Source organism: Somniosus microcephalus, chromosome 2 (assembly GCF_052327205.1).
Source record: "Somniosus microcephalus isolate GS21.2 chromosome 2, FLI_Smic_1.0, whole genome shotgun sequence".
In the NCBI taxonomy this organism is placed as follows: domain Eukaryota; kingdom Metazoa; phylum Chordata; class Chondrichthyes; order Squaliformes; family Somniosidae; genus Somniosus; species Somniosus microcephalus.
This window is the reverse complement of record NC_140988.1, coordinates 302,224,264-302,750,518: the sequence shown is the minus strand read 5'-3', so window position 1 is coordinate 302,750,518 and position 526,255 is coordinate 302,224,264. Positions and strand designations below refer to the sequence as shown.

Sequence of the window (526,255 nt, the reverse complement as noted above, 5' to 3'; positions counted from 1 at the left end):
GGGAGGGGGGGAGGAGAGGGAAGGGGGAGGGGGGGAGGAGAGGGAGGAGGAGGGGGAGGGGGGAGGAGAGGGGGGGAGGAGAGGGAGGGGGAGGGGGGAGGAGAGGGAGGGGGAGGAGAGGGAGGGGGAGGGGGGAGGAGAGGGAGGGGGAGGGGGGAGGAGAGGGAGGGGGAGGGGGGAGGAGAGGGAGGAGGAGGGGGGAGGACAGGGAGGGGGGAGGAGGAGGGAGGAGAGGGAGGGGGAGGAGGGAGGGGGAGGAGGGAGGAGGGAGAAGAGGGAGGGGGAGGAGGGAGGAGAGGGAGGGGGAGGAGGGAGGAGAGGGGGAGGGGGGAGGAGGAGGGGGAGGAGAGGGAGGGGGAGGGGGGAGGAGAGGGAGGGGGAGGGGGGAGGAGAGGGAGGGGGGAGGAGGGAGGAGAGGGAGGGGGGAGGAGGGAGGGGGAGGAGGGAGGAGAGGGGGAGGAGAGGGAGAGGGGGAGGAGAGGGAGAGGGAGGGGGAGGGGGAGGAGGGAGGGGGGGAGGAGAGGGAGGGGGAGGGGGAGGGAGGGGGAGGGGGAGGGAGAGGGAGGAGAGGGAGGGGGAGGAGAGGGAGGGAGAAGGAAGGGAGGGAGGGAGAAGGAAGGGAGGGAGAAGGAAGGGAGGGAGGGAGAAGGAAGGGAGGGAGGGAGAAGGGAGGGAAGAAGGGAGGGAGGGAGGGAGAAGGGAGGGAGGGAGAAGGGAGGGAGGGAGAAGGGAGGGAGGGAGAAGGGAGGGAGGGAGAAGGGAGGGAGGGAGAAGGGAGGGAGGGAGAAGGGAGGGAGGGAGAAGGGAGGGAGGGAGAAAGGAGGGAGGGAGAAAGGAGGGAGGGAGAAAGGAGGGAGGGAGAAAGGAGGGAGGGAGAAAGGAGGGAGGGAGGGAGAAAGGAGGGAGGGAGGGAGAAAGGGAGGGAGGGAGGGAGAGAGGGAGGGAGGGAGGAAGGAGGGAGGGAGAAGGGAGGGAGGGAGAAGGGAGGGAGAAGGAAGGGAGGGAGGGAGAAGAGCGGGAGGGAGAGGGAGGAGGGAGGGAGGGGAGAGGGGACGGAGAAGGGAGGGAGAAGAGCGGGAGGGAGGGGGGGAGGGAAGGGGGAGGGAAGGGGGAGGGAGGGGAGAGGGGAGGGAGAAGGGATGGAGAAGAGCGGGAGGGAGGGAGGGAGGAGAGGGGGAGGGAGAGGGGAGGGAGGGGAGGGGGGAGGGAGGGGAGAGGGGAGGGAGGGAGGGAGGGGAGAGGGGAGGGAGGGAGGGAGGGGAGAGGGGAGGGAGGGAGGGAGGTGAGAGGGGAGGGAGGGAGGGAGGGAGGGAGGGAGGGGAGGGAGGGAGGGAGGGGAGAGGGGAGGGAGGGAGGGGAGAGGGGAGGGAGGGAGGGAGGGAGGGGGAGAGGGGAGGGACGGAGGGAGGGAGGGGAGAGGGGAGGGAGGGAGGGAGGGGAGGGGGGAGGGGGGAGGGGGGAGGGGGGAGAAGAGGGAAGGGAGGGAGGGAGGAGAGGGAGGGAGGGAGGAGAGGGAAGGGTCGCCATATTATGAAAAGGATATATAAGCACTGGAGAGGTTGCAGAGAAGATTTACAAGGACAATACTAGAAATGCGAGGGTATATCAGGAAAGGATGAACAGGCTGGGTCTCTTTTCTCTTGGAAAAAAAGGCTGAGGGGTGACCTAATAGAGGTCTTTAAAATTATGAAACATTTTGATAAAGTGGATAGAGAGAGAATGTTTCCACTTGTAGGAAAGAGCATAACTAGAGGCCATCAATATACAATAGTCACCAAGAAATCCAATCGGGAATTCAGAAGAAACTTCTTCACCCAAAGAGTGGTGACAATGTGGAACTCGCTACCACAGGGAGTGGTTGAAGCAAATAGTATAGATACATTTAATGGGAGGCTAGACAAGCATATGAAGGAAAAGGGAATAGAGGGTTACGCTAATAGATTTAGATGAGGAAAGACGAGAGGAGGCTCGAGTGGAGCATAAATGCCAGCATGGACTGGTTGGGCCAAATGGCCTGTTTCTGTGCCATATATCCTATGTAATTGATTCGAGTGGGAGGAGGGAAAGGGAATGTAGTTGTGGTAGGGGACAGTATAGTCAGGGGGATAGATACTGATCTCTGCAGCCGCAACCGAGAGTTCCGAAGGTTGTGTTGCCTGCCCGGTGTCAGGATTAAAGGCATCTCCTCACGGCTGGAGGAGAACTTGGAGTGGGAGGGAGAGGATCCAGTTGTCGTGGTCCACGTCGGAACCAACAACATAGGTAAAACTGGGAATGAGGTTCTGCTGAGGGAGTTTGAAGAGCTAGGATCCAAATTAAAAAGCAGAACCTCAAAGGTAATAATCTCTGGATTGTTACCTGAGTCACGCGCTAATTGGCATAGGGACAAACAGATTAGAGGTTTAAATGCATGGCTCAAAGAGTGGTGTGGGAGGAAGGGGTTTCGGTTCATGGGGCACTGGCACCAGTACTGAGGAAAGAGAGAGCATTTCCGTTGGGATGGCCTCAACGTAAACCGGGCTCGGATCAGTGACCTGGCAAACTGAATAACTAGGGCAGTAGATAGGGCTTTAAAATAATGAAGGGGTGGTGAGAGGATTCAGGAATAAGTACATTTAAAAGCAGTAAGAGAAATTTCAAGGCTCTAGAGCAGAGTAGATTTTTGGGTAAAAATAAGCAGAGTAGGTCAGGAAGGGACAGAGAGAGTAACAAAGGTAATAAGGCATCAGTGATGTTGTGTCTCCTTGTGTTCTTATACTATTAATATTACAGACACTTAGTTCATTTTAGTTAGTGCTTTTACTTAGCTGCATTTCTTGCTTTGTTACAGTGCTGCCGCATGGTGCGGAGTGATACAAGATGTCCGACGCTGCACTGTGCACAGTGTGCCACACAGCGATATAACTACACCATACCAAAGTAGTTCCATACCAAAGTACTTCCATTTAACGATGTGGTACTATAACAATGTAACAAGTGACTAAGGTGGCATTAGGGAAAAGTAGAAATAAGTCAAAGCTAAAGGCATTATATCTGAATGCACGAAGCATTCGCAACAAAATAGATGAATTAATAGCGCAGATAGAAATTAATAGGTTTGATCTAATAGCCATTACGGAGACGTGTTTGCAATGTAGCCAAGGTTGGGAACTAATTATTCCAGGATTCTTAACTTTTAGAAGAGATAGGCAGAATGGAAAAGAAGGGGTGGGGGGGGAGCAGCCCTGATAATAAAGGATGGGATAAAGACAAGTCGAGAGAAAGGATCTTAGCTCTCAAAATCAAGAAGTAGAAACAGTTTGGGTGGAGCTAAGAAACAGCAAGGGGCAGAAAACATTGGTGCGAGTTGTTTATAGGCCCCCAAACAATAGTTGTAATGTAGGGCAGAGAGTATAAATCAGGAAATTAGAGGCGCATGTAAAACGGGTAATACAATAATCATGGGGGACTTTACTCTACATATAGACTAAGCAAACCAAATTTGTAGTGATAGTGTGGAGGACGAATTCATGGAATGTATGCAAGATAGTTTTCCAGATCAGTATGTTGAGGAACCAACTAGGGAAAAGGCTATTTTAGATCTAGTATTGTGCAATGAGAAAGGGTTAATTAATAACCTTGTAGCAAAGGGGCCTTTAGGGAAGAGTGACCATAATATGATAGAATTGTATATTGAGTTTGAAAGTGATTTAGTTAAATCCGAAACTAGGGTCTTAAATCTAAACAAAGCAAACTACGTAGGTATGATTGGTTAAGGTAGATTGGAAAAATAAAAGTCGATAAATCCCTAGGGCTTTGAAAGAAGTGGCCATTGGGATAGTGGACGCATTGGTTGTCATCTTCCAAAATTCTATAGATTCTGGAACGGTTCCTGCAGATTGGAGGATAGCAAATGTAACCCCGCTATTTAAGAAAGGACGTAGAGAGAAAATGGGGAACTACAGACCTGTTATTGGATATTGTTGAGGGAGATGGCTTATCGGGGGAAGGCAGCAGCAGCCAACTTCCTGGCACCGTGGGTGGTTCTGCTGCACAGGACGGGAGGAAAAAGAGTGGGAGAGCTATAGTAATAGGGGATTCTATTGTAAGGGGAATAGATAGGTGATTCTGCGGCTGCAAACGAGACTGCAGGATGGTATGTTGCCTCCCTGGTTCAAGGGTCAAGGATGTCTCAGAGCAGCTGCAGAGCATTCTGGAGGGGGGAGGGTGAACAGCCAGTTGTCATGGTGCATATAGGTACCAACGATATAGGTAAAAACCCGGGATGAGGTCCTAAAAACTGAATATAGGGAGTTAGGAGGTAAATTAAAAAATAGAACCTCAAAGGTAGTAATCTCAGGATTGCTACCAGTGCCACATGCTAGTCAGAGTAGAAATAGAAGGGCATTTCAGATGAATACGTGGCTAGAGGAATGGTGCAAGGGGGAGGGATTCAAATTCCTGGGATATTGGAACCGGTTCTGGGGGAGGTGGGACCAGAACAAACTGGACGGTTTGCACCTGGGCAGGACCGGGACCAATGTCCTTGGGGGAGTGTTTGCTGGTGCTGTTGGGGAGGGTTTAAACTAAAATGGCAGGGGGTTGGGAATCTGTGCAGGGAGACAGATGAAAGGGAAACAAGGATAGAAGCAAAAGACAGGAAGGAGAAAAGCAAAAAAGTGGCAGTCAGAGAAATCAAGGGTTTAAATCAAACATGGCCACAGGAAATAATAATTAAAAGGTCTAAGAGTGTTTAAAAAACAAGCCTGAAGGCTTTGTGTCTTAATGCGAGGAGCATTCATAATAAGGTGGATGAATTAGCTCTGCAAATAGATGTAAACGGATATGATATGATTGGCATTTCGGAAACATGGCTCCAGGGCGACCAAGGCTGGGAACTCAACATCCAGGGGTATTCAATATTCAGGAAAGACAGGCAAAAAGGAAAAGGAGGTGGGGTAGCATTGCTGGTTAAGGAGGAGATTAATACAATAGTAAGGAAGGATATTAGCTCTGATGATGTGGAATCTGTATGGGTAGAGCTGAGAAATACCAAGGAGCAGAAAACGTTAGTGGGAGCTGTATACAGACCCCCAAACTGTAATGCCGAGGTTAGGGATGGCATTAACGGGAAATTAGAGACGCGTGCAATAAGGGCACAGCAGTTATCATGGGTGACTTTAATCTACATATAGATTGGGCTAACCAAATTAGTAACAATACTGTGGAGGAAGAATTCCTGGAGTGTATACGGGATGGTTTCCTGGACCAATATGTCGAGGAACCAACTGGAGATCAGGCCATCTTACACTGAGTATTATGTAATGAGAAAGGATTAATTAGCAATCTTGTTGTGCGAGGCCCCTTGGGGCAGAGTGATCATAATATGATAAAATTCTTCATTAAGATGGAGAGTGAAGTATTTGACTCAGAGACTAGGGTCCTGAATTTAAATAAAGGAAACTACGATGGTGTGAGGCGCGAGTTGGGTAGGATGGATTGGGGAACATTACTTAAAGGGTTGACGGTGGATAGGCAATGGCAAACATTTAAAGATCACATGGATGAACTACAGAATTTGTTCATCCCTGTTTGGCATAAAAATAAAACAAAAAAGGTGACTCAACTGTGGCTAACAAGGGAAATTAGGGATAGCATAAGATCCAAGGAGAGGACATATAAATTGTCCCGTAAAAGCAGTAAACCTGGGGATTGGGAGCAGTTTAGGATTCAGCAAAGGAGGACAAAGGGATTAACTAAGAGGGGGAAAATAGAGTATGAGAGTAAGCTTGCAGGGAACATAAAATCTGATTGTAAAAGCTTCTATAGATATGTGAAGAGAAAAAGATTGGTGAAGTCAAGCATAGGTCCCTTGCAGTCAGAATCAGGGGAATTTATAATGGGGAACAAAGAAATGGCAGACCAATTAAATACATACTTTGGTTCTGTCTTCACAAAGGAGGACGCAAATAATCTCCCAGAGATGTCGGGGAACATAGGGTCTAATGAGAGGGAGGAACTGAATGAAATCAGTATTTGTAGGGAAATTGATGGGTTTGAAGGCCGATAAATCCCCAGGGCCTGATAATCGACATCCTAGGGTACTTAAGGAAGTGGCCCTAGAAATAGTAGATGCATTGCTGGTCATCTTCCAAAATTCTATAGACTCTGGAACAATTCCCATGAATTGGAGGGTAGCTAATGTTACCCCACTATTCAAAAAAGGTGGTAGAGAGAAAACGGGGAATTATCGGTAGTGGGGAAAATGCTAGAGTCCATTATAAAAGATGTAACAGCAGAGCACTTGGAAAACAGTGACAGGATCGGACAAAGTCAACATGGATTTACAAAAGGTAAATGGTGCTCGACTAATCTACTGGAATTTTTTGAGGATGTAACTGGTAGAATAGATAAGGGAGAACCAGTGGATGTGGTGCATTTGGACTTTCAGAAGGCTTTCGATAAGGTCATGCGTAAGAGATTAGCATGTAAAGTTAAAGCACAAGGGATTGGGGGCAAGGTACTGACTTGGATAGAGAACTGATTGGCAGACAGGAAGCAAAGAGTTGGAATAAACAGGTCTTTTTCCGAGTGGCAGGCAGTGACTTGTGGGGTAACGCAGGGATCGGTGCTAGGTCCCCAGCTATTCACAATATATATTAATGATCTAGACGAGGGAACTAGATGTAATATCTCCAAGTTTGCAGACGACACAAAGCTGGGTGGGCGTGTGTGCTGTGAGGAGGATGCCGAGAAACTCCAGTATGATTGACAGGTTGGGTGATTGGGCAGATGCATGGTAGATGCAGTATAATGTGGATAAATGCAAGGGTATCCACTTTGGTGGCAAATACAGGAAGGCAGATTATTATCTGAACGGCAATAGATTGGGAAAAGGGGAAGTGCAACGAGATCTGGGCATCCTTGTGCACCAGTCGCTGAAGGTAAGCATGCAGGTGCAGCAGGCGGTTAAGAAGGCAAATGGTATGTTGGCCTTCGTAGCGAGATGATTCGAGTACAGGAACAAGGATGTCTTGCTGCAGTTGTACAGGGCCTTGGTAAGACCACACCTTGAGTATTGTGTGCAGTTTTGGTCGCCTTATCTGAGGAAGGATGTTCTTGCCATGGAGGGAGTGCAGCGAAGATTCACCAGACTGGTACCTGGGATGGCAGGAATGACGTATGAGGAGAGATTGGGTCGATTGGGCTTATACTCGCTGGAGTTTAGAAGAATGAGAGGGGATCTCATTGAAACTTATAAAATTCTGACAGGACTAGACAGACTAGATGCAGGAAGGATGTTCCCAATGGCCAGGGAGTCCAGAACCAGGGTCACAGTCTAAGGATAAGGGGTAAGCCATTTAGGACAGAGATGAGGAGGAATTTCTTCACCCAGAGAGTGGTGAACCTGTGGAATTCTCTACCACAGAAGGCAGTTAGGCCAATTCATTAAATATATTCAAGAAGGAGTTAGATATATTTCTTAAGGCTAATGGGATCAAGGGATATGGGGAGAAGGCAGGGACAGGGTACTGAATTTGGATGATCAGCCATGATCTCATTGAATGGCAGAGAAGGCTCAAGGGGCCGAATGGCCTACTCCTGCTCCTATGTTCTATGTTTCTATGAAGGTCATTCATATTTTTCCACCTAGTATAGACAAGAAAGGACATTCATCAGTTCTGTAAAATATGAGACTGATGACATAAAACAAGGGAGTTGAAGTGGTTACAGACTTTTCATCCCTGGGACATGGGTTCAAATCCAGCTCAGACTGATGGAATAAAAGTTTCCTGTCTACTAATTGGCATGGAATAAACTGGGACACTCAAAATTTCAGTGCTTTGAGTAAATATGCAATGGCAGGCCTTCAAGGCTGAGATAGTTCAGGTACAAACCAAGTATATTCCCATAAGGAGGAAAGATGGGGCATCCAAAGCTGGAGCTCCCTGCATGACAAAAGAAATAGAGGTTAAAATAAAACAAAAAAGAGGCTTATGACAAATGTCAAGTACAGAGTACAGTCCAAAACCAGGCAGAAGAGAGGAGCATGGGGGAACTGAAAAAGAATATAAGAAGGGCAAAGAGAGAGTATGAGAAAAGATTAACAGGTAAAATAAGAGGAAACCCAAAAATCTTGTATAAATATTTAAAAAGTAAAAGGATAGTTAAAGGAATGGTGTGGCCGATTAGGGACAAAAAAGGAAATCTTCTTGTGGAGGCAGAGGGCATGACTGAATGAGTACATTGCACCTGTCTTTACAACATAAGAGGATGAAATTAATATTGCAGTAGAGGGGGGATAGGATAAAAATAGATAGAAAGGAGATACTAAGTAGGTTGGCATCGTTCAAAGTTAACAAGTCACCTGGTCCAGATTGGATGCATCCTAGGTTGCTGAGGGAAACAAGAGTGGAGATAGAAAAAGCTCTGATCACAAACTTTCAATCCTCCTATATGGGAGCGGTGCCAGAGGGATAACTCTGGTAACTACTGGCTGATTAGTCTAATGTCAATGGTGGGAAAACTACCAGAGACCATTGTCAAGGACAAAATTAATTCTCACTTGGAGCATGGGTTAATAAGGGACAGCCAGCATGGATTTGTTAAAGGCAAACCACGTCTGACTAACCTGATCGAGTTCTTTGATGGCCTACTCCTGCTCCTATCTTCTATGTTTCCATGTTTTATCAGTCAATCTCTCCTGCCTTCCATCCTATCACAGACCTTCCTGTAAAGTCTGTGGGTTGTTTAGTTCATTAATACACAGACTCCAAGAGTAACTTAAAACAGGACTTTACTATTCGAAGGTCAGGGCGAATCTGCCCAATAAATCCTGACACAGCACTTATATACCAGTGTGGTCACCGTCGGTATTACAGTATACAGAAGCCAACAAAGTAGTGCAACACCTAAAGTAGTTCTCTTAAAGGTGGACGGTTACATACACTACAATCCTCCCTTTTTAGCTTACAACATACTGATTCCCCATTAGACATACATTATAACATATATACAACTTTATGCAAGACAGTTCACAGATTCAGTCTCTCTGGAGGTTTCCGGACTCTGTCCGGATAACGCCTCGGTGGCGTCGTAACTCCCGGCGGGGTAGTAGGTGCTTCTGGCAAGGTCGATTCGGCTTGAAGGACAGTGTCAGGTTCATCTGATTCCAGTATTACCAGATCGGAGGTAGGTGTTCTGGGTATCTCTGTCTCAACATTAACCGTGTAAGGTGGTGGAGTAGGTTGGCCATTTGTGGCTGACCCTATGATCTGGTCAACATGGCGCCTTATTATACTGTCCCCAATGTCCACCGTATACATCAACAGCCCTAGCCTTTTTCCAATAGTTCCAGGCTGCCATTTCTCGGTACGGTAGTCCCGGGCCAAAACTTGTTGACCTATCTGAAAAGATCTAGTTGGCCTTTCATTCATGCCCTGGAATTGCCGGTTCTCTACGTCCCTTCTGACGTTTGGCTTAAGCAAATCCAGCCGGCATCTTAGTCGTCTATTAAAAAACATCATGGCGGGAGTTTGATTTGTGACCGCATGTGTTGCATTCCTGTACGCCAACAAGAAGCTATCCACCTTATGTTGTAAGTTAATGGCTTCATTACCCATGGCCTTTATGGCCTTCTTGAAGGTCTGGACAAACCTTTCAGCCAATCCATTGGAGGCGGGATGGTATGGGGCTGACGTGTAGTGCTTAACCCCATTGCTCTTTAAGAATTTCTTGAATTCTTCGGACACAAATTGCGGTCCATTATCAGAACAGATCTGTTCCGGCAGCCCATTCCTAGCAAACATGGTCCTTAACACTGTGATGGTTTTTTCCGTGGTGGTGGTGGACATCTTTATTACCTCCGGCCACTTGGAGTGTGCATCCACCGCTATTAGAAACATTGAGTCCATAAATGGACCAGCAAAGTCGATGTGTACCCTTTGCCAAGGAGATGAGGGCCACTCCCATGGATGCAGAGGAGCCTGTGGTGGCGCGTTTTGGACCTTCTGGCATCCTAGACAGCTCTTAGTGATTTCTTCGATGTCCCCATCAATGCCTGGCCACCACACAAACGCTCTTGCTAGGTTCTTCATTTTCACTCCACCCAGATGTCCCTCGTGCAGCTCCTTTAACACCTTCTGTTGAAGTTTGGGTGGAATCACCGCTCTAGATCCACACATCAGGGTTCCTCGACACACTGACAGCTGTTCTTTTCTCTGCGAAAATGCTGGCAGCGTTGGTTCGCCCTGTGCTGGCCATCCCTCCACCGTTAAATCATAGACTCGTGAGAGAGTCGGGTCATTTCTTGTTTCGTTTTCGATCATCGAATTTGTTACTGGTAGACATTCCACTATGGATGAGTGGAACATCTCTACCGGGTCCACTGTAGTCGCTTCTTCTACTATCGGCAATGGCAAGCGCGATAACCCATCAGCATTTCCATGCTGTTTGGACCTTTTGTATTCGATGTCATATTGGTGTGCCCCAAGTAACACGGACCACCTCTGTAACCTTTGCGCTGTCATGGTGGAAACGGCCTTGTTAGGGTTGAATATGGACACCAACGGCTGGTGGTCTATCAGTAATGTGAACTTCTTGCCCTGCAGGTAATGATTGAATTTCTTTACGCCCCACACAAGGCTGAGGGCCTCCCTATCTATTTGAGCATAATTTCGCTCCGCGGAGGTCAATGATCGGGACGCGAATGCCACTGGCCTTTCCGAGCCATTTGGTAACTTGTGTGAAAGTACTGCTCTAATTCCATAGGGGGAAGCATCACAAGCTAGACGAAGAGGTAACGTTGGGTTGAAATGAGCCAACACTTCTTCAGAGGTAATCAGCGCCTTGCTTCTGCGAAAGGCCTTTTTACATTCCTCACTCCACTTCCATGGTACTTCTTTCCGCAACAGAGCATTCAGCGGATGCAGCACCGTGGATAGATTCGGCAGAAACTTGTGATAATAATTAATCAACCCCAAGAATGATCTTAACTGCGATACGTTTTCCGGAGCGGGGGCCTTCACGACAGCTTCTATCTTGTCAGGTGACTTGTGCAGCCCCTCTCGGTCAATGACATGACCGCAGTACGAGATCCGTTTTTGGAAGAACTCATATTTCTTGCGATTAACTCGAAGGCCATATTCCTTCAACCTAGTGAGCACCAGTTTCAAATTTGTGAGGTGTTCTTTCTCGTCTTGTCCCGTAATCAGGATATCGTCTAAGTAACACTGCGTGCTTGGAATTCCTTGTAATACCTGCTCCATGGCCCTCTGCCAAATTGCTGGAGCCGAAGCTACCCCAAAAACCAGTCTATTATAACGATACAAGCCTCTGTGTGTGTTGATGGTGAGGTACTGACACGACTCTTCCTCGACTTCCATTTGTAAGTATGCCTGTGCCAGGTCTATCTTGGTGAAGTGTTTCCTTCCAGCCAACGAAGCAAAGATGTCTTCAATCCGCGGAAGCGGGTATTGTACCGTGTGAAGCACCGGATTCACTGTGATCTTGAAGTCTCCGCAGATGCGGACCTTCCCTGGTCCCCCTGGCTTGTTATTTGGTGAAGACTTCATGACGGGAACAATGGGCGTGGCCCACTCACTCCAGTCCACTTTTGACAGTACCCCTGATCGTTCAAGTTCTTCCAGTTCTGCCTCCACAGCAGGTCGTATCGCGTAAGGTACCGATCTGGCTTTGAAAAATTTTGGGCTTGCATGTTCTGCAATCTTAACCTTTGCTTTAATTCCTCGCAGTGTTCCCAGTCCTTGCTGGAATACCTCTTTAGCTTCATCCAATATTCTGGACAACCGTTCAGGTTTGACATCTTCCTTTCCGGAATCTACCATCATGGTGTTTAGTGAATGCCAGTCTATCTTTATTTTCCTGATCCACTCCCGTCCCAGAAGTGGTGGACCTCCCTCAGGCAACACATACAGGTCCATCCTTTGGTGATCTTTGTCCTTGTATCTCACCTTGACTTCTTTCCGATGGGGTATACTTTGTGCCCCGTATATGTCTGCAATACTAGTTCCGTATCCCGTAGGGGAATATGCTTGAATAACTTTTTATAATCATGCTTATTCATGACCGTCAACGCCGATCCGGTGTCCACTTCCATTTTCACTTGGACTTTTGCAATCTGTAGTGTGATCCAGATAGCTTGTCGGTCAGCTTCTTTACTCACATTATGACTCCTCAGACTACCCAGTGCCTTGCTGTTGGAGTCTGAGTCCGAATTCTGTTCATCTGGACTCTTCCTAGTCACCTCATGTACCTTCCTGTACCTCTTTTGTGGTGACTCATTATTGTTGGTCTTCTTTCCTGACCGGCATACCTTAGCTATGTGACCCAGTTTGCCACATTTCCTACATTCCTGGTTCTTAAACCAGCATTGGTTCTGGTCGTGTGTTGTCTTCCCACAACGATAGCATTTTGTTGTACTCGAGGTAATTTGATCCACACTGAGTGCCGCTGCCTTTAGCTGCATTTCCGCAGTTCCCTTCGCTGCGGCTTCGTGCGATGCTGCAATAAGGACAGCCCTGTCAAGTGTAAGGTCGTTCTCTTCGAGTAGTTGCTTTTGCGTTCCTTCCTTTGACAACCCGCACACTAACTTGTCTCGCAATGCCTCTGTCAATTCCCTCCAAACTGGCAGTGTTTCGCTAGTCTACGCAGTTCGACCAAGTATTCTGCGTTGCTTTCGTCTTTCCTTTGCGTTCTCGCATAGAATTTGAATCGTTCCGCCAACATCAACGGTGTGGGGTTCAAGTGATCCTTCAGAACAGTCACAATATCATCGAAAGTCTGATCCGCCGGTTTAGCTGGTGCTAGTAGATGCTTCAAGAGCCCGTATGTCTTCGCGCCCATCGAGTTTAGCAAGGTTATAGCTTTGTCATCTTCTTCTATTTTATTGGCCTCACCATAGATCTCAATGCGTTCCACATACGTGGCCCAGTCTTCTACCTTGGAATTAAAATCGTTGATGTTACCACGCTTAGGCATCTTCCTCTCTTCCTGATAACACCACGGATTATTTCTTTAAATTTTCTTTTTTTTTCTTCAAGATGGCGGTTCCCGCGAAAATGGCGGTTTCCCGCGCTTATCTTCTCTCCCCGCCCACTTCAATGGCGGTTCCCCGCTTCTGTCTTCTTCTCCGCCTAATGGTGGCTTCCCGCGTTTCTTCCCCTGGCGGGGGGGGTACACTTTCCCCACGGGCGACGGCCGCTGGCTTTCAGGTTCACAGCCTGCACGTCGGCTTCAGTGCTTTCCCTTTTCTCGGCAGGGCAACCGGCGCTGGGTACACCCCGTTGACGGCGAACAGTTTCAGCCGCTGGGCTGGCTCTCGCTCAGTTCCCCTTGCTCGGGCTCTGTCTCTCTCCCGCTCGCTCGGCTCTACCGGCGCTGGATACACCCCGTTGACGGAGAACAGTTTCAGCCGCTGGGCTGGCTCTCGCTCAGTCTCCCTTGGTCGGCTCTGCCTCTCCCGCTCGCTCGGCTCCCAATCGCGCCTCCCAGCCCTCTCGCAGTCCGGTGCTTCCCTCCCCGGCTGCGGCTGAGTTTATCTCTTCCCGCGCCTATGTTCCCGGTCGCAGCGCTTCGTGGCTTTTTCGCCGGTCGCGGTCTAGCTGTCTCACGACGCCGTTGCGTCCCCAGCCTGTCTGTACCGCGGCTTCCTTGCTCCACGCTGCCCCAGTCTCAGCGCCTCTGGGCCCGACTTCTGTCCGGCTCCTTTCCCCCTCGACCGTGGTCGAGTGCACCGCCCTTATCCTCCGGTTATTCTTTTTACTTTTCCCTTACTCACAGTCACCGTGGCCGGCTTGCTTCTCGTGCTGATCGGCTCACTCCTCACCGTGGCAGAAGGGACAGTCAGTGCCTGTTGCTGATGGAAGTCTTTGTCTCTGAATTCTTCCTCCTTTCCAGCTCTGCAGACTCGAGTTTTCTCCCAGCAGAATGACGAGGGCGGTTGCCTCTTCTCGACGCTCGTTAACTGCTTCGGAAGTATTGTTGCCGCAGGGTACGATCGGACTCATCGCCACTGTAAAGTCTGTGGGTTGTTTAGTTCATTAATACACAGACTCCAAGAGTAACTTAAAACAGGACTTTACTATTCGAAGGTCAGGGCGAATCTGCCCAATAAATCCTGACACAGCACTTATATACCGGTGTGGTCACCGTCGGTATTACAGTATACAGAAGCCAACAAAGTAGTGCAACACCTAAAGTAGTTCTCTTAAAGGTGGACGGTTACATACAATAGTTCTCTTAAAGGTAGACGGGTACATACACTACACTTCCCTTTGTTCGTTCCTCCCCTCCCTGCCCGTTTAAAAATCTCTCTTCCCTAACCTTTTCCAGTTCTGACGAAAGGTTCGACCCGAAACGTTGACTCTGTTTCTCTCTCCTCAATGCTGCCTGACCTGTTGAGTGTTTCCAGCACTTTCTGTTGTTATTTCAGATTTCCAGCATCCGCAGTATTTTGCTATTGTGTTAATACGGTTAAATCTTTTTCAACTTCACCCTCAGATATTTCAACACCATTCATGGAATATGTTTGATGCTCGTGTATTTCTTTCCATGTACGATACTTTAAACTTGTCTGTACTGAATTTTATTTGCCACTGTTCTGCCAACTTACAAATTTTATCTAACTCATTTTGTAAGTTCCTGGCCACCACCTCAGATTCATCTGTCCCCCATTTTGGTATATCTGCAAATTTTATTAGTTCGTATCATAGAAAGTTACAGCACAGAAGGAGGCCATTCGGCCCGTCGTGCCTGTGCTGGCTGTTTGAAAGAGCAGTCATGCTTAGTCCAACACCCCAGCATTGTTGCATTGAGTTTCTGAATCTAAATTGTTAATGTAAATTAAAAACATTCGTGGTCCCAGTACAATTTCGCAAACAAACACCTGCTGCTTCCAACCTACAGACAATTTTTATATCCATTACCAGGTTTTATTTTGAACTCCAAAGCTTTAAGCTTATGCAGTCTTTCATGCTAAACTCGTCAGAACTTTTTCAATCTAGCCAATAATAGACTACAAAAAAGTGTGTTTTACACAACATGTAGTTTCAAATACATTTATACCACATGTGGTTCTGTCAATATTCTATACCTTTTAATGCTTGCAAAAAACATATTAATAACATGTATGATCTTCACAGTTCGGGGCCCAGTGTGACCTCAGTCACTGGGGAGACGGTTGAATGTGCTTCAATGGTAAAATTCAGGTGTTTGAATGTGCTTCAATGGTACGATGTCACATCCGCAGTAATTATATGCACATTTGTTTGGCATTTGTAGTATCTATGTGCAACTGTTAAGATAAAAGCTGCTAAAAAAAATTGCCTCGCTACGCTGCGCAACCTACATTTTCCGTCCTGGTTACTTTGCTGTGCTCCCACCCTGTGTGTTCCCGGATTCAGTTTAGAAAATATGGTCACCCTATCCTATACCTTTCTGATTCTGTTTTTTGGTGACTGCTTTCTTAATTTATTTTGAAGAACTAAATGGATGTAATTTCATCATAAGATACTAAGAATGAAACAAACAAACAAACACCATTTACATAACGACCTCATGACGTCCCAAAGTGCTTTTCAGCCAATGAAGTACTTTGAAGTGTAGGCACTGTTGTAATTTAGGGAAACATGGCAGCAAGGCCCCACAAACAGCAATGTGATAATGACCAGACAATCTGTTTTAGTTGGTTGAGGGATAAATATTAGCTGTAACTATTTGTAACACCAAAGTTCTGGCTGGACCCCTTGGAGGACGAGACACACCCAGCAGTTTGTCTGGAATGTGTAATTAGATCCTGCCTGCCCAAGTAATCAAGAACTTTGCAATGTGTAATCTGATCCATTCATTGACAGCCAGCTCCAGAGCTCACACGACTGCTTTCAGACAACAGAAAGGGCTCACCCTCCCGGTTTATGAGCACACACACTGCCGAGTTTAGATAGGAAGGGGTGAGGCCATGTAGGGATTTTAACAGGAGGATGAGAATTTAAAAATCAAGGTGTTGGTGGACAATGTTCCCCCTAATTTGTTTTGGATGCGCGGTCCCTTTAACGGGCTGCGCGGAACCTCCAGAAAGCTGTGCGACTGCGCAGCTAAGCGAGCACAAGGGTGATGTGTGAATGGGACTTGGTGCGAGTTAGGACACGGGCAGCTGAGTTTTGGATGACCTCAAGTTTATGTAGGGTACAACGTGGGAGACCAGCCAGGAGTGCATTGGAATAGTCAAGTCTATAAGTAACAAAGGCATGGATGAGGATTTCAGCAGCGGATGAGCTAAGGCAAGGGTGGAGAAGGGCGATGTTATGGAGGTGGAAATAGGCGGTCCTAGTTATGCAATATGTTATGTATTGGGTGTTCTCCTCCCACCAGTGGTGGCGCTGTCACAGCAGAGAAATGGTTGGGGTGTTCTCTTGATTAAGTTTTAGCTCTCTTTGTTCGGTACGCTCCGGAACTTTCTTTTTGAATAAAGCACTTCATGTTTGAATCTGAGTTCTGAGTTCTAATTGTGTCTAGGTAGAAAAGGTACAGACAAAACAAAGTGGCGATGAGGATCGGATGAATCTGCGTTGTGGGAACTTTCTCGTTTTCGACTACAAAACACTCGGAACAGAGATTGCAGCATCACATTAACATTACGGGTACAGTGAGTAAACAGAAATAAAAATTTGAAACGTGAGATGGCTACTATATTAGGAAACATCGGTGATTTTGATGAAAATGTGGAGCAATGGAGCGCTTATACGGAACGTTTTGACTATTTTGTTTTGGCGAATGCGGTGGCAAACGAAAAGGTCGTGCCTACCTTTTTGAGTATTGTTGTGTATGTAATATGTGTGCTACTTTGAACCTATGGACAGGACTGCACTACTTGTTGGGCGTAGTGATACGCAGTACCACTCCTGGCCATAGGGGTATAAATAGTACTGTGGGTACTGATCTCCCCTCAGTTCCCGCCTGTGGGCATGAAGTAAAGACCTATGTATAGTCCCTACCTCCAACCAGTAAAGACCTGTTTGAGTTATACGTTTAAGTCTTTGTGTTAATTGTTCAATACAATACACATACTTAACACTGGCGACGAGTCAGGTTCTTACCCTGCGGCAGTTGAAGAGAGGTTTCAAACATCAACACCCCACTAGAAGCGACAGGCTTTAGGACTCTGAAGCCTCCATCAGCGACTGAGCACTGGAGTGCAGCAAACATCCTGACAGCTTCCAGCGACTGACAGAAGTCTTTCTGCAGTTTCCTTGTTCAACCTAGGTGGTGGGGTAAGCCGTGCAGTGTTGGCTGCAAAGACAGGGCTGGGGAAGTTGGAGAAGATAAGGGCGATCGCAATCCCTGATAAGAGCCGCGGTGAAACGCGCGAGCGGGTAAGCCAGAGCCCGGGAGGGAGCGAGCAAGAGCCGCGCGAGCGGGTGAGCCAGAGGCCGGGAGCCGCTTCAAGTGCGAGGCGCAGCGCGGGCCAGCGATCGGAACCAAAGATAAGGGCCGCACTCGGGGGCTGAAGGGAGACGGCGTCGGGGGACGGGTGAAGACCGCCAAGCGCGGGAAAACCGCCATTTTGTGGGCGGAGGACGACGGCAAGAGCGGGAAGCCGCCATCTTTGATAACAAGTAAACAAAATAAAATCTGAGAAATTGCAAATCTACAATGCCTAAACACGGGAATATTAGCACCTTTGATAGTGACCTCGAAGATTGGGCCATATATGTTGAAAGAGTAAAAAATTATTGTAAGGCCAATAAAATTCATGACCAAGATAAAGCTCTAACATTATTAAATTTAATGGGTGCGAAGACATACGGGCAATTGAAACACCTGTTATCACCAGATGAACCGGCGGATAAGACGTTCGATGAGATTGTTACTGTCCTGAAAGATCATCTAAACCCCACGCCGCTGATGCTAGCGGAACGATTTAAATTTTACGACAGAAGGCAGCTACAGCATGAAAGCAATGCTGATTATTTGCTGGAATTGCGTAAATTAGCGAAATATTGCCAGTTTGGAACGGGACTGACAGAGGCACTTCGAGACAAATTTGTGTGTGGTTTATTTAAACAGGATACACAAAAGCGACTGCTCGAGGAGAATGAGCTGACGCTTGAGAAGGCGGTCACTATGGCAGCAGCACACGAAGCCGCAGCGAGAGGCACGGCAGTAATGCAGCTACGGTCACCGGAGCTCAGTGCACACAAATTGGGTGTGAGTTCTGGCAAATGTTATCGTTGTGGAAAGACAACGCATGATCAGAACCAGTGTTGGTTTAAAAACCAAGAATGTAGAACTTGTGGTAGGCTTGGACATATAGCTAGAGTATGCAGGTCAGGGAAGAAGACCAGCAACAAGAAGTCACCGCAAGGAAAATACGCAAAGGTACACAAGGTGACCGAACAGGAGTCCGATTCAGACGCTAGCAGTAATGAACTGGCTAGCTTAAGCTGTAATGAACTGGCTAGCTTAAGAGTACTCAACGCTGGTAAGGGTGCAGACCTCCAGACAATTTGGGTCACTCTTCAGATAGAAGGAGTCCAAGTAAAACTGGAATTGGACACTGGATCGGCATTGACGGTCATAAATAAGAAAGATTACGGAAAGTTATTCCAACATATTCCCCTACAGGATACGGGGATTATATTGAAAACATACACGGGGCAAAGAGTGTACCCCATCGGGAAAATAGAGGTTGCAGTGGTCCACAAGGGCGAAGACAGTCAAATAATGGACTTATATGTGATATCTGAAGGAGGTTCTCCACTACTAGGACGGGAGTGGATTAGGAAAATGAATATGGACTGGCATTTCCTACAAACAATAACGAGTGAGAACTCGGTGAAGATAGTCGGCCCAGACTCTGGAACGGATGATGGTAAGCCCAACTCAGGTGCAAAAGACAAAGTTTCAGCACAGAATTCCACTGAGCAACAACAACATAGTTTAACTGTGGATTCTGAGTCTGGCAAGTCTACTGATGTGCCCATTTCTGAGGGACACCGGGCTCGAACTCAACTCCATTTCAAACTACAACAGCAATTAGAACAAATGCTTCGCCGTTGTGAGCAAGAGTTGAATGCAACGAAAGAGTTCTTTGATATAGAGTTGGAGAATCTGGAAAGACAACAGAAGCAGCTGATGGAGAAAATGGAGCAGGAGCACACAAAACGTCTGATGTCAGAGGAGTTAACGGTCAGCCAACTCCTGCATATGCTGAAGGACAGGACTCTGAAATGGGAAAAACTTGAACACGAACTTCAATATTCAAACGAAAGGGGTTCGGAGCTCTCAAAGGTTATTGGAAGAGCTGAGGTGGCAACACAGACTGAGATGACTGCAACAGAGCAGCCCTTGGATGCCAAAAGTACGCTGACTCACGTCAACGTAGAACAACAGACCGCTGAAACAGCTGCTCCGGTAGAGGGATTGAATAGTCCGATCAATCAATCTCCAAAAGAAGTTGAAGTAGTAAAATCTCAAATGAGGTCATTAGTAAACGACTTGCTGAAAGCCCAGAAAAAGCTGGATGAAGAGGTACGCATGAAGAAGTCTCTTCAGGAAAGATGTCTGGACTTGGAACAAAAGCTGGCTAACGCCCAGCTGGGTATGGAGGAAATAGAAGACCCTCTCGCTGGCCTAGATCAGGACGACACCGAATATTACTATGTCCTGTCCTGCCCAACTTGTAACTTCGACTCCCACCATACAGAAATCATGGAGGAGCACCGAAAGTCTACGGAACATCGGGAGAAGGTGGCTCTACTACGGAAAAAGGAGGGAGAGAAGGAGGAACTGCGCATGCAGCTGGCAGCTGACAGTGGAGCCCAGAGAGTCTCCAAGAAGCAGAAAAGGAAAAGTCGAAACAGAAGATGACCCATCTGAACCATTATTACCTCTACCAGATCACACACGTGGTCCCTCCGAACGGAGCCAATTCAGTTCGGAAGTTCAAACTGTTAAATCCATGGAAGGACTATTGAATGAGTCACTCCAGCAACGTGAACCGACTCCACCACAGAGATTGAATCTGTGAACTGTTTTCCGCAGAGACTGAATCTGTGATCTGTTTTGACATGAAGTTATCTATGTATCTATGTTATTCTGTTATGTAAACCTGAAGTTATATATGTATATATGTTATTACGTTATGTTAAATGGGGAGATGACTGTAAAGCTAGGAAGGGAGGAATGTTGTGTATGTAATATGTGTGCTACTTTGAACCTATGGACAGGACTGCACTACTTGTTGGGCGTAGTGATACGCAGTACCACTCCTGGCCATAGGGGTATAAATAGTACTGTGGGTACTGATCTCCCCTCAGTTCCCGCCTGTGGGCATGAAGTAAAGACCTATGTATAGTCCCTACCTCCAACCAGTAAAGACCTGTTTGAGTTATACGTTTAAGTCTTTGTGTTAATTGTTCAATAAAATACACATACTTAACAAGTATAATGGGGGCAAAGACATTCAACTTACTTCACAGCCTTGTACAACCAGATAAGCCAGGAACTAAAACATATAAACAACTAGTGGAAATTCTTGGAGCACATTTTTCACCAAAACCTCTGGTTATTGCTGAGAGATTTAGATGTCACAAACGGAATCAAGAGGAGGGGGAATCAGTGACGATGTTTATTGCTGCGTCAAAAAGGTTGTCAACACTGCGAGTTCAAGGAGGTGCTGAATGACACCATTAGAGACAGACTTGTATGTGGTCTGCTAAGTGCAGCCACACAGAAGCGCCTTCTTACTGAGGACAACCTTACTCTTGAAAAGGCCATTGAAGTTAGCGTCTCCATGGAGATGGTGGAAAAGGAGGCTCACCAGTTGACTTCAACAGGGAGAGTTCACAAGGTGTCATCTGAGCCTGAAAGGGCGCGGAACGGCACATGTTACCGTTGTGGGAAAACGGGCCATCACGCTAATGACTGCTGGTGTACGGAGCTGGAATGCCGAAATTGTGGCAAAAAAGGTCACATTGAATGTGCCTGTAGAGGTAAAAAAAGAACAGACAGAGCTGGGAAGCATGAAAGCAAAATGTCTGTATTTGGACAAGAGAAGAAAAAGAGTGTTTATTCAGTGCAGTATGATGGAACAAGCAAAACAGAGGGGAGCGACACCTCTGAGGAGGAAGAGGTGCACATACTGACGGTTGCAGGTGGTCCAAATGGCTACTGGGTGTCGCCACTGGTGGAGGGACAATCAGTGTGGATGGAGGTGGACACAGGCGCGGCTGTGTCCCTTGTTTCAGACACTGTCTGCAACAAAATGCTAAAGCATCTTACCCTTCAGCCAACAAACATTGTGCTAAAGGCGTATACCGGCGAACCTGTGGCCATGAGAGGCGCCATTGAGGTGACAGTTAAATTGAACGGACAGACTGCGAAACTGCCACTATATGTGGTAAAGGGAAATTACCCATCTCTACTGGGACGTGCGTGGCTAGAGAAAATCACGCTGGACTGGCCTGCAGTCCGCATGATGTCAAAAGGGCAGTCAGGTCTGACTGCAGTTTTAAACAAACATGCAGAACTCTTCAATGGTGAACTGGGGAGCATGAAAAAGATCAGCGTGAGACTGGACATTAAACCTGACAGCAAGCCGAAGTTTCACAAAGCCCGACCTGTACCCTATGCAATTAGGCCAAAAGTTGAGGCTAACTTGGAGGCCTTAGTCGAGAATGGAGTCCTGGAGCCTGTGAGCGTGAGCAAATGGGCCACACCCATTGTTCCTGTCCTGAAAAAGGATGGATCTGTTTGAATCTGTGGGGATTTTAAAGTGACTATTAACCCGGTGCTGTCTGCGGAACAGTACCCTCTTCCCCTCATTGGTGATCTTTTTACAGGCCTGGCCGGAGGGCAAAAGTTCAGCAAAATAGACTTATGCCAGGCTTATCTACAAATGCATGTTGATGACAAATCAAAGGAGCTGCTGACAATTGTGACACACAAGGGGCTATAAAGGTACTGCCGCCTTCCGTTTGGAATTACGTCGGCCCCTGCTCTATTCCAAAGGGCAATGGATCAGATCTTGAGTGGACTGCCAGGAGTCCAGTGCTACCTGGACGACATCCTTGTCACTGGGACAAATGAGGAAGTGTTGTGTATGTACCTTTAAGAGAGAACTGATTTTGTACTGCAGTACTGGCAGTGACCACACCTGTATATAAAGCCATAGCAGGCTTCTGTACTTTCAGTTTAAGCTTACCCTCTGTTCAGTAAATACCTGTTATTATTGTTCTCCTGCAGTCCGTGTATTATTGATACGCGGATACTACACTGGCGACGAGCAGGTTCGAACTCACCTGCAGTACTGCACCACCTCACGGGGATCTTTCCCTGAAAAGAAGCTTCTTGGAGGTCGAAGTCAGAGCAACGGGCGTCGACCGCGCGCAACCGCCCAGGGATCTATCAGAGTTCGGAGAATTGCAGGGGAGGCTGTGGAGAGCTGGGCTTGGCTCCCCAGTCAAGGTGTTCCAGCAAATCGTGCTGGTAGCAGGTAGTGCTCTGACCCTTCCGGACTGCGGCGGGCTCGAGCTCGATCGAGCAGCTCTGCAAAGGGGCCGTGCAGCGTCGTCGGGAGGAAAAGAGAGAGAGAGAGAGGGTGGAGCGCACAGGGCGCGGTCGGTGCTCAAGAACCGGGCAGCGTAGAGAAAATAAAACGAGGGGAAGGAAAAGTGAGACGAGACGCGCCGAAGCCGCGGGTCGCCGCCATTACCCTGTAGAACGCTAGGAGCAGCGTGGCAGCAAGGGGAAGAAAGAAAAGCGCGGAAGGCGCCATTTTATTCCACCCAAGATGCCGAAGAGTGGCAGTATCACTGCTTTCGACAACGAGGTAGAAGACTGGACCACATATGTGGAAAGAATTGAAGTGTACTGCAAGGCAAATGAGGTGGCCGATGGAAAGAAGGCGTCGGTATTATTAAATTTGATGGGCGCGAGAACGTACGGCCTATTGCGGAATTTAATTACCCCAGCTAAACCAATGGAGAAAAGTTTTGGAGAGATTGTTAATATCTTACAGGAACACCTAAACCCTACACCGCTGCTGATAGCAGAAAGATTCAAGTTCCATAAAAGAAACCAGCACAAAGATGAGAGCAATGCTGACTATCTTACGGAACTACGCAAGTTATCGAAGCACTGCCAGTTTGGAGCAGGACTGGCAGACACCTTACGGTATAAGTTTGTCTGCGGGCTCCAGAGTGAAGGAACCCAGAAACGACTACTTTCGGAAAAGGACCTGACGCTAGAACAGGCTTTCAGCGTGGCAGTATCCTACGAAGCAGCAGCACGGGGAGCTGCGGAAATACAACAGAAACCACAAGAATACAGCACTAACGAAATGGCATATGAAGCAGAAAAGTGCTATCGCTGCGGCAGAACAACCCATGATCAGAAGGACTGCTGGTTTAAGGGCAAAGTATGCAGGCAATGTGGGGAAAATGGGACACATAGCAAGAGTCTGCAGGTCGGGAAAGAAAACCAACACTAAAAGAACTACTAAGGAAAAGTACAAGAAAGTAAAAAAAATGACAGTGAACACCTTGCCAACCTGGAGCAGGTGCTCACTAGATTACAAGAATATGGGCTACGAGCCAACCACCCCAAATGCGAGTTCTTCAGGAGACAAATCTCGTATTGTGGCCACATGATTGATGAGGAAGGGTTGCATAAGTCCCCAGACAAGATTGAGGCAGTAGTCAAGGCTCCAGCACCGGAAAATGTGTCGCAACTGAGGTCATTTCTCAGGTTGGTGAACTACTACCATAAGTTCTTGCCGAATTTATCCACAATTCTGCACCCACTGAATGCCCTGCTGCAAACTGGAGTAACATGGAAATGGAGTGATGAGTGTAAGCGTGCCTTTCAGAAATGTAAATGCCTAATCACTTCAAAAGAAGTATTGGCCCACTACAATCCAACACTACCGATTCGGTTGGCATGTGATGCGTCTCCCTACGGCATTGGAGCGGTGCTGTCACACAAATTCCTTGACGGTTCAGAGAGGCCAATAGCCTTTGCGTCGCGCTCGTTAACCTCAGCCGAGCGTAACTACGCCCAGATTGACAGGGAGGCCCTCAGCCTGGTGTGGGGGGTGAAGAAGTTCAATCACTATCTGCACAGGCAGAAATTCACCCTACTGACTTATCATCAGCCCCTGGTCTCCATTTTTAACCCAATGAAGGGCGTTCCGGTGATGACGGCGCAACGGCTGCAAAGATGGTCACTTTTTTTAGGGGCACATCAGTACGGCATAGAGTACAAGGGTACGAAACAGCATGGAAACGCTGATGGGCTGTCGCACCTACCGTTGCCTACGGTGGAGGAAGCACCTGCAGTGGACCCTGTTGAGATATTCCATTTGACCATAGTCGAATGTCTACCTGTTACAAACTCAAGTATAGAGAAGGAAACCCGAAATGACCCGACACTCTCTCGGGTCTATGATTTGACGGTGAAGGGATGGCCAGCACATGGCGACTCACTGTTGCCAGCATTCTCGCCAAGGAGAGAACAGCTGTCAGTGTGCCGGGGACCTTGATGTGTGGATCCCGAGTGGTAATTCCACCCAAGTTAAGGGATAGAGTGCTCAATGAGCTTCATGAGGGTCATCTGGGAGGGGTAAAAATGAAGAGCCTAGCCAGGGCGTTTGTGTGGTGGCCGGGAATCGATAAAGAAATCGAGGATATGACCAAGAGATGCACAGGATGCCAGAAGGTCCAAAACGCTCCACCACAGGCCCTGCTACACCCATGGGAGTGACCCTCATCTCCATGGCAATGGGTACACATTGATTTTGCTGGTCCATTTATGGACTCAATGTTTTTAATCGCCGTGGATGCCCATTCGAAATGGCCAGAGGTCATCAAAATGTCCTCCACCACCACGGAGAAAACTATTGCAGTCCTACGGACCATCTTCGCCAGGAATGGCTTGCCAGAACAGATTTGCTCCGACAATGGACCACGGTTTGTGTCCGAGGATTTCCGGAGGTTTCTGAGGAATAATGGGGTGAAACATTACACATCTGCCCCATATCATCCAGCCACAAATGGATTGGCTGAGAGGTTTGTTCAGACCTTTAAAAAGGCAATAAAGGCGATGTATAACGACGACATACCACTACAACACAAGGTGGATAATTTCTTGTTTGCTTAATGCGACACATGCAGTCACCAACCAAGCTCCAGCCATAATGTTCTTCAACCGAAGGCTAAGATGTCGCCTGGATTTGCTCAAACCAAACATAAGACGAGATGTTGAGGATAAGCAATTCCAGCACATAAATGAGAAGCCAACCAGGAGCTTCAAGATAGGGCAACCAGTCTTGGCCCGCGACTACCGAACAGAAAAATGGCAGCCAGGAATGATATGCACACAGCAGGGACCACTAATGTACACAGTGGACGTTGGAGAGAGCATCGTGAGACGCCATGCTGACCAGATTCTAGAGTCACAGGAACAAGCCAAAACCATACCACGAGCATGTGCAGCTGGTAATGAACCCGAAGTACAGGTTGCGTCTACCTCAGGATCAGTGGTATTGGAAGCTGACGAACCAACCAATGACAATGAGCCAGAATCGACTCCGCCGCAAGAACAGGATACTCGAGAAAGGCGCTATCCAGTCAGGATCAGGAAGCCTCCTCAAAGACTGAACTTATAAATGATTATTTCAGTTGATGTATATAGTACAGAGAAAATTGTAATTGTAATTAGTTATTATTTAGTTGTTAAATGAATGTTATGTACTGTTTATCTAAAAGGGGAGGAATTGTTGTGTATGTACCTTGAAGAGAGAACTGATTTTATACTGCAGTACCGGCAGTGACCACACCTGTATATAAAGCCATAGCAGGCTTCTGGACTTTCAGTTTAAGCTTACCCTCTGTTCAGTAAATACCTGTTATTATTGTTCTCCTGCAGTCCGTGTATTATTGATACGCGGATACTACAGGAAGATCATCTTCTGAACTTGGATGCGACACTACAGTGACTGAAAGAGTGCGGACTCAGAGTTCGTAAGGACAAATGTGAATTATTTCAGTCTTCAGTTGAGTACCTGGGGCATGTGATTGACGCTACTGGCCTGCATAAGGCGCCGTGAAAGGTCAAGGCGATCGTGGAGGCCCCAGCACCCTAGAATGTGAGTCAGTTGCGTTCATTTCTGGGGCTACTTTACTACTATGGGAAGTTTATTCCAGACTTAGCAACATTGCTGAAGCCATTACATCAGTTGCTATGTCAAGGCAAAACATGGAAATGGACTGAACTGTGCAACTAAGCTTTCACCCAAGCAAAGAAAGCATTGCTGAAGTCGGAGGTCCTGACACACTTCGACCCAAAGCTACCCATGCAGCTAGCATGTGATGCATTACCATATGGTGTGGGAGCAGTCATATCCCACATCATGCCTTCTGGGGAAGAGAAACCTATCGCCTTCGCATCACACACCTTGAACAAGGCCGAGAGTAACTATGCGCAGATTGAGCGCGAGGCCTTGGGAATCGTTTTTGGAATTTGAAAATTTCATCAGTACCTGTTTGGGAGAAGGTTCACACTCCTGACGGACCACCGTCGATTGACTTCAATCTTCGGGCCCCACACCGGAATTCTGTCTCTCGCTGCAAGCAGGATGCAAAGGTGGGCTTTACTGTTGTAAGGACACACATATGACATCAAATATCGCAAATCAGACTTGCACAGCAACGCAGACGGTCTCTCGAGGCTGCCCTTGCCTGTTACTCCCCCAGAGCCCCGTCAGATAGACATCTTCTACTTTAGACAAGTGGAGGGAGCACCTGTCACTGCAGTTCAGGTGCGAAGGTACACCCGCAACGATCCAGTCCTGTCTGAGGTAATGGACAATGTCATTCGAGGGAGAGCTATAGGAGGTTCTCCTCGTTTGAAACCTTACGTTTCAAAAAGAAATGAGCTCTCCGTCCAGGCAGGTTGTCTTCTTTGGGGATGCCGTGTCATCATTCCGCCACCTCTGAGGGAACCTATACTGCAACAATTTCATACAGGCCACAGTGGGATGGTTCGGATGAAGGAAATGGCAAGAAGCTACTTCTGGTGGCCAGGTCTCGATGGGAATATTGAGGAGAAAGCCAAAACATGTTCCCCATGTCAAAGGGTCCGGAATGTTCCACAGCTGGCAACCCTACACCCCTGGATTGGCCTGAAGAAGTGTGGCAGCGAGTACATGTGGACTTAGCCGGTCCTTTCGAAGAGATGTTTATGGTGGTTGTGGACGCTCGTAGCAAGTGGCCGGAGGTCGCTGTGATGAGGTCTACCACGGCAGAGAAAACAATTGAGAAACTGGGTGAGATGTTCAGCCGTTTTGGCTCACCGGAACAACTCGTAAGTAACAACGATCCACAATTTGTATCACAGGAGTTTGCAACCTTCCTGCATGTGAATGGTGTCCAACACATCAGGTCTGCGCCCTATCATCCCTCTACTAACGGTCTGGCAGAAAGGTTCGTGCAAACTTTGAAGCACGCCTTGAAGGCATCGCAAGATCAGGGCTCAATCCACCAACGTCTGAACAGCTTCCTGTTGTCCTACAGGAACGAGCCGCATGCCACAACCAAAACTTCCCCCGCTTCGCTCATGATGAAGAGGCAGTTGTGGACAAGTTTTGACTTACTCAAACCTCCAAGGGCAGAGCAGGTTGTCCATCGTCAACAACAAGCTCAAGTTGAAAAGAGAGAGAAAAGAGCCAAGGAGAGACGGTTTCATCCTGGAGAGCACGTCCTAGCTCGAAACTACAACACTGGACCGAAATGGGTTCCTGCTACGGTGATCGCGCAGACGGGCCCTGTGTCTTACACGGTTGAGACTGCTGAGGACGTCGTCTGGAGAAGACACACAGATCAACTGTTGCTAGGTGCAGAGACAGCCACAGAGGCTCCAACGGCTGGTTGGCCTGAACTGTTTCTGGATGATGCCGCAAAGCAGCATCCTTTGCCACAGTGCTCTTCTCCAACACAGGAAGTCAAAGAGACTGTTCCACCTGTGCAAACTCCTGACTTTCGACTGACACAGGCACCTCCTCTATCTAGGCCTGTGTCAATGCCTACTGCTGTGGAAGCCAGCGATGACCGCCGGTATCCTGTCAGAGAGCGGCGGCCTCCAAGACGCTTGGATCTGTAGGCTTAGTGACTTACCCACAAGACTGGGGCAGAATAAAACCCCAGGGTAAAGTCAGGGTTTGAGGCAATCTACCTCTACCCTTGGTTAGTTGAGTGCATTGAAAGTAACTTACCTGTTGAGGAATAATGTGGACCTTTCATTTAAGAGGGGAGGAATATGTTATGTATTGGGTGTTCTCCTCCCACCAGTGGTGGCGCTGTCACAGCAGAGAAATGGTTGGGGTGTTCTCTTGGTTAAGTTTTAGCTCTCTTTGTTCGGTACTCTCCGGAACTTTCTTTTTGTATAAAGCACTTCATGTTTGAATCCGAGTTCTGAGTTCTAATTGTGTCTAGGTAGAAAGGTACAGACACAACACCATGGATATGTGGTCAGAAGCTCATTTCAGGGTCAAATGTGACACCAAGGTTGTGAACAGTGTGGTTTAGCCTCAGACAGATGTTAGGGAGAGGGATAAAGTCAGTGGCTAGGGAACAGAGTTTGTGGCGGGGATCAAAAACAATGTCTTCGGTTTTCCCAATATTTAATTGGAGAAAATTTCTGCTCATCCAGAACTGGATGTCGGACAAGCAGTTTGACAATTTAGAGACCGTGGAGGGATCGAGAGAAATGGTCGTGAGGTCAGCATACATGTGGAAACTGATGCTGTGTTTTCGGATGATGTCGCCAAGGGGGAGCATGTAGATGAGAAATAGGAGGGAGCCAAGGATAGATCCTTGGGGGATACCAGAGGTAACGATGCGGAAGCAGGAAGAGAAGCCATTGCAGGTGATTCTCTGGCTACGATTAGATAGATAAGAACGGAACCTGGCGAGTGCAATCCCACCCAACTGGACGACGGTGGAGAGGCGTTGGAGAAGGATGGAGTGATCAACTGTGTCAAAGGCTGCAGATAAGTCGAGAAGGAATAGTTTACCTTTGTCACTGTCACGTAGGATTTCATTTGTGACTTTGATGAGAGCTGTTTCGGTCCTGTGGCAGGGGCGGAAACCTGATGGGAGAGATTCAAACATGGAGTTGCGAGAAAGATGGACACGGATTTGGGAGGCGACAACATGTTTAAGGACTTGAGAGGAAAGGGAGGTTGGAGATGGGGCGGTCGTTTGCAAGGACAGGGGTCAAGGGTTGGTTTATTGTGGAAAGGGATGATGACGGCAGATTTGAGGGAGAGGGGGACAGTACCTGAGGAGAGAGAACCGTTAACAATGTCGGCTAACATGGGAGCCAGAAGAGGAAGTTGGATGGTCAGCAGTTTGGTGGGAATAGGGTCGAGGGAACAGGAAGTGGGTCTCATGGACAAGATGAGTGCGGAGAGGTCATGGGGGGAGATCAGAGAGAAACTGGAGAAAGATGTCAGTTCAGGGCTAGGGCAGGGGGGAACCTTAGAGGAAGTTTGGTCTGGTGGGCTAGGGGAAGGAAGGGAAGTGGCAGAGGCAGTTGAATGGATGGTCTCAATCTTGGAGACAAAGAAGTCCATGAGCTCCTCACACTTGTTATCGGAGGTGAGGGTGGAGGAGACAGGGGAGATGGATTTAAGCAGACGGTTAGTAGTGGAGAATAGAAGCCGGGGTTTATCTTTGCATTCCAGAATGATTCTGGAATAGTGAGCAATTTTGGCAAACAGGAGCAGGACCCGATGATGCTTTATGTGGTCCAGCCAGATCTGGCGGTGAATGGCTAAACCAGTTGTCCGTCATGTTCATTCGAGTCTGCGTCCCTTGGACTTAAGGGAGGGCAACGGCCAGGGTGAGAGAGAGTAATTGTTTTAATAGGGACTAGGGCATCAAAGGTTGTGGTGAGGCCGTGGTTAAGCAGATCGGTAACTGCAGAAATGTCGTGGTGAATGGAGGGCCAAAGACTGGACAGTTGGGATTTCATAAGTGTAGTTGTAAGAGAGTTGGGAGAGAGGGAGAGAGCTTTTTCCAGGGGCGGAGACAGAGGAAGTAGGGTTGCGGGGGGTGGGGTGGGGAGGGGCGAAGGGGGATGCAGGTGGAGAGCGATACGAGGATGTGGTCAGAGATGGCCTTACCTGCGATTGACGTGATGGGAGCAGCGAGTCCACGAGAGATGGCAAGGTCGAGGGTGTGGCTGTGAATATGGGTTGGGGAGTTTACATGGAGGGAGAGATTAAGGGAGGATAGGAGCCTACTGAACTCAAGAGGAGAGAAAGCATGATGAATTGAGATGGAGGTTGAAATACACGAGGATGAGAAGTCGTTTGGTGCATAGGCTGAGGGAGGAAAACAGCGAAGATATCTCGGTAATGAAATTTTTATGGTATTAGGGTGGGCGGTAGAAAATTAGAATTTTAAATGAGATGAGAGGGGTGGAATAAGGTGAGATGCTCAAAGGAGGAGTAGGGGGGGCAGACCAAGGTGTGATTTGGTGATGTGAGCCATGGCAGTCTGAGTGGTGGAAGGTATAGCCAGGTAGGAAGGCTTCATTTAAGGGTAAGAACATAAGAAATAGGAGCAGGAGTAGGCCCTTCGAAGCTGATCTTCCACCTCATCTCCACTTTCCTGCATTATCGCCATATCCCTTAATTCCCTCAATATTCAAAAATCTATCGATCTCTGTCTTGAATATACTCAATGACTGAGCCGCCACAGCCCTCTGGGATAGAGAATTCCAAAGATTCACCACCCTCTGAGTGAAGAAATTTCTCCTCATTTCAGTCCTAAATGGTCGACCCCTTATTCTGAGACTGTGACCCCTGGTTTTAGACTCCCCAGCCAGGGGAGACATCCTCCCTGCATCTACCTTGTCAAGCCCTGTAAGAATTTTGTATGTTTCAATGGGATCACCTCGCATTTTTCTAAACTCTAGAGAATATAGGCCGAGTCAACTTAATCTCTCCTCATAGGACAATCCCCCCATCCCAGGAATCAGTTTGGTGAACCTTCGCTGCACTCCCTCTATGGCAAGTGTATCCTTCCTTAGGTAAGGAGACCAAAACTGTACACAATACTCCAGGTGTGGTCTCACCAGGGCCCTATATAATTGCAGTAAGATGTCTTTACTCTTATACTCAAATCCTCTTGTAATAAAGGCCAACATACCATTTGCTTTCCTAATTGCTTGCTGTACCTGCATGTTAACTTTCAGTGATTCGTGTACAAGGACACCCAGGTCCCTCTGAACACCAACATTTCCCAATCTCTCACCATTTAAAAAATACTCTGCTCTTCTATTTTTCCTACCAAATTGAATTTCACATTTCTCCACATTATATTCCATTTGCCATGTTCTTGCCCACTCACTTAGCCTGTCTATATCCCCCTGAAGCCCCCTTGCATCCTCCTCACAACTTAGATTCCCACCCAGCTTTGTATCGTCAGTAAACTTGGATATATTACATTTGGTCCCCTCATCCAAATCATTGATGTAGATTGTGAATAGCTGAGGCCCACACACTGATCCTTGCGGTACTCCACTAGTTACAGCCTGCCAACCTGAAAATGACCCGTTTATTCCTACTCTGTTTTCTGTCCGTTAACCAATCCTCAATCCATGCTAGTATATTACCCCCAATCCCGTGAGCCCTAATTTTGTTTAATAACCTCTTGTGTGGCACTTTATCAAATGCCTTCTGAAAATCCAAATACACCACATCCCCCCCGGTTCCCCCTTATCTATTCTGCTAGTTACAACCTCAAAAAATTCTAACAGACTTGTCAAAAACTATTTCCCTTTCAGAAATCCAAGTTGACTCTTCCCAATCCTATTATTATTTTCTAAGTGCCCTGTCACCACGTCCTTAATAATAGATTCTAGCATTTTCCTAATATTGATGTCAGACTAACTGGTCTGTAGTTCCCCGTTTTCTCTCACCCTCCTTTTTCAAATAGTGGGGTTACATTTGCTGTCTTCCAATCTGTGGGAACCGTTCTAGAATCCATGGAATTTTGGAAAATGACAACCAATGTATCCACTATCTCTATAGCCACCTCTTTCAAAACCCTAGGATGTAGGCCATCACGTCCAGGGGATTTATTAGCTTTTAGTCCCATTAATTTCTCCAGAACTATTTTTTTGCTAATACTAATTTCCTTCAGTTCCTCATTCTCGCTAGACCCTTGGTTCTCCAGTATTTCCAGGAAGCTTTTTGCGCCTTCTTCCGTGAAGACAGACACAAAGTATTTGTTTAATTTCACTGCCATTTCCTATTTCTTCACTATAATTTCTCCTGTCTCAGCCTGCAAGGGACCCACATTTACTTTTGCTGATCTTTTCCTTTTTACATACCTATAGAAGCTGTTACAGTCTGTCTTTATGTCTCTTGCTAGTTTACTCTCATATTCTATTTTCCCTTTATCAATTTGTTGGTCCTCCTTTGCTGAGTTCTAAAATCCTCCCAATCCTCAGACTTACTGCTCTTTTTGGCAACATAAGCCTCTTTCTTTGATCTAATACTATCTTTAACTTTTCTTGTTAGACACGGTTGGACCACTTTGCCTATGGGGTTTTTGTGCTTTAAAGTAATGTATATTTGTTGTAAATTATGTTTAATTCTTTAAATGCTAGCCATTGCTTATCTACTGTTAGAACATAAGAAATAGGAGCAGGAGTAGGCCCTTCGGCCCTTCGAGTCTAATCTGCCATTCAATGAGATCACGGCTGATCTTCTGCCTCAACTCCATTCACCGGCCCTATCGCCATATCCCCTGATGCCTTTACTAATCAGAAATCTATCGACTTCGTTCAGAAAATACTCAATGACTGAGCCTCCACAGCCCTCTGGGGTAAAGAATTCCAAAGATTCACCACCCTCTGTGAAGAAATTTCTTCTCATCTCAGTCCTGAATGGCCTACCCTTTATCCTGAGGCTGTGGCCCCTGGCTCTAGACTCCCCAGCCAAGGGAAATATTCTCCCAGCATCCACCCTATCAAGCCCTGTAATAATTTTGTATGCTTCAATGAGATCCCCTCTCATTCTTCTGAATTCAAGAGAATACAGACCTAGTTTACTCAATCTCTTCTCATACGACAGTCCCGCCAACCCAGGAATCAATCTCGTGAACCTTCGTTGCACTCCCTCTATGGCAAGTATATCCTTCCTTAGGTAAGGAGACCAAAATTGTACACAGTACTCCAGGTGTGGTCTCACCAAGGCCCTATATAATTGGAGTGAGACTTCTTTACTCCTGTACACAAATCCTCTTGTAATGAAGGCCAGCATATCATTTGCCTTCCTAATGGCTTGCTGCACCTGCACATTCACTTTCAGTGACTCATGTACAAGGACACCCAGGTCCCTTTGAGCATCTGCATTCCCCAAATCTTTCACCATTTAGGAAATACTCTGCCTTTGTTTTTTCTACCAAAGTGGATAACTTCACATTTATCCACATTATATTCTATCTGCCATGTTCTCGCCCACTCACTGAGCCTGTCGAGATCCCCTTGAAGCCTCTTCACATCCTCTTTGCGACTGACACTGCCACCTAGCTTTGTATCAGCAGCAAATTTGGAAATGTTACATTTAGTCCCCTCATCCAAATCATTGATATAGATTGTGAATAGCTGGGGCCCAAGCACCGATCCTTGCAGTACCCCACTAGTCACAGCCTGCCATCCTGAAAAAGACCCATTTATCCCTATTCTTTGTTTTCTGTCTGTTAACCAATTCTCAATCCATGCTAGTATATTACCCCCAATTCCATGTGCACTAACTTTGTTTGTGTGTGACCTTATCGAAGGACTTCTGAAAATCCAAATACACCACATCTCCCGGTTCCCCTTTGTCTACTCCACTAGTTACATCCTCAAAGAACTCCAATCGGTTTGTTAAACAGGATTTCCCTTTCATAAATCCATGTTGACTCTGCCCAATCTTACTATTAGTTTCTAAGGGTTATGGGGAGCGGGCAGGAATTTGGACATTAGTCTAGGTTCAGATCGGTCATGGCCCTGTGGGTAGCGGAGCGGGCCCAGGGGCCGTGTAGCCTGATCCTGCTCCTATTTCGTGTGTCTAATTCTGTTAGATTCAGGAGATGGTTCTGTGATAGTAGATTGGCGGTTAGGATCAGATCAGCCATGATCTTATTGAATGGCGGAGCAGGCTCGAGGGGCCGATTGGCCTACTCCTGCTCCTATTTCTTATGTTCTTATGTTATTGCATCCTTTATAATAGCTTCCAGCATTTTCCCAACTACTGATGTGAGGCTAACAGAAACATAGAAGATAGGAGCAGGAGTCGGCCATAATATATTGATATACAGAACAGATGCTGTCAACTCCCCTTTCTACATAATACAGCACCAATCCACCCCATTGACATTTTCCCCAAAGGGAACATGGCCCCTTTAAATTTTCATCCAAACAACGTGTCATCAGACACAAGAAACTGACAGCCTCCAAGCAATTGCCTGGAGGGACCCGCACGTCAGCCGTAACGAGGCCAATCAAGGCAAAATAGTAAGTTGTGGGAGGCGGCAGCTGGGAGCAGGTCGGAAAGCCTGCAAGCAGCGGACCCACACTGAACCCGCCTCCATTAGTAAAATCGTGCCCTTTATGTCCTCCTCACAACTTGCTTTCCCACCTATCTTTGTATCGTCCACAAATTTGGCTACAATACACTCGCTTCCTTCATCCAAGACATTAATATAGATTGAAAATAGTTGAGGCCCCAGCACTGATCCCTGCGGCACCTCACTAGATACAGATTGCCAACCTGAAAATGATCAATTTATTCTGACTCTCTGTTTTCTGTTAGTTAACCAATCCTCTATGCAATCTAATATATTACCCCCAACACCATGAGCTCTTATCTTATGCAGTAACCTTTTATGTGGCACCTTGTCGAATGCCTTTTGGAAATCCAAATACACTACATCTACTGGTTCCCCTTTATCCATCCTGCTCGTTACCTCCTCAAAGAACTCTAATAGATTTGTCAAACACGATTTCCCTTTCATAAAACCATGTTGACTCTGTTTGTATTATGATTTTCTGAATGCCCTGCTACTACTTCCTTAATAATGGATTCAAGCATTTTGCCAATGACAGATGTTAAGCTAACTGGCCTATAGTTTCTTGCTTTCTGTCTCCCTCCTTTTTTGAATAAGGGCGTTACATTTGCGGTTTTCCAATCCGCAGGGACTTTTCCAGAGTCAAAGGAATTTTGGAAGATTACAACCAATACATCCGCTATCTCTGTAACCACTTCTTTTAAGACCTTAGGATGCAGGCCATCAGGCCCAGGGGACCGGTCAGCCTTTAGACCCATAAGTTTGCCTAGCACTTTTTCTCTAGTGATCGTGATTGTTTTAAGTACCTCCCTCCCTTTTGCCCCTTGATTTTCTACTATTACTGAGATCTTTTTAGTGTCCTCTACTGCGAAGACAGATACAAAATATTTGTTCAATGCCTCTGCCATTTTCTTGTTTCCCATTATTATTTCCCCAGTCTTGTCCTCTAAGGGACCAATGTTTACTTTAGCTACTCTCTTCCTTTTTATATACCTGTAGAAGCTCTTACTGTCAGTTTTTATATTTCTTGCTAGTTTCTCCCTCTATTTTTTTTTTAGTCATCCTTTGCTGGTTTCTAAAATTTTCCCAATCTTCTGGCCTACCACTTTGCAACATTGTATGCCTTTTCTTTCAATTTGATACCATCCTTAACTTCCTTGGTTAGCCATGGTTGGTTCATCCTTCTCTTCGAGTCTTTCTTTCTCACTGAAATATATCTTTGTTGTGAGTCATGAAATAGCTCTTTAAATGTCTGCCACTGCTTTGCTACCATCTTACCTTCTAATCTATTTTCCCAGTCCACTTTAACCAACTCTCTCCTCATACCTTTGTAATTGCCTTTATTTAAGTTTAATATTCTAATTTCAGGCCCAAGTTTCTTCACTCTGAATGTGGAATTCTACATGTTATGATCACTCTTCCCTAGAGGATCCTTTACTATGAGATCATTAATTAATCCTGTTTCATTACACATTACCAGATCTAAAATAGCCTGTTCCCTGGTTGGTTCCACAACGTATTGTTCCAAGAAACTGTCCCGAATACACTATGAACTCGTCCTCAAGGCTGCTTTTGCCAATTTGATTTGTCCAATCTATATGAAGATTAAAATCACCCACGATTATTGCAGTACCTTTCTTACAAGCCTCCATTATTTCTTGATTTATACTCTGTCCTATAGTGTAGCTACTGTTAGGGGGACTATAGACTACTCCCCCGCAGTGCTGCCTTTCCCTTACTATTTCTTACCTCCACCCAAATTGATTCTACATCTGGAACTTCTGAGCCAAGATTATTTCTCACTATTGTACTGATCTCATCCTTTATTAACAGAGCTACCCCACCTCCTTTTCCTTTCTGTCTATCCTTCGGAAATGTCAAATACCCCTGAATATTTATGTTCTCAGCCTTGGTCTCATTGCAACCACATCTCTGTGATGGCTACGAGATGATACCCATTTATTTCTATTTGTGCCATCAATTCATCTATCTTGTTACGAATGCTGCGTGCATTCAGATAAAGAGCCTTTAATTTTGTCTTTTTATAATTTTTCCCTACTCTGACCTTATTTGTTGGTGCACTCTTATATTTGTACGCTCTGTCCCTTCCTGTCACACTCTGGTTTTCATTGCCCATATCGCTATCCTGCACTATTGCCCTGTCCTTTCACTTTAACTTTCTAAATTTCCCCTCGCTTGGACCTTCCCTCCCAGTATTTAGTTTAAAGTCCTCTGTACAACCCTGGTTATTCGATTCGCCAGGACACTGGTCCCAGAATGGTTCAAGTGAAGGCCACCCCAACGGAACAGCTCCCTCTTTCCCCAGTACTGGTGCCAGTGCCCCATGAATTGAAATCCATTTCTCCCACATCAATCCTTGAGCCACGCATTCAACTCTCTGATCTTATTGACCCTATGCCAATTTGCTCGTGGCTCAGGTAGTAATCCACAGACTATTACCTTTGTGGTTCTGCTTTTTAATTTAGACCCCAGCTGCTCATACTCCCTCAGCAGAACCTCTTTCTTAGTCTTACCTATGTCGTTGGTTCCTATGTGGACCACGACAACTGGATCCTTCTCCTCCCACTCCAAGTTCCTCTCCAACCCGGAGATGTCATCCTTAACCCTGGCACTGGGGCAGGCAACACAGCCTTCGGGACTCATGCTCTTGGCTGCAGAGAACAGTATCTATCCCCCTAACTATACTGTCTCCTACCACTACGACATTCCTTTTTACACCCCCCACTTGAATGGCCTCCTGTACCACGATGCTGTGGTCAGTTTGCTCATCCTCCCTGCAGTCCCTGCTCTCGTCCACACAGGTTGCAAGAATCTCGTAACTGTTGGACAAGTGCAAGGGCTGAGGCTCCTCTAATGCTACCTCCTGGATCCCCATACCTGCCTCACTCGCAGTCACACACTCCTGTCCCTGACCACGGGCCAAATCTGAAGTATTTAACCTAAGGGGTGTGACTGCCTCCTGGAACAAAGTGTCCACATAACTTTGCAAAATACTGCGGATGCTGGAAATCTGAAATAACAACAGAAAATGCTGGAAATACTCAGCAGGCCAGGCAGCATCTGTGGAGAGAGAAACAGAGTTAACGTTTCAGGTCTGGGACCCTTCATCAGAACTGGAAAAAGCTGGAGATGTAACAGATATTAAGCAGGTGTAGAGACCGGGGGGGGGGGGGGGGGGGGGCGTGGTTAGCAGGGGAGGAAAGAATTGAAAGAACATCCTGTACTTTTGTAAGAGGCAGGAAAGATAAAATGTTGCAAATGGGAATGGCAAAAATCATACTGCATGAAAAATGGGGGCAGGGATAATTATCTGAAATTGTTGAACTCAATGTTGAGTCTGAAATTGAGTTCAACAATTTCAGATAATTATCCCTGCCCCCATTTTTCATGCAGTATGATTTTTGCCATTCCCATTTGCAACATTTTATCTTTCCTGCCTCTTACAAAAGTACAGGATGTTCTTTCAATTCTTTCCTCCCCTCCTAACCGCACCCCCCCCCCCCCCCCCCCCGTCTCTGCACCTGCTTAACATCTGTTACATCTCCAGCTTTTTCCAGTTCTGATGAAGGGTCCCAGACCTGAAACGTTAACTCTGTTTCTCTCTCCACGGATGCTGCCTGGCCTGCTGAGTATTTCCAGCATTTTCTGTTGTCCACATAACTTTCTCCCTCCCTGATATATTGCAATGTCTGCAGCTCGGACTCCAGCTCATCAACTCTGAGCCGAAGTTCCTCTAGCTGCAGACACTTACTGCAGATGTGGTCACTCTGGATCACACTGGTGTCCACCAGCTCCCACATGCTACAGCTGCAACACATCACCTGCCCTGCCATCTCTATTGTATTTTATTTAATTAATTACATAAATTTCAATCAATTGTCTATTTATAGTTTTTAATCTAGGTAAAATAGGTAATAACCTTTTATTAAAATAAGTTTAGTTATAAATTTAGTTATATGCTATAGGTCTTTACTGTAACTTAGCCCTCAGTCCCAAGAGAAAAGAAATACTCACCACCAGTCACCTACCTGCTTACCTGTGACGTCACACTGATTTTTTTTTGTTATTGAATCAGAGCCTCGCTGCTCCTCCCCCGCTGGCTCTGCTCTCAGGCCTCCTCTCGCCGCGCTCTTTATTCTGCTCCCGCTGCCATTCCGGTTCTGTCCAGGTCTGCTGGCTCTTCATTGGCTGTAAAATGCTTTGGGATGCCCTGAGGTCAGGAAAGGCCCTAAATGCATGCAAGTTATTTTTTCTTTTTAACCTATGTCCTCCTGCATTCTGCTTCAGTTTTCCCTGCCCACTAATTGGTAGCAGCAGCTAACTTCAATATCATTCCTCTTGTGCCTATGTCCAAATTATTTATATAAAATGGAAAACAAGGTACTTGCATACATCCCAGCACACTACTCACATCTTGTTAATCTAAAAAAAAATGCATTAATCGCTTCCTTCTATTTTCTGTCCCTTAGCAATTTTTCTATCCATGCAATGGGTTTTTTAATACCGTGCACTTTAATTTTGCGAGAAGTCTATTATGCTGCACGTCATCAATGCCTCTGATCTATACCCAGGACCATCTTATTCCCTCTATCTATATACAGATTTTCTCAAAAAATTTATCCAGCAGGACCTGCCTTGTTATAATCACTGACATAGATTTCTCATCTTAGCAACTAAATCAAAAGTACCTTCTGCTGAATTGTCCCATAATCCAATAAATAAGATACATATACTGGTGGATAGGAGCAGAAAGTTTGTGTAGAATTTCTCTTGTGACATTAGGAGATTCTCCTCACTGACATCATAAATGGGGACAGTGGATTATGAGATTTTCCATTCATGATGTCATGAGATGAAACTTTATATCTAGAATCCCTCATTCATCAATTTTCACCCCTCCTGTCATGGAACCAGATACTGGGGTAGGTTCCATTTGTGCTGGCAACTCTCTCATACCACACCCAAAGTGGTGAAAATCGCAGATAAGCCCAATTCTGTCTCTTTCAATCCCCCCCACCGGACCACCCGGCTACACACACATTTTCTAGCAGGAGTGACTAGATAATGATCAGGAGTAGGAAGTTTTGCTGAAATGAGCTATGAGTATTAATGAAAGTTTGAATCGTAGAATGGTTACAGAACGGAAGACGACCATTCAGCCCGTCAAGCCCGTGCCGACTCTTAGCTAATCCCACTGCCCTGCCCTTTATCCGTAGCCCTGCAATTTTTTTTCCTTCAGATACTTATCCAACAGCCTTTTGAAAGATAAGATTGAGTGTGCCTCCACCAGAGATTCAGGCAGTGCATTCCAGATCCTAACTACTTGCTCCGTAAAAACGTTTTTTCTTTCATCGCCTTTGGTTCTTTTGCCAATCACCTTAAATCTGTGTCCTCTGGTTCTCGACCCTTCTGCCAATGGGAATAGTTTCTCTCTATCTACTCTGTCCAGACCCCTCATGATTTTGAACACTTCCATCAAATCTTCTCTCAATCTTCTCTACTCCAAGGAGAACAACCCCAGCTTCTCCAGTCTATCAACGTAACTGAAGTCCCTCATCCCTGGAATCATTCTCGTAAATCTTTTCTGCATCTTCTCTAAGGCCTTCACATCCTTCCTAAAGTGTGGTGCCCAGAATTGGACACAATGGGCAGGATTTTCATTGGGCCGTAGAGGCGGGATTGTTTTGTGGAGGGTTAAAATCTCGAAATCGGGGGGGGCACGAACCCATCCTGCCCCCAACCCACCTCCATGCCAGTTTCAAAGGAGGCGAATACCCGACCTGTGCTGGGACCTGCCTCCCCGAGGTGGGAAGGGAATTAATGCCAATTAACTGCCTGTTAACAGGCAGTTTTTTAGCCTAATCCCTATTTTTATTGCTAATGTGTGGGATTCCCGACGGCTCCAAACCACGCCAAGTTAGCGAGGCGGGTCGTCGGGCTTGGAGGGTTCGAGATGTCCGGTGTTCAGGTGAGTGATGGGTGCATGAGTTCAGAGGTAAGTGTGTTTGGTGTGTGTATAAAGTGTTTAAAGAAGTTTTACTTATAATTACTTACCTTTACAGCCTTCCTTCCTTCAGGTCTCGGGAGTCCCTCATCTCACCAGCACAGAAAGCAGAATTCAGCATTCAGCTTTCTGTTCTGGAGATCTCTCTAAATCAGCCCGAGAGGAAGGAATTAACTTGGAGTACAGATTGTCAGTGTTTGACAGCTTCAAACAGCTGTCAAACGCTGATATTTCATCTGTCAAAAGCTTTTGACAGATGAAATGTCAATCTGTGACGTCATCTGTTGCCGGGTGGCCCTTAATTGGCCTGCTGAGCCCACTGGGCGGGCTCAACAAGGTCAATCAAGTGAAAATCGCGTGGGTTGGCCACAACTTGATGGAGGCGGGACTACAAACCCGAAAGTTGTAGTCCCGCCTCCTACACGCCTCCTCAATCAAAATCCAGCCCAATACTCCAGTTGGGGCCGAACCAATGTTTTATAAAGGTTCATTATAATTTCCACACTTTTGTACTCTATACCTCTATTTATGAAACCCAGGACCCCGTAAGCCTCTTTAAATGCTTTCTCAACCTGCCCTGCCACCTTTAATAATTTGTGCACATATACCCCCAAGTCTCTCTTCGTGCACCCCCTTTAGGATTGTACCATTTAGTTTATATGTCCTCTCCTCATTCTTTCTACCAAAATGTATCACTTTGCACTTTTCTGCATTAAATTTCATCTGCCACGTTTCCATCCATTTCACCAGCCTGTCTATGTCTTCTTGAAGTCCATCACTCTCCTCCTCACTGTTCACTATACTTCCAAGTTTTGTGTCATCTGCAAATTTTGAAATGGTGCCCTGTACACTCATGTCCAAGTCATTAATATATATCAAGAAAAGCAGTGGTCCTAGAACCGACCCCTGGGGAACACCACTGTATATGTTCCTCCAGTCCGAAAAACAACTGTTCACCACATCTCTCTGTTTCCTGTCACTTAGCCAATTCCGTATCCATGCTGCCACTGTCCCTTTTATTCTATGGGCTTCAACTTTGCTGGTGAGCCTATTATGTGGCACTTCGTCGAACGCCTTTTGGAAATCTATATACACTATGTCAACTGCATTACCCTCATCAACCCTCTCTGTTACCTCATCAAAAACTCGATCAAGTTGGTTAAACACGATTTGCCTTTAACAAATCCGTGCTGGCTTTCCTTAATTAATCCACACCTATCCAAGTGACTGTTAATTTTGTCCCCGATTACTGTTTCTAAAAGCTTCCCCACTACTGAGGTTAAACTGACTGGCCTGTAGTTGCTGGGTTTATCTTTACACCCTTTTTTGAACAATGGTGCAAGATTTGCAATTCTCCAGTCCTCTGGCACCACTCTCGTATTTATGGAGGATTGGAATATTTCCGCCCTCAATTCCCTCAGCATCCTAGGATGCATCCTATCCGCTCCTTAAATACAGCCACCCTTTCCATTAACTCTATCAATTTTTATACTATCAAGTGTCTCCACTACCTCCTCCTTCACTGTCTATGGCAGCATCCTATTCCTTGGTGAAGACAAATGCAAAGTACTTTTAGTACTTCAGTCATACCCTCTGCCTCCATGCATAGGTCTCCTTTTTGGTCCCTAATCGGCCCCACCCTTCCTCTTGCTACCCTTTTACTATTATATGCCTATAGAAGACTTTTGGATTACCTTTTATGTTGGCTGCCATTCTATTCTCATACCCTCTCTTTGCCCCTCATTTTCTTTTTCACTTCTCCTCTGGCCTTTCTGTATATAGCCTGATTCTCAGATGTATTTGCAACCTGACATCTGTCATATGCGCTCTTTTTCTGCTTCATCATATTAGCTATCTGTTTTGTCATCCAGTGAGCCCTGACTTTAGTTGCCCTACCTTTCCCCCTTGTGGGAATGTGTTAGGGAATATAATCTCGACTGCACCTGAACTATTTCCGCTTTAAAGGCAGCCCATTGTTCCACTACAGTTTTGCCTGCCAATCTTTGATTCCAGTTTACCTGGGCCAGATCCGTTCTCATCCCACTGAAATTGGCCTTCCCCCAGTTCAACATTCTTACTCTAGGTTGCTCCCTGTCCTTTTCCATAACTAATCTAAACCTTATGATACTAAGATCACTGTTCCCTAAATGTTCACCTATTGACACTTGCACCACTTGACCTAGCTCATTCCCCAGAAGCAGATCCAGCAATGTCTCCTCCCTCGTCGGGCCGGAAACATACTGATCAAGAACGTTCTCCTGAACACACTTCAGAAATTCTTCCCCTTCTCTGCCCTTTACACTATTACAATCCCAGTCTATATTAGGATAGTTCAAGTTCCCCATTGTTACTACTCTATAATTTCTCAGCAAATTTGCTCCTCCATATCTTTCTCACTATTTGGTAGTCTGTAGAATACATCTAGTAGTGTAATGGCACCTCTATTATTTCTTAACTCTAGCCATATAGATTCTGTCCTTGACCCCTCCCGGACATCCTCCCTCTCCAGCACTGTAATATTCTCCTTTACCAATACTGCCACACCACCTTCTATCTTTCCTAAACACCTTATAACCAGGAATATTTAATACCCAATCCTGCCCTTTTTTGAGCCAGGTCTTAGTTATTTGTGCCTGCAGCTCACTTACCTTGTTTACCGCGCTTCATGCATTCACATACATACACTGTAAACCTATCTTAGACCATCCTGTATTCTTTCTTAGTTGGACCCCACCTAATACCTTACTATTTCTTACTTTAGTACTTTCTGCCTCTCCCAATCCTTTGAGCACTTTATTTCCCCTTTCTAATGTTAAACCCTGCCAAATTAGTTTAAACCCTCCCCAACAGCATGAGCAAACCTCCCCATGAGGCTATTGGTTCCGGCCCTGTTGAGGTGCAACCCGTCCGGTCTGTACAGGTCCCACCTCCCCCAGAACCGGTCCCAATGCCCCAGGAATCTGAAGTCCTCCCTCCCGCACCATTTCTCCAGCCACGAACCAGGTCCATCCTAATTGATATAGCATAATAGCACACAGAAAGTTGCTCTGCACAAACTATGGCCCATATTTTCCGATCCCTAAGGGTGTGGACGAGCTGTGTACACACCCGTAGGGACCTCTCAAGTGCCGGTTTCAGGCATGTGAAGCACATACGCTGAAAACCGGCACTTCCAATCTGTCAAGAATCCTCCTGGAGAAGGGCCTCTGCGGGTGGAGAGTTCCGCTTTCTGCGGAACCTCCGTCCACTGAAATCCCTTAAAAATCTTATGCCTGGTATAAGCAGGTGTAAGGCCTGCTTTTACCAGCATAAGAGTTTAAAAAAGTTAAAAAAAAAATTCCCCCACTCATTTATAATGTAAAAAAATACTTTAAAAAAAGGTAAGTTTATTTTTAGCCCCGTATAAAGCTTTATTTTTTCAAAAAATTAAATTGTTTAAAATATTCAATTTAATGTAATTTTAACTCATTTTAAAAACAGGATTTAAAAAAAGTGTATTTAATGTTTGGGTATGTTTTTGGAGTGATCTCCATTCATACTTTTGACAGGTCTAAGCTGTCAAAAGTATGAAGGGAGATTCTCTTCTTTCATTGGTTCCCCATGGCCCACGTGATCCCAGGAATGCTTGCAAACCACCTGTGCCCTTGGGATACCTTTGCTCTGTGCATTTCGTAGAGCAGAGGCCCAGGAGTTGAAATGGCCAGACCTCTGGAGCCCTCAGATAAGGGCGTAGATTTTTTCGCACACAGGAAACCTCCGATTGGAAAATACAAACCAACATGTCACTAACCAGCAGTTTTACGAAGTCACATTGTCTACCTGGACTTTTAGAAAGCTTTTGATAAGGTACCGCATAAGAGGTGTCTCAACAAGATTGAATCTTCTGGAAATAGTGGTAATCTACTGTGCTGGATTGAGAACTGTCTGAAAGTCCATAGGCAGAAAGTGATTATAAATGGATTTGGATCTGTTTAGAGACTGGTGGTGTTCCACAGGGATTGGTGTTAGGATCACTGCTATTTACTATTTTCATTAATGATCTAGATGTAGGTGTTGGGGGAATAATCTGTAAGTTTGCAGATGATACCAAGATATGCGCGAGTGTCAGGACTGTAGAGGATGCTCAACTACTACAAGCAGATCTAAATGTGTTAGGGGAATGGGCTTGTGACTGGCAAATGACATTTAGCTTAGAAAAATGCAGTGTTATGCATGTAGGCAGGTCAAGTGCTGAACATATATACACCCTTCAGGGAAAAGACCAAAAACCAGTGGTGAAATGAGAGAGATCTGGGCATTCTAGTGCATAGATCTCTGAAGGTTCGTGACCAATGCCATGAAACTATAGCTAGAGCAAATTGGGTGCTAGGATGCATTTACAGGACAATTAACTATACAACAAAGCATACCATTTGTCCTTGTACAAGACCTTGGTTAGGGCTCAGAATACTATGTCCAGTTTCAGTCTCCTCACGCGATGGGTGATATTGAGGCTTTGGAAAGAGTGCAGAGGAAGGCCAAGAGATTAATTCCCAGATTTAAAGCATTTTAGCTATCCAGATAGGCTCGAAGAGTTGGGTCTCTATTCTTTAGAGAAGTGTGCACTTAGATGTAATTTGATTGAAGTTGATAAGATGATGAAGAGATTAGATTGTGTTTGTGTGGACAACTTATTTCAACTAAATAGTTTATGGAGGACAAGGGTCCACTTACAAGTTATGTAAGGGCAGACAAGGTTAGATGTTAGGAGATTCTTCTTTTCCCAAAGAATCATGGACCTGTGGAACAGGATGCTGGTTCATCTGGTGAATACTGATTTGCTGAATTCCTTCTGTTGCGTCCGTGTATAATAAGACACAGACTGCGGAGAACGGTACAACAGGTGTTTACTCAACGTGGCTCACACTGCAACTGATCTGTACAGATTACTACTCAGTGCTATATACAGGTGTGGTCACTGCCGGTACTGCAGTATACATGAGCTGTAAAACATAGTTCCCCCCTTATACATTACACCTTCAAGTGAGAGCTGGACCGGTTTCTGGCTGGGGCAGAGCTCTACAACAGGTAGGTACTTTGTAACATTAATCAGGGCCAAAGTGGACTTCTAGACTAGTTTCAATCACATAAAAGGGTCGGAGAGATTTTTTTCCCCCCTAATTTTCCTGGGTTTTTAATCTGTTTTTTCGCGTCACCCAGGAGATTACATGGCTTCTGGGTGGAGCGGGGAGTGTGTGCTTTGTAATCCACAAGGCCTCAACTATATAGGACCAGCTGAATGGACCAGTAGGTCTCCTCCTGTCTGTCATTTTTCATATTGTAGTGTATGTGCCTTTAAGGGGAGAACTACTTTTTACAGCTCCTGTATACTGTAGTACCGGCAGTGACCACACCTGTATATAAACCCTGAGTAGGGATCTGTACAGTTAATTTTAGAGTAACCCTCATCCAGTAAACACCTGTTGATTGTTCCCTGCAGTCTCTTGTCTAATTATTGAAGGACACACAACATCAAGATACATGGATCTAACATTGGCAACGAGAAGATTCAAACCTACCTGCAACTCTGCATCACCTCCCAGGGATTCGCTCCTGGAGAACAGTGAAAGAAGAAGGCCGAATCCAGAAGCACGGGCGTCGACCATCCAGCGGAGACTTGAGCATCGCAGGGGAGGCTGTTGAGAGCTGGGCTTGGTTCTCCAGTCACGGTGGTCCAGCGAAACGGGCTGGCAACAGGTACGGCGCAGACCCTTCCCGGACAGCGGCGGCTAGAGCCGACCGATGGCACAGAAAAAGGCCGAGCAGCATCGACGGGAGAAGAGAGAGGGTTGAGCGCACAGGGCGCAGCCGGTGTTCAGGACCGAGCGGCGTCGACTGGAGGAGAGAGAGGGTAGAGTGCACAGGGCGCAGCCGGTGTTCAGGACCAAGCGGCGTCAACGAGAGAGAGCAGAGCGTAGCCGGTGTTCAAGGGCTGAGCAGCATCAATGAGAGAGAGGGGCGCGCAGGAAAACGCGCAGAGCGCAGCCGGTGTTCAAGGGCCGAGCAGCGTTAGCGGAGAAGAAAGGAAAGCGCGGGAAATGCCATTTTGAGCCGCAGCGGAGAAGGGAGAGCGCGGGAGACGCCATTTTGAGCCAGTCGAACCACACCCAGGGATGCCGAAAAGTGGCAGTGTCACAGCGTTCGACAATAAAGTCGAAGATTGGACGACATATGTCGAATGCATAGAAGTGTACTGCAAGGCGAATGAAGTGCCAGATGACAGGAAAGCGCTGGTATTGTTGAATTCAATGGGTGCAAAAACGTATGGCTTACTGCGAAACCTAGTAACCCCAGAGAAGCCAGTGGAAAAGGATTATGAAAACATAGTGTCAATCCTACAGGACCACTTAGACCCCACACCGCTGCTGATAGCGGAAAGATTTAAGTTTCACAAAAGGAACCAGCATAAAGATGAAAGTAATGCTGAGTTTTTTAATGGAACTGCGCAAGCTATCGAAACACTGCCAGTTTGGAACGGGACTAGCAGATACTTTAAGGGACAAGTTTGTGCGTGGGCTTCGAAGTGAAGGAACCCAGAAACGGCTTCTATCAGAAAAGGATCTTACGCTGGACAAGGCTTTCAGGATGGCAGTATCACACGAAGCAGCAGCACGGGGCGCGGCAGAGATACAATGGAGACCGCAAGAATATGGCACAAATGAAATGTCATATGGAACAGTGAAGTGCTATCGCTGCGGCAGAACAACACACTACCATAAGGATTGCTGGTTCAAGGACCAAGTGTGCAGACAGCGTGGAAAAGTAGGACACCTAGCAAGAGTCTGCAGGTCGGAAAAGAAAACCAGCAGCAAGAAATCCCCACAGGAGAAGTACAAGAAGGTACATAAGGTGACGGAGAGTAATGCAGACAAACAGAAAAGTGATACAGACTCTGGAAGCAAGGAGCTGGGTTGTCTGAAACTACATAATGTGATCAAAACAGAGGATCACCAAACTATCTGGGTCACAGCGACGATCAAAATAGAGGAAAATGCAAGCCCAAAGTTTTTTTTAAGGCCAGACCGGTACCTTATGCGATCCGCCCAGCCGTCAAAGCAGAGCTGGAAGGTTTGGAACGTTCAGGAGTACTGTCCAAAGTGGACTGGAGCGAGTGGGCTACACCCATCGTTCCTGTAATGAAGAGGTCGTTGAGTAATACGCCTGGGGAACCAAAGAAGGTTCGCATCTGTGGGGATTTTAAGGTGACAGTGAACCCAGTCCTTCACACGGTACAATATCCGCTTCCGCGGATTGAAGATATTTTCGCCTCGCTATCTGGAGGGAAACGCTTCACTAAGATTGATCTGGCCCAGGCGTACCTGCAAATGGAGGTAGAAGAAGCCTCGAAACAGTACCTCACGATCAACACTCATAAAGGTCTCTACCAATACAACCGGCTGGTGTTCGGGGTAGCATCAGCTCTGGCTATTTGGCAAAGGGCAATGGATCAAGTCCTGCAAGGGATTCCAGGGACCCAGTGTTATTTGGACGACATCCTGGTCACGGGCGAAACTGACAGTGATCACCTCGCCAACCTGGAGCAGGTGCTCACTAGATTGCAGGAATATGGGCTCCGAGCTAATCGCCACAAATGCGAGTTTTTCCAGAAGCAGATCTCGTATTGTGGCCACGTTATTGATGAAGAGGGGTTACATAAGTCCCCTGAAAAGATTGAGGCAGTAGTCAAGGCTCCAGCACCGGAAAATGTGTCACAACTGAGGTCGTTCCTCGGGCTGGTAAACTACTACCATAAGTTCTTGCCGAATTTGTCTACAGTACTACACCCACTGAACACCCTACTGCAAACGGGGGTACCATGGAAGTGGAATGACGAATGTAAACGAGCTTTCCAGAAGTGCAAAGAATTGATCACATCAAAAGAGGTGTTGGCTCATTTCAACCCAGCACTACCAATTCGGTTGGCGTGTGATGCATCACCCTATGGCATTGGAGCGGTGCTGTCGCACAAATTCCCGGACAGCTCGGAGAGGCCAGTAGCCTTTGCGTCTCGGTCACTAACCTCAGCCGAGCGTAACTACGCCCAGATTGACAGGAAGGCCCTCAGCCTAGTGTGGGGAGTGAAAAAGTCAACCACTATCTGCACGGGCAGAAGTTCACCTTGCTGACTGACCACCAACCACTTGTCTCCATCTTTAATCCAAAGAAGGGCGTTCCGATGATGACTGCGCAACGGCTACAAAGATGGTCCCTTTTTCTAGGGGCGAACCAATATGAAATCGAGTACAAGGGCACGAAACAGCATGGAAATGCTGATGGGCTATCACACCTGCCACTGCCTACTGCGGAGGAAGCACCAGCAGTGGACCCTGTCGAAATATTTTATTCGACTATAATTGAACGCTTGCCAGTAACTAACGCTGATATAGAAAAGGAGACCCGAAATGACCCGACACTGTCTCAGGTATATGACTTGACGGTGAAGGGATGGCCAACACATGGCGACTCACTGTTGCCAGCATTCTCATCCAGAAGAGAACAGCTGTCAGTATGCCAGGGGACCTTGATGTGTGGATCCCGAGTGGTAATTCCACCCAAGCTAAGGGAGAGAGTGCTCAATGAGCTTCACGAAGGCCATCTGGGAGGGGTGAAAATGAAAAGCCTTGCTAGGGCTTGTGTGGTGGCCGGGGATTGATCAGCAAATCGAGGACCTGACCAAGAGCTGCTCAGGATGCCAGAAGGTCCAAAATGCACCACCACATGCCCCTCTACACCCATGGGAGTGGCACTCATCTCCATGGCAACGGGTGCATAGTGATTTTGCTGGTCCATTCATGGACTCAATGTTTCTAATAGCCGTGGATGCGCACTCGAAATGGCCTGAGGTGATCAAAATGTCCTCCACCACCACGGAGAAAACTATTGCAGTCCTACGGACCATATTTGCCAGGAACGGCTTGCCAGAGCAGATTTGCTCTGATAACGGACCACAGTTTGTGTCCGAAGAGTTTTGAAGATTTATGAAAAGAATGGGGTAAGGCATTACACATCCGCCCCGTATCATCCCGCCACAAATGGATTGGCTGAGAGGTTCGTACAAACCTTTAAAAAAGCAGTAAGGGCCATGTGCGATGACGACATTCCACTGCAGCATAAGGTGGACAATTTCCTGTTAGCCTACAGAAATGCGACACATGCAGTCACCAACCAGACCCCAGCCATGATGTTCTTTAACCGAAGGTTGAGATCTCGTCTGGATTTGCTCAGACCAAATGTACGAAGAGATGTTGAGAATAAGCAATTCCAGCACATCCATGAGAAGCCGACAAGGAGCTTCAATGTAGGGCAACCAGTCTTGGCCCGCGACTACCGAACAGAGAAATGGCAACCAGGAACGATATGCACACGGCAGGGGCCACTAATGTACACAGTGGACGTTGGGGAGAACATCGTGAGACGCCATGTTGACCAGATCCTAGAGTCACAGGAACGAGTCAACCCCATGTCTCACGTACCTGGTGATGAACCCAAAATACAGGTAGCATCTACCCCAGAAGCAGTAGCATCGGAAGCTGATGAACCAACCGACGACAGGGGGCCAGAATCACCTCCGCACCAAGAGCGAGACACTCAGGAAAGGCGCTATCCAGAAAGGATCAGGAAGCCTCCCCAAAGACTGAATTTATAAATAGACTATTTTCAGTTAATGTTGCATGTTAAAAGTGTTAATTGTAATTAGTTGATATTTAATTGTTAAATGAATGTTATGGTACTGTTAATCTAAAAGGGGAGGAATTGTAGTGTATGTACCTTTAAGGGGAGAACTACTTTTTACAGCTCCTGTATACTGTAGTACAGACAGTGACCACACTTGTATATAAACCCTGAGTAGGGATCTGTACAGTTAGTTCTAGAGTAACCCTCATCCAGTAAACACCTGTTGATTGTTCCCTGCAGTCTCTTGTCTAATTATTGAAGGACACACATCAAGATACACAGATCTAACACATATGATCGTATGTTAACTGCTAAGAAAATGTAAAACTGTTAACCTACTAATTGTGGGTTTTTTTCGTTCCTGGGATGTGGGCGTCACTGGCAAGGCCAGCATTTATTGCCCCTCCCAAATTGCCCTCAAGAAGGTGGTGGTGAGCCGCCTTCTTGAACCGCTGCAGTCCATGTGGTAAAGGTACTCCCATAGTGCTGTTAGGGAGGGAGTTCCAGGATTTTGACCCAGCGACGATGAAGGAACGGCGATATATTTCCAAGTCAGGATGGTGTGTAACTTGGAGGGGAACTTGCAGGTGGTGGTGTTCCCACGTGCCTGCTGCCCTTGTCCTTCTAGGTGGTCGAGGTCGTGGGTTTGGGAAGTGCTGTCGAAGAAGCTTTGGCGAGTACTGCAGTGTATCTTGTAGATGGTACACACTGTAGCCACAGTGCACCGGTGGTGGAGGGAGTGAATATTTAAAGTGGTGGATGGGGTGCCAATGAAACGGGCTGCTTTGTCTTGGATAGTGTCGAGCTTCTTGAGTGTTGTTGGGGCTGCACTCATCCAGGCAAGTGGAGAGTATTCCATCACACTCCTGACTTGTGCCTTATAGATGGTGGAAAGGCTTTGGGGAGTCAGGAGATGAGACACTCGCCGCAGAATACCCAGCCTCTGACCTGATCTTGTGGCAACGTTATTTATGTGGCTGGTCCAGTTAAGTTTCTGGTCAATGGTGATCCCCAGGATGTTGATGGTGGGGGATTCGGTGATGGTAATGCCGGTGAAAGTCAAGGGGTGGTGGTTAGAGTGTCGCTTGTTGGAGATAGTCATTGCCTGGCTCTTGTGTGGCGCGAATGTTATTTGCCACTTCTCAGCCTATGCCTGAATGTTGTCCCGGTTTTGCTGCATGTGGGCATGGACTGCTTCATTATCTGAGGAGTTGCGAATGGAACTGAACACTGTGCAATCATAAGTGAACAGCCCCACTTTTGACCTTATGGAGGGAAGGCCATTGATGAAGCAGCTGAAGATGGTTGGGCGTAGGACACTGTGCTGAGGAACTCCTGCAGCGATGTCCTGGGGCTGAGATGATTGACCCCCAACAACCACAACCATCTTCCTTTGTGCTAGGTATGACACCAGCCAGTGGAGACATTTCCTCCTGATTCCTATTGACTTCAATTTTACTGGGGCTTCTTGATGCCACACTTGGTCAAATGCTGCCTTGATGTCAAGGGCAGTCACTCTCACCTCATCTCTGGAATTCAGTTCTTCTGTCCATGTTTGGACCAAAGCTGTAATGAGGTCTGGAGCTGTGTGGTCCTGCTGGAACCCAAACTGAGTATCAGTGTGCAGTACACCTGCCTCCTACCCTAGCACAGAATGTTCCTTCAGTTTCTTCCTCCCCTCCCCCTTTCCCTGTCTCTGCACCTGCTTAATATCTGTTACATCTCTAGCGTTTTCCAGTTCTGATGAAGGGTCCCAGACCTGAAACGTTAACTCTGTTTATCTCTCCACGGATGCTGCCTGGCCTGCTGAGTGCTTCCAGCATTTTCTGTTGTTATTTCAGATTTCCAGCATCCGCAGTATTTTGCTATTGTATCAGTGAGCAGGTTGTTGGTGAGTAAGTGTCACTTGAAAGCACTGTTGATGATACCTTCCATCACTTTGCTGATGATTGAGAGTAGGCTGATGGGGCGGTAATTGGTTGGATTGGACTTGTCCTGATTTTTGTGGACAGGGCATACCTGGGCAGTTTTCCACATTGTCGGTACCAGTGTTGTAGCTGTACTGGAACAGCTTGGCTACAGGCGCGGCTCGTTCTGGAGCACAAGTCTTCAGCACGACAGCTGGGATATTGTCGGGGCCCACAGCCTTTGCTGTATCCAGTGCACTCAGCCGCTTCTTGATATCATGTGGAGTGAATTGAATCGGCTGAAGACTGACTTCTGTGATGGAGGGGACCTCAGGAGGAGGCTGCTATGGATCATCCACTTGGCACTTCTGGCTGAAGATCGTTGCAAACGCTTCAGCCTTGTCTTTTTACTTGTGTGCTGGGCTCCGCCATCATTGAGGATGGGGATATTCATGGAGTCTCCTTCTCCCATTAGTTGTTTAATTGTCCACCACCATTCACCACTGGATGTGGCAGGACTGCAGAGCTTTGATCTGATCTGTTGATTGTGAGATCGCTTGCCTCTGTCTATAGCATGCTGCTTCCTCTGTTTAGCATGCATATAGTCCTGTGTTGTAGCTTCCCCAGGTTGGCACCTCATTTTTAGGTATGCCTAGTGCTGCTCCTAGCATGCTCACCCTCAAGAACACCCTCAAAGCCTCCTTGAAAAAGTGTAACATCCCCACCGACACCTGGGAATCCCTGGCCCAAGACCGTACAAAGTGGAGGAGAAACATCCGGGAAGGTGCCAAATACCTCGAGTCTTTGCGATGGGAGCAAGCTGAAGCCCAATGCAAACAGCGGAAGGAGCGCACGTCAACTCAAGCACCCCACCCACCCGCCCCTTCAACCACCATCTGCCACAACTGTGACAGAGACTGTAGGTCCCGCATTGGACTCATCAGTCACCTGAGAACTCATTTTTAATGTGGAAGCAAGTCATCTTCGGTTCCGAGGGACTGCCTAAGAAGATGATGATGATGCTCTTCTGCACTCCTCATTGAACCAAGGTTGGTCCCCTGGCTTGATGGTAATGGTAGAGTGAAGGATATGCCAGGCCATGAGGTTGCAGGTCGTGGTGGAATACAATTCTGCTGCTGCTGATGGCCCACAGCACGTCACGGATGCCCAGTTTTGAGCTGCTAGATCTGTTCTGAATCTATCACATTGAGCACGGCGGTAATGCCACACAACACGATGGAGGGTGACCTCAGTGTGAAGACGGGATTTCATCTCCACAAGGATTTTGCGGTGGTCACTGCTATATGCATGGACAGATGCATGTGCGACAGGTAGATTGATGAGGATGAGATCAAGTAGGTTTTTCCCCTCTTGTTGCAGGCCCAGTCTGGCAGTTATGTCCTTCAGGACTTGGCCAGCCCGGTCAGTAATGGTGCTACTGAGCCACTCTTGGTGATGGACATTGAAGTCCCCCAACGTTGCTATCCTCAGTGCTTCTTCCAAGTGGTGTTCACCGTGGAGGAGTACTGATTCATCAGCTGAGCGGGGCGGGGTGGTGATCAGCAGGTTTCCTTGCCCATGCTTGATCTGAAGCCATAAGACTTCATGGGGTCCGGAGTCAATGTTGAGGACTCGCAGGGCCACTCCCTCCCGACTGTCTACCACTGCACCACCTTCTGCTGGGTCTGTCCTGCTGGTGGTGGAAGAGTCTGGGACATTATCTATGTCAGGCTCGAGTAGTCTGTGGGACAGCTCTCCCAATTTTGGCACAAGTCCCCAGATGTTAGTGAGGAGGACTTTGCAGTGTTGACTTGGCCGAGTGTACCATTGTCATGTCTGAAGCTGGTACCAAGGTCGATGCGAGGTGGTCCGTCCGGTTTTATTCTTGTTATTGCTTTTTGTAGCGGTTTGTTACAACTGAGTGGCTTGCTCAGCCATTTTAGAGATGCAGTTAAGAGTCAACCACATTGCTGTGGGTCTGGAGTCACATAGGCCAGACCACGTAAGGAAGGCAGATTTCCTTCCATAAAGGACATTAGTGAACCAAATGGGTTTTTACACCAATCCGGTAGTTTCACGGTCACCATTAGTGATACTAGCTTTTTATTCCAGATTTATTTAATTAAGTGAATTTAAATTCCCCAGCTGCCGTGGTGGGATTTGAATTCACACCTCTGGAGCATTAGTCAAACATGGGCAATTCATGAATCATCAAAGGTTTGAACAAGGTGAAATTGTAGTGAATGTACGTACACTGCGACATTACTTTCCAATGGAGGGACAATAATTGCACTGTGCATGGCGATTTAATCATTAAGTATGGATCTGCAACAAGGACAGAGAAATGCAAGATCACCACATAACTTTTCCATACTGCGTTCCTCAACTAATTCAGCTTCCTTGATCAGAGGAGTATTGAAAGTACTTTGATGATACCAGAACTGATTTTCTTTATGAATACTGCAATCACTGTTAATAACTAGCTGTTATATTTCTTAAGAATGCACAGAACTTGGGAAATATACATTTTCGTGTAGTAGCCATTGAATCCTGCATGTCCAAAGCTTTAAAAATATGGCTATATCTATAGGTTACTCACATCATCTTATTACACCAAGAATGACCAAATAGTCTAAGTCCATGTCATATTTAACCTTATAAAATAGCTGTTAATAACATCACACTCAAAAGGAGCACTATTGTTAACAATGGCATACTATCGATATAGGAATTTAATAAGGGTAAATGTACATACACACACACACAATTGTTGTATTGTACGTATGTAGATCTGATAGCTAAAGGGTAGCATGTCAGGCTCATTTTAAAGGAACACTGACCTGATAACTGTATTTGGCTTTAGAAGCACAGGTTACAGGAACGAAAAAGGAGTGGGGGACTTGCGGGTAATAACTTCGCTTGTCTTCAATTACAAAGGCTGTTGGTTGGTTACCAAGTTTGTTGGACAGGTATCTAGACTAGTTACTGGTAGAAAACAGAAATTTCAACCCTGGCAGAAAGGCCATCACAGATTTTGTGTTTGGCTAATGTTACATTGCCACTGACCATAGAAGTTTTATATAGGACATCCAGATCTTTAAGGGATCAAATTAATCAATAATAGCTTCTTTAGATAGAGTGCTGCAACTGTTGACTCGAACACCTGTTGCAACTAGTACATGTAATTCAAAATATCAAACAATCAAAACTTTGAATAGGGGAGTGAATGGGGAGGAGAGAGAGAGAGAAAGATAAATGAATACTTATCAGTAGTTATTCATAGGTAGAGTTCTTCACATTAATAATGTTCTATGAATGAATCCTGCTGCTTAAAATCTATAATAAGTTCCTTTACCAGTGGATCTATTGTATCTTTTTTGACATGAATTAAAAAGGTTTTGCTTAATTTTTTAAATTTTGTGACCCATCAAAGGATGATGGCATATTAAGTTTATAGAAAGTAAACATAACAGATAATAACCACTTAAAGACAGTGTTGCAATGATTCATGAAACAAAATGCAACAATCAGACGTGTTTATATATTATTCTAAGGTCATTTTCACTGCTGCCTATATTTACCACCATTATTCAGGAAATTTTTTTTTTTTAACACCACTTTCATAGCTGTGGGAAAAAGTCAATAACTTACCGTCACAGGTTTAAAATTTAATGTTTATACTTAAACACTGAAATTAATGATGTTCAACATGTGTTCTTTGGAACATTATGCAATATATCTATCACAAATATGGTGGATAGAACAATGTATATCTGATGAAATGTTAAACTAGTTTTTTCTTCAGATGTACCGACCTGTGTTGTACATGTCCAGCAATTTCTGTCTTCACTTGGGATTTTCAGCATTTATACTCTTTTTTTTTTTTAAATTTCCCCCATATCTATGAAGGTCATTCATATTTTCCACCCAGTATAGACAACAAAGGACATTCATCAGTTCTGTAAAATATGAGACTGATGACATAAAACAAGGGATTTGAAGTGGTTACAGACTGTTCATCCCTGGGACATGGGTTCAAATCCAGCTCAGACTGATGGAATAAAAGTTTCCTGTCTACTAATTGGCATGGAGGGTGCATATTCTCAAATCTTTGAAGGTGGCAGAGCAAGTTGATAAGGCGTTTAAGAAAGCGTATGGGCTACTTGGCTTTGTAAATAGGGCACTGAATACAAAAACAGGGAAGTTATGCTAAACATTTATAAACCACTGGTTAGGCCTCAGCTGGACTATTGTGTACAATTCTGGGCACTTTAGGAAGGATGTCGAGGCCTAGGAAAGGATACAGAGGAAGTATACCAGGGCTGATGGACTTCAGTTATATGGAGAAATTGGAGAAGCTGGGATTGTTCTCCTTACAACAGAGAAGGTTAAGGGGAGACCCAATAGAGGTAATCAAAATTATGAGGGGTTTTGAGCAAGTATGGAGAAACTGTTTCCTCTGGCAAGTGGGTCAGTAACCAAAGGCCATAGATTTAAAATAATTGGCAAAAAATCTAGAGAGGAAATGAGGAGAAAGTTTTTCCACAGAGGGTTGTTAATATCTGGAACCCACTACCTGAAATGGTGTTGGAATCAGATTCCATAGGTACTTTCAAAAGGCAATTGGCCATGTACTTGGAGAACTAATCTGCAGCGCTTTGGGAAAAAAGCTGGGATGTGAGACTAAATTGGACAGATCTTTCAAAGAGCCGACTGGCCTCTTTCTGTACTGTAAGACTCTATGGGTGCCCAAATTCGGTTACGCCCCGTTTAGGACCGGTAACCAAGTTAAGGCAGGAGTACTGCCCCGGCCACTAAATTCGGCTTACTGCCCCACACAGGAAGTGGAGCTCAATCTCGGGCACTCCACTTCCTGGTGGGGCGGTAACCGAGGCAATGTCGGGGCGCGATCAGCAGCGCTTGGCAGAGGCCACGCGGAGCGCAGCCGCGTTTCGACACCCCTCCCCTTCAGTTAAAGGGGAGGGACGTTGCACACTCTACAGGGCCTCCGATGGCCCACATTAGGCCACTAGGGCGGCATGGTGCCGCGGCCGCAGCCCAGCACCGAGACACGGTACCAGAGTGCATGATGGTAGCCAGGACCACGCCGTAACATGGAGGGCTGACCTGGAGGTCGGCCAAAAAAAAATGGCAGCGTGGGTCACGGCCGCAACTCCTCTTTAATTACCGCCCCGCGAGCGGAGGTCGGCCCGATTCGCGACCCACGAGGCTGGCACTGACATCACCCGCGACAGCCTCGCGGGGCGCAGCCAAATTTCTGCCGTGGGGCGGTAAGGGGCTGTGGCACACGGCGATGACGTCATCTCCAGCAGCGCATTGGCCCGGGGCGCAACCAGCGGTGGCACAGTGCTATCGGGTAGCGCCTCAGCAACACCCCGCCAAATTTCTCAGGAGGCGCTCCCCCCCCGATAAGCCTTTGGAGGCGCCAACGGCATGTGCAAAGGAGCTGAATTTCTAGCCCATATGTACATTAGCATGAATTGCTTCTAATATAGTGTGGTAAATGGAAAAGTATTACGGTGGTGCACTAGGCATGTTTGGTTTGGTACACATTGTTGGGGTAGAGTACAGCGAGTTTTGCTCTACCTGCAACCTAACATTAACATTGCTTGATGCGGACATGGGGTGCCTGAAATGGAAAGCATTCTGTTTCCCAGCACTAACATCCCTCACTTTGATGAGCTTAAAAATTCACACCAAATTTTTTTTTTAAAGTTTCGGTAATTTTTATAAATGTATTAGAAAGAATCCTAACAAGTACTAAAACCATCTGGTTTATTCAAGCAATATTGATAATATGCACAAATACAACATTATCTTTGTCAGTGTACACCATTTTTCAGCATTGAACATCACAATCTGCAATCCATCACAGAATGCAGACAGGATACATATAGGCACAGTACCTTAAAAATATATATTGTGATGGAGCTGGTTGCTCGTTTAAGAGGTATGTTGAACAAAATGTCTTTAGTACAAAAAGATATATAGGAGCGAATGCTTAACCATCACAAAAAAATGTTGTTGGTTATTGCTTTTTATATATGTTACAGGTACCTGACTGGATGTGACCTAAGAGAAAAAATGTATTTCCAATTCAGCTTTAATTATATTTTTTTTAAAAAGCACAGCTGCGTACAATTCAGGGGCTTACTAAAATAACAAACCTGCTTATTTGAAAAAAGTCTGCAGCTGAAAATATTATCTGAACTTATTTCAACAAAAGGAGTTTTGTGTAAGTGTGGACTTCAATATGGGCCCCGAATTTGCGGGCAGCAGCGAAGCGAATACGCTGTTGGCCCCGAAGTACGCTCCACACAAGGATCTCGCAATCCCTGTGTCAAGAACTTTGGGTTTTCTGACCTTCAATTCAATTCAACGGAACTTAATGGAGATCCCCTTGTTCGAACTGCTGTGACATCAACCGACTGTCTAAGCAGCCAATCAAAAAGCAGAATTCTCAGACAGCAAACATGTGAGTAAGCCCATAAAATTCTAACGTTTTAAAATAGGTGGAGCAAAAGAAAGATTGGGGCACTTACAGGGGGAAAAGGCAAACCTGAAATGAAGATGGACAAAGTTTAAAAAACATTTTTTTGAAAATTTTCTTAAAAGTTTTTATTAAAATGGACAAATTTCACACTGCATAAAAGATTAGTTTTCCAGGCCCTTAACATTTGTTTAGCAGTCAATACGCTGTTAAAACCCCAGGTTACACCTAATCCCTTTGCATCTAACTTTTAGTGGGGAATTTAGCAGCGTAATTACTGCGGAAGAGCCGAAGCTTTTATCAGTTTCAATGATTTGGCTGATTGCACAGATTGCTGGCTTTGTGGGGTGGACACAGCGCAGCCGGTTTTGGAGCTGTCAATGACTGACCGCAACTTTGGGATTTCTGCATGCGCATGCGCCAAGTCCCAAAGTTGCAGTCAGTTTCAAAGGCGGAATGACCGACCGCAAATTTTGGGCCAATATATTTAGCAATTCCCAGACTTTCCAAGGCATTAAGTAACAGCCCCGCCCACAAAACTGGCCACGCCCCCAGATCAAAATAATGAGTATGCTGAGTTTCTGCCGATTGCGGATGTTTGAGGAGGCGCTTCAAATGACTCACTCTATTAGGCGCAAAGGCACTAGTAAGCACATTTTAAAAGTTTATTAAAAAATATTTAATTTACTAAGAAACTTACTGGTGTACACCAATGAAACTAGTAAATGGTTCAGTATAACTTTTTTAACTAATTTTCAGTGATTTAAAATCAGGCTACTCACAGATGGTGTACTTGACACTCATGAAAAATTCTTATTTTTTGTGATGAACCCATTAATAAAACTGCAACAGGTTGCCACCCTTAAATACATCAATGTATATTTTTTAATGCAAGGAAAAAAGCAAACGATTACGTTCTATTTCGCTGCCTGATTGCGCTGGTTCATGGAAGATTTTGCATGTGATTATGCAAATGAGCTTGGGCAGAAACTTAAAGCATAACTTCACTTCTGAAAACCAGCGCAATTTCAAGAGCAATTTGCACCCAGATTCCGATTGCGCCCAAAGTGGAAACTCCACCCCAATGTGTTTGTGCTGAATAAATTGCTGTTTTAGTGTGTCGCATAATTTTGTGCTGAAAAAAAATGATAATTATGTTTTATTTACATTAATTTGAATTACAGATTATTTAGATTTGTTTTGAACAAATAATTTTAAATTATAAGCAGTCTATATTTTAAATGGAATGATATATAGAATATAATGTTCAGCTGGGATTGATTACGAGCCAATAATCTTATTTGGAAGTACAAACTGCATCATAAAATGATTAGAGAAAATTAGAGCACTGAAATCAATTGCAAGTATGTTTCTCATAGCATCAGCACACGAGGTGGTGGTGTGGGTGAGTAAAGTGTGGTTTGCAATAGCCATACTAGTGCACTCCGTGTCACTGCTGTGCAATTACACTACATTATTTTAATCTCTCAGCACTACCCGTTTATCTGGTGTTAATTACCCAGAAGTAATGCAATGAACATCAGTGTTTTGGAGTTCAAATAGATCTTTACAAAAGTAAATATAAAAGCTTTTTGTTTATATTTTAAGTCTTCGAGCAAAGTTTATTCTCATGCGCTACTGTGTTGTCTCAGTTTGTAGGGTTAGAAATTAGGAAATGGTTCATTGCTGTCCAGTTACCGAGGTTAGCCAAATATGTAATCTTTTGCAAGACATTCAGCTGCAAGCTGCAGCCCTGTCCTGTCCTGCAAAATGAGTAGACATAACAAAAATCTACTAATACTTTTAAAAGTTTAACTTTCTTTTGCCATCCTATACTTAGTGGGAATTCAAAACTGTCTGCATGGCATACAGAAAATCAAGCAGTTTTGATTCACTGCTGCAGCCGGGCAGACAGGAGCAGTATGGACTGCAGTGAGGAGCAGGATCCTAGATACAATATTAATCTATTCATAAATGTCCCATACCCCACCTTCATCTGTACCATTTAGCTCAATAAGTCCTTTGGCACTCTGCTGCCAGCACAGTACCTGTAATGGAAGAATTGTGAAGTAGCTTACAAGGAAACAGGAATGTTCTTATTGCAGAAAAAAGGTGAAAAATGGGGCTTGACCTGTGGTACCTATTGATCATTTGAGGAAGTAGTGTGAAAATAGTCTGTGATTGCCGAACCATATTTAGCTTGAACAGTTTGTAAATCACAAACCTGCTTGTGGGTTTAGGATTGTGAAGTGCATGTCTGATATCTGCACCACTACACTGACGTGTTTCAGAGGAACCTTGCTCAAGTTTTTGGGCACTGGAAGCAGTCATGCAGAACAAGGTGTGGAGTCCAGTTTACATGGCATCAATTAAAGGAGCACAAATGATAGAGATGTGAATAAGGTATAATGATAACTGTCCTCAAAAACCCTTTGAGTAGAAGGCACTGGCATCTAAAACTAGTAGAAGGAATTGTTCAGAATTTGGCCACAGAGACTCCAGATTTCAGAATCTAGTGTTTATGAAGATAATGAAAATTAACATTTGGCTAATGAAGGCCAGGAAGATGACAACTTCTTTTGATACATCATCAGAATACAGTGAAAATGAATGTCAATATTTCTGGAATGATTTAGCAAATGGAGATAAGCCAGTAGAAGAGATGACACACAAGATTTTGAAGTGGTGAATGAAGTAACACCTGACCATATAAATCGGCACGATTTCAGTCAGTTCCATTATTGAAAAAGTAGTTAATTCCTCTTGAAATTGGATCATGTCCCAGACCTCCCATTTGTACTGTGAAACTTTGCATGAATTAGCATGATGGTATAAATGCAAACATTACTTCACAGATGCCAGTTTCTGGTCTGATGCCAATGGCTAGCACACGGGTCAAAGCTGTTTCACAGAAAAAGGATCAAGCTTCAATGAGATAGCAAAACCTCATTTGGAAGCACAGCAACCTTAGTTTTGGGTCATGGTTCAAAAGACCCATACCCAGATGATTTGATAGATTAAAAACATGTTGCCATTTGATATTCAGTTTAAAGTTCTTTGTTTTTGCCAATTTGCACATTTTGTTCTCACTAAGCCAAACATTTGATAAGTTTTTAGGGACAGTTTTCTTCTTCCCTGGCCCAGAAATGCACCTGAAGTCTGGGCAGAATGCAGAAAACACATAACCGGAGATTCTTTACACCGTTCTCTTCACCGGAATTGTATTGCGCACAAACTTCCCCCCAAATTTTTCTGAATTTGTGCTACACCTGAAGTGTGCGCTGGCATTAAATTGTGTTCTGACTACGTCACTCGTGCCAGCAATGTGCTCATCTTTATTTCTGCTGCTCACAGGGCAGGATGCATGCCTCCAAAAACAAATTGCTATTTAATGTTGTACCTGTAGTGTATGTACCTTTAAGAGAGAACTACTTTTACAGCTCCTGTATACTGTAGTACCGGCAGTGACCACACCTGTATATAAGCCTGGAGCATGCCTCTGTACTCCCAGTCTACACCTGTTGATTGTTAAGTTACAGCATCCGTGTAGTTATTGGAAAACATCATACTCTCAGAATCACGGATCTAACAGTGGCGACGAGTGTCGATTCGAATCTACCTGCAACTCTGCATTTCCCTTCAAGGATTCGCTCCGGGAGGGCGGTGGAAGAAAGTCGAGGCCAGAAGCACGGGCGTCGACCATGAGCAACCGCCCAGTCGTCCGGCAGAGAGTGAACATTGCAGGGGAGGCTGTTGAGAGCCGGGCTTGGTTCCCCAGCCACGACGATCCAGCAACAGACTGGCAACAGGTACAGCGCAGACCCTTCCCAGACAGCGGCGGCTGGAGCCGACCGACGGCAGAGAAAAAGCCGAGCAGCGTCGACGGGGTAAGAGAGAGGGTGAAGCGCACATGGCGCAGCCGGGGGTTGAAAACCGAGTGGCGGAAACGGGAAAGGCGCACAGGAAAACGCGCAGAGCACAGCCAGGGCTCAAGGGCTGAACAGTGTCCGCGGGGAGAAGAAGGGAGCGCGCGGGAGACGCCATTGAGCCGCGAAGGAAGAAAGAGCGCGGGAGACGCCATTTTTAGAAGCCGCAGCGGAGAAGAAGGGCGAGCGTGGGAAGAAAGGAAAGTGCGGGAGATGCCATTTTGTGCCAGCGGAGAAGAATGGAGAGCGCGGGAGACGCCATTTTTGACAGTTAAATCACACCCAGGGATGCCGAAGAGTGGCAGTATCTCTACATTCGACAATGACGTCGAAGATTGGGCGACATATGTGGAACGCATTGAGGTGTACTGCAGGGCGAATGAAGTGCCAGATGCTAGGAAAGCACTGCTTTTGTTAAATTCCATGGGTGCAAAAACTTATGGCTTACTGCGAAACCTAATAACCCCAGAGAAGCCCGTGAATAAGAATTTTGAAAGCATAGTAGAAATCCTACAGGACCACTTAAACCCCACACCGCTGCTGATAGCAGAAAGATTTAAGTTCCACAAAAGGAACCAGCATAAAGACGAAAGTAATGCTGAGTACTTAACGGAACTGCGCAAGCTATCGAAACACTGCCAGTTTGGAGTGGGACTAGCAGATACGTTAAGGGACAAGTTTGTGTGTGGGCTTCAAAGTGAAGGAACCCGGAAACGGCTTCTATCAGAAAAGGATCTTACGCTGGACAAGGCTTTCAGCATGGCAGTATCACACGAAGCAGCCGCAAGGGGCGCTGCAGAGATACAACGGAGACCACAAGAATATGGCACAAATGAAACGTCATACGGAACAGGGAAGTGTTATCACTGCGGCAGAACAACACACGACCAGAAGGATTGTTGGTTCAAGGACCAAGTGTGCAGACAGTGTGGAAAAGCAGGACACATAGCAAGAGTCTGCAGGTCAGGGAAGAAAACCAACAGCAAGAAATCTCCACAGGAGAAGTACAAAAAGGTACATAAGGTGATGGACAGTAGTTCAGACGAACAGAAAAGTGATACAGACTCCAGAAGCAAGGAGCTGGGTTGTCTGAAACTACATAAGGTAACCAAAACAGAGGATCACCAGACTATCTGGGTCACACTCAAGATAGACGGAGTCTAAGTGAAAATGGAATTGGACACAAGATCAGCCCTAACAGTCATAAACCAAAGGGACTACAAGCGGCTATTTTCACATATACCCTTGAAAGCTACAGAGATTGTCTTGAAGACGTACACGGGGCAAAAAGTCTACCCCAAAGGAAAAATAAGGGTGAAAGCGATATACAAAGACCAGGAAATACCTAAAATGGACCTATATGTATTGCCAGATGGAGGACCACCACTACTAGGACGTGAATGGATCCGGAAGATACAATTAGATTGGCATTCCATACAGGCACTGAAGGTTGAGGCCAAAAAGAATGACGACGTCACACCTGGATGACTGTCAAAAATGCTAACTGACCCAAAAGAAGTGTTCCAGGAGGGACTCGGAACACTAAAAGGTATAACAGCAATGATTAAAATAGAGGAAAATGCAAGCCCAAAGTTTCTTAAGGCCAGACCAGTGCCTTATGCGATCCGACCAGCCGTCGAAGCAGAGCTGGAAGGGTTGGAACGTTCTGGAGTACTGTCCAAAGTGGACTGGAGTGAGTGGGCTACACCCATCGTTCCTGTAATAAAGAGGTCGTTGAGTAATATGCCTGGGGAACCAAAGAAGGTCCGCATCTGTGGGGATTTTAAGGGGACAGTGAACCCAGTCCTTCACACGGTACAATATCCGCTTCCACGAATTGAGGATATTTTCGCCTCGCTATCTGGAGGTAAACGCTTCACCAAAATTGATCTAGCCCAGGCGTACTTACAAATGGAGGTAGAAGGAGCCTCGAAACAATACCTCACGATCAACACTCAAAGGTCTCTACCAATACAACCGGCTGGTATTCGGGGTAGCATCGGCTCCGGCTATTTGGCAAAGGGCGATGGATCAAGTCCTGCAAGGGATTCCAGGGACCCAGTGTTATTTGGACGACATCCTGGTCATGGGCGAAAATGACAGTGATCACCTCGCCAACCTGGAGAAGGTGCTCACTAGATTAAAGGAATATGGGCTACGAGCTAATCGCCACAAGTGCGAGTTTTTCCAGAAGCAGATCTCGTATTGTGGCCACGTTATTGATGAAGAGGGGTTACATAAGTCCCCTGAAAAGATTGAGGCAGTAGTCAAGGCTCCAGCACCGGAAAATGTGTCACAACTGAGGTCGTTCCTCGGGCTGGTGAACTACTACCATAAGTTCTTACCAAATTTGTCTACGGTATTACACCCACTGAACACCCTACTGTAAATGGGGGTACCATGGAAGTGGAATGACAAACGTAAACGAGCTTTCCAGAAGTGCAAAGAATTGATCACATCAAAAGAGGTGTTGGCCCATTTCAACCCAGCACTACCAATTCGTTTGGCATGTGATACATCACCCTATGGTATTGGAGCGGTGCTGTCGCACAAATTCCCAGATGGGTTGGAGAGGCCAGTAGCCTTTGCGTCTCGGTCACTAACCTCAGCCGAGCGAAACTATGCCCAGATTGACAGGGAGGCCCTCAGCCTAGTATGGGGAGTAAAAAAATTCAACCACTATCTGCATGGGCAGAAGTTCACCTTGCTGACTGACCACCAACCACTTGTCTGCATCTTTAATCCAAAGAAGGGCGTTCCGGTGATGACTGTGCAATGGCTACAAAGATGGTCCCTTTTTCTAGGGGCGAACCAATATGAAATAGAATATAAAGGCACGAAACAGCATGGAAACGCTGATGGGCTATCACGCCTGCCACTGCCTACTGTGGAGGAAGCACCAGCAGTGGACCCTATTGAGATATTTTATTCGTCAATAATTGAACGATTGCCAGTAACTAACGCGGATATAGAGGAGACCCGCAATGATCCGACACTGTCTCGGGTATATGATTTGACAGTGAGGGGATGGCCAATACATGGCGACTCACTGTTGCCAGCATTCTCATCCAGAAGAGAACAGCTGTCAGTATGCCAGGGAACAGTGATGTGTGGATCCCGAGTGGTGATTCCACCCAAGTTAAGGGAGAGAGTGCTAAATGAGCTTCATGAAGGTCATCTGGGAGGGGTGAAAATGAAAAGCCTTGCTAGGGCTTATGTGTGGTGGCTGGGGATCGATCAACAAATCGAGGACCTAACCAAGAGCTGCTCAGGATGCCAGAAGGTCCAAAATGCACCACCACATGCCCCTCTACACCCATGGGAGTGGCCCTCCTCTCCATGGCAACGGGTGCATATTGATTTTGCTGGTCCATTCATGGACTCAATGTTCTTAATAACAGTGGATGCTCACTCGAAATGGCCCGAGGTGATAAAAATGTCCTCAACCACTACAGAGAAAACGATTGCAGTCCTATGGACCATATTTGCCAGGAACGGCTTGCCAGAGCAGATTTGCTCTGATAACGGACCACAGTTTGTGTCCGAAGAGTTTTGGAAATTTATGAGAAGGAATGGGGTAAGGCATTACACATCCGCCCCGTATCATCCAGCCACAAATGGATTGGCTGAGAGGTTCCTACAAACCTTTAAAAAGGCGGTAAAGGCCATGTGCGATGATGAAATTCCACTACAGCATAAGGTGGACAGTTTCCTGTTAGCCTACAGAAATGCGACACATGCAGTTACCAACCAGACCCCGGCCATGATGTTCTTTAACCAAAGGTTGAGATCTCATCTGGATTTGCTCAGACCAAATGTGCGAAGAAATGTTGAGGATAAACAATTCCAGCACATCAATGAGAAGCCGACAAGGAGCTTCAATGAAGGACAACCAGTCTTGGCCCGTGACTACCGAACAGAGAAATGGCAACCCGGAACGATATGCACAAGGCAGGGGCCATTAATGTACACAGTGGATGTCAGGGAGAACATTGTGAGACGCCACGTCGATCAGATCTTAGCGTCACAGGAACGAGTCAACCCCATGTCTCGCGTACCTGGGGATGAACCCGAGATACCGGTAGCATCTACCTCAGAAACAGTAGCAGTGGAAACTGATGAACCAATCGACGAAAAGGGGCCTGAATCGCCTCCGCACCAAGAACAAGAACCTCAGGAAAGGCGCTATCCAGAAAGGATCAGGAAGCCGTCCCAAAGACTGAATCTATAAATAGACTATTTCTGTTTAATGTGCATGTTAAAGTGTTAATTGTTATTTGAATATTATGGGTACTGCTAATCTAAAAGGGAGGAATTGTAGTGTATGTACCTTTAAGAGAGAACTACTTTTACAGCTCCTGTATACTGTAGTACCGGCAGTGACCACACCTGTATATAAGCCTTGAGCATGCCTCTGTACTCCCAGTCTTGAGACTACCCTACTCCAGTAAACACCTGTTGATTGTTAAGTTACAGCATCCGTGTAGTTATTGGAAAACATCATACTCTCAGAATCACGGATCTAACAGTACAGATATTCAAATTTAAACTAACTTAAAAGGACAGGCTACAAGTTGCAAGTGAGCTTGTTTCTTTGAGCTTTTGTCATTGCTCAGCTTATTGAAACTTCCATAATTGCTGCTCAAGGATGCAAATGAAGGTAAAACATTTTGAGGAGGATCTGAGAAATACATTCTTCCCCTCCACCCCTTTCAGGAAAATGAGTGCAACTTCTGAGATTCCACTCTACTTGCCTTATTTGGAGGAAGTTGAAGCTGTGGTTATTGAGGGACTTTTGGGAGCTTAAACTTCACAGAACTTTTCAACCTGATGCAGGTACGGATGGTGCTGCCACCGACAGTAGCTTTAAATTTGTTTGGTCCAGTGTCCGACTTGGCCCAGTGGTGGTATTCTTGCCTCTGAGTTAGAAGGTTCTAGCCCCACTCCAGAGATTTGAACACAATCCAGGCTGCGACCTCAGTGCAATACTGAGGAACTGCTGGCGGTGCCATTTTTCAGATGAGACGTTAAACTGAGGCTCCGTCTGTTCCCTTAGGTGGACATAAAAAATCCCATGGCACTATTCGAAGAGGAGCAGTGGAGTTCTCCCCAATGGCCAATATTTACACTACAACCAACATCACTAAAATAAACAAGATTATCTAGTCATTATAGTGTCAGCTGTGGCTCAGTTGGTAGCACCCTCGCCTCTGAGTCAGAGGTCGTCAGTTCAAGTCCCACTCCAGAGACTTGAGCACAAAAATCTAGGCTGGCAGTGCAGTGCGGAGGGAGTGCTGCGCTGTTGGAGGTGCCTTCTTTCGAATGAGACGTTAAACCGATGCATGTGTTGCATGCCTACCTTTTTGTTAGATAGAAAGACACTGCATTTATATAACGATTTCATGACCTCAGAACATTCCAAAGCACTTCACAGCCAATGAAGTACTTTTGAAGTCTAGACACGGTTATGATGCAGGGAAACACGACAGCCAATGTGACCACAGCAAGGTCCCACAAACAGCAATGAGATTAATGATCAAATAATCTGTTTTAGTGATGCTGATTGATGGATTAAATAATAGCGAGAAGAACCTTTCTCCAAATAGTGCCTTGGGATATTTCATGTCCATGGGAGAGGGCAGAAGGGACCTTGGTTTAACATCTGATCCAAACTGCAGCTCCTCCACGAGTGTAGCACCCACTTCAGTACTGCACTGAAAGTGTCAGCTTAGATTATGTCCACAACTTTCCGGAGTGGGTCTTGTATCCTTAACTTTCGGACTCAGGGATAAGAGTGCTACCATTGAGCCAAGGCTGACACCTTAACGCATGGGTTTCCTCTGAGTGGAGACTTGCCGAGGGGGCTCAGCTGTGTTTCAAAGAGGTTCCTGGGAATTAGGTGATACTGCATCTCTGAAAGCAGACCCCCCCCACCCCTGACAGTCCAGCTACAGGCTTTAAACTCTGTGTTGCTGCGGAGGCTTCCTGACCCATCTTGCTTTCTGGCTTCTGAGCAGTCACAGGGGATGGAGGCATGGAATGTTGTAGTAGTGATGCCAGCTGGAAAGACAGCATCAGTCATTGACACTTTGGGCGAGCCCCGCTACAATTCTCCATGTCACTGTGCCCACTGATCTGCACGTGAGCAGATCCTATGGCAACAATGACATTGCAAAAGCACATCCCAATATCAAGCCTCATTTTGGCAACTCATCCATTATTCTGCCCAAGGCGATGGTGATACTGCTGCCCAAGACCTGTATGACAACTGTAATCTATCAAACAGGGTTCTGTGGTGAGGAGCAACACTGCAGGTGGTCCTAGAACTGCCAGTTTTCAATGCTGACTGCATGATCTGGATTCTATCCCTCAGGACCCAACTTATGCAGCTTGTGGATGCCACAGCTGGAATTATTTGGCAGAGGGTTCTGGTCAAATTCCCCAAATGACCTCCAAAAACCTCTCGTACTCAAAAAGCACTTTTCTCTTAAAAGCTCAGCCAGAGAGAGCTGGCTCCATCCTCACCAGCTCGTAAGAGAGGTGACCTCATTCTCCAATAAGGGGCTTCCTGCCCCTTTTCCTCCACTTGCTCCTGTCCAGCTGTGCTGTGTATCTCATCCTCTGTGCTGCCCTACAACTGACTATTTAAATCCCCCGGGGTGAATATCTTTGTACTGCTAAGTAGATAGGTGAAATGCAGTGATAGGGTGTTGGGTGTACTGCTGCTTATTGAGGGGTCTGAGGAGGGACCATTTGCTGGATCTTAAGAAGCTTCTGCAAAGATAGAAAAAACTGTTAATAAGAAATTAAATAGTTGTAGTCCTGCATTGGCAAAGGCAACTATGTAGCATGGTGCAGCAGCTCTTCTTAATCTTGGGTAACAGTACTCAAGATGTTAGAATGCATTGTGAAGGAAGGACCCTTGGAATACAAACTTTGGACTGGGGCTCACCTGCCTGCTTTCCCATTTTGACCACCTCCTGAGCATTGTGGCCTAAATTTACTTTCCACTGAAAAAAGGTTGAGGTTTTATAGAGGTTTTTAAAATTATGAAGCGTTTTGATAGAGTGATTAGGTAGAAACTATTTCCTGTGGGTTTAGGAGTCAGTGATGAGGGGTCAGCAATCTAAAATTATCAGAGAGGGGTTAGGAGACTTCTATGCCTTGCTCCTTAAAGGGGGCCACATCACTGATGAAAGGTCATTGACCTGAAACGTTAACTCTGTTTCTCTCTCCACAGATGCTGTCTGACCTGCTGAGCATTTCCAGCATTTTCTGTTTTTATTACTAAGAATGCTTTCCCACCTCCAGCAACAGTAAGCTCCCTTCTATTATGGGCTGCTTTCTCCTGCAAAAACAAAGCAGGGATAAAGTAGATTAAACAGTGTGCAGTGCCAAATACATGTGTGAAGGGGGAACTGTGAAGAGAGATGTGAAGCATGCGGATGAGCAATCTTACCTAGCAGTCATAGAGTCATAACGGCACAGAAGGAGGCCATTCGACCCATCGAGTCCATGCCGGCTCTCTGTAGAGCAATCCAGTCAGTCCCATTCCCCCGCTCTATCCCCATAGCCCTGCAAGTTTATTTCCCTCAAGTGCCTATCCAGTCTCCCCTTGAAAACATTGAGTGTCTCTGCTTCCAGCACTTCCGTCAGCAACGAGTTCCAGGTCCTCACCACTCGCTGCATAAAAAAGTTTTTCCTCACATCCCCCCTGTATCTCTTGCCCAAAACTTTAAATCTATGTCCCCTAATCCTTGTACCATCAACTAGTGGGAACAGCCTTTCCCCGCCTAGCCTATCCAAACCAGTCATAATCTTGTACACCTCTATCAAATCACCCCGCAACCTCCTTTGCTCTAATGAAAACAAATCCAGCGTCTCCAGCCTGTCCTTGTAGCTAAGATCCCCCATCCCCGGAACCATTCTGGTAAATCTCCTCTGCACCCTCTCAAGTGCCTTCACATCCTTCCTAAAGTGTGGTGACCAGAACTGGACGCAATACTCCAGTTGTGGCCTAACCAGCGCTTTATAAAAGGTTCAGCATAACTTCTCTACTTTTGTACTCAATACCTCTATTTATGAAGCCCAAGATCCCATATGCTTTGCTAACCACTCTTTCAATATGTCCCGCCACCTTCAGGGACCTATGCACATTAACTCCCTGCACACTCTTTAAAACTGTGCCATGAAGTGTATATTGCCTCTCCCTTCTGCCAAAATGCATCACCTCACACTTGTCTGTATTAAATTCCATCTGCCACTTGTCTGCCCATTCTGCTAGCCTTTCGATGTCCTGTTGCAGTCGATTGGTATCATCCTCACTGTTTGCCACACCATGTTTGGTGTCATCAGCAAATTTAGAAATTCTTCTCTGTATTCCAATATCCACTGACCCTTGGGGAACACCACTGTCTACCATCCTCCAGTCTGAAAAACAGCCATTTACCACAACTTGCTGTTTTCTGTCCTTAAGCCAATTCCTTTTCCAAGCTGCCACTGACCCACCTATTAAATGAGCCTCAATTTTGTTAACCAGCCTTCTGTGTGGTACTGTCAAACACCTTCCTAAAATCCATGTAGACAGCATCCACTGCATTCCCTTCATCAATCCTCCATTACTTCATCAAAAAATTCAATTAGATTACTCAAACACGATCTGCCTTTTACAAATCTGTGTTGCTTCTCCTTAATTAGCTTAAACCTCTCCAAGTGCCTGTTAATTTTTTTCCTTGATTATTGTTTCTAAAACTCTAACCACCATTGATGTTAAACTGACCGGCCTGTAGTTACTAGGATTGTCCTTGCACCCTTTCTTGAACAATGGTGTCACATTTGCCAGTTTCCAATCCACAGGCACCTCCCCCGCATCTAGGGAAGATTGGAAAATTATGGCAAGCCCTTCCGCTATCTCCTCCCCCTATTCCCTTAATAACCTGGGATGCAAGCCACCTGGACCAGGCGACTTATCCACTCTAAGCATACCCAGCCTTTCTAGTACATCCTGTCAATCAATTTTCACCCCTTCCATTGCTTCTACCTTTTTCACTTCTACCGATCTTTTGTCAGCATCCACCTCCTTAGTAAACACCGATATAATGTACTCATTGAGTATTCTAGCCTTGCCCTGCACCTTTAAGCATATATCACCTTCTTTGTCCCCAACAGGCCCCACCCCGCCTCTTACTACCCGTTTACATGCTGGGATAGATTTATGGGTTCCCTTTTATGTTAACCACCATTCTACTCTCATATTCTTTCTTTGCCAATCTTATTTTCATCTTCACTTCCCCTCTCAACTTATTGTCTGGTTCTCCCTTGAATAATTCACCTGACATGCATCATACATCCTCTTTTTTTGTTTCATCGTCTTCTCTCTCTCCTTTGTCATGCAAGGAGCCCTTTGTTTTGGTTCCCTTACCCTTCCCTCTTGTTGGAATGCACCGAGCCTGAGCTTGGAACATCTCCTCCTTAAAGATCACCCATTGTTCTATTAGTTTTTCCCATCAGTCTTTAGTTCCATTTTACCCTGGCTAGATTCTTTCGCATCCCATTGAAGTTAGCCCTATTCCAGTTTAGAAGTTCCACGCGAGATTGTTCCTTACTCCTCTCCATTGCTAATCTAAATCTTATGATACGATGATCACTCGTACCCAAGTGTTCTCCCACTTGGTCGACCGGGCCCACCTCATTCCCCAGCACCAGATCCAGCAATGCCTCCTTCCTAGTTGAGCCAAGAGCAAACTGGTCAAGGAAATTGTAATGTATATACCTTTAAGTGGGGAACTATTTTTTACAGCTCATGTATACTGCAGTACCGGCAGTGACCACACCTGTATATAGCCCTGAGTAGTAATCTGTACAGATCAGTTCAACTGTGAGCCACATTGAGTAAACACCTGTTGCACCGTTTCTGCTGCAGTCTGTATCTTATTATACACGGACGTAACATTGGCGACGAGGCAGGTTCGAACCTACCTGCAACTCTGCATCATCTCCCGGGGATTCGTTCCTGGAGATCAGTGGATTGGAGGTCAAGGCCAGAGACTCGGGCGTCGACCACGGGCAACCACCCAGTCATCCAGCAGAGACTCGAGAATTGCTGGGGAGGCTGTCGAGAGCCAGGCTTGGCTTTCCAGTCGAGGTGGTCCAGCGAAACGGGCTGGCAACAGGTAGTGCGCAGACCCTTCCCGGACAGCGGCAGGCTAGAGCCCGACCGAGCGGCACAGCAAAGGACCGAGCAGCGTCGACGGGGGGGGGGGGGGGGGGGGGGGAGAGAGAGAGGGCAGAGCGCACAGGGCGCAGCCGGTGTTCAGTGGCCGAGCAGCGTCGGAGAGAGGGAGAGAGACACACGCAGAAACCCGCGAGGCGCCGCCATTGCCACGAGGACCGCTGAGAGCGGTGTTGGCAGCAGCGCAGGAGAAGCGCGCGAAACCTACAGGGCGCCACCATTGCCATGAGAACCGCCGGGAGCGGGGGAGGAAGGAAAGCGCGGGAGATGCCATTTTAAGCCATTGGGAGACGCCATTTTAAACCACACCCAAAATGCCGAAGAGTGGCAGTATCACCGCATTTGACAATGAAGTCGAAGATTGGACTACATATGTCGAACGAATAGAGGTGTACTGCAAGGCAAATGAGGTGTCAGATAACAAGAAAACGTCGGTATTGTTAAATTTAATGGGTGCAAAGACGTATGGTTTATTACAAAATCTAGTAACCCCAATGAAGCCAATGGAAAAGAGTTTTGAAGACATAGTAACGATACTAAAGGAACATTTAAACCCCACACCGCTGCTGATAGCAGAAAGATTCAAGTTTCACAAACAGAACCAGCATAAGGATGAAAGCAATGCTGATTATTTAACACAACTGCGCAAACTATCGAAACACTGCCAGTTTGGAGCGGGACTGGCAGATACCTTAAGGGACAAGTTTGTGTGTGGGCTTCAAAGTGAAGGAACCCAGACACGGCTTTTATCTGACAAGGACCTTACGCTGGAAAAGGCTTTCAGCATTGTGGTATCATATGAAGCAGCAGCACGGGGCGCTGCAGAGATACAACAGAGACCGCAAGAATATGGCACAAACGAAATGTCATATGGAACAGAGAAGTGCTATCGCTGCAGCAGAACAACACACGACCAGAATGATTGCTGGTTCAAAGACAAAGTGTGCAGACAGTGTGGAAAAGTAGGACACATAGCACGAGTCTGCAGGTCGGGAAAGAAAACCAGCAATAAGAAACCTACCAAAGGAAAGTACAAGAAGGTACATAAGATGACGGAGAATAGTTCAGACGAACAAAAGAGTGATAACGACTCCGAAAGCAGGGAACTGAGTTGTCTGAAATTACATAATGTGATCACAACGGAGGATCACTGAACCATTTGGGTCACTCTCAAGATAGGAGTCCAGGTAAAGATGGAATTGGACACAGGATCAGCCCTAACAGTCATAAACCGACGGGACTACGAGCGGCTATTCTCACACATACCCTTGAGAGACACAAAAATTATTTTGAAGACGTACACGGGGCAAAAAGTCTACCCCAAAGGAAAAATAAGGGTGACCGTTATATATACGGTAAGGAAACACCAAAACTAGACCTGTATGTATTCCAAGATGGAGGACCACCACTACTGGAACGTGAATGGATCCGGAAAATACAACTGGATTGGCATTCCATACAGGCACTGACTGTGGCTGACAAAAAGGATGACGACGTCACACCTGGGCGACTGTCAAAGATCCTAACTGACGCGAAAGAAGTGTTCCAGCAAGGACTCGGAACACTAAAAGGCATGACAGCGACGATTAAAATTGAAGAAAACGCAAGTCCAAAATTTTTTAAGGCCAGACCTTATGCGATCCGCCCAGCCATCGAAGCAGAGCTGGAGAGTCTCGAACGTTCAGGTGTACTGTCCAAGGTAGACTGGAGCGAGTGGGCTACACCCATTGTCCCTGTGATGAAAAGGTCATTGAGCAGCACGCCTGGGGAACCAAGGAAGGTTCGCATCTGTGGGGACTTTAAGGTAACAGTGAACCCGGTCCTTCACACCGTACAATATCCACTTCCGCGGATTGAAGATATTTTTGCCTCGCTATCTGGAGGGAAACGCTTCACTAAGATTGATCTGGCCCAGGCGTATCTGCAAATGGAGGTAGAAGAAGCATCAAAAAAATACCTCACAATCAACACCCATAAAGGTCTCTACCAATACAACCGGCTGGTATTCGGGGTAGCATCAGCTCCAGCTATTTGGCAGAGGGCAATGGAACAAGTCCTGCAAGGGATCCCAGGGACCCAGTGTTATTTGGACGACATCCTGGTCACGGGCAAAAATGACAGTGATCACCTTGCCAACCTGGAGCAGGTGCTCACTAGATTGAAGGAATATGGGCTCCGAGCTAACTGCCCCAAATGCGAGTTTTTTAGAAAACAGATCTCGTATTTGTAGTGTCCAAGTATAAATAATACACGGACTGCAGGAGAACAATAATAACAAGTATTTACTGAACTGAGGTTAACTTAAGACTGAAGTACAGAAGCCTGCTATGGCTTTATATACAGGGGTGGTCACTGCCGGTACTGTAGTATAGAATCAGTTCTTCTCTTAAAGGTACATACACAACAGTATTGTGGCCACGTTATCGATAAAGAGAGGTGACATAAGTCCCCAGAGAAGATTGAGGCAATAGTCAAGGCTCCAGCACCGGAAAATGTGTCACAACTGAGGTCGTTCCTCGGGCTGGTAAACTACTACCATAAGTTCTTGCCAAATTTGTCTACAATACTACGCCCACTGAACACCCTACTGCAAACTGGGGTGCCATCGAAGTGGAGTGACGAATGTAGACGAGCTTTCCAGAAGAGCAAAACACTAATCACATCGAAAGAGGTATTGGCCCATTACAACCCAGCATTACCAATTCGGTTGGCATGTGATGCGTCACCCTACGGCATTGGAGCGGTGCTGTCGCACAAATTCTCGGACGGCTCAGAGAGGCCAATAGCCTTTGCGTCACGATCACTAACTTCAGCCGAGCGTAACTATGCCCAGATTGACAGGGAGGCCCTCAGCCTAGTGTGGGGAGTGAAAAAGTTCAATCACTCTCTGCACGGGCAGAAATTCACCTTGCCGACTGATCACCAGCCTCTTGTCTCCATTTTTAATCCGAAGAAGGGCGTTCCGGTGATGACTGCGCAACGACTAGAAAGATGGTCACTTTTTCTAGGGGCGCACCACTATGAGATTGAATATAAGGGCACGAAACAGCATGGAAATGCTGATGGGCTATCATGCCTGCCACTGCCCACTGCGGAGGAAGCACCAGCAGTGGATCCTGTCGAAATATTCCATTCGACTACAGTTGAATACCTACCGGTAACTAACGCTTGTATCGAAAAGGAAACCCGCAATGACCCGACACTGTCTCGGGTATATGATTTGACGGTGAAGGGATGGCCAGCACATGGCGACTCACTGTTGCCAGCATTCTCGACAAGGAGAGAACAGCTGTCAGTGTGCCGGGGGACCTTGATGTGTGGATCCCGAGTGGTAATTCCACCCAAGTTAAGGGATAGAGTGCTCAATGAGCTTCACGAGGGTCATCTGGGAGGGGTAAAAATGAAAAGCCTAGCCAGGGCTTATGTGTTGTGGCCTGGAATCGATAAACAAATCGAGGACTTGACCAAGAGCTGCTCAGGATGCCAGAAAGTCCAAAATGCACCACCACAGGCCCCTCTACACCCATGGGAGTGGCCCTCATCTCCATGGCAACAGGTGCATATTGATTTTGCTGGTCCATTCATGGACTCAATGTTTTTAATAGCCGTGGATGCGCACTCAAAATGGCCTGAGGTCATCAAAATGTCCTCCACCACCACGGAGAAAACTATTGCAGTCCTACGGACCATTTTTGCCAGGAATGGCTTGCCAGAACAGATTTGCTCCAACAACGGACCACAGTTTGTGTCCGAAGAGTTCCGGAGGTTCTTGAAAAAGAATGGGGTAAGGCATTACACATCCGCCCCGTATCATCCAGCCACAAATGGATTGGCTGAGAGGTTCGTACAAACCTTTAAGAAGGCAATAAAGGCTATGTACAATTACAACATTCCGCTGCAGCACAAGGTGGACAATTTCCTGTTCGCCTACCGGAATGCGACACATGCAGTCACCAACCAGGCCCCAGCCATGATGTTCTTTAACCGAAGGTTAAGATCTCGCCTGGATTTGCTCAGACCAAACGTACGAAGAGATGTTGAGAGTAAGCAATTCCAGCACATCCATGAGAAGCCAACAAGGAGCTTCAATGTAGGGCAACCAGTCTTGGCCCGCGACTACCGAACAGAGAAATGGCAGCCAGGAACCATATGCACACGGCAGGGCCCGCTAATGTACACAGTGGACGTTGGGGAGAGCATCGTGAGACGCTATGCTGACCAAATCCTAGAGTCACAGGAACAAGTTAACCCCATGCCTCGCCCATATGTACCTGGTGATGAACCCGACGTACAGGTCGCATCTACCTCAGAAACAGTAGCATCGGAAGCTGATGAACCAACCGACGACAGGGGGCCAGAATCGCCTCCGCACCAAGAGCAAGGCGCTATCCAGAAAGGATCAGGAAGCCTCCCCAAAGACTGAATATATAAAGAGACTATTTTTAGCTAATGTTGCATGTTAAAAGTGTTAATTGTAATTGGTTTGATATTTAATTGTTAAATGAGTGTTATGGTACTGTTAATCTAAAAGGGGAGGAATTGTAATGTATATACCTTTTAAGGGGGGAACTATGTTTTACAGCTCATGTATACTGCAGTACCGGCAGTGACCACACCTGTATATAGCACTGAGTAGTAATCTGTACAGATCAGTTCAACTGTGAGCCATGTTGAGTAAACACCTGTTGTACCGTTTCTGCTGCAGTCTGTATCTTATACACGGACGTAACAGAAATTCTCCTGAACACATTTCAGAAATTCTTCCCCCTCCTTTCCCTTTACCCTAGCATTATCCCTTCGATATTTGGGTTATTAAAGTTACCCAATATCACCACTCTATAGCACTTGCATATCTCTGCGATTTCCCTGCAGATTTGCTCCTCTTCCTCCCTCTCACGATTTGGAGGCCTGTAGAATACCCCCAAAAGCGTGATCATATCCTTTTTGCTCCTCAACTCTAACCAAATGAATTCTGTCCTTGTCCCCTCAAGAACATCCTGCCTTTCCAACACTACAATGTCTTCCTTAATCAGCACTGCCACCCCATCTCCCTTTTTTCCTTCCTATCTTTTCTGAACACCTTGTACCCTTGAATATTAAGTGCCCAGTCCTCGCCGTTTTTAAGCCATGTTTCCGTTATTGCCATACAGCTAATTGTGCTTGTAGCTCACCAATCTTATTCACTACACCGTGTGTGTCTACATACATGCATTCTAAACCCATTTTTGAATTTTTCGTAGTCTTTCTTAGTCTGCTCCTACTTCGGCCTATAGTACTACTTCATTCTCTAGTACTATCCAACACACTCACTCTTTTATGCACCTTATTCCTCTTTTCTACTCCTATATGCTGGTGCCCATCCCCCTGCCAAGCTAGTTTAAACCCTCCCCAACAGCACTAGCAAACCTCCCCACGAGAATATTGGTCCTGGCTCTGTTGAGGTGTAACCTGTCCGGCTTGTACAGGTCCCACCTTCCCCAGAAATGGTCCCAATGCCTCAGGAATCTAAAGCTCTCCTTCCTGCACCATGTCTCCAGCCATGCATTCATCTGTTCTATCCTCTTATTCCTCTACTCACTAGCACGTGGCACTGGGAGTAATCCGGAGATTACTACCTTTGAGGTCCTGCTTTTTAATCTCTCTTCTAGCTCCCTATAGTCTGCCTGCAGGACCTCATCCCTCTTTCTACCTATGTCGTTGGTACCAGTATGGACAACGACCTCTGGCTGTTCACCCTCCCCCCCTCAGAGTGTCCTGCAACCACTCAGTGACATCCTTGACCCTGGCATCAGGGAGGTAACATACCATCCTGGAGTCACATCTCTGTCCACAGAAACACCTATCTGTTCCCCTAACCAATGAATCCCCTATCACTATTGCTCTTCCACCTCGTCCCCCTGTGCAGCTGAGCCACCCGTGGTGCTGTGGCCTTGGCTCTGGCTGTTCTCCTCTGAGGAGCCATCACCCCCACCAGTTTCCATAATTGTGAACCGGTTAGCAAATGAGATTCACTCTGGGGATTCCTGCCCTACCTGCCTGCTCCTCCTTCTCTGTCTGTCAGTCACCCATTCCCTCTCTGCCCGCACATTGAGGCTGCGGGGTGACCACTTCTAGAAATGTGCTTTCCAAGTATTTCTCAGCCTCGCTGATGCACTGTGTAGTGTCCGTGTGTAGATAAAGACACTGAAGACAGGAGTTGGTTCATAGGTATTTACTAAGCAAGTCTGGGGGGGGTTCTAAAGGATATACACAATACACAGGCTTATATAGCCCAAGTGGCAATTACCGGCATTACGCACACCTGGGGCTCTTAAAGGCACATACACCACAATTGCTCTTAAAGGCACATACACCACAATTCCTCCCCTTCTAGCTAACTAGTGCATCATATTTTAAGTAATTATTAATTACATGTTATATGCAAAATAATATACATTGCTGTATTAATTAATTATAAGTTAGTCTCTCAGGAGGCTTCCTGACTCGGTCCGGATAATGCCTCGGGGGTGTAGTAGTTTCTGGTAGTGTAGTAGGTTCTTCTGGCAAGGCTGATTCGGCTTGAAGGCCAGTGTCGGGTTCCAGTATCACCAGATCGGAGGTAGATATGGGTATCTCTACTTCATCGTTAGATGTATAGCGTGGTGGTGTAGGTTGTCCCTTTTCGGATGACTTGATGATTTGGTCAGCATGGCGCCTTATTATGCTTTCTCCGATGTCCACGGTATACATCAGTGGTCCTAGTCGTGTGCAGATAGTTCCAGGCTGCCATTTCTCGGTACGGTAGTCCCGGGCCAAAACCGGTTGGCCTATCTGGAAGGCCCTAGTTGGCCTTTCATTCATGCCCTGAAACTGCCGGTTCTCCACTTTCCTTCGGATGTTGGGCTTGACCAAATCCAGCCGGCATCTTAGGTTTCTATTGTAGAACATCATGGCGGGAGTTTGGTTTGTAACCATTTGCGTTGCATTCCTATATGCAAATAAGAAGTTATCCACCTTGTGCTGAAGTTTTATGTCTTCATTACCCATGGCCTTTATGGCCTTCTTAAAGGTCTGGACAAACCTTTCAGCCAATCCATTGGTGGCGGGATGGTATGGGGCGGACGTGTAGTGCTTTACCCCATTGTTCTTTAAGAACTTTCTGAATTCTTCGGACACAAATTGCGGTCCATTATCAGAACATCTCTGTTCCGGCAGCCCATTCCTGGCAAATATGGTCCTTAATACTGTGATGGTTTTTTCCGTGGTGGTGGAGGACATCTTTATTACCTCCGGCCACTTGGAGTGTGCATCAACTGCGATTAAGAACATTGAGTCCATAAATGGACCAGCAAAGTCGATGTGCACCCTTTGCCAGGGAGATGAGGGCCACTCCCATGGATGTAGAGGGGCCTGTGGTGGAGCATTTTGGACCTTCTGGCATCCTAGGCAGCTCTTGGTCATGTCTTCGATGTCTCCATCGATACCTGGCCACCATACAAACGCCCTAGCTAGGTTCTTCATTTTCACTCCACCCAGATGCCCCTCGTGAAGCTCCTTTAGCACTTTATCCTGGAGTTTGGGTGGAATCACCACTCTGGATCCACACATCAAGGTTCCTCGGCACACTGACAGCTGTTCTCTTCTTTGCGAGAATGCTGGCAACAGTGGTTCGCCATGTGCTGGCCATCCCTTCATTGTTAAATCGTAGACCCGAGAGAGAGTAGGGTCATTTCTGGTCTCCCTTTCAATGGCAGAATTTGTCACCGGTAGACATTCCACTATGGTAGAGTGGAATATCTCTACTGGGTCTACTGTAGGTGCCTCTTCTATCGTTGGCAACGGCAGGCGCGATAAACCGTCAGCATTCCCATGCTGTTTTGACCCTTTGTATTCAATGTTGTATTGGTGTGCCCCTAGAAAAAAAGGGACCACCTCTGTAGTCTTTGTGCCGTCATAATGGGGACACCTTTCTTAGGGTTGAATATGGAGATGAGGGGTTGATGGTCAGTCAGCAAGGTAAATTTTTGTCCATGTAGGTAATGGTTGAATTTCTTCACTCCCCATACCAGGCTGAGTGCTTCCCTGTCTATCTGGAAATAGTTACGCTCAGCTGAGTTCAATGAGCGTGACGCAAAAGCTATCGGCCGTTCCGAGCCATCAGGGAATCTATGGGACAATACCGCTCCTATGCCGTAAGGGGATGCATCGCACGCCAGTCTGATTGGTAGTGATGGGTTGTAATGAGCCAAAACTTTCTCGGATGTGATTAAGTCTTTACATTTATGGAAGGCACGTTTACAGTCTTCGTTCCATTTCCAAATCACTCCTGTGTGTAGAAGATCATTAAGAGGGTGTAGAATAGTTGATAAGTTCGGTAAAAATTTATGATAATTTATTAATCCCAGGAATGACCTCAATTGTGAAACATTTTCAGGTGCTGGGGCTTTTATAACTGCTTCAATTTTTTCAGGTGACTTATGCAACCCTTCCTTATTAATTATGTGGCCACAATATGATATCCGATTTTGGAAAAATTCGCACTTGGGGCGATTTGCTCGTAGGCCCCGTTCTTTCAGCCGAGTGAGCACCTGCTCCAAATTGGCAAGGTGCTCGTTGTCGTTTTCTCCTGTTATAAGGATGTCATCTAGGTAACACTGAGTCCCCGGAATCCCTTGCAGGACTTGCTCCATAGCTCTTTGCCAGATAGCTGGAGCTGATGCTACTCCAAAAACCAGTCGATTGTACTGGTACAGGCCTTTGTGTGTGTTTATTGTGAGATACTTTTTAGAGGTCTCCTCAACCTCCATCTGTAGATATGCCTGTGCCAAGTCAATTTTTGTGAAACATTTTCCTCCGGATAGTGAGGCGAAAATATCTTCTATCCTCGGAAGAGGATACTGTACCGTGTGAAGGACCGGGTTTACAGTCACCTAGAAGTCCCCACAGATGCGAATTTTTCTCTGTTCCTCAGAGTTATTTTTCAATGCTTTTTTCATGACTGGAACGATGGGTGTTGCCCATTCGCTCCAATCTATTTTGGATAATACGCCCGCCTTTTCCAAATTCTCCAGCTCTGCCTCGACTGCCGGACGTATTGCGTATGGCACCGGTCTTGCCTTAAAATTTTTTGGAATTGCTGCATCTTCCACTTTTATTGAGGCGGTGATGCCTTTCAAGGTTCCTAGTTTCTCTTGAAACACTTCTTTGGCGTTGGCCAAGATGTCTTTTAATCGTTCAGGTATGATGTCATCATTGTTTTTTTCCTTACTGGTCACCGTCAGTGCTTGAATGGAGTGCCAGTCTAAACGTATCTTCCTTATCCATTCACGTCCCAACAACGGTGGACCACCATCTTGTAGAATGTATAAATACAACTTTTGTATTTCTTTGCCGTTGTATACCACAGGCACCTTTATTTTTCCTTTGGGGTATACTTTCTGCCCCGTATATGTTTTTAAGATAATGGATGTGTCTTTTAGAGGTATATGCGAAAATAGCCTCTCGTAATCTCGTCGATTTATTACGGTTAGAGCTGATCCTGTATCTAGCTCCATTTTAACTGGGGACCCTGCTATTGAGGGTAACCCAAATGGTCTGGTAATCTTCATTGGCAATTACATTATGTAATTTGAGAGAGCTTAGTCTCTTGTTCCCGGAGTCGCTATCGCTCTTCTGGTCTTTGGAGCTACTGTCCGTCATCATTTGTACCTTTCTGTGCTTTTCCTTATTGATTCTTTTCCCGTTAGTGGATTTTTTATTTTCAGATCGGCATACGCGTGGAATGTGTCCCATCTTTCCGCATCGCCTGCATGCACTTTCTTTGAACCAGCAATCCCTCTGGTCATGGTTGGATCTGCCGCAGCGATAACATCTCTCGAAACCCCGTGTCATTTCATGGGTGCCGAAGTCCTGTGGCCTTTGCTGTATCTTTGCCGCTCCTATTGCACTGAAAGCCTTGTCCAGTGTTAAATCTTTTCCAGAAGATACCTTTTTTTGTGTTTCTGCACTTAGGGGATCGCAGATGAACTTGTCTCGCAGAGAATCTGCCAGTCCTGCCTCGAATTGGCAGTGTAGGGTATCAACAATCTCCTCAAAATTCTTGTCCATCGGTTCGGCTGGAGTGATTAAGTTGCGTAACAGCTTGTATGTTTCTGCGCCCATTAGATCCAGAAGCACTGAAGCTTTTTTTTCATCTTCTATTCCATTTGCGGTGCAAAACACCTCCACTCTTTCTACATATGTGGTCCAATCCTCTATCTTGTTATCAAAAACATCAATATTGCCAAAGTTAGGCTCTGTTTCGTTATCAAAAGCATCAATATTGCCAGACTTAGGCATTTCAAAAAAGATATGGCGCTTCCCGCGCTTTCCCGCCGCTGCTACCGATAACAACGCTGTTTTACTGTGGTTTCCGTTATTCACTGTTGGAGACTCGTTCCCGACGGAGGTCTAAACGCTGACCTGCTTGCCGCGCCGGCCGTCTCCCGAGTGCACCCTCCCAGTCCGTTATTGCTTGCCTCAGATTCAGCTGCCTGTCTCAGCTGTAGAGCCCGCCGCTGGAGCCCCAGCCTGACGCCCAGGAAGGATTAGCGCAGTACCTGCCACCAGCTTGGCCAGCTGGTGAAACCACAGTTTCTATTACTTCCTTGAGTCTTCTGGACGCTGGAGGAATCGATGTCCTTGAGGTGCTGCCGAATTGCAGGTAAGTCTGTTTCCACCTCGTCGCCACTGTAGTGTCCGTGTGTAGATAAAGACACTGAAGACAGGAGTTGGTTCATAGGTATTTACTAAGCAAGTCTGGGGGGGGTTCTAAAGGATATAAACAATACACAGGCTTATATAGCCCAAGTGGCAATTACCGGCATTACGCACACCTGGGGCTCTTAAAGGCACATACACCACAATTGCTCTTAAAGGCACATACACCACACACTGTAGTGACTCAAGCTGCCGCTTAAGCTCAGACACCCTGAACTTGAGTCGCTGCAGTTGGCGACACTTCCTGCACATGTGGTTGTCCAGGCCGCAAGGAGCGTCCAGGATATCCCACATGGCACAGGATGAGCAAATCACGGGACAGAGCTGCCCTGCTATGCCTCTATTTACCACACTATGGAGGTAATTTAGCAGAAATAAACTTAAAAAACTTACCAAGAAACACTCAACAGCTACCCACCAATCAGCACTTCCCTCTATTTAGACTATGATCTACTTAACAGAAATATACTCAAACAGCACACTCACCCTATTCTCACCTCAGCTCCCTTTTGCCAGCGACACCTTTGAATTATGACGTCATGCCTTCATTGTCACTTCCGACTGTCTCTCTCGCAGGTAGTCCGTTCACTCAGATTCCCAGACCTCTGCTCTGTGCTGCCTTTATTCCCAATCTTTGACTCCATTCCTCTCACAGGTGCACTCGCTCAGAATGTACTGCTGCCCTGTGACGTCATACCTTATTTTTTGGGATATCGTGGAAGGTCCCACAGCCGCCGGTGTCTCCAATTAGGTCCTCATTGTTTAAAGCACTCTGCCGCTCTGGCTCTCAGCTCCCACTGTTTAAGGTGCCACATAAAAGATTACTGCATAAGATAAGAGCTCACGGAGTTGGGGGTAATAAATTAGCATGGATAGAGAATTGGCTAACAGAGTTGGTATAAATGGGTTATTTTCCAGTTGGCAAACGGTAACTAGTGTGGTGCCACAGGGATTGGTGCCACAGGGATTGGTGCTGGGGCCTCAACTATTTACAATCTACATTAATGACTTGGATGAAGGGACCGAGTGTAATGTAGCCAAGTTTGTGGATGATACAAAGATGGGTAGGAAAGCAAGTTGTGCAGAGGTCTCAAAGAATCTGCAAAGGGATATAGACAGGCTAAGTGAGTGGGCAAACATTTGGCAGATGGAGTATAATGTGGGAAAGTGCGAGGTTATCCACTTTGGCAAGAAAACTAAAAAAGCAAATTATTATTTAAATGGAGAGAGATTACAAAATGCTACAGTTCAGAGAGACCTGGGTGTCCTTGTGCATGAAACACAAAAAGTTAGCATGCAGGTACAGCAAGTAATCAAAAAAGCAAATGGAATGTTGGCCTTTATTGTAAGGGGGTTGGAGTATAAAAGCAGGGAAGTCCTAGTACAACTGTACAGGGTATTGGTGAGATCACACCTTGAGCATTGCGTACAGTTTTGGTCTCCTTATTTAAGGAAGAATATACTTGCATTGGAGGCAGTTCAGAGACGATTCACATGGTTGATTCCTGAGATGAAGGGGTTGACTTATGAAGAAAGGTTGAGCAGGTTGGGCCTATACTCATTGGAATGTAGAAGAATGAGGTGTGAACTTATTGAAGCATATAAAATACTGAGGGGGCTCGACAAGGTAGATGTTTCCCCGTGGGGAAATCTAGAACTCGGGGACATAGTTTCAGAATAAAGGGTCGCCCTTTTAGAATTGAGATGGAGGAGGAATTTCTTCTCAGAAGGTTGTAAATCTGTGGAATTCTTTGCCCCAGAGAGCCATGGAGGCTGGGTCATTAAATACATTGAAGGTGGAGATAGACAAATTTTTACAAGATAAGGGAGTGAAGGGTTATGGGGAGCAGGCAAGGAAGTGGCTTTTAGCTCAAGATCAGCCATGATCTTATTGAATGGCAGAGCAGGCTGGAGGGGCCAAGTGGCCTAATCCTGCTCCTATTTCTTAGTTAAAGTACTCTGCTGCTCAGCTCCCGCTCTTCTTAAAGTACTCTGCCGCTCTGACTCTCAGCTCCTGCTGTTTGAAGTACTCCAGTGTGCAACAGTAAGTATGCTTGTGCTAAGATGAGGTATTGAGGTGTGCAAGATAGATAGGAAAGAGTGAGTCTTGGAGGGTATGGAGACCCATACCAAGGTCAGCAGATTGGCAGGGAGGGCATGCATAGCTCTTAATAAATCCTTCATCTTCTCATTGGTAATAAGCATGAAGAGTATCCAAGCTAGTAGTTCATCCTCCTGGTGAGGTCATTGAACCTCTTCCTGTACTGCAGGCAGCTATGTTGTACAGTGTTGCTGGCATTTACATAGCCCACTACCTCCTAGCTCGCTTTATGGCTGATTGCTTTGGACACCTTTCTCCCATTCTTCATTTCCTGCACTGCCATAACAGGAGCGTAATGCTGCAATTGTTAAAGCAGGGTGCCCTGCTTCTTCCAAGAGGTGCACCTGGAATACTAGACTTGTTGAGTAGCAGGAGCAGAGTCACAGGTGAAAGCACATATTTAGGAAACAAAGAACAGCAAAGACAGGCACAACAAAGAGTCAAACATAATGTAGCTAGCACTGGAATAAAAGCATATTAAACAATTAGCATCAGCTCAAAAATCTTGGCTCAAAATAAAAGAGAAGTATCCAGAAAAGCAACAACAAACGAGTGCTCCAGTGAGGCATACAACGATTGGTTCCTTCAAGCTGGAATCTGGCTTTAAGGCCCCACAAGTGCCTGAACTACCCCTCCAATGCTGTGCAGACAATAGCATGTCAGCGCATACCCACCAAATGTAAATGAGGCCCTAGAAGAAACTGTATCTCACATGGCTCAGTCTAAAATTGTGTTTGCTAACGTTTCTATGAAGCACCTCAAGATGTTTTACTGCAACAACTTGCATTCGTATAGCACCTTTAACATAGTAAAGCATCCCAAGGTGCTTCACAGGAGTGTTATAAAAAAGAGACACCAAGCCACATAAGGCAATATTAGGACAGCTTGGTCAAAGAGGTAGGTTTTAAAGAGCATCTTAAAAGGAGGATAGAGGCAGCAAGATTTGGGGAGGGAATTCCAGAGCTTAGGATCCAGGCAGCTGAAGGCACGGCCGCTAATGGTGGAGCGATTAAAATCGGCCATGCACAAGATTCCAGAATTGGATGCGTGCAGAGATCTTGGGAGGGTTGCAGGGCTGGAGGAGGTTACAGCGATAGGGAGGGGCGAAGCCATGGAGGGATTTGAAAACAGGGATGAGAATTTTTAAATTGAGGCATTGCCGGACCGGGAGCCAATGCAGGTCAGCGAGCACAGGGGTGATGGATAGAAACATAGAAGATAGGAGCAGGAGTAGGCCATTCGGTCCCTTGAGCCTGTTCCACCATTTAATGAATCATGGCTGATCATCCAAATTCAGTACCCTGTCCATGCATTCTCCTCATATCCCTTTAGCCTTAAGAAATATATCTAACTCCTTCTTGAATCTTGAATATATTTAATAAGTTGGCCTCAACTGCCTTCTGTGGTAGAGAATTCCACAGGTTCACCACTCTCTGGGTGAAGAAATTCCTCATCTCAGTCCTAAATGGCTTACCCCTTATCCTTACGACTGTGACCCTGGTTCTGGACTCCCCTGCCCTTGGGAACATCCTTCCTGCATCTAGTCGTTAGAATTTTATAAGTTTCAATGAGATCCCCTCTCATTCTTCTAAATTCTAGCGAATATAAGCCTAAGCGACTCAATCTCTCTTTATACGTCATTCCTGCCATCCCAGGTATCAGTCTGGTGAATCTTCGCTGCACTCCCTCCATGGCAAGAACATCCTTCCTCAGATAAGGCGACCAAAACTGCATACAATACTCAAGGTGTGGTCTCACCAAGGCCCTGTACAACTAACTGCAGCAAGACATCCTTGCTCCTGTACTCGAACCCTCTCACTATGAAGGCCAACATACCATTTGTCTTCTTAACCACCTGCTGCACCTGCATGCTTACCTTCAGCGACTGGTGCACAAGGACACCCAGGTCTCGTTGCACTTCCCCTTTTCCCAATCTATGGCCGTTCAGATAATAATCTGTCTTCCTGTTTTTGCCACCAAAGTGGATAACCTCGCATTTATCTACATTATACTGCATCTGCCCAATCACCCAACCTGTCCAAATCATACTGGAGTTTCTCTGCATCCTCCTCACAGCACACACGCCCACCCAGCTTTGTGTCATCTGCAAACTTGGAGGTATTACATCTAGCTCCCTTGTCTAGATCATTAATATATTGTGAATAACTGGGGTCCTAGCACCGATCCCTGCGGTACCCCACTCGTCACTGCCTGCCACTCGGAAAAAGACCCGTTTATTCCAACTCTTCGTTTCCTGTCTGCCAACCAGTTCTCTATCCAAGTCAGTACCTTGCCCCCAATCCCGTGTGCTTTAACTTTGCACGCCAATCCTCTTATGCGGGACCTTATCGAAAGCCTTCTGAAAGTCCAAATACACCACATCCACTGGTTCTCCCTCATCTGTTCTACCAGTTACATCCTCAAAAAATTCCAGATTAGTCAAGCACGATTTACCTTTTGTAAATCCATGTTGACTTTGTCCGATCTGGTCACTGTTTTCCAAGTGCTCTGCTATTACATCTTTCAGAATGGGTTCTAGCATTTTCCCCACTACCGATGTCAGGCTTACTGGTCTATAATTCCCTGTTTTCTCTACCACCTTTTTTAAATAGTGGGGTTACATTCGCTACCCTCCAATCCATGGGAACTATTCCAGAGTCTATAGAATTTTGTAAGATGACCAGCAATGCATCTACTATTTCTAGGGCCACTTCCTTAAGTACCCTAGGATGTAGATTATCAGGCCCTGGGGATTTATCTGCCTTCAATCCCGTCAATTTCCGTAACACCATTTCCCTACAAATATTGATTTCATTCAATTCCTCCCTCTCACTAGACACTATGTTCCCCGAAATCTCTGGAAGGTTATTTGTGTCCTCCTTTGTGAAGACAGAACCAAAGTATGTATTTAATTGGTCTGCCATTTCTTTGTTCCCCATTATAAATTCCCCTGATTCTGACTGCAAGGGACCTACACTTGACTTCACTATATATATATATATATATATATATATATAGAAGCTTTTACAGTCAGTTTTTGTGTTCCCTGCAAGCTTACTATCATATTCTATTTTCCCCCTCTTAAATTAATCCCTTTGTCCTCCTTTGCTGAATCCTAAACTGCTCCCAATCCTCAGTTTTGCTGCTTTGTCTGGCCAATTTATATGACCTCTCCTTGGATCTTATGCTATCCCTAATTTCCCTCGTTAGCCACGGATGAACGGGACTCAGTGCAAGTTAGCATACGGGCAGAGTTTTGGATGAGCTTAAGTTTATGAAGGGTGGAAGATGGCAGGCTGGCCAGGAGGGCGTTGGAAGAGTAAAGACTAGAGGTAACAAAGGCATGGACGAAGGTTTGAGCAGCAGATGAGCTGAGATGGGGCGGAATCGGTGATGTTATGGAGGTGGAAGCAGGCGGTCTTGATGATGGAACAGATGTATGGTCGGAAGCTCATCACAGGGTCAAATATGACACCAAGGTTGCAAACAGTCTGGTTCAGCCTCAGACAGTTGCCAGGGAGAGGGATGGAGTCGGTGACTAGGGAACGGAATTTGTGGCGAGGACGGAGGACAATGGCTTTGGTCTTCCCAATATTTAGTTGGAGGAAATTTCTGCTCATCCAGTACTGGAAGTCGGACAAGCAGTGTGACAAATTAGAAACAGTGGAAGGGTCGAGAGAGGTGGTGGTGAGGTAGAGCTGGGTGTCGTCAGCGTACACGTGGAACCTGACGTGTTTTCGGATGATGTCGCCGAGCGGCAGCATGATGAGAAATTGGAGGGGGGCCAAGGATAGATCCTTGGGGGACTCTAGAGATAATGGTATGGGAGCAGGAAGAGAAGCCATTGCAGGTGATTCTCTGGCTACAACAGGATAGATAAGAATGGAACCAGGCGAACGCAGTCCCACCTGGCTGGGCGACGGAGGAGAGGCATTGGAGGAGGATGGTGTGGTCAATCATGTCAAAGGCTGTAGACAGGTCAAGAAGAACAAGAGGGATAGTTTACTACGGTCACAGTCACATAGGGTGTCATTTGTGACTACAGTAAAGGCGCTTACATAAATGCAAGTTGTTGTTGACTACAATAAATGTGGCTAGGCCAGCAATGCTCACATCCCAAGAACAAACATATAAATAAAACACTGGTGTTAAGTCAGACACAAATTTTGTGAGTTAGACATTTATAGTTGTGTTCATGAAGGGTAATGTCAAAATAAAATTGTTGCGATGTTATCCCAGTGTCAGCCTTGGCTCGGTGATAGCACACTTGCCTCTGAATCAAAAGGTTGCGGATTCAAGCCCCTTCTGTTATAGGCTGGCCACTTGAGACTTGAGAACATAATCTAGGCTGACACTGCAGTGCTGAAGGAGTACATTTTCAGAGGAGCTGTCTTTTGGATTAAACGTTAAACAGAGGCCTTTTCTGCCTCTCAGCTGGATGTAAAAGACCCTATGGCACCATTCACAATAATGTCCTGGCCAATAGTTATCCCTGAACAAACATCACTGAACAGATTATCTGGTCACGTATCTTATTGTTGCTATGGGGATCTTGCTGTGCTGTATTTCCCTACATTGAAAGCAGTGACTACACATCAGAAGTACTTAATTGGCAGTGAAGCGCTTTAGGACATCCCAAGGTTGTGAAAGGCACGATTTAAATGCAATTTCTTTCTTTTATCATTTAGTTTTAAATGTTCAGAAATTGTAACAGATGACTCAACAACACTCCATGTTGAGACATTTGTTCTCAACAAATTTTACCACTGATTTGGTTGAATTTCATTATCTTCATAGATACGTTGAACAGATAGTATAAACAAATTCCTGAAATAAAATTCCACCCTGCACAATTTGTAATATAAATTAATGGAGCATAAACGCCGGCATGGACTGGTTGGGCCGAATGGCCTGTTTCTGTGCTGTACATCCTATGTAATCACTGCAGGACATATTCCCACTTTTAGATGAGTCACACACCCCCCAGTGAAAGATAAGAATACCATCACGTGCCCAGTCATGAATGCTTAAATTCTTGGTCCCGCCCTCTTCAGCTATAGGTCCAACGGTAGGCCTCTTGGGGACCTAAGCAAAAAGTCGTAAAAACATAAAAGGGGAAAAATATTTCAAAACATATCAGGAACTTGAGTATAAGGGGACAAGAGCTTTAAGGAATAAAATGGAAAAAAATGTGTGAATTAACAAGCAGAAATGTGCAACATGAAATATAAAAAAGCTTAATATTAATGAGATTGGCATCTCACTAGGTGATGATGGGTAAGACTGCCAATCTACTTCAAGCAGGATAATAATAGGCCCCTCAAGTTTTACCAGAATTAACCAACCAATATTTAGAGTAGGTTCTGTAAAGCATTTATATTTGGCACTCCACCTAAATGTATTAAAATCATAGAAAACACAATAAAGCTTAGACTTACAATGGTGCACTGAATTTAGTGCATCAATCTGCCATGTTGTAGGCTCAGGCTCACATGCAAGATTAACTACACATTAAATTCCCCATTTCGAGCTCCACCATTCTTCTCACAGGAAATTTAAAAAATGTTCTCAATCCTCCAAGTGAGCCAGCTATAGAGCAGCAAGAATCTGAAAAGGCCTACTTGCCCTCTTAGCCAAATTAATATAGCGAGTGTTGCTGGACCAAAACAATTGGATGATAATATGAATATGTCAATATATTTGTAATGAATGCATATTGAACATTTCACTTGAGCTCAGTGACTGTTTTATTATACTACATTACTTTGGTGTTTATTCACGTGCAAAATATCATAATACAGATCTGTACACTTCTATGTAAGAGTTCAAATATTCCCCAAACTGCAGTAGTTTGGAATTTAGCATCTTTTTGTGGCAAAAAAATGTTCTAAGCATGAACACCTCCACACTTCAACCAACCACTGTTGGTGTGGTTCTACAGGGTGATTGTCCACAGGTTTGGCATGTCAAATTTGCTAATTAAAAACATGGATCACTTAAATGTTTAAACTACGTAGTGTCCAGGAATGCAAGTCTAATCAGAGAGTTCCAAGTATTCTTTCACCTGTACAAAGATCACAATTTGTGCAAAGCCTGTGTATCCTTCATTAATGTGAAAGAATTACCTTTACTGGTGGGATAGCCTAAGATATGGGGGGTGGGCAATAAAAGCAGAGATATGTAATCCTACAATTTCGTACTAATTATGTGACAAAGTTATGAAGCTTGGCTATTTGCTTTGTTGTGGTCATCAGGAACCCAGTTCCAACCACTTTGTTTTTACTGAGTAGACTTCACCAATGATTTTATTACTAATGCATGCTACCTGATGCTAAAGGCACAAGAATTCCAAAGTGTACTTGATCCACTGGAAGTCTAGATCAATTGATGGGATAACATACCCTGAGCTTTCAATTTAGAACGAGTGAACAAGTACTTCTATCTGATTAGGGTACAAGGATAACTTCAAGAACAAGTCTTATGAGCAGCTTTTTAACAAAAACATTCATCCAGTTATTTTAGTCCTTTCATAGTATTTAAAAATATAAAGTTAATTTTGTTGCATTCAAAAATACAAAATATATGCAAATGCAAACATAAGCATAATAAAGGTAATATCTCTAGAACATTAAAAAAAATCAATTAAAAATTTAATTCCTGAAACAAAAATCATAAAATTAACTTACACTTAGACTGGCTCTATGGTGCTATGTTCAGTTCATTTCTGAACACAAGCTGAATTCTGTAAACTATTAGTTGATAGTGACACACCAGCAGCATGCATGTACACTCAGCACCGTAATCTAGTGGGCCATAACCTCGACAAGCAGCACAAGCATTCGAAAGTGGTTAATTCTAAATCAACTCCTGATACGTACACGTTCGTCCCCCATACTCATCTGTTGGCACCAGAGAGGAATGGTCACACAGAGCACACGTTGCTAGCACCACTCCACTCTTCTGGATTCTGCCTATACAAGTTGTTTAAGGAAAAACTCAACTCTTGCCACATTAAGAACAAGATTGTTTTGTGCTAACTTTTTTGTTTTATACCTCAAAACTGAAAAACAAGCATGAACTACGATAATGTAGTACCTTCATTACATTCTAGATGGTGCTGCTGTGCAACACATTTTTGAACAGAATATAGTGTTGGGCTTGGTTGCATTTGGCATGCAATATTCATTATACTGTCCCTACTTTCGCCCTTGAAGCCAAACATTAAATCCCAGTATATAACAACAGAAAATGCTGGAAGCACTCAGCAGGCCAGGCAGCATCTGCGGAGAGAGAAAGAGTTAACGTTTCAGGTCGATGGCCCTTCGTCAGAACTGGAAAAAGTTGGAGATGTAACAGATTTTTAAGCAAGTGTAGGGGCAGGGAGAGGGGAGGAAAGAACAAAAGGGAAGGTCTGTGATAGGATGGAAGGCAGGAGAGATTAAGGCAAAAGTGATGATGGTGCAAGGCAAAAGGAGATGGTAATGGGACAAGAAACAAAACCTGCCCTTTTACCTCCTCCCTTCCCACTGTCCAGGGCCCCCAAACACGCCTTCCAGGTGAAACAGCGATTTACTTGTACTTCTTGCAATTTAGTATACTGTATTCGCTGCTCACGATGCGGTCTCCTCTACATTGGGGAGAACAAACGCAGATTGGGTGACCGCTTTGCAGAACACCTCCGTTCAGTCCGGAAGGGTGACCCTGAGCTTCCGGTCCATTGCCATTTTAATTCTCCGTCCCACTCCCACTCTGTCCTTGGCCTCCTACACTGTTCCTCGAGCTTCATTGGAACAGCACCTCATCTTTCGATTAGGCACTTTACAGCCTTGCGGACTCAACACGAGTTCAATAATTTCAGATCACTGCTCCCATTTTTCGGACAGCAGGTGCTGGTAATGATTCTGTTGTTGCCATTTACAGCTTCCCTCGACCAAGCTTTGTTTATTTTTACTTGTCCCATTACCACCTCCTATTGCCTTCCACACTCATCCCTTTTGTCATTTAATCACTCCTGCCTTCCACCCTATTACAAACTGCCCCTTTTGTTCTTTTCCCTTCCCCTCCCCCCCCACCATTCCCTGCCTCTGTACTTGCTTAAAACCGGTTACATCTCTAATTTTACCAGTTCTGATGAAAGGTCATAAACCTAAAGCGTTAACTCTGTTTCTCTCTCCACAGATGCTGCCTGTCCGGTTGAGTAGTTCCAGCATTTTCTGTTTTTATTAGAGATTATATACTGCAGTACCAAACAATTTTATTTTTAGTTTGATGCACAAACATTACCAAGTCTCAGATATTACCCAATTAAATGCACCAAAAACTCAGTCAAGATATGAATTTCACACCCTAATCATAAAATTCCTTTCTCACCAAGATTTTTTCAATTTTGCTATTTCAGTAACAAATGTGCAAAACAAACCTTTAATTTCCAATAGGGACTGTACCAGTATATGGTAGATACTTTTTAATAAAAATGGTCCCAAATATTTCTATGCACCGAACACTGTAAATTGTACAACAGCTAATTTGATACAAAATAGAGTGTTCTTTAAATTAACACGTTAAAAGTGTAGTTATTAACTGGTACATAAACTGGAATGGCTGTATCCAACTATAATTATTTTTGATATGACTGTACTATTTTAACTTGGTCTCCTTGCCATTCAATACCCCTTTGTTCCCAAAACACCAAGCAATTGTAACCATTTGCCATTCGTTCAAAGCGCAGAAGTAAACCCCATTATAAACTTGCGCTTAACACCTTGAAGTTATAATTTAAAAATGTACAATTTCCATTCATACAGCTTTATTAATAATTTATGAATTTCTTTGGGCATCATTAGGCCTATACTTCAAAACATTCAACATTTTGTTACAAGTAGAATTACAAGTCCATTAGAAACATGGACTAAAAACATTAACATATTTCGATATATGTGAAGGTAATGCATCACTCCTGCACAGAATCAATTAAGTTTTTTTGTATTTAATTGACACAAAGTACCTTTACACACATTACACCCCTCCAAACTTTCACAGAAAATCTGGTAGTGGTCACGCAATAATTAAAGGACCCTATCTCACTATCAGTAGTGAACCAGTTTGAATCTACATACATTTTCAGTAAGAAACTTGTGTCAAGGAGGAAATGGAAACATACGGAGAAGCACTGACGCAAAGGAAAAGAAATAAAAGACAGTCATATCGTTGAAACAAAAAATATTGTGTATTTCACACAATATTTAAAACATTGGAAGGATTACTGCAATGTGAAAACCCAAGAGATAAAATGCAACAGATCAGCAAATACAGTATATGGCAAGGGGTTATTAGCTCCATAGGCCTGCATAATTTCCATGAAGACCTGAAGGCAGCGGACCCCCTGCAACAAAGAGCTTTGTTCCAGAGGAGTCGTAACAATGTGTATAGACTGCATTTGGGAAGTGGTCGATGTCTGAAAAGTAATTCCTCCATGTTTCGTCGTGATTCTGTAAGAATATAAAATAAATCCATCAGAAGAGTCAAATTAAAAGTGCAATGAAAAAGCTAGTCATCAATTGTAGAAAAAGACAATTAGTGAAAGCTAATTAAGAGCAACATTACATTAAAAACAAAGAGCAGATTGAAAGAAATAAAGAGAAATGCAATTATGTCCCTTCAGTGGCCCAGAGGTGAAGGAACCATCTCTGAACTATTTAGGCCAGGAAGATCCCAAGTTCAGTATCTGGTCTGTGCTGAATTAGGTGTGCTCAGTCAGGGAAGAGATAGGGGCACAAGTGGCCAAAGCACCCCTCATCTATGGATGGGGGGAAAAAAATATTCATCCAAGGTTCTTTATCCTGATCACTGTATGGACCTCTGTTCAAATTGTGTGTGGACACTGGGTGAGGACAGCATCTGACTCAGCTGTGATGCCCTTCACAATCAATGTTAAGGTTCACAAATGTGACACGCCAAGTGGGTGAGGCACTGGATGGCAACTGCTGCCCATGAAACCATACACCAATAAGGGAGCCGCCCCTCAAGATGGGAAGAACAGTAGGGTTTAACAAAACATTTTTGAGATTATCTTTAAAAAAATGCTTCTATTATAATGTGCCCAGAAGAAAGAAGTCCTATTAACAGCACAGCACATAATGTGCGTGTTACATCCCTGAGTTTTTTGTTAAATGGCTGAAGATACTTTGAAAAAACCGACAGAAGCAATGGACTAGTTGTATTCCTAATGCCAGAATCACAGCAGAAATGTGAAAATGCTGAACTGTACAGAAATCAACTTGAAGTTTCTTGCTTGGTCCTATAACCAGTAAGTGGAACACAGGTTGAGTATAAGAACATAAGAAATAGGAGCAGGAGTAGGCCACTTGGCCCCTCGAGCCTGCTCCGCCATTCAAGAAGATCATGGCTGATCTTCTACCTCAACTCCACTATCCTGCACTATCCCCAAACCCCTCGATTCTCTTAATATCCAAAAATCTATCAATCTCTGTCTTGAATATACTCGACGACTGAACCTCCACAGCCCTCTGGGGTAGAGAATTCCAAAGATTCACCACCCTCAGTGAAGAAATTTCTCCTCATCGCAGTCCTAAATGGCCGACCCCTTATTCTGAGACTGTGACCCTTGGTTCTAGACTCCCCAGCCAGGGGAAACATCCTCCCTGCATCTACCCTGTCAAGCCCTGTAAGAATTTTGTATGTTTCAATGAGATCACCTCTCATTCGTCTAAACTCTAGAGAATATAGGTCTAGTCTACTCAATCTCTCCTCACAGAACAATCCCCCCCATTCCAGGAATCAGTCTGGTGATCATTTGTTGCACTCCCTCTATGGTAAGTATATCCTTCCTTAGGTAACTGTACACAATACTCCAGGTGTGGTCTCACCAGGACCCTATATAATTGCAGTAAGAGTATGTGTGTTAAAAAAGTTAAAATATGTTACAGTATAAACACTTTCAAATGCACTTCAGATTAGATGCCCCCAGCAAAATTTATATAATTTTGTGCAGTATGCTTCACCCCCACCTGATTAGTTAATCCTAAACATTTAATTTTATCTTCAAAATAAGGATCACTGTCATTATTCAGATATAAAATAAGAGGCAAGCTTTAGCAATTGTTCAAAAGCAATGAATTTTTTAAGCAGACTTTTACCAGATTTAAAAAAGATAAATGGACAACCATCTGTTATTGATAAAACATTTTCCCAATCCCTTAATGACTACTGTATCTACCAGCAAGTTATTTTTTTAATGTAACTGCAGTTAAACAGTTACCTATGATTTCACTAAATACTGAAAGAGTCTAAAACCCAAAACAGTTCCCAAAAAGTCAAGCAACATAACTAATAAAACAGCACATAAGAGCAGCAGTATCCTCAGCAGTATAGTTAAAGGGGCTCTTGCTGTTACCCAAACAAAACCAAGCTGTTGCTGGAACCAAGTACAGTAGTTCCAACATGCCAATGATTATAACATTACTTGGGAGTAACATTTAAACTTTTAAGGAACCACTGTACAGCAAATGTTCTTATTTATTTTTGAATACAAACACAAGAGTGCAATTGGACTGTTCGAGGAACTGAATGATGACATGGGAGTTAACCTGGTCGCATACAAGCAACAATACTAGCTTTAGAGACAGTTGCTGCAAGTAGACATAAATCAACTTTGTCCTGTTATGGCTGAAACAGGATTACTTAGGTGGGCCACCTTCTGCTAACCAATAAATAGGGGCATGGAGCACAAGAGTAAAAAAAAAAGTCAATTTGTGCAAAACATTGGTTAGGCCGCAGTTCATTACAAAAAGGACATTAAAGCCAACTTGAATGTTTAGCGTATATTCACCAGGATAATGCTAGGGATGGGAAATTATAGTTGAGGAGAGCCTCAATATAGTGGGACTATTTCTACTGGAAAAGGCCAAGAGGAGAATTAATAGAGGTTTTAAAAATTAATGAAGGATTTTGAGTGAATAGAGAAAGACGACTTTCTCTGGTTGGGGAGCCGATGATGAGGGATTATCAATTTAAAATTGTCACCTAGAGTGAAGAGGGATGGGAGCGGTTTGCAGAAGTTTCTTTGCGCAGAAGGTTTTTGGAGCATGGAATGTTTTTCCACAGGGAGTGGATGAAACAGGGACCATTGTACCTTTTAAGAGAAAACTGGATAAATATTTAAAGCAGAGGAAGATACAAGACTATGGGGAGAAAGCGGAGCAATGGGAGTAGTTATGGATTGCTCCAGTAAAGAACCGACACAGACATGATGAGCTGAATGGCCTCTTTGCGATGTAAACTTCTTCGGTGCTAACCAATTTCTTCACGAGCCTGTTTATCTGTATTAGAATTATAATTTATTTACACGTGTCCTTATTTTATACTTGCTAAATTTAAAAAAAAATGTAGATTGGAAACATATGCCAGTGCTTTTTTTGTCCTTCCCTCCATCAACAATTTTCTCCCATTCCCTCCTCTCCTGAGGGCAGTTTCAAGTATACCGATCGCTTTCCAGCACCTCACCCAAGTGACCAATGTGCATGCGACCCTAGGACTCCAAGTGCCAGCTAGCTACTCTTCAGTGGTTTTGGGGGGGGGGGGGGGGGGGGGGGGGGGGCGGCGCATCATAATGAAACCTGATCTCGTCCTCACATGCACACTACTAACAGGCATCGTTGGATAGTAATTAGGAGCAGAATTTTCCCTCACTACCCCAAGGATGCTCAGAACAATTCTAACATCCTTATAGCAGCCCTGGGCTGATTTACTTAGCACAGACCTGGGACCAAACTTGAGACATTCCTATCTCAGTATGACTACACGAGTTACTGGTTTAGCCACTGGCCTTAAATCAGAAATAGTGAAAGGCTTCATTTATGGCTTAGTGGGTAAACATAGGACCAGGAGAAGGCCCTTCAGCCTGTGATATAAAGGCACAGTATGGTGCAGGAGGCGGCCATATAGACCCAAAGGCCCTAGGTCAATGTTCTGTTCTGTGCTGACTTGACTAGATGGGTCCTACAATTCCCCTTGGTACCCTTTACTAAGAAGAGGGAAAAAATTCCTAACCCTGATTATTACCCAGTGATCTGTGCTGGAATGTGTGCTTGTGTGGATGTTGGGCGAGCATAGGATTGACGTCAGCTGTAATGCCCTCCACAATTAAATAACTGTCTGAGTTCACACAGTACTAATGTTTAGTTGGACAAGCACCAGAGGGCTGCCTATGCCCATGGAAATATGGAAAAAGCCAACACCTCTAGGAGAGGAGACGTTTAAAGGGGAGAAAATAGGGCAAAAAAGTAAGACTTTGCAAGTTTTACACGTCTAGTTTTTGCACCATTTTTAATTCTTGCAACTTATTTTTAAACCATTCTTTATTCTAGTTAAGAAAGTTTAGTCTAGTCTCTAATCAGTAAAGTAAGCTTCAGCTACTAATCCTTATAATGTGACTGGATGCCACAATGGAGAAGGATCTGGTTAATTTGATTGCAATTAGTGGGAATTCTTTGGGAAGATAGCATGAACTGGAGGGATATGTGCCATCATGTCAACGATGTGTGAGGTATTAAATTATTAACTGACATTCCAGTTTATTAGCTTACTCAGCAAATCTCATATGTTTCGGATCACCTGGATATTACATCAAGCACCCTAAAACAAAATGTGATATATGCTGGTTATCTTACCTTGTGTGTGCGGAATACAGAACCAACAACCCAACAGGAACTTTCCCGTGAGCCAGCAATAAAAATAAATAAAAAGGTTTCTGCTGCTATTTGTAATAGTGGTAACTCTTTAGCAACAAAACCAAAAAGATCTTCCCCAGGTGGAGCAGTTACTGACAAATAAATTACACATTTAGCCACATATTACATAAAATTTGCTATTGTACACCCTAACCCTAAATAATGCGAATCCTCTTGACATTTCAGTTATCACCTGAATCCCCTTAAAGTCATAGTCATACTGTTAACCAAATTACTCATCAGCTCAGAAGTTCTATTCTAACTCATGATTGTCAGTTTGGTTTGCGATACAGCCATTCCACTGGTGATTTGCAGCCAATATTGGTTACTGCTGAAGCTCTGTTCTTGAGCATGTTGGTCAATCTTCCTTTATTGCCTTGAACATCTTCAAGCCTTTGACACTGTCTGGCATAGTGCACTTCTGAACAAGTTACCAATTATCATCACATGGCCTTCCACAGAGGTTAGAAGGTACAACACAAACTGGCCGTTCAGCTCAACCAGTCAATGTTGGAGTTTACCCTTCATGTAAGCAACATAGAGCTAATCAGATTTGCCCACCCTGTTCCCACATCCCTTTATCCTTCATCTACCTAGCCAATCTTATCTTGAATGTTGACATAATTTCTGCCTCAACCGCTGATCCTGGTAATGAATTTCACAACCTCAACTCTGTGTAGAGATTTTCTTGCTCGGTTCTAAATCTCTTGCATTTAATCTTGTATCTATGGCCCCTTGCTGTAGGCCCCTCAACTACAAGTTTGCATTTATACAATGCCTGTTAACATATAAAAACATTGAGATGCTTTACATAGCTATCATGGCTTCTATCTACCCTGTCCCATTCTTTCATAAGTTTAAGCATTTCCATCACATCACCCTGTGTTATTCAAACAAAAAGAGCCCCAATTTTTCAACACGATCTTAGCATTTTTATTTCCTCATAGCAGGCAGCATCCTAGTGAATCTGTGTTATACCCACTCTAAAGCCTCAATACCCTTCCAATAGTGTGAAACCTAATACTGCACAGTACTCTTAAGGTCTTATATAGGCATATAATATCATTACCTCTTGGCTTTTATATCCTGTACCTCGTGATAAAACCTAGAATCCCATTAGCTTCTAAACAGCTTCAACAGCCAGAGTGCTGCCTTTAATGTCCTGTAAATTCTAAATCCCTCTGTTTTTGAACTGCATTCAGCCTACTTCTATTCAGAGTATAAATACTGTTGTTAATTTTTTTTAACCAAAATGTATCTCATCACACGTACGGACATCGAATTCAATCTGCCATTTTTAAGCCCATTCCCTAATCTTATCAATTCCTTTGCTCTTTTAAAGCATTAACTAAACCTTCTATAATAAAAAAACAAAGAAAATACTGCAGATGCTAGATACCTTCTATTTAGGTATCAGCTGCAAATTTCAGCACCACTTCCTCTGGGCCTATATCCAAATCATTAATATACATCATGAACAGAAGTGGCCCGAGACTGAACCCCATGGGACACCACACCCACTCTCAGGTAGAGAGAGAAGTTATTTCTTCTGATGGGGAATCCAGAGCAAGGGAGCATAAACCTAATATTGTTCGGCCACTTAACAGTGAAATCACATTTTCACAGAAGGGGTAGTGGAAATCTGGAACTCCCTCAGCACCAAGTCCCGCTCACTCATCACCCCTGTGCTCATTGACCTATATTAGCTTGCGGTCCACAACATCTCAATTTTAAAATTCTCATCTTAGTGTTCAAATCATTCCATGGCCTCGCCCCTCCCTACCTCTGTAACCTCCTCCAGCCCTACAGCCCTCCGAGAACGCCATCTTCCTCCAACTTTGGACTCTTGTGCATCCCCCCCACTCCCTTTGCCCCACAAATGGCAGCCGTGCCTTTAGCTGTCTAGAACCTATAATTCCCTCCCTAGAGCTCTCCGTCTCTCTTTTAAGCATCTCCTTTAAGATGCTCCTTAAAACAAACCTCTTTGACCAAGTTTTTAGGCACCTATCTTGATCTCTCTTTCTTTGGCTCTGTGCCAATTTTGGTTTTTATTATGCTCCTGTGAAGTGCCTTGCAAAGTTTTGTCATGTTGAAGGCACTATATAAATGCAATTTATTGTTGTAGTCAGTTATCTAGACCATTGGAGTAAAAAGAGCTCAATGATTCCCCAAGAAATCTCTTGGCAATATGAAGAGCGTGGAGACCCAGCATAATGGGAACCGAGTGTTCCTCGAGTGCCAAGGAGAGGAAAAAAACACCTTGTTTGCTTCAGTTCCACAAAACACTGTTTCTTCAGTTTATTTTCAAGTCTAAGTAACAGAGCTTCAATTTTGAAATCAACAAGCTTTATTACTAAAGTCAAGTCCTGATAACAAACAGGCTTACTCCACACTGTTTCACAACTAAACAGCAACTGTCCCAAACCATTCTAGCATGCGACTACACACTGCATAAAAGATATCCACCACAGTGGACCAAAGCTTTAATCATGTCAAATTTCTTTTCAAGTTTTGAATTTTACTGCACAGTTATGCACATGCATTGCATAAACAAAATACCACTCAGGAAGTTGCTTAATACAATGTTTATTTCGTCTGTAAAGAGAATATGTGCAACTCATAACTTTGTTATTCATGAGTTATGTAGGCTCCTTTATGTACATGTAAAAGTGAAAAGACAAAAATATCAGGATCTCAATTTCAGAACTCAAAGCTACAGAAACATGTCAATTGTTTGGCCCTATGACATGATGACTACAACTGTTGTAGCAGCAGAAGACTCGGTCAACATTTTACATTCAGCCTGGATAAAGAATTTTAAAAAGCTCGAGTCAAGCAAGATACAGTCTACTCCTGATAATTCAAAATTGCTTTTTGCATTAAACAATTTGCATCATCAGATAATTTGAATCAAGCAACTACAAATTAAGAGTAGACTGTAAATTGACTGTAATAGACTGGATTCTATATTTAAATCTAACTATCTTTTCAATTGGACACTAAATGTTATTGTTTCTTATAGAATAGAATATAAATTTACAGCACAGGAGGAGGCCATTTCAGCTCATCGTGTCTGCACCAGCCGATGAAGAGCTATCCAGCCTAATCCCACTTCCCAGCTCTTAGTCCGTAGCCCTGTAGGCCACAGCACTTCAAGTGCATATCCAAGCACTTTTTAAATGCGATGATGGTTTCTGTCTCTACCACCCTTTCAAGCAATGAGTTCCAGACCCCCCGCCAACTTCTGGGTGAAGAAATTTCCCCTCAAATCCCCTCTAAATCTACCAATTACTTTCAAATCTCTGCCCCTTGGTTGTTGGCCCCTCCGCTAACGGAAATAGGTCCTTCCTATCCACTCTATCTAGGCTCCTCATAATTTTATACGCCTCAATAAAGGTCTCCCCTCAGCCCCCTCTGTTCCAAAGAAAATAACCCCAGCCTATCCAATCTTTCCTCGTAGTTAAAATTCTCCAGTCCAGGCAACATCCTTGTAAATCTCCTCTGTACCCTCTCCAGTGCAATCACATCTTTCCTGTAATGTGGTGACCAGAACTGCACGCAGTACTCTAGCTGTGGCCTAACTAGTGTTTTATACAGTTCAAGCATAACCTCCCTGCTCTTATATTCTATGCCTCGGCTAATAAAGGCAAGTATTCCGTAGGCCTTCTTAACCACCTTATCTACTTGGCCTGCTACCTTCAGGGATCGCCAAGCTTTTCAAGCAACAAGCCAGCAACTATTTCTCCTTCTCACTACAAACTGTTCCTGTGTTAAGAAGTGTTGAGGAAAACCTGAATTACTGAAAATACATTCTGAATCTCAAACTTTTCAAACTCCACTGAAAGCACAAGCAAGTCAAAGATCATTCGGCCTTTCAAAACTCATTCTTCTCGTTCTATATCTTAACCATCTAATTGTACTTTGAATAATCACAATCACCTTTTGCCTCAATTACCTTGGTTGGTAGATCTAGAAAGAGTATGGAAATCTTTCCTGTATGCGACAAGCGCTTTTCACTCATTTCTTTTTATGACCTCAAGCCCAACTTTTTTGACATACTTTGAAGTAATAATCTGATACTGATGTCTATCATTTAATATATTATGGCTCGGTACATCGTCGTAAGCTTTCTGAAAGGCCCCGCAAGTTCTGGGTTTCCGCATGCGCTGCACATGTGCGAAAACCCAGAACTTGCGATATGTCAAGGTTCGTCTTGACAGATCTACCAAACCGACTGAGAAATTACTTTTGCTGGCGCAGAGTTTGGCTCTTTGCCCAAGTACTGCCCAGCAAATGCCCACAAAACTCTTATGGCTGGTAAAAGTAGGTGTAGAGCCTGCTTTCATCAGCGTAAGGGTAATATAAATCTTAAATTAAAAATTAAAAAATGATGCACAAACACTTAAAATTAGTTTATGCAAATTTTGGACCACATTAAAATATTTAAAATTATTTTTCTAAAAATTACATTTTTATTGGGCCTGAATTTCTGATTGGAGGCTTCCTGCGGGCGGATGCCTACGGTTCGCAAGCATCCCTGGGAAAACATGGGCCATGGGGAACCAATCAAAGGAGGGAATCCCCCTTCACACTTTTGACAGGTGCCTACGCACAGATCTGTCAAAAGTATGAATGGGGATCACTTAACATTAAATCATTTTTTAAAAATCACATTTAAAATTAGTTAAAATTACATTAAATTAAATATTTTAAATAAAAATTTAATTTAAAAAAATTATGTTTTTTACAGGGTTAAAAATAAACTTACCTTTCTGAAAGTATTTTAAAATTATAAATGACTGAAAATTTTTAATTTTTTAAAACTCTTATGTTGGTAAAGCAACTCTTATGCAGGTAAAAGCAGACGATTTTTAAAGGCTTTCAGCGGGCGGAAGTTGTGCAGAAAGCGCAACTCTGCCCACGGAGGCCCTTCTCCCGGGCATGCATGCGATCTGTCAAGAGGATTCTTCACAGATCGCAAGTGTCGGGTTTTAGCGCACACACTTCGCATGCCTAAACCCGGCACTTACGTGGCCCCTATGGGTGCGTACACACCTTGTATGCACCCGTGGGGGTCGGAAAATCCAGCCCATTGTATTTGCTGTATTGTAGGGACTTTAATAAAAATAAATGTTCTAATTTTCAAATTAAGAGTTGTCTAAATTATTTAAGGATTCCACTGCATGTCATTAGGGGATTCCGTTCGGAAATGACTACAACGGAATCCTCCTTTCTCTTTGGAGGACTTGGCCCACGTGATCCCAGGGATGCTTCCGAACCGCCCGTGTCCCTGGGATCTGTGGGCATTTACACAGGCGTACGCCTGGAGGCCAGAACTCTCCGTAGCTGTGGAGCCAGGAGGTAAGTTTGGAAATATTTCGTGAATCAGAGGCATACTCCAGAGGTACGCCTCTGACTGCAAATTCAGGGCCATTATAAATATGTTCTTAAATGAGCTCTACACCATCCCAATTGGCCACCCTCTTCTAGACTATAAGAACATAAGAATTAGGAGCAGGAGTAGGCCATACGACCCCTCGAGCCTGCTCCACCATTGAATAAGATCATGGCTGATCTTCGACTATGCAGCATAAGCTTCTCTTTTTTTATTACTTCACACTTAGGATCAGTCTTGTTGGTCATTTCAGTACTCTTTCTAATGCAAGTATATCTTCTCTGTAGCCTGTTGACCAAAATTGAACAGTGTTTTAAGTGTGATCTGGAAAGTGCATTGTGAAGTTATACCATAACTTCTGTGGATTTGTAATATACTGCTCTGGCTATAAATCTTTGTATGCTATTAGCTTTTTTAATTACTCGGTTACATGGTCTAGACATTAAAAGTGATATCTATTACTCCCAAATCCGTTTCTAAGTCTCGTTATGCCATATTCAATTCCATTCATCATATACTTATGACCCACATTTTTCCCTATCTATATATCTGCACTTATACTTCACATTATTCATGAATGTTAAATTTCATTTCCCACTTATCTATCAAGCTGTAGAACTGATCTAAAGCCTTTTGCAAATCTGCTGCATTCTATGTTTCTACTTCTCTCCCTATTTTGTGTCATCAGCTCATTTCATCATCTTACAGCAGGTCTTGGTAATCCAGACGCTATGTGTAGATTGGAAGACAAAAAAAGGTCTAGTTACTGACATTTGTCAGATTCCACTCAGTACTACACCTTCATCCTCCCTTCCCCAGTGAGACATTTTTTAATTCATTATCGAGATGTGGGCTACAGCCGGCTTTTATTGCCCATTTCTAACAGCCCTAGAGAAGATGGTGGTGGGCCCTCTTGAACCGCTGCAGTCCGTATGCTGAAGGTGCTCCCATAATGTTAGGTAGGGAGTTCCAAGATTTTGACCCAGCATCAATGATTATAGCTAACAAGAATGACATGCAAATTCGTGAAGCATTTCAAATATTTTGTGTCAGCCTTGACCCAGTGGTAGCACTCTCACCCGAGTCAGAAAGTTTTGGCTTCAAACCCCACTTCAGAGACTTAAGTGCAATCTAGGTTGACACGTCAGTGCAGTGCTGCAATGATGGAGGTGCCATGTTTCAGATGAGATATTAAACTGAGGCTCCGTCTATCCTGTCAAGTGGATGTAAAAGATCCGATGGCTCTGTTCAATGAAGAGCAGTGGAGTTCTCCCGGTGTCTTGACCAATAGTTATATATACATATGTCAATGATTTAGACTTCAATGATTAAGTTGCAGGTGATACAAAAATTGGCAGTGTGGTTGAGAGTGAGGAAGAAAGCTGTAAATGCAGGAAGATATCAATCAATGGACTGGTCAGGTGGGCAGAAAAGTGGCAAATGGAATTCAATCCGGAGAAGTGAGGGGCAATGCATTTGGGGAGGGCTAACAAGGCAAGGGAATACACAACAAATGGTAGGATATTGAGAAGTGTAGAGGACCTTGGAGTGCATGTCCGTAGATCCCTTAAGATAGCAGGACAGGTAGATAAGGTGGTTAAGGCAGCATATGGGATACTTTCCTTTATTAGCCGAGGGATAGAACATAAGAGCAGGGAGGTTATGCTAGAACTGTATAAAACACGAGTTAGGCCTCAGCTAGAGTACTGTGTACAGTTCTGTCACATTATAGGAAAGATGTGATTGCACTAGAGAGGAGATTTACAAGGCTGTTGCCAAGACTGGAGAACTTTAGCTACGAGAAAAGATTGGATAGGCTGGAGTTGTATACTTTGGAACAGAGGAGGCTGAGGGGAGATTTAATTGAGATGTATAAAATTATGAGGGGCCTAGATAGAGTGGATAGGAAGGACCTATTTCTCTTAGCAGAGAGGTCAATAACCAGGGGGCATAGATTTAAAGTAATTGGTAGAAGGATTAGAGGGGAGTTGAAAAGAAAGTTTTTCACCCAGAGGGTGGTGGGGGTCTGGAACTCTGCCTGAAAGGGTGGTAGAGGCAGAAACCCTTATTACATTTAAAAATTACTTGGATATGCACTTGAAGTGCCATAACCTACAAGGCTACAGGCCAAGAACTGGAAAGTGGGATTAAGCTGGATAATTCTTTTTCGGCCGGCACAGACAAGATGGGTCGAATGTCCTCCTTCTGTGCCGTAAACTTCTATGATTCTTCTATGAATATTTATCCCTCTACCAACATCATTAAAACAGATTATCTGGTGATGGATCACACTGCTGTTTGTGGGATCTTTCTGCACAGAAATTGGCTGCTGCGTTTCCTTACATTACAACAGTGACTACAGTTCAAAAGTACTTCACTGGCTATAAAGCACTTTGGGACATTCTGTGGTCGTGAAAGGCGCTATATAAATGCAAGTCCTTTCCGTCTAATTTTTACAAGTACTCTCAGATCACTTTATTAAAAATCCAGTTTCCTATTCAGGCCCATGTTCCATCCTGCATTTGTATTGTAAAGTTGAATTAGAAGTGTTTTATATGAAAATTGACAAAAAGCTTTCTGAAAGTCTAAATAAGCTATATTATAAGGAATGACAATCTACTTTATTTGGCAAAATAGTAAATGTTGGTATGGCAGGATCTTACCTTCCTAAGCTACTGTTACACAATGACTCCTTCAGCCTATTCGTAGATTTAATTTTCCCTATTATTCATATTAGACTAATAGGCCGGTCATTGTTTGGGTCATTTTTATCACCCTATTTAAATATTAGTACATAGTCCTTCAGACCCTCATCACTACTTAGGAGTTTTTCCACATGTTCCACAAATTCCCTCTCTGGTCTACTTTAGCACCCTAGGAGTTACAGAATCTGACTTGGGCGATTTGCTGGTTTTTAAGTCTTACCAACTTGTCAAGTACTGGTACCATGCTGACGTTAAAATGCTTTGGGACAGTAGTTGTACGATTGTGCACATCTTGCATTTAACTGAAGACATAAAATCTCTCCCCAACTTACCAACCAACCCTTCCCTGTTGTTAATTTTAAAATTTCTTCGCCAGACTTGAGTTTCAGCTTCTCACTGTAGTAGTTCGCTTGACACAGCCTTTCCATAAACTTCTGAGCTCTGATGTCATAGAAAAGTAGAGAGCCTTGTCCAGTTCCTACTGTTATGATGTGTTCATAAAAGCTTACAGATCGAATACCTGTTAAACACAAACAAACAATCTGTTTTACCACTAATGATCTCCCTTCAATGTTTAGTCTCAAGATGATTTCACTCATCTTCTATGGGAAATATTGAGCAATATTTTTTCCTTTATCTGTCTTGGTACAGAATTTACACCCTCCCATACCCCATCCAGATATGAATGTCACTCTTTCTGGTGCAGTAACAAGATTGCTGTTGCTCAGGTTTTTTCAAGGTTTTACTGAATTTATCTCCAATGGGGATGGTTGGAATTTTAAAATAAGACTACACTATTTACAAAATAACAACAGAAAATGCTGGAAAAACTCAGCAGGTCAGGCAACATCCGTGGAGAGAAATTTGAGTTGACGTTTCGGGTCGAACCCTTCTTTACACTATTTACAAGATTGGGTCAATTGTTGATATTTTACAGATACAAGTTACATGTTCATTACATTGAACACTGAATACTAGTTCAAAAGATTTCATGGATTTTTTCTTTAAAAGTTATGGAAATGAAATCAGTAGCAGAAAACACCGAAATTAGAAACTAGAAATTAGGACCATTAATCTACAATGCTCAATTACAGAGATTTTGATTTTTTTCTTGCACCAAGAGTTTTTCATAATTTATCAGTAATCAGAGAATATCCCTCTCATAGCTTGGCCAAGTGCTACTTGCGTGAGCACTAACCAGGATATTAGCAGATTATCAATTTGTGAAAGTATTACATCCAAGCTAATCACCTAACATTTAACAATTTTCAGCTAGGGTCAACTGGTCGAAATCAGAGGCAGGAACACCCTGGCTCATTTTATTTCCCCATTCTTGTCTGTGACACTGTCGGATTGACATCACCTCACTGAACATACATCATTGTTCAAAGCTGGGACCATCCTGACCTGTGTGGCTCAGTACTATGCACAATTTATCCATTGAGCTGAGCTATCAGAAAGCCCAATAAAAATATTTTATATTTAAACATGCATTTGAGACAATTTCTTTAACCTTTAGAATTAGTATATTTGATTTATTAATTAATTATGAAAAATTCAACAATTCTATTACTCTTATTCCACTTTTAAGAAAAAATCTCTGTTATACAACAGAAGATGTCCAATCTTCATAAGCTGAAAAGTTAATATAATTAGTAGATAATTCTTTTGTCTATTTTGAATTGTCAAACATACCGAATTAAGCACTGCGCAACTTGAGACTTGAAATAATGCATTTTTACCAGCCTGCATATAATTCTGATGGCTTTTCTCGAGATTGACTAGAAACTTGATGTTACTGATTATTGACCTGCAAAGGACATCTGGCGATTGAGCCTTGAGCAGGTCAATTGCTCATACAGTAGAAGGAAGCAGAACCAGATATTTGTGAAAATTCTCAGAGTTTGGCCAAAACAAAAGGAAGCACTAATGGAGATGTGAAAGCATACATCCTGCAATTCTATGGAAGCTGTCTTTGATCAGCAGGTCTTTGACCACCTTAAACTTTCCTCAAACAAAACATCCATTTGCTGTCAGAAGCAAAATACTGCAGATGTTGGAAATCTGAAATAAAAACAGAAAATGGTGGAAATACTCAGGTCAGGCAACATCTGTGGAGAGAGAAACAGCATTTCAGGATGTTGGCTTTTCATCAGAACTGGCAAATGTTTGAGAAGCAACAGCTTTTAAGCAAGTACAGGGGCAGGGAAGGGCGGGGGGGGGGCAGGGGCGGGGTGGCAGTAGGGAGAAAAGAATAAAAGGGAAGGTCTGTGATAGGGTGGCAGGAGTGATTAAATGACAAAAGGGATAGAAACATATAAGATAGGAGCAGGAGTAGGCCATTTGGCTGTAAAGTACTTCAGGTTATCCAGAGGACGTGAAAGGTGCTATATAGAAACATAGAAGATAGGAGCAGGAGTAGGCCATTCGGCCCCTCGAACCTGCTCCGCCATTCAATGAGATCATGGCTGATCATCCAAATTCAGTACCCTATCCCTGCCTTCTCCCCATATCCCTTGATCACTTTAGCCTTAAGAAATATATCCAACTCCTTCTTGAATATATTTAACAAACTGGCCTCCACCGCCCTCTGTGGGATGATGGGTAAGGCAAAAGGGGGTGGTAATGGGACAAGTAAAGAAACAAAAGATGGGTCTAGAGAAGCTGTAAATGGCAACAGCAGAATCATTACCAGCTGTCCGAAAAAATGTGAGCAGTGTTTATGATCTGAAATTGAGTCCGAAAGGTTGTAAAGTGCCGAATCGAAAGATGAGGTGCTGTTTCAATTAAGCTCAACAGAAGCTCAAGGAACAGTGAAGGAGGCCGAGGTCAGAGTGGGAGTGGGACGGAAAAATAAAATGGCAAGTGATCGGAAGCTCAGGGTCACATTTGTGAACTGAACAGAGATGTTCAGCAAAGCAATCACCCAATCTACGTTTGGTCGCCCTAATGTAGAGGAGGCCGCATTGTGAGCAGTGAATACAGTATACTAAATTGAAAGAAGTACAAGTAAATCGGTGTTTCACCTGAAGGAGTGTTTGGAGCCCTGGACGGTGGAAAGGGAGGAGGTAAATGGGCAGGTGTTGCATCCCCTGCACTTGCATGGGAAGGGGAGCGGGTGTTGGGGCTGATTGAAGAGTGGACCAGGGTGTCATGGAGGAAACGGTCCTTTCAGAATGCTGAAAGGGGAGGGGAAGATGTGCTTGGTGATGGCATCGCGCTGGAGGTGGCAGAGAACAATCCGTTGAATGCAGAAGCTGGAAGAGGAGGACAAAGGGAACCCTAACGTGATTCTGGGAGGGAAGGAAAGGGGTGAGGGTAGAAGTACGGGAAATGGGACTGACATGGTCGAGCGCCCTGTCAACCACGGTGGAGGAGAAATCTTAGTTGAGGAAAAGGAAAACATATCAGAAGCACTGGTGTGGAACGTGGCATTGTCAGAACCGATGCGACGGAGACAGAAATTGGGAAAATGGAGTAAAGTCCTTACAGGAAGCGGGGTAGGAGGATCTGTAACCAAGGAAGCTGTGGGAGTGAGTTGGCTTATAGTAGATATTGTTTGACAGCCTTTCTCCATAAATGGAGATAAAGAAGGTGATGCGCTATCAATTACTCATAAAAGACTGAGAGTTAGAAGAGTAACTAAAGGCTTTTATTAACAACAGAATGGAGGTCTGCCTCGAGTGGTCGACCGGTCCAGGATACAAAGGGCTGGGGAGCAGTCACCTTTATACTAGGACCTGTGGGAGGAGTCAGCCGAGGCATGTCCAGGCATGTACACAGTGGAATACAAACAGGACAAACAGGAATACAAACAGTGGTTTACCACAGAAGGCGAGGAAGGTAAGAGTCAGAGAGGAGCCACGTGAAGGCGAGGGAGGGGTGGAAGCAAAGTTGAAATTTTCCAGTTCGGGGCAAGAGCAGGAAATGGCACCGATTGACATCAATGTACCAGAAAAAGAGCTGAGGGAGGGGACCGGTGTAGAACTGGAACAAAGAATGTTCCACATATCCCATGAAAAGGCAAGCATTGCTAGGTCCAATGTACCCCCTAAATATGCAGCCCACTCACAGTTGAAATTTAATATTAGAAAAAGCTGGTCCCAGGCTGTGTGGGACAGCAGACAGCTGCGCAGCTCAGAGGGAATGTTGGCTAGGACCCATATGGGTTCCCATAGCAACACCTTTTATTTGGAGGAAGTGAGTGGAGTCAAAGGAGAAGTTGTTCAATGCAAGGACAAGTTCAGACAGGTGGTGGTGGTGGAGAATGGTTGGGCCGCCGCTCAAGGAAGAAGCAGAGGGCCCCCGCAAGCCGTCCTGGTGGGGAATGGAGTTGTAGAGGGACTGGATGTCCATGGTGCAAAGGAGACTGTCAGAGCCAGGAAACAAGAAACTGTTAAATTGGTGGAGAGCGTTGGAAGAGTCGTGGATGTAGGTTCCTTGCCTCTGTGCTTGCTTAAAACCGGTTACATTTCTCACCTTTGCCAGTTCTGACGAAAGGTCAACGACCTGAAACGTTAACTCTGTTTCTCTTTCCACAGATGCTGTTTGGCCTGCTGAGTATTTCCAGCATTTTCTGTTTTGATATTTGTGTGAGAAAAAGATGTGCGTCTGGAAATAAGATGGAATGACTAACTGTATTTAAGTAGTTACCTTGCGTAATATGTCTCCTAATAGGATATTGAGAGAAAAGGTTCAAAATATTCTTCATATAAAAGGGCTTTTGGCTGAATGGGGCAGTTTTTTTCCCCCAATTCATTCACGAGATGTGGGCATCACTGGTAATGCTAGTATTTATTGCCCATCCCCACTATCTCATCCTGTGAGCTGCTACTACAAGTTGCTGGCTGGGCTGTCACCAACATGTGGTGCTGAAAATGCCCTGTACCATGAGCCTTGGGGAAGAACCAAGGTTTGATCATAGGTCTGTGCTGAGTTTGTGACCTCAGACAAGATGGTAGTTGTAGCATCCCATCGCTATTTGCTGACGCACGGAGTGATCTTAGACGGAGTGCTTCTAAACAGAGTTGGGAATTTGGTGCAGAGGGAGGAGGAAGTGATGCTTTTTGCCTCCAATACTTGTAGTGCTGTGTGTTACATGTAAATATTTCATTTCAACTACATAGAACTTAAACTAGATGTAATAATTAGTTACAAGCTAAACTATAAGCTAATTAATTAAATACATAAATTTTAATGAACTAAATTAATAAAACAAGGTTATAAAGGGATGGCAGTGCAAGTGGAGTGCCGCAACTGCAGCATGTGGGAGTTTGTGGAGAGCATCGCGATCCTGGATGACCACGTCTGCATCTCAAGGAACTTTAGCTCAGAGTTGTTGAGCTAGAGTCTGAGGTGCAGACATTGCGGGGCATCAGGGAGGGGGAAGAGTTATCTGGATATGTTGATCCCGGAGGCAGTCACACCCCTTAGGTTAGGTAGTGGTACAGGTCTGCTTAGTGGTTAGGGACAGGAGGGTGTGACTGCAACTCAGGTAGGTAAAGGGACCCCAGGTATAGTGCTGGAGGAGTGCTTCTGACAAAGGGTCATCGACCTGAAACGTTAACTCTGTTGCTCTCTCCACAGATGCTGCCTGACCTGCTGAGGATTTCCAGTATTTTCTGTTTTTATTTCAGATTTCCAGCATTCACAGTATTTTGCTTTTGTATAAGTGCTGGAGGAGCCTCGGCATTTGCCCTTCTGCAACAGGTATGAGGCTCTTGCTGCCTTTGTGGATGAGGGCAAAGTCTGCAGGGTGGATGAGCAAACTGACCACGGCACTGTGGTACAGGAGGCCATTCAAGTGGGGGGAGTGAAAAGCAATGTTGTAGTGGTAGGGGGCAGTATAGTCAGGAGGATAGATACTGTTCTCTGCTGCTTTTTTTTTTGCATTCATTCTTGGGATGTGGGCATTGCTGGCAAGGCCAGCAAATATTGCCAATCTCTAACTACCCTTGAGAAGGTGGTGGTGAGCTGCCTTCTTGAACTGCTGCAGTCCCCGTGCTGAGGGTAGTGTCATAGCGCTGCAAGGAAGGGAGTTCCTGGATTTTGACCCAGCCACAATGAAGGAACGGCGATATATTTCCAAGTCAGGATGGCGTGTAACTTGGAGGGGAACTTGCAGCCTTTGTCCTTCTAGGTGGTAGAGGTTGTGGGTTTGGGAGGCGCTGTCGAAGAAACATAGAAGATAGGAGCAGGAGTAGGCGATTCGGCCCCTTGAGCCTGTTCCGCCATTCAATGCGATCATGGCTGATCATCCAAATTCAGTACCCGGTCCCTGCTTTCTCCCCATACCCCTTGATCCCTTTAGCCTTAAGAAATATATCCAACTCCTTCTTGAATATATTTAATGAATTGGCCTCTACTTCCTTCTGTGGTAGAGAATTCCACAGGTTCACCACTCTCTGGGTGAAGAAATTCCTCCTCATTTCTGTCCTAAATGGCCTACCCCTTATCCTTAGACTGTGACCCCTAGTTCTGGACACCCCGACCATTGGGAACATCCTTCCTGCATCTAGTCTGTCCAGTCCTGTCAGAATTTTATAAGTTTCAATGAGATCCCCTCTCATTCTTCTAAACTCCAGCGAGTACAAGCCCAATCGACCCAATCTCGCCTCATATGTCATTCCTGCCATCCCAGGTATCAGCCTGGTGAATCTTCGCTGAACTCCTTCCATGGCAAGAACATCCTTCCTCAGATAAGGCGACCAAAACTGCACACAATACTCAAGGTGTGGTCTCACCAAGGCCCTGTATAACTGTAGCAAGACATCCTTGTTCCTGTACTCAAACCCTCTCGCTATGAAGGCCAACATACCATTTGCCACCTTAACCACCTGCTGCACCTGCATGCTTACTTTCAGAAACTGGTGCACAAGGACACCCAGGTCTCGTTGCACTTCCACGTCTCCCAATCTATTGCCATTCAGATAATAATCTGCCTTCCTGTTTTTGCCAAAGTGGATAACCTCACATTTATCCACATTATACTGCATCTGCCATGCTTCTGCCCAATCACCCAACCTGTCCAAATCATACTGGAGTTTCTCAGCATCCTCCTCACAGCACACACACCCACCCAGCTTTGTGTCGTCTGCAAATTTGGAGATATTACATCTAATTCCCTTGTCTAGATCATTAATATATATTGTGAATAGCTGGGGTCCAAGGACCGATCCCTGCGGTACCCCACTAGTCACTGCCTGCCACTCAGAAAAAGACCCGTTTATTCCAACTCTTTGCTTTCTGTCTGCCAAGCAGTTCTCTATCCAAGTCAGTACCTTGCCCTAAATCCCACGTGCCTTAACTTTAGACGGTAATCTCTTATGCGGGACCTTATCGAAAGCCTTCTGAAAGTCCAAATACACCACATCCACTGGTTCTCCCTTATCTATTTTACCAGTTACGTCCTCAAAAAATTCCAGTAGATTAGTCAAGCACGATTTACCTGTTGTTAATCCATGTTGACTTTGTCCGATCTGGTCACTGTTTTACAAGTGCTCTGCTATTACATCTTTTATAATGGACTCTAGCATTTTCCCCACTACCGATGTCAGGCTGTAATTCCCCGTTTTCTCTCTACCACCTTTTTTGAATAGTGGGGTAACATTAGCTACCCTCCAATCCATGGGTACTGTGCCAGATTCCATCGAATGTTGGAAGATGATCAGCAATGCATCTACTATTTCTAGAGCCACTTCCTTAAGTACCCTAGGATGTCGATTATCAGGCCCTGGGGATTTATCGGCCTTCAATTTCCCTAACACCATTTCCCTGCAAATACTGATTTCTTTCAGTTCCTCCCTTTCATCAGACCCTATGTTCCCCGACATCTGGGAGGTTATTTGTGTCCTCCTTTGTGAAGACAGAACCAAAATATGTATTTAATTGGTCTGCCATTTCTTTGTTCCCCATTATAAATTCCCCTGATTCTGACTGTAAGGGACCTACGCTTGACTTCACCAATCTTTTTCTCTTCACATATTTATAAAAGCTTTTACAGTCACTTTTTATGTTCCCTGAAAGCTTACTCTCATACTCTATTTTCCCCCTCTTAATTAATCCCTTTGTCCTCCTTTGTTGAATCCTAAACTGCTCCCAATCCTCACGTTTACTGCTTTTTCTGGCCAATTTATATGTCCTCTCCTTGGATCTTATGCTATCCCTAATTTCCCTTGTCAGCCACGGTTGAGTCACCTTTTTTGTTTTATTTTTATGCCAAACTGGGATGAATACATTCTGTAGTTCATCCATGCGGTCTTTGAATGTTTGCCATTGCCTATCCACCGTCAACCCTTTGAGTGACATTCCCCAATCAATCCTACCCAACTCGCGCCTCAGACCATCGTAGTTCCCTTTATTTAAATTCAGGACCCTAGTCTCGGAGTCAACTACTTCATTCTCCATCTTAATGAAGAATTCTATCATATTATGATCGCTCCGACCCAAGGGGCCTCGTACAACAAGATTGCTAATTAATCCTTTCTCGTTACATAGTACACAGTGCAGCCACAGTGCGCCGGTGGTGGAGGGAGTGAATGTTGGTGAAAGGTGGTGGATGGGGTGCCAATCAAGCGGGCTGCTTTGTCCTGGATGGTGTTGAGCTTCTTCAGTGTTATTGGAGCTGCACTCATCCAGGCAAGTGGAGAGTATTCCATCACACTCCTGACTTGTGACTTACAGATGGTGGAAAGGCTTTGGGGAGTCAGGAGGTGAGACACTCCTCGCAGAATACCCAGCCTCTCACCTGCTCTTGTAGCCACAGTATTTATGTGGCTGGTCCAGTTAAGTTTCTGGTCAATGATGACCCCCAAGATGTTAATGTTGGGGGATTCAGCGATGGTAATGCCGTTGAATGTCAAGGGGCGGTGGTTAGACGCTCTCTTGTTGGACATAGTCATTGCCTGGTACTTTTGAGTCCCAATCTACTCAACCTCTCCTCATATGTCCATCCCCTCATCCCCGGGATTAACCGAGTGAACCTTCTTTGTACTGACTCGAGAGCAAGTATGTCTTTTCTTAAGTATGGACACCAAAACTGTATGCAGTATTCCAGGTGCGGTCTCACCAATACCTTGTACAACTGAAGCAATACCTCCCTATTTTTATATTCTATCCCCCTAGCAATGAAAGCCAACATTCCATTGGCCTTCTTAATCACTTGCTGCACCTGCATACTAACCTTTTGAGTTTCGTGCACCAGGACCCCCAGATCCCTTTGTACTTCAGTACTTTCCAGTTTCTTGCCATTAAGATAATAACTTGCTCTATGTTTTCCTGCCAAAGTGCATAACCTCACACTTTCCAGTATTGTATTCCATCTGCCAAATCTCTGCCCACTTACTTAGCCTGTCGATGTCCCCTTGCAGGTTTTTTATGTCCTCCTCACTCACTACTTTCCCTCCCATCTTAGTATCATCTGCAAACTTTGATATGTTACACACGGTCCCCTCCTCCAAATCGTTAATATAGATTGTAAAGAGTTGGGGACCCAGCACTGACCTCTGCGGAACACCATTAGTTACTGATTGCCAGTCTGAGAATGAACCATTTATCCCAACTCTCTGCCTTCTGTTAGATAGCCAATCCTCTATCCATGCCAGAATATTACCCCCAATCCCGTGATTTTTTATCTTAAGCAATAATCTTGTGTGGCACCTTGTCAAATGCCTTTTGGAAGTCTAAATACACTACGTCCACTGGTTCCCCTTTATCCACCCTATATGTTACTTCCTCAAAGAACTCCAGCAAATTTGGCAAACATGACTTCCCCTTCATAAAACCATGCTGACTTTGTCCTATTAAATTATGATTATCCAAATGTCCTGTTACTGTCTCCTTAATAATGGACTCCAAAATTTTACCTACCACAGATGTTAGGCTAACCGGTCTATAGTTTCCAGCCTTCTGTCTACTGCCCTTTTTAAATAAGGGTGTTACATTAGCAGTTTTCCAGTCTGCTGGGACCTTTGCTGAGTCCAGGGAGTTTTGGAAAATTACTAATGCATCCACAATCCCTACCGCCACTTCCCTCAAGACCCTAGGATGTAAGCCATCAGGTCCAGGTGATTTATCCGCCTTGAGTCCCATTATTTTACCGAGTACCACTTCCTTAGTGATTTTGATCGTGTTTAGCTCCTCCCCCCCTTTAGCCCCCTGTTTGTCCAGTGTTGGGATATTCTTAGTGTCTTCTACTGTAAAGACTGATACAAAATATTCACTCAGTGTTTTTGCCATCTCCATATTTCCCACCATTAATTTCCCGGTCTCATCCTCTAAGGTACCAACATTTACTTTAGCCACCCTTTTTCTTTTTATATAACTATAAAAGCTCTTACTATCTGTTTTTATATTTTTTGCTAATTTACTTTCATAATCTATCTTCCCTTTCTTAATCAATCTTTTTGTTATTTTTTGCTGTCTTTTAAAGTTTTCCCAATCCTTTATCCTCCCTAGATTTGGCTACCTTATATGCCCTTGTTTTTAGTCGAATACTATCCTTAATTTCTTTACTTAGCCACGGATGGCTGTCTTTTCTTTTACACCCTTTTCTTCTCAGTGGAATATATTTTTTTTGGAAGTTGTAAAATAACTCCTTAAATGTACACCACTGATCATGTATCGTCTTACCCTTTAATCTATTTTCCCAATCCACTCTACTCAATTCCGCTCTCATACCTTCATAGTCTCCTTTATTCAAGCTTAGCACGCTTGTTTGAGATCCAACCTTCTCACCCTCTAATTGAATATGGAATTCAACCATGTTATGGTCACTCATTCCAAGGGGATCCTTTACTAGGACATTTTTAATTCATCCTGTCTCGTTACACAGGACCAGATCTAAGGTTGCTTGCCCTCTGGTCGGTTCAGTTACATACAGAAGAATGAGAGGCGATCTTATTGAAACATATAAGATTGTGAAGGGGTTGGATCGGGTGGATGCGGGGAGGATGTTCCCGATGATGGGTGAAACTAGAACTAGGGGGCATAGTCTTAGAATAAGGGGCTGCTCTTTGAAAACTGAGATGAGGAGGAACTACTTCACTCAGAGGGTGGTAGGTCCATGGAATATGCTGCCCCAAAAAGCTGTAGAAGCTACATCATTACATAAATTTAAAACAGAAATAGACAGTTTCCTAGAAGTAAAGGGAATTAAGGGTTACGGGGAGCGGGCAGGAATTTGGACATGAGTCTAGGTTCGGATCGGTCATGGCCCTGTGGGTAGCGGAGCGGGCCCAGGGGCCGTGTAGCCTGATCCTGCTCCTATTTCGTGTGTCTAATTCTGTTAGATTCAGGAGATGGTTCTGTGATAGTAGATTGGCGGTTAGGATCAGATCAGCCATGATCTTATTGAATGGCGGAGCAGGCTCGAGGGGCCGATTGGCCTACTCCTGCTCCTATTTCTTATGTTCTTATGAATATTACTTGCCACTTATCAGCCCAAGCCTGAATGTTGTCCACATCTTGCTGCATGCGGGCATAGACTGCTTCATTATGAGGAGTTGCGAATGGAACTGAACACTGCAGTCATCAACGAACATCCCCACTTCTGACCTTATGATGAAAGGAAGGTCATTGAGGAAGCAGCTGAAGATGGTTGGGTGTAGGACATTGTCCTGAGGAACTCCTGCAGCGATGTCCTGGGGTTGAGATGATTTGCCTCCAACAACCGCAACCATCTTTTCTTTGTGCTAGGTGTGACTCCAGCCAGTGGCGAGACTTTCCCGATTCCCATGGATTTCAATTTTACTAGGGCTCATTGATGCCACACTTGATGTCAAGGGCAGTCACTCTCACCTCACCTCTGGAATTCGGCTCTTTTGTCCATGTTTGGACCAAGGCTGTAAATGAGGTCTGGAGCAGAGTGGTCCTGGCGGAACCCAAACTGAGCATCGGTGAGCAGGTTATTGGTCAGTAAATGCTGCTCGATAGCACTGTCGACAACACCTTCCATCACTTTGCTGATGATTGAGAGTGGATTGATGGGCGGTAATTAGCCAGATTGGATTTGTCCTGTTTTTTGTGGACAGGACATACCTAGGCAGTTTTCCACACTGCCAGGTAGATGCCAGTGTTGTAGCTGTACTGGAACAACTTGGTTAGAGGCGCAGCTAGTTCTGGAGCACAAGTCTTCAGCACGACAGCCGGGATGTTGTTGGGGCCCATAGTCTTTGCTGTATCCAATGCTCTCAACAGTTTCTTGATAACACATGTAGAGAATTAAATTGGCTGAAGACTGGCTTCTGTGATGGCGGGCGGGGACCTCAGGAGGAGCCCGAAATGGATTATCCGCTCGGCATTTCTGGATGAAGATGGTTGCAAACACTTCAGTCTTGTCTTATGCATTCGCGTGCTGGGTTCCACCATCATTGAGAATGGGGATGTTCATGGAGCCTCCTCCCATCAGTTATTTAATGGTCCACCACCATTCACAACTGTAGAGCTTTGATCTGATCCGTTGATTGTGGGATCACTTAGCCCTGTCTATAGCATGCATGTAGTCCTGTGTTGCAGCTTCCCCAGGTTGGCACCTCATTTTTAGGTACGGCTGGTGCTGCTCCTGGCATGCTCTTCTACACTCCTCATTGAACCAGGGCTGGTTGCCTGGCTTGATATTAATGGTAGAGTGAGGGATTGCCAGGCCATGAGGTTACAGATTGTGGTGGAATACAATTCGGCTGCTGTTGATGGCCCACAGTGCCTCATGGATGCCCAGTTTTGAGCTGCTAGATCTGTTCTGAATCTATCCCATTTAGCACAGTGGTAGTGCCACACAACGCTCTATTGTACATGTACTCAGATGTCCTCAGTGTGAAGACGGGACTTTGTCTCCACAAGGAATGTGCGGTGGTCACTGCTGCTAATAGTCATGGAGAGATGCATTTGCGACAGGTAGATTGGTGAGGACAAGGTCAAGTCGGTTTTTCCCTCTTGTTGGTTCTCTCACCACCTGTCGCAGGCCCAATCTCACAGTTATGTCCTTCAGGACTCGGCCAGCTCGGTCAGTAGTGGTGCTACCGAGCCACTCTTGGTGATGGACATTGAAGTCCCCCACCCAGAGTACAATCTGTGCCCGTGCCACCTTCAGTGCTTCTTCGAAGAGGTGTTCAACATGGAGGACTACTGATTCATCAGCTGAGAACATTAGAACGTAAGAACATAAGAAATTGGAGCTGGAGTAGGCCATTTGGCCCTTCGAGCCTGCTGCGCCATTCAATAAGATCATGGCTGATCTTCTACCTCATCTCCACTTTCATGCACGATCCCCATATCCTGATTCACTTAATAGTCAAAAATCTATTGATCTCTGTCTTGAATATACTCAACGACTGAGCCTCCACAGCCCTCTGGGGTAGAGAATTCCAAAGATTCACCACCCTCTGAAGAAATTTCTCCTCATCTCAGTCCTAAATGGCCGACCCTTTATTCTGAGACTGTGGCCCCTGGTTCTAGACTCCCCAGCCAGGGGAAACATCCTCCCTGCATCTACCCTGTCAAGCCCTGTAAGAATTTTGTATGTTTCAATGAGATCACCTCTCATTCTTCTAAACTCTAGAGAATATAGGCCTAGTCTACTCAATCTCTCCTCATAGGACAATCCCCCTGTCCCAGGAATCAGTCTGGTGAACCTTTGTTGCACTCCCTCTATGGCAAGTGTATCCTTCCTTAGGTAAGGAGACCAAAACTGTACACAATACTCCAGGTGTGGTCTCACCAGGGCCCTATATAATTGCAGTAAGACGTCTTTACTCTTATACTCAAATCCTCTTGTAATAAAGGCCAACATACCATCTGCTTTTCTAATTGCTTGCTGTACCTGCATGTTAACTTTCAGTGATTCGTGTACAAAGACACCCAGGTCCCTCTGAACACCAACATTTCCCAATCTCCCACCATTTAAAAAATACTCTGCTTTTCTATTTTTCCTATGAAAGTGGATAACTTCACATTTCTCCACATGATATTCCATTTGCCATGTTCTTGCTCACTCACTTAGCCTGTCTATATCCCCTTGAAGCCTCCTTGCATCCTCCTCACACCTTACATTCCCACCCAGCTTTGTATCATCAGCAAACTTGGATATATTACATTTGGTCCCCTCATCTAAATCATTGATGTAGATTGTGAAAAGCTGAGGCCCAAGCACTAATCCTGGCGGTACTCCACTAGTTACAGCCTGCCAACCCGAAAAAGACCTGTTTATTCCTACTCTGTTTTCTGTCTGTTAACCAATCCTTAATCCATGCTAGTATATTACCCCCAATCTCATGAGCCCTAATTTTGTTTAATAACCTCTTGTGTGGCACCTTATTGAATGCCTTCTGAAAATCCAAATACACCTGAGGGATGGTGGTAGGTGGTAATCAGCAGGAGGTTTCCTTGCCCATGTTTGACCTGATGCCATGATACTTCATGGGGGTCCAGAGTCAATGTTAAGGACTCCCAGGGCCACTCCCTCCCAACTGTCCACCTCTGTGCTGCCACCTCTGGTGGGTCTGCCCTGCCGGTGGAACAGGATATACCCAGGGATGGTGATGGAGGAGTCTGGGACATTAGCAGAAAGGTATGTTTCTGTTAGTATGACTATGTCAGGCTGTTGCTTGACTAGTCTGTGGGACAACTCTCCCAATTTTGGCACAGGTCCCCAGATGTTCGTGAGGAGGGTCGACTATGCTGGGTGTGCTGTTGTCGTGTCCGAGGTCGATGCTGGGTGGTCCATCCAGTTTTAATCTAATTATTGTTTCTTGTAGCAGTCTGTTGCAACGGAGTGGCTTGCTAGGCCATTTCAGAGGGCAGTTAAGAGTCAACCGCATTGCTGTGGCTCAGGCCAACATCCCCAGCATCGAAGCTTTGACCACGCTCGGTCAGCTCCGATGGACGGGTCACATTGTCCGCATGTCCGATACGAGACTCCCAAAACAAGCGCTCTACTCGGAGCTCCAATACGGCAAGAGAGCCCCAGGTGGGCAGAGGAAACGCTTCAAGGACGCCTTCAAAGCCTCCTTGAAAAAGTATAACATCCCCACCGACACCTGGGAATCATTGGCCCAAGACCGCACAAAGCGGAGGAGAAGCATCCAGGAAGGCGCCAAACTCCGAGTCTCTTCGCCGGGAGCAAGCGGAAGCCAAGCGCAGGCAGTGCAAGGAGCGCACGTCAACCCAAGCACCCCACCCACCCGCCCCTTCAACCACCGTCTGCCCCACCTGTGACAGAGACTGTAGGTCCCGCATTGGACTCAGTCACCTGCGAACTCATTTTTAGTGTGGAAGCAAGTCATCCTCGGTTCCCGAGGGACTGCCTAAGAGGAGAAGAAGGGGTCTGGAGTCACATATAAGCTAGACCAGGTAAGGATGGCAGATTTCCTTCCCTAAAGGACATTAGTGAACCAGGTGGGTTTTTACAACAATCCGGTAGTTTCACGGTCACCATTACTGATGCTAGCTTCTTATTCCAGATTTATTTAATTAACTGAATTTAAATTCCACAGCTGCCGTGGTTATTAGTCCAGGCCTCTGGATTACTGGTCCAGTAACATAACCACTATGCTACCGTTCCCTACGACCAGGAGTTCTGAAGGTTGTGTTGCCAGGGTTAAGGATATCTCCTCGCAGCTGGAGAAGAATTTGGAGTGGGAGGGGGAAGATCCAATTGTTGTGGTCCACGTAGGAACCAATGACACAGGTAGAAATAGGAATGAGGTTCTGTTGAGTGTTTGAGCAGCTAGGGTCCAAATTAAATAGCAGAACCTCAAAGGTAATAATCTCTCGATTGTTACCTGAGGCACGCGCAAACTGGCATAGGGCAAACAGATCAGAGAATTAAATGCGTGGTTCAGAGTGGTGTGGGAGGAAGGGGTTTCAATTCATGGGGCACTTGCACCAGTACTGGGGAAAGAGTCAGCTGTTTTGTTGAGACAGTCTCCACTTAAAACAAGCTGGGACCAGTGTCCTGCCAAATTGAATAACTAGGACTGCAGATAGGGCTTTAAACTAAAAAGGTTTTGGGGGGGGGGGGGGGGCGGGGAAAGAGGTCAGGTGAGGGAAAATTTAGAAATCTGAAGAGTAAAGTCAAGGCAATGGAGCAGTGTAGTGATCTGGGTAAAGATAAGCAGAGTCTGACAGGAAGGGACAGAGAGTTTAGTGGTAAAAGTGCATCAGCGAATAAGATGAAAGCAGGGAATAATGGTAAAAAAAAAATTAAAGGCTCTTTATCTAAATGCATGAAGCATTCGTAACAAGACAGACGAATTAGTGGCACAAATGGAGAAAATGGCTTTGATCTAATAGCCATTTCAGAGACGCGGTTGCAAGGTGACCAAGGTTGGGAACTAAATATTCCAGGGTATGCGACGTTTCGAAAAGACAGGCAGAATGGAAATAGTGGGGGGGTGTAGCACTGATAGTAAAGAATGACATAAGGACAGTAGTGAGAAAGGATCTTGGCTCGGATGATCAGGAAGTAGAATCAGTATGGGTGGGGATAAGAAATAACAAAGGGCAGAAAACGCTGGTGGCAGTAGTTTATAGGACCCAAACAGTATCTGTACTGTTGGAGTATTAATCAATAAATAATAGGCACTTGTAGCAATGATAATACATTAATAATGGGGGACTTTAATCTTCATTTAAACTGGGAAAATTAAATTGGCAAAGGTAGTCTGGAGGACGGGTTCATGGTATGCCAGAAAACAGGCTATTTTAGATCTTGTATTGTTTAACGAGACAGGGTTAAATTAGTAATCTCATGGTAAAGGATCCTCTGGGGTAGAGTGTGATCATAATATGATAAAATTTCACATTGAATTTGAGAGTGAAATACTTCAGTTGCAAACGAGCGTCTTAAACTTAAATAAAGCCACTTACATAGTTATGAGGGGCAAGTTGACTAAGGTAGATTGGGAAATTAGATTAAAAGATATGATGGTAGATAACCAGTGGCAAACATTTAAATTCTCAATGTGTATACATTCCATTGAGAAATAAAAACTTCACGGGTAAAGTAATCCATCCATGGCTAACTAAAGAAGTTAAGGATAGTATTAGATTAAAATAAGTGGCTTATTATGTTGCGAAGAATAGTAGTAAGCCTGAGGGAGAACCAGTGGATGTGGTGTATTTGGACTTTCAAAAGGCTTTCGATAAGGTCTCGCATAAGAGATTAGCGTGTAAAGTTAAGGCACATGGGATTGGGGGCAATGTATTGACTTGGATAGAGAACTGGTTGGCAGACAGAAAGCAAAGAGTTGGAATAAACGGGTCTTTTTCTGAGTGGCAGGCAGTGACTAGTGGGGTACCGCAGGGATCGGTCCTTGGACCCCAGCTAGTCACAATATATATTAATGATCTAGACAAGGGAACTAGATGTAATATCTCCAAATTTGCAGACGACACAAAGCTGGTTGGGCGTGTGTGCTGTGAGGAGGATGCCGAGAAACTACAGGATGATTTGGACAGGTTGGGTGATTGGGCAGAAGCATGGCAGATGCAATATAATGTGGATAAATGTGAGGTTATCCACCTTGGTGGCAAAAACAGGAAGGCAGATTATTATCTGAATGGCAATAGATTGGGAGAAGGGGAAGTGCAACGAGACCTGGGTGTCCTTGTGCACCAGTCGCTGAAGGTAAGCATGCAGGTGCAGCAGGCGGTTAAAGAAGGCAAATGGCCTTTGTAGCGAGAGGGTTTGAGTACAGGAACAAGGATGTCTTGCTGCAGTTGTACAGGGCCTTGGTGAGGCCACATCTTGAGTATTGTGTGCAGTTTTGGTCACCTTATCTGAGGAAGGATGTTCTTGCCATGGAAGGAGTTCAGCAAAGATTCACCAGGCTGATACCTGGGATGGCAGGAATGACGTATGAGGAGAGATTGGGACGATTGGGCTTGTACTCGCTGGAGTTTAGAAGAATGAGAGGGGATCTCATTGAAACTTATAACATTCTGACAGGACTGGACAGACTAGATGCAGGAAGGATGTTCCTGATGGTCAGGGAGTCCAGAACCAGGGGGTCACAGTCTAAGGATAAGGGGTAGGCCATTTAGGACAGAAATGAGGAGGAATTTTTTCACCCAGAGAGTGGTGAACCTGTGGAATTCTCTACCACAGAAGGCAGTAGAGGCCAATTCATTAAATATATTCAAGAAGGAGTTGGATATATTTCATAAGGCTAAAGGGATCAAGGGGTATGGGGAGAAAGCAGGGACCGGGTACTGAATTTGGATGATCAGCCATGATCGCATTGAATGGCGGAGCAGGCTCGAGGGGCCGAATGGCCTACTCCTGCTCCTATGTTTCTATGTAGGATTGGGAGAGCTTCAGAAACTAAAGGATGACCAAAAATTGACAAAAAAGGGAGAAAATAGAATGAGAGTAAAATAGCAAGAAATATAAAAACAGATTGCAAGAGCTTCTACAAGTATGTAAAAAGGAAGGGGAGTAGCAAAAATAAATGTTGGTCCCTTAGAGGCGGAGACAGGTGAAATTATAATGGGGAATAAGGAAATGGCAAAGACTTTAAACAAATATTTTGTATCTGTCTTCGAAGACACAAAAAGCATATCAAAAATAGTGGGGAACCAGGGGGCTAATAAGAGTGAGGAACTTAAAGTAATTAATATCAGTAGAGAAAAAGTAATTGAGAAATTAGTGGGACTAAAAGCCAACAAATCCCCTGGACCTGATGGCCTACATCCTAGAGTTCCAAACGAGGTGGCTGCAGAGAGAGTGGATGCATTTGTTGCGATCTTCCAAAATTCCCTAGATTCTAGAACAGTCCTAGCGGATTGGAAGGTAGGAAATGTAACCCCGCTATTCAAGAAAGGAGGGAGAGAGAAAACAGGGAACTACAGGCCAGTTAGCCCAACATCAGTCATCGGGAAAATGCTGGAATCCATGATTAAGATAACTGGTAACAGGGCACTTAGAAAATCATAACATGATTAGGCAGAGTCAGCGTGGTTTTATTAAAGGGAAATTGTGTTTGTTGAATTTATTAGAGTTTTTTGAGGATGTAACTAGCAGGGTAGATAAAGGGGAACCAGGTGGATGTAGTATATTTGGATTTCCAAAAAGGCATTCGGTAAGGTGCCACATAAAAGGTTGCTACGCAAGATAAGGGCTCATGGGGTTGGGGGTAACATATTAGCATGAGGATTGGTTAGCGGACAGAAAACAAGAGAGGAAGGGATACACGGGTAGTTTTCAGGTTGGCAAGCTGTAACTAGTGGGGTGCTGTAAGGATCAGTGCTTGGGCCTCAGCTATTTACAATTATTTATAAAGACTTAGATGAAGGGACCGAGTGCATTGTATACAAGTTTGCTGACAATACAAAGTTAGGTGGGAAAGTAAGCTGTGAGGAGGACACAAAGAGCCTGCAAAGGGATATAGACAGGTTAAGTGAGTGGGCAATAAGGTGGAGAATAATGTGGGGAAATGTGAGGTTATTCACTTTCGTGCAATGAAGGTTCACTAGATTGATTCCTGTGATGAGAGGATTGTCCTATGAGGAGAGATTGAGTACATTGGGCCTATACTCTCTGGAGTTTGGAAGAATGAGAGGTGATCTCATTGAAACATACAGGAAACTTTTTGTGATATCCGGCACCGACGGGACCGAGCTGTTGCCGATCTATCAAAACTGCCGGACATACAAAGTTAATGTTGAAGCATACGGAGGTTTTCATCTCCGTATCTGAACAACAAACCCTGTTGCTTAGCATCAGCTTCTTGTAGTGTATGTGCCTTTAAGAGCCCCATGTGTACTGTAATGCCGGTAATGGCCACTCGGGCGATATAAGCCTGTATATTGTGTTGTATCAGTTAGTTCCCCTCCAGACTTTGTTTAGTAAACACCTATGAAACCAACTCCTGTCTTCAGTGTCTCTATCAACACACAGACACAACACTTCTAAACAGTCGGCTGCAGCTGCAAGCATCTCTAGCTGAAGCTGTTGCTCTAGCTACAGACCTTGCAGTGCCTGACTGGGGAAAAAAAAAGCAACGAGAACTAAAAAAAACTTACAGAAAACGGCTCCTGATTTTTGCCATTAGATCGAGTATTCCGGACATATAACCTCCGGATAAACCAAAGTTTCCTGTACAAGATTCTGAGGGGGATTGACAGGGTAGACGCTGAGAGTTTGTTTCCCCTGGCTGGTGAGTCTAGAACGCGGGGGCATAGTCTCAGGATAAGGGGTCGGCCATCTAAAACTGAGATGAGGAGGAGTTTCTTCACACAGAGGGTTGTGAATCTTTGGAATTATCTGCCCCAAAGAGCTGTGGATGCTCAGTCATTGAGTATATTCAAGGCGGAGATGGATAGATTTTTGTACTCTAGGGGAATCAAGAGATATGGGGATTGGGCAGGAAAGTGGAGTTGAGGTTGAAGATCAGCCTTGATCTTACTGAATGGCAGGGCAGGCTCGAAGAGCCGTAAGGCCTACTCCTGCTCCAAATTCTTATGTTCTCATCTCAGGTCTAGGGAACAGAGAAAATGACAACCCAAATGGACTACACTACAATACCTAGACTTCTAAAAGGCAAACAACAAAGTTGAGGTGAAAAGCTATTAGTTAAGCTCGAAGCTGTGGGGATGCAGGATAAATCGGAGGAATGGATAAAAAAAAGTGTCTGATGGGTAGAGACCAGCAGGTAATCATGAGGATGACTACCGTGTCCAATTTACAACAATGATTTGGATTCAGAAACTGAATGCAAACTGGTCAAATCTTTAGATGGTATCAAACTAGGAGGGGCAGTGGAATCAAAGAAAGGAACTCAGAATTTACAGAACGAGCTAAAAAAAACATCGGTAGTGGAGAAAATGCTAGAGTCCATTATAAAAGATGTAATAACAGAGCACTTGGAAAACAGTGACAGGATCGGACAAAGTCAACATGGATTTACAAAAGGTAAATAATGCTCGACTAATCTACTGGAATTTTTTGAGGCTGCAACTGGTAGGATAAGGGAGAACCAGTGGATGTGGTGTATTTGGACTTTCAGAAGGCTTTCGATAAGGTTCCGCATAAGAGATTAGCGTGCAAAGTTAAAGCACATGGGATTGGGGGTAAGGTATTGACTTGGATAGAGAACTGGTTGGCAGACAGAAAGCAAAGAGTTGGAATAAACGGGTCTTTTTCCGAGTGGCAGGCAATGACTAGTGGGGTATCGCAGGGATCGGTGCTAGGACCCCAGCTATTCACAATATATATAAATGATCTAGACGAGGAAACTAGATGTAATATCTCCAAGTCTGCAGGCGACACAAAGCTGGGTGGGTGTGTGTGCTGTGAGGAAGATGCAGAGAAACTCCAGTATGATTTGGACAGGTTGGGTGATTATACTGCATTTGCCATGCATCTGCCCAATGTGGATAAATGCGAGGTTATCCACTTTGGTGGCAAAAACAGGAAGACAGATTATCTGAACGGCAATAGATTGGGAAAAAAGGAAGTGCAACGAGACCTGGGTGTCCTTGTGCACCAGTCGTTGAAGGTAAGCATGCAGGTGCAGCAGGCAGTTAAGAAAGCAAATGGTATGTTGGCCTTCATAGTGAGAGGATTCGAGTACAGGAGCAAGGATGTCTTGCTGCAGTTGTACATGGCCTTGGTAAGACCACACCTTGAGTATTGTGTGCAGTTTTGGTTGCCTTATCTGAGGAAGGATGTTCTTGCCATGGAGAGGGTGCAGCGACGATTCACCAGACTGATACCTGGGATGGCAGGAATGACGTATGGAGAGAGATTGGGTCGATTAGGCTTGTATTCGCTAGAGTTTAGAAGAATGAGAGGGGATCTCATTGAAACTTATAACATTCTAACAGGACTAGACAGACTAGATGCAGGAAGGATGTTCCCGATGGCAGGGGAGTCCAGAACCAGGGGTCACAGTATAAGGATAAGGGGTAAGCTATTTAGGACTGAGATGAGGAGGAATTTCTTCACCCAGAGAGTGGTGAACCTGTGGAATTCTCTACCACACAAGGCAGTTGAGGCCAATTCATTAAATATATTCAAGAAGGAGTTAGATATATTTCTTAAGGCTAAAGGGATCAAGGGCTATGGGGAGAAAGCAGGGACCGGGTACTGAATTTGGATGATCAGCCATGATTTCATTAAATGGCGGAACAGGCTCGAGGGGCCGAATGGCCTACTCCTGCTCCTGCCCCTACCTTCTATGTTTCTATGTAACATGCAAGTGAGCAGATGAAATTTAATGTGGAGAAATATAAAGTACTGCACGTGGAAAGGAAAAATGGGCAACACATCAATTCCATGAATGGTTTTGAAATAGCAATGGATGAAGTTCAACATGTCTAACCAATGCAGAGCAGCAAACAATCAACAAAGCTAATACAATGTTGAACCAGGGTCAAAACAGTAGATCTCGGTTAGCAGGAAAGACTCGAGAAACTTGGGCTTTTCAGCCTGGAAAGGAGACGTCCGAGAGGTTTAACCCAGAATATTACTTTAAGTTAAAAAGAGAGTAGGACAAGGAACAATAGATTCAAACTAGCAACATGTAATTTTAGAACGGATATCAGGAAATGCTTCTTCACATAAAACAATCAAGGAAGCTTGGACTTGCAGTTATATATGCCCACATCTTCAGAACGTCCCAAAGCACTTCACAAACAATTTGCACAAGCAAGTTCCGACAGTACCATGGGATCTTTTGCGTACAACCTAAACAGATGGACAGGCCTTGAAATAGAGTATCTAAGACAATGCAGTACTGCACTGAAGTAGCAACATCTATGTGCTCAACTCCTTAAATGGGACTTGAACCCACAACCTTCTAATTCAGAGCCATGAGCACTACAAAAGTAGTGAGTGAATGTTGCATTTTTACAGGAAACCCAACTCACTGAAGCAGAAAATGCTAAACTCAAAAGTGGTTAGGTGGGCCAAATCCTGCCCTCCCCATATTTACCACAGAGCAGAGGGGTAGAAATCTTAATTAACAAACACATTGCCTTCACACACAATGGTCTGTTTATCCTGATAGAGGAGAATAGCAAGGAAGAAGATTACAATGCCCCAAATCGAGACACTGCATTCCCACAACAACTTTCCTACATGGAAGGCACAATGATAATGTATGGGGACCTGAATTACATGCTTCCTCCACAATACAGGCTTTTGGGAGCCACATGGCCAAGTAGTCAGAATAGCCATGGCACGATGCAAAGACTTGGCCTTGTAGATGTTTGGTGAACCATGCATTCCACAGTGGAGCCACCTTTTGTTCAAATTCACACAATACACTCAAACAGACTACTTCTTTGTGAAGCAAACCCACAGTTGTAAAACAGAGCCTAAGCCATCTCAGACCATGCCCCAGTCACTGAAGCTCAATCTAGCCAGCCTCCTGCCCCAACATCTCAACCCTGTCCTTCCTCGCAACACAGAATTCGTATAATTGCATTAATGCTATTAATTTGGTAGATGTGTATTTCTGAAGATTGCATTGGATCTGTAAGCCAACTCCCCAATTTGGCACAACAATGAACTCCATAAATGGATTCAGAGCCTGGTACATGAAAGGCATCAACAGACTTAGCCAATATCTTCACAAGGAGAAAAGCTTTCAATTCAGAATGTGCTGAGATACTTCAAACAACCATTTCTTCCAGCAGCCACTTCACATACCTCAGCAAGAACTAATCCCCAAGATATGCATTAACATATCTCTGCCCTGAAAATAAAGGAGATCAGTACAACAGTGAGAAATGACCTTGGCTCGGAAGTTCCAGATGTAGAATCAATTTGGGTGGAGATAAGAAATAGTAAGGGAAAGGCGGCACTGGTGGGATTAGTCTATAGGCCTCCCAACAGTAGCTACACTGTAGGACAGAGTATAAATCAAGAAATAATGGGGGCTTGTAAGAAAGGTACTGCAATAATCGTGAGAAATTTTAATCTTCATATGATTGGACAAATCAAATTGGCAAAAGCAGCCTTGAAGACTTTTAAGAGTATTAAACTTAAATAAAGGCAATTACAAAGTTATGAGGAGAGAGTTGGCTAAAGTGGACTGGGAAAATAGATTAGAAGGTAAGATGGTAAAAAAGCAGTGGCAGACATTTAAAGAGATATTTCATGACTCACAACAAAGATATATTTCAGTGAGAAAGAAAGACTCGAAGAGAAGGATGAACCAACCATGGCTAACCAAGGAAGTTAAGGATGGTATCAAATTGAAAGAAAAGGCATACAATGTTGCAAAGATTCGTGGTAGGCCAGAAGATTGGGACAATTTTAGAAACCAGCAAAGGATGACTAAAAAAATAAGAGGGAGAAAATAGCTTGAGAGAGTAAACTTGCAAGAAATATAAAAACTGTGGCATAGTGGTTAGCACTGTTGCCTCACAGCGCCAGAGACCCGGGTTCGAATCCGGCCTTGAGCGACTGTCTGTGTGGAGTTTGCACATTCTCCCAGTGTTTGCGTGGGTTTTCTCCAGGTGCTCCGGTTTCCTCCCACAGTCCAAAGATGTGTGGGTTAGGTTGATTGGCTATGATAAACTGACCCTTAGTGTTAGGGGGATTAAATACATGGGGTTACAGGGATAGGGTGGGATATGTGTTGGTGTAGGGGTTACGGGGATCGGGTGGGATATGTGTCGGTGCAGGCTCGATGGGCCGAAATGGCCTCTATCTGCACTGTGGGGTTTGTGATTCTGTGACAGCAAGAGCTTCTACAGGTATATAAAAAGGAAGAGAGTAGCTAAAGTAAACATTGGTCCCTTAGAGGACAAGACTGGGGAAATAATAATGGCAGGGGTATTGAACAAATATTTTGTATGTCTTCACAGTAGAGGACACAAAAAACATCACAGTAATAGTAGAAAGTCAAGGGGCAAAAGGGAGGGAAGAACTTAAAACAATCACTATCACTAGTGAAAAAGTGCTAGGCAAATTTATGGGTCTAAAGGCTGACAAGTCCCCTGGACCTGATGGCCTGCATCCTGGGGTTTTTAAAAGAAGTGGCTACACAGAGATAGTGGATGCATTGGTTCTAATCTTCCAAAATTCCCTTGACTCTGGAAAAATCCCAGCGGATTGGAAAACCGCAAATCTAACGCCCTTATTTAAAAAAAGAGGGAGACAGAAAGCAGGAAACTATAGGCCAGTTAGCTTAACATCTGTCCTTTGCAAAATGCTCGAATCCATTATTAAGGAAGTAGTAGCAGGGCAGTTAGAAAATCATAATACAATCAAACAGAGTCAACATGGTTTTATGAAAGGGAAATCGTGTTTGACAAATCTATTAGAGTTCTTTGAGGAGGTAACGAGCAGAATGGATAAAGGGGAACCAGTAGATGTAGTGTATTTTGATTTCCAAAAGGCATTCAACAAGGTGTCACATAAAAGGTTACCGCATAAGATAAGAGCTCATGGTGTTGGGGGTGATATATTGGATCTGGTAGAGGATTGGCTAACTAACAGAAAACAGAGAGTCGGAATAAATGGGTCATTTTCAGGATGGCAATCTGAAACTAGTGGGGTGCCACAGGGATCAGTGCTGGGGCCTCAACTATTTTCAATCTATATTAATGACTTGGATGAAGGAAGTGAGTCTATTGTAGCCAAATTTGAGGACGATACAAAGGTAGGTGGGAAAATAAGTTGTGAGGAGGACATAGAGTCTGCAAAGTGATACAGATAGGTTAAGTGAGTGGGCAAGAATCTGGCAGATAGAGTATAATGTGGGAAAATGTGGAGTTATCCACTTTGGTAGGAAGAATAGAAAAGAAAAATATTATTTAAATGAAGACTACAGAATGTGGCGGTACAGTGGGATTTGGGTGTCCTCATACATGAAACACAAAGTTAACATGCAGGTGCAGCAAGTAGTTAGGAAGGCAAATGGAATGTTGGCCTTTGTTTCAAGGGGGATAGAGTATAAAAGTGGGGAAGTCTTGTTGCAACTGTAACTGGTGAGACCACACCTGGAGTACTGCATACAGTTTTGGTCCCCTTATTTAAGGAGGGATATACTTGCATTGGACGTAGTTCAGAGAAGGTTCACTAGGTTGATTCCTAGGATGGAAGGGTTATCTTATGAGGAAAGGTTGAGCAGGTTGGGCATATACTCATTGGAGTTTAGAAGAATGAGAGGTGATCTTATTGAAACATAAAAGATTCTGAGGGGGTTGGACAGGGTAGATGCTGAGAGGATGTTTCCCTTCATCAGGGAATCTAGAACAAGGGGGCATAGTCTTAGAATAAAGGGTCGCCCATTTAAAACGGAGGTGAGGAGGAATTTTCTCTCTCGGAGAGTTGTGATTCTTTGAAATTCTTTACCCCAGAGAGCTGTGGAAGCTGAGTCACTGAATATTTCCAAGGGGAAGATGCAGAAGGAAGTGAGGTTGGAAGGAGAAAGGGGAATGTGAGTGGTGTGGGATGCAAGGAAGTGATCAGAGATGGCCTTTTCAGTGACTGAGACAATGGGAATACAGGCCACACGAGGTGGCAAGGTCGAGGGGGTGACCATGAACATGGGTAGGAGAGTCATAGGGGACTAGTTAATTAGGGGGATAGATAGCATCATCTGCAGTCACGACAGAATATCCAGGAGATGCGTTGCCTACCTGATGCCAGGGTAAAGGATGTCTCAAAGCAACTGGAGAGGAACTTGGAAAGGGAGGGGGAAGATCCAGTCGTCTTGGTCCATATCAGGACCAATGACATAGCAAAGAACAGGGAGGAGGTCCTGCTAAGGGAGTATCAGGAGCTCAGAACTAAACTTAAAAAACAGGACCCAAAGAGTGGCAATATTGGGATTACTACCCAAGCCACATGCTAACTGGCATAGGGATAGACAGATCAGGATGGTGAATGCATGGCTGAAAGAGTGCTGTGGGAAGGAGTGGTTCCATTGCATGGGACACTGGCACCAGTACTGAAACAGGAAGTACCACTGGGAAAGGCTGCACCTGAACCGGAATGGGACCAAGGTCCTAGCAGAAAGGATAAATAGGGCTGTAGGTAAAACTTTATACTAGTAAGATGGGGACAGGGATGGGGATGGGAGAGATCTGGTAAAAATAACAGTAGCCTAAAGATAAAAGAAATAGGAGATGAGAGTAAAGGTCAGACCAAAGAAAGGAATGAGGGTAGCATAAACAGTCAGGGAACAGATAAAGTTAAAGTATAAAATAACTGTTAGAAATAAAGCGAGAAGCACAATTAAAAACAAATTAAATTGCCTGCACAGAAATGTACACAGCATCCTAAACAAAACAGAGGAACTGGAGGTAATAATTTGTAGCGAGGAACCAGATGTAGTAGGGTTAACTGAAACATGGCTGCATAGAGAACGTAATCGGCAGTTAAATATTGCAGGATTTAGAAAAGATGAGGAAGGAAGATGGGGGGCGGGGGGAGGTAGCTACACTAATTAGAGATAACAATGGCAGAAAAAAAAGGACACAATTATAATTAAGTTAGAAACAGAATCCATATGGATTGAGGTAAAGGATAAGAAGGGATCGATCACGCAAAGATAGGTATACTATAGACCACCTAATAGTGAAAGGGAAGTGGAGGGAAAAATATGTAGGCAAATTTATGAAATTAGTAAAAGACATGGGATAATAATCATGGGGGATTTCAACTATCCCTGAATAAACTGGCTGAAATTGTTTGTGTGTACGGGACTCCTTTCTTACCCAGTACACAAGAAACCCAAGAGAGGAATCACTGCTGGATCTAGTAATGGGAAATGAACCAGAGCACATGAGAGAAGGAAGCATAGGGGAGTATCTAGGCAATAAGCTATCACAACATAATAAATTTAAGATAATGACAGAGTCATAAGTAAGACAAAGACCAAAGAAATAGATTGGAAATAAAGCTAATTATGAGGGGCTGAGGATGGAACTAAGGAAGGTAAACTGAAAACAGAGGTCAGAGTGAGAGTGGTCCTGAGAATTGTCATTTTAATCCTCCAGACCACTGCCACCACTCTTACACTGTTCCAATGCAGCTCAACGTAAACTCAAGGAACAGTACCTCATCTTTCTATTAGGCACTTTACAGCCTTCCGGACTCATTGAGTTCAACAATTTCAGATTATCATCTCTGCCCCCATTTTTTCGGACGGCAGCTGTTGCTGATGATTCTGATATTCCCATTTACACCTCTTCTAGACCTATCTTTTGTTTCTTTACTTGTTCCATTACCATCTACTTTCACCTTGCATCATCATCCCTTTTGTCATTTAATCTCTCCAGCCGTTCACCCCATCACAGACCCTTTTGTTCCTTCTTCCCCCTTCCCCTGTTTTTTCCAGTTCTGATGAAAGGTCATCAACCTGAAACGTTAACTCTGTTTCTCTCTTCACAGATGCTGCCTGACCTGCTGAGTAGTTCCAGCATTTTCTGTTTTTAGTTCAGATTTCCAGCATCCGCAGTATTGTTAAATGTCTGTTTTCCGGTTTCAACTTGTAACCCGCTTGCTTTTAATATGTTGTTTCTTGAAATAAAATGCGCATGTGGGGAAATACATAAATGTCAGTGGTGCTGAAAAAAAGGACAGTGCATTTACCCAACGAAGTCACGAGGAGACAACACAGCTTCAATATCTTGTAATGCAAGCATCCAACTTACCACTGCCCCGCTCCCTGGAACTGACTGATTTTACATAGCTTTGCGGTTGCCTTGGATCAAGGAAAGAAACATGTGCTTGGGATCCCACAGCATATACAGACCATTCTTGTCCATACGCCAAGCAAACATTTTCTCGACAATGCGGCAACTTGGTAGACAGCAACTTGAACAGAAAACAAACATTTAATTTTTATTAAAGGATGAATTCTACAGATTGCTAAATTTTGTGGGAAATAGCAAACTTCTAAACCATAACATCCTACATAGCATTTTTTTTACTCTGTATTCAAATATGCTTTCACAGGTTAAAAGATATACTAACAGAACATGTCCCTTAAGTAGACAGTTGATCGCCTTATTATTATTTTGTTACTAATGAAAAAAAAGAAACAGTCTCTTCAACTGTCTCTGCTCGTCTCACTCTCAAGTCTCCCTCTATCCATGTCTTTTTTGCTCTTTCTTTGTATGGCAGTCACATATATTTTTATCATTTCTGTACTGATTTATTTGTAACCATTTTCACTCCTCCTCTCTATCGCCTCCTCTCTGTATGTCTCTCATACACATTATATTTCTGCCTTTTTCCTGAGAAAAAACTGCACGTGTGTAATCAGTATCATCTGTCTTTTTCTCTTGCACACAGACATGCGCACACACTCGAATGCAGAACCTCGCTATTTTTCAACAACATACATACATTTAACCTGAATAGAGTTTTTGAAATTTGTCCAAGGTTTTATTCAAAACATTTTGAAAAACAAACAGATTTTGTTGGAGACTCAAAGAACCTTTCTGTTATTTGGCTAACTAAATGCCACTGATGAATCTTGGGAATTTGTGAACACTGCATATATTCAGACCGCAGAATCTATCTTCAGCAAAAATACCATATCCAAGCCCTGGCTTTTGGTAGCAGCCGAGGCCTTGTAATAAAAATTTTAGTGCAGGTATTCAAAGTCACAAAACATAAAATATAATTCAAAGGATAAACTTAATCACCTTTTTAAAATGTATTTTGTTTAAAACCTTATTTTGAACAGAAATTTCATTTATTGAGAAAAACATTTTTTTCTACAAGCATAGAAACATAGAAGATAGGAGCAGGAGTAGGCCATTCGGCCCCTCGAGCCTGCTCCGCCATTCAATGAGATCATGGCTGATCATCCAAACTCAGTACCCTGTCTTCTCCCCATATCCCTTGATCCCTTTAGCCTTAAGAAAGCACTGGGTGATTTAATTGGTTTATGAACAAAGCATCACCATGAAACGTTTACATACCATTTTCTCCACTAAAAATGCAAGAATATAAAACAATAGTATCTTCCGACTTACTGTGTAAAACGCCAGGCAAAATCTTTTAAATCTTATTTAACAAACCTGTGACATCAATCATGATGGTGAGTAACTGCCATCTCTTTTGAAAGTTTAAAATTTTGCAATTCAATTTCAATATATGGCAAATTCCATCTCTACAATATTTCATGTATCATCAATAAAACTTAGCATTTTTAAATGTAGTAATGTGGAAAAAGTAAGATCAGTTTGATATTTTCTTTATATATGAAAATATTGTAGAGGTAACCCAGCTGACTAGACATGACAAAAAAAAATTGTACTGGCCTCTCCTTTGAGTTAACCAAACTAATCATCTTTTTGATCCTATCAGCTTTCTTGATGCAATGTCTTACTGAATATATAAACATTGCAAAACCAACCCAGCTATAACTCATTCCAGTACGTTTCATGAAATCTTTTTCAGATCCTTTCAGCGGCTCTGGTGTTTTTTTTTAAACCCATTCCAATCTCTACCCTGTAAGCAAAATTTCTAACGTGACACCCACGAAATTCAACTTTCTCAAAAGCAAACCATAAAACTAACCAATTAATGTACTTACCCCATCTTTCAACATGTAAATCAAGAGAATCCTATTTTTTTTTCCTAGTTAATAATTTAACCAAAGAAACGGGATAATTTAAGTAATAATTAGCTGCACATCATAATTCAGAATATTTGTTTCAAGTTGTACAGCAGTTGGTAACAGAGAAGGTTCATTTGTGAGTTATGTAAATTTTTAAAAATAAAAATGTTTCAATTGTTATTTTACAGCTATTTTCAACTTTAACAAAGAAAGGAAATATTACCTTTGTCAAATTGTCCTCCGCTTTCCATAAATGAAAGTAACCATCAAGAGACACTGCTCCAAGCTCCTGAAAAAGTTAATAGAAAAGTTGAGTATAAATTCAAGTATACTTGAATTGTTCCACTTGTCAGATGCTCAAATTAGAGTGCAATTCAATCCCAATAAATCCAACTAATTCACATAATCAGTCGGGCAAAACAATTCTAATTTTTTGTTTAATCCTGCTACAGTCAAAGGATTATTGATAAAATACAGGTTTAATCTTGCACCATTTTTGCAAAACTACTTAAAAAATTTCATGACTTAATAATTATATCTTCATATAGAATTGAACCTCATAATTCTTTTGTGCAATCAATAAAGAGAGGAGTATCATAAGTAAGGGAGAGGAGGAGTTTACATAAGAACATAAGAAATAGGAGCAGGAGTAGGCCAATCGGCCCCTCGAGCCTGCTCCGCCATTCAATAAGATCATGGCTGATCTGATCCTAACCGCCAATCTACTATCACAGAACTATCTCCTGAATCTAACAGAATTAGACACACGAACTAGGAGCAGGATCAGGCTACACGGCCCCTGGGCCCGCTCCGCTACCCACAGGGCCATGACCGATCCGAACCTAGACTCATGTCCAAATTCCTGCCCGCTCCCCGTAACCCTTAATTCCCTTTACTTCTAGGAAACTGTCTATTTCTGTTTTAAATTTATGTAATGATGTAGCTTCTACAGCTTTTTGGGGCAGCATATTCCATGGACCTACCACCCTCTGAGTGAAGTAGTTCCTCCTCATCTCAGTTTTGAAAGAGCAGCCCCTTATTCTAAGACTATGCCCCCTAGTTCTAGTTTCACCCATCATCGGGAACATCCTCCCCGCATCCACCCGATCCAACCCCTTCACAATCTTATATGTTTCAATAAGATCGCCTCTCATTCTTCTGAACTCCAATGAGTAGAGTCCCAATCTACTCAACCTCTCCTCATATATCCATTCCCCTCATCCCCGGGATTAACCGAGTGAACCTTCTTTGTACTGACTCGAGAGCAAGTATGTCTTTTCTTAAGTATGGACACCAAAACTGTACGCAGTATTTCAGGTGCGGTCTCACCAATACCTTGTACAACTGCAGCAATACCTCCCTATTTTTATATTCTATCCCCCTAGCAATGAAAGCCAACATTCCATTGGCCTTCTTAATCACTTGCTGCACCTGCATACTAACCTTTTGAGTTTTGTGCACCAGGACCCCCAGATCCCTTTGTACTTCAGTACTTTCCAGTTTCTTGCCATTAAGATAATAACTTGCTCTACGATTTTTCCTGCCAAAGTGCATAACCTCACACTTTCCAGTATTGTATTCCACCTGCCAAATCTCTGCCCACTTACTTAGCCTGTCTATGCCCCCTTGCAGGTTTTTTATGTCCTCCTCACTCACTACTTTCCCTCCCATCTTAGTATCATCTGCAAACTTTGATATGTTACACTCGGTCCCCTCCTCCAAATCGTTAATATAGATTGTAAAGAGTTGGGGACCCAGCACTGACCCCTGCGGAACACCACTAGTTACTGATTGCCAGTCTGAGAATGAACCATTTATCCCAACTCTCTGCCTTCTGTTAGATAGCCAATCCTCTATCCATGCCAGAATATTGCCCCCAATCCCGTGATTTTTTATCTTAAGCAATAATCTTGTGTGGCACCTTGTCAAATGCCTTTTGGAAGTCTAATACACTACGTCCATTGGTTCCCCTTTATCCACCCTATATGTTACTTCCTCAAAGAACTCCAGCAAATTTGTCAAACATGACTTCCCCTTCATAAAACCATGCTGACTGTGTCCTATTAAATTATTATCCAAATGTCCTGTTACTGTCTCCTTAATAATGGACTCCAAAATTTTACCTACCACAGATGTTAGGCTAACCGGTCTATAGTTTCCAGCCTTCTGTCTACTGCCCTTTTAAAATAAGGGTGTTACATTAGCAGTTTTCCAGTCTGCCGGGACCTTTGCTGTGTCCAGGGAGTTTTGGAAAATTACCAATGCATCCACAATCCCTACCGCCACTTCCCTCAAGACCCTAGGATGTAAGCCATCAGGTCCAGGTGATTTATCCGCCTTGAGTCCCATTATTTTACCGAGTACCACTTCCTTAGTGATTTTGATCGTGTTTAGCTCCTCCCCCCCATAGCCCCCTGTTTGTCCAGTGTTGGGATATTCTTAGTGTCCTCTACTGTAAAGACTGATACAAAATATTCATTCAGTGTTTTTGCCATCTCCATATTTCCCACCATTAATTTCCCGGTCTCATCCTCTAAGGGACCAACATTTACTTTAGCCACCCTTTTTCTTTTTATATAACTATAAAAGCTCTTACTATCTGTTTTTATATTTTTGCTAATTTACTTTCATAATCTATCTTCCCTTTCTTAATCAATCTTTTTGTTATTTTTTGCTGTCTTTTAAAGTTTTCCCAATCCTCTATCCTCCCACTAGATTTGGCTACCTTATATGCCCTTGTTTTTAGTCGAATACTATCCTTAATTTCTTTACTTAGCCACGGATGGCTGTCTTTTCTTTTACACCCTTTTCTTCTCAGTGGAATATATATTTTTTGGAAGTTGTAAAATAACTCCTTAAATGTACACCACTGATCATGTATCGTCTTACCCTTTAATCTATTTTCCCAATCCACTCTACTCAATTCCGCTCTCATACCTTCATAGTCTCCTTTATTCAAGCTTAGCACGCTTGTTTGAGATCCAACCTTCTCACCCTCTAATTGAATATGGAATTCAACCATGTTATGGTCACTCATTCCAAGGGGATCCTTTACTAGGACATTTTCAATTAATCCTGTCTCGTTACACAGGACCAGATCTAAGGTTGCTTGTCCCCTGGTCGGTTCAGTTACATACTGCTCAAGAAACCCATCCCTAATACACTCAATGAACTCATCCTCAAGGCAGCCCTGCCCAGTTTGATTTGTCCAATTAATATGATAGTTAAAATCCCCCCATAATTATAGATGTTCCCTTATTACAAGCCTGGAGATGCTTTTGGCACTTATAAATGGCTTGCTGCAAGAACAGTATGATCATATGTTTGGAAATGGTATATGGCACAAAAGACACAAAGGAAAAAAAAACTTGCTAACTACTCCTCAATACACAAGATTACACAGACATTCTTGAAAATTACCTTGCTGTTATTGTTAAAAGCCAAAGCTCTCACTTTGCAGTTGTAGGGGTTTGTATATTCCTTGGGAATATCCTTCAAAACCTTGTGTGTTATGTGGGTGTAACTGGGGACTCGGGTGGGATCCATGCTTGTGTCAGTCTGGCTTAGCACTTCTTCAGTCACTTCCCATAGCCCCATAGAACCATCCCTAGAACCTGTAGAATAAAAATATTGGCTTGTGATTATTACATTTTGGGGGTTTTGGCCAATTTTCCACAAAAAGAAATTGGAAAAGAGAGTGTTACATTTAAGAGTTGTGTTTTAAAACAGAATGTATTCACACACATTTTTTTTTGAAAGGCAGAGATAAAAGATAGTAAGGGAGGAGTAGTAGTTTAGAAAGACCTGGAGATGCTTTTGGCACGTAAATGGCTTGCTGCAAGAATAGTATGATCATATGCTTGGAAACGGATTATTGCTTTTTGTGGTATATATCAATGATTTGGACTTGAATGTAGGAAGTGTGATTAAGAAGTTTGCAGATGATACAAAAATTGGCCATGTGGTTCATAATGAAGAAGAAAGCTGCAGGAAGATATCAATGGACTGGTCAGGTGGGCAGAACAGTGGCAAATGGAATTCAATCTAGAGAAATGTGAGGGAATGCATTTGGGGAGGGCTAACAAGGCAAGGGAATACACAATAAATGGTAGGACACTGAGAAGTGCAGAAGATCAGAGGGACCTTGGAGTGCATGTCCACAGATCCCTGAAGGTAGCAGGACAGGTAGATAAGATGGTTAAGGCGGCATACGGGATACTTACCTTTATTAGCCAAGGCATAGAATATAAGAGCAGGGAGGTTATGCTTGAACTGTATAAAACACTAGTTAGGCCGCAGCTAGAACACTGCGTGCAGTTCTGGTCACATTACAGGAAGGATGTGATTGCACTAGAGGGGGGGCAGAGGAGATTTACGAGGATGTTGCCTGCACTGGGGAATTTTAGCTATGAGGAACTATTGGATAGGCTAGGGTTGTTTTTTTTGGAACAGAGGAGGCTGAGGGGAGACCTAATTAAGGTGTATAAAATTATATGGGGCCTAGATAGAGTGGATAGGAAGGTGGATAGGAAGGACCCATTTCCCTTCGCAGAAGGGACAATAACCATGGGGCATAGATTTAAAGTAATTGGTCGGAGGTTTAGAGGTCATTTGAGGAGAAATCTTTTCACCCAGAGGGTGATGAGGGTCTGGAACTCACTGCCTGAAAGGGTGGTAGAGGCAGAGACCCTCATCACGTTTAAAAAGTACTCGGATATGCACTTGAGGTGCCATTACCTACAAGGCTACAGACCAAGTGCTGGAAAGTGGGATTAGGGTGGATAGCTCTTTGTCAGTTGACACGGACAAGATGAGCCGAAAGGCCTCCTTCTGTGTTGTAAATTTCTATGATGATAGCTAAATTGTTCATTCTCCCACCCAGGACTGTCAGCGGTAAACAATTCATTAGCTTGTTTTGGTAATTAATGGACACTTCACACCCATTGTGTCAGGAAGCCTCTGCTCTCCGGCGCTTGGCAGGGGTTGTCTGGCATAGAACCTCCCTTCTGGCTGTAAACACATAAAAATAGAGACAGGGACACAGGCAGGCAATCAGGTTTTTAAAAACAGAAAGCTGCAAAGGCAAATTTTGGCTAGGCTCACGAGAATGAAGCAGAATAGTTAGGAGTTATTTGTTTAAGTCAAGCAGAATGAACCACTGCTGTAGGAAAGAGTAGAAGGTTCACTTTTTTGCATCATTAAACAAAGATAAATTGTACTGATTGAATTCAGTGAGTCTGATCATAATTGTTGCTCTGCATGTTAAGCTGCTTTATTTTACAGCAAGTGAACAATTAATATTGAGCCTCATTTTACCTAGTGTCTTCTCAGGCCACCTTCGAAAAGATTGGCGAGGCATGTAGTAGCACGTGCCATGGACACAAATATACGATTCATATCACAAGGGGGTATCATTGTTACACCCTGGGTTATACCACATTAAGTAGATACTGGGCTGAGACTGTACTGTGGCATGTAAGGGGCATGGGATCCACTTGCAGGAATGACATGTCACTGAACCTGATATTGTATCTACAGCAGGCCCTGAACTTTTAACATGTTCCCCGTGTCTAGATGAAAGGAATATATGGATTTTCAGAAAGCATTTATATCAGATTTACTTCAAAGATGAAGGCACGTGGCAGTGAAGGACATGCAGCCAATAAGATGGAGGGATGGAGGGCAGGAAACAAAAAATTTCCATATATTAATGATTTTTGGATTGGCAGTACTTGGGAAATGTGGCCGAGGGACCTGTATGGGACCTCTTGCGTTCTATTTACATAAAGGATTTGAATTTTGGAACTATGAAGAATAAGAGTGAAGTTTGCTGATACCAAATTAGGAGGCATAGCAAACTGTAAAGAAAACAGAGTTATGGAGTGGGCAGATGGATGTCAAATATAGTTTAATACAGATAAATGTGCAGTCATACATTTTGGGGAAAAAGAACAGTGAAGGAATTATACCCTAAACGATACGTCCTTTTTTTTATTTTATTTTTTATTAAAAGAGTGAAGAAACAGTGAGATTTGAGGGTTGCAGATACATAGATTTTAAAAGGTGGAAATGCAAGTTAAAAAAAAATTCTAGATTTTCAACATAGGTGCACCAAATATAAAAGCAAGGAAGGGATACTGAATTTGTACACGGCATTAGTTAGGTCCAAGTTATAGTTCTGCATGTAGTTCTGGGCATTCCATTGTAGGAAGTGCATTAGATCCATAGAAAGAGTACAGCAAAGGTTTACTACAAGTATAATAGGAATAAGAGGTTATCGTTATGAAGAAAGCTCTAAAAATTGGTATTTTTCTTCCAGTGGTGCAGAGAAGTCAAGGTGAAAATTTAATAGAAGTTTTCAAAACCAGGAAAGGTTTTGAGATGGTTTCAACTGGCTGATAATCAGCAACAAGAACTAACTCAGAAAAGTTACTGAAAAAAATAAATTCTGAGAGTTAATGCACAAGTGGAACGAACCAGACCAGGACTTTGTCGCCATCAAGTCAGTTTCTTCCCCACCTCCCCAATATTAAAATACCAATCTTGAACTAACAAGTTGGTCAGTTACCATAACCAAGCTAAACAGAAATTCCAGAAGACCTTAGCACTCCCCCCTTTACAGTTTTCTGGCCACTGTCACACGTCCATTCAGATCTTTGTATAATACCATAACCAGGGGTCACTGTCTAAGGATAAGGGGTAGGCCATTTAGGAAAGAAATGAGGAGGAATTTCTTCACCCAGAGTGGTGAACCTGTGGAATTCTCTACCACACAAGGCAGTAGAGGCCAATTCATTAAATATATTCAAGAAGGAGTTAGATATATTTCTTAAGGCTAAAGGGATCAAAGGATATGGGGAGAAAGCAGGGACAGGGTACTGAATTTGGATGATCAGCCATGATCTCATTGAATGGCGGAGCAGGCTCGAGGGGCTGAATGGCCTACTCCTGCTCCTATCTTCTATGTTTCTGTATACTCCTATCATCTCAGTTTTCATCTTCCATAGCCTCAGTGATAGTGGAGCCCAGCACGTGAGTGCAAAAGACAAAGCTGAAGCGATTGCAGCCATCTTCAGCCAGAAGAGCAGAGTAGGTGATGCATATCGGCCTCCTCCGGAGGTCCCCACCATCACAGAAGTCAGTCTTCAGCCAATTCGATTCACTCCACGTGATATCAAGAAATGGCTGAGCGCATTTGATACAGCAAAGGCTGTGGGCTCCAACAACATCCTGGCTATCGTGCTGAAGACTAGTGCTCCAGAACTAGCTGCGCCTCTAGCCAAGCTGTTCCAGGACAGCTATAATACTGGCATCTATCCGACAATGTGGAAAACTGCCCAGGTATGTCCTGTCCACAAAAAGCAGGACAAATCCAATCCAGCCAATTACTGCTCCATCAGTCTACTTTCAATCATCAGCAAAGTGATGGAAGGTGTCTTTGACTGTGCTATCAAGCAGCACTTACTCACCAATAACCTGCTCACTGATGCCCAGTTTGGGTTCCACCAGGACCACTCGGCTCCAGACCTCATTACAGCCTTGGTCCAAACATGGACAAAAGAGCTGAATTCCAGAGGTGAGGTGAGAGTGACTGCTGTTGACATCAAGGCAGCATTTGACCAAGTGTGGCATCAAGGAGCCCTAGTAAAACTGAAGTCAATGGGAATCGGGGGGGGGGGGAACTCTCCACTGGCTGGAGTCATACCTATCACAAAGGAAGATGGTTGTGGTGATTGGAGGTCAATCATCACAGCCCCAGGACATCGCTGCAGGAGTTCCTCAGGGCAGTGTCCTAGGCCCAACCATCTTCAGCTGCTTCATCAAATGACCTTCCCTCCATCATAAAGGTCAGAAGTGGGGATGGTTGCTGATGACTGCACAGTGTTCAGTGCCATTCACAACTCCTCAGATAATGAAGCAGTCCATGCCCGCACGCAGCAAGACCTGGACGACATTCAGGCTTGGGCTGATAAGTGGCAGGTAACATTCGCGCCACAAAAGTGCCAGGCATGGACTATCCCCAAGAAGAGAGCGTCTAACCACCGCCCCATGACATTCAACAGCATTACCATTGCCGAATTCCTTCCCCACCCATCAATATCCTGGGGGGGGGTCACCATTGACCAGAAACTTAACTGAACCAGTCACATAAATACTGTGGTAACAAGAGCAGGTCAGAGGCTGGATATTCTGCAGCGAGTGTCTCACCTCCTGACTCAACAAGCCTTTCCACCATCTACAAGGCACAAGTCAGGAGTGTGATGGAATACTCTCCACTTGCCTGGATGAGTGCAGCTCAACAATACTCAAGAAGCTCAACACCATCCAAGACAAAGCAGCCCGCTTGATTGGCACCCCATCCATCACCTTAAACGTTCACTCCCTCCACCACCGGCGTACTGTGGCTGCAGTTTGTACCATCTACAAGACGCACGACAGCAACTCACCAAGGCTTCTTCGGCAGCACCTCCCAAACCCGCGACCTCTACCACCTGGAAGGATAAGGGCAGTAGGCACATGGGAGCACCACCAGCTCCAAGTTCCCTTCCAAGTCACACACCATCCTTCATTGTCGCTGGGTCAAAATCCTGGAACTCCCTACCCAACAGCACTGTGGGAGTACCTTCACCACACAGACTGCAGCAGTTCAAGAACGCGGCTCATCACCTTCTCAAGGGTAACTCGGGATGGGCAATAAATGTTGGCCTTGCGAACGACGCCCACATCCCATGAACGAATATTTTTTAAAAATATGGGCTTTAACCAGGCTATCAGCTTCCCAGAGCACTGATCTTCAGCCATATAGAACACATGCACAATCCATCACAACTGTCTTATTTTAATATGCTCTATTACCACAGCAGCCATTCTTTATTACTTTAGGACCAGTCACTGCCCTTTCAAATTAATATCCACATCCTCTTTGCAACAGTGCATCATTACAAAGGAGTCCTACTTTCAGCACTTATGCAAGTATCAACAAGACATCAAGCTCACATATTTCAAGTCAAATTCAATTGGTTTTGGTTATGACACATTGCTCAAAACCTTTAAGGAATTCTCAAACTCGAGCAGGATACAGAATTCCAAATCACTTGATATCAAAATCACTTAAAGAAACATTTTGATCCACTGGTCTTGCAATACATTACAGTACTTGCGGCTGAGAGGGCAACTAGTTCGCTGTTCTCCAAAAAATATTGCTATGAAATGGCTGCAAGAAAAGCACCAGAGATGCATGGATGACTAATTTTTCCTGAATCATAGTCTGCACGGAAGCATTTCGCTTGTGCACCAAGTTTAGTGAGATCAAGAATTCAACAGACTGCATGAGTGAATTCATCTCCTGCCACTAACGTTGTATAATTTTCTATGGCAGAACTCCAACAGGTTTCTGTCAGCTCATAAAACATAAAAGGTACCAGTGCCCCAATCTCCACAGGCCAATAGTTAGCTCACCCTCTCATGCAGCAGTAGTAGTTCTCAGCTAGTTCAGTGAGCCTATGAACAAAATCTAACAATAAAGAGCAAAATAAATTGATTGCTAATTGCTAAAGGATAACACCAGGAATTTAGGCAGCGACAATCATTTAAGAGCAGAATATTCAACTGTCAAGCCTGCATGCCGGCTTTGTTGTGAATTGTTCCGGATTCATTCACAGTTTTATAGGTGGTCAGTTTATAAAACAAACTTTTAAATTATAATTTACATACAAATATTGCACTCTGTTTAGAATAAAAAAATAATTTCTATGGTATTGCTCAGAGAAGTAAAAAGTAATCGAATTGTGACGTCACCAGAAAGCAGGTAAGTGATTGGTTGGTGAGTATTTCTCTCTTTCTCCTTTTTTCCAAACTTAAATTTTGTGGTGTATATAATTTATAGTTTATAGGGAGTCTGTGGTGTAGTGGGGACTGCTGGTAAACCAGGGATCTTAAGTATATCATTTAAGTGTAGTGAAATTGGTGGGATTGATTTGATTTAATTTAATTTGAATTAATTATAGGGTAAGTCATGACAGGAGCGCTCGGCCCCGTGGTATGCTCCTCCTGTGCTATGTGGGAAATCGGGGACACTTCCTGTGTCCCTGACGACCATGTGTGCGGGAAGTGTATCCAGCTGCAGCTACTGACAGACCGCATTGCAGCGCTGGAGCTGCGAGTGGATACATACTGGAGTATTCGCGATGCTGAGGAGGTCGTGGATAACACGTTTAGGGAGTTAGTCACACCGCAGGTAGTCTGCACAGGCAGGAAGAGAATGGGTGATCACCAGGCAGGTTAGTAGCCGCAGGCAGGTACTGCAGGGGTCCCCTGTGGCTATCCCCCTCTCAAACAGATATACCGCTTTGGATATTGGTGAGGGAGATGGCTTATCAGAGGAAGGCAGCAGCAGCCAACTTCCTGGCACCGTGGGTGGTTCTGCTGCACAGGACGGGAGGAAAAAGAGTGGGAGAGCTATAGTAATACCGGATTCTATTGTAAGGGGAATAGATAGGCGTTTCTGCGGCCGCAAACGAGACTCCAGGATGGTATGTTGCCTCCCTGGTGCAAGGGTCAAGGATGTCTCAGAATGGCTGCAGAACATTTTGGAAGGGGAGGGTGAACAGCCAGTTGTCGTGGTGCATATAGGTACCAACGATATAGGTAAAAAACGGGATGAGGTCCTAAAGGCTGAATATAGGGAGTTAGGAGGTAAATTAAAAAATAGGACCTCAAAAGGTAGTAATCTCAGGATTGCTGCCAGTGCCACGTGCTAGTCAGAGTAGAAATAGAAGGATATTTCGGATGAATACGTGGCTAGAGGAATGGTGCAAGGGGGAGGGATTCAAATTCCTGGGACATTGGAACCGGTTCTGGGGGAGGTGGGACCAGTACAAAACGGACGGTTTGCACCTGGGCAGGACCGGGACCGATGTCCTAGGGGGAGTGTTTGCTAGTGCTCTGGGGGAGGGTTTAAACTAAAATGGCAGGGAGTTGGGAACCTGAGCAGGGAGACAGAGGAAAGGGAAACAAGGATAGAACCAAAAGAAAGGAAGAAAAACAAAGGTGGCAGTCAGAGAAATCAAGGGTTTAAATCAAACATGGCCACAGTAAATAATAATTCTGAAAGGTGTAAGAGTGTTAAAAAAACAAGCCTGAAGGCCTTGTGTCTTAATGCGAGGAGCATTCGTAATAAGGTGGATGAATTAGCTGCGCAAATAGAGGTAAACGGATATGATATGATTGGGATTACAGAAACATGGCTTCAGGGTGACCAAGGCTGGGAACTCAACATCCAGGGGTATCAAATCAAATCAACTTTTATTGTCATTGTTAGTGCACAAGTGCAGTACAACGAAATGTAGGCTTGCGGCTCCCGAGAGTGTACATTTAGATTAAGACATTTAAACATTCAACATACATTTGGCTTGTAATACATTAACATAAACATAACCATAATAAAGTGCATTGGCAGATGTGCAGGCTTTAGAGTTTATTTGTGGAGTTCAGTAGGATGACAGCCCTGGGAAAGAAGCTGTTCCTAAATCTGGTCGTACGGGTGCGAATGCATCTGTAGCGTCTCCCAGATGGCAGGAGGGCGAACAGACTGTGGCTGGGGTGGGTAGGGTCTTTGATGATGGACCGTGACCTCCATAAACAGCGTTTCTGGTATATGTGCTCTATGGTCGGTAGCCGGGTGCCGGTAATGCGTTGGGCAGTTTTGACTACCCGCTGCAGGGCTTTCCGGTCATAGTAGCTACAGCTGCCATACCATACTGTGATACAGTTCGTCAGGATGCTCTCTATTGTGCAGCGGTAAAAGTTAGAGAGGATCAGGGGTGACAGGTTACATCCCTTCAGCCTCCTTAGGAAATATAGGTGCTGCTGGGCCTTCTTCACCAGAGAGGAGGTATTGAGGGACCAGGAGAAGTCTTCTGTGATGTGGACTCCGAGGAACTTAAAGCTGTCCACCCTTTCCACCACAGCCCCATTGATGTGGATGGGGGTGTGACTTCCGCCTTTAGACTTCCTGAAGTCCACAATGATTTCTTTGGTTTTCTTGATGTTAAGGGCCAGGTTGTTATCGGCGCACCACTTCACGAGATGCTGGACCTCCTCCCTGTAGGCTGACTCATCGTTGTTGGTGATCTGGCCTACTACCGTGGTATCATCCGCAAACTTGATGATGGTGTTGGAACCATGAACAGACACAAATATTCAGGAAAGATAGGCAAAAGAGAAGAGGTGGGGTAGCATTGCTGGTTAAAGAGGGGATTAACACAATTGAAAGGATATTAGCTCTGATGATGTGGAATCTGTATGGGTAGAACTGAGAAATACCATGGGGCAGAAAACGTTAGTGGGAGTGGTATACAGACCTCCAAACAGTAATGCGGAGGTTGGGGATGGCATTAAATGGGAAATTAGAGGTGCGTGCAATAAGGGCACAGCAGTTATCATGGGTAGCTTTAATCTACATATAGATTGGGCTAACCAAATTAGTAACAATACTGTGGAGGAGGAATTCCTGGAGTGTATACGAGATGGTTTCCTGGACCAATATGTCAAGGAACCAACCAGAGATCAGGCCATCTTAGACTGGGTATTATGTAACGAGAAAGGATTAATTAGCAATCTTGTTGTGCGAGGCCCCTTGGGTTGGAGCGATCATGATATGATCGAATTCTTCATTAAAATGGAGAATGAAGTAGTCGACTCAGAGACTAGGGTCCTAAATTTACATAAAGGAAACTACGATGGTCTGAGGCGCGAGTTGGGTAGGATTGATTGGGGAATGTCACTCAAAGGGTTGACGGTGGGTCGGCAATGGCAAACATTCAAAGACCGCATGGATGAACTACAGAATTTGTTCATCCCAGTTTAGCATAAAAATATAACAAAAAAGGTGACTCAAGTCCAAAGATGTGCAGGTTAGGTTGATTGGCTATGATAAAAAATTGACCCTTAGTGTTAGGGGGATTAAATACGTGGGGCTACGGGGATAGGGTGGGATATGTGTTGGTGTAGGGGTTACGGGGATCGGGTGGGATATGTGTCGGTGCAGGCTCGATGGGCCGAAATGGCCTCTATCTGCACTGTGGGGTTTCTGTGATTCTGTGAACCGTGGCTAACAAGGGAAATTAGGGATAACATAAGATCCAAGGAGAGGACATATAAATTGGCCAGAATAAGCAGTAAACCTGAGGATTGGGAGCAGTTTAGGATTCAACAAAGGAGGACAAAGGGATTAATTAAGAAAGGGAAAATAGACTATGAGAGTAAGCTTGCAGGGAACATAAAAACTGACTGTAAAAGCTTTTATAGATATGTGAAGAGAAAAAGATTGGTGAAGTCAAGCGTAGGTCCCTTGCAGTCAGAATCAGGGGAATTTATAATGGGGAACAAAGAAATGGCAGACCAATCAAATACATATTTTGGTTCTGTCTTCACAAAGGAGGACACAAATAAATTCCTAGAGATGTCGGGGAACATAGGGTCTGATGAAAGGGAGGAACTGAAAGAAATCAGTATTTGTAGGGAAATGGTGTTAGGGAAATTGATGGGATTGAAGGCCGATAAATCCCCAGGGCCTGATAATCTACATCCTAGGGTACTTAAGGAAGTGGCCCTGGAGATAGTAGATGCATTGCTGATCATCTTCCAGCAGTCGATGGAATGTGGAACAGTACCCATGGATTGGAGGGTAGCTATTGTTACCCCACTATTCAAAAAAGGTGGTAGAGAGAAAACGGGGAATTACATCGGTAGTGGGGAAAATGCTAGAGTCCATTATAAAAGATGTAATAGCAGAGTACTTGGAAAATAGTGACAGGATCAGACAAAGTCAACATGGATTTACAAAAGGCAAATCGTGCTTGACTAATCTACTGGAATTTTTTGAGGATGTAACTGGTAAAATAGATAAGGGAGAACCAGTGGATGTGGTGTATTTGGACTTTCAGAAGGCTTTTGATAAGGTCCCGCATAAGAGATTAGCGTGTGAAGTTAAGGCACATGGGATTGGGGGCAAGGTATTGACTTGGATAAAGAACTGGTTGGCAGACAGAAAGCAAAGAGTTGGAATAAACGGGTCTTTTTCTGAGTGGCAAGCAGTGACTAGTGGGGTACCGCAGGGATCGGTCCTTGGGCCCCAGCTATTCACAATATACAGGAAACTTTCGATTAACCGGCCCCTAAATAACCGGAACGCTCTATCCACCGGCAAAATTCAGGAGTCGGTTCAGGTAACTTTTTTTTACTTTTAGTTACTTTTTTTTTTTTTTTTTTATAATTGATTTGTTGCTGTGCAAGGGTGTAGCTGAAGCTGTTGCTAAGCTACAGAGACGCTTGCAACTTGTGCCAATTGTTTTGAAGCTGTTGAGCAACAGAGTTTGTTGCTTTATACGGCGCTCTGAGCTCCGTATCTTTTACTATAGCGCTCGGTTATCCGGAATTGTTGATGAACCGGCAACACGTCGGTCCCGTCCGTGCCGGATACCAGAATGTTTCCTGTATATTAATGATGATCTAGACAAGGGAACTACAGGAAACTTTGTGCTATCCGGCACCCACAGGACCGAGCTGCTGCCGTTGCCTCAAAACTGCCGTACTCTCCAGAGTTAATGTTGAGAGATACGGAGATTCTTAGCTCCGTATTTGACAACAAACACGGTTGCTTAGCAACAGCTTCTAAACACTCGGGTGTGGCCCTAAAGCTGTTGCTATAGCTACAGACCTTGCACAGCTTGACTGTTCAAACAAAGCAAAAAAAACAAACAAAAAGAATAAAAAACGGCAGCTGATTTTTGCCGGTGGCTCCAGATTGCCGGATAGCACAAAGTTTCCTGTAGATGTAATATCTCCAAATTTGCAGACGACACAAAGCTGGGTGGGCGTGTGTGCTGTGAGGAGGATGCCGAGAAACTCCAGTATGATTTGGACAGGTTGGGTGATTGGGCAAAAGCATGGCAGATGCAATATAACGTGGATAAATGCAAGGTTATCCACTTTGGTAGCAAAAACAGGAAGGCAGATTATTTTCGGAACGGCAATAGATTGGGAGAATGGAAAGTGCAACGAGACCTGGGTGTCCTTGTAGTCCAGTCGCTGAAGGTAAGCATGCAGGTGCAGCAGGCGGTTAAGAAGGCAAATGGTATGTTGGCCTTCGTAGCAAGAGGGTTCGAGTACAGGAACAAGGATGTCTTGCTGCAGTTGTACAGGGCCTTGGTGAGAGCACACATTGAGTATTGTGTGCAGTTTTGGTCGCCTTATCTGAGGAAGGTTGTTCTTGCCATGGAGGGAGTGCAGCGAAGATTCATCAAACTGATACCTGGGATGGCAGGAATGATGTATGAGGAGAGATTGGGTCGATTGGGTTATACTCGCTGGAGTTTAGAAGAATGAGAGGGGATCTCATTGAAACTTATAAAATTCTGACAGGACTGGACAGACTAGATGCAAGAAGGATGTTCCCGATGGTCGGGGAGTCCAGAACCAGGGGTCACAGTCTAAGGATAAGGGGTAGGCCATTTAGGAAAGAAATGGAGGAGGAATTTCTTCACCCAGAGTGGTGAACCTGTGGAATTCTCTACCACAGAAGGCAGTAGAGGCCAATACATTAAATATATTCAAGAAGGAGTTGGATATATTTCTTGAGGCTAAAGGGATCAAGGGGTATGGGGAGAAAGCAGGGACCGGGTACTGAAATTGGATGATCAGCCATGATCGCATTGAATGGCGGAGCAGGCTCGAGGGGCCGAATGGCCTACTCCTGCTCCTATCTTCTATGTTTCTATCTGAGCAGTTGCGAATGGCACTGAACACTGTGCAATCATCAGCGAACATCCCCATTTCTGACCTTATGATGGAGGGAAGGTCATTGATGAAGCAGCTGAAGATGGTTGGGCCTAGGACACTGCCCTGAGGAACTCCTGCAGCGATGTCCTGGGGCTGTGATGATTGACCTTCAACCACCACAACCATCTTCCTTTGTGCTAGGTATGATGCCAGCCAGTGGAGAGTCTTCCACCCCAGATACCCACTGACTTGAGTTTCACTAGGGCTGCCTGATGCCACACTTGGTCAAATGCTGCCTTGATGTCAAGGGTAGTCACTCTCATCTCATCTCTGGAATTCAGCTCTTTTGTCCATGTTTGGACCAAGGCTATAATGAAGTCTGAAGCCGAGTGGTCCTGGCGGAACGCAAACCGGGCATCATTGAGCAGGTTATCAGTGAGTAAGTGCTGCTTGATAGCATTGTCGGTGACACCTTTCATCACTTTGCTGATGATTGAGAGTAGACTCATGGGGCGGTAATTGGCCGGATTGGATTTATACTGCTTTTTGTGGACAGGACATACCTGGGCAGTATTCCACATTGTCGGATCGATGCCAGTGTTAGAGCTGTATCTTGGCTAGATGCGCGGCTAGTTCTGGAGCACTAGTCTTCAGCACAACAGCCGGGATGTTGTCGGGGCCCACAGCCTTTGCTGTATCCAGTGCGCTCAGCCGTTTCTTGAGATCACATGGAGTGAATCAAATTGGCTGAAGACTGGCTTCTGTGGTGGTGGGGACCTCATGAGGAGGCAGATATGGATCATCCACTCGGCACTTCTGGCTAAAGATGGTTGCAAATACTTCAGCTTTGTCTTTTGCACTCACGTGCTGGGCTCCACCATCATTGAGGATGGGGATATTCATGGAGCCTCCTCCTCCAGTTAGTTGTTTAATGGTCCACCACCATGCACCTCTAGTTGCCTGATTTATACTGTGCCCAACATTACAACTACTGTTAGGGGGCCTACAAACTACTCTCAACAGTGTTTCCTGACCCTTGTTTCTTGGCTCCACCCAAACTGATTCTACATGTTGATTTTCCAAGGAAAGATCCTTTCTCTCTATTGTCTTTTTCCCATCCTTTATCAGGGCTACCCCCTCCTTTTCCATTTTGCTTATGTCTTTCAAAAGTGAAGTATCCTGGAATATTTAGTTTCGAAACTTGGTCACTCTGCAACCACATCTCCGTAATGTCTATTAGATCAAATCCATTTATTTCTTCCTGTGCTATTAATTAATCTATTTTGTTGCGAATGCTTCGCACAGATTTTGGTGCCTTTAACTTTAACCTTTTTCTATTTTTCCCCGATGTCACCTTAGTCACCGATGCCCAATTAACTTTAACAACAACAGAAAATGCTGGAAATACTCAGCAGGCCAGGCAGCATCCGTGGAGAGAGAAACAGAGTTAACGTTTCAGGTCTGGGACCCTTCATCAGAACTGGGCAAAAGCTGGAAATGTAACAGATTTTAAGCAGGTGCAGAGATGGTTGGGGGGGGGGGGGGGGGGGGAAAGAGGGGTTTAGGACGGGAGGAAGGAATTGAAAGAACATGCTGTGAAAATGTTGCAAATGGGAATGGCAAAATCATACTGCATGAAAACTGGGGGCAGGGATTATTATCTGAAATTGTTGAACTCTATGTTGAGTCCGGCAGGTTGTAAAGTGCCTAATCGAAATATGAGGTGCTGTTCCTCGAGCTTACGTTGAGCTTCATTAGAACAATGTAATAGGCCGAGGACAGAGAGATCAGAGTGGGAGCGAAGTGGAGAATTAAAGTGACAGGTGACCGGAAGCTCAGGGTCACCCTTACGGACTGAACGGAGGTGTTCCGCAAAGCAGTCGCCCAATCTGCGTTTGGTCTCCCCAATGTAGAGGAGACCGCATCGTGAGCAGCGAATACAGTATATAAAATTGCAAGAAGTACAAGTAAATCGCAGTTTCACCTGGAAGGGGTGTTTGGGGCCCTGGACAGTGGGAAGGGAGGAGGTAAAAGGGCAGGTGTTGCATCTCCTGCACTTGCACGGGAAAGTGCCAGGTGAAGGAGAAGGGCTGTTGGGGGTGATTGAGTGGACCAGGGTGTCGCAGAGGGAGCGGTCCCTTCGGAATGCTGAAAGGGGAGGTGAGGGGAAGATGTGTTTGGTGGTGGGATCACACTGGAGGTGGCGAAAATGGCGGAGGATGATCCGTTGAATGTGGAGGCTGGTGGGGTGAAAGGTGAGGACAAGGGGAACCCTATCGTGGTTCTGGGAGGGAGGGGAAAGGGTGAGAGCAGAAGTGCAGGAAATAGAACGGACACGGTCAAGGGCCGTGTCAACCACAGTGGAGAGGAATCCTCTGTTGAGAAAAAAGGAAGACATGTCGGAAGCAACGGTAAGGAAGGTGGCATCGTCAGAACAGACGCGGCGGAGACGGAGAAACTGGGATTACCTTTAAGCTCTGTCCCTTCCTGACCCACACTGCTTATTTTTACACAAATCGCTACTCTGCTCTACAGCCATGACATTTTTCTTACTGCTTTTGAATTTACCCTTTCCTGAATCCTCCTACGCCCCTTCATTCGTTTAGAGCCCTGTCTACTTCCCTAGTTATTCGATTTGCCAGAACACTGGTCCCAGCCTGACTTAAGTGGAGCCCATCCCAATGCAACAACTCGCTCTTTCCTCAGTACTCGTGCCAGTGACTCATGAAGCGAAACTCCTACATCCCACACCAGTCTTTCAGCCATGCAGTTATCCTTCTAATCTGTTTGTCCGTATGCCAATTTGCGTATGGCTGAGATAACAATCCAGAGGTTCTGCATTTAAATTTTGACCCTAGCTCCTCAAACTCTCAGAAACACCTATTCTTGTTCAACCTCTGTCAGTGGTTCCTACGTGGACCACGACAACTGGATCCTCCCCCTCCAAGTTCTTCTCCAGCTACGAGAAGGTATCCTTAACCCAAACAGGCAACTCAGCCTTTAGAACTCCCGGTCGCAGCTGCGGAAAACAGTATCCATCCTTCCCCCACCGCACCCCCGACTATACTGTCCCCTACCACTACAACATTCCGTTTCACTATTCCCCCCCCACCCCACCTTGAATGGCCTCCTGTACCACGGTGCCATGGTCAGTTTGCTCATCCACGCTGCAGACTTTGCCCTCATCCACACAGGAAGCAAGTATAGATAAGGGCCAAGGCTCGTCTAGCACTGCTCCGGTGTGAGTCACAGTCACACCACACCCTCCTGTCCCTGATCACTAACCAGACCTAACCTAAGGGGTGTGACTGCATCCTGGATCAAAGTGTCCGAATAACTCTCTCCCTCCCTAATGCCCCATAATGTCTGCACCTCGGACTCCAGCTCAACAACTCTGACCTGAAGTTCCTCGAGATGCAGACACTTGCTACAAACATGGTTGTCCAGGATCACAATGTTCTCCACAAACTCCCACATGCTGCAGTTGCGGCACACCTCCTGCACTGCCATCTCTATCTAACCTTGTTTTATTTAATGAATTAAAGTTTATGTATTTAATCAACTTAGTTTATTTTTTTTAAACTTATTACTTGATCAATTTAAGTACTCGGTAGATTAAATTAAATATTTACATGCAACATGAACCACTGCAAGTATTAGAGGCAAAAAGCAGCACCTCCTTCCACTCTGCACTGAATTCCCACGCTCAGCAAATTCCCAACTTTTACACTGATTATGATGCACTGAGTTTCTGACCAACTCTGCGTCAGCAGATACTGTTTACTTGTATACACCTCTTAGCCACACCCAAGTTACAAGTCTTCACTCAGCTTCCTGCTCACAGTAATTAGCCCCTATTCCGGCAAACGCTTACAGCTGATTGGCTGTTAACTGTTAATTACCACTGACAGGCAGTTTCTGTTAACTGTTGGCCAAGTTGCAGTTTCTTTCACAATTTTTACAGTTCCAAGTTAAATTCAAAATGTTAAACTAAAATTCAGTTTGAACCCTACTCAGCAACTACTTACCAGAGACTTCCACTCTCACCAAATTCCCAATTTTTACACTCTTTCTGATGCACTCCATTTCTGACCAACTCTGCGCTACCACTCTCAGGAAGGGTATAAAAGCAGTGGAAAAGGTGAAGTGCAGGTTCATTAAGTCCTTAATAACAATAGAAAATGCTGGAAAAACTCAGGTGGTCAGGCAACATCCGTGGAGAGAAATTTGAGTTGATGTTTCGAGTCGAAACCCTCCTTCAAAACTGGAAAGAAAATAAAATAGATCGAAGGCAGGGCTGCGATCGAACAAAAGAAGTAAAAGAGACAATAAAAGGTATTCGAAACCAGACGAGATGGTAATAGGCCAGTGGAGACAAAAGACAGCTGAGATTAGGTGTGAAGTGTACTGGCAGGTAAGAGACAGCTGCCAGGTGGGAGAGAGAAACAAAAGGAATGGAAGACCCAAAACAAAGGGGTGGAAAAAATTATAAGTAAAAAAGTAATAGGGGCCGAGGTTATGATCTGAAATTGTTGAACTCGATATTGAGTTCGGAAGACTGCAAAGTGCCTAATCGGAAGACGAGGTGCTGTTCCTCGAGTTTACGTTGAGCTTCCATGGAACAATACAAGAGGCCAAGGACGGTGAGGTCCGAGTGGGAATGGAGCGGTGAATTAAAATGACAGGCGACCGGAAGCTCGGGGTCACCCTTACGGACTGAACGGAGGTGTTCCGCAAAGCGGTCACCCAATCTGCGTTTGGTCTCCCCAGTGTAGAGGAGACCGCATCGTGAGCAGCGAATACAGTATACTAGATTGCAAGAAGTGCAAGTAAATCGCTGTTTCACCTGGAAGGGGTGTTTGGGGCCCTGGACAGTGGGAAGGGGGGAGGTATAGGGGCAGGTGTTACATCTCCTGCACTTGCACGGGAAGGTGCCAGGCGAAGGGGAAGGGCTGTTTGGGGTGATAGAGGAGTGGACTAGGGTGTCTCGGAGGGAGCGGTCCCTACGGAATGCTGAAAGGGGAGGGGAGGGGAAGATGCGTTTGGTGGTGGGATCACTTTGGAGGTAGCGGAAATGGCGGAGGATGATCCATTGAATGTGGAGGCTGGTGGGGTGAAAGGTGAGGACAAGGGGAACCCTATCGTGGTTCTGGGAGGGAGGGGCAGGGGTGAAGGCAGAAGTGCGGGAAATAGAACAGACACGGTCGAAGGCCGTGTCAACCACGGTAGAGGGGAAGCCTCGGTTGTGGAAAAAGGAAGACATGTCGGAAGCACTGGTGTGGAAGGTGGCATCGTCGGAGCAGATACGGCTTTTATTGAGTTACAGTTATGAAAAGAGACTAGAGAAGCTACTTTTTCCCCCCACTATAGCTGTGAAGATTTAAGGGTGACCTGATAGAGGTCATCAAGATTATGATGAGGTAAATAGTGACAGAAAAATTTCTTCACACAGATGCTGGTTATAATGTGAAATTCTCTGCCATAAAATCATTATTGAAGCTGGATCCATAAATTGTTTTGAAATAAAATTAGACAGTTGTTTGAAAAAGAGGAATAAGGGTATGGAGAGCAAGCAGAAGAGCAGGATTAGACTAAGTAGCTCACATGGAGCAAAGTATAGGTAGGACCTGATGTTTCTGTGCTATAATGTATTATGATTCTATACCAGCCGACAAAAAGTGAAGCACTGAGTAACCGGCAACAAAGAATTAAACATTTTTGAATAAGGGTCAATCAACCAGTTTAGCTTGACCTTGTACAGCAGGGAAACAAAAAAAATGATATTAAAGCACATAATCAAAAAGATGGGAAACAAAGCCAAGGGCAAAACATTGCATCAGCATGCCCTGAGACTGATGCTCAAAATAAAGTTGAGCATGCTCAAGGCAATTTTAATTGCGCGGAATTTTGGTCTAATATCACAAGACACTGTGTGGCCTTTAAAAATAGGACAACATTTTGAGTCTATGATGAATATTCCTTTCCTTGGCATGACTGAAATTAACAGAATTATTTACACTTTAAGGACAACATACAGTTCTGCACCCTGGCCGTCATCCTTTTTTTTTTTTAAATAAAAAAGTAAACTAGGTACAGAATATTGCAATCATGGTGCACATCTTTAATGCTTAACATTTGATTGCAAATAACCATTTTAATTAAATTAAGTTGATAAGCAGTGCAGCAAACTTGTTTGAAACTCACCAGAAACAGCCATTGTATCACTAACCCATGCAATCGAAAAAATCCAGTCTTTGTGTCCATCCTAGAAAAGACCATTTACAAATTAGTTCCGCAGTTAAGGAAACAATCTAGTTCAAGCTTTTAGACAATGGTCAAATTTAAAAAAAAATTTGAATTCAAATGTTCAAGTTGCTTGCTTATGTTTTTGAGGTTTGAAGTCTTCAATTTAATCTTCACCTTCACTTTAACAAATGAACTCCTGCAATTTAGATGATAAAGAACTTACATCTCCCACACAAACAGGATCCAGAGTTGGCAGTCGATAAACTGCAATGCTGTTTGGGTTGTCTCCTCCAGTAGCCAACAAGGTACGAGAAGGGTTCAGTTCAATGGCATGGATACCACAACCTTGTTGGTCCATTACGACATTGGACTGTTCTCGATCCTTCAGCATGGGAATTTTTGTTATCTGGCCAGTCATAACATCCACCACCAAGAGCTAGAATAATAATAGTACAAATTAGAGCATCACCCTGCATTTTAAACTCACGCAAGTTTTAAAAAGAAAATCAGCTTTTGAAACAAAGTTGTGTGTAAACTGGGCAGGTCTTCTTATCCACACTCCTCTGTATATGTGAAAATAATCTCAATTTCATACACATTAAAGAACTTGGGTAAAAATGGGCAGAACAGCAATTGTAACTAACTACATTTTATACACAACAGTTACGTTCAAAGATTGGGCATTCACACTGAGAAATTTTCTTTGTGCTGTAAAACAAAACAGCAACTTAAAAAAGTATTAAGAAAACATGGCACATTGGGTACTTAGCTTTGCATTAGAAGGTCTCAGTGTTGACTCTGGGACTGTGCCAAGTTATTTGATGTCAGCCAGGCAGTAATTAGGATGCCACTATTACAAAGTATTACTAAGTATTTACAGCACAGAAACAGGCCATTTGGCCCAACAAATCCATGCTGTTGTTTATGCTCCACACAAGCCTCCTCCCTTCCCTCTTCATCTAACCCCATCTTGATAACCTTCTATTCCTTTCTCCCTCATTTATTTATCTAGCTTCCCCTTGAATGCATCTATGCTAGTTACCTCAACAACTCCTTGTGGTAGTGAGTTCCACATTCTCTGGGTAAAGAAGTATCTCTTGAATTCCCTTTTAGATTTATTAGTGACTATCTTATATTTATGCCTCCTAATTCTGGTCTCGCCCACAAGTGGAACACCATCTCTACATCTACCCCATGAAACCCTTTCATAATCTTAAAGATCTCCATCAGGTCACCCTTCAGTCTTCTCTTTTCTAGAGAAGAGCCCCAGCCTGACATCGGTAGTGAGGAAAATGCTAGAGTCCATAATAAAGGATGTAATAGCAGAGCACTTGGAAAAAAGTGACCAGATCGGACAAAGTCAACATGGATTTACAAAAGGTAAATCGTTCTTGACTAACCTACTGGAATTTTTTGAGGATGTAACTGGTGAGATAAGGGAGAACCAGTGGATGTGGTGTATTTGGATTTTCAAAAGGCTTTTGATAAGGTCCCACATAAGAGATTAGCGTGTAAAATTAAGGCACATGGGATTGGGAGCAAGGTATTGACTTGGATAGAGAACTGAAAGCAAAGAGTTGGAATAAACGGGTCTTTTTCCGAGTGGCAGGCAGTGACTAGTGGGGTACCGCAGGGATCAGTCCTTGGACCCCAGCTATTCACAATATATATTAATGATCTGGACGAGGGAACTAGATGTAATATCTCCAAGTTTGCAGACGACACAAAGCTGGGTGGGCGTGTGTGCTGTGAGGAAGATGCCGAGAAACTCCAGGATGATTTGGACAGGTTGGGTGATTGGGCAGAAGCATGGCAGATGCAATATAACGTGGATAAATGCGAGGTTATCCACTTTGGTGTCAAAAACAGGAAGACAGATTATTTTCTGAATGGCAATAGATTGGGAGAAGGGGAAGTGCAACGAGACCTGGGCGTCCTTGTGCACCAGTCGCTGAAGGTAAGCATGCAGGTGCAGCAGGCGGTTAAGAAGGCAAATTGGCCTTCGTAGCAAGAGGGTTTGAGTTCAGGAACAAGGATGTCTTGCTGCAGTTGTACAGGGCCTTGGTGAGACCACATCTTGAGTATTGTGTGCAGTTCTGGTCGCCTTATCTGAGGAAGGATGTTCTTGCCATGGAAGGAGTGCAGCGAAGATTCACCAGGCTGATACCTGGGATGGCAGGAATGAAGTATGAGGAGAGATTGGGTCAATTGGGCTTGTGCTTGCTGGAGTTTAGAAGAATGAGAGGGGATCTCATAGAAACTTATAAAATTCTAACAGGACTAGACAGGCTAGATGCTGGAAGGATGTTCCCGATGGTCGGGGAGTCCAGAACCAGGGGTCACAGTCTAAGGATAAGGGGTAAGCCATTTAGGACAGAGATGAGGAGGAATTTCTTCACCCAGAGAGTGGTGAACCTGTGGAATTCTCTGCCAAAGAAGGCAGTAGAGGCCAATTCATTAAATATATTCAAGAAGGAGTTGGATATATTTCTTAAGGCTAAAGGGATGAAGGAATATGGAGAGAAGGCAGGAACAGGGTACTGAATTTGGATGATCATCCATGATCTTATTGAATGGCGGAGCAGGCTCGAGGGGCCGAATGGCCTACGCCTGCTCCTATCTTCTATGTTTCTATGTTCAGTTTTTCCCGATAGGTATAACCTCTCAGTTCGGGTATTATTCTTGTAGATCTTTTTTGCACCTTCTCCAGTGCCTCTTCATCCTTTTTATAATACGGAGACCACAACTGTTCACAGTATTCCAAGTGTGGTTTAAATAAGGATTTATTCAAGTTTAACATAGCTTCTTTGCTTTTCAATTCTATTCCTCTAGAAATGAAGCCCAGTGCTTTGTTTGCTTTTATAAAAATGGTCTTATTAACCTGCATCACTACTTTTAGTGATCTGTGTATCTGTCTCCACAGATCTCCCTGTTCCTCTACCCCATTTAGACACTTATTTTCCAAGGAGTGTGTGGCCTCCATATTCTTCCTACCAAAATCTACTACACTTTCCTATACTGAAGTTTATCTGCCAAATACACACCCATTCTGCAAGTTTATTAATGTCTTCCTGTATTTTGTTGCAGCCCTCCTCTGTTTTCACTACTCCTGCCAATTTGGTGTCATCTACAAATTTTTAAATTGCATTTCTGATTCCAAAGTCCAAATCGTTTTTTTTAAATGGTAAACAAGTCGTCACAGCACCGACCCTTGTGGAACAGCACTTTCCATCATTTGCCAATCTGGGAAACTTGCCAGCCTTCAACCCCTACTCGGTTTTCTATTTTGCAGCCATTCTGCTACTTGTCCCCTGACTCCACATATTCTGACCTTAGTCATCAGTCTACAGGAAACTTTGATTTATCCGGAGGTTGTATGTCCGGAATACTCGATCTAACGGCAAAAATCAGGAGCCGTTTTCTATAAGTTTTTTTTAGTTCTCGTTCTTTTTTTCCCCCCAGTCAGGCACTGCAAGGTCTGTAGCTATAGCAACAGCTTCAGCTAGAGACGCTTGCAGCTGCAGCCGACTCTTTAGAAGCTGTTGCTAAGCAACAGGTGTTTGTTGTCAGATACGGAGATGAAAACCTCCGTATGCTTCAACATTAACTTTGTATGTCCGGCAGTTTTGATAGATCTGCAACACGCCGGTCCCGTCGGTGCCGGATATCACAAAGTTTCCTGTACTATGTGGTGCCTCGTCGAAGGTTTTTTTGAAAATCCAAATATATTGTGTCTACTACATTACCCTTGTCTATCCTTTCTGTTACTTCTTTAAAAGAATTCAATAAGTTTGATCAAGCATGACCTTCCCTTTTGAAGTCTATGCCGACATATTTTTCTGTTGCATCTTTGAATAAGGATGCCATTATCTTTCCTACCACCGACATTAAGCTAACTGGTCAATAGTTCTCTGGACTTGTTCTAGCTCCCTTTTTATATATAGGAATCACATTAGCTGTCCGCCAGTCCATTTCACGGTCATTACCCGTGTCTTTATCATGTGTATCCATTAGTGACCCTATCCCTATCCTGATTTTTCTTGTTATTTATGTATCTGTAGAATAATTTACTATTTTGTTTTATATTCCTTGATAATTTAATTTTGTCGTTTCTCTTTGCCTTCCTAACTAACCTTTTCATATTGATCTCAGTATCACTGGGTGAAGGATTTGGGGAAGGGGCGGTGGGGAGAAGGGGGTATCATCCAGATTTCCTGCTTGCTGTCAAGCAACTTGTAAGACCCCTTTAACTGCGGAAGGATTTTTTTTTTTATTAAGCTATCAAAATGTCTATCTGATAACATGTGTAAAAAATAATGTTTAAGTAACTTCTTTTTCTGGTCAACAATGTCGCCTTCAATTTTTATTTTTTTTTATTTTTAAAAAAGGTGCACGGCCCCTGTAGTGTATGTGCCTTTAAGAGCCCCAGGTGTGCTGTGGTGCCGGTGATTGCCACTCGGGCTATATAAGCCTGTGTATTGTGTATATCCGTTAGAACCCCCCCCAGACTTTGCTTAGTAAATACCTATGAACCAACTCCTGTCTTCAGTGTCTTTATCAACACACGGACACTACAGTGGCGACGAAGTGGAAACGGACTTCCCTGCAATTCGGCAGCACCTCAAGGGCATCGATTCCTCGGGCGTCCTGAAGACTCAAGGAAGTGAGAGAAGCTGTGGTTTCACCAGCTGGCCAAGCTGGTGGCAGGTACTGCGCTAATCTTTGCTGGGCGTCAGGCTGGGGCTCCAGCGGCTGGCTCTACAGCTGAGACAGGCAGCGAAATCGGAGGCAAGCAATAACGGACTGGGAGGGAGCACGCGGGAGACGGCCGGCGCGGCAAGCAGGTCAGCATTCAGACCTGGAGAGAAACTCCGACGGAAACGAGTCTCCAACAATAAATAAAAAAATAAAACAAACGTAAACCGCAGTAAACAGCGTTGTCATCGGCAGCAGCGGCGGAAAGCGCGGGAAGTGCCATATCTTTTCTACAGAAAAGAAAGAAAAGCTCGGGAAGCGCCATATCTTTTCTAAGATGCCTAATTTTGGCAATATTGATGTTTTTGATAGAGATAGAGGATTGGACCACATGTGGAAAGAGTGGAGGTATATTGCACCGCAAATGGAATAGAAGATGAAAAAAAAGCTTCAGTACTTCTGGATCTAATGGGCGCAAAGACATACAAGCTGTTATGAAACTTAATCACTCCAGCCGAACCGATGGACAAGAATTTTAAGGAGATTGTTGATACCCTACACTGCCAATTCGAGGCAGGACTGGCAGATTCTCTGCGAGACAAATTCATCTGCGATCCCCTAAGTGTAGAAACACAAAAAAACCTATCTTCTGAGAAAAATTTAACACTAGACAAGGCTTTCAGTGCAATAGGAGCTAGCTGCAGAGATACAGCAAAGGCCACAGGATTTCGGCACCCATGAAATGACGCGGGGTTTCGAGAGATGTTATCGCTGCGGCAAATCCACCCATGACCAGAGGGACTGCTGGTTCAAGGAAAAAGCATGCAGGCGATGCTGAAAGATGGGACACATTCCACGTGTGTGCCGATCTGAAAACAAAAAATCCACTAACAGGAAAAGAATCAATAAGGAAAAGCACAGAAAGGTACAAATGATGACGGACAGTAGCTCCGAAGACCAGAAGAGCGATAGCGACTCCGGGAACAAGAGACTAAGCTCTCTCAAATTACATAATGTAATTGCCAAAGAAGATTACCAGACCATTTGGGTTACCCTCACAATAGCAGGGTCCCCAGTTAAAATGGAGCTAGATACAGGATCAGCTCTGACCGTCGTAAATCGACGGGATTACGAGCGGCTATTTCCGCATATACCTTTAAAAGACACATCCATTATCTTGAAAACATATACGGGGCAGAAAGTATACCCCAAAGGAAAAATAAAGGTGCCTGTTGTATACAACGGCAAGGAAATACAGAAGTTGTATTTATACGTTCTACAAGATGGCGGTCCACCGCTGTTGGGACGTGAATGGATCAGAAAAATACGTTTAGACTGGCACTCCATTCAGGCACTGACGGTGACCAGTAAGGAAAAAAATGATGATGACGTCATACCTGAACGATTAAAAAACATCTTGGCCAACGCCAAGGAAGTGTTTCAAGAGAAACTAGGAACCTTGAAAGGCATCACCACCTCAATAAAAGTGGAAGATGCAGCAATTCCCAAGTTTTTTAAGGCAAGACCGGTGCCATACGCAATTCGTCCAGCAGTCGAGGCAGAGCTGGAGAACTTGGAAAAGGCAGGCGTATTATCTAAAATAGATTGGAGCGAGTGGGCAACACCCATCGTCCCAGTCATGAAGAAAGCATTGAAGAATGATAAATCTGAAGAACAGAGAAAAATTCGCATCTGTGGAGACTTCAAGGTGACTGTAAACCCGGTCCTTCACACGGTACAGTATCCTCTTCCGACGATAGAAGATATTTTCGCCTCACTATCCGGAGGGAAACGTTTCACCAAAATTGACTTGGCACAGGCATATCTACAGATGGAGGTTGAAGAGGCCTCTAAAAAAAATCTCACGATAAATACACACAAAGGTCTGTACCAGTACAATCGACTGGTTTTCGGAGTAGCATCCGCTCCAGCTATCTGGCAAAGAGCTATGGAGCAAGTCCTCCAAGGGATTCCGGGGACTCAATGCTACCTAGACGTCATCCTTGTAACAGGAGAAAACGACAACGAGCACCTTGCCAATTTAGAGCAGGTGCTCAATAGGATGAGAGAACGGGGCCTACGAGCAAATCGCCCCAAGTGCGAATTTTTCCGAAATCAAATATCATATTGTGGCCACATAATAAATAAGGATGGGTTGCATAAGTCACCTGAAAAAATTGAGGCGGTCATAAAAGCCCCAGCACCTGAAAATGTTTCACAATTAGTCGTTCCTGGGATTAATAAATTACTATCATAAATTTTTACCGAACTTATCAACTCTTCTACACCCTCTTAATGAACTGCTACAAACAGGAGTAATTTGGAAATGGAACGAAGACTGCAAAAGTGCCTTCCATAAATGCAAAGACTTAATCACATCCAAAGAAGTTTTGGCTCATTACAACCCATCACTGCCAATCAGACTGGCGTGCGATGCATCCCCTTACGGCATAGGAGCAGTATTATCGCATAAATTCCCTGATGGCTCGGAACGGCCGATAGCTTTTGCGTCACGCTCATTGAACTCAGCTGAGCGTAACTATGCCCAAATCGACAGGGAAGCACTCAGCCTGGTATGGGGAGTAAAGAAATTCAACCATTAACTACACGGACAAAAATTTACCTTGTTGACTGACCATCAACCCCTCATCTCCATATTCAACCCTAAAAAGGGTGTTCCCATTATGACAGCACAAAGGCTACAGAGGTGGTCCCTTTTTCTAGGGGCACACCAATACAACATAGAATACAAAGGGTCAAAACAGCATGGGAATGCTGACGGTTTATCGCGCCTACCGTTGCCAACAGTAGAAGAGGCACCTACAGTAGACCCAATGGAGATGTTCCACTCTACCATAGTGGAATGTCTACCAGTAACAAATTCTGCCATTGAAAGGGAAACGAGAAATGACCCGACTCTTTCACGGGTCTACGATTTAACAGTGAAGGGATGGCCAGCACATGGCGAACCACTGTTGCCAGCATTCTCGCAAAGAAGAGAACAGCTGTCAGTGTGCCGAGGAACCTTGATGTGTGGATCCAGAGTGGTGATTCCACCCAAACTCCAGGATAAAGTGCTAAAGGAGCTTCACGAGGGGCATCTGGGTGGAGTGAAAATGAAGAACCTAGCCAGGGCGTTTGTATGGTGGCCAGGTATCGATGGAGACATCGAAGAAATGACCAAGAGCTGCCTAGGATGCCAGAAGGTCCAAAACGCTCCACCACAAGCCCCTCTACATCCATGGGAGTGGCCCTCATATCCCTGGCAAAGGGTACACATCGACTTTGCTGGTCCATTTATGGACTCAATGTTCTTAATCGCGGTTGATGCACACTCCAAGTGGCCGGAGGTAATAAAGATGTCCTCCACCACCACGGAAAAACCCATCACAGTATTAAGGACCATATTTGCCAGGAATGGGCTGCCGGAAGAGATCTGTTCTGATAATGGACCGCAATTTGTGTCCGAAGAATTCAGAAAGTTCTTAAAAAACAATGGGGTTAAGCACTACACATCCGCCCCATACCATCCCGCCACCAATGGATTGGCGGAAAGGTTTGTCCAGACCTTCAAGAAGGCCATGGGTAATGAAGACATAAAACTTCAGCAGAAGGTGGATAACTTCTTATTCGCATACAGGAATGCAACACATATGGTTACCAACCAAACTCCCGCCATGATGTTCTTCAATAGAAACCTAAGATGCCGGCTGGATTTGGTCAAGCCCAACATCAGAAGGGACGTGGAGAACCGGCAGTTTCAAGGCATGCATGAAAGGCCAACTAGAACCTTCCAGATAGGTCAACAAGTTTTGGCTCGGGACTACCGTACCGAGAAATGGCAGCCTGGAACTATCTACACACGACTAGGACCACTGATGTTTACCGTGGACATCGGAGAAAGCATAATAAGGCGTCATGCTGACCAAATCATAAAGTCATCCGAAAAGGGACAACCTACACCACAACTCTATACATCTAACGATGAAGTAGAGATACCCGTATCTACCTCCGATCCGGTGATACTGGAACCCGATGAACCCGACACTGGCATTCAAGCCGAATCAGCCCTGCCAGAAGAACCTACTACACCACCAGAAACTACTACACCCCCGAGGCGTTATCCGGACCGAGTCAGGAAGCCTCCCGAGAGACTGACTTATAATTAATTAACTACAGCAATGTATATTATTTTGCTTATAACATGTAAATTAATAATTACTTAAAATATGATGTACTGGTTAGCTAAAAGGGGAGGAATTGTAGTGTATGTGCCTTTAAGAGCCCCAGGTGTGCTGTGGTGCCGGTGATTGCCACTCGGGCTATATAAGCCTGTGTATTGTGTATATCCGTTAGAACCCCCCCCCAGACTTTGCTTAGTAAATACCTATGAACCAACTCCTGTCTTCAGTGTCTTTATCAACACACGGACACTACAGCCCCTTTATGGGGCTGCGCGGCCCAGTCATAATAGCGTACATGCATGGTTTTTTCCTATTTAAAAGCCGGTGAGCCGGCTGCATTGAAGCTGCAGAGCACTGCGCGTTCAAGATGATATGAAGTAGCACAATTTCCATTTCAGGTTCTCTCGTGTCAGCATCAATGCTCTTTTGGTCCACCAGATTTCTATTATCATTTGGCTGAAAATTGCCTCTGACTTCTACTTAGTCTTGACCATTTTAACTACTGGAAAATGTGCGCATTTGGAGCATACAGTCAGATCAGGTTTTGCTGTGGTGATTGTAGTTACAATTTGGGCTACTTCCCAACACATTTTGCCGATGCTCAATGCAAAATGTCACTTCCCATAGAGCCTGTACTTCTAACCTGACCTTATGCTTGAAGTATTTAAGATAGCATACCACAGGGTGAACAACGATTCTTACTGCCTTTGGATATGCACTGAAAATAGTACAAGATAGTCATCATTTCCTCCAGTTCTCTCCAAATTAGTGGAAAACACCATGCTCAGACACAATATTTAGCTCATCCTAAAAACTTTGGGTCGAAAATCTGTAACTCCTGTGATGCACTCCGTCATAACTCTACGTCATGCACTTGGGGTTCGGAAACTCCAGGCATGTACTAAATTATGCAGAGGTATACATTTGTGGTAATGGATCAAGAAAGGAGTCTGGGAAATATTTGCTAATCACCCATTACAAATGCAATGTGAGGTGTTTATAGGGAAAATAAATCAGATTTTAGATTACATTGCTAGGACAATCAAGTATAAAACACAGTACTATATGTAGGCATCTGGTCTCCGCACATAGTGAAGGATATTGAGGCTCTACACAAGGTGCAAAGAAGGATGATCAAGATGATACCGAATCATAGAACTCTTAGTTGCGAGGTCAGGCTCCAAGTGTTAGAGTTACTTACTGTACTATGGAGAAACTTAGGCATGGATCTGGATGATTTAAGATTTTAAAATTATGAAAGGATTGGATATAGACTGACTAGACAGGTTATTTAAAATGGATGTCATGTTATAAAATCTGTAGGCAAAGAGGTTAGAAGCCACATATTTCACTCCACAGAGAACTTCAACCTTTTGGAAAAACTGCCAGGACAGGTAGAGTATGGTGGCACTACAGTTCTTTAAAATGGAGCTTGGCAGGTTCTTGAGAGAAGAGGTTGATTATTAGAGTTGCTAGTTAGTTGTGAATGGAATGACTTACAGGCAATATAAGTCTCCTGGAGCTAGCTCGATTACCTTAAGGAATTAGAGAAGAAATTCCTGGAGTTTTTCCTGAATTGCACACAGGCTTTTTCTGGGGTATTTTTTAAAACCAGTGGACAATTTCCAAATAGCTCACATGTAACAGATAATTCCCTACTGATCCAAATACATATGGGTAATAGAAGACCTGAAAAAGCCATATGAACCTGAAAGCCAAGCTTAAATCAATGTCAAACAAATGCTGAAGATACCTCAGAATGTTTTTATCATAATACTAACCAACTTGGTAGAAAAATAGTGAACACAGAAACATAGAAGATAGGAGCAGGAGTAGGCCATTCGGCCCCTCGAACCTGCTCCGCCATTCAATGAGATCATGGCTGATCATCCAAACTCAGTAACCTGTCCCTGCCTTCTCCCCATATCCCTTTAGCCTTAAGAAATATATCTAACAAATTGGCCTCAACTGCCTTCTGTGGTAGAGAATTCCACAGGTTCACCACTCTCCGGGTGAAGAAATTCCTCTTCATTTCTGTCGTAAATGGCTTACCCCTTATCCTTAGACTGTGACCCCTGGTTCTGGACTCCCTGGCCATCAGGAACATCCTTCCTGCATCTAGTCTATCTAGTCCTGTCAGAATTTTATAAGTTTCAATGAGATCCCCTCTCATTCTTCTAAACTCCAGCGAGTATAACCCAATCGACCCAATCTCTCCTCATACATCATTCCTGCCATCCCAGGTATCAGTTTGATGAATCTTCGCTGCACTCCCTCCATGGCAAGAACATCCTTCCTCAAATAAGGCGACCAAAACTGCACACAATACTCAATGTGTGCTCTCACCAAGGCCCTGTACAACTGCAGCAAGACATCCTTGTTCCTGTACTCGAACCCTCTTGCTACGAAGGCCAACATACCATTTGCCTTCTTAACCGCCTGCTGCACCTGCATGCTTACCTTCAGCGACTGGACTACAAGGACACCCAGGTCTCGTTGCACTTTCCATTCTCCCAATCTATTGCCGTTCCGAAAATAATCTGCCTTCCTGTTTTTGCTACCAAAGTGGATAACCTCGCATTTATCCACATTATACTGCATCTGCCCAATCACCCAACCTGTCCAAATCATACTGGAGTTTCTCGGCATTCTCCTCACAGCACACACGCCCACCCAGCTTTGTGTCATCTGCAAACTTGGAGATGTTACATCAAGTTCCCTCGTCTAGATCATTTATATATATTGTGAATAGCTGGGGTCCTAGGACCGATCTCTGCGGTACCCCACTAGTCACTGCCCGCCACTCGGAAAAAGACCCATTTATTCCAACTCTTAGCTTCCTGTCTGCCAACCAGTTCTCTATCCAAGTCAGTACCTTGCCCCCAATCCCATGTGCATTAACTTTACACGCTAATCTCTTATGCGGGACCTTATCGAAAGCCTTCTGAAAGTCCAAATACACCACATCCACTGGCTCTCCCTTATCTATTTTACCAGTTACATCCTCAAAAAGTTCCAGTAGATTAGTCAAGCACAGTTTACCTTTTGTACATTCATGTTGACTTTGTCCGATTCTGCCACTTTTCCAAGTGCTCTACTATTACATCTTTTAAAATAGACTCAAGCATTTTCCCCACTACCGATGTCAGGCTTATTCCCTGTTTTCTCTTTACCACCTTTTTTTAAATAGTGGGGTAACATTACCTACCCTCCAATCCATGGGAACTGTTCCAGAGTCTATAGAATGTTGGAAGATGACCAGCAATGCATCTACTATTTCTAGGGCCACTTCCTTGAGTACCCGAGGATGTAGATTATCAGGCCCTGGGGATTTAACGGCCTTCAATCCTGTCAATTTCCCTAACACCATTCCCCTACAAATACTGATTTCTTTCAGTTCCTCCCTCTCATTAGACCCTATGTTCCCCGACATCTCTGGGAGGTTATTTGTGTCCTCCTTTGCGAAGACAGAACCAAAGTATGTATTTAATTGGTCTTCCATTTCTTTGTTCCCCATTATAAATTCCCCTGATTCTGACTGCAAGGGACCTACGCTTGACTTCACCAATCTTTTTCTCTTCACATATCTATAGAAGCTTTTACAGTCAGTTTTTATGTTCCCTGCAAGCTTACTCTCATACTCTATTTCCCCCCTCTTAATTAATCCCTTTGTCCTCCTTTGTTGAATCATAAACTGCTCCCAATCCTTAGGTTTACTGCTTTTTCTGGCCAATTTATATGTCCTCTCCTTGGATCTTATGCTATCCCTAATTTCCCTTGTTAGCCACGGTTGAGTCACCTTTTTTGTTTTATTTTTATGCCAAACAGGGATGAACAAATTCTGTAGTTCATCCATGCGATCATTAAATGTTTGCCATTGCCTATCCACCATCAACCCTTTGAGTAACATTCCCCAATTAATCCTACCCAACTCATGCCTCATACCATCGTAGTTTCCTTTATTTAAATTCAGGGCCCTAGTCTCCGAGTCAAATACTTCACTCTCCATCGTAATGAAGAATTCTATCATATTATGATTGCTACGCCCCAAGGGGCCTCGCAGAACAAGATTGTCAATTATTCGTTTCTCATTACATAATACCCAGTCTAAGATGGCCTGATCTCTAGTTGGTTCCTCGACATATTGGTCCGGGAAGCCATCCCGTATACACTCTAGGAATTCCTCCTCCACAGTATTGTTACTAATTTGGTTAGCCCAATCTATATGTAGATTAAAGTCACCCATGATAACTGCTGTGCCCTTACTGCACATGTCTCTAATTTCCAGTTTAATGCTATCCCCAACCTCCGCATTACTGTTTGGGGGTCTGTATACAACTCCCACTAACGTTTTCTGTCCCTTGGTATTTCTCAGCTCTACCCATACAGATTCTACATCATCAGAGCTAATATCCTTCCTTACAATTGTGTTAATCTCCTCTTTAACCAGCAATGCTACCCCACCTCCTTTTCACCTGTCCTTCCTGAATATTGAATACCCCTGGATGTTGAGTTCCCAGCCCTGGTCACCCTGGAGTCATGTTTCCGTAATCCCAATCATATCATATCCATTTACATCTATTTGTGCAGCTAATTCATCCACCTTATTACAAATGCTCCTCACATTAAGACACAAAGCCTTCAGGCTTGTTTTTTTTAACACTCTTGGACCTTTTAGAATTATTATTTACTGTGGCCATGTTTGATTTAAACCCTTGATTACTCTGACTGCCACTTTTGCTTTTTTCCTTCCTGTCTTTTGCTTCTATCCTTGTTTCCCTTTCCTCTGTCTCCCTGCACAGGTTCCCAACCCCCTGCCATTTCAGTTTAAACCCTCCCCCACAGCACTGGCAAACACTCCCCCTAGGACATCGGTCCCGGCCCTGCCCAGGTGCAAACCGTCCGGTTTGTACTGGTCCCACCTCCCCCAGAACTGGTTCCAATGACCCAGGAATTTGAATCCCTCCCCCTTGCACCATTCCTCTAGCCACGTATTCATCTGAAATATCCTTCTATTTCTACTCTGACTAGCACGTGGCACTGGTAGCAATCCTGAGATTACTACCTTTGAGGTCCTATTTTTTAATTTACCTCCTAACTCCCTATATTCAGCTTTTAGGACCTCATCTCGGTTTTTACCTATATCGTTGGTATCTATATGCACCACGACAACTGGCTGTTCACCCTCCCCTTCCAAAATGCTCTGTAGCTGCTCCGAGACATCCTTGACCCTTGCACCAGGGAGGCAATATACCATCCTGGAGTCTCGTTTGAGGCCGCAGAAACGCCTATCTATTCCCCTTACAATAGAATCCCCTATCACTTTCGCTCTCCCACTCTTTTTCCTCCCGTCCTGTGCAGCAGAACCACCCACGGTGCCAGGAAGTTGGCTGCTGCTGCCTTCCTCTGATAAGCCATCTCCCTCACCAATATCCAAAGCGGTATATCTGTTTGAGGGGGGGGGATGGTCACAGGGGACCCCTGCACTACCTGCCTGCGCCTACTACTCTGCGTGGTCACCCATTCTCTTCCTGCCTGTGCAGCCTTTAGCTGCGGTGTGACCAACTCCCTAAACATGCTATCCACGACGTCCTCAGCATTGCGAATGCTCCAGACATTTATTGCTAGAAGCCATATTCGTGGATGCCACATGGGAACTAACCAAAGTTCTAACAGATATCATCTTTCATTTATCAAATGAAATGTCACCAGGTTTCAATGAAACATTTGACCATCCCCCAAATTGTGAGAACTCTCCTGCAAGGCAGCAGGATCCTAATCACCTAAATATCCAAGAAAAACGGATTTGGGATCAATATAGGTCACAAATATTCCGTCTGTTTGAATCTTTTGAATTACTCATGGGACATGGGGAAATATAACAAATGCACACAGAAATCTGCATATCAAAGAAAAGGCGGCAATATCTAGCTGGCCTTCAGGTTGATGTGATCCAGTGTCCTTAAGCATAAATATGCAGATGGAAATCAGGAAAGCAAACAGATCAATCTCTGGGCACCCGCAAACGCTGAAAATTTCTTCTGAACCACCTCTAAATGGAATTTTTCACTCATGAGGATAAACCATGAGACGATGAACATCTGTTGCTAGTTTGTCTACCCGACCTAACTTAAGCTGAGTGTGTAATTTCATGCATGCTAGTAGGAATCCTCGAAGTAAAGGGGATGGGAGGGAGCAAGCCTCCCTGTTTGTTGATGCAGCTAACGACCATAGCGTTGTCCAGCCATACGTGTATCGATCAGCCGTAAACCATGATTTGTCCTTGGAATTCCCAGAGGAATGATGCAGATTAAGTTGTGCCAATCCTTGAGCCACAACAACAAAAGCCATAGATCTTGCTCCTCAATCCAAGGCATGGGTTCCTACTACAGTGAAGCACTCTGTATTTAGTCCTCAGTGAGGAACAACTGATTGGGATAAGTGCAATGTGGTGTCTTCGCAAATAGGTGGCTCTTTACTGGACAAACCCCACATAGGAGGCCTGGTGGCAAGCCACAAGCTCCATTAGAGCTTTGCTGGTAAATTTGTCGACTGAGTACATCCATACAATTAAAAGTCACGTTTGGGAGGATCTCGGCAAGTGTACTGCCAATGCCAAGAGAAAATCTAAAATAAAATTGCCAAATTTGTAATTGGGGTACTGTACAAAGGATTTGCCAAATCTCAGTGGGTAACATACTCAGGGATTTGGTACTGGTAGTTCATGTTCATTGCCTATACTTTTGAAACGTAGTTGTGGCAAAAATGCAGCATTTTTGTCTAATATTTATCCTGATAATTTATTTTCTGTCAAGCAACACAAGGCACTAAAAATTCGCTTTACTCATAGAAAAACATGCCTCAGTGTACTATGATACAATAGTTGCAACAATTATTTGTTTTATCTTAGCTATATGTTCAAGGGAGGGAGCTAAACCATTCAACATAAATATAAACATCTTGTGGCTTTGATTCGAATACATCTTTGACTGGGCCTAAACAGACTTGAATACTGCCTATCTCAGCCTGTCTTGTTCAAATTGATTGTATTTTTCTGAAGGTTTCAGGCAGACGGCTTGCTTGGATAGTGAGAAAAAAGAAATGCGACTTCAAAATTTTACGTACAGTATAGATTTGTGCAACAGTTGGGATTGTTAGTTTTTTCTACTCAATTTCTACTTTCAAAGTTGTCTCAATTTGGGAATTGTGCCATTAGACTGGAAAATTGCAAATGTCAGCCAGGTAACTACAGGCCTGTCAGTTTAATCACAGAATCACAGAAACCCCACAGTGCAGATAGAGGCCATTTCGGCCCATCGAGCCTGCACCGACACATATCCCACCCGATCCCCGTAACCCTACATATTTTAATCTCCCTAACACTAATGGTCAATTTATCATGGCCAATCAACCTAACCCGCACATCTTTGGACTGTGGGAGGAAACCGGAGCACCTGGAGAAAACCCACGCAAACACGGGGAGAATGTGCAAACTCCACACAGACAGTCACCCGAGGCCGGATTCGAACTCGGGTCCCTGGCGCTGTGAGGCAACAGTGCTACCAGGATATGTTATTCGGGATAGAGTGACTGAGCACTTCAACAAATGTGAGCCATCCAGAGAGAGTCACATGGCTTTCTTAAAGGTAATTCCTGTCTGACTAAGCTAGTTGCATTTTTTGAGGAGGTCACTAATAAGATAGACAAGGGAGTGTCTATGAATGTTATCTGTGTGGACTTCCAGAAGAGTTCAACGTGGGCAAGTGTGAGGTCATCTACTTTGGATCCAAGAAAGATAAATCGGCGTATTTTTTAAATGGTGAGAAACTAGGTACTGTAGAGGAGCAATGAGATTTGGTAGTCCACGTACACAAATCATTTAAACCCAGCAGAGAGGTACAAAAATCAAATAGGCTAATGGAATATTGGCATTTCTCTCAAGGGGGCTGGAATACAAAGGGGAGGAAGTAATGCCGCAGTTGTATCGAGCCTTGGTCATATCCCATCTGGAGTACTGTGTTCAGTGTTGGGCACTACACCTCAGGAAGGATACAAAAGGATTAAATTATGAAGACAGGTTGCATAAACTTGGCTTGTATTTCCTTGCGTATAGAAGGTTGAGGGGTGATCTGATTAAGGTGTTTAAAATGTTAATAAGATTTGATAGAGTAGATACAGTGAAATTATTTCACCGGGAGAATCAAGAACATGGGGACATCTTAAAATTAGAGCTAGGCCATTCAGGAGTGAAATCAGGAAGCACTTTTTCCACACAAAGTGTAGTAGAGGTGGTAGGGATAAACCTGGTAGCTACAGACAAATCAGTCGAACACAGTGGTGGGAAAACTACTGGAGACCATTGTCAAGGACAAAATTAATTCTCACTTGGAGAAGCATGAGTGAATAAGGGACAGCCAGCACGGATCTGTTAAAAGGCAAATAGTGTCTGACTAACCTGATTGAGTTCTTTAATGAGGTAACAGAGAGAGCTGATGAAGGTAATGCAGTAGATGTTGTGTATATGGACTTTCAAAAGGCATTTGATAAAGTACCCCATAACAGACTCAGTTGGAAAATAGAAGCATATGGTATTAAAAGGGACAGTGGTAACTTGGGTACATAATTGGCTAAAGGATAGGAGGCAGAGTGCAGTGGTAAACGGATGTTTTTTCTGACTGGAGTTGTTAGAAATCTGTGGTGTATATAATCTATATGGTTATGCGGATAAAATTGTGACATAAGAACATAAGAAATAGGAGCAGGAATAGGCCACTTGGCCCCTCGAGCCTGCTCCGCCATTCAAGAAGATCATGGCTGATCTTGGGCTCAAAGCCATTTCCCTGCCCATTCCCCATAACCTTTCACTCCCTTATCTTGCAAAAATCTGTCTATCTCCACCTTAAATGTATTTAATGACCCAGCCTCCACAGCTCTCTGCGGCAGAGAATTCCACAGATTTACAACCCTCAGAAGAAATTCCTCCTCATCTCAGTTCTAAAAGGGCAACCCTTTATTCTGAAACTATGCCCCCGAGTTCTAGATTTCCCCACGAGGGGAAACATCCTCTCTGCATCTAACCTGTCGAGCCCCCTCAGTATTTTATATGTTTCAATAAGATCACCTCTCATTCTTCTAAATTCCAATGAGTATAGGCCCAGCCTGCTCAACCTTTCTTCATAAGTCAACCCCCTCATCTCTGGAATTAACCTAGTGAATCGTCTCTGAACCGCCTCCAATGCAAGTATATCTTTCCTTAAATAAGGAGATCAAAACTGTATGCAGTACTCAAGGTGTGGTCTCACCAATACCCTGTACAGTTGTAGCAGGACTTCCCTGCTTTTATACTCCAACCCCTTTGAAATAAAGGCCAACATTCCATGTACAGCAGGCATCTCAAAGCACTGGAGAGGTACCACCAACGCTGCCTCCGCAAGATCCTGTAGATCCATTGGCAGGATAGGCGCACCAACGTCAGTGTTCTCACTCAGCCAACATCCCCAGCATCGAAGCTTTGACCACGCTTGATCAGCTCCAATGGACGGGTCACATCGTCCGCATGCCCGATATGAGACTCCCAAAACAAGCACTCTACTCAGCTCCGACACGGCAAGAGAGCCCCAGGTGGGCAGAGGAAACACTTCAAGGACACCCTCAAAGCCTCCTTGAAAAAGTGCAACATCCCCACCGACACCTGGGAATCCCTGGCCCAAGACCGCACAAAGTGGAGGAGAAGCATCCGGGAAGGTGCTGAACACCACGAGTCTCTTCACCGGGAGCAAGCGTAAGCTAAGTGCAAACAGCGGAAGGAGCGCACGTCAACCCAAGCACCCAACCCACCCGCCCCTTCAACCACAGTCTGCCCCGCCTGCTGTAGGTCCCACATTGGACTCATCAGTCACCTGAGAACTCATTTTTAGTGTGGAATCAAGTCACCCTCGGTTTCGAGGGACTGCCCAAGAAAACTCCAACCCCCTCGAAATAAAGGCCAACATTCCATTTGCCTTTTTGATTACGTGCTGTACCTGCATGCTAACTTTTTGCGTTTCATGCACAAGGACCCCCAAGTACCTCTGAACTGTAGCATTTTGTAATCTCTGTCCATTTAAATAATAATTTGCTTTATTTTTCCTGCCAAAGTGGATAACCTCGCACTTTCCCACATTATACTCCATCTGCCAAATGTTTGCCCACTCACCTAGCCTGTCTATATCCCTTTGCAGGTTCTTTGAGACCTCTGTACAACTTGCTTTCCCATCCATTATTGTATCATCCGCAAACTTGGCTACATTACACTCGGTCTCTTCATCCAAGTCATTAATGTAGATTGTAAATAGTTGGGGCCCCAGCACCGATCCCTGTGGCACCCCACTAATTACCGTTTGCCAACTGGAAAATGACCCAGTTATCCCGACTCTCTGCTTTCTGTTAGTTAGCCAATTCTCTATCCATCCTAATATATTACCCCCAACTCCGTGAGCTCTTATCTTATGCAGTAACCTTTTATATGGCACCTTATCGAATGCCTTCTGGAAATCCAAATACACCACATCCATCCTGCTCATTACATCCTCAAAGAACTCCAGCAAATTTGCTAAACATGATTTCCCTTTCATAAATCCATGCTGACTCTGCTTGACTGCATTATGATTTTCCAAATGCCCTGCTACTGCTTCCTTAATGAAGGACTCCAGCATTTTCCAAACGACAGATGTTAGGCTAACTGGTCTATAATTTCCTGCTTTCTGTCTCCCTCCTTTCTTAAATAAGGGTGTTATATTTGCGGTTTTCCAATCCGCTGGGACCTCTCCAGAGTCCAGGGAATTTTGGTATATTGCAACCAATGCATCCACTATCTCTGCAGCCACTTCTTTTAAGGCCCTGGGATGCAGGCCATCTGGTCCAGGAGACTTGTCGTCTTTTAGTCCCATTATTTTACCAAGTACTGTTTCCTTAGTGATAGTGATTGTCTTTAGTTCCCACTTTGAGGGAGGGCTTTCACCTAAGAATTGAGACAAAGAACTTGACGTGCCATTGGGCACCGAGATTTTAGGGGAACCTTGATAGGTTAAATGGTCTTGTCAATAAATTTAGCCCCAGGCCCACCCCTAAAAAAATAAGACCTGAAAAGCCCTTAGCACAGACGGCGAAGGGGAGAACCATGTAAGAGTGAGCTGGTCGAACACTCTTTCGAGAGTGGACCCACGCTCATCGAAGTCAAACACTCTTGGGGGTGCTAGACGAGGGGAAGAAAGGCCGTAAGCCTGAGAACTGCGCACGCCAGCCGTCTGTCCGATCGGGACCGGTACCAACTGCTCATCACAGTCGTATGCTTTTGCTGTATAACTAAATGTGTTATATTCCATCTTAAACTCTGATTAAACACAATATTCCCACCATATTGGTTTGTAGTCGATCCTGATAATTTGAAAGAGATTGATAATCTCGACAAGCTAACAGAGTGAAGTATGTAATGGAGTCCCCCGGGGTTGGGTATTAGGACCATTTATATAAATAACCTGGACTTGGGTATAGGGAATACAATTTCAAAGTTTATGGATGGTACAAAACTTGGCAACATAAATAAGTGAGCAGGATAGTAGCAGACTTCAGAAAGACAGACAGACTGGTGAAATGGGCAGACACATGGCAGATGCAATTTAATGCGGATAACTGTGAAATGATACACTTCAGGAGAAACATAGAGAGGTAGTATAATCTAAATGGTACTCCTGTTCCTAATTGAGATAGTTAGAATCATAGAAATTTACAGCACAGAAGGAGGCCATTCGGCCCATCTTGTCCGTGACGGCCAACAAAGGGCTATCCACCCTAATCCCACTTTCCAGCACTTGGTCCGTAGCCTTGTAGGTTAAGGTACTTCAAGTGCATATCCAAGTACTTTTTAAATGTGCTGAGGTTTTTCTGCCTCTACCACCCTTTCAGGCAGTGAGTTCCAGACCCCCACCACCCTCTGGGTGAAAAGATTTCTCCTTAAATCCCCTCTAAACCTTCTACTAATTACTTTAAAACTATGTCCCCTGGTTATTGACCCTTCTGCTAAGGGAAATTAGGTCTCCCCTCAGCCTCCTCTGTTCCAAAGAAAACAACCCCAGCCTATCCAATCTTTCCTCATAGCCAAAATTCTCCAGCCCAGGCAACATCCTCGTAAATCGCCTCTGCACCCTCTCTAGTGACCAGAACTGCACGCAGTATTCTAGCTGCGGTCTACAATGACCAGAAGGAGCGGGAGCGGAGCATGATAAAAGTGGCGCCAGCAAGGAGGCCCGAGACCAGAAGGAGCGGGAGTGGTTATGGCTAACAATTGTAAAATCTGCGTATGTTCTACTGTTCTATTAATCTTATACTGTTTAATTAACAGCTAAACAAATTTAAGTCTAAATTATGGTCTAGTATGTTGTTATTCTGTAGCGTTCCCAAGTTGAAGATCATGAGAACATTTAATGAAGCCAGTGAACTGAAAAAGTGATGTGGGTTCAATCCTTAGAAATGCTACAAATTTATGTAGCTATCTAAGTAAATGAAAGCATTCCGGAACAAAGGCTCACTTACAGAAGTAGTCAGTGACGCTGAAGGAAGTTCCAAGTCAGATTGAAAAGTGAAACCATCAATTACATTACCTAGGTGAACCCAACTTTTTCTATTTAGGAGAGGTTTTTTTTAAAATAATGGGCATTGAGGGTGAATGGAATTTTAATACTGAGTCATAAATCCTGCTTCTCACCTCTCAATCTTAAAGCCATAATCCATAAAATTATGAAAAATATTTCCAAGTTTATTGACATCTGAGGTACTGTAAAGATTTTTTTTAAATCTTCCACTCACCGTGTTGCATTTTGTGCCACATACCACTTGCCGATGGTTCAGCCACTGGGACGCAAACACCTTGTTCAGGGTTCCTAAATGGAACTCTTCCTCCTTCAAAAGGGCAGGTAGTCTGTGAGCCGCATAGCCACGCAGTGCATGTTGGTAGCTCTGCTCATTCCGAAGCTTAATCTGTTGACCTGCGAGGTAACAGACAAAGGATTTCTTCACAAGCGGTAGCTTCTTCTTTTTGCGTAGTGTGTGATCCTGGCTGCACTGTTGAAGGAAAATTTGAATAAATTAGCTGTTTCATTTAACTAGTCAACAGAGTCTATGAAATGGCAACCTTTGCCCAGATAACCAGTCGCTTTAAAGGTATTTATTCCACAGAAACCAAAGATTGTGAATAACCGACAAAAGTTTTAAATGGTAAATAAGCGAACACTGTTCTTTTGTATGTCAATGTGGTTAGTCTACATCACAGGACTGCAAGGTCACAACAAAGAAATCATATGAGCTTCAGTGCAGTGTGTTGCATGCTTACATTCTAAACCCACTTTTCCCCCCCTATATTCTTAGAAATAATTTGTTCCACCTATCTTTACACAAAACGAGCATAGATGAGCACTTGAAACGCCATAGCATACAAGGCTACGGACCAAGCGCTGGAAAATGGGATTAGAATAGACAGGGCTTGATGGCCGGCATGAACACGATTGGCCGAAGGGCCTCTTTCTGTGCTGTATAACTCTATGGCCCAGAAAGTCGGGTCCCAATGCGTGAGTACGCACGGGGTACTCACGCGTAGGCCAAACGAAAGTGCCGGTTTCGTGCATGCACTGCGCATGAAACCGGTACTTCCGTTCCCCTGAAAGAAGGGGTTCAGAAGTCAAATGCGTGCGCTGGAGAGGCAGCGCGTGTGCATCGAACTTACTTTTTTTTTTTTTGCAGGGTTTTCCGGGAGGGCATGCCTCCAGCAGTTACACATTTAAAAAGCAGGCGCAAGGCTTGCTTTTAACAAGGTAAATGGTGAATTAATTAAAATTAAAACATTTTTCCCCACAGGTTTATTATTTTTAAATACTTTAAAAGAAAGGCAAGTTTATTTTTAGCCCCGTTAGAAAATGTAATTAATTTTTTCAAAAATTTAAATTATTGTTTAAAATAGTTATTTCATGTAATTTATAGTTATTTTTAAAATGTGATTAAAAAAAAATTATTTGAAGTTTTAGTGATGTTTTGGGGCTTATAATATTTATAGGTTTGACAGCTCTTCCTGTCAAACTTATGAATGAAGCATTCCCTGCTACCATTGACTCTCCATGGCCCACGTGATCCCAGGGGACGCTTCAAACTAACTGCGCCCCTGGGATGCGCAAGCACTGCGCGCCGGCAGTTGGAGGAGGCCCAGGATCGGAATACTACGCGGGCCCACAGCACAACGGCTGGCGCGCTAGGCAAGTGCAGGTCGGGGGCTTGCACCCGCGACTCTAAGAAGAAAAAGCCATTCAGCCTTCCTTCAAAAAGGCAGTGTAGAATTTACACAGTCACAGACTCTAACTGTATCTGCCAAGAGAGGGAAAATTTCCAAGAAGATAAAGCACTGAAATGTCTTTCTCTCTCCCTCCTCCCACCCAAAGATAATTCGTCGAGGATATTGATCTAACACTACAAACTACATTGCTCAGCTCAAGTCATCGGCAGGATTGGAAACACCATGGTCTGCACAGAACTCAATCTCAAGTCTGTACTGATTCGCATCACCATAAATGCCATTCTTAACCAAATATTCATACTGCTTTTTGAAGGGAATTAATAAACATAGCATTAAAAACTTTTAAAACCACTGTGGTTAAGAATTGTGTTTGCTTGAAAGTCGTCACTTTTGCATGGGTGATTTTGGGACTAAAAGTGTAGGCTAAACAGATAACTGAAACATCATCTCTTTAGGCATTTTATAGAAATGCAAAATTCTGCTTGCCTTTCTTCATTTGTTAGAAGCCCCAGAATCATCTTTTTCTCTAAACTTACTCCAAGGAATTCATGGCCTTTTCAATGTAGGGTGCCCAAAATTACAAAATCATCAAAATGTTAGCAATTATACAAGTTTTAAAGCAACTCACTTCAGTTTATAATCAAATTATAAAAGTGCGAGAGACCACTGGAGTGTGAAAGGCCAGAAGAATGTGGAGTTTAGCCTTAGGCCTGAGGTGCAGTTGGAGAGTTTTTTTCCTATAAATTAATACTTGTATGAAATGAGTAAGCCGAGTTTAATTCTTGTGAGTGTTTGGTGCGAGTGAGGGTTCAGACTAACACTATCTACATTTTTAAGTTAGACAGAGGGAATGGCAGTACAGAAGATTATGATGTGTCTGGAGTGTGATACTTAAGCCTTCATGGATCCTCACTGTTTCCAGATGCAGCACATTTACAGTGAAGTCTTGGAAAATTCAGTCTCTGCTTGAGCAACTGTTGGAAACACTCCACAGCATGAAAGGGAATAAGAAGTACTGTATCTGGATTGTATTCTCTCGAACATGGTGATACAAGCAGTGCTACACAATGCAGGACACAGGAATAATATAAAAAGAGAGAAGTGGATGACCATCCACAAGAGCAGCAGAGAAAGACAGGACTCATACAGTGCAGGGAACTCGAGTTACTGGAACAGGCCAATAGATAGATAGTTTGGACAAGTATAAGATGGACAATGACAGTGACTTGGCAGAGGGTGGTCCTGAGTTACATTGTGACACCACTGGAGCAAGGAACTACCCAAGGGGGTAGGAGGCAGGTAGATTACAAGAATAAGAAAGCGGCACCAGTGAGAGATTCTGTAGTCAGAGGTATAGACCGCCTTTTTTGCAGTTGTGACCAGTAATCCCAAAAGGTATGTTGCCTCCCCAACACCAGGGTGAAGGATATCACAGAATGGGTGAAATAATTTCTGAGAAGGGAAAGCAACCAAAAGTCATGGTTCATACTGGAAGTATTAGTACAGACAGAATATTTGCAGATGGAGTTTAAGGACTTGGGTACTAGATAGAAAAACACCACCCAAATGATGGTAATCTCTGGATTGCTTCCTGTGTCAGGTGCTTGACAAGTTAAGGAGAAAATGCTTAAGAAGGTCTATGTGTTCCGATTCGATGGGGATTGGAGCAAGTTCTGGAACAAGGAAAACTATACGAAATGAATGGCCTTCACCTGAACTGAAATGGCACCAATGTCCTTTTGGAGAGGTCAAGTACAGCAGTGGGGAAGGATTTAAACTCATATATGTCAGGGAGTGGAGAAAGTCTAAGTTTGAGACTAAAGAGGGGGAGCAGGAATAATAAAACTGTTTAAATGGATGGCTGAAATAAACAGAAATTATCAGAGGAAAAAGGGAAAGAGGAGGTAGTGAGAGATTTTTTAAAAATGCTGCAGAAGGAGCAAGGAGTAACAAAAAAAACCAAAGGACAAAATCAGGAAAAAGAATAAGGGTCCAAATTCCCAAAAAATTGGAGTTCGGGTTGAGTGGTATACATGTGAATGCACAGAGCATTCAAAACAACATTGGACAGTTAAAAGCTTTAATAACTATGGAGGTATATGGTAGATTAGGTTAAGTTTGGACTGGACTGCAAACTTAATAGAAGGCTCACCACCACCTTCTCAAGGGCAACTAGGGATGGGTAGTAAATGCTGAAATAACAACAGAAAATGCTGGAAAAACTCAGCAGGTCAGGCAACATCCGTGGAGAGAAATTTGAGTTGACGTTTCGGGTTTGACCCTTCTTCAAAACTATTTCGGATTTCCAACATCTGCAGTATTTTGCTATCGGTAGTAAATGCTGGCCTTGCTAGCACACCCATATCCTGAGAAAGAATTTTTTTTAAATCTTGGTTATAACTTCTTCAGGAGAGATGAAGGAAGTAGAGGGCGGGAGGTGGAAAAGACAAGTGATGTAGTAGTGCTAGTGAAGATTTAATCAGCATTACAATATAGTGATGTCCTAAGGAGTTGTTTTAAGACAGATTTGATATGGATACAGTTAAGGAATAGGAAGAGAAATGGTACAATTCTCAGTGCGTACAAACCACCCAACAAATTTCAGAGATATTCAAGAACAACAGAGCAATAATACTGGGCGATTTTAGCTATCTCAGTGATGGTCAGAAATGACATAACACCATGTCATTGCCCAACATAGTTGATCCATCTTCGCAATACCATTCGCTTCCATACTTGTCCACCTTCTTCAAACAGTCACGTTTCTAGAACACCAGCAATAGAAATATTTGCACTAAATGTTTTTCTGTGTGTCATAATAGGAAAGCTATCGAAGAAAACTAACTGGGACGCATGTTGCAAGTTTGATACTGGCGATTACTGGGACCATAGATAGATAGAAATTATGCTAAGGTACTACAGTAACATAATTATTATAGCCTAACACGTGATGGAGCAACTTTGAAATCGTTGGTAATAGTTAACAATATTTGAACTGCTCATACAAAGGGACAGAGATCCAGGCGATAACACTATTGCAGAGCTCCACAGAAAGCTTCACTGATGTTAGCCTGTGACCATTTCTTGGATTGATAAAATCTTAAAATGCAACTACAGCATCTCTTCTCTTCCCATCATAAATTCAGATAGCAAAACACAGAAATTAGCAACATACTGTAGTCTTGCTTCAGGTATTATTACACAGCCACATTACTCCACTGTTATAGATTGCAGGTTCTGGAATGCAGTTAGCCATCCTCATCAAGTCTACTGAACTATACAGAGCCCAGAAGCTTTCACTGCACCCTGCCAAATAGGGCTGCAATATTCTATAACTGGATGAATTTAGGTTTTGTGGAACATTAATACTGTCAACAATGATGGGGAACTTACAAATTCTCTTCAGGTGGAAACGTTTAGTCATTATACAGTAACAATACTCCTTATTTTGGGTGAAATCATTTAAGCTTCAAAACTATCTTACTTAAATTTCAAACTTCTATTTTGCATGCGTTATATTTCAGAGCATTTTCCTATCCTCGATTAGGCAGCCAGAGCTCCCACCGGAAGCAGGTAGGGACCTCATTAATATATGCAAATCATGGTCAAATGACAGAGTTAAGACCCTGGCGCCATTTTTGTGACTACCCACGTTGCTACCACAGGCTACTCAAACCATCTACAAACCATGGCAACACAAGTCGCGAAGTATGATATTGTCGCTATCACGGAGACATGGTTGAGGGAGGGGCAAGACTGGCAGCTCAATATTCCAGGGTATAGAATCTTCAGGCGAGACGGTGGGGGGGGGGGGCGGGGGTAAAAGGAGGGGGTGTCGCAATATTAATTAAGGAGTCAATTACTGCTTTAAGGAGGGATGATATATTAACAGGTTCCTCTAATGAGGCCATATGGGTAGAACTTAAAAACAAGGGGGCAAGCACTTTGCTGGGAGTGTACTATAGGCCCCCAAACAGTCAGGAGGAGATAGAGATGTAGGCAAATCTCAGAGACATGTGCAAATAATAGGGTAATAATAGTGGAAATTTCAACTTCCCCAATATTAACTGGGATAGTCAGAGTGTGAAAGGCTTAGAGGGTGCAGAATTCTTAAAGTGCATCCAGGAGAGCTTTTTGAGCCAGCATGTAGAAAGTCCTACAAGAGAGGGGGAGGTAATGGACCTAATTCTAGGGAATGTGACCGGGCAAGTGGTGGAAGTGTTCGTAGGTGAGCACTTTGGTGACAGTGACCATAATTCAGTGAGATTTAAGGTAGTCATGGAAAAGGACAAAGATGGACCGGAAATAAAGGTTCTAAATTGGGGGAAGGCCAATTTTAATATGATAAGGCAGGATCTGGCCAAAGTGGACTGGGATCAGCTACTTGTAGGAAAATCCACATCAGAGCAATGGGAGTCTTTCAGAAAGGAAATTGAGAGAGTACAATGGCAACATGTTCCCGTAAAGGTCAAGGGTGGGACCAACAAGCCCAGGGAACCTTGGATGTCAAGGGATAGACAAGAATGGATTAGGAAAAAAAAAGGGGGGCTTTTGGCAGATACAAAGGACTAAAGACAGAGGAAGCCCTAGAGGAGTATAAAAAGTGCAGAGGGATACTTAAAAAAGAAATTAGGAGAGCGAGGAGGGGCCATGAAATAACACTGGCGAGCAAAATAAAGGAAAATCCTAAGGTGTTTTATATTAAGGGCAAGAGGATAACTAGGGAAAGAGTAGGGCCCATTAGGGACCAAAGTGGCAATCTGTGGGTGGAGCCAGAAGATGTAGGTGGGGTTTTAAATGAATTTTTGCATCTGTGTTCACTATGGAGAAGGACGATGTAGACATAGAAATCGGGCAGGGGGACTGTGATATACTTGAACATATTAGCATCGAGAGGGAGGAGGTACTAGCGGTTTTAGCAGGCTTAAAAGTGGATAAATCCCCAGGCCCGGACGAGATGTATCCCAGGCTGCTGTGTGAGGCAAAGGAGGAGATTGCAGGGGCTCGGACACAAATTTTAAGAACCTCTCTGGCCACAGGGGATGTGCCAGAGGACTGGAGAACAGCTAACGTAGTACCATTATTCAAGAAGGGTAGTAGGGATAAACCAGGGAATTACAGGCCAGTGAGCCTAACATCAGTGGTAGGGAAATTATTGGAAAAAATTCTGAGGGACAGAATTAGTCTCCACTTGGAGAGGCAAGGATTAATCAGGGATAGTCAGCATAGCTTTGTCAAGGGAAGATCATGTCTGACCAATTTGATTGAATTTTGAGAGGGGGTGACTTGGTGTGTGGATGAGGGTAGTGCAGTGGATGTGGTATACAAGGATTTCAGTAAGGCTTTCGATAAAGTCCCGCATAGGAGACTGGTCAAGGTGGTAAGAGCCCATGGGATCCAGGGTGCCTTGGCACATTGGATCCAAAACTGGCTTAGTAGCAGAGGGCGATGGTCGAAGGTTGTTTTTGTGACTGGAAGCCTGTGTCCAGTGGGGTACCGCAGGGATCGGTGCTGGGTCCCTTGCTGTTTGTGGTCTACATAAATGATTTGGATGCGAATTTAAAAGGTATGATCAGTAAGTTCACAGATGACACGAAAATTGGTGGGGTGGTAAATAGCGAGGAGGGTAGCTTCAGTCTGCAGGACGATATAGATGGGTTGGTCAGATGGGCGGAACAGTGGCAAATGGAATTTAACCCGGAAAAGTGTGAGGTGATGCATTTTGGAGGGACTAACAAGGCAAGGGAGTACACAATGAATGGTAAGACCCTAGGAAAGAGAGGATCAGAGGGACCTTGGTGTGCATGTACATAGATCCCTGAAGGCAGCAGGACAGGTAGATAAGGTGGTTAAAAAGGCATATGGGATAGAGTTATAGAGTGTTATAGAGATAGGAACAGGAGTAGGCCATTCGGCCCTTCGAGCCTGCTCCGCCATTCAATGAGATCATGGCTGATCTTCGTCTGAGATCATAGCTGATCTTACCAGTTCAGTACCCCGTCCCCGCCTTTTCTCCGTAACCCTTAATCCCCTTAGCCTTCAGAAATATATCCAATTCTCTCTTGAAAATATTTATTGAATTAGCCTTCGCAGCCCTCTGTGGCAGGGAATTCCACAGGCTCACCACTCTTTGAGTGAAGAAATTCTTCCTCATCTCTGTTTTAAATGATTTGCCCGCTATTTTTAGACTGTGGCCCCTGGTTCTGTGCTCCCCGGCCATTGGAAACATTCTCTCTGAATTCAGCCTGTCCAGGCCTGCCATAATTTTATATGTTTCGATGAGATCCCCTCTCAATCTTCTAAACTCCAGTGAGTACAAGCCCAAACTATTTAATCTCTCTTCGTAGGTCATTCCCGCCATTCCAGGTATCAGCCTGGTGAATCGCCGTTGCACTCTTTCCATGGCAAGAACATCCTTCCGCAGATGGGGCGACCAAAACTGTACACAATACTCCAGATGCGGTCTCACCAGCACCTTGTACAGCTGTAGTAAGGTATCCCTATTCCTATACTCGAACCCCCTTGATATGAAGGCCAACATACCATTTGCCTTCTTAATCGCCTGTTGCACCTGCATGCTCTCCTTCAGTGACTGGTGCACAAGAACACCCAGGTCCCTCTGCACTTCCCCATCTCCCAATCTATTGCCATTTAGAGAATAATCTACCCTCCTGTTTTTACCCCCAAAGTGGATAACCTCGCATTTATCCACATTATAGTGCATCTGCCACGTATCCGCCCATTCCCCCAACCTGTCCAAATCGCACTGTAGCCTCCTGACATCCTCATCAGAGCCCACCCCTCCTCCTAGTTTAGTGTCGTCAGCGAATTTGGAAATATTGCATCCAATTCCCTGATCCAGATCATTTATATATATTGTGAACAGCTGGGGTCCCAGGACAGATCCTTGCGGCACCCCGCTGGTCACTGCCTGCCACTCCGAAAACGAGCCGTTTATTCCAACTCTCTGTTTTCTATCCGCCAGCCAGTTCTCTATCCACGTTAATACTTTGCCCCCAATCCCATGAGCCTTAATTTTGCATGATAATCTTTTGTGTGGAACCTTATCGAAGGCTTTCTGGAAGTCAAGGTACACCACATCCACTGGCTCTCCCCCATCTATTTTACCAGTTACTTCCTCAAAAAATTCCAGCAGATTAGTCAAACACGATTTACCCTTTGTAAATCCATGTTGACTCTGTCCGATCCTTTCCCCATTTGTCAAGTGCTCCGCTATTTTATCCTTAATAATGGACTCTAGCATTTTGCCCACAACCGATGTAAGGCTTACTGGTCTATAATTCCCTGCTTTCTCTCTACCCCCCTTTTTAAATATTGGGGTAACATTAGCTACCCTCCAATCCACGGGTACTGTTCCCGAGTCAATGGAGTTCCGGAAGATGATCCTTAGAGCATCTGCTATCTCCAGGGCCACCTCCTTAAGTACCCTAGGATGTAGTTTATCAGGCCCCGGGGATTTGTCGGCCTTCAGTCCCCTCAACTTACCCAACACCATATCCCTAGAGATACTAATTTCTGTCAGTTCCTCCCTCTCATTAGTCCCTATGTTTGCCAATATTCCTGGGAGGTTATTTGTGTCCTCCTTTGTGAATACAGAACCAAAGTATGAGTTTAATTGGTCTGCCATTTCCTTATTCTCCATTATATATTCTCCCGAATCGGACTGCAAGGGACCGACTTGGGATTTTACCAGTCTTTTCCTCCTGATATACCGATAAAAGCTTTTGCAGTCTGTCTTTATGTTTGCTGCAAGTTTACTTTCGTATTCTATTTTCCCCTTCCTGATTAATCCCTTTGTCCTCTTTTGCTGTATCCTGCACTGCCCCCAATCTTCCGGTCTGGTGCTTTTTTTTGCCAGTTGATATGCCCTTTTTTTTGATTTTATGCTGTCCCTAATTTCCCTCGTTATCCACGGTTGAGTCACCTTTTTAGGTTTATTTTTATGCCAAACCGGTATAAACATGTTCTGGAATTCTTCCATTCTATCTTTGAATGCTTGCCATTGTCTATCCACTGTCAATCCCCCCAGAAACACCACCCAATCAAATCTTACCCAATTCCCGTCTCATACCCTCGTAATTCCCTTTATTTAAGTTCTGGACCTTAGTCTCTGATTCAATTTCCTCACTCTCCATCTCGACTGAGAGCTCGATCATATTATGATCGCTCTGACCCAAGGGGCCTCGTACAAGAAGATTGCTGATAAGTCCCTTCTCATTGCACAATACCCAGTCTAAAATGGCCTGATCTCGAGTCGCCTCCTCGACAAATTGGTCCAGATAACCGTCCCGAAAACATTCCAGGAATTCCTCCTCCTCAGAATTTTTACTAATTTGGGTAGTCCAATCAATATGTAAATTAAAGTCACCCATGATGACAGCTGTGCTCTTATCGCACGCTTCTCTAATTTCCCTTTTTATGCCTTCCCTCACCTCCATATTACTATTTGGAGGCCTATATATCACACCCACTAACGTTTTCCTCCCCTTGCTATTTCTCATTTCTACCCATACAGATTCCGTTTCATCCGAGTTAATATCCTTCCTTTCCATTGCATTAATCCCCTCCTTTACCAGCAATGCTACCCCACCTCCCCTACCTTTTTGCCGATCCTTCCTAAATATTGTATATCCCTGGATGTTAAGTTCCCAGCCTTGCCCACCCTGCAGCCACGTTTCTGTAATCCCAATCAAATCATACTTGTTTACCTCTATTTCCACAACTAATTCATCCACCTTGTTCCTAATGCTTCTAGCATTAAGATACAAAGCCTTCAGGCTTGCTTTTTTCACACTCTCATTATGAATTAGTTTGGCCCTTTGTGTTTCTCTCCTTTGCTTATTGCTTCTCACCTTTCTACCATCTATTTCTGACTTCATATGACTTCCCTCTTTTCCACTACCTAGGTTCCCATCCCCCTGCCAAATTAGTTTAAATCCTCCCGAACCGCCCTAGAAAATATTACCCCGAGGACATCGGCTCCCTCACAGTTCAGGTGTAGACCGTCCCCTTGGTACAGGTCACTCCTCCCCAAGAACTGGTTCCAATGCCTCAAGAATTTAAATCCCTCTCCCTTGCACCACTGCTCAAGCCACGTATTTAGCTTATCTATCTTACTCTCTCTAAACTTATTAGCTCGTGGCACTGGTAGCAATCCAGAGATTACTACCTTTGAGGTCCTACTTTTCAATTTAGCTCCTAACTCCCTAAATTCAGCTTGTAGGACCTCCTCCCTCTTTTTACCTACATCGTTGGTACCTACATGTACCACGACAACTGGCTGATCCCCCTCCCCCTTCAGAATGCTCTGCACCCGCTCCGAGACATCCTTGACCCTTGCACCAGGGAGGCAACATACCATCTTGGAGTCTCGGTCTCGGCCACAGAAACTCCTATCTATCCCCCTTACAATTGAATCCCCTATCACTATAGCCCTATCCCTCTTTTTCCCGCCCTTCTGTGCAGCAGAGCCAGTCATGGTGCCCTGAACCTGGCTGCTGGTGCCTTCCCCTGATAAGTCATCTCCCCCAACAGTACCCAAAACGGTAAACCTGTTTTGGAGGGAGATGACCACAGGTGACTCCTGCACTACCTTCCTGCCTTTACCCTGCCTTTTGGTCACCCATTTACTGTCTGAGCTAGCCTTTACCTGCGGTGTGACCAACTCACTGAATGTGCTATCCACAACATCCTCAGCATCGCGTATGCTCCAGAGTGAGTCCATTCGCAGCTCCAGCGCCGCCATGCGGTCCGCTAGGAGCTGCAGCTGGACACACTTCCTGCACACATAGTTGTCAGGGACAGTGTCCCTGATTTCCCACATGGCACAGGAGGAGCATGACACGGGTCCGAGCTGCCCTTCCATGACTTAACCCTTACAATACCCTTTTATTTACTACGATTTAGCTTGCCTTCATTAGCCGAGGCATAGAATATAAGAGCAGGGAGGTTATGATGGAGCTGTACAAAACGCTGGTTAGGCCACAGCTGGAATACCGTGTGCAGTTCTGGTCGCCACACTATAGGAAGGATGTGATTGCTTTGGAGAGGGTGCAGAGGAGATTCACCAGGATGTTACCTGGGCTGCAGCGCTTCAGCTATGAAGAAAGACTGGACAGGCTAGGGTTGTTTTCCTTGGAGCAGAGAAGGCTGAGGGGGGACCTGATTGAGGTGTACAAAATTATGAGGGGCATAGATAGGGTGGATAGAAAGGAACTTTTTCCCTTAGTAGAGGGGTCAATAACAAGGGGGCATAGATTCAAAGTAAGGGGCAGGAGGTTTAGAGGGGATTTGAGGAAGAACTTTTTCACCCAGAGGGTGGTTGGAATCTGGAACTCACTGCCTGAAAGGGTGGTAGAGGCAGGAACCCTCACAACATTCAAGAAGCATTTGGATGAGCACTTGAAATGCCATAGCATACAAGGCTACGGACCAAATGCTGGAAAATGGGATTAGATTAGACAGGGCTTGATGGCCGGTGTGGACGCGATGGGCCGAAGGGCCTCTTTCTGTGCTGTATACTCTATGGTAATTTCCAATGGCATTTAAAAGGATCCTCACCTGCTTGCAATTAAACGCTGCAAAGCTTTGAGAGACATTTTGCTTGTATTAGATTGTGTTTTTTATTACTTAAGAGTATTTTAACATTCTGAACTCTTAAGGGGTTTTTGATGATGCACGTTTTCATGGAAGTCCTTCTGACAATTCCACTCTAGCTAGAGGACGAGCAGTAACAGAAGGAAGGAGCAAATAGAGCTGCAGGGAGACCAAATAGAAGGAAGCGTGTTCATAGGAATCCTTACCGTCCAAACAGAGTGTAGAAATTCTCTGAGGAGCAGTGCATAAGGAGACTGTACTTTAAGGAGACAGTCACAGAAATGTGTCACCTCCTGCAACATTACCCATTGTAGTCAAGAGCACTGCAGCCTTCAACTCCCTCCAGCTGCCACCAAAATATCAGTATCAGTTAGTCTGCAGTTCATGCTTGCATGAAGCAGGTGATTTCTCACGGTTGCTGGAGCAAACACATTCATCATTTCCCCCATGGACATCCAGAAGCAGGCTGCCTCCAAATCCAGGGTCTCACTGACTGCACCCACATCACCTTGCAGCCTCCTTCACATGCCCTCATTGCATTCTTGAATCGCAAGGGCCTCCATTGGTGTCAGGATGTAAGAACATAAGAAATAGGAGTAGGAGTAGGCCAAACGGCCCCTCGAACCTGCTCCGCCATTCAATAAGATAATGGCTGATCATCCACCTCAACTCCACTTTCCCGCCCGATCTCCATATCCATTGATTCCCCTAGAGTCCAAAAATCTATCTATCTCAGCCTTGAATATACTCAAAGACTCAGCATTCACAGCCCTCTGGGGCAGAGAATTTCAAAGATTTACAACACTGAGTGAAGAAATTCCTCCTCATCTCAGTCTTAAATGGCCTACCCCTTATCCTGAGACTATGCCCCCTAGTTCTAGACACTCCAGCCAGGGGAAACAACCTCTCAGCATCAACTCTGTCAATTCACTTCAGAATCTTGTTTGTTTCAATGAGATCACCTCTCATTCTTCTAAACTCCAGAGATTATAGGCCCATTCTACACAATCTCTCATCATAGGACCGCCCTCTCATCCCAGGAATCAATCTAGTGAACCTTCGTTGCACCACCTCCAAGGCAAGTATATCCTTCCTCAGATAAGGAGACCAAAACTGTGCACAGTACCCCAGCTGTGGTCTCACCAAGGCCCTGTACAATTGTAGTAAGACTTCCTTACTCTTATACTCCAACTCCCTTGCAATAACGGCCAACATGCCATTTGCCTTCCTTATTGCTTGCTGTACCTGCATGCAAGTTTTCTGTGTTTCTTGCACGAGGACACCCAAATCTCTCTGAACACCAACATTTAAAAGTTTCTCACCATTTAAAAAAATATTGTTTTTCTATTCTCCGTACCAAAGTGAATAACCTCACACTTTCCTACATTATACCTCATCTGCCACCTTACTGCTCACTCAGTCTATCTATATCCCTTTGCAGACCCCGTGTTCTCCACACAGCTTACTGTCCCACCTAGCTTTGTATCGTCAGCAAACGTGGATACATTACACTCAGTGATATACCTATCAATTCAGTCCATGAAAAGCGACGAGTTAAGATAGTAACTATAGGTTTTTATTGGCTAAATAACAGAGCCCACCCTCGTGGGCGATCGGTTCCAACAAGGGAGAATACTAGCCAAGCGGTCACCTTTATACCTGGGCAAGCAGGCGGAGCCATGGGCGGAGTCAGCTGAGGTAAGCCCAGGTATAGCAGTGTGCATGGCAAGAGGTAACCTTGTGTATCGATAACAACAGTGTAAACAGTGATAACAACAGTGTAACAATAGTGAACGGTTGTGAACGGTAACAGTGGTTTACCACATTCACCCCTTGTTTAAAATCGAGTCCGGCGGGGTGAAGTGTACTACCAGTTCGTGTATGTCAGTCTCTCAGGAGGCCTCGTAAGCCTTTCTGATCGGCGCAGCAGCGGCGGCGGTGGTGCAGTATCCGATGGTAATGCTGGTGTCTGCGTGGTCGACGAAGGCTCCTGGGGTTCCGGCATGCCGTCTACAGGAGCTGGATTTGGGGGAGTGGTGGGGGGTAACGGTGGTATCTCGGGGGTGCCTGAGGGTGCGAGGTCTCGCAAGGAGACAGTGTCCTCCCGCCCGTCTGGGTATGCCACATAGGCGTACTGGAGGTTGGCGTGCAGGAGGTCCACCCTCTCGACCAGGGGGTCCGTTTTATGGGCCCTCACGTGCTTCCGCAGCATTAACATCATGGTCCTGCTGGTCGCGGCCGCAGATGGTGACGTTATCTAGATAAGGGAACGTGGCCTGGAGCACGTTCTGGTCGACCATCCGGTCCATCTCCCTTTGGAAGACCGAGACTCCGTTGGTGACGCCGAAGGGAACCCTAAGGAAGTGGTAGAGGCGGCCGTTTGCCTCGAAGGCGGTATACTGGCGGTCCTCAGGGCGGATAGGGAGTTGGTGATAGGCTGACTTGAGGTCGATGGTGGAGAATACCCGGTACTGTGCAATCTGGTTGACCATATCAGATATGCGGGGAAGGGGGTATGCGTCCAGCTGGGTGTACCGGTTTATGGTTTGGCTGTAGTCGATGACCAGGCGGTGTTTATCGCCGGTCTTAACAACTACGACCTAGGCACGCCAGGGGCTGGTGCTCCCCTCGATGATGCCCTCCTTCAGGAGTCGCTGCACCTCAGAGCTAATAAAAGCTCTGTCCCCGGTGCTGTACCGCCTGCTCTTGGTAGCGACAGGTTTACAGTCACGGGTGAGGTTAGCAAACAAGGAGGGGGGCGGGGCTTTGAGGGTGGAGAGGCCGCAGGTGGTACGCGGTGGGCGGTTTAAAATTTGCTGGTTGTAGACTGAGTGGGGGGAGGGGTCCACCGTAAGCCAAAGTGACACTTTGAAGGTGGCATTGAAAATCCAGCCCTAGTAGGACGGCAGCGCAGAGCTGGGGCAGGACGAGAAGTTTAAAATTTTTATATTCCGTGCCCCTAACCAACAGGGTCACTACACAGTAGCTGCTAATGTCTGTTGAATGGGACTTCGCCGCCATCGAAATCCGATGCGCGCTGGCCGGACAGTGAGGGAGTAGCAGCTCACCATGTCTGGATGAATAAAACTCTCCGTGCTTCCGCTGTCGAACAGGCAGGACGTGGCGTGGCCGTTTACTTCGATGTCCATCATGGACTTGGACAGATGATGCGGGAGAGCTTGGTCAAGCGTGACGGAGGCCAGTGTATGGCTGAGCGAGCTGCTGTAGTCTGCAGGCGAGGCGGTGGTCGGGTCTGGAGACAGAACGGCGGCCGAGTGCGGCGAACAAAATGGTGGCGCCCATGACGCGGGTCCCCACGAAGTTGGACAAAATGGCAGAGAAGATGGCCGCCCCCACAACTCACGAGGCACTGCTGGCGTCTGTGGCCTTGATCAAAGATGGCCGCCCCCACAACTCACATGAGGCAATGCTGGCGTCTATGGCTTTCCCCCTGCAGGCGTTTACAAAGTGGCCTTTCTTTTTACAGCCGGAGCAGGTCGCGTTCCTTGCAGGGCAGCGCGCCCTTTGATGTCTCGCCTGGCCACAGAAGCAGCAGCTGGCGGCCCGATCGCGGAGGTCCGCTGCCACAGCGGGTCCCGGGGGGTGGCGGTCCCGATCGATTCCGGGACACCAACGCCGTGGTGGGTCCCAGGGGTGGCGGTGCGAGGGGAATTGCGGCCGGAGTCGGGCCCGAGTCCCAGGGTCGCGCAGCACAGTACCTGGAGTACGCCTCGAGGTCCCGATGGGCCACTTCCAGAGAGCGAGCGAGGGCTGCAGTTGTATTCAAGTCGAGGTCCTTTGATTCGAGCAGTCTTTGCCGTGAGTAGTCGGACCGAAGGCCTTTCACGAAGGCATCGCGGATGTTCCCTTCAGTATTTTCTGCAGCCGTTACAGCTTTAAAGTCACAGTCCCTGCCGAGTGTTTGTAGCGCCCGTAAAAATTCATCTACAGACTCTCCTGGCTGTTGCGAGCGGGATCTTAGGAGATGTCTGGCATACATAGAATTTATACAGGGCTCCGGTACTGCTCTTTCAGCAGGTTGAGGGCGTCCTCGTATGTAGCACGGTCCCGGATGAATGCAAATACTTTAGGGCTCACCTGGGCGGTCAGAACTCTTAGTTTGGATCCCAGAGGCACGCCGGATTCTCCCAGGTAGGATTCGAAACAGCTCAGCCAGTGTTCGAAGTCGAGGGCTGAGTTCGCTGCCTGTGGGTTTAGATCCAGGTACGGCGGTCGGAGGGCTCGCAGCCAGGCCGGCTGCTGTGGCTGTTGTAGCTGGCCGTTTGGCTGGTCGTTTGGCTGCTCCGATCCACTCATTTCAAAATTTAGCCAATAAAATTGATATACCTATCAATTCAGTCCATGAAAAGCGACGAGTTAAGATAGTAACTATAGGTTTTTATTGGCTAAATAACAGAGCCCACCCTCGTGGGCGATCGGTTCCAACAAGGGAGAATACTAGCCAAGCGGTCACCTTTATACCTGGGCAAGCAGGCGGAGCCATGGGCGGAGTCAGCTGAGGTAAGCTCAGGTATAGCAGCGTGCATGGCAAGAGGTAACCTTGTGTATCGATAACAACAGTGTAAACAGTGATAACAACAGTGTAACAATAGTGAACGGTTGTGAACGGTAACAGTGGTTTACCACACTCAGTCCCTTCATCTAGGTCATTAATATAGATTGTAAATAGCTGAGGCCCAAGCACTGATCCTTGTGGCACCCCACTAGTTACAGCCTGCCAACCTGAAAAAGATCCGTTTAGCCCTACTCTGTTTTCTGTCCATGCTGCTGTATTACCCCCCAACACCATGAGCCTTTATCTTGTGTAATAACCTTTTATGTGGCACCTTATCGAATGCCTTTTGGAAATCCAAATATACTACATCCACTGGTTCCCCTTTACCTACCCTGCTAGTTACATCCTCAAAAAACTCCAATAAATTTGTCAAACACGATTTCCCTTTCATAAAACCATGTTGACTCTGCCTAATCATGCTATGATTTTCTAAGTGCCAAGATACCACTTCCTTAACAATGGATTCCGGCATTTTCCCTACTACTGATGTCAGGCTAACTGGCCTGTAGTTCCCTCTTTTCTCCCTCCCTCCTTTCTTGAATAGTGGTGTTACATTTGCTACCTTCCAATCCGCTGGGACTGTTCTAAAATCTAGGGAATTTTGGAAGATCAAAATCAATGCAACCACTATTTCTGCAGCCACCTCTTTTAGAACCCTAGGATGTAGGCTGTCAGGTCCAGGGGATTTGTCGGATTTTAGTCCCATTAGTTTCTCTAGTATATGTGTATAGAGGCAAGACCTCCTTATGTTTTTGTACTCTACCACCTGTTCTTAACCAGACTTTCCTGCAAGAGTGGAAGTGGGTTAATATGTGCCCTGCTGAAGGGTTTTGAAGATGTGCGAGGCAGCTGAGCATAGTGTGCATCATCAGAGGAATAAGGAGCAAGTGTGGCCAAGAGGGGAAGTAGCTGCAAGGGCAGTGGCTGGTCCAGAGGTTGAGCGCATAAGCAGAAGGTGGTGCAGTGACGTATCCTATTGCAATTAGAGAAGCAGCATGGGAACTAAGGGAAGGATTGATAGTGCTGGGACTAAGGTAAGGTGGTGCAGGGCTGTACAGTGAGAGACGTGAAGGTGAGTCTTACCTTGGCAGTCCTGGGGAGGTCATTAAATTTCTTCCTGCACTCCCATCAAGTCCTGGGAAGAATGCGGATGGCATTGATTTGCTCTGCCACCTCTCTGTTGTTATTGATGCATTTGACTGGGCACCCATCGGAGGGGGAAGAGGTCCTCCTTTTTGTTGCTCAGTGTGGCTGCATCAAAGAATGGGGGAAGAGGGGGCCCTCTACGTAGTCACGCTGCCCACTCCTTTAGAAACTTGCTTTTGACTAACCACCATTGAAAAGTGCACATCCCTTTAAAAGAGGCTGCAGGCTGCCTTTAAGTAGCAGTCGTCCAGCTGGATTTCCTGTCCTTTCAATCAGCGAACAGTGGTAGCAGCAGCTCACCAATTTTAAATTAATCAAGCCTCCTGCCAACATCAGGCTGCCAAATCGGTTGGCCCGTCCACTAGCCACCCTATATATGGCCGAAAATTACTTCCATGAATTGTGTCTCTGATTTTCCTTTCTACTTGTGGGAAAGAAGCTAGGTTTATTCAATGTCCATCACTTATGAATCCAGTGAGAATGGAAACTCAGTGAAGAGTTGTAGCACTAATTCATGCCCCATCACTCCATAATAGTACCACTTCACCTCCCAGAATAACTGACTCGATCGAGCATTGAATTCCCATGTACCAGAACAATTCCATGCCCAGAAATTTCTTTACAGATTTAAGTTTATATTTTTTGGTTCCATCAAAGGAAATTTCTTCAGACTTGTCTGCCTCTAAAAAGAGTTTTCCCATTTGCACTCTGTGCCTGACCTCCATTAACCAGCATAGCCTTACCATATCTCGTGCAGCAAGACTGATGACAGAGAATGTAGGCCTAAGGTCATTGGGTTTTAAGTTCCACTCTCGGTCCATGTGGATCTGGGGTTACCAAGGAACCTGTGTCATATCACAGCAGGGACAGTTCTATGTGTCAAATCATAAACATTATTCGAATACACAAACAAGGAAGTATTACTATTATTATATAGAGCACTGGTCAGGCCTCTTTGGAAGAGTGCCTTGCGTGCCCCAGCTTAGGAAGACCAGTGAACATTCATCAAGAAGGAAATAAGTAATATTGCCAGACTGGGAAAACATGGTTATATTCCCAAGATGCGAGGGGAAAAGAAAGAAAATGAGAACTTGCATTTCTACAGCCCCTTTCATGTCCTCAGGACATCCCAGAGCCAATGGATTATTTCTGAAGTGTAGTCATCATTGTTATGTAGGCAAACATGACAGCCCATTTGCGCAAAGCAAGGTCACACAAACAGCAGAGATGTTGGCCCAGAAATTCGAGTCGGGGGCTTGCCGCGCGTGTAAGCCCCCGATCTGCACTTACCCGACGCGCCGGCCGTTGAGCTTCAGGGACGCCTGGAATTGCTGTTTTAAAATGTTGACTCCCGGGCAGCGTCTGACGTCACGCCGCCCAGGAGTGCAGCCAGCGCGAAGCCTGTAGCGCGCTGTGCAACTGAGACACGCCCCTTGAGGTCTCAGTTTAACAGGACACGCCCCCAATGTTTCTGCCACGCTGCTAAGCATTTTTACATGCAAAGCAGCAGTTTAAATAGGTTTTTGGAAGTTTTTTTGAAGCTTTTGGTAACTTTTATAAACTTTTAAAAACGTTTACATTATTTTGAAGAATCTGAAGTCGTTTTAAACAGAATTAAAGCAATTTAAAGACTTTTAAAAGCCCTAAAAGAATTTTTTTAATTCCATTTATTTATTTAGCAATGTCGTCGTCATACGTGTCTTCACACTGTTCCCTTTGGGGAACTGTGTGAAGTGGTGGAAGGATTTATGGCCATGATTAACGCTCATTCCGTGACCGTAACCATCTTTGAACCAGCCATTAGGGTGGTTAGTCCTATGGCGGAAGGGTTTTACGGGCTCCCACAAGCTATACAAGGAGGGGGGGCCACCCACACCCACGGACGCAAATATCCCACTGGATGTCAACCCAGAATTTAGAGCCGGAGCTCCGACTCCACTTGCCGACTGTCTGGAGCGGGGTTCGAAACCCTACCCTGATCTAGGCCCAGCGGCGGGGATCCTACCGCTATGCCAAAGGCCCAATCCGATTAGCAACGTGAAATGGCTGGAATGAGCACAATTCACGGCATTAAAAGAACTCACAATTGAACTGATGATGACCTCAGCAATCTCCTCAAGGAGGTGGAGGCGCAGCGCCTGCTCATCATTGGTAATGAGAAGTCAAAGGCGCCGCAAAAAGGGCAGATGATAGCTTGGTCTTTCAAGTGGCAGCATAGGGCTCCAGTCACGGGGAGGGAAAAGGCGCAGGAAACGTATGGGTGTCACCTTTTGTGCGGAGTGGGCCTTTTGCGTAGCAGTAAGCATCCCCGCCGCTGGGCCAGAAGGAGTAGGGTTTCGAACCCCACTCCAGACAGTCCCGGCAAGTGGAGTCGGAGCTCCAACTATAAATTCTGGGTGGACATCCAGCGGGATACTTGCGTCCGTGGGTGTGGGTGGCCCCCCCCCCCCTCAGATGGGTTGTGGGAGCCCGTAAAACCCTCACGCCATAGGACTAACCACCCTAATGGCTGGTTCAAAGATGATTACGGTCACGGAATGAGCGTTAATCACGGCCATAAATCCTTCCACCACTTCATACAGTTCCCGAAAGGGAACAGTGTGAGGATACGTACGGCGATGACCTCTTGCGCAATGCACCTCCTTGGACCCTCAGTCGCAGATACGAGGGGGCAAATCGTGCAATTGTTAAATTTTTCATTTTATTGACATGTAAAATGTTGGCCCAGTAATTCCCTTCCAAATGCGCGAGTACGGTCGGGGTACTTACGCGTCTGGCCGGAGGAAATGCCGGTTTTCAGCATGCACAGCGCATGCAGGGAAAACCGGCATTTCCTGTCCTCTGAACGAAGGGGTTCAGAGGCAGAACGCGTGCGCAGTAAAATTCGCCGCTTTCACTCATGCTTTCAGTGAGGTCAAGTCCTTACAACTTACACATGAAAAAAGCATGGGTACAGTTGCTCCAGAGGCTGCGGAGGAAGATATTTCTTATCGTGGAGCTTCTGAAAGTATGTATGTCTGTATATATTCCTTTGCGTGTTATGTATATATTCCTTTACTTATGTGTATGAATGTATTATTTAATTATGACTTTCAGAGAAAGTAACTTATTGGAAAATCATAATTAAAAACATACATTCATACACATAAGTAAAGGAATATAAAACATACATACATATACGTAAAGGAATATATGCGGACATACATACATAATTACTTATTACTGATGAAAAGTTTCTTTCTTAAAAGTGCTGGAAATGTTACATTACTCATTTTAGAACACTCATTTTCACATTCAATTCACACAGCCACAATTGCTCCTTCTACCTACCGTTCTGAAAACCCGTTTAAAAAAAAAAATTTAAACTTTAAAACTTACTTAAAATTTCTTAAAATAACTTCCCTCCCTTTCCCAAACAAAAATATTGCCTTTCAGAAGCTCCACGATAAAATAGATCTTCCTCCGCAGCCTTGGAACAACTTTACACATGCTTTTTTCAAGTGTAACTTGTAAGGACTTACCCTCACTGAATCCATGAATGAAATCGACAAAGTTCACTGCGCAAGCGCTGCCTGTGCAGTCGCACGCGCTGTGCCTATGAACCCCTTCGTTCCGAGGACTGGAAATGCTGGCGTTCCCCGCATGCGCTGTGCATGCTGAACGCCGGCATTTCCAACGGCCAGATGCGTGAGTACCCAGACCGTACTCACGCATTTGGTCACGAATTTCTGGCCCGTTATGATTGAATTCCTTAAAATAATGAAGGGGATCGACAAGATCAATAGGAAGGACTTCACTCCAGTAGGGGAATCCAAAACAACTGTTCCTAATCTTAAAATTCAAGTTATGCCAAAGTGAATCTAGGAAACCTTATTCCCAGGAATGGTTGAGAGAATATGGAACACAGTGGTTCAAAAGGCCACAGATACAAAGTCAAAGGAGGTGTCTTAAAAAGGCAGATACATGCATAAAGGTATTTAGGTATATGGAGAAAACGCAGGGAATTTAGATTAATAAATTTAAGCCACCACAGACAACAATAATAGCAGACCTAACTCCATGGGTTTATGTTGGAATATATGCAGGCTTATATTACTTTGGAGATTTTCAAGTACCATCATAGCTCCAAGTCAATTGCATTTCCTTATACCAATCACTAGGTGACTCAATGTGGTAGACTATCCTTTATCCGAAAACCTCGGGACCAGCCGAGTTTCGGATAAAGGAGAATTTCGGATTTCGGAAGGTGGGTCGGCGGGGGGGGGGGGGGGTTGCGCGCACGACTTACGCTGACGCTCAGCATAAGTCAGTCGGGGTCGGCGGGGGTCGGGGCCGGCGGGGTCCGCGGTTGTCGGGGCTGGCGGGGTCGGCGGTTGTCGGGGTCCGCGGGGGGGTCGGCGGTTGTCGGGGCCGGCGGGGTCCGCGGGGGGGTCGGCGGTTGTCGGGGCCGGCGGGGTCCGCGGGGGGGGTCGGCGGTTGTCGGGGCTGGCGGGGTCGGCGGTTGTCGGGGCCGGCGGGGGGTCGTGCGCACGACTTACCCTTTATCCGAACTTCCGAAACCGGAACCCTTTCGTTCGTACGCACGACTTACGCTGAACGAAAAAACCTTCGGTTTTCGGAAGTCCGGATAAAGGGTAGTCTACCTGTACTAACACTCCAAAGCCACTTCTGTTCCTGTAACAGGAAAGTGTAGCCTACTTCCCATTTCTGTAAAAAAAAACTCAGGCTATTTACCAGAGTGATGCAAACCCCATTTCAGATAATTATGTAATGACTCCAATTGTCAGGCAGCACTGTATTGAACCGGTTCATTTCAGAGATCTGTAGGCATACTTAAAGTCACTATCCTAGGTGTACTTAATTCCCTGGAGGTTTTTTTTTGTAGTATACCACTGAAAGAAAGACTTGCATTTCTATAGCACCTTTCACTACCTCAGGACATCCCAAACTGCTTTACAGCCAATTAGTGGAGTCACTGTTGTGATGTTAGGAAACAGGGCAGCTAATCTGCACACAGCAAGCTCCCACAAACAGCAATGTGATAATGACCAAATAATCTGTTTTAGTGATGTTGATTGAGGGATAAATATTGGTCAGGACACTGGGAATAACTCCCGTGTTCTTCTTCGAAATAGTGCCATGGCATCTCTTACATCCACATTAGAGAGCAGATGGGGCCTCAGCTTAACGTCTCATCCAAAAGACGGCACCTCCAACAGTGCAGCACTCCCTCAGTGTCAGGTTAGATTTTTGTGCTCCAGTCTCTGGACTGGGACTCATAACACAAGAACCCACAACCTTCTGACTCAGGGGAGACTGCTACCAACTGAGCCACAGCTGACATTGCTCAGCTTACTGCCTTGTTCACATAATTGGTTTTGAAGTTGATACTGTATTGGCATTTCTTGTCACACTGCAACTAAATATTACTGTAGCAGCAGGGTGACAAACTGAGAAATAATTTTCTGTATCCCATATCACATCAAACCCAGACTGCAACAAATGCATCCCTTTAGGAAATTAAATGGTGAACAATCAAATAATTTACAAAACTTTACTGGAACTAGACAAATACTAAGCAATTTAGAATCCATTCAAAACAGCTTACTCTTCTCAGTAATCCTCCCCCATGATGCTTTTCGGCCTGCCCTGAAACTTCTGCGATCATCCAAGGTGCTGGTCTCAGCCCCAGTCTGTCATTCTGTCCACTCCTAGCACACTGTAAAAAGCAGTCCAACTTTGTAAGCAGCCTAGACAAACAAAGCCCCATTCCTCCTCATCCAAGGCCATTAAGGGTTTAAAGTAAACCCATGAAATACCCTAAAATCACAGTTCTTATTAAACATAATTGCCGACAAGCATCCTTCTATATTGTGAATTGCACATGTCCATGTATAGGTATCCCATGGATACCTGCTCGTTTACTATTGTTGCCTCCTTGGTATGTGCTGTCTGAACTATATGTATTATATGATTTTGCATGTTTTCAAAGGGCCTTTCGCATAAATTGTATTTTGTTCTAGATGCATAGAATTACAGATAATCTAAATTAAATAAGTGCTGTAGCTTACCAGCAACAGTTTAAATTCAACTGGAAAATAAACTCATTACTACATGGAGAAATGGAGGTGGAATTGGCACATCACATCACAAAGATGAATGACATCACAAAGCTGACCCAGACAATTCTCAGCTAATTAAAATATTTCCCCCCCATTCATACACAAGTACCAATGTTAAAAATGGCATCATCATGGCTGCCCATATACTACGTAAACTGGATGCTAGACCAGCTACTGTGGTGCCAACATTATTGCAGAAAAATGCCATTTTTGAGTCATTGGCTTGTCACACAGAACAATTAAAACAATGAACCACAATTGGCCCAGACTACTTTCCTCCAATCTATCTCTCCCTTTACTATTTCCATTACTCTTCCTCTCCTTTTTCTTACTAACCCTCGACCTCGTGTCACTGCGACTCAAACTCCATTCCCTCATTCTTTTCAACTACAAAGCTAAATCAACTTGAAAACCTTGTTCTTCTGAAGAGTAATAGTGCACCACATTGTCCAACAATCTATTTCATAGCACATTACCCGTTAGCTAGCAACCAAACTATATCAGGTGAATACCACTCACTTCCACTGAACATTTACTGATGCATGATCCTTCAGTTTTAAATCTTTGTCGCAGCAATCCTATACCTTTGCTCCACATTTACATTTGTGCAGGATTAACAATTTACATTTCTTAATGAAAGCTGCAGCACAAAAATTGTTGAAAATTTGTGCTGTCCTCTATCACAGTAAACAATTCAAGAAACATTCCAATGCTGACAATTTTGGAACTCTTCTCAAACCAAGTAAGGAATTCAAGTTACTGGAATATTCCTACATATAACTATTACTAAAACTATGTGAATGGGCTGTTCCTTTTATGCTTCAACTAAATAAGTTGTGCCAGTTTATCTTGCTAGTAAAATTTAAGCATAAATATTCAATTATGATGTTTATTGAGTGCGTTCAAGTTAGGTAACAAAATTGGTGATTGCATTAGTACAATTTTTCATGAACATGAGCATTCTGAGGGTCTTCCATACTCCAAGAGCACCACTTAAAAGGAAAATCAAATTTTGATTAAAACTTAGTCTTTCCCCACAAGCTTCAATTGTATATAGCATTTACTAGTCTTGTCAATTTGGATGATCCCTTTCAAACTGTCAATCAATGGATACAATTGTTGTCCATAGTGCAAGAAAAATTTACAAACATCTCAATGCTAGTTAATATCTGAAAATAAGAGTGAGTCCAGTGTGCTCAATATTGTGTTTGAGATATAGTAAAAAGGAGGTCAATACACCATCAATTTTCTACTATTACAATGCCCTGCGTGCTTTGTACTACTGTGCAAGTGCATATTTAATGGAAGATTTTTTATATTCACAAACACTTGTCTGTACAAAGGTTTTTATTCAATGAGTTTATATAAATATAAAGAGAGAAGATACTTCTGGCATCACCCACACCCTCTCCTTCCCAAACTAACGAGCCCTGTAAATGACTGGCACCGAGGCTTCTACATGATAAAATATCCAGGTAATGTGGCTTTCAGTTTTCTCCCCTCCTTCTGTGGCCAAGCCATTAGCTTCTCTGTGATATCACCTCTCCTTCCTTCCAATTACTCAGCCAAATCAGTAACTCACAATGGGAAGAACTGTAGAGACTAAATGACAAAATCTTGTTAGCCAACACTGAGGAAGATGTCTCGCAACTGCAATGTCATATTCACAGAATCATATTACAGCACAGAAATAGGCCATTAAGCCCATCAAGTCTGTGCCAGTTTTCCTTTTTCAAAGTGCCATACTCGGAAAATAGTAAAGCATAGTGCCCAGGTGTGTATTTTGTGCAGTTTGAGGGCATCTACAGCAACTTACACTTATATTGTACGTAGCGCACTTTACAGGAAGGTAAACATCAAGCAGGATAGAAAAAGTGTGAAGGGAAAATAGGGTGGGGAGGAAAATCAAAGGCTCAGAAAGAAGGGTTTAAACGAGCACTAGAAGGAAGAGCCACCAATGATAGAGGGGAGGAAGCAGAGAAGAAGTTGACTCACGTTTGACAGTGAATGCAGGGACATACAGCTGATAGAGGTTCCAGAAAGATGAAGCAAGAACATGGATCTTATAGTTGAGCTGTCAGGGCACAGAAAACAAGTGTAACTTGATGAGGATTGGTGCAATGGGGAGGAAAATCTGTGTGTGGGAGAGGACACTGGCTACAGTGCTCTTAACAAGTTGTAGTTGAAGGATGGAGTGAAAGGACCCAGCAACAAAGAGAAGAACTTGCATTTATATAGCACCTTTCACTGCCTCAGAATATCCCAAAGCACTTTGCAGCCAATGAAGTAAGTTTGAAGTGTAGTCACTGTTGTAATGTACAGAAACACAGCAATTCAAAGACCTAGACTAATAGTCCAGAGAACGAGTTAAAATCCCATTGTGGCAGTTTCAGAACTTGAATTCAGTTTAAATTTTTGAAAAGGTTTTTAAAACCCATCTGAAAATTATTTAAAACTGGTGCCAGTAAAAGTGACCATGAATATATTGGATTGTCGTAAAAACCCAACTGGTTCACGAACATCCTTTAGGGAAGGAAATCTGCTATCCTTACCCAATCTGGCTTACATGCAACTCCAGTCCCAGACCAATGTGGTTGTTTCTTAACTGCCTTCTGAAGTGGCCTAACAAGCCACTAAGTTCAAGGTAACATATGGACGGGAAACAAATGCAATTCTTGCCCACATCCCAAAAATGAATTAAAAAAAACACAGCAGCCAAACTGTATACAGCAAAGTCTCACATAAAGCAATGAGATAAATGACCAATCTGTTTTAGTGATGATGGCTGAGGGATAAATGTTGGCCAAGACAAAGGGGAGCATTGGAGAAAGCGAGCCTTGAGGTGATGATGGTATGCACCAACTTCCTTGGGACGTTGTGGGAAAAGTAGGACAGAGGATGGTATTACTTCAGAGGTGAAAGAAAGCAGTCTTGGCAACAGATCAAATGCAAGGAAAAAAAGAAATACTTGTATTTATATAGCGCCTTTCATGACCCGAGGACGTCCCAAAGCACTTTACAGCCAATGAGCTACTTTTTGAAGTAACAACAGAAAATGCTGGAAAAACTCAGCAGGCCAGGCAACATCCGTGGAGAGAAATTAGAGTGACGTTTTGGGTCCTGAAACGTCACTCTAATTTCTCTCCATGGATGTTGCCTGGCCTGCTGAGTTTTTCCAGCATTTTCTGTTGTTTTTTCAGATTTCCAGCATCTGCAGTATTTTGCTATCGTACTTAGTCACTGTTGTAATGTAGGAGACGGGGCAGCCAATTTCCGCAAGCTCCCACAAACAGCAATGTGATAATGATCACATAATCTGTTTTAGTGATGTTGATTGAGGGATAAATATTGGCCAGGACACCAGGGATAACTCCCCTGGCTCTTCTTCGAAATAGTGCCATGGGATCATTTACATCCACCCGAGAGCAGACAGGGCCTCGGTTTAACGTCTCATTCGCAAGACGGCACCTCTGATATACCTATCAATTCAGTTCATGAAAAGCGACGAGTTAAGTTAGTAACTATAGGTTTTTATTGGCTAAATAACACAGAGCCCACCCTCGTGGGTGATCGGATCCAACAAGGAGGAATACCAGCCAGTCGACCACCTTTATACCTGGGCAAGCAGGCGGAGCCATGGGCGGAGTCAGCTGTGGTCAGCCCAGGTATAACAGCGTGGCAAGAGGTGACCTTGTGTAGTGATACAACAGTGTAAACAGTGATAACCATAGTGTAACGATATAAACAGTGATAACCATAGTGAACGATAAAAGTGGTTTACCACATTCACCCCTTGTTTAAATTTGAGTCCAGCGGGGTGAAGTGTACTACCAGTTTGGGTATGTCAGTCTGTCCGGAGGCCTCGTAAGCCTTTCTGATCGGCGCAGCAGCGGCGGCGGTGGTGCAGTATCCAATGTTAATGCTGGTGTCTGTGTGGTCGGCGAAGGCTCGTGGGGTTCCAGCATGCCGTCTACCTGGGCTGGATTTGGGGGGGTGGTGGGGGGTAACGGTGGTGTCTCAGGGGTGCCCGAGGGTGCGAGGTCTCGTAAGGAGACTGTGTCCTCCCGCCGTCTGGGTATGCCACATAGGCGTACTGGGGGTTGGCGTGCAGGAGGTCCACCCTCTCGACCAGGGGGTCCGTTTTATGGGCCCTCACGTGCTTTCGCAGCAAGACGGGCCCCGGAGAAGTCAGCCACGTTGGTAGCGAGGTTCCCGTAGTCGACTTCCTGGGGAAAACAAACATTCGTTCATGGGGGGTGGCGTTAATGGCAGTGCAAAGCAGTGACCGGATGGAATGCAGCGCTGCCGGGAGGACTTCCTGCCAGCGAGAGGTTGGGAGGCCCTTAGACTTTAAGGCTAAGAGAACGGCCTTCCAGACAGTCGCGTTCTCTCTTTCCACCTGGCCGTTCCCTCGGGGGTTGTAGCTGGTGGTCCTGCTTGCAGCAATACCTCTCGCTAGTAGGAACTGGCGAAGTTCCTCGCTCATGAAGGAGGAGCCCCGGTCGCTATGTATATAGTTCGGGAACCCGAACAAGGCGAAGAGGTCGTTCAGGCATTTGATGACCGTGGTACTGGTCATGTCTGGGCAGGGGAAGGCAAAGGGGAAACGGGAGTACTCATCAATAATGTTGAGGAAGTACGCATTACGGTCAGAGGACGGGAGGGGCCCCTTAAAATCGATGCTCAAGCGCTCGAAGGGGCGGGTGGCCTTGATCAGGCTTGCTCTGTCCGGCCTAAAGAAATGTGGTTTGCATTCGGCACAGGTTTGGCAGTTCCTGGTCATGGTCCTGACCTCCTCGATGGAGTAGGGCAGGTTGCGGGCCTTAATGAAGTGGTAAAGTCTGGTGACCCCGGGGTGGCAGAGGTTGTTGTGGAGGGTCTGCAGTCTATCAATTTGCGCGTTGGCGCATGTACTTCGTGATAGAGCATCTGGGGGTTCGTTCAGTTTACCAGGCCGGTACAAGATATCATAATCATAGGTGGAGAGCTCGATTCTCCACCTCAAGATCTTGTCGTTCTTGATTTTGCTCCTCAGCTTGTTATTAAACATAAAAGCGACCGAGCGCTGGTCGGTGAGGAGGGTAAATCGTTTGCCTGCCAGGTAATGCCTCCAGCGTCGTACTGCCTCCACGATCGCCTGGGCCTCCTTCTCGACCGAAGAGTGTCGGATCTCAGGGCCCTGGAGGGTCCTTGAGAAGAAGGCCACAGGTCTCCCCGCCTGGTTAAGGGTTGCAGCTAGGGCGAAGTCAGATGCATCGCTCTCCACTTGGAAAGGGATAGACTCATCCACCGCGTGCATTGTGGCCTTAGCAATGTCTCCCTTTATGAGGGAGAAGGCTGCGCATGCTTCTGCCGTCAGGGGGAAGGAGGTGGACTTCATGAGGGGTCTGGCTTTGTCCGCATAATTGGGCACCCATTGGGCATAGTAGGCGAAGAGCCCCAGGGTTCTCTTCAGCGCCTTTGGACAGTGGGGGAGGGGAAGCTCCATGAGGGGGCGCATTCTTTCGGGGTCGGGGCCGATGACTCCATTCTCTACTACGCAGCCGAGGATGGCAAGGCGCGAGGTGTTAAACACACATTTCTCCTTATTGTAGGTGAGGTTCAGCCGTTGGGCCGTACGGGGGAATCTCTCCAGATTAACATCATGGTCCTGCCGGTCGCGGCCGCAGATGGTGACGTTATCTAGATAAGGGAACGTGGCATGCAGCCCGTTCTGGTCAACCATCCGGTCCATCTCCCTTTGGAAGACCGAAACCCCGTTGGTGATGCCGAAGGGAACCCTAAGGAAGTGGTAGAGGCGGCCATTCGCCTCGAAGGCGGTATACTGGCGGTCCTCAGGGCGGATAGGGAGTTGGTGATAGGCCGACTTAAGGTCGATGGTAGAGAATACCCGGTACTGTGCAATCTGATTGACCATATCAGATATGCGGGGAAGGGGGGTATGCGTCCAGCTGGGTGTACCGGTTTATGGTTTGGCTGTAGTCGATGACCAGGCGGTGTTTATTGCTGGTCTTAACGACTACGACCTGGGCACGCCAGGGGCTGTTGCTTCTCTCGATGATGCCCTCCTTCAGGAGTCGCTGCACCTCGGAACTAATAAAAGCTCTGTCCCCGGCGCTGTACCGCCTGCTCTTGGTAGCGACGGGTTTACAGTCGCGGGTGAGGTTAGCGAACAGGGAGGGGGGCGGGACCTTGAGGGTGGATAGGCCGCAGGTGGTACGTGGTGGGCGGTTTAAAAGCTGCTGGTTGTAGACTGTGAGTGGGAGGAAGGGTCCACCGTATGCCAAAGTGACACTTTGAAGGTGGGATTGGAAATCCAGCCCTAGTAGGACGGCAGCGCAAAGCTGGGGCAGGACGAGAAGTTTAAAATTTTTATACTCCGTGCCCCTAACCGACAGGGTCACAACACAGTAGCCGCTGATGTCTGTAGAATGGGACCTCGACGCCATCGAGATCCGGTTCCGCGTTGGCCGGACAGTGAGGGAGTAGTGGCTCACCGTGTCTGGATGGATGAAGCTCTCCGTGCTTCCGCTGTCGAACAGGCAGGTCGTGGCGTGGCCGTTTACTTTGATGTCCATCATGGACTTGGACAGGTGATGCGGGCGAGCTTGGTCAAGTGTGACGGAGGCTAGTGTATGGCTGAGCGAGCTGCTGTAGTCTGCGGGTGAGGCGGTGGTCAGGTCTGGAGACAAGGTGGCGGTCGAGTGTGGTGAACAAAATGGCGGCGCCCACGACGTTGAATAAAATGGCGGAGAAGATGGCCGCCCCCACAACTCACGAGGCACTGCCGGCGTCGGTGGCCTTGTTCAAAGATGGCCGCCCCCACGACTCTCGAGGGGATACTGGCATCTGTGGCCTTGATGAAAGATGGCCGCCCCCACAACTCGCATGAGGCACTGCTGGCGTCTGTGGCTTTCCCCCTGCAGGCCTTCGCGAAGTGGCCTTTCTTGTGGCAGTCGGAGCAGGTCGCGTTTCTTGCAGGGCAGCGCGCCCTCGGGTGTTTCGCCTGGCCACAGAAGAAGCAGCCGGCGGCCCGATCGCGGGGCTCCGATGTCGCAGCCGGTACCGGGGGTGGCGGTCCCGATCGGTTCCGGGACACCGACGCTGTGGTAGGTCCCAGAGGCGGCGGTGCGAGGGGTATTGCGGCCAGGGTCGGGCCCGAGTCCCAGGGTCGCGCAGAACAGTACCTGGAGTACGCCTCGAGGTCCCGATGGGCCACTTCCAAGGAGCGAGCGAGGATAGCAGCTGTTTTCAGGTCGAGGTCCTTTGATTCCAGCAGTCTTTGCCGTGAGTAGTCTGACCGAAGGCCTTTCACGAAGGCATCTCGGATGTTTCCATCTGTATGTTCTGCAGCTGTTACGGCTTTAAAGTCACAGTCCCTGCCGAGTATTTGCAGCGCCCGTAAGAAATCATCAACCAACTCTCCTGGCTGTTGCGAGCGGGATCTTAGGAGATGCCTGGCGTACATTGAGTTTACAGGGCTCCGATACTGTTCTTTTAGCAGGTTGAGGGCGTCCTCGTATGTGGCAATGTCCCAGATGAGTGCAAATACTTTAGGGCTCACCTGAGCGGTCAGAACTCTTAGTTTGGATGCCGGAGGCACGCCGGATTCTCCCAGGTAGGCTTCGAAGCAGCTCAGCCAGTGTTCGAAGTCGAGGGCTGAATTCGCAGCCTGTGGGTTTAGATCCAGGTACGGCAGCCGGAGGGCTCGTAGCCAGGCCGGCTGCTGGGGCTGTTGTAGATGGCCGTTTGGCTGAGGACAACCTCCAACAGTGCAGCACTCCCTCAGCACTGCACTGGAGTGTTAGCCTAGATTTTTGTGCTCAAGTCTCTGCAGTGGGACTTGAACCCACAACCTCTGACTCAGAGGCGAGGGTGCTACCAACTGAGCCACAGCTGACGCTATAATGACTAGATAATCTTGTTTATTTTAGTGATGTTGGTTGTAGCGTAAATATTGGCCATTGGGGAGAACTCCACTGCTCTTCTTCGAATAGTGCCATGGGATTTTTTATGTCCACCTAAGGGAACAGACGGAGCCTCAGTTTAACGTCTCATCTGAAAAATGGCACCGCCAGCAGTTCCTCAGTATTGCACTGAGGTCGCAGCCTGGATTATGTGTTCAAATCTCTGGAGTGGGGCTAGAACCTTCTAACTCAGAGGCAAGAATACCACCACTGGGCCAAGTCGGACACTGGACCAAACAAATTTAAAGCTACTGTCGGTGGCAGCACCATCCGTACCTGCATCAGATTGAAAAGTTCTGTGAAGTTTAAGCTCCCAAAAGTCCCTCAATAACCACAGCTTCAACTTCCTCCAAATAAGGCAAGTAGAGTGGAATGAGCCACAGCTGACATGGAAGGAAACTCAGCTCAAGGTCAATAGAACACCCAAGCTAGGCTGAAAGTCGTACACAGCAAGGAGTCCATGACAGTGCCACGGAGGTGCTGCCAGAAGCCAACAAGAATTAATTTTACAGGTATCAAGCTGGAGGCAGGTACAATTCAAGAGCTGAATTAGAGGTGATATGAGAGTGACTGCTTTTGACTGATTATCCCTCCCTAAACCCAAAACACACTCCCTACCACTATCCGAGTTTAGAATCAACAAATTCAACCCATACTGGTGATTGAATGCAAGACCTTCATGTTCGACATGGTTTAGAGACTTCACCTCAGAACCATCTGGGTAGTTGGAAATAAAATGCGATTTCAATTTGTATACTGCTCTCATGTGACGTGTGAAAGATTAGATGCCCTAGAAGAGCATTATTAGATCACAATAAAATTTAATTTCAGTTTATCACTAGATAAGTTAGGGAGCATGGGCTCGCTGACCAACACAACCACATCATACCTTAACAACTAAATGATTGTGGATTAAAAAGTAAAGTATCAAACAAAATTAATCATAATGTTATTTTATATCCAAGGAACTATAATAAATCTCATGAATAAAGGAGGGAGGATAAAAACAGAAGCCAGCGTGCAATGTCTGAAAACAGAGCAATCACACAGATATCAATGTTAGTTGAATTTTTTTTTAAAGAGGTCAGTACCATGGTGGCAAGGGCAGAGAGTTTGTAGTGGGAGCCAAAGATGATGGCTTTGGTCTTCCAAATCTTTAACTGCAGGATACTGTGACTCATCCAGTGCTGGATGTCGGACAATACAAAGGCAGCGGATAGGCCAAGAGGCAGTGAAGTAGTAGTGCTGGGTGTTGTCAGCATACATGCGGAACCTGACAGCATGCCTTTGGATGTTGTCCCCAAGGGATAGCAAGTGGAGGAGTCACGGGGCAGGGGGAGGGGGGTGGGGGGAGCATCCCACTCAGATTAAAATTCTGGAACAATGAGGATACAAAAAGAACTATGATTTCAAGTACCTGTACTGTTACACAGCAGTGTTGGCATTAAGAGCTGGTTAGTTCTCTGCCCGGTTTCCTACCCATCACCAGCTATTACAACAGCATTTTGTCTGAAGAAGTAGACCAGTGTCTTGCTTACAATTGGAAGAATAAAACTCCTATGCAACACTATGTCTAAAAGAAAAAGCAAGATTTCAAGAATCTCTGACTTCAAGGTTTGTCAGAAAGCTGTTCACATATGTATATTCATTCAAAAGTCTGGATGAAGTAGTGACCTTCCAGATGTGTAAATTTGCAATGCATGGAGAAACTGCAGAGCTGTATCACTGATGTTTAATGGACAGCATTAAAAGACTTTTTAAAAACAGTTTTATCAGTTCAGAGTCACAATTACAGAAATTGTTGATGAAATTCTGCCAATCATTTAATCAGTTTTGTAGTTCCCTCACACTTTTAAACTGAACACCTGCAACAGTAAGAAAACTATCATACTGTATACTGAAGCACGTACATTCCAAGGTTACATGTGGAATTCCTCCCTGAAATACCCACACCTTTTCCCCATTTAAATGGCTTGATGATAGTTTCCATAAACAAAAAAAGTCTCTGATGAAATGAAAGCCACATTGTTATTTTCTACTGTCTATGAGTTAGCATAGCCAGATTCAGGTCTAATAATTAATCCCGATTGCAGTAAATTGTTTCTTAAAGAATAATACAGGTTGCCCACCACATTCTCCTGACAACTTGGTCGACGGAAAATACCACACCTTTACGCCAAACAAGTATGCAGGCAAACACTTGTTCCTATTTATTTACGGATACAATACTACACAGAATATGGCATTGGAAAAATACTAGACCGTACAATAATCAGATTTACAATACATACAAACTGGATGGTGTTGTTTAAAACAAAAACACCAATTGTTCTTTCAGCTTCTCTTAGCAAACTCAGAAATACATGGTCTCTAGTGATATCTGTGTGAATTTAGAAAACTCTATTCTAGCAACTTAGCGAATATAAAACTGTAGAATGCTTCTACATCATGTCCAAACTCTTTGAACACTGCCTTTAACAATCACAACAAACAATGGCCCAGAATTTGCAGTTGTAATGACAGCGAAACTGTCAGCGTCGCTGTCATTACTTTGTGAAACTGACAGCAACTTCTGGAGTCCGCACATGCGCAGTTAAACGTGGAAATCCAAAAGTTGCTGTCAGTGATTCCCAGCACCTCCACAGATCACGTTGTTGAAGTCCTCACAGATAGAAATCTTAGAAATCAATTAAATTAACATGAACTTCCACTTTTTACACTCTAATCTCGCTGCAAAACCACAAAAAAAGTTAAGCCGTGTTGAATGAGATGTAACTGGGGTTTTAACAGCATACCAAGTCATAATTACTGCTGAACAACCTCTCTGGCCCTGAATAACTAATTTTACATTTGTGGAATGTCAAATTTCCCCAATATGAGACAAATTCCATAGATTTTTTAAATTAAAAAAAATTTAAGTTATTTATGATATTTCAGCTTCTACCTGTGATGGATAATCGGTGCTTTTTACTTCCTGGTTTGCTGTCTGTGAGAATTCTTCAATGTGATTGGCTGCTCAGCCTGCTTGATGACATCACTGTTGCTGGACATCAAAGATCCCCAAAAGGTGGCACCAGAATGAAATCAACATCGTGAAAGGTGAAATCCACGCCAGAGATCGCTGGATCTTTGCGGGCAGCTTTCTTTGAGATCAGCGGCAAGTACCATCACTTCGCCTCTAACCGCAAAATCCGGCCAATGGGTTGATATCAAAGGAATTGTGTTCCCTCTGAGTTTCCTCACACCTTTTCATCAAGACTAGTTTTAGTATCGTGACAACAGTTGGAAATTGCATTTTTAGACTGAAATCATCAAAAGACAAATCCACATAAAACAGCCCAGTGGAAGACCATATAGAAACATGGGCTGTTTTAGAGTTAGACATGGATATTCAATAACAAAAACACATTGGGGGACAGGAGGGGCAGGAAAGAAACGACTTGTGGTGCAATCGGCTTTCATCTTTGGGGCCTGGATTAGGGTTGCCAACCTCCAGGAATTCAAGGTTAATCTCCTGGACACGTCTGGTGGAACATAGGAGGATTAAAAAAACTAATGGCCCAGAAATTCGGGTCGGGGGCTTCCCGCGGATGCAAGCCCCCGACCTGCACATACCTACCGCGCCGGCCATTGAGCTGTGGGCCTGCGTGGGATTCCGATCCTGGGCCTCCTCCAACTGCCGGCACGCAGTGCTTGCGTATCCCAGGAGCGCAGTTAGTTCGATGCGTCCCCTGGAATCACGTGAGCCATGGAGAGCCAATGGGAGCAGGGAATGCTTCATTCATAAGTTTGACAGGCCTGTCAAACCTATAAACACTAAGCCCCAAAACATCACTAAATCTTCAAATAATTTTTTTTTAAATCTTATTTTTAAAATAACTATAAATTACATGAAATAACTATTTTAACCAATAATTTAAATTTTTGAAAAAGTTAATTACATTTTCTAACAGGGCTAAAAATAAACTTACCTTTCTTTAAAGTATTTAAAAATAATAAACCTGTGGAAAAAATGTTTTAATTTTAATTAATTGACCACTTACCTTTTAAAATGCAGGCCTTACGCCTGGTTTTTACATTTCTAAAATCTAAAGACTTACCCTCACGGAAAAACCTGCAAAAAAAACATAAGTTCAAAGCGCATGCGCAGACTCCTACGCACACGCGTTCGACCTCTGAACCCCTTCGTTCAGAGGAACGGAAGTGCCGGTTTCCCGCGCATGCAAGAAACTGGCACTTCCATCGGGTCCACGCGTGAGTACCCCGTGCGTACTCACGCGTTGGGACCCGAATTTCTGGGCCATTATTTTTTCCATTTACTTCGAACAATTTAGTTATAAAAATATTGACATGGGAAAAAAAATACTGTGTGACTGGGCAAGGCAGTTGGAGTGGAGAGATCATGTCATGAAACCCCCAAGGAATATCTGCAACCAGAGTTGGCAAACCTAACCTGGATTCAAATCCAGCCCAGGCTGACAGGATGAAAGTTTCCTCTCTGCTGGCTTTAAAGGCCTTTGTGAAATTAGTGTGGGCATTATTAATCTACTCCTTGGTGGGCATGGGCCTGCAACACATAGGAACAGGAGTGGGCCGGGAATATAGGAACAGACGTAGGCCATCCAGCCCCTCAAGCATGTTCAGACATTAAATTACATCATGACTGGTCTGTACCTCAACTCCATTTACCCGCCTTTGCTCCACATCCCTTAATACCCTTACCTAACAAAAATCTATCCCAGTGTTGAATTTTTCAATTGACCTAGCCTCATCAGCTTTTTGAGGGAGTGTTCCAGATCTCCACTACCCTGTGTGTAAATTGCTTTCTGACAATCACCCTTGAATGGCCTAGCTCCAATTTTAAGGTTCTGCCCCTTGTTCTGGACTCTCCCACCAAAGGAAGTCGTTTCTGTCTACCCCATCAAATCCTTTGATCATCGTAAACACCTGAAGTAGATCACCCCTTAATCTTCTATATGCAGGGGAATACAAGCCTAGTCTATGCAACCTGCCCTCATCATTGAAACTTTTTAGCCCCAGTATCATTTTGGTGAATTTGCACTGCACCCTACCAAAATTCCATTATACTTTTTAATTATTTTTTGTACCTATCCCACTTGTGTTTTTTTTTAGTGATTTCAGTACATGGACCCTTAAATCTCCCTGCTCCTGCACAGTTCCTAACTTACCATTTAGAAAATGATCTATCTTTCTTCGGTCCAAAGTGTATGACCTCATACTTTACCACACTGAACTCTATCTGCCAGTTTTACCTACTCACTTAATCTATCACTTAATCTATCAATGTCCTTTTGCAACTTTCTGCTCCCATCTTACCCTACTTACCGTGCCACCTAACTTAGTATCTTCAGTAAACTTGGATATACAGCTCTCTATTCCTTCATCTAAGTTATTGATAAATATAGTGAAAAGCTGAGGTCCTAGTACAGATTTCTGGGGAACACCACTGGTCACATCCTGCCAATTGGAGTACATACCCATTGTCCCTACTATTTGTCTCCAACCTCTAAACCAATTCCCTATCAAAGTTTGCAGATGATACTAAGATGGGGGGGAAAGTAGTGAGTGAGGAGGACATAAAAAACCTGCAAGGGGACATAGACAGGCTAAGTAAGTGGGCAGAGATTTGGCAGATGGAATACAATACTGGAAAGTGTGAGGTTATGCACTTTGGCAGGAAAAATCATAGAGCAAGTTATTATCTTAATGGCAAGAAACTGGAAAGTACTGAAGTACAAAGGGATCTGGGGGTCCTGGTGCACGAAACTCAAAAGGTTAGTATGCAGGTGCAGCAAGTGATTAAGAAGGCCAATGGAATGTTGGCTTTCATTGTTAGGGGGATAGAATATAAAAATAGGGAGGTATTGCTTCAGTTGTACAAGGTATTGGTGAGACCGCACCTGGAATACTGCATACAGTTTTGGTGTCCATACTTAAGAAAGGACATACTTGCTCTCGAGTCAGTACAAAGAAGGTTCACTCGGTTAATCCCGGGGATGAGGGGATGGACATATGAGGAGAGGTTGAGTAGATTGGGACTCTACTCATTGGAGTTCAGAAGAATGAGAGGCGATCTTATTGAAACATATAAGATTGTGAAGGGGTTGGATCGGGTGGATGCGGGGAGGATGTTCCCGATGATGGGTGAAACTAGAACTAGGGGGCATAGTCTTAGAATAAGGGGCTGCTCTTTCAAAACTGAGATGAGGAGGAACTACTTCACTCAGAGGGTGGTAGGTCCATGGAATATGCTGCCCCAAAAAGCTGTAGAAGCTACATCATTACATAAATTTACAATAGAAATAGACAGTTTCCTAGAAGTAAAGGGAATTAAGGGTTACGGGGAGCGGGCAGGAATTTGGACGAGTTTAGGTTCAGATCGGTCATGGCCCTGTGGGTAGCGGAGCGGGCCCAGGGGCCGTGTAGCCTGATCCTGCTCCTATTTCGTGTGTCTAATTCTGTTAGAACCATCTCCTGAATCTGTGATAGTAGATTGGCGGTTAGGATCAGATCAGCCATGATCTTATTGAATGGCGGAGCAGGCTCGAGGGGCCGATTGGCCTACTCCTGCTCCTATTTCTTATGTTCTTATGTTCTACCCGTGTCAATAGGCTGCCTCCAATTCCATGCACTTTCATTTTTGCTAACCGTCGCTTGTGTGGAACCTTATCAAATGTCTTCTGGAAGTCTAGTAAACATCCATAGATACTCCTTTAGCTACCAATTTAGTGACCTCCGCTAGGTTAGTTAGACATGACTTATCCTTTACAAATCCATGCTGGCTCTAAGAGGCAAGCTCACTCAGGCCACATTATGGCTGCTGTGGGAAATGGAAAAATGTCACATCGGTGCAATAGGGGCTATCCATCTAAGGTTGGGGCTGAAGCACATTTTGGGGGGAAGTGTAGAGGCAACTTATTCTGCAGTACCTCATGCCAAGAAAGAATTGCAATTCTAGGCACTAACATGCCCACCTTGATAAGCACAAAAGAAGTTTGGTTAGCCATCCAATTGAATAAATTACTTAGGGTTACAGCTAGCCACATGTATTGACAATCCTCATCTTATCCTTCATCACAGATCGAAGGAAATTTCATAAAAACATCACACAGACTAATGACTAATGCCATTTTAAATACCTGTGAAACAAAAAACCGTGAAACTTTCATTTCATCACCTCAGCCAGACTTTTAAAAAAATGAATTCTCGGAAAGGGGGTGCCACTGGCAAGACCGCATTTATTGCCCATCCATCTCTACTTGCCCTGAGACAGTGATGGTGAGCCACTTTGATACAACCGAGTGGCTTACTGAGCCAGTTCAGAGGGAAGTTAAAGGTTAACCACATTGGTTACACACTTGAGTCACGTGCAGACCATATCAAGTAAGGACAGCAGGTTTCCTTACCTAAAGGATATCAGTTGGGTTTTTACAACAATCGACAGCTTCATGGTCACTTTAGTTGATCCCAGTTTTTTATTTCCAGATTTTTTTTAAAAATGGAATTAAAATTCTCAAACTGCCATGGGTGGGATGTGAGCTCGCATTCTCTGATTAGTCCATTAACATAACCACTACCGTACCCAAATTTGCTAAATCTCACCAGAAAAATTAGAAATTCAGCATTTAGAAGGTGTTTATAAGTACCATAAATATGCATCTGTGTATGAATAAAGTCATTTTATCTAATATACACAGATGGTCACCAAGATATGATTACATTATTAGCTCCTCGGGATCATTCCGAATAAATTATGTGACAAATTAGCCTTCCAGAGTGAATTATTTTGCCTGGCAATATTTGATGCCTAAAATTTAATTTCAGCAGCCCATGTGAAACATTTTAAGACAAAATATGAAACACAGGGTTACTGAAAGTCAAGAAGCAGATGCAATGGTGACAAGAAAACACTGGATTCCAATTTTTTGAAGTAGCAATACATTAATTTAAGAGATGCAGTACTTCCTTCCCTCTTTAAAACGCTTATGTCATTCTACCTTCAACACCATAAATAAATTGGTAAAAACCCAGACAAATAGTCTAGAATGTAGTGCACCCGCAAATAAGTATATAATATAACAAGATATTATAGTAATGAAAATAGAAAACACTGAAAATGCGCAGCAGGGTGGGTGTGGATCCTTCGTTAGACTGGAAAACAGAATATCATAGAATCATAGCATTATAAACAACCTCTTTAAAAGCAGAAAAAAACTGAAGATTGGAGGGGATAGCAAAAGGTAAAAGTCAAGAGTCAGGTATGCTAATTCCTATCACAAAGGAGCAGGTATGGTTTAATTAACCATAAATAGGGTTTTGAAAACTGTTCGAGGTGAAAAGTGCTGTACGATATACAAAAATCAGCTTAGGTAGCAAAAAGCCATTAAAAAGACAAAAATAGAAGAGGGACGAAGAGAAAAAAAGGGATGGAAGAAACCAACAGGAAAATGTGAGGCATGAAGCAGCTACGGTTTGAGCAGGTAGGTGGCAATGCAATCTAATGCAGAGATGTGAGGTGATGCATTTTGAGAACAGTGAATAGGACTAAACACCTAACAGAAAGATACTGAAGGGTGTGAATGAACAGAAACCTAGGAGTTCAAATACTACACATCATTCCCTGAAAGTGCAAGTGGGATAAAGTCATAGAAAAAACAAACAGCATTTGGAGTTTTATAAATCAGGGCATAGAGTATGAGAGAAAATAGGCAATGGGCCAGAATTTGCAGTCGGTTTGATGGCGTACTCATGAGCTTGCGCATGCGCTAAATCTCGAACTTGCGATCTGTCAAGCTCCGACTTGACAGATCATCCAGTCTGACTGAAATCCTTACTGCTGGCGCAGAGTTGGACTAATTGCCCACCAACTGTCCAGCAATTACGCAGTAAAATTTTACTGCTGGTGCAAACAGACGCAGGAGCCTGTTTGCACAGCGCAAGGAGGGGGAGGGGGGGGGGCGGAGATGATAAAATTGCAATTTCAGGGCCATAAAATAAAATCCAACATGTAAAAGAACCTACCAGGCAGCTGTAGAGGCTTGGTTTGAGGGATGAGATTTTTTTTAATTTGCAGAGTCTTCCATTAAATAACTGTACTCACTCCAAAGTATTCACTGTGCTTTTTAAAGCCAAGTACATACTGCACTTGTCAAATAAATATTCACACCGTTTAATTTAAAATTTGATTGATGTCAGGCATCTGAGATTTCGGTTTCCTGATTGGCTGAGTGAAAGGAGCACTGCCCCACGTGTGCGCCCTGGAATCCGTGGGCCACTACACTGCGTACAACTCTGCTGCATTTCAAAACAAGTTTTTGTTTGGGGCCTCGCACTAGGTAAATGCAGATTTCGTTCGGAGGTCGGCGGTGTACTCCTTAGTTGCAATTTCAGGGCCAGTAACGTAGTACAAGGAGACAGTACTCTGAAAACAAAATAAATCCTGAAGCCTTTTACATTTTATCCTTTTTCTTTTAAACCAATTTTCAATTTCTGATACGATAGCAAAATACTGCAGATGCTGGAAATCCGAAATAACAACAGAAAATGCTGGAAAAACTCAGCAGGCCAGGCAACATCCGTGGAGAGAAATTAGAGTCGACATTTCGGGTCGAAACCCTTCTTCAAAACTGGAAAGGAAATGAAATAGGTCGAAAGGAGGGCTGGGGAGGAAACAAAAGAAGTGAATAGACATTAAGAGGTATTCAAAACGAGACGAGATGGTGATAGGACTAGTAAAGAGACAAAAGACGGCTCAGATTAGGTGTGAAATGTTGTTATTTCAATTTCTGATGTTTGCTACTTAACCCCATTCTGTACTGATTCAAAGTCTTAAGCTCAGTCTGTGTCTTCTCACAAGCCTGGTGTGGTGAAGGTCCAGGCAATAGCCTTGAGGACTTATAATTTCTTCCTCTTTTTCCTAATTCTTTTGTTACTTGTCTTGTTTAACTAGAGACATTTTTCATAACTTCTTTACCGCCTCTGTCTGCTGTGAAAGGGCTGATACTAACTCCTCGTCCTCCTGCACAATTTCTTTCCTTATTCTCCAATGGTATATGGAAGGGGAGTACTGACAAGAGTACGGGAGAAGGGGGTACCGGGGATCCAGTCGAGAGCCCCAGTCCATTTCTCAGTTCACCCTCTTGAACCACACAACTGCCTCTCTCGCTGCTGGTTTCAAAATTGCAACTCCAATTCCGCATCCAGACCACTTTTCTCTGCCTATCCTCGAGTTTCTTTTTCTGTTTCAGCTCCCTTAGCCGAATCTTGCACCTACGTGCTGCATTAGACCCCACATTTGTTTGGCAGACTCCATTTCTATAAGCTCCCCGATCTAATCTCCTGCTTTTAGCTCCCTGATTTACTGTTCCTCCATTTTCAAAATGGCTAAAAGCTCCCCGAGCACAAAAATCTAGGCTGACGCTCCAGTGCAGTACCGAGGGGGTGCTGCGATGTTGGAGGTGCCGCCATTTGGAGAAGACGTTATATCCGAGGCCCCGTCTGCTCTCTCAGGTGGACGTAAAAGATCCTTTGGCACTATTTCGAAGAAGAGCAGGGGAGCTATCCCCAGTGTCCTGGCCAATATTTATCCCTCAATCAACGTCACTAAAGCAAATTATTGGTCATTATCATATTGCTGTTTGTGGGAGCTTGCTGTGCACAAATTAGCTGCTGCATTTCCTACAATACAACAGTGACTACACTTCAAAAAAAGTACTTCATTGGCTGTAGTGCTTTGGGACGACCCAAGGTCCTCAAAAGCGCTATATAAATGTAAGCCTTTCTTTTTTTCCTTTACTTAACATCCTACTTTAGTTGCACTTACCAATTAAGCTCTAATGTCACTCAATCCAACTAAACTCTCAGTTGATAACACTCTCGCCCAGTGTTCGGGCGCCATATATCTGTAGGTCCTTTAAAAAAAACTCTCTCTTTACTGCTTTAAGGTACAGAGAGGTAAGGATCAACCGAGGCTGAAAACTTACCTAAATAATTTGTTTTATTGACATTATGTAATGAAATCTGTTTGTCTTGCCTGTATTCGTTTTGCACTCATGTATATTACCCTCCCCCACACGGTGTATCGTTTCACTTCCTCTTTCCTGACTAACCTGGAAGGTTCCAGGTCTTGGCTCTTGGCTCCGCCCCTGACTTCTCTTACTTAAAGATCCCAAGATCTGTATGACTCATTCCTGTGAGCCAGTCGGTGTGTTGAGATGTTAGCTCTGATCTTAGTGATTAAAAGCCAACTTGTTAAAGTCTATAACTTCTAGTTTTGTGGTTATTGAAGGCACATCACATTAAAACAACAGTTTTACAGAAAGATGTTAAAACCTTAGTCAGAAGTACAATTCGAAACTCAGAATGGTAACATTTTTCTGCTTCAGGAGACGGAGAGGTTAATTCTTGATTGATACCCTTTTGGACGGTCCTCCTTTCACTTTAAAATTTGTGTTTTTATATCACTCGTTCTTGCTGATGCAAAAACAGTTTGCTGGTGTGTTTTTTACTCTCTCATGCTTCATGATAAATACAGCTGTCTTTGTCATGGCTTCCTCATCTCTCCTTGTCCTTTAAAAGTACAGCAAATCTTTCTTGGCCTTGTAACTTTAATAAGGCTACAGACACATACTTTAACCAAACATCATAGACAGCAAGTAAAAACCATCATGCACTCTCAAACACATCAGTTAGTGACAGTTGTGTTTCAAGTCAATTCTTTTAGTTTTAAAAGTCCATATTGAAAAGCCCAAAATCCTTCAAAGGCAATAGTTATGAGTTAGAGTACCGAGTGCAGTTTTGGGTAGTCCAATGTAGAAAGCCATATACAGCGTACAGCATTGATTAACAAATTTGTTGGCAGGGATGGGAACTATAGTTATGAGGAGAGACTTGAGATACTATTTCCACTGGAGAAGGCCAAGAGAAGATTTAATTAAAGTTTTTAAAATTATGAAGGGTTTTGATAAAGTGAATAGAAAAAGACTTTCCTTTGTTTAGGAAGTCAGTCATAAAGGTACCATCAATTTAAAATGATCACTATGACAATGAGGAGAGGGGCTAGGAAAAAATTCTTTACACAGGATTATTGGATCATTGCTGCTTTACCAAATCATTTTTTAAAAATAGGATAAATATTTGAAACAGGTTAGTATAGATGATGATGATGGGCAGGAAGCAGAGTAGTGAGATTCATTTTATACTGCTCTACCAAATCGCATGATGGCTGCCTTTTGTGCTGTAAACCTCCATGGTTATAATAGAATGAGAATGTAAGGAAGCTTGCATTGACCTTGGTTGAAACAGTGCAGAAGGCCAAAGAAGGATTATTCATATTAAGAATGGGAAGGGAAGTTGAAGTGGCAAGCCACAGTGAGATCAGGGTGATGTCTGTGGGCAGAACAGACACACTGGCGCAGACTCGATGGGCCGAAATGGCCTCTTTCCGTGCTGTAAATTTCTATAATTTGACAAAGCAATCACCCCATCTACTATTTTAAGGATACAATATATTACTCATCACATACTCACTGGCTATTACTGGACCACAATTTGCTTTCATAATTAATACAAAGCAATTACTACGGTGATGGCAGCTTGGTTCACTTGTTAGCACTCACATCTAGGTCAGAAGGTTGAGGGTATAATGCCACTCCAAGTATATCATCTAAGTTGATACTTTAGTGCAATAGTTAACATTGCTGCACTGTCAGAGCAGATATTAAACCAAGGCCTTGTCTGCTTCTTCTGGTGGTTCAGAACATTAACAATCATATGACACTTTTTAAAAACTAGGGAGTTCTCACTCAACCAATATTACCAAACACAAATTAACTGGTTATTACTCTCAGATGTTTGTGGGGCCTTGCTGTGTGCAATATTTACTTGCATAACAGTGATTGCACTTCAAAGTAATTCATTTTACAAAAAGGACTTTGGGACATGAGAGGCACAAGTCAGGTGCTACATAAATGAGAGTTCTTCCTTATTTCCTATTCCTATGCACTAGAATACACAAGGCAAAATAATCTTCATGACTCGCATCAATTAACAGTTTCTTCTCTAATTAAGACATTTTTTGAAGTTTCCATTAAAGCTCCAAAAGGAACTTTTGTAATATAACTGATAAGTTTACCAAAAAGTTGTAAGTTTTCCAGTCAGCCTACCATACAGAGATATTTATCATGTCACTAGTCAATTTTTCATGGCACTGCACATGGCAAATCTAGGACCCAAGTGTCGGCTTCAGGTGAAGCATGGTGAGAGGCTAGGGATAATTAAACCAGGATGCAGAGATATAATTCAGTCCCCATTTTAAAGTCATACATTCTCTCCTGATTTTTATATTGCCATTATAAATTCCTACATCGGCATTTATAATTGAAACTTGTCATGTTGTAATTACACCCTCCTCCTACCTGTGATGATGCTGCAGCACCTCCACTGGGGAGAAGGGTGTAACCGCAGCATGGCAAGTTTACAAAGGCAGTTCCATGATAAATGTCCACGTAGGAATTTATAATGGACAAAGTTGTCAGGAAGTGTGTACAGATGTAAGATTTTAAATATATTACAGATAGTTAAATAGCAAAACATGGGTTAATCTGGGAAGCAGAGAAGTAATGTTGTTTGGGGCAGGAGTGTCTCAGCTGAGGAGCAAGGAGATGTAAAACTAAGGCACTAAAATGCCACTGTATTACAAGTTTACATAGGTAGTGTCCTTTATAAATGTGGACATATGAATTTATAATGAAAGAAGCACACACAAAAGTGCGACAAAAACATGAAAACAGGAAGTAATGTTTTGTAGATAGGAAGTAAATGCAGATCTATTTTAATCTATTACAGCTAATATACAATGGAAATAAATATCATATTCCAGGAGTATGACATCACAATGGCAAAATGACTTCACAAAAGTCTCAACTGATTTTTGAACTCCAAAAATGCATAATATTTTGTTCAAAATCAAAAAAATGTTTCAAATAGTGTAAATTATATAACCAGTATAATGCCATACCCTTCAGGCGTATAGTGAGGGACTGCTCCATTCAAGATCAAACATTTCCATAACCAAGATTACAAATGGTAAAATATACAATCTACACTAACAGAAACAAGAATGTTCCATCAATATACAACAGTAATTATTCAACACCAAACACAGTTCCAACAATGGTCACCAGCAGTTTTCTTGTCACACAATAGTGCCAAACATACTAGTTATAGCTGATCTTAAATTAAGTTGCGTACATTTAAAATTATAGTTTACATACTTTACACATCTATTAAGAGGCTAATCATCCTCCCCATCATAGGACATCCATCCCTTTACATAGATGTAAATGAAATTGAGAAACTTCGTTTAGAGAACTTCAGTTCAGTATTAAAATCCAATCTGCATTTTTATTTCTGAAATTAGATAATAGATCTGTAAGAGTGTACTAGATTATTATTTTAAAATAAAAGCCTAATCACACACATTGTCGGGACGATTATAAACTCAGCAAAATACAGACCAACCCTTCTTCCCTGTCTTGGGTCTGGGGACATACATAAAAATACAAAAAGTGTTCTGTTTTCTAATGCATTCCGACTGCAGTCAGAAACTCGGGAACGTACAGAAAAATTACAGAGCGGGCCTGGGCGGGAGGGGCTAAATTGCGGACTGTGGGTTTGCAACAACACCCAGCCCGGCCCAGCCCGCACCGACTGGTCATTTTAAGACGTTAAAAAAAATGAGCGGCCTCGCCGTGTCCTACCTGCTCCGGCTCTAGTTCCGCAGCCTTTCTCTTTCTGCTAACTATTTTTCTCGCCATGGTGTGGGAGGGAAAGTCTTTGAATCCACATGGAGGTAGAGTTAATAATAAGCGGTTAAAGTGAGTAGGCCTCGGCGGAGGGGGCCAGATTATTGAACTTGTTTAATAATAGATATAAAGAAGCCCACCTCCCGCAAGCATTTACTGTTGTGATTATTTTAAACATAGAGTTATCAGGCACCCGTGTGCAGTCGGCGTTATTTTACAAAAAAAACAGCCAGCCCGAGGCCGCGCGCGCGCACTCTCACACCGAGCGAGACTGGTGTCAAACAGTCACTTCCAGCACGCACCGATTGACGCTTCCGTCACGGCCCTGTCAGTGCACACTGCATAGTCTTCCGGCCGGCCCGCCCTTCGCCTTCAGCCAGCTCTAGTTTGGTGGTGGTTTCCTCTCCTGGATGCGCCGTATTTTGGCATCTATGCTACCTATTTTGCTGGACCAAGAAGTCTGACACTTTTACAAAAGCAAAAATACTGCGAAAGGTCAAAAGTAACAACAGAAAATGCTGGGAATACTCAGCAGGCCAGGCAGCATCCGTGGAGAGAGAAACAGAGTTAACGTTTCAGGTCTGGGACCCTTCCTCAGAACTGGAAAAAGCTGGAGATGTAACAGATATTAATGGCCCAGAAATTCGGGTCAGAGGCTTCCCACGGGTGTAAGCCCCCGACCTGCACTTACCTTGCGCGCCGGCTGTTGAGCTGTGGGCCCCCGTGGAATTGCGATCCTGGGCCTGCTCCAACTGCCGGCACGCAGTGCTTGCGTATCCCAGGGGCGCAGTTAGTTCGAAGCGTCCCCTGGGATCGCGTGGGCCATGGGGAGCCAATTGGAGCAGGGAATGCCCATTCATAAGTCAAAACTTATAAATACTACGGGCCCCAAAACATCACTAAATCTTCAAATACATTTTTTTAATCACATTTTTTAAATAAACTATAAATTACATGAAATAACTATTTTAAACAATAATTTAAATTTTTGGAAAAAATAATTTTATTTTCTAACGGGGCTAAAAATAAACTTACCTTGCATTAAAGTATTTAAAAATAATAAACCTGTAGAAAAAATGTTTTAATTTTAATTAATTCACCATTTACCTTGTAAAAAGCAGGCCTTACGCCTGCTTTTTATGTGTAAATTCTGCAGACTTACCCTCCCGGGAAAACCTGCAAAAAAAACCTAAGTTCGATGCGCACGCGCAGCCTCTCCTGCGCACGCGTTCGAACTCTGAACTCCTTCTTTCAGGGGAACGGAAGTGCCGGTTTCCCGCGCATGTGCAGTGCATGCAGGAAACCGGCACTTCCATTGGGCCTATGGGTGAGTACCCCGTGCGTACTCACCGCTGGGGACCCGAAGTTCTGGGCCATTAAGCAGGTGCAGAGACAGCGGGGGGTTTAGGAGGGGAGGAAGGAATTGAAAGAACATCCTGTACTTTTGTAAGAGGCAGGAAAGATAAAATGTTGCAAATGGGAGTGGCAAAAATCATACAGCATGAAAGGTCGTCGGCTTGAAACATTAACTCTTGTTTTTTTCTCTCGCTCCACAGATGCTGCCTGACCTGCTGAGTATTTCCAGCATTTTCTGTTTTTATTTAAGCCTGACACTTCGTAGTTGTTGCTGCCGCCCCCCAACAAGAATCAGCACAAGGCATCACTAATATAGGACATATATATATATGGTCCAATCAAACTAAAAGACAAGAAAGAAAGACTTGCATTTATATAGCACCTTTCACGACCACCGGACGTCCCAACGCGTTTTACAGCCAATTAAGTACTTTTTTGAAGTGTAGTCACTGGTATAATGTAGAAAAAGCAGCAAGCTCCCACAAACAGCAATGTGGTAAAGCCCAGATAATTTGTTTTTTTAGTAATGTTGATTGAAGATTGAGGGATAAATATCGGCTAGGACACCGAGGATAACTCCCCTGCTCTTCTTCGACGTAGTGCCAAAGGATCTTTTACGTCCACGTGAGAGAGCAGACAGGGCCTTGGTTTAACGTCTCATCCGAAAGACTGCACCTCCGACAGTGCAGCACTCCCTCAGCACTGCACTGGAGTGTCAGCCTAGATTTTTGTGCTCAAGTCTCTGGAGTGGGACTTGAACTCACAACCTTCTGACTCAGAGGCGAGGGTGCTACCCACTGAGCCGAACAAAAGACGCTCAACATAAGTAACAATGTCCCAACAAAAGCAAAGGGAACCCATCCAATTAAATTAGAATGTTGTTTATCAGCGTCTATAAGACTACCCTGCGGCAGCTACCACTTGAGGAATGTAGAATTGTACAGAAGGATGCAGTTGGGTTCATTTTGCCTATTTTAGCTCTTCAGTTAGAACTGGCAACTCTAATCCCATTTATCTGCTCTTCCCCGGATCTTTTACATTCTTCCTTTTCAAAAACGTAACAATTCCCTTTTAAATTATGTTATGGTTTGATCAAGACAGTACCACCTTTCTAAAAGGTAGTGCTTGATAAGAGTTCTTTGAGGAGGTGATATATAGAAATTACAACATGATAACAAGCTTTTTGGCCCAACCAGTCCATATTGGTATTTAAAGGAACAAAGTTGAATTTATATAGCACCTTCCACAATCTCAGACCGTCCCAAAGCACCTTGCAGCCAATAAAGTACTTTTGTAGTGTAGTCGCTGTTGTAATGTCAGGCATCACAACAGCCATTTTGCACACAGCAAGGTCCCACAAACAGCAAATGATAATGGCCAGATAATCTGTTTTCAGTCATATTGGTTGAGGGATGAATATTGGCCAGGACACCTGGAAGAACTCCTTTGTTCTTCTTCGAAATAGTGCCAAGTGATCTGTTATGTCCATCTGAGAGACTGGGAATGCCCTCAGTTTAACGTCTCATCCGAAAGATGGCACCTTCGATAGTGAAGTCCTCCCTCAGTACTGGTACTGAAGTGTCAGCCTGAATTATGTGCACAAGTTTCTGGAGTGGGGCTTTCATCCACAACCTTCTGAGTCTGAGACAAAAGTGTTATCAGTGAGCCAAGGCTGACACCTTACCCTCCATATGAGCATATAGGCCTAATCATATTTACCTACCCTGTTACCATTTCCCTTCATCCACCTATCCAATCCAATCTTTAATGTTGACATAGCTTCTTTCAACCACTGGCCCTGAAAGTGAATTCCACTGCCTTACAACTCTCTGTGTAAAACGGTTTTGCCTGCCACTCTATTCTAAATCTCTTGCATTTAATTCTGTATCTATGGGCCCTCATTCTACACTGCTGAACTATTTATATCTACCCTGTCTCTTTCATAATGTGAAATACTTGCATTAAATCAGAACGTAATATGCATTGTTCTAATGAATAAAGATCCAATTTTTCAATATATTGTATTCGCAGCTCACGATGCGGTCCCCTCTACATTGGGGAGACCAAACGCAGAACACCTCTGTTAGTCCGCAAGCATGACCTTGAGTTGCTGATCGCCTGTCATTTTAATTCACCGCCCCACTCCCACTCTGACCTCTCTGTCCTTGGCCTCCTACACTGTTCTAATGAAGCTCAACGGAAGCTCGAGGAGCACCTCATCTTTCGATTAGGCACTTTACAGCCTTCCAGACTCAACATGGAGCTCAACAATTTCAGATCATAACCACCACTTCTGCTACTGCCATTTACACCTTCTCTATACCCATTTTTGTTTCTTGTCCCATTCCCATTCCCAACCCTTTGCCATGCATCATCATCCCTTTTGTCATTTAATCTCTCCTGCCTTCCACCCTATCACAGGCCTTTCCTTTTGTCTTTCCTCCCCTCCCCCTTTCCCTGCCTCTGTACTTGCTCAAAACCTGTTACAGCTCTAACTTTTTACAGTTCTGATGAAAGGTCATTGACCTAAAACATTAACTTTGTTTCTCTCTCCACAGATGCTGCCTGACCTGCTGAGTATTTCCAGCATTTTCTGTTTTTATTTCAGATTTCCAGCATCTGCAGTATTTTGCATTTGTACCCAATTTTTCAAGTCTTTCTTAGTATTTATATTTCTTCAAACCACGCAGCGTCCTAGTGTATCTGCGTTGTATCCTCTCTGAAGCCTCAATAACTTTCCTATAATGTGGAGCATAATCTTCTTCTGAGGCAGTCCCTCGGAACCGAGGATGACTTGCTTCCACTCTAAAAATGAGTTCTCAGGTGACTGATGAGTCCAATGTGGGACCTACAGTCTCTGTCACAGGTGGGGCAGACTGTGGTGGATGGGGTGTTCATGGAGCCCCCTCCTCCCATCAGTTGGTTAATGGTCCACCACCATTCATAACTGGATGTGGTAGGACTGCAGGACTTTAATCTGATCCGTTGGTTGTGGGATCGCTTAGCTCTGTCTATAGCATGCTGCTTCTGCTGTTTAGCATGCATGTAGTCGTGTGTTGCAGCTTCCCCAGCTTGGCACCTCATTTTTAGGTATGCCTGCTGCTGCTCCTGGCATGCTCTTCTACACTCCTCATTGAACCAGGGTTGGTCGCCTGGCTTCATGTTAATGGTCGAGTGAGGGATATGCTGGGCCATGAGCTTATAGATTGTGGTGGAATACAATTCTGCTGCTGCTGATGGCCCACAGCGCCTCATGGATGCACAGTTTTGAGCTGCTAGATCTGTTCTGAATCTATCCCATTTAGCACGATGATAGTGCCACACAACACGATGGAGGGTGTCCTCAGTATGAAGACGAGACTTTGTTTCCACAAGGACTGTGCGGTGGTCACTGCTACCAATGCTGTCATGGACAGATGCATCTGCAACAGGTAGATTGGTGAGGACGAGGTCAAGTAGGTTTTTCCCTCATGTTGGTTCTCTCACCACCTGCTGCAGGCTCAGTCTGGCAGCTGTGTCCTTTAGGACTCGGCCAGCTTGGTCAGTAATGGTGCTACCGAGCCACTCTGAGTGGTGGACATTGAAGTCCCCCACCCAGAGTACATTCTGTGCCATTGCTACCCTCAGTGCTTCTTCCAAGTGATGTTCAACATGAAGGAGTACTGATTCATCAGCTGAGGGAGGGCGGTAGGTGGTAATCAGCAGGAGGTTTCCTTGCCTATGTTTGACCTGATGCCATGAGACCTCATGGGTCCGGAGTCAATGTTGAGAACTCCCAGGGCCACGCCCTCCTGACTGTATACCTCTGTGCCGCCACCTCTGGTGGGTCTGTCCTGCCGGTGGGACATACCCAGGGATGGTGATGGACGGGTATGGGACATTGGCTGAAAGGTATGATTCTGTGAATATGACTATGTCAGACTGTTGCTTGACTAAGCTGTGGGACAGCTCTCCCAATTTTGGAACAAGTCCCCAGATGTTAGTGAGGAGGACTTTGCAAGATCGACTGGGCAGGGTGTGCCTTTGTTGTGTCCGAAGCCGAGGTCGATGCCGGGTGGTCCATCTGGTTTTATTCTTGTTATTGTTTCTTGTAGCGGTTTTGTTACAACTGAGTGACTTGCTAGGCCATTTCAGAGGGCAGTTAAGAACCAACCACAATGTTGTGGGTCTGGAGTCACATAAAGGCCGGACCAGGTAAGGACTACAGATTTCCCTCCCTAAAGGACATTAGTGAACCAAGTGGGTTTTTATGACAATTACTGATATTTCTATTAAGAGTATAATTACTGGGTTTTATTTAACAAAATGCAGTACCTCACACTTACTGATGTTGAATTTCATCCACCACCTTTTAACCCATTCAATTCCTTTGCAGCTCCTTTGGTCTTTTAAAGAATTTACTGTACCTCCTATTTTGGTATCATCTGCTAGTTGTAACACCACTTTCTGTAAGCCTACATCCAAATTACTGATATATACAGTGAATAGAAGTGGCCCCTGAACTGAACCCTGTGGGAAGCACTATCCATTTCCAGACACTCTGAAAAACTGCCCTTAACCCCTACTTTTTATTTTCTCACTTCTAACCTATTTTTAATCCATTTTGCTATCCTCTCTCTAATTCTATACACCTTTAATTTCTCTAATAATCTCCCATGTGGTACTTTGTCAAAGGTTTTCCAAAAGTCCATATACACTATATTCACTGCATTGCTCCAATCTACCATGTCTGTTACCTCCTGCAAGAATTCTATGAGGTTTCAACCCTTTCGAAATCCATGCTGGCTACTTCTAACTATTTTCTCTTTATCTGGATATGTGATAATTTCATCCTTAATTAAAGACTCTAAAATTTTCCTACCACAGGTGTTATACTAACTAACTGGCCTGTAATTACCTGGATTTTTAAAAATGGGTACTACATTGGCCACTCTCCAGTCTCCCAGCATACATCCGTTATCAATAAAGCCCTGAAATATAATTTCTAGGGACTCAGCAATTTCCTCCCTCATCTCCCTCAGGATCTAAGTATGTCTCCCAGCAGCCCTGGAGCTTTGTCTTCCTTTAGCCAAACTAATGTATCTAAATTTCCTTTTGTCTATCCTAATATTGGTCATCTCACTCTTAACTACTTCAGGATTCACCTCCAGTCTGATTGTGTGGATGGGGAAAATAAAGTGGATACCATGGTGTACATGGACTTTCAGAAAGCCTTTAACAAGGTACCACACAAGAGACTACTGGAGAAGATTAAGAGGTATGTAATTAGGGGAAGCGTAGCAAATTGGATTAAAAACTAGTTAGAAGGGAGGAAAGAGAGTAGGAGTTAAGGTAATTGAAAGTGGGTAACTGTCCCACAATAACAACAGAAAATGCTGGAAAAACTCAGCAGGCCAGGCAACATCCGTGGAGAGAGAAATAGAGTCAACATTTCAGGTCGAAACCCTTCGTCAGGACTGAAAAAGCACAGGAAATGAAACAGATTTAAAGGCCAGTTTGGGGGCTGGGAAATGGGGATGAGAGAAACCGAGTCTTGGCAGATACCTGATCAAACACGAGAAGGGAAACTGAAAGTAATGAAGATGAACAAGGTTGAAGAGCCAAACGGAGATCCTGTCGAAGAGAAGAGCAGAACTTCTTCAAGGTAGGCATTCCTAGAAGAGGTGTGGCAGTGAACCAAACACTAGTACGATAGCAAAATACTGCGGATGCTGGAAATTCGAAATAACAACAGAAAATGCTGGAAAAACTCAGCAGGCCAGGCAACATCCATGGAGAGAGAAATAGAGTCAACGTTTCAAGTCGAAACCCTTCGTCGACTGAAAAAGCACAGGAAATGAAACAGATTAAAAAGCCAGTTTGGGGGCTGGGAAATGGGGATGAGAGAAACCGAGTCTTGGCAGATACCTGATCAGTCCTGACGAAGGGTTTCGACCTGAAACGTTGACTCTATTTCTCCCTCCACGGATGTTGCCTGGCCTGCTGAGTTTTTCCAGCATTTTCTGTTGTTATTTCGGATTTCCAGCATCCGCAGTATTTTGCTAACTGTCCCACAATGTTCTTTTCTGGGACTGCTTCTGTTCACTGTGTACACCAATGATCTGGATATAGGGCTAGAGGGAGCAGTGTCCAAATTTGCAAATGATACTTAATAGGAGGTATAGTAAATAATTCTGAGCACCAAAGCAAGCTGCAAGAGGGTATTGGTAAGCTAGTGGAATGGGTAAAAAAGTGGCAGATGGAATTCAATACCAACAAATGTGGGGCAGTGCATTTTGGTTAAAAAAAGTAAAAGTAATAATTATATTTTGAATAGGGGAAGGCTGGGTGATCTGGAATAGCAGAAGGATTTGGGGATTCAAGTTCACAAGACATTAAGATCAGCACCTCAAGTGGATAATGTCATTAAAAAGAAGCTAATGGAATATTGGGTTTTATGGCAAGAAGTATAGAAATTAAATATCAAGGTGTAATGGTAAATCTATGCAAAACCTTAATCAGACCAGATATGAAGTACTGTGTGTAATTTTAGGCTCCACGTTACAAGAAGCAGGTTCAGGGAATAGATAGGTTAGAATGCTGCCTGGTATGAGAAAATTAGGTCAGGTGCTTCAATCAGGTCAGGTGTTAAAACAAAGGTACTACTTGTAACTGGTCAATGCTGATTGCTGGGTGGTGGTTAGGTAACCTGGCCACCTCCAGAAAGTACCAACAGCTTTGGAAGGATGAGCACCTGGAGGAGGGTAGTGGCACCCTTAATGGAGGGAATGGTATCATAAGGCAGATGAGCTAATCCTTGAATTACTGTACATAGAATAGATTCTTTACATTACATAACAGAATATTACAGCACAGTAACAGGCCATTCGGTCCAACTGGTCTATGCCGGTGTTTATGCTCCACACGAGCCTCCTCCCACCCTACTTCATCCAACCCTATCAGCATAACCTTCTAATCTCATGTCACACTATCAAAGAAATACAAGTGCCCAGGCAGGAAAACACCAGAGAGGGAAATGTTAGAAAGAAAAACTTGCATTTATATAGCACCTTTCACGACCACCAGACGTCCTAAAGTGCTTTACAGCCAATGAAGCGCTTTTTAAAGTGTAATCACTGTTGTAATGTTGGTGGTTACAGTGATGTGGTTTCCCCCAAAACCTACCGCAAAAGCAGACACACAGAAACTACTGTGGCATCGATGCCCACAAGAGGAAAGCGATGCTGTTTCACTATCCAAGCTCAAGCTAAAATTGGTCTCCGGGGCAAGGGTGCAGAGAGCAGGCGATGCCCATTGGAACTGTTAACCAGCACAGGTTGCAAGGGGAACTAAACTAACCTGGGGCAGTATTTGTGCTGTGGGTTCATGGCAACTAGGAACTGGATTGAGACTGCTGCCAAACGCAAAGGAGTTGAAACCAGAGTGGGGATCTGGATTGGTCCTACCGCTGCTTATCACCGTGAATATTTTACGGCTTAATGTCAACATGTTGGAAGATATCAGACGGCAAAGTCTCCAAGTTGTGATACAGCTGCAGTTGATAACAAGCCAATCAAAGAACAACCATGGACAGTCCAAAACACAACACCAGGGTTCAAGGCTCTGCCTTATAAACAGGTGTGGAGGACAGTCACAGATGTTCCGATGATGAGGAGCAAGAAATACAAATGCAAAGAAAGACTTGGAAAAACTGGAGCTGTTTTTGAGAGAACAAAGGAGATTATTAGATGATTTGACAGAGGTGTTTAAAATTACGAAGGGATGGGACAGAATAGATAGAAACAGACTGCTTTCTGTGAATGAGGGGATATAGATACAAGCTTAAATATAAAGATTTAGGACAGAGAGGAGGAGAAATGTTTTTACACAGATGGTTGTGAGGTCATGTGATGTAAGCAAAAGCGGACCAAGTGATATGCAAGGTCGACGCTTAGTTGGGTACAGATGACAGACTTTAAGTGATGGTTCAAAACGATCCTTTAATTTTCACAGGCCTGGGGAGGGCCTGGGAGAACCTTCTGAGACCCTTCTCAGATTTGATTCCACCGATACCCTAGCGACGTTCACAATTATACACAAAAATCATACCCTGCCCTAGGGGCGGGTGCAAAGCTATCAACGTCTGAATGGCAAATATAAAGCATGACATTTCATCCTTAATCACACTTCTGTTATCAGTTGGTCCCGGGACCTTCTGTGACTGCGGCCTTGCTGCCCTTTGTCTCTGGCCAGATGGTTTGTTCAGTAACATGTTTTCTTAAGATAACAGTTCCTGTTTTCGTAACAAGCTCAAGTTAACAAGCTCAAGTTACTTTGCCTTAACAAGCTCAAGTTACTTCTGCAAAGCAAGCAGATTGTGATTAGTGACTGAGAGACTTTCCCAATGGTTTTTAGCTGTCAGCCATTTTACGATTCACACATTACATACTTACTGAATACATATTTTTCCTCTACCTAGGTCCTATGTCTAACACTTAATGATATTAATTATAAATTTGAATTACTTCATCATGGGACGCACTACTGGAGGTAAACACTGAAGCAGAGACAATGTCAACTTTTACGAATAGGTTGGATTGGTGGTTGAAGGAATGGGGAATAAAGGGATATGGGAACAGGGTGGGCATATGGGATTAGGACTACTGTTTATGTGGAGGATAAACATAAACATGTACTGGTTGGGCTAAATGGCCTGTTTCTGTGTTGTCATTTCTATATAATTCATTTGTGGTAAAGCATTCCATGTTCTAATAACCACCTGTGTGAAAAAAGATCTAACTTCCTCCTTCAATCATCTTGTGATAATCAGCAACTCACCCATCAGTGGAAACAATCTTTCACTGTTTACCCTAAAAAAAACTTCAATATTGAAAACCTCTTTTAGATCTCTCTTTAACATTCTCTAGTTCCAGTGAAAGCACCACAATTTTGTAGCTTTCATATGTATAACACCTCATTTCTGATATCAATCTAGTGAATCTTTCCATTACTCTATTATTTAGGTGCCCAACCAATGTCTTGTACGAATTCAACATCACTTCTTTGCATTTGTTTCAGTAGCCTTATATAAAATCCAGAATATCCTTTGCCTTTTATGCCTTTTCAACCTTCATTCCCACCTTTAAAGAGTTCTCTGTTCTTCCACTCTTAAGATTTTTACCATTTTGGGTATGCACTGTTCTTTTCCAAAATGTACAGTGGTGAATGGACGTCGCCCCAGCCGGCATCGACAACAACCACAGCAATAGTGGCAACGACGATCACAGCAACTCTTACCCACCCACTACCCTTTCATCACCCCCGGAAGAACACCGACCAACGGCACCCCCACCAACTACCCCTTCAACAACCCTGGCGGCACCCCCGGCAGAGACCCAGGAGGCTACCGGGGACACCCAGCCGACACCCGCGACACCGCAACAGCCACGTCGGTCGCAGAGGACTATCAAACCCCCGAACAGACTAAATCTATAGAAGGGGTGAATGTGATGAAATATTCCATTCACCACTGCCTGTGACTGAGATCGGTTGAAGGGGTAGTTGGTGGGGGTGCCGTTGGTCGGTGTTCTTCCGGGGGTGATGAAAGGGTAGTGGGTGGGTAAGAGTTGCTGTGATCGTCGTTGCCGCTATTGCCGTGGTTGTTGTCGATGCCGGCTGGGGCGACGTCTTTTATGGACACGGTGTCCTCCCTTCCGTCGGCGTGCCGGACATATGCGTATTGGGGGTTGGCATGGAGTAGGTGTACTGGCTCCACGAGAGGGTCCGTCTTGTGGCCCCTCACATGCCTTCGCACGAGTACCGGACCTGGGGTGGAGAGCCATGACGGCATGGATACGCCTGAGGTGGATTTCCGGGGAAAGACAAACATTCGTTCATGGGGCGTGGTATTAGTGGCCGTACACAATAGCGACCGTATCGAATGGAGCACATCCGAGAGGACTTCCTGCCAGCGGGAGATAGGGAGGCCCTTGGTCCTTAGAGCTAGAGTGACTGCTTTCCATACTGTCCCGTTCTCTCGCTCCACTTGGCCGTTACCCCGGGGGTTGTAGCTGGTGGTACGGCTCGTGGCGATACCCTTGGACAGCATGTACTGGCGTAGCTCTTCACTCATGAAGGACGCCCCCCTATCCGTATGGATGTAGCTCGGCATACCGAACAGGCAGAACAGGCTGTTGAGGCATTTAATGACCGTGGCGCTGGTCATGTCTGGGCAGGGGAAGGCGAATGGGAACCGGGAGTATTCGTCCACAATGTTCAGGAAGTAAACATTGCAGTCGACGGACGGGAGGGGGCCCTTGAAATCTAAGCTGAGCCGCTCAAAGGGCCGTGTAGCTTTGATTAAGTGGGCTCTATCTGGGCGGTAGAACCGAGGTTTGCACTCAGCGCAAGTGCGGCAGTTCCTGGTCAGGGACCGAACTTCTTCAATCGAGTAGGGTAAGTTACGGGACTTTATGAAGTGGAACAGCCGCGTGACCCCTGGGTGGCAGAGGTCGTTGTGGAGGGTCTGTAGCCGATCCCCGGTGGCGCTGGCACACATCCCTCGTGAGAGGGCGTCAGGGGATTCGTTAAGGGCCCCTGGCCGGTAAATGATGTCGTACTCGAAGGTGGAGAGCTCGATCCGCCACCTAAGAATCTTATCATTTTTAATCTTCCCCCTCTTTATTATTGAACATAAACGCTACCGACCGCTGGTCGGTAAGTAGGGTGAAGCGTTTGCCGGCTAGGTAGTGGCGCCAGTGGCGCACTGCCTCCACGATGGCTTGGGCCTCCTTTTCCACGGAGGAGTGTCTGATCTCGGGCCCTTGGAGGGTCCTCGAGAAGAAAGCTACGGGCCGCCCCGCCTGGTTGAGGGTGGCCGCCAAGGCGAAGTCAGACGCATCACTTTCCACTTGAAATGGAGTGTTCTCGTCCACTGCCTGTAGCGTGGCCCGCTCAATATCCTGCTTAATGCTTTTGAAGGCGGCGTGGGCCTCAGCAGAGAGCGGGAAAGAGGATGCTTTCAAGAGGGGGCGGGCTTTGTCGGAGTAGTTGGGGACCCATTGGGAATAATAAGAAAATAACCCCAGGCACCTTTTCAGGGCTTTGGGAGTGTTGGGCAGGGGCAGCTCCCGTAGGGGGCGCAATCGGTCTGGGTCTGGTCCGATTTCCCCATTCTCCACCACGCTGCCTAGTATGCAGAGGCGCGTGGTGTTATAAACGCACTTGTCCTCGTTGTAGGTGAGGTTGAGTTTTTGTGCGGTTTTCAGGAACCTCTCGAGGTTCGAGTCGTGATCCTGCTGGTTGTGACCACAGATGGTGACGTTGTCGAGGTAGGGGAAGGTTGCCTGCAAGTGGTGGTCATCGACCATGCGGTCCATCTCCCTCTGGAAGACCGAGACCCCATTCGTCACCCCAAAGGGGACTCTGAGGAATTGGTAGAGGCGTCCGTTCGCCTCGAAGGCGGTGTACGGGCGGTCCTCTGGTCTGATAGGGAGCTGGTGGTACGCTGACTTGAGGTCGATGGTGGAGAACACCCGGTATTGGGCGATTTGGTTCACCATTTCTGATATGCGGGGTAGCGGGTAGGCATCTAGTAGGGTGTACCTGTTGATCGTTTGACTATAGTCGATCACCATCCGTTTCTTCTCGCTACCCCTTACCACTACCACTTGGGCGCGCCACGGGCTGTTGCTGCGTTCAATAATGCGCTCTTTCAGGAGCCTGTCTACCTCGGTCGCGATAAACCGCCTGTCCTCCCAGCTGTACCTCCTGCTTTTGGTCGCTATTGGCCGGCAGTTAGGGGTAAGGTTCGCGAATAGCGAAGGCGGCTTTACCTTCAGGGTAGCCAGACCGCACACTGTGAGGGGCGGCTGGGACCCACCATACTTGAGCGTGATGCTTTGGTGGTTGCACTGGAAATCCAGGCCCAAGATCATGCTCGCACATAGGTTCTTCATGATTAATACTTTAAAATTATCATATACAGTTCCGTTAACGCACAATTGTACCGTGCAGTAACCCAGAATGGTCGATGTCTGGGTTTTGTCAGCCATAGAGATGGTACCCTGAGTAGGGACCACCTTTAGGGAGAGTTGTTGTGCCAGTTCTGGGTGGATAAAGCTCTCCGTGCTTCCACTGTCGATTAAGCATTTAACCCGGCACCCGTTTACCTCGATGTCCACCATTGATCTGGATAGCGGGTGCGGCCTGGTCTGGTCCACTGTGACCGATGCCACTGTAGGGCCCTGATCGATACAAGATGGCGTCCACGCTGTCTGCTCACAAGATGGCGGACCCCACGAGGTCGGGCAAGATGGCGTCCAAGATGGCCGCTCCCACGGCGCACACGCGGCGGTGGCGGGTTTTCCGGCGGTTGGTTTTCCGGCGGGGTTCCCTCTGCACACCTTCCCGAAGTGCCCCTTCTTACCGCACTTAAAGCAGGTGGTGCCTTTCGCCGGGCACAGGTTTCTGGTGTGCTTTGGCTGCCCGCAGAAGTAGCAGTTGGGTCCCTGACGCGTCGCGGCTGTCGTAGGGCTTCTGGGGGGAGAGCGGGGCCCAGCCGGTGTCGGGCTGTCAGGCGAGGAAGATGCCTTCCAAGATGGCGGCGCCCTCGGTGCACACGTGGCGGCGTGGACGGCGCGGGCTGAAGAGTAGGCGTCCGAGTTTCTCTGGGCCACATCCAGGGATTGCGCGGTGTCCGCAGCCTGTTTCAGGTCCAACCCCGTTTTTTCCAGCAGTCTTTGCCGGATGTAAGTGGAGCTGAGGCCTGTGATGAAGGCATCGCGAACAAGCTCGTCAGTGTACACTGCGGCTTTTACATCTCGGCACTTGCAGTCTTTGCCAAGCATTTTCAGGGTGCTTAGGAACTCCTCCACCGATTCCCCAGGTCGCTGTGCGCGGGTAGCGAGCAGGTGCCTAGCATACACCTCATTCGTAGGCTGCTGGTAATGCGCCTTTAAGATGTCGCAGGCGGCCAGGTACGTCTCGGCATCTTGGATGAGGGGGTAAACCCGGTGGCTTACCCAATTCCGCAGAATTCCGAGTCTCATCCTCGCAGCGTCCGTAGCGTCTTTGACGGCTGCGGAATTGTCCAGGAAGAATTCCATACACTCAAACCAGTGTCCGAAGCGTGCTGATGCGTCCGGAGCATGTTGATCCAAATCCAAACGTTCGGGTTTCAGGAGTTGATCCATAGTGTTGAAAAATAAGTTAATAAAATTGATGTGCCTCAATAATTCCGAGACTCGAAGTTAGCAGAACAAAAACAAGGCTATTATTAACTTAGAACGTAACACGTAAGAGAGAGAGATGTCTTCCTTCTGGAGACTGAGGCCAGACTGAACTAGCTTACAAGCGGGGCCAGGTATGGGTGGAGCCCTACACACAGCACATTCCAGTATACAATACAGCACATTCCAGTACACAATACAATGAGGTCTGGAGGAAGGGAAATGACACTGAAACCGATCTCAGTCACAGGCAGTGGTGAATGGAATATTTCATCACATGTACTACTTTACAATTATATAAATTGAGCTGCATTTGCCACCTACTTTCCCACTCGGCTAACTTATGTCCTCCGGCAATCTTCTTCGCATTCTGCCATGTCCTTTTAAAGGACTGTGGCCAAGCCAAACCCATCACATGTTCAGGTAGTCTGTTCCAGAGGGCAATGACTGCTGTGAAAAGAAGTAATTTCTGGCATTTAACCTCTTTGCCTATATATCATATATATATATATGCCCTCTGGTACCACCATCCCTATCCATCTCAAATAACCCCTATTCAATCTGACAAAGTCCAATCCTTTCATTGTTTTAAAAAACCTCAACCATATCCTCGGCAAGCTTTTTTCCTCTAAACTAAATACCTTCTCATTAATTTCCAGAGGACCTCTCCTGATTGTACGTCGTAACTTCAGTGGCAAGTCGATGGAAACCCCGTAGAAATGGCATAAATGGTTTTTACGCCATTTCTCCAGGGTTTCCATGGATCTTATGCCAAAGTTACGGCAGGCAATTGGGAAAATCTCTGTAGAAATTCTACCTCCTAACTCTTTGAGCCTATTCTCATACCTAAAGTCTTTAAGCTTGGTGTCATTGCAGTCATTCTCTTTTACACCTTCTCCAGAACTTCAATATTCTTCATCATATGCAGGTGCCAGAACTGGATTCACTGCTCCAAGTGCATATGTTACGACATTCTTATATAGCCTAAATATAGCACTCTTTGTTTTATACCCAATGATCCTAGCTATACAACCTAAAACAGTATTTGCTTTCTCTATAGCCAGCTGAAAATGCTTGTGCACTTTTAATGAGTGTTCAACGATTGTTCTCGGTCACTTTCTTGATCCGTTACTCTTAATATGTACCCCTCCATAGTGCAAAAATGTCTTCACTTTCTCAACCACAAATGCATTTGAGCCTATTAAAGGACACACATGGGCCCATTGCTTTAACTTGTCTAGATTGGTCTGCAATCTACTGATGTGGTCTAAATCACTCACTGCTGTGCACATTTTTATGTCAGCTGCAAATTTAAGAACTGTACCATTTAGGTTCTCATCTAAATCAATAATGAAAATGATGAACAGCAAACACAAAACTCCACACATGATCAGGCATATTCAGATCCAGTCCCGTTAATTACAACCCTCTGCCTATGAGATCTCAACTAGTTACCTATCCAGCATAATATCTGTCTAATGATTTCATATGATCTAATATCCAATAGCCTTCTGTGTGATTCTTTGTTGCATGTTTTCTGAAAATCAAGGTATATAACATACTGGTCACTTTATCAAAGAACTCAATCACATTAGTAAAGCAGGACCTATGTTTTCTGACGCTGTTCTAGGAACCCCTCATAATCACTGAACTCTATAAGTGATGCGAAATCACAACCAGCATCAATGGCTTTCCTACAACCGATGTCAAACTCTTGGGCTTATGATTCCTAACATCTGATTTATTCCACTTAAAAAATATGAAGTCAAGACCTTCCCTCCAATTCATGGGAATCCGCCGAGACCTATTGAGCTACTGACTGTGAATTAATAGTTTACATATGGCATCTCTCACTCATTCCTCATCGCTCGATGAATGCATCTATTGGCGGCGATTCCTTCACGGACATAAATTTCGTAGACTTTCCCTGTTGACAGAGATAATTGCCATTCTTTTCTCGACCCTTGAAATTTTCAGAGATGAAGCTGGCCCCTTGGGCTTGCAAGAAAGACAACTGGAAGAAAACAAAAACCCAGTCACTTAGCGGCATTCTCTCACATCCATCTGATCCAGAGATTCTAAGTGAGACTGGAGTGCATGGAACAGTTTGCATATCTGGGATCACTGATCCACGAGTCATGTTGAAGCACCCAAAAAATACAACGCAGAATTGTGCTGCTGCATAAGGCAATGATGGACCTGGACAAGGACATATGACCATCGCAGCTCTTACTCCAAACTAAATTTCACCCGTATAATACTTGCATCACTCCAATTCTCCTGTGTGACTTGGAGACTTGGACTGTCTCGCAGGCAGACCGGACAAAAATCTTTGCCACATCTGCCGCATTCGGTCCTTGTTCCCAACAGTTAGGTCAGAAAGATGACCGAGCAACCTCCTCCAAGTGCGATAATTGCCAAAAGGCGTTTATCGCTGTTTGACACGTGGTTAGACTCGACCGGTTACACAACACCTTCAAGACACTCAGAGCCTGTCCTCCACGTCCCCCTGGAAGGCCAAGAAGCTCTTGGCTCTCTTCTGTCACAGCTGACCTCAGGTCCCAGAATACAGCGATCCACCAAGCAATGCTCTTCAAGGAGATTGCTGCAATGATCTCTCACTTCCTTTAGCATTTTCCAAAAATCTTCCTTACGTGAAAATCTAGCTCCCCTGAAATCAGATATTAATAGTAAGTTATCAACAGTACTAATTTGCCTTGCCAATGGAAATCTAACAATACAATCACAATGGTCCAGATGTTTCCACACATGGAGATCAAATATCGCCTCAGGATAACTACTGAGTAAAAAAAACCTTGCATTTCTATAGCGCCTTTCATGACCACCAGATGTCCCAAAGCGCTTTACAGCCAATGAAGTACTTTTTGAAGTGTAATTCAGGAAACACAGCAATTTTGTGCACAGCAAGCTCCCACAAACAGCAATGTGATAATGACCAGATAATCTGCTTTAGTGATGTTGGTTGAGGGATAAATATTGGCCCGGATAACTCCCCCGCTCTTCTTAGAAATAGTGCTGTGGGATCTTTTACATCCACATGTAAGGGCAGACGGGGCCTCGGTTTAACGTCTCATCTGAAAGATGGCACCTCCGACAGTGCAGCACTCCGTCAGTACTGCACTGGACTGTCAGCCTAGATTTTTGTGCTCAAGTTCTGGAGTGGGACTTGAACCCACAACCTTCTGACTCAGAGGTGAGGGTGCTACCAACTTAGCCACTGGCTGACTGGAGTACTGTAAGATCCCAGAGGGATCCTCGTTCCAAATGATTTGAGGTTGACCTGCATTGGGGGCAGTGATTTAACTTTATTCAACATAGCAAGTCTTAATACATTACAGTATTTGAGCAGCAGTTTACAGAGAATAATTGAGACTTATATTACTCCGTTATCCTTTGGGTAGAAGTCGCAACAGTGAGTAAGGTGCACCCTGTGTCTCTTGTCTCTCTTTCTCTCCCAGATGTCTCCTTGATTCTTCCTGAAGTCTTCTACTCTTTCTGAAATCTTCTACCCTTTGTGGCTGTTGAGACCCCCCTTATACTCTTACTCTCATTCAAAACCTATGGAGTCTTACTGAACCAATCACTGGCTGACACCCAAAGCCCCAAATCCAATCATAAAGATGCCACGTCCGTAACACCTTGGCTTATGCAGGTTCTAGTGTTATGACACCCTTACATCATCTGTCTTTGACCATCAAGGCTCATATGGCAACACAAAAGGAACATGTCTCCATTGTGTAGAGATATGGCATCCTTGCTGTTTCTGTGAAAGGCCTATGTTTTTAATTCACTGCAGACATCATAACATTCCAACACGGTGGCAGCTACACCTGACCTTGCTTCCCAGGCTAGCTGCACTCTATGCCTCATCCTTACTGTTGGCTATTATCCAACTTTCACTCACAGCCTCCCTATTCGACCATAGCAATCCTTTTTCTCACCCCAGGCTGTCTGGTTACAGCTTACTCACAGACTTTTAATTATAAACAAAAGAGTTACATGTCATATAATTCAGGTTATCATTGCATACAATTGATGATTACAGATTTCTACATTTAATTCTTACACATGCAGGTATTCTATAAAATCAACTAATCCATGATAATCTTACATTACAAATTCTAATATGTCATTTACTCTACTACTCTCACTAACATGCTGCAACAATCATCAAGAACATCAACAAATAATTCATTCTTTCCTCCCTCTGAATTTGGCTGACCAGTGTCAGACGACTTAATGGACAGATAGTTAAAACCTTCCATGACGATAATGCCTCCAACACCAGCAAGAACTTGTATTTATATATATTTTTTTATTCATTTATGGGATGTGGACGTCACTGGCAAGGCCAGCATTTATTGCCCATCCCTAATTGCCCTCGAGAAGGTGGTGGTGAGCCGCCTTCTTGAACTGCTGCAGTCCATGTGGTGAAAGTACTCCCACAGTGCTGTTAGGTAGGGAGTTCCAGGATTTTGACCCAGCGACGATGAAGGAACGGCAATATACTCCTAAGTCAGGATGGCGTGTGACTTGGAGCGGAACTCCAGGTGGTGGTGTTCCTATGCGCCTGCTGCCCTTGTCCTTCAAGGTGGAAGAGATCGCAGGTTTGGGAGGTGCTGCTGAAGAAGCCTTGGCGAGTTGCTGCAGTGCATCTTGTAGATGGTTCACACTGCAGCCATGGTATGCCGGTGGTGGAGGGAGTGAATGTTTAAGGTGATGGATGGGGTGCGGATCAAGCGGGCTGCTTTGTCCTGGATGGTGTTGAGCTTCTTGAGTGTTGTTGGAGCTGCACTCATCCAGGCAAGTGGAGAGTATTCCATCACACTCCTGACTTACTTTAACGTAGTAAAACGTCCCAAGGCACTTCACAGGAGTGTTACAGGACAGAAAATTGACACCGAGCTGCATAAGGAAATTGGGGCAAATGACCAAAAGCTTGTTCAAAGAGGTAGGTTTTAAGGAGCGTCTTAAAGGAGGTAAGTGAGGTAGAGAGGCAGAGCGGTTTAGGGAGGGAGTACCAGAGCTTAGGGCTTAGGCAGCTGAAGGCACGGCTACCGATGGTTGAGCGATTATAATCAGGGATGCTCAAGAGGGCATAATTTGAGTAATGCCGATATCTCGGGGGGTTGTGGGGCTGAAGGAGATAACAGAGATAGGGAGGAGTGAGGCCATGGAGGGATTTGAAAACAAGGATGAGAATTTTGAAATCCATACAAATTTTATTGAATACATATATTATGGAAAAATATTAATTTACATAATTTATATCATATGCACAGACAAATATACAGTACATCTGTATATTATTTAAACATCATCCATAGGATGCACACCTGACTGGACTTTTGTTTTTTTTCCAGTTGTCTTGCAAACCTTAGTCCTGTTGTCAGAATTTTTGTAATATTTTATGTCAACATTTATCATTGTAAATTGCTACATCAACATTTCCCATTCAAATTTGCTGTATCAACCATCATGATGTAGCTTCATCCATGCCTTTGTTGCCTCTAGGCCTGACTAATCCAATGCACTCCTGACCGGCCTTCCACGTTCTACCCTCCGTAAACGGTAGCATAGTGGTTATGTTACTTGACTAGTAATCCAGAGGCCTGGACTAATGATCCGGAGATGTGAGTTCATAATCCCACCACGGCAGCTGGGGAATTTAGATTCAGTTAATTAAATAATTCTGGAATAAAAAAGCTAGTATCAGTAATGGTGACCATGAAACTATCGGATTGTCATAAAAACTGGTTCACTAATGTCCTTTAAGAAAGGAAATCTTCCATCCTTACCTGGTCTGGCCTATATGTGACTCCAGAACCACAGCAATGTGGTTGACTCTTAACTGCCCTCTGAAATGGCCTAGCAAGCCACTCAGTTGACAAACCACTATGAAAAACAACAAGAATAATAAGAATAAAACTGGACGGACCACCTGGCATCGACTTCGGTACTGGCTACGGACACAACAATGACACACCCAGCCCAGACTTCAATGTCCATCACCAAGCGTGGCTCGGTAGCACCACTACTGACCAAGCTGGCCGAGTCCTGACCACCCATGTGCATCCAGTTCTTAAAGTCACGTCGGTAACGGATTCATCCGTGGTGAGCGCTCACCAAGGCTGTATCGACTGCCTCATCGCAGGAGAACCAAGAGGAAAACAAGCTGCGCCAGAACTTTCCAAACCCACGTGACGACGGAAAGCTGTGTCAAAAGGCTGCAACCCCTTTTCGCAATTCTTAAAGTGGTGAGCATGATCCCGAGTTCCTCAAGTCGAAACTTAGTTTAGGTCTAGAGGAGGGGGTTAAGGGTAGTTGTAATGTGTTACCCCTTTTACGATGTGCCGTGTGTTCCCCATTTCCATAGAGTTAAGTTTATAGATGTGTGCATGCTTGTAGTTTCTTTAATTTATGCATATGACATGTATTTTATAATGTTGCAAACTGTTCAATAAAGGCATCCATTTCGTGCTATTCGACCTGGTCTATTGAGTTTTTCTGCACTACAGCTTCCTGCACCTAAGTCCAAGGTCGAGAACCATAGGGGCGAGTGGGTCGAACCACTCACGGGTAATTATTGCAAGAAGCCTGGCAGGAGACCAGAGCAAGCAAGAGAAACCCCCTACAGGACCCAGTGTTATTTGGACGACATCCTGGTCACGGGCGAAAATGACAGTGATCACCTCGCCAACCTGGAGCAGGTGCTCACTAGATTGAAGGAATATGGGCTCCGAGCTAACCGCCACAAATGCGAGTTTTTTAAAAAACAGATCTCATATTGTGGCCACTTTATCGATAAAGAGTGGTTACATAAGTCCCCAGAAAAGATTGAGGCAGTAGTCAAGGCTCCAGCACCGGAAAATGTGTCACAACTGAGGTCTTTCCTCGGGCTGGTAAACTACTACCATAAGTTCTTGCCAAATTTGTCTACAATACTACACCCACTGAACACCCTACTGCAAACTGGGGTGCCATGGAAATGGAGTGATGAATGTAAACGAGCTTTCCAGAAGAGCAAAACACTAATCACATCGAAGGAGGTATTGGCCCATTTCAACCCAGCATTAGCAATTCGGTTGGCGTGTGATGCGTCACCCTACGGCATTGGAGCAGTGCTGTCGCACAAATTCTCGGACGGCTCAGAGAGGCCAATAGCCTTTGTGTCACGATCACTAACCTCAGCTGAGCGTAACTACGCCCAGATTGACAGGGAGGCCCTCAGCCTAGTGTGGGGAGTGAAAAAGTTCAATCACTATCTGCACGGGCAGAAGTTCACCTTGCTGACTGACCACCAGCCCCTTGTCTCCATTTTTAATCCGAAGAAGGGCGTTCCGGTGATGACTGCGCAACGACTACAAAGATGGTCACTCTTTCTAGGGGCGCACCACTATGAGATTGAATATAAGGGCACGAAACAGCATGGAAATGCTGATGGGCTATCACGCCTGCCACTGCCTACTGCGGAGGAAGCACCAGCAGTGGATCCTGTCGAAATATTTCATTCGACTATAGTTGAATACCTACCGGTAACTAACGCTCGTATAGAAAAGGAGACCCGAAATGACCCGACACTGTCTTGGGTATATGATTTGACAGTGAAGGGATGGCCAGCACATGGCGACTCACTGTTGCCAGCATTCTCGTCAAGAAGAGAACAGCTGTCAGTGTGCCGGGGGACCTTGATGTGTGGATCCCGAGTGGTAATTCCACCCAAGTTAAGGGATAGAGTGCTCAATGAGCTTCATGAGGGTCATCTGGGAGGGGTAAAAATGAAAAGCCTTGCCAGGGCTTATGTGTGGTGGCCGGGAATCGATAAACAAATCGAGGACCTGACCAAGAGCTGCTCAGGATGCCAGAAAGTCCAAAATGCACCACCACATGCCCCTCTACACCCATGGGAGTGGCCCTCATCTCCATGGCAACGGGTGCATATTGATTTTGCTGGTCCATTCATGGACTCAATGTTTTTAATAGCCGTGGATGCGCACTCGAAATGGCCTGAGGTCATCAAAATGTCCTCCACCACCACGGAGAAAACCATTGCAGTCCTACGGACCATTTTTGCTAGGAACGGCTTGCCAGAACAGATTTGCTCCGATAACGCACCACAGTTTGTGTCCGAAGAATTCCAGAGGTTTATGAAGAAGAATGGGGTAAGGCATTACACATCCGCCCCGTATCATCCAGCCACAAATGGATTGGCTGAGAGGTTCGTACAAACCTTTAAGAAGGCAATAAAGGCTATGTACAATGACAACATTCCGCTGCAGCATAAGGTGGACAATTTCCTGTTCGCCTACCGGAATGCGACACATGCAGTCACCAACCAGGCCCCAGCCATGATGTTCTTTAACTGAAGGTTAAGATCTCGTCTGGATTTGCTCAGACCAAACGTACGAAGAGATGTTGAGAGTAAGCAATTCCAGCACATCCATGAGAAGCCAACAAGGAGCTTCAATGTAGGGCAACCAGTCTTGGCCCGCGACTACCGAACAGAAAAATGGCAGCCAGGAACGATATGCACATGGCAAGGCCCACTAATGTACACAGTGGACGTTGGGGAGAACATCGTGAGACGCCATGCTGACCAGATCCTAGAGTCACAGGGACAAGTCAACCCCATGTCTCGCCCATACGTACCTGGTGAGGAACCCGACGTACAGGTCGCATCTACCTCAGAAACAGTAGCATCGGAAGCTGATGACCCAACCGATGACAGGGTGCCAGAATCGCCTCCGCACCAAGAGCGAGATACTTGGGAAAGGCGTTATCCAGAAAGGATCAGGAAGCCTCCCCAAAGACTGAATATATAAATGGACTATTTTCAGATAACGTTGTATGTTAAAAGTGTTAATTGTAATTAGTTTGATATTTAATTGTTAAATGAGTGTTATGGTACTGTTAATCTAAAAGGGGAGGAATTGTAATGTATATATAGAATGTACATACCTTTAAGGGGGGAACTACTTTTTACAGCTCATGTATACTGCAGTACCGGCAGTGACCACACCTGTATATAGCACTGAGTAGTAATCTGTACAGTTCAGTTCCAGAGTGAGCCACGTTGAGTAAACACCTGTTGTACCGTTCTCCTGCAGTCTTGTGTCTTATTACTGACGGACACAACAGTGACCACCGCACAGTCATTGTGGAGACGAAGTCAGGTCTTCACACTGAGGACACCCTCCATTGTGTTGTGTAGCACTACCACCATGCAAAATGGGATAAATTCAGAACAGATCTAGCAGATCAAAACTGGGCATCTATGAGGCACTGTGGGCCATGAGCAGCAGCAGAATTGTATTCCACCACAATCTGTAACCTCATGGCCCAGCATATCCCTCACTCTACCAGTACCATCGAGCCAGGGGACCAACCCTGGTTCAATAAGGAATGCAGAAGAGCAAGCCAGGAGCAGCACCAGGCGTACCGAGAAATGCAGTGCCAACCTGGGGAAGCTGCAACACAGGACTACATGCATGCTAAACAGTGGATGCAGCAGAGCTAAGCGATCCCACAATCAACAGATCACTTCAAAGCTCTGCAGTCCTGCCACATCCAGTTGTGAATGGTGGTGGACCATTAAACAACTAACGGGAGGAGGAGGCTCCATGAATATCCCCATCCTCAATGATGGCGGAGCCCAGCACATGAATGTAAAAGACAAGGCTGAAGCGATTGCAACCATCTTCAGCAGAAGTGCCGAGTGGATGATCCATATTGGCCTCCTCCTGAGGTCCCCACCACCACAGAAGCCAGTCTTCAACCAATTTGATTCACCCCACGTGATATCAAGAAACAGCTGAGTGCACTGGATACAGCAAAGGCTGTGGGCCCCAACAACATCCAGACTGTTGTGCTGAAGACTTGTGCTCCAGAACTAGCCGTGCCTCCAGCCAAGCTGTTCCAGTACAGCTACAACACTGGCATCTACCCGACAATGTGGAAAACTGCCCAGGTATGTCCTGTCCACAAAAAGCAGGACAAATCCAATCCAGCCAATTACTGCCCCATCAATCTACTCTCAATAATCAGCAAAGTGATGGAAGGTGTCATCGACAGTGCTATCAAGCAGCACTTACTCACCAATAACCTGCTCACTGATGCCCAGTTTGGGTTCTGCCAGAACCACTCGGCTCCAGACCTCATTACAGCCTTGGTCCAAACATGGACAAATGAGCTGAATTCCAGAAGTGAGGTGAGAGTGACTGCCCTTGACATCAAGGCAGCATTTGACCGAGTGTGGCATCAAGGAGCCCTAGTAAAACTGAAGGCAGTGGGAATCGGAGGGAAAACACTCCACTGGCTGGAGTCATACTTAGCACAAAGGAAGATGGTTGTGGTGATTGGAGATCAATTATCACAACCCCAGTACATCGCTGCAGGAGTTCCTCAGGGCAGTGTCCTAGGCCCAACCATCTTCAGCTGCTTCATCAATGACCTTCCCTCCATCATAAGGTCAGAAGTGGGGATATTCACTGATGACTGCACAGTGTTCAGTGCCATTCGCAACTCCTCAGATAATGAAGCAGTCCATGCCCGCATGCAGCAAGATCTGGACAACATTCAGGCTTGGGCTGATAAGTGGCAGGTAACATTCGCACCACACAAGTGCCAGGCAATGACGATCTCCAACAAGCGAGCGTCTAACCACTGCCTCTTGACATTCAACGGCATTACCATCGCCGAATCCCCCACCATCAATATCCTGGGGGTGATCATTGACCAGAAACTTAACTGGACCAGCCACATAAACACTGTGGCAACAAGAGCAGGGTATTTTGTGGCGAGTGTCTCGCCTCCTGACTCCCCAAAGCCTTTTCACCATCTACAAGGCACAAGTCAGGAGTGTGATAGAATACTCTCCAATTGCCTGGATGAGTGGTATCCTCGTGTAGTTTTAGTAATACAGCTGAAAATGGGTTTATCACAAATAAGTAAGCATTTTTAGTAATAGTGTCCAGTCCCCCACCTGTGAGTAACCTGATTTTAAATCACTGAAAATGACTTAAAAACTATACCGAACCATTTACTAGTTTCACGGGTGTACACTAGACAGTTTTTTAGTAAATATTTTTTAACATGTAAAAACTTTAAAAATGTGCCGACTGGTTCTGTTGCGCCTGAAAAAAATGAGCTCAATTTGAAGAGCCTCCACGAATGGCTGCAAACCGGCACAATCGGCGGAAACTCGCCATCCTCATTGTTTCGATCTGAGGGCGTGGTCAGTTTTGTTGCCGGAGCCAGCTTCGGACAAAATGATTTTTAAACCAGTGTTAAAGATTGCAGAAACTCGATTTATGCTTGATGTAGCTTTAAAATTCCCGGATTTTTCGCGCTGGTTCGCCGGATTTCACCTATTTTGCGCTGATAATACTAGTCCAAACTAGCGGAAACTCTACCCCCCCTATATTCATCAAGCCACTATGGGCAATACCAGAAGCAATTTACTAGCATATATCAATACATTTTAATATACTATTCCTACATTTCACATTATCTTATTTTAACTCCCATTCACGAACCTCTACAATTATATAAACTTTCAGTATAAAATTCCATCTAAGTTTTCAATTAAATAAATCATTTCAAAATTCTATATAATTTCTCTGTATTAATCACATTAACTTGGGTTCCCTGCTTTAAGAAGGGAGTCCGGACCATGCAGAGGTGCAGAACAGATTTACTAAGAGGATGAACAAAAAGCAAAAACAACTATAGATGCAGGAAATAACAACAGAAAATGCTGGAAAAACTCAGCAGGCCAGGCAACATCCGTGGAGAGAAATTAGAGTCGACGTTTCGGGTTGAAACCCTTCTTCAAAACTGGAAAGGAAATGAAATAGATCGAAAGGAGGGCTGGGGAGGGAACAAAAGAAGTGAATAGACATTAAGAGGTATTCAAAACGAGACGAGATGGTGATAGGACTAGTAAAGAGACAAAAGATGGCTCAGATTAGGTGTGAAATGTACTGGCAGAATGAGAGACAGCTGCCATGTAAAAAAAAGAGGAAAGGGGTGGGGGGAGGGAAAACCCAAAACAAAGGGGTGGGGAAAAAAAATATAAGTAAAAATGTAACTCTCCGACACCTCCTCCTACCTCCACCTGGACCATGACCCCACTACCGAACATCAAACCACCGTTTCCAAGACTGTCACTGACCTCATTTCCTCTGGAGATCTTCCCCCCGTGGCCACCAACCTCATAGTTCCCCAACCCCGCACAGCCCGCTTCTACCTCCTCCCCAAGATCCACAAACAGGACTGCCCTGGTAGACCCATCGTTTCAGCCTGTTCTTGCCCCACGGAACTTATCTCTTCCTATCTCGACACTATCTTTTCTCCCCTTGTCCAGTCTCTTCCCACCTACATCCGCGACTCTTCGGACGCCCTCCGCCACTTTAACAGTTTCCAGTTTCCTGGCCCCAACCGCTTCCTTTTCACCATGGACGTACAATCCCTCTACACCTCCATCCCCCACCAGGATGGCCTGAGGGCACTCCGCTTCTTCCTTGAACAGAGGCCCGACCAGTCCCCATCCACCACTACCCTCCTCCGCCTGGCTGAACTTGTTCTTACATTGAACAACTTCTCCTTTAACTCCACTCATTTCCCCCAAATCAAAGGTTTTGCTATGGGTACCCGCATGCGTCCTAGCTATGCCTGCCTTTTCGTGGGATATGTGGAACACTCTTTGTTCCAGTCCTACTCAGGTCCCCTCCCTCACCTCTTTTTCCGATACATTGATGACTGTATCGGTGCCGTTTCCTGCTCTCGCCCCGAACTAGACAATTTCATTCACTTTGCCTCCAATTTCCACCCTTCCCTCACCTTCACATGGTCCATATCTGACTCTTCCCTTCCCTTCCTCGCCTTCTCCATCTCTGGGGATAGGTTATTGACCAATATTCACTACAAGCCCACTGACTCCCACAGCTACCTGGACTACACTTCCTCCCACCCCACCTCCTGTAAGGGCTCTATTCCATTCTCCCAGTTTCTCCGTCTCCACCGCATCTGCTCCGATGATGCCACCTTCCACACCAGTGCTTCCGACATGTCTTCCTTTTCCCTCAACCGAGGATTCCCCTCTACCGTGGTTGACACGGCCCTCGACCGTGTCCGTTCTATCTCCTGCACTTCTGCCCTCACCCCTGCCCCTCCCTCCCGGAACCACGATAGGGTTCCCTTTGTCCTCACCTTTCACTCCACCAGCCTCCACATTCAACGGATCATCCTCCGCCATTTCCGCTACCTCCAAAGTGATCCCACAACCAAACGCATCTTCCCCTCCCCTCCCCGTTCAGCATTCCGTAGGGACCGCTCCCTCTGAGACACCCTAGTCCACTCCTCTATCACCCCCAGCACCCCTTCCCCTTCGCCTGGTACCTTCCCGTGCAAGCGCAGGAGATGTAACACCTGCCCCTATACCTCCCCCCTTCCCACTGTCCAGGGCCCCAAACACCCCTTCCAGGTGAAACAGCGATTTACTTGTACTTCTTGCAACCTAGTATACTGTATTCGCTGCTCACGATGCCGTCTCCTCTACATTGGGGAGACCAAACGCAGATTGGGTGACCGCTTTGCGGAACACCTCCGTTCAGTCCGTAAGGGTGACCCCAAGCTTCCGGTCACCTGTCATTTTAATTCACCGCTCCATTCCCACTCGGACCTCACCGTCCTTGGCCTCCTGCATTGTTCCACGGAAGCTCAACGTAAACTCGAGGAACAGCACCTCATCTTCCAATTAGGCACTTTGCAGCCTTCCGGACTCAATATCCTCAGCGGGGAAGCATTCCGACTGGGAGGAGGGGAGCCGAGCATGGCAGCCAGAGGCCGGACCGGAAGCGGGAGAAGCAGGCCCGGGCCGTCGGACCGTGGAGCCGGCGACGGTGAGGTGGAGGCCGTGGCGACTGGAGGATGTGTTCGGCGAGTCGGGCGGAGGCAGCGCATCGAGCAGCAGCAGCAGCCATGACGACTCGCAGTCCGACTGGGAGGAGGGGAGCCAGGAATGGTGGCCAGAAGGTGAGCGGGAGAAGCAGGCCACCACACGTGGAGCCGAGCCGGCAACAGTGAGGCCGTGGTGACGAGGAGGACAGAGCGGCTGAGGGACATCGTGCTCCCACTGCCACTGGATGCCAAAGAATTGACTTTCTGAACACGGCGCTGTAAAAATAGCTGACGTGTCCCTACGGGGAGTAAACATTCCATTGTACTTGTACATATGGCAAATAAAATTGAATTGATTGAATTGAATATCGAGTTCAACAATTTCAGATCATAACCTCAGCCCCTATTACATTTTTACTTATATATTTTTTTTTCCCCCACCCCTTTGTTTTGGGTTTTCCCTCCCCCCCTTCCTCTATTTTTACATGGCAGCTGTCTCTCATTCTGCCAGTACATTTCACACCTAATCTGAGCTGTCTTTTGTCTCTTTACTAGTCCTATCACCATCTCGTCTCGTTTTGAATACCTCTTAATATCGATTCACTTCTTTTGTTCCCTCCCCAGCCCTCCTTTCGATCCATTTCATTTCCTTTCCAGTTTTGAAGAAGGGTTTCGACCCGAAACGTCGACTCTAATTTCTCTCCACGGATGTTGCCTGGCCTGCTGAGTTTTTCCAGCATTTTCTGTTGTTATTTTGGATTTCCAGCATCTGCAGTATTTTGCTATCGTATAGATGCAGGAAATCTGAAACAAAAACAGAAAATGCTGGAAACACTCACTATGTTGTTACAGTTGGCAAAGACATCACGAAGAACACTGGCTTCAGGCCAGAAGGGATCGGACAGTCCAGTAATGGGTTGGGGGCATGCGCCAAACAGGTAAGACTGCTGATTCTCACATAACTTCCCCGCAGTGCTGCCAATAGCCAGAAGCCACCCCACCCCGTTCCCGCCATACACATGCTTGTCAGACCCTGAGATTCTGCTAGTGCTGTCAGAAAGAAGCCTGTCCGCTGCCAAATCGCAGGATCCCCACAACATGGTCGGAATATATTGAATCCACAGCGCTGCTGGACTTTTGCCCTTCATCACACTGCTGCCATACGCTAGAACCCAGCATCAATGCTACTACTGCATGTTAAATTAAATATTCTGAGGTATGGTACTCTTAATAAAAAAACACAGCTTCTATTTATTTGAATTTTCAAAGTAGGCCTGTCTTATGCAGAATCGAAAATTCCCCAATGTTGACGGCTCTTGTTACTTGAAATTGATAATAAGTACACTTTTCGCTGTTACTTTTGCCTATATTAAAGATGGATGAACTCAAATCGGTACGATTTGACATGACGCATGCGCAGCAGTCCAGTGTGCCTTTCGCCAGCTCAGTCTCCCGGCGCTGTTCAACACAGCGACAGTCGAGCGGCGCAGAGCATTACGTAATTCAGTGGGGCGGCGATTGGGGGTGGTCATAGTTCACGTGATGTGCGCCATGACGTCAATCGCTAGCGATTAAAATGGCGTCCTGCAATGAAGCAGGAAATAGTGTCAAATTTATCTAGTTAAAAACAAAGTTAATTTTGTTCAGGACATTGTAGTGAACATTCCGGGAGATAGAAAACCCGTAGGTAAGCATCAGGGCCATTTAAAGTGCGTGTTGGTTAGTGGGTTTTAGGGGAGCGCAGCCTTCAACCCTGTCGGTTAAAGGTACACAGTCACTGGGCGAAAGCGAAGGAGTAAACTTAAACCTGCAGACTGTAAATATTCAGATCGAGTCTTGATAACGCGCGTCGCTCGGTTATTTCCCGTTCAGACTCCCGTTTCCCACGGTAGTTTTCCAGTACTGCGGCTTCTGTTGGTGTTGAATAGGATAGGAGGCCCTTCGAAACGCCCCTGTTGACACTTCGCACATCATTTTGTCAGCTAAAACTTGAGAGGAGGATAATGGGTTTTCATTTAAAAATCGTCCACTGTAGGTGATTTGTAATATCCTAAATATATCGTACGTGTTTTATTTGTACATTTTTGAGTATTTAGATTGCCTGGATTATGTAGGTTTTCTAATACATATTTTATCTATTTCATATGCTTTCTGAAATCAAGTATACTATGGTAGCCATTGGGATGAATATGGGATGTAATAAAGTGATGGACCACGTTAGAATTAACTTGTTTTTTTAACTAAGTAATTTAGAAATTTTTAACAACTAAATAAATCATTTCAAGTGTTTTCCGATTGTTTTTGTTCAAAGCTTTGTTTAGTAGACTACTGCAGTTGGAAAAGGTTTTAAATTTTGACTTTTCAGTTTTTTGATTCTAAATGACTGGAAATTTAGATTTCCTTTCATGAGGTACAGTTTAGGAGCCTTCCAAACTTCAACTTTGTTCTTTGTAACAGTTCAAGATTAATCCATACGACTTTGAGAGGGTATGAAATTCCTCAGTATAGGTCTTCCAAGCCACAAACCTACTTGCGACCATTTCTTTTTGGGCATCTGCCAGGAAGTACTCCACTTTAACAGACAATGGCAAACTCTTTTACTTTTTGCACCATCCCTATGGCGAGGCATTGGTTGGAAATTCAGCAGAACAGAGGATTGGACCTGCCCATCTCTTTTGCTATGCTTTAGTGCTTACATTTTGCTTGAAGCTGTATTTCTAAGTTGTGTATTGGCAGGTTTGATGCCCTGCCCACATTTCAAACTGCCTGCCTACTCTTGCTGTCTAGATTTGAATCTCACACCAAAACTGTGCACAATACTCCAGGTGTGGTTTCAGTAGTAAGTGGATAGGGACTGTTTAAATGCTAAGATTGAGACTATTTTGACATTATTGGATACTGAAATTTTCAGCGCAGTCAGGAAACATTTTGGAACTGAGGCAGTTCATACTGGAATTTCACTTTCACTTTCAAGAGTGTGTACTAAGGCAATATAAATAAAGTTATAAAAATATTTGAAAATTTAAGTTGCAAAGTGAAGTACAGGGATACAATTCAAGAAAATCAGCAAAATAAAACTCAAATAATGACAAGAGCATTGCAGGTCTATGACTTAAAGCCATGACTGATACATGCCTGAAAGGGTTTCCCACTTTTTTTTTAAAAAGTGTTCATAAATTTACAAACTAGCAAGTAGCACATCCAGGATTTTATATAACTATTAATCAAAAACGAATTTGCTACCAAATAACTCAGCGTTTTATTTCTTTTGTATGGTAAATGGAAGTGGTTATCATAGGGTAAGATGTGAATGATATGGTTTCTGAGAATCTGGAGCATTAAGTCAGAATGAGTGAGGACATAACAGATGCAGTACTCGCACTGCATAATCAAAGGTGCAATATAATTCACCACTGGTTATACAAGTGAGTTCTGTATGTTAGGAAAGTTTCAGTCATGCCACATTCTGTCCTGAAGAATCTTAGCTTTTTTACGTCAACTTATTTTCTCAAAAACAAGGGTCAGAAGTCACATGAACCCAGAAGCTACATGTTTATCAGTGACAGAACTTGCTACTGTATTATCAGTGCTGAGCTGTATTTGGAGTAGAGCCTTTCTTGGCATTGCATTCCCATGGGTAGATTAATGGAGAGTAGTTGTTTCTTAGCTATTCGCCTGGTTTTCTTCAAATGTAATTAACCTAGTTAGGCTGCCTCTGATGAATGGTTTTTGAAAAAGGGTGTTGCTTCAGTTGAGAGTCTGACAATACCAAAATATGACCATTTTGTAAAGTTGGCAGCTAAGTTGATGACTTATTTTTACCATTTGGATGTCAAGGCCTTGGAGAGGGTGCAGAGGAGATATACTAGAATGATACCAGGGATGAGGGACTTCCGTATGTGGAGAGACTAGAAAAGCTGGAATTGTTCTCTTTAGAGCAGAGAAGGTTAAAGGGAGATTTAATAGCAGTGCTCAAAATTGTGAGGTGTTTTGATAGAGTAGATATGGTGAAACTGTTTCCACTGGCAGGAGGGTCAGTAACCAGAGGACACAGATTTAAGACAAAAGAGCCAGAGGTGCGATAAGGAGAATTTGTTTTCTGCAGCGAGTTATTATACTCTGGAATGCACTGTCTGAAAGGGTGGTGGAAGCAGATTCAGTAGTAACTTACACAATGGAATTGAATAAGTATTTGAAGTGGAGAAAATTGCAGGGCTATGGAGAAAAAGCAGGGGAGTGGGACTAATTGGATAGCTCTTTAAAAGAGCCGGCACAAGCATAATGGGCCGAATTGCCGCCTCCTGTGCTGTAGTTTCTATATAAATAGAGTCTACAATAAATTCCTCAAACTTAAGGTGGATAAATCATGAAGACCTATGGTTTTCACTTGAGGGACACTGCTGTTAGGAATGCTAGTAGGGAGCTTTTATTAAAGAATCCATTTTATGTTCAGGACTCCATTTTGTAGTTATGACAGTTTTTGCAGAATCTGTTGAAACAGACAATATCTCTAGAATGTCAACAAATCAGCTCCAATCTACAAGGCTGTACTGATTGTCATCATAAAAGTTAGTCTTGTGTAGTTCCAGATGCATTTATCTGTTTGACAACTATATGTTTACCTTTTCTATACATGTAAGGACTGCTTTTGTTATGGGACTCACTTTCTGGAATGCTGAGTTGATGTAAGTTAGTGTAAACCAAGAGTGAAGGTCATGGAGGAGGTATGATGTTAGCGGAGGATAAAAAAAACTTAAATTTATATAGCGCATTTAACGTAGCAAAATGTTCCAAGGTGCTAAACAAGAGTGATATCAATAAAAGCATTTTTGACACCGAGCTACAGAAGCAGATATCAGGACAGATGACCAAAAGTTGGGTGAAAATTTAAGTTTTAAGGAGCATCTTAAAGGAGGAAAGAGAGGTAGAGAGGAGCCTAGGTTTAGGGAGGGAATTCCAGAGCTTAGGGCCAAGGCAGCTGACAGCACGACCACCACTATAGAGCAATTAAAATTGAGTTGAGCAAGAGGCCAGAATTAGAGGAGTGCAAAAATCTCTACGGCTTGTAGGGCTGGAGGAGGTGAGGGGTGAGGCCATGGAGTGATTTGAAAACCAGGGTGAGTATTTTAAAACTGAGGCATTGGCGGACTAGGAGCCAGTGTAGGTCAGTAAGTACAAGGGTGATGGGTGATCGAGACTTGGAGCGAGTTAAGATATGGGCAGCAGAGTTTTGGATGTGCACAGGTTTATGTAGGGTGGAAGATGGGAGGCCGGCCAGGAGAACATTGGAATAGTCAAGTCTAGGCATGCATGAGGGTTTCAGCAGTAGATGAGCTGAGGCAGGATCGGAGTTGGGCGACGTTAGAGGTAGAAGTAGGCAGTCTTGGTAATAGAGTGGATATGTGGTCGGAAGCTCCTCTTGCGGTCAAACACAACACCAAGATTGCAAATGGTCAGGCTCAGCTTCAGTTGCCAGGGATGGAAACTGTGGCCAGGGAATGGAGTTTGTGGCGGGGACCAAATGTCTTCAGTCTTCCCAATGTTTCTTCCCAACAAGGCTATTGTAAGGAAAATGGGAAATACTTGGGAGGCTAATCGCCCTGCGATCAAACTCAGGAACTGTAATGTGAATTCTCCTGCAGCCTTCTCATTGACTTGTTTGTTGTCCAAGTATCATTTCCTCTAATAAAATCTGTAAACAAAGACTCTGTTTAGAACTTTTCATTCCTGGCACAGAGAGACAACTACTCTTTTGTGAAGTAATACATTTTGGAAGTAAGAATATGGTGTTGAACGTATTGTTGCCTCGCAAGCTTGTGCCCATCTTTACCGCAACGCCATTTTTGAATCTCTTGAATGAGATTTCTGCCCCGCCACAATAATGAAACAGGCCTAACCAAAGTCACAAATGACATCCTTTGTGACTGAACGTGGTGTATTGTTCTTTGTCCTCCTTGACCTCCCTGCAGTCTTCGATAGGTCTAGCACGCCATCCTCCTCCAACACCATTCCTCTGTTGTCCAGCTTGAGGGAATGCCCCTTGTTTGGTTCCACGCTTACCCATCTGATTGTAGCCAAATCTTCTCCAGAGCTTTGCCTCTAGCCTTCACACTATTACCTCCGGAGCCCCCCCAAGGATCTATCCTTGGATCCCTCCTCTTAATCTACATGCTGACCCTTGACGACATCATCTGCGTACATGGGATCAGCTTCCACATGTATGCTGACAACTCCAAGCTTTTGCCCCTACCTCAGCCCATCTTCTGTTAGAAACACTCATCCTGCCCTTTGTCACCTTCAGATTTGACTATTCCAATGCTTTTCTGATCAACCTCCCATCAATAAACTTCAGCACATTCAAAACTCTGCTGCCTATCTTGTCCCGCAAAGTCCCGCTAACCCATCATTGTTGACCTTCATTAGCTTCCGGTGCCCCAATGCCTCAAATTTAAAATTCTTATCCTTGTGTTTATCCCTTTTTGATCCTTGCCCCACCATATTTCTGTAACTTCCTCGAGCGATACAACCCCTCCCAACCTGCCAACACTCTGTTTCTCTTACTCTGGCCTTTTTGTGCATTTCCCCCCCACCCTGGCCCATTGCCCCACCATTGGTGGATGTGCCTTCAGTAGCTTAGGCCCCATGGTCTGGAATTCCCTTCCTTAACTCCTTGGCCTCTCCACCTCCCTCTCCTCCTTTAAGACCCTTCTTAAAAAAACAACTATTTGACCAAGCTTTTAGTTATTCCTCCAAATAACTCCTTTGCCTAGCCTTCTGTTTCTTTGATTATGCGCCTGTGCAGTGCCCTTCACAGAATAGATAAAGGGATATGCCTGAAATGTTAATATTTTTCTTTCTTCAGAATAGGCGTAGTCTACAGACCACCTAATAGTGGAAGGAAGTTGGAGGAAGAAATATGCAGACAAATTCGGGAAATGAGTAAAAAACATAGAATAATAATCACGGGGGATTTCAACTACCCCGATATTAATTCTTATGATAATGACCGAATAATCCATTTTAGTGATGTTAATTGAGAGATAAATATTGGCCAGGACACCGGGGATAACTTCCCTGCTCTTCTTCGAAATAGTGCCATAGGATCTTTTACATTCACCTGAGAGAGCAGACGGGGCCTCGGTTTAACAGCACCTCTGACAGTGTAGCACTCCCTCAGTGCTGCACTGGGGTGTCAGCCTAGCTTTTATGTGCTCAAGTACCTGGAGTGAGACTTGAACCCACAACCTTCTGACTCAGAGGCGAATGTGCTACCAACTGAGCCACAGCTGACACTGGTAAGGAAAGAGGCATACATTAAGTGCATAGACAGCAGGGGAGTGCATGATAAGAGAGAATAGGAAAAGATTAGGAGAGAAGTCAAAAAAACAATTAGGGAGATAAAGAGGAAATTAAATTATCAAGGAACATAAATAAAATAGTAAAATATTTTATAGACACATCAGTAAAAAAAAAAAGGAAGGTTGGGATGGGAATAAGGCCATTGGGGGATCGTCTGGATAATACCACGGGTAACGATAGAGATGGCAGAAATATTAAATAATTATTTTGCTTCAGTATTTACCATGGAGATAGAACAGATGGACATGACATTGGATGATGAGATTATAATGAGAAGTGCATTTAAAATAAAAAAGGGGATATATTAAATAAACTAATCAAACTCGAAGATAAGACCCCTGGTCCAGATGGATTGCATCCAGCATTTTAAAATAATTTAGGGAAAAGGTAGCAGAGGCATTACTACGCATATTTAATTCGTTAGAAAAAGGTATAGTGCCAGAGGACTGGCGGATAGCTAACGTAATACCAATATTTAAGAAGGGGGAATAGAACATGTCCAGGGAATTGTAGACCAGTCAGCTTAACATTGGTGGTAGGAAAAATAATGGAATTCCTACTAAAGGCGAAAATGGAAGAACATCTAGAAACCAAAAATATAATAATGAACAGTCAACATGGATTTCAAAAGGGAAAGTCTTGCTTGACCAACCTTATTGCATTTTTTGAAGAGGTAACAGAGAGAGTAGACAATGGTAATGCAGTAGATGTAATTTATCTGGATTTTCAAAAGGCCTCCAATAAGGTACCCCATAATAGACTGATGAACAAGGTCAGAGAATGCAGAGTCCGGGGACAAGTAGCAGAATGGATTGCTGGCTGGCTTCAGGACAGAAAGCAGAGAGCCGGAGTAAAGGGTAGCTATTCACAGTGGCAGAAGGTGGGTAGTGGTGTTCCACAAGGATCAGTGCTGGGACCACTGCTGTTCACAATTTACATTAACGATTTAGACTTCGGAATCAAAAACACAATTTCTAAATTTGCGGGTGACACCAAATTGGGGGGTTTAGTCAATACTGAGGAGGACTGCAACAAATTACAGGAGGACATTAATAAACTTGCAGAACAGGCAAATGAAGTTCAACACGGATAAATGTGAGGTATTACATTTTGGGAGGAAGAATAGGGAGATCATTTATCACTTGGAGGGTGCGAGTCTGGGTGGGGTAGAGGAACAAGGGGATCTAGGAGTATAAATACACAAATCACTAAAAGTTGCGACACAGGTTAGCAAGGCCATTAAAAAAAGCAAACCAAGCACTAGGGTTTATTTCTAATGGGTTAGAATTGAAAAGTAGGGAAGTTATGCTAAACCTGTTTTGATCCTTGGTTAGACCACACTTGGAGTACTGTGTACAGTTCTGGTCGCCATATTATAAAAAGGATATAGAGGCAATGGAGAGGGTGCAGAGAAGATTTATAAGGATGATACCAGAAATGTGAGGGTATACATATCAGGAAAGGATGAACAGGCTGGGTCTCTTTTCTCTCTTGAAAAAAGAAGACTGAGGGGTGACTTAATAGAGGTCTTTAAAATTATGAACAATTTTGATAGAGTGGATAGAGAGAGAATGTTTCCACTTGTGGGGAAGAGCATAACTAGAGGCCATCAATATAAGATAGTCACCAAGAAATCCAATAGGGAATTCAGAAGAAACTTCTTTACCCAGAGAGTGGTGAGAATGTGAAACTCGCTCCCACAGTGAGTGGTTGACGCGAATAGTATAGTTGCATTTAAGGGGAGGCTAGACGAGCAAATGAGGGAACAGAGGGTTATGCTGATAGATTTAGATGAGGAAAGATGGGAGGAGGCTCGAGTGGAGTATAAACGCCGGCATGGACTGGTTGGGCCAAATGGCCTGTTTGTGCTGTATATTCTATGTAATGTAATACAGAAAGAACTTGCATTCATGTATCACCTTTCACAACCTCCGAAGTACTTTTGAAATGTAGTCACTGTTGGCCTTGTAGAAGTTTATTTTTCTTACTCTTAAAACTACAAATTTAAAACATATTAAAGTATCTGCAGTTTTTGTTTTTTAAATCTCGAGGTCAGGAATGTGCCAGGGTGCTGCAAATCCTATGTATTTGTCACTTTGTGTTCACTTAGTGTCAATATCAAGTTTTCTCACATCATGTATAGTACAAGCTAAATGTAGGGTAAAACATCAACAATGTATCTATCCCCAAACTTTGAAGAATGTCTTAAACATCCTACACTAACCATCATAATGGCCTCTGAGTTAGTGCCAAATTGTGAATTCTTTTGTACTGTAGATTCCATTCCCAGTAGTAACTGGATTGCGATTGTTCAAACACATTTCATGTAATAACTGAAGTCAGAGAGAAATTTTAATCCCATTAGCTCAGGCTGGTCACAAATCTTGCCCCGAGGCAAAAGGACAGGGCGCTAACCCACTGCATCACTGATCCCTTAAAAAAACCAATTTTTTTTAACCAGTATCATAATGTGCATGAATAAATAGTTTTAAAATAATTTAGAATGATTTAAAATCAGTTTGAATGTAAAAATGCTGTTTATAAGTGATATAGCACTCTGTTATGGTTCAGTCTTTTTCTAACACCTCTTGTGCAAATGGTCTGATTGTTTCTGTAAGCAGACCATGTCCTTTATGCTCTGAAACCTTTTCGTTTTAACCATATTGAGTTTGCATAACTTGGATTTAGCAAACCCCACCATGGTAATTTGCTTACTAGAATTCACAGGATGCCATTATAAATGTTGTTAATCCAGAAGCTGGAAAATAACAAACACTGGACTCAATTCATATAGGGTAAAAATGTATTTAATTTCTCAGAAGGCAAGATACAGCACAAGTAATATTTTGGCATACATACAACTTAACTAGGTTGCCTGTTCAAAAGACTTCATTGTTTTCCCCAGATCCTCTTGGCAAACTCTTAAAATTATGGTCTTTGTAGGAATATGTAAGTGGCTGCTTACTCCAGACATGTATCAGAAAATAGAAACCAGCAGCCAGCCCTGGGATCTTTATCCATTCTGTTGTCCTTTGATGCAGATGTAATTTCTTTGAACATTGTCTGGTTGTTTGGTGCGTTGCCACATGGTCAAAATGAGCGTAGAAAATCAAACTGCTTTTGGGAGACAGCATTACAACACAGCAGCTCTAAGCAACATTCCTGTCTGACATGACGTTTTAACAAACTTCCCATAAGTAAAACTTCACTTTACTGAGGGCAATTTGTTACCTTTCAAAGAGAATTAAACAATGATGCTAATTGCAGATGGAGTGTTTGAACATCTTTTGAACTAATCTGAATCCTGATGGTAATTTAGTTTCTGATAACGAGTGGACATGCAGGTACAGCAAGCAATTAGGAAAGCAAATGGTATGTTGGCCTTTATTACAAGTGGATTTGAGTATAAGAGTAAAGACATCTTACTGCAATTATATAGGGCCCTGGTGAGACCACACTGAGTATTGTGTACAGCTTTGGTCTCCTTACCTAAGGAAGGATATACTTGCCATAGAGGGAGTGCAACGAAGGTTCACCAGACTGATTCCTGGGATGGGGGATTGTCCTATGAGGAGAGACTAGGCCTATATTCCTAGAGTTTAGAAGAATGTGCAGGAAAGTGGACTTGAGGTAGAAGATCAGCCATGATCTTATTGAATAGCGGAGCAGGCTCGAAAGCCAGAATGGCCTACTCCTGCTCCTAGTTCTTATGTTCCTTGACTCTCCTTTCTGATTTCAGCTCTCCCCACCCCCTCCCCCCACTGCCCTTTTTGCCTGCATCCTTCTTTACATACTTCTGCAAAAATTCTTGGTCTCCTATACTTGCATATCCCCTCACCCATTCCCCTCCCCTCCTCATTCATCACCCTTCTTCCATCTGTCTTCAACAATATTTACCACATTGCTTGTTTCCACCCCTTTATTGCATCTTGTCTCCGGCCCTTCTCATCTTCTCAGCCTTCCTTTATCATCTGTCATATTTCTCCCATTATTCATTGTTTCTCTTTCTCATCCTTTTCCTATTTTCTTATTTCTTCCCCACCCCCCACCCATGTGTGACCCTAAATTAATGCTCCATCCCCCTCCCTGCAGACTTGCTAAAAGGTATTCGTAGGAAGACCGGCTGGTGCCTTTGCATCTTTTGCCTCACCTTCACCACAGGCCTCCTGTATATCAGCTGTGATGTGTTTCCCCTCACAGTCACAATGCTTCCTCCCACACCCACTTCTTTTTCTGATACTTTATCTTTGCCAGTTCCATGAAGATGGCATTTCAGTTTTAAAATAGCTGATTCCACTTATGCCACAGAAGCAGTGAAGGTTAGGCACCATAAGGAGAAGCAAGCGAGAGGGACAGCCTGATGGCGACAAGAGTTGGCACTGATACATGGAAGGCATGTGGTGTAGATGAGTGAACAGAAACAGGGATGTTGGGGTGGGACGGTGAGGGGGCTGTGGGTGAACCCTCATTGCAGTGTGGCTAGGTAGGCTGGGCTGCTACATAGGTCAGTGGCAAAGATAAGGCACCATTATCAAGTGGAAGATTAAATTGGTAGTATGAGCTGGGCCGTGATTCTCACAAAGTCTTCAAGTCTGATCAGAAGCCGGCTCGGGGTTAACGAAATGGCAGGTGAACTTGTGACTTGTGCCACAGCACCATTCTAGTTTGGGAGGACTGAAACGCAAGTATAATGATAAGTATGGATAAGCAGGTGGTATTACCCATCAAAAGTAATTAGTGTGTCACAGATGTGACAAAATGGTAACTACAGGAAGTAAATGTGACAAAGTAAAATTAATGATTTTGATATAAACAAAATGAAAATCCTAGACAGGCTAAAAGGGCTCAAAACCAATTAATCACCAGGGAGAAATGGTATTTATTCCAGAGTCGTTTATTTATTCCAGAGTCTTGAGAGAGATTGGAAATTTATCAGGCAATTATTATAAGGGAATCACCAAACAATACAGAGGTATCATTAGATTGGAAACAGGCTTACTAACTGCTGCTCAGTGTGGGTTCTGCAAGGGCCACTTTGCTCCAGATCTAATTACAATCTTGGTCCAGTCATGAACACGAGCTGAATTCCGGAGGGGAGGGAAGAGTGACTGCCCTTTACATCAAGGGAGCATCCTACTGAGTGTGGGACCAAGGGACCTGAGTAAAACTCGGGATCAGGGGAAAACTCTCCAGTGGCTGGAGTCATATTTGACACAAAGAAAGATGGTTGTGGTTGTTGGAGGCCAATCATCTCAGCAGGAATTCTTCAGGGCAGCGTCCTAGGACCAACTATCTTCAGTTACTTCATCAATGACCGTACCTTCATCACAAGGTCAGAAGTGGGGGTATTTGCTGAATGTGAAGCTCTGTTCGCAGTTCCTCAGATAATGAAGCAGTCCATATCCACATACAGTAAGGCCTGGTCAGTATCTAGGCTTGGGCTGATGTGTAGCGCAAATGTTACGTGCCACTTAAGAGAGAGCCTAACCACCTCCCCTTGGCATTACCATCATCACCACCCTGGAGGTTGCCATTGACCAGAAACTGAACTGGACTAACCACACTAATGTTGTGGTTACAAGAGCCGGTCAGAGGCTGGGTATTCTGTGATGAGTGGTTCACCTCCTGACTCCCCAAAGCTTCTCTACTGCCTACAAGTCACAAGCCAGGAATGTGATAGAATACTTTCCATTTGCATGGATGGGTGCTGCTCCAACAACACTCGAAGCGCAACATTATTCAGGACAAAGCACTCCGCTTGAGCAACACACCATCTGTAGTGTATGTACCTTTTCAGAGCCCCTGTGTACTGTAATACCGGTAGTGACCACTCGGGTATATAAGCCTGTATAGCGTCTTGTATCTTTTAGTTCAGCCCTGACCTTCGACTAGTAAAGACCTGTTAAAGTTATTCTTGTGGTCTGTGTGCAGTGATTCATATTAACCATAACTGGAACACACAGACGTAACAGTGGCGACGAGTACGATCTTACCCTGCGGCAGAGACATATCCAAGGCAGTTTAACGGGCGTCGAGAAGAGGCATCCGCCCTCATCATCCTGCTGAGAAAAGACTCGGGTCTGAAGAGCAAGAAAGAATCCTGACACGAAGCCTTCCATCAGCAACAGGCAGTGATCATCCCTTCTATCACGGTGGTGGGTAAGCCGATCAGTGACGAGCAGCAAGTCGGCCACGTTGGCTGTGAAGTAGGGGAGGGAAAAACGGAGGATATAAGGGCGGAGAACTCGACCACGGCCGGGGAAAAGAGCCGGACAGCTGAGACTGGGGCAGCGTAAGGCACGGGAGCCGCGGTGAATGCAAACGCAGCCGGGCTGCAAGCGGGCTGGGAGACGCAACAGCGTCGAGAGAGAGCTCGACCGCGACCGGTGAAAAAGGCTGGGCAGCTACCGAGGCCACGAGGCGCAGCGACCGGGACAGCGTAAGGCGCAGGAGAAAATAAAAAAAAAATAAAAAAAATGCGGAGAACTCAGCCGCAGCCAGGGGAAAGGACCGGACTGCAAGAGGGGCTGGGAGGCACGATTTGAGAACCGCTGGGGAGGATGAACGCAGCAATACGGCAATCGCCATTACAGCCAGCGGGGGAGAAAGGCAAACGCGGGAAGCCGCCATTTTCGTAGGCGGGGGAAGAAGACAAGCGCGGGAAACCGCCATTTAAAAAAAAAAATTAAAGAAAAATTTCTTTTTGTTTCTCAAGAAGATTGCGAGGATGCCTAAGCGTGGTAACATCAACGATTTCGATCCCGATGTTGAAGACTGGGCCACGTATGTAGAACGCATAGAGATTTATTGTAAGGCAAATAAAATATCTGATGAAGATAAAGCACTAACCTTACTAAACTCAATGGGTGCGAAGACATACGGGCTATTGAAGCATCTTCTATCACCAGCTAAACCGGCGGATCAGGCTTTCGCTAATATTGTTGCTGTCCTGAGAAATCATTTGAACCCCACACCGCTGATGTTAGCGGAACGATTTAAATTTTATGCGAGAACGCAACTGAAAGAGGAAAGCAACGCGGAGTATTTAATTGAACTGCGTAAGCTAGCGAAATACTGTCAGTTTGGGGAAAGACTGACAGAGGCACTGAGAGACAAATTCGTGTGTGGATTGTCGAAAGAAGGAACACAAAAGCGGCTGCTTGAAGAGAATGATCATACACTTGATAAGGCTGTCACTATTGCAGCATCGCACGAAGCCGCAGCGAGAGGCACTGCGGAAATGCAGCTGAAGGCAGCGGTACTCAGCGTAGATCAAATGGCTTTGGGTACAACGAAATGTTATCGTTGTGGAAAGACAACACACGATCAGAACCAATGCTGGTTTAAAAACCAGGAATGTAGAAAATGTGGCAAGCTTGGTCACATAGCTAAAGTATGCCGGTCAGGAAAGAAGACCAGCAACAAAAAGTCACCGCAGGAAAAGTGCAGAAAGGTACATAAGGTGGCTGAGAAGAGTTCGGATGAACAGAATTCGGATTCAGACTCCAACAGCAAGGAACTGGGTAGTCTGAGAATTCACAATGTGAGTAAGGAAGCTGACCGACAAACTATCTGGGTCACACTGCAGATAGCAGGAGTCCAAGTGAAGATGGAATTGGACACCGGATCGGCGTTGACGGTCATGAATAAGCAAGATTACAAAAAGTTATTCACACATATTCCCCTACGGGATACGGAGATAGTATTGCAGACATACACGGGGCAAAGAGCATACCCCATCGGAAAGATAAAAGTCAAGGTGAGACACAAGGGCAAAGAACACCAAGGAATGAACTTATATGTACTACCTGAGGGAGGTCCACCACTTCTGGGACGGGAGTGGATCAGGAAAATAAATATGGACTGGCACTCCCTAAACGCAGTAACGGTAGATTCCGGGAAAAAAGATGTCAAACCTGAACGATTGTCCAGAATATTGGATGAGGCTAAAGAGGTGTTCCAACAGGGACTGGGAACACTGAGGAATTAAGGCAAAAATCAAGATTGCAGAACATGCAAACCCAAAATTTTTCAAAGCCAGACCGGTACCTTATGCGATACGACCTGCTGTGGAAGCTGAGCTGGAAGGGCTAGAACATTCAGGAGTACTGTCTAAGGTGGACTGGAGTGAGTGGGCCACGCCCATTGTTCCCGTCATGAAGCGTTCATCGAGTAACAAGCCAGGGGAACCGGGGAAGGTCCGCATCTGTGGAGACTTCAAGATCACAGTTAATCCGGTGCTTCACACGGTGCAATATCTGCTTCCGCGGATTGAGGATATCTTTGCTTCATTGTCTGGCGGGAAACACTTCACCAAGATAGACCTGGCGCAAGCGTACTTACAGATGGAAGTTGAGGAAGAGTCGCGCCAGTATCTCACAATCAACACGCACAGAGGCTTGTATCGATATAATAGACTGGTTTTTGGAGTGGCTTCAGCTCCAGCAATTTGGCAGAGGGCCATGGAGCAGGTATTACAGGGAATTCCAAGCACTCAATGTTACTTGGACGATATCCTGATTACAGGAGATGACGATGAGGAACACCTTGCAAATTTGAAACTGGTGCTCACCAGATTGAAGGAATATGGACTTCGAGTTAATCGCCAGAAATGTGAGTTCTTTCAGAAACGGATCTCGTACTGTGGTCATGTCATTGACCAGGAGGGGCTGCACAAGTCACCTGACAAGATCGAAGCTGTTGTGAAGGCTCCCGCTCCGGAAAATGTATCCCAGTTGAGGTCGTTCCTAGGGTTGATTAACTATTACCATAAGTTTCTGCCAAATCTATCCACGGTGCTGCACCCGCTGAAAGCTCTTTTGCAGAAAGAAGTACCATGGAAGTGGAGCGAGGACTGTAAGAAGGCCTTTCGCAAAAGCAAGGCATTGATCACCTCAGGAAGTGTTGGCTCACTTCAACCCAACGCTACCTATTCGTTTAGCTTGTGATGCTTCTCCTTATGGTATTGGAGCAGTACTCTCACACAAGTGGCCAAATGGCTCGGAAAGGCCAATCGCATTTGCATCCAGATCATTGACCTCCGCTGAGCGCAACTATGCTCAGATAGATAGGGAGGCTCTCAGCCTGGTGTGGGGAGTAAAGAAGTTTAATCATTACCTGCAGGGCCAGAAGTTTACACTGCTGACAGACCACCAGCCGTTGGTATCCATATTCAACCCTAAAAAGGGCGTTCCCATTATGACCGCACAAAGGCTACAGAGGTGGTCCCTTTTCCTAGGGGCACACCAATATGACATAGAATACAAAGGATCAAAACAGCATGGGAATTCTGAGGGTTTATCGCGCCTACCGTTGCCAACGGTAGAAGAGGCGCCTACAGTGGACCCAGTGGAGATGTTCCACTCAACCATAGTGGAATGTCTACCAGTAACAAATTCTACCACTGAAAAGGAAACAAGAAATGACCCGACTCTCTCACGAGTCTACGATTTAACGGTGAAGGGATGGCCAGCACATGGCGAACCACTGTTGCCAGCATTCTCGCAAAGAAGAGAACAGCTGTCAGTGTGCCGAGGAACCTTGATGTGTGGATCCAGAGTGGTGATTCCACCCAAACTCCAGTATAAAGTGCTAAAGGAGCTTCACGAGGGGCATCTGGGTGGAGTGAAAATGAAGAACCTAGCCAGAGCGTTTGTGTGGTGGCCAGGTATCGATGGAGACATCGAAGAAATGACCAAGAGCTGTCTAGGATGCCAGAAGGTCCAAAACGCCCCACCACAAGCCCCTCTACATCCATGGGAGTGGCCATCATCTCCATGGCAAAGGGTACATATCGACTTTGCTGGTCCATTTATGGACTCAATGTTCTTAATCGCGGTTGATGCACACTCCAAGTGGCCGGAGGTAATAAAGATGTCCTCCACCACCACGGAAAAAACCATCACAGTATTAAGGACCATATTTGCCAGGAATAGGCTGCCGGAACAGATCTGTTCTGATAATGGACCGCAATTTGTGTCCGAAGAATTCAGGAAGTTCTTAAAAAACAATGGGGTTAAGCACTACACGTCCGCCCCATACCATCCCGCCACCAATGGATTAGCTGAAAGGTTTGTCCAGACCTTCAAGAAGGCCATGGGTAATGAAGACATAAATCTACAACATAAGGTAGATAACTTCTTGTTTGCGTACAGGAATGCAACACGTGGTTACAAACCAAACTGCCGCCATGATGTTTTTCAATAGAAGACTAAGATGCCGGCTGGATTTGATCAAGCCAAACATCAGAAGGGACGTAGAGAACCGGCAATGTCAAGGCATGAATGAAAGGCCAACTAGAACCTTCCAGCTAGGTCAACAAGTTTTGGCCCGGGACTACCGTACCGAGAAATGGCAGCCTGGAACTATTTGCACACGACTAGGACCGCTGATGTATACCGTGGACATTGGAGAAAGCATAATAAGGCGCCATGCTGACCAGATCATAGTCATCCGAAAAGGGACAACCTACACCACAACTCTATACGCCTAATGATGAAGCAGAGATACCCAGAGTATCTACCTCCCATCCGGTGATACTGGAACCAGATGAACCCGACACTGGCATTCAAGCCGAATCGACCTTGCCAAAAGAACCTACTACACCACCGAAAACTACTACACCACCGAGGCGTTATCCGGACCGAGTCAGGAAGCCTCCAGAGAGACTGACTTATAATTGATTAACTGCAGCAAATGTGTAGATTATTGTTCTTGTAAACATGTTAATTAATGATTACTTAAAATGTTATGTACTAATTATCTAAAAGGGGAGGAATTGTAGTGTATGTACCTTTAAGAGCCCCTGTGTACTGTAATGCCGGTGGTGACCACTCGGGTATATAAGCCTGTATAGCGTCTTGTATCTTTTAGTTCAGCCCTGACCTTCGACTAGTAAAGACCTGTTAAAGTTATTCTTGTGGTCTGTGTGCAGTGATTCATATTAACCATAACTGGAACACACAGACGTAACACCATCCACCACGTTAAAAAACATTCACTTCCCTCCACCACCAGCGCAACATGATGCAGTGTGTACCATCTACAGGATGCATTGTAGCAACACGCCAAAGCTTCTTCAATAACACCTCCCAAACTTGCAACCTCTACCACCTAGAAGGAGAAGGGCAGCAGGCGCATGGAAACACCATCACCTGCAAGTTCCCCTCCAAGTCACACATCATCCTGACTTGGACATTTATCAACTCTCTTTCATCGTCTCTGCATCAAAATCCTGGAACTCCCTAACTAACAAATGTGGGCGAACCTTTACTACACGGACTGCAGCGGTTCAAGAAGGCGGCTCACTGCCACCTTCTCAGGGTAAGTATGGGTGGGCACTAAATGCTGGCTTTGCCAGCAACACCCACCCAAGAATGATTTTTTTTTAAAGATGGAAGAGGTTCAATAGCAATTTTCAAAAGGGAATTGGATATATACTTAAAAAAGAAAAAAAATGTAGGGCTATGGGGCAAGAGCAGGGGAGTGGTAGATAGCTCTTTCAAAGAGTTGGTGCAGGCACTATGGGCTGAATGGCTGTATGATTCTATGATATAAGCTAAGTTCATCCCAGGATAAAATAAAAGTGGGAGCGAGCGAAGAGAAAGAGAAGTGAGTCATCAGTTATTAAGCAAAGGTAACCCATCCTATTCTGAAAGGTGATGATGTGAAATGTAGTATTTGAAATAATTAGTCTCATTTTAGGTAACCTGATTTTTTTTGGTCAATCTTGTTCTCTGCTCCTTCACCATGCTCCCCAAAAGTAAGAATATTGCTGAGGAGAACCCAGTTGAAGATTGATGTCATAATAGTCTGTATTACACTTTTTACAAAATAGTGCCAAAGATATCTGTGAAAGCATTATTACAGCTGATGCATAGAATTACAGAAAATGGACATGGAAGGCCAGTGTGAGTCAAGTGCTTTAAACATTCACTGCTGATTCAGTTGAGGTTGCACTCTCTTTAATGGTTTCAGAAGAAACTTGCCCATTGGGTGTAATTTGTTGTTGTCCGGCTGGATGCTCATTGATAGCCAGGGTCAGTTAACCGGCAGTGTCGTGGGCATGTCCATAAGTAGTTTAGTTTGTGTACATTTTGTCGTGTTGTAACATAGTTGGATTGTAAGATGCTGTGTTGGCTTCAGCTATTATACTTGAGCTGCCACAATGTACACCAGCGCCAAACCAGCCACTTAGATGAGCCTTGGAGGTGAGTAGTGAATTGAAGCACAGTTCTGCATTTATTGTAATTGTCTTGCCAAATTTGTGCCATTGCAGGTGTAAATTTAAATTTGTCACAACAATCCTATTATCACAGGCGTGAGCTTTAGAATCTTAGTGTATAATTTACTGTGTGTGGGCTATGCTTCCCCCATTATTTCTGATGATTAATCAGCATTACTTTGCTTTTTTCCAGATTCTAAATGGCCTCTAGGAAATCGGGATCAGATTTTCAGAACTCTGGTATGTGTATAAGTACATTCGGTGTTTTAACAGACTACTAGCTTTTTTTCTAGCATTTAAGTGAAGTGATAGTTAACTGACCAGTAGTTAATGGTCCCCATTCCGCTGATTTACTTAAGAATTTATAGGTTCTGCTTCAACAAAAGGTTTTGACAGATAATTCCACATTTTAACCACCTTCCCTGTAAAATATTTTTTTCTAATCTCCCCTTTAATTCTTTTTGTAATAATCTTAAATCTTTGCCCTCTTGTTACCATCTTGCCAACCAGTGGAAGCAATCTATAATTATTTACCTTAGCATAACACCAGATAATCTTGAAAACTTTGTTCAAGTCTCCTCTTAATATCTCGGCTCTAGTGGGGGGAAAAAAAAACCAGCGTCTTAAGTCTCTCTTCAAAACTCATCCCTGGTTGCATCCGAGTGAACTGACACGTGCTGCGCCCAATCTCAGCCCATCTGCTGCTGAAACCCTTGTCCATGCCTTTGTCACCTACAGGTTAGACAATTCCAGTGCTGTCCTCACTGGCCTCGCATCCTCCATAAAGTTCAGTTCATCCAAAGCTCTGCCCAAGTTCTCTCTCCCACACCAAGCCCCTCTCACCCTTCACCCCTGTTCTTGCTGACCCACATTGGCTTCTGGTCCAGCAGTCAGCTCTTGTGCATCTTCCATCTCTTCACCACACCATTGGTGGTTGTGCCTTTAGCCACCTAGGCCCCATGCTCGAGAATTCTCTCCCTAAACCCCTTTCCCTGTGCACCTCCCTCTTCGATCAGGCTTTTGGTTACCCCTCTTAATACAACATCCTGAAGATGGCTTTCATTAATCTTTCTACCCCATGCATACACGATCCACCCATAATTAGTTACTTTCTTTTAAATTAATATATCATTCAGGTTGTGTTAGTCATTGTTTTAGAATTTGCTATTTGCTAGTCATTAATGCTCATAGTAAGAAACTTCGCAACATCAGCAAGTAGACAAGCATAACTTTGAATAGACTTCAAATGTTCTTGTGTTCAAATGCCTGAATCTGCTTTTTTAATCAGTGGGATCTTCCTGAAAACTGAATTTAGAAATGCTTCAGTTTTTAAAAAAAAAAAAACACCCTTTTTTGGCTGTCATTTTTTATTGTCAACTTCAAAATCAGTGCCTCCTATTCTGGCAGACTACCAAAATGCAGAGTAATCAGCTTTAACTTTCTTAGAGTAATGGATTGCATCACTTCAGCAGCACAGAAAATGAGCAAAAATCACAAATAAAAGATGTTGTGGACCCGGGATGCTGTTTGTGCAAACTTTAAAAAAAAATTGTTTAAAATTATTTCTGTGGCTGCAGTTAATTAAATTAGAATTCAGCTCTCTACCAGTTGTTTCATCAAACTTCAGCTAGGTTAAGAACCCGGTAAACATAGGTAACAGGTAAGCTTCATATGGGAGAAATAAATCACAATTATCAATTGAATTGTAGGAACAGTGTACCCTTCTGACTTAGTGTTAACACATAATTTCCTCCCTCATAGGATCCCCAAAGGACTTCTTAATTGAAACAATTAAATATATAAGCATTCAACCAAGTTAGCCAAAGTCAGTGGCTATTGTGAATTTCAGGTGGAATTTCCTTATTATCACCACTGTTCAGACAAACCCAACAGACAGGAAAAGATCGGCTGGTCCCTCTAACCTTGACTATTCCAAGGCTCTCCAGGTTGGCCTCCCATCCTGCACCCTCTCTAAACCTGAGCTCATCCAAAACTCTGCTGTCCGTATCCTAACGCACCAAGTCCCATTCATCCGTCGCCCCTGTGTTCGCTGACCTACATTGGCTCCCAGTCCTCTAAGTCATACAGTCATGGTTCAACCTAACACAATGGCCTGGCTTATTGCACCCACCTCCCACTAGCCAGCCACACAATCTCCTGGGACAGGAAAAAAATACCCTAGATAATTTCGGGGGGAGGGGGGTGCAAACAACATCTGTGAAATTTGTCTGACTCCTGAAGGGGATCAGATGAGTTCCAGGAGAACACAGTGACCAGCAAACACATCGCTTAATATCCCACCTACATTTTGTACGCTGTGATGTCAGCCACAGTTAGGAACTCATCCACCTTCCCTTTGAGCACTTGTAGCCAATCTGCCCTCACTGCACGAGCTGGCAACTGGTTTTAAAGGTCGATGTTCCAATGTGAAAGGAAAATCCTCCTGACATCTAACCTACAACAGCAACTTACATTTATATAGTGCCTTTAAAGTTGTAAAACGTCCAAAGGCGCTTCATGGAAGCGATTATTCAACAAAATGTGACACCAAGTCACATAAGATATTAGGACCAAAAGCTTGGTCAAAGAGGTAGGTTTTAGGGAGTGTTTTAAAGGAGGAGAGAGGTTTAAGGAGGGAATTCCAGAGCTTAGGGCCTAGGTAGCCAAAGGCACGGCCGCCAATGGTGGAACGAAGAAAATTGGGGAAATCTGAGGGTTTTAGGGCTATAGGAGGTTACAGAGATAGTGAGGGGTGAGGCCATGGAGGGATTTGAAAACCAGGATGAGAATTTTAAGTGAGGCGTTGCTGGACTGGGAGCCAATGTAGGTCAGCGAGCACAGGGGCGATGGATGAATGGGACTCCGTGTGTTAGGATACGGACAGCAGAGTTTTGGATGAACTCAATTTTACGGAGAGTGCAGGATGGGAGGCCGACCTGAAGAACATTGGAATAGTCAAGTCTAGAGGTAAAAAAGGCCTGGATGATGGTTTCAGCAGCAGGTGAGCTGAAACAAGGGTGGAGACGGGTGATATTACAGAAGTGGAAGTAGGCGGTCTTGGTGATGGAGAGGATATGGGTCAGAAGCTAGTTGTATGCTTACGTAACTTGTTTGCATATCCCCTCATCCTATCTATTCTAGATGATGCCTAATCTAGGTCTTGTACAAGGACAGTTTAGTGAGCATTTTTGGTATTGGATTGTCCTGACATTACATCTCGGTACTCAGCGAAGACTGCAACACCACAGCCTGTGGAGAAGCAGGGTATCACTGACAGCAACTTCTGGATTTATGCGTTTAACTGTGCATGTGTGGACGCCAGAGGTTGCTGTCAGTTTTACCCAGTAATAACAGCGAACGCTGACAGCCTCGCCGTTATTGGTACAGCAAAATCCAGGCCATTGTTTCTAAAAGCTTCCCCACCACCATCTATCAGAGGCGAGCCCATTCTCCCATCAAATATAGTCTGCTTGATTGCTATTTTGAATATTGGCATTGGGGCATGAGCCTTTCTCCATGGGAATAATTCAAAACCCGAACGAGATGTTAAATATATGAATAACGGGCTGGCTGAGCATACCTTCTGTTTCTTGAATCACCGTCAGATAAATGCTGTCACGACCAGCAACTTGATTTATTTTGAGACCCTTTATTCTATCCAAGACACTATATGCAACCACATTGACGCTTTCTACTTTAGAGCCAACTGTATGATGCAACATTAGTAACTCAGCATTGTCTTCTGAAGGGAAGGCTGATGCAAAGTAGTTTCCTTACATTACAACAGTGACGATATTTCAAAAGTACTTCATTGGCTGTGAAGCACTTTGGGATATTCTGAGGATATGAAAGGTGTTCTATGAATGCAAGTTCTTTGTTTTATTTCTACATTTGCTGTCTTGCGTCCTTTTAAAGAGAAAGAAATTGAAGATAGAAACATAGAAGATAGGAGCAGGAGTAGGCCATTCGGCCCCTCGAGCCTGCTTCGCCATTTAATGAGATCATGGCTGATCATCCAAATTCAGTACCATGTCCCTGCCTTCTCTCCATATCCCTTTAGCCTTAATAAATATATCCAACTCCTTCTTGAATATATTTAATGAATTGGCCTCCACTGCCTTCGATGGTAGAGAATTCCACAGGTTCACCACTCTCTGGGTGAAGAAATTCCTCCTCATCTCTGTCCTAAATGGCCTACCCCTTATCCTTAGACTGTGACCCCTGGCTCTGGACTCCCCGGCCATCGGGAACATCCTTCCTGCATCTAGCCTGTCTAGTCCTGTTAGAATTTTATAAGTTTCAATGAGATCCCTGTTGTATCCGTGTTTTAATGGAGACATGGAATGCAGGAGCTGGTTTAACAGGTGTTTACTGAACAAAGTCTGGAGGTGAACTAACAAATACAAGACACTATACAGGCTTATATAGCCCGAGTGGCCACTACCGGCATTACAGTACACAGGGGCTCTTAAAGGCACATACACCACAATTCCTCCCCTTTTAGACAACCAGTACATAACATTTTAAGTAATCATTAATTAACATGTTTACAAGAACAATAATCTACACATTTGCTGCAGTTAATCAATTATAAGTCAGTCTCTCTGGAGGCTTCCTGACTCGGTCCGGATAACGCCTCGGTGGTGTAGTAGTTTTCGGTGGTGTAGTAGGTTCTTTTGGCAAGGTCGATTCGGCTTGAATGCCAGTGTCGGGTTCATCTGGTTCCAGTATCACCGGATCGGAGGTAGATACTATGGGTATCTCTGCCTCATCATTAGGCGTATAGAGTTGTGGTGTAGGTTGTCCCTTTTCGGATGACTCTATGATCTGGTCAGCATGGCGCCTTATTATGCTTTCTCCAATGTCCACGGTATACATCAGCAGTCCTAGTCGTGTGCAAATAGTTCCAGGCTGCCATTTCTCGGTACGGTAGTCCCGGGCCAAAACTTGTTGACCTAGCTGGAAGGTTCTAGTTGGCCTTTCATTCACGCCTTGAAATTGCCGGTTCTCTACGTCCCTTCTGATGTTTGGCTTGATCAAATCCAGCCGGCATCTTAGTCTTCTATTGAAAAACATCATGGCGGGAGTTTGGTTTGTAACCACGTGTTGCATTCCTGTATGCAAACAAGAAGTTATCTACCTTATGCTGTAGATTTATGTCTTCATTACCCATGGCCTTTATGGCCTTCTTGAAGGTCTGGACAAACCTTTCAGCCAATCCATTGGTGGCGGGATGGTATGGGGCAGACGTGTAGTGCTTAACCCCATTGTTTTTTAAGAACTTCCTGAATTCTTCGGACACAAATTGCGGTCCATTATCAGAACAGATCTGTTCAGGCAGCCCATTCCTGGCAAATATGGTCCTTAATACTGTGATGGTTTTTTCCGTGGTGGTGGAGGACATCTTTATTACCTCCGGCCACTTGGAGTGTGCATCAACCGCGATTAAGAACATTGAGTCCATAAATGGACCAGCAAAGTCGATATGTACCCTTTGCCAGGGAGATGAGGGCCACTCCCATGGATGTAGAGGGGCTTGTGGTGGAGCGTTTTGGACCTTCTGGCATCCTAGACAGCCCTTGGTCATTTCTTCGATGTCTCCATCGATACCTGGCCACCACACAAACGCTCTGGCTAGGTTCTTCATTTTTACTCCACCCAGATGCCCCTCGTGAAGCTCCTTTAGCACTTTATCCTGGAGTTTGGGTGGAATCACCACTCTGGATCCACACATCAAGGTTCCTCGGCACACTGACAGCTGTTCTCCTCTTTGCGAGAATGCTGGGAACAGTGGTTCGCCATGTGCTGGCCATCCCTTCACCGTTAAATCGTAGACTCGTGAGAGAGTCGGGTCATTTCTTGTTTCCTTTTCAGTGGTAGAATTTGTTACTGGTAGACATTCCACTATGGTTGAGTGGAACATCTCCACTGGGTCCACTGTAGGTGCCTCTTCTACCGTTGGCAACGGCAGACGCGATAAACCGTCAGCATTTCCATGCTGTTTTGATCCTTTGTATTCTATGTCATATTGGTGTGCCCCTAGGAAAAGGGACCACCTCTGTAGCCTTAGCGCTGTCATAATGGGAACGCCCTTTTTAGGGTTGAATATGGAGATGAGGGGTTGATGGTCAGTCAACAAGGTAAATTTTTGTCTGTGTAGGTAATGGTTGAATTTCTTCACTCCCCATACCAGGCTGAGTGCTTCCCTGTCGATCTGGGCACAGTTATGCTCAGCTGAGTTCAATGAGCGTGACGCAAAAGCTATCAGCCGCTCCGAGCCATCAGGGAATCTATGCGATAATACCGCTCCTACGCCGTAAGGGGATGCATCGCACGCCAGTCTGATTGGCAGTGATGGGTTGTAATGAGCCAAAACTTCCTTGGACGTGATCAAGCCTTTGCATTTATGGAAGGCACGTTTACAGTCTTCGCTCCATTTCCAATTTACTCCCGTTTGTAGCAGTTCGTTAAGAGGGTGCAGAACAGTTGACAAGTTCGGTAAAAATTTATGATAGTAATTTATTAATCCCAGGAACGACCTTAATTGTGAGACATTTTCAGGTGCTGGGGCTTTTATGACCGCTTCAATTTTTTCAGGTGACTTATGCAACCCTTCTTCGTTAATTATGTGGCCACAATATGATATTTGTTTCTGGAAAAATTCGCACTTGGGGCGATTTGCTCGTAGGCCCCGTTCTCTCAGCCTATTGAGCACCTGCTCCAAATTGGCAAGGTGCTCGTTGTCGTTTTCTCCTGTTACAAGGATGTCGTCTAGGTAGCATCGAGTCCCCGGAATCCCTTGCAGGACTTGCTCCATAGCTCTTTGCCAGATAGCTGGAGCTGATGCTACTCCAAAAACCAGTCAATTGTACTGGTACAGGCCTTTGTGTGTGTTTATTGTGAGATACTTTTTAGAGGCCTCCTCAACCTCCATCTGTAGATATGCCTGTGCCAAGTCAATTTTGGTGAAACGTTTCCCTCCGGATAGTGAGGCGAAAATATCTTCTATCCTCGGAAGAGGATACTGTACCGTGTGAAGGACCGGGTTTACAGTCACCTTGAAGTCCCCACAGATGCGAATTTTTCTCTGTTCTTCAGATTTATCATTATTCAACGTTTTCTTCATGACCGGGACGATGGGTGTTGCCCACTCGCTCCAATCTATCTTGGATAACACGCCTGCCTTTTCCAAATTCTCCAGCTCTGCCTCGACTGCTGGACGAATTGCGTATGGCACCGGCCTTGCCTTAAAAAAACTTGGGAATTGCTGCATCTTCCACTTTTATTGAGGCGGTGACGCCTTTCAAGGTTCCTAGTTCCTGTTGAAACACTTCTTTGGCGTTGGCCAAGATGTCTTTTAATCGTTCAGGTATGACGTCATCATTTTTTTTCTTACTGGTCACTGTCAGTGCCTGAATGGAGTGCCAGTCTAAACGTATCTTCCTGATCCATTCACGTCCCAACAGCGGTGGACCACCATCTTGCAGAACGTATAAATACAACTTCTGTATTTCCTTGCCGTTATATACAACAGGCACCCTTATTTTCCCTCTGGGGTATACTTTCTGCCCCGTATATGTTTTCAAGATAATGGATGTGTCTTTCAAAGGTATATGCGGAAATAGCCGCTCGTAATCCCGTCGACTTATGACGGTCAGAGCTGATCCTGTATCTAGCTCCATTTTAACTGGGGACCCTGCTATCGTGAGGGTAACCCAAATGGTCTGGTAATCTTCTTTGGCAATTACATTATGTAATTTGAGACAGCTTAGTCTCTTGTTTCCGGAGTCGCTATCGTTCTTCTGGTCTTCGGAGCTACTGTCCGTCATCATTTGTACCTTTCTGTACTTTTCCTTATTGATTTTTTTTTTGTCAGTGGATTTTTTGTTTCCAGATCGGCATATACGTGCAATGTGTCCCATCTTTCCGCATTGCCTGCATGCTTTGTCCTTGAACCAGCAGTCCCTCTGGTCATGGGTGGATCTGCCGCAGCGATAACATCTCTCGAAACCCTGTGTCATTTCATGGGTGCCGAAGTCCTGTGGCTTTTGCTGTATCTTTGCAGCTCCTCTTGCGGCTGCTTCGTATGATACAGCCACACTGAAAGCCTTGTCCAGTGTTAAATCTTTCTCAGAAAGTAGCCTTTTCTGTGTTCCTTCACTTAGGAGACCGCAGACGAATTTGTCTCGAAGAGAATCTGCCAGTCCTGCCCCGAATTGGCAGTGCTTTGACAGCTTTCTTAATTCGGTGAGGTAATCAGCGTTACTTTCATTCTTGTGCTGATTCCTTCTGAAGAATTTGAATCGTTCCGCTATCAGCAGCGGTGTTGGGTTTAAGTGCTCCTGTAGGGTATCAACAATCTCTTTAAAATTCTTGTCCATCGGTTTGGCTGGAGTGATTAAGTTTCGTAACAGCCCGTATGTCCTTGCGCCCATTAGATTTAGAAGTACCGATGCCTTTTTATCATCCTCTATTTCATTCGCTGTGCAATATACCTCCACTCTTTCCACATGTGGTCCAATCCTCTACATCACTATCGAAAGCAGTAATATTGCCAGTCTTAGGCATCCTGAAAAAAAAATGGCGCCTCCCGCGCTTTCCTTTCTTCCCTGCTGAGGAAAAAAATGGCGCCTCCCGCGCTTTCCCGCCGCTGCCGCTGCTGACAACGCTGTTCTCCGCGGTTTTTATTTATACAGATATTTTTAATAGTTGGAGACTCGTTCCCGCCGGACTCTCTGGGACTTTTCCCTCCCTCTGCTTGGTCCGAACGCCGATCTGCTTTGCAGCGCTGGCCGTCTACCGAGTGTTCCACCCTCCGTCTCTGTTTGCCTCCGCCTTCGCTGCTCGGCCCCGCTGCAGAGCCAGCCGATCAAGCCCCAGCCCGCCGCCCAGGAAGGATTATTGCAGTACCTGCCACCAGCCCGGCTAGCTGGTGAAACCAGAGTTTTTTCTTTTTTTTTTCTTCGACCTTCGTCTGAGGAATCGATCTCCTTGAGGTGCTGCCGAATTGCAGGTAAGCCTGTTTCCAATTCGTCGCCACTGTTGTATTCGTGTGTTAATGGAGACACGGAATGCAGGAGCTGGTTTAACAGGTGTTTACTGAACAAAGTCTGGAGGTGAACTAACAGATACAAGACACTATACAGGCTTATATAGCCCGAGTGGCCACTACCGGCATTACAGTACACAGGGGCTCTTAAAGGCACATACACCACAATCCCCTCTCATTCTTCTAAACTCCAGCGAGTATAAGCCCAATTGACCCAATCTCTCCTCGTACGTCATTCCTGCCATCCCAGGTATCAGCCTGGTGAATCTTCGTTGCACCCCCTCCATGGCAAGAACATGCTTCCTCAGGTAAGGCGACCAAAACTGCGCACAATACTCAAGGTGTGGTCTTACCAAGGTCCTGTACAACTGCAGCAAGACATCCTTGTTCCTGTACTTGAACCCTCTCGCTACGGCAGTTATTGCAATAGTCTATCTTTTAATACAGATTAAGGTACTTTTCTTTGTAAAAGAAAGACTTGCATTTCTATAGCGCCTTTCATGACCACCGGATGTCCCAAAGCGCTTTGCAGCCAATGAAGTACTTGTGAAATGTAGTCACTGTTCTAATGTAGGAAACGTGGCAGCCAATTTGCACACAGCAAGGTCCCACAAACAGCAATGTGATAATGACCAGATAATCTGTTTTTTAGTGATGTTGATTGAGGGATAAATATTGGTCAGGACAATGGGGATAATTCCCCAGCTCCTCTTCGAAATAGTGCTGTGGGATCTTTTATGTCCACCTGAGAGAGCAGACGGGCCTCGGTTTAACATCTCATCTGAAAGACGGCACCTCCAACAGTGCAGCATTCCCTCAGCACTGCACTGGAGTGTCAGCCTAGATTTTTGTGCTCAAGTCTCGAGTGGGACTTGAACCCACAACCTTCTGACTCGGTGGCAAGCGTGCTACCAACTGAGCCACGGCTGGCAATTTTGTAAGTACATTTGACCACGGACTCATGGTTTGCTCATTGTCAACTGTGCTCCTGAAGGTGCGATTTTTAAATGGCAGTGTAGACTTTCTATTTCCATGGGTCATGTTCTTCTGTCAGAACACCTGGCTCCTCCTATGGCCTGCTAAATGCATGGAACTGTTTGTGTCTTTCGTATACTTGCATCAGGAAGCAAAACAGCATCTGGTGCCAGAACAATGATGTATGGGCCAAACTCATCTTCAATTCCCAGGCCCACAAATCCAATTAAAAAAAAAAAATAAATTATTGTGGGCAATTCAGTGAATTCGAACAATATTGTGTGTTTATATTGTATGCAGAAAACTCGGACTTTATTTTCAGAATTTTCCTCAGTGGCCTACAAGAAAGCAGAGGCAAATTACAATATATATGTAGGAGACTGGAACTTAGTCATTTTGTCTTAACTGTCCAGCATCTACTATATAAGGTAGAAACATAGAAACATAGAAGATAGGAGCAGGAGTAGGCCATTCGGCCCCTTGAGCCGCGGGGGGGGGGCGGCGGGGGGGCGGGGGCGGGGCGGCGGGGCGGGGGGGGGCGCGGCGGGGGGGGGGCGCGGGGGGGGGGGAGGAAGAGCCATTTATTCCAACTCTTTGCTTTCTGTCTGCCAACCAGTTCTCTATCCAAGTCAACACCTTGCCCCCAATCCCATGTGCCTTAACTTTACACGCTAATCTCTTATGCGGGATCTTATCGAATGCCTTTTGAAAGTCCGAATACACCCCATCCACTGGTTCTCCCTTATCTATTTTACCAGTTACATCCTCAAAAAATTCCAGTAGATTAGTCGAGCACGATTTACCTTTTGTAAATCCATGTTGACTTTGTCCGATCCGGTCACTGTTTTACAAGTGCTCTGCTATTACATCTTTTATAATGGACTCTAGCATTTTCCCCACTACCGATGTCAGGCTTACCGGTCTGTAATTCCCCGTTTTCTCTCTACCACCTTTTTTGAATAGTGGGGTAACATTAGCTACCTGCCAATCCATGGGTACTGTTCCAGAGTCTATCGAATTTTGGAAGATGACCAGCAATGCATCTACTATTTCTCGGGCCACTTCCTTAAGTACCCTAGGATGTAGATTATCAGGCCCTGGGGATTTATCGGCCTTCAATCCCGTCAATTTCCCTAACACCAATTCCCTACAAATACTGATTTCTATCAGTTCCTCCCTTTTCATTAGACCCTATGTTCCCGACATCTCTGGGAGGTTATTTGTGTCCTCCTTTCTGAAGACAGAACCAAAGTATGTATTTAATTGGTCTGCCATTTCTTTGTTCCCCATTATAAATTCCCCTGATTCTGACTGCAAGGGACCTACGCTTGACTTCACCAATCTTTTTCTCTTCACATATCTATAAAAGCTTTTACAGTCAGTTTTTATGTTCCCTGAAAGCTTACTCTCATACTCTATTTTCCCCCTCTTAATTAATCCCTTTGTCCTCCTTTGTTGAATCCTAAACTGCTCCCAATCCTCCGGTTTACTGCTTTTTCTGGCCAATTTATATGTCCTCTCCTTGGATCTTATGCTATCCCTAATTTCTCTTGTTAGCCACGGTTGAGTCACCTTTTTTGTTTTATTTTTATGCCAAACAGGGATGAACAAATTCTGTAGTTCATCCATGCGATCTTTGAATGTTTGCCATTGCCTATCCACCGTCAACCCTTTGAGTGACATTCCCCGATCAATCCTACCCAACTCGCGCCTCATACCATCGTAGTTTCCTTTATTTAAATTCAGGACCCTAGTCTCTGAGTCAACTGCTTCACTCGCCATCTTAATGAAGAATTCGATCATATTATGATCGCTCCGACCCAAGGCGCCTCGCACAACAAGGTTGCTAATTAATCCTTTCTCATTACATAATACCCAGTCTAAGATGGCCTGATCTCTAGTTGGTTCTTTGACATACAGGTCCAGGAAACCATCCTGTATACACTCCAGGAATTTCTCTTCCACAGTATTGTTACTAATTTGGTTAGCCCAATCTATATGTAGATTAAAGTCACCCATGATAACTGCTGTGCCCTTATTGCACGCTTCTTCAATTTCCCTTTTAATGCCATCCCCGACCTCCGCATTACTGTTTGGAGGTCTATATACCACTCCCACTAACGTTTTCTGCCTCTTGGTATTTCTCAGTTCTACCCATACAGATAAAGGGCCTCAAAAGGAAGTGATGGGATTATAAAATATTTGAATGGCCTTAAGACAATGAACATAATCGGCTGTAATTTGAGATGTGTTAGTGACAGTAATATAAACAGTACAAATTAAATTTGAGCTGTAATTGTGTTTTGACAAAATGTGCAAAAGTTCATGGACACTAGGATGAATTTAAAAAAATTGTACTATTTAAAACTTAAAATGAGATGACCTCATTTAGGTGGAGAGACAAAATGACTACTGCAAAAACTAATATGGTAAAATAGAAGGTCCTTCGTTACAATGCAACATTGTGATCAGTTTTGCTAAATGATGAATATTATCTGTTTGGAAGCTTTTTAAACACAATTGCTTGTTTTTAGGAGCGGCCTGTAGTTATCTTGATGATGTCCCATTTAAGATTGGTGATAAGTTCAAAATTCCTGCCAAAGTGGGAATTCCTGTTGGATTTTGTATATTGGACTACTCTACACTATTGAGAGAGAGCCATGTGAGTATGAATAACGCATCTAAGTTTTTTTGACTTGAGTGAACGTTTGACCTAATCACGGTGACGAATGTTTGTATTGGGACTGGATTTTTTTCACTTTTGAAACCAATGTCTGCATCAAGTGGTTTGGGTTATTTCAGTTCAATGCAGAGTAAAACTGCTGTTCTTATGCCAATATTACACACGTTGATCATTCTTTGAAGAAGAATTTTCTCATATTGCTCCCTATTAAACTATTCCCAAAATAGTTTTAAGTCTTTTTCCAACTTTAATGGTTTAGTTTAAAGTAATGTTCTGGATTTACTTCTTCTGCACTGCTTACTATCTTTAGGGACACCTCTCCGATGCTGTTTTTCAAGGCTGAAAACCCCCAGCATTTTTCAGTCTTTTCATAGTCTTTTTTCTTTTGATCCTAGAGGTCAGTCTGTTCCTATTCTCTGGCTTTAATGTCTTCCTTGTGTCTCAGTGACCAAAACTGGACACTGCACAAAGTCTGCCAAGAGCAACATAAAGTTTAAACGTGAATTCCTCAGAGTTGTGCTGTACTGTTTTGGCCATATAGTTCAGCATTCTATTTGCCACGTTGGTTGTTACTTCACAGTTAAGCGTCAAGTCTATTAAAACCTCAAGCTATTGTTCCACTCCATCATTAGCTATTTGGCTCTTAAGCGCAGTACTTATAATTGTCTGTATTAAATTTAATCTTCTACTGTTCTGTCCTTTTACATATTTTGTTTTATGTTTTTGTAATTCCCAACTACCACCTCAGATTTGACCAGTTTGCATTGAGCTTCTGAATCTAAGTAATTTAAATTAGAAACTTTGGGGTGCGAAAAGCTATTTCTGGGGCATCCAACTTCATATTTGTCCCAACCCCAACAAAACTCTTCTAATAAGAACCTGCTATTGTCTTCCTTTACCAAATTCTTATCCATTCCCAGATCTTTGAACCCCCACCACTTTAAGTGTAGATTTAATAGAGGGGTCCAAAATCATGAAGGGTTTTGACAGATTAGATGGTAAATTTCAAAAGGGAATTGGAGAGATATTTGAAACTGAAAAATTTGCAGGGCTATGGGGAAAGAGCAGGCGAGTGGGACTAATTAGGCAGCTCTTTCAAAGTGCTGGCACAGGCACAATGGGTCAATGGCTTCCTTCTGTACTGTATGATTCGATGAGCAGTACACAAGATCAAATTGTCTTGATCTTAAGAATAAAAGGTGCTGATTTTGTTTTGAAGGCACTTTCAATAAAATCATTTTATTCAACTCCAGATTGGTTTTGTGCTATAAGCATTGCTCTACACCAGTATTGATGGGGTGATGTCTATAAAATCTGATGCAGTAACTGAAAATTAATCATCAAACGTTAAAAAGGAATACACAGAATCATTAGTATAGGAAACTTTCGATTTACCGGCACCTAAATAACCAGAAATCTCGGTTAACCGGCAAAATTCAGGAGTAGGTTCAGGTAACTTTTATTACTTGCCTTCCTCCATCTGTTGCTGTGCAAGGGTGTGGCTGCAACTGTTGCTAAGCTACAGAGACGCTTGGAACTTTTGGCCATTGTTCTGAACCTGTTGCTAAGCAACAGGGTTTGTTGCTTTATACGGAGCTCTTGGCTCCGTATCTTTTACTATAGCTTTCGGTTATCCGGAATTTTTGATGAGCCGGCCCCATCGGTGCCGGATAAAAAATAGTTTCCTGTACACCAATCTATTGGAAATAATAGAGGCAGTATGTTTTCTCAAAAGGAGAGAGGGAAAATCTCAGGATGCACATCATACTAAGTGGTTGCAAATCTGCTGCTAGCCCTGTGACTAGGGAATTTTTTTTATTCGCTTATGGGATCTGGGTGTCGCTAGCGAGGCCAGCATTTATTGCCCATCCCTAGTTGCCCTTGAGAATGTGGTGGTGGGCCGCCTTCTTGAACCACTGCAGTCCGTGTGGTGAAGGTACTCCCACAGTGCTGTTAGGTAGGGAGTTCCAGGATTTTGACCCAGCAACGATAAAGGATCGGCGATCTACCTCTAAGTCAGGATGGTGTGTAACTTGGAGGTGGTGGTGTTCCCATGTGCCTGCTGCCCTTGTCCTTCGAGGTGGAAGGGGTCGCGGGTTTGGGAGATGCTACCGAAGAAGCCTTGGCAAGTAGCTGCAGTGCATCTTGTAGATGGTAGACACTGCAGCCACAGTATGCCGGTGGTGGAGGGAGTGAATGTTTAAGGTGGTGGATGGGGTGCCAATCAAATGGGCTGCTTTGTCCTGGATGGTGTTGAGCTTCTTGCCTGGATGAGTGCAGCTGCAACAACACAAGTGGAGAGTATTCATCACACTCCTTACTTGTGCTTTGTAGATGGTGGAAAGGCTTTGGGGAGTCAGGAGGTGAGACACTTGCCGCAGAATACCTAGCCTCTGACCTGCTCTTGTTGCCACAGTATTTATGTGGCTGGTCCAGTTAAGTTTCTGGTCAATGGTGACCCCCAGGATGTTGATGGTGGGGGATTCGGCGATGGTAATGCCATTGAATGTCAAGGGGAGGTGGTTAGACTCTCGCTTGTTGGAGATAGTCATTGCCTGGCACTTCTGAGGCACGAATGTTACCTGCCACTTATCAGCCCAAGCCTGAATGTCATCCAGGCCTTGTTGCATGCGGGCATGGACTGCTTCATTATCTGAGGAGTTGTGAATGGTACTGAACACTGTGCAGTCATCAGCAAACATCCCCATTTCTGACCTTATGTTGGAGGGAAGGTCATTGATGAAGCAGCTGAAGATGGTTGGGCCTAGGACACTGCCCTGAGGAAATCCTGCAGCGATGTCCTGGGGCTGTGATGATGGCCTTCAATCACCACAACCATCTTCCTTTGTGCTAGGTATGACTCCAGCCAATGGAGCGTTTTCCCCCTGATTCCCATTGACTTCAGTTTTACTAGGGCTCATTGATGCCACACTCTGTCAAATGCTGCCTTGATGTCAAGGGCAGTCACTCTAACCTCACCTCTGGCATTCAGCTCCTTTGTCCATGTTTGGACCAAGGCTGTAATGAGGTCGGGAGCCGAGTGGTCTTGGTGGAACCCAAACTGGGCATCAGTGAGCAGGTTATTGGTAAGTAAGTGCCGCTTGATAGCACTGTCGATGACACCTTCCATCACTTTGCTGATGATTGAGAGTAGACTGCTGGGGCGGTAATTGACTCAGTTCGATTTGTCCTGCTTTTTGTGGACAGGACATACCTGGGCAGCTTTCCACATTGTCGGGTAGATGCCAGTGTTGTAGCTGTGCTGGAACAGCTTGGCTAGAGGTGCGGCTAGTTCTGGAGCACAAGTCTTCAGCATGATAGCTGGGATGTTGTCGGGGCTCATAGCCTTTGCTGTATCCAGTGTGCTCAGCTGTTTCTTGATATGACATGGAGTGAATCGAATTGGCTGAAGACTGGCTTCTGTGATGGTGGTGACCTCGGGAGTAGGCCGATATGGATCATCCACTCTGCAACCATCTTCAGCCAGAAGTGCAAACGTTTCAGCCTTGTCTTTTGCACTCATGTGCTGGGCTCCATCATCATTGAGGATGGGGATATTCGTGGAGCCTCCTCCTCCCGTTAGTTACTGTGGAGGAGGAATTCCTGGAGTGTATACAAGATGGTTTCCTGGACCAATATGTTGAGGAACTAACTAGAGATCAGGCCATCTTAGACTGGGTATTATGTAATGAGAAAAGATTAATTAGCAAACTTGTGCGAGGCCCCTTGGGTCGGAGCGATCATAATATGATCGAATTCTTCATTAAGATGGAGAATGAAGTAGTTGACTCGGAGACTAGGGTCCTGAATTTAAATAAAGGAAACTACGATGGTATGAGGCGCGAGTTGGGTAGGATTGATTGGGGAATGTTACTCAAAGGGTTGAGGGTGGATAGGCAATGGCAAACATTTAAAGATCGCATGGATGAACTACAGAATTTGTTCATCCCTGTTTGGCATAAAAATAAAACAAAAAAGGTGACTCAGTGGAAAGGAGAGAGGATATCTCAGTAAGAAACTCAGGGTGGGGTTTGGGGTTGCAGTAGAGAACAGGGATATTAAATGAGAGGCGAGTGTGGTGGGACAAGGTGCGATACTTGAAGGACAAGATACCAGGAGAGCAGGAGAGATCAGGGTGTGATTTGGTGATGAGGGCCACACTGCAAGGCATAGGCAGGGCAGATGGTGCAAAGTTTAGACAGGGCTCGTGCCAAGTATTTTTGTGGCGTTATAAATCCATCTTTTTGGATCTTATTTTCTCATTTTAGTAGCCGCAGTCTGGAATATATCCTCTTGAAAAGATTAGTATGAAACTTGTGTTTTCCTTTTTGAAAGATAGCTGGCAAAGTAATTCTCATCACACTCGTCACTGTATATTACCAAATGTACTGTACTGAGAATCAATTGCAGTGAGGTGACCTAATCTCTCGTATGCCATTAACCACAAACGGAGTTTTACTGCCTTGTTATTTTTAAGGTTTAATGTTGTATGTCATTTTCAGATTCAAGGATGATCTCATTTGAAGTCATATGTATTCAATACAAACAGGTTCAAATTAGTTTAAAAGCTCCTGCACATTTAATGAAACTCCTTATGCTTACAACCCACTAATGCAAGTAAACAGAACTGAAGTTATAAACAATTTCTTTGGTAAATGTCTGACCTTTCTCCTCTTCCCGCAACCCCATTTAGTGCACCTCATTCACTCTACTGCTTGTGCACAGGAAGGACAAACAAAGTACTTCACAGAAACCCCACAGTGCAGATAGAGGCCATTTCGGCCCATCGAGCCTGCACCGACACATATCCCACCCATCCCCGTAACCCCACGTATTTAATCCCCCTAACACTAAGGGTCAATTTATCATAGCCAATCAACCTAACCTGCACATCTTTGGACTGTGGGAGGAAACCGGAGCACCCGGAGGAAACCCACGCAAACACGGGGAGGATGTGCAAACTCCACACAGACAGTCACCCGAGGCCGGATTCGAACCCGGGTCCCTGACGCTGTGAGGCAACAGTGCTAACCACTATGCCACCGTACTTCTTCAGAGACTTTTGCAGATATAATCAATATTGGTTTAACCCACTGGAAATTTGCTTGAGAAACATGTCAAGATAAGATTACTTGAGCAATTTCTTAACAGATGCTCTACTGATTTCAGGAGGGCCAGAGAATAGGAACAAGAAAATCACACCCCAATAAACCTTATGTATAATTCTAACATCTGTAAATTCTTTCCTTCATCTTACCTGTTGACTGTATTAAAATAAATGAGGGTTTGATAACATTTGTGGAATGTGTATCATTTTAGTTGATTAAAAATAAACATTTAAAGGTGAATTCAAATAACCTCCAGTATTTTCTCTCCTGTTTGCTCCATTCTACTACATGTATGCTAAAAAGCGGAAGCAGCATGCTATAGACGGGCTATGCGATCCACAATCAACGGATCAGATCAAAGCTCTGCAGTCCTGCCACACCCAGTCGTGAATGGTGGTGGACCATTAAACAACTTACATAGAAGATAGGAGCAGGAGTAGGCCATTCGGCCCCTCGAGCTTGCTCTGCCATTCAATGAGATCATGGCTGATCATCCAAATTCAGTACCCTGTCCCTGCCTTCTCCCCATATCCCTTGATCCCTTTAGCCTTAAGAAATATATCGAACTCCTTCTTGAATATATTTAATGAATTGGCCTCCACTGCCTTCTGTGGTAGAGAATTCCACAGGCTCGCCACTCTCTGGGTGAAGAAATTCCTCTTCATCTCTGTCTTAAATGGCTTACCCCTTATCCTTAGAATGTGACCCCTGGTTCTGGACTCCCTGGCCATCGGGAACATCCTTCCTGCATCTAGTCTGTCTAGTCCTGTTAGAATTTTATAAGTTTCAATGAGATCCCCTCTCATTCTTCTAAACTCCAGCGAGTATAAGCCCAATCGACCCAATCTCTCCTCATATGTCATTCCTGCCATCCCAGGTATCAGTCTGGTGAATCTTCGCTGCACTCCCTTCATGGCAAGAACATCCTTCCTCAGATAAGGTGACCAAAACTGCACACAATACTCGAGGTGTGGTCTCACCAAGGCCCTGTACAACTGCAGCAAGACATCCTTGTTCCTGTACTCTAACCCTCTCGCTGCCTTCTTAACCGCCTGCTACACCTGCATGCTTACCTTCAGCGACTGGTGCACAAGGACACCCAGGTCTCATTGCACTTCCCCTTCTCCCAATCTATTGCCGTTCAGATAATAATCTGCCTTCCTGCTTTTGCCACCGAAGTGGATAACCTCGTATTTATCCACATTATACAGCATCTGCCATGCTTCTGCCCAATCACCCAACCTGTCCAAATCGTACTGGAGTTTCTCTGCATCCTCCTCACAGCACACACGCCCACCCAGCTTTGTGTCGTCTGCAAACTTGGAGATATTACATCTAGTTCCCTCGTCTAGATCATTTATATATATATATTATGAATAGCTGGGGTCCCAGGACTGATCCCTGCGGTACCCCACTAGTCACTGCCTGCCACTCGGAAAAAGAGCCATTTATTCCAACTCTTTGCTTCCTGTCTGCCAACCAGTTCTTTATCCAAGTCAGTACCTTGCCCCCAATCCCATGTGCCTTAACTTTACACGCTAATCGCTTGTGCGGGACCTTATCGAAAGCCTTCTGAAAGACCAAATACACCACATCCACTGGTTCTCCTTTATCTATTCTACCAGTTACATCCTCAAAAAATTCCAGTAGATTAGTCAAGCACCATTTACCTTTTGTAAATCCATGTTGACTTTGTCCGATCCTGTCACTGTTTTCCAAGTGCTCTGCTATTACATCTTTTATAATGGACTCTAGCATTTTCCCCACTACCGATGTCAGGCTTATCGGTCTGTAATTCCCCGTTTTCTCTCTACCACCTTTTTTGAATAGTGGGGTAACATTAGCTACCCTCCAATCCATGGGAACTGTTCCAGAGTCTATCGAATTTTGGAAGATGACCAGCAATGCATCTACTATTTCTACGGCCACTTCCTTAAGTACCCTAGGATGTAGATTATCAGGCCCTGGGGATTTATCGGCCTTCAATCCCGTCAATTTCCCCAACACCAGTTCCCTACAAATACTGATTTCTTTCAGTTCCTCCCTCTCATTAGACCCTATGTTCCCGACATCTCTGGGAGGTTATTTGTGTCCTCCTTTGTGAAGACAGAACCAAAGTATGTATTTAATTGGACTGCCATTTCTTTGTTCCCCATTATAAATTCCCCTGATTCTGACTGCAAGGGACCTACGCTTGACTTCACCAATCTTTTTCTCTTCACGTATCTATACAAGCTTTTACAGTCGGTTTTTATGTTCCCTGCAAGCTTACTCTCCTACTCTATTTTCCCCCTCTTAATTAATCCCTTTGTCCTCCTTTGCTGAATCCTAAACTGCTCCCAATCTTCAGGTTTACTGCTTTTACTGGCCAATTTATATGTCCTCTCCTTGGATGTTATACTATCCCTAATTTCCCTTGTTAGCCACGGTTGAGTCACCTTTTTTGTTTTATTTTTATGCCAAACAGGGATGAACAAATTCTGTAGTTCATCCATGCGATCTTTAAATGTTTGCCATTGCCTATCCACCGTCAACCCTTTGAGTAACATTCCCCAATCAATCCTACCCAACTCGCACCTCATACCATCGTAGTTTCCTTTATTTAAATTTGGGACCCTAGTCTCTGAGTCAACTACTTCACTCCCCATCTTAATGAAGAATTCTATCATATTATGATTGCTCATGACCAATACCTTCCAGTATTTATTCAGTGTAAAGTTCTCCCATCCTGCAGTACACCCCTGATGACCTAAGACTGTCATAACCTGCACTTTTGTGAAAGCTTCTATGTTTATCCCAGTTGAGGTTCTGATTTACCAGGTTGGACTGTCATCTGGGAGACATTTTTGTAACTGCCATGCTACCTTATAAAGAGTTGAAATATGATTGCAATCCCGTTTCAGTGTAATAATTGGACAGTAAGTAGTTCTGGTACCACTAGCCTCAATGATGTCATTTTATATCTGGGAAACTCCACATGCCATAAAGTAATTTTTCAAAAATTTAGTTTTTGTTTATTGCAAGAAATATGACTGCTAATTTATTGAAATTAATTTTTCTACTCTTTTACATTCATAATGGTTAATTTACTTTTCCTCTATAATGGTTTTATTAAACACAGGGCATTTTCTTGGGTAGATTAATGAAAAGTTTGTCAGCTGTGTTACTTTCAAACTATTAAGTTTTAATAGTAAAATGTAATCTTTCTATTTTTTATAGTTCGATTTCTCTTTAGAGAAGAGGACGGTACAATGGGCTGAAGAAATAAAACAAATTAAAGCTGCACAAGAAGCAGCCAGTTTAAATAGGGAAGCTTCCTCAGTGACTGCTGAATCTGAGGCATTCACCGTGAAAAAAAGTGGAATCCAATACATGGATGGACCACATTCTTCAGCATTTCCACTTACTATTAACCCTATACTTGCCAGTCTAAGGCACAACAGCATTCTAACCCCAATGCCAGCTAACAGCAATACTGTAAAACAAAAAGACCCAAGTCCCCCTTACACAACTAAATTCAATCTTGCAGACTTTGAAAGTGAAGAGGATCCTTTTGATAAACTGGAGTTGAAAACGTTAAATGATAAAGAGGAACTCAAAAACATTCTTGAAGTTCAGGCAAGTTCACGACCGATGATTATTCCACAATTGGATAATGGCCTGGATGTGCAGATTGTGGGACCCACAGATGCATTACCAAGCCCAGAAATGCAGGCCTCAACAGAGGAGGCTACCTCAGACTTCAAATCTCTTCACAAGCCAAATGGCCTCATAAATTTACCACAGTTGGAGAACTGTGAAAAAGTGCCCTTTTCTGCCAAAGTATCACTCCCACCTGCTTCATCTGTCAGCAATATCAAATCCCTGTCCTTTCCTAAACTGGATTCTGATGAGAGTGAGAAGACTGTTAAGCTCACTGGCACTTTCCACAGCACAAGCCTACCCAATGGCACTTTGTATAGTTCAGTGAAGAACTGCGAGCAGTACAAAGCTAGTGGTTTGAATGGACATAACTTCCCTGTTACATCCATGCGTTCCTCTTCAAGTTTTGACCTTGGGATTAATAACGCCACAACAGCGTTGTCTTCTTCCAGGTCGAATGTTTCACCAGTTATGTCAACAGCTGGAACAGTGAACTCCTCTCAAAAAGCAGCAAAGCTGGTAAGATTCAAATTAACTTTTAACATTTTGGTTGCAGATTCCTCAAAATAATTCTTACAGTTCAAGTATTTAATAACTTGTGGAAAAATATTTTTATTGTGTATACGTCATGCAAATTATACAGCCATTGCAGTGAAATTTAAGTTGATTGAATCAGTTACAGATATTTGAATCTAGTTTAGTTAGCCCTTTCAGAGCTGTTTGACTGTATTGTCTATTCACTCCCACTGCCTGTTCCTTGTCAGCGGAAGCTGCATTCCTCCAGTCAGTAGAAACTTCCAGTGCACTACACCAGAAAGTTGGTATCCGTGACTCTGGAGTGAACTTTTGCACTACCATCTCCTCTTAACATCCTACTTTACAAACCCATATTTATTTAGTGGTTGTGTGTGTATGCATATACAGCTCCTGCTGTCTGCTGTGCCACAGTGATGGAGTCCTCCTGCTCTCCAACCTCATGCATGTATTTACATAGAATTTACAGCACAGAAACGAGCCATTCGGCCAACTGGCCTGTGCCAGTGTTATGTATTATTATCCATAATGATGACATATTGACACTTGCAACCAGTATGACGTTGACGCCCTCTGCCAAGGACTCCCGATCTGACCACAGCTTTGTGCTGTCCTTGAATTCTATTTCCCCATTTCATAAGTCCACATGATTAGGGCAGATGGGTCATCTGGGCATCGCAGCTTCAGGCTGTGGTAAATGCCACACCAGGCCCTTTTGAAGAGCTTAATAAGTGAGCTCCCTGAGATGGTAAGTTGGGTGGCTTCTCTGAATCTAGGAGCCTGTTCTGTCACCCAAAGGATTTTGTTCAACAGACATATTGTGTTTTGCCTTGGGCTTCCCTAGTAGCTGAACGCCAAGGTATTACAGGGGCCCTTTGGTGGGAAGGGCCACTTTGGAGAGCCAAATTGGTGATTATGCTTCCGAAAATGAACAGCAGGAGGGGGACGCATATAGTTAGTAAAGGAATATTCTTGGGATGGGTTGCACAATTATCAGATGACATAGTTAGGCTACTCCGCAGTAGTGATTCATGTTGGACATGGGAATCCCATCTTTTTCTGAGGATCTCCAGCTTGAATCCTCAGGATTTCCTTTTATTCCAGATGACCTGTAACCCTACAACCCTCTGAAAACTCTCCGTTCCTCCAACTCTGGCCTCTTGTGTATCCGACATGTCATTCATCCCACCATTGGCGAACGTGCCTTCAGTTGTGTAGACCCCAAGCTCTGGAGTTCCCTCCCTAAACCTGTCTGCCTGTCCGTCTCTCTTGCCTCCCTTTAAGATGCTCCTTAAAACCTACTTCTTTGACCAAGCTTTTAGTCACCATCCCAATATCTTGTTCTTTGGCTTAGTATCCACTTTGGTGGCAAAAACAGGAAGGCAGATTATTATCTGAATGGCAATAGATTGGGAGAAGGGGAAGTGCAACGAGACCTGGGTGTCCTTGTGCACCAGTCGCTGAAGGTAAGCATGCAGGTGCAGCAGGCGGTTAAGAAGGCAAATGGTATGTTGGCCTTCATAGCGAGAGGATTTGAGTACAGGAACAAGGATGTCTTGCTGCAGTTATACAGGGCCTTGGTGAGACCACATCTTGAGTATTGTGTGCAGTTTTGGTCGCCTTATCTGAGGAAGGATGTTCTTGCCATGGAAGGAGTTCAGCGAAGATTCACCAGGCTGATACCTGGGATGGCAGGAATGACGTATGAGGAGAGATTGGGTTGATTGGGCTTGTACTCGCTGGAGTTTAGAAGAATGAGAGGGGATCTCATTGAAACTTATAAAATTCTGACAGGACTGGACAGACTAGATGCAGGAAGGATGTTCCCGATGGTCGGGGAGTCCAGAACCAGGGGTCACAGTCTAAGGATAAGGGGTAGGCCATTTAGGACAGAAATGAGGAGGAATTTCTTCACCCAGAGAGTGGTGAACCTGTGGAATTCTCTACCACAGAAGGCAGTAGAGGCCAATTCATTAAATATATTCAAGAAGGAGTTGGATATATTTCTTAAGGCTAAAGGGATATGGGGAGAAGGCAGGGACAGGGTACTGAATTTGGATGATCAGCCATGATCGTATTAAATGGCGGAGCAGGCTCGAGGGGCCAAATGGCCTACTCCTGCTCCTGCTCCTATCTTCTATGTTTCTAACTCCATATACGTGCCTTTGGCCCATATCCCTTAATACCTTCAGTTAACAAAAAGCTATCTATCTCTGATTTAAAATTAACAATTGATCTGGCAACAATTGCCGTTTGCGGAAGAGAGTTCCAAACTTCTACCACCCTTTGTGTGCAGAAGCGTTTCCTAATTTCACTCCTGAAAAGTCTGGCTCTAATTTTTAGACTATGCCTCCTAGTCCTAGAATCTCCAACCAGCGGAAATAGTTTATCTCTCTCTACCCTATCTGTTCCCTTTAATATCTTGCAAACTTCATTCAGATCACCCCTTAACCTTCTAAATTCTAGGGAATACAACCCTAATTTGTGTAATCTCTCCTTGTAACTTAACCTTTGAAGTCCGGGTATCATTCTGGAAACCTACGCTGCACTCCCTCCAAGGTCAATATATCTTTCCTATGATGTGGTGCACAGAACTGCTCACAGTACTCTAGGTGTGGTGTTAAGATATGCATATTTCTGGTTTTTCAAATAAACAGGATTGAGTGCAAACCAATATGGTGGGTATAATGGCCCAGAAATTCGGGTCTCCACGGGTGAGTACGCATGGGGTACTCACCCGTAAGCCCAATGGAAGTGCCGGTTTTGTGCATGCACGGGAAACCGGCACTTCCGTCCCCCTGAAAGAAGGGGTTAAGAGGTGGAACGTGTGTGCAGGAAAGGCAGCGCGTGCGCATCGAACTTACGTTTTTTTTGCAGGTTTTCCTGGGAGGGTAAGTCTCAAGAAGTTAGACATGTAGAAAGCAGTCACGAGGCTTGCTTTTTACAAGGTAAGTGGTGAATTAATTAAAATTAAAACATTTTTTCCACAGGTTTATTATTTTTAAATACTTTAAAGCAAGGTTAGAAAATAAAACTTTTTTTCAAAAATTTAAATTATTGTTTAAAATAGCTATTTCATGTAATTTAAAGTTTATAAAAATGTGATTTAAAAAAATTTAATTGAAGATTGTGATGTTTTGGGGGCTTATAGTATTTATAGGTTTGACAGGTCTTCCTGTCAAACTTATGAATGAAGCATTCCCTGCTACCATTGGTTCTCCATGGCCCACGTGATCCCAGGGGACGCATCGAACTAACTGCGCCCCTGGGATACGCAAGCACTGCGCGCCGGCAGTTGGAGGAGGCCCAGGATCGGAATTCCACGCGGGCCCACAGCTCAACGGCCGGCACGGTAGGTAAGTGCAGGTTGGGGGCTTGCACCCGCGGGAAGCCCCCGACCCGAATTTCTGGGCCATTATGTTTAATCAGCATTTAAGACAGAATATAACACACACTAGTTATGAAGCAAAAACATACGACTGTGACAAGTAGCTGGTACTGGTCCCGATCGGACTGTGCATGAACAGCTCTTTGGCTTACGGCCTTTCTCCCTCTCCTCTCTCACTCGACCGTCTGTGCTCGGGGCTTTTCAGATCTTTTTTTTTTTAAGGAGTGGACCTGAGGTAGAATATTGACTTGACCATTTAACCTAATAGAGGTTCCTTTTAAAACAAGGTCATAGAGTTATATAGCACAGAAAGAGACCCTTCGGCCCATCGTGTCCGCGCCGGCCATCAAGCCCTGTCTATTCTAATCCCATTTTCCAGAACTTGGTCCGTAGCCTTGTATGCTATGGCATTTCAAGTGCTCATCTAAATGCTTCTTGAGTATTGTGAGGGTTCCTGCCTCTACCACCCTTTCAGGCAGTGAGTTCCAGATTCCAACCGCCCTCTGGGTGAAAAAGTTTTTTCTCAAATCCCCTCTAAACCTCCTGCGCCTTACCTTGAAACTATGCCCCCTGGTTATTGACCCCTCTACTAAGGGGAAAAGTTCCTTTCTATCTACCCTATCTATGCCCCTCATAATTTTGTACACCTCAATCAGGTCCCCCCCTCAGCCTTCTCTGCTCTAAGGAAAACAACCCCAGCCTGTCCAGTCTCTCTTCATAGCTGAAGCGCTCCAGCCCAGGTAACATCCTGGTGAATCTCCTCTGCACCCTCTCCAATGCAATCACATCCTTCCTCTAGTGTGGCGACCAGAACTGCACACCGTATTCCAGCTGTGGCCTAACTAGCGTTTTGTACAGCTCCATCATAACCTCCCTGCTCTTGCCTTCATTAGCCAAGGCATAGAATATAAGTATCCCGTATGCCTTTTTAACTACCTTATCTACCTGTCCTGCTGCCTTCAGGGATCTATGTACATGCACACCAAGGTCCCCCTGATCCTCTGTCCTTCCTAGGGTCTTACCATTCATTGTGTATTCCCTTGCCTTGTTAGTCCTCCCAAAATGCATCACCTCACACTTTTCAGGGTTAAATTCCATTTGCCACTGTTCTGCCCATCTGACCAACTCGTCTATCAGAGCCCCTGCAATCTCCTCCCTTGCCCCTCACAGCAGCCTGGGATACATCTCATCTGGGCCTGGGGATTTATCCACTTTTAAGCCTGCTAAAACCGTTAGTACCTCCTCCCTCTTGATACTAATTTGTTCAAGTATATCACAACTCCCATGCCTGATTTCTATGCCTACATCGTCCTTCTCCATAGTGAACACAGATGCAAAATATTCATTTAAAACCTCGTCTACATCTTCCAGCTCTACACACAGATTGCCACTTTGGTCCCTAATGGGCCCTACTCTTTCCCTGGTTATCCTCTTGCCCTTAATATACTTATAAAACACCTTGGGATTTTCCTTTATTTTGCCCACTACTGCTTTTTCATGCCCCCTCTTCGCTCTCCTAATTTATTTTTTAAGTACCCCCCCAGCACTTTCTATACTCCTCTAGGGCTTCCACTGTTTTCAGTCCTTTGTATCTGCCAAAAGCCTCCCTTTTTTTCCTAATCCATTCTTGTATATCCTTTGACGTCTGGGGTTCCCTGGGCTTGTTGATCCCACCCTTAACCTTTACGGGAACATGTTGGCGTTGTACTCTCTCTATTTCCTTTCTGAAAGACTCCCACTGCTCTGATGTGGATTTTCCTACAAGTAGCTGATCCCAGTCCACTTTGCCCAGATCCTGCCTTATCATATTAAAATCGGCCTTCCCCCAATTTAGAACCTTTATTTCCGGTCCATCTTTGTCCTTTTCCATGACTACCTTAAATCTCACCGAATTATGGTCACTGTCATCAAAATGCTCCCCTACTGACACTTCTACCACTTGCCTGAATTAGGTCCAGTACTGCCCCCTCTCTCTTGCAGGACGTTCTACATGCTGGCTCAAAAAGCTCTACTGGATGTACTTTAAGAATTCCGCACCCTCTAAGCCTTTTACACTCTGACTATCCCAGTTAATATTGGAGAAGGTGCCCAATGGCATGTCAAGTTCTTTGTTTAAGCCATGGAAAAGGGGTCAACCCTCCTGTTATCTTTCCCCTGTCAGGGGTCCTATTTAGCCATTGCACATGGTTTCTGTACCTAGCCAATCATGGCCTTACAGCATGTTGAGGACTGTTGTTCCCTCATCTCATCCGGCCCTTTCCTTCCAAAGCTATAGTCTCTTATCTCATCCTGTCTTGTCGCTTCCTGGAGTCAGCAACCAGACATACCAAGTTCGGCCTTCAGACTCCTTCAGTCAGGGGCCCCATTGTTGGAACTGCTTGTTATCAATTGTTTATGTTCATATAGTTGACCATGCAAACTAACGAACTATTTCATTTCATTATCAGACTATTGTATCGTGAAATGAATCATTAAATTCCCAAAGATATCCTCTATTCTATGCCCTTATACGAATTAACATATCTGCACAAGCAGTTCTGTTAAACGAACTCCAATTCCTACCTTAGCATTATAATATGGTTATTAATCATAATGGAAGAAACATAGATTGAGCCTTAGTTGGCCAAATTAAAGATACATTAAACAAAGTCACAATCCTAACTTATAAACAGCAGACAGCTAGCCTGGGAGGCAAGGCCATATGTGGCTGCCCCTGTGTTGGGTGTTATGCATCTATCCATTAATCTAATACCAGTCTGAAAACACTTTGTCTCAAACTCTAATATAAGTTTCCAGGAAACCGAAACTTAAGCAGTTCCAGTAAAACACAATGTACACATTAACCCCTTACTTGTCTCGAGCTCTAATACAATCATTTAAACACGGTATTATTAGTGTCACAATTTCATTCGCATAATCAGATATATTTTAGGTACCTAGTTACCCCCAGGGTTTTGTATAGTTGCAGCATAATTTCTACCCCCTTGTCATAGAGTCATAGAGTTTTACAGCACAGAAAGAGGCCCTTCGGCCCATCGTGTCTGCGCCGCCCATCCATCCCTGTCCAGTCTAATCCCATTTTCCAGCATTTGGTCCATAGCCTTGTATGCAATGGCATTTCAAGTGCTCATCCAAATGCTTCTTGAATGTTGAGGGTTCCTGCCTCTACCACCCTTTCAGGCATTGAGTTCCACATTCCAACCACCCTCTAGGTGAAGAAGTTCCTCCTCAAATCCCCTCTAAATCTCCTGCCCCTTACCCTGAATCTATGCCCCCTTGTTATTGACCCCCCTACTAAGGGGAAAAGTTCCTCTTTATCTACCCTATCTATGCCCCTCATCATTTTGTACACCTCAATCAGGTCCCCCCTCAGCCGCCTTTGCTCTAAGGAAAACAACCCCAGCCTGTCCAGCCTCTCTTCATAGCTGAGGCGCTCCATCCCAGGTAACATCCTGGTGAATCTTCTCTGCACCCTCTCCAAAGCAATCACATTCTAGTCCTCTAGATATAAAGGCCAGCATTCCATTAGCCTTTTTGATTATTTTCTGTACCTGTTCATGACATTTTAATGATCTATGTACCTGGACCCCAAGTCTCTTTGGACCTCCACTGTTTAGCTTTTCACCATTTAGAAAGTACCCTGTTCAATCCTTTTTAGGTCCAAAGTGGATGGCCTCACATTTGCCTACATTGAAATTCATTTGCCACAGTTTTGCCCATTCACTTAATCTATCGATATCTCTTTGCAATTTTATGCTTTCATCTACACTGCCTGCAATGCTGCCTACCTTTGTGTCATCGGCAAATTTGGATATCTGATTTTCTCTGCCATCATTTAAGTCGTTAATAAATACTGTGAGTAGTTGAGGCCCCAACACAGATCCCTGTGGGACACCACTAGTCACATCCTGCCAATTTAAGTACCTCCCCATTATCCCTACTCTCTGTCTCCTGCCGCTCAGCCAATTTCCTAACCAGGTCAATAATTTGCCCTCAATTCCGTGGGCTTCTACCTTAGTTAACAGTCTCTTATGTGGGACTTTATCAAATGCCTTCTGGAAGTCCATATAAATAACATCCATAGACATTCCCCTGTCCGCTACTTTAGTCACCTCTTCAAAAAATTCAATCAGGTTTGTCGGGCATGACCTACCTTTCACAAATCCATGCTGGCACTCTTTGATAATTTGAAAATTTTCAAGGTGTTCAGTCACCCTATCCTTAAATTATAAACTCTAGCAATTTCCCGACAACAGATGTTAGGCTAACTGATCTATAATTCCTTGGTTTCTCTCTCTCGCCATTCTTAAATAGCGGAGTGACATATGCAATTTTCCAATCTAAAGGAACGGATTCTGAATCGAGAGAAATTTGGAAGATTATAGTTAGGGTATCTGCAATGTGCTCACCTACTTCCTTTAAAACCCTGGGATGGAAACCATCTGGTCCTCGGGATTTTTCACTCTTTAGTGCCATTATTTTCTTCATCACTGTTATTTTACTTGCGTTAATTTTATTGAGTCCCTGTCCCTGATTCAATATTAGTTTTCTTTGGATTGCCACATGCAATCCTCTTCCTCTACTGTAAATACTGATGCAAAGTAATTATTCAGCATGTCCGCCATTTCCTTATTATCATTGACCATATCACTGCTTTCAATTTTTAAGGGGCTGACATTGCTTCTGACTACCCTCTTTCCTAATATAATTGTAAAAATTCTTTGTGTTGATTTTTATATCCCTTGCAAGTTTCTTTTCATACTCCATTTTTGTAGCTCTTACTATCTGTTTTGTGACTCTTTGCTGTTCTTTGTATCTTTCCCATTTGCCAGATCTCTTATTTTTTGCATTTTTGTATGCTTTTTCTTTTAGTTTTATGCTGTCCCTTACCTCTTTAGTCGTCCATGGTTGTTTTTTTTTTGACAAGTAGAGCTGTTACCCCTCAGGTATAAACTGGTTCTGTATCACAATTTCTTTTTTGAACATCTCCCACTGATGATCTGTCGTTTTACCCATGAACAGATTTGCCCAGTTTACTGTAGATAGTCTGTCTCATCCCGTTGAAGTTGGCCTTACCTAAATCTAGAATCTTAGCTGTTTCACGTTTCTCCCTTTCAGATGCTACGTTGAACTCGATCATGTTATGATCGCTAGGATAAATGTTCATGCACAGTTAGGCTATTAACTAAATCTGGCTCATTACTTAATCTAACCTGGCATGTCCCTTGTTGCCTCTAGGACATACTGTTGTAGAAAACTATCCCGGACACACTCAAGAAATTCACTACTTTTCTGGCAGGTGCTAGTCTGCTTATCCCAATCTATATGAAAGTTAAAATCCCCCATTAAAACCACTCTGCCTTTGCTACACGCTTGTCTATTATCTGCATTTATACAATCCAGCACTTCACAGCTGCTATCAGGGGCCTATACACAACTCCCACTATTTCTTAATTCTACTCCTAAAGTTTCAACTGCCTGCTTACCTCTCGTTATATCCTCTCATTATTGAAGTGATTTCACCCTTTATCACTAAGGCTGCTACTCCCCCTCTGTCATTTTCCCTATCTTTGCTGTACACCTTATAACCTGTTGTATTTAGTTCCTAGTCCTGATCGTCTTGTAGCCATAGAGTCATAGAGTTATACAGCACGGATAGAGGCCCTTCGGCCCATCGTGTCCGCGCCGGCCATCACGCCCTGCCTAATCTAATCCCATATTCCAGCATTTGGTCCGTAGCCTTGTATGCTATGGCATTTCAAGTGCTCATCCAAATGCTTCTTGAATGCTGTGAGGGTTCCAGCCTCCACAACCCTTTCAGGCAGTGAGTTCCAGACTCCAACCACCCTCTGGGTGAAAAAGTTCTTTCTCAAATCCCCTCTAAACCTCCCGCCCTTTACCTTGAATCTATGCCCCCTAGTTATTGACCCTTCTACTAAGGGAAAAAGCTCCTTAGTATCCATCCTATCTATACCCCTCATCATTTTGTACACCTCAATCATGTCCCCCCTCAGCCTCCTCTGCTCCAAGGAAAACAAACCCAATCTGCCCAGTCTCTCTTCATAGCTGAAGCGTTCCAGCCCTGGTAGCATCCTGGTGAATCTCCTCTGCACCCTCTCCAAAGCAATCACATCCTTCCTGTAGTGTGGCGACCAGAACTGCACACAGTATTCCAGCTATGGCCTAACCAGTGTTTTATACAGCTCCATCATAACCTCCTTGCTCTTATATTCTATGCCTCGGCTAATGAAGGCAAGTATCCCATATGCCTTTTTTACCACCTTATCCACCTGTTCCGCCGCCTTCAGGGATCTGTGTACTTGCACACCCAGATCCCTCTGACCCTCCGTCTTGCCTAGGGTCTTACCATTCATTGTGTATTCCCTTGCCTTGTTAGTCCCCCCCAAAGTGCATCACCTCGCACTTTTCCGGGTTAAATTCCATTTGCCACTGTTCCGCCCATCTGACCAACCCATCTATATCGTCCTGCAGACTGAGACTACCCTCCTCGCTATTTACCACCCTACCAATTTTTGTATCATCCGCGAACTTACTGATCATACCTTTTACATTCATATCCAAGTCATTAATGTAGACCACAAACAGCAAGGGACCCAGCACCGATCCCTGTGGTACCCCACTGGCCACAGGCTTCCAGTCACAAAAACAACCTTCGACCATCACCTTCTGCCACTAAGCCAGTTTTGTATCCAACGTGCCAAGGCACCCTGGATTCCATGGGCTCTTACCTTCTTGACCAGTCTCCTGTGCGGGACTTTATCGAATGCCTTACTGAAATCCATGTATACCACATCCACTGCGTTACCCTCATCCACACACCTAGTCACCCCCTCAAAAAATTCAATCAAATTAGTCAGACATGATCTTCCCTTGACAAAGCCATGTTGACTATCCCTGATTAATCCTTGCCTCTCCAAGTGGAGACTAATTTTGTCCCTCAGAATTTTTTCCAATAATTTTCCCACCACTGATGTTAGGCTCACTGGCCTGTAGTTCCCCGGTTTTTCCCTACTCCCCTTCTTGAATAATGGAACTACATTAGCGGTTCTCCAGTCCTCTGGCACATCCCCTGTGGCCAGAGAGGTTCTGAATATGTGTGTTAGAGCCCCCGCAATCTCTTCCTTTGCCTCACACAGCAGCCTGGGATACATTTCGTCCGGGCCTGGGGATTTATCCATTTTTAGGCCTGCTAAAACCGCCAATACCTCCTCCCTCTCGATGTTAATATGTTCGAGCATATCACAGTCCCCCCGCCCTATTTCTATGTCTACATCGTCCCTCTCCATAGTGAAAACAGATGCAAAAAATTCATTTAGAACCCCTCCTACATCTTCCGGCTCCACACACAGATTTCCACTTTTGTCCCTAATGGGCCCTATTTTTTCCCTAGTTATCCTCTTACCATTAATATACTTATAAAACATCTTAGGATTTTCCTTTATTTTGCTCGCCAGTGTTATTTCATGGCCCCTCCTTGATCTCCTAATTTCTTTTTTAAGTATCCCCCTGCACTTTTTGTACTCCTCTTGGGCTTCCTCCGTCTTTAGCCTTTTGTATCTGCCAAAAGCCCTCCTTTTTTTTCTAATCCATTCTCGTATGTCCCCTGACATCCAAGGTTCCCTGTGGTTTTTGGAACCACCCTTGACCTTTACGGGAACATGTTGCCATTGTATGATCTCAATCTCCCTTCTGAAAGCCTCCCATTGCTCCGATGCGGATTTTCCTACAAGTAGCTGATCCCAGTCCAGTTTGGCCAGATCCTGCCTTATCCTATTAAAATCGGCCTTCCCCCAATTTAGAACCTTTATTTCCGGCCCATCCCTGTCCTTTTCCATGACCACCTTAAATCTCACCATATTATGGTCACTGTCACCAAAGTGCTCACCTACTAGCACTTCTTCCACTTGGCCGGCCACATTCCCTAGAATTAGGTCCAGTACCGCCCCCTCTCTTGTAGGACCTTCTACATGCTGGCTCAAAAAGCTCTCCTGGATGCACTTTAAGAATTCTACACCCTCTGTGCCTTTCACACTCTGACTATCCCAGTTAATATTGGGGAAGTTGAAATCCCCCATTACTATTACCCTATTATTTGCACATTTCTCTGAGATTTGCCTACATATCTGTTCCTCTATCTCCCCCTGACTGTTTGGAGGCCTATAGTACACTCCCAGCAAAGTGCTTGCCCCCTTCTTGTTTTTAAGCTCCACCCATATGGCCTCATTAGAGGAACCTGCTAATATGTCATCCCTCCTTACTGCAGTAATTGACTCCTTAATTAATATTGCGACACCCCCTCCTCTTATACCCCCCGCCTCTGTCTCGCCTGAAGATTCTGTACCCCGGAATATTGAGCTGCCAGTCTTGCCCCTCCCTCAACCATGTCTCCGTGATAGCAACAATATCATACTCCCATGTGTTTATCAACACCTTCAGTTCATCCACCTTATTTGCAAGACTCCTTGCATTAAAATAGATGCCATCCAGCCTTGCCCTTATATATTTGCCCTGTCTACCAAGCTGACTTGTTTTTTTCTCTATAATTGGCAGCACATCACCCCCTATTTCAGCTCCCCTCTGTATCCCATCCCCCTGCCAAGTTAGTTTAAACCCCCCCCCCAACAGTGCTAGCAAACCTCCCCGCAAGGATATTTGTCCCGCTCTGGTTCAGGTGCAACCCGTCCGACTTGTACAAGTCCCACCTTTCCCAGAAGCAGGCCCAGTGATCCAGGAAAGTAAAACCCTCCCCCCTACACCAACTCTTTAGCCACGCATTCATCTGCTCTATTCTCCTATTCCTATACTCACTAGCACGTGGCACTGGGAGTAATCCAGAGATTGCAACCTTTGAGGTCCTGCTCTTTAATCTGCTACCTAGCTCCCTAAATTCTTGATGCAGGACCTCATCTCCCTTCCTACCTATGTCGTTGGTCCCAATGTGGACCACGACCTCTGCCTGCTCCCCCTCCCCCTTAAGAATGCCCTGTAGCCGCTCAGTGACATCCATGACCCTGGCCCCAGGGAGGCAACAAACCATCCTGGAGTCACGTTTGCGGCCACAGAAACGCCTATCTGTTCCCCTTACGATAGAATCCCCTACCACTATTGCTCTCCCACTCTTTTTCCTCCCTTTCTGAGCAGCAGAAGCGTCCCTGGTGCCAGGTGTGGTAAACCACTTTTATCGTTACACTATAGTTATCACTGTTGTATTGTTATCACCGTTATCACTGTTGTATCACGATACGAGGTCGCCTCTTGTCGCGCTGTTATACCTGGGCTGACCACCTCCGACTCCGCCCATGGCTCCACCTACCTGCCCAGGTATAAAGGTAGTCGACTGGCTGGTATTCCTCCTTGTTGGACCCGATCACCCACGAGGGTGGGCTCTGTTATTTAGTCAATAAAAACCTTTAGTTACGTTCCTAACTCGTCGCTTTTTATTGGACGAATTGATAGGTATATCAATTTTATTGACTAAATTTTAAAGATGTCTACTACTGGCCAGCCAGAAGCCCTCCCAGAAGCACAGCCACACCAGCCGGCTTGGCTGCAAGCCCTCAAACCACCGTACCTGGATCTAAACCCACAGGCAGCAAACGCAGCCCTCAACTTCAAACACTGGCTGGACTGCTTCGAATCCTACCTGGAAGAATCCGGCGCCCCGCAGAGATCCAAACTAAGACTTCTGAACGCCCAAGCGAGCCCGAGAGTATACGCACTCATACAGGACACGACTACGTACGAGGCCGCTATCAACCTACTGAAACAGCAGTACCGCAGCCCGGTAAATTACATGTACACCAGGCACCTCCTAAGATCCCGCCCGCAACAGCCAGGAGAGTCTGTAGCTGAATTTTTACGGGCGCTAAGAGCACTCGGCAGGAACTGTGACTTTAAGGCGGTGACGGCTGTTGAAAATACGGAAGATAATATCCGCGATGCCTTTGTGAAAGGCCTACGGTCCGACTACTCACGGCAAAGACTGCTTGAAGCTAAAGACCTCGACCTGGACAAAGCTGAAGCCCTCGCTCTCTCCCTGGAGGTGGCCCATCAGGACCAGGAGGCGTTTTCCAGGTACTGCTCGCGACCCTGGGACTCGGGCCCGACCCCTACCGCAATACCCTTCGCAGCGCCGCCCCCGGGACCTACCTCAGCGTCGGCGTCCCGGACCCGACCGGGCCCGCCACCCCCGGTACCGGCTCCGACATCGGGCACCCGCGATCGGGCCGCCGGCTGCTTCTTTTGCGGCCAGGAGAAGCACCCGAGGTCGCGCTGCCCAGCCAGGAACTCTACCTGCACAACCTGCAGGAAGAAAGGCCATTTCTCCAAGGCCTGCAGGAGCGGATCTTCAGAGGCCAGCAGTGCCTCATGCGAACTGTGGGGGCGGCCATCTTCTTTCTCGGCAACTGAGGCCAGTATCCCCACACGTGAGTCATGGGGGCGGCCATCTTTGATCAAGGCAACCGACCCCAATAGTGCCTCATGTGAGTTATGGGGGCAGCCATCTTCTCCGCCATTTTGTCCTACCTCGTGGGAGACGCCATTTTACCCACCACGCCCGACTGCCACCGGGCCCCCGGACCCGACGACCGCCTCGCCTGCAGACGACAACGACTCGCTTACCTACACGCTAGCCTCCGTCACTCTGGATCAAGCCCGCCCACACCACCTGTCCAAGTCGATGATGGACATCAAAGTAAACGGCCACGCCACGACCTGCCTGTTCGACAGCGGAAGCACGGAGAGCTTCATCCACCCAGACACGGTGAGCCACTACTCCCTCCCTGTCCTGCCAACGCGCAACCGAATCTCGATGGCATCGAGGTCCCACGCCACGGACATTAGCGGCTACTGTGCTGTGACCTTGTCGGTTAAGGGTACAGAGTATAAAAACTTTAAACTCCTCGTCCTCCCCCAGCTCTGCGCTGCCGTCCTACTAGGGCTGGACTTCCAATCCCACCTCCAAAGTGTAACCCTAGCATACGGTGGACCCCTCCCCCCACTCACAGTCGACAACCAGCGAAGGTTAAACCGCCCACCGCGTAACACCTGCAGCCTATCCACCCTCAAGGTGCCGCCACCTTCCCTGTTCGCTAACCTCACCCCCGACTGCAAACCCGTCGCTACCAAGAGCAGGCGGTACAGCGCTGGGGACAGAGCTTTCATTAGCTCTGAGGTGCAGCGTCTCCTGAAGGAGGGCATCATCGAGGGGAGCAACAGCCCCTGGCGTGCCCAGGTCGTGGTCGTTAAGACCGGCGATAAAAATCGCCTGGTCATCGACTACAGCCAGACCATAAACAGATACACCCAGCTGGACGCATACCCCCTTCCCCGCATATCTGACATGGTCAATCAGATTGCACAATACCGCGTATTCTCGACCATCGACCTTAAGTCGGCCTACCACCAACTCCCTATCCACCCCGAGGACCGCCAGTACACCGCCTTCGAGGCGAATGGGCGCCTATACCACTTCCTTAGGGTCCCCTTCGGTGTCACCAACGGGGTCTCGGTCTTCCAAAGGGAGATGGACCGGATGGTTGACCAGAACGGACTGCAGGCCACATTCCCCTACCTAGATAACGTCACCATCTGCGGCCGCGACCGGCAGGACCACGACGTGAATCTGGAGAAATTCCTCCGTACAGCCCAACGGCTGAACCTCACCTACAATAAGGAGAAATGTGTGTTTAACACCTCGCACCTTGCCATCCTTGGCTGTGTAGTAGAGAACGGACTCATCGGCCCCGACCCCGAAAGAATGCGCCCCCTCATGGAGCTACCCCTCCCCCACTGCCCTAAGGCACTTAAGAGAACCCTGGGGCTCTTCGCCTACTATGCCCAATGGGTGCCCAATTATGCGGACAAAGCCAGACCCCTCATGAAGTCCACATCCTTCCCCCTTACGGAGGAAGCGTGCGCAGCCTTCTCCCTCATTAAGGGAGACATTGCCAAGGCCACTATGCACGCAGTGGATGAGTCCATCCCCTTCCAAGTCGAGAGCGATGCATCCGACTTCGCCCTAGCCGCCACCCTTAACCAGGAGGGGAGACCGGTGGCCTTCTTCTCAAGGACCCTACAGGGCCCTGAGATCCGACACTCGTCAGTCGAGAAGGAGGCCCAGGCGATTGTGGAGGCGGTACGACGCTGGAGGCACTACCTGGCAGGCAAACGATTTACCCTCCTTACCGACCAACGTTCGGTCGCTTTTATGTTTAATAACAAGCTGAGGGGCAAAATCAAGAATGACAAGATCTTGAGGTGGAGAATCGAGCTCTCCACCTACGATTATGATATCTTGTACCGGCCAGGTAAGCTGAACGAACCCCCCGATGCTCTGTCACGAATTACATGCGCCAGCGCGCAAAGTGATAGACTTCAGACCCTCCACAACGACCTCTGCCACCCCGGGGTCACCAGACTTTACCACTTCATTAAGGCCCGCAACCTGCCCTACTCCATCGAGGAGGTCAGGACCATAACCAGGAACTGCCAGACCTGCGCCGAGTGCAAACCGCACTTCTTTAGGCCGGACAGAGCAAGCCTGATCAAGGCCACCCGCCCCTTCGAGCGCCTGAGCATCGACTTTAAGGGGCCCCTCCCGTCCTCTGACCGTAATGTGTACTTCCTCAACATTGTTGATGAGTACTCCCGTTTCCCCTTTGCCTTCCCCTGCCCAGACATGACCAGTACCACGGTCATTAAATGCCTGAACGACCTCTTCGCCTTGTTCGGGTTCCCAAACTATATACATAGTGACCGGGGCTCCTCTTTCATGAGCGAGGAACTCCGTCAGTTCCTACTAGCGAGAGGTATTGCAGCAAGTAGGACCACCAGCTACAACCCCCAAGGGAACGGCCAGGTGGAAAGAGAGAACGCGACGGTATGGAAGGCCGTCCTCTTAGCCTTAAAGTCTAAGGGCCTCCCAACCTCCCGCTGGCAGGAAGTCCTCCCGACAGCGCTGCACTCCATCCGGTCACTACTTTGCACTGCCGTTAACGCCACCCCCCATGAACGAATGTTTGTTTTCCCCAGGAAGTCGACTACGGGAACCACTCTACCAACCTGGCTGACCTCTCCGGGGCCCGTCTTGCTGCGAAAGCACGTGAGGGCCCATAAAACAGACCCCCTGGTCGAAAGGGTGAACCTCCTGCACGCCAACCCCCAGTACGCCTACGTGGCTTACCCAGACGGGCGGGAGGACACTGTCTCCTTACGAGACCTCGCACCCTCGGGCACTCCGGAGACACCACCTTTACCCCCCCCCACCACCCCCCCAATTCCAGCCCAGGTAGACGGCATGCCGGAACCCCACGAGCCTTCGCCGACCACGCAGACACCAGCACTAACACCGGATAATGCAGCACCGCCGCTGCGACGATCGGAGAGGCTTACGAGGCCTCCGGACAGACTGACATACCAGAACTGGTAGTACACTTCACCCCGCCGGACTCAAATCTAAACAAGGGGTGAATGTGGTAAACCACTTTTATCGTTACACTATAGTTATCACTGTTGTATTGTTATCACCGTTATCACTGTTGTATCACGATACGAGGTCGCCTCTTGTCGCGCTGTTATACCTGGGCTGACCACCTCCGACTCCGCCCATGGCTCCACCTACCTGCCCAGGTATAAAGGTAGTCGACTGGCTGGTATTCCTCCTTGTTGGACCCGATCACCCACGAGGGTGGGCTCTGTTATTTAGTCAATAAAAACCTTTAGTTACGTTCCTAACTCGTCGCTTTTTATTGGACGAATTGATAGGTATATCAATTTTATTGACTAAATTTTAAAGATGTCTACTACTGGCCAGCCAGAAGCCCTCCCAGAAGCACAGCCACACCAGCCGGCTTGGCTGCAAGCCCTCAAACCACCGTACCTGGATCTAAACCCACAGGCAGCAAACGCAGCCCTCAACTTCAAACACTGGCTGGACTGCTTCGAATCCTACCTGGAAGAATCCGGCGCCCCGCAGAGATCCAAACTAAGACTTCTGAACGCCCAAGCGAGCCCGAGAGTATACGCACTCATACAGGACACGACTACGTACGAGGCCGCTATCAACCTACTGAAACAGCAGTACCGCAGCCCGGTAAATTACATGTACACCAGGCACCTCCTAAGATCCCGCCCGCAACAGCCAGGAGAGTCTGTAGCTGAATTTTTACGGGCGCTAAGAGCACTCGGCAGGAACTGTGACTTTAAGGCGGTGACGGCTGTTGAAAATACGGAAGATAATATCCGCGATGCCTTTGTGAAAGGCCTACGGTCCGACTACTCACGGCAAAGACTGCTTGAAGCTAAAGACCTCGACCTGGACAAAGCTGAAGCCCTCGCTCTCTCCCTGGAGGTGGCCCATCAGGACCAGGAGGCGTTTTCCAGGTACTGCTCGCGACCCTGGGACTCGGGCCCGACCCCTACCGCAATACCCTTCGCAGCGCCGCCCCCGGGACCTACCTCAGCGTCGGCGTCCCGGACCCGACCGGGCCCGCCACCCCCGGTACCGGCTCCGACATCGGGCACCCGCGATCGGGCCGCCGGCTGCTTCTTTTGCGGCCAGGAGAAGCACCCGAGGTCGCGCTGCCCAGCCAGGAACTCTACCTGCACAACCTGCAGGAAGAAAGGCCATTTCTCCAAGGCCTGCAGGAGCGGATCTTCAGAGGCCAGCAGTGCCTCATGCGAACTGTGGGGGCGGCCATCTTCTTTCTCGGCAACTGAGGCCAGTATCCCCACACGTGAGTCATGGGGGCGGCCATCTTTGATCAAGGCAACCGACCCCAATAGTGCCTCATGTGAGTTATGGGGGCAGCCATCTTCTCCGCCATTTTGTCCTACCTCGTGGGAGACGCCATTTTACCCACCACGCCCGACTGCCACCGGGCCCCCGGACCCGACGACCGCCTCGCCTGCAGACGACAACGACTCGCTTACCTACACGCTAGCCTCCGTCACTCTGGATCAAGCCCGCCCACACCACCTGTCCAAGTCGATGATGGACATCAAAGTAAACGGCCACGCCACGACCTGCCTGTTCGACAGCGGAAGCACGGAGAGCTTCATCCACCCAGACACGGTGAGCCACTACTCCCTCCCTGTCCTGCCAACGCGCAACCGAATCTCGATGGCATCGAGGTCCCACGCCACGGACATTAGCGGCTACTGTGCTGTGACCTTGTCGGTTAAGGGTACAGAGTATAAAAACTTTAAACTCCTCGTCCTCCCCCAGCTCTGCGCTGCCGTCCTACTAGGGCTGGACTTCCAATCCCACCTCCAAAGTGTAACCCTAGCATACGGTGGACCCCTCCCCCCACTCACAGTCGACAACCAGCGAAGGTTAAACCGCCCACCGCGTAACACCTGCAGCCTATCCACCCTCAAGGTGCCGCCACCTTCCCTGTTCGCTAACCTCACCCCCGACTGCAAACCCGTCGCTACCAAGAGCAGGCGGTACAGCGCTGGGGACAGAGCTTTCATTAGCTCTGAGGTGCAGCGTCTCCTGAAGGAGGGCATCATCGAGGGGAGCAACAGCCCCTGGCGTGCCCAGGTCGTGGTCGTTAAGACCGGCGATAAAAATCGCCTGGTCATCGACTACAGCCAGACCATAAACAGATACACCCAGCTGGACGCATACCCCCTTCCCCGCATATCTGACATGGTCAATCAGATTGCACAATACCGCGTATTCTCGACCATCGACCTTAAGTCGGCCTACCACCAACTCCCTATCCACCCCGAGGACCGCCAGTACACCGCCTTCGAGGCGAATGGGCGCCTATACCACTTCCTTAGGGTCCCCTTCGGTGTCACCAACGGGGTCTCGGTCTTCCAAAGGGAGATGGACCGGATGGTTGACCAGAACGGACTGCAGGCCACATTCCCCTACCTAGATAACGTCACCATCTGCGGCCGCGACCGGCAGGACCACGACGTGAATCTGGAGAAATTCCTCCGTACAGCCCAACGGCTGAACCTCACCTACAATAAGGAGAAATGTGTGTTTAACACCTCGCACCTTGCCATCCTTGGCTGTGTAGTAGAGAACGGACTCATCGGCCCCGACCCCGAAAGAATGCGCCCCCTCATGGAGCTACCCCTCCCCCACTGCCCTAAGGCACTTAAGAGAACCCTGGGGCTCTTCGCCTACTATGCCCAATGGGTGCCCAATTATGCGGACAAAGCCAGACCCCTCATGAAGTCCACATCCTTCCCCCTTACGGAGGAAGCGTGCGCAGCCTTCTCCCTCATTAAGGGAGACATTGCCAAGGCCACTATGCACGCAGTGGATGAGTCCATCCCCTTCCAAGTCGAGAGCGATGCATCCGACTTCGCCCTAGCCGCCACCCTTAACCAGGAGGGGAGACCGGTGGCCTTCTTCTCAAGGACCCTACAGGGCCCTGAGATCCGACACTCGTCAGTCGAGAAGGAGGCCCAGGCGATTGTGGAGGCGGTACGACGCTGGAGGCACTACCTGGCAGGCAAACGATTTACCCTCCTTACCGACCAACGTTCGGTCGCTTTTATGTTTAATAACAAGCTGAGGGGCAAAATCAAGAATGACAAGATCTTGAGGTGGAGAATCGAGCTCTCCACCTACGATTATGATATCTTGTACCGGCCAGGTAAGCTGAACGAACCCCCCGATGCTCTGTCACGAATTACATGCGCCAGCGCGCAAAGTGATAGACTTCAGACCCTCCACAACGACCTCTGCCACCCCGGGGTCACCAGACTTTACCACTTCATTAAGGCCCGCAACCTGCCCTACTCCATCGAGGAGGTCAGGACCATAACCAGGAACTGCCAGACCTGCGCCGAGTGCAAACCGCACTTCTTTAGGCCGGACAGAGCAAGCCTGATCAAGGCCACCCGCCCCTTCGAGCGCCTGAGCATCGACTTTAAGGGGCCCCTCCCGTCCTCTGACCGTAATGTGTACTTCCTCAACATTGTTGATGAGTACTCCCGTTTCCCCTTTGCCTTCCCCTGCCCAGACATGACCAGTACCACGGTCATTAAATGCCTGAACGACCTCTTCGCCTTGTTCGGGTTCCCAAACTATATACATAGTGACCGGGGCTCCTCTTTCATGAGCGAGGAACTCCGTCAGTTCCTACTAGCGAGAGGTATTGCAGCAAGTAGGACCACCAGCTACAACCCCCAAGGGAACGGCCAGGTGGAAAGAGAGAACGCGACGGTATGGAAGGCCGTCCTCTTAGCCTTAAAGTCTAAGGGCCTCCCAACCTCCCGCTGGCAGGAAGTCCTCCCGACAGCGCTGCACTCCATCCGGTCACTACTTTGCACTGCCGTTAACGCCACCCCCCATGAACGAATGTTTGTTTTCCCCAGGAAGTCGACTACGGGAACCACTCTACCAACCTGGCTGACCTCTCCGGGGCCCGTCTTGCTGCGAAAGCACGTGAGGGCCCATAAAACAGACCCCCTGGTCGAAAGGGTGAACCTCCTGCACGCCAACCCCCAGTACGCCTACGTGGCTTACCCAGACGGGCGGGAGGACACTGTCTCCTTACGAGACCTCGCACCCTCGGGCACTCCGGAGACACCACCTTTACCCCCCCCCACCACCCCCCCAATTCCAGCCCAGGTAGACGGCATGCCGGAACCCCACGAGCCTTCGCCGACCACGCAGACACCAGCACTAACACCGGATAATGCAGCACCGCCGCTGCGACGATCGGAGAGGCTTACGAGGCCTCCGGACAGACTGACATACCAGAACTGGTAGTACACTTCACCCCGCCGGACTCAAATCTAAACAAGGGGTGAATGTGGTAAACCACTTTTATCGTTACACTATAGTTATCACTGTTGTATTGTTATCACCGTTATCACTGTTGTATCACGATACGAGGTCGCCTCTTGTCGCGCTGTTATACCTGGGCTGACCACCTCCGACTCCGCCCATGGCTCCACCTACCTGCCCAGGTATAAAGGTAGTCGACTGGCTGGTATTCCTCCTTGTTGGACCCGATCACCCACGAGGGTGGGCTCTGTTATTTAGTCAATAAAAACCTTTAGTTACGTTCCTAACTCGTCGCTTTTTATTGGACGAATTGATAGGTATATCACCAGGAAGCTGGCTGCTGCTGCCTTCCCCTGGTGAGTCATCCCCCTCAACAGTATCCAACTTGGTATACCTGTTTGAAAGGGGGCTGTCCGCAGGGGGCCCCTGCACTTCCTGCCTGCCTCTGTTGCTCCGCCTGATGGTCACCCAGTTTCTTCCTGCCTGTGCAGCCCTACCCTGCGGCGTGAACAACTCGCTAAACGTGCTATCCACGACCCTCTCAGCATCGTGCATGCTCCAAAACTCATCCACCCGCAGCTCGAGCGCCGCAATGCGGTCTACAAGTAGCTGCAGCTGGATGCATTTCCCGCACACATGGTCGCCAGGGACACTGGCAGCGTCCCTGACTTCCCACATGGAGCAAGAGGAGCAGAACACGGGTCTGAGCTCTCCTGCCATGACTTACTCCTTTAATTAATCTAAAAATTTATTCGATACCCCAGTTACAGGTATACTCTAGGGCGCTTTATTTACCAACTGTCCTCACTACAACACAGAGACCCTAGAAATTTAACACCATGCCTCAGTAATGGCTACCATGTCATATTCTCCAATTTGAATTCGCGCCTGCAGTTCATTCAATTCCTCTTTCTTTATGTCCACATTTATAATAGAAGATGCCCTTGTAACTCATCACTTTGCAATCTGATGGTTACTCACAATTTTTCTAAACTATTCCTGAATTTGTTTTTCTTGGAATTATTTTTAATGCTAAAATAAGTGTTTAACCAAAATTTAAAAAAAAAAATTTTTTTTTTCACAATAGTAGTTAAGTTTATCTGGCAAATTAAGCATTGTCTTTTGTGTCTTTCCATGCTTTCATGAATGTTTACTTGAAAGGCTCAGCATTCCCAAAAGCCTGGGTTTAGAGTTAATATTTTTTCTCCGAGCTCTGATGCCATGAGCTGAATTTGGATTATGCAGTCTGAGCACGCGCAGCATACCTAATCTCCCAAGATGCCTCAGTACCATTCAGTCACCAAGTGATATTTATTTCACAGAATCACACAGAATCACACAAACCCCACAGTGCAGATAGAGGCCATTTCGGCCCATCGAGCCTGCACCGACACATATCCCACCCGATCCCCGTAACCCCTACACCAACACATATCCCACCCTATCCCCGTAACCCCACGTATTTAATCCCCCTAACACTAAGGGTCAATTTATCATAGCCAATCAACCTAACTCGCACATCTTTGGACTTTGGTCAGCTTCTAGCAGTTTCTGCTCCAAAGTTTTCAAAATTATTTCAAGCAAAGCTAGATAACACATTTTAAAAGCTTTGCTGAGGAAAATTTCATTTTTTTAAAAAGAGGCTATGTCTGTGTGAGAGAGAAAAATGATAGTATTCTGATTGTGTACACACGCACACACACAGCATTTTGTGTTCTTTAATCTCAGGAGGGGGTTGTATAGAGAAAGAGGGAGAGACACAGACTGGTCAGAGAGATGGGGTGAAAGGGAGGAAAAATGGTCTTTCTCCGTGTAATGTTACTTTAATGGAAAAAAACGCTAGTTAAATTTTAAAACCAGCTAATTATCTCAGCTGTGTTTTGTTGACATTTAAAAATGGCTTACACCTGTATGACCGAGATTCTAATTTCTAACAACTATGGCAAGAGTAGGGGGGGTGAGGGAAGGTGGACAGATAATCTTCCCTCAAGTTGAAACAAGTTGAATTTTGAAAGCAAACAAAGCCTCTTTGAGGGAAACAAATAGGAAGGGAGAGGAGGAGGGAATCCGGTTGAGTTGGGGGGTGGCTATGGCCACTTGGACACGTGCCCTTTCTCCCCCTTCTCTCGTTCGCCCCCTCTCGCTCCTCCATTCCCCCTCCCTTCTTGCTCTCGCTTACTTGCATAGCCACATCAAGCTATGCATATTCTATACTAACGCTTTATGCTTGTTTGGCTTCACGCTTTAAAACATAGTTATTCTTTTCTGAATGCTTTCGAGAATTTGTGATTATTAGCACATTTATAATTTCAGTGTTGAGCTCAGACCGTGGGCCAGAAATTCAGGTCCCCACGGGTGAGTACGCGCTGGGTACTCATGCGTAGGCCCAATGAAAGTGCCGGTTTCGTGCATCGCGTGCGCGGGAAACCGGAACTTCCGTTCCCTTAAAGGAAGGGGTTCAGGAGGTCGAACGCGTGCACTGGAGAGGCAGTGCGTACGCCTGGAACTCCTGTTTTTTTTTGCAGCTTTGTCCGGGAGGGTAAGTCTCCAGGAGCTACGCTTGTAAAAAGCAGTCGCAAGGCCTGCTTCTAACAAGGAATGTGGTGAATTAAGTTAAATTAAAACATTTTTTCCACAGGTTTATTATTTTTAAATACTTTAAAGAAAGCTAAGTTTATTTTTAGCCCTGTTAGAAACTGTAATTAATTTTTTCAAAAATTTAAATTATTGTTTAAAAGTTATTTTATGTAATTTATAGTTATTTTAAAAATGTGTTTTTAAAAAATTTATTTGGAGTTTTAGTGATGTTTTGGGGCTGAATTGTATTCATAGATTTGACAGCTCTTCCTGTCAAATCTATGAATACAGATTCCCTGCTACCATTGGCTCTCCACGGCCCACGTGATCCCAGGGGACGCTTCGAACTAACTGCGCCCCTGGGATACGCAAGCACTGCGCGCCGGCAGTTGGAGGAGGCCCAGGATCGGAATTCCACGCGGGCCCACAGCACAACGGCTGGCGCGCTAGGTAAGTGCAGGTCGAAGGCTTGCACCCGCGGGAAGCCCCCGGCCCGAATTTTTGGGCTCATGTTTTAATAACCATGGTAATATGTGATTATGGAACCCTATTTAAAAATTATGTCCTAAGATGTGACAAAAAACACTGTTTGACAAATGAAATCAATCTGTATATTGTATGTCTGTCCTGGAGGTTTTGGAAGTAGTTACTGTTTTTATTCGTTCCTGGGATGTGGGCGTCGCTGGCAAGACCAGCATTTATTGCCCTTGAGAAGTTACAATGGTATTACAGGTAGACTATCCTTTATCCGAAAACCTCGGGACCAGCCGTGTTTCGGTTTTCGGAAAATTTCGGATTTCAGAAGGTATTTTATAAGACTGGGAAATTTGTCGGGGGTGGGGGTCGGCGGGGGGGTCGGGGTCGGCGGGGGGTCGGCGGGGGGTCGGCGGAGGTCGGCGTCGGCCAGGGGTGGGGGTCGGCGGGGGGTCGGCGTCGTGCGTACGACTTACGCTGAACGAAAAAACTTTCGGTTTTTAGAGGTTTTCGGTTTTCGGAAGTTCGGATAAAGGATAGTCTACCTGTAGTAGAAATGTGTTACCTAAACTAAAATGAAAACAAACATACAGAACTGTTTGAATGGTCATACTTTTGCAAAAAATGGGAAACCAGTGTTCTGTCTTGTTTTTAAGATTGTTTTGTGACCTACGTGTGTATATATTATTATTTATATACATATACTTTTTTTTAAATGTCTAATCGGTTTGACAGTGTATCAGAATAACTAATGAAATTGAAGGGATGTCTAACATGTCTGCTTTGGATCAGTTTGTATGGATTTTAGCAAAATATCCTAATATAAGGTAATTCAAAGAACTAATATGCTTGGTGGCAGACTTGTGTCTTTCTTCATATGCTGCAGTACTACTAACATGACTTTCTAATTACCCTACATACAGTTGAAATAAAAGGTTCTCCATCTGTGAAAAAGTATTTGTTTCATTTTGCTTTACTTGTGTATACAAGTGGATGAAATAAGTGGTGTTGATGGTCTTCATTTATTACCAAAATTTATTGTTTCAAAATTGTCACCATTACCTTTACCTTCATTGCCTCCTACTTTTATCTGTTAGTGAAGTATGTTACTTAAACATTTACAGATTCAGTTGATCACAAAATTAACTTACAACAAATGGCTGCTATGCAGGCAAAATACCCTGGTATTGCTATCTCTCTTCTCTCCTCTACCAATTTTTAGTTCCCCAATGTCACTTGGAAGGCACCACAGAAGGTCCTAATGCAATACGACTTTTATGCAAGTAAACCACTACAAAACACAAGGAACAAAGCCATGAATGTTGTGTCTAATCAGTCGAACAGCTGAATAAATGCCACGCCACGTTAGGCAATTTAAAAAAAAAAAAAAAAAAAAAAAAAAAATTGTGTATTGATGAAACTATTTAGGCACCAACTCAAAAATTTTAGATGTATTGGTGACCAAAATAGTGCCTAAATTGATCCATGAAACAACCTCTGCTCAGTGCCACACCAGCACTGCAGTTGCAGTTGAATGGTTGCCACTGGGTGAATTGTTGAAAACCTGTATCCTACATACAGAAAGTTAACATACAAGTACATGGCATATTAGCCTTTAATGCAAGGGGGTTGGAGTATACGAGTAACAAAGTCTTGCTGCAATTATATAGGGCTTTTGGTGAGACCATACCTGGAGTACTGTGTACAGTTTTGGTCTCCTTGCCTAAGGAAGGATATACTAGCCTTACAGGGGGTGCAATGAATGTTCACTGGATTGATTCCTGGGATGAGAGGGCTGCCCTATGAGAAAAGATTGAGTAGATTGGGCCTATATTCTCTGGAGTTTAGAAGAATGAGAGATGATCTCATTGAAACATATTGGCCCAGAAATTCGGGTCGGGGGGCTTCCCGCGGGTGCAAGCCCCCGACCTGCACTTACCTTGCGCGCCGGCTGTTGAGCTGTGGGCCCCCGTGGAATTCCGATCCTGGGCTTCCTCCAACTGCCGGCGCGCAGTGCTTGCATATCCCAGGGGCGCAGTTAGTTCGATGCGTCCCCTGGGATCACGTGGGCCATGGAGAGCCAATGGTAGCAGGGAATGCTTCATGCATAAGTTTGACAGGAAGGGCTGTCAAACTTATAAATACTATAAAGCCTCAAAACATCACTAAATCTTCAAAAAAAAATTTTAAATCACATTTTTAAAATAAACTAAATTACATGAAATAACTATTTTAAACAATAATTTAAATTTTTGAACAAAATTATTTTATTTTCTAACGGCTAAAAATAAACTTACCTTTAAAGTATTTAAAAATAATAAACCTGTGGAAAAAATGTTTTAATTTTAATTAATTCACTACTTACCTTGTAAAAAGCAGGCCTTGCGACTGCTTTTTACATGGCTAACTTCTGGAGACTTACCCTCCCGGGAAAACCTGCAAAAAAAACCATAAGTTCGATGCGCACAAACAGCCTCTCCTGCGCACGCGTTCGACTTCTGAACCCCTTTCAGGGGAACGGAAGTGCCGGTTTCCCGCGCACTTCCATTGGGCTTATGGGTGAGTACCCCGTGCGTACTCACCCATGGAGACCTGAATTTCTGGGCCATTAAATTTTTTAGAGGGATTGATAGGGTAGATGCTGAGAGGCTGTTTTCCCTGGCTGGAGAGTCTAGAGCTAGGGGGTCATAGTCTCATGATCAGGATAATAGTTGGGCATTTAGGACTGAGGAGAAATTTCTTCACTCGGAGGGATGTGAATCTTTGGAATTCTTTACCCCAGAGGGCTGTGGATGCTCAGTCGTTGAGTATGTTCAAGACTGAGAGAGATAGATTTTTGGCAACTAAGGGAATCCAGCGATATGGGAATAGGGCGGAAAGTGGAGTTGAGGTCGAAGATCAGCCATGATCTTATTGAATGGTGGAGCAGGCTCGAGGGCCTACTCCTGCTCCTATTTCTTATGTTCTTATCCTACCACTCTACATGAAGACATCGATAAAATCAAACTTGTTGTGCTATTGGTTGGTTGCATTAAAAAAAAACTTTTAAAATATGTTTGATAACTAGTAGTAGTTACTACTAGCAGTTTAAAATAGTTAGGTAAAGAAACATGGACATTCAGGTAAATATACATGGAAATCATTTTGTAACTAGCTAAAAAAAAATTACAGTTGCAGTAGAAGTCCACTATATTTGTAAACTGTATAATTTTTTTCCTTAATTACAGCAAGTTCAGCCATGGTTGAGTGGCAGCACTGCAGTTTTTGAGTCAGAAGGATGAGAGTTCAAGTCCCACTCCAGAAATTTGAGCACATAATCTAATCTGACACTCTAGTGCAGTACCAAGGGAGTGCTGCACTGTCGGAGGTGCTGTCTTTTGGATGAGACACTAAACCGAGGTCTCTTTCTGCCCTCTTGGTGGATGTAAAAGATCTCATGGCACTATTCGAAGAAGAGCAAGGGAGTTATCCTTAGTGTCCTGGCCAATATTTATCCCTCAATCAACATCACTAAAAATAGATAATCTGATGACTTATTTCTTGCTGTTTGAGAGAATTTGCTGCATGCAAATTGGTGCCGCATTTTTCTACATTACAACAGTGACTACATTTCAAAAAGTACTTAATTGGCTGTAAAGTGCTTTGAGACATGCTGAGGTCTGTGAAAGGCTATATAAATACAAGTTCCTTCGCCCCCCCCCCCCCCCTTGTTCTCGCCCTCCCTCCCTCCAGAAGCTCTTCTGACCACTTTGTGTCACCATGTGAAATAGTGTACTCTTCATTATTCTGATCTTCACTTGCCATTCAGCCTGGCCGAGGTGTTCATTGTTACAGTGGAGTCCCTCAAATTATTTGATTGTTTACCAGGATCTAATGATAAAAGATGTTTTTAAAAGGGTAATAGATGAATCATCAAGATTTTAGGTGGAAATTCCTTCCAGTATTTCATGATGGTTTAAACTGAACAAAATCTCTGGTTGTAAGTCGAATGTCTAACACCTGATGATGAGATCCATTCGAACAGTTTAGTTATGCAGAAGAGCATCTAGTGCTGTTCTCGTGTGCCTTTTTGGGTACTGCCTCCACAAAAGTGCAATACCAAGCGGACAAATGTGCACTGGAGTCCAATTAACAAATGACAACCAGCTGGAAGTTGCATTGTCAAGGATGTGCTTTGGTTGTAGCATAAAAATACCTGGTGCAAAACTGATCCAAGATGCGATTTTCCAAGTTAAAATAAACTTGCTGGTGACCTGCTGTGCCTCCATTCCTACTTTTAATAATGATTTAAGAGAGCTGATCACCTGTTTGCTTTTCAATGTTTAAATATCTCACCAGCATTCCAGAAGCTGGTAAATAGCCTCCCATTGATGCAAAATTTGACAGTTGAAGACTACATATTGCAGTGAGGTTAGTGCATTGTTGCAGTCAGCTCTGTTCTTTCTGCCAACTGTAAAGATCCTGCATTAAATCAGTTTGGGAACCCTAGTACAGTGCTTGTCTACGGCACAAAATTGCTGATAGTTTGACACCAAATTGACAGTTTTGTTCATTATGGAAAATAGAAATAGCAAATTAATTTAATTGGAGTGTTCTTTTTCAGGCTGAGGTTAAGGCATGTTATTTAAGCAGAGTTTAATGAGCTTTACCCTGTATCTCCCCTGTGCAATATGAACATTTTATTAGGTTTACTGTTTGTGAATTTAACTTGGGTTCAAGAACTCCTCTTCAGATTGTTATGTGATTGAAGGTTTTTTTTATTCTGTGCTATTTGTTCAATGATAAATATGTCCTCTTAAATTTAAATTTTGGAGATGTGATGTCTTGAAAAATTTATCGGAAGATTTTGAAATTGAACATCACTTATATAAAATTGTGTTTAGGTTATGTTTCCTGTTTGTTGTCTTTATAAATAGGTTAATTCTCAAAAGCACCCTCCTGCAGAATTGTTCACCATAAGCATCGAAGACGCATCAAAGAGATCAGTGTGTCTTGATCCACTTCAAGCATTAACTCCAAGTGAGAGACAGTGTGCAGAAACGATAGTTAGTATGGGATACTCCTGTGAGAATGTAATAAAAGCCTTGCAGAAACGAGGAGAAAACCTAGAACAGGTAAAGATGTACATCATTATTAAAGGGAATTCACTTAGCTCAATTAGGTATTGTAGGCATGTTTCTGAAAGAGGTGGAAAGCGAGGATCCATTCTGAACACCTACTTGATACCTTGCTGGTACAAGTGGGTTCTGATCAGCACCATGAGTGGGTTAGAAATAATAGCTCATGGGTCTTGTAATGTATTCTGTTTATATCATGTATTAAAAATTAGTTGAAATTAATTGGGTTAATAAGAAAACAGCTGGATTTTAAAGTGCTATATCCCTTTTGAAATTTAGTGCAAGTGAAGGCAACGTGAGTACTAATTAGACTATTGTGTGAAGCGGATTAGTATGTTCATAATTTGAATTTCCAAAGAAAAATAGTTCTAGTAACCAGAATGTGATGATATTACAGCATCACATAATAAAGTGCTGCAAAACACCTCTTAAAACAGTTCCTTTTTTATCTCTTGTAACTGATAAAATTGCAAAGAAGTCAGCTTGTGTTTGTCATGCAACACTGTACCTGTATGTGTGCAGTAACTGAACTAGTCTAGTCGACCATTTAACACCAACCTGAATTCAGCAAGGGTGATGTTATAATGCATATACCATTTTGAGAATGGTATCTTCAGACTGATGCAGAGTTAGCAGTGGGTGAATTATTCTGCTGGCTCCATGTCACATCCAAATGGTAGTTATTTTAATGTTGAAGAGCAAATGGCAATTTATTTCCTTGCCAGAATTAAGCTGTTTAATATGAAGTTTAAAAAGCTCCTATGCATTCCAGCTGACAGCGAGAATGTTTGAAGTTTGCTTTACACTAGTTAACGTTCTACCTCCTCAAAGTGGTTTTGCACTGTTTGCCAGAATTTGATCTGGCTCACTTTGCTGCTGAGTTATACCATACAGTTTGTGTCTGCAAATCCAAAACTGCTTTGTATCAATGTGAAATGTAGTACAAGTGACAGTGAAAGAAATTGATTTGATGGAAGAGTTCATAAAGAAAAACAGTTGAAACTGGTATGGCACATGCTGCAGAATTGTGATAATTAAATTCAGGAATAACTGAGTTGTACGAAGGTTGAGCATCAAATTAAAAAGCTAGTGCATAAGGTGTTAAAGGAATGAAGAAATTCTCAAGCTTGTTCAAGCCATGGTACAATCTAGTGTGTAAATCTCACTTAATCTTTTTACAAATGAACTCCTGCTGCGACAGCTATGCCATGTTCACATCAATTTTACCAAAATTAGTTCTCGGAAGCAGTCGATGGTGATTTAAATCACATCAGAGAAACTAGACAGTGCAAAAATAACCTGAGATTCAGATCAACTTGGGTATAAGTATACTATTAAATTTCTACAAGAAAGCTCAGGATAATGGAGTAAAGAATTGTACTGGCTGATGTGGAAGTTGTAGAAGTGTGCAGACTCCAGCAGTTCAAAATATTCTGCATAAGTTTGATGAAGCATGAACTAATGTCCAGTCATTGCAGAACAGCATTTAACAAAGCATACTTGAGCTATGTTGTCAAATCCGTAGAGGTTAAGTCTGAGGCCATTATGCTGAAGCTGTGTAGTGCTCTGGTCAAGTTGCACCTTGAATACTGCACTCCATCAAGGCCTCAGACTAGAGGATGGTAGTGGTGTTCCTCAGACTGGAGGATGGAAGACAGTGGTGTTCCCCAAGGGTCAGTGCTGGGGCCACTGCTTTTTTTGATGTACAGGTATATAAATGACCTGGATATTGGAATACAGAGTAGAATTTCTAAATTTGCCGATGACACCAAACTTGGGGTTGTGGCAAACAGTGACAATGATACCAATCGACTGCAGCAGGACATAGAAAGGCTAGCAGAATGGGCAGACAAGTGGCAGATGGAATTTAATTCGGAGAAGTGTGAGGTGATGCATTTTGGCAGAAGGAACAGGGAGAGGCAATATACACTTAAAAGCACAGTTTTAAAGAGTGTGCAGGGACAGAGGGACCTGGGAGTTAATGTGCATAGGCCCCTGAAGGTGGCAGGACATACTGAGAGAGTGGTTAGCAAAGCATATGGGATCTTGGGCTTCATAAATAGAAGTAGAGAGGTTATGCTGAACCTTTATAAAGTGCTGGTTAGGCCACAACTGGAGTATTGCGTCCAGTTCTGGTCACCAGACTTTAGGAAGGATGTGAAGGCCCTTGAGAGGGTGCAGAGGAGATTTACCAGAATGGTTCCGGGGATGGGGGATCTTAGCTACAAGTACAGGTTGGAGAAGCTGGATTTGTTTTCATTGGAGCAAAGGAGGTTGAGGGGTGATTTGAAAGTGGTGTACAAGATTATGATGGGTTTGGATAGGCTAGACGGGAAAGGCTGTTCCCACTAGTTGATGGTACAAAGACTGGGAGACACAGATTTAAGGTTTTGGGCAAGAGATACAGGGGGGATGTGAGGAAAAACTTCTTTACGCAGTGAGTGGTGAGGACCTGGAACTTGCTACCGACGGAAGTGGTGGAAACGGACACATTCAATGTTTTCAAGGGGAGACTGGATAGGCACTTGAGGGAAATAAACTTGCAGGACTACGAGGATAGAGCGGGGGAATGGGACCGACTGGATTGCTCTACAGAGAGCCAGCACGGACTCGATGGGTCGCATGGCCGCCTCCTGTGCCGTTATGACTCTATGATTTTGACTGTATGAAATGTGCAAATTCTAGAAAGTGTGCAACAAAGAGCTTGGGGCTGATCTCTAGTATCAGAGGTGTGAATTATGAGAAAAGGTTTGGAAAGACTTGAACTCTTCAGCCATGCAAGGAGGTGAAGGAGAAAAGGACCTTCTGAAAGTATACAAGATACTAAGCAGAATGGAAGAGGTTAATTCCGAACTACTTGGTTAAACCTTTACTGTAGCACTAGAGGACATGGGTAGAAACTAGTAAAAGGCAAGTTCAGGATTGATGTTGGGGAAACACTTTACACACACTGATTAATACCTGGAATGGCTTTATGGGTAGCCCACTTCAAACACCTCCTTTTGGTGATGATCTTAAATTTATGCCCTCTGTTTACCAACTCACTGACCAGTGGAATTTGTCTTTTTCTCTTTACCTTATGAAAACCCGTCATAATTTTGCAAACCGTTATCAGATCTCCTCGTAACCATTTCTTTTTCTGGGTCCAGTTTGGAACATAGGAGTAGGCCATTCAGCCCCCCGAGCCTGATACGCCATGGCTGATCTGTATCCTAACTCCATTTACCCGCCTTGGCTCCATATCCCTTAATATCCTTGGCTAGCAAAAATCTGTCAATCTCAGATTTAAAATTTAAGAATATAAAAACATAATAAATTGGAGCAGGAGTAGGCCATTTGGACCTTTTGAGCCTGCTCCGCCATTCAGTAAGATCATGGCTGATCTTCTACCTCATCTCCACTTTCCTGCACTATCCCCATATCCCTTGATTCCCTTAATATTCAAAAATCTATTGATCTCTGTCTTGAATATACTTAATGACTGAGCATCCACAGCCCTCTGGGGTAGAGAATTACAAAATTATTAATTGAGCTTGCATCTGCTGCTTTTGGTGGGAGAGAGTTCCACACTTCTAACACCCTTTGCATGAAGAAGTGTTTCCTAACTTCTCTCCTGAATGGCCTGACTTTGATTTTAATGTTACGTCCCCTTGTCCTAGACTTCCCCACCAGTGAAAAAAGTTTCTCTCTACCCTATCAATTCCTTTTAAAATCCTAAAATTCCCATATTACAACAATGACTACACTCCAAAAGTACTTCATTGGCTGGAAAGCACTTTGTTGAGACGTCCAGTGGTCATGAAAGGCGCTATATAAATGCAAGTCTTTTTTTAAAAACCTCAATCAAATCACCCTGTAACCTTCTATATTCCAGGGAATACAAGCCTAGTTTATGCACTCCTCATAATTTAAGCCTTTGAGCTCTGGTAACATTCTGGTGAACCTGTGCTGCACTTCTTCCAAGGCCAATATATCCTTTCCCATATTACAACATGGAAGAGTATGCGGTACTCAGAACTGTACACCATACTCCAGATGTGGTCTAACCAAGGCTATGTGTAACTGTAGCAAAAGTTCCTCCCCTTATTTATAGCCTTTTAAAATTATTAGCAGAATGACTACCCCCCCCCCCCCCCCCCCCCCCCCGAAGTATTCACCAGGAGTGATATGGCCAACGTGCCTCCTCAAATAGCTATTCCAGGTAAAATTTATGACTTTGATATAATTGAGTTGGAAATCATAGACTGGCAAAAAAGAGGCTCAAAAACATTAGAACCCCATGGATAGACTGTATTTATCCCAGAAAGCTAGAGATTATGGAGGAAATTTGTGAGGCATGGCAATCATTTCAAGGGTGCCACTGTACACTGGCGAGGTACCAGTCGATCGGAAACTAGCTAATTTGGTGCCCCTATTCAAAAGAGCTGACACAGCGGACACAGGCAACTTACAGACTCTTTAGTAAAGGCAAAATACTGTGGATGCTGGAAACCTGAAATATAAACAGAAAATGCTGGAAATACTCAGCAGGCCAGGCAGCATCTGAGAGAGAAACAATTAATGTTTCAGGTCTGTGATCTTTTGTCAGAACTGGAAAACATTACAGATGTCACCGATTTTAAGCAAGTACAGGTGCAGAGAAAGGGGGGAGGGGAGGAAAGAACAAGAGAGATCTGTGATGGGGTGGAAGGCAGGACTGATTTAATGAACAGCAAAATGATTACCAGCACCTGCTGCCCGAAAAAATGGGAGCAGTGGTTATGATCTGAAATTGTTGAACTTGATGTTGCGATTGGAAGGCTGTAAAGCACCTAATAGAAAGATGAGGTGCTGTTCCTCGCTTTTGTTGAGCTTTATTAGAACAGTGCAGGAGGCCGAGGACCGAGAGGTCAGTGTGGGAGTGGGATGGAGAATTGCTTGCCATTTTAATTCTGCGGATTGATTATGCGCAAAGCTGTGGGTATTTAAGGTAAATTCTAGCTATGGATAAGAAATTTGCTTAAGGGTAGAAAACTTCAGGTACTTATTAGTTACATCAAGCTGAAGGATGGGGGGCGGCGGCTTAGTGTTGGGGCCACGAGACACTAGGTTTCGTAATGATTTGGGACTCAGGAACCTAACACAAATTGGTCAAATTTTCAGATTATACCAAACTAGGAGGATCAATGGAATTGGAGGAGGGAGTTCACTAATTACAGAATGAGCTGGACAAAATGGCTTGGATTTTGCAGTAGGAATAATGCTGAGGCTATTGTTGCTCACCGTTATTGTGGAGTAAATTGGATAGCAACTTCTGGTGTCTGCACATGTGCAGTTAAACGCAGAAATCAGGAAGTTACTGTCCGAGTTGCCCTGCTTCTCCACAAGCTTCGCTACATCAGTACCTTGCCGAGAGATTCGGCATTCAAACACACGAAGGGCGTGAATTTGCGGTACCCACTAGATACTCACTAAACACACCAGAAAGAGTTAGGACATGTCCATTCAAGCATAAGTGAATTTTTAACGGCATAAGTCTTAATTACTGCCAAACAACTTCTTTGGCACTGAAAATTAACTTTTACACATGCGGAGTCTCATTCCTTCAGATTTTAATTATTGTTGGAGATTTTATTTTTAAATTTTATTTAAATTCAATGTTTTCTTTATCTTTTTTAACTCTCAATCCCATATTTCTTTCCTTCTCTTTGCTTTCTGTACATAATTTTACATTGAATTAAATATTGTAACTTGCACTTCCTGGTTTAGACTCTGCGTGCCTCAGTAAGGATTCTTCAGTCTGATTGGTTAAGGAGGTACCCAGTTGCTTTCCCTGTTCGCACAGGTCCCAGATCCCCTGTAGAGGGTGCCGCACTGTTTCAGACTCCCACTGACCAGAAGTTGCCACTCTGGCCCACGAAAAGTCGGTGGGTAGCTGTAAACATAATGAGCAGCGTTCATTCGCCGCTGACCACAAAATGCGCGTCAATGTGCGATTGGGCAGAACCATGGCAGATGAAGTTTAATACAGACAAATGTAAAGTACTACACATTTGGAAGGAAAAATGGACAGCACACATAGTCCATGAATGATATTGAAATACAGTCCCCACCGCTTATAGTGGGCAAGTTGGTGTTAATGTAATTTGTCGCTATACAAGGATGGTAAAACCAAAAAGGTCAAGTAACCAACATATTGTTAAAAACAAATCTCACTTAACAACTGCCTCTTCTAATTGTTAGCAGTTGCATCCAGAATCTCATCGGTAAGGTAATCGCACTTTAACGAGATGCAAACAGCCAATTGAAACTGCTTAAAGAACAAACTTCGGCTGCAATCAGCACTGCCTTTTAAATTGATAAGTACAAGGCAAGTACTTAGTGAACTGCCCAAAATAGTCAGCATGCTTAATACATTATAAGCGGCGCCTTTGTAATTGACTCCTATGGGAATGGAAAATGGTTAGTGCTATTTGCCTGATATAGGCAGTATGGACCGTGTGAGTGGAGGGGACTGTAGCTAAAAGTTGAAAAGGACGTGGTAGACTCGGTACTCAAAATACTCATCCAATGCAGGGCAGCAATCAACAAAGCCAATATAATGGTGAAGAAGATCATGTTCATTGTGCCCCTTAGTGGGCGGAATCCGCATTGCGACTCTGGGAGGAGCTCTTCGGCCACTGGGAGAAGGTGATTGAGGAGGATTCTTGTGATGACTTTCCCTGTGGCAGACAGCAGGGAAACTCCTCTGTAATTACCGCAATCGGTCTTGTCACCTTTCTTGAAGATGGTCACAATTACGGTGTCTGAGATCCCCTGGCATGCTCTCCTCCTTCCAGATAAGAGAAATTAGTTCATGAATTCGCGCCAGTAGTGCTTCTCCGCCATGCTTTAGTGCCTCGGCGGGGATTTCATCTGCTCCTGAGGCCTTGTTCTTCAGTTGTCGGATGGCCTTTTCAACCTCATGCTGGGCTGGGGTTGTGCTGAGATGGTGGCGGGTAGCATGCTGCGGGATGGAGTTGAGGACACTCGTGTCGAAGACAGAGTCTCGGTTAAGGAGATTTTCGAAGTGCTCCTTCCAGCGGGCACTGACTGCCTCTCTATCCTTGATGAGTACCTCTCCGTTCTTGGCTCGCAGTGGGGTAGGGTCTTGTGTGCTTGGGCCGTAGATGGTCTTGACTGCGCTAAAGGATCCACGCACGTCGCGGTTGTCAGCTAGCTGCTGGATCTCCTGCGATTTCTCCACCCACCATCTTCTTTAGGTCGCAAGTTTTTTGTTGGACCTCGGCCTTCAGGCACTAGAGCTGCTTTCTTGCTCTCGCGTTCTGTTGCTGTTTCCAGATCAGGAATGCCTTGCGCTTGCGGCTTATTAGCTCCTGGATCTCCTGGTCGTTCTCGGCGAACCAGTCTTGGTGTTTCCTGGTCGAGTGACCGAGCGTCTCTTCACAGGTGCTGATTATGGGAGGCCTTGAGTGCAGAACAGGAGCTGTGGTCACTGTGTCTCTGCATCACTGGGAGTAGTCAGGTTGTTTGTGCGGCACAGGCTGAATAGGGCCACCTTAGCGGGGTCTTTGAGTGCTCCAGCGTTGATTTTCCTGCGGCATTGTTTCTGTTGCCGCCGCTGTTTTGGGGCTACATTAATGGAGATGACAGAGCGGATTAGGCGGTGGTTTGTCCAGCACTCGTCAGCTCCTGTCATGGCGAGGGTGATGCAGACGTCCTTGCGGTCCCTCGCTTGGACGATGACGTAGTCCAGCAGATGCCAGTGCTTGGAGCGAGGGTGCTGCCATGAAGCCTTGTACTTGTCTCTCTGACAGAACAAGGTGTTGGTTATGACAAGGCCATGTTCTAAGCGTTTCGACAGGAGGAGGGTACCGTTGGAGTTGGCTTTCCCTACCCCCTCTCTGCCGATCACACCTCGCCAGAGGCATGTGTCCTTTCCAACTCTGGCGTTAAAGTCGCCAAGGAGGATCAGCTTGTCGCCCGTTGGGACTCGGGACAGAGATTGTTCGAGGCTGGAGTAGAATTCCTCTTTGGTCTCGTCTGTGGCTTTCAGTGTTGGGACGTACGCACTGATGACTGTAGCGCATTGGTTCACCCTAGCCCGGAACCAATGAGTCATGAGGCACTCGTTTATACCGCTAGGAGAGTCGATTACACGTCAATTACAAGAGAAATGCAGGGAACAGCCCCAACCGCTGTACATGGCTGCCTTTGATCTCACAAAGTCCTTCGACACCGTCAACCGTGAGGGATTATGGAGTGTCCTCCTCAAATTCGGCTGCCCTCAAAAGTTTGTCACCATCCTCTGCCTGCTTCACGACGACATGCAAGCAGTGATCATGACCAACGGTTCCACCACAGACCCAATTCACGTACAAACCGGGGTCAAGTAAGGCTGTGTCATCGCACCAACGCTCTTGATCTTCCTTGCTGCAATGCTCCATCTCGCCCTCAGTAAGCTCCCCACTGGAGTGGAGCTAATTTACAGAACAGGAAACTGTTCAACTTCCGTCACCTCCAGTCCAGATCCAAGGTCGTCCCATCCTCTGTCGGCGAATTACAGTATGCTGACAACACTTGTGTCTGCGCTCACTCGGAGGTCGAACTCCAAACCATCGTCGACACCTTCACTGAAGCGTATGAGAGCATGGGCCTTACACTAAACGTCTGTAAGACCAAAGGTCCTCTACCAACCTGTCCCCGCCGCACAGTGCTGCCCCCCATTATCAAAATCCACAACAAGGCCTTGGACAACGTGGACCACTTTCCATACCTCGGGAGCCTACTGTCAACAAGGGCAGACGTCGATGACGAAGTCCAACACCGCCTTCAGTGTGCCAGTGCAGCCTTCGGTCGCCTGAGGAAGAGAGTGTTTGAAGACCAGGACCTCAAACCCGGCACTAAGCTCATGGTCTACAGAGCAGCAGTGATACCCGCGCTGCTGTATGCCTCAGAGACATGGACCATGTACAGCAGGCACCTCAAAGCACTGGAGAGGTACCACCAACGCTGCCTCTGCAAGATCCTGCAAATCCATTGGCAGGATAGGTGCACCAACGTCCGTGTTCTTGCTCAGGCCAACATCCCCAGCATTGAAGCTTTGACCACGCTTGATCAGCTCCGATGGACGGGTCGCATTGTCCGCATGCCCAATACGAGACTCCTGAAATAAGCGCTCTACTCTGAGCTCTGGCACGGCAAGAGAGCCCCAGGTGGGCAGAGGAATTGCTTCAAGGACACCCTCAAAGCCTCCTTGAAAAAGTGCAACATCCACACCGACACCTGGGAATCCCTGGCCCAAGACCGCATAAAGTGGAGGAGAAGCATCTGGGAAGGCGCCGAACACCTCCAGTCTCTTCGCCGGGAGCAAGCGGAATCCAAGCACAAGGAGCGCACGTCAACCCAAGCACCCCACCCACCCGCCCCTTCAACCACCGTCTGCCCCACCTGTGACAGAGACACTAGGTCCTGCATTGGACTCGTCAGTCACCGGCGAACTCTTTTTTTTTAATGTGGAAGCAAGTCATCCTCTGTTCTGAGGAACTGCCTAAGAAGATGATAATGGTGAAATATAGAACCTAAAAAGTAGAATACATGTCAGAGGAAGTCCTAATCAAGCTACATGCGCCTTGGTCAGATTCAGACCACATCATTAGTTTTGCATCCATTTCTGAAGAATCTATGTCTATCTGTATCCATCCTTGTAATTGGACTTAACAAGCCATGTACCTGTTATCCTTGCCTTTTAACATTTTCAAAATCTTTCTCCATTGAAAAGAAGTTCGACTCTGTGAGTCTTTAACAATTGCCTCCTTTTAGAATGCTATGGTATGTGGAGGATATGGTAATGAATGAAGAATGTAAAGTTAATTTAGGATGATGGCAGAGTTAGTCAAGCTATTTTGCTTTCATTGATCTGAATGCACAACTTCTGCTTGTGCTTATAATTAACACATGCAGCATCTGTAATAGGGAAACAAAACTTTCTACTGCATTATTATGGAGCAATTCTCAAGAGAAAATCAGTTTGATTAATGTTCCTGCAACCTATATTTAAACATTTCAGGTACTCGATTACTTGTTTGTTCATGGACGACTCTGTGAGCAGGGCTTTGAACCAGCACTCGTAGAGGAGGGCCTGGAAATGTATCAGTGTTCAGAGCCAAAGGTGAGTCAAGCATCACATGAACTGTGTGTGCTCTAATGTCCATGTTTGATGTTGAATTTATCTGCATTATATGAGCAGAAACCTAACTTGAAGTGCATGTAAACTATTTGGTTATAACTGGGGCACAACAGCCTAATGGTTATGGTACTGGACTAGCAATTCCGAGACTGGGAGTTCAAGTCCCATCGTGGAAAACTGTAAAACTGAATTCAGTAAATTTGGTAATTCATCCCTCTCCAGTCTGGCCTACATGTGACTCCAATCCCATACTACCTGGTTGACTCGATGCCCACAGGGCAATGGGGGAACGGGCAATACATACTGCTTGCCAGTGTTGCTCAGTTCCCAGGAACAATTTATCTTAATCTGCTTGTCATCAAGTCTATCAGTATAGTACAGTAATATAATTCACACTTTAGTTATTGGATCCTGCTCTATAGCAGGCTGACCTATGTAAGAAAATTATACAGTATTCAACCAAATGCAATGTATCCATACATGCATGTTAACTATTTCTAATCTGTTTTCGTTTGTAATTCTTGCACATTTGGTTTTTATGCCCTGTCAACAACTGACTGAAAAATACAATTTGAGTAACCAGATGTTCATTCCATGTAATTTAAATTTCTGTGCAACACTTAATACTTTAATGTATCCAACGATTGTACTCAGTCATTCCTTTAATTCTCAAATGTTTAACAAATCAGATTGCACTTATTTACAGATATGTAAATGGTGTGAAACAAGTTTTTTAAACAAAGCAGTATTTTAAAGTTAACCACAACTTGCATTTATGTAGTGCTTTAATGTAGCAAAGCGTAGTTGGGTAACAGACCTGAGTAAAAGTAGGTGTGTTTAGGGGAGATGCCCAAAAGTAGTCCAAGAGGTAGGTTTCACTGAAGTTTTTGAAGATGGGGACCAATGTAGTAAGAGTAAAGGAGATAGGCAGAGGGGAAAAAATGCACAGTAGACCAAAGTTGGTGAACAGGGATGTGGAACCGGGGGGGGGGGGGAGATTCTGCCATCTTGCGCATCTCCGTTTTTAATCGCTCAACCATTGGTAGCCGTGCCTTCAGCTGTCGAGGACCTAAGCTCTGGAATTCCCTCCTTAAACCTCTCTTTCCTCCTTTTAAGACGCTCCTTAAAACTTACCTATTTGATTAAGTATTTGTTCATATGTCCTAATAACGTCTTTTGTTTGATAGCGTTCTTATGAACGCCTTAGGATGTTTTACTTCGTTAAAGGCGCTATATAATTGCAAGTTGTTGTTACATTTGCGGTTTTCCAATCCGCTGGGACCTCTCGAGTCCAGGGAATTTTGGTATATTGCAACCAATGCATCCACTATCTCTGCAGCCACTTCTTTTAAGACCCTGGGATGTAGGCCATCTGGTCCAGGGGACTTGTCATCTTTTAGTCCCATTATTTTACCAAGTCCTATTTCCTTCGTGATAGTGATTGTCTTTAGTTACCCCTCCCTGTGGCCCCTTGATTATCCATTATTGGGATGTTGTTAGTGTCTTCTACTGTGAAGACGGATACAAAATATTTGTTCAGAGTCTCTGCCTTTTCCCCGTTCCCCATTATTAATTCCCCAGTCTCATCCTCTGAGGGACCAACGTTTACTTTAGCTACCCTCTTCCTTTTTATATACCTGTAGAAGCTCTTATTATCTGTTTTAATGTTTCTTGCCGGTTTACTCTCATAATTCATCATCTCTCTTTTTTAGTCATCCTTTGCTGGTTTTTAAAAATTTCCCAATCCTCTGGTCTCCCACCAATCTTGGCAACATTGTATGCCTTAGTTTTCAATTTGATACCATCCTTTACTTCCTTAGTTAGCCACGGATGGTGCTCCTTTCTCTTAAAATCTTTCTTTCTCATTGGAATATATTTTTGTTGAGAGTTATGAAATATCTCCTTAAATGTCCGCCACTGCATTTCAACCTTTAATTTATTTTTCCAGCCCACTTTAGCCAGTTCTGCCCTCATGCCATTGTAATTGCCTTTGTTTAAGATCAGGACACTGGTTTGAGATACAACTTTCTCACCCTCCAACTGAATTTGAAATTCAACCATGCTATGATCACTCTTTCCGAGAGGATCCTTTACTATGAGATCATTTATTAATTCTGTCTCATTACATAGTACCAGATCCAAGATAGCCTGTCCCCTGTTGGTTCCATTACATACTGGTCTAGGAAACCATCCCGGATGCACTCTATGAACTCCTCCTCAAGGCTACCATGGCCAATTTGATTTGTCCAATCAATATGGAGATTAAAATCACCCATGATTATTACCGTACCTTTTTTACAGGCCTCCATTATTTGTTGATTTTTACTCTGTCCAACAGCATTGCTACTGTTCAGGGTAGACTATGCCCACCAGAGACTTTTTCCCCTTATTATTTTTTATCTCCACCCAAACCAATTTTACATCTTGATCTTCTGAGCCAATATCTCTTCTCACCACTATACTGATCCCATCCTTTACCAACAAAGCCACCCCACCTCCCTTTCCTTTCAGTCTATCCTTCCGAATTGTTAAATACAATTGATGATGTCGACAAACATTGTCCCAAGCCGAGTGGTTAGGAACTGCGTGGGATGGTCCAGGGAGCAGTGGTGGGCCTCCTGAATAGGTGAGTTTGAGTACAGCTGGGGTAGACGCAAGGGAGAATCTAGAGTGTTTGAGCTGGGAGTGGTCACTGAGGACAGAGGTACTGGAGGAGGTTGAGCCCACTGAATAGATGGCCTCAATTTTGGAGCCACAGAAATTCTTGAGTGCCTTGCAACTGACGTTAGATGTGAGGTGGAAGCAGGGGGAGTAAGCTTATGGGAAGTAATTTGTAGTGAAGAAAAAGATAATCCTAGAGTAAAATAATGGAAGAACCTGTGTTTATATAGTGCCTTTTTATGACCTCAACATCCCAAAGCACTTTACAGCCAACGAGTTACTTTTGAAGTGTAGTCACTGTTTAGGGAAAATGCGGCAGCCAATTTGCACAAAGTCTCACGAACAGTCGTGCGATAAATGATCAGCTAATCTGATTTAGTGATGTGCTGCACTGAAGTGTCACCCTAGATTATGGCTCAAGTCTCTGGAATGATGTTTGAGCCTACGATCTTCTGACTCAGGCAAAAATGCTATCACTGAGCCAAGGCTGACGCCAAGACCGTCTACTTCCACCTCCGTAACATCGCCTGTCTCCTGCGCTGCCTCAGCTCATCTGCTGAAACCCTCATCCATGCCTTTGTTACCTCTTGACTCGACTATTCCAATGCTCTCCTCCCACCTTGCACCCGCCGTTAACTTGATCTAATTCAAAACTCTGCTACCCGTATCCTAACTCGCACCAAGTCCCGTTCAAACATCACCCCTATGCTCACTGACTTACATTGGCTCCCGGTTTGGCAACACCTCTATTTTAAAATTCTCACCTTTTGTTTTCAGATCCCTCCATGGCCTTGCCCCTCCTTATCTCTGTTGCCTCCTCCAACACTCAGATGTCTGAGCTCCTCCAATTCTGGTCTCTTGCATATGTCCGATTTAATCACTCCACTGTTGGCGGCCATGCCTAAGCTCTGGAATTCCCTCCCTAAACCTCTTCACCCTCACACTCTCCTCCTTTTAAGACACTCCTTAAAACCTATCTCCTTGACCAAGCTTTTGGTCACCTGCCCTAATATCTCCTTATGTGGCTCGGTGTCAAATTTTGTTAACGCTCTTGTGAAGTGCCTTGGGACGTTTTACTATGCTTCAAATGCTATATAAATTCAAGTTGTTGTAATAGTGATTTGGTTTGTTTTGTTTGTAGTAAAGAATTCATTGAACAATTTATAAATTTACTGAGAGTAGCAAAACTTTGCTGAAATCAATCTTTCAAGCTCTGGTCTTACCTCTGCAGATTTTGTAGCCTTAAAGAATGAGTTTAATTTTGTCTGTCAGTCAATTTCAGAGCAACTTTGAGTGAGAAGAGGCCAGGGATTAGGTCACCTGCCCGGAGCCATTAATGGTGTGTGGTATAAAGATACTCAACTCAAGAGTGTTACTTTTTTGTGAGAGTGGCATCTTTATGTTGATTCAGAGAATATGTATGCTGAGGATGTTGTGGATAGCACATTCAGTGAGTTGGTCACACCGCAGGTAAAGGCTAGCTCAGACAGTAAATGGGTGACCAAAAGGCAGGGTAAAGGCAGGAAGGTAGTGCAGGAGTCACCTGCGGTCATCTCCCTCCAAAACAGGTTTACCGTTTTGGGTACTGTTGGGGGAGATGACTTATCAGGGGAAGGCACCAGCAGCCAGGTTCAGGGCACCATGACTGGCTCTGCTGCACAGAAGGGCGGGAAAAAGAGGGATAGGGCTATAGTGATAGGGGATTCAATTGTAAGGGGGATAGATAGGAGTTTCTGTGGCCGAGACCGAGACTCCAAGATGGTATGTTGCCTCCCTGGTGCAAGGGTCAAGGATGTCTCGGAGCGGGTGCAGAGCATTCTGAAGGGGGAGGGGGATCAGCCAGTTGTCGTGGTACATGTAGGTACCAACGATGTAGGTAAAAAGAGGGAGGAGGTCCTACAAGCTGAATTTAGGGAGTTAGGAGCTAAATTGAAAAGTAGGACCTCAAAGGTAGTAATCTCTGGATTGCTACCAGTGCCACGAGCTAATAAGTTTAGAGAGAGTAAGATAGATAAGCTAAATACGTGGCTTGAGCAGTGGTGCAAGGGAGAGGGATTTAAATTCTTGAGGCATTGGAACCAGTTCTTGGGGAGGAGTGACCTGTACCAAGGGGACGGTCTACACCTGAACTGTGAGGGAGCCGATGTCCTCGGGGTAATATTTTCTAGGGCGGTTCGGGAGGATTTAAACTAATTTGGCAGGGGGATGGGAACCTAGGTAGTGGAAAAGAGGGAAGTCATATGAAGTCAGAAATAGATGGTAGAAAGGTGAGAAGCAATAAGCAAAGGAGAGAAACACAAAGGGCCAAACTAATTCATAATGAGAGTGTGAAAAAAGCAAGCCTGAAGGCTTTGTATCTTAATGCTAGAAGCATTAGGAACAAGGTGGATGAATTAGTTGTGGAAATAGAGGTAAACAAGTATGATTTGATTGGGATTACAGAAACGTGGCTGCAGGGTGGGCAAGGCTGGGAACTTAACATCCAGGGATATACAATATTTAGGAAGGATCGGCAAAAAGGTAGGGGAGGTGGGGTAGCATTGCTGGTAAAGGAGGGGATTAATGCAATGGAAAGGAAGGATATTAACTCGGATGAAACGGAATCTGTATGGGTAGAAATGAGAAATAGCAAGGGGAGGAAAACGTTAGTGGGTGTGATATATAGGCCTCCAAATAGTAATATGGAGGTGAGGGAAGACATAAAAAGGGAAATTAGAGAAGCGTGCGATAAGAGCACAGCTGTCATCATGGGTGACTTTAATTTACATATTGATTGGACTACCCAAATTAGTAAAAATTCTGAGGAGGAGGAATTCCTGGAATGTTTTCGGGACGGTTATCTGGACCAATTTGTCGAGGAGGCGACTCGAGATCAGGCCATTTTAGACTGGGTATTGTGCAATGAGAAGGGACTTATCAGCAATCTTCTTGTACGAGGCCCCTTGGGTCAGAGCGATCATAATATGATCGAGCTCTCAGTCGAGATGGAGAGTGAGGAAATTGAATCAGAGACTAAGGTCCAGAACTTAAATAAAGGGAATTACGAGGGTATGAGACGGGAATTGGGTAAGATTTGATTGGGTGGTGTTTCTGGGGGGATTGACAGTGGATAGACAATGGCAAGCATTCAAAGATAGAATGGAAGAATTCCAGAACATGTTTATACCGGTTTGGCATAAAAATAAACCTAAAAAGGTGACTCAACCGTGGATAACGAGGGAAATTAGGGACAGCATAAAATCAAAAAAAAGGGCATATCAACTGGCAAAAAAAAGCACCAGACCGGAAGATTGGGGGCAGTGCAGGATACAGCAAAAGAGGACAAAGGGATTAATCAGGAAGGGGAAAATAGAATACGAAAGTAAACTTGCAGCAAACATAAAGACAGACTGCAAAAGCTTTTATCGGTATATCAGGAGGAAAAGACTGGTAAAATCCCAAGTCGGTCCCTTGCAGTCCGATTCGGGAGAATATATAATGGAGAATAAGGAAATGGCAGACCAATTAAACTCATACTTTGGTTCTGTATTCACAAAGGAGGACACAAATAACCTCCCAGGAATATCGGCAAACATAGGGACTAATGAGAGGGAGGAACTGACAGAAATTAGTATCTCTAGGGATATGGTGTTGGGTAAGTTGAGGGGACTGAAGGCCGACAAATCCCCGGGGCCTGATAAACTACATCCTAGGGTACTTAAGGAGGTGGCCCTGGAGATAGCAGATGCTCTAAGGATCATCTTCCGGAACTCCATTGACTCGGGAACAGTACCCGTGGATTGGAGGGTAGCTAATGTTACCCCAATATTTAAAAAGGGGGGTAGAGAGAAAGCAGGGAATTATAGACCAGTAAGCCTTACATCGGTTGTGGGCAAAATGCTAGAGTCCATTATTAAGGATAAAATAGCGGAGCACTTGACAAATGGGGAAAGGATCGGACAGAGTCAACATGGATTTACAAAGGGTAAATCGTGTTTGACTAATCTGCTGGAATTTTTTGAGGAAGTAACTGGTAAAATAGATGGGGGAGAGCCAGTGGATGTGGTGTACCTTGACTTCCAGAAAGCCTTCGATAAGGTTCCACACAAAAGATTATCATGCAAAATTAAGGCTCATGGGATTGGGGGCAAAGTATTAACGTGGATAGAGAGCTGGCTGGCGGATAGAAAACAGAGAGTTGGAATAAACGGCTCGTTTTCGGAGTGGCAGGCAGTGACCAGCGGGGTGCCGCAAGGATCTGTCCTGGGACCCCAGCTGTTCACAATATATATAAATGATCTGGATCAGGGAATTGGATGCAATATTTCCAAATTCGCTGACGACACTAAACTAGGAGGAGGGGTGGGCTCTGATGAGGATGTCAGGAGGCTACAGTGCGATTTGGACAGGTTGGGGGAATGGGCGGATACGTGGCAGATGCACTATAATGTGGATAAATGCGAGGTTATCCACTTTGGGGGTAAAAACAGGAGGGTAGATTATTATCTAAATGGCAATAGATTGGGAGATGGGGAAGTGCAGAGGGACCTGGGTGTTCTTGTGCACCAGTCACTGAAGGAGAGCATGCAGGTGCAACAGGCGATTAAGAAGGCAAATGGTATGTTGGCCTTCATATCAAGGGGGTTCGAGTATAGGAATAGGGATACCTTACTACAGCTGTACAAGGTGCTGGTGAGACCGCATCTGGAGTATTGTGTACAGTTTTGGTCGCCCCATCTGCGGAAGGATGTTCTTGCCATGGAAAGAGTGCAACGGCGATTCACCAGGCTGATACCTGGAATGGCGGGAATGACCTACGAAGAGAGATTAAATAGTTTGGGCTTGTACTCACTGGAGTTTAGAAGATTGAGAGGGGATCTCATCGAAACATATAAAATTATGGCAGGCCTGGACAGGCTGAATTCAGAGAGAATGTTTCCAATGGCCGGGGAGCACAGAACCAGGGGCCACAGTCTAAAAATAGCGGGCAAATCATTTAAAACAGAGATGAGGAAGAATTTCTTCACTCAAAGAGTGGTGAGCCTGTGGAATTCCCTGCCACAGAGGGCTGCGAAGGCTAATTCAATAAATATTTTCAAGAGAGAATTGGATATATTTCTGAAGGCTAAGGGGATTAAGGGTTACGGAGAAAAGGCGGGGACGGGGTACTGAACTGGTAAGATCAGCTATGATCTCAGACGAAGATCAGCCATGATCTCATTGAATGGCGGAGCAGGCTCGAAGGGCCGAATGGCCTACTCCTGTTCCTATCTCTATGTTTCTATGTTTCTATGAAACAAATTGCTCAAAATGAGACTCCGCACTTTTTATAAATATAAAACTGTTGAAACCAACCAGCGTTGAAGCACACTCTACGTCCCGCTGATCCAACATTTTGTATAACCTGTGAATTTGTGTGTTAATTATTACTATTAATTTTCTAAAGTGAAAGCTGTTTACTGGCCTTGTATTTTCTTTTTCAGACTCTGGAGTTTCTTCACCTCATGTCTAAGTTCAGAGAAATGGGCTTTGAACGGGGTGATATTAAGGAAGTTCTTGTTTTTCATAACAATGACCAGGAGAAAGCTCTGGAAGACTTAATGACCCGTGCAGGAGCCAGCTGAAGACAACCCTTCTTCTATCTCCGCCTGATTGAGAGTACAGAGGGAAAAAAAATCATCCCACATATGATTCAGTTTTCAGCTCTGTTTATACAAGCATGGCTGTGTATTTCATTCCTTTTGGAGTTTTTTGTGTGTGTGAGGGGGTGGGGTGGGGTGGGGTGAGGGAGAGTAATCCATGGTTCAAGAAATATCCCTTGCTTTATAAGGAAGTCTAAGATGAACTAAGTACAAGACTGCTGTGGTAGCAAGCACATATTTTGACTTGGTTGACTCATTCGGAGATCAAAGGAGCCTATTATAATCTGGCCGAAGTACCCATCACCCATTTTTCTCAAACTGTGGCAATGTAAGAGATCAATTGATTCCATTTTTGTTTTACTTTTCTCTCCTTCCCTCCCTGCTCCCTGCTCCAATAATAAAAGTATAAAAATGTGCACCTTCCACTCTTGCACTGGAGTTTGGTTAGGTATGTGGAAAAGCTGGATAATAGCAATTTTCCAAGGTTAAAGCTGCTTTTTGTCCTCTGTCAAAGGCTACATTTATTGGACTGTAGGCTATTGTAAAATTGTATTTGAATTAAGTAACCTATAGTGCAATAGGAATTATTAGACTGGGACTAGTCTGTCATCTGTCACTGCCTGGGTATAGTGTTACCACCTATGCATTATGTTTAGAAAACAGAATGGGAGGGTAAAACTCTCAATCTTAACAGACAGACAAACAGGAAAAAAAGAAATCCCAGCACTGCTCAACGCTCCATCCCTGAATGGGTCTGTTTCACATAGATTCCCTTATAGGAAATCTATTCATAGACTCTTAAAAGAATTGCAGCGTGAGGTGAAATTCTCATCTACTTGAGCACTTTCTTTAAATTGTCTTGTTGCCGCTGCACTTGTTTCATTTACACTGTTGTCAAATGTTACATTATGTCTTCCTCACTGCTGTAGTTCTGGAGTGTTTCTTTACTATTAATCTTCAATATCGACAGCGACAGATTATTTTTCTTTTCATATCAGAACAGATGTTGCATTGTTCTATATTGTAATGTTTCACAAACCTTCAAACATCAAAAGCATTTCTGAATCTTAAAGAAGTTGCTTAAAGTTTGATTCTGCAAAAACCGGTACTAATAAAACCTTAAAAATGTGTTTGCCTTTTGATTAACGTTTAACCCTACTTTATAATTACTCCAACTTCAAATGACTGAACAATTTCAAAATTAATGGTACAATAAATTAAAACCATTTTGGGAAATTTTTCACAATGAACTGTGGGATAGGATTTGTGTCTCACAAGTTGGTTGATTTTTGCTATTGGTGCAGCCCACTTGTGGAACATAATTCCGAACCCAAAAGTTCTTGTAATATAGTAGTTGATCTCCTGTGGTGTTGCACATGAGGAATCCAGTGTAATCTTCAGGTGAAATGGAGTTAGAGTGGGGTAATAATCGGAACAGGATGTGTAAATGTAATTCAGTCCCCATAAGTCCTACATTCTATCCTTATTTTTATATATTTCCAGTAGAAACTCCTATGTCCACATTTATAATGAAAACTGCCTATATAAACTGACCATGCTGTAATTACATCCTCCCACCAGTGGTGCTGCTGCAGCATTTCAATTACAAATGTGTAATTACAAGTGTCAAGTTTACATAAGTAGTTTCAATTATGAATTTGAATATAGGAATTTCTAATGGAAAAAATTGACAGAGGAAATGCATGCAGATATAGCATTTAAAAAATATATTCTATGCATCATCCATTAACAATTACTACTCTTGTAAAGAGATCAATAAGTAAAATGGTAACAAAGATGAGTTGGGTGCATTTTTTGGTTTGGTTCCAATGCAGCTGGAGATGGTGACAATTAATCTCGTTATATACTGCAAGTTTGTATGTTTGAAAAATTTTCAAAGGAATATCATTTTTGTAATTAGATCTGCTCAATACTTGACTTTTTGAATGCTCTCCACACCAGCCTCCCAAAATTCTCCATATACAAATGCTAGTTTATCCAAAAATATGTTGCCCAAATCCTGCCCTGCAATAGATCTTAGTGAGCCATAACCCCTGCCCTTGCTGGCCTTTACTGTCTCCTAATGCACCAAAGTAAAAAATCCTTGTCTTCATTTACAGATCTTTCCATACCCTACCCTTGCAAACTCTTTCAGCAGGCCCCGACGGTCTTCTGACTGAGCTCCTGTGCATCCCTCTTCCTGGTAATACTCATTAGGTGGCAGAACTTTCAGACATCTAGTCCACTTAATGGAACTTCTACCATAAACCTCATTGCCTTGCTACTTCCCTCTATGCTTTTTAAATATCTCTTCAAAATTTACCTTTTTTTGATTGTGCCTTCACAGAAACCCCACAGTGCAGATAGAGGCCATTTTGGCCCATCGAGCCTGCACCGACACATATCCCACCTGATCCCTGTAACCCCTACACCAACACATATCCCACCCTATCCCCGTAACCCCACGTATTTAATCCCCCTAACACTAAGGGTCAATTTATCATAGCCAATCAACCTAACCCGCACACCTTCAGCCACCTCTCCAAAATCATCTACCACATGGTCCATACCTCTCTGAAGCGCCTTTGAAAATTTAATGCATTGTTACCAAACAAATGCAAACCATTGGTAAAATGGGATTTCATGGCCATGAAATGTGAATATTGGAAGTAAATCATGGATGGTACAATTAAACACCAATAACATTTATTGTTTTCCTATCAAAGCTAAAATATACCAGTGTGTTTTGCAAATCAACATGCAGTAAAAGTGGATGTTTCAATCCATTATCAAAAGTCCAATTGAAAATAATTTTTCTTTGAATTTCATATTGAATTAAACATAATAGTTTGGGAAAACCTGTTTGGATAATGTGATGGGTTAAAATGTTTGAAAACTGTTGTATGTGTACAGTCTACTGGCTCCAGTAAGAGAGCACTAATCAAAGGACCTGGGTTTGAATCTCATCTTCAACTGTTAAAACTTGACATATTCATTGATGTATTTTGTTGACTTTCTCTCTGAATTTCTGGAGTAACTGAACCAAGACTACATAACTGGAGAATTCTCAAGTCCAGATCATTAACATTTTTCCAATGTTTTTCAAATATTGTTTAAGTAAAAGCCGACAGTAGAACCTCTCTACAAAGGACTTCTAATTCAAACTGTTGTCACAATTTTGTAGTTAATACTGGTTTCAATTTTGTTCTTCATGTAACTGTATGCTAAATGTATACATCTGAGGTGAAACAAAACATTCCTACCCACCCAGTACATTTTCTCCTTTTAACAGTTGATATAAAGCAGGACTTTCAAAGTGTGCTTGATTTTATGCCGTCTCCTTGTACCACCACCATTTCCTGGCCATGATATTTTTTTTGAGGGGGGGAGGGGGCAAGTGTGGCTAATCAATTTCTAGGATTATCAATGCAACTCATAAATCGGTAGGCGGTGCATAACAGCAGCTGGGTGGGATGGTGTTTTATATTTTATTCCTCTCGGATCTGATCTCTACTGGAATGTGCCTCTGTCTTGTGGGAACATAGGAATTGTTAGAGAAAAAAAGACATGTTCATCTAGTTCACCTTCTACCATCCTGTTAGTTGCATGATCTGAGATTCAAACCCAGGGAAATTGAGGGCTTGAATAATCTGGCACTGTGGTACAGCACCAGTGCCTTTGTATGAACATAGGGTATGTATAGTGGGGATTTTGATGGCTTACACTAAAACAACAGCCCTAGATGCCTAAATATTTGCAAAACTATTAATTTTCTTCTCCACCCCTTCCTCTCCTGTGTTGTCTCCTACTGGCATATGATGCAGTTTTTCTGCACCTATCTCTATTACCTCACCCATTTGTCCATTCCTCATGTGTGAGCCTGGATAGGGAATGTTGACCAGTTATTTAACTGGGCCATCACAGCCAAGCCCAATCCTGCCCACATATGTTCACTTATCCAGGTTTTCCAATCCTAACACTGCTGATAACCCGGTAAAATTAATTGGTTACTGTTGGCATTACAATAAGAAAACCTAGGCCAGTGATTTCTTTCAAAAAAAAATGCTTTAGCTTGGAGGATTTTAATGCTTGAAAATGGAACACCTAGAATCAGTGTCCAGCACACTCGGGTCCTGTACAGCATAGTTGTATGCAAAGTAAAACTCCCTCTACTCTATCCAAACCTCATAAGAGCATACCCTACTTCACCACAGCAACATTTTCTATTTCACCTTTCTCCTGTGGTCTCTAAGTGAGATTAGCAATTAATGTTGAATTAAGGCTTTTTTTTAAAAATCCCATGGCCCTACACCAATGTCACAGCAAATAGGCGAGGGAACTTTTATCCCATCAATCTGGGCTAGATTTGTAGCCGAGTCCCAGAACTGAAAGGGCAGTGTGCTGATCTACTGCAACCGACTGAGTGAACAAATTTAAGGGCAGTGCATTAATTGTGGCGCTTGTACCAGCACCTCTAGGTTTGTTGTGATGACATGATGAGGTGCTTCATGTGGGCTCTGGAGCAATAAAACTACTGTAGATCATAAATTTCATAAAATATATCCTAGTTTAATATATAATCTCATTCAGTAGCATTCAAACTTTGTACCTTACACGTTGGAGTTGACAAAGAAAAAAGAAATGGCCATGTACATTTTAGTTAAGGTGAGGATGTTGCCAAGGGGACCCTAGAATTGATTTCTGGGTATAGCTTGATGAAAATAATGACCGCATCTGCTCTAAAAGTGCAAACAGTGCCAGCAAAACTTCACTGAATGCAGCAATTTAGGAACATCGCAACAGGAACAAGCCATTCAGCCCCTTGATCCTGCTTCCCTCATTCAATTAGATCATGACTGATCTGTACCTCGGCTCCATTTACCCACCATAGCACGATATCCCTTGACGGCATTTCCTTACAAAAAATCTATCGATCTCCGTCTTCGAAGCTCTAATTGTCCTAGCATCCACAGCCTTTTGAGGGAGAGAATTCCAGATTTCTACTACCCTTTGTGTGAGTTCCCTCTTAAATGGCCTAGCTCTAATTTTATGATAATGTCCCCTCATTCTTGATTTTCCCCATCAGAGGAAATAGTTTATCTAATTCTTTTAACATTTTAAACTTGATCAGATCACCCCTCAATCTTCTATACTCAAGCGAATACAAGCCAAGTTTATGCAACCTTTTCTCAATTTAACCCTCTCAGCCTCCGTATAACCCCGGTGAATCTGCGCTTCAGCCCCTTCAGGGCCAATACAGTGAAACCTGTAAATTAGCGACAGCTAAGGAACTTGCATCAGGTGTCCTTTTCAAAATGGTCATTGTAGGTACAAATGTAAGAAATCACACACCAGGTTATAGTCCAACAGCTTTATTTGAAATCACAAGCTTTCGGAGCGCTGCTCCTTCGTCAGGTGACCTAAGGCGCAGCGCTCCGAAAGCTTGTGATTTCAAATAAAGCTGTTGGACTATAAGCTGGTGTTGTGTGATTTCTTACATTTGTCCACCCCAGTCCAACACCAGCATCTCCACACCATTGTAGGTACAGTAAACCGGATGAGCCAAATATCCCAGGATTGGTTGTATCTCCTGTAGGGTCTTCCTTTTTTTTTGTCCTCAACTGGAATCGTGCTTAATTCTGGTGCCCTGCTAACAGGATGAGTTCAGTTCATTTGCTGTTTGTTGGGTTGCCCAGTTCATTGCCAACTCAGGATCTTTTTCTATTGAGGAATAGATGTCCTGATCCTGGGATTGTTACATTGGCAGCCTGCACAGGGCGAGGTGGCTGAGAGAGCCCAGCCACATTTGGGGTGGGCAGGAGGGCAGATTAATGCCCCTCTGTGTGCTGCAGTTGCTAATGTTTGAAGTGCTAGAGAGTGGGTAGGGGGCCGGTAGCTCATCAGTACCTCGTATTGGTGGAGTACGGTTGCCAACTGTCATTGGTGGCATTCCTGGAGGTTTGATCACGTGGCATTGGATCACATGACTTCTACAAATGTTATTGGATTTACATTATAAAAAGTTGGGACCCTATAGTTGAAAATCTTTATTTGTACTTTTGCGTCATTAGTTGTGTGATAAGTTCCATGAACCAGGAGGCTACTCGTGAGCAGGCGAAATGGGGAAACAGAGGGCAGGAAAAGGAGGAAATCCTCCTCTCCATCTCTTCCTCCTGAGCCTCTAGTCTCCATCCCTCCCCCCAGCACCCATTCCCCCGTCTCCCTCTATTTTCCTCCCCCCCCCCCCCCGCAATACTTGAGCCCCCCCATGATTTCAGGAAGCCCACCCCCTGCAATTTCAAGGCTAGATTCCTGATTGCCTGCCACATGGCAGTGCTCAGCTTTTGTGCAATGGAGATCTCTAAGCAGCATCCGTAGCAGCAAGCATTCAATCCCAGAAATAGAATGCCGGTTTCTCTGCTGCTGTGTATACTGGGTAGAGATCTCCATTACACTCGCTGCCACCTTGCAGTTATCTGCTTATCTGGTGTTTTAAGTTGTAAATTGACTTCATGCATTGAAGACTGTCCAGAGTTCGTAATTTGCGAGTGTGGTTTCAAGATGTAGCTTGTATCCAGAAACAATGCAAGTTATTTGGGACGAAGTGTCTGCTGTTTGGGGGTATCCGTTTGTACAGGTTTCACTCAGTACTCCAGCTAGGGTCTGACCAAGGCTCTGTACAACTGAAGCATCATTTCCTCCCCAAGGCCAACATTCCATTAGCCTTTTTGAACCTGTCTACTAGTTTTAAATGATTTGTGTACTTAAGACTCCCAAATCTTTTTGCTCCTCTACAGTTCCTGGTATCTCACCATTTTGAAAAATACTCCTATTTGTCTAAAGTGGATGACCTCACACTTGCCTACATTGAACTCCATTTGCCATAGTTTTGCCCACTCACTTAATCAATGTGCCTTTCCAACTTCCTGCTCCCATCGACACTATTTAATGTCCCTAATTTATTTCAAGCTGAACTATTGAACTTGAGTTATTGCTTTCTCAGTCCATCAAATTTTGTAATATTTAGTAAATCTTTTCCTGATGTACTGATCTATATTGGCAAATAAGATTTAACTGGAAATAATTTGACGTTTATTTGAATTTGATCAAGCTACCTTTAATGGAAGCAGCAAAATTGGCACAGATTGCCATAAATTTGCTTAATTATTTTTTTTAAATTACACTTATATTGAGAAGTACAACTTTTCAGCAGCAGGACTTCTCTTTTCTAAATGACTCCAGTTGCTTTTTAAAAATTTAATGTCATAGAATTATAGTTTACCATACTTTTGCTTCAATGTTTCGGATGGAGTTTAAACTTTTTTTTTAATGGGTGATTTTTCTGGTGTAGTCGAGGAAATGTGTTGACCATCTGAGGGAGCTGATTTAACGCAAAGCACTGCAGCTATGCATGGCAGTTCGGTCTCCTCACACTGCTGAATTTAATAATCCTTCAAGTTGGAATGCCCATGAGGTTATTATTAGTATTCTTTAAACAAATTACAAAAAACAAGAATGCTGAAGCTAATGATTTTTCTAACTTTTGAAAGTGGTACTGATAGTTTTCAAATTATTTATCTGCAGCCAGTGTTTAAATAAGGCAAACTTATTAAAATGTATTCACTTTTCTCTACAGTCTTTATTTGAAATACAATTGATTAAATAATTTAGATTTTAACATTCATATGAAAATGTTCAATACAATTTTCAAACTGGAAAATATATACTACAGATACAGAAAAAAAATCAAATGAAATTGCATGGTTTCAAATACTTGCAATAAAACATTGTAAAATAAATGGTACTTCATACATCCAGTGTATGCCCATATGTAGTCTGTAATAAAGTATTCAATTCTTGAAATATCAAGAACTGGTTTAATCCATTATTGCCTGTTATCAATTTTTGCTTATGGGTGGAGTGAGTCCTAAAAGTAAGAGTTGAAAATTTTGCTATTCTCAAACCCAGAACCTACAGTAAGTATCAACTGAGGAAAACTAGATTGGAGTGTTTTCTACTATCAATGAGATCAAGTATACACAAAGTTCTCTTCTCTGTTGTCTGTACTAGTGTTGGGATCATTGAAAAAGTATGTTTTCCCATAGATCTGCATTTATTAAATTTTTTCATTTCCTTCTTTGGACCACACTTGCAATATTCATCAACAGGATGTTTGTTTACATGGGGTCAAATTCAGGATCACCACATTAATACTGCTCTCAGCAGTGTTTATTAATAAATGTAAATTAAGATGAAAAGTGCAACATGACTGAAGTTGAAAAGAGTGAAAGAGCTCCTCCAAGTGGCTCAGCAAGTTTATCCAGTGCATTGCTGAGCCATACCATACAGACTATAGCATTTGTTTGTTGGACTGCATGTTGTTTGTTGAGGGAGAACAGGATGACTGTGGCCAATTAACTCAAATGACACTTATTGCTAAGGTTCTCATTTTTTGCGTCAGGTTTCTGAAATGAGTGAAATCACATTCTAATTTGCAATAATCTTCCAACCATTGCAAAAGTAAAGTTTTCATTTCCCTGATATGGAGTGTACACACTCTCCTTGTAGCTACAGGCAAGAACCAAGCATATCGACACTTAAGTGTCCAAAGGGTATTACTGTAGTTACAACTGATTAAAACATTTTTACTTTCCAGGACAAAGCACTGGTAAGCTCCCTGCTACAGTCTAGCCAGCACTACTGTCCCGGTAGGGCACTGGCTTGCAGTTTTACCTAGAGTTGAGTGGGAAGGATCTCAGCCGACAGTTACGGGTCTATCCCCTCCAGCTCCCACAATCAGACAGAATGCCGACCATTGCAGAATCCTCTACAATGGAGTGGACCTACCTAGCTCGTGTATCAGATTATTGAATCTGCCACACCCAACTGATTTGGTTCTCATCTTCCCAAGATAATTAGAGGAGAGGCGCTATTCAACCCATCTTAATTCATCCACCCAGAGAATCTCTACAGTTCCGCAAATGCAGCATCCAATTGGTTCTTAAATGATTCCAAAGTTTTCACTTCTACTACTCTAGATGGAAGTTAATTCCATGAATTTTGCCTGAAGAAAAACTTGCTGAAATCAGTCCCACATCTCCCCTATACTAGCCTGAAACTGAAGCCCTCATCCTATTCCCACAGTTTACTTTTAAGCAATTTTCCATATGGTTAACTATCTTGTATATCCCCAAAATATCACCTTTTAGAAATAATTCTTACAAGGCTGACAATCAAAATTCTTCAACCTTTCCTCATTACTCAATCCCCTGACACTGGCAATCAGGCTTGTGGCTCTTCCCAGTGCTTGAATGTCTCTGACCAGAAATGGACATAATACACAAGGTGTGGTCTGACCAGAGCACTATACTGTTTGATTAGGTCAGCTACTGACTTGTATTATACTCTTTTGGCTATATAGTTAAACATTCAGCCATGATCTCATGGAACAGCAGAACAGACTCTAGAGGCTGAATGGCCTACTCTTGTTCCTATTCTATTGGTTTTGGTTATTGTTGCTCTGCATTGGTTGGATATGTTGAGTGTTGTGTCTACTATCCAACTCGACTGCAAAGCGATGCTGTTTATCTCTTACCCCTCCAAGATCGTCATTAGTTAGTCAAGACATACATGAACAATGGCCACTTGAACGAGAACCACAGGCCAGCAAGGCTGAGGCATGGAGAATGGGGGAGGAAAATAGTTTTAAATTTAGGATTCAAGACCATTTCTTCATAAGCAAAGTTTACCATTGGATCTCAAAAGATATGTAAAGATTTATTTTTGTAACTTGCATTTAAATAAGAACAATCATTGCAAAAATTGTAGAAAGGAGGTCAGATATAAGCACTAGTTCTCTCTGGCTATTCCACTATAACTTACACTAAAGCTAAGATACAGTCGACTTGGTGATTGAATTGTCACACATTGTCCCAGGATAAATTTGATACTTTTCAATCTGGCCTTGCATGTGCTGGATGCATTTAGCTTTTAGCATCAAGTTCTCTTCCAACTGTGTTACATAATCCTTGAAGTCCTGCCAAGAAATACAAATAATTGTTCAGGCAATTTTCTAAAGCTGAAAATACTTAAGTGTGCAGTATATATTATACATATGTATGCAAGGGTTTCCATGAGGGAAGATGTGTTTACAAACACATTTCATATAGACATCACTTAAAAAATGTTTTTATGGAGTATAATTGATCTACCTGATAATATTGATTTTTCCAATGAACAAGGAGGATCATTGTTATTCATCTACTCATTGCTAATTATCTGTAGAATTGTTCAATATCCAATGTACCTGAAAGATATGCTTTCTCGCAGAATTTGGTATCAAACAATTATTCTACTTACCCAAGTTGAGGTCATTAATTTATTATATACTAGCTGGGGGAGCCCGGCTTTGCCAGGGCTGTTTTGGGGCGGGCGGTTTAAATCGAGTGCCAGGCTTTGGGGCCCTGTCTATGTCCCTTTGTGAATCTGGTGCTGGGCAACATTTTAAATCGAGTCCCAGGCTTTAGGGCCCTGTCTGTGTCCCTTTGTGAATGTGCTGCCGGACAACATTTCTACCTTTTAATACCTTGAAAGATGAAAGTGAAAGTACTTATAAAACGTTTTTGGTAAATCTTATGTTATTTTTAAAAGAGAAACTAACTTTTTCAAAGCTGGATAAGGAGAGTAGTTTGAGCTGCAACCAGTGAAAGAATGGCTGGCAGATCCCCGAGATGAAAACGATTAGTCCCGCCCACACACACACTTAATACCTTGAAAGATGAAAGTGAAAGTACTTATAAAATGTTTTTGGTAAATCTTGTTATTTTTAAAAGAGATACTAACTTTCAAAGTAGTTTGAGCTGGAAGCTGAAGTCATGGCAGCACTGAAACAATGGCTGCCAGATCCCCGAGATGAAAACGATTAGTCCCGCCCACACACACACACACCGATTGGCCAACCATCAGGGGACTGTACTGTAGGATTGGTCAATCGTGACGGCACAGGATTGGTCGAACCTTGACATCAGTCAATCAATGCTAGCAGATAATGAGTTTAATTTTGAAGGTTTTTTGCATAAGGCGCGAACAATTTTCGTCCGACCGAAAAGTAAATACGCTTACCAGCGTCCCGGAAGCGTAAGCTTTCTTTGGAGGTAACTCGCGCGTAGGTACGCTCTATAACTTTCGAGCGCATAGCCGGACAGACGCACACGTGAGGACAGACAGAAGGACAGACAGAAGAACCGCTTTATATATATAGATTTATTCAGCTTTAGTATTTTTGTTTACCCATTGAACACAGTATCCTAGGTTGTATCCCATAACAAACAGAATTTCTCACAGTGGTAGCTATGGCATTCCACTGGGACTTAGAGGAGGATTAAGGTTTTCTGTTCAATATATTGGGAGATGGAAATTAGTATGGGATGATGTCCAAGTGGTGAAGTTTTCAACAAGTTAATTACGAAGGTTGGAACTCAGGAGGTCAGCAAGGAGATTGTTGGAGTGATTGAACACAGAGCTGATGAAGGAATTGAAAGAGTTTCAGTAGCTGTAGGACTGAGGTAAGGGTGGAGGGGATCAAAGTTGTGGAGGTGGAAATGAGGAACAGATTTTTCTTGGTGGTGGCTGATTTTTCTTGATAGAGTAAATAAGGAGAAACTGTTTCCATTGGCAGGAGGAACAGTAACCAGAGGAAACCGATTTAAGATAGTTGGGAAAAGAACGAGGAGGGAGATGAGAATTTATTTTACGTAGCAAGTTATTATGATTTGGAATGCACTGCCTGAAAGGGTGGTGGAAGCAGATTCAATCATAACCTTCAAAAGGGAATTGGATAAATACTTGAAAAGGAAACATTTGCAGGCTATGGGGACAGCGCAGGGAAATGGGACTATTTGGCTAGCTCTTTCAAAGAGGTGGCACAGCCATGAGGGGCTGAATGGACTCCTTCTGTGCTGTATGATTCTAAGATGTAGGGTTTGAAATTCAGCTCAAGACACAAAGGCTGCACACAATGGAGTTTAATAACCATAGCATGCATTTGCTCCTCCCGTAAAATAAATTTCTGTGGGTGCTTAACAAGACAACAACAACAACTTGTATTTATATAGCACCTTTAACATAGTAAAACATCTCAAGGCGCTTCACAGGAGTATTATAAGAGAAACATTTTTGCCACCAAGCCACATAAGGAGAAATTAAGGAGAAGGGAGGAAATGGACACTGAGCAAGAAAACAAAATTTATGGGGCGTGTAGAACTAACACAAGCACATGTTGAATGACCTCTTTGCTGTAATTTCTAGGATTCTATGATTGAGTGGAGTAAATTGATCTGCTGTGCCCGTGAGTCATGAGAGAATGTTTGATTTGTCATCATGGTTTCACTTCAGTGGAGTGTTAAGGGAATGAGACATTAAACCGAGGCCCCATCTGCCTGCTCAGCTGGCTGTAAAAGAACCTGTGGCACTATTCGAAGAAGAGCATAGGAATACTCCCCAGTGTCCTAGCTAATATTTATCCCGCAACCACTAAAAAAAATTACCTAGTCATTATCTCGTTTCTGTTTGAGTGACTTTGCTGCGTGCAAATGCAACAATAAACTTCAAAAGTACTACTTTGGGATGTCCCACGGTTGTGAAAGGCACTATATAAATGTAAATCATTCTTTTATGGTTTGGCTAGGAGACCAGAGTGGTTCATGATAATTTGAAAATTGAAAAAAAAATGCTTAATGGAAGCAGCATAGGGACAATTTTTGGTTTGAGCATATATCGGGCTGGCAATGGGTGGGCATGCGCTGTGTCCACCTAAAGGAGTTGGCGTGGGGCCCATGCCATTTTCATGATGGGGTCTTACAATAATTCGGTGAACTGCCAGTGTGAAACATGCTCCGTGTAGGCAGCTCACTAATCTGAGGGCAGGTAATCTAGTGGGGCAGCCGATTTTGAAGGGCCTGTAGCGGCACCTTAAAGGAGAGGGGGTGAAAGTTTCGGGAGTGAAAGGAAGCACCTGTTTTGGTGAGCAGATAACATTTCTGCAGAAGCAAGGACATTTAAGGGTGGAAGCCTTTAAGCCTCAAAACCCCAAAACAACTTGCATAAAAAGTGTGCCAAACCTGCATCTCACTTTCCCTAACTGCAGCTTAACATCCCTTTAATGGGTGTTCAAAATGTCCGCTTCCTGACTTCTGTCATTCACCTTTAATATCCAGAGCAGGAATTGCTGGTAATCCAGCAGGCAGAGGCGGAATTGGTGGGGGCTGTCGCTGTCATCTGACATTGATTAAAAAATATTCATGATGCTCCCGCTTGTTTATGTACAAATGGGGTGATAGCAACTTGAAAATCACTCCTTTTCCCACCCCCCACCATGTGTCTGTTTTAGAATAACCCCTCTAAGAGCCCACTTTGTCACCACCTGAGCTTTCTAAATGCATAATGAAAACTCCTGTGACTCTGGTGGTTTTAAGATTATTGCCCGCAGTATGTGATTGAAAAGATTTTCTTTTTATTATTAGAGAATGCAGTTGTCTAAAAATATTCCTCAGCTTTGCCTAGTTTTAGGATTACAAAGAAATATCTTACCAATGTTGTTAGTTTCTTCAGCAAATATTCTTCCTTTTCAAAAAGAGCTAACATTTCTTCTAGATGCTCACAATGGGCTTGGACAACAAGTTTCCTAGAGTGCAAAAAATAAAATGGTTTGAAATTACTGCTTCCTGTTGGTGAAACAGAACTAGTACATAGAAAGCTTTATTTGGGAATTAGTGGTATGTAGAGACAGGAGACACCGTCACTGATAAATAGCAGTAGAAAAAGGGGAAACAAAAACAAAATGGACCAAATCCCTCTCCCCTCCCATAGTTAACGAAATGATAAAATGATCTGCATTACCAGAGGCTCTGAATAAAATAAGTTGTTACTTTAATTGAAAGTTACATGGGGACTTGAAAGTGAAGCCAGAAGGAAAGGCTTTTGAAATCTCCAATACATCCCAAAATACTGTCATTTCTACGATGCACACAAAACTTTCAGCTTAGAAATAATTTTCTTAGGTTGCATAGTTCTCTTGACCTACAATTCATTGCCTCATGGAATAGTAGGGCACATGATGACATTTGTGATTCCCTTTACAGCAAGTTCTTGTTATCAATTGGCTATCTCACCCAGAGAGATGCAGGCTGCAGATTAAGTAGTAGTCTGCAAGGAGGGAGGGAAAAGTCAGTGAGTCAACTACCCTTTACACCCCTAATTCCCTGTAAAGAGTATTTGTAAATGCATAACAGCAGGTTTTCAGTTCATATTCCCCACATAATACTTAGCTCATAGATAGAAATGTAGAAAATCTGAATGCTGGAAAAGAACACATTTGTGAATTTCTGAGGTTTTGGCCACAATGGGACAGTTACCTGGAAGGTCCCTAGCAGGGACAAAAACTGGGTAGACCCATTTACACCAGGTCTTCACCCCATTTTGGATCTCGCTTGGAGGATGGGTGTGGACTTTGCTGGCTACGTCAGAGAAAGAGGTGTGACTGGTGGGATAGAAACATAGAATATAGGAGCAGGAATAGGCCATTCAGCCCCTCGAGCCTGTTCCGCCACTTAATGAGATCATGGCTGATCATCCAAACTCAGTACCCTGTCCCTGCTTTCTCCCCATATCCCTTGATCCCTTTAGCCTTAAGAAATATATCTAACTACTTCTTGAATATATTTAATGAATTGGCCTCAACTGCCTTGTGTGGTAGAGAATTCCACAGGTTCACCACTCTCTGGGTGAAGAAATTCTTCCTCATCTCAGTCCTAAATGGCTTACCCATGTAAAGTGCTGCAGTTGTACAGGGCCTTGGTGAGACCACACCTTGAGTATTGTGTGCAGTTTTGGTCGCCTTACCTGAGGAAGGACGTGCTTGCCATGGAAGGAGTGCAGCGAAGATTCACCAGGCTGATACCTGGGATGGCAGGAATGACGTATGAGGAGAGATTGTGTCAATTGGGCTTATACTCACTGGAGTTTAGAAGATTGAGAGGGGAGCTCATCGAAACCTATAAAATTCTGTCAGGACTGGACAGACTAGATGCAGGAAGATTGTTTCTGATGGCCGGGGAGTCCAGAACCAGGGGTCATAGTCTAAGGCTAAGGGGTAAGCCATTTAGGACTGAAATGAGGAGGAATTTCTTCACCCAGAGAGAGGTGAACCTGTGGAATTCTCTGCCACAGAGGGCGGTGGAGGCCAGTTCATTAAGTATATTCAAGAAAGAGTTGGATATATTTCTTAAGGCTAAAGGGATCAAGGGATATGGGGAGAAGGCAGGGACAGGGTACTGAATTTGGATGATCAGCCATGATCTCACTGAATGGCGGAGCAGGCTCGAAGGGCCGAATGGCCTACTCCTGCTCCTATCTTCTATGTTTCTATGTATGTAAAGCGTGTAAAGTTAAGGCACATGCGATTGGAGGCAAGGTACTGACTTGGATAGAGAACTGATTGGCAGACAGGAAGCAAAGAGTTGGAATAAACGGGTCTTTTTCAGAGTGGCAGGCAGTGGCTAGTGGGGTACCGCAGGGATCGGTCCTAGGACCCCAGCTATTCATCACAATATATATTAATGATCTAGACGAGGGAACTAGATGTAATATCTCCAAGTTTGCAGACAACACAAAGCTGGGTGGGCGTGTGTGTTGTGAGGAGGATGCTGAGAAACTCCAGTATGATTTGGACAGGTTGGGTGATTGGGCAGAAGCATGGCAGATGCAGTATAATGTGGATAAATGCGAGGTTATCCACTTTGGTGGCAAAAACAGGAAGGCAGATTATTATCTGAACGGCAATAGATTGGGAGAAGGGGAAGTGCAACGAGACCTGGGTGTCCTTGTGCACCAGTCGCTGAAGGTAAGCATGCAGGTGCAGCAGGCGGTTAAGAAGGCAAATGGTATGTTGGCCTTCGTAGCGAGAGGGTTCGCGTACAGGAACAAGGATGTCTTGCTGCAATTGTACAGGGCCTTGGTGAGACCACATTTTGAGTATTGTGTGCAGTTTTGGTTGCCTTATCTGAGGAAGGATGTTCTTGCCATGGAGGGAGTGCAGCGAAGATTCACCAGACTGATACCTGGGATGGCAGGAATGACGTATGAGGAGAGATTAGGTCGATTGGGCTTATACTCGCTGGAGTTTAGAAGAATGAGAGGGAATCTCATTGAAACTTATAAAATTCTAACAGGACTAGACAGACTAGATGCAGGAAGGATGTTCCCGATGGCGGGGGAGTCCAGAACCAGGGGTCACAGTCTAAGGATAAGGGGTAAGCCATTTAGGACAGAGATGAGGAGGAATTTCTTCACCCAGAGAGTGGTGAACCTGTGGAATTCTCTACCACAGAAGGCAGTTGAGGCCAATTCATTAAATATATTCAAGAAGGAGTTAGATATATTTCTTAAGGCTAAAGGGATCAAGGGATATGGGGCGAAGGCAAGGACAGGGTACTGAGTTTGGATGATCAGCTATGATCTCATTAAATGGCGGAGCAGGCTCGAGGGGCCGAATGGCCTACTCCTGCTCCTATCTTCTATGTTTCTATGTTACCCCTTACCCTGTTCCCTTGTTGTCCTAGCTAATATTTATTCCTCAAGTAACTTGTATTTATATAGCACTTTTAACATAGTAAAACATCCCAAGGTGCTTCACAGGAGCGTTATAAAACAACATTTGACACCGAGCCACATAGAAATGTTAGGGCAGATGACCAAAAGCTTGGTCAAAGAGGTAGGTTTTACGGAGCGTCTTAAAGGAGGAAACAGAGGTAGAGAGGGGAAGAAATTTAGGGAGGGAATTCCAGAGGTAAGGGCCTTGGCAGCTGAAGCCCGGCCACCAATGGTTGAGTGATTAAAATCAGCGATTAATATAACTAAAACCGGTTATCCGGTCATTTATCTCATTGCTGTTTGTGGGGCTTTGCTGTAAACCATCTGGCTGCTATATTTCCCTAGATTACAACAGTGACTACACTTCAAAAGTCCTTAAATGGCTGTGAAGTGCTTTGGGATGTCCTGAGGATATGAAGGGCATTGAGGAACTGAGGAAGAATGCAACATAATACAAGAAGACAATCAAAAATTTTCAGACTGGGCAGTTAAGTGGCAAATGAACTTTAACATAGATAAATGAGGTGATGCACTTTGGTAGGTAAAACAAACATCACCTACACATTAGAAAATAAGAAACTGAATGGGGTAGAAGAGCAAAGGGATCTAGGGATACAGGCGAACAAATTGCTAAAAGCAGCATCACAGGCCAGCAAAGCAATTAAAAATGCTAACAAAGCACTGGGATTTATTTCTAGGGGTATAGAATTCCAAAGTAGTGAAGCTATGTTAAACTTGTATGGGACCCTGGTCAGGCCACACTTCGAATATGGTGTACAGTTCTCGTCTCCATACTATAAAAAGGACGTAGAAGCACTGGAGAAAGTGTAAAAAAGATTTACAAGGATGCTACCCGATGAGAGATTACAGCGAGTTCCACATTCTAACCACTCTGAGTAAATACATTTCTCCTTATTTCCCTATTAGATTTATTAGTAACTACCTTGTATTTATGGCCCCTATTTTTGGATTCTCCCAAAAGTGGAAACATTCTCTCTACATCTACCCTGTCCAACACATTCATAATTTAAAAGTATAAACAAAATATGCTGGAAAGATTGAATAGGTTGGGGCTTTTCTTTAGAAAAGAGAAGATTTAGAGGAGACCTGATAGAGGCCTTTAAAATTATGACAAAAGGTCACTGGCCTGAAACGTTAACTCTGTTTCTCCCTCCATAGATGCTGTCTGACTTGCTGAGTGTTTCAAGCATATTTTGTTTATACAGGGTACTTTTAAATTATGAATGGGTTGGACAGGGTAGATATGGAGAGAATGTTTCTAGCAATCTAGTGGACAGCTTTATAATAGCTATATTATTAAAAATATATAACCTGAAACATGCAATGTTGCAATCCATATTCCATAGAAAATAGTAATGATTAATGAGAGATATAAGCACACTCATTGCGACATAAGGTGCAAGCTAGTGTCTAACTTGGATGATGTAGCAGCCATAATGTTTCACTCAAGCATGAAACGTTAGATTAACAGGTACAACAGCTTAATTCAGGACTTCAGAAATGGCCAGAACATTTTTAAGCTCTTAATCATAAATTGGCAAAGTGCTATAGAGCATTATAATACAGTAATTCAAACTCAGAAAAAGAAATGGAATTCATCATCCTGGAACAAGTTAAGTCAGTTCACCAGAGAATTATTATCCTTCACTAGATTATTTTCACACATACTGTTGAGATTTATTATTTCCGCACATAATTAATTGGAGAGAGGTGCTTTACCCTGGTTTAGGCTGCCTAAAAATATAGTTCATTAGCTCATAGCTAGCTTTGAAGCTGAAAAATGCAAGGGTTCTAATTATTGGCAGAGGCTTTCTGGAGCTGCTGAAAGGGAAGTTTACTTCCCACCTTCACCAATTTTCTCCTCTCATCTCCTGAAGGCACTGACTCCTGCAGGGGTTCAGTTCCATGGTATGGCCACCTCCACTACTTAGTCCAAGTGACCATTCGTAGACAGTGAGTGCCCAGGCTCCTCTGCTGTGGCAGGCATCGCAGCAGAATTCTGTTCTCAACACAAGCACACTTTATAGTAGGAGTAATTAAACAGTAATCAGAAACAGGAACTTTGGCTGCTCTGCCACAAGGAGCACCAGTTGGGCCTCTTAGAAGACAAGTGAGAGGGGCTGCTCAAAGAAGGCTTTACCCAGCTCCTAGGGGCTACAGGACCCGAGTAACTTTCCTGGATTTTCTGAGGAGCTGTGCTTCACCAGGCAGGCTGTCGCGGACCTCTGCAGCCTCCTGCAACAAATCCTACTGCCTGCTGGCCCGGGTGGCTATGCTTTGCCTCTGGCAGTCAAAGTCACCACAGCCCTCAACTTTTTTGCCTCAGGATCTTGCCAGCTTGCTACAGGGATACTTCCTGCATCTCACGGTCTGCAGTTCATAAGTGCATCAATCAAGCAGGTCACCAATGCCCTCTTTGCCAGGTACATCTCCTTCCCAATGGACACCATCAGTCAAAATAAAAAGGCTTTGGGATTTGCTGTAGTGGCTGGATTCACTTGTGTGCAAATGGTCATAACCTACACACATGCAGTCATCAGGGCACCATTCGTTAATAGGAAAGGATTTTATTCTACCAATATTCAGCTCGTCTGTGATCACCGTCAACAAATCATGCACGTGTGCCAGGTTTCTAGGCCTTTGTCATGAAGCATTCATCCTGTGCCAGTCAACCATTCCTCCACTCTTCCATGTGTCCAGGAACTTTAGAGGATGGCTGCTTGTGGACAACGGCTACCCCTTCCACACATGGCTGATGAGACCCCTCTGCAACCCCAGCCCCCTGAACAGCTGAAGTTTAACCAGAGCCATGGGACCACCAGGATGATCATTGAGCACACTATAGGGCTCCTAAAACAACGGTTTAGGTGTCTGGATAAGTCTGGGGGCTCACTTAAATACAGCCCACAGGGAGTCTCATGAATCACGGTAGTGGGCTGCATGTTGCACAACCTCACAACACAAAGAGGATTGCACATGGAGGAGGAACAGTAATAGGAACACAGCATCTGATGAGGATGATTTGGGAGAAGGCGAGGAAGGAGCAGAAAAGGAGGGCCATTACAACACCGCAGCCATTGACCTGCTTATTCCCCTGAAATGTTACACATCCCTCTCTGCATTAACAGTCCTTGTTACCTCCTTCACCACTCCCTCAACCCTGCAATAAAGGACATTTGAAACATTTATTCACCTATCATATCGATTACATCCTGTCAATACACTCATGAGCTGTTATGAAACCACACTACAGACAGAAGTGCCCAATGTGAAAAGGGCAATTCTTTAATGTCAAAATGATTGCCCTGAACTAATTGTTCACCGAAGTGTCAACCCATAGTGCCTTTGTTCGATGATGGTTTCCTAACTTTATCACTCCTACAAGGTGCTTCTCCAGGATTTCAGCATAGCTGGTGGAAGGCTGCTGTTGTTCATGTGAACTTGAGATGCTTGTGGCAGGTGACCTCTGAGCTTGGGCTTGAAAACACTTCAGCTGCGGCCAGGGCAGTCTGGGTATTGGTTAAGGGGTGGCAAAGAAGCAGGTGTACTGACATCCTGAGAGAGGGTCATGATGGTCTGGCCATCATGGTGTTGGGCAGGCTTGATGAACCAGCTGGTATTTTCCTGCCCGTCAATTTCGTATTGGCAACATGTGCCTCTCTCATTGCAATACTGCTACACCCATGGGGCTGCGCCTCATCACTCCCACTTATCTGTGGGAGAGCAGACTTGAGCAGATCAGTGACGCTTTTACAGCTCCTATCAATGTGGTCCACCAGTGGAGCATACGTTGGAGCCCAGAATCTGCATGGCAGAAGTTTGAGCTTCCATCAGTCTGAGCTGGTGACACAGACTTCTGGTCTGAGGATGTCCACAGAGGTTGCCATATGCTCCAAGACAGCAGAGTGCTAATGACCTGCCACAAGCACCACACAAGCTGGAAGTGGACTCCCCCAAACCTTTGGACATGGTACGGTATCTCCTTGGTGTTGTGTCTGTGTATAATAAGACACAGACTGCAGGAGAATGGTATAACAGGTGTTTACTCAACGTGGCTCACACGGGAACTGCCTGTACAGATTACTACTCAGTGCTATATACAGGTGTGGTCACTGCCGGTACTACAGTATGCATGAGCTGTAAAAAGTAGTTCCCCCCTTAAAAGGTATATACATTACAATTCCTCCCCTTTTAGATTAACAGTACCATAACACTCATTTAACAATTAAATATCAAACTAATTACAATTAACACTTTTAACATACAACGTTATCTGAAAATAGTCCATTTATATATTCAGTCTTTGGGGAGGCCTCCTGATCCTTTCTGGATAACGCCTTTCCCGAGTGTCTTGCTCTTGGTGCGGAGGAGATTCTGGCTCCCTGTCGTCGGTTGGTTCATCAGCTTCCAATGCAACTGTTTCTGGGGTAGATGCGACCTGTACGTCGGGTTCATCTCCAGGTACGTATGGGCGAGGCATGGGGTTGACTTGTTCCTGTGACTCTAGGATCTGGTCAGCATGGCATCTCACGATGCTCTCCCCAACGTCCACTGTGTACATTAGTGGGCCCTGCCGTGTGCATATCGTTCCTGGCTGCCATTTTTCTGTTCGGTAGTCGCGGGCCAAGACTGGTTGCCCTACATTGAAGCTCCTTGTTGGCTTCTCATGGATGTGCTGGAATTGCTTACTCTCAACATCTCTTCGTACGTTTGGTCTGAGCAAATCCAGGCGAGATCTTAACCTTCGGTTAAAGAACATCATGGCTGGGGCCTGGTTGGTGACTGCATGTGCTGCATTCCGGTAGGCGAACAGGAAATTGTCCACCTTGTGCTGCAGCGGAATGTTGTCATTGTACATAGCCTTTATTGCCTTCTTAATTGCCTTCTTAAAGGTTTGTACGAACCTCTCAGCCAATCCATTTGTGGCTGGATGATACGGGGCGGATGTGTAATGCCTTACCCCATTCTTTTTCAAGAACCTCCGGAACTCTTCGGACACAAACTGTGGTCCGTTGTTGCAGCAAATCTGTTCTGGCAAGCCATTCCTGGCAAAAATGGTCCGTAGGACTGCAATAGTTTTCTCCGTGGTGGTGGAGGACATTTTGATGACCTCAGGCCATTTCAAGTGCGCATCCACGGCTATTAAAAACATTGAGTCCATGAATGGACCAGCAAAATCAATATGCACCCGTTGCCATGGAGATGAGGGCCACTCCCATGGGTGTAGAGGGGCCTGTGGTGGTGCATTTTGGACTCTCTGGCATCCTGAGCAGCTCTTGGTCAGGTCCTCGATTTGTTTATCGATTCCCGGCCACCACAAATAAGCCCTGGCAAGGCTTTTCATTTTTACCCCGCCCAGATGACCCTCATGAAGCTCATTGAGCACTCTCTCCCTTAACTTGGGTGGAATTACCACTCGGGATCCACACATCAAGGTCCCCTGGCACACTGACAGCTGTTCTCTCCTTGTCGAGAATGCTGGCAACAGTGAGTCGCCATGTGCTGGCCATCCCTTCACCGTCAAATCATATACCCGAGACAGTGACGGGTCATTTCGGGTTTCCTTTTCAATACAAGCGTTAGTTACCGGTAGGTATTCAACTATAGTCGAATGGAATATTTCGACAGGATCCACTGCTGGTGCTTCCTCCGCAGTAGGCAGTGGCAGGCGTGATAGCCCATCAGCATTTCCATGCTGTTTCGTGCCCTTATATTCAATCTCATAGTGGTGCGCCCCTAGAAAAAGTGACCATCTTTGTAGTCGTTGCGCAGTCATCACCGGAATGCCCTTCTTCGGATTAAAAATGGAGACAAGAGGCCGGTGATCAGTCAGCAAGGTGAATTTCTGCCCGTGCAGATAGTGACTGAACTTTTTCACTCCCCACACTAGGCTGAGGGCCTTCCTGTCAATCTGTGCGTAGTTACGCTCGGCTGAGGTTAGTGATCGTGACGCAAAGGCTATTGGCCTCACTGAGCCGTCCGAGAATTTGTGCGACAGCACCGCTCCAATGCCGTAGGGTGACGCATCACATGCCAACCGAATTGGTAATGCTGGGTTGTAATGGGCCAATACCTCTTTCGATGTGATTAGTGTTTTGCTCTTCTGGAAAGCTCGTCTACATTCGTCACTCCACTTCCATGGCACCCCAGTTTGCAGTAGGGTGTTCAGTGGGCGTAGTATTGTAGACAAATTTGGCAAGAACTTATGGTAGTAGTTTACCAGCCCGAGGAACGACCTCAGTTGTGACACATTTTCCGGTGCTGGAGCCTTGACTACTGCCTCAAACTTCTCTGGGGACTTATGTAACCCCTCTTTATCGATAACGTGGCCACAATACGAGATCTGTTTTCTAAAAAACTCGCATTTGGGGCGGTTAGCTCGGAGCCCATATTCCTGCAATCTAGTGAGCACCTGCTCCAGGTTGGCAAGGTGATCACTGTCATTTTCGCCCGTGACCAGGATGTCGTCCAAATAACACTGGGTCCCTGGGATCCCTTGCAGGACTTGTTCCATTGCCCTCTGCCAAATAGCCGGAGCTGATGCTACCCCGAATACCAGCCGGTTGTATTGGTAGAGACCTTTATGGGTGTTGATTGTGAGGTATTTTTTTGATGCTTCTTCTACCTCCATTTGCAGATACGCCTGGGCCAGATCAATGTTAGTGAAGCGTTTCCCTCCAGATAGCGAGGCAAAAATATCTTCAACCCGCGGAAGTGGATATTGTACGGTGTGAAGGATCGGGTTCACTGTTACCTTAAAGTCCCCACAGATGCGAACCTTCCTTGGTTCCCCAGGCGTGCTGCTGAGCGACTTTTTCATCACAGGGACGATGGGTGTAGCCCACTCGCTCCAGTCTACCTTGGACAGTACACCCGAACGTTCCAGACTCTCCAGCTCTGCTTCGACGGCTGGGCGGATCGCATAATGTAACGGTCTGGCCTTAAAAAATTTGGGGCTTGCGTTTTCTTCAATTTTAATCGTTGCTGTCATGCCTTTTAGTGTTCCGAGTCCTTGCTGGAACACTTCTTTCGCGTCAGTTAGGATCTTTGACAGTCGCCCAGGTGTGACGTCGTCATCCTTTTTGTCAGCCACAGTCAGTGCCTGTATGGAACGCCAATCCAGTTGTATTTTCCGGATCCATTCATGTCCCAGTAATGGTGGTCCTCCATCTTGCAATACATACAGGTCTAGTTTTGGTGTTTCCTTACCGTTATAGATAACGGTCACCCTTATTTTTCCTTTGGGGTAGACTTTTTGCCCCGTGTACGTCTTCAAAATAATTTTTGTGTCTCTCAAGGGTATGTGTGAGAGTAACCGCTCGTAGTCCTGTCGGTTTATGACTGTTAGGGCTGATCCTGTGTCCAATTCCATCTTTACCTGGACACCTGCTAACTTGAGAGTGACCCAAATGGTTCGGTGATCCTCCGTTGTGATCACATTATGTAGTTTCAGACAACTCAGTTCCCTGCTTTCGGAGTCGTTATCATTCTTTTGTTCGTCTGAACTATTCTCCGTCATCTTATGTACCTTCTTGTACTTTCCTTTTGTAGGTTTCTTATTGCTGGTTTTCTTTCCCGACCTGCAGACTCGTGCTATGTGTCCTACTTTTCCACACTGTCTGCACACTTTGTCTTTGAACCAGCAATCATTGTGGTCGTGTGTTGTTCTGCCGCAGCGATAGCACTTCTCTGCTCCATATGACATTTCGTTTGTGCCATATTCTTGCGGTCTCTGTTGTATCTCTGCAGCGCCCCGTGCTGCTGCTTCATATGATACCGCAATGCTGAAAGCCTTTTCCAGCGTAAGGTCCTTTTCAGAGAAAAGCCGTTTCTGGGTTCCTTCACTTTGAAGCCCACACACAAACTTGTCCCTTAAGGTATCTGCCAGTCCCGCTCCAAGCTGGCAGTGTTTCGATAGTTTGCGCAGTTCTGTTAAATAATCAGCATTGCTTTCATCCTTATGCTGGTTCCGTTTGTGAAACTTGAATCTTTCTGCTATCAGCAGCGGTGTGGGGTTTAAATGTTCCTTTAGTATCGTTACTATGTCTTCAAAACTCTTTTCCATTGGCTTCGTTGGCGTTACTAGATTGCGTAATAAACCATATGTCTTTGCACCCATTAAATTTAACAATACTGACGCTTTCTTATCATCTGACACCTCATTTGCCTTGCAGTATATCTCTATTCGTTCGACATATGTAGTCCAATCTTCGACTTCATTGTCAAATGCGGTGATACTGCCACTCTACGGCATTTTGGGTGTGGTTTAAAATGGCGTCTCCCAATGGCTTAAAATGGCGTCTCCCGCGCTTTCCTTCCTCCCCCGCTGCTGCCAACGCCGCTCCCGGCGGTTCTCGTGGCAATGGCGGCGCCTCGTGGGTTTCTGCGCGTCTCTCTCTCCCTCTCTTCGACGCTGCTTGGCCCCTGAACAACGGCTGCGTCCTGTGCGCTCTGCCCTATCTCTCTCTCCCCCGTCGACGCTGCTCGGCCCCTGAACACCAGCTGTGCTCTGTGCGCTCTGCCCTCTCTCTCTCTCTCCCCCGTCGACGCTGCTCGGCCCTTTGCTGTGCCGCTCGGTCGGGTTCTAGCCCGCCGCTGTCCGGGAAGGGTCTGCGCACTACCTGTTGCCAGCCCGTTTCGCTGGACCACCTCGACTGGAAAGCCAAGCCTGGCTCTCGACAGCCTCCCCCGCAATTCTCGAGTCTCTGCTGGATGACTGGGCGGTTGCCCGTGGTCGACGCCCGAGTCTCTGGCCTTGACCTCCAATCCACTGATCTCCAGGAACGAATCCCGGGGAGGTGATGCAGAGTTGCAGGTAGGTTCGAACTTGCCTTGTCGCCAATGTTGTGTCTGTGTATAATAAGACACAGACTGCAGGAGAACGGTATAACAGGTGTTTACTCAACGTGACTCACACGGGAACTGCCTGTACAGATTACTACTCAATGCTATATACAGGTGTGGTCACTGCCGGTACTACATTATACATGAGCTGTAAAATGTAGTTCCCCCCTTAAAGGTATATACATTACACTTGGCAGTCATTCCAATACACCATATAATTGCATGTGTGTAGGAAAGAGTTTTCTTTCGAAGGCTGAGCAACTGAAGTCAACATCTCTGTCCTCCTCAGCAGAGCTAAGAGCAGAGCTTGTCCTCCAGCAAGCTATCACTAGGGCTGTCCTTTCCACTAGTCCCTGCTCACTCATATTGAGTGCTTCATCAAGTGCCTACCCCTGTAACTCACTGTCTAATCAATCCAAGGTGCCAATATCTGTGATGGTGATTGGGAGGGATGGAGCGCTTGACTGTTCATTTTCCAGAGGATAGTCCTCCTCCAAATCCTTCTCAATGGGGTCAAGGTGCTGTGAGGGACCTAGAGAAAGGGATACGAATTAGCATGGCACAGGCAGGCTAGACATTAGCAGATGACAGACTTCATTATGCAGCATAAAACTGTTAAGCTGCTTGAATGTGCAATTGTTTGAGGTGAATAAAAGGGTACCAATAATAGGCAGACACTTAGCTCAATTAAATCCTCAGCCTCGCCATCTCCCAAAATTTGGCACTGTTGCTAAGTTAATGATGTCCAGGCCTGCCTGCTCCATTTCACTCAGGACCTGGATGTTGGGTAGTCCTCCCCTTAATGTGAACCGTTTTATCTGGCAGAAGGGGAGAGAGTTAGTGAGTGGTTATTGAGAAGGAAAGGGCACATGTGTGGCACTACTTCATGTAGTGCTTATGCTGAGTGTGTGAAGAAACAAACAGCAAGTAGAATGGGGAGGTGTTCAATAGAAAGAAAGCGGCTGGAGTGTGACGTGAAGAGGGAGTGATCAGAGGAATTCCGTGTTCAGCAAATACAACCATCTGAGAACAGAATGCTGCTAGTGACTGCTGTGAAGGCAGCATGCAAAAGGTGAGTTTGTGTTTGGAATGAGAATAAGAAGTGATACAGTGTTCCTTTGTGATTGGTGGAGAAGGAGGTGATGCAAGGGAGGGAAGTGTTTAGAGCTCTAGGAGCAGGGGAAAAGGACTGTTGACAGGTATTATATAGAGAGATGGAGAAATGAAGAGCTATACTCACCCTCGCTGCTCTGGTCAGGACATTGAAGCGTTTCCTGCATTGTATCCCGGTCCTGGGGGTGATGCTATTGGAATTGACCATCTATGCTCCCTTTCTCCAGGCCTGCTGTATGCTGGTCTTTGGATTCTTCTCCCCATTAGAGAGAAAAATAACAACACTCCTTGCCCTCACCTTTTCCACCAATAACTCCAGGAAGGCACCAGAGAATCTGTGGGTAGCCTTGTGACTCATTTCTTCCTTACAGAAGCAGCCGAAACAAATATGCCAGAAGTGAATGCAACCTCCCTTTAAGAGGTGCGTTCACGATTTATGGGCCTCTGGAGGCCCAATGCAAACCCCGCCCTCAACATGGGTGGGCTGCAATCGAGTGGGCAGCCTGCCAATTGATGCAAACGAGGCCCATTCTTAAAATCAACCAGGCCCCACACTGCTGATGTCAGGTTGGTGTGCTACTCACCCTGGCTCCCGCCAGCCCAAAACCAGCTCCCAGTTAAGATTCCTCCTTTTATTCCATTTCCATAGTTACTGCCTAACTAACGCTGAACATAAATCATGTCCATATAAACGTTGCTTGTGGTAAAGGTCGAGGTTGATTTAAAGCACCCAAAAACTATTATGAAAAGATTGTAAAAAGCTTATATCTCAGCATATTTTGATTTCTTTTTTTCCATGGTTGACTGCTTCACCATCTACCTTTGTGCCTCTTATTCTGCTTTGGCACGAGTACAAAACAGGATTTTTGGTAAAATCACTGGCAGAAGGAAATATATCCCTTGGGGATCTGAAAACTTTTTTTTAGAAAAGTGTTGACCCAGGGAGACCATCATTTCTCTGGATGCACCAATAATCAAATGGTTAATATAGTCCTTTACAAAAAACAGTATATTGTGAAGAGCCAAAAATAAAATGGAATTTATAGTGTACAGGATTCACACTGCTAGCTCTCCCCAGTCCAGAAACTACTAGCTTTGAAAAGAACCGTCAAAGATTGCTGAGAGGAGTCTTTAATAGGGTGGGTGAAAACCTGCTGCGCTTGAAGTTTTCATAACATACATTTTGCAGAGATGAATTTATCTGTATGCGTGCCACAAATAACAGGAATTATATTATTGGCTTAGTTAGCAGCCATCCAGATTTATATTAACTATTAGTAAATGTTGATAGAGATATTACAGGGTATCTCAACTTTTAAATAAGAAAATATAATTTTAAAAGTTTACTTATTTTCATACTTACTGCACTTTTTCCATTGCCTCTAGGTGCTGGGCAAATAAACCTCTAGATTGACTACCATCTGCCCGAGGACTTGTTACAGTTTGACCAGTTGCTTCGTTATTGTTTTTATTATAGTTGATAGACTCTTTGGTAGTAGGAATTGAATCTTGCTCTGCATAAAGATGGCTTAACTGAACAGAAGTGTTCTGAAGTAATTTTTCTTTAAATATGCCTATCAAATCCTTATGATTGGACTTGCACCGAAGTTGTAATCCATATTCATTATGACAGTTATTAAGGGTCTCTTCAGTACTGCTTTCAGCTACCAAATCCTTTGTTTGTTGCTGTGATTCTTTAATATCAGCACTTTTAATCGGTTCTGTTATTTTGCTAGTTGAAATTGTTGGGGTAGAAAGGTTATCCTGAATACTCATTTGGTTAAGATATGCAGCTGTAGTGCTCTGTTCTCCAGCATCTGAACAATATTGATTTGCCATGGCGTTGTCCCCAGCAGAGGAAGCTACACCAAAATGCAAGCGTAAAATGAAAGAATTAATTTCAGTTTCTTCAGTGTCAGCGTCATAAAGCTCACTTTTAAAGCTCTTAATCCCTGGTTTGTAATAGTTACATTCGCTTGTCTGGCTAATGTCTTTGGAGAGCAGACTCCCACATGGTGAGGCACCAAGTGATGCTTTGTGATTTGGGTCTTGTACCGATGGAATTTGAAAACCTAAACTTTCATTAGTTGACAAAGCTGGTGAATTGGTTGTTAAAATGTTGAGGTCTTTATAAGAAGTCTCTACATAGTTAATATTTGAACAGTGGTCATTTTCATCTTGTGCAGCCATCTGCACTTTAATTCTATTATTCAAAATAAGATCTTGATTGTGACACAGCTGTTTCTTGTCAAGGAATAAATCTGGTGAAACATTCTGAGTTTTATCAAGATGGTCATGTGATACAGTCACCCAGTTTCCAAAATGAATGATCGGTGGTGCTGAAACCTCAACTTTCTGACAGGGATCAGCTGGTGAAACCTCCATTTCAGCAAAGCGGTGGTTACATGAGATTGTCATTTCTTCATCGGCAGGAAGTGCGACTTTTGAGAGTGGCCTCTCCATGGAAGGAAGGTTACCTGAAACAGTCACTAAATCTTCAGAAATGCAGTCAGTGGACATAGTTACATTAGTGGTAATATTACACACCTGCTCATCTTCCGTTATCCTTTTTATTGAAGACTGGGAGTTCAAATGGGCATCAATATTTCTGCTAGATTGAAACAAAGTGGTATCTCCAGCTTTAGTAGCTTTTAAATCTAAAGCAAGAGACAAATTACTGTTCATTAATGAATGCTGTGAAATAGCAACATTGTCATCTTGGTGAAAAGTTGAAAAAGTGTGTTGCTTTTTATTCCATGGAGTGTTTTTGGAGCCGGGTGATAAATGATTTGGGTTCTCTTGGCCACTATCAATATTGTTTCGGGAATATGATGTTTCTGTGGGGTTAGCTCCTGATGAATGGATGACGATGCAATCTTCTTCTATACTCCACTGTGAACTGTTTTCATTGCTGTCTTCCGCCCTTGGGCTAACACTTTGATCTTGAAAAAACAGGAATTCTTGAACATTCTCTCTTCCACTTCCTTCGCCCTTTGCCACTTCACAGAAGGAATCTTGATTACCATCAGTCTGATTTTGTTTATCATTCATGCTTTGGCAGTCAGATAATGAATCACAACTACTACGGCATTCATTCTGTTCATACGACCTTTGGACAGTACTCTGCAGTGAGGAAATATACTCATTTTCCTCATCAGTCATTCCAATTTTAGGTTGATAGAATTGCCTGAAAAGCTCCTTCAAGGGTTGATAGCCAAGTTTCTTTTGCAGCAATGGTGGCTGCTGAAGTTGTTGGAGTTGCTGATGATAAAGACGCAAGTGTCTTTCCCGTTCCTTTTGCAGAAAGTGCCCGTCCACTGTTGACTCTGGATTCTTGTGACACTCACTTTCAAAACTTGCAGCAATATTTTCTTTATTGGGTGAATAATTTTTTGTTACCTGTTCAGTAAAGTGAAGCCTGTTTCTTGAAATGATTTCTTTTTGAATGGGATAAACTGCTTGAACTTTCACATTTCTAGTTACACTAAATTGATTTTCTGGAATCAAATTATTCCTGTGTCCATATTGCATTCTTCTGGATGCTTCAGATTTGGGGTTATTCAGAAAGCCCTCTTTTGTAATACCGCTCTTATCGGTTGGACCCTCATCCTTCTTTGTATTCTTGTTGACATCCAAGGATCCTTTCTTAAACATTTCCTTAATGGGTGTAGTGTGACTAAGCCACACGTTTTTTGAGCTGGCCCGGGAAAGGCCATTTTTATTTACTATTCTTGGTGTGGAACAGAGAAGAACATTGGGAGGATGATAAACTGATGATGATGATGATTTAGGCTGCATTGTATTTTCAGTCACACAATGAGATTGTTGAATTCTCAGCTTCATCTTTTTCACTACTGATTTTTCTCTCCATGTTTTACAAGGTGTTTCTTTCGTACGCTTTGGAGATGGACTTCGAACTCCTTGACATCTAGTATAAATTGGGCTAGGTGTTTTGGCTCCGCTCTTTAATTCTTTTACCCTGAAAACGTTAACAGTCAAATTAGCTAAAAAGATATGATGCTAATTTTAAAAAAGCAAAAGAAAAGATTCAATAAATCTATCTAATTCTAAAGCTTTCAAAACATTAAATACATTAAAAATGTAAAAGTAAGTCAACTATCATCTTTCATGCAGATTTAATTTATTCCTCTTATTCAGGATGTTTTAATTATTTATTGAACTGGCCAATTTCCCCTCCCTAACCCAGGGGCACCAATAGCCCTGTAACACTATCCCTGCCGAGACCCGCTAACTCAGCACTGGTCTATATGGCTAGCTATGCACTGGATAAACTTGCTAAGCCATTAGGCATAGCTATCCAGATGGCCATGTCTCTTTCTGCTGGTACTACAAGACCCCATTAACAATTAGTCAGAAAGCCCAAGAGAGAGAAAAACAGTCCTGGAATTTTATGCATGTCTTAATTTTACACATTATTAAATCTAGATACTGGGTGGTATACAAGAACATAAGAAATAGAAGCGGCAATAGGCCATACAGCCCTTTGAGCCTGCTCCGCCATTCAATAAGATCATGGCTGATCTTCTACCTCAAGTCCACCTTCCCGCACTATCCCTATATCCCTTGATTCCCTCAGTATCCAAAAATTTATCGATCTCTGTCTTGAAAATACTTAATGACTGAGCATCCACAGTCCTCTGGGGTAGAGAATTACAAAGATTCACAACCCTTTGAATGAAGAAATTTCTCCTCATCTCAGTCCTAAATGGCCAACCCTTATTCTGAGACTGTGACCTCGAGTTCTAGACTTTCCAGCCAGGGGAAACATCCTCCCAAGATGAATTTGCACATAACCTTTTACTTCTGGAACCTAGATTCAAATCCAGCCGGTCTTTCTAAAAAGATCCTACAGTTCCCCAATCACAGCATCCAACTGTTTCTTAAATTATTCCAGGGTTGTCACCTCCACCACATTACCTGTAAGTCAGTTCTATGTGTTGGATCACTCTTTGTGTGAAGAAGAACTACGTGACATAAGAACATAAGCAATAGGAGCAGGAGTAGGCCATTCGGCTCCTCAAGCCTGCTCCGCCATTCAATAAGATCATGGCTGATCTTCTACCTCATCTCCACTTTCCTGCACTATTCCCATATTCCCTTGGTTCCCTTAATATTCAAAAATCTATCGATCTCTGTCTTGAATATACTCAACAACTGAGCCTCCACAGTCCTCTGGCATAGAAAATTCCAAAGATTCACAACCCATTGAATGAAGACATGTCTCCTCATCGCAGTCCTAAATGGCCAACCCTTTATTCTGAGACTGTTACCCCTGGTTCCAGACTCCCCAGCCAAGGAGAACACCCTCCCTGCATCTACCCTGTCAAGCCCTGTATGAATTTTGTATGTTTCAGTGACATCAGCCCTAACCTCAGTAAAAGCTTTTTGAGAAGTTACAATTAAGCCACTATCCCACAGATTCCTTTGTGCAATTTTCCTTCATCTTAATACAACAGTTGTAGTAAAAGAAGATGCAACTTGCTGCTCACCTGTCCGCATAGCGTAAAGTGTTCAGTGTGTGTTCTGTGGCTATGTGGCTAGGTGAAATATTAGCGATCATACAGGTCTTAGAATTCCCAATAAATGAGTCTTTCAATACCTTAAAAAATGCACATATATATTTAGGGACAACTAAAATTTTGTATTTACATTTGAAAAAAATATAATTAAGCGAAGTGCAATTGCAGTCTAAAATCATTCAATTAATGAAGTACAAGAAGATTTTTTAGATCAGCTGTTTGCTTCTTTAAGCCTATCACTACATACACACTTGCATATATAAGACTATAACTTTAGGTCACTGTTGGGGTTGACAGTGTATGAGGGGAGGGAAGTATCATCTTATACACGAGTCAATGCAATGAATGGTACTGGAGCTCACTCAGGGGAGTGCATTCATCCGCTCCAGGCTCAATTCCACACTCCTGTCTTTTCTGGCTTCTCCACTACTCGTTGCTTTTATCTGGCTCCCAGTCTCCCAATCCTCTCTCTCAGACTCCCATTTCCCTGCTCTGTCTGTGCACAGCTGTAGCATGTAGAACAGTCAGCATACATAAATGTCAAATTTTCTGGTATCTAGGAAGCCATGGTGACTAATTGGGCATCTTAAATGCAGGGAGAGATGCAGAAAGGTTGAGGGGTTTAGAAAAGGAGTTCTAAAGAGTAGAAGTGACACATCTGAAGACTGCCACCAATAGTGGAGCAGGGGGAGGAGGAAATGCACAGGAGGCCAGAATCAGAAGACCGGAGGACACAGGAGGCAATGCAAGTCTCGAGAAGGTTGTGGAAGTAGGATGGAGCAACGTCCTGGAGGCATTTGTAGATAAGGATTTGGATTTTGGTTTGTTAGGGGACAGGTAGCCAATGTAGATCAGTGAGGATGGGATGTTGGGTAAGCAGGGCTTACTGCAGGACATGATGTAGGCAGCAGTGTTTTGAACCTTATGGAGGGTGGAAGTCAGAAAGCTGGCAAGGAAAGCATTGGATAAATCAAGTCCAGAGGTGATGAGGGTGTGGGAAAAAGTTTTACTGAGAATGGAGATAAGGTGGGGATGGTGGTAGACAATGTTACAAAAGAATAAGTCTTAGAGATGGATAGCATATGGAGTTTGAAACAGAACTCTGGGTTGAAGAGAATGCTGAAGTTATGCCTAGTCTAAACAAACACTTGGAGGAAGAAGGGGTCTGTGGCAAACATGTGGAGTTCTTGGCAGTGGCTGAAAACCGTGGCTTTGGGCTTCATAATGTTCAATTGGAGGAAATTTTGGCTCATCCACAACTTAATGTCAAACAGGCAGCCCGATAGCAGAAAGGAAGTCATGGTCTTTAGGGGAGTAGGTGTGATCATACATATGAAAGTTGGCCTCTTGCTTATGGATGAAGTGACAGAAGATATAGATGAGGAGCAGGAAGGGGGCGAGGATGAATTCTTGGTGAACTGCACAGGGGACCATGCAGGAGCGGAAGGAAAAGCCATCACTAGAGATGCATTGCCTGCATTGGGACATAGAAACATAGAAGATAGGAGCAGGAGTAGGCCATTCGGCCCCTCGAGCCTGCTCCACCATTTAATGAGATCATGGCTGATCATCCAAATTCAGTACCCTGTCCCTGCTTTCTCCACAAATCTCTTGATCCCTTTAGCCTTAAGAAATATATCTAACTCCTGCTTGAATATATTTAATGAATTGGCCTCAACTTCCTTTTGTGGTAGAGAATTCCACAGGTTCACCACTCTCTGGGTGAAGAAATTCCTCATTTCTGTCCTAAATGGCTTACCCCTTATCCTTAGACTGTGACCCTGGTTCTGGACTCCTCCGCCATCGGGACCATCCTTCCTGCATCTAGTCTGTCTAGACCTGTTAGAATTTTATAAGTTTCAATAAGATCCCCTCTCATTCTTCTAAACTCCAGCGAATATAAGCCCAATCGACCCAATCTCTCCTCATACGTCATTCCTGCCATCCCAGGTATCAGCCTGGTGAATCCTCACTAAACTCCTTCCATGGCAAGAACATCCTTCCTCAGATAAGGCAGCCAAAACTGCACACAATACTCAAGGTGTGGTCTCACCAAGGCCCTGTACAACTGCAGCAAGACATCCTTGCTCCTGTACTCGAATCCACTCGCTACGAAGGCCAACACACCATTTGCCTTCTTAGCCGCCTGCTGCACCTGTATGCTTACCTTCAGCGACTGGTGCACAAGGACACCCAGGTCTCGTTGCACTTCCCCTTCTCCCAATCTATTGCCGTTCAGATAATAATCTGCCTTCCTGTTTTTGCCACCAAAGTGGATAACCTCGCATTTATCCACATTATACTGCATCTGCCCAATCACCCAACCTGTCCAAATCATACTGGAGTTTCTCAGCATCCTCCTCACAGCACACATGCCCACTCAGCTGTGTCGTCTGCAAACTTGGAGATATTACATCTAGTTCCCTCGTCTAGATCATTAATATATATTGTGAATAGCTGGGGTCCTAGCACCGATCCCCGCGGTACCCCACTAGTCACTGTCTGCCACTCGGGAAAAGACCCGTTTATTCCAACTCTTTGCTTCCTGTCTGCCAACCAGTTCTCTATCCAAGTCAGTACCTTACCCCCAATCCCATGTGCTTTAACTTTACACGCTAATCTCTTATGCGGGACCTTATCAAAAGCCTTCTGACAGTCCAAATACACCACATCCACTGGTTCTCCCTTATCTATTCTACCAGTTACATCCTCAAAAATTCCAGTAGATCAGTCAAGCACGATTTACCTTTTGTAAATCCATGTTGACTTTGTCCGATCCTGTCACTCTTTTCCAAGTGCTCTGCTATTACATCTTTTATAATGGACTCCAGCATTTTCCCCACTACCGATGTCAGGCTTACCGGTCTATATTTCCCCGCTTTCTCTCTACCACCTTTTTTGAATAGTGGGGTTACATTAGCTACCCTCCAACCCATGGGAACTGTTCCAGAGTCTATAGAATTTTGGAAGATGACCAGCAATGCATCTGCTATTTCTAGGGCCACTTCCTTAAGTACCCTAGGATGTAGATTATCAGGCCCTGGGGATTTATCGGCCTTCAATTCCATCAATTTCCCTAACACCATTTCCCTACAAATACTGATTTCATTCAGTTCCTCCCTCTCATTAGACCTTATGTTCCCTGACATCTCTGGGAGGTTATTTGTGTCCTCCTTTGTGAAGACAGAACCAAAATATGTATTTAATTGGTTTGTCATTTCTTTGTTCCCCATTATAAATTCCGCTGATTCTGACTGCAAGGGACCTACGCTTGACTTCACCAATCTTTTTCTCTTCACATATCTATAGAAGCTTTTACAGTCACTTCTTATGTTCCCTGCAAGCTTACTCATAGTCTATTTTCCCCCTCTTAAAAATAGTCCCTTTGTCCTCCTTTGCTGAATCCTAAACTGCTCCCAATCCTCAGGTTTGCTGCTTTTTCTGGCCAATTTATATGTCCTCTCCTTGGATCTTATGCTATCCCTAATTTCCCTTGTTAGCCACAGTTGAGTCACCTTCTTTGTTTTATTTTTATGCCAAACAGGGATGAACAAATTCTGTAGTTCATCCATGCGATCTTTAAATGTTTGCCATTGCCTATCCACTGTCAACCCTTTAAGTAACGTTCCCCAATCCATCCTAGCCAACTCGCGCCTCATACCATCGTAGTTTCCTTTATTTAAATTCAGGACCCTAGTCTCTGAGTCAACTACTTCACTCTCCATCTTAATGAAGAATTCTATCATATTATGATCGCTCCGCCCCAAGGGGCCTCACACAACAAGATTGCTAATTAATTCTTTCTCATTACATAATACCCAGTCTAAGATGGCCTGATCTCTAGTTGGTTCCTTGACATATTGGTCCAGGAAACCATCCCGTATACACTCCAGGAATTCCTCCTCCACAGTATTGTTAACTAATTTGGTTAGCCCAATCTATATGTAGATTAAAGTCACCCATAATAACTGCTGTGCCCTTATTGCACACGTCTCTAATTTCCCGTTTAATGCCATCCCCAACCTCAGCATTACTGTTTGGGGGTCTATATACAACTCCCACTAACGTTTTCTGCCCCTTGGTATTTCTCAGCTCTACCCATACAGATTCCACATCATCAGAGCTAATATCCTTCCTTACAGGGACAGGGAGGAGTGGAACTATGCAAGGGCTGTCCCAGAGGTGGACCATAAAGGATGCTACAGAGAAGGATGGTTGAATGCTGTGGAGAAATCAGACGTCAAAGAGGGAAAACATACTGCAGTCACAGTAAGAGAAGTTGCCGTTTTGAGTAGGGCGGTCTCGGTGTTAAGAGCATAAATGTTTTTTTTTAAAAACTTGCTTGGTAAATATGCTCTTTGCAAGAGCTATAATACAATTTGTATTTCTCACTATTACAGTAACAAAGCAGCATTCTTTACATCCAACAAGGAAAATATATTTATATTTTTTGCTGTCCAAGTAGGACATTACAGATAGTTGTATTGTACTTCACGAGAAATTTTGTTTTAACTCATTTTTGCCTGACAAAAACTGACATCTTGAAATAGAGAGATGCAAACAGTAATTAAATAGGGAATGAAAATCAGAGGGGAAGGGGGAAAATAATACTTTCTGTATAAAGTACATATCATAATCTTGCTGTTAATAATTGTATAGATTATTATACAAAGGGGGAGGAGTGATTCTGATTCTTTACTGATTTGATCCCAGAGTATTTCTGAACAGCAAATTTATATTCAGCACCAAGACCAATCTACTTATATTTATAATAACTAACTACAAGATAGTCACTAATAAATCCAATAGGGAATTCAGGAGAAACTTCTTTACCCAGAGAGTGGTTAGAAACATAGAAGATAGGAGCAGGAGTAGGCCATTCGGCCCCTCGAGCCTGCTCCGCCATTCAATGAGATCATGGCTGATCATCCAAACTCAGTACCCTGTCCCTGCCTTCTCCCCATATCCCTTGATCCCTTCAGCCTTAAGAAATATATCTAAACTCCTTCTTGAATATATTTAATGAATTCACCTCAACTGTCTTCTGTGGTAGAGAATTCCACAGGTTCACCACTCTCTGGGTGAAGAAATTCCTCCTCATCTCTGTCCTAAATGGCTTACCCCTTATCTTTAGACTGTGACCCCTGGTTCTGGACTCCTCTGCCATCGGGAACATCCTTCCTGCATCTAGTCTGTCTAGTCTTGTTAGAATTTTATAAGTTTCAATGAGATCCCCTCTCATTCTTCTAAACTCTAGCGAATATAAGCCTAATCGACCCAATCTCTCCTCATACGTCATTCCTGCCATCCCAGGTATCAGTCTGGTGAATCTTCGCTGCACTCTCTCCATGGCAAGAACATCCTTCCTCAGATAAGGCGGCCAAAACTGCACACAATACTCAAGGTCTGGTCTCACCAAGGCCCTGTACAACTGCAGAAAGACATCCTTGCTCCTGTACTCGAATCCTCTCGCTATGAAGGCCAACATACAATTTGTCTTCTTAACCTCCTGCTGCACCTGCATGCTTACCTTCAGCGACTGGTCTACAAGGACACCCAGGTCTCGTTGCACTTCCCCTTCTTCCTGACTATTGCCGTTCAGATAATAATCTGCCTTCCTGTTTTTGCCACCAAAGTGGATAACCTCGCATTTATCCACATTATACTGCATCTGCCATACATCTGCCCAATCACGCAACCTGTCCAAATCATACTGGAGTTTCTCGGCATCCTCCTCACAGCACACACACCCACCCAGCTTTGTGTCATCTGCAAACTTGGAGATATTACATCTAGTTCCCTCGTCTAGATCATCATTTATATATATTCTGAATAGCTGGGGTACTAGCACCGATCCCTGCGGTACCCCACTAGTCACTGACTGCCACACGGAAAAAGAGCCGTTTATTCCAACACTTTGCTTCCTGTCTGCCAGCCAGTTCTCTATCCAAGTCAGTACCTTGCCCCAATCCCATGTGCTTTAACTTTACACGCTAATCTGTTATGCGGGACCTTATCGAAAGCCTTCTGAAAGTCCAAATACACCACATCCACTGGTTCTCCTTTATCTATTCTACCAGTTACATCCTCAAAAAATTCCAGTAGATTAGTCAAGCACGATTTACCTTTTGTAAATCCATGTTGACTTTGTCCGATCCTGTCACTGTTATCCAAATGCTCTGCCATTACATCTTTTATAATGGACTCTAGCATTTTCCCCACTACCGATGTCAGGCTTACCGGTCTATAATTCCCCGTTTTCTCTCTACCACCTTTTTTGAATAGTGGGGTAACATTAGCTACCCTCCAATCCATGGGAACTGTTCCAGAGTCTATAGAATTTTGGAAGATGACCAGCAATGCATCTACTATTTCTAGGGCCACTTCCTTAAGTACCCTAGGTTGCAGATTATCAGGCCCTGGGGATTTATCAGCCTTCAATCCGGTTGAGTCACCTTTTTTGTTTTATTTTTATGCCAAACAGGGATGAACAAATTCTGTACTTCATCCATGCGATCTTTAAATGTTTGCCATTCCATACCCACCGTCAACCCTTTAAGTAACATTTCCCAATCCATCCTACCCAACTTGCGCCTCATACCATCGTAGTCTCCTTTATTTAGATTCAGGACCCTAGTCTCTGAGTCAACTACTTCACTCTCCATCTTAATGAAGAATTCTATCATATTATGATCGCTCCGCCCCAAGAGGCCTCGCACAACAAGATTGCTAATTAATCCTTTCTCATTACATAATACCCAGTCTAAGATGGCCTGATCTCTTGTTGGTTCCTCGACATATTGGTCCAGGAAACCATCCCGTATACACTCCAGGAATTCCTCCTCCACAGTATTGTTACTAATTTGGTTAGCCCAATCTATATGTAGATTAAAGTCACCCATGATAACGGCTGTGCCCTTATTGCACGCGTCTCTAATTTCCCGTTTAATGCCATCCCCAACCTCGGCATTACAGTTTGGGGGGTCTGTATACAACTCCCACTAATGTTTTCTGCCCCTTGGTATTTCTCAGCTCTACCCATACAGATTCCACATCATCAGAGCTTCCTTACTATTGTGTTAATCTCCTCTTTAACCAGCAATGCTACCCCACCTCCTTTTCCTTTTTGCCTGTCTTTCTTGAATATTGAATACCACTGGATGATGAGTTCCCAGCCTTGGTCACCCTGGAGCCATGTTTCCGTAATCCCAATCATATCATATCCATTTACATCTATTTGCGCAGCTAATTCATCCACCTTATTACAAATGCTCCTCGCATTAAGACACAAAGCCTTCAGGCTTGTTTTTTTAACACTCTTAGACCTTTTAGAACTATTATTTACTGTGGCCATGTTTGATTTAAACCCTTGACTTCTCTGCCTGCCACTTTTGCTTTTCTCCTTCCTGTCTTTTGCTTCTATCCTCGTTTCCCTTTCCTCTGTCTCCCTGCACAGGTTCCCAGCCCCCTGCCATTTTAGTTTAAACCCTCCCCAACAGCACTAGCAAACACTCCCCCTAGGACATCGGTCCCGGTCCTACCCAGGTGCAAACCGTCCAGTTTGTACTGATCCCACCTCCCCCAGAACCGGTTCCAATGTCCCAGGAATTTGAATCCCTCCCCCTTGCACCATTCCTCTAGCCACGTATTCATCTGAAATATCCTTCTATTTCTACTGATTAGCACGTGGCACTGGTAACAATCCTGAGATTACTACCTTTGAGGTCCTCTTTTTTAATTTACCTCCTAACTCCCTATATTCAGCTTTTAGGACCTCGTCCCAGTTTTTACGTATATCGTTGGTACCTATATGCACCACGATAACTGGCTGCTCACCCTCCCCCTCCAGAATGCTCTGCAGCCGCTCCGAGACATCCTTGACCCTTGCACCAGGGAGGCAACATACCATCCTGGAGTCTCGTTTACGGCCGCAGAAACTCCTATCTATTCCCCTTACAATAGAATCCCCTATTATTATAGCTCTCCCACTCTTTTTCCTCCTATCCTGTGCAGCAGAACCACCCACGGTGCCAGGAAGTTGGCTGCTGCTGCCTTCCCCCAATAAGCCATCCCCCCCAACAATATCCAAAGCGGTATATCTGTTTGAGAGGGGGATGGCCACAGGGGACCCCTGCACTACCTGCCTGCGCCTACTAATCTGCCTGCCGGTCACCCATTCCCTTCCTGCCTGTGCAGCCTTTACCTGCGGTGTGACCAACTGATTAAACGTGATATCCACGAACTCGCTACTACAATGAGTAGTTGAGGCGAATAGCATAGATGTGTTTAAGGGGAAACTAGATAAACACACGAGGCAAAAAGGAATAGAAAGTTATGCTGATAGGGTTGGATGAAGAGGGATGGGAGGAGGTTTGTGTGGAGCATAAACACTGGCATAGACCAGTTGGGGCAAATGCTTGTTTCTGTGCTATGCTATATAATTCTGTGCCATGTAATTCTATGTAAATTTAAAGCATTAAATCCCACAGGAAGAATAGACCGTGTGGTAAAGAAAGAACTTGCATTTCTAGAGTATCTTTCCTGACCTCATGACCTCCCAAAGCAATTCACAGCTAATGAAGTATTTTTGATGTGGAGTCACTGTTGCACTATACTAGTTCCCTACTACTGACTTACAGTAGTTAGGAAAATGCTAGAATCTATTATTTAGGACGTGGTAACAGGGCACTTCGAAAATAATATGATTGGGCAGAGTCAACACGGATTTATGAAAGGGAAACCATGTTTGATGAATCTGTTAGAATTTTTTGAGGTTGTAACTAGCAGAATAGAAAAGGGGGAACCAGTGGATGTGCTGTATTTGGATTTTCAGACGGCATTCAATAAGGTGCCACACAAGAGGTTATTAAACAAAATTAGGGCTCATGGGATTGGGGGTAATATACTAGCATGGATTGAGGATTGGTTAACGGACAGAAAACAGAGAGTAGGGTAAAGCGGGTCATTTTCGAGTTGGCAGGCTGTAACTAGTGGGGTACTGCAGGGATCAGTGCTTGGACCTCAGCTATTCACAATCTACATCAATGATTTGGATGAGGGACCAAATGTATTATATCCAAGTTTGCTGATGATACAAAGCTAGGTGAGAATGTAAGTTGTGAAGAGGATGCAGAGAGGCTTCAAGGGGATATGGACAGGCTAAGTGAGTGGGCAAGAACATGGCAAATGGAATATAATGTGGAGAAATGTGAAGTTATCTACTTTGGTAGGAAAAATAGAAAAGCGGGAGTATTTTTTAAATGATGAGAGACTGAGAAATGTTGGTGTTCAGAGGGACCTGGGTGTCCTTGTACACGAATCACTGAAAGTTAACATGCAGGTACAGCAAGCAATTTGGAAACCAAATGGTATGTTGGCCTTTATTAGAAGAGGATTTGAGTATAACAGTAAAGACATCTTACTGCAATTATATAGGGCCCTGATGAGACCACACCTGGAGTATGGTGTACAGTTTTGGTCTCCTTACCTAAGGAAGGATATACTTGCCATAGAGGGAGTGCAATGAAGATTCACCAGACTGGTTCCTGGGATGGGGGTATTGTCCTATAAGGAGAGACTGAGTAGACTAGGCCTATATTCTCTAGCGTTTAGAAGAATGAAAAGGCATCAAGGGGCATGGGGAGAGAGCGGCAATATTGTATTCAGATAGAGGATCAGCCATGATCATATTGAATGGCGGAGCAGGCTCGAAGGGCCGAATGGCCTACTCCTGCTCCTACTTTTCTATGTTTCTATGTCATTGAAAGATACAACATTCTTACAGGACTTGACAGGGTAGTTGCAGGGAGGATGTTTCCCCTGGCTGGGGGCTCTAGAACCAGGGGTCACAGTCTCAGAATAAGGGCACTTCTTACCATCCAGCACTCCCTCAGAACTGCACTGAAGAGTCATCCTAGATTATGCGCTCAAGTCTCTAGAGGGGGACTCCACAACCTTTTGACTCAAGGGCAAGCGTGCTACTTGTGAGCCAAGGGTGACACACAAGTAAGCTCTTTATTTTTCCTTTATTTAAAAGTTTAATCATTTATTCTTTTGAAAAAGAAATAGTCCTACATAATTATATTCTAGTTAGTGAGTTTTGATCACAATGGGGTGGTAATGTTTACTTTATTCACTCTTTTAAGGGAGCAGTTTTGCCTAAATCCCTAGGTATTGATAGAATAGGTAATATAATGATTCTCTCACCGACAATCAACATAGTTGTTCTGCACATTCTTAACGAAAAGAATTATCCATTCAAAAAAAAAGAATGCTCTTTTTGTTGCATTATTTTTGATCTGTGCAGGAGGAGAACGCTGCAGCTGCATATTCCTGCCTGGTTGCAGACAGACTCTATTTCCCACCATCACTTTGTGCAGGGACATACAGGATACATTCGTCACTTTAATGACCATGTATGATTATGCACAGTGGAGGAACTGAATTAATTCAGAGTGAACTACCCGACTAAACTCCTGGCTGCACACTGAAATGTAAGCAAACTGGCAATTGTCGCTGCCAAGTCATCCTTATGTTAAGAGCCCTGTTTTGTTGCACAATAGGATTTGATCAGGTAAACCACTTGTAGATTACAGGGGTATGTTTTATGGATTGATGCTCCCGGTGCAGTTTTATGTGATGGCAGCACATATCAGGAATTTAGACTTAAAGGTCAGCAACAACATTCGCTACAAGCTGCACGGTTACGCGGCTCTTTGCCACTTGGGACCGGCTTTTGCAATGTTAAAGTTCACGCATGCGCAAAACTGTTAAGGGGCCATCCACCCAAATAAATAATTATGGGGAATATTGGTCAGCACTCTAAGTTTGATAACTAGAAAATCCTGTATCGCACTGGTCTCTGCACTTGAATTCCTGATATGCATTACCATCGCGCAAAGTTCTACCCCTAGATCTGTTTTTTTGTCCTGCCACTGCTAAACGTACCACCTCAAAATGGCCTTCAAAAGATATGCCAGAGCCTCATAATCACTTCTTGTACCTGAAGTTCTCAAATTCATAGCCATGAGGATTGCTGCTTGCTATGTGGAAGCATGCGAGTACTGCAGGTGTGAATAAATTATGAAAGGCTTCCGAAAAGGGGAGCTAGTTCGGGTACAGTCGATGTACATTTCCACGAGGGGGAAAGGTAGGGCAACCAAAGCCAGAGCTCCTTGGATGACGAAAAGGATAGAGTAAGATGGAGCAGAAAAAGGACGCGTATGATGGAACAGGGATACCTTGCTGCAGCTGTACAGGGCACTGGTGAGACCACACCTCGAGTACTGTGTACAGTTTTGGTCGCCTCATCTGAGGAAGGATGTTCTTGCCATGGAGGGGGTGCAGCGGCGATTCACCAGGCTGATACCAGGAATGGCGGGAATGACCTATGAGGAGAGACTATGTAGTTTAGGGATGTACACACTGGAGTTTAGAAGATTGAGAGGGGACCTCATAGAAGTGTATAAAATTCTGACAGGTCTAGACAGACTGGATGCAGAAGGAATGTTTCCCTTGGCGGGTGAGAACAGAACTAGAGGACATAATTTAAGGATAAGGGCTAAACCATTTAGGACAGAGATGAGGGGGAATTTCTTCACTCAGAGAGTGGTGAACCTGTGGAACTCATTGCCACAGAGGGCAGTGTACGCCAGCTCATTAAATATATTTAAGAGGGAATTAGATATATTTCTACGGGCAAAAGGGGTTAAGGGTTACGGAGAGAAGGCGGGGACGGGATACTGAATTAAAGGATCAGCCATGATCTCATTAAATGGCGGAGCAGGCACGAAGGGCCGAATGGCCTACTCCTGCTCCTATCTTCTATGTATCTATGTATGATAGATGTCAGGTTGAGAATACAAGTGAGAACCAGGCTGAATATAGAAAGTTCAGAGGGGAAGTGAAAAAGGAAATAAAAGGGGCAAAGAGAAAGTACAAGAATAGATTGGCAGCTAACATAAAAGGGAATTTAAAAGTCTTCTATAGACATATAAATAGTAAATGGGTAGTAATTGGAGGGGTGGGGTCAATTAGGGACCAAAATGGAGACCTATGCATGGAGGCAGAAGGCATGGCTGAGGTACTAAATGAGTACTTGGCATCTGCCTTTACCAAGGAAGAGGATGCTGCCAAGGTCATAGAGAAAGAGGAGGTAGTGGAGATACTGGATGGGATAAAAATTGATACGTCGGAGGTACTAGAAAGGCTGGCTGTACTTAAAGTAAATAAGTCACCAGGACCAGATGGGATGCATCCTAGGATGCTGAGGGAAATAAAGGTGGAAATTGCAGAGGTACTGGCCATAATCTTCTAATCCTCCTTGGATACAGGGGTGGTGCCAGACGACTGGAGAATTGCAAATGTTACACCCTTGTTCAAAAAAGGGTGTAAGGATAAACCCAGCAACTACAGGCCAGTCAGTTTAACCTCGGTAGTGGAGAAGCTTTTAGAAACGATAATCAGGGACAAAATTAACAGTCACTTGGACAAGTGTGGATTAATTAAGGAAAGTCAGCACGGGTTTGTTAAAGGCAAATTGTGTTTAACTAATTTGATTGAGTTTTTTGATGAGGTAACAGAGAGGGTTGATGAGGGCAATGGGGTTGATGTGGTGTACATGGACTTCTAAAAGGCTTTCGACAAAGTGCCACATAATAGGCTTGCCAGCAAAGTTGAAGCCCATGGGATAAAAGGGACAGTGGCAGCATGGATATGAAATTGGCTAAGTGACAGGAAACTGAGGGTAGTGGTGAACAGTTGTTTATCGAACTGGAGGAAGGTACACAGTGGCATTCCCCCAGGGATCGGTACTAGGACCACAGCTTTTCTTGATATATATTAATGACTTAGACATGGGTGTACAGGGCACAATTTCAAAATTTGCAGATGACACAAAACTTGGAAGTATAGTAAACAGTGAGGAGGATAGTGATAGACTTCAAGAGGACATAGACAGGTTGGTGGAATGGGCGGACACGTAGATGATGAAATTTAGCACAGAATAGTGCAAAGTGATATATTTTGGTAGGAAGAACGAGGAGAGCCAATATAAACTAAAGGGTGCAATTCTAAAGGGGGTGCATGAACAGAGAGACCTGGGATGTAAGTGCACAAGTCATTGAAGGTGGCAGGGCAAGTTGAGAAAGCGGTTAAAAAAGCATACAGGATCCTGGGCTTCATAAATAGAGGCATAGAGTACGCAAGCAAGGGAGTTATGATGAACTTGTATAAAACACTGATTCAGCCTCAACTGGAGTATTGTGTCCAATTCTGGGCACCGCACTTTAGGAAGGATGTGAAGGCCTTAGAGAGAGTGCAGAAAAGGTTTACAAGAATGGTTCCAGGGATGAGGGACTTCAGTTATTTGGATAGACTGGAGAAGCTGGGGTTGTTCTCCTTAGAGCAGAGAAGGTTGAGAGGAGATTTGATAGAGGTGTTCAAAATCATGAAAGGTCTGGACAGAGTAGATAAAGGGAAACTGTTCCCATTGGCAGAAGGGTCGAGAACCAGAGGACACAGATTTAAGGTGATTGGCAGAAGAACCAAAGGCGACATGAGGAAAACCTTTTTTACGCAGCGAGTGGTTAGGATCTGGAATGCACTGCCTGAAAGGGTGGTGGAGGCAGATTCAATCATGGCTTTCAAAAGGGAATCGGATAAGTACCTGAAGGAAAAAAAATTGCAGGGCTACGAAGAAAGGGCAGTGAAGTGGGACTAGCTGGAGTGCTCTAGCAGAGAGCCGGCACAGGCTCGACGGGCTGAATGGCCTCCTTCTGTGCTGTAACCATTCTATGATTCTATTGGACAGTCACTGGTGAAAGTTTCAGTTTTTGTTTAAAAATCTCAACTGGTGTACAATGCTAAGTTTTATGAAGAGGAATATCTGTATAAAGCCTTATAAGCAAACAAACAATTTACCAATGTAAGCTTGCTTTGCCTAAAGGGTGTGTGAGCATGCTCCTGGTCCAAAGCTCGAATACACTCTTTAAGCTAAAAAAGGAAGAGAAACAAGCACAATTTTATTGTAGAATATGGGCTGCATATTTGGATACAAGTGAAATACATGGGCCAGAAATTCGGGTCGGAGGCTTCCCGCGGGCGCAAGCCCCCAACCTGCACTTACCTAGCGCACCTGCCGTTGTGCTGTGGGCCCGCGTGGGATTCCGATCCTGGGCCTCCTCCAGCTGCCGGTGTGCAGTGCTCGCGTATCCCAGGGGCGCAGTTAGTTTGCAGCATCCCCTGGGATCACGTGGGCCATGGGGAGCCAATCGGAGCAGGGAATCTCCATTCATAGATTTGATAGGAAGGCCTGTCAAATCTATGAATAGAGATCGGCCCCAAAACCTAAGTAAAACTTCAAATAATTTTTTTTTTAAATCACATTTTTAAAATAACTATAAATTACATAAATTAACTATTTTAAACAAAAATTTAAATTTTTGAAAAAATTAATTAAAGTTTTTAACAGGGCTAAAAATAAACTTACTTTTCTTTAAAGTAGTTTAAAATGATAAACCTGTGGAAAAAATGTTTTAATTTTACTTAATTAACCTCTTACCTTGTTAAAAGCAGGCCTTGCGCCTGCTTTTTCCACGCGCAGCTGCTAGGGACTTACACACACGGAGAAACCTGTAAAAAATTGGAAGTTCCAGGTCTACGTGCTGGCTCTCCGGCGCATGCGTTTGACCTCCGAACCCCTTCCTTCAAGGGAACGGAAGTTCTGGTTTCCAGCGCATGCGCAGTACATGCACGAAACCGGCACTTCTGTTGGCCTTACGGGTGAGTACACAGCACGTACTCACCCGTGGGGACCCGAATTTCTGGCATGTTTATTCCATGTCAGGATCATCTCCCTCACAAGTGAATTAACAGTGTTATTTCACTGTTCCTGACAAAACTGCCATTCCCCCTCCCCGATCTTTTCTGCTCAACAATTCCAATTAACACTATACATTCTTGTTTAGCCAGGAGGTGAGAATTCAAGAGGTTTGAATCACAAACCTCTTCATGACAAATCTCAATGCTGATCGTTGATCACCTTGCTGTATACAGTATATAAGCCATTGCAAATCCTCCAGGCCCCACATAAAAAGTCTGTCTCAGCTTCCCCCCGTTACCACCTATGACAGGGCCCTGATTCCACCCCGCCCATGACTTACCTTGGTGCTGACGGGCAGCCTCCAGGCTCTGCAATTTTGACCTGCCGAAAGCCAAGCAGCTGGCTGGCGGGGTGGGGGTGGGGGGGCAAATGAGGCCGACAGTTAAAATTGGCAAGGCCTCCCACTGAGACTCTCGGGCAGAAAGCCAGTCACCTCTTTCCGGCTTCCCTTCCGGGAGCTGAAATCATCCCCTTCATTACACCACCCTGCAGTGCAGTGCACTAATAGGGTGTATCTCCTGGCCAATTGTACTTTTTAAATTCTTTTTTAAAAAGGTGATTGTATTCTCTAGAAAAGCCCATCTGTACAAACCACTTACAGCCAAGAGACTCTGATTTATTTCTGCTCCTTCTTGTTTAGTTTGTTTGTCGGAATCCCTGGCATCAGCAGCTCTCTCGCTCCCAGCTAGGTCAATGAAAGAAATCCTGGGCAGAGAATCAGTATTAGACACTGCAGTTATATTTGTTTGTGAACATCAGCAGACAAAGATTTCTGGTTTGCAGTGAAGTCTAATGTTTTCTTGAATTTTTAAAAAAGTTTGTTCTTGGGATGTGGGCAATATTTATTGTCCCTCCCTTGTTGCCCTGACAACTAGGTGGCTTGCTAGGCTACCTCAGATGGCATTAAGAATCAACCACAATGTGTGTAACTGGAGTTACATGTAGCCATGAATTGGGGCAGCAAGTCCCCTTACCTGAAGGACATTAGTGAACTAATTATCGAATGGGTTTTCCGACAACCTGGCAATTTTCATGGTCATTTTGTTTTAAATTAAATGATGCTAGGCCACACATGGTCAGATTTATTGAATTCAATTTTACAACCGTGGGACTTGAAGTCTAAGCGTCTGGGTACTAGTCCAGTACCATAACCACTATATTACCATACCAATAGCAATGCTTTGTATCATTCCAATATTATGTTTTTCTGATCGCATGTTGCCATCATTACTGTATATAAAGAATCTAGTGAATCCAGTTCTGAGCTCCAGTTACGCTTGCTCAACTCAATACTATACTCCCATTATCCTAATCATAACCATGACCTTTACAGCTTGCAGAAAGATGTTTCCATATAATACTGATAATGTTCAGATTAACAATATCATGAATCAAAGAAACAAATTATTTGTCCACTACTATTAAAATACAAAAACAAATCATGTATTTGCTATAATTTAATGTTTTACAACTCATCAGATTTTAAAATTATTTGAAATGCAAGTAAGAACATTTTACCTTCCAACAACTGTATCAGCTGGATCTTTAAGCTGGATTTGAATAATAGCATGTGAACGTGAGGAGTCTGTATTTATCCCGGAAGCACCTGTACTCCGTGCTTTACTGCCACAAGAAATCACCTGAAAGGAGATCCAAAAGAGGCTAAAGAAATCAAAACATTTACTTTACACTTGTTGTTAAGATCCAGGTCAAAACATATGCAGGGATAAGTTCTGGATAAGTTTTTAGATTATTGGTTAGTGTTTTTGGTAGTTAGTGTAAGTATTTAATTTATTGGTTAGTGTTTTTAGTCATGCTTAGTGCATTTTTTAGTGGTTAGAGTTTTAGTGTTAGTTAAACAGTTAAATAGCCTTAAAGCGAAAATTTAAAAAAAAACTTATCATGGCAGGACAGCCGGGGCCCGTCGCATGGACATCCTGTGCCATGTGGGAACTCCAAAACACTTCGTTATATATAAATGATGATCTGGACTTGGGTACAGGGAGTATAATTTTGAAGCTTGCAGATGATACAAAACTTGGCAACGTAGTAAATAGTGAGCAGGATAATAGAAGACTTCAGGAGGATATAGACAAACACATGGCAGATGTAATTTAATGCAGATAAGTGATGCACTTTGGGAGGAACAACATGGAGAGGCAGTATAATCTAAATGGTACTAATTTGAGCAGGGGGCATATTCACAAATCTTTGAAGGTGGCAGGGCAAGTTGATAAGGTGGTTAAGAAAGCGTATGGGATACTTGGCTTTGTAAATGGGGCATTGGATACAAAAACAAGGAAGTAATGCTAAACCTTTAAGAACATTAGAAATAGGAGCAGGAGTAGGCCATTCGGTCCTTCAAGCTTGCTCCACCATTCAATAAGATCATGGCTGATCTTCGACCTCAACTCCACCTTCCCACACTATCCCCATATCCCTTGGTTCCCTTAGTATCCAAAAATCTATTGATCTCTGTCTTGAATATATTCAACGACTGAGCATCCACACCCTCCCTGGGGTAGAGAATTCCAAAGATTCACAACCCGTTGAGTGAAGAAATTTCTCCTCATCTCAGTCCTAAATGGCCGACCCCTTATTCTGAGACTGTGACCCCTGGTTCTAGACTCCCCAGCCAGGGGAAACATCCTCCCTGCATCTACCCGGTCAAGCCCTGTAAGAATTTTATACGTTTCAATGAGATCACCTCTCATTCTTCTAAACTCTAGAGAATTATAGGCCAAGTCAACTCAATCTCTCCTCATAGGACAATCCTCCCATACTAGGAATCAGTCTAATGAACCTTCGTTGCACTCCTTCTAAGGCAAGTATATTCTTCCTTAGGTAAGGAGACCAAAACTGTACACAGTACTCCAGGTATGGTCTCGCCAAAGCCCTATATAATTGTAGTAAGACTTCTTTACTCTTATACTCAAATCCCTTTGTAATAAAGGCTAACATACCATTGCTTTCCTAATTGCTTGCTGTATCTGCATGTCAACTTTCTGTGATTTGTGTACAAGGACACCCAGGTCTCTCTAAATGGCAACATTTCTCAATCTCTCACTATTTAAAAAATATTCTGCTTTTCTATTTTTCCTACCAAAGTGGACAACTTCACACTTCTTCACATTATATTCCATCTGCCATGTTCTTGCCCATTCACTTAACCTGTCTATATCTCTTTGCAGTCTCTTTGCGTCCTCCTCACAACTTGCTTTTCCACCTAGCTATGTATCGTCAGCAAACTTGGATACGTTACACTCGGTCCCTTCATCTAAGTCATTGATATAGATTGTAAATAGCTGAGGCCGAAGCACTGATCCTTGAGGTACCCCACTAATTAGAGCCGGCCAACCCAAAAATGACCCGTTTATTCCTACTCTCTGTTTTCTGTCCGTTAACCAATCCTCAATCCATGCTAATATATTACCCCCAATCTCATGAGCCCTATTTTTGTGCAATAACCTCTTGCGGGCACCTTATCGAACGCTTTTTGAAAATCCAAATACACTACATCCACTGGTTCCCCCTTATCTACCCTGCTGGTTACAACCTCAAAAAACTCCATCAGATTTGTCAAACACGATTTCCCTTTCACAAACCCGTGTTGACTCTACCCAATCATATTATGATTTTCTAAGTGCCCTGTTACCACGTCCCTAATAATAGATTTTAGCATTTTCCCTATTAATCACTGGTTAGGCCTCAGCTAGAGTATTGTGTGTAATTCTGGGCACCACACTTTAGGAAGCATGTCTTGGAGAGGGTACAGAAGAGGTTTACCACAATAATACCAGGGATGAGCAACTTCAGTTATGTGGAGAGATTGGAGAAACTGGAATTGTTCTTCTTAGAGCAGAGAAAGTTAATGAGGGGTTTTGATAGAGCAAGTAGGGAAGTAACTAATACAATAGCAAAATACTGCAGATGCTGGAAATCAGAAATAACAACAGAAAATGCTGGAAACACACAGCAGATCAGGCAGCACCGTGGAGAGAGAAACAGAGTTAACGTTTCAGGTCGATGACTCTTCATCAGAACTACCGCCGCTAACCTCCCACTGAATTAGCGGCACCGTGCCCGGGCACTAGTTGCTTTGTGCCCCATTAGCACCCCCCGGGAACTAACGGGAGGCACAAAGCAACCGAATTCCCCCCCCCCCCGCAAATGTTTTTCTTCTTAGGTCACATAGATGCAGACTATGGAGCCTTGGGGGCCAAATATAAAGTTTAAATCCGTGTTCCTATAATTTGCATATATTTCAGGTTGCTAATACTAACAGATCATGGTGTTCTGATATGGATTAATTCACCAGTAAAGCAACAGTGCCAACAACTGTGTTTTCCAAACCTCCAGGCCCACAAAAAAAAATTCCAATGCAACAAACCAGCATATAAGAAATAAGCGCAAATAGGACTGCGTTGCCTAGGATTCAAGGGCTGGATTGCATGGACAAAATTAGAGAGTGCCCAATCGGGAGGAGCCACTGATTTTTATCTTCAAATATAGACAACAAGTCTGAAATGCTGATAGCTGGCATGTGTGTGCACAATGCAACAAAATGAAAAATCTGTCTTCTGAAGTATTGATATTTTACCATTAAATATGATGATTCAAAATTACATATGGCAGGTCTCCCATCTTATTTTTTTTATAAAATAAAACTTGTCTTCAATTTGATTTTAACAATGCAGTCTCTTCCTTTCCTTATGACCTGACTTGACCAGCTTATCAACACTATTTTTGGCTCACTTTCCTACATTACAACAGTGACTACACTTCAAAAGTACTTCATTGGACACCCTGAGGTTGTGAAAGGTGCTATATAAAATGTAAGTCTTTCTTTTTGTTTCACTTCATCCTTCGGAATAAAAATTGGCTGACCTGCCTCACTGTGTAACACATGATATTAAACAGAGTTTAGGAGACGGGGTAGAAAATTGTAAAGTTGGTACTAGACCAATGTTTGTAATATCAGAAAAAAAATTGCTTATATTTATGGAAACTACACAGTTAAATTAAATGTGCTTCATAATGTTTTCTTTTTTTAATTACCTTTAACAAAGACTTTACTCCTTCCACCTGAATTTCACGCAATCCCACGATTTGCACTACATGGTTGCCATCTTCCCTGGCAAACAGCCTGGAAATGAGAATATGAAAAGTCATAACTATGTAACTAAAATAACACAGTGCTCTTACTTCTATATTAATGTAAACAAATAACATTCACTAAATACTTCTGCAAGGAAGTACTTTAGTTGTTTAAATATATTTATAATTTTGCTGCACACAGCGCAAAGTTAGTGCATTCTGATGTCTTGTTACACAGAACTTTTGACTATTGCTGGTAGGATCAGAAGAGTGAGCTATGATAAAGTGTGCAAATACAAGAGCCCCCGCCAAAAAAAAAACTAACTGCAAAATTTCACTTAAGTAAGCAGGTTAGTTATTAACAGTTAAATTAAGTTTTTTTAAATGAAAGATACCAAACATAGAAGTTTACAGCACAGGAGGCCATTCAGCCCATTGTATTTGTGCTGGCTCTTTGCTAGAGCAATCAAAATTAATCTCACTGCCCTGCTCTCCGCCCATAGCCTTCTAACGTTCTCCGCTTCAAATATTTAGCATTCTTCTCTTAAAAGATGCAATGGTCTCCAACTTCAACAGGAGTAATTTTGACTTTGGGCGACAGTGTAAGACAGGTGATGTCGGAACAGCCATCTGTTACAACCCTCATGTAAAAATAATTTCTCCTAACCTCTCTCAAGAATAACGGGGCTTCTTATTCCTCTGACAAAAATGAACCATTTCACACTTCGCTATATTGAATTTCATTTGCCATTTATCCACCCACTTTGCAAGCCTGTTTACATCTTCCTGTATTTTGGTGCAGTATTCCACATTATTGTCTATAACCCCAATTTGCAACAATATTCCAAGTCCAAATCATTTATGTATATGGTAAACAACAGTAGTCCCAGCACAGATCCCTGCAGGACACCACTTCTCACTTTTTGTCAGTCCAAGAAACTTCTCTTAACTTCCACCCTGTTTTCTGTTTTGTATCCATCTTTTAATCCATTCTGCTACCTGGTCCCTGACTCCACATTACCTTTGTAATTTGTCTCTTATGTGGCACTTTATCGAAGACCTTCTGAAAGTCAATGTACATCACATCCACCACATTGTCCTCGTCTATTATTTCTGTTACTTCTTCAAAGAATTGGATTGTAGTCCTTTATCTATCCAGTCACGTCTTCAAAAGCTCTATTAAATTAGTCAAGCATGACTTACCTTTAATAAATCCTTGCTGGCTGTTGTTGATTAACCCATGCATTAATAATTTTACCTACAATCATAGATTTTAAGGCCTAGAAATGCAGGTGGTTTGTGTCACCCATTAGCGCCATGAAATGGCGAACAAACGGCAGCCGGCGCTCTTTCGCCAGCTGGTGGTGGGTACTGCAGCGGCCGCCATTTTTGGCAGGTTATCTGCGCTGCCTTTACCTGCTATCGGCGAGAGTATTTCAATGAGGTGGAGCGTGACGTCAATCGGAGTGCAACGCCAAGGTGACGCCAGCTCATCCATTTTGGAGTTCTGCGCTCGCATTGCCGCCCGCGCTAAATCACGCCAATATTTGCTGACGCTAAAAGGTCATTCAGCAGCGTTAACGACCATGAGGAGTCTGGCAGGACTTGAGGATGGACGCCGGAACTTCAAACGCCTCCTTTGCCAAGGTTCTTCTTTTAAACTTTCAATTTTTGCCCATCAGTGGCGGGGTGCGGGGGGTGGGGGTAGAGGGTTCCATTTTCTGGCAGCTTTCCGGGAGGCCTACAGTGTTTGTGGGTCAGTAAATAAATGGGTGAACTCCACTGCAACAATTGAAGATCTCTGATCAGTTCTCTTTTATCTGCATTCATTCACGTCATAAACAAACAAACAAAAAAAAAAATCGACAAACATCAGGTGGCAGCTAATATTTTTGGAGCACGTATGACAACTGTTTGGGTCACTCCTTTCTTCCCCATCCCCCTATGCTGTAAGCGGGAGACAGAGGCGACCTTTGGCCTCCTTCTGAGATTAGCACTGCAAAGAGCGCGTTGCACTAGAAAATCACCACCGCGCTGATGATAATGAGCAGGCAGTACCAAAATGCCAGTACTGCCTGCGCTCTCTTGGCCGGTGGCCATTACCCCAATTTCTGGGCCTAAGAGTTTGCCCACATTACACTAACTGGTCTATAGTTGTCTGATTTTTACTTCTCTCACTTCTTGAACAAGTGTGCTATAGCAGCCGCATGGCACAATTTGTATATTTAATGAGCATTGGAAAATTGTGCCTCAAGTCTCTGCTATCGCCTCTGAATTCTTTCAACAGCCTAGTGTGATGTCATTCGTGCCCAATGGCTCATCTACTTTGAGTTCTGCTAATTATTTCAAAACCATAATACATTTATTATTTTTTTTCTCCCCATTTTCCAGTATATAGGCCTAGAAATTCAGTATAGCCACGTTTGGGGCGCTAGAGCCGGGCGGCCGCTAAAGTTTGCGCCCGGCACAACTTCGCGCCACCTTCACAGATATTCAGTGGCATCGCCCCAAGAGATTGCTGCTGCGCTAAAACAGGCGATGCACGACTATTATTAGGCGCTAAGCTGGCGGCCCGGGGCGATACCCCCGAGGGCGGGCGCAGCGCAGGTGCGGCGAGTTGCTGATTGACGGCAGACACTCTGGCGCCGGTGAGCTCTTAAAGGGGGAGGGTGGATTTGTTTGCCTGCCACGCCCTGCACACTGCAGCCCTGAAGCAAGGCCTGACCACTGCTGCTTGATCTGTACAACGCCCAGGACTATGGAGAAGGCCAACGTTTGCACCCATTGCAGCCCCCATTATATGTTTCCAATCAATGCTATGGCTCTGACGTTAAAGACAAGTGCAAAGCTGTGGCCTGAAGCCACAAGTACCTGTGCGAGTGTTGAGCCAAACCAGAAAGCTCTCTACCTTTGTCTCTCTGCAAAGATCCGTCTCTCACAAAGAAGGAGTGTTGCAAAATGGCTGCCATTTCTACTGCAGGAGGAGTGCCCTTTAATTTGCGCCCCCCTCGCCCCGCAGTGACTGGGAACTGTTCCCCTCTACCAGTTGCTATGGGCGCCAGGCGCACAATAGGCCGGCGCCACTGAATTTCCGGTTTGGGGCGCACAAAGGGCGTTGCACGATGAAATGACGTCAGGATCTGCGCACGCAAAGGCTTTGCGCCGCCGCTAAATCTTTACTGAAGTTGGGGAGAGGCGCAGATCGCGATGCGCCCGGCCGCTAGCCGCCTAGCGCCCCACATCTCCTCCTCCTAAGGCGCTAGCGGCTGGCGCAAACAACTGAATTTCTAGGCCATAGTCTCTAAAATAGCAACAATTAGATAACAGGCCAAGTTTAAGCACGTAGAAAGGATACTTTCAGTTCCTTATTACCCAAAATGATATCAAACCTAAACATAAGAAATAGGAGCAAGAGTAGGCCATTCGGCCCTTCGAGCCTGCTCCACCATTCAATGAGATCATAGCTGTACTTCTGCCTCAATTCCATTCACCGGCCTTATCGCCATATCCCTTGATGCCCTTACTAGTCATAGAAGATAGGAGCAGGAGTAGGCCATTCGGCCCCTCGAGCCTGTTCCGCCATTTAATGAGATCATTGCTGATCATCCAAATTCAGTACCCTGTCCCTGCTTTCTCCCCATATCCCTTTAGCCTTAAGAAATATAACTAACTCCTTTTTGAATATATTTAATGAATTGGCCTCAACGGCCTTCTGTGGTAGAGAATTGCACAGGTTCACCACTCTCTGGGTGAAGAAATTCCTCCTCATCTCAGTCCTAAATGGCTTACCCCTTATCCTTAGACTGTGACCCCTGGTTCTGGACTCCCCCGCCATCAGGAACATCCTTCCTGCATCTAGTCTGTCTAGTCCTGTTAGAATTTTATAAGTTTCAATGAGATCCCCTCTCATTCTTCTAAACTCTAGCGAATACAAACCCAATCTCTCTTCATAGGTCATTCCTGCCATCCCAGGTATCAGTCTGGTGAATCTTCGCTGCACTCCCTCCATGGCAAGAACATCCTTCATCAGATAAGGCGACTAAAACTGCACACAATACTCAAAGTGTGGTCTCACCAAGACCCTGTACAACTGCAGCAAGACATCCTTGCTCCTGTACTCGAATCCTCTCGCTATGAAGGCCAACATACCAGTTGCCTTCTTAACCGCCTGCTGCACCTGCATGCTTACCTTCAGCGACTGGTGCACAAGGACACCCAGGTCTCGTTGCACTTCCCCTTCTCCCAATCTATTGCCATTCAGATAATAATCGGCCTTCCTGTTTTTGCCACCAAAGTGGATAACCTCGCATTTATCCACATTATACTGCATCTGTCATGCATCTGCCCAATCACCCAACCTGTCCAAATCATACTGGAGTTTCTCAGCATCCTCCTCACAGCACACACGCCCACCCAGCTTTGTGTCATCTGCAAACTTGGAGATATTACATCTAGTTCCCTCGTCTAGATCATTAATATATATTGTGAAATAACTGGTGTCCTAGCACCGATCCCTGCGGTACCCCACTAGTCACTGCCTGTCACTCGGAAAAACACCCGTTTATTCCAACTCTTTGCTTCCTGTCTGCCAACCAGTTCTCTGTCCAAGTCAGTACCTTACCCCCAATCCCATGTGCTTTAACTTTGCACGCTAATCTCTTATGCGGGACCTTATCGAACGCCTTCTGAAAGTCCAAATACACCACATCTATTGGTTCTCCCTTATCTATTCTACCAGTTACATCCTCAAAAAATTCCAGTAGATTAGTCAAGCACGATTTACCTTTTGTAAATCCATGTTGACTTTGTCCGATCCTGTCACTGTTTTCCAAGTGCTCTGCTATTATATCTTTTATAATGGACTCTAGCATTTTCCCCACTACCGATGTCAGACTTACTGGTCTATAATTCCCCGTTTTCTCTCTACCTATTTTTTGAATAGTGGGGTTACATTTGCTACCCTACAATCCATGGGAACTGTTCCAGAGTCTACAGAATTTTGGAAGATGACCAGCAATGCATCTACTATTTCTAGGGCCACTTCCTTAAGTACCCTAGGATGTAGATTATCAGGCCCTGGGGATTTATCGGCCTTCAATCCCGTCAATTTCCCCAACACCATTTCCCTACAAATACTGATTTCATTCAGTTCCTCCCTCTCATTAGACCCTATGTTCCCCGACATCTCTGGGAGGTTATTTGTGTCCTCCTTTGTGAAGACAGAACCAAAGTATGTATTTAATTGGTCTGCCATTTCTTTGTTCCCCATTATAAATTCCCCTGATTCTGACAGTAGGGACCTACGCTTGACTTCACCAATCTTTTTCTCTTCACCTATCTATAGAAGCTTTTACAGTCAGTTTTTATGTTCACTGCAAGCTTACTCTCATACTCTATTTTCCCCCTCTTAATTAATCCCTTTGTCCTCCTTTGCTGAATCCTAAACTGCTCCCAATCCTCAGGTTTGCTGCTTTTTCTGGCCAATTTATATGTCCTCTCCTTGGATCTTATGCTATCCCTAATTTCCCTTGTTAGCCACGGTTGAGTCACCTTTTTTGTTTTATTTTTATGCCAAACAGGGATGAACAAATTCTGTAGCTCATCCAAGCGATCTTTAAATGTTTGCCATTGCCTATCCACCGTCAACCCTTTACGTAACGTTCCCCAATCCATCCTAGCCAACTCACACCTCATACCATGGTAGTTCCCTTTATTTAAATTCAGGACCCTAGTCTTTGAGTCAAATACTTCACTCTCCATCTTAATGAAGAATTCTATCATATTATGATCGCTCCGCCCCAAGGGGCCTCGCACAACAAGATTGCTAATTAATCCTTTCGCATTACATAATACCCAGTCTAAGATGGCCTGATCTCTATTTGGTTCCTCGACATATTGGTCCAGGAAACCATCCCGTATACACTCTAGGAATTCCTCTGCCACAGTATTGTTACTAATTTGGTTAGCCCAATCTATATGTAGATTAAAGTCACCCATGATAACTGCTGTGCCCTTATTGCACGCGTCTCTAATTTCCCGTTTAATGCCATCCCCAACCTCGGCATTACAGTTTGGGGGGTCTGTATACAACTCCCACTAATGTTTTCTGCCCCTTGGTATTTCTCAGCTCTACCCATACAGATTCCACATCATCAGAGCTAATATCCTTCCTTACTGTTGTGTTAATCTCCTCTTTACCAGCAATGCTACCCCACCTCCTTTTCCTTTTTGCCTGTCTTTCCTGAATATTGAATACCACTGAATGATGAGTTCCCAGCCTTGGTCACCCTGGAGCCATGTTTCCGTAATCCCAATCATATCATATCCATTTACATCTATTTGCACAGCTAATTCATCCACCTTATTACAAATGCTCCTCGCATTAAGACACAAAGCCTTCAGGCTTGTTTTTTTAACACTCTTAGACCTTTTAGAACTATTATTTACTGTGGCCACGTTTGAGTTAAACCCTTGACTTCTCTGCCTGCCACTTTTGCTTTTCTCCTTCCTGTCTTTTGCTTCTATCCTTGTTTCCCTTTCCTCTGTCTCCCTGCACAGGTTCCCAACACCCTGCCATTTTAGTTTAAACCCTCCCCAACAGCACTAGCAAACACTCCCCCAGGACATCAGTCCCGGTCATGCCCAGGTGGAAATCGTCCAGTTTGTACTGGTCCCACCTCCCCCAGAACCGGTTCCAATGTCCCAGGAATTTGAATCCCTCCCCCTTGCACCATTCCTCTAGCCACATATTCATCTGAAATATCCTTATATTTCTACTCTGACTAGTACGTGGCACTGGTAGCAATCTTGAGATTACTACCTTTGAGGTCCTATTTTTAAATTTACCTCCTAACTCCCTATAAACAGGCCAACCAGTTCAGGACCGATGTGAAGAAGTTGAAGAAGAACTTCTTCACACAAAGAATGATTAATACTTGAAATAGTCTTCCAGCTAGGTAGTGGAGGCAAAGAAAATCTGGCGTCAGTTAACAGGTGGTTAGGCACTTTAATGGAGGGAGTTGTCGGTATCTATGGAAGGATGAGCTAGATGGATAAGCAGCTGCCCTCATCTGTACTTATTTTTCTGATCTTTGTGAAGGGGTGAGTGCACGATTGAGTTTGTCTACAAAGCATCATTGTTGCACAAAGCATCACACTTATCTATTATGATTCTGTTCATCTCTCAAAGTCCATTTTGAAAAATATTAGCCAAACGTATGACACTTTTAATGCTCATACAGGAACATATTCTAAAACATGATTTTGTACAGGTATTACATAAAAGAAGAAACACCAAATGCCATTTTTCTAAAATGGTAGTTTTTCCACTATTGTAACTTTACTAAATACTGCAGTATGTAAACATTTTCATTTTGCCCTAAAATGTATATTTAGGTTATCATACCTTTTTCGACCATTGAGCAAGTCATACAGTTGGCCACAATATATCTCGTAGAAGCTTATCCAGATGAAAAGCGCTCTGTCTGGCTCAGATGTTTGCAGCTGCATGAAGATGTCTTCAGCAGCAAGTGCATATAGCCCTGGGTTTCGATAAGTTCCAATCATGGTATGAGTTTTTCCAGCTCCTGTCTGTCCATATGCAAAACAAGTTGCCTTTCCACTAAGGAGTTAAAATTAGCAAAATGTGAATTCACACAGGTAGTGTTTTTGATTGCCAAATGTGGACTGCACACTATCTCCCCGTACAGACACACTCAACTTACCTAGGTCCAGAGAGCTTAAGCACACCATCGGCCATAGCATTCTAGAGCCACTCAACCTCAAAAGAGATCTCGCCTCTCCTCTTCCATTCCCTCCCCAAAGAAGACAGCAAATTTACAGAGGAATTGTACAGCTACACCCAATGCTGATTGGAGCTGAAAACTGGTGTTACCATGTGGTACAACCATATGGAGTAACTTCCCTCCCAAAAAGAAATTGGCTAAAGTAGTTGATCAGTTAGGATTTCTGTGGCCAGGATGGAGTTATCAAAATCCTCCCGGCATTGAAAAGAACTATCAATTTAGTTAAATTTATCTGCAAGAGGAAATTTTTCAACTTCATACTTTGCACTGGTTTGAAAATCATGTGCAACATACAACTGAATTTTTCACCTGCGCTGTTGGAGGTTGAGGTTCCCTACCGGCAGCGCAAAGTTGGAAAATGTCCCCTACAGCCTGTAAGCTATTCAGTGCAGAGGATACCAGAATCCTCAATCATCAAGGAGTAGACAAAGATGCAGATAGATACTGAAAAGAGTGTTATGTTTTATATATGGTTTTGAACCTGCATATGTGGATTAATCAATAATTTAAGTGTTTTTTTTCTGACTTGATCCTGGTGAGGAATCCCACCTGTCAAGAGCACACATCACAAATTCTGTTGGGCAGCAGGTGCCACAAATCTCATCTATTGCCAGAGGACGCTCCCCACCAGAAGTACAAATTAACCCTTTCAGAAAATTAAGATACAAAACTAGGGCTTGTTCTCATCCCAGTCATCACATTCTCAAATCAAAATACTCTGAATTATATTACACTTTGTAGGTGATATGAAGATTTCTTGTACAGTATAATGAATGTTGCTTAAAAACTATGCAAGCGAGGGGGAGATGTACCAGTTTTTCATTACATATCAAGAAAGTTACAGTATTTTTAGAAAATAACATATGCACACATCATTTATATACATATAGTAATTTAAAGTGTGTAAGCATGTACTTCCTGTTTAACCACCCTTAATCATTTCCTCTTGTCACACTATTAAACTTACTTTTATCATATTTACTTTGGAATTAGTCCTCCAAGTTGGGTTTCCTAGGCATGTCGTGCCATGGTGTAGTTCTTCACAGTACCACCTGCCTGAGGCTCACTAACATCAGACTCTCATCTGACGATTCCACCTTGCTGCCTTTACTTGCCTCTCATGTTGCCTTGGCCTTTCTCCCTCCCTGACCTGGCCCATGACCCCAGATGCTGCGAGGTGGCCTCTTATCTACTTGGGCCTGGTTACTAGTAGAGTAGGGATCAGTGTTGGGACAGTTATTCTTTTCAATCTTTATTAATGATTTTAACTAAAGGTGTTGGGCAACGGTCATGTACATGCTTGTGCTGTCTTTGAAAGAGATATGCAATTACTCCCATTCGCCTGCTCTTTCCCCATATTCCTGCAAATTTTCTCCCCTTCAAGTATTTATCCAATTCCCTTTTGAAAGTTACTACTGAAACTGCTTCCACATTCCAGATCCTAATAACTCGCTGCATAAAAAAAATTCTCCTTAACTCACCACTGGCTCTTTTGACAATTACCTGAAATCTGTCTCATTTGGTTACCAATCCTTCGGTCACTGGAAACAGTTTCTCCTTATATACTCTGTCAACACCCTTCATGATTTTGAATGCCTCCATTAAATCTCCTTTTAACCATCTCTGCTCAAAGGAGAACAATCCCAGCTTCTCTAGTCTCTCCACGTAACTGAAGTCCCTCATCCCTAGAATCATTCTAGTAAACCTCTTCTGGGCCCTCTCTAAGGCCTTGACAGCCTTTCTAAAGTATGATGCCCAGAAATGGACAGAACACTCCAGCTGAGGCCTATCCAGTGTTTTATAAAGGTTTAGCATAACTTCCTTGCTTTTGCACTCAATGCCTCTATTTATAAAGCCAAGGACCCTGTATGCTTTTTTAACAGCCTGCTCAACTTGTCCTGCCACCTTCAAAGATTTCTGTACGTAAACTCGCAGATCTCTGTTCTTGCACCACCTTTAAAATTGTACCATTTAGTTTATATTGCCTCTCTTCATTCTTCTCTCCAAAATGTGTAATTTCACATTTCTCTGCATTAAATTTCATCTGCCATGTGTCTGCCCATTTCACCAGTCTGTATGTCCTCCCAAGTCTGCTACTATCCTCCTCACTGTTTACTACTTTTCTGAGTTTCGCTGCAAGTGTTCAAAAGGAAGCTAGATGAGTTCCTAGCTAAGCCTGATGTCACAGCTTCCAAAAAGGTAGTTGAGGCATTGGGCAATGTGTCTCACAGTCACTGGTCCCCTGGAACTTGTCATGATCACCTTCAAAGGTCGGAGAGTAATGTCCCACATTTTTTTCCTTGAATTGAACTAGGGTTTCCTCCTCTAGTTTTCTGCCTCTCCCAGATCCCGTGGCCACTGGTCGAGAAGAGGTGTGATAATAAGAGCATAAGAATATAAGAAATAGGAGGTGTATGGCATACAGCCCCTCGAGCCTGCTCCACAATTCAATATGATCATGGCTGATCTTTGACCTCAGCTCCACTTTTCCACCAATGGTCATGATGCTCAAATGCACCATGAGAAAAATGGGGCAGGCTTGATGGACCAGCTCGTCTTTACCGGTGTGCAATTTTCATGGCATGCTTCTCCCCACCCAATCCATTTGGCCCAGAGACTTGAGGTGGCCTTTTCACCAGTACCTCCCAGTTGACCCAATCCAGTCCACATCCCCAAAGAGATTCCCCCCACACCACCAGGACCAGAGCGCCCAAGGTGGCCTTTCCCGCACCGCCCCCACCACCCCTGTCAACTGTTGCTTCTCCCTTGCCTAACCAGGAACTGGCTTTTAAAATGCAAAGGCTGCATTCCCTGCAACTTTAGGGAAGCACCTGTTATTTTAACAACAAACTGCATTTAAAATAACAGAGCTATTTGCAGCAAAATCTTTTGGAAGCCTGTGTCTTCATTTAAATCTGGGAGAAGGGGGAATTAATGACTTACGATCTTCATTCTCCTACCTGTCTCCTACCCTGCACCGATACCTTTTCTCCTCAACACTCCAAAACATCTCTAGTCACTCCCACCCCTGGCCTCAAGTGCCCCATACCAGCTCCCATTCCCTACAGCTGCATCAGGCAGCTGGTGAAAGGCTGGTAAAATGGGCGGACACGTGGCAGATGAAATTTAACGCAGAAAAGTGCGAAGCGATACATTTGAGTAGGAAGAACGAGGAGAGGCAATATAAACTAAAGGGTACAATTCTAAAGGAGGTGCATGAAGAGAGAGACCCGGGGGGGTATATGTGCACAAATCGTTGAAGGTGGCAGGGCAGGTTGAGAAAGCGGTTAAAAAAGCATACGAGATCCTGGGCTTCATAAATAGAAGCATAAAGTACAAAAGCAAGGAAGTTATAATGAACCTTTATGAAACACTGGTTCGGCCTCAACTGGAGTATTGAGTCCAATTCTGGGCACCGCACTTTAGGAAGGATGTGAAGGCCTCAGAGAGGGTGCAGAAAAGATTTAAGAGAATGATTCCAGGGATGAGGGACTTCAGTTACGTGGATAGACTGGAGAGGCTGGGGTTGTTCTCCTTAGAACAGAGAAAGTTGAGAGGAGGTTTGATAGAGGTGTTCAAAATCATGAGGGGTCTAAACAGAGTAGAGAGGGAGAAACTGTTCCCATTGGCAGAAGGGTCGCGAACCAGAGGACACAGATTTAAGGTGATTGGCAAAAGAAGCAAAGGCGACATAAGGAAAAACTTTTTTACGCAGCGAGTGGTTAGGATCTGGAATGCACTGCCTTAAAGGGTGGTGGAGGCAGACTCAATCGTGGCTTTCAAAAGAGAATTGGATAAGTACCTGAAGGAAAAAGATTTGCAGGGCTACGGGGAAAGGGCGGGGGAGTGAGACTAGCTGATGTGCTCTTGCAGAGAGCCGGCACGGGCTCAACGAGCCAAATGGCTTCCTTCCGTGCTGTAACCATTCTATGATTCTATCTCACTGTTTCCAACCTCACTCAAAACCATAACTTACACCCTGTTTTCCATTCACCGCCGATAAATGCCCCTATTTCCACAATGCTAACTATGACTAGCAAACTGGTATTAAGTTCTTACTGCGTATTTACTAAGATCCACCTCCCACAGCCAACAATCCCAGTGCTCAATGTTCCGGCACGCCAATACGTCCATCCCAGTGCTCACACAACCCTCTCAGCACTACAACATTTCAGCAACTCACTTGAAAATTCCCAACACACTTTTCCAGTCCTCCAAATGCCCAGAACTATCATCCGCCAACACCCAATGACTCAGCACTTCACACTCCTATCTACATACAACATGAAGCATCTTCCCTATGACAGCCTCTGCGTCCTGTACCTCTAAAAAAAAATATAGAATTTGATATATACCTTTGATGCGCTATCAATTACTCAAAAGACTGAGGTTAAGCGAGTAACTAACAGGCTTTTATTAACAAGAGAATGAAGGTGTGCCTCGAGTGGTCGACCAGTCCAGAATACAGAGGGGCTGTGGAGCAGTCACCTTTATACCTGAACTCGCGGGAGGAGTCAGCCGAGGCATGTACAGACATGTACACAGTGGAATACAAACACCCACACAGGCAGGTATAACAGTGGTTTACCACATTCACCCCTTGTTTAAAAATGAGTCCGGCGGGGTGAAGTGTATTAAAAGTTTGTGTATTGGAGTCTCTCCGGAGGTCTTGTCTGCCGCTGTGATCGACGTGGTGACGGCAGGGGTAGTGAAGTTTCCGGCGTCGAGTCCCGCGTAGGCTGGGGCACTGGTGTGTAGTCCTCGTGGGTGTCGAGCGGGTCGCGGGGCCCAAGCGTGCCGTCTGCTGGGGTTGGATATTGGATCGTGTGGGGGGGTGGTAGTGGGTAGTGGGTTATTGGGCCCCCCCCAAGGGTGCGAGGTCTCGTATGGAGACTGTGTCCTCCCGCCCGTCCGGGTACGCAATGTAAGCATACTGGGGGTTGGCGTGGAGGAGGTCGACCCTCTCGACCAGGGAGTCCGTTTTATGGGTCCTCACGTGTCTTCTCAGTAGGACCGGCCCTGGTGACGTCAGCCATGGCGGTAGCGATGTCCCCGATGTGGACTTCCTTGGGAAGACAAACATTTTCTCATGAGGGGTGGCGTTAGTGGCAGTGCAGAGCAGTGACCGAATAGAGTGGAGCGCATCAGGGAGCACATCCTGCCAGCGGGAGGTCGGAAGGCCCCTAGACTTTAAGGCTAGCAGGGCGGCCTTCCAAACTGTCGCATTCTCTCTTTCCACCTGTCCGTTCCCCCGGGGGTTGTAACTGGTGGTCCTGCTTGTGGCAATACCCCTTGCGAGCAGGTACTGGCGGAGTTCGTCGCTCATAAACGATGAGCCCCGGTCGCTATGGATATAACTGGGGAAACCGAACAGGGTGAAGAGGTCGTTCAGACATTTAATGACCGTGGCACTGGTCATGTCTGGGCAGGGGATGGCGAACGGGAAACGGGAGTACTCATCAATAATGTTGAGGAAGTACACGTTGCGGTCGGAGGAGGAGAGAGGCCCTTTAAAATCAACGCTCAGGCGCTCGAAGGGGCGAGTGGCTTTTATCAGGTGAGCCCTGTCTGGTCTATAAAAGTGCGGTTTGCACTCAGCGCAGACTTGGCAGTTCCTGATCATGGTCCTGACCTCCTCAATGGAGTAAGGCAGGTTGCGGGCCTTGATGAAGTGGAAGAACCTGGTGACCCCCGGGTGGCAGAGGTCATTGTGGAGGGCCCGCAGTCTATCGATCTGCGCGCTGGCGCAGGTGCCACGCGATAGAGCACCCGGGGGTTCATTGAGCTTCCCGGGCCGGTACAAGATCTCATAATTGTAGGTGGAAAGTTCGATTCTCCACCTCAAGATCTTGTCGTTTTAGATTTTGCCCCTCTGCTTGTTGTTAAACATAAAAGCAACTGAACGCTGGCGTACGGTGGACCCCTCCCCCCACTCACAGTCCGCAGCCAGCAGCTTCCAAACTGCCCGCCGCGCACCAGGTGCAACCTCTCCACACTCAGAGTCACCCACCCCCCCCCCACTGTTTACTAACCTCACCTCCGACTGTAAGCCCATCGCCACAAAGAGCAGGCGATACAGTGCCGGGGACAGGGTTTTCATTAAAACCGAAGTGGAGCGGCTCCTGAAGGAGGGGATTATTGAGGGCAGCACCAGCCCCTGGCGAGCCCAGGTTGTGGTCGTTAAGACCGGCGAGAAGCAGCGCCTGGTCATCGACTACAGCCAGACAATAAATCGCTACACCCTGCTGGACGCTTACCCACTCCCCCGCATAGCTGATATGGTCAACCAGATCGCGCAGTACCGCGTCTTCTCGACCATTGACCTGAAATCAGCGTACCACCAGCTCCCTATCCGCCCTGAGGACCGCCAGTCATTCCCCGTGGCGTCCACGGTGCAGAGGAGTAGGCATCCATGCCCCAGTAGGCTGCGTCCAATGATAGTGCGAGTTCAGAGGCCTTGTTGAGGTCGAGGTCACTCTGCTCCAACAGTCGCTGTCGGGTGTAATTGGACCTGTGGCCCGCTACAAAAGCGTCCCGGATAAGTTCCTCTGTGTACACGGCGGCCTTTACATCCTTACAACCACAGGCCCGGCCAAGCACAGACAGTGCCTGAAGGTATTCCTCCGTCGATTCCCCAGGTTGTTGTTTACGACTCCCCAGGAGGTGCCTGGCGTACACCTCGTTCACTGGGCGCGTGTACTGGTCCTTGAGGAGCTTGAGAGCAGCCGTGTACGAGGTCGCGTCCTGGATGACCGAGTACGCTCGGTGGTTCACTTTGGAGGTCAGGACATCCAGTTTGTCCTCATCCGATTTGACCATTGCAGCGGAGGTGATCAGGAATCTTTCAAAGCACCTAAGCCAGTGAGCAAACTTGGTGGATGCGTCCGCCTCCCGATGGTCTAAGTCCAGGCATGCTGGTGTGAGGATCTTCTCCATTATAAAAAAATCTTGTTAATAAAATTGATGCGCTATCAATTACTCAAAAGACTGAGGTTAAGCGAGTAACTAACAGGCTTTTATTAACAAGAGAATGAAGGTGTGCCTCGAGTGGTCGACCAGTCCAGAATACAGAGGGACTGTGGAGCAGTCACCTTTATACCTGGACTCGTGGGAGGAGTCAGCCGAGGCATGTACAGACATGTACACAGTGGAATACAAACACCCACACAGGCAGGTATAACAGTGGTTTACCACAATCATAACAGGCATATAATAATTATCAAGGCCTCAAAATGTACAATTTCAATGAAAATGTAGACATAATCACATAATTTGAACCTGAAAAAATAGTATTTACACCTCCATAATACTTTGTAACAAAAATATTATTTTATTATTCAATCACCAAAACACATTTTCCATGATCATGCATGAAACAGCATATCCTTTGACTTAGTATGAACAATACCATATGAAATCCATTAGTATATGTACAAAAGAAAAGAAAATGATGATAACAATGATGAAATAAAAGTAACATACCCGCTGAAAACATGCTGGATGAGAGGGTAAGCAGTCTTCAAGTACACGTCATAATTGGTACAAGTCTCCTCAAATACTTCATCAAAATAAAAAACATGCTGAAAATGAATCACATACTGCATTTAATTAAAAAAATTAAAAATGGGAAATGGGAAATGATTGGTTAGAGGATTTCAATGCGAGAATGGTAGCACTTGTAAGGGATTAGAGTTGCTGTAGCTGACTGATAATGAAATATGAGATTGAAAACCTAGTTAAAATAAGACTTGGGAAAAGACCTTTTTCGTTCCAAAGTAAAAAGAAAGTAAAAAGAACATTAAGAGAATCCTAATTTAACCTGTACTTAAGAAGGAGTTCCAGGTTGTAATACAATTTCACAGTTCACATAACGGAACGCCCTGATTTTGTTAAGTGAGTGTAATACCCACTGGAAATGTTATGTACGCTAAGTATGGTTATCAATCTTTAACTTAGACACTGTATTATCATTGTTATAAATCCCTGGGTTAAAGTTGCCCATGTGAAGGTACGGCAAGAACTTTTAAGGACACAATGTGACTAAGAGCAGACTTTCCATAATTCTGCACCAGTATCAACTGTTGCAGACAGTGAGGCTGCGCAGTCTCCAGGCAGAAACCCCAGGAGGAAGGGGTGGAGTCGGGTTTTTCGAGCGGGAAACAGGAGCGACTGGAAGAGGGCAGGAGCTCTGAAAAGAGGGCTCAGGAGGCAAATGGCTGCCACATCCCGTCCCGGGCTTCCAAACTCGGCCGCCGCCCTTCGTATTAGTAGCTCTGCATCCAGAACTCAAAGTGGGATTCAGTGATCGTGAAGAGAATTCAACGAAGGGGTTCGGAGTCGTAAGTCTTGCAGACATTATACATTCCATGAGCTCCAACTTAAGCACGCCAATGAAAGAGTGCACTCGAATTTGGACACAGGGACAGATTCTCCTTTGAATCCATATAAATGGAGAATGTATGGTTATTATGTCTAGATTCATTCTAATGTATGCAAATGTCTAATTTAGGTCATTGACCCGTAATCTTCTTATACTGTCTGACGTTAAAACTATAAAGTAAGATAATTAGAATTAAGCCATTGTAGTAGTGATCTCCTTACTGGGCTATAGAATACTGTCTACAACAGAGACCACATCTCACATATATCTAGAGAACCGTGAAGGGGTTACATTTTGGGGGCTCGTCCGGGATTGTGGTCTATTTATGTCAGTAAACTAACAGTATTGAATGCTCATTGCTAAGAGAGTGGTTTGTGGTTTCTACTGGGCTGTTTGAGCATAAAAGATGGATGTTATTGAGGTTGAAGCTTGGTGCAAACGGAAGCAGATAGCTACTACCCATGCCATTGTGCTGAATGGTGTTGCTAACGATGACCCTGATGATGTCTTGCTAAGGGCTCTGAATTGTGTCAAAGCCTTTGGAAAGGTTAGGATAGTTGAGCGCTGCTTGGATACAGCTACCAAGAAGCAGTTTGTGTTGATCCAGACATCAGAGAACCTGAGAGGTCATGGTTTACCTGAGGCAGTTGGACTTTCTGAAGAGGCTGGTCCCTGGCCAGTTCAGTTTGTCCCTATTACTACTAAGGAAGAAGAAGGGTTTCAGACCAAGTTGTTGTCATTCTTGAGACAAGAGGGAAAGACTGTTGCTGATGTCAAAGGTCTGATAGGTCCTTCGGCCCTGGATATGAACACTCAGTTGGTCAGTGCCATTAGTTCTCTGGTGGATAAATGCACCAATCTGCCCTTCGAGGCTCAGGGATACCGTAAGCTCCATATGTTCTCAGGAGTGAGACCAACTCCCAGTGGGGAAGAGGAGTACGACGCCTGGGCTGAGCAGACCCTGCCTCTGCTAGAGGAATGGCAGTGCAGTGACAATGTGAAGAGGCAGAGAATAGTAGAAAGCCTTAAGGGTCCTGCTGCTGACATTGTAAGATTCTTAAAGGCGCAGAACACCTCTACTTCCTTTGACTACATGCAGGCTCTAGAAACTGCCTTTGGAACTACTGAAACCATTTCAGATTTGATGGTCAGATTCAGAAGCACATTCCAGTGTGAGGGAGAGAAGCTGTCCAGTTATCTGCTGAGAATAGACAAACTGCTGCATTGTATGTTACGGAAAAGAGGGATTGAGTTGCCTGAAATGAATCGGTTCCGCATTGAACAGGTTGTGCGAGGTGCATTGCTCAAAGACGTGACTGCTCTTCGCATACGCATGACCCATAAGTTGCGAGATCCACCTACCTTCACTGAGCTGCTAAGGGAAGTCAGAGAGGAGGAGGATATGCTTCAGGCCCGGAATGTAGCAAAGAGTGCTGTGATGTCCAAGCTTGTGACTCCTGTTACAGTTCCTACTCCTAAGGGTGATGTCAACCCTGAGATGGAACAGCTGAAGAAGGAAATAAATGTCATGAGAGCCGAGATGGCATATTTTCGGTCTAAGCCCAACACAGAAAGGGATGACGCACGGGTGCGAAAGGTTGAACACCCTGCGAAGTCTAACAGCAAAATGAATGATTCCTCTAAAGGATATCCCCATGAAGGAGATAGACCTGGAGTCTTTTGTTATAACTGTGGAAAGGATGGACATTTCAAGCGAGAATGTAGAGGTGAGGAAAATCTAAAAAAAGTAAATGACCGTCTCATAAAACTTACCAAGAAGTCGGGAAACTACAAAGGGGCACAGTAACGGAACGGCCTGCTGTCCCTGTAGTTAAGACACGTTCCGCTAAGTGCAATAATAGACGAGGGGATATGAAAGACATCATACCTGAAGGTTTAGTAGGGCAGAGTTCTGCTGTATCAATACAGATTGAAGGCATTTATACTAAAGCTATCCTCGGCACGGGTTCTCAGGTTACCATACTGTACAGATCCTTCTATGACCGATACCTGACGCATTTGCCGTTAACCCCAATCAGTCTTCTGCAGATTTGGGGCCTTAGTCCTGCTGATTACCCATATGATGGCTATTTGTCGCTGAGGTTGGAGTTCTTGGAAGCTGATGTAGGGACCACTGAGACCATTGATGCACTTGTGTTGGTTTGCCCTGACCCCATGGTGAAAGGTAAGGTTTCCATACTGGTTGGCAGTAATACACCCATAGTGAGATGACTCCTGACAAGCTGCAAAGAGCAGGGAGGTGAAAACTTCTTGAGCACCAGACACATTCACCCTGTTTTCAAAAAGGCTTTTGAGAAACTGCCTGAACTTTCTTCCGACGTAGATGATAGCAAAAGAGGAACTGTGTGGTACGTTCGAGCCAAACCTATCACCCTGCATCCTGGAGGAGTGGCTAGAATCCCTGGGATACCAAAATTCCCTGGAACGCCAGGTACTGAAGCCATTCTGATAGAGTCACCTGATGATCCTGCAGAAGAGTCACGGTTTCCAAATGAGCTTCTGGTGAGACCAGAGTTGCAGACCCCGACAGCTGTGATGTCAAGGAGAGTTACAGTGATCGTGAGGAATATGTCAGGCAAAGGAATCACATTGAGTAAAGGAATGCCGATTGCGCATCTGTTTCCTGTAAATGTACTGTCGTCACATGTGAAGGAAGAGTCCAAAGTTAACTCAACCGGAGATCTGACACCCTCCTCCTTCAACTTTGGAGATTCATTCGTTCCTAAAGAATAGAAGGACCGATTAGTCAGGAAGATGATGGAGCGGAGAGGAGTTTTCTCTACTCATGAGTTTGATGTTGGTTGTAGTAAGAGTACTCGCCATTCTATCAGAATTACCGAGGATAAACCCTTTCGGGAGCGGTCTCGACGGCTGGCACCAGCTGACATCGAAACAGTGAGACAGCACCTGTCGCAGTTAAAAGAAGCTGAGATCATTACCGAGTCCAGGGGTCCTTATGCATCTCCTATAGTGGTGGTGAGGAAAAAGAACGGAAAGATTCGGATGTGTGTGGACTTTAGGACGCTTAACAGACGTACTATTCCCAACCAATACACCGTTCCAAGAATTGAGGATGCACTGGCTTGTCTTAATGGAAGCAAGTGGTTCAGTGTGTTGGATCTCAGAAGTGGATACTACCAAATACCGATGAGTGAATCGGACAGCCTTTATATGTCCAGTTGGGTTCTACCAATTTGAAAGGATGCCACAGGGAGTTTCAGGCGCTCCAGCAACTTTTCAAAGAATAATGGAACAAACAGTTGGGGACATGAACTTGCTCGAAGTATTGGTGTACTTGGATGATATCATTGTGTTTGGGGCAACCCTTGAAGAACACGAAGCTCGGTTGCTGAAAGTGCTTGGTCGCCTGGAGGATGAAGGTCTCAAGCTATCATTGGACAAGTGTCAGTTTTGCCAAACATCCGTGTCCTATGTGGGGCATATTGTATCACAGGATGGAGTAGCCACAGATCCATCCAAGATCGAAGCTGTTACCACATGGCCCAAACCGAACACAATGACTGCCTTGCGGTCATTTCTTGGGTTCTGCGGATATTACAGGCGCTTTGTGCAGGATTACTCCAAAGTGGCCCATCCTCTGAATCAGCTGCTGGCTGGTTACCTCCCACCAGCCGAGAGGAAGAAAAAGGCTAAAGGTAAAGAGAACAAGGACTACTTCAAACCCTCTGAGCCTTTTGGTGTTCGATGGGATGAGAAATGCGAAGAGGCCTTCCACACCTTAAAGCAAAGTCTTACTCAAGCCCCCGTGTTGGCTTTTGCAAACCCACAGCTGCCATATGTGCTACACGTGGATGCCAGTCAAGAAGGGTTGGGTGGTGTGTTGTATCAGGACCAAGGAGCAGGACTGAGACCTGTAGCGTTCATCAGTCGCAGTCTTACGCCATCAGAGTGTAACTACCCAGCTCATAAGCTAGAATTCTTGGCGTTGAAGTGGGGGGGTGGTGGATAAGCTGCAGGATTATCTGTATGGAGCGAAGTTTGAAGTGAGGACAGACAATAATCCATTAACCTATGTGTTGACTTCGGCAAAACTTGATGCCACCGGCCACCGCTGGCTTGCTGCACTATCTGCTTACGACTTTAGTCTCAGGTACAGACCTGGGAACCAGAACATTGACGCAGATGCTCTGTCTCATCGCCCACACTACCAGAAACCAGAGTGGAAAGATGTTGCTTCAGCAGATGTGAAAGTAATGTGTCAGATGTCCGTGGTATCTGGACCAAAGAATTCATTTCATGCCCGAGAGATTGACCACTTGGGAGCGTCAATGCATGCTGTTCCCCAGGCATTTTGCAACCTTTCCAGTTTGGATGTACAAAACTTACCCATGTTGTGTTCATCTGAAATATCCAAAGCACAACAGGAGGATCCCTGTATTCATGAGGTGTTTTCAGCTCTCCGTCTGGGTGATATTACACAGATCGACAAATCAAAACATCCTGACTGTCGTCTGCTCCTAAGAGAATGGGACCACTTGGAAATTAAAGAGGGAGTGTTGTGTAGAATCACTCACCCACCCACTAAACCATGTCATTCACAGTTGGTCCTGCCTGAAAAGTACAGGGAAATAGTGATGAAGTCTTTGCATGATGACGCAGGTCATTTGGGAGTAGATAAGACCTATGGGTTGGTCAAGGACAGATTCTATTGGCCGCGTATGAAATCTGCGGTTGAGGAGTTCTGCAAGTCCTGTGCACGCTGTGTCCAGAGAAAGACTTTACCTAAAAGAGTTGCTCCTCTGTTTCACATGCAAAGTGATGGACCTCTAGACCTTGTCTGTATGGATTTTCTGTCCATCGAACCCGATTCCAGCAATACCGCAAATGTCTTGGTCATTACAGATCATTATACTCGCTATGCCCAAGCTTTTCCCACAAAGGATCAGAAAGCATCCACCGTTGCCAAAGTGTTGTGGGAGAAATACTTCATCCACTATGGACTGCCAAAGCGAATACACAGTGATCAAGGTAGAGACTTTGAAAGTAGACTTATACATGAGTTGTTGTCCATGCTCGGGATTGAGAAGTCAAGAACAACTCCATACTATCCTCAGGGAGATCCTCAACCTGAGCGGTTTAACCGTACTTTGTTAGACATGCTTGGAACGCTGGATTCAAAGCGAAAGAACAAGTGGAGTCGGCACATTGGACATCTTGTTCATTCCTATAATTGTACCCGAAATGACGCTACTGGTTTTTCACCGTACTACCTCATGTTTGGACGTGAAGCAAGGATGCCGGTGGATTTGTGTTTCGGAGTATCCAGTGATGGCACATCACAGAGAACTTACCTCAAGTATGTATCTGACATGAGAAAGGAATTGCAAGCTGCTTATGAACTTGCTGAGTCTGTTTCTGCCAAACAGAATAAAGGAAATAAGCAGAGGTATGACCAGAAGATCCGTTTTTTCCAACTCATGCCTGGTGACCGAGTTCTCATACGGAACCTAGGACTTCAAGGGAAACATAAGTTAGCAGACCGCTGGGCTTCTACACCTTACATTGTTGAAAGTCAAATGTCACAACTACCTGTGTTTCGGCTAAAACCTGCAGGTGGGAATGGACCCATAAAAATACTGCACCGGAATCATATCCTGCCATTGGGACAGCAAGTGCGTCTGGATCCGCCAGCGGATAATGAGCCGACACCTAGTAGGAGAACCCTGCAGAGAAGAAAAAGGAAAAAAACGAGAAACCAGGAAAACTTTGTTCCAGAAGACAGAAAACCCATGACACAGTGTGTGGATCATGAGGAACCTGATGAGTCGGAAGATGAAGAATGGGATCTATGGTACGACCTCCCAGAAAGACGCATAAGACAGAATCTGGATGAATTGTCTGAACCATTTAGCTCAGACTTGGACATGGTCTGGGAAGAACCAGATGCTTCCGAGAAGGAGATAAAAGAGACTGAAAGGCATGATAACAAAGGAACCAACGCCTCCAACGTAGTTGAAGGAACTGAAGACCGGGTATCCGAAATAAGGAGCTCACAGCGAGTTAAGAAGGTTCCTGAAAGATTGACATACAGTACACTAGGAGTGCCAAGTGTAATGATAGCCCCTACGGTTCGATATGTTACCTCCCTTTATACATGGTTGGGAAGCATGCAACCACTTATGTGTAAAGTTCATTAGTCATGGGGACATGCCTATATTTGGTAGGGGGGTGGGGGGGGGAGTGTAATACCCACTGGAAATGTTATGTACGCTAAGTATGGTTATCAATCTTTAACTTAGACACTGTATTATCATTGTTATAAATCCCTGGGTTAAAGTTGCCCATGTGAAGGTACGGCAAGAACTTTTAAGGACACAATGTGACTAAGAGCAGACTTTCCATAATTCTGCACCAGTATCAACTGTTGCAGACAGTGAGGCTGCGCAGTCTCCAGGCAGAAACCCCAGGAGGAAGGGGTGGAGTCGGGTTTTTCGAGCGGGAAACAGGAGCGACTGGAAGAAAAGGAGGGCAGGAGCTCTGAAAAGAGGGCTCAGGAGGCAAATGGCTGCCGCATCCCGTCCCGGGCTTCCAAACTCAGCCGCCGCCCTTCGTATTAGTAGCTCTGCATCCAGAACTCAAAGTGGGATTCAGTGATCGTGAAGAGAATTCAACGAAGGGGTTCGGAGTCGTAAGTCTTGCAGACATTATACATACCATGAGCTCCAACTTAAGCGCGCCAACAAAAGAGTGCACTCGAATTTGGACACAGGGACAGATTCTCCTTTGAATCCATATAAATGGAGAATGTATGGTTATTATGTCTAGATTCATTCTAATGTATGCAAATGTCTAATTTAGGTCATTGACCCGTAATCTTCTTATACTGTCTGGCGTTAAAACTATAAAGTAAGATAATTAGAATTAAGCCATTGTAGTAGTGATCTCCTTACTGGACTATAGAATACTGTCTACAACAGAGACCACATCTCACATATATCTAGAGAACCGTGAAGGGGTTACATGAGGTATCTCACTTTCCTGTGAAATGCAATGAAATAAACCTCAATAGCATGATTTGAATACAGGACTCATCTATGTTTCACCAACTATCTGACAGGAGGGGGTAGGTACCAACAGAATAACATTTCCCCCCTCTAGACTCCATCTACATAAAAATCTGTCTATACGAGTCACTTTTGAGCCAGCTTATTAGTGATGATCATTCGAAATATTAGTGTCACTTTCTAGGATCCTATTGGCAGTAATCATGTTTTATATGTTGCTTTTAAACAATAACATTAGTCTGTGGAACATGATTAAATAATTTCATCAGTCATTGTTCCATGACAAAAATGCTATTCCTTGGTCCCTGGCCACGTGACCACAAGAGGAATAGCAAAACAATGTCAAAGTGACATCATGGAGCAGTTTGAATAGATTTCCTTGGGGGGGAAAAAATCCCCTAGAAAAATGTTACCATGGTCAAAGAGTTATGTAATACAGGCAGGTGAGAAATGGAATAGCAGAAAATATATACATATTTGTCCGTGAGCAATGCGATGGGAGAGTGTAACTGGTAGTATAATAGGAGGTGTGGGGATCGTATTTCAAGGTCAGGACACACTTTGCAATACAGATGGCTCATCATTCAACCCTTCAATGTTTTACTGTGTTCTAACACCATGTAGCCTACATATTACCTTATAGAAAGTTTGTTTTATAAACTGAATGGCTGATGATTATTTTTTTCTGGCAAATTCAAACTACTCCCAAGAGGTATTCATTGTATATTCACTGGCCAACATTTAAAGTTGAAGACATTAATGGAGAGAAATAAAAAGCCCTACTTGTTGGAGATACTGCGTCAAATCAACTGCTTCCTTTTTTTCATGAACAAGGACAGATTTTCTTTCTTCCACTTTTGCAACGTCAATTTCCCCACGTCGCACTTCCCGTACTCCCAGAGGTCGCTTTCTAACGCATACACGGATTTTCTCAATCTCAGTCCATGTCTGTTCTTTCCCAGGGTTCAAATGCCTAGGAATAAAAATGTACAGAATAAATAACAATGCTAGGAACTAAAGAATCTATTAAACATAACAGTGACTACACTTCAAAAAGTATGTCATTGGCTGTAATGCAGTACGTGACATCCCGAGGTCATGAAAGGCACTATATAAATGCAATTTCTTTATTTCTTTTGTTCTAACTACTCCTTAAAAATGATGCACCATGTAGGAGAAGGCCTGCCACCGCCTTCTCAGGGCAAGTAGGGATGGACAATAAATGCACCCACACAGAGAACAATTTTTTTTAAATGTCACCAGACAAGCAAGGTAGATAAAGAAGCGCTATAGTCATTTCCTCTCAAGTGTGTATTTGAATGTCGGAGTGGCTCATCAGTCCTGAGGAAGTAGAGTACTCCATCGGCAATACCACACCAGGAGGTGCATTACCCACAATATCATTAGGCTTAGAATAGTTATGGAAAAGGACAAGGAACAATCAAACATGAAAATACTCAACTGGAGGAGGGCTAATTTCAGTGTGTTGAAAGGGGATCTGGCCCTGGTGGATTGGAATCAAAGATTGCAGGTAAAACAGTAAATGAGCAATGGGAGGCCTTCAAAGAGGAGATAGTTTGGGTACAGACTAGACACATTCCCATGAGGGGAACGGTATGTTGACCTTTATTACAAGAGGATTTCAGTACAAGAGTAAAGACGTCTTCCTGCAATTATATAGGGCCCTGGTGAGACCACACCTGGAGTATTGTGTACAGTTTTGGTCTCCTTACCTAAGGAAGGATATACTTGCCATAGAGGGAGTGCAACAAAGGTTCACCAGACTGGTTCCTGGGATGGGGGATTGTCCTATGAGGAGAGATTGAGTAGACTAGACCTATATTCTCTAGAGTTTTGAAGAATAAGAGGTGATCTCATTGAAACATACAAAATTCTTACAGGGCTTGACAGGGTAGATGTAGGGAGGATGTTTCCCCTGGCTGGGGAGTCTAGAACCAAGGGTCACAGTCTCAGAATGAGGGGTCGGCCATTTAGGACTGAGATGAGGAAAAAAAATTTCACTCAGAGGGTGGTGAATCTTTGGAATTCTCTACCCCAGAGGGCTGTGGAGGCTCAGTCGTTGAGTATATTCAAGACAGAGATCAATAGATTTTTGGATACAGTATTAAGGGAATCAAGGGATATGGGAATTGAGCAGGAAGGTGGAGTTGAGGTAGATTAGCCATGATCTTATTGAATGGCAGAGCAGGCTCGAGGGGCCGAATGGCCTACTCCTGCTCCTATTTCTTATGTTCTTATTCCCCTCTAACGTGGTTGATATGGCCCTCGACCGTGTCTGTTCCAATTCCCACACTTCTGCTCTCACCCCTTCCCCTCCCTCCCAGAACAACAATAGGGTTCCCCTTGTCCTCACCTTTCACCCCACCAGCCTCCACATTCAACGGATCATCCTCCGCCATCTCCAGCGTGATCCCACCACCAAACACATCTTCCCCTCGCCTCACCTTTTAGCATTCCAAAGGGACCGCTCCCTCCGCAACACCCTGGTCCACTCCTCAATCACCCCCAACACCCCTTCCCCTTCCCGTGCAAACACAGGAGATACAACACCTGCCCTTTTTCCTCCTCCCTTCCCACCGTCCAGGGCCCCAAACACTCCTTCCAGGTGAAACAGTGATTTACTTGTACTTCTTGCAATTTAGTATATTGTATTCGCTGCTCACGATGCGGCCTCCTCTACATTGGGGTGACCAAACGCAGATTGGGTGACCGCTTTCCAGTACACCTCCGTTCAGTCCGCAAATGTGACCCCAAGCTTCCGGTCGCCTGTCACTTTAATTCTCCACTCCACTGCCACTCTATCCTTGGCCTCTTACACTGTTCCAACGAAGCTCAACATAAGCTCGAGGTACAGCACCTCATCTTTTCATTAGGCACTTTACAGACTTCAGGACTCAACATCGAGTCCAATAATTTCAGACCATAACCTCTGCCCCTAGTTTTTCAGATGGCAGCTGTTGATGATTCTGCTATACCCATTTACACCTCTTCTCAACCAATCTTTTGTTTCTTTACTTGTCCCATTACCATCTTTGTACAATCATCCCTTTTGTCATTTAATCACTCCTGCCTTCCACCCTACCACAGACCTTCCCTTTTGTTATTTTCTCCCCCACCCCCTTTTCCTGCCCCATGCACTTGCTTAAAACCTGTTACAACTCTAACTTATTCCCGTTCTGACGAAAGGTCATCAACCTGAAACGTTCACTCGGTTTCTCTCTTCACAGCTGCTGCCTCACCAGCTGAGTATTTCCAGCAATTTTGGTTTTTATTTCAAAGCTAGAGCTCGCTGGATGACTAAAGATATAGAGATTAAAATGAAATAGAAAAAGGAGGCTTACGATAAATGTAAGGTTCATAATACACTAGAGAACCAACCTGAACACAGAAAGTACAAAGGAGAACTGAAAAAGGAAATGAGGGGCAAAGAGAGTGTATGAGTATGTGGGTAACATTAAAGGGTCCCAAAAGTCTTTTATAAACATATAAATAGTAAAAAGGTAATCAAAGGAAGGGTGGGTCCGATTAGGGACCAAAAAGGACCACTTCTTATGGAAGCAGAGGACATGGCTGAGGCACTAAATGAGTTGTTTGCATCTGTCTTCACTAAAGAAGAAGATGCTGCCAATGTTACAGTAAAGGAGGCGGTAGTAGAGAAATTGGATAGAATACAAATAGATAAAGAGGAGGTACTTAAAAGGTTGGCAGCGCTCAAAGTAGAAAGTCACCTGAACCGGATGGGATGCATCCTGGGTTGCTGAGGGAAGTAAGGGTGGAGATAGCGGAGCCTCTGGCCACAATCTTCCAATCCTCCTTAGATATGGCAGCGGTGCCAGAGGACAAGAGGATTACAAATGTTACACCCCTGTTCAAAAAAGGGGAGGGGGATAAGCCTGGCAACTACAGGCCAGTCAGCCCAATGTCGGTGACAGGGGAACTTTTAGAGACAATAATCTGAGATGAAATGAATTGTCATTTGGAAAAATATGAGTTAATAAATGACAGCCAGCACAAATTTGTTAAAGGCATATCGCATTTGACTAACTAACTTGATCGAGTTCTTTGATGAAGTAACGGAGAGGGTTGATGAAGGCAGTGTGGTTGATGTTGTGTATGTGGACTTTCAAAAGGCATTTGATAAAGTGCCACATAATAGGCAAGTTAGCAAAATTAAAGCCCATAGGCTTAAAAAGAGGCAGTGGCAGCATGGATACGAAATTGACTAAGAGACAGAAAGCAGAGAGTGGTGTACGGTTGTTTTTCAGACTGGAAGTATACAGTGCTGTCCTCCGGGATCAGTATTCGGACCACTACACTTTTTAATATGATGTGGAATTGAGTATTCAGGCCATAACTTCAAAGTTTGCTGAAGACACAAAACTCGGAAATGTAATAAACAGTGTGTAGGATAGTAACTGACTACAAGAGGACATAGACAGACTGGTGAAGTAGCAGACACATGGCAGATGCAATTTAACGCAGAGAAGTGTGAAATTATGCATTTTGGTAAGAAGAATGAGGAGAGGCAATATAAACGAAATGATACAATTTTAAAGGGGTTGCAGGAACAGAGAGACCTGGAGGTGATCGAATACTGATCCCGGAGGACAGCACTGTATACTTCCAGTCTGAAAAACAACCGTACACCACTCTCTGCTTTCTGTCTCTTAGTCAATTCCATATCCATGCTGCCACTGCCTCTTTTTAAGCCTATGGGCTTTAATTTTGCTAACTTGCCTATTATGTGGCACTTAATCAAACGCCTTTTGAAAGTCCACATACACATCAACCACACTGCCTTCATCAACCCTCTCCATTACTTCATCAAAGAACTCGATCAAGTTATTTAGTCAAACACGATTTGCCTTTAACAAATTTGTGCTGGCTGTCATCCACATCCCACAAGTCTTTGAAGGTGGTAGGGCAAGTTGAGGAACCTGTTAAAAAAGCATATGGGATCCTTGGCTTTATAGATCCTTGGCTTTATAATCAGAAGCATAGAGTAACAAAAGCAAGGAAGTTATGCTAAACCTTTAGAAAACACTGGTTAGGCCCCAGCTGGCATATTGTGTCCAATTCTGGGCACCACACTTTAGGAAGGATGTCAAGGCCTTAGAGAGGATGCAGAGGAGATTTATTAGAATGGTAGCAGAGATGAGGGACTTCAGTTATGTGGAGAGACTGGAGAAGCTGGGGTTGTTCTCCTTAGCAAAGAGAAGGTTAAGGGGAGAGTCTAACAAGCGACAGTCTAACCACCACCCCTTGACATTCAATGGCATAACCATCAGCGAATCCCCCACCATCAACATCCTAGGGGTTACCATTGACCAGAAACTTAACTGGACCAGCCACATAAATACTGTGGCAACAAGGGCAGGTCAGAGGCTAAGTATTCTGCAGCGAGTGTCTCACCTCCTGACTCCCCAAAGCCTTTCTACCATCTACAAGGCACAAGTAAGGAGTGTGATGGAATACTCTCCACTTGCTTGGATGAGTGCAGCTCCAACAACACTCAAGAGGCTCGACACCATCCAGGACAAAGCAGCCCGCTTGATTGGCACCCCATCTACCACCTTAAACATTCACTCCCTCCACCACCGGCGTACTGTGGCTGCAGTGTGTACCATCTACAAGATGCACTGCAGCAACTCGCCAAGGCTTCTTCAAAAACACCTCCCAAACCCGCGACCTCTTCCACCTAGAAGGACAAAGGCAGCAGGCACATGGGAACACCATCACCTCCAAGTTCCCCTCCAAGTCACACACCATCCTGCCTTAGAAGTATATCGCCGATCCTTCATCGTCGCTGGGTCAAAATCCTGGAAACTCCCTACCTAACAGCACTGTGGGAGTACCTTCACCACATGGACTGCAGCGGTTCAAGAAGGTGGCACACCACCACCTTCTCAAGGACAATTAGGGATGGGCAATAAATGATGGCCTTGACGCCCACATCCCATAAAAATGAATTAAAATTTTTTTTTTTTAATGAAGGTGTTTAAAATAATGAAGGGTTTTGAGAGTAAAAAAGGAGACACTGTTTTCAGTGGGAGGAAGGTCGGTAACCAGAGGACACCAATTTAAGGTGACTGGCAAAAGAACCAGAGGCGAAGTGAGGAGAATTTTTTTATGCAGCGAGTTGTTATCTGGAATGCACTGGCTGACAGGGTGGTGGAAGCAGATTCAATAATAACTTTCAGAAGTGAATTGCATAAATACTTGAAGGGGAAAAATTTGCAGGGCTATCGGGAAAGAGCAGAGGAATGGGACTAATTGGATAGCTTTTTCAAAGTGCCACCACAGGCACGAGGGGCCGAATGGCCTAATTCTGTGCTGTATCATTCTATGATTCTACGAAAGCTAGATTTTTTTCCCCCAAAATTTTTGGTATTGGGCACTTGCACACAAATGTTGACCCACTCCCAAGGACCTATTTTCACAGCAAGTGTTTCTGTGTCAGTTACCCAAAAGAAAAACAGTGTTATAATTACATAAAATGTTTTTGACTAGTAAAGAAAGACTTGCATTTATATAGCGTCTTTCATGACCACCAGACATCTCAAAGTGCTTTACAGCCAATGAAGTACTTTTGAAGTGGAGTCACTGTTGTAATGTAACTGTAGTATACAGAAACAACATGCTAGTAAATTAACAGATTAAAAAAATCTGGTAACAGATTGAAAACTGACCCCTTGGAATCCCTGCATGGACCCATTAGGATCCAGAAGCCCTGTACCCCAAGTCATCAGGGAAGCTTAATGTGCTATTTTTTGACATCATACTACATTTTAAATGGAGATACTATCATGGAAATATATTTAATACATACAGACTACGCTACCAAATTCCTAGGAAAAAAACATGTTTATTCTTATCTTGCTGGATGTCAGAGGCATTAGGAGGACTTGAATGCTCAAGAACTTGGGAGATTTTGTATGCTCAAACTCACTTCACAAAGTACCAATAGATAGCAGATATCAACCCCATCTATTTGGACGGAAATCAAACCTATGTCCCACAGAACAATGCTCAGTGTGTTGATCCACTGTGCCTTAATATTGTGGAATTTATTTTTCATAATGTAATGTAATTACATTCATACTCGAGTTTTGCTATAAAATGAATGAGTTTTGTAAAAGCTCTAAAAATCAAAAATGAGTGCATGATCTAATCTTGAAATAGTCATTACAATACCTTATGAGAGCACGTGGTAGTCCATAATTATATCCTGAAACGTGCAAAATCGTTTGTGTGTTTTGGATTTCACTATTGTCACAAACCCTTGTGTTGTTTGGTAAGAATATTGTTGGGTGACCAACTTCCCTCTCAGGAAGAGAGTGCATATCCTTTACACATAATTTGGCAGGTCGTTGGTCAACTGGTGAAGGAAGTTTCAACAATCCAGAAGCAGTATCCCGATGTTGATTTGCACAGGATGATAACTGAGGGTAACTATTGGGGTCAGACGTCTGACTGAAGTGGTCCCTTTTGTTATTACATAAGGACTCAAAGTCCAACTGTCGTCGAGGGCCAGGCTTAACTTTCTCCACATTACGTGAGCCTGCCTGGGCACGTTCTGCACCATGTTCCTCTTCTTGTACAGCTTTTATGATTTGAATGAGCTGGAACAAACGTTTTTGATCATGCAGATTGTGTATGCCCAGTACAGAATAATCATTCATGGTCAGATTAACCAGCTCCTGTGATTTCAGAAAACCCATTGCAGTAAAGTGAGTGTAATACTGTTCCAGTCCTGCTTCACACAGACATTCGTAGAGGCACGAGGACATCCTACCAAACTTATATTACCACTGGAAAATAAAAATTTGCAAATTAGATTTTCAATTTTAGTATTACTTTGGGAAATAATTCACTGAACTCAATCTTAATATTTTGGGCTCAAAAAACTAGAATCTCCCAGAAAACAAAATGGAATAAAATTATTTAACTTACTTTCTTTAATATCTTTGCTATTTTTTTTGGAGTTCTCATCAAGCAGAGGGATTTTGAGATGAAGAATAGACCACTCTTTGTGATTTCAACACAGAACATTCCTGTTAGGTACAGCACGAGTCAGAGTAAAACTCTCTACTCTGCTCCAATATTATGCCTACTCCCAAACTCAGTCTTTTACTGAAGCCATGTGAATTTTCTCATCAGTCTCTATGAAGGAGTGCCAATTCATGCCAAATTATAGGCAGTTTGTGCTTCGAACCAATAGCTACTAGGGACTGGGGCAAGGCTAGCCAAACTAATTTCAATTAGGGCCTTTTTAGTTGACAGAAAGAGGAAACTTTTATTCCATCTATCTAAACTTGATTCAAATCCAGATTCGGAATGTTAAAAGAAAGGGGTCGATTTTCAGTGTGCCGTGAGGCGGGCTTTTAGGCGTGCGGGGGGCAAAAATCCCGAATTCGGGGGTCCCGACACCATCCCGCCCAAAACCTGCCTCCACGTAAGTTTCAAAGGAGGCGGGTACCCACCCCGCACTGGGACCCGCCGACCCGAGGCGGGAAGGGATTAGTGCCAATTAACTGCCTGTTAACAGGTAGTTAACAGGCAGTTTTTAGCCTAATCCCTATTTTGAGGGGTGTCATATGGGATTCCCGACGGCTCCAAACCACGCCAGGTTAGAGCAGGTGGGCCGTCGGGTTGAAGGACTTGGAGGGGTCACGATGTCGGTGTTCAGGTGAGTGATGGGTGCATGAGTGCAAAGGTGAGTGTGTTTGGTGTGTCTAAAGTGTGTAAAGAAGTTTAAATTACCTGTACTTACCTTTATAGCCTTTCTTCCTCTAGGTTTCGGGAGTCCATCACTCAGCCGGCACTGAAAGCAAAATGGCTGCGAGCTGTCAAAAGTGACAGTCTTCAGCTTTCATTGCCGGTGAGAGTTCTAACTGAGTCTGTGTAGAAGGACTCAGGTTAGAAGTCAGACTGTCAATGTTTGACAGCTTCAAACAGCTGTGAAACACTGATATTTCATCTGTCAAGACCTCTTGACAGATGAAATTTCAGTCTGTGATGTCACCTGTTGCCGGGTGGCCCCTAATTGGCCTGCTGAGTCCGCTGGGCGGGCTCAACAAGGTCAATCAAGGGAAAATCGCGTGGATTGGCCGGACGTCGATGTAGGCGGGACTAAAACACAAAAGTTGTAGTCCTGCCTCCTTCCTGACTGCTGAATGAAAATCGACCCCAAAGTGTTTAAAATGAAGAGACTGACTAGTGCCTTTAATCTCACCTAACATTTTAATAAATGAAATGGTAACTCTGCTTTCAGATTAAACAAACCATTACACATATTGTAGACAGTAGATTCAGAATGTTAATTTAGTACTAACACCTACTATATTGAAAAAGGGTAATTAACTTTTAACTGCTTCAGTTAAAAAGAATTGCACATATTAAAGAACAAAAGAACTTGCATTTATATATCACCTTCATAACCTCAGGATCTCCCAAAGCGCTTTACAACCAATTAAGTACTTTTGAAGTTTAGTCACTTTTGTTATGTAGGGAACCACGGCAGCCAATTGCGCACAGAGTGGTGCCACAAACAGTAATGAGCGAATGATAAGGCAATCTGTTTTAGTGGGTGTCTCAACAGTTTGGAATGGCTGTGCCCTCTGATATCTACCAACATGTTGACATTAATCCAAAAAATATTTAATTGTGAGAAGTAGCGGTGGGACTGGCCCAGCTCTGGCTTCGAACCGGCCCAGATCTCCCCCTCTGGGTTTTGGCTCCTTTGCAAAATGGAATGCGTTCAGCAACAGCCACAATCCAGTTCCTAGTGGTCACGAACCCAACCCACAGCACAAAAACTGCGCCAGTTTAGTTTAGTTCCTTGTGCCCACTGCAAATGTGTTGCAGGTATTCACTTGTGCTGGTTAACACTTCCAATAGGCATCGTCAGCTCTCTAGACACTTGCCCGGGAGACTAATCTTAGTATGAGTTTGGATATTGAAAACCCTTCACTTTCCTCTTGTGGGTATTGAGGCCACAGCAGTTCCTGGGTGTCTACTCTTGCAGTTGGTGGTTTTGGGAAAACCCCAATCACTGTAACCACCAACATTTCCCTCACTGGCACTTTCATGTCTGGGCACTCATATTTCTTTGGTAGCATGACACGAGGTTAGAAGGTTATGTTGATGAGGTTAGATGAAGTAGGGTGGGAGGAGGCTCGTGTGGAGCATAAACACCGGCATAGACCAGTTGGGCTGAAGGGCCTGTTTCTGCACTGTAAATTAAACGTAATGTTGGTTGAGGGATAAATAGTGGCCAGGGCAACGAGGAGAACTCCCATGCTCTTCTTCTTCATCCATGCCTTTGTTACCTCTAGATTCATCTACTCCAATGCTCTCCTGGCCGGCCGCCCGCCTTGTATCCTCCGTAAACTTGAGCTCACCCAAAACTTTCCTGCCCATATCCTACCTCACACCAAGTCCCGTTCACCCATCATGCCTGTGCTTACTGACCTACATTGGCTCTCCGTCTGGCAACATCTCCATTTTAAAATTCTCAATTTTGTTTTCAAATCCATCCATGGCCTCGCCTCTCCCTATCTATATAACATCCTCCAGCCCTACAACCCTCAGGAGATCTCTATGCTCCTCCAATTCTGGCCTCTTGCGGATCCCCAATTTTAATCACTCCACCATTGGCGGCCGTGCCTTCAACTGCCTAGGGTCCAAGCTCTGGAATTCCCCACCTAAGCCTCTCCACCTCTCTCTCCTCCTTTAAGATGCTCCTTAAAACCTGCCTCTTTGACCAAGCTGTCCTAATATCTGCTAATGTGGGTCAATGTCAAACTTTATTTGATAATCGCTCCTGTGAAACACCCTAGGATGTTTTACTATGTTAAAGGCGCTATATAAATGGAAGTTGTTGTTGTTATGCCATGGAGCTTGCAGCCACAACCTTCTGAAGCAGAAGCAAGAGTGCTACCACTAAGCCAATATTAGATACATAATGGGACTCTGGTTTACTGAAAAACAAACTACAGTATTACGTAATAGGAAACAAACACTTCAAGGCCAAACTCAGTGGTTAATTTTCAGCAAAGGTTCAAAGCCGGTGTGCATCTTGTTCATACCAAGAGCAATTGTAATCGGTCCAGGGAGTAGACTTATTTAAGTCACAGTGTTCTCACTAGGTTATTTACATTCTGGCATCCATATAGAACGGAGGCATCACACTTAAGCCAATGTACTTTAATGTTGCACAAAGGGTTTTTAAGCGATACATTTAAATCATCACCTCAAAATGATATCTAGACTCGACTATTCCAATGCTCTCCCGGCCGGCCTCCCACCTTGCATCCACCGTAAACCTGAGCTCATCCAAAACTCTGGTGTCCATATCCTAACTCACACAAAGTCCCATTCATCCATCACGCCTGTGCTCGCTAATCTACAGGTAAAGGTAAATCATGCTTGACTAATCTACTGGAATTTTTTGAGGATGTAACTGGTAAAATAGATAAGGGAGAACCAGTGGATGTGGTGTATTTGGACTTTCAGAAGGCTTTCGATGAGGTCCCACATAAGAGATTAACATGTAAAGTTAAGGCACATGGGATTGGGGGCAAGGTATTGACTTGGATAGAGAACTGATTGGCGGACAGAAAGCAAAGAGTTGGAATAAACGGGTCGTTTTCCGAGTGGCAGGCAGTGACTAGTGGGGTACCGCAAGGATCGGTCCTAGGACCCCAGCTGTTCACAATATATATTAATGATCTGGACGAGGGAATTGGATGTAATATCTCCAAATTTTCAGACAACACAAAGCTGGGTGGGAGGGTAAGCTGTGAGGAGGATGTCGTGAAACTCCAGTACGATTTGGACAGGTTGGATGATTGGGCAGAAACATGGCAAATGCACTATAATGTGGATAAATGTGATGTTATCCACTTTGGTGGCAAAAACAGGAAGGCAGATTATTTTTTGAATGGCAATAGATTGGGAGAAGGGGAAGTGCAAAGAGACCTGGGTGTTCTTGTGCACCAGTCGCTGAAGGTAAGCATGCAGGTGCAGCAGGCAGTTAAGAAGGCAAATGGTATGTTGGCCTTCGTAGCAAGAGGGTTCGCGTACAGGAACAAGGATGTCTTGCTACAGTTGTACAGGGCCTTGGTGAGACCGCACTTTGAGTATTGTGTGCAGTTTTGGTCGCCTTACCTGAGGAAGAACGTTCTTGCCATGGAAGGAGTGCAGCGAAGATTCACCAGGCTGATACCTGGGATGGCAGGAATGACGTATGAGGAGAGATTGTGTCGATTGGGCTTATACTCGCTGGAGTTTAGAAGATTGAGAGGGGATCTCATCGAAACCTATAAAATTCTGTCAGGCCTGGACAGACTAGATGCAGGAAGGATGTTTCTGATGGCCGGGGAGTCCAGAACCAGGGGTCATAGTCTAAGGATAAGGGGTAAGCCATTTAGGACTGAAATGAGGAGGAATTTCTTCACCAAGAGAGTGGTGAACCTGTGGAATTCTCTGCCACAGTGGAGGCCAGTTCATTAAATATATTCAAGAAAGAGTTGGATATATTTCTTAAGGCTAAAGGGATCAAGGGATATGGGGAGAAGGCAGGGACAGGGTACTGAATTTGGATGATCAGCCATGATCTCATTGAATGGCGGAGCAGGCTCGAAGGGCCGAATGGCCTACTCCTGCTCCTATCTTCTATGTTTCTATGTTTCTACACTGACTCCCGGACCGGCAACGCCTTGAATTATATCATCACCTCAAAGTGACCAGGGCCTAAAATAAATCTAGTGTCAGTAATGGTGACCATGAAACTACTGGATTGTCGTAAAAACCATCTGGTTCACGAATGTCCTTTAGGGAAGAAAATCCACCTTCCTTACCCAGTCCGGCCTATATGTGACTCAAGACCCACAACAGTGTGGCTGACTCTTAACTGCCCTCTGAAATGGCCTAGCAAACCACTCAGTTGTATCAAAATGGCTACGAAAAACTAGAAGAATAATAAAACCGGACGGACCACCTGGCATCGACCTAGGCACCTGATTCGGACGTGATAATGGCACAACCAGCCCAGTCGACCCTGCAAAGTCCTCCTCACTGGCAACCTGTGCCAAAATTGGGAGAACTGTCCCACAGACTAGTCAAGTAACAGCCTGACAGTCATACTCGCAGAATCATACCTTTTCAGCCAATGTCCCAGACGCCTCCATCACCATTCCTGGGTATGTCCTGTCCCACCGGCAGGGCAGATCCACCAGTGGTAGACAGTTGGGAGGGAGCGGCCCTGGGAGTCCTCAACATTGACTCTGTACCACATGAAGTCTCATGGCATCAGATCAAATATGGACACGGAAACCTCCTGCTGATTACCACCTACTGCCCTTCCTCAGCTGATAAATCAGTACTCCTCCATGTTGAACACCACTTGGAAGAAGCACTGAAGGCAATGTACTCTGGGTGGGGGACTTCAATGTCCATCATCAAGAGTGGCTCGATAGCACCACTACTGATCGAGCTGGCCGAGTCCTGAAGGACATAGCTGCCAATTCTGGGCCTGTAGCAGGTGGTGAAAGAACCAACACGAGGGAAAAACCTACTTGACCTTGTCCTCACCAATCTACCTGTCACAGATGCATCTGTCCATGACAGTATTGGTAGGAGTGACCACCGCACAGTCCTTGTGGAGATAAAGTCCTGTCTTCGCACTGAGGACACCCTCCATCGCGTTGTATGGCACTACCACTGTGCTAAATGGGATAGATTCAGAACAGATCTAGCAGCTCACAACTGGGCATCCAGAAGGCGCTGTGGGCCATCAGCAGCAGCATAAATGTATTCCACCACAATCTGTAACCTCATGGCCCGGCATATTCCTCACGCTACCATTGCAATCAGGCCAGGGGACCAACCCTGGTTCAATGAGGAGTGTAGAAGAGCGTGCCAGGAGGTGCCAATCTGGTGATGCTACAACACAGGACTACATGCATGCTAAACATCAGAAGCAGCCTGCTCTTGACAGAGCTAAGTGATCCCACAACCAATGGATCAGATCAAAGCTCTGCAGTCCTGCCACATGCAGTTGCGAATGCAGGTGGACAATTAAACAACTAACGGCAGGAGGAGGCTCCATGAACATCCCCATCCTCAATGATGGCAGAGCCCAGCACGTGAGTGCAAAAGACAAGGCTGAAACATTTGCAACCATCTTCAGCCAGAAATTCCGAGAGGATGATCCATGTCGGCCTCTACCTGAGGTCTCCACCATCAAGGACGCCAGTCTTCAGCCAATTCGATTCACTCCACGTGATACCAAGAAATGGCTGAGCGCACTGGATACAGCAAAGGCTATGGGACCCAACAACATCCCGGCTGTAGTGCTGAAGACTTGTGCTCCAGAACTAGCCAAGCTGTTCCAGTAGAGGTAGAACACTGGCATCTGCCAAACAATGTTGAAAATTGCCCAGGTATGTCCTGCCTACAAAAGCAGAACAAAGACAATCCAGACAATTATCGCCCCATCAGTCTACTCGCAATTATCAGCAGTTGCTAACAAGGGAAATTAGGGATAGCATAAGATCCAAGGAGAGGACATATAAATTGGCTAGAAAAAGCAATAATCCTGAGGATTGGGAGCAGTTTAGGAGTCAACAAAGGAGGACAAAGGGATTAATTAAGAAAGGGAAAATAGAATATGAGAGTAAGCTAGCGTGGAACATAAAAACTGACTGTAAAAGCTTTTATAGATATGTGAAGAGAAAAAGATTGGTGAAGTCAAGCGTAGGTCCCTTACAGTCAGAATCAGGGGAATTTATAATGGGAAACAAGGAAATGGCAGGCCAACTGAATACATACTTTGGTTCTGTCTTCACAAAGGAGGACACAAATAACCTCCCAGAGATGCCGGGGAACATAGGGTCTGATGAAAGGGAGGAACTGAAAGAAATCAGTATTTGTAGGGAAATGGTGTTAGGAAAATTGATGGGACTGAAGGCGGATAAATCCCCAGGGCCTGATGGTCTACATCCCAGGGTACTTAAGGAAGTGGCCCTAGAGATAGTAGATGCATTGCTGGTCATCTTCCAGAACTCGATAGACTCTGGAACGGTACCCATGGATTGGAGGGTAGCTAATGTTACCCCACTATTCAAAAAAGGTGGTAGAGAAAAAGTGGGGAATTATAGACCGGTAAGCCTGACATCGGTAGTGGGGAAAATGCTAGAGTCTATTATAAAAGATGTAATAGCAGAGCACTTGGAAAGCAGTGACAGGATCGGACAAAGTCAACATGGATTTACAAAAGGTAAATCAAGCTTGACTAATCTACTGGAATTTTTTGAGGATGTAACTGGTAAAATAGATAAGGGAGAACCAGTGGATGTGGTGTATTTGGACTTTCAGAAGGCTTTCGATAAGGTCCCACATAAGAGATTAGCGTGCAAAATTAAGGCACATGGGATTGGGGGCAAGGTAATGACTTGGATAGAGAACTGGTTGGCGGACAGAAAACAAAGAGTTGGAATAAACGGGTCGTTTTCCGAGTGGCAGGCAGTGACTAGTGGGGTACCGCAAGGATCGGTCCTAAGACCCCAGCTGTTCACAATATATATTAATGATCTGGATGAGGGAATTGGATGTAATATCTCCAAATTTACAGACGACACAAAGCTGGGTGGAAGGGTAAGCTGTGAAGAGGATGTCGTGAAACTCCAGTACGATTTGGACAGGTTGGGTGATTGGGCAGAAACATGGCAAATGCACTATAATGTGGATAAGTGTGAGGTTATCCACTTTGGTGGCAAAAACAAGAAGGCAGATTATTATTTGAATGGCAATAGATTGGGAGAAGGGGAAGTGCAAAGAGACCTGGGTGTTATTGTGCACCAGTCGCTGAAGGTAAGCATGCAGGTGCAGCAGGCGGTTAAGAAGGCAAATGGTATGTTGGCCTTCGTAGCAAGAGGGTTCGAGTACAGGAACAAGGATGTCTTGCTACAGTTGTACAGGGCCTTGGTGAGACCGCACCTTGAGTATTGTGTGCAGTTTTGGTCACCTTACCTGAGGAAGGATGTTCTTGCCATGGAGGGAGTGCAGCGAAGATTCACCAGGCTGATACCTGGGATGGCAGGAATGACGTATGAGGAGAGATTGTGTCAATTGGGCTTATACTCACTGGAGTTTAGAAGATTGAGAGGGGATCTCATCGAAACCTATAAAATTCTGTCAGGTCTGGACAGACTAGCTGCAGGAAGGATGTTTCTGATGGCCGGGGAGTCCAGAACCAGGGGTCATAGTCTAAGGATAAGGGGTAAGCCATTTAAGAGGAGGAATTTGAGGAGGATTTTGAGGAGGAATTTCTTCACCCAGAGAGTGGTGAACCTGTGGAATTCTCTACCACAGAGGGCGGTGGAGGCCAGTTCATTAAATATATTCAAGAAAGAGTTGGATATATTTCTTGAGGCTAAAGGGATCAAGGGATGTGGGGAGAAGGCAGGGACAGGGTACTGAAGGCAGGGACAGGGTACTGAAATTGGATGATCAGCCATGATCTCATTGAATGGCGGAGCAGGCTCGAAGGGCCGAATGGCCTACTCCTGCTCCTATCTTCTATGTTTCTATGTGATGGAAGGTGTCGTCGACAGTGCGATCAAGCGGCAGTTACTCACAAATAAATTGCTCACCGATGCTCAGTTTGGATTCTGCCAGGGCCACTCGGCTCCAGACCTCATTACAGCCTTGGTCCAAACATGGACAAAAGAGCTGAATTCCAGAGGTGAGGTGAGAGTGACTGCCCTTGGTATCAAGGCTGCATTTGACCGAGTGTGGCATTAGGAAGTCCTAATAAAATTGAAGTCAATGGTAATCAGGGAGAATACTCTCCACTGGCTAGAGTCATACCGAGTACAAAGGAAGCTGGTTGTGGTTGTTGGAGGCAATTCCTCTCAGCCCCAGGACATTGCTGTGTAAGCTGCTATTCACACTGCTATACATGTAATAAAACCGCTGCTACCATGTGGAGATTGAAATTGCGAACGAATTGTGAGATGATAACGGACAAATTCAAAATGGAGGAAGTCAGCATGGGGTCCTTTGTCTGTAAGGATTCAAAATGGAGGTGGTCAGCACATGGTCCTTGTTTGTGAGGCCACATGGACAGGAATGAGAAACACCGGATGAAGAAGTCCCGTCCCCACACACATCACAGGAACATGAACGTGTCATGCAGAAGGAACTCCAATTAGGGAAGGCTGGGAGTGAAATTGACCTATCAGAGGGAGGCAGATGGAGAAATACGAGGGGGCCCATGCCGGAGGGCACTATAAAGGAGAGACACAGAAGCAGGAAAATTAGAAAGACAAAGGGAGCCGTTTTGAAATGGCCAGTCGACGTGTGCAGCCTACCACTGATCATCCGAGGAGGAGTTTATGTATGTATGTATGAAGGTCAGACATAGAGCATATGAATTGCTGGGAGTACTTCTATGTATGGGGATACTTTTATGTACGAAACTGTGGGCATATGAATTACCGGGGCAAATTAATATACTGTGGGTGTATGCATTGCCGAGGGTGTTTCTATGTAAGCTTGAATTTTTAAACTAGTGTGAATAAAGACCACTTTTATTGATCACAAACTTATCTGTCATCGTTATGCTTATTTGTAATTCTCGAGGTCCGAACAGTAGTAGGAGAAAGTCTTACAGCTGCAGAAGTTCTTCAGGGCAGTGTCCTAGGCCCAATCATCTTCAGCTGCTTCATCAATGACCTTCCCTCCATCATAAGGTCAAAAGTAGGGATGTTCGTTGATGATTGCACAGTGTTCAGTTCTATTTGCAACTCCTCAAATAATGAAGCAGTATGTGCGCGCATACAGCAAGACCCGGACAACATTCAGGCTTGGGTTGATAAGTGGCAGGTTGTGGCGGATCGCCACCTAAACGGGCGCAATCCACTTTTCCGTCCGTGGACAATAAATCGGGCACCTTGCCTTTAAGAAGCATGCTGCCTTTAAGGCATGACAAAGGAGCGGACGTCGCCCTCAGTGTGTACACAAAAGCACGGGCGTCGCCCTCATTCTGTTTTCGGGTTTAGCAGAGAGAAGAGCTGGGGCAGCCATCTCTCAAGAGAATGTAATAAAAAGTCATGTGTTCCTCAGATCGGTTCGGCCTCCATTCGTGTTCCGCGGCAGCCTCAACATTGGTGACCCCGACGCTCAGAACGTATTCTGAGCACTGCAATGGCGGACACGAACGCAGTTTCCGTGAAACTGCCGGAGTTTTGGGAAAACCAGCCCGAAGCCTGGTTCCTCCAAGCTGAGTCCCGATTCCGGCTGCGATGCATCACCACAGATGGGACGAAGTATGACTACCTCGTCGCATCACTCGGTAGCTCCACAGTCACGAAGGTCTGGATAGCGCTGCAGAACTCACCAGAGGAGGGCAAGTATGCACATCTTAAGGCCGCGCTCCTTAAAAAATGTACGACCTCGACATACCAGCAAAACTGCCGCCTCCTCGACCTTCCAGGCCTCGGTGACGCCTCACCATCAGACCTCCTCTCCCACATGCTCTCACTCACCGACGAGAGCCCACCCGGTCCCTCTTCCGCACGCTGTTCATCCGCCAGCTACCTCCCAGCATCCGCCCAGCGATCGTGGCGTCCGGCCTCACGGACCTAGAAGCCCTGGCCGACGAGGCCGACAAGCTGCTGTCCGCTCACTCCAGCCGCGACGTCGCTCCGGACTTGGCAGCCACAGCCTGGGCGCGCCCCTCACCGGCCACCACGCGGCCACAAGGCCCAGCCACGGGGCCCACGTGCCCCACAAACCCAGGCTACTGTTACTACCACGCACGGTTCGGCGCCAGGGCACAACGGTGCACACCTCCCTGCTCCTTCAAGTCCGCCCCCGTACCAGCCCCCGCGATGGCCGTGGGCCACGCCGGCTCCCTGCTGTACGTCACGGATGACAAAACCGGCCGCCGGTTCCTGTGCGACACTGGAGCTCAGCACAGCATCAGCCCGGCCTCCGCCCTCGACATCCAAAAGGGCGAACGAGGACAGGCGCTGGCTGCCGCTAACGGCTCGGACATCCGGACGTACGGCACCCGCACAGTCACCCTCGACCTCGCTGGTCGCCGCTACCGATGGGAGTTCATCACTGCCAAGGTACTCTCCCCTCTCATCGGCGCAGATTTCCTGTGCGCCCACGGCCTACTGGTAGACATCCCTCGACACCGCCTCGTGGACATGAACACCATGTCCCCCATCCTGGGCGCCATGGCCCCCCGTCAACCCGCCGACATGGCGTCACAGTGCCACGCCCGGGCCATGGATGACTACTCGGCACTCCTGGCCGAATTCCCGGCCCTCACCAACCCGACCTTCTCCACGGAGGTCGCCAAACACGGGGTGGAACACTTCATCCCCACCACAGGCCCCCCAGTGTACGCCCACGCCCGCAGGCTGGACCCGGCCAAACTGGAGATCGCGCGGACCGAGTTTGCCACTATGGAACAGCTAGGCATCATCCGCCGCTCCAACAGTCCCTGGGCCTCCCCACTCCACATCGCCCCCAAACCAGGCGGGGGTTGGCGCCCCTGCGGGGATTACCGCCGCCTCAACGACGCCACCACCCCTGATCGGTACCCCGTGCCGCACATTCAGGACTTCTCGGCTAGAGTGGCCGGCCGCTCAGTCTTTTCCAAAGTCGACCTGGTGCGCGGCTACCACCAAGTCCCCGTCCACCCCGCGGACGTCCCCCAAGACGGCCGTAATCACCCCCTTCGGGCTTTTCGAGTTCCTGCGGATGCTCTTCGGCCTCAAAAACGTGGCCCAGGCATTCCAACAGCTCATGGACTCGGTCCTTCGGGACCTGAAGTTCCTGTTCGTCTACCTGGACGACATCCTGGTAGCCAGTTCCTCCAAGCAGGAACACCTCGAACACCTTCGCATCCTGCTCGGGCGCCTCAGCGACCACGGGCTCATCCTCAGCCCAGCCAAGTGCCAGTTCGGCCTGGACAAGATCGACTTCCTCGGCCACCACATCACCCATGTTGGGGCCATTCCCCTGCCCACAAGGTGCAGGCCGTCCAGCAATTTCCCCGCCCCACCACCATCAAAGGACTCCAGGAGTTCCTCGGGATGGTGAATTTCTACAACCGCTTCATCCCCAAAGCGGCGTCCCTCATGAGGCCCCTGTATGAAGCCCTCCGGGGCAGGAGCGGCAAGATGGTGGTCGAATGGACGGCAGACGTATCAGCCGCCTTCAACTCCACCAAGACCGTGCTCGCCGACGCCACCCTGCTCGCGCACCCACGGCCCAATGCCAGAGTAGCGCTCACCACAGACGCCTCCGACCACGCGGTCGGCGCCGTGTATGAGGAGTGGGTCGACGGCGCCTGGCAACCACTTGCCTTCTTCAGCCGCCAACTACGCCCCCCGGAGGTCAAGTACAGCACCTTCGACCGTGAGCTCCTCACGCTGTACCTGGCGGTCCGCCATTTTCGGTTTTTGCTGGAGGGCCACCCCTTCACTGCGTTTGTCGACCATAAACCCGACATTCACAATGGCAAAGACAACCGACCTCTGGTCCGCCAGGCAGCAGCGCCAGCTCGCGGCAGTGTCCGAGTTCACCACGGACATCCAACACGTCTCCGGCCGAGACAACGTGGTAGCCGACTGCTTCTCCCGCCCCGCTATCCACGCCGCACACCTGGCAGTCGACTACGCTCAACTCGCAGCAGACCAGCTCACGGGCCCTGATCTGCTCTCCGCACCTACCAACCTACCAGGGCTATGCCTGGCCGACGTCGCCTGCGGCCCGACCGCAGTCACGGTCAAGTGCGACATATCCGTATCTCAACCTCGGCCCGTCGTCCCAGCATCCTGGCGCCGCCGGGTATTCGAGATTCTCCACAACCTCTCCCACCCCGGCGCCCGCGCAGCCATCAAATTGATAGCCAACCGCTTTGTCTGGCACGGCCTTCGCAAGGATGTGCGTACTTGGGCCAACTCCTGCCTAGCCTGCCAATGGGCCAAGGTGCAGCAACACACGAAAGCACCCCTCGAGGAGTTCACCGTCTCTTCACGTAGATTCGACCACATCCACATGGACATCGTCGGGCCCCTGCCGCCGTCGCAAGGCCACACGCACTTGCTGACGATCGTCGACCGCACCACGCGCTGGCCCGAGGCAATTCCACTGACCTCTACCACCACCGCCGACATCGCCAGAGCCTTCGTCAGCACCTGGGTTGCACGGTTCGGCGTCCCCTCCGACATGACGTCGGACAGAGGTCCGCAATTTACCTCTGAACTCTGGACCGCCATCGCACGCAATCTCGGGGTGACCATTCACCGCACCACAGCGTACCACCCTCAAGCCAACGGACTGTGTGAGCGGTTCCACAGATCCTTGAAGGCATCTCTTCGAGCCAGCCTCCAGGACGGCGCCTGGACCGACTGACTCCCACGGTTAAAGAAGACCTCCACGCATCGGCAGCAGAGCTCGTGTACGGCCAGCCGCTCCGCGTACCCGGCGAGTTCCTGCCCACCGCCACGACACCCTGGTCAGCCGACCAGCAACGCCACGACTTCGCCTCACCGGCACTACAGTTCGCCCCGGTGCCCATTGCCCGGCACGGCGAATCCACCTCACACGTCCCGCTAAGCCTGCACCAGGCACGGTTCGTTTTCATCCGGCACGACGCCCGGCACGGCGGACCCCTTCAACCCCCGTACGACGGGCCCTACAAAGTGCTACAGGCTGGGGACAAATTTTTCGCCCTACAAGTGGGCGACAGGACTGAAAAAGTGTCGGTTGACCGACTCAAGCCAGCACACTCGGAGCCCGGTGAGCAGGTCCCAGTAGCTCGTCCACCGCCACGCGGCCGACCTGCCCTCAAGCCAGTACACCCGGCGGCTCCACGCCCGGCCGTTCCATGTCCACCGGCGTCCTACAAGAGCCGCTCCGGCTGGCCCATCAGACCGCCGCACCGTCTCGTCCACACCTCCTAAGCGGATTCTGGGGGGAGCTGTGTGGCGGATCGCCACCTAAACGGGCGCAATCCACTTTTCCATCCGTGGACAATAAATTGGGCACCTTGCCTTTAAGAAGCATGCTGCCTTTAAGGCATGACAAAGGAGCGGGCGTCGCCCTCAGTGTGTACACAAAAGCGCGGGCGTCGCCCTCATTCTGCTTTCGGGTTCAGCAGAGAGAAGAGCTGGGGCAGCCATCTCTAAAGAGAATGTAATAAAAAGCCATGTGTTCCTCAGATCGGTTCGGCCTCCATTCATGTTCCGCGGCAGCCTCAACAAGGTAACATTTGTGCCACACATGTGCCAGGCAATGGCTATCTCAAACAAGAGAGAATCTAACCACCTCCCCATGAAATTCGATGGCATCACCAAAGTCGAATCCCCACCATCAACATCCTGGGGGTCACCATTGACCAGAAGCTCAACTGGACCAGCCACATAAATAGTGTGGCTACAAGAGCAGGCCAGAGGCTGGGTATTCCGCGGCGAGTGACTCACCACCTGACTCCCCAAAGCCTTGCCACCATCTACAAGGCACAAGTCAGGAGTGTGATGGAATACTTCCCACTTGCCTGGATGAGTGCAGCTCCAACAACACTCAAGAAGCTCAACACCATCCAGGGCAAAGCTGCCCGCTTGATTGGCACCACATACACCACCTTAAACATTCACTCCTTCCACCACCGGCACACAGTGTCTGCAGTGTGTACATCTACAAGATGCACTGCAGTAACTCGTCAAGTCATTTTCCAAAATTCCATAGATTCTAGAACGGTTCCCATGGATTGGAAGGTGGCAAATGTAACCCCACTATTTAAGAAAGGAAGGAGAGAGAAAACGGGGTACTACAGACCAGTTAGCCTGACATCAGTAGTAGGGAAAATGCTAGAATCTATTAGAACATAAGAAATAGGAGCAGGAGTAGGCCATTCGGCCCTTCGAGCCTGCTCCACCACTAAATGAGATCATGGCTGATCTTCTACCTCAACTCCATTCACCTGCCCCATCGCCATATCCCTTGATGCCCTTACTAGTCAGAAATCTATCGACTTCTGTTTTGAATATACCCAATGACTGAGCCTCCACAGCCTTCTGGGGTAGAGAATTCCAAAGATTCACCACCCTCTGTGTAGTGTATGTGCCTTTAAGAGCCCCATGTGTGCTGTAATGCCGGTAATGGCCACTCGGGCTATATAAGCCTGTATATTGTGTTATATCCGTTAATTCCCCTCCAGACTTTGTTTAGCAAACACCTATCAAACCAACTCCTGTCTTCAGTGTCTCTATCAACACACAGACACAACACTCTGTCTGAAGAAATTTCTTCTCATCTCAGTCCTGAATGGCCTACCCTTTATCCTGAGGCTGTGGCCCCTGGTTCTAGACTCCCCAGCCAAGGGAAATATTCTCCCAGCATCCACCCTATCAAGCCCTGTAATCATTTTGTATGCTTCAATGAGATCCCCTCTCATTCTTCTGAATTCAAGAGAATACAGGCCTAGTTTACTCAATCTCTTCTCATACGACAGTCCCGCCATCCCAGGATTCAATCTCGTGAACCTTTGTTACACTCCCTCTATGGCAAGTATATCCTTCCTTAGGTAAGGAGACCAAAATTCTACACAGTACTCCAGGTGTGGTCTCACCAAGGCTCTATATAATTGGAGTAAGACTTCTTTACTCCTGTACTCAAATTGTCTTGTAATGAAGGCCAGCATACCATTTGCCTTCCTAATGGCTTGCTGCAGCTGCACATTCACTTTCAGTGACTCATGTACAAGGACATCCAGGTCCCTTTGAGCATCTGCATTCCCCAATCTTTCATCATTTAGGAAATACGCTGCCTTTCTGTTTTTTCTACCAAAGTGGATAACTTCACATCTATCCACATTATAATCCATCTACCATGTTCTCGCCCACTCGCTGAGCCTGTCGAGATCCCCTTGAAGCCTCTTCACATCCTCTTCGCAACTGACACTGCCACCTAGCTTTGTATCATTGGCAAATTTGGAAATGTTACATTTAGTCCCCTCATCCAAATCATTGATCTAGGTTGTGAATAGCTGGGGCCCAAGTGCCGATCCTTGCGGTACCCCACTAGTCACAGCCTGCCATCCTGAAAAAGACCTGTTTATCCCTACTATTTGTTTTCTGTCTGTTAACCAATTCTCAATCCATGCTGGTATATTACCCCCAATTCCATGTGCCCTAATTTTGTTCACCAACCTCTTGTGTGGGACCTTATCAAAGGCCTTCTGAAAATCCAAATACACCACATCTACCAGTTCCCCTTTGTCTACTCCACTAGTTACATCCTCAAAGAACTCCAATAGGTTTGTCAAACAGGATTTCCCTTTCATAAATCCATGTTGACTCTGCCCAACCTTACTATTAGTTTCTAAGTGCCCAGTTATTGCATCCTTTATAATAGATTCCAGCATTTTCCCAACTGTGAGGCTAACAGGTCTGTAGTTCCCCGTTTTCTCTCTCCCTCCTTTCTTAAATAGCGGTGTTACATTTGCTATCCTCCAATCTGCAGGAACCGTTCCAGAATCTATAGAATTTTGGAAGATGACAACCAATGCGTCCACTATCCCAATGGCCACCTCTTTCAAAACCCTGGGATTTATCGACTTTTATTCCCATTAAGAACGTGGTAACAGGGCACTTAAAAAATAATAGGATTGGGCAGAGTCAACACTGATTTATGAAAGGGAAATCGTGTTTGACAAATCTGTTAAGAGTTTTTTGAGGATGTAACTAGCAGAATAGATAAGGGGGAGTGTCTCTTCACAGGTGCTGATTATGGAGGCCTTGAGTGCAGACTAGGCACTATGGGTACTCTGTGTCTCTACATCACTGGGAGTTGCCAGGTTGTTTGTGAGGTGCAGGCTGAATAGGGCTTTCTTAGCGGGGTCTTTGAATGCTCCAGCGTTAATTTTCCTGCGGCATTGTTTCTGTTGCCGCCGCTGTTTTGGGGCTACATTGATGGAAATGACAGAGCGGATTAGGCGGTGGTCTGTCCAGCAGTCATCAGCTCCTGTCATGGCGCGGGTGATGCGGACATCCTTGCGGTCCCTCGCTCGGACGATGACGTGGTCCAGCAAATGCCAGTGCTTGGAGCGAGGGTGCTGCCATGAAGCCTTGTACTTGTCCCTCTGATGGAACAAGGTGTTGGTTATGACAAGGCCATGTTCTAAGCATTTCGACTGGAGGAGGGTACCGTTGGAGTTGGCTTTCCCTAGCCCCTCTCTGCCGATCACACCTCCCCAGAGGTCAGTGTCCTTTCCAACTCTGGTGTTAAAGTCTCCAAGGAGGATCAGCTTGTCGCCCGTTGGGACTCGGGACAGGGAATGTTCGAGGCTAGAATAGAATTCCTCTTTGGTCTCATCTGTGGCTTCCAGTGTTGGGGCGTACGCACTGATGACTGTAGCGCACTGGTTCTGGGCTAGGGTGAGCTGAAGAGTCATGAGGCGTTCGTTTATACCGCTAAGAAGAGTCTCTGAGATGCCCAACTAGTTCATTTTTTATGGCGAAGCCTACCCCATAGAGGCGGCGTTCTTCTTCAGGTTTGCCTTTCCAGAAGGTGTAGCCACCACCTTGCTCCTTGAGCTGGCCTTCCCCTGCCCGCCAGGTCTCACTTAAGGCGGCGATTTCAATATCGAAACGTCCGAGCTCCCGGGCAACGATTGCAGTACGGCGTTCCGGTCTGTCACTGTTGGTGTTGTCCATGAGGGTCCTGACGTTCCAGGTCCCTTCATTTTAAAGGGTGGAAGGTGCCTGTGCGTGAATTCTTTTAACGTGGGGTGGCCGTTGCACACCAGCTACCACACGGGCTTGACAGAGCAAGGTCTTGGTCCAACGGCAAGGGGATCCAAAACGATTGGAGACCAGGCTCTGCTGCAATGGCCTAGCACACACAAACAAACATAATGCTACTGTCCTCCTCCCTCCTTCCCGCAGGTCCTCTCTGCCTGGGTTTCATAGGATGCATTGTGGTCCTCCCGACCTCGCTGTTGGCCCATCCGGCACCTTCCCTGGGCGCCAACCCCGCTGCTGGTCCACGCTGCACCATTCCTGGGCCTTGACCTCGCTGCTGGGCTCGTCCTCGCTCCTGGGTCCCGGCCTCAGACATGAATGATGTTGTCTCTCACAGGATCAAATTAGCACGGATATTCTCGTGATCCCTGGCCCCGAGCTCAACTCGCGATCCACTAGTCACTAGATCACTAGTCTAGTGGAGAAGCGTAGTCCTGGCGGCAGAGAGGTCTGGGAATTTGGGAGCTAAGTTTAAGTGAAGAGCCAGTGCTCGCTCCAAGGCCTTGTCGTGGATTTTGATAATCGGGGGGCAGTACTGTGTGGCGGGGGAAAGTTCGTAGAGGACCTTTGTCTTACAGATGTTTAGTGTAAGGCCCATGCTCTCGTACGCTTCGGTGAAGGTGTTGACGATGGTTTGGAGTTCGACCTCCGAGTGAGCGCAGACGCAAGCGTCGTCTGCATACTGTAATTCAACATGACGCTTGCGTCTGCGCTCACTCGGAGGTCGAACTCCAAACAATCTTCAACACCTTCACCGAAGCGTACAAGAACGTGGGCCTTACACTAAACATCCGTAAGACAAAGGTCCTCTACCAACCTGTCCCCCTCCACACAGTACTGCCCCCCCCCCCCGATTATCAAAATCCACGACAAGGCCTTGGACAATGTAGACCACTTTCCATACCTCGGGAGCCTACTGTCAACAAGGGCAGACTGATATACCTATCAATTCATCCAATGAAAAGCAACGAGTTAAGACAGTAACTATAGGTTTTTATTGGCTAAATAACAGAGCCCACCCTCGTGGGTGATCGGATCCAACAAGGAGGAATACCAGCCAGTCGACCACCTTTATACCTGGGCAAGTAGGTGGAGCCATGGGCGGAGTCAGCAGTGGTCAGCCCAGGTATAACAGCATGACAAGAGGCGACCTCGTGTAGTGATACAACAGTGTAAACAGTGATAACCATAGTGTAACGATATAACAGTGATAACCATAGTGTAACGATAGTGAACGATAAAAGTGGTTTACCACATTCACCCCTTGTTTAGATTTGAGTCCGGCGGGGTGAAGTGTACTACCAGTTCGGGTATGTCAGTCTGTCTGGAGGCCTCGTAAGCCTTTCCGATCGTCGCAGCAGCGGCGGCGGTGATGCAGTATCCGATGTTAATGCTGGTGTCGGCGAAGGCTCGTGGAGTTCCGGCATGCCGTCTACCTGGGCTGGATTTGGGGGGGTGGTGGGGGGTAACGGTGGTGTCTCAGGGATGCCCGAGGGTGCGAGGTCTCGTAAGGAGACTGTGTCCTCCCGCCCGTCTGGGTATGCCACATAGGCGTACTGGGGGTTGGCGTGCAGGAGGTCCACCCTCTCGACCAGGGGGTCCGTTTTATGGGCCCTCGCGTGCTTTCGCAGCAAGACGGGCCCCGGAGAGGTCAGCCAAGTTGGTAGCGTGGTTCCCGTAGTCGACTTCCTGGGGAAAACAAACATTCGTTCATGGGGGGTGGCGTTAATGGCAGTGCAAAGCAGTGACCGGATGGAATGCAGCGCTGCCGGGAGGACTTCCTGCCAGCGAGAGGTTGGGAGGCCCTTAGACTTTAAGGCTAAGAGAACGGCCTTCCAGACAGTCGCGTTCTCTCTTTCCACCTGGCCGTTCCCTCGGGGGTTGTAGCTGGTGGTCCTGCTTGCAGCAATACCTCTCGCTAGTAGGAACTGGCGAAGTTCCTCGCTCATGAAGGAGGAGCCCCGGTCGCTATGTATATAGTTCGGGAACCCGAACACGGCGAAGAGGTCGTTCAGGCATTTGATGACCGTGGTACTGGTCATGTCTGGGCAGGGGAAGAGAAAGGGGAAACGGGAGTACTCGTCAATGATGTTGAGGAAGTACACATTACGGTCAGAGGACGGGAGGGGCCCCTTAAAATCGATGCTCAAGCGCTCGAAGGGGCGGGTGGCCTTGATCAGGCTTGCTCTGTCCGGCCTAAAGAAATGTGGTTTGCATTCGGCACAGGTTTGGCAGTTCCTGGTCATGGTCCTGACCTCCTCGATGGAGTAGGGCAGGTTGCGGGCCTTAATGAAGTGGTAAAGTCTGGTGACTCCGGGGTGGCAGAGGTCGTTGTGGAGGGTCTGCAGTCTATCAATTTGCGCGTTGGCGCATGTACTTCGTGATAGAGCATCTGGGGGTTCGTTCAGTTTACCAGGCCGGTACAAGATCTCATAATCATAGGTGGAGCGCTCGATTCTCCACCTCAAGATCTTGTCGTTCTTGATTTTGCCCCTCAGCTTGTTATTAAACATAAAAGCGACCGAACGCTGGTCGGTGAGGAGGGTAAATCGTTTGCCTGCCAGGTAATGCCTCCAGCGTCGTACAGCCTCCACGATTGCCTGGGCCTCCTTCTCGACCGAGGAGTGTCGGATCTCAGGGCCCTGGAGGGGCCTTGAGAAGAAGGCCACCGGTCTCCCCTCCTGGTTAAGGGTTGCGGCTAGGGCGAAGTCGGATGCATCGCTGTCCACTTGGAAAGGGATAGACTCATCCACCGCGTGCATTGTGGCCTTAGCAATGTCTCCCTTAATGAGGGAGAAGGCTGCGCACGCTTCTGCCGTCAGGGGGAAGGAGGCGGACTTCATGAGGGGTCTGGCTTTGTCCGCATAATTCGGCACCCATTGGGCATAGTAGGCGAAGAGCCCCAGGGTCCTCTTCAGCGCCTTTGGACAGTGGGGGAGGGGAAGCTCCATGAGGGGGCGCATTCTTTCGGGGTCGGGGCCGATGACTCCGTTCTCTACTACGCAGCCGAGGATGGCAAGGCGCGAGGTGTTAAACACACATTTCTCCTTATTGTAGGTGAGGTTCAGCCGTTGGGCCGTACGGAGGAATCTCTCCAGATTAACAACATGGTCCTGCCGGTCGCGGCCGCAAATGGTGACGTTATCTAGATAGGGGAACGTGGCTTGCAGCCCGTTCTGGTCAACCATCCGGTCCATCTCCCTTTGGAAGACCGAAACCCCGTTGGTGACGCCGAAGGGAACCCTAAGGAAGTGGTAGAGGCGGCCATTCGCCTCGAAGGCGGTATACTGGCGGTCCTCAGGGCGGGTAGGGAGTTGGTGGTAGGCCGACTTAAGGTCGATGGTAGAGAATACTCGGTACTGTGCAATCTGATTGACCATATCAGATATGCGGGGAAGGGGGTATGCGTCCAGCTGGGTGTACCGGTTTATGGTTTGGCTGTAGTCGATGACTAGGCGGTTTTTATCGCCGGTCTTAACGACTACGACCTGGGCACGCCAGGGGCTGTTGCTCCTCTCGATGATGCCCTCTTTCAGGAGACGCTGCACCTCAGAGCTAATAAAAGCTCTGTCCCCGGCGCTGTACCGCCTGCTCTTGGTAGCGACGGGTTTACAGTCGCGGGTGAGGTTAGCGAACAGGGAGGGGGGCGGAACCCTGAGGGTGGATAGGCCGCAGGTGGTACGCGGTGGGCGGTTTAAAGGCTGTTGGTTGTCGACTGTGAGTGGGGGGAGGGGTCCACCGTATGCCAAAGTGACACTTTGAAGGTGGGATTGGAAATCCAGCCCTAGTAGGACGGCAGCGCAGAGTTGGGGCAGGACGAGAAGTTCAAAATTTTTATACTCCGTGCCCCTAACCGACAGGGTCACAACACAGTATCCGCTGATGTCTGTTGAATGGGACCTCGACGCCATCGAGATCCGGTTGCGCGTTGGCTGGACAGTGAGGGAGTAGTGGCTCACCGTGTCTGGATGGATGAAACTCTCCGTGCTTCCGCTGTCGAACAGGCAGGTCGTGGCGTGGCCGTTTACTTTGATGTCCATCATGGACTTGGACAGGTGATGCGGGCGAGCTTGGTCCAGTGTGACGGAGGCTAGTGTATGGCTGAGCGAGCTGCTGTAGTCTGCGGGTGAGGCTGTGCTCGGGTCTGGAGACAAGGTGGCGGTCGAGTGTGGTGAACAAAATGGCGGCGCCCACGACGTTGCATAAAATGGCGGAGAAGATGGCCGCCCCCACAACTCACATGAGGCACTGCCGGTGTCGGTGGCCTTGATCAAAGATGGCCGCCCCCCACGACTCACACGAGGGGATACTGGCATCTGTGGCCTTGATGAAAGATGGCCGCCCCCACAACTCGCATGAGGCACTGCTGGCGTCTGTGGCTTTTCCCCTGCAGGCCTTCGCGAAGTGGCCTTTCTTGTGGCAGTCGGAGCAGGTCGCGTTTCTTGCAGGGCAGCGCGCCCTCGGGTGTTTCGCCTGGCCACAGAAAAAGCAGCCGGCGGCCCGATCGCGGGGCTCCGATGTTGCAGCCGGTACCGGGGGTGGCGGTCCCGATCGGGTCCGGGACGCCGACGCTGAGGTAGGTCCCAGAGGCGGCGGTGCGAGGGGTATTGCGGTCGGGGTCGGGCCCGAGTCCCAGGGTCGCGCAGCACAGTACCTGGAATACGCCTCGAGGTCCCGATGGGCCACTTCCAGAGAGCGAGCGAGGGCTGCAGCTGTGTTCAGGTCGAGGTCCTTTGATTCGAGCAGTCTTTGCCGTGAGTAGTCGGACCGAAGGCCTTTCACGAAGGCATCGCGGATATTCTCTTCAGTATTTTCTGCAGCCGTTACAGCTTTAAAGTCACAGTCCCTGCCGAGTGTTTGTAGCGCCCGTAAAAATTCATCTACAGACTCTCCTGGCTGTTGCGGGCGGGATCTTAGGAGACGTCTGGCATACATAGAATTTACTGGGCTCCGGTACTGCTCTTTCAGCAGGTTGAGGGCGGCCTCGTATGTAGTAAGGTCCTGATGAGTGCAAATACTTTAGGGCTCACTTGGGCGGTCAGAACTCTTAGTTTGGATCTCTGAGGCACGCTGGATTCTCCCAGGTAGGATTCGAAACAGCTCAGCCAGTGTTTGAAGTCGAGGGCTGAGTTTGCTGCCTGTGGGTTTAGATCCAGGTACGGCGGTCGGAGGGCTCGCAGCCAGGCCGGCTGCTGTGGCTGTTGTAGCTGGGCGTTTGACTGGTCGTTTGGCTGCTCCGTTAAAGATATTTCAAAATTTAGCCAATAAAATTGATATACCTATCAATTCATCCAATGAAAAGCGACGAGTTAAGACAGTAACTATAGGTTTTTATTGGCTAAATAACAGAGCCCACCCTCGTGGGTGATCGGATCCAACAAGGAGGAATACCAGCCAGTCGACCACCTTTATACCTGGGCAAGTAGGTGGAGCCATGGGCGGAGTCAGCAGTGGTCAGCCCAGGTATAACAGCGTGACAAGAGGCGACCTCGTGTAGTGATACAACAGTGTAAACAGTGATAACCATAGTGTAACGATATAACAGTGATAACCATAGTGTAACGATAGTGAACGATAAAAGTGGTTTACCACACAGACGTCAACGACGAAGTCCAACACTGCTTTCAGTGTGCCAGTGCAGCCTTCAGTCGCCTGAGGAAGAGAGTGTTTGAAGACCAGGACCTCAAACCCGGCACTAAGCTCATGGTCTACAGAGCAGCAGTGATACCCGCCCTGCTGTATGCCTCAGAGACGTGGACCATGTACAGCAGGCACCTCAAAGCACTGGAGGTACCACCAACGCTGCCTCCGCAAGATCCTGCAAATCCATTGGCAGGATAGGCGCACCAATGTCAGTGTTCTTGCTCAGGCCAACATCCCCAGCATTGAAGCTTTGGCCATGCTCGATCAGCTCCGATGGACGGGTCACATTGTCCGCATGCCCGATACGAGACTCCCAAAACAAGTGCTCTGCTCGGAGCTCCGGCATGACAAGAGAGCCCCAGGTGGGCAGAGGAAATGCTTCAAGGACACCCTCAAAGCCTCCTTGAAAAAGTGTAACATCCCCACCGACACCTGGGAATCCCTGGCCCAAGACTGCACAAAGTGGAGGAGAAGCATCCGGGAAGGCGCCGAACACCTCGAGTCTCTTCGCCGGGAGCAAGCGGAAGCCAAGCGCAGGCAGCGCAAGGAGCGCACGTCAACCCAAGCACCCCACCCACCCGCCCCTTCAGCCACTGTCTGCCCCACCTGTGACAGAGACTGTAGGTCCCGCATTGGACTCATCAGTCACCTGAGAACTCATTTTTAATATCGAAGCAAGTCATCCTCGGAACCGAGGGACTGCCTAAGAAGAAAAGCTAATGGATGTGGTGTATTTGGATTTTCAGAAGGCATTCGATAAGGTGCCACAGAAGAGGTTATTAAACAAAATTGGGCTCATGGGATTGGGGGTAATATACTAACATGGATTGAGGATTGGTTAATGGGCAGAAAACAGAGAGCAAGAATAAACAGGTCATTTTCGGGTTGGCAGGTTGTAACTAGTGGGGGTACCGCAAGGATCAGAACTTGGACCTCAGCTATTCACAATCTACATTAATGATTTAGATGAGGGGACCAAATGTAATATATCCAAGTTTGCTGATGATACAAAGCTGTGTGGGAATGTAAGTTGTGAGGAGGATGCAAGGGGGCTTCAAGGGGATATAGACAGGCGAAGTGAGTGGACAAGAACATGGCAAATGGAATATAATATGGAGAAATGTGAAGTTATCTACTTTGGTAGGAAAAGTAAAAAAGCAGGAGTATTTTTTAATTGGTGAGAGATTGGGAAATGTTGGTGTTCAGAGGGACCTGGATGTCCTTGTACACGAATCACTGAAAGTTAACATGCAGGTACAGCAAGCAATTAGGAAAGCAAATGGTATGTTGGCCTTTATTACAAAAGGATTTGAGTATAAGAGTAAAGACATCTTACTGCAATTATATAGGGCCCTGGTGAGACCACACCTGGAGAATTGTGTATAGTTTTGGTCTCCTTATCTAAGGAAGGATATACTTGCCATAGAGGGAGTGCAACAAAGGTTCACCAGACTGGTTCGTGGGATGGGGGATTGTCCTATGAGGAGAGCTCGAGTAGACTAGGCCTATATTCTCTAGAGTTTAGAAGAATGAGAGGTGATCTCATTGAAACATACAAAATTCTTACAGGGCTTGACAGGGTAGATGCAGGGAGGATGTTTCCCCTGGCTGGGGAGTCTAGAACCAGGGGTCACAGTCTCAGAATAATGGGTCGGTCATTCAGGACTGAGATGAGGAGAAATTTCTTCACTGAGAGGGTGGTGAATCTTTGGAATTCTCTACCCCAGAGGACTGTGGAGGCTCAGTCGTTGAGTATATTCAAGACAGAGATTGATAGATTTTTGAATATTAAGGGAATCAAGGGATATGGGGATAGTGCAGGAAAGTGGAGATGAGGTAGAAGATCAGCCATGATCTTACTGAATGGCAGAGCAGACTCAAAGGGCCAAATGGCCTACCCCTGCTCCTATTTCTTATGTTCTAAACTGACACAACTATATTGGAGGTCATATAACTAGAATCTGAACGTACTGTTTGTTGGAAGCAAAGAAATATTTGGAGAATCAGGGCCAGGAGTGCTGCCATTGAGCCAATGCTGTGACCTATGAGAATAGTCAGGAGCCAAAAAAAGTAGAAAGACCCAAAAATGTAACATATGTATTTATGCTCGATTACTTTTCCACTTGGATTTCCTCCAATTTTCTCAGTACTATTTCCTCAACTATGGTTATCACACCTTGTTGTACCTCCTCCTCTTGTACCCTTTCATTCACACAATCTCATTGTTCTGTGAAAACCAAGGCAAAGTACTCATTTTGTATCTCTGCTGTCCTTCCATCCTCTAAGAGACGATTTCTTTCTCCAATTGACCCTAGCCATATTTTGTAAAAAAAAGTTTTAACTTTCATTCTGTGTTTATAACATCCTTTACATTACCTGCCAGTCTTCATACCCATCTTAGCCTTCCAAATTTTTTTGGCTTCCCCTCTATGTTTTCTATACTCTCTAATAGTAGCCCAAGATTAGCCACATGCAACTTTTAAGCGTAATTTTAATTTCTCTACTCAGCCATGAAACACTAGCTTTGGCTGTAATCCTGTTATTCCTTCTCAGAATGTGTCTAGTCTGTATTCTAATCATTTCCGATTTGAACATTTTTCTTTGTTTATCCAGTCTTGTCTGCCATTTTTTTCTTTCCAATTTACCTGAGCTAGTTCCCTTTTAATCTTGTTGACATTTGTCTTTTTCCAGTTAAGTACCTTCATCTTTGAATATTCCTTCTTCTGTTCAATATTTATATTGAACCTAAATATGTTATGGGTGCTGTTTTCTGGATATTGCCCTATCTCTACATTATCTACTTGTCCCCATTTCAGTTGCTAGAACTAGATCCACCACTTCTACTGAACTAAAAACATACTGATCTAAAAAGCAGTCCTGGACACATTGGAGAAAGCCCTCCTCTTCTCTGCCACTTACTTTTATCCAGTCTATCTTTGAATAATTATCGTAATTCATTGTTATGGCCCTGTTATTTCAGCATATATATCTTTAAACTTAATACACGTCACCTTCTCTATCTCATTTCCAATGTTTGGCAGTTTATAAACGCACAATAGAATAACAGCTCTCTTCTTAATCCTTAGCCCTAAACAAACAGATTCCGCTTTTGCAACTTCCTCTATATCACCCCTATGTTCTATGTTGTGGTACTGTAATAGAATCTTTCATTTATGCTACCATCCGTCCTCCTTTTTTTCCAGCTGGATCACTCTTCAATATTTTATAACCAGGGTTTTTAGCACCAACTCCTGCCCGAACCCAAGCTGCATCGCTATTGATGTTAATATATTATATTCCCATAACAATTTTTGCCACGAGCTCACCGATTTTAATCAGAATACCTTGTGTATTTGCATAAATATATTTCAAATCTGGCGCTTCACAGGAGTATTAAAAGACAAAGGTTTGACACCGAGCCACATAAGGATAAATTAGGGCAGATTTTGGTAGGCTTTAAGGAGCGTCGTAAAGGAGGAAAGAGAGGTAGAGAGGCGGAGTGGTTTAGGCAGGATATTCCAGAGCTTAGGGCGTTGGCAACAGAAGGCACGGCCACCAATGGTTGAGCGATTATAATCAGAAATGCTCAAGAGGGTAGAATTAGAGGAGCGCAGATATCTCGGGGATTGTGGGGCTGGAGGAGATTACAGAGATAGGGAGGGGCAAGGCCATGGAGGGATTTCAAAACAAGGGTGAGAATTTTGAAATCGAGGCGTTGCTTAACCGGGAGCCAATGTAGGTCAGCGAGCACAGGGGTGATGGGTGAACGGGACTTGGTGCAAGTTAGGACATGGGCAGCCGAATTTTGGATGACCTCAGGTTTACGTAGGGTAGAACGTGGGAGGCCAGCCAGGAGTGCGTTGGAATAGTCCAGTCTAGAGGTAAGAAAGGCAGGGAGCAGGGTTTCAGCAGCGGATGAGCTGAAGCAGGGGCGGAGACAGGCAATGTTACGGAGGTGGAAATAGGCAGTCTTAGTTTTGCCACGGATATGTGGTCGGAAGCTCATTTCAGGGTCAAATATGACACCAAGGTTGTGAACAGTGTGGTTCAACCTCAGACAGATGTTAGGGAGACGGATGGAGTCAGTGGCTAGGGAACGGAGTTTGTGGCGGGGACATGAAACAATGGCTTCGGTCTACCCAATGTTTAACTGGAGAAAATTTCAGCTCATCCAGTACTGGATGTCGACCAAGCAGTCTGACAATTTACAGACCATGGAGGGGGTCGAGAGACGTGCTGGTGAGGTAGAGCTGGGTGTCGTCAGCGTACATGTGGAAACTGACGCTGTGTTTTCGGATGATGTCGCCAAGGGGCAACATGTAGATGAGAAATAGGAGGGGCCAAGGATAGAACTTTGGGGGACACCAGTGGTAACGATGCAGAAGCGGGAAGAGAAGCCATTGCAGCCATTGTCTTAACAAAGAGTTTGACTCGAAACGTTGACTCTACTTTCTCTCCACGGATGTTGCCTGGCCTGCTGAGTTATTCCAGCATTTTCTGTTGTTATTTCGGATTTCCAGCATCCGCAGTATTTTGCTATCGTTGCAGGTGATTCTCTGGCTACGATTAGATGGATAAGAATGGAACTAGGCAAGTGCAGTCCTACCCAGCTGGACGACAGTGGAGAGGCGTTGGAGGAAGATGGAGTGGTCAACCGTGTCAAAGGTTGCAGACAAGTAGAGAAGGACGAGGAGGGATAGTTTACCTTTGTCACAGTCACAAAGGACGTCATTTGTGACTTTGATGAGAGCCGTTTCGGTACTGTGGCGAGGCGGAAACATGATTGGAGGGATTGAAACATGGAGTTGCGGGAAAGATGGGCACGGATTTGGGAGGCGACAACACGTTCACAGACTTGAGAGAACATAAGAACATAAGAAATAGGAGCAGGAGTAGGCCATACGACCCTTTGAGCCTGCTCCGCCATTCAATAAGATCGTGGCTGATCATCGACCTCAACTCCACTTTCCCACCCGATCTCCATATCCTTTGATTCCCCTAGAGTCCAAAAATCTATCTCAGCCTTGAATATACTCAAAGACTCAGCATTCACAGCCCTCTAGGGCAGAGAATTCCAAAGGTTCACAACCCTCTGAGTGAAGAAACTCCTCCTTATCTCGGTCTTAAATGGCCTACCCCGTATCAGGAGACTATGCCCCTAGTTCTAGACACTCCAGCCAGGGGAAACTACCTCTCAGCATCTACCCTGTCAATCCCCTTCAGAATCTTGTATGTTTCAATGAGATCACCTCTCATTCTTCTAAACTCCAGAGAGTATAGGCCCATTCTACACAATCTCTCGTCATAGGACAGCCCTCTCATCCCAGGAATCAATCTAGTGAACATTTGTTGCACTACCTCCAAGGCAAGTATATCCTCCCTTAGATAAGACGACCAAAACTGTGCACAGTACTCCAGGTGTGGTCTCACCAAGGCCCTGTATAACTGTAGCAAGACTTCCTTACTCTTATACTTCAAACCCCTTGCAATAAAGGCCAACATGTTGAACACCACTTGGAAGAAGCACTGAGAGGAGCAAGGGCACAGAATGTACTCTGGGTGGGGGACTTCAATGTCCATCAACAAGGGTGGCTCGGTAGCACCACTACTGACCGAGCTGGCCAAGTTCTGAAGGACACAGCTGCCAGTCGGGGCCTGCGACAGGTGGTGCGAGAACCAACACGAGGGAAAAACCAACTTGACCTCGTCCTCACCTATCTACCTGTTGCAGATGCATCTGTCCGTGACAGCATTGGTAGCAGTGACCACTGTATAGTCATTGTGGAGACGAAAAAGCAGTAAACTTGAGGATTGGGAGCAGTTTAGGATTCAGCAAAGGAGGACAAAGGGATTAATTAAGAGGGGGAAAATAGAGTATGAGAGTAAGCTTGCAGGGAACATAAAAACTGACTGTAAAAGCTTCTATAGATATGTGAAGAGAAAAAGATTGGTGAAGTCAAGCGTAGGTCCCTTGTAGTCAGAATCAGGGGAATTTATAATGGGGAACAAAGAAATGGCAGACCAATTAAATACCTACTTTGGTTCTGTCTTCACAAAGGAGGACACAAATAATTTCCCAGAGATGTCGTGGAACATAGGATCTAATGAGAGGGAGGAACTAAAAGAAATCAGTATTTGTAGGGAAATGGTGTTAGGGAAATTGACGGGATTGAAGGCCGATAAATCCCCAGGGCCTGATAATCTACATCCTAGGGTACTTAAGGAAGTGGCCCTAGAAATAGTAGATGCATTGCTGGTCATCTTCCAAAATTCTATAGACTCTGGAACAGTTCCCATGGATTGGAGGGTAGCTAATGTTACCCCACTATTCAAAAAAGGTGGTAGAGAGAAAACGGGGAATTATAGACCAGTAAGCCTGACATCGGTAGTGGGGAAAATGCTAGAGTCCATTATAAAAGATGTAATAGCAGAGCACTTGGAAAACAGTGACAGGATTAGACAAAGTCAACATGGATTTACAAAAGGTAAATCGTGCTTGACTAATCTACTGGAACTTTTTGAGGATGTAACTGGTAGAATAGATAAGGGAGAACCAGTGGATGTGGTGTATTTGGACTTTCAGAAGGCTTTCGATAAGGTCCCGCATAAGAGATTAGCGTGTAAAGTTAAGGCACATGGGATTGGGGGCAAGATACTGACTTGGATAAAGAACTGGTTGGCAGACAGGAAGCAAAGAGTTGGAATAAACGGCTCTTTTTCCGAGTGGCAGGCAGTGAATAGTGGGGTACCGCAGGGATCGGTCCTAGGACCCCAGCTATTCACAATATATATTAATGATCTACACGAGGGAACTAGATGTAATATCTCCAAGTTTGAAGATGACACAAAGCTGGGTGGGCGTGTGTGCTGTGAGGAGGATGCCGAGAAACTCCAGTATGATTTGGACAGGTTGGGTGATTGGGCAGATGCATGGCAGATGCAGTATAATGTGGATAAATGCAAGGTTGGTGGCAAAAACAGAAAGGCAGATTATTATCTGAACAGCAATAGATTGGGAGAAGGGGAAGTGCAACGAGACCTGGGTGTCCTTGTGCACCAGTCGCTGAAGGTAAGCATGCAGGTGCAGCAGGCGGTTAAGAAGGCAAATGGTATGTTGGCCTTTGTAGCGAGAGGGTTAGAGTACAGGAACAAGGGTGTCTTGCTGCAGTTGTACAGGGCCTTGGTGAGACCACACCTTGAGTATTGTGTGCAGTTTTGGTCGCCTTATCCGAGGAAGGATGTTCTTGCCATGGAGGGAGTGCAGCGAAGATTCACCAGACAGATACCTGGGATGGCAGGAATGACGTATGAGGAGAGATTGGGTCGATTGGGCTTATACTCGCTGGAGTTTATACTCGCTGGAGTTTAGAAAAATGAGAGGGGATCTCATTGAAACTTATAAAATTCTAACAGGACTGGACAGACTGCATGCAGGAAGGATGTTCCCGATGGCCGGGGAGCCCAGAACCAGGGGTCACAGTCTAAGGATAAGAGGTAAGCCATTTAGGACAGAAATGAGGAGGAATTTCTTCACCCAGAGAGTGGTGAACCTGTGGAATTCTCTACCACAAAAGGCAGTGGAGGCCAATTCATTAAATATATTCACGAAGGAGTTGGATATATTTCTTAAGGCTAAAGGGATCAAGGGATATGGGGAGAAGGCAGGGACAGGGTACTGAATTTGGATGATCAGCCGTGATCTCATTGAATGGCGGAGCAGGCTCGAGGGGCCAAATGGCCTACTCCTGCTCCTATCTTCTATGTTTCACACTGAGGAGACCCTCCATCATGTTGCGTGGCATTACCACTGTGCTAAATGGGATAGATTCAGAACAGATCTAGCAGCTCAAAACTGGGCATCCATGAGACGCTGTGGGCCATCAGCAGCAGCAGAATTGTATTCCACCAAAATCTGTAACATAGACACATAGAAGATAGGAGCAGGAGTAGGCCATTCGGCCCTTCGAGCCTGCTCCGTCATTCAATGAGATCATGGCTGATCATCCAAATTCAGTACCCGGTCCCTGCCTTCTCCCCATATCCCTTGATCCCTTTAGCCTTAAGAAATATATCCAACTCTTTCGTGAATATACTTAATGAACTGGCCTCCACCGCCCGCTGTAGCAGAGAATTCCACAGGTTCACCACTCTCTGGGTGAAGAAATTCCTCCTCATTTCAGTCCTAAATGGCTTACCCCTTATCCTTAGACTATGACCCCTGGTTCTGGACTCCCCGGCCATCAGAAACATCCTTCCTGCACCTAGTCTGTCCAGGCCTGACAGAATTTTATAGGTTTCGATGAGATGCCCTCTCAATTTTCTAAACTCCAGTGAGTATAAGCCCAATCAACACAAACTCTCCTCATACGTCATTCCTGCCATCCCAGGTATCAGCCTGGTGAATCTTCGCTGCACTCCTTCCATGGCAAGCACGTCCTTCCTCAGGTAAGGCGACCAAAACTGCACACAATACTCAAGGTGTGGTCTCACCAAGGCCCTGTACAACTGCAGCAAGACATCCTTGTTCTTGTACTCGAACCCTCTTGCTACGAAGGCCAACATACCATTTGCCTTCTTAACCGCCTGCTGCACCTGCATGCTTACCTTCAGCGACTGGTGTACAAGAACACCCAGGTCTCTTTGCACTTCCCCTTCTCCCAATCTATTACCATTCAAATAATAATCTGCCTTCCTGTTTTTGCCACCAAAGTGGATAACCTCACATTTATCCACATTATAGTGCATTTGCCATGTTTCTGCCCAATCACCCAACCTGTCCAAATCGTGCTGGAGTTTCACGACATCCTCCTCACAGCATACCCTCCCACCCAGCTTTGTGTCGTCTGAAAATTTGGAGATATTACATCCAATTCCCTCGTCCAGATCATTAATATATATTGTGAACAGCTGGGGTCCTAGGACCGATCCTTGCGGTACCCCACTAGTCACTGCCTGCCACTCGGAAAACGACCCGTTTATTCCAACTCTTTGCTTTCTGTCCGCCAACCAGTTCTCTATCCAAGTCAATACCTTGCCCCCAATCCCACGTGCCTTAATTTTGCACGATAATCTCTTATGCGGGACCTTATCGAAAGCCTTCTGAAAGTCCAAATACACCACATCCACTGGTTCTCCCTTATCTATTTTACCAGTTACATCCTCAAAAAATTCCAGTAGATTGGTCAAGCATGATTTACCTTTTGTAAATCCATGTTGACTTTGTCCGATCCAGTCACTGCTTCCCAAGTGCTCTATTACATCTTTTATAATGGACTCTAGCATTTTCCCCACTACCGATGTCAAGCTTACCGGTCTATAATTCCCCGCCTTTTCTCTACCACCTTTTTTGAATAGTGGGGTAACATTAGCTACCCGCCAATCCAAGGGTACCGTTCCAGAGTCTATCGAGTTCTGGAAGATGACCAGCAATGCATCTACTATTTCTAGGGCCACTTCCTTAAGTACCCTGGGATGTAGATTATCAGGCCCTGGGGATTTAATCGGCCTTCAGTCCCATCAATTTTCCTAACACCATTTCCCTACAAATACTGATTTCTTTCAGTTCCACCCTTTCATCAGACCCTATGTTCCCCGGCATCTCTGGGAGGTTATTTGTGTCCTCCTTTGTGAAGACAGAACCAAAATATGTATTTAGTTGGTCTGCCATTTCTTTGTTCCCCATTATAAATTCCCCCGATTCTGACTGCAAGGGACCTACGCTTGACTTCACCAATCTTTTTCTCTTCACATATCTATAAAAGCTTTTACAGTCAGTTTTTATGTTCTCTGCAAGCTTACTCTCATATTCTATTTTCCCTTTCTTAATTAATCCCTTTGTCCTCCTTTGTTGAATCCTAAACTGCTCCCAATCCTCAGGATTATTGCTTTTTCTGGCCAATTTATATGCCCTCTCCTTGGACCTTATGCTATCTCTAATTTCCCTTGTTAGCCACGGTTGGGTCACCTTTTTTGTTTAATTTTTATGCCAAACTGGGATGAACAAATTCTGTAGTTCATCCATTCGGTCTTTGAATGTTTGCCATTGCCTATCCACCGTCAACCCTTTGAGTGCCATTCCCCAATCAATCCTACCCAACTCGCTCCTCAGACCATCATAGTTTCCTTTATTTAAGTTGAGGACCCTAGTCTCTGAGTCAACTACTTCATTCTCCATCTTAATGAAGAATTCGATCATATTATGATCGCTCCGACCCAAGGGGCCTCTTACAACAAGATTGCTAATTAATCCTTTCTCGTTACATAATACCCAGTCTAAGATGGCCTGATCTCTGGTTGGTTCCTCGACATATTGGTCCAGGAAACCATCCCGTAAACACTCCAGGAATTCCTCCTCCACACTATTGTTACTCATTTGGTTGGCCCAATCTATATGTAGATTAAAGTCACCTATGATGACTGCTGTGCCCTTATTGCACGCTTCTTTAATTTCTCTTTTAATGCCATCCCCAGCCTCCGCCTTACTGTTTGGAGGTCTATAAACCACTCCCACTAACGTTTTTTTCCCCTTAGTATTTCTCAATTCTACCCATACAGATTCCACCTCATCAGAGCTAATATCCTTCATTACAATTGTGTTAATCCCTTCTTTAACCAGTAATGCTACCCCACCTCCCTTTCCTTTTTGCCTATCTTTCCTGAATATCGAATACCCCTGGATGTTGAGTTCCCAGTCCTGGCCTTCCTTGAGCCACGTTTCCGTAATCCCAACCAAATCGTATTTGTTTACTTCTATTTGCGTAGCCAATTCATCCACCTTATTACAAATGCTCCTCGCATTAAGACACAAAGCCTTCAGGCTTGTTTTTTTAATGCTCTTAGACCTATTAGAATTATTATTTACTGTGGCCATGTTTGATTTAAACCGTTGATTTCTCTGACTGCCACTTTTGTTTTTCTCCTTCCTATCTTTTGCTTTTATCCTTGTTTCCCTTTCCTCTGTCTCCCTGCTCAGGTTCCCAACCCCCTGCCATTTTAGTTTAAACCCTCCCCCTCCGTTTCTTTTTACAAGCGGTGCATGCTGCTATTCCCCATCCTATAGCCATGACTAACTGTACTATCACTAATATATGAGAAATGATGCGGATCCATGGGTGTATGTTGACATTCATTCCCCAATCCCACAGCTTCTCATACCACGGGACTTCCTGTAGCTCTACCTCTATGTCCCTTTCTAATTCCCCAAGATTCCTTTGCAACACTATGTATTGTTTCACCATCTTACTTAAATCCTCTTTCATTTCTTGCTGATCCTCTTGCAGGTGGGGTATTGGGGCCTCTACCGGGTCTTCGTAATTAACCAACTCATCCTTTAGACTATCTGGCACATTTTATTTTATCTCCTCCCTTGAATGCACATACACCAATCTGGTGTGTCCAATTGTCACAGGGATCTTTGGCGTAAAGCAGAAATTAGGCATTGTGATTGTGCATACAAGGTTACTATATTGGTACTCAGTCTTTGTGGTGGCTATACAATACTCCCCTTCGCCTCTATATCCCGAGCGGATGTGATGGTAATCAACATGTGATAATTCCAACACACACCCCTCTGTCTTATTATAGCCTCACTCATCCTTAGGGCCTTCTCCTACCGGGTGTGGGCATATCGTAAGCGTGCCTTTCCCGTGGCATCCGTTTAGGGAGACTCCTTTCATAGTACCATTCTTTCTGATGGCATAGGTATCAATTGGATAGTATTGGAGGTATGTCTCACCCCTCACTATGTTTGTTACCTGGTATTGTGGATATGGAGTCGTATCTAGTCCCACCACTGGTATCAGGAGTACCATGCCTATCATTGCTGTCACTTCTGCTTTACATTTTTGTATCACCGGATATACTCTGGTCATCTCTTTGAGGGTACAAGCACTCAGAGGACCTGGATTCTGGCTCAGGCCATAGAGCTGTGTGCTATTAATCCAGTCTGGTACCTTGCCTCGCTGTATCTGTGCCAGATTGTGTTTTAACTGTCCGGTGATCCATTGGCCATAGGTATGACACAAGCCTCGCCCTACCCTGTCTTCTGCCTGTTCCTCATCTCTATGGTTTAGTTTGTTGATAATGCTAGCATGGTCCTCTATAACCTTGATTCCCTCGATTAATTTCCTTATCGTATGTTCTCCCAACTCTGATCCTTGTTGAACCAAACTAGTTTCCTTCTCTAAAATCTGTTATATTACCCCTTGTCGTTCCACACTACTTTGGACTCCTTGTATATCTAGGGCATTAATGCATAATGTCCCTGTGTTTATTCCCGTGAGTATATCGGTTCCTAAGCTCCTCTTAATCCTTTGGTGGAATGCAGCATGTCCCCTAAAAGTAGTAGCCCCGTCGCATCAGCAGCTTGGTTAATTACATTCTTTTATCATATATGCATACAATTCTCTAGTTTTAGTAAACCTTTCACAATATCCTGGCCATTGTAACATGGTTAAGTTCATTAGTACCGGTACAATTTCGTGTCTCACGTTACCATGCAATTGTTCTCCCTGGGTAAATAATACTAGTCCATTCATGGGTCCAGGTTTCATATCTGGACATTGTGGCATCCTTGGTTTGCTTGTCTCTTTCTGTGTATTGGGAGCCGTGGATGAGACTCTGAATGTGATTATTCCATTAAAACATGGTACTTCTTCATGTACTTGTCATGTACAGGAAACTTTGTGTTATCCGGCACCGACGGGACCGAGCTGTTGCCGTCCCATCAAAACTGCCGGACAAACCAGCGCTAATGTTGAAACATACGGAGATTTTGAGCTCCGTATCTGGCAACAAACCCTGTAACAGCTTCTAAACAGTCGGCCGTACCTTGCAAGCGTCCCTGTAGCTTAGCAACAGTTTCAGCGAGACCTTGCAGAGCTTGACTGTTGAGAGAAAAAAGCAACGAAAAGAAAAAAAAACTAACGAAATGGCTCCTGATTTTTGCCGGTGGCTCGAGCTTGCCAGACATTTAGCTTCTGGATAACACAAAGTTTCCTGTAATGTGGGATGTCCCTTCACTTATTTTGTGATGCATACGATTCCCAGCAGTAATCCCACCTTCATGCTGAAGTTTCCCTGTAAATTAAGCAGAAGCCTGGTCGGCACCAGAGGTTAGTTTATCTCCGGTGTTTATTCCATTGTTCCTGTGGGATTTAAGATCAGGGGTTATTGCTTTATTGTTTTAATTGAGTTCAATGTTTGCATCTACCTTTTCCCCTCATATCTATACATACGCACGTATCGCTGGTCATGATAACCTCAAATGGTCCAATCCATCTAGGTGAGAATCCTGATCTCTCTGGCAATGTTTTAACAAATACCTGCTCGCCCACCTTGGGTAGGGGCTCCGAGGCCCCCTGCTTTTGTGTATTTTTATCTCTGATGTCTTGTTGTTCTTTAACTTCTTGTTTGAGCTCTTTCAATTGATTATCCAATGTTTGTATGTATTTCCTAATTTTATCTTTTAAGGGTCCTAGTCCCTCACTACCAGATGCTACTCCTTCCGGCAGACACATTGCTCGTCCAGTCATGAGTTCACATGGTGTCAGTCCGGTCACCCTGTGATCCTTTTTCCATCTCTACCTTTGGCTGTGCCTCTCTTTGTCCACTGCTCCTGCTCCTCCATTTCGGTCTCCTCTTGGATTCTTTTAATGTTCACGTCCTCTGCTGTTATTCTACCTGCTGCTCTTGCTGCCTGATCAGCTAGCATATTTCCTTTTTGTTGCTCACTCACTATCTTGTGGTGTGCCTTTATTTTAATCACTGCTACCTCTTCTGCTCCTTTTACCCCTTCTACTAGGTCTCTCACTACCTCCTCATGCTGTATTTGTCCTCCTCCGGAGGTTACATATCCTCTCCTATTCCACGCTATCATATAATCATGCACTACCCCAAATGCATACCCACTATCTGTGTATATATTTACTCATTTTCCTTTTGCCAATTTCAATGCTTCCGTGAGAATCACTAGTTCTGCTACCTGCACTGAGGTTCCTCCTTCAAGCGCTCCCTTTGCGACTGTTTCTCCATTCTCGGATACTACTGCTCAACCGTGTGTGGCTCCCCATTTATATATCAGCGAGATCTGTCTACATAAAAGGTGTTTTCGGGATTTTCAAGGGGCGATTCTGATACAGTTCCTCTGACCTCTTCTTCGAATACTAACTGACACTCGTGTGCCTCACCCTCTGATAGCATTCCCTCTGCGGGGTTGACTCTATGTTCCCTTATAATCTGGACTGATCTGTCCTTGGGTATCAATACTGCTTCCCAAGCTGCCCTCCTTCTGTCTGATACAGCCTTCATTTTGCCTGTGTTTAGCAGGTCCACCACTGTGTGTTGCGTGTGTAAAATCAGCTGTCCTGACATAGTGCTGGGCTCGCATATCCGCACCGCTCATGCGGCGCAGTCGAGGGCCGCCACGCACCTCGCCATTCCTTTAGCCACGGGGGTTTGTTGCTTGGAGTAATAGGCAATTGGCCTCATATCTCCCCCGTACTCTTAGGTGTCTACAGCATTATAGAAGTTCCCGCTTATACTATTAAAATATATATGGAATGGTTTGACTATATTTGGCAATCCTAGTGTGGATGCAGACGTCAGTGTAACGTCCGTGTGTAATTGAGACACGGACTGCAGGAGTTGGTTATAACAGGTGTTTACTGAATGGAGACAAAACTGGAACTGCTATACAAAGTTACTGCACAGGCTTCTATACAGGGGTGATCACTACTGGTACTGCGGTATACCGGGGCTGCAGAATATAGTTCCTTCTTCAAAGTACATACACTACAATTCCTCCCCTTTTAGCTAAACAGTACATAACATTCGATTAATAATTAAATAACATATTTACAATTACAGTTGCCATATACATTAGCTGAAGGTAATCAATTATAAATTCAGTCTTTGAGGAGGCTTCCTGATTCTGTCTGGATAACGCCTCTTTGGGGTATCAGGTTCTTCTGGCAAAGTTGATTCGGGATCAACGTCATTGTTTGGTTCATCTGCTTCCAATATCACTGATTCTGAGGTAGATGCAATCGGTACTTCGGTTTCATTACCAGGTGTATCGGATCGTGGTGTGGATTTGACGTTTTCCAGTGACTCTAGAATCTGGTTAGCATGGCGTCTTACAATGCTCTCTCCAACGTCCACGGTATACATTAGAGGTCCTTGCCGTGTGCAGATCGTTCCTGGCTGCCATTTCTCTGTGCGGTAGTCCCGGGCCAAAACTGGTTGACCTATCTTAAAACTCCTGGTTGGCCTTTCATTCATATTCTGAAACTGCCTGTTCTCCACATCTCTTTTGACGTTTGGCTTAACCAAATCAAAGCGGCATCTTAGTCTTCGATTGAAGAACATCATGGCTGGAGTTTGGTTGGTAACCGCATGTGTCGCATTCCGGTAGGCAAACAAGAAGTTATCCACCTTGTGTTGTAGGGGTATATCTTCATTACACATTGCCTTGATAGCCTTCTTGAATGTTTGAACGAACCTCTCAGCCAATCCATTGGTGGCTGGATGATATGGGGCGGATGTGTAATGCTTAACACCATTGTTCTTTAAGAACCTCCGGAACTCTTCAGACACAAACTGTGGTCCATTGTCGGAGCAAATCTGTTCAGGCAGCCCATTTCTGGCGAATATGGTTCGTAAGACTGTGATAGTTTTTTCTGTGGTGGTGGAGGACATTTTTATTACCTCTGGCCACTTTGAATGTGCATCCACCACAATTAAAAACATCGAGTCCATAAATGGACCAGCAAAATCAATGTGCACCCTTTGCCATGGAGATGAGGGCCACTCCCATGGATGTAGAGGGGCTTGTGGTGGGGCGTTTTGGACCTTCTGGCATCCTGTACAGCTCTTGGTCATCTCTTCGATTTCTCTATCGATTCCCGGCCACCACACAAACGCTCTGGCTAAGTTCTTCATTTTTACCCCTCCCAGATGACCCTCATGAAGCTCATTGAGCACTCTATCCTTCAATTTGGGTGGAATTACTACTCTGGATCCACACATCAAGGTTCCTCGGCACACTGACAGCTGTTCTCTCCTCGGCGAGAATGCTGGCAACAGTGGTTCGCCATGTGCTGGCCATCCCTTCACCGTTAAATCATAGACCCTGGAGAGTGTCGGGTCATTTCGTGTTTCCTTTTCTAGGTTTGCATTCGTCACAGGTAGACATTCGACTATGGTCGAGTGGAATATCTCCACAGGATCCACTGCAGGTGCTTCTTCTACCGTCGGCAACAGTAGGCGCGACAATCCATCAGCATTCCCATGCTGTTTAGTTCCTTTGTACTCGATGTCATATTGGTGTGCCCCTAGGAAAAGGGATCACCTCTGTAGCCGTTGTGCTGTCATTATCGGGACGCCCTTCTGAGGGTTGAAAATGGAGACAAGAGGTTGATGATCAGTTAGTAGAGTAAATTTCTGACCGTGCAGGTAGTGATTGAACTTCTTCACCCCCCACACCAGGCTGAGGGCCTCTCTGTCAATCTGGGCGTAGTTACGCTCGGCTGAAGTTAATGAGCGTGACGCAAAAGCTATCGGCCTCTCTGAACCATCAAGGAATTTATGTGACAGCACCGCTCCAATGCCGTAGGGAGACGCATCACACGCCAGTCTTATCGGTAGTGATGGGTTGTAGTGAGCCAATACTTCTCTTGAAGTGATTAGGTCTTTACACTTCTGAAAGGCCCGCTTACATTCATTGCTCCATTTCCATGCTACTCCAGTTTGTAGTAGGGCGTTCAGTGGGTGCAGAATTGTGGACAAATTCAGCAAAAACTTATGGTAGTTGATGTAAGAAAAAGGAGTCTTACCATCAAGTAACTTTAAAGTAAGCTTTAAGTAACTTATAAACACACTATATACAAGAGAGGTCTTTACCATGCCTCTGGTAGAAGCCTCTTACAATACTGAACAGACCAGTATTTATACCAGTCCAACAGGAAGTGACATATGACAGGAAACATAGAAACATAGAGATAGGAACAGGAGTAGGCCATTCGGCCCTTCGAGCCTGCTCCGCCATTCAATGAGATCATGGCTGATCTTCGTCTGAGATCATAGCTGATCTTACCAGTTCAGTACCCCGTCCCCGCCTTTTCTCCGTAACCCTTAATCCCCTTAGCCTTCAGAAATATATCCAATTCTCTCTTGAAAATATTTATTGAATTAGCCTTCGCAGCCCTCTGTGGCAGGGAATTCCACAGGCTCACCACTCTTTGAGTGAAGAAATTCTTCCTCATCTCTGTTTTAAATGATTTGCCCGCTATTTTTAGACTGTGGCCCCTGGTTCTGTGCTCCCCGGCCATTGGAAACATTCTCTCTGAATTCAGCCTGTCCAGGCCTGCCATAATTTTATATGTTTCGATGAGATCCCCTCTCAATCTTCTAAACTCCAGTGAGTACAAGCCCAAACTATTTAATCTCTCTTCGTAGGTCATTCCCGCCATTCCAGGTATCAGCCTGGTGAATCGCCGTTGCACTCTTTCCATGGCAAGAACATCCTTCCGCAGATGGGGCGACCAAAACTGTACACAATACTCCAGATGCGGTCTCACCAGCACCTTGTACAGCTGTAGTAAGGTATCCCTATTCCTATACTCGAACCCCCTTGATATGAAGGCCAACATACCATTTGCCTTCTTAATCGCCTGTTGCACCTGCATGCTCTCCTTCAGTGACTGGTGCACAAGAACACCCAGGTCCCTCTGCGCTTCCCCATCTCCCAATCTATTGCCATTTAGATAATAATCTACCCTCCTGTTTTTACCCCCAAAGTGGATAACCTCGCATTTATCCACATTATAGTGCATCTGCCACGTATCCGCCCATTCCCCCAACCTGTCCAAATCGCACTGTAGCCTCCTGACATCCTCATCAGAGCCCACCCCTCCTCCTAGTTTAGTGTCGTCAGCGAATTTGGAAATATTGCATCCAATTCCCTGATCCAGATCATTTATATATATTGTGAACAGCTGGGGTCCCAGGACAGATCCTTGCGGCACCCCGCTGGTCACTGCCTGCCACTCCGAAAACGAGCCGTTTATTCCAACTCTCTGTTTTCTATCCGCCAGCCAGTTCTCTATCCACGTTAATACTTTGCCCCCAATCCCATGAGCCTTAATTTTGCATGATAATCTTTTGTGTGGAACCTTATCGAAGGCTTTCTGGAAGTCAAGGTACACCACATCCACTGGCTCTCCCCCATCTATTTTACCAGTTACTTCCTCAAAAAATTCCAGCAGATTAGTCAAACACGATTTACCCTTTGTAAATCCATGTTGACTCTGTCCGATCCTTTCCCCATTTGTCAAGTGCTCCGCTATTTTATCCTTAATAATGGACTCTAGCATTTTGCCCACAACCGATGTAAGGCTTACTGGTCTATAATTCCCTGCTTTCTCTCTACCCCCCTTTTTAAATATTGGGGTAACATTAGCTACCCTCCAATCCACGGGTACTGTTCCCGAGTCAATGGAGTTCCGGAAGATGATCCTTAGAGCATCTGCTATCTCCAGGGCCACCTCCTTAAGTACCCTAGGATGTAGTTTATCAGGCCCCGGGGATTTGTCGGCCTTCAGTCCCCTCAACTTACCCAACACCATATCCCTAGAGATACTAATTTCTGTCAGCTCCTCCCTCTCATTAGTCCCTATGTTTGCCGATATTCCTGGGAGGTTATTTGTGTCCTCCTTTGTGAATACAGAACCAAAGTATGAGTTTAATTGGTCTGCCATTTCCTTATTCTCCATTATATATTCTCCCGAATCGGACTGCAAGGGACCGACTTGGGATTTTACCAGTCTTTTCCTCCTGATATACCGATAAAAGCTTTTGCAGTCTGTCTTTATGTTTGCTGCAAGTTTACTTTCGTATTCTATTTTCCCCTTCCTGATTAATCCCTTTGTCCTCTTTTGCTGTATCCTGTACTGCCCCCAATCTTCCGGTCTGGTGCTTTTTTTTGCCAGTTGATATGCCCTTTTTTTTGATTTTATGCTGTCCCTAATTTCCCTCGTTATCCACGGTTGAGTCACCTTTTTAGGTTTATTTTTATGCCAAACCGGTATAAACATGTTCTGGAATTCTTCCATTCTATCTTTGAATGCTTGCCATTGTCTCTCCACTGTCAATCCCCCCAGAAACACCACCCAATCAATCTTACCCAATTCCCGTCTCATACCCTCGTAATTCCCTTTATTTAAGTTCTGGACCTTAGTCTCTGATTCAATTTCCTCACTCTCCATCTCGACTGAGAGCTCGATCATATTATGATCGCTCTGACCCAAGGGGCCTCGTACAAGAAGATTGCTGATAAGTCCCTTCTCATTGCACAATACCCAGTCTAAAATGGCCTGATCTCGAGTCGGCTCCTCGACATATTGGTCCAGATAACCGTCCCGAAAACATTCCAGGAATTCCTCCTCCTCAGAATTTTTACTAATTTGGGTAGTCCAATCAACATGTAAATTAAAGTCACCCATGATGACAGCTGTGCTCTTATCGCACGCTTCTCTAATTTCCCTTTTTATGCCTTCCCTCACCTCCATATTACTATTTGGAGGCCTATATATCACACCCACTAACGTTTTCCTCCCCTTGCTATTTCTCATTTCTACCCATACAGATTCCGTTTCATCCGAGTTAATATCCTTCCTTTCCATTGCATTAATCCCCTCCTTTACCAGCAATGCTACCCCACCTCCCCTACCTTTTTGCCGATCCTTCCTAAATATTGTATATCCCTGGATGTTAAGTTCCCAGCCTTGCCCACCCTGCAGCCACGTTTCTGTAATCCCAATCAAATCATACTTGTTTACCTCTATTTCCACAACTAATTCATCCACCTTGTTCCTAATGCTTCTAGCATTAAGATACAAAGCCTTCAGGCTTGCTTTTTTCACACTCTCATTATGAATTAGTTTGGCCCTTTGTGTTTCTCTCCTTTGCTTATTGCTTCTCACCTTTCTACCATCTATTTCTGACTTCATATGACTTCCCTCTTTTCCACTACCTAGGTTCCCATCCCCCTGCCAAATTAGTTTAAATCCTCCCGAACCGCCCTAGAAAATATTACCCCGAGGACATCGGCTCCCTCACAGTTCAGGTGTAGACCGTCCCCTTGGTACAGGTCACTCCTCCCCAAGAACTGGTTCCAATGCCTCAAGAATTTAAATCCCTCTCCCTTGCACCACTGCTCAAGCCACGTATTTAGCTTATCTATCTTACTCTCTCTAAACTTATTAGCTCGTGGCACTGGTAGCAATCCAGAGATTACTACCTTTGAGGTCCTACTTTTCAATTTAGCTCCTAACTTCCTAAATTCAGCTTGTAGGACCTCCTCCCTCTTTTTACCTACCGGGAAGTGAGGTATGTACACAGTTCATAGTTCATAGTTCACAGGAAGTGATGACATAACTTCCCGGAAGTTATTATTATTATCACATTCTTCCCTCCTGCAGGATTAGGAGGCTGTGGTCTACCTTTTGGTCCGCAGCCGCCGAACAAGGAAGAGTCGCACCCGTTTGGATTCCCGTCGTAGAGGGTCGCTGGTCCGCTTACATGCGGTTGGCCATTGGTCAGAGTCTGTGTGGCCTGGATTGCCCTGTGAAGGGTTGGGGAGATCATGGCTTCGAGTACGAGCCCCAATAGGTTCAAAGTCGGACTGCCTCTGTTCAGAGGGAGGTGCAGAGCTGGTCTGTGGCGGATCAGTACTTTCATGCGCGGTACTGGGAGGGTCGCAACCTTGAGTACGGGGTTCTACCGGCACCAAGCTAGTTGGTGTCCGATCAGGATCCTGGAGAGGGGTACCCGATAGGTCCCAAGAGTTTCCTGGTGAAATGCCATCACCCGATGTCCCACTAGGTCCTGGTGGGCAGGGAGCCAGATCCCGTAATGATACGGTAGATTCTCGGCCGTCGGAATATCGTATGTTTGCATAGGTGGGGTTGGCATCGGTTAGTTCGACCTCGTCTACGAGAGGGTCATTTTTAGATGTCCGAACGTATCTTCGGAGTAATACAGGTCCAGGAGTAGTTAGCCATGACGGGAGTGATGTCCCATGAGATGAGCGACGCTGGAATCCAAAGAACCGCTCATGAGGTGTAGTATTTGTGGCTGTAGAAAGCAGGGACCGTATAGAGTGCAATGCATCCGGAAGCACTGTTTCCCATTGCTGGTCTGGTAGGCCCCGAGATCTTAAAGCGAGACGTACGGAATTCCAGATGATACCGTTATACCTCTCTACCTGCCCATTTCCGATGGGATGGTATGGTGTTGTTTTGCTTGTAGCAATTCCCCATTCTGAGAGGTAGTCCTTGAGTTCCCTTGACATAAAGGATGGACCCCGATCTGAGTGAATATAAGCCGGCATGCCACAGAGAGAAAATACCTGCTCAAGGCAGCAGATTACTGTGGACGCCAGCATATTGGAGCAGGGGAAGGCAAACGGAAAACGTGAATATTCGTCGATCATGGTGAGCAAATATGTGTTCCGAGTTGAAGAGGGCACTGGGCCCTTAAAACCGATGCTAAGTCGTTGCATCGGTTGGGTTGCATGTATGAGTATACCATCTGAGGGGCGGAAGAACTGAGGTTTTAATTCCGCACAAAGCCGGCATTCTGAGCATATTTTCTTTACATCTCCAGTGGAAAAAGGGAGATTCCGTGATCGTACGAAATGTAGCATGCGCGTAACGCCAGGATGACACAATCCATTGTGGACATCCATGAGAGTAGAGGATGACATAGTGGAGCAGAATGCCCGTGTGAGGGTGTCCGGGGCCACATTCTCCTTGCCAGGCCGATAGAGAATGGTATAACCAAAAGAGGCCAGTTCCATCCTCCAAAGTTGTATTTTATTATTCTTAATTTTGGTTCGTTTTCGATTATCGAGCATGAAGGCGACTGATCGTTGGTCCGTGATCAATGTAAAGTGCTGGCGAGCTAGAAAATGGTTCCACTTCCGTACTGCCTCTATGATGGCTGTGGCTTCTTTCTCAACCGGAGGATAATGTAGCTCGGCACCTTGTAAGGTCCTGGACATAAATGCTACAGGACGACCTTCCTGATTCAGAGTAGCCGAGATCGCCACCTCCGAGGCATCACATTCAACCACGAAAGGGAGATTCTCATCAATGGAGTGAAGAGCCGCTTTCTCCAACTGTTTTTTGAGAAGATTAAAGGCTGCAACAGCCGCTGTTCCCAGTGGAAATGATCTAGCATGCAGCAAGGGTTGGATTTTGTCCGAAAAATGAGGAATCCATTTAGCGTAGTATGCAAACAGACCGAGAGCCCGACGTAAAGAAGCCGGATTCTTGGCGACGGGAGCTCTTGGAGCGGGCGAAGTCTTTCTGGGTCTGGCTTAATGATACCATTGCCTACGCAGTAGCCAAGGATGTTGATGGTCGGTTGCGACTCAACAGATTTGGATTCATTCAGGGTCAAATTACGGTGATGGAGGGCATCCCGAAATTTTTGGAGGTTGGCGTCGTGTTCCTGTTGATCGTGACCTGCAATGGTAATGTTATCAAGATAGGGAAAAGTGTCCCTTAGGTTTTCCTGCTTAACCAGGCCATCCATTGCCCGTTGGAAGACAGCCACTCCATTAGTAACCCCGAATGGGAGGCGACGAAATTGGTACAGCCGTCCATTAGCCTCAAAGGCCGTGTACTGCTTATCTGAGACCTTCAAGGGTACCTGATGATAGGCACTTTTTAAATCATAAGTTGAGAACACTTTGTATTCGGCCAGTTTATTAACCATATCATCAATGCGTGGCAATGGGTAGGCATCCAAGTCAGTATATTGATTGATGGTTTGCGAATAATCGATGCATAGTCACTGTTTGTGAGGTTTTAGAGGGTTTTAGACAATGACGACTTGAGCCCGCCAGGGCGACGAACATGGTTCGATGATATCCTCTGCTAGAAGTCAAGAGATTTCAGCCGCAATAAAAGATTGGTCTTCCTGATTAAAGCGCCGCGATTTCGTTATTATTGGTTTGCATTGAGGCGGAATACCGGCAAATAATGAGGGTTCATCAAGTGAAGCTGCTGACAATGCACAAAACGGTAATTTAGACGGTATATTAGAAATAGTAAGTCCGGGTTTGGATCCACCAAACTCAATGGTGAGTTTCTTATGCTGTTTTTGGAAGTCCAGCCCTAAGAGGAGATCACTACATAAGTCCTTGAGCACCGAAAGTCGGGTGGAGGGATACATACGACCATGAAGTGTCATATCAACAACACAAAAGCCGGAGATTCTGGTATTAAGTGATGATTGAGCCATCGCAATTGCCTGATCCGATGGGAAGACATGTAGTTTCAATTTCGCAACAATCTGTTCCTTAATGAAATTATCAGTACTTCCTGAGTCAATTAAGGCATCTAAGGTATGCCCTTTAAATGAAATTTTTGTGGCTGCATGAGACAGGTTCTGTGGGCAAGCAGCTGTAATTGGTGTCGTTGCACAGAGTGGCTAAAACTCTCGGTGTGCTTCTTCGGGAGAGAGCTCGAGAGGAAACTTGATAGGTCCTAGCTGGAGCATCTTGATAGGCCCTAATTGGAGCAGTTCGGTAGGCCTTAGCTGGATTGGCCCTCGTAGAGGCCCTTGATAGGCAAACTTTAGCAAAATGTCCTTTTTTTTTTGCAATAACTGCAGATTGCATTGCGAGCAGGGCAGGTTTTCCTAGGGTGAAAAGCATCTCCACAAAAGAAGCACTCCTTCCTAGATTGCCAAGAGGCTGCTAAAGTGGGGTCATCCTCCTCTTCTTCATCAGAATTATCAGAATTAGATTCCCCCATGATAGGGTTCACCTGAGACCGCTTGAATTGTCTGGTTGCAGCTACAGCAGCAGATCGAGATCTGGGCAGCTGATAGAGGTCTGCATTTCTCTTTGCCAAATCCAGAGAACAAGCTAGGTCAAAAGCTTTTTGTAGCTCAAGTGTTTTACTTTCTAGTAGACGCTGGCGTATAAATGGAGAGGCAATCCCGCAGATGAAAGCATCATGAATCATTTCATTGCGGTACAGCTCAGCTGAGGCTGCCTGAAAGTTACAATCTATGCTGAGCCTGCGAAGTTCTTGCAGGAATTCGTCAATTGATTCCCCTGGCCCTTGTTGGGCTGTGGCCAGTAGATGTCTAGCATAGACCTCATTTGGGGTCTTGGCATACAGTTTCTTAAGTGCCCGAATCACCTCATCGTAATTATCCCATTCATCAACATATTCGAACACTTTTGGGGTCACATAATTGCTAAGTATCCTCAATCTAGCAGGAGCATCCGCTTCACATTCATCCAGAAAATTCTCAAAAGTACAGTACCAATGCTTCCATACCCTGCCAGCTGCTGGTGTATTCGGGTCCAAGTCCAGACGAATAGGTCTAAGGATTCTCTCCATGATGGGTGGTTCCCTGGATCCTTAACTCCGAGTTTGTCCGAAGGTCTAGTATTTGAGAGTGTAAATACTAAGTTACTTAAATTGATGTAAGAAAAAGGAGTCTTACCATCAAGTAACTTTAAAGTAAGCTTTAAGTAACTTATAAACACACTATATACAAGAGAGGTCTTTACCATGCCTCTGGTAGAAGCCTCTTACAATACTGAACAGACCAGTATTTATACCAATCCAACAGGAAGTGACATATGACAGGAAGTGAGGTATGTACACAGTTCACAGGAAGTGATGACATAACTTCCCGGAAGTTATTATTATTATCACAGTAGTAATTCACCAATCCGAGGAATGACCTCAGTTGCGACACATTTTCAGGCGCTGGAGCCTTAACTACCGCTTCAATTTTGTCAGGGGACTTATGTAACCCCTCTTCATCAATCACGTGGCCACAATACGATATCTGTTTCTTAAAAAACTCGCACTTGGGGCGATTGGCTCGTAGCCCATGTTCTCTTAGTCTAGTGAGCACCTGCTCTAGGTTGCCAAGGTGTTCACCGTCATCTTCACCTGTCACTAGGATGTCGTCCAAGTAACACTGAGTCCCCGGAATCCCTTGCAGGACTTGTTCCATCGCTCTTTGCCATATCGCCGGAGCTGATGCTACTCCGAATACCAGTCGATTATACTGGTAAAGACCTTTGTGTGTTTATCGTGAGATACTTCCTAGAGGATTCTTCAACCTCCATCTGCAAATATGCTTGTGCTAGGTCAATTTTTGTAAAACGCTTCCCTCCAGACAGTGAGGCGAAAATATCTTCTAACCTCGGGAGAGGATACTGTACTGTGTGAAGGACTGGGTTCACAGTCACCTTGAAGTCCCCACAGATGCGAACCTTCCTTGGCTCCTCAGACTTATTCTTGAACATTTTCTTCATGACAGGAACGATGGGTGTCGCCCACTCGCTCCAGTCTACCTTAGTTAACACGCCTGCATTCTCCAGATTCTCCAGCTCTGCGTCGACGGCTGGGCGAATTGCATACGGTACCGGTCTTGCTTTGAAAAACTTGGGAATTGCATTCTCTTCTATTTTTATCGAGGCGGTTACGCCTTTAAGAGTTCCCAGTCCTTGTTGAAATACCTCTTTAGCGTTAGCTAAGATTTTTGACAATCGTCCAGGTGTGACGTCGTCATCCTTTTTACCAGCCACAGTCAGTGCCTGAATGGAGTGCCAGTCTAAACTTATCTTTCTGATCCATTCACGTCCCAATAACGGTGGTCCACCATCTTGCAGTATGTACAGATACAATTTCTGTATTTCCTTGGCGTTGTATTCGACAGGCACCCTTATTTTCCCTCTGGGGCATACTTTCTGCCCCGTATACGTCTTCAAGACAATGGATGTGTCTTTCAAGGGTACGTGTGAGAATAGCCGCTCGTAGTCTCGTCGATTCATGACGGTCAGGGCTGATCCTGTATCCAATTCCATTTTGACTTGGGACCCTGCTATCGTGAGGGTGACCCAAATGGTTCGGTGATCCTCTTTTGCGATTACGTTGTGTAATTTGAGACAGCTTAGTCTCTTGTTCCCGGATTCACTATCGCTCTTCTGGTCTTCGGAACTACTGTCCGTCATCTTTTGTACTTTCCTGTACTGTTCCTTAGTCGCCTTTTTGTTGTTGTTAGTCTTCTTCCCGGACCTGCAAACTCGTGCAATGTGTCCCATCTTTCCGCATTGCCTGCATGTTTTGTCCTTGGACCAGCAGTCCTTCTGGTCATGGGTTGTTCTGCCGCAGCGATAACATTTTTCAAATCCCCGTGTCATTTCATGGGTGCCGTATTCCTGTGGCTTTTGCTGTGTTTCCGCAGCTCCCCTTGCTGCTGCTTCGTACGATACTGCCACGCTGAAAGCCTTATCTAGCGTCAGCTCTTTCTCTGAGAGTAACCTCTTCTGGGTTCCTTCACTCAGGAGTCCACAGACAAATTTGTCCCGTAGGGTATCTGCCAGTCCTGCTCCGAACTGGCAGTGCTTTGATAGCTTGCGTAGTTCCGTAAGGTAATCAGCATTGCTCTCATTTTTATGCTGATTTCTCTTGTGGAATTTAAATCTTTCTGCTATCAGCAGCGGTGTAGGATTTAGGTGTTCCTGTAGGATATCAACAATTTCGTTAAAACTCTTCGCCATCGGTTTGACTGGAGTGATCAGGTTCCGCAATAGGCCGTACATTCTTGCGCCCATTAAGTTTAGTAGTACCGATGCCTTTTTCTCATCGGCTACTTCATTTGCCTTGCAATATACTTCGACTCTTTCCACATACGTGGTCCAGTCTTCTATTGCATTATCGAAGGCAGTGATATTGCCAGTCTTCGGCATCTTGGAGATCTAAGATGGCGCCTCCCGCGCTTTGCCTTCTTCCCCGATTGAACAAAATGGCGCCTCCCGCGCTTTGCCTTCTTCCCCGCTGGATTAAGATGGCGCCTCCCGCGCTTTCTGTCTTTTCCACTGCTGCTAGCGCTGTTGCTGCCGTTTTTATGCCTTGATGGCGACGCCCTATGGTTTTCGCACACTTGCCCCCCGCGCTGCTGCTAACGCCGCTCTCCGCGGTCCCCGTGGCAAACTGCAGCTCCTCGCGGCTTTCTGCGCTTCCAATTTCTTTTATTTTAGTGGTTAGCACTGTTGCCTCACAGCGCCAGGGACCCGGGTTCAATACTGGTCTCGGGCGACTGTCTGTGTGGAGTTTGCACATTCTCCCTGTGTCTGCGTGGGTTTCCTCCGGGTGCTCCGGTTTCCTCCCACAGTCCAAAGATGTGCAGGTTAGGTTGATTTGGCTATGATAAATTGACCCTTAGTGTTACGGGATTAAATACATGGGGTTACAGGGATGGGGTGGGATATGTGTCGGTGCAGGCTCGATGGGCCAAAATGGCCTCTATCTGCACTGTAGATTCTGTGATTTTAATTACTGTTCCCATCGTCAGAGCAGACCCTATGGGACACTTTCCTCCCTCTTCTCGGGTCTGTACGCTGCCCGGCTTCGTAGCACCGGCCGCGCCCTGTGTGCTCCACCCTCTCTCTCCTCTTCCCGACAACGCTGCTCGGCCCCGTTGAAAAGCCACCCGATCGAGCTGTAGCCCGCCGCAGCCCAGGAAGGATCAGTGTACTACCTGCCACCAGCCCGATTAGCTGGAACACCATAGACTGGATAACCAAGCCCAGCTCTCGACAGCCTCTCCTGCAAATCTTTGAATTCGATGGATCAGAGGGCGGTTGCCCCCCGGTCGACGCCCGTTTCTTCTGTTTTTTTTTCTTTTTGGATTTCTTCCTTCTGGCCTCGACCTCTAACAACTTCGCTTCAGGGATGGATCCCCGTGAGGTCGTGCAGAACTGTAGGTAAGTTTGGATCTGTTCGTCGCCAGTGTAACGTCCGTGTGTAATTGAGACACGGACTGCAGGAGTTGGTTATAGCAGGTGTTTACTGAATGGAGACAAAACTGGAACTACTATACAAAGTTACTACACAGGCTTATATACAGGGGTGGTCACTACTGGTACTGCAGTATACAGGGGCTGCAGAATATAGTTGCTTCTTCAAAGTACATACACTACAGTCAGGGCTGCTTTTAATTTTGCATAAGCCTCGTCCTGCTCCGATTCCCATTCTATCTTATCCGTGGCGGGTCTCTCCCCTTTAACTAACCATTGAATCGGCTCTGCTTTCCCTGCAAAATCTGATATAAAATTCCTGCAGTAGTTAAATAGTCCCAACATTTTCCTTATTCCCTGGACGGTCACTGGCCTTGGCATGTCTTTTATGGCTGCCTTTTGTTCCTGCGGGAGTGCCTTATACCCCTGGCTAATTTCGTGCCCTAGATACTTTACTTTGGACAGTCCAACCTGTGCCTTTTTGGGGTTCAATTTAAAGCCAGCTTTCTTAAGTGTCTGGAGGGTGGCTAGTAACGCTCCCATGTTTCCTTTGGCATCCTCTGATGCAATCATTATGTCATCGACATATTGGAATAGGGCGCTCTGGTACTTTGATAGGTCTAACTCGTCTAAGGCTTGACTCGGTGGAATATATTTTGACTATTGTGGAACCCCTGTGGGACTCTGGTCGATGTATACTGTCTATCCCCAACAGTAAAGGCAAATTTCCCTTGTGATTCCTCTGCCAATGGTATGGAGCAGAACCCGTTCGCTATATCCAAGACTAAATATTTTAAAGTCTGGTTTCAGACCATTAAATATCTTATTCAATGCGATCTACACAAATTTACACCAACCAGAATTTCACCGTGGCCACAATAAAAGTCTGGTTTTAATAGGTTAATTAACCTCATAACCCCAATCCAATCCAGATCAAATTTTTTCTTTTTTTTTTTAACTAACCAGTATCACTTTGGAAAAAAAAAACCATAGCTTCATTTTCTTCCAGGCACATTGGCAACTGTGACTTCAAGGCTGAAGCTTATCTTTTGTAAAACAATTAACAAACTTAAAACAACACACGCTTGTCCATCATTTAAGACAAGCCTTCAAAGGGTTAAACAGCTTTTAGCTCTCTGTACAAAAGAGTGGGTGGAGCTAAAACAAACACAGCAGACATTTTCTTTCAAAGACATTTTCTTTTCAAAGACAGAAAACTTCCACACTTTTAACACACACTTTCACACAAACTGAGATTCCAGCATTCCTTTTAAGATTCCTTTCACTCAGCAAATCCTGTATTTTACTTGTTTTGACAGAAACTGATAGCATCTGTATCGATAAAACTTTAATTTTTTTCTTATTCCCTTTCTTAAATTACTGGTACTCGGGTATAATTTTGGCATCCATTTTTGGTCCAAATTCGAGTATGTCTACTCAACTTATAATATGCGCGAGCCACTAAAATGATGGCCTTTTCTTCCTTTAATTTTGTTTCTTTAGCCCACCATTCTCTTTGTTTTACCGGTGGGTCGTTCGGTTGCCAATCGTTTTTAACCATTTTGTCAATTAATCTTTTATTTTTGTCCGCTAAATAGCGTGTCAGAGACCCCACCGGTCCCCACTCGAGTTTTTCACTTCCCATGGTTAATTGTTGTCGGCGGTACGTCCCTTACTTTACTCTCGCAGAGTGAGACCGTACTTGTAACCACAGTTGTCAGCGGTACGTCCCTTACTTTACTCTCGCAGAGTGAGGCGGTACTTGCAACAATTTGTTCTGGCGAATTGTTGTCAGAGGTGTGCTTAGCACTACTTGCAACTCGAATTGTCAGAGGTATGCTTTAGACTTTTTCTCCAAAGTTAACGCACTACTTGTAACAATTTTATTCGGGTAATTTGTTGTCAGAGGTACGCTTAGCACTACTTGCAACTCAAATTGTCAGAGGTATGCTTAAACTTTCTGCACTACTTGCAACTCGAATTGTCAGAGGTATGCTTTAGACTTTTACTACAAAGTTAACGCACTACTTGCAACTCATACCCCGCCTATACTTCCGCGCATTTCATCCTAACCCCAAGACCGCTTGACTTATCGATTCAAACCTTTTAGTTCTTTGATTCCAAAGGGGGCAGTGGACACGAGACGGTGTTGCCTTGCCCTAACTGTACGTGGTATTTAAAAGTACTCACGTTTTTGGCTCAGCTTCACTCGCCCGTGTCCCCCCGTCCATGTGGATCCCGCTCGTGATGCCAATTGTTGTGGAGTATTTTAAACCAACACTTGACACAAGGCTTTAGATTGATAGTCAAGTTGTCTTTATTGCACCGGTGGGGAAACAGTCTGCTCTGTCTTAGCCAGACTTCTCCAAACCGGTACAGCAAACACCACATTTTTATACATTACAATACACGTCAAAATTCATTCCTGCCACCTGATTGGACCTTGGCCCGCATGCATCTTCACTGATTGGTTGCCTATGCTGCGTTACATTAAAGTACCGCCTTTATTATCTGAAAAGTATATGTCAAGCTGTTGTTGCACCTATGACCTCGGTTTATGCCAAATGGGGTCTCATCAACATTGTACTTCTGGTTCATTGTCCTCCTTTCCTGCCCCTCTAGGCCTCTTTTACTTCCAACTCATTGTTTTACTTTCCTGCCAGAACAGAACTTACATCCTCATAGGCCTCTTATGGTTCCATGTCCGGCTATGTTATCTCCACTGCCAATTTGGCAACATAGAAAAAGATGGTCTTTATTGCACCATTCAGTGAAACTGCCAGCGATGTCAGTTTAACTCTTTCCCCACTGCAAGACCATCTATTCAGCTGCCTCTGCCACTTCCTTTCCTTCCCTTAGCCCACCGGGCCAAACTTCTTCTAAGGTTCCCCCCTGCCCTAGCCCTGAACTCACATCTTTCTCCAGTTTCTCTCTGATCTCCTCTCATGACCTCTCCGTGCTCATCTTGTCCATGAGACCCACTTCCTGCTCCCTCAACTCTTTTCCCACCCAACTTCCTTTTCTGGCTCCCATGTTGGATGACATTGTTAATAATTCTCTCTCCTCAGGTACTGTCCCCGCTCCCTCACATCTGCTGTCATCACCCCTCTCAAAAAAAAAAACCCTTGACCCATCTGTTCTTGCAAACTACCCCCCCATCTCCAACCTCCCTTTCCTCTCGGAAGGAACCGAGTGTACTGTATCTGTTGTAGAGTATTTTAAACCAACACTCAACACAAGGTTTTCAGATCAATAGTCAAGTTTGTCTTTATTACACCAGTGGGGAGACAATATCTACTGGCGTGCCAGGAGACTTCTCCAAATTGTTACAGCAAACACTACATTTTTATACATTAAAATACACATGGCAGGCTCATGCACAATTCATTCCTGCAACCTGATTGGATCTTGGCCCACATGTACCTTCACGGATTGGGTTACATGTCCTAAGGTAAACATGTGTAAGCTGCCTCCTCAATCACTCACGCAAACTGCTGAACACTGATTAAAAAATACCTTTGAAGGATGCGACCCAGATAACAAACCCCTAAGGGCAGCTGAAGTGCTGATCATCATGGGGAGAAATTCAGTATAGCCCCGTTTGGGGCGCTAACTTCGCCAGGGCGCTAAAAGTAGTGCCCCGGAAAAATTAGCGCCCCTGCGCCGGAAATTAGTTGGTTGCGCCCCAAAGGGAAGCGGGGCGCTACTGGAGGTGCCCCGCCTCCCTCTTGGGGCGCTGTGGGTGAATATCGTGGCGCTATGCGCCACACGCTACGGCACGTCGCGCTGCGGTATTGCAAGCCTTCCTCCCCTTCTTAAAGGGGAGGGGCCTTGTGCAGCACGATCTGGGGCCCAGCTGGGCCCCCGGGGATCGGGAGTGCAGGCAAAAGAGCCCGGCACCCAAGAGAAGTGCCAGGCTCTTGGAGCGCAGCCGGCACTCCACGGGGGGGGGTTCCGGAGGTTGGGGACGGGAGCGCAGACAGGTGCTGGCAGGCGGCGAACAACAAAAATGGCCGCCCCGCACCTCGCCTTTAATTTGCGCCTCCCCGGCCGCAGGTACGCCACCCTGACCCTATCGGACATAGCGTCCAGCGGTAAATCAGGGGGCGCTCCGAAAGATCGCGACCAGGGCGTGAGCGGGGCGCTGCGCACACCGATGACGTCATCGCCAGCGGCGCAGCGCTAACAGTTAGCGCCACCACTAACCTCCCGCTGAATTTTGCGGGAGGCGTAGGCAGTGCCGCGCCCGGGCGCTAGTTGGTTTGCGCCCCACTTAGCGCCCTCTTAAGGCGCTAACGGGTGGCGCAACCAACTGAATTTTTCCCCCCATGTCTCAACTGAGTTGTTTTTAGTCTTCAAAGGTCAGTTATCTTGACCACACATTATGGATGTGGCCTTTCATGTTAGCAACTGTCTCTCTTACACCATTCTGTGAGCTGCCAGCGATGTTTTTTAACTCTTTCCCCACTTCAGCATCCAAGTTTGCTGACGATACAAAGCTTGGTGGGACAGTAAGCTGTGAGGAGAACACACAGTCTGCAAAGGGATATAGATAGACTAAGTGAATGGGCAATAAGGTGGCAGATGGAGTATAATGTGGGGAAATGTGAGGTTATTCACTTTGGTAGGAAGAATAGAAAAACAGAATTTTTTTAAATGGTGAGAAACTTTCAAATGTTGGTGTTCAGAGAGATTTGGGTGTCCTCGTGCAAGAAACACAGAAAGCTAGCATGCAGGTACAGCAAGCAATAAGGAAGGCAAATGGCATTTAAAAAAAATTCGCTTATGGGATCTGGGTGTCACTGGCAAAGCCAGCATTTATTGCCCTCGAGAAGGTGCTGGTGAGCTGCCTTCTTGAACTGCTGCAGCCCGTGTGGTGAAGGTACTCCCACTGTGCTGTTAGGTAGGGAGTTCCAGGATTTTGACCCAGCGACGATGAAGGATCGGCGATATACTTCTAAGTCAGGATGGTGTGTGACATGGAGGGGAACTTGGAGGTGGCGGTGTTCCCATGCGCCTGCTGCCCTTGTCCTTCTAGGTGGAAGAGGTCGCAGGTTTGGGAGGTGCTGCCGAAGAAGCCTTGGCGTAGATGGTACACACTGCAGCCACGGTCATCATCGGCGACCACTCGAATTCGAGTATGGTATGTCCTTCATCAGTCATCTACTTGTGGGTCTTCAGGTGGCTGTGGAGGCCAATCCGAGATCCACAGACTCTACTACAGTGTGGGCATGTAAGACTATTGGTAGTGACTGGAGTATGGGTCTTCTTAAGTTGTTGTCTCTCCTTACAGTGCTGGCGTTTATCCTCAGCGGCACGCTGGAGATTCTTTTCATGTAGTGCGGCACCGTTGTGGATGCATTTTCTCCAATTGTCTCTGTCCAGTGCGATTTCCTCCCAGTTATTAATATCGATATGGAACTTTTTAAGGATTACTTTGATGTTCTTTGTAACGCTTCTTTTGACCACCAGGAGACCTCTGCCCTTCCTTCAACTGGGAGTACAGAACCTGTTTTGGGAGACGTGAGTCTGACATGCGAATGACATGTCCAATCCATCGGAGTTGATGCTGCATGATGAGCGTAGTGATGCTGTAGATATTGGCCTCCAAGTATACTCCAGTTGGTACACTTGTCCTCCCAGCTGACCCTCAAGATTTTGCGTAGAGAGCATTGGTGGTATTGCTCTAAGGCTTTGAGATGTCTGCTATACGTAGTCCAGGTTTCAGCTCCATATAAAAGGGTGGGAAGGATGATGGCTTTGTATACAAGAATTTTAGTTTGGACTTGGAGGTCATGATTTTCAAAGACTCTCCTCCTCAGTTTAGAAAAGGCTGCACTTGCACAACTCAGGTGGTGATGGATTTCAGAATCAATGTCAGCTTTGGAGGATAAATGGCTACCAAGATATGGAAAGGTGTTGACATTTTCAAGGGTGTTATTATCAATCTTTATAGAGGGAGGAGTTGCAAGCTGATTAGGTGATGGCTGGTGGAGCACCTGGGCTTTCTTTATATTCATGGTGAGGCCCAGAAGTTTGTAGGCTCTGGAAAAAGCATTCAAGGTGTTTTGTAGATCATGCTCGGAAAGAGCTGTGATGGCGTTATCATCTGCAGACTGTAACTCCATAATGGTAGTGATGGAAACTTTGCTCTTGGCCTTAAGCCTGTTGAGATTGAAAAGTCGGCCATCAGTACGGTAAAGGATTTGAATTCCGGTGGGCAGATCATTGCCGATGAGATGGAGGATAACTGAGATGAACACTGCAAAAAGGGTTGGAGCAATGATGCAGCCCTGTTTTACCCCTGTCTCAGCTGTAAAGGGCTCTGAAATAGAACCGCTGCTGCTGAGAACTGCTGCGGACATATTGTCATGTAGCAGCCTCAGAACTAAGATGAATTTATCGGGGCAACCAAGCTTAGACAAGATATGCCATAAAGTCTGGAGGTGGACGGTGTCAAAAGCTTTAGTTAAGTCTATGAAAGCTATGAACAGTGGTTGCTTTTGTTCACGGCATTTCTCCTGTAATTGACGTGCTGTGAAGATCATATCAGCTGTTCCTCTGGATGGTCGGAAACCACACTGCGACTGCGGAAGCACCTCCTCAGATAACGGCAAAAGTCTGTTAGCAAGGACACGGGCAAGCACTTTTCCTGTGGAAGAAAGACGGAAGACACCTCGGTAGTTACCACACACCGACTTTTCCCCCTTTTTAAAGATAGTAACAATCAAAGCGTTTCTGAGATCTTGTGGAATTTCTTCCTGCTGCCATATTTTTAGGAGGAAGGCATGTATGTGTGTCAGGAGCTCAGGGCCACCTTTTTTAAGGATTTCTGCTGGAATCCCATCTGAGCCGACAGCTTTGTTGTTTTTCATGGACCTGATGGCATTCTGCACTTCTACAATGCTTGGGGGTGCCCCCATTTCCTCCCTTTCTGGTCTCTGCAGTAATTGATTGATGGACTCCAGATCTGCGCTACTGTGTCGGTTGAGCAGTTCTTGAAAATGCTCCCTCCATCTTGTGTCAATTGTCTCCTTGTCCTTGAGCAGAGTTAAACCATCCTTAGAGCGTAAGGGGTTTAAGCCATGGTAGCTTGGTCCGAAAACTGCCTTGGTGGCACTGAAGAAGCCTCTGGAGTCCCCAGTATCAGCCATACGTTGTATTTCTAGGGACTTTTGAGACCACCAGTTGTTCTTCATCTCCCTTATTCTCTGCTGGATATCTGCCTTAACTCTGGCATGAGCCTCTCTTTTGGCCTTGCTGCTGATGTTGTTTTGCCAGGCGCAGAAAGCTTTCCTTTTCCTTTCTATGAGCTGTTCAATTTCTGAGTCGTTCTCATCAAACCAGTCCTGATGTTTTCTGGACTTGAAACCGAGTATGTTCTGGGAGGTGTTGAGGATAGTGGCTTTCAGCAGTTCCCAATGTTCTCCAGTATCATTTGGGTATTCCTTTGGAAGACTTTGCCTGATAGAATCCTGAAAGCACTGCAGTATGGCAGTGTCCTCAAGACATTCAATGTTTAATTTTGGCCGGAACTGCTTCTTCTGAGCACGTATCTTGGGCTTTAGTTTGAGGGACACAGTTGCTCGGATAAGGCGATGATCTGTCCAGCAGTCATCAGTGCTGAACATGGCCCTAGTGACCAGAACATCACGACGATCCCTTGCCCGTACAATGACATAGTCAATGAGATGCCACAATTTTGACCGGGGGTGCCTCCAGGAGGTTTTGTACTTGTTTTTTTGTCGGAAGAAAGTGTTTGTGATTATGAGGTTGTGCTCAGCACATTTAGTGAGAAGAAGTAGTCCGTTTGAGTTGGACTTTCCGATGCCCTCTTTTCCTATGATGCCTTTCCATAGTTGGTAATCCTGACCGACCCTGGCATTGAAGTCCCCAAGAAGAATGACTTTATCGTCTTTTGGGATACCAGACAAGGTTTTATCCAGGTCAGCATAGAAGATCTCCTTTACTTCATCTAGCGAATCCAGGGTGGGAGCATAAGCACTCACAACTGTTGCCATCTGATTGTTGGATAGGGTTAGACGCATTTTCATGAGGCGTTCATTGATTCCCACAGGAAATTCGGAGAGTTGGCTAACAAGTTCATTTTTGATGGCAAATCCAACTCCATGGATCCGGGGGTTTTCCGTTGGCTTCCCTTTCCAGTAGAATGTGTAACCCCCCTTCTCCTTCAATTGACCACCTTCTGCTAGTCGAGTTTCAGATAGGGCCGCTATATCAATGTTGCATCGTTTCAGCTCTCTGCATACGATGGCCGTCCTTCTCTCCGGTCGATCACTTGTTGCACTGTCTACTAGTGTCCGCACATTCCATGCTCCGAAGTTCAATTTTCTGTCTTTAGGACCGCATTTGGGTGACCCCTCTGGATGCGGTATTCCAGACAGGGTGTTATTGTGGCAGGCTATATTTGGGGCACCTTTTCTAGCCCCCTCCCTGTTCAGGGTGAGCAGAGCGGATCCTAAATAGGGCTGCTCAGTCGTGGATGTAGCTGCCGGGGGGCTCCCCTGCTTCAATCCAGGAGCCCGACGACTGAATCAGACACCCACCGCCTAGTGTGCCAGCTTGTGATTAGGAGCTTCCAGACCTCACAATCCTGCCCCCATCACCACTTACTGATCGCCACAGGACTTTACGCTGGCATGTTGTAGAGGTAAATGTAGATCCCTCTGAAGGACGCCTGTGCGTGGTATCTTTTAGCGTGGGGTGGTTGGTGCACAGCCAGCCACCACACGATCCTTGACAGAAAAGGGGCCAGGGTCCAGTGGCAAGGAAAAACCAAGACAACTGGAAACCCCTCTCTGCTGCAGCCTTCTTCCGCCTTCACAGCCGTTGTGGTGCTTCTCGCAGCCCCTGAACCAAAGTGACTCAGAGTAACCACCGTCATCCGCCTGTTCCACCGTTGAGGACTTGGTATGGATCGCACTTCGTCTGGAACCTCCCCCTTGACCGTACCGCCTTGGGTGACCCTGCCAAGAGCTGTGCTCCCGACGGCATCGCTCACAGGTTCATAGGTTCACGCAAGCCTCTCCACCACGACAAGGTGGCGATCCAAGGAAAGGCAGCCACAGTACGCCGGTGGTGGAGGGAGTGAATGTTTAAGGTGGTGGATAGGGTGCCAATCAAACGGGCTGCTTTGTCCTGGATGGTGTCGAGCTTCTTGAGTGTTGTTGGAGCTGCACTCATCCAGGCAAGTGGAGAGTATTCCATCACGCTCCTTACTTGTGCCTTTATAGATGGTGGAAAGGCTTTGGGGAGTCAGGAGGTGAGACACTCGCCACAGAATACCTAGCCTCTGACCTGCTCTTGTTGCCACAGTATTTATGTGGCTGGTCCAGTTAAGTTTCTGGTCAATGGTAACCCCTAGGATGTTGATGGTGGGGGATTCGGTGATGGTAATGTCGTTGAATGTCGGGGGGAGGTGGTTAGAGTCTCGCTTGTTGGAGATAGTCATTGCCTGGTACTTCTGTGGCGCGAATGTTACCTGCCACTTATTAGCCCAAGCCTGAACGTCGTCCAGGTCTTGTTGCATGCAGGCATGGACTGCTTCATTATCTGAGGAGTTGTGAATGGCGCTGAACACTGTGCAGTCATCAGCGAACATCCCAATTTCTGACCTTATGTTGGAGGGAAGGTCATTGATGAAGCAGCTGAAGATGGTTGGGCCTAGGACACTGCACTAAGGAACTCCTCCTGGGGCTGTGATGATTGACCTTCAATCACCACAACCATCTTCCTTTGTGCTAGGTATGACTCCAGCCAGTGGAGCGTTTCCCCCCCCCGATTCCCATTGACATCAGTTTTACTAGGGCTCCTTGATGCCACACTCGGTCAAATGCTGCCTTGATGTCAAGGGCAGTCACTCTCACCTCACCTCTGGAATTCAGCTCCTTTGTCCATATTTGGACCAAGGCTGTAATGAGGTTGGGAGCCAAGTGGTCTTGGCAGAACCCAAACTGGGCATCAGTGAGCAAGTTATTGGTGAGTAAGTGCTGCTTGATAGCACTGTCGACGACACCTTCCATCACTTTGCTGATGATTGAGAGTAGACTGGGCGGTAATTGGCCGGGTTGGATTTGTCCTGCCTTTTGTGGACAGGACATACCTGGGCAGTTTTCCACATTGTCGGATAGATGCCAGTGTTGTAGCTGTACTGGAACAGCTTGGCTAGAGGCGCGGCTAGTTCTGGAGCACAAGTCTTCAGCACGATAGCGGGTTGTTGTCGGGGCCCATGGCTGTTGCTGTATCCAATGCGCTCAGCTGTTTCTTGATATCACGTGGAGTGAATCGATTTGGCTGAAAATTGGTTTCTGTGATGGTGGCGACCTCGGGAGTAGGCCGATGAGGATCATCCACTCGGCACTTCTGCTGAAGATGGTTGCCTTGTCTTTTGCACTCACGTGCTGGGCTCCACCATCATTGAGGATGGGGATATTCATGGAGCCTCCTCCTCCCGTTAGTTGTTTAATGGTCCACCACTATTCACGACTGGATGTGGCAGGAGTGCAGAGCTTTGATCTGATCTGTTGATTGTGGGAATCGCTTAGCCCTGTCTATAGCATGCTGCAGCCGCTTTTTAGCATGCATGTAGTCGTGTGTTGCAGCTTCCCCAGGTTGGCACCTCATTTTTAGGTACGCCTTCTGCTGCTTCTGGCATGCTCTTCTACACCCCTTATTGAACCAGGGTTGGTCCCCTGGTTTGGTGGTACTGGTAGAGTGAGGGATATGCCGGGCCATGAGCAAAAGATAGGAAGGAGAAAAACAAAAGTGGCAGTCAGAGAAATCAACGGTTTAAATCAAATATGGCCACAGTAAATAATAATTCTAATAGGTCGAAGAGCGTTAAAAAAACAAGCCTGAAGGCTTTGTGTCTTAATGCGAGGAGCATTTGTAATAAGGTGGATGAATTGGCTGCGCAAATAGAAGTAAACAAATACGATTTGGTTGGGATTACGGAAACGTGGCTCAAGGAAGGCCAGGACTGGGAACTCAACATCCAGGGGTATTCGATATTCAGGAAAGATAGGCAAAAAGGAAAAGGGAGGTGGGGTAGCATTACTGGTTAAAGAAGGGATTAACACAATTGTAATGAAGGATATTAGCTCTGATGAGGTGGAATCTGTATGGGTAGAATTGAGAAATACTAAGGGGAAAAAAACGTTAGTGGGAGTGGTTTATAGACCTCCAAACAGTAAGGCGGAGGTTGGGGATGGCATTAAAAGAGAAATTAAAGAAGCGTGCAATAAGGGCACAGCAGTCATCATGGGTGACTTTAATCTACATATAGATTGGGCCAACCAAATGAGTAACAATACTGTGGAGGAGGAATTCCTGGAGTGTTTACGGGATGGTTTCCTGGACCAATATGTCGAGGAACCAACCAGAGATCAGGCCATCTTAGACTGGGTATTATGTAACGAGAAAGGATTAATTAGCAATCTTGTTGTAAGAGGCCCCTTGGGTCGGAGCGATCATAATATGATCGAATTCTTCATTAAGATGGAGAATGAAGTAGTTGACTCAGAGACTAGGGTCCTCAATTTAAATAAAGGAAACTATGATGGTCTGAGGAGCGAGTTGGGTAGGATTGATTGGGGAATGGCACTCAAAGGGTTGACGGTGGATAGGCAATGGCAAACATTCAAAGACCGAATGGATGAACTACAGAATTTGTTCATCCCAGTTTGGCACAAAAATTAAACAAAAAAGTGACCCAACCGTGGCTAACAAGGGAAATTAGAGGTAGCATAAGGTCCAAGGAGAGGGCATATAAATTGGCCAGAAAAAGCAATAATCCTGAGGATTGGGGGCAGTTTAGGATTCAACAAAGGAGGACAAAGGGATTAATTAAGAAAGGGAAAATAGAATATGAGAGTAAGCTTGCAGAGAACATAAAAACTGACTGTAAAAGCTTTTATAGATATGTGAAGAGAAAAAGATTGGTGAAGTCAAGCGTAGGTCCCTTGCAGTCAGAATCGGGGGAATTTATAATGGGGAACAAAGAAATGGCAGACCAACTAAATACATATTTTGGTTCTGTCTTCACAAAGGAGGACACAAATAACCTCCCAGAGATGCCGGGGAACATAGGGTCTGATGAAAGGGTGGAACTGAAAGAAATCAGTATTTGTAGGGAAATGGTGTTAGGAAAATTGATGGGACTGAAGGCCGATAAATCCCCAGGGCCTGATAATCTACATCCCAGGGTACTTAAGGAAGTGGCCCTAGAAATAGTAGATGCATTGCTGGTCATCTTCCAGAACTCGATAGACTCTGGAACGGTACCCTTGGATTGGCGGGTAGCTAATGTTACCCCACTATTCAAAAAAGGTGGTAGAGAAAAGGCGGGGAATTATAGACCGGTAAGCTTGACATCGGTAGTGGGGAAAATGCTAGAGTCCATTATAAAAGATGTAATAGCAGAGCACTTGGGAAGCAGTGACTGGATCGGACAAAGTCAACATGGATTTACAAAAGGTAAATCATGCTTGACCAATCTACTGGAATTTTTTGAGGATGTAACTGGTAAAATAGATAAGGGAGAACCAGTGGATGTGGTGTATTTGGACTTTCAGAAGGCTTTCGATAAGGTCCCGCATAAGAGATTATCGTGCAAAATTAAGGCACATGGGATTGGGGGCAAGGTATTGACTTGGATAGAGAACTGGTTGGCGGACAGAAAGCAAAGAGTTGGAATAAACGGGTCGTTTTCCGAGTGGCAGGCAGTGACTAGTGGGGTACCGCAAGGATCGGTCCTAGGACCCCAGCTGTTCACAATATATATTAATGATCTGGACGAGGGAATTGGATGTAATATCTCCAAATTTTCAGACGACACAAAGCTGGGGGGGGGAGGATATGCTGTGAGGAGGATGTCGTGAAACTCCAGCACGATTTGGACAGGTTGGGTGATTGGGCAGAAACATGGCAAATGCACTATAATGTGGATAAATGTGAGGTTATCCACTTTGGTGGCAAAAACAAGAAGGCAGATTATTATTTGAATGGTAATAGATTGGGAGAAGGGGAAGTGCAAAGAGACCTGGGTGTTCTTGTACACCAGTCGCTGAATGTAAGCATGCAGGTGCAGCAGGCGGTTAAGAAGGCAAATGGTATGTTGGCCTTCGTAGCAAGAGGGTTCGAGTACAAGAACAAGGATGTCTTGCTGCAGTTGTACAAGGCCTTGGTGAGACCACACCTTGAGTATTGCGTGCAGTTTTGGTCGCCTTACCTGAGGAAGGACGTTCTTGCCATGGAAGGAGTGCAGCGAAGATTCACCAGGCTGATACCTGGGATGGCAGGAATGACGTATGAGGAGAGATTGTGTCGATTGGGCTTATACTCACTGGAGTTTAGAAAATTGAGAGGGCATCTCATCGAAACCTATAAAATTCTGTCAGGCCTGGACAGACTAGATGCAGGAAGGATGTTTCTGATGGCCGGGGAGTCCAGAACCAGGGGTCAGTCTAAGGATAAGGGGTAAGCCATTTAGGACTGAAATGAGGAGGAATTTCTTCACCCAGAGAGTGGTGAACCTGTGGAATTCTCTGCCACAGAGGGCGGTGGAGGCCAGTTCATTAAGTATATTCAAGAAAGAGTTGGATATATTTCTTAAGGCTAAAGGGATCAAGGGATATGGGGAGAAGGCAGAGACCGGGTACTGAATTTGGATGATCAGCCATGATCTCATTGAATGGCGGAGCAGGCTCAAAGGGCCGAATGGCCTACTCCTGCTCCTATCTTCTATGTATCTATGTATCTAAACAAAGAGCTAAAGCGAGTCGGGAAGAGTTGGAAAACACAAGTTTGCTCTAAACATGATGGGTATGCAGGGCCTCCCAAACCAGCGCCTGATCACTGCATGGGGCAGGAGGCACAGCGATGCTTATACATGTGGTTTAACTTGGGCAAGGGCCAAGTACCAAAAGGGGGGATTGCAGTGGAGAAAGAGTTAAACTGACATCGCTGGCAGTTTCACTGAATGGTGTAATAAAGACCATCTTTTTCTAAGTTGCTGAATTGGCAGTGGAGATAACATAGCCGGATATGGAACCATAAGAGGCCTAAGAGGATGTAAGTTCTGTTCTGGCAGGAAAGTAAAACAATGAGTTGGAAGTAAAAGAGGCCTAGAGGGGCAGGAAAGGAGGACAATGAGTCAGAAGTACAATGTTGATGAGACCCCATTTGGCATAAACAGAGGTCATAGGTGCAACAATAGCTTTATCTTTTCAGATAATAAAGGCGGTACTTTAATGTAACGCGGCATAGGCAACCAATCAGTGAAGATGCATGCGGGCCAAGGTCCAATCAGGTGGCAGGAATGAATTTTGACATGTGTATTGTAATGTATAAAAATGTGGTGTTTGCTGTACCATTTTGGAGGGATCTGGCTAAGACAGAGCAGACTGTTTCCCCACTGGTGCAATAAAGACAACTTGACTATCGATCTAAAACCTTGTGTCGAGTGTTGGTTTAAAATACTTCACAACAGTCTCAATCTTATACAATGGCCCAGAAATTCGGGTCGAGGGCTTTCCGCGGGTGTAAGCCCCCGACCTGCACTTACCTTGCGCGCCGGCCATTGTGCTGTGTGCCCCCGTGGAATTGCGATCCTGGGCCTCCTCCAACTGCCGGCGCGCAATGCTTGCGTATCCCAGGGGCGCAATTAGTTCGATGCGTCCCCTGGGGTCACGTGGGCCATCGGGAGCCAATCGGAGCAGGGAATGCTTCATTCATAAGTTTAACAGGAAGGGCTGTCAAACTTATAAATACTACAAGCCCCAAAACATCACTAAATCTTCAAATAATTTTTTTCTTTTTAAATCACATTTTTTAAATAAACTATAAATTACATGAAATAACTATTTTAAATAATTTAAATTTTTGAAAAAAATAATTTTATTTTCTAACGGGGCTAAAAATACACTTACCTTTCTTTAAAGTATTTAAAAATAATAAACCTGTGGGAAAAATGTTTTAATTTTAATTAATTCACCACTTACCTTGTAAAAAGCAGGCCTTGCGACTGCTTTTTACATGTCTAACTTCTGGAGACTTACCCTTCTGGGAAAACCTGCAAAAAAAAGGTAAGTTCGATGCGCACGCGCAGCCTCTCCCGCGCACACGTTCGAACTCTGAACCCCTTCTTTCAGGGGAACGGAAGTGCCGGTTTCCCGCGCATGCGCAGTGCATGCAGGAAACCGGCACTGCCATTGGGCTTATAGGTGAGAACCCCATGCGTATGACCCGTGGAGACCCGAATTTCTGGGCCATTATATAAAAGATTATATTTGTAGTTTGCATTTTCTATACCAGGATCATTTAAGTACAGGTCAACTATCCTGTAATGTGTGTACCTTTAAGGGGGGAACTATCTTTTACAGCTCATGTATACTGCAGTACCGGCAGTGACCACACCTGTATATAGTACTGAGTAGTAATCTGTACAGATCAGTTACAGTGTGAGCCACGTTGAGTAAACACCTGTTGTACCGTTCTCCTGCAGTCTGTGTCTTATTAGACACAGACACAACATTGGCAACAAGGCAAGTTCGAATCTACCTGCAACTCTGCATCACCTCCCAGGGATTCGTTCCTGGAGATCAGTGGATTGGAGGTCAAGGCCACAGACTCGGGCGTCGACTACGGGCAACCGCCCAGTCATCCAGCAGAGACTCGAGAATTGTGGGGGAGGCTGTCGAGAGCCAGGCTTGGCTTTCCAGTCGAGGTGGTCCAGCGAAACGGGCTGGCAACAGGTAGTGCGCAGACCCTTCCCGGACAGCGGCAGGCTAGAGCCCGACCGAGCGGCACAGCAAAGGGCCGAGCAGCGTCGACAGGGGAGAGAGAGAGAGGGCAGAGCGCACAGGGCGCAGCCGGTGTTCAGGGGCCGAGCAGCGTCGAAGAGAGGAAGAGAGAGACGTGCAGAAACCCGCGAGGCGCCGCCACTGCCACGAGGACCGCCGAGAGCGGTGTTGGCAGCAGCGCAGGAGAAGCGCGCGAAACCTACAGGGCACTGCCATTGCCACGAGAACCGCCGGGAGCGGCGTTGGCAGCAGCGGGGGAGGAAGGAAAGCGCAGGAGATGCCATTTTAAGCCATTGGGAGACGCCATTTTAAACCACACCCAAAATGCCGAAGAGTGGCAGTATCACCGCATTTGACAATGAAGTCGAAGATTGGACTACATATGTCGAACGAATAGAGGTATACTGCAAGGCAAATGAGGTGTCAGATGACAAGAAAGCGTTGGTATTGTTAAATTTAATGGGTGCAAAGACGTATGGTTTATTACGAAATCTAGTAACCCCAACGAAGCCAATGGAAAAGAGTTTTGAAGACATAGTAACGATACTACAGGAACATTTAAACCCCACACCGCTGCTGATAGCAGAAAGATTCAAGTTTCACAAACGGAACTAGCATAAGGGTGAAAGCAATGCTGATTATTTAACAGAACTGCGCAAACTATCGAAACACTGCCAGTTTGGAGCGGGACTGGCAGATACCTTAAGGGACAAGTTTGTGTGTGGGCTTCAAAGTGAAGGAACCCAGAAACGGCTTTTAACTGAAAAGGACCTTACGCTGGAAAAGGCTTTCAGCATTGCGGTATCATACGAAGCAGCAGCACAGGGTATTGCAGAGATACAACAGAGACCGCAAGAATATGGCACAAACGAAATGTCATATAGAGCAGAGAAGTGCTACCGCTGCGGCAGAACAACACACGACCAGAATGATTGCTGGTTCAAAGACAAAGTGTGCAGACAGTGTGGAAAAGTAGGACACATAGCACGAGTCTGCAGGTCGGGAAAGAAAACCAGCAATAAGAAACCTACCAAAGAAAAGTACAAGAAGGTACATAAGATGACGGAGAATAGTTCAGACGAACAAAAGAGTGATAACGACTCCGAAAGCAGGGAACTGAGTTGTCTGAAACTACATAATGTGATCACAACGGAGGATCACCGAACCATTTGTGTCATTCTCAAGATAGCAGGAGTCCAGGTAAAGATGGAATTGGACACAGGATCAGCCCTAACAGTCATAAACCGAAGGGACTACGAGCGGCTATTCTCACACATACCCTTGAGACACAAAAATTATTTTGAAGACGTACACGGGGCAAAAAGTCTACCCCAAAGGAAAAATAAGGGTGACCGTTATATACAATGGTAAGGAAACACCAAAACTAGACCTGTATGTATTGCAAGATGGAGGACCACCATTACTGGGACGTGACTGGATCCGGAAAATACAACTGGATTGGCATTCCATACAGGCACTGACTGTGGCTGACAAAAAGGATGACGACGTCACACCTGGGTGACTGTCAAAGATCCTAACTGACGCGAAAGAAGTGTTCCAGCAAGGACTCGGAACACTAAAAGGTATGACAGCGACGATTAAGATTGAAGAAAATGCAAGCCCAAAATTTTTTAAGGCCAGACCTTATGCGATCCGCCCAGCCGTCGAAGCAGAGCTGGAGAGTCTGGAACGTTCAGGTGTACTGTCCAAGGTAGACTGGAGCGAGTGGGCTACACCCATCGTCCCTGTGATGAAAAAGTCGTTGAGCAGCACGCCTTGGGAAACAAGGAAGGTTCACATCTGTGGGGACTTTAAGGTAACAGTGAACCCGGTCCTTCACACCGTACAATATCCACTGCTGCGGATTGGAGATATTTTCGCCTCGCTATCTGGAGGGAAACGCTTCACGAAGATTGATCTGGCCCAGGCGTATCTGCAAATGGAGGTAGAAGAAGCATCAAAAAAATACCTCACAATCAACACCCATAAAGGTCTCTACCAATACAACCGGCTGGTATTCGGGGTAGCATCAGCTCTGGCTATTTGGCAGAGGGCAATGGAACAAGTCCTGCAAGGGATCCCAGGGACCCAGTGTTATTTGGACGACATCCTGGTCACGGGCGAAAATGACAGTGATCACCTTGCCAACCTGGAGCAGGTGCTCACTAGATTGCAGGAATATGGGCTCCGAGCTAACCGCCCCAAATGCGAGTTTTTTAGAAAACAGATCTCGTATTGTGGCCACGTTATCGATAAAGAGGGGTTACATAAGTCCCCAGAGAAGATTGAGGCAGTAGTCAAGGCTCCAGCACCGGAAAATGTGTCACAACTGAGGTCGTTCCTCGGGCTGGTAAACGACTACCATAAGTTCTTGCCAAATTTGTCTACAATACTACACCCACTGAACACCCTACTGCAAACTGGGGTGCCATGGAAGTGGAGTGACGAATGTAGACGAGCTTTCCAGAAGAGCAAAACACTAATCACATCGAAAAAGGTATTGGCCCATTACAACCCGGCATTACCAATTCGGTTGGCATGTGATGCGTCACCCTACGGCATTGGAGCGGTGCTGTCGCACAAATTCTCGGACGGCTCAGAGAGGCCAATAGCCTTTGCGTCACGATCACTAACCTCAGCCGAGCGTAACTACGCCCAGATTGACAGGGAGGCCCTCAGCCTAGTGTGGGGAGTGAAAAAGTTCAATCACTATCTGCACGGGCAGAAATTCACCTTGCTGACTGATCACCAGCCTCTTGTCTCCATTTTTAATCCGAAGAAGGGCGTGCCGGTGATGACTGCGCAACGACTACAAAGATGGCCACTTTTTCTAGGGGCGCACCACTATGAGATTGAATATAAGGGCACGAAACAGCATGGAAATGCTGATGGGCTATCACGCCTGCCACTGCCTACTGCGGAGGAAGCACCAGCAGTGGATCCTGTCGAAATATTCCATTCGACTATAGTTGAATACCTACCGGTAACTAACGCTTGTATCGAAAAGGAAACCCGAAATGACCCGACACTGTCTCGGGTATATGATTTGACGGTGAAGGGATGGCCAGCACATGGCGACTCACTGTTGCCAGCATTCTCGACAAGGAGAGAACAGCTGTCAGTGTGCCGGGGGACCTTGATGTGTGGATCCCGAGTGGTAATTCCACCCAAGTTAAGGGATAGTGTGCTCAATGAGCTTCATGAGGGTCATCTGGGAGGGGTAAAAATGAAAAGCCTAGCCAGGGCTTATGTGTGGTGGCCGGGAATCGATAAACAAATCGAGGACCTGACCAAGAGCTGCTCAGGATGCCAGAAAGTCCAAAATGCACCACCACAGACCCCTCTACACCCATGGGAGTGGCCCTCATCTCCATGGCAATGGGTGCATATTGATTTTGCTGGTCCATTCATGGACTCAATGTTTTTAATAGCCGTGGATGCACACTCAATGGTCTGAGGTCATCAAAATGTCCTCCACCACCACGGAGAAAACTATTGCAGTCCTACGGACCATTTTTGCCAGGAATGGCTTGCCAGGAATGATTTGCTCCGACAACGGACCACAGTTTGTGTCCGAAGAGTTCCGGAGGTTCTATGAAAAAGAATGGGGTAAGGCATTTCACATCCGCCCCGTATCATCCAGCCACAAATGGATTGGCTGAGAGGTTCGTACAAACCTTTAAGAAGGCAATAAAGGCTATGTACAATGACAACATTCTGCTGCAGCACAAGGTGGACAATTTCCTGTTCGCCTACCAGAATGCGACACATGTAGTCACCAACCAGGCCCCAGCCATGATGTTCTTTAACCGAAGGTTAAGATCTCGCCTGGATTTGCTCAGACCAAACGTACGAAGAGATGTTGAGAGTAAGCAATTCCAGCACATCCATGAGAAGCCAACAAGGAGCTTCAATGTAGGGCAACCAGTCTTGGCCCGCGACTACCGAACAGAAAAATGGCAGCCAGGAACGATATGCACACGGCAGGGCCCACTAATGTACACAGTGGACGTTGGGGAGAGCATCGTGAGACGCCATGCTGACCAGATCCTAGAGTCACAGGAACAAGTCAACCCCATGCCTCGCCCATACGTACCTGGTGATGAACCCGACGTACAGGTCGCATCTACCCCAGAAACAGTAGCATCGGAAGCTGATGAACCAACCGACGACAGGAGGCCAGAATCGCCTCCGCACCAAGAGCAAGACACTCGGGAAAGGCGCTATCCAGAAAGGATCAGGAAGCCTCCCCAAAGACTGAATATATAAATAGACTATTTTCAGCTAATGTTGCATGTTAAAAGTGTTAACTGTAATTAGTTTGATATTTAATTGTTAAATGAGTGTTATGGTACTGTTAATCTAAAAAGGGGAGGAATTGTAATGTATATACCTTTAAGGGGGGCACTATCTTTTACAGCTCATGTATACTGCAGTACCGGCAGTGACCACACCTGTATATAGTACTGAGTAGTAATCTGTACAGATCAGTTCCAGTGTGAGCCACGTTGAGTAAACACCTGTTGTACCGTTCTCCTGCAGTCTGTGTCTTATTATACACAGACACAACATATCCCTTATCTGCACTTCTGAAATTCGAAAAGCTCTGAAAACCGAAAGTTTTTTCGTGGCGCGTCTCTCGGTATTTCCAGTGTAAAAGCTTGAGCAGCTTGCACGGGAGTTTGCAGATTACTGCGTGGCCGTGTGCAACTTTGAGGAAACATTGCTGTTCACTATTTCTTTATAGTAATCTGGTTACCTAGCCAGGTTTGCATCCATCACTAGTGGTGTAGTTGTAGGGTAAACCCGACGGCTGCCTCTTGTCCATTTATAAGTATTATTATATCCGTTCTGAAATCCGAAAAATTCCAAATTCCGAAACACAGCTGGCCCCAAGGGTTTCGGATAAGGGATCGTGCACCTGTATAATCAACTTTTTACTAAGGTTGAAATCACACATCCAGTATAGGCTGGCTCTATAACTCTGCTAAGATTTACACAAGATGATTTACTTTTTATTTTAAATTTAGATTTTTTACTTTATTTTTTCAAGAACCTGATAATAAAGACTGACCACTGGGTATTTATGATGCTACTTTATATAACTGCATCATTCAAAGTATATTTTAATTTGAAACTACAGACCCAGTACAGTAGCTTGATCATGACTATTTAAGTTTACAGTAATTATAGTAAATTTAGAAATTTTAAGTATTTTGCATTTAAGTCTCTAATAACTTGTGATTTTAGTAACATTTTAACTTTTGCAGTGCAGCTGACATTATCGAGTCATTCCCTCGGGTATAAAGTACAGTAAACTGTGATTTATTTAAGACGCTAGCTTCAGCATAAATGTAAGCTCATACCACAGATATTATATAAAATATAGACGGTTGCTGTTGTGAGCACCGACCTACCGGCCTTGCAGCTTCCTCTCATCCTGATCTTTCCTGCTGTAATCACCGCCGCTGGCATCCATGGCAACGCCGTAAGCCATTCGAAAACCGCACACCAAAATCCCGCGGCGCGGGCCCGCGCCTTGAGCTGACCAATCAGAGCGCAGGACAAGTTTGCCGGTGCGCGCTTTGTGACCAATGGGGAGCAACCTGCGGAAGCCCAACCCCCGACCAATCAAGGTGCGCGGAGGCGCTGACCAATCAGAAGACCCGGCACTTTACGAGCACCAATCAGATGTCGGTGCATGTTTGACAAAGACTGAAAACTTTTAGGAAAACTTTGAGTCGACGACAAACGAAAGAAAGCGAAAAAAAGATAACCACAGAAACACATATTATAGCGAATACCTGTAGATATGACGCCGGTTAGCCTGCATAGATGCGAATTTCCATGTCCATCATTTCCGGCTCATCTAAATCGTGTCTCTAATTGGTGGATTAATGTAAGGCGATACGAAAAAGCTCGGCGCTCATTGGTCGATGCGGCTATCAATCGGGCATTGTTCTGGTTTGGCCTGGGCGGCTAGCAGTAGGAGCCTGATACCAGCCATGGTTCGCAGGGCTTGTGGACTGATCATTTTCAGGAGATTAAATACGGCATTAACCGCCAAACCGAAGGAAATTGAGTTCCTACTTTTGCAAACTTCCTACGGGAGCCATCACTGGACGCCGCCTAAAGGTGAGGCTGAGAGGCCTGTGCTTCCCCGAGCCTCTGGTTAGGTACAGAGCGGGAAAGGGGACGAGACAGCGACAGGGGTCATGGTGGGCAGACAACTCTCTTTAAAGACTGGGGGAATCTTTTGAACGTTGGGGGAAGCAGCAGCGCCTCCACTGAAATGGACTCCCAAGAACTGAGCCTCAGTCCGGGTGGGGAAGTCACGGCGAGCCTGACCAACCATGGGCCGCGCAAGTTCCCGCTTCAGGCATGCGCATGCGCTAAAACCCGGAACTTGCGCTGTGTCAACAATTCTCTTGACTCTCCACAGATGCTGCCTGACCTGCTGAGTATTTCCAGCATTTTCTGTTTATAATTCTCTTGACTGATCCACTGCATCTGCGGGCGGAGAGCTGGGATATTTGCCCAGCCAAGGCCTGTGAAAATCTTATGTCTGGTAAGGCCTGCTTTTACCAGCGTAAGAGTTTTTTAAAAAACAGAAATAAAATTTTATCAATAATTTTATACATTTAAAAACCTGTGAAATAAGGTAAGTTTCTTTGACCCAACCAGTCCCTGCTGAAGTTTATTATCCACGCCAACAAATATCACATTTACCCACCCTGTTCCCATATCCCTTCATCCACCCAGCGAATCTAATGTTGAATGTAGACAATGGCCTGGATTTTGCTGAGTAAAACTGACAGCAACTTCTGGCATCCGCACAGGTGCAGTTAAATGTGGAAATCCAGAAGTTTCTATCAGTGATACCGTACTCCTCCACAGAGTGCGCTGTTGCAGTCTTTGTTGATGGAATCTGCACAAAAATCACTGTCATGGTGTGAACTTAGGGTAATTACCCACTATTCTCACTCAAAAGACAGATGAAAAAATAACAGTCTGGAGTAACTGAGTTTTTAATGGCTTAGTAAGTGATAATTACTGCTGAACACCCTCTTTTTGGCCCTGAAAAAATAATTTGGAAGTGTGAAGTCTCATTCCCTCAGAAGAAAATTAATGGCCCAGAAATTCAGGTCCCAACGCGTGAGTACGCACGGGGTACTCGCATGGACCCGATGGAAGTGCCGGTTCCTTGCATGCGCGGGGAACCGGCACTTCCGATCCTCTGAACGAAGGGGTTCAGAGGTCGAACGCGTGCGCGCGGGAGTCTGCGCGTGCGCTTTGAACTTATGTTTTTTTTACAGGTTTTTCCGTGAGGGTAAGTCTTTAGATTTTAGAAATGTAAAAACCAAGCCTAAGGACTGCATTTTAAAAGGTAAGTGGTCAATTAATTAAAATTAAAACATTTTTTCCACAGGCTTGTTATTTTTAAATACTTTAAAGCAAGGTAAGTTTATTTTTAGCCCTGTTTTTTTATAAAATTACTTTTTTCAAAAATTTAAATTATTGTTTAAAATAGTTATTTAATGTAATTTATAGTTTATTTAAAAAGTGTGATTTTTTTCAAAAATTTATTTGAAGGTTAACTACTGTTTTGGGCCCTCAGCATTCATACGTTTTGACAGGTCTTTCTGTCAATCTTATGAATGGGCTTTTCCCTCCTCCGATTGGCTGCCCATGGCTCACGTGATCCCAGGGGATGCATCGCACTAACTACGCCCCTGGGACACGCCAGCACAGCGCACCAGCCTCTGGGCCAGGCCCCGGAGAGGAATTCTACACAGGCCCAGAGCTCAACTGCCGGCGCGCTAGGTAAGTGTAGGTCGGGGGGTTTGCACCCGCGGGAAGCCCCCGACCCGAATTTCTGGGCCAATGTTGCAGATTTTTAAAAAAAGAATTAAAATAATTTTTTTAATAGTTTGTGTTTTGCTCTTTTATGTTTCCCTTAATCCTATGTGTATGTCCCAATCTTTATTTTGATTCCTGTACAATGATTTAAATGTAATTTATATTTCCTGCTTTGCAGTCTGTGTCTCAGTGAGGATTCTTCAATCTGATTGGTTGAAGAGCATCCTTGCTGCTTTGCCTACTCACAGATGCTATAGATCCCCTGTAGAGGGTGCCAAATTCAAACAACCGCCAGATGACTGGAAATCTGCACTGAGAAGCCCACTTAAAGTCTGTGGGCAGCTGTACGTGAGGTGAACAGCGAAAGCTGTTCCTTCACCGCTCACAGCAAACTCCGGGCCATAGCTTCTGCCACAACCACTAATCCTGGAAGTGAATTCCACAGCCCCACAAGTCTGCGAGTAAATAAGTTCTTTTTGCTTATTGTTCTAAATCTCTTGCATTTAATCTTGTAGCTAGGGTCCCTCGTTCTAGGTCACTCAATTACTGGAAACAGTCTGCTCAACAACAACTTGTATTTATATAGTGCCTGTAATGTAGTAAAAGTCCCAAGGTGTGTCACAGGAGTATTATAAGACAAAAAATTGACACCGAGCCAAATAAGGAGAAATTAGGACAGGTGACCAAAAGCTTGGTCAAAGAGGTAGGTTTTAAGGAGCGTCTTAAAGGAGGAAAGAAGTGGAGAGGTTTAGGCAGGGAATTCCTTAGCTTGGGGCCTAGGCAACAGAAGGCATGGCCACCAATGGTTGAGCGATTATAATCAGGGATGCTCAAGAGGGCAGAATTAGAGGAACCCAGATATCTCGAGTTGTGGGGCTGGAGGAGAACGCAGAGATGGGAAGGGGTGAGGCCATGGAGGAATTTCAAAACAAGGATGAGAATTTTGAAATCAAGGCGTTGCTTAACCAGGAGCCAATGTAGGTCAGCAAGCACAGGGGTGATGGGTGAATGGGACTTGGTGCGAGTTAGGACAAGGGCAGCCATGTTTTGGATGACCTCAAGTTTACATAGGATAGAACATGGGAGGCCAGTCAGCAGTGCATTGGAATAGTCAAGTCTAGAGGTAGCAAAGGCATGGATGAGGGTTTCCGCAGCGGATGACTTGAGGCAAGGGTGGAGACAGGAATGTTACGGAGGTGGAGATAGGTGCTCCTAGTTATGCCACAGATGTGTGGTCGGAAGCTCATTTCAGGGTCAAATATGACACCAAGGTTGCAAACAGTGTGGTTCAGCCTCAGACAGATGCTAGGGAGCGGGATGGAGTCAGTGGCTAGGGAACGAAGTTTGTGGCATGGACCGAAATCAATGGTTTCGGTCTTCCCAATATTTAATTGGAGAAAATTTCTGCTTCTCCAGAACTGGATGTCGGACAAGCAGTCTGACAATTTAGACATGTCCCCCATTCTCTCTACCCTGCCCCATTATTTCATAATTTTAAACACTTCTATCATATCACCTGTAATCTGCATTGCTCTTACAAAGAAAGTTGTGGGTATTAAGAGCACTTACAAAACTGAGCTGTGTCAATTCAGGGTCTTTTAAGTCATTGCAATTTAACATTAAAGATGAACAGTCAAACACATGAAAGCTGCAACTACATTAAACTCATTAGATGTGCATAAATAAATGCAGCATTGCCACATCCCAGGAACAAATTTTAACTGTTATAGTACAAAAATGACTTCTACCAATATCCAAAGATGTATTCACTGTCAGCTCCAGTAGACGAAGGTGGATTTGAATCAAGTGTGATCATATTTATAGCTGAAGTCAATGGGAATCATGGGGAAAACTCTCCACTGGCTGGAATCCTACCTAGCACAAAGGTTGTGGTGGTTGAAGGTCAATCATCACAGCTCCAGGACATTGTTGCAGGAGTTCCTCAGGGCAGTGTCCTAGGCCCAACCATCTTCAGCTGCTTCATCAATGACCTTCCCTCCATCATAAGGTCAGAAGTGGGGATGTTTGCTGATCACTACACCGTGTTCAGTGTCATTTGCAACTGCTCAGATAATGAAGCAGTCCATGCCCGCATGCAGCAAGACCTGGACGACATTCAGGCTTGGGCTGATAAGTGGCAGGTAACATTCACGCCACACAAGTGCCAGGCAATGACTATCTCCAACAAGCGAGCGTCTAACCACTGCCTCTTAACATTCAATGGTATTACCATCGCCGAATCCCCACCATCAACATCCTGGGGGTCACTATTGATCAGAAACTTAACTGAACCAGCCACATAAATACTGTGGCAACAAGAGTAGGTCAGAGGCTAGGTATTCTGCGGCGAGTGTCTCACCTAACTCCCCAAAGCCTTTCCACCATCTATAAGGCACAAGTCAGGAGTATGATGGAATACTCTCCACTTGCTGGATGAGTGCAGCTCCAACAACACTCAAGAAGCTCAACACCATCCAAGACAAAGCAGCCCACTTCATTGGCACCCCCTCTACTACCTTAAACATTCACTCCCTCCACCACCGGCGTACTGTGGCTGCAGTGTGTACCATCTACAAGATGCACTGCAGCAACTCGCCAAGGCTTCTTCGGCAGCACCTCCCAAACCCGCGACCTCTACCACCTAGAAGGATAAGGGCAGCAGGCGCATGGGAACACCACCACCTCCAAGTTCCCCTCCAAGTCACACCATCCTGACTTGGACGTATATTGCCATTCCTTCATCGTTGCTGGGTAAAAATCCTGGAACTCCTTCCCTAGCAACACTGTGGGAGTACCTTCACCACACGGACTGCAGCGGTTCAAGAAGGTGGCTCACCACCACCTTCTCAAGGGCAACTCGGGATGGGCAATAATAAATGCTGGCTTTGCCAGCGACGCCCAGATCCCCATGAACAAATTTTTTTTTTTAATTACTTAAGAGTAGCTGGCCAATATGGTTGAAAAAGTTGGTCTAAAATTAGTCCCTCCAACATCCTAGTAACTACAGGCCGGTCAGTTTAACATCAGTGGTGGGTAAAGTTTTAGAAACAATAATCAAGGAAAAAAATTAATGGGCATTTGGAGAGATTTAAGCTAATTAAGGAAAGCCAACATGGGTTTGTAAAAGGAAGATCGTGTTTGACTAATCTAATTGAATTTTTTGGTGAAGTAACAGAGGATTGATGAAGGGAATGCAATGGATTTTGTCTACATGGATTTTCAGAAGGCATTTGACAAAGTACCACATAGAAGGCTGGTTAACAAAATTGAGGCTCGTGCACTAGGTGGGTCAGTGACAGCTTGGATAAGGAATTGGGCTTCTGGACAGAAAACAGCGAGTTGTGGTAAATGGCTGTTTTTCAGACTGGAGGATGGTAGACAGTGGTGTTCCTCAAGGGTCAGTGCTGGGGCCACTGCTTTTTTTTTTGATATATATAAATGACCTGGATATTGTAATAGAGTAGAATTTCTAAGTTTGCCGATGACACCAAACTTTGGGGGGGGGGGGGGGGGTGGCAAACAGCGATGATGACATCAATCGACTGCAGTAGGACATAGAAAGGCTAGCAGAATGGGTGGACAAGTGGCAGATGGAATTTAATACAGAGAAGTGTGAGGTGATGCATTTTGGCAGGAGGAACGGGGAGAGGCAATATACACTTAATGGCACAGTTTTAAAGAGTGTGCAGGGACAGAGGGACCTGGGAGTTCATGTGCATAGGTCCCTGAAGGTGGCAGGACCTATTGAGAAAGTGGTTAACAAAGCATATGGGATCTTGGGCTTCATAAATAGAGGTATTGAGTACATAAGTAGAGAAGTTATGCTGAATCTTTATAAAGCACTGGTTAGGCCACAACTGGAGTAATGCGTCCAGTTCTGGTCATCACACTTTAGGAAGGATGTGAATGCACTTGAGAGGGTGCAGAGGAGATTTACCAGAATGGTTCCGGGGATGGGGGATCTTGGCTACAAGGACAGGCTGGAGAAGCTTGATTTGTTTTCATTAGAGCAAAGGAGGTTGAGGGGTGATTTGATAGAGGTGTACAAGATTATGACGGGTTTGGATAGGCTAGACAGGGAAAGGCTGTTCCCACTAGTTGATGGCACAAGGACTAGGGGACACAGATTTAAGGTTTTGGGCAAGAGATACAGGGGGGACGTGAGGAAAAACTTTTTTACACAGTGAGTGGTGACCTGGAATTCGCTGCTGACGGATGTGATGGAAGTGGAGACACAATGTTTTCAAGGGGAGACTGGATAGGCACTTGAGGGAAATAAACTTGCAGGGCTACGGGGATAGAGTGGGGAATGGGACTGACTGGATTGCTCTGCAGAGAGCCAGCACGGACTCGATGGGCCGAATGGCCTCCGTCTGTGCTGTTATGACTATGAATGAGTGGATATAGGATTCCAATGTGTGTTGTAGTGGGGTTATTAGTAAATGTGATGTGCAGTTTTGTAAATGTCATATATTTTTGATGATTTCCAAGTTTACATATGACACAAAATTGGAAATTTATAAACAGTGAGGAGGATAGTTACAGACTGCGGGAGGACATAGCCTGGTGAAAGGGGCAGACACTTGGCAAATGTAATTTAATGCAGAGAAGTGTGAAGTGATTCATTTTGGTAAGAAAAAAAGAGAGGCAATATAAATTAAATGGTACAATTTTAAAGGGGTCGCAGGAACAGAGAGACCTGGGGGTGTATATACACAAATCTTTGAAGGTGTCAGGACAAGTGGAGGAGGCTGTCAAAAAGGCTTACGGGACCCTGGGCTTTATAAATAGAGGCATAGAGTACAAAAGCAAGGAAGTTATGCTAACCCTTTAGAAAACGCTGGTTAGGCCCCAGCTAGATTATTGTGTCCAGTTCTGGGCACCACACTAGGAAAGATGTCAAGGCCTTAGAGAGAGTACAGAGGAGATTTACTAAAATGGTACCGGGGATGTGGGACTTCAGTTACGTAGAGATATACTGCCCAAGATAAATGTCACCCTCCTAAGATTGATTTGTAGGCATTTGCTATTCATAGAAATCAAAAATCTGTCAGTCAAGATTCTTCATGGTAGTAGACAAGATAATAAAAATTGAGTTTTTAATAATTATTTATACTGCATAATTGCTCACTGGGACGGTTGCCTAAGGACATTGTCTAATATGTCTGTATCTTTTTTAAGGGCATGTTGATCCAGGTGAGGATGACCTTCAAACTGCACTTCGTGAAACTGAGGAAGAAGCAGGACTAAAAAGCAAGGATTTTAATGTGCTTGATGGGTACAAAAAAGAAATGATATACAAAGTGAAGAGTATACCAAAAACTGTTATCTATTGGCTGGCAGAACTAAAGGACTATAACGTAGAAATAAAACTCTCTGATGAGCACCAGGCATTCTGCTGGTTAAATGTGGATGAGGCCTGTGAACTTGCTCAATATAAAGAAATGCAGGAAGCACTGAGAGAAGCTCATCAGTTCATCTCCACAAATAAATAAGACCAGGTTCTTTGAAAAGAAAAAGGGCCTGGATTGTTTTATTAAAGATTTGAAGGTTTCTTCCCACCCGTTCCTCCCCTTCTACTTTTCTCTTGAAACTTCAAGGCGTTGACTCAATATTATTCCACCAGTCGTTCAATAGCTTGCTCAAGTAATTCTTCACGTGTGAGCCTGGACCTTGAATGTTGGCAGGCAACAGAATGGAAGCATGTCCTGTCCTTGCCAAATTACCACACACATTTTCCAGCAGGACTCACCGGATACTAACCAGGGACAGGAACCTGAGCTGGTGAATGCTTGAAGAAAGAACTTATATTTATACTAGCTGGAGTACCCGGCGTTGCCGAGGGAACTGAAGAACCCGCTGACATGTTTATAAAACTGTTGGGATTGAAGAACTCTTCCTAAGAACCCAAGAGGTGGTTGTTTAACTTAGTTAATACTCTGGCTTCAGGCAAAGATTCACCCTAATCAAGTTGATTTCACCTCTGCAGAGCTACCCGATAAGGACAAGGATCCAATCCTCTTTGATGTGTTAAAAAATATGATTCATGGTCCTTGTGGGCGACACAACCCTTCTTCTCCCTGCATGAAAAACAATGAATGTACAAAAGGGTACCCAAAGCCACTCTGCGAACAAACTCAGCATAGGGATGATGGCTATCCTTTGTACAGGAGAAGGGGCAAAGAGAATGGAGGTTTCAGCACTGAAATAAGAATGCGAAATCAGCATTCTGGTGAGTCCGGTCAACCTGGTCAGTCAAATCAGACAAGACAGCAAGGACAGCCATTGGAAGTTGACACCCGTTGGATTGTTCCTTATTGTTGAAGCATAGTCACTGTTGCAATGTAGGCAAACACGGCAGCCAATTTGCACACAGCAAGGTCACACAAAGAGCAGTGAGCTAACTCACCAGATACTCTGTTTTAGTGATGTCGGTAGAGGGATAAATATTGGCTAGGACACCGGGGAGAACTCCCCTGCTCTTCTAGAATTGTGATGTGGAGTCTTACATCCACCTGAGAGGGCAGATGTGGCCTCGGTTTAACATGTCATCTGAAAGAGGGCACATCCGACAGGACAACATTCCCTCATTACTGCACTGAAGTGCCAGCCGAGAACCCACAGCCATCTGACTCGGCAGCAAAAGTGCTAACACTGAGCCAAGGCTGACACCAGCAAAAGCTGGTAATTATTCACTCGTCTCACTTGTTTGTGGAACCTTGCTGTGCACAAATTGACTGCCACATTTACTTACAAAACAACAGTACTTCATTGGCTGTAAAGTACTTCAGGTTATCCAGAGGACGTGAAAGGTGCTATATAGAAACATAGGAGCAGGAGTAGGCCATTCGGCCCCTCAAGCCCTGCTCCGCCATTCAATGCGATCATGGCTGATCATCCAAATTCAGTGCCTTGTCCCTGCTTTCTCCCCATATCCCTTGATCCACTTAGCCTTAAGAAATATATCTAACTCCTTCTTGAATATATTTAATGAATTGGCCTCAACTGTCTTCTGTGGTAGAGAATTCCACAGGTTCACCACTCTCTGGGTGAAGAAATTCCTCCTCATTTCAGTCATAAATGGCTTACCCCTTATCCTTAGACTGTGACCCCGTTTCTGGGCTGCCCCGCCATCGGGAACAGCCTTCCTGCATCTAGTCTGTCTAGTCCTGTTAGAATTTTATAAGTTTCAATGAGATCCCCTCTCATTCTTCTAAACTCTAGCGAATATAAGCCCAAGTGACTCAATCTCTCTTCATACGTCATTCCTGCCATCCCAGGTATCAGTCTGGTGAATCTTCGCTGCACTCCCTCCATGGCAAGAACATCCTTCCTTAGATAAGGCGACCAAAACTGCACACAATACTCAAGGTGTGGTCTCACCAAGGCCTTGTACAACTGCAGCAAGACACCCATGCTCCTGTACTCGAATCCTCTCGCTATGAAGGCCAACATACCATTTGCCTTCTTAACCACCTGCTGCAGCTGCATGCTTACTTTCAGCAACTGGTGCACAAGGACACCCAGGTCTCATTGCTCTTCCCCTTTTCCCAATCTATTGCCATTCAGATAATAATCTGCCTTCCTGTTTTTGCCACCAAAGTGGATAACCTCGCATTTATCCACATTATACTGCATCTGCCCAATCGCCCAACCTGTCCAAATTGTACTGGAGTTTCTCTGCATCCTCCTCACAGCACACACCCACCCAGCTTTGTGTCATCTGCAAACTTGGAGATATTACATCTAGTTCCCTCGTCTAGATCATTAATATATATTGTGAATAACTGGGGTCCTAGCACCGATCCCTGCGGTACCCCACAAGTCACTGCCTTCCACTCGGAAAAAGACCCGTTTATTTCAACTCTTTGTTTCCTGTCTGCCAACCAGTTCTCTATCCAAGTCAGTACCTTACCCCCAATCCCATGTGCTTTAGCTTTGCACGCCAATCTCTTATGCTGGACCTTATCGAAAGCCTTCTGAAAGTCCAAATACACCACATCCACTGGTTCTCCCTTATCTATTCTACCAGTTACATCCTCAAAAAATTCCAGTAGATCAGTCAAGCATGATTTACCTTTTGTAAATCCATGTTGACTTTGTCCGATCCTGTCACTGTTTTCCAAGTGCTCTGCTATTACATCTTTTATAATGGACTCTAGCATTTTTCCCCACTACCGATGTCAGGCTTAGTGGTCTAGAATTCCCTGTTTTTTCTCTACCAACTTTTTTAAATAGTGGGGTTACATTAGCTACCCTCCAATCCATGGGTACTGTTCCAGAGTCTATAGAATTTTGGAAGATGACCAGCAATGTATCTACTATTTCTAGGGCCACTTCTTTAAGTACCCTAGGATGTAGATTATCAGGCCCTGGGGATTTATCGGCCTTCAATCCCATCAATTTCCCTAACACCATTTCCCTACAAATACTGATTTCATTCAGTTACTCCCTCTCATTAGACCCTATGTTCCCCGACATCTCTGGGAGTTTATTTGTGTCCTCCTTTGTGAAGACAGAACCAAAGTATGTATTTAATTGGTCTGCCATGTCTTTGTTCCCCATTATAAATTCCCCTGATTCTGACTGCAAGGGACCTATGCTTGACTTCACCAATCTTTTTCTCTTCACATATCTATAGAAGCTTTTACAGTCAGTTTTTATGTTCCCTGCAAGCTTACTCTCATACTCTATTTTCCCCCTCTTAATTAATCCCTTTGTCCTCCTTTGCTGAATCCTGAACTGCTCCCAATCCTTAGGTTTGCTACTTTTTCTTGCCAATTTATATGTCCTCTCCTTAGATCTTATGCTATCCCTAATTTCCCTTGTTAGCCAATGTTGAGTCACCTTTTTTGTTTTATTTTTATGCCAAACAGGGATGAACAAATTCTGTAGTTCTGCCTATTCACCGTCAACCCTTTAAGTAACATTCCCCAATCCATCCTAGCCAACTCGCGCCTCATACCATCGCAGTTTCCTTTATTTAAATTCAGTACCCAAGTCTCTGAATCAACTACTTCACTCTCCATCTTAATGAAGAATTCTATCATATTATGATCGCTCCTCCCCAAGGGGCCTCGCACAGCATGATTGTTAATTAATCCTTTCTCATTACATAATACCCAGTCTAAGATGGCCTGATCTCTAGTTGGTTCCTCAACATATTGGCCCAGGAAACCATCCCGTATACACTCTAGGAATTCCTCTTCTGCAGTATTGTTACTAATTTGGTTAGACCAATCTATATGTAGATTAAAGTCACCCATGATAACTGCTGTGCGCTTATTGCATGCATCTCTAATTTTCCATTTAATGCCATCCCCAACCTCAGCATTACTGTTTGGGGGTCTGTATACAACTCACACTAACGTTTTCTGCCCCTTGGTATTTCTCAGCTCTACCCATACAGATTCCACATCATCAGAGCTAACATCCTTCTTTACTATTGTGTAATCTCTTTAACCAGCAATGCTACCCCACCGCCTTTTCATTTTTGCCTGTCCTTCCTGAATATTGAATACCCCTGGATGTTGAATTCCCAGCCTTGGTCACCCTGGAGCCATGTCTCCGTAATCCCAATTACATCATATCCGTTTACATCTATTTGTGCAGCTAATTCATCCACCTTATTACGAATGCTCCTCGCATTAAAACACAAAGCCTTCAGGCTTGTTTTTTTAACACTCTTAGACCTTTTAGAATTATTGTTTGCCGCGGCCATGTTTGATTTACACCCTTGATTTCTCTGACTTCCACTTTTGCTTTTCTTCTTGTCTTTTGCTTCTATCCTTGCTTCCCTTTCCTCTGTCTCCCTGCACAGGCTCCCAACCCCCTGCCATTTTAGTTGAAACCCTCCCCAACAGCACTAGCAAACACTCCCCCTAGGACATCGGTCCCGGTCCTGCCCAGGTGCAAACCGTCCAGTTTGTACTGGTCCCTTCTCCCCCAAAATCTGTTCCAATGTCCCAGGAATTTGAATCCCTCCCCCTTGCACCATTCTTCTAGCCACGTATTCATCTGAAATATCCTTCTATTTCTACTCTGACTAGCACGTGGCACTGGTAGCAATCCTGAGATTACTACCTTTGAGGTCCTATTTTTTCATTTACCTCCTAACTCCCTATATTCAGCTTTTAGGACCTCATCCCACTTTTTACATATACCATTGGTACCTATATGCACCACGACAACTGGCTGTTCACCCTCCCCCTCCAGAATGCCCTGCAGCCGCCCTGAGACTTCCTTGACCCTTGCAGCAGGGAGGCAACATACCATCCTGGAATCTTGTTTGCGGCCGCAGAAACGCCTATCTATTCCCCTTACAATAGAATCCCCTATCACTATAGCTCTCCTGCTCTTTATCCTCCCGTCCCGTGCAGCAGAACCACCCATGGTGCCAGGAAGTTGGTTGCTGCTGCCTTCCCCCGATAAGCCATCCTCCCCAACAATATCCAAAGCGGTATATCTGTTTGAGAGGGGGATGGCCACAGGGGACCCCTGCACTACCTGTCTGCACCTACTACTCTGCCTGGCTTTCCTGCCTTTGCAGCCTTTACCTGCGGTGTGACCAACTGATTAAACGTGATATCCACGATATCCTCAGCATCGCGAATGCTCCAGTATGTATCCATTCGCAGCTTCAGCGCCGCAATGCGGTCTGCCAGTAGCTGCAGCTGGATACACTTCCTGCACACATGGTCGTCAGGGACACAGGAAGTGTCCCTGATTTCCCACATAGTGCAGGAGGAGCATGCCTCGGGGCCAAGCTTTGCTGCCATGACTTACCCTTTAATTAATTTAAATTAAATCAATACCACCAATTATACTACAATTAAATGATATACTCAAGGGCTCTTGTTTCCTAGCACTCCCCGCTACACAACAGAGACCTTAGAAAGTATAACCACAAAATTAAGACCTTCTAAACTTTATAAACTATGAACCTAAACTGTCAAACTATAGAGTAGTATAAGTACTCACCCAATCAGCTGCTTCCTCCTGCCCGCGTCACATTTTGAATCGTGACGTGGCTCTGGAACGCCGCCGCCGGTCTGCGTGATTGGTAAGCCTCTGTAAAAAAAGCCCGCGAAAGTGAGTTTAAATACTCACTGAACCTCCGCTCTCACCACTCCCGACAATGACCTGTGAAAAAAAGCCCACGAAAGTGAGTTTAAATACTCACTGAACCTCCGCTCTCACCGCTCCCGACAATGGCATGGTCAGTGCAACTTCTTTGTTTTCAGAGCGTTAGTTTGCCAGTCTTCCTGCAGCTGATTCCTTGGGCTGCCTATCTCGACATTTCCTGGGTTTGAACATATGAAATGCTTGTGCCCCTCAAAGCCTCTTTGAGGTCCCTGCACAACCTGAGATTGACTTTCTGTGTTACCTCCTCACTCTGTTCATTAGTTCCTAATCGTACTGCATTATTTTCAGCTAGAACTGTAGAAGAAAGCTCTCCCCAACCAAACCCTTCCTAATATGCAGTATTTCATAGTTAACACACTTTTCATCTGCACTGAAAACAAATATTCAATGATGTTGTGAAACCAAATGAAAATTATTTGTGGTGATTTACATCACAAATGTCCAAATGGACATACTTGCTGACAATTTGGAGAATACAGGAAATATTCCAGTCCTAAAGACGGTTTTTATAAATGCTTAAATACACTTTTCATTTATGTTGGGAGGGGAAAGTGAAGCTCTATTTAACACTACTGATCTAAATTCTTCATGAACTGTTTAGAATGCAGTTTGTCACATAAGTATACAGTCTTTAACCATTTTAACGTTTTAAAAAGTGCAGCACAATTTGTTAATACCAAGATCTTCCATAAGCGAACTTCAACAAACTAGCTTCGCACCAAGATTCTGTTGTATGTGCTTAGAATAGTTGGAGGAGTAGCAATTTAAACAAAAACGTTATTGTTCAAACCTAGTCAGTTTCAAAAGATATTTTATCATCTAATTATATGTGTTAATAAAGGGGAAAATGGTTTCACTGTTTTCTTTGATTTATTTTTCTCTGCATTATTTTTATTATTTTTCATTATATCTGTATTCAGCATGTTTTCTTCCTTCTGCTTTGATTAGATTATCCCTCCCCCCCACCCCCCTTCATCTCCACTGATCATCTGGTCACAAAGCTTGTCATTAATAGATTCCTCCATTTTGTTTACCAATGCTATAAGCAGCAGAAAACGCAGCTTGTGGAACTCAACTTGTCACTGCTTGAACAGACACTTCAACTTATTGTCCCTTTCTACTTTCCAGCACTAAGCCTATATTTTTATCTAATTTAGTTCATTTGCCTATAATTCTGTTTACTTTATCATTAAAAGCAGTATCGAATGGATTTCCATAAATTTGCTTGTATAAAAGCAAAATACTGCGGCTGCTGGAAATCTGAAATAAAAACAAAATGCTGGAAGCACTCAGCAGGTCAGGCAGCATCTGTGGAGAGAGAAACAGAGTTAACGTTTCAGGTCGATGACTTCATCAGAACTGGAAAAAGTTGGAGATGGAACAGGTTTTTAAGCAAGTGTGGGGGCAGGGAAAGGAGGAGGGGAGGAAAGAACAAAAGGGAAGGTCTGTGATGGGATGGAAGGCAGGAGAGATTTAAGAGACAAAAGGGATGATGGTGCAAGGCAAAAGGAGATGGTAATGAGACAAGTTAAGAGACAAAAGATGACTAGATGAAGTGTAAATGGCAATGGCAGAATGATCGACAGCTGCCATGTGACTGAAAAAAAGATAGGGGCAGAGGTTATGGTCTGAACTTGCTTGTATTTTGGGGTACATATATTTCCCATGCGTATCCACAAAGTATTTCGTAACTCCTAAAACATGATTGTTGAAGATCCTGCTCTGAATGGACCTGGCTGTTTATATTTCTTATTCTGCTGGTTTTACCGTTTAAATTTTGCACGTGTTGCAGTTCGCAAGGGTGTTCTCAGCCCGATCCTTCTTTGGTGGATTTAGGATTTATCCAGTAATGCGGGTGCACTGCTGAGAATAGACCTTTCCAAATTTGCAGACCTATAAAATTCAAATAAAAGGAAACAGCAGAATAACAAATAAGTGCAAATTGAAACTGAGGTGCCAGGCTTTGTGGATCGGATAGCTGGAGCTTGTGATTTATCGGACATAATTTGAACATCCCAGCTGTATGATATTTAGTTGAAAGTTGTAAAAACGTTTAAAATGCTCTTGGGGATTTTTCCTTCTGCCAATATTTATTAATTGGTTTAAAATTTCCTGGTTTGTTTCTCAGTTAAGTGTCCTAAACTTAAATAAAGGCAATTACAAAGGTTTGAAGACAGAGTTGGCTAAAGTGGACTGGGAAAATAGATTAAAGGGTAAGACGGTAGATAAGCAGTGGCAGACATTTAAGGAGATATTTCATAACTCTCAGCGAAGGTTTATTCCAGTGAGAAAGAAAGACTGTACGGGAAGGTTGAACCATCCGTGGCTAACTAAGGAAGTTATGGATGGTATCAAATTGAAAGAAAAGGCATACATTGTTGCGAAGATTAGTGGTAGGCCAGAGGATTGGGACATTTTTAGAAACCAGCAAAGGATGACTAAAAATGGTTTTTTTAATTATGAAACTAAGTTAGCAAAAAATATAAAAACAGACAGTAAGAGCTTCTATATCTATCTATTCTTTATATATATAAAGCGGTCGATCTGTCTGTCATTCCGTCTGTCTGTATTGTATAAACTCAAAAGTTATAGAGCGTACCTACACATGTGTTACATCGAAAGAAAGCTTACGATTCCAGAACCGTCATAAGCGTATTTACGTTTCGGCGAGACAAAAATTGCGCCCGCGGTATCCAAAAAACGTTCAACATTCCGCTCATTATCCGCTCATTAGCATCGAGTGACGTCGAGGTCGACCAATCGTACGGTCGAGCGACCCGACGGTCGACCAATCGCTGTGTGGCGGGGGCGGGTTCCTGGCGCTTGCGGGCGAGCCCTCCTAGAGTCGAGTGATGGGACGATTGACCAATCCTACGCTTCGGTGACCTGACGGCCGACCAATCGGTGCGTGTGTGGGCGGGCCTTATCATTCTGAACCGAGGTGAGTCGCCGCCATCTTGATTCCAAACTTTTCATTTCTTTTTCCCGCTTTCTGCGTCTTTAAAAAAAAAGTTGCTTTCAAAACACATATTGTTTTTAAAAAAAGTTAATTACTTTCTAAATCTTTTATCTAATCTCATTAATTTTCCTACCTTTCCCTGTTTTTGCAGGTAGGCCTCGAAGCCTGGGCTTCTGTTGCCAGCCATGCTGGACCCTAGGCAATTGTTTTGTGGCAAGCTCCTCCCACCCCTCACCCGCCACCGCCACCCCCCGCCGCCCCCCCGGCTGGGCCCGATTCCGAACCAGCAGCCAGCCATCTTGGTAAAGGCTGGCTGGGCTCACTGCAACCTCCTTGCACTTCATTCGGGGGGGGGGGGGGGGGCGGGGCTCGAGAGGGGAGGGGGAGCGGAGAGGGTTACCCCGGCAACCGGGCTCGCCAGACGCAATCGGCCGCTCAGGCCCAGGCCCGGAGATTGGGAGGCGGAGAGGGGAGGAGGGTTACCAAGGCAACCGGTCCCGGCCAGCCGCAATCGGCCATCTCAGGCCCGGAGATCGGGAGGCGGAGAGGGGAGGAGGGTTACCAAGGCAACCGGGCCCGGCCAGCCGCAATCGGCCGTCTCAGGCCCGGTCTCGGGAGGGCGGGGCTCGGGCTCACCGGGGCGCTGCGCTCGGCATGTCAGTGCGTGGGGCGGCACGGAGCTCAGCAGAGCCATCGCCTGCAGTGGGGAGAGGGTCTGCTGGCTCCCCCACTCCCTTTCTCCCCCCCTCCTTCCCCCACCTCCTCCACCTCTCCTCCTCCCCTCCCCTCTCCCGCTCCCCTCCTCTCCCACTCCCTCCCTCCCCCCTCCCCTTCGTACCCCCTCCCCTCCCTCCTCACCCCCTCCCCTTCCTCCTTCCTCCCCCCCTCCCATCCCCCTCCCTCCCCCCTCCCATCCCCCTCCCTTCCCCCCCTCCCCTTCCCCTCCCCTTCCCCCCAGTCGCGCTCTTTCTCACCCCCTTCCCCCCTCCTTTCCCCCCTTCCCCTTCCCCCCTCCTTCCACCCCCTCCTTCCCCCTTCCCAGTCGCTCTCTCTCTTCCCCCCGTCGCTCGCTCTCTTCCCCCCCAGTCGCTCTCTCTTCCCCCAGTCGCTCTCTCTCTTAACCCCCAGTCGCTCTCTCTCTTCCCCCCGTCGCTCCCTCTATTCCCCCCCCAGTCGCTCTCTCTCTTCCCCCCCAGTCGCTCTCTCTTCCCCCCCAGTCGCTCTCTCTCTTCCCCCCCAGTCGCTCTCTCTCTTCCCCCCCAGTCGCTCTCTCTTCACCCCCCCAGTCGCTCTCTCTCTTCCCCCCCCAGTCGCTCTCTCTCTTCCCCCCCGTGTCGCTCTCTCTCTTCCCCCCCCGTGTCGCTCTCTCTCTTCCCCCCCAGTCGCTCTCTCTCTTCCCCCCCAGTCGCTCTCTCTCTTCCCCCCCAGTCGCCCTCTTCCCCCCCAGTCGCTCTCTCTCTTCCCCCCCAGTCGCTCTCTCTCTTCCCCCCCAGTCGCTCTCTCTCTTCCCCCCCAGTCGCTCTCTCTCTTCCCCCCCAGTCGCTCTCTCTTCCCCCCCAGTCGCTCCCTCTCTTCCCCCCCCAGTCGCTCCCTCTCTTCCCCCCCCAGTCGCTCTCTCTCTTCCCCCCCCAGTCGCTCTCTCTCTTCCCCCCCCAGTCGCTCTCTCTTCCCCCCCCAGTCGCTCTCTCTCTTCCGCCCCAGCCGCTCTCTCTCTTCACCCCCCCAGTCGCTCTCTCTCTTCCCCCCCGTCACTCTCTCTCTTCCCCCCCGTGTCGCTCTCTCTCTTCCCCCCCGTGTCGCTCTCTCTCTTCCCCCCAGTCGCTCTCTCTCTTCCCCCCCAGTCGCTCTCTCTCTTCCCCCCCAGTCGCTCTCTCTCTTCCCCCCCAGTCGCTCTCTCTCTACCCCCCCAGTCGCTCTCTCTCTTCCCCCCCAGTCGCTCTCTCTCTTCCCCCCCCAGTCGCTCTCTCTCTTCCCCCCCCAGTCGCTCTCTCTCTTCCCCCCCAGTCGCTCTCTCTCTTCCAACAACAACATGCCCTCGAAAAAGCCTCGGCACCGCCAGGCACTCCAGCTAGTCTCTATATATATAAAAGGATTCATCTGTCTGTCTGTCTGTCTATCTGTCTGTCCTTCGGTGTGTCTGTCCGGCTATACACTTTCAAGTTATAGAGCGTACCTACGCGTGCGTTACGTCCAAAGAAAGCTTACCATTCCAGGACGGTCGTAAGCATATTTACTTTTCGGTCGGACAAAAATTGTTCACGCGTTATACAAAAAACCTTCAAAATTAAACTCATTATCTGCTAATTACCATTGATTGACTGACGTCAAGGTCGACCAATCCTGTGCCGTCATGATTGACCAATCCTACAGTTCAGTCACCTGATGGTTGGCCAATCGGTGTGTGTGTGGGCGGGACTAATCGTTTTCATCTCAGGGATCTGGCAGCCATTGCTTCAACTACTTCCAGCTCAAAATCTGCTAATCCAGCTTCTAAAAAGTTAGTATCTCTTATAAAAATAACATAAGATTTACTAAAAACGTTTTATAAGTACTTTCACTTTCATCTTTCAAGGTATTAAAAGGTAGAAATGTTGCCCGGCAGCAGATTCACAGAGGGACACAGTGACAGGCCCGAAAGCCTGGGACTCGATTTAAACCGCCCGACCCAAAACAGCCCTGGCAACGTGGGGCCCCCCCAGCTAGTTATCTATCTATCTATATATATAAACGGATCGATCTGTCTGTCTGTCCTCTGGTGTGCGTCTGTCCGGCTATGCACTCGAAAGTTATAGAGCGTACCTACGCGTGCGTTACGTCGGAAGAAAGCTTACCGTTCCAAAACGGTCGTAAACGTATTGACGTTTCGGCTGGACAAAAATTGCGCCCGCAGTATCCAAAAAACGTTCAAAATTCCGCTCATTAGCATCTCATTATCCGCTCATTAGCGATAGAGTGACCTCGAGGTTGACCAATCGTACGCCATGTTCCTAGCGCGTGCGGGCGGGCCCTCCTACAGTCGAGTGACGGGACGATTGACCAATCCTACGTTTCGGTGACCTGCTGGTCGACCAATTGGTGCGTGTGTGGGCGGGCCTTATCGTTCTGAACCGAGGTGAGTCGCCGCCATCTTGATTCTAAACTTTTCATTTCTTTTTCCCGCTTTCTGCGTCTTCAAAAAAAAAGTTGCTTTTAAAACACATAGGCCTAGAAATTCAGTATAGCCACTTTTGGGGCGCTAAAGTCGGGCGGCCGCTAAAGTTTGCGCCCGGCGCAAAGTCGCGCCCCCTTCGCCGATATTCAGTCGCATCGCCCCAGGAGGTTGCTGCTGCGCTAAAACAGGCGATGCACGACTATCTTTAGGCGCTAAGCCGGCGGTGCTGAGCGATAGCCCCGAGGCCGGGCGCAGCGCCGGTGCGGCGAGTTCTTGATTGACGGCAGACACTCTGGCGCCAGTCAGCTCTTAAAGGGGGAGGGTCGATTTGTTTGCTTGCCATGCCCTGCACACTGCAGCCCTCAACCTAGGCCTGACCACTTCAGCTTCACCTGCACAACGCCCAGGGCTATGGAGAAGGCCAGGGAGAGAGCGCAGCGCTTCAGCGACGGTGACCTGAGGCTGCTGGTTGGCGGAGTGGAGCGCAGGCGCCATGTTCTGTTTCCAGAAGGTGGCAAGAGGCCGCTGCCCAGCGCCTACCGGAAAGCCTGGAGGGAGGTCTCCAACAGGGTGTCTTCCAACAGCGTGGTTGCCAGGACTCCTGTGCAATGCCGGAAGAAGTTCAACGACCTCACTCGGGTTGTCAGGGTGAGTACCCTTTCCAGTGTCCTCCTCATCCTTGCATGTGCACCTCACTTTATGGGCAAAGGGACCTGAAAGCCCTAATGGCCAGCCCTCATCCAGCAGCTATGGGACTGGCATGAAAATCACTTGCACATTCAGCACTTTACACACTGTACAAGCTCTTCGACCATGGGAGGCAGTGCAGACAAGATCAGGGCTACACACTGTTCAAGCTATTCGACCATGGGAGGCAGTGCAGACAAGATCAGGGCTACACACTGTTCAAGCTATTCGACCATGGGAGGCAGTGCAGACAAGATCAGGGCTACACACTGTACTTAGAGGCCGTCCTTTCTCTTGCAGGCCAAGGTGGCGCACAACCGGCGCAACCGAACTGAGACCGGGGGAGGCCGTCCTGACCTCAAAGAGCTCTCCGACCTCGACCAGCGTGTGGAGCGCATTATGGCAGGCCGGCTGATTGGCCCCGTCGCCAGTGGAGATGCCGACCCTGTTCTGGGCACCAATGGTAAGGGCATCACCTTTTGGACCTCTCTCGTTCCACTTGCGCATGAGATCACCATCCTTTGCCACTGTCCGACCAATGCGGTGAATGGCAGCACTCATGCCTCCCTCGCTGCCGCCCTGTCCTCACTCTAAAGCTACTCTTGTGCCTTCCTGCTTTCAGATGGTGAATCGCCAGGTGAGGAGGCGGGCCCTCAAGCTGCCACTGTCAGCCCTTCGGAAGACGAGGAGGAGGAAGAGGAAGCCGGCCCATCAGTGCCACCCTCAGCCGCGCCAGCCCATGGCGATGTAGGGGACACGTCTTCCCTGGAGGGGAGCCGGGGGGAAGGGTCGGAGGAGAGTGAAGCTCCGGGGCCCAGCGGCCTGCAGCAACGCGGGAGGGGTGGGGAAGCTCGGCGGATTTCTCCCCAGAGGGTGAGTGCGGCCTCCAGTCCTGCGACGGTCAGCGCAGAGGAGGTGCGCCTCCTAGAGGAAATGGCCGTCCAGGCTGAGCGCAGGCACACTGAGCTCATGGCTGCAGTGGCAAGGATGCCTGACTCCATAGAGTCTCTGTCAAGGAGTGTGCAGCAATTCAGAGCAGCACAGGCCAGGAGTCTGCAACAATTCAGTGCAGCACAGGCCAGGAGTCTGGAACAATTCAGTGCAGCACAGGCCAGGAGTCTGCAGGACTTCGCGGCAGCACAGTCGGCTTCTAGCCAAGTGCTCAGTCGTGCCGTCCATTCACTGGCTGGTGTCATGCGGACACAGACCAGGGCCACACGGGCGCTAACTGCTGCCAGCCTCGCTGGATCAGCCAGGCATCGCCAGGGCACCCGCCGCACAGCAGCAGCCCAGCAGTCTGTCCTTCAGCTGTTTGCTGCGCATGCTGCAGTGCTGGCCCGTGCGAGTGCCACTGTATCAGGCGACCAGCGAGCACCTGCGATCTGCCAGGTTGGCACCATTCCTGCAGCCGACACTGCCACTCCGCCATTGCAGCTGCCACGAGCCGCTGGACAGACTGCTGCCGCCCAAGCAGAGTTGCAGCAGTCAGCAGCCGGCCACTCCAAGGCCAGAGCTGGTGCAGGCCGACCCCCAAGGGCATCTGCCGTCACGCCATCTGCCCCTCAGCAGCCTTCCCCCAGCCTTGCTGCAGCCACTGGGCTCCCATTGAGGAGGAGCTGCAGGGCGGGCAGGGGCCAGGCAAGGATGCGAAAGGCATCGCCCTTGCAGGGCAAAAAGTAGAAGGTATGCTCAAATGCCTGTTGTGTTTTTGTAAGGCCGAGACTGGTGTCTTTCTTTCTTTTTGTAAGGCCGAGACTGGTAGCTTTGTGTTTTTGGAGGGGCCTTCTCCACATGAGCATGTAATGTGGGAAGGGCAGAGGTTTTCAATAAATTATTGTGGTTAAATTGCAGTGTGCATGGTTTTTTGGTTAAGTCCTGGTTGCCCTGCTCGGCTGAGGGCTTGTGGAGCGGCTACATTCATCTGCTGACATTGGCACAAGCCATTCCCTGAGAGGGGGCCGAGAACCGACGTTCAATAAGCCGGCGACGGGCGGCCCTTGCACTTTGTGCCTCCCTCCTGTGCTGGTCCTCCTCCTCCTCCTCCTCCTCCTGAGGTGGTCCTCCAATCTCTGGTGGCAGTGCCTGAGTCCTGCGGATAGCCAGGTTGTGCAGCATGCAGCAAACGACCACGAAATGGGAGACTCGCTCCGGCGAATATTGTAGGGCTCCACCGGAACGATCCAGACAGCGGAACCGTTGCTTCAGAACGCCGATTGTTTGTTCGATGATGTTCCTGGTCACTTGATGGCTCTCGTTGTATCCCTCTTCAGCAGGGGTGCTGGGCGCACGGAGCGGGGTCATCAGCCAGGTACACAAAGGATAGCCTTTGTCCCCGATAAGCCATCCTCGTGGGTGAGGCTGTGCCTGGAACATGTCTGCCACAGAAGTCTGTGGCTGCTGCCTGGAAAGCGGGCATTGACAGCTAGGATGAGCTGCCTGTGTCACACACCAGCTGGACGTTCAGCGAATGGTAGCCCTTCCGGTTGCGGTAATCCTCGGCATTCTCCAGAGGTGCCCGCAAAGCCACATGCGTGCAGTCAATGGCGCCCTGCACCATGGGGAAGCCCGCGAATGCTGCAAAGCCCATTGCACGCTGTTGCTGCTTGGCAAGGGCCATGGAGAAGGAGATGAACTGACGTCTCCTTTTGAAAAGGGCATTGGTGACCTGGCGGATGCAGCAATGCACGGCGAACTGGGAGATGTTGGCAATGTCCCCAGCAGCGGATTGGAAGGAGCCGGTGGCATAGAAGTTGAGAGCCACCGTCACCTTCACTGCCACCGACAGAGATGTCCTGCTCCTCAGCTGTGGCTGCAGATCACCGCCAAGCAGCTGGCAGATCTCTGTGACCACGTCCCTTCTGAATCGCAGCCTCCGAACACACTGCTCCTCAGACATGTTGAGATAGGAGAACTGCTGGCGGTATACCCTGGGTGGGTAAGGCCTCCTTTGCCGACGCCTGTTGCCCCCTCTCCATCTAGCCAGGGCTGCCACTCTCTCACGGCGTCTGTGAGCCCTTTGGATGTAATTGAGAAAGCCAGCGTTGACACCCATTGCAGCCCCCATAATATGCTGGCAAACAATGAGATGTCAATGAAGGCAAAGACTAGTGGAAAGCTGTGGCCTGAAGCCAGAAGTACCTGTCCGAGTGTTGGGCCAAAGCAGAAAGCTATCTACCTTGGTCTCTCTCCAAAGATCCGTTTCTCAAGAAGGAGTGCTGCGAAATGGCAGCCTTTTATAGTGCAGGAGGAGTGCCCTTTAATTTACGCCCCCCGTGCCCCGCATCGGCTGAGCACCGTTCCACTCTAACAGTCGCTAGGGGCGCCAGGCGCACAATGGGGCGTTGCCACTGAAGTTCTGGTTGGGGGCGCACAAAGGGCGTTGCACGAGGAAATGACGTTATGATCTGCGCGCGCAGCTGAGCGCGCGCAAAGACTTTGCGCCGCCGCTAAAT

The 526,255-nt window shown here is 45.2% G+C and overlaps 4 protein-coding genes and 1 pseudogene across 7 annotated transcripts; 3 read left to right on the top strand and 2 right to left on the bottom strand.

The window, feature by feature from the left end:
• The first annotated feature begins 60,701 nt into the window (after positions 1 to 60,701).
• Positions 60,702 to 61,718, top strand: LOC147123498 (uncharacterized; annotated as a pseudogene).
• A 33,026-nt stretch (positions 61,719 to 94,744) lies between these two features.
• dcaf12 (DDB1 and CUL4 associated factor 12) lies at positions 94,745 to 228,917 on the bottom strand. 2 transcript variants are annotated; one of them, XM_085973791.1, is made up of 9 exons: positions 228,583 to 228,914; positions 181,901 to 182,155; positions 160,402 to 160,614; positions 160,137 to 160,197; positions 141,573 to 141,766; positions 138,376 to 138,441; positions 136,234 to 136,396; positions 107,955 to 108,142; positions 94,745 to 95,262 (listed from the first exon to the last, which is right to left on the bottom strand). In XM_085973791.1, the coding sequence occupies exons 1-9, from the start codon at positions 228,637 to 228,639 to the stop codon at positions 95,104 to 95,106; spliced, it is 1,356 nt and encodes a 451-aa protein (XP_085829917.1). In that variant the 5' UTR covers positions 228,640 to 228,914; the 3' UTR covers positions 94,745 to 95,103. The 2 variants fall into 2 exon arrangements, with proteins under 2 accessions (XP_085829917.1, XP_085829924.1); XM_085973798.1 differs by lacking the exon at positions 107,955 to 108,142 and having other exon boundaries at positions 228,583 to 228,917.
• A 29,728-nt stretch (positions 228,918 to 258,645) lies between these two features.
• ubap1 (ubiquitin associated protein 1) lies at positions 258,646 to 349,791 on the top strand. 2 transcript variants are annotated; one of them, XM_085973772.1, is made up of 7 exons: positions 258,647 to 258,798; positions 276,887 to 276,933; positions 289,252 to 289,379; positions 297,728 to 298,669; positions 327,822 to 328,019; positions 338,071 to 338,172; positions 346,314 to 349,791. In XM_085973772.1, exons 2-7 carry the CDS (start codon positions 276,894 to 276,896, stop codon positions 346,452 to 346,454), a joined length of 1,551 nt encoding a protein of 516 aa, XP_085829898.1. In that variant the 5' UTR covers positions 258,647 to 258,798; positions 276,887 to 276,893; the 3' UTR covers positions 346,455 to 349,791. The 2 variants fall into 2 exon arrangements, with proteins under 2 accessions (XP_085829903.1, XP_085829898.1); XM_085973777.1 differs by lacking the exon at positions 327,822 to 328,019 and having other exon boundaries at positions 258,646 to 258,798.
• Positions 349,792 to 354,091: 4,300 nt separating this feature from the next.
• On the bottom strand, positions 354,092 to 502,976 carry LOC147123495 (kinesin-like protein KIF24). 2 transcript variants are annotated; one of them, XM_085973765.1, is made up of 13 exons: positions 502,806 to 502,976; positions 429,062 to 429,678; positions 422,630 to 422,819; positions 413,903 to 414,000; positions 406,021 to 406,236; positions 398,577 to 398,664; positions 395,037 to 395,158; positions 394,118 to 394,223; positions 392,558 to 392,629; positions 378,608 to 378,717; positions 374,461 to 377,076; positions 360,060 to 360,153; positions 354,092 to 356,508 (listed from the first exon to the last, which is right to left on the bottom strand). In XM_085973765.1, the coding sequence occupies exons 2-13, from the start codon at positions 429,655 to 429,657 to the stop codon at positions 356,362 to 356,364; spliced, it is 4,455 nt and encodes a 1,484-aa protein (XP_085829891.1). In that variant the 5' UTR covers positions 429,658 to 429,678; positions 502,806 to 502,976; the 3' UTR covers positions 354,092 to 356,361. The 2 variants fall into 2 exon arrangements, with proteins under 2 accessions (XP_085829891.1, XP_085829888.1); XM_085973762.1 differs by lacking the exon at positions 502,806 to 502,976 and adding an exon at positions 502,419 to 502,572.
• nudt2 (nudix (nucleoside diphosphate linked moiety X)-type motif 2) lies at positions 502,932 to 516,859 on the top strand. The gene is made up of 2 exons (XM_085973786.1): positions 502,932 to 503,136; positions 510,043 to 516,859. Exons 1-2 carry the CDS (start codon positions 502,938 to 502,940, stop codon positions 510,354 to 510,356), a joined length of 513 nt encoding a protein of 170 aa, XP_085829912.1. The 5' UTR covers positions 502,932 to 502,937; the 3' UTR covers positions 510,357 to 516,859.
• Positions 516,860 to 526,255: the final 9,396 nt, after the last annotated feature.

Coding starts and splice junctions, on each gene's coding strand:
- dcaf12 (XM_085973791.1), bottom strand. CDS start 228,639: ATGGCGAGAAAAATAGTTAGCAGAAAGAGAAAGGCTGCGGAACTAGAG. Junction 136,397..138,375: donor CGGAGGACAATTTGACAAAG/GTAATATTTCCT, acceptor TTTCTGTTCAAG/TTGCTGTCTACCAAGTTGCC. Junction 108,143..136,233: donor TTCCAGGGAGCGGGGCAGTG/GTAAGTTGGATG, acceptor TGTGTTTAACAG/GTATTCGATCTGTAAGCTTT.
- ubap1 (XM_085973772.1), top strand. CDS start 276,894: ATGGCCTCTAGGAAATCGGGATCAGATTTTCAGAACTCTG. Junction 276,934..289,251: donor ATCAGATTTTCAGAACTCTG/GTATGTGTATAA, acceptor GCTTGTTTTTAG/GAGCGGCCTGTAGTTATCTT. Junction 338,173..346,313: donor ATCAGTGTTCAGAGCCAAAG/GTGAGTCAAGCA, acceptor TTTCTTTTTCAG/ACTCTGGAGTTTCTTCACCT.
- LOC147123495 (XM_085973765.1), bottom strand. CDS start 429,657: ATGTCCTCGTGCCTCTACGAATGTCTGTGTGAAGCAGGACTGGAACAG. Junction 406,237..413,902: donor ATCCAGCATGTTTTCAGCGG/GTATGTTACTTT, acceptor TTAACTCCTTAG/TGGAAAGGCAACTTGTTTTG. Junction 378,718..392,557: donor GGCAAAGCAAGCTTACATTG/GTAAATTGTTTG, acceptor GCATTTTTTAAG/GTATTGAAAGACTCATTTAT.
- nudt2 (XM_085973786.1), top strand. CDS start 502,938: ATGCGGCTATCAATCGGGCATTGTTCTGGTTTGGCCTGGGCGGCTAGC. Junction 503,137..510,042: donor TCACTGGACGCCGCCTAAAG/GTGAGGCTGAGA, acceptor ATCTTTTTTAAG/GGCATGTTGATCCAGGTGAG.